The sequence below is a fragment of the Mastigoproctus giganteus genome, chromosome 10 (assembly GCF_048544385.1).
Source record: "Mastigoproctus giganteus isolate SK-2022 chromosome 10, ASM4854438v1, whole genome shotgun sequence".
In the NCBI taxonomy this organism is placed as follows: Eukaryota; Metazoa; Arthropoda; class Arachnida; order Uropygi; family Thelyphonidae; genus Mastigoproctus; species Mastigoproctus giganteus.
The window spans coordinates 4,742,649-5,230,235 of record NC_143584.1 but is presented as its reverse complement, the minus strand read 5'-3'; the positions used below and the strand labels follow the sequence as shown (position 1 = coordinate 5,230,235).

Here is a 487,587-nt window from a genome sequence, read left to right as displayed (position 1 = left end):
TTATGCTGCTACTATTTCAACAGAAATACAAAGTGTCAACTTACCTGTTTTAAAACATGGCAGCTTTTCTTATCGGTTGCCGTTGGCAAACATGGAAAATACTGATGACTCACATGCTAGACAAAGCTAGCTCAGCGTGGAGAAGGTTCTCCGTTATAAAACGAGTACGACCTGCTCAGGCCATTCCAAGTAAAATTTGCATTCTGCGCATAAAAAAAAAAATCGATACTGACTGAGGTTCCATAGGGGAAGAAGAACTATTTTTTATGTATATCCGAGAATGTTATCCGAAGCTTCAGATGTCTAAAAAATGTGAATGTCAAAATGTCACCAGAAAGATAAATATAAACTTCCGGCTATGTAGTGGAGTGGATATTAAAACACACGCAAAAAAATAAGACATTTTATTTAAACATAATATTGCTACGCTTTTCTTTATATTCAAAGCTAGTCTTACATTTAAGAAGTATTACAAAATAAAAGTTGAGTTGCTGTAAGCGTACATGCGTCTGAGAATTTATTAGGGCCTGAAAGAATTCGTTTCCCATCATCAGCTGAATATTTGTTCTTATCAACCTGATATGAGATAATTGCTCAATTCTCCCACTAGGTGGCGATACAGCGCTTATCAACAGCAGTAATTCAGCTGTGCTGTGCGATTTCTGACACTACCGGGACTGGTAAGACAAAAACCGATTTTTTTGGTTAAAGTCATTAATGTCGCCTTGTAATGATTACGCTACTGAGGCCTTCTATTTGGTGCATACGAAGTAATCACCATCACTTTGGCTTATCTGAAAGAACATGACGTATTTTAGCTGTCACTGAGAGTCTGTTTTCGTTTTATTTGTAGGCTTAGGATTCCTGAAAGAAAGGGAGGAGTGTCGACGATTATATTATCGTTTTTATTTGCGTTTTTATGCGTCACAATTTCATTCTAAAATGGCTGCTGACCTTTTCATCTCTTGCAGTTTGATTAAGACACATTATTCATTAAAATAACATAAACAAAGTATATTTTTCGATTATGCAGAAAATCACAGGGTTAAACACGTACGATGACCATTAAAAATTTAGTGATTTCTGAATCTTTAATCAGGTTCAGGTTTTGGATTATTGACATTCATCAATTTATTTTTGTAATTTCCATTATTTGCCTACTTTATTTTTACCTAGCCTCATAAAAAAAAAAATTATAAGCAAACTAAACGTGAACACTTATTAGGTAATCTCTAATGTTTCAGGTATTGTGGCGTAACGTAATCCAGGCGACGTAATCGAAATTTCGCAACATGGCTGTAACTTTTTTTTTTTTATTCTAATATTTCCATAACATTTTTTTATTTTTTCTCCGCTGTGTAGCTCAAAATGGTCCCCACTTTGCTTGATTATAACATTTAAACGATTTATTAAATATTTGCTATATATATATATGGGAAATATGAATTTGCAAAATCCCTATTAAAAATGTCTTAATTAAACAGCTATTTTTAATCAGACATTATGAACTTAACTTACTTTAACACACAACACTCGGTAGCAATAAAAACTATTTTAATCATACCTAACACACACACAGCAGTCTTAGCAATATTTCTAATGCTTTGATAGTGAACTATAATAATTTTAGTGTACCTCATAATTTTCTCCAGAATATGCAATAAAAAGAAATAAAAAAAAAACATGATGGTTACATAATAGAACACAAATTTATACTGTTGTATAAAGGCATGAAATGCAACACAGAAGAATGATAAATAAGGACAGCCACTTTGATCCAGAACAAATGTGCCGTCTGTGAATCCAAACTTAATTAACCATAATTTTTTTTTTAATGCCACATTCTCTCCTGCCATGGAGAACACCTAGAAATATGTTGTAAAATACATGCAGCTAATGAAACAATATCAAAACATTTTGTTATAGTTTTTTTTTTTTTTTTTTTTCAATAATTAAACATTTTTGTTTTACCCAAAGTATGTAGTGTTGGTATTTTATTTTGGATAGTAACTGTTCCATCAACACCCTGTCATACCATAATGAGGAAAGTTTTTGTGATATTGTCTCATTTAGTTAAGCCTCTCAGTCAGATTAGTTCCATATCAGTCATTTTTTCCTTGTTTTGTAAACTTGAACTGAAATAGCAGCTGTATGTTTATTCTAGTTCCTATTCGTCCTCAGTGTAAGTTAAAACTGTGTACCTTGAGCTTAAAATGGGTGTTTGGGGATTCATGGGAAAGTGTTGAAAAATAAATGAGAATGAAAGTATTAAAGAAAGTCTACTTGCTGTACTCCCTTAACTGTGTAAGGCTTTTTTTTTTTTCCCTCCATAGTTAAATTATATTAACTATTTTTGTAGCCAGAGATTCACCACTATTATCAACTGGATCCTTAGTCTTCTAAATTGTAAAGGTTTGTCTCTTTTTACCCCTCCATTTTTAAGTTTCATAGTATCTTGCTTGCTTTTGTTTCATTATTTAACTTAGAGTTGGGATTCACTAATGTGGCATCTGTTTACAGGTAATAAACATTATTATTATTTTTTTTTTGTTCTTACTTTCTATAAGCTTTTTTTTATGGACCACAGTTTTAATAATTAGCTTGTAGCTATATTCTGTGGTAATAAACTTAAATAAATAAATTTTCTATTTATATTCCAGTATGGTTACATGTAGTCAGAGGGAGTTTATAGGCTAGAAACACATATTACCATATTTTGTGGCATGTGGATTCACAGATGCAGCAGCATGCATAGCTCCATATATTTGAACTGATCACTTAGCAATGATAGTGGCTGTATCGAATACAGTTATTTGCTTAAAACAATCTAGAATACTAGATTAGAATATTTGTTTAAAATACCCTGTATTTGATTTCAGGTCAACCTGAAATTGTGGTCATCCTCTTATGACCTAGTTTGCGTCATGTCTGATGTAGTAAAATTCTTCGTACCATTAGTTAATAGGCAATATTTGTCTGCTAAGGTTTTAATTTGGTTAATTTTTTAATTTATTTATTTAAGGTAAATATGCAAAGTTTTGCTAGTTCATGTTCATCAGATTTTGAGCAAGTGCCTTATTACATAATAGTAATAATAATTGAACAACTAATTGTTTTTCTTCCTTCACATATGTCTAGTACACCAAAAATTCAGATTAATTTCTGTGGAAGTTCAACTTTAAAAAAAATGGTTTGTTACAGTAAGAAACTTTAGTTCACTGCTTTAATTCTTATGACTTTTTTTCCCTCTGTTCTCTTGATTTACTTATAAGTGAAATGTAAGGTTCCCTTGAAAGAATATATTAATGATAACATTATTTGTATATATTTATAACATATTTTTTTTTTAACCATGAATTCGTATACCTGCAGCTATAAAACACTTAATGCTATTGTCTGCCCTCTTTGGCAAAGGGTTAATGTGTACAGTACTGGAAGCGGGACTTTGAATAGATCGGAGTGCAGTAGAATGCTGATCAGTTTGTCACACACATTGGCAGTGACATGTACATACATGATTATTAAAAATAAGATGTTTTATTAATGACCATTCCATTCACTGGAAGTATGTATTTCCAAAGTTGGGGGGAGACAAGGGCCATTTTGCTTGGACCTCAAAGTTAAAGGTGGCCTCAAATATAGTTTATATTTGGGGCTCCCCCTTAAGGAAAAATTTGTTAGAATCTAATAATTAATGAGAAAAATCTGATAGATTTTTCCTCAATAATTAGGGAATTTGAAAAGCATTTAACTGCTGGAAAGTGTGTAAATTTTTTTTGTAAATCCCATCATGCATGTGGAGATTGAGCCCAATCTTAAATTCATGCCATAGTAATTTTTTTTTTTTTTAGTAATTATCAAAACTATATAGACTCTAAATACAAAATATTTTTATATTACTAGGAGCTTTTTTTTAAATACAAATACCTAAGGAAGGTGGATTTTTATACCTCAACCATTAAAAGCAAATAGTGTGAAAATAGATAAATTTTTATCATTTAATCTTTTTTCTGTTAGTAAAGAATAGTATAGTCTTTCAGAATATCTAATATCACAATCATATCTACAGTAGTTATTTTTAATAAAATTTGAGTATTAATAAAACAATAATTTTAATAATTATAATAATGTTAATTATTTAAATAATTTTAATTTTAATAATCATAATCATTTAATAAAATTTAATAAAATTTTTAAATATTACTCTCAAAACAATTGTGACATAGTGGCATATAAAGATTCAGCATTTATTTTTACAAAAAAATGAAAACAGTACTCTTCTTATTTAAAACTGAAATTTTCAAGTTTTTTAAGAATTTTCTGTAAATTTATCAAGATTTTATTTTTAATAAAATTAATCTGGCTTGCTTTCACTGGATGGCTTGTGAACATAAACAAATGAATAAACACCAGTTTTTCTAAATTCTTTACATAAACTCCCTCACTCTCCATGAAATTGTAAGAAGAGACACTTCAAACAGGGTAGACAAAATGGTCAGATATTGTCATGTGAAGTGGTAAATCATGTAGATGGCTGCCTCCACCAATGAATAATAGTTGCTGGCTGGGTGGGTAAAGTGCCTGCCTGACAACCCAAAGGTCGTAGGTTCGAATCCCGCCTCGGGCTTGGATCAGAGTACTGCAAAAACCTTGGGAGGTGCATTATGGCCACAGAAGCCGATGCGCCAAAAACTAACTAAAGAAAAAAAGAATAATAGTTGAATAGCTAGCCAGGCAGCATTTCGTGCATAGCTTGTCAAAGTTGTTCCGTTATTTGGCTTTTGAAAAATTGTGGGAGTTACAAAATAATGGCTTCTTTCAAAGATACTATGACTAACCAAAACAATGTGATTATTTTTGTTTGTTTTGCTGCATAATAACAGCAGATAAAGAGAGAGTAATTTGATATTACTAAAAACTTTATCATAGTTTCACTTGAAGGTACTTGGTATTAGTATGGCTGAACGATGCAAGAAAGCAAAGTTTTTCAGCATCAGCCAAAAATAAATAAATAAAATAATAATAAAAATTGAAATAAAACAGAATATTCATATTATTCACATTCCAACACTGTTTATATGGAGACAGATCTTTTGGAAAGTGTGCAGATAAGAGTAACAAAATTAATTGGAGGCACAACAAGATTTTCTTACCAAGAAAAACTGGGGCTCTGTTAATTGTAATTCTTGGAAATCAAGTGTCTGACCATTTACCTAACTGATGTCTATTAAGACTTAAAATGGTTAAGTCTTAACCATGTGTATTAAGACTTAAAATGGTTAAGTAAACTAAATTCTGTGCACATTTACTCTTTTTCAGATGATAAACACAGAAATGGGTATATTTTTAAATTAAAAAAGGATGGTAGAACAGATGAAAAGGAATATACTTTCAGCAGAGTGATTGAATAAACTTCTACCTAATGTTGTGAAACTTGATAAGATCTTACCAAGATCAACACAGGATTGAGTTCAGTGATTCTTTGTAGTGTAGACAGGCTGCCAAGACATCTCATGTAGTTTTGTCAATTTTTGGAACTTTGCTAGCAGGGAAAGAGTTGAATATCCCATTATACAATGGGATGTATAAGATATCGGTTCGGCTGCATCTTGAGTCTGGAGGCCTCATTTTAAGAAGGATGTAGATTTGCTGTAATAGGTTCAAAGAAGGACAATGATCACCTTTCAGGTAGGTACCTGGTCTCAAAGTGCATGCAAGGTGATCTGATTGAGGTGTTTAATGCTTTCAGTGGATTGAGTAAGCTCAGTGTTGATGGCATTCTTCCTCTTGCTTAAACTGCATAATTGAGGAGGCATAAATTCGAATTGAGGAAAGATGGTTGCAGGATAGATGTGCAGTAGTTTGCTTCAGCTAGCAGTTGGTTGATTGTTGGAACAAACTTCCAGCTGTTGTTGTTGTGGAAGTGGGTAGTTTGAATAAATTCAAGGAAGAACTAGATAAACTATTGGAGTGGATGGACAAGTTGTGGGAATTTTTTTTACCTTGGATCATTTGCCACTAATCATATTAAGATTATGGCAATAGTTTTTTGGAATATGGGGAAGAATTCTTTTGATAAACTGCATGCCACATGAGAAAGCAAACATTGCAGATACCTATGCTGCTGTTCTCAAAAAAATTGAACGGTTCCAAATAAACAGAAAAGAAGGGAGTAGACGGGATATGTCTTCCATTAGAGTTCTCATGTACCAAAGTCCTGTAAAGCAGTTGCTACTCAGAGAGTGTAGATTCCAGGAGTTAAACCATCTGCCCTATAGTTAAGATCTGGCACACAGTGATTATTTCCTCTTCAGAAATTTGAAGATTAATGTGTGTGGGCATAGTTTTGAAGTGATGATCTTTAAGGAAGCTACAAATGGCTTTTGGGAGCAAAAAAAAAAAAAAAAAAAAATTTTTTTTTTTTTTTTTTTTTTTTTTTTTTTTTTTTCAGGTATTTCCTCTTTGCCTTCAAAATGGAGGACAGTATTAAACTGAAGTGGATATGTATTGGGAAGGGAAAAAATTAGGCTATCTTGTTTCTTTATTACTGAGGTAGATAACATTTTGCATGGTAGATAGCATTTAGCCTCAAGTTTTTTAAGGACTGTAAAAACAAATTGTTTTGCTTGTTTCCTTAAAAAAAAAACTAAAGCTGTTACTGAAGGTGAACTATCCTCCATAAGATAGAAATAGTAGGCCAAAACTGTCTCCCCTCCTTTTTTTTCAGTACACCCATCACAATGCTTAACGTATAAATGACTTTGTAGATAAACTAATTTTAAGTGGTTCTCAGTATGAAATTCTGTTAAACAGCAGTTTTGGTTCTAGTTGACCTTCAGTTCTCATATTTTGATTGTGTTAATCATCCTTATGCCATTATGAAACAGAATACTAGCCAGTTATGTCTCAGATAGCTTCACAAAACTTCTTTTTTTTTTTTTTTTTTTCCCTAAGAGGCACAGGAAATTTAAATTTTTTTCAGTTGATTTATAGATTTAAGAAGTTAAGGGCTTTTATATTTATAGTTTAATTTTTATATACAGAATCTGGAATCCTTTCAATGATTGAGAGGTGCAATTTAAAATTTTTTTGGATATTAGGTATACCTCTCTGAAATTTCTCTCTGGTGTACCTAGTGATTGAACAGTTTTGGGGAAATAAATTTCAGTGAATATTAAGCACTAACAACTGAAATTATTAGATGTAGAGGTTAAAACTGCAGGTGATTATTAGATGTAGGTGATTTTGCTGCCATTGTAACTGTAGAAGGGAAACACATGCAGATCAATGGCAATCACTGTTAGGTGAGAAACTAATTGAGTGACCTTGACCATTCTCCTGTCCCCCCTACTTAAGTCATTCTCTCTCTCTCTGTCACACACACACATACATACACACACACACCTGTTCTTAAGTGATATCAGATTGGTCTCCAGATTTCATAAATGTATGACTATCCCCATAGCTGTGATTTTTAAGCACAGTTAGCATTGTTACAAAGTTATTTTACCGAATACTAAAAGAGACATTAAAGTTATAATATAACTAAAGCCATATGAATTCAGAGATATGTTTGCAGAAACATTTTGCAGCCAGTAAGATTTAACTTGCATACATAAAGCATTGGACTTAATTCTCAGCAGAAAAAAACTTGCTTTGTAATGAGTTGCCCTGATATTGTAGTGCTTTCAAACAGATGGCTTCACAGAAAGGTTAATTGGCCATTTGTTTAAATGAGATGCTGCTATGACAGCCTGTTTCAGTAGTAACTTGTTCTTCAATTAGATAAAAAGTGGTCTCTAGTGACTTTTAAAGTTGTAACATAGCAATTATGAATAGGACAACTTTTAAAATTGATTTCATGTACTGCATGGCAGTTGACATTGAACAGTTTCTTTGCAACCATTTTGTCTGTGTTGTCAGTGGAGACCACTTGCTATCTGAGGGATCAGTTAATACTGAAATAAGATGTCTTAGCAGTTTTATCTTTTAAGTAATTGGCCAATTAACATTTTGGCAAGGCCATTTGGTGTAAAGAATTGCATACCAATGCAACTTGTTGCATAGGCAGTTTTGTTCTGTAACAAGAATTAAGACTGTTACATTTCTGTGCAGTTTAATTCCTGCTGGCTGCAGAACAGATTGAAGGACAAGACAATCATTTTATAAAGGGAAAAATGTTACCCTTTTTTCTGTATGGTTTCTTAAAGGCAAATAAAATTGTTCATATGAGTGCCAGATTGCTTTAAAATATTTCTGGTTATCAGTTATTGATCTTTTTGTGAATGTGCCAGATTTTTAGATTGTAAAGTGCCAGATTTTATGAATTCACTCTACCTCATTAAAATTTTATTATTTTCAGCCAATGTCTTAAGTAAATATGCCAAATTTTTGTAATTTAACCTATCAGCATTTGTGCACTATAATTTTCCTAAATTAGTATTTTCACTTCAAATAATATTAATACGAAGAAATACTATTAAACCACATGCATATTCCAAGTATGTTTATTGGGATGATTACAAGAAAACTAAGTACCCACCATGGTACAGGTGTGTAACGTTAAGGCAACATTCTGAAATTCAGCTGGGTAATGTCATTAAAGCTTAATGTGAGATGACAAAGTTAGAATGAAAAATTTCAATTTACGATAATAAATTGCATTAATAAATTTATAATTAGGGTTGTAAATTATAATTAGAACTGAATTAAAGTATTTTAATTCAGAAAAAAACTAGTGCAGTGTAAGTTAATACAAACTTACATTGCAATTGTGTCTCCAATTCACAAAGGGAATCAAAGGGTGACATGAGTAATTACAGACCTGTTATTTTGACTTCTGTTTCGGCAAAAATAATGGAGTCACTGGTTAAAGAAGTGTTGCAGGATCATCAAAACAAGACTGCAGTTGTAGTTCAGACAAGCATGGGTTTGTTAAGGGGAAGTCTGACAAATTTGATTGGATACTATGATGTTGTCACAAAGGAACTGGATGCAAAAGAATAATTTTGATATCATATACTTGGATTTTAGGAAAGCTTTTGATACTGTTGCACATGGACGACTACTTTACAAATTGGATCAGTATGGCACAGTGGCAAGTTGCTGCTATGGATAAAGAGATGGTTGAGTGGGAGAAGACAGAGTGGTAATCAATGGACTCTTCATGGACTATTGTTATTAGTAGAGTCCCCCAAGGTTCGGTCTTGGGTCTATTGTTGTTTTCTGTATTTGTCAATGATATTGATGATGGTATATCAGGGTTAATATCCAAGTTTGAAGATGATACAAAGGTTGGCAGGGTTAGTAATGACAGTATACTACAGCAACAGGATCTAGTAAAGCTGAGCAGATGGGCTGAGAGGTTGCAACTGTAGTTAAACATTGACAAATGTAGAGTATTGCATATGGATAGCAGTAACCCAAGGGAAACGTACTAACTGTGTGGTATTACATTCAGGGTAGTGGAGAAGGAAAAGGACCTGGGGGTAATTGCACAGTCAGATATGAAGTTTTCTGAGCAGTGCAGACAGGCTGCAAGAGTAGCACATGGTGTCTTGTCAATGATATACAGGATTTTACTAGCAGGGATAAGGAAGTGATGGTCCCCTTGTATAAGGCAATGGTCAGGCCACATCTTGAGGTCTCCAGATCTGTATGCAGTACCCTAGTCTCCAGACATTGCAATTTGCAGAACTTAAGCCTTTCTTGATAACAGCATTAGCGAGGTGATCTGATTGAGGTGTATAAAGGCTTGAATGGTTTGAGCAAGCTCAATCAGCATTCAGCTTGCTCAAATCCTCCTCTTGCTCATATTACTCTTCTCAGGGATATAAATTCAAATTGAGGAAAGACAATTATAGAATAGATGTGCAGAAATTTGCCTTTATCCAGCGGGTGGTTGATAGTTGGAACAAACTTCCATCTGTTGAAGTGGAGATCGACAACTTAAATAAGTTCAAGGCAGAACTAGACAAGCATTTGGAGTTTATAGATGTCTGAAATGAGGAAGGTTTTTTTTTTTTTTTGGCTGATGCTGTATAAGCTTGCTTTTTTGCATAATATGCCTCTACTAATTATTAAAAAGATATATTGCAAAAGTATTGAAGTTAAAGGTAAGCTAGGAAGGGGATTTGTGTTCATGGTGAAGGATCCCCCCCATGGATAAACCTTGTTAGTTGTGCTCCTAAATGGGAACAAATACATTTGTGTGGTGCGTGTGAGACACTTTTTTTTTTTTTTAGTACTTTTTTTTTTTTTTAATGCGTGTGAGACACTTTTTTTAATTATAAAAAAAACTAGTATGCACATTGCAGATATTTCACCGAAAGTGTTTCAGAGAAGTAAAGATTATTATTGAAGTGAATACAAAAACCTCTCCCTTGGATCCCTTTGATGCTAGATAAGTTGCCAGTGGGATTGACTCTGGTAATAAAATATATTTAGAAAAATCACTAAAAATGCATTTTACTAAAAATGTATCACTTTTCATGTATGTTCTTTAAAAAAAAAAATTACAATTATTCTAGTACCCATGACAGATATTTTGCCAAAATGGTAATGGAACTGTTTTTCAATGGTTCGATTATGGAACTGTTAAAAAAAAACATGAATTTTGAAAATCTGTTGGAAAATTTTTTTGGGAACTTTTACTGCAATTTTTTTTTTTTTTTTTTTTTGTCTCAATTTTACTGCTAAACAAAATCTATAGCAAAAGGAATCAAGTTGTTTTGTCTTTGAGTTATTCAAGCGCAGAGTGTTTTGGGCACAGGGACATAAGCAAATTATTATATAGATTTTTAGCTTTTTCTTACTGAATTGAAAATGTTCTATTAATTATGATTTGCTAGTTACAAAATATTCATTGTAGAATGCCAAACAAAAATTAACAGGAAAAATCAATAAGAATCAGTTTCAATTATATTTTTGAAGAATTTGGAGCTGCTTAACCCCAAATTGAAACACAGACTCTCATGTATCATCTGGCAGATGCAATTTGAATGCCCATATTTTTGTCAGTTGTTTGCATTTAACTGGCGAAACCAAATCTCTACAGCAAGCTTGGGTAACTCTTACTGTTGTCCCTGAGACATGTGGTAAAGTGTAAAGTGTGTTTAGGGTCAAGCGGCACCAGGGGTTCCCCCCATCTCCGTGTAGTTTACATTGTGGGTGAACCAGTTGACTGGAAAAGCCAGAGATTTAAAAGTGTATGGACTTTGTATATGTGTGATGCCTTGTACCGTTGTTCATCTGGTCATTTAGCCGCCAGACCCCTACTGAGGCCCGACGTTGTCCCACTTTTGCCCTGTGGAGGCAGACCAGGTACTCACTAGTATATAGTTCACTCTGGCAGGTCCTGCCACCTTATTTCCTGAGATTTCAGTGGCTAGGACCTAAATAATAAAAAAAAAAAAAATCGCATATGCGTCGCGGGAAGCGCTAGGAGAAATCCAAAATTAATTTCGATTGGTGATTTTAGATTGTGTGGGGCGTGTTCACGTTGCTGTCAGATAGAGTGGGATGAAGGCTGAAGACTGGGGGAGATAGACAGAAATATGGAGCATGTGGTAATGGGAGTTTTGTCTCAAAGGATATGTGTAAAACATCAAACAAAAAATTAATTTCTCATAATTCATAATGGAATTATAATTAAATGCTGCATAATCAATTAGAGAATACTGGTGGGCAAAGGTACACAGGGGGGTTTTCATTTATAAATTAAAAAAAAAACATTTAAAAAAGTGGCAACTATCTGATGCTATGTTAGCATTGTAAAGTTTACTGAAATATGCTATTAGCATTAGTAGTGGCAAATGATGCAAAAAAGCAAGTACAGCATCAGCCAAAAAAAAAAAAAAAAATAGGTATGAATGAAATATTCCGGGCTGTAAACCTGAAACCATGGAAGAACAAGCAAGTGCTTTCTGTTATTGCTGTATGTAGTTAATTACAATCCAAAGTCTGCATAAGGGGTATCAGTATACATTTTCTCATATGAAATCTTTCGTTGCAAAATATTTTGAAATATGAGATGTTCTTTAATGTGTCCCTCACATAGCCTTCATTTTGTTAACTGCATACAGAAATGATGCAAATCATTTAAAATAGGTAATAGATAGAGAAAATGTTGCCAAAACTCTGTGTTAAACTTAAAGGTATAAAGTATGGGCCCTGTTAGCATTTGGCATTAGCATTAGTAGAGGCATTTGATGCAAGAAAGCAAGCTTATGCAGCATCAGCCAAAAAAAAAAAAAAAAAACCCACTTCCACTTCACCCCTCTGTTCGTTCAAAATACCTGTCCAGCTGAGCCTTAAACTTATTTAGGCTATCAACCTCCACCACAAGGGATGGCAGTCTGTTCCACCAAACAACCACCCGCTGGCTAAAGGCAAATTTCCGCACGTCTATCCTACATCTGTCTTTCCTCAATTTGAATTTATGCCCTCTCAGGTGATTTTTCTGAGCTAGAGGAAGAATCCCATCAGCATTGAGCATGCTTAAACCATTCAAGGCTTTATACACCTCTATCAGATCACCTCGCTGGTGCCTAGTCTCCAGACACTGTAATTTGCAAAACTTAAGCCTTTCTTCGTAAGAGCACCCCTTTGTTCCATTCACTAATCTTGTTGCCCTTCTCTGTACTCGTTCCAGCAGCTCTACATCCTTCTTGAAATGAGGCCTCCAGACCTGTATACAGTACTCTAGGTGTGGCCTGACCATTGCCTTATACAATGGAATAATCACCTCCTTATCCCTGCTGGAAAAATTCCTGTATATCATTGACAATACTCCATGAGCTACTCTTGCAGCCCGTCTGCACTGCGCAGAGAACTTCATATCTGCCTGCACAATCACCCCCAAGTCCCTTTCATTCTCTACCACTGTCAGTGTAGTACCACAGAGTTGATACATTGCTCTGGGGTTGCTGTTTCCCATGTGTAGTACTTTACATTTGTCAATGTTAAACTTCATTTGCCACCACTCAGCCCATCTGCTCAACCTTTCCAGATCCTGTTGCAGCAGCATAGTGTCAGTAGTGTCCTTGACAACCCTGCCAACCTTTGTATCATCTGCAAACTTGGACATTAAGCTTGATATACCATCATCAATATCATTTATAAATACAGAAAACAATAATGGACCCAACACTGAGCCCTGAGGGACTCCACTAATAACATTAGTCCACAATGAGCAGTGTCCATTGATTACTACTCTCTGTCTTCTCCCCCTCAACCACCCCTTTATCCATAGCAGCAATTTGCCTCCAATGTCACACTGCTCCAATTTGTGTAGCAGTCTTCCATGTGCAACAGTATCTAAAGCCTTTCTAAGATCCAAGTATATAATATCAAAGTTATTCCCTGCATCCAGTTCTTTTGTGACTGCATCATAGTATCCAATCAAGTTGGTCAGGCAAGACTTCCCCTTAACAAAACCATGCTGTGTCTGAGCTATAACTGAAGTCTTGTCTAAATGATCCTGCAGTGCTTCTTTAACCAGTGCCTCCATTAATTTTCCTGGAACAGAAGTTAAGCTCACAGGTCTATAATTACTTGTGTCAGCCTTTGATCCTCCTTTGTGAATTGGGGTCACATTTGCACATTTCCAGTCTATGGGTACCTCCCCTGAGTCCAAGGAAGCTCTCATAATTATGGCTAAGGGTTTGCTTACTTCCTTTGCTGCCTCCTTTAATATAACTGGATAGATCCCATCCACCCCAGGTGCCTTTCTTGTGTTTATCTTCAACAGTTTCTCCTCCACTTTACTCCCAGTTATTTCAAGATTCTGTAGCTTACTGCTAGAGTTGAATACACCTCTGGCATTCCCCTTGCTGAATAACTCCTCATGTGTGAATGTCGATGCAAAATATTCATTTAGTTTGTTAGCTACCTGAGCAGGATCATCAACAGTTGACCCATCAATATCAAGTGGACCAATCTGATTCATCCCCTTCCTTCTAGAGTTTACATAAGTAAAGAACTCTTTGCTGTTTTTCTTTGCATTCCTTGCCAAGGATTTCTCGTAATCTGCCTTCGCCTGCCTAACCTCCTTTGTAACTTGGTTGCATATCAACTTGTATCTATCATAGGCTTCTGTGTCATGTGTTAATTTGTAAGTATCCCATGCATTTTTCTTCTCTGCCATATGCCTCATTAATTCATCTGACATCCATTTTGGCCTAAACCTTGGACAATATTTCTTAGTTGGTATGTAAAGCCTAGTAGCTTCCAAGATAAGTTCTTTGAATGCTTCCCATTTTGAATTTGCTGTTGGTAACATCATCAGTTGGTCCCACTGTATAGAATTTAAATACTGTCTCAGTCCATCGTAGTCGCCTTTACGGAAGTAATAACCCTTCCCTTTACCCCTAATGGTAGTTACCTCTTTCAGTAAATCCCACTTCAGCACACTGTGATCACTGCCACCTAGTGGTTCATTTATCTGCAGATTCTTAATGCATGAAGAATCACTGCTGATAATCAAATCAAGAGTATTACTCCCTCTAGTTGCCTCCCGAACATGCTGATGTAGAAAACAATCATCCAATTAATCCACAAAAGCCCTGCTAGTGTGTGAGTAACCAGCCCCCAAATTCCAGTCAATATCTGGGAAATTAAAATCTCCCATTATAAGACTCTCTGATTTACTGGCCCACTCTATTTCCCTGTACAGTTCCTTATTATACTCATCAGAGTCATTAGGCCTATAGCACACTCCTACTCTCAATTTTGATCTCCCAATGCTTATGTCACACCAAACTGACTCAACATTGCACTGTCCAGCGATGTCGACTGGCTTCCCTTCCTTGGTTTTTATGTGTTTCTTAACTAATAGCATAACCCCTCCCCCCTTCCTATCCTTTCTGTAGACGTTGTACTCCCCAAATTGCAGTTCTGCATCCCTTATATCTGTTTGACACCACGTCTCTGATATCCCAACAATATCTGCCTTTGATGTTTTGAGCAATACCTCAAATTCATCAAATTTATTTACTAAACTCCTAGCATTGGTGTACACGCAAGTATACCTGCACCTGAGATGTTCTGTTTTTTCCTTTTCCTTTCCTCTATTTCACTTTATTACATGCACATACGTGTCATGTGCATGTATGTGCAAACAAACAGTAAACTTCCATTACAACATTCCTGCTTATAGTACTATTGCACATGTAACACTCTTCTTCTAGTTCCATCATCAGTCCTCTGGCATTCCATTTTTAGCATGTATACTGTGCCCATTTAAAATTCTTTCCTGCTTATATCACTATTTTTAAGGTTCCAAGCAGGATTAAATCCAGATATAACCTGTTTTGGTACTAAACAATGGATAATAGAGACTAAAGACTAAAAATAATTTATAGTGCAGTTTGTCTACTTTATAAAAATTGTTTCCAGTGAAGGTGATGTTTGTTTATTCTGTATTTAACTCAGTGCTTTGAGGCTAAAACAGCTGCTCTTTACAATTCAGTATCTTCTGAATTGGAAAGGACAGCTGTTCTTTATTTTATTAGCATTCTTATGGGTTTTTTTTTTTTTTTTAAATATATAGCACCTCTTTCTTGCTGATATAGTAATCAGTATTTTTTGTGTGTGTGTGTGTCCAACACAGCATCAATAAATGTCACTAATAACAGCATTATTATTATGTTAGTACCACATTAATCATGTTTTATGCAGTAATACTCATGTTTAGTTTTCCAGGCTGCCAGTAGTGTTTTGTCCATAATATACAGGAATTTTGCCAGTAGGGATAAGGAGGTAATTATCCTATTTTATAAGGTAATGGTTAGGCTGCATCTTGAGTACTGCATGCAGGTCTGGAAGCCCCCATTTACAGAAAGATGTAGATCTGTTGGAGCAGGTGCAGATAAGACAACAAGATAAGTTGAGGTGAACAGAAGGCTGCTCTTACCAGGAAAGGCTTCAGTTCTGTGAATTGCAGTGTCTGGAGACTAGACACCTAAAAGGAGATCTAATTGAGGTGTTAAAGGCTCTGAATGGATTCAATAAGTTCAGTGCTGATGGAAATCTTCCTCTTGACCAGACTAAGCACATGAGGGAACAAAAATATAAGTAGTATTAGAAGTGGCAACTGATGCAAGAAAGAAAGTTTATACAGCATCAGCAAAAAAAAAAAAAAACTTCCTATTTTGCCTATATTCTCTCCAATAGATTTAGTTCTTCCTTGAATTTATTCAAGCTATTCACTTCCACAATAACTGACAGAAATTTGTTCCAGCAATCAACCACTTCCTGGCTAAAAGCAAACTTCCAGACATCTATTCTGTAACTATCTTTCCCTAATTTGAATTTATGCCCCCTCATTGTGTGTAGTCTAAGCAAGAGGAAGAATCCCAGCAGCATTGAACTTCCTCAGTCCAATCAAAGCTTAAAACACCTTAATCAGATTACCTCACAGATGCCTACTCTCCAGATGCTGCAATTTGCAATCTTGTTGCCTTTTCCATACCTGCTCCAGCAGCTCTACATCCTTCCTAAAATGAGGCTTCCAGACCTGCATGCAGTACTCAAGATGTGGCCTGACCATTGCCTTATACAATAGGATAATTTCCTCCTTACCCCTGCTAGCAAAGTTTCTGCATATCATTGACAAAACCCCATAAGCTGTCCTGGCAGCCTGTCTGCATTGCTCAAAGAACTTCATATTTGACTGAACAATTATCCCCAGGTCTTTCCACTACCTTTAGTGTAGTACCACACAGTTGGTACATTACTCTTGCATTACTGCTATCTATATGCTGTAATCCCAGATAATACAGTCTTAGCTAGGTGGGTAAAGTTCCTGCTGGCAATCCAAAGGTCGCGGGTTCGAATCCTGCCTTTGATCAGAGTAAAATGCAAAAACTTTGGGAGGTGCATTATGGCCACGGAAGCCAATGTGCCAACAACTAACAAAAAAAAAACAAACAAACAAAAAAAAAACACAATACAGTCTATGCAGTACCAATCAATGTATTGCAAGGTTAAACTTTAATTGCCACTTCTCAGCCCATCTGCCTAGTTTTTCTAGAACTTGTTGCAGTAGCATACTATCATTACTGCCATGAAATGCTCTGCCAACCTTTGTATTATCTGCAAACTTGGTCATTAAGCCTGATGTACCTTCATTATTATCATTAATAAATACAGAAAACAACAATGGGCCCAGCATCGAACCGTGGGGGGCTCCACTAATAACATTATTCCAGAAAGAGCAGTGTCCACTGAAGACAACTCTTTCTCTTCTCCCACTAAACCATCCCTTTATCCATAGCAGTAACTTGCCTTTAATGCCACACTGCTGCAATTTGTATAGCAGTCTTATATGTGCAACAGTATCAAAATCTTTCTTGAAGTCCAAGGATATGATATCAGAATTATTTTTTACATCCAGTTCCTTTGTGGCCACATCATAGTATCCAATAAAATTGGTCAGACAAGGTTTCCCCTTAAACCCATGCTGAAATTGTGGGATGGGTAGGATAGATCTATGGAAATTAGCCTTTTGCTAGTGGGTAGTTGATTATTTGAACAACCTTCCCTCTGGTTTTATAGAATTGGCTAGTTTGAATAAATTCAAGGAAGAACTAGACAAACTGTTAGAGGAAGACAGGCAAGTGATAAGGGAAATGTTGGGTTTTTTATTTATTTTATTTTTTTGGCTGATGCTGTGCAAGCTTGCTTTCTTGCTTCATTTGCTAACTACTAAGCAATGAATTAATAATACTTAGCTTAAAAGAAAAAGCTAAAAAATGCATGTTATATACCAAAATATTGGTTAAAAATAAGGCAGTCCTGCTTAGAGTGAGACTGTCTATCAAAAGCTGCACAATATGAATTTGCTGTGTGTGTGTCTGTTATTGGCAAAGTGTAGAATCCAGGCAGTATATAGGATTTCTGTCAAAATATGAAATTAACTTTTTTTTTTTTTTTTTTTTACAGTTGCAACGGATATGAAGTAACTTAATTGAATCAGTTTTTGATTTTTGCGCTGTGGATATGGTAGAAATACCAACTCCCCATATCTCACTGTTAAAATAAATATTTTAACAGCAAGGTAGGGAGAAGAAATATTTTCCGCATATGTCATTATATATAAAAATTGAGTACTGATTCACTTACAGTATTGGTTATGTAAACGAATCACAGTTCCTGATATTTTTACGAGGCCATGGGGGAATATTGGATTCTCTGGCATTTACTACCATGAAGGGAATTTGTTCCTGACCAATGTACTACTATATTTATATTTGGTAGGACAAATAAAGATTAATATATACTACTCCCCACACATATCGTGCAGTTTAAAAAAATATATTTATGTGTTCTTGTTTATACTCCTGCAAAACCACCAGGTCAGTAGAGTTTACGGTAAATCATCAATACAAACATTAATTGTATTTAGCAATCACGGGCTTCAACCCCGGTCCACTCAAAGAGTGCGTGCTATTGCACTCTTCCTCATGACCACTCAGCTATATTCTCTCTCTTTTCTTGATATTATATTTACAATATAACATCAAGAAAAGTTTGTAAAGTTTATTATGAAAAATAAGTTTTCCAGGCATTCCATACATTTTGCACTTTGTCAGTAGCATATATACAAGATATTTATTTATTCATTTCTTTATGTAATTTTTTTTATCATTTATTATTATTATTAACCATATGGTGCAAGGAAGCCTGAGGCTTATGCTGCACCAGCCAAAAAAAAAAAAAAAAAATTCCCATATTACCCTGAGAAAGAGGGAGGGAGAGAGGGAGGGGAAGGGAGAGAGAAGTAGAAGGGAATCACCAAGAAAGAGAAGAATGATGATATCCAGCTCGGGACCCTAGGTTTGCCAAGCCCATACTCACCAGATGTGAGCCTCTGACACAATGCCCATTATTTACCCTTTATGCATCTGGTGATTGACCTTTAACTTAACTAATTTATATAGAAATATAATTTAACTTTAAATCCCCCCTCACAGTATGCAAATTATATATGCTTATATTTCCCACGCTTGTTTTCCTTTAGGAAATAGAACCCACTTTCTGCAGGTTCTAAGTTTCTGCATCCCCTCCTGTTTTCCAAGTTATACCTATCCTGCTTTTTGATTTTTGGCTATCATAAATGTACACCTCTTTTGGATTACCCCCTAGTGCCAAGGACTGACTGCTTGTAGTTGGCACTTGAAGCTCTCAATAGTTTCAGTCCCAGGTTTTTTTTTTTTTTGTAGTGGTAACACACTACAAACATCATTGATTCTGATTGCTGCCTAGCTTCCCTGGCCAGTCTATCCCCTGATTCCCACCTCTCATTTTGGCCATATCTTCTGCTTCCTACCCCATAGTCATCTTATACCCCATCTAAGGATTTTCCCTTTGATTCTGACATGTTCCAGCTTAGACAGTAACCTTATGCAGGACTAAGTCATACACTTTATTGAAATTCATGTAAACAATGTAAAAATTATTTCGTACCTCCAGCTCATGACTCTGAAATAGCTAAATGTGATTTTTTTTCACAAAACCATGCTACATTTCTTAAAGAATTCCATTTCTATTTGAATGATCTTGTACTGTGCCCTCCATTATTGCTTCCATTATTTCTCTTACCACTAAATTCAGACTGACCAGTTGGTAGTTCCCAGCTTCATTCTTAGAATGGCCTTTATGTATTGGCAAGACTTGGGCACTTCTCCAATCCAAGAAAATATCTCCTGAGTTCAGCAATGCCCTCTTAATTAACCTTAATGGTTCAGTACTCCCTTTTCCCTTCCTCAAAATTAGAGTATGTATGCCATCAACTTCAGGAGCCTTACTTGCATTTAGGCTCAAAAGTTTTTCTAATAAATAATCTGAAAGTTTATTATTGCTAATTTTTTGCTTTCCAGCTTCATTCATGCACTTTCTCCTCACCGTGAAGAAAAGTCTTTTCTCTGAAAATATTGATGCAAAGTTCATCTGCTACATCACTTGGATTATCTAATAAGATTTTCCTGTACCCAATACACAAGGGTTCATTCTGTCCTTTCACCCCCACCCCGGCGGCCTAACTTCATTCTATAGAATGATTACAGATCAACAAATTGGCTTCAGTACTTTCCATTGTTCTATTTCTTTCCCATGCGATCTTTTTTATTTCTATTAAGCTGGTAGCTCATTATTCATTCATCTCATCCTTTTTGTGCTATAATTCCTTAATGTTTTATATGCATTCATGACTTCTGTGACTAGCTTTAAAGGTATACCATAATTGTAACATATTTATACTGTGTGCTATCTCCTCAGTTAACAGAGGTCCTATATTATCTTAAACTGCAATAGTCTCTTTTCCCAATGAAATTGAAACCCATTCCTTTTTCTTTAACATTCTCTCTCTCTCTCAATTCATCATCCAGCTCAGAACTGTTTCCTGTACTGTCAGTTCTATGATGTCATCTGGTTTGTGGGAGATGATCAGATCTAGAATATTCTTGCCTCCTAGTACTTTTCATAATATGGTAAAGCAGATAACAATCATCTACATGATTTAAAATTTTGTTCCACATGGTAAGTTTCCCTTGCACTTGCTCCAATCAATTAGAGGCAAATTGAAATTGCCCATAATAAGGCATTCACACCTCCTTCAATTTGAATGAGCAATTTGCCTCTAGAGGCAAATTGCTCATTCAATTTGCCTCCAGAGGCAAATATTAAAAAATACAAAATATAATAATTACTTGTAATTATATCTTACATGATAGTTTTTCATGCTTTAGTTATTTTATTTTAATTTTATGATCCATATTAATACTTTTTGAAAGATCACGTCTTTCCTGAAACATATACTTCGTATAATTCTTAAGAACTTAGAGTGATTTCATAATTTAGTTTGTAAAAGACCTTTCTCTGGTTGAAACAGGAAGAGTCAAAAAAATTTTTTTCACATTGCAAATTTACAATACTGTATTTTGTATTTTTTAAATTATGTACAAGGACTGGTACGAAAGTAATGCCTCCTAATTTTTTGCTTTCAAATGTGATGCTGTAGATCATTTTGTGTGTCACTGAGTGGTCACTAGAGGTCTCTAGTTTCACCATACTCTGGTGCTGTGATTGGTCTCGTGAATGCAGCACACGGATAGTTCAAAATGGTGGATGTTACAGATATACTTATCAAGCAAAGAGTGGTGATTGAATTTCTTACCAAGGAAGAAGTGGCACCTATTGAAATCCATACGTGTCTCAAAAATGTTTATGGTGACAATACTGTAGATGTGTGTACAGTTAGATCTTGAGTAATATACTTTGCGGAAAGTGACATTGTTGACAAGCCCTGAAGCAGCTGGCCAGTAATATCAGTGACAACAGGCAAGAGCTGGATAGATGTGCTGATCAAAGAGGACCACTGCATCACAACATGTGAATTGTGCATTGCAGTAGGTATAGGGAAACCTACTGTGATAACCATCATAAAGGAACTAGGCTACAACAAGGTTTGTGTCCGGTGGGTCCCAAAAATGCTGACACATGAGCACAAAGAAGCCAACAAAGCCATCCGTATGGAACTTCTCCAGCGCTTCGAAAGTGAAGCAGAGGTTTTCTTTCATGCATAGTCACAGGTGATGAAACCTGGGTCTACCATTATGACCCTGAAACGAAGAGACAGTGAATGGAGTGGCACCATCAAAATTCACCAAGCAAGGAGTTCAAAAGACAGCCTTTTGTCAGTGAAGTCATGGCAACTGTGTTTTGGGACAAAGATGGGATCTTGCTTGTGGACTTCTTGGAGCGTGGCACCACAATCAACTCAGATTGATATGTGGAAACATTGAAAAAGTTGAAAGCCCACATCCATAGAGTTCAACCGGACAAAAACCTTAATGATTCTTCTCCATGGCAACATACTACCCCACACCAGTCTGCACATGAAAGCCATTGCAAAACGGATGCAGTGTTCTTCCTCATCTCACTTGTAGCCTGGATCTTGTACCTTCCGACTATCATCTCTTCGGCCCGCTGAAGGATGCACTCCGTGGAACCCATATTTTGGACAATGACCAGTTCGCAAAGCCCTCTAGATCAAGAATAAGGACTTTTACAGGATTGGAATACAGCATCTGACTCAGAGATGGAGGAAGTGCATAGAAAATGATTGTGACTTTCTGGAAAAATAGGAGTATGTTTATTAAAGATTGAGGATTAATTGGTGTAAAGGCATAGTTGTAGGAATTAAATTTTATGAGGGAAAAAAATAGGAGGCATTTCTTTCATACCACTCCTTGTACACATTAGTTTTAATAACTCTTTAGATCAGAATGCTAATCTCTGTTTTTAATAATTTCAAGTTTTTAAAAAGTGTGGTCAGAATAAATGATAAAACATTTATTTTTTATTGTTGATAAGAATATTTTCACTAATTACTATTTGTTTTAAAGCATTGTGATTTCAGTAACAAATTTATTATTATAAAAGTAAATTTTGCCACCAACTGTGGCTTTCCACTCTGTGTGTTGATCACACAATCCTTACTCATTTGAACAGACCTCATTTGCATTACCAAATATATTTGTTAATGCAAATGTAGCTGCACAAATTGTTTCTTTCCTAATAGTGTTTGTATTCAGTTTAGCAAATCTGGAAAAACTGAACCCAAAATCAGTACTGGAGCAAAGACAAAAATATTAAGAACTAATAAAGATAAAATAATGCAAAGATAAAAAAGATAAAAATAAAGACAAAGTGGATAATTCAAAGGACAATGTGATCATGAAATTTGATTATAAAATACTGGAACAGAAATCAAAAATATAAAACTTTGATGTGTTCAAACAGAAATTTGAAACAAGCATTCAGGAAATTCAGATATTACCAAATAATAATGGATATTAAGCTTCACTTTAAACCAAGTTTGTAAAAAAAACAATGAAGTACGTAAGTTCTTACATAAATAAATAAATATTCATTTATTGCAAATACAGCAAGCCCATCACAGCACATGGCTAGGGGCAGATAATAATACAAAGCAAATAACATAAAATAATCGAATACACAGCAAGTTTCATATAAACATTAACAATTATTAGAAATTATACTTATGAATTAAAACAGATTTGCAGAACAGGACATTACTGGGTTGGAGGCAGTTACTGGGTTGCTATTTCTCTTCATTTTATTGGATATCTGACTTCTGTAGGCTTTAGTGTTGAGTAACCTGTTGCAATCAACGTTGTGATGATTTATGAGGTGAAGGGATGCATAGTATTAGGCTCAGGTGCCACCTGTAGCTTCCCACATCTGTGGCATATGTTTGCTGTGAAGAAATATAGTACTACTGTAAATGCCAGAAAAGTATTGTGTTGTATGTGACATATTGCGTTAGGTTCTGTTGTGTGTCCTGGCATTTGGCTGCAGGTCCCCTGGTGGGATCCCATGTTGCCCGCCACTAGGAGGTAGCCAGGCTGCCCATTATTCTCTGGCTTGTCTCTGCCAGGGTCGCCAGAGTTTCCTGGATGGAGACAAAAAAAAAAAAAAAAAAAAAGGTAGAGTCGGGGAAGTACAGAGTGTACACAAGAAAGGAGGGTATAGCTAGAAATATGGAGGATGTAGGCGAAGGCATCCTTCAGGTTATCAGTGGAGCAATAAGCACCATCAGGTGAAAGGGGAACTCGGGGAGGAGGATAAATAAGACACAGCAAGAGAGCTGCGTGTAAGTTGCCACTGACGAATCAGGTGGCCCATAGACCAGTTGATCCTATCCAGGTTAAGATCGGTTGGCTAGTTAGGTAAGGATCAGATGTTTGGGGTGTTCCTATTTCGCATTGGCAATAGGGTGCTCTGTCTTTTGAAGAGGGCTTGTGGAAACTTGGTAAACTCATAGTAGTAGTTTTCTTCTGTGATGAATAAGTGTTCATTTCCTTGAGGGTTATCTTGTATACGAGTAAACAGGATGCTGCGGAGGTCCTCATAGTGTTGACAGGTATATACTAGATGGTTCCAGTCTTCTATTTCACTACATGCACAGTAGGGGTTGTCAATGATTCCCATGGATGTTAGTTTGTGGTTTATTGATCTCCGGAGTAGGTGATATAAAGACCAGAAGAAAACCAATTTAGAGACTTGGGAAATACGGCATTCACATAAGGTATAAATTTCTTGGTGATTGGGCCCTTCTCTGTAGCAGTCCATCTGTCCTGCCAAGTCTGAAGTAGTAAGATGGCAATTTGTTTCTTTTCCTGCCTGATTTCATTCAGGTTATTGGAGTGTCCAAGGATAGTTGCTGGTATGCCCCTGGATAAACAGTAGTGGAGACCCCTTTGAATAACCCCCAGATCAAGCGGAAGGATACCCGCAAGAACCTGAAGGGCTGGGTTGCTAACTGTACAGCATACCCTTGTAATAGTAAGAAGGATGGTGCGCTGGATGGTTCCCAGTTTACATTTGTTGTTGTAAAGAGTTGCCCTGCGAAACCAGACCCCAGATCCATACATTATGAAGGGAAGGAAGATTGATTTGTACAGAACCTTAAGGGTGCATCAATTCAATCCCCAATCACGACGACTCACCCGTGCAATGAAAGCAGTGTAGTTTCTCACTTTCACATGGAGGTGTGCAAGATGCGGAGAGAAAGTGCTTAGGGTCAAGTACCATTCACAGTAGTTTTAACGTGGAAACTAACTTGATGGTTTGGCCTTGAAGTTTGATAGTGGGGTTTCTAGTAGGCTGCAGTGATGATCTCTTCAGGAGAATCAATTGTGTCTTTTGGAGTTGAGTCTTAGCTTGTGTAGGGCTGCCCAGTTCTAAAGGGATGCATTGGGGAACATTCTGTCCATTTGTTTGAGCCTAGAGAGGTTGGATTTGAATTGCTGGTTTCTTGAATTTTCCCTGATGCGAACAGCTAATATATTGGCTAAGTTTGGTGAATCGGAAGTTAATCAGATTTGATTAACTTTGCAAGAAGCATGACTCCAGACTCATTGATCATCAGTTGCAGAGGCTTTGTTTTTAAATTTTCATATTTTCATTAAGCTGTTGCCTGGATATTGTATGGGGAAAACGGAGCTTACTATTGAGCCATCTAAGAACCCAATATTCTAGGGCAAGGAATTTCTTGACGGTTACTTGAGGAGCACCTGACCAGATTTTGGAAGCATAGGACAGAATAGGAAAGATGCATCTTTGAACACGCTTAATGACTGTTTTTTTGCCTTGAATCACTGCTGTTTCTTGTTTGATTAACCATTTTGCTTTTTTAATTTTTTGAGCAACATATAAATAGTGGGCATTAAAGGAGAGATTTTTATCAAAAACAACTCCAAGGTCTTTGTAAGCATAAACATTTGGGATTGGGACATCTGCAATTTTTATTTCTATGTGGTTGGGTGCATATCATTTCCAGGTGCATTTCCCAGCCATTCCTTCCAAGACAATGGAAAACTTTCAGGATTACACTGATTCCTAAAAAAGCTTGCAGTAATAACCATCCCGGCCATCGACCAATTGCTGTTTCGTCAATAATTACTAAAATTATTGAAAAAAATCATGCTTCCATATAATTGGGAGCATGATTTTTATAAGCTCCTCCCATATAAGCAGATTTTCTTGCATTTATAGTCAGATAGATCTTTCAGATACGTGATGATTTCACAAATCTGTGAATTCACATTATTGATAACTTTGCGAATATCATCACTGGCTTTGGAGATTGTAAATAATTTTAAATCATTGGGATATGCCAGTAGATTTGGATTTTCTTGAAGTGGTTGAAAAGATGCTGAAAATATTAGTACTGGGAGAATGGTTCCTTGAGGAATGCCTGTTGAGGTTGTGATGAGAATATTGTCAATACTAGTGGGGAAGAGGAGAAATCTGTGATTTCGACTGTACTGAAGATAGGAAATAATCATTGTGTCAACAAGAAAATGATTTTTTAGTATTTCAAAAGCTTTTTTGAGATCTATGTTGTCGAAAGCACCTTTGATGTCAAAAGTAAAATGCATCGCATTGTGCTTTATCTTGAAACGCAGTTTGGATGCACACAATGGTGTCAGCTTGGCTTGTTGTTGTGGAGTGCCCTCTAGGACCAAAATGCGTGTTGACATGTGCATTAGCGAAGATTGCATGTTGAAGATATGGGAGCATGATTTTTTTCAATAATTTTAGTAATTATTGACGAAACAGCAATTGGTCGATGGCCGGGATGGTTATTACTGCAAGCTTTTTTAGGAATCAGTGTAATCCTGAAAGTTTTCCATTGTCTTGGAAGGAATGGCTGGGAAATGCACCTGGAAATGATATGCACTCACGAATCAATGATGTATACACTGGACAATCTAATAATAAAACCAGGGATGCCATCAGTGCCTTCACTACTATCAGGCTTGTGTAATTGGTTAACTGCACGCTGAACTGTATTCTTGTTCTCAAGTTGGTTAATTAGCTGTGCTTGACCGGGAGACATACCATGTTGCATGCTGTCTGCTTGTTCATAAGAATTAAATTCTATAAATCTGTTTTGTGTATACCTTTAGTGCAGATGTCAGAATTGCTTGTTTCCATATTGCATCTTATTCATTCGAAAACTAGATCATGCTGTAAGGTAGCTGTTGTTTTTGTAGAAAGTGCTCTTTTATTCTGCTTTACCGTGGACATAGTTTTTGTATGACTGAATTTTTTTGAGTTGAAACAAAGCTCGGCTCTTTTTATATTTTGTGTGTGCTGATGAAATGCCGTATTTCTTCCACTGTCTGTGGTAATTTTGCTTACTTTTAAAGTATGGTTTCAGGTGGGATTTGAACCAAGATTTAGATTGAGAAGATATTCTAACAAGTTTGGATGCCGACTCTATTTTCAGTTGATTCAGCCATTTTATAAGAAGAAAGGTGGCATCCAGTATAGGAATATTTTTGAGAGAATCCCATGGGTAGTATTTTAAGAGCTGCAAAAACTTTTCTTTCTGAAGGAATTTAATTGATGATATTCTTTTGGTGATTTCCAGATTGGAGCGAGGATTCCTGCAGCAAATTGGTGCTTGCAGTTCTATACATTTGTGGTCAGATTTAAATGTAATGTTGCTGCTAAGTTTTGCTTGCAGTGGAAAATTAGAATATACAAGATCGAGCGCTTGATTACATCTTGTAACAGGGACGTTGATTTTTTTTTTTTAGCTCCTAGAACTAAAAATTAGCTGGACAGCAACTTCATTTGTAAATTATATTTGGGCAGGGGAAGATTAAAGTCACCCATTATAATGATGTTAGTTATATGCTAGGAATGAAAAAGTGATATTTGACCATCTTTGTAGGTCAAGCAATTTATTCCAATGATCTGCAACATAAACTTCAGGACAAAAATAAACTTTTGGAGATCCAGCCTGCTGTTACTCCCCAAAAATTTTATATTTGTTCCCCCAGTTCTTCACTCTTCTACCACTAAAAATATATCTCGTTCATTCTACTCACACTCTTCAGGTCCTTGTATATACCTCTATCAGGTCTCTACTAAGGTATCAAGTTGCCAAACTTTACAGTGGCACCTTCTAAGCATATTCTTCATATGGGCTTTGATTAGCATCCCCCTCACCAATTGTGGTTGCCCTTCTTTGAACCTTTTCTAGAAACTTTCAAGTGTGGCTTTCAGACCCAAACATAGTATTTGGGTCTGAAAGCCACACTGCATCTGCAAATAAATCTTATTTGCAGATGCAGATCACTTTTATATTTGAGGTAGAAACCAGGCACCACAAAATGTTAAAATAGGCATGCGTATGTGCATTTGTGTACACACACACACACACACACACACACACACACTATAGACCCAACATAACGTGGGTGATGGGGTCCAAAATTTTGGGCCATGTCATAAGTGAGTCTGCGTTTTATTGAATTTACATATTTGGACATAAACTTACTGTGGTTGACTGTTAGAAACCTAAAGGATGTAACTACAAATAATCGTTATGTGAACGAGTAAAAATAGATTAAAAAAAATGTAGTAATCATACTTTTTTTTTTTTTTTTTGAGTGCTAGAAATAGATTTCACACATTTTTTGTGATTTTATTGCTAAGAACAAAAATCCACACACAACCAAGTCTGCATATGTAAATTTAAAAAATACCTGTATTCTATCATTATTCATTTAAAAAAAAAAAAAACCATTGATAAACACCTAAATATTAAATTTGTGGAAATAACGAGACATACATTTTGACATTGAAATAACTGTCTAATGTGAGTATTTATTTGATGGAGACTGCATAGTACATGATTGCATTGTTTTTTTAGTGGATAGGTTAGTGCCATTGCACCATGTTTTGTTTGTAGTAAACTGAAATAACTAAAAACAATTCCAATTTAACTACTTTGGCAGTTCACTATGAACAAAACATGGTGCAATGGCACTAATGTGTCCACGATACTCAATAGTGAATCTTATGCGTACTCTCATGGTTTATGCAAAAAATTGCCTTAGTGTATACTATTGTTTTTTTGTTTTTTTTAATAAATCTAGTCTCTCCCATTTATTTTTTTTGCAATTTCAATAATTGATTTCAAATGAAGGATGTGAATTCGATCTACATTCTCTGATTCTAGCCATTGAAGTTCAGATTCCATGTCTGCTAAAGCCTCTGTTACTGACATATTCTCCTAGATTGTTCAATTCATTGTCACATCAGAAATCATGCTTTCTGCTCTGATGCAAATGCAAGAACCCTTATCACTAATCCACCTGTTGAGAAACAATGCTAATCTGGACAAGCTCTTTGCTTATCTTAAACAAACCAGACTAGATGACTATTTCTAATGTCAAATAATGCAAATTTCCAGCATCTGTCCAAATACTAGAATAGGCACATTTAGACCTAAGTTGCCCTTGTCCCGTTAAAATCTAAACCAACCAACCAACCAACCAACAAACCTCTGTTACTTTAGGGAACGGAGGAAGTGGTGAGTCATCTTCCTCTTTGTCACTGCTGTCACAAAATCTGGCTTCAGTTTGGACCTGGAGACTTTGGAGCATTCGTTGTAATTATCTGGTCTCCTAAGCATTCATAAGTAGAACAATCATGATCATTATGGATCTAATCATAAATGTTGTGACTGTCAGACTGCTTAACCAGTTCCTGATAAACTGCATTTGCCTTGCGGATGCCCTCTTTAGTAAACCTCTCAAACTCTTCCTCTGAGTCACTCTTCTTCCTCTTCTTTTTTCTTGTTCCTCTGAGTCGGGTGAAATTGCAAATGCTGCACTCTCAATTCTTAATTGTAGATAGCAGGGGCATATGCCCCCCTTAACCATGCATACAAGTGTTCCTATTTCTATCTAAAAAAAAAAAAACTGCTCAAAAACCTGGTCGTCATGCCCCCCATACAATGATATCTGGATACGACAATGGTAGATGGTTCCCCATGCCTTCTCTGCCAAGTCAAAAACATTATCCATTGTGAGCTTCTTCAGGCATTCTGTTATGGATACTGCTTCATCAATTATTGGTTTGATTAAATTTTTCCTTCAGTGCATCTTGAAGGTCGATATAATGCCTTGATCCAAAGGTTGGATCTTTGAGGGTGTATTTTTTGGCAAATAGCTCACCTTTGAGCAGCATAGCTATTAGAACTTTATTTTACCATCACAGCTTATGAGTTTTCTGCAGGAGGATGGGCAAGATAGTTTTCCAGCAGCAAAAGTGCTTTAGGTTCCATAATTTTCTTTCTTAAATGATCATGTACAGATGGCACAAAAAGTTTATGAAACCATTCCTTGAAAATCTCTGCTATCATCTAAGCATTCTTACTGTAATAATATGAAAATGCTAAGGCCTGCATGTTTTTGTGGTGGAAACACCTTGGCACCCTCGATTTTTTTCTTATGCATAGTGGTTTGACTTTGTTATGTGCTAGTTTTATTGACACAAAACATCAATATCACCCTGTTCTTCATTTTAAAGTCTTGTGCCTTTTGTTAAGTGGATTTACAAGCTAGTGTCCTATTAGAAACCATGCAATAACAATGGCCTGTTTCGTCACAATTGTAAATATTTTCTGGAACATAGCTGTCTTTTTGTTTGATAACTTTTAATTGTAATGGATGTTGATCAGCAACCTTAGTGTCTACAGATTGAATTTCACCCAAATTTTATGGCTCTTTTCATTGGCTGAGCCAGCCAATGAAAGTCTTTCTTTAGTTTTTCAGCTTAACTCCCGATAATTTCACCAGATATAGGCATTCCTTTTGCACATTCTTGTGTGAACCTTGTGAACACAGCCTTATCCATTGGGGTATTACTTGCTTTCATATGGGTCTTTTGCTGAAGACCTTCACTAGCATCAGTCATTTGTTGCTTGCAATAGGTTAGCATCATCTTTTATCCATCTCCTGAGAGTGGATTTCCCCACAACTATGAGTCGAGACATATCCGCTTGCATCTTTCCCATTCTTTTTAATAAAAAAATTTATTCCTTTTTTTATTAAAAAGGAAAGAAAAGAAAATAAATTTGTAACACACACTAACATTATGTAGTGTAAGCTTACATAAAATTTCCAAACAGCCTGCGTAAATCTTACCACTATTGCATCTTTCCAGGATAGCTTTGATTTATTTGCATCACTGAACTTTCATTCTAAAGCCGTAGTTTAATCAAAGTAAAATAAAGAGAAATAAAGTATAATGTAAATTAAAAAAAATAAAGAGAATTATTATTTACTGTCTCTGTAAATTAGTTATGGGTGCCTCCAACCTCAGCTGTATTTGCCTAATACAAAGGCAGATGAAGCATTAAGATGACTGAAACAACAAAAGAAATTAAGTGGTATTATGAAGTACATTTGTAGGACATTGTTTACTAATTGCAGTTGTACTAATTGCTCCATAAGGCTTGTAAAAAATCACCAACTATAAATGTTCATCAAACTGGTAAACTGCGCTGGAACAAATTGTGAATCGATCAAATTTGAAGCACATGAATAAGGGGTAGTGAGGTTGATGGAATTGTGATCCAACCTTTGATCTTGCTATAAGTGATTTCACGTTATATTGGATCTACAGTATGTATATTAGCATTAGTAGAGGCATATGATGCAAGAAAGCAAGCTTATACAACATCAGTCAAAAAAAAAAAAACTTTTCCATTTCACCCATCCATTTGTTCCAAATGTTTGTCTAGTTCTGCCTTGAATTTATTTAAGCTATCAACTTCCACAATGACTGATAGAAGTTTGTTCCCGCAATCAACTTCTCGCTGGCTAAAGGAAAATTTCCGCACATCTATTTGACAACTGTCTTTCCTCAATTTAAGTTCTACAATTTGCAGAACTTAAATTGGTGAGCGGAACAAAAGGGTGCTCTTTGTAAGAGCACCCTTTTGTTCCCCCTCACCAGTCTTGTTGCCCTTCTCTGTACTCATTCTAGGAACTCTATATCCTTCCTAAAATGAGGTTTCCACACCTTGAGTACTGTACACAGTACTCAAGGTGTGGCCTGACCATTGCCTTATACAAGGGGATAATCACCTCCTTATCTCTGCTCACAAAATTCCTGTATATCATCGACAAGATCCCCATGACATATTCTGGCAGCCTGTTTGCACTGCTCAGAAAACTTAATATCTGACTGCACACTTACCCCAAGTCTCTTTCATTCTCCACTACCCTGAGTGTAACATCACCCAGTTGGTGTGTGTGTGTGTGTGTGTGTATATATATATATATATAGACAAAAAGGTAAAAATCAGTATATTTGTGTATATGGTAGGAGGGTTGAGCTATAAGGTGTAGTAATCATGGAAGAATAGGGAGAACCTGTAAGTAAAAAATAAATTTACCTGAAATAAATATAAAATGCAAATAATAAGGGCATAATAACTATAAGAACCAAAAGTTAAAGTCCTAGGACTTTAACTACATCTTCAATGGGGTCAGCAGCGAAAATCGTAGGAGCCACAACAATAGTCCAGGTCTCTGTTTCTGTTATGATGTACACGTAAACGGTATACATATACATCACAGCCGACCCGACAGAGACCAGAGGGAAGAATAAAATAATAAGTAAACAAAAAAATAAAAATAATAATGATAAATAAAAACCTGTAGAAAGAAAAGTATAAAATTTATACTCAAAAATATCTAAGAGGTGGGGCAAAAACAAGAGAACTTACTGTCTGTATTTACCGGAAGATGTTGTTGTCAATAATGATTGAAGGAGAGCTAAGTGTTCACTTGAGGTGTATATATATATATATATGTCAGTTGAAGTAGCCCCGTGTGTGTGGGGGGGGTGTAAAATTGTAATCCGGCACTGTACCCGTGTGAAGGGTACAGTGCCAGATTGCGATTACACACACACACTGATAGATATCTGTAAAACATTTCGGATAGGGTAATTTACAGCATAGATCTTAGAACTTTTTGGACCCAGTGGAAGCAAATAAATAAAAAGTAAAATATTACTATTAGGTTAATATACCCATCTGCAAATGCTGTTAAGCCATTAACAGCATTTGCAGATAGGTATACTAATCTCTATGCCAACAGTAATTCTATCTATTCAGATTCTCTGATTTGTAGAATTGATTGACTATTTTCACAGTTCAGTTGAAGTTAACTCTGGCATTCTAAAAAAAATAATAAATAAAATGTACACTGATTGTTCTTAAGGACCATGGAATCCAAATAACCTTTTGGAAGCAAACTTCTCAGTAATTTAATTAAGCTTACCTTTAAATCGGCTTCTCAATACAAGAAATCTTGAAGATTTCTTGTATTACTCTTAATTTCAAGAAGAATGATAAAAATGAATGTGACCAGGTCTATAAATAAATTGAATGCCTTGTCAAAGATATTAGATGCTGTATGTACAGCAACTGACCCCATTTCTTAAGACTAGATTTGATGTTGTGAATTGCATAATTTTGCCAAGTTTTTCAACTGTCACCTTGGAATTAAATAAAGAGAGAAGTTTATAAAAATAAAAAAATGGATGTAATCTACATTGATATAATTAAAAAAGGCTTTTTTTTAGACAAAGAGAGGGATCAGTTTGGGGACTTTGTTATTTTGTTTCTTTCTGAATGACATGTTCTTGGCTTTAGTTGATGACGAGACCCAATGCTTGAGTTATGTAGCTGATGATGTTAACCCTTAACAGTTCACATTAGTGTTTTTTGAAGGTGACAGTATACTCAGAGAAAGTTACCCCATTTATAATCTTAAGAATCTGTAAGAAATAGTTAAAAATTGTTCACTTTTTTGATGCTACCTTTATTTTAAATCTGTTATGATTTCCTATGAAAAATCCATTTTTATATTAAAAACATATTTTTAATTATTTTTTAAAAAATTAAGCCCCCAGCAATGCTTTAGATATTTTTTTCTGTTACTGCCATTATTTGGAAGTTTTGAATATAATGGTTGACAAAAATAAACTTTTTTTTTTTTTTTTAATCAAAGATGTAAACATACTTAAACAACTATTTTTCACACTCATTTCAAATATGTTAATTTTTTTTAGCACATTTAATTTTTGTAATACGATTGCTGATATTAGTATAAGTTAATCAAGATGATTTTGTTACAAAACACAAGACTGGTTACAATTACATTTTTATCACTTTTACAGTTTAAAACCAATGCACTTTATACATATAGTTAAAATAATACAGTACACTGTTGTAAAAAGATATGTACAATTTTAAAATGTCGTGTGGATGATTTCCTTTGGTACACTTTGTCTGGAATATCACAATATGGCATAGCATTCTGGAATGCACAACATATGTGCATTCCAGAAACTTCGATATAAATTTTCATTGACTTAATGTTTTGTTGGAATTCTTTCCTGCTACTCATCCAGCCTATTCAGGTTTTTGGGAAAGAAGTCTGAATGCAAGAAATGAAGTTTCAGCAATATGTGACATCCCATTTCTTGTAGCAAAACTTAAACATCTTGTAGCAACTATCCAGCTAAATAGAAAAGAGAAAATTTTCCTTGAAAGGGCACACAATACTTTTCTAACTCATCTGTATTTGCACACTGAGAATACCCACCTCAATGGTCACACTCTCACTTTTCACTAATTTTCATAATGGGTACTTACCTACAAGCTTCTAGATGTATATCTGTCATATGCTTGACACGTTTATAGGAACTCATAAATGTGGCAAGTTTACATTTTACATATTACAACATGTAATAGGGCATGCTTCTGAAGCAGAATTGTCCTGCGCCCATTTCTCGCTGCGATTTGTATATTCATCTGACCCTGAACTCAGACACCAGTATTGATTAAGACCATGTTGTGCCTTTTTTGTTAATAACAATGAAAGGCACAATATGGCTATATCAGCGCTTGTGTCAATAAGTACTTAAAAACAAGAGCACATGCACACTTTTATCCATGGCAGTTAATCCTCACATTTCGTGTGTGTGTGTGTGTGTGTGTGTGTGTGTGTGTGTGTGTGTGTGTGTGTGTGTGTGTGTGTGTGTGTGTGTGTGTGTGTGTGTGTGTGTGTGTGTCAGGATCCTTTTTAGGAACTACAAACCAAATCTGTTGTGGTCCAGATCTGGAGGGAAAGCTGCTCATATGGCTGGCTATTTGCTGACAATCAGCAATGAAAATTTCATTCTGCTACCTGGTGAGAATTTTTGTGTACCCAAGGCTGTGAATTCCTTATGCTATTAATACAGTTGTGGACAAATTGAGCCTCATTCATAAACAGAATATCAGGCAGCATATAGTCAAACTTGCAGCCATTCACAGAGTTGTACATAGTTGACATGACCTGGTAAAAGCATTTGTACCCATAAAAATGGGTTGATATAGATAAAACCTTCCATAACTGTTGGTGCAATATGAGGTATCATAGAAATTCTGTGTATTTTTATGATACCTCAAATACAATTTAAGTAAAGATAGTAAAGACATCAAGAAGGAAGTTCAAGCTTTAGGACAACTCCATGAAATTCTGTCAATGTTATATACAAGGATTTTTCTAATAGGGACAAAGAGGTGGTTATCCCACTGTAAGGTAATGGTCAGGCTTTATCTTAAGTACTGCATATAGATCGGGAAGCTTCATTTCAGGAGGATATGAATTTGTTGGCATGGGTGCAGAGAAGAGCAATAAAATTGGTTCAGAGGTACAGAAGGGTACTCATACAAAGAATGACTCATCATCATCATCATCATCATCAGCCATTTTCAATCCACTGCAGGATGAAGGCCTCTCCAGCAACTTTCCAGTTGCTTCTGTTTTGAGCACTGGACATCCATTTACTACCCACAAACTCATGAATTTCATCTATCCATCTCCACCTTTGTCTTCCAGGTTTTCTTCTAGCTCCTCTTGGATACCATTCTGTTATTTTCTTAGTCCATCTGTCATCATGTCTTCGAGCTATGTGTCCTGCCCAAGACCATTTTAGTTCTTTAGTTTTGATAAGAATGTCCTTTACTTGAGTTTGTTGCCTAATCCATGTGTTTCTCTTCTTATCTAACAGTCTTATTCCCAATATGATTCGTTCCATTCTTCGCTGTGTGGTTCTCAGCTTCTCTTCCATTCTTTTGGTGAGTGCCCAAGTTTCACTTCCATAAGTCATGGTGGGGAGTATACATTGGTCCATTATTTTACGTTTCAGACAAACTGGGATATTGCTCTTCAGTATGTGACTATATTTCCTGAATGCTATCCATCCAAAATTTATTCTTCTCTTGACTTCCAGCCATTTATCATTATTACAGCTAATAACTTGTCCCAGATAAGTATATGACTCCACCTTTTCAATTACTGCTCCTTCAATCATTATTTCCCTTTCTGTGGCATACTTGTTCATCATTACTTTTGTTTTAGCCATATTCATCTTTAGTCCAAAATCCTTACTAGCTGTGCATAACTGATTAAGATTTTCCTCTAATTCTTTGGGATCATGGCTTATGACCACAATGTCATCTGCAAATCGCAAATGGTTTAGGTACTCTCCGTTCACATTGACTCCTTTCTGCGACCAGTCTAATCTTCTGAAAGCTTCCTCAAGGGCAGCAGTAAACAGCTTCGGAGATATTGTGTCTCCTTGTCGAACTCCTTTCTCAATTTTAAATTTCCTACTGTCTTTGTCTAGTCTAATAAAGGAGGTAGCACTCTCGTATATTTTCTTCAAAATCATAATATATGGGGTATCAATGCCTTGTCTTTCCAGTGCCCGAAACATTGCCTTATGCTGTATGGAGTCAAATGCCTTTTCATAATCCACAAATGCCAGGCATAATGGTGTTTTATATTCATTTGCTTTCTCCATTAGCTGTGATATTACATGAAGGTGATCCATAGTTGAGAATCCTCTCCTAAAGCCAGCTTGCTCTTTCGGTTGATTCTCATTCAGTATTCTTTCTAATCTGTTAGTAATGACCCTTGTGAACAACTTGTAGATGTGGGATAACAAGCTAATTGGTCTATAATTTCCAATTTCTGATTTATCTCCTTTCTTATGCAGCAAAACTATGATTGCATTATTCCACTGCTTAGGCGTCACACCTTTTCTAATGCACTTTGTGAAGAGCCTTGCCAGTTTTTGTGTTATGTCTCCTCCTCCCAATTTTAACAACTCTACAGTAACTTCATCTTCCCCCGGGGCTTTCTGATTCTTCATTTTCTTCAATGCATGTTCTACCTCATCAGGAAGAATATTGGGTATGTCGTATGTGTTGCTACTTTGAAATCCATCTTCCCCACTGCTGGCATCATTCCCCTGCTCCTTGTATAATTCTCTATAGTAGTCTTCTGCTATTTGAATTATGCCTTCTCTGCTGTTTATAAGTACACCATCGCTATTCTTCAGTTTCAGTATCATTTGTCTTTCTGTATTACTGCTCATGGCTGCTGATTTAAATCCTTTGTTTTCCCTTAATGCTTGTTCTACTTTTCTTGTGTTAAATCTTCTTATGTCCTCTCTGAGTCTCTTTCTAATGGCTTTGCATAACTCAGTATACTCCATTTTCTCCCTGTCAGTGTTTTTCTTGCTTTTCATTTGTCGTCTTCGGTTCATCATGACAAGTGTTTCTTGACTAATTTTTTCTTCTTTGGATTTCTTTTTCCCTATAGGTTTCTTGGGCTTTATCACTTTCAAAAAGTTGTAATATTCCTCGTCGATATCTTGCTCCTCAGCAGTCTGCAGAAGCTCAGACTTGTTCTTAAGTTCCAGTACATACTGCTTTTTCTCCTCTTCTGTTATCTCAAAGACCTTTGTATTATTTACTCGAGTCAGTTTTTTCCTTTCCTTTCCTACATCTATATCAAGTGTACATCTTACCATTCTGTGATCACTTCCAACATTTACCTTATTCAGGACGGTGACATCATTCACAATATATCTTCTATTAGTGAGGATGAAGTCGATTTCATTAGTAGTTAATCCATTTGGACTCTTCCATGTCCACTTTCTGTTCACCCTTTTCTTGAAAAAAGTGTTCATTACTGACAGTCCTTGAGATTCTGCAAATTCCACAAGTCTTTCACCTCTTTCATTTCTTTCACCAATTCCAAAATTTCCTATAGTTCCCCTTTCTGTGCTGTTTTGTCTTTTTCCAACCTTAGCATTGAAGTCTCCCATAATAATAGTGTAGTGGGTTTTCTGCTCATCTAGAAGACTCTCAATTTCAGTGTACATTTCTTCAACCTCTTCATCATCATGGCTCGATGTTGGTGCATAAATCATTATAATCTTTAGCTTGTATCTCTTAGAAATCTTGAGTATTAGTCTTGACACTCTTGGTGATGTACTTTTGAATTCCAAAATGTTGTTTTTAAAATCTTTATGGACCAGAAACCCAATTCCACCTTCACTCCTTTCACTGTTTCCATTGGTGTACAGCAGATTTCCACTTGATAAACTTATAAGTGATTCATTTCTTCTTCTTGTTTCAGCCAAACCGATGATATTCCAATTCACATTTTCTAATTCCTTTTCCAGCTCTAATATCCTGTCTTCACCGATGAGTGTTCTTACGTTATAACAGGCCAAGTTCATTTTCCGTGCATGGCAGCCTGGTCGTACCCAGAGATTCTTAGCACCCTCTGCTTCCACTCTAATCCTCTCGCTGCCGTAAGAGGGAGAGTGAAAGCTGCTGGGGACTGAGGGCCAATTGTTTCGTCGTGCTTTCATATTGCTGGAGGGGTTGGTCTTTTCCTCTTCATGCTGACCAGGCATCTTGAAGAGAACCACTCTACACGTTCGTTGCCACCTAAGTGACGTAACAGGGCTTACCATCGAGAAGGTGTGCATGAGTGGATTTTAGGGAGGCAGGCCAACCGGACTTCTCCTAAATCTTCTGTAACAGAGAGATATTGGATCCATCAGTGTTTTAGGCTGAGTGTCTGATAACACACAGGATACCTGTTCCCCTCTAAGCCCTAAAGAATGACTATAGTTCTGCAAATTGAAGCATCTGGAAATTAGGCACCTATGAGATGATCTCATCAAAATGTTTAAGGCGTTAAATGGATTGAGTAAGAATGAGGCATCTGAGAAAGAAATATGGATTCTTATCTTTCTTATATGACACTCATAAGGGGGTGTAAATTGAAAATTATTGGTTGCAAGATAGATGCAGGAAAAGTTTGCTTTCAATAACAGAGTAATTGATTCTTAGAACAGTATTTCATCTGGTGTTGTGGAAGTGGGAAGTTTGAATAAACTTAAGGAACAAATTATTAGAGGAGATGGATAACTGTTGCAGTTAATTTTTTTTTTGCTGATGCTGTATATGCTTACATTATTTGCTGACATTGATACTAAATACTAACTTGGGGAAGAGCAACCTCAAAATAACTTGCATGCTTAATGGCAAAGTTGAACTGAAAATGGGGAAGAAGGATTTTGGAGTTACCATATGGTCAGACATGACATTTTCTGAACAGTGCAGTCGGGTATCAAGGAAGGCCCATGATGCCCTGTCAATGATTTATCAAACATAGAGGCACCAGGGAGGCACCAGCGAGGTGATCTGATAGAGGTGTATAAAGCCTTGAATGGTTTAAGCATGCTCAATGCTGATGGGATTCTTCCTCTAGCTCAGAAAAATCACCTGAGAGGGCATAAATTCAAATTGAAGAAAGACAGATGTAGGATAGACGTGCGGAAATTTGCCTTTAGCCAGCGGGTGGTTGGTTGGTGGAACAGACTGCCATCCCTTGTGGTGGAGGTTGATAGCCTAAATAAGTTTAAGGCTCAGCTGGACAGGTATTTTGAACGAACAGAGGGGTGAAGTGGAAGTGGGTTTTTTTTTTTTTTTTTTGGCTGATGCTGCATAAGCTTGCTTTCTTGCATCAAATGCCTCTACTAATGCTAATGCTAATAATAAGCACTATATAATCATTTGTAAGATTATGCTTAGAATACTGTGCTCAAGTAGTATGGAGACCATACTTAAAAGAAAAAAAAAAGAGCTTTTCAAAAGGGTGCAAAAACAGGTAGCATGCCTGGTGAGATCAGTAAAAGGGCATCTGTGTGAGGAAAGACTGAGTATGTGGGCTTACATGGCGCCTCCGTAGCCAGGTGGGCAGGAGCAGCAGTGCATAGCACACGCTTCTTGATTAGACCGAGGTTCGAGCCCGTGTCCACCAAATACGAAGGATGTGGAAAGGTCAGGAAATGACCACCGCATATCCCCGGAGCAATATGGCCTTAGTTGCTAATGCTCCTAAAAACCAAATAATAACAATATGTAGGCTTACAGAGCTTGGAAATTGAAAACCATTCAGATCTGATTGAGGTGCACAAGGTTCCGACAGGTAAAAGTAAAATGAATGAGGGTGATATTTTCACTGTTATAAATGATTCAAGAACTGGGGCCCATAAATTCAAATTATGGATAAAGAGGTTTATACTGGATTTTAGGAAATTTTCCTAAAATCCAGTATATTCATAATTGTATATTCATAATTGTGCAGATGCCTGAGGCACCTGCACAATTATTTTGATATATTTTGTAATGCTGCTATGGATAAAGGGATTGTCAAGTGGGAGAAGACAGAGTGGTAATCAATGGACACTGGTCTTTGTGGAGTCCCCCCCACCCTGGGTTCGGTGTTGGGACCATTATTGTTTTCTGTACTGATGACGGTATATGAGGCTTAATGTCCAAGTTTTCAGACGATACGAAGGTTGGCAGGGTTGTTAATGACAGTACACTACTGCAACAGGATGTAAAAAAGTTATCAGATGGGCTGAGAGGTGACAACTGAAGTTTAACATTGACAAATGCAAAGTACTGCATATAGGTAACAGTAACCCCAGAATAACTTACCAACTGTGTGGTACTGTGCTCAGGGTAGTGGAGAATGAAAAAGACCTGGAGCAACTGTGCAGTCAGATATGAAGTTTTCTGAGCAGTGCAGACAGGCTGCAAGAGTAGCTAATGGGATCTTGTCAGTGATATACAGAAAATTTTCTAGTAGGGATAAGGAGGTGATTATCCCTTTGTATATGGCAAAATGGTCAGGCCACACCTTGAACTGCATTCAAGTCTGGAGGCCTCATTTTAGGAAGGATATAGAGCTGCAATACAGAAAAGGGCATTTAGATTGGTGAGTGGGCCAAAGGGTTGCTGTTACCAAGAAAGGCTTAAATTCTGAAAATTGCAGCATCTGGAGAATAGGTACCTGTGATTGAGGCGTATAAGGCCTTGAATGATTTGAGCAAGCTTAATGCTGACTGGATTCTTCCTCTTGCTCAGATTATGCACCTGAGGGGGCATAAATTCAATTTGAGGAAAGACAGTTGTAGAATAGATATGTGGAAATTTGCCTTTAGCCAGCAGGTGGTTAGCATTAGTAGAGGCATACGATGCAAGAAAGCAAGTTTATGCAGCATCAGCCAAAAAAAAAAAAAAAAAATCCTCCCATTTCACCCCTCCATTCATTCCAAATGCCTGTCCAGCTCAGCCTTAAATTTATTTAGGCTATTAGCTTCCACAACAAAAGATGGAAGCCTGTTCCACCAATCAACTACCCGCTGGCTAAAGGCAAATTTCCACACATCTATTCTACAACTATATTTCCTCAATTTGAAACTGTGTCCCATGAGGTTCTTAGTCTGAGCAAGAGGAAGAATCCCATCAGCATTCAGCTTGCTCAACCCATTCAAGGCCTTATACACCTCAATCAGATCACCTCGCAGGTGCCTACTCTCCAGGCGCTGCAATTTGCAGAACTTAAGCCTTTCTTGGTAAGAGCACCTCTTTGTTCCCCTCACTATTCCTCTTGGAATCTTATAGACCTCAAATCAGATCCTTTTTAAGTTGTCTGCTTAGTTGATTGCTGGAAGAACAAAAATTCCATCTGTCATTGTGGAAGTTCTGGAAGAATACCAAGTCCTGTATGAACTTCTCTATAATTTGAATTTATGTCCCCTATTTCTAGTAATATTTATAAAGATGAATATTTCACTTTCATTCATTTCATTATTCCCTCTTGGAACCGTATAGACCTCAAATCAGATCCTTTTTAAGTTGTCCACTTGGTTGATTGCTGGAACAAAAATTCCATCTGTCATTGTGAAAGTTGACAGCTTAATTAAATTCAAGGCAGAACTAGATACTTTAGGAGTGAATGGATGGGCGAAATGGGAAGTTTTTTTTTGGTTAATGCTGTATAAACTTGCTTTTTTACATCATATGCCTCTGGTAATGCTAATTCTACATAAAATGCATTTGGGAATTAAAAAACTACATCTGTGTTTTAACACTTTACAAATAAAACTAATTTACTAGACTGTTTTTTCTTATAGTTTATGGATGAAAACAAATTTTACATGGTAATTTAATGGGCTCGTTACTTTTTAGTAATGTTTGTGGTCAGTACAAAAACAAAATCGAATCATTCTGTTTTTTTAATTCTTATTTATTCTAATTTTTAAAATTTGTAAGATGTTAAACTCCACATGGACCCCCCCCCCCCCTCCTTGATTAGGCACCTTTGTATGGTGCATCTGTATGCGGCATCTCTACCTGGGGAAAGAGTCATGTAGTTTTTTATTTAATTATTTATCATTATTATTTTTATTTTTTTTTTCGACAGTGCAGCAAAAAGCTGGCTTCCTTGCACCATATGACTAATACTAAATGCAGTACTGTATGAACTTCTCTATAATTTGAATTTATGGCCCCTATTTCTAGTAATATTTATAAAGATGAATATTTCACTTTCATTCATTTCATTATTCCCTCTTGGAACCTTATAGACCTCAAATGTGTGACTCCTTTTACTGAGCTCGGCAGGAGTGTTGCCCATCTTTTGACCCTTTCAAGATGCTTTTTTTAGGTGCAATCACCGATTGCACCTAAAAATATAGATAGCAAAATAGCAATTTGTACATTGTAAAAAAATAGATAGCAAGATTGCAACTGGAATATGACCTTATCTCTGTAAGCAAAATTGTTCAATAAATCTTTAATATGACAGTGGACCCTCCCTTCTGCCTGCCTGCTGCATGGAGAATATTGTATCTGTCTGTCTGTATTGTAATCCTGAAATTTCTTTCTTTCTGAACTGTTTATAATTGAACTCCAAGTCTATAAGTTATTGTCGGAATTGTTATATCCCAGTGTAGACCATGTATTTGCTACCTTAAAACACTTTTCTGACCATATTCGAAGTATATCCAAGTCCTGAAGGATGACCTGGATAGGTTTCAAAACAGAAGATTGGAACCAATGATTAATCCCCTCCTGATCTTGTCTAATTATTTTGACATCATGCCCAGTATTGCACTCATTTAGAAACAGTGAGTGTGAAAACTAATTCTTGATGGCTTCCTCTTCTAACATTACCCAAGTCTGAAGAGTAACATTAATCACAATCCTCTGCAGATTGGGCTGATGTTAGAAGAGGATTGAGTCAAATGCTTTGATAAAATCCAAGTAATGTTAAATTTTTTTCTTACTTCCAGTTCATAAGTGACTGTCAAAATTTCTAACCAGGTTAATTAAACATGATTTATTCTTAACAAAACCATGTTGGGTATGCTTCAAAATTCCATTTCTGTCTGAATGTCACTGTATTGCACTCTTATTGTCTCTCTGATTTTTCCCTATCACTGAAGTCCGACTGATGGCACACACACTCCTTTATGTATTGGAGTCAGTAACTACAGACTGGTTAGTTTGACTTCAGTGGTAGGAAAAATCTTGGAGTGATCAAGAGTGCAATTTAAGGAACATTTAGATAGAAATCACGTTCTGAAGGATACACAACATAGTTTTGTTAAGGAAAAATCATGTTTAAATAATCTGGTAAGCTGATTTGACACAGTTACTCATGAGCTGGATGTAGGGAACAATTTTGACATAGTTTATTTGGATTTTAGCAAGGTGTTTGGCTCAGTTTCTCATGAGATGTTACTGTATAAGCTGGAACGTGTTGGATTAATGGAAATATTGTCAGTTGGATTGCAGGGTTGCTGTAGGAAAGAAGGCAGATGGTTGTGATTAATGGATATTCTTCAGATTGGTGTAACATAAGAAGTGAGAGTTCCCTAGGAATCAGGTAAAGGACCAATGTTGTTTATGATTTTCATAAATGATGCTGATGAAGGGATATAGGGTGTGATGTCATAATTTGAAGATGATGCAAAGATTGCATCATCTTCAAATTATGACATCAAATTATTTCCCATTAATGATCAGTGCCAAACAACATTCATTCCAAATGACTTGAACAGACTTCAGGAATGGTCAGGAAAGTGGCAGCTAGCTATATTTAATGTAACAAAATGCAAGGTTTTACACTTGGGGAATATCAATCCCAAAATAACTTATACGCTTGGTGGGGGGTATGAATTAAAAACAGAAGAGAAAGAAAGAGATCTGAGAATTACAGGCAGATATGAAGCTTTCTAAGCAGTGTAAACAGGCAGCCAGGATAGCCCATGACATTCTCAAACAATATCATGTAGAGATAAGGAAGTTATAATCCCATATAAGGCAATTGGAATACTGTATCCTAGTATGGAAATCTCATCTGAATAATGACATTGAGCTTCTTGAAAGGGTCCAAAGACAGGCAACTTGCATGGTGCAATCAGCAAAAGGGTGACTGACCATACAGGAAGACTGATTTTGGGTTACAGAGTTTGGCTGCTGGAAAGGTTTCGTAAAATGAATGAAGGCAAAATTTTCACTGTTATTAAAAATTCCAGAACTTGTGGCCATGAATTCAAATTACAGGGAAAGAAGTTTGGACTAGATTGTAGGAAGTTTTCTCTTCCTACAATCTAGTTGTTGCCAGCAAGTTGTTGATTACCGGAACAAGTTGCCTCCAATGGTGGTTGAGGTTAACAGTTTGACGAAATTCAAAGGTCAATTTGATAGTTGCCTACATGAGTAGGGAAGCATATGATTTGTATTTTCTTATTTACTTTATATATATATTTTTTTTCCTTTTTTTTTTTGGCTGGTGCAGCAGAAGCTTGTGGCATCCTTGCATTATATGGCCAATACTAATACTAAAATCCAATTATAAATGGAAACTTCAAAAAACTGAAGTACCCATTGTAACTACAAGTAAAAATGGATGCCAAGATGGAGGAAGAACCAGGTGATTTAGTCTTGGAATTTTTTTTGCTAATGAGGAGGAAATGGATGCTGGTCAATGGGTTTCTTTCCCAAAAGGTTAAATGAAGGAATTTTTGGAAATTCTCCAGGAGCTCGCATCTGGTGAGTATGGGCCTGACACACCCAGGATCCTGAGCTAGATATCATCATTCTTCTCTTTCTTGGTGATTCCTTTCTACTTCTCTCCCTCTCAGGGTAACTCGGGAATTTTTTTTGGGAGGTGCAGCATAAGCCTTGGGCTTCCTTGCACCATATAGCTAATAATAATAATAAAATACTCATGCCAAGTCACTTCTGCAAATAAATGAACCAATTTTTGCTTTTGCATGTAGGATACATACCTAAAGTCAAATTGAAACCCTTCCTTTCATAATACTACCATTATACTAATAGCATAGGGCAGAGGTTTTCAAACTTTCTCGGTTCACAGTGCCATAAGTGTCTCAGTAATTTTTTTCATGGTGTCCCTAGGCCAAAAGAAATACCTAACAGTTCTGTTTATTAAGTAGTTATGTCCAAACAACTTAATAAGTAATGTTGAAACTGTGAACTACCTAGAGCTGGTTAGTAGTTTGTGCGGTGTCCAACTGGTGTCGAGTATTGTTGTTTCCTTTCAAAATTTAAAATATACTGTGGCACCTGCCACACAATTTGGGAACTGCTAGCATAGGGTATAGACCTGCCTATGGAGGAGTTGCTATTCTTGTGAGCAACCAGGTCCAATTTCAACCTATGGTGAGTTTTAGGATTGAAATCAACTAAGTTGTCTTTGCCCCACTGGAGAATTACCTGGAGATTGGAATTTAAGGAATTGGTAGCAGATTTTTGAGAAGTTGAAGCTGATTGAGCAGGGCAAGGTTTCTCAAAATGGAAAGTGGAATGCAGTGTGCTATCATCGGCAAAACTATGGATAGGATTTCCAGTCAATGGACGAAGGTCATTAATATACAAGAGGAAAAGAACTGAACCTTGGGGGACACCAGCATCAGTGGAGAAGTTAGAAGACAGAGAGCCATCTACCATCACCCTCAGTGAGCGATCAGAGAGAAAACTGGATAACCTATTACAAAAAACAGATGGCAAACCATAAGATGGAAGCTTGTTTAGAAGACCTTTATGTCAAACACGATCAAAAGCCTTTGAGATGTCAAGAGCAACTACTTGTTTCACCAAACTTTTCCATTGAATTAGTCCATAAATGGGTAACATAAGCCAGAATATCACCAGTGGATCGACGCTGACAGAATTCATACTGGCGATCGTTGATCAGACGGAAGGTTACTAGGTAGTTTAAGTGTTGGCAGTTAATTGATTTCTCCATTACTTTAGAAAGAGTAGAAGTAATTGCAATGGGACGATGATTGGATGGGAGGGATTTGTTACCCTTTTTAGGAACTAGCTGGATATGAGCAAATTTCCAAGCAGAAGGAAAAAACCCCTTTGAAATAAGAAAGTGAAAAAAGGCGGCAAAGAACAGGAGTAAGTTCAGGAGCACAGGTTTTGAGAACAAGTGGAGAAATACCATCAGGACCTGGAGCTTTCTTAGCATCAAGATTCGTCAAAATCCTTTTGACGGAAGACCACAGTAGGCATGGAATTGAGCATGTTGGGAATGGTGGGAGGTGTTTTACCAAGATCATTAATACACGAGTTGGAGGAAAAATGGGATGCTAGCAAGTCAGCTTTATCCTTGGCTAAAGTGACAACAGAACCATCTGGTTTGGACAGAGGTGGGAGCAGAGATAGACAAAAGTTGCAGCCAATAGCTTTGGCAAGAGACCAGAATGCTCGGCTACCATTAGGGCAAGAAGCAAGTTTTCTGCTCTTAGCCTGTTCAAACTCTAGCTTGGACTGATTAATAACTGCTTTACAATTGTTGCGAGCTTTGGTGTAGGCAGAAAATGAAACTGAAGAATTAGAAACAAGCCAATTACGATATGCAGCGTTCTTCTCTTGAACAGCCTTAGCACATTTATTGGAAAACCAAGGTTTAGATAAAGGATGGGATTTTAAAGTGGAGTGTGGGATAAAAGATTCCATTCCTGCAAGAATAATTTCACTGACACGATCTGTGCAAACGTTGACATCAGAAGTTTTGAAACAGTAATCCGACAAGGAAAAGAAGAAAAGAAATCTCGCAGGTCATCCCATTTTGCGTTCTTGTAATGCCAAACATTACGAGGTTGGGAATAGCCATGAGATAAAGGCTCCATCGGAGAAGAGACAATCACCAAGTTGTGATCTGAGATGCCTAAAGGACCTCTCACTTCGACTGTGTACTTAGAAGGGTTGTTTGTGAGAAAAATATCACGCATGTTGGCTGTATGGTTAGGATTGTCTGGTATTCTTGTAAGTAAATGAACAATATGTGCAAGGTCATTAGTAATTGCAAAAGCCTCAGCATCTCGACCAGCTGGGTCAGTGTGACTTGAAAACGGAAGCCAGCTGGAGTTGTGAACATTAAAATCACCAAGGAATATTACCTCACTGTTAACAGAGTTGGACTGGAGAAAGTCAAGTGGCAAAGAGAGGAAGTAAGAGCTTCAAGTGATTAGTGGAGTTGGGAGAACGGTAGAGACAACAGATGAATTTGACACAATGAGGTAGAGAGATTTTAAGCCAGAGAAGATCGAAAAGAGGAGATTCCAAATTACCAAGTCTGTGACAGGGAATATCGGAACGGACATATGCACAAGTACCACCTTTGAGGTGAAAATAATCGTACAGCGAATAATTTGGGCAACTGAGATGAGCAGTAGTTGAATCAACTGATAACAGATTCTGTCAGAAAAAGTACATGGGGTTTGGCAGACTGCAAGTGGAAATGGACATTGTTGAGATTAGAATTCAGACCACGTATATTTGTGAAATGAATTAGGTGTTTGGGAGGTTTAGATCTTTTCGCAGAAAAGCTTACTCTATTAGTTTGACAATTCATGGTGTATTCAATAGTAAGAAAAAGTGGGTGGGACATGCTGTATGAAGTAATGACATTTTTGGATATGGCGTACACATGGTAAGAATATACCCAGATCCTTGACATAACGTGGCTTCAACAATTCCCCCTGCATACACACTACTTGGACTCCCTCCAGTCACTATCTGGCAGAGTAGAGGTAGCAAGATTATACACTAGCTGATCCGGAAGCCTACTAGAGAGTTACTGATAGGTTTGGTCCGGTGTACTAACTAGCGGCCAGCCTGCAAACTCTGTTTTAGAGCTGTACCCTCAATGTAAGGAAAATTGGATCTCGCCATGATGTTCATCATAACCTCAAAAGTCATCAGTCATACTGCATGATGGAAGAGATAGGGAAGGGTTGACCGGAACTTTGCTCTGGCGACTAAACATGGGTTCCACCACTTCAAGCCTCCAATAAGCAAAGTGGTGGTATTGCACCAGTTGATGAGATTCATCTACCACCTAGTACTGCATGGTAACACAGAGGGGCCGCATTCCTCCATGTGTGGTGTGGGCACCACACCTTGACCCCTGCTTACGTTGGTTCACACCTGGGTGGTCACCCACTATGTGCGTGAGCATGGAGGTTATACCCAGGATTACTATCAGTCCCACCATCGTGAAGGTGCAAGCAGAGGATTTGGCTGTTACAGACCGTCCAGTCATTGCTGAAATTGGGTCCACTTGAACTGAGTGTCACCCGAATATCAGTTCCATCAGCGTTTTAGACTCCCAGGTAGCAAGTACAGCTTGTACACAGTTTATTAAGCATAAATTTACTATTCTAGCATACTAGGGGGCTGCACTTGCTTCTTTTGATAAAATAAAATACTTAATATAAACTTTCGACTGTGTGTGTTCCTTAGCTATGAATACACATGTTACATATGGAAAAGAATAGGTTACATTTGGAAAAGAAAAGGAAATTATCAAGAATGGTACTGCGTGGTCATGTTAGATAAATAAAGCACATGCATGAGGTTTATCTAGCATGAACATGCTTAAACAGAAGCTTGTTTTACCACAGTAAAACAAGCTTCTGTTACATATTTTAGTATTTATTGCATATTACCACGTAACCCACATCCTTCTTCTCCCACTGGCTGAATAAAGATCACTAGGAGGAAAATTATTTTAATATATAGAAAGATAAAAAAAATAAGTAAAAAGTAAAAATTACTAAAAAAAAAATTTCATAATAAAGTTTTTATAGAATATTCCAAATATTTATTGTTTTCATCCAACACACTATGCCGACTTCTTTTCTTGTTTGTGTTGGTTGCTGAATAACGTTTCCGAAGCAGCCACGAATCACTATATTTGCTGAATTAAAGTGTGTCAGCCGTGGACCTACATTTTTAAGAAATAGTAGTAAAGAAATTGTTTTTGTCATCAATGAAGCTCTGGTTGGGCTGACGATGAAATTAATTTGTGAAAATCCTCGTTCACATTCATTTGATGAAACTGGTGTTGTACTCAGAGCGTTCATCAAATGCTCTTCAATTTTTCCAAAACCATCTTTTTGATTAGGTATTCTCGAAATCCACGAATTGTATCTCTTTCATTTAACTGAAGCCTAATTGACAATTTTCTAACTTCATTCTCACCAAATGCCAACATTTCATGTTTATTATCATTATTATTATTAGTCATATGGTGCAAGAAAGCCTGAGGCCTAGCTGCACCCGTCAAAAAAATTTGAGTACCCTGAGAGAGAGAGGGGGGGTTAGAATTAGAAGGTTTAATGCCTTCGTTGTCCTCATTTTCCTTCTCTCGTCATCATTATTGTCACTAGTTCTTAAATTTGAATTTTCTCTTTTCTTTTCTTTTTTTTTTTTTTTAACTGTCCTGTTGTCATTCAGATATTCAGCTACTGCGACCATGTAAACAAAGATGGGAAAATTTATGGAGAAATGTGGATAACGCACCCCCGCGAAATAACAGATAATTATTTGTCGAGGTAAAAGTAAATCACTCTCTCCTAATTCTCGAACGAGGTGCTTACAGTTGATTCACAGCAGTGTCCAACCTACAGCCTGTGCAGAAAGTGATACAGCATTTTAAATTTTGCTAATTATCAAAAAGATTTTCTCGTTAAATGTTTTGTTTAGCAAGTGTAATCGTGTATTGTACTTAATAAAATTTTTTAATTTTTCAATTTTAGATGTATCATTATTTTTATTTATTCACCTTATATTCATCTTAAGCAGTGATCCTTTCGGGTTGTAAATTTTCTAAAGTGAGCATTTAAAGGCAAAAGTAAGATTTTTTTTTTGAAAAACAAAAAAGTCATATTTTTATAATTTTAATAAAATCTAAAAAATAAATTAGTGACATAGATTTGTTACACATAAAAGTATTTGGAATTTGCATTATTTATATATAGCCTGAAAATAAAAAACGGTAACATGAAAACAGAAACTTCCTTTTACATGTAACAAGGTATGGAAAATGTAATGCACTAATTTTTCTCGACTCACTCAGTGCGGCCCCCGAAAGAAATCTAACTTTGATTATGGCCCCGGTATGGCAAAAGGTTGGACCCCACTGCAGTAGAAGGTGGGCCAGAGACCAGTGGGAATACCCCTTGATCTGCTCACTGTTGACAGTGCGACTTCTCTGTATGTAGGACAGGTGGTCGGATAGGTTTTACCAGGTACCCCTAAGTTGTAGAATGGTAATCCCTTTAACTTTCTCAATTCTTGCTTAGCAGCAGCACTAATTTCCTAAAAAGCCTGAAGGCAGAAGTGCGAACAAGTGCATACCCAGTTAAGTCTCTCCTAAGCTGTTCGTTGTATGAAAATTTTCTTCACTCAACGGAAACTATTTTAAATGTAATTCCCCTGTAAATTTAAGTGTAAATGAAAGAAATTATTCCAAGGGGAATTAAAAAAAAAATTGTAATAAAAGGATTTCGTTAAACAGAAGTCTGACTGAGTAATTTAGAATTCTAAAAATGGTTATAAAGTTTTATATAGAAAATATTTTAACAATAGACAGTGAAAAATGCAAATTTCGTTAAATAACTTTAAGCTTATTTGAATAGTAGGTAAACATGAGAAAAAATTTACGGAATATTACAAATTTCGAAGTGTACTGCATCCAAACGTGACAAGCCACTCTAAATAAAGATGTCAGTGTGCCGTACCGTTGCATACCGTTCAAAAAAAAGTACTAAAGTACTGGATCTGAATGACATTATTATGTAGTCGCCTTCTCATCTTTATTATTGGGGTTTCAGTGGATATTACACCCTGTGGGGTAGCACTGATGTTAATTTTAGGAGTCCAATTGCAGAACATATATTTACTGACAATGACTTCTCCATTTTAAATGTGGAACTAACACTTGCCACTTACATCCTTATTCTTACCTGTATGTTTTCTGCTATTGTTTTTCCCATCTGCTCTCCTTCTCTTTTGACATAATTTATTTGGATTTTAGCAAAGCATTTCACTCAGTCCCTCACGAGAGGGTATATAATCTTGAACAGGTTGGGATCTGGTATGATTCTAAGATGGATTTCTGGGTGGCTGCAGGGCGGAAGGCAGAGGGTTGTGATTATTGGATATTCTTCACATTGGTGTAATGTCAGGAGTGGGGTCCGTCAAGGATCTGTTCATGGACCACTGTTTGTTTCTCATTTTCATCAATGGCATCGATGAAGGGATAGAAGACGTGATGTCAAAATTTACAGATGATGTTAAGATTGGCAGAGTTATTAATGATCAGTGCAAAGCAGCACTCCTTCAGGACTACTTGAACTGACTTCAGAGAAGAGGCAGCTATGTTTTGATGCTGTTAAATGCAAGATCTTACACTTGGAAAAAACAGCAACTCCCAAAATATTATACACTGGGTGGGCAGAGGCGGATTTAACGGCGGGCGCACCGGGCGCGTGCCCTGGGCCCCGACTTCTGAAGGGCCCACGCAAAACCCCAACAAATTAGTTGAACATATTAGTTCAACTAATAGTTAAACTAATATGTTCAACTATTAGTTCAAAACTTTGTGATTATTATTATGCTATTATTAATTATATTATACATATATTATATTCAAATTTTATTGGAAATAAAACATTAATAGTGCATAATATTTTTTATTTATTTAAAAAAATGGTTAACATGTATTTTTATTTTCCCTGTCTCTCTCTTTTTTTTAAGGGGCCCAATATTTTCTTCTGTGCCCGGGGCCTCAACCGACCTTAATGACAACCATAGAAGGAAAGACTCAAGAGTATGTGGGCTGCAGAGCTTGGCAACCATGCACCTCAGAGGTGACCTGATTTAGGTTTATAAGGCTCTGAGAAGGATTCATAAAATGAGTGAAGGTGGAATTGTCACGGTTATAAAGAATTCGAAAACTTAATCCGCTCCTGTGGGTGGGGTTGATTTTAAAACAGTGGAGGAGGAAAGGGATCTGGGAGTTACAATACAGGCAGATATGAATTTTTCTGAACAATGTAAACAGGCAACCAGAAAAGCCCATGGTGCTCTATCAATGATTTATGGAATTTTATCCTGTAGAGATAGGGAGGTCATAATCCCACTGTCAATGGCCTCCATAGCCGAGTGGTCAGAAACGGGAGTGCAGTAGCGCATGCTCTGAGTAGACTGGGGTTCAAGCCTCTGACCACTAAATACGGTTGATCTGCCAACCCCACACTGGACCAGCATGGCAGATTACAGTCCTTTTTCATCAACATGAATTGTTGAGGAGGCTTCCATCCTGCAGTGGATTAACATTAGTAAGGGCACATGATTCAAGAAAGCAAGCTTATATAGTATCAGCCAAAAAAAAAAAAAAAACCTCATTTCACCCATCCACTCACTCCAAATGTTTGTCTAGTTCTGTCTTGAATCTATTTAAGCTATCAACTTCTACAATTACAGATGGAAGTTTGTTCCAGCAATAAACCACCTGCTGGCTAAAGGCAAACTTCTGCACATCTATCCTACAACTGTCTTTCCTCAATTTGAATTTATGCCCTCTCAGACGATTATTCTGAGCAAGAGAAAGAATCTCATCAGCATTGAGCATGCTCAAACCACTCAAGGCTTTATACACCTCAATCACCTTGCAGGTGCCTAGTCTCCAGACACTTAATTTGCAAAACTTAAGCATAAGGTATGAATAAATATGAATTTTTCTGAACAGTGGAAACAGGTAGCCAGGAAAGCCCATGGTGTTCTATAGATGATTTATCAAACATTATTCTGTAGAGATAGGGAGGTCACAATCCCACTGTCAATGGCCTCCGTAGCCAAGTTATCAGGAGCAAGCGTGCAATAGCACATGCTCTGAATAAACCGGGGTTCAAGCCCCTGACCACTAAATGCAGTTGATCTGCCAACCCACACTGAACTAGTGTGGCAGATTATGGTCCATTTCCATCAACATGAATTGTTGAGGAGGCTTCCATCTTGCAGTGAATTGATAATGGCCGCAGTTTTAATCCCACTGTTTAAGGCAATTGTAAGACCATATTTGAAATAAGGTGTTCAAGTATGGAGATCGCATCTGAAAAAAAGATATTGAGCTTCTTGAAAGGGTCCAAAGGTGGGCAGACTCTCTTGGTGAGATCAGCAAAATGACAACCATAGAAGGAAAGACTCAAGAGTATGTGGGCTGCAGAGCTTGGCAACCATGCACCTCAGAGGTGACCTGATTTAGGTTTATAAGGCTCTGAGAAGGATTCATAAAATGAGTGAAGGTGGAATTGTCACGGTTATAAAGAATTCGAAAACTGTGGGATCATAAATTCAAATTACAGGGATTGAGGCTTAGGTTGTAGGAAGTTTTCCTTTAGTCAGTGAGTAGTTGATTGCTGGAACAAGTTGCCTAGCAGGTAGTTGAGGCTGACAGTTTGAATAAATTCAAAGGTTAACTGGATAGTTACCTGTGTGAGGAGGGAAGCATATAATTTGTATTTTTTTTTTATCTGCTTGGTGTTTTTTTTTCCAGTGCAGCAAAAGCCTGTAGCTTCTTTGCACTATGTAGTGAATACTGATATTATTACTATATATCAGGGGTGGCCAACTTAATTTGTGATGCGATCTATTTTTTTCCTTCAAAATGTGCCATGATCTACCATCTCCAAAATTTCATTGCGCAAGGTTAAAAAAGTTAATCAGCACATATTGAAAAATATTTATAAATTTTAAAATTCAATACAATTCAGAATTCTTATTTTAAATTCATACATATTTAAAATTTTAATTTATGCAAAGTTTGTCTTCATGTCATCTGCCAAGCTTTCAAAATCAGGGATATACTGTGATAAGGCCAACAGTAAAGAATATTCTGTATGCAAGTCCGTAAGAGCACAGTGATTCTTCATCTTTGTTTGTTTCAAATACGAAAAGGCCGATTCACACAGATATGTGGAACCAAAACAGGAATTTAAAAGTTCACTGCATTTTTTTACATTTGGGTACTTTTCTTGGCAAACATATTTCTAAAAGTCTTTTGATGATGATCTGGCTTTTAGGAAGATATCGTTTCGCGATGTAATAATTTCATTTTCAAGTAATATTTTCTCCATGTGAAAAATCGCAGCAATTTTTTCTGCAATTTGTTTTGTATCTAAGTGGCCATTAAATGGATAAGAAATATATTGAACAATGTCTTCAATTGTTTTAAAATCACTGATTCTGGTTTCAAAATTGTCCACAACATTCTCAATTTCAAAAACATATTTCTCACTATTAAATTCAAAAACAGGATATTTTTGCAAATGATAGAATTTTTTTTATTTGAGATCCTTAGCCATTGCCAAAAATTGATATTTATATGCAGAAATACTACTAATCATGTCACACACATTTTTATTTTTTACTTGAAATTCCAAATTCAGATCACTTAATTTACTGGTAAAATCTGCCAAAAAAGTCAGATCACACAACCGCTCCATATCTTGTAGATTTGATAATCATCTAGCCCTTTGATCAACAAATTTTTTAATTTCATTCAGCAAATTTCGAAATCTCTGTAGAAACTTACTCCGACTCAGCCACCTCACATCTGTGTGTAATATCAGATCTGGTTCTTTTTCATAGAGTTGCATTTTTAAGTCTCCTTTGAAGAGATTGTCCTCTGATGGAATTCACGATTTCGAAAGCGATGCCCATAACTCTTTTAGTATTTAATCTTTTTCTGGCTAACACTTGTTGGTGGATGATAGTCGTAACTCAAATCTGGGAATTAATCATCCTTTTGGCACAATGCGATGAATCCGTTAAGATGCCCCGTCATTGCTTTAGCTCCATCTGTTGTTGTTACTGATAAGAGCTTAAATAGTGGTAATTTAATATAATATTTTCAATAAAATGTTTGAATGAGTTAAAGATATCAAGGCCTCTAGTTCTTTCTTTTAGCAAAACCATACCCAGCAGTTCTTCTCTAGTGGCAGAATCATCAAAAAACATACCAACAAAAACGAGCAGTTGAGTTGTATCACTGACGTATGTAGATTCATTCAGTTGTAAAGAAAAGGACACACAATTAGCAATATCAGCACGCAATTGTTCACTCACATTTTTACTCATTTTTTCGATGTGTCGCATCACAGTATTTCGAGATAATTGCAAATCTTGAAGGGTACTTTTAATTTCATTTTTGTTCTTAAAATTTTCAAAAAGAGAATCTGTTATTTCTAAAAATGCGTCTTTGATGAATTGACCATCAGAAAATGATTTGCATTTTTTTGCAAGAAGATGACTCACTTTAAATGATGCTACAGTTACTGCTTTAGATTGTAAATTAGGTGTCATGAAGAAATTTTGTTGCGCAAATAATCTAGATTTAAGTTCTAATTTATTTTTTCTAAGGTCACTATTTGTCAGAAAATCCGATTGGTATTTACCATGGAGTGCGTTGAAGTGCCTTTCTAAATTTCCTTTTTTGGGTATAGCCACGGAAGCATTGTAAATCAAACAGCAACATTTTTCTTTCACCATTACAAAAAAAGTATTCTAGTTCCCACTCTTGATGAAAATGATACGTTTTACTCTTTTTCGTAGTATTCATTTTAAATCAAAGGGTATTAAATTAACATATAAGTACTGTCCAGTTATTAAATCAGCAAAAGCAATGCTTACCGATTAAGACACTTGAAGTTGCACAAACTGGAAAAACATTCTGTCTGAACAGCTAACATAGGATAATTGATGAAGAGGATTCCCGAATGAGGAAGTTGTTTCCAAAATAACCGGACAAACACACACCACCGTTTATTGCTCTGTTTGGTTATATCCTTATAAGCATCAGTTTTTGAATGCCTTTGTGATATTTCTCTAAAGCTATTTCTGGAGGTCACAACCATAAAACAATAAAAACAATTTGCAGTTTTCTGTTAGTGCAATCTAATTATAAATGGGTAGTGAATTCAATCTTATTGCATTTGCAATAATACCAACAGCTGGAATTCTGTGGTATTTTGCATTATTTTGGTGAAATGTGTTTCTCCTTCAATGAAATCTTCAATCATGCAAAAAAAAACAAAATAAAATTTTCAAAATCTGCTCTTCCTATTTTTGAAGCTTCGTTAAAAATAAAAAAATAAATAATGCGCAGGTAGCGAAACCCTCTGCGCAATATAAAATTGTGATAGTATACCTGCCTGTTCAAATCGAGGGATGACTGTACATTTAAAATTCGTTGTGATCGAAATTCGTTGTGATCGACCAAAATTAAAGCCATGATTGACTGGTAGATCGTGATCGATTCGTTGGCCACCCCTGCTATATATCATCTTGTTTCCCAGAATTCTAGTCCTGAAATAGAAAAATGAAAAACAGGCACTTAATTTCATATCAAAAGGTCTTTATATATAAAATGGGCTGCTCAATATGCAAGCACTAAAATCAACTCTGATTCTTACTAAAGCAAGTGCTGTTGGAGCAAATGGCATACTTTATGAGATGACTGAGCACCTTTCACCAAAATCTACGGATCACTTGAACTTTCAGTATAACAATCTTTCTTGAAGAGCTAGAAACTGGTAATGCCTTTCACAAGGAACTTTCCTTGCCTTCACTACTCCAGGAAATGATCCTAAATTTTCTATTATCAGTCTATCAGTTTGTCTGTTTGTGCAAAAATCCTGGACTGAATAGGCAACATTCATCTTCAATTGTGTTTAGAAGAAAATTACCTCTCAATCATGCAGTGCTACTTCTGAAGAAACAGGTCCACTCTGTATCATTTATTTAGTCTGAAACATCTCAAGATGTTTTCCTAAAATGAGAACACTTGGTGTCAGTTTTCTCTGATAGGTAAAAAGCATATGAGAACTTGGAGATTTGGTGTTTTTAAAGATCTTTATAGTCTCTGCCTTAGAGATCACTTCCACATTTTCATTAAAAACTTTTAACCCTTTGGTCTTTCCAAGTTTGTATAGGATCTATCCTTTCTCAGTCCTTTTGCCAAGTGGAGGAAGTACCTCAAAGATCAGTTTTAACTAGATCATAGGTATAGCTTAGCTTAATTATCAGCACTCACCTCATGAGGTGAGTGCTGATAATTAAGCTAAGCTATACCTATGATCTAGCTGTTATATCACATAAGGATTCTTTAATATATCATCAGATCAGTTTTAAGTAACACTTAAAACTGAATTTTGAGGCTTTTTACCATCAAAGTGAATTCAATCACTGAACAACTTCCAACTCTAAAAAGTGCCCTCTAGGTTGATGACTTTAGAATATTTTCCCCTGTCATGCAACATTGAGGGCCATCGATTTCCTCAATTCCTGGGCAGTGGCTAATGGATTCAGGTTCTGCCATAAAACCCCAGGGGCTCACATCTGGTGAGTATGGGCTTGGCAAACCCAGGGTCCTGAGCTGGATTGGATATCATCATTCTTCTCTTTCTTGGTGATTCCCTTCTACCTTTCACTAATGCAGGATTTTTTTTTTTGGCTGGTGCAGCATAAGCCTCAAGCTTCCTTGCACCATATGTCTAATAATAATAATAATAAAAAGAGCATTTTCATACATTTTTGTTATATGCATAATCTTCATCTTGAACTTGAATCGAGGCTGGGACAAAATGCCGTTCCGTACAGCATAACAATTTGCTATTCCAGTAGTACCGGACACAAAATGCCTGGGGCTCATTTTTGATAAAAAGCTGACTTTTATTTAACACATTAATTGGCTGTGCACAAGAGGTTTGAATATCTTCCATGCTTTGTCCTCTACTTCATGGAGTACAGATCATTGTACCTTACTACATCTTTATTGTGCATTTGGAAATCTAAATTAGATTGTCTCCAGTATACACATCTGCTAGAAATAGCAGATGTGTTTTGATGCTTTGATCCCATCCACCATCAGGCTATCTATATTTCTACTGGAGCATTTTGAATTTCTCCTATTTAGAGCCTGTATATGGAAGCAAACAAACCTTTGTTATTTCTTCAATTGGAACAGCTGCCTCTACAAAATGCTTTTAAACTGAAATCCCTGCCAGACCGTGTTAAGTAGATGTCCAATTTTGATCCATGATGGGGAAAATTTGTATAACACTATCAGACTGCCAGTCATCCCTTTGGTATTCATCTCCAAGAACTACTCCAAGTTTTGCTTATGTAGTCATTGTTATCCAGTCACCAAGGCAGATCCTTCCCCTTTGGCATGTTCATGTTCCATCACAAACTTCTTCCTTAAGAACTGGGTGAAATCTGTTACTCCACTTTCTGTCTACCTCAAGCTGAGCATTCTGACTTCTTGCCAGTTACACAAATGGATTGAAGATGGAATTGTGTGGGAACTGCTACTGTCTTTCAATAAAAAAAGTAAATTGCAGCCATTATCAACCCACTGCAGGATGGAAGCCTCAACAATTCATGCTGAGGGAAATGGACCATAATCTGCCACGCTGGTCCAGTGCGGGTTGGCAGATCGATCATATTCAGCAGTCAGGGGCTTGAACCCCCGTCTACTCAAAGAGCGTGTGCTACTGCACTCCCGCTCCTGACCACTCGGCTACGCTTTCAATACACTACTATAGCTGAGCAGATTCTTTCTGAATATGACATAAATACATTGTAGAGCTGTATGATATAGATACATAAGAATTCACCGATACCAACAGTTTATTATACATACTTATTCTTTGAGCATATTGCTGTCTACATTAGGGTACATAAGTCCTGTCTCAGATTAAGCAGATGGCACATTCTTTCAAACATGAATTTGATGTCTGCATCTGCTGGATCCCTAGCCACATTAGGATTCAGGGAGATGATGGTTTGTTTGATACTACAGCAAAATCAGCAATTCCTGTGAATACTTTTTCTCTTCAGGCAAATAATATACAAAAGGATATACTTCCAGTGGCAAGATTCATGGAATGGACAGACTACAAATAAATTATATTAGATACTGCCCGTAATGGAAACATGGCACTCTAGTCAGTGTAGGATTCTTAAAGAGGAAGCTGTTCTCCACATAGGACACAGTCATCTTGCACATTCTTTTCTGCCAAGGCTGATGACACCATTTTAACTCTCATATTTTACTCGACTGTGCTAATTTTACCATTAAACAAAATGTTTTACCATTTTTACCCATATGACTGGGTCTTATACACTTAGTTATTTTTTAAAGACAATAACTAGGTGTCAGATGTTTTTAAATATTTACAAATTATTAACTTACATAAATATTTATGATGTAGACCATTTATTTTTACTCTGTATATTGCCTTTTATACTGGTATATATTTTTTTTTTTGGTGGGGTAACTACTCTTAAAGCATTCATTGCTGGTGAAGCATATATGTATGAAGGTGTTTTTAGTCCACCTGGATGGATTAAAAACCCCTTTATGCAACAATTTTTGCCAGAGGCTTAATTCAGCCATATTGAGAAGAAAGCCCAAAAAATGTCTTTTTCCTTCCCACTCTAGGTTGTCACATTGCTCATTTTTGAATTTGTGCATTAAGGTCTGAGGTCAAACCAGTGGCACATGTGTTAAAGGTTACTGAAAACCGTATTCTTTATACTTTTTATGGCATGGTCATAGCCTTAGTCACTTTTGTGCCAGTAAAATCATAAACAAACAAAACTTCAAAATTACTGGATGTATGCCTTCAAACCTTCAGCATCCTTGCTTGAAAGTTGGTCTAATACACAGTCTTCTATAAATTTCAGTATAGAAATTTACTGACAAAAATAATAAAAAAAATAATGCTCAGCTTTATAATATCACAAGCCATAATATCACCAGTGGATTGACACTGACTGAATCCATACTGGTGATCGTCGATCAGACGAAAGGTTTCTAGGTAGTTTAAGAGTTGGCAGTTAATTGATTTCTCCATTACTTTAGAAAGAGTAGAAGTAATTTCAATGGAACAATAATTGGATGGGAGGGATTTGTCATGCTTTTTAGGAACTGGCTGGATATAAGCAAATTTCCAATCAGAAGGGAAAAAAACCTTTGGAATAAGAAAGTGGAAAAAGGCAGCAAAGAACAGGAGTAAGTTCAGGAGTGCAGGTTTTGAGAACAAGTGGAGAAATACCATCAGGAACTGGAGCTTTCTTAGCATCAAGATTCGTTAAAATCCTTCTGACATCCTTTTGATGGAAGACCAAAGGAGTTATTGAATGGGGTGTGCTGGGAATGGTGAGAAGTGTTTTACCAAGATCATTAATACATGAGTTGGAAGAAAAATGGGATGCTAGCAGGTCAGCTTTATCCTTGGCTGAAATGACAATAGAACCATGTGGTTTTGACAGAGGTGGGAGCAGAGATGGGCAAAAGTTGCGGCTAATAGTTTTGGCAAGAGATTAGAATGCTCAGCTATCATTAGGGCAGGAAGCAAGTTTTCTACTCTTAGCTTGTTTAAAATCTAGTTTGGACTGATTAATAACTGCTTTACAATTGTTGCGAGCTCTGGTGTAGGCAGAAAGTGAAAATGAAGAATTGGAAACAAGCTAATTGCGATATGCAACATTCTTCTCTTGAACAGCCTTAGCACATTTATTGGAAAACCAAGGTTTAGATAAAGGACGAGATTTTAATGTGGAGTGTGGAGTAAAGGATTCCATCCCTACAAGAATAATTTCACTGACATGATCTGAGCAAACGTTGACATCAGAAGTTTTGTAACAGTAATCCAACCAAGAAAAAGAAGAAAAGAAATCTTCCAGGTCATCCCATTTTGCATTCTTGTAATGCCAAACAACATGTGGCTGGAAATAGCCATGAGATAAAAGGCTCCATTGGAGAAGAGACAATCACCAAGTTGTGATCTGAGGTGCCTAAAGGACTACTCACTTCAACTGTGTACTTAGAAGGGTTGTTTGTGAGAAAAATATCAAGTGTGTTGGCTGTATGGCTAGGATTTTCCGGTATCCTGGTAGGTTAATGAACAATCTGTGCGAGGTAATTTGTAATTGCAAAAGCCTCAGTATCTCGACCAGCTGGGTTGGTGTGACTAGAAAACAGAAGTAAGCTGGAGTTGTGAACGTTAAAATCACCAAGGAAAATTACCCCACTGTTAGCAAAGTTGGACTGGAGAAAATCAAGTTGCAAAGAGAGGAAGTCAAAAAGTTCCAAGTGATTAGTGGAGTTGGGAGAACGGTAGAGACAACAGATGAATTGAACAGAATGAGGTAGAGAGGTTTTAATCCAGAGAAGATTGAAAAGAGGAGATTCCAAATTACCAAGTCTCTGACAGGGAATATCGGAATGGACGTATACACAATTACCACCTTTGAGGCGAAAGGAATCGTACAGCGAATATTTGGGCAACTGAGATGAGCAGTGGTTGAATCAACCGATAATTGAGATTCTGTCTGAAAAAGTACATGGCATTTGGCAGATTGTGAGTGAAAATGGACATCACTGAGATTAGAACTGAGACCACATATATTTGTGAAATGAACTTGGAAGTGTTTGGGAGGTTTAGGTCTTTTCACAGATAAGTTTGCTCTATTAGTTTGACAGTTCATGGTGTATTCAATAATGTGAAAAAGTGGGGGGGAAATATGATGTATGAAGTAATGAAATTTAGGATATGGCATACACATGGTAAGAATATGCCCAGATCTTTGACATAAAGTGGCCTAAACAATGCCCTCCTGCATTTACACTACTCAGACTCCCTCCAGTCACTATCTGACAGAGTAGAGGCAGCAAGATTATGTACTAGCTGATCCAGAAGCCTCCTACAGAGTTACCAATAGCTTTGGTCCGGTGTACTATTCTAAGGGATAGAATTTTTTTCAGCCTGGACTGTACTTGTTAACAGGAGAGATTGCTTCTACAGGGATGGGATACACTTAAATAGAAAGGGTGCAAGAATATTTGCTGATGCTATTGAGGCAGTGTTAGGTGGGTCGGAAAACTGATAGCTTGGGGGGGGATACAAGGACTAATAGTTTAACAGTAGCCGTAGGCAGAGGTGAAGGTGATTCTTGCACAACTTCTATTAAAATAAGTAGCGACCTGGAGCGAGGGGTGTTGGGGGTTTCAGGGACGGATGTCAGTCATCGTGAAACAGGTGGGTATATGGGATGTGTTAGAGTGGCTGGGAATAGGAATAGGTGCATGTATACTTGCATGTATACCAATGCTAGAAGTATAGTAAATAAATTTGATGAATTTGAAGTGTTGGTCAAGACATCAAAGGCGGATATTGTTGGGATATCAGAGACGTGGTGTCACCCAGATATAAGGAATGCCGAACTGGAATTTGGGGAGTACAATGTGTACAGAAAGGATAGACAGGATAGGAAGGGAGGAGGTGTTATGCTGTTAATAAAGAAAAACATAAAATCAAAAGAAGTGCATCCAGTTGATATAGATGAACAGTGCACTGTTGAGTCAGTTTGGTGTGACATAAGCACTGCGAAAGCAAAAATTAGAGTAGGAGTGTGTTATAGGCCTAATGACTCGAATGAGTACAATGAACAATTGTACAGAGAAATAGAGTGGGCTAGTAAATCGGAATGTCTTATAATGGGGGATTTTAACTTCCCAGATATTGACTGGAACTTGTGGGTTGGGCACTCACACACTAGTCAGACTTTTGTGGATTTATTGGATGATTGTTTTCTGCAGCAGCATGTTCGAGAGGCAACCAGAGAAAGTAATACTCTTGATCTGGTTATCAGCAGTGATCATTCATGTATTAGGAATTTGCAGATAAAAGAACCACTAGGTGGCAGTGATCACAGTGTACTGACGTGGGATTTACTTAAAGATTTAATTACCATCAGGGGTAAAGGAAAGGGTTTTTGCTTCCGTAAAGGCGAGTACAGTGGTCTCCGACAGTTTTTAAATTCTGTACAGTGGGATCAACTGACGATGTTACCAACAGTAAATTCTAAGTGGGAAGCATTCAAGGAATTAATCGTGGAAGCTACTAAAAGTTTCCTACCTATTAAGAAATATTGTTCAAGGTTTAGGCCTAAATGGTTGTCAAATGAACTAATGAGACTCGTAACAGAGAAGAAAAATGCATGGGATGCATATAAATTATCAAGCGACTCAGAAGCCTATGGAAGATATAAGTTAATCTGTAATCAGGTCACAAAGGAGGTTCGACAGGCGAAGGCAGATTACGAGAAATCCTTGGGAAAAGATGCTAAGAAAAACAGCAAGGATTTCTTTACTTATATAAACTCTAAAAGGAAGGGGATGAATCTGATTGGTCCACTTGACATCTATGATTCGACTGTTGATGATCCTGCTCAGATAGCAAACAAACTGAATGAGTATTTTGTATCTACATTCACACGTGAGGAATTATTAAGGTTTGAAAATGGCAGAAGGTTATCAAATTGTAGCAGGGTGCTTAATGATCTTGTAATAACTGAGAGCAAAGTGGAAGAGAAATTGTTGAAGTTAAACGTAAGAAAAGCACCTGGGGTGGATGGGATCTATCCAGTTATATTAAAGGAGGCGGCAAAGCAACTAAGCAAACCCTTAGCCATAATTATGAGAGCATCCTTGGACTCAGGGGAGGTCCCCACGGACTGGAGATGTGCAAATGTATCCCCAATTCACAAAGGGGGATCGAAGGGTGACATGGGTAATTACAGACCAGTTAGTTTAACTTCTGTTCCGGGTAAAATAATGCAGTCACTGGTTAAAGATGCATTGCAGGATCATCTAGACAAGACTGCAGCAATAATTCAGACACAGCATGGGTTTGTTAAGGGAAAGTATTGTCTGACAAATTTGATAGGATATAATGATGTGGTTACAAAGGAACTGGATGCAAAAAATAATTTTGATATCATATATTTGGATTTCAGGAAAGCTTTTGACACTGTTGCGCATGGAAGACTATTGTACAAATTGGAGCAGAATGGTATTAAGGGTAAGTTGCTACAATGGATAAAAGGATGGTTAAGTGCGAGAAGACAGAGGGTGGTAATCAATGGGTGCTGCTCTTCTTGGACTAATGTTATTAGTGGAGTCCCACAGGGTTCGGTGTTAGGTCCACTGTTGTTTTGTATATTTATCAATGATATTGATGAAGGTATATCAGGCTTAATATCGAAGTTTGCAGATGATACAAAGGTTGGCAGGGTTGTTAATGACAGTAATGGCAGTGTGCTACTGCAACAGGATCTAGATAATTTGGGCAGATGGGCTAAGAAGTGGCAACTGAAATTTAACCTTGACAAATGCAAAGTACTGCATATGGGTAGAAATAACCCCAGAGAAACGTACCAACTGTGTGGTACTACACTTAAGGTGGTAGAAAATGAAAAAGACCTGGGAGTAATTGTGCAGTCAGATATGAAGTTCTCTGAGCAATGCAGACAGGCTGCCAGGGCAGGTCATGGGGTTTTGTCAATGATATATAGGAATTTTGCTAGCAGGGAAAAGGAGGTGATTATCCCTCTGTATAAGGCAATGGTCAGGCCACACCTTGAGTACTGCGTACAGGTCTGGAGACCTCATTTTAGGAAGGATGTAGATTTACTTGAGCGGGTACAGAGAAGGGCAACAAGATTGGTGAGGGGAATGAAGGGATCCTCTTACCAAGAGAGGCTTAAGTTCTGCAAATTGCAGTGGCTGGAGACTAGGCACCTGCGCGGTGATCTGATTGAGGTATATAAGGCCTTGAATGGATTGAGCACGCTGAATTCTGATGGGATCCTTCCACTTGTTCAGATTACGAACCTAAGGGGGCATAAATTCAAATTAAGAAAAGACAGATGTAGAATAGATGTGCGGAAATTTGCCTTTAGCCAGCGGGTGGTTAATTGCTGGAACAAACTTCCATCTGTCGTCGTGGAAGTTGATAGGTTGAATAAATTTAAGGAGGAACTGGACAGGCATTTGGAGCGAATGGTGTGATTTTTTTTTTTTTTTTTTTTTTTGGCTGATGCTGCATAAGCTCATACATTTGCTTTCTTGCATCACATGCCACTACTACTACTCCTACTACTACTAACTAGTGGCTGGCCTGCGAACACAGTTTTAGAACTATACCTTCGAAATGTAAGGAAGTTTGGATCTTGCCATGGTATTCATCATAATATCATAAAACATCATTCATACTGCATGATGGGAGAGGGTTGACCGGAACTTTGCTCTGGAGACTGAACATGGGGTGCACCACTGCAAGAATCCAATAAGCAAAGTGGTTGTATTGCACCAGTCGATGAGAGTCATCTACCACCTAGTATTGCCTAGTAACACAGAGAGGTGGCATTCCTCCGTGTGGTGTGGGCAGGTGCCTCCGTAGCCAGGTGGGAAGGAGCAGCAGTGCGTAGCACATGCTTCTTGATTAGACCGGGGTTCGAGCCCATCACCACCAAATACGGAGTATGCGGAAAGGTCAAGGAATGACCACCGCATATCCCGGAGCAATATGGCCTTAGTTGCTAATGCTCCTAAAAACCAAATAACGAACAATAACGAACCACCAAATACAGAGGATGCGGAAAGGTCAGGGAATGACCACTGCATATCCTGGAGCAATATGGCCTTAGTTGCTAATGCTCCTAAAAACCCAAAAACAAGTGGTGTGGGCACCACACCTCGACCGCTGCCTATATTGGTTCACACCTGGGGGGTCACCCGCAGTGTGCTTGTGCATTGGGATTACACCCAGGTTTACTAACAGTCCTACCATTGTGAAGGTGCAAGCAGAATATTTGGCTGTCACAGACCTTCCGGACTTCGCTGAAATTAGGTCCACTTGACTTGAGTGTCATCCGAATACCAGTTCCATCAGCATTTTAGACTCACAAATAACAACATAGGCTTGTCTGGCTTATCTGAGAGAATGTCTGCGACAGTCTCAAGGACCAATGGCAGTTATCTGTATAAGGTAAATGGCAGTAATCTGTATAAGTTGCTGCAACGAGATCTAGGAAAATTAATTCAATGGGCTGAGAAATGGCAGTTGAAGTTTAACATTGATAAATGCAAGGTTGACAAATTTGACAACATTAACAAATGCATTTGGGTAGCAATAATCCCAGAGTAATTTATCAACTGTTACTCTGGTGTGGTATTACAATCAGGGTAGCGGAGAATTAAAAAGACCTGGGGTAATTGTGCAGCCAGATATGAAATTCTCTGAACTGTGTAGACATACTGCCAGGACAACTCATATGGCTTTTTTAAATGATATACAGAAACTTTGCTAGCAGAGATAAGGAGGTGATTATCCCCTTGTACAAAGCCATGATTAGGAAGCATCTTGTGTACTGTATACAGATCTGGAGGCCTTCTGTAGGAAGGATATAGATATGCTGAAATAGCTGCAGAGAAGGGCAACCAGATTTACTAACAGTCCTACCATCGTGAAGGTGCAAGCAAAAGATTTGGCTGTCACAGAACTTCCGGACTTCGCTGAAATTAGGTCCAGATAGGTGAAGGGAGCAAACGGGTGCTCTTACCCAGAGAGGCTTCAGTCCTGCAAATTGCAGCTTCTTGAGACTAGGCACCTGCAGGGAGGTCTGATTGAGGTGTTTAAAGCCTTGAATGGATTGAGTAAACTGAATGTTAACAGTATTCTTTCACTTGTTGAGGCAAATTCTTTCACATCAGGGAGCATAAATTAAATTTGAGGAAGGATGGTTGCAGAATAGATGTGCAGAAGTTTGCCTTCAACCAGCAGTGGTTGATTGTTGAAACAGGCTTCCATCTGTAGTTGTGTAAATGGATGGTTTGAATAAATTCAAGGAAGAACTAGACAAATTCTTGCAGGGTATTGATGGTTGAAGTGTTGGGGGAAAGGGGGGGGTCTTAAATATTTTTAGCACAGGCAGCTTTGAATATGTTTGTCATAGTTTTTTTCTGTTATTTGATTTTTTTTTGATTATTTCAATAATGAAAATAACTATGATTAGTAGTTACTAACTACTAGTCATTTGATTTTATCATTCAAATGAAAATCAAATGATTTTCCATAATTGAATGAATCATTTGAATAATTTGAGTATAATTGAAATAAAATTGAGCATACTGAGTTATGCAAAGCAAGAGGCTCAGAGAAGCTTTAACACAAGAAAAGCAGAACAAGCATTAAGGGAAAACAAAGGACTTAAATCAGCAGACATGAGCAGAAAGACAAATGATACTCAAACGGATGAATAGTGATGGTGTACTTATAAATATTAGCGATGGCATTATTCAAATAGCAGAAGACTGCTGTAAAGAATTATATATGGAGTGAGGAATTGATGCGAGCAGTGGCAAAAAAGGACCACAAATTAGCAACACAAGGGCCGCCGTAGCCTAGTGGTCAGGCGCGCGGGTGCATAAGTACACGTGCCTTGAGTGACCGGGGTTCAAGCCCGTGACTGCTGAATACGGTGCTGTTTCTTGTATTCTGTCTATCTTGTTAACTCCTCTGACTGTTTGGTCGTCCCGGAGTATAAACAGAAAATTTATTTATTATTATACCCGCTATCCTCCCCGATGAGGTAGAACATGCATTGAAGAAAATGAAGAATCAAAAATTCTCAGGGAGATGAAGTTATGTAGAGGTGTTAAAATGAGGAGGAAGAGACATGACTAATAAACTAAATGAATATTTTGCATCTACATTCACACATCAGGAGTTATTCAGGGAGGGGGAATGCAGGAGGTGTATTAAATTCTGTCAGTATGCTAGATAATCTTGTGATAACTGAGAGTAAAGTGGAGGAGAAATTGTTGAAGATAAACATAAGAAAGGCACCTGGAGTGGATGGAATCTATCCATTTATATTAAAGGAGGCAGCAAAGGAAGTAAGCAAACACTTAGCCATAATTATGACAGCTTCCGTGGACTCAGGGGAGGTACCCTTGGACTGGAAATGTGCAAATGTGACTCCAATCCACAAATGAGGATCAAAAGAGAGAGACATGTAATTACAGATCTGTTAGTTTAACTTATGTCCCAGGGAAATTAATGGAGGCACTGATTAAAGAATCATTGCAGGATCATCTAGACAAGACTTCAGTTATAGCTCGGACACAGCATGGGTTTGTTAAGGGGAAGTCTTGTCTGACCAATTTGATTCGATACTATGCCGTAATCACAAAGGAACCGGATGCAAAGAATAATTTTGATATCATATATTTGGATTTTAGAAAGGCTTTTGATACTGTTGCACATGGAAAACTGCTGCACAAATTGGAGCAGTGTGGCATTGGAGGCAAATTGCTGCTATGGATAAAGGGATGGTTGAGTGGGAGAAGACAGATAGTGGTAATCAATAGACACTGCTCATTGTGGACTAATGTTAGTCCACAATGAGCAGTGTTGAGTCCATTGTTGTTTTCTGTATTCATTAATGATATTGATGATGGTATATCTGGCTTAATGTCAAAGTTTGCAGACGATACGAAGGTCGGCAGGGTTGTTAATGACAGTATGCTGCTGCAGGATCTAGAAAAGTTGAGTAGATGGGCTGAGAGGTGACAACTGAGGTTTAACATTGACAAATTTAAAGTACTAAAGTACTGCATATGGGAAGCAGTAACATATATCAACTGTGTGGTACTACACTGACAGAAGTAGATTGTGAAAAGGACCTGGGGGTAATTGTGCAGGCAGATATGAAGTTTTCTGAGCAGTGCAGATGGTCTGCAAGATTAGCTAATGGTGTCTTTTCAATGATATACAGGAATTTTTCTAGCAGGGATAAGGAGATGTTTATCCTCTTGTGGGATAATCATCTCCTTATCCCTGATTATCCACAAGGAGATGATTATCCCCTTGTGGGATAATCATCTCTGGCAGTGGTTAGGCCACACCTCGAGTACTGTATACAAGTCTGGAGGCCTCATTTTAAGAAGGATGAAGAGATGTTGGAACGAGTACAGAGAAGGGCAACAAGATTAGTGAATGGAACAAAGGGTTGCTCTTACAAAGAAAGGCTTAAGTTTTGCAAATTACAGTGTCTGGAGACTAGGCACCTGCGAGGTGATCTAATTGAGGTGTATAAAGCCTTTAATGGTTTGAGCATGCTCAATGCTGATGGGATTCTTCCTCTTGCTCAGAATAATCGCCTAAGAAGGCATAAATTCAAATTGAGGAAAGACAGTTGTAAGGTAGATGTGCAGAAGTTTGCCTTTATCCAGCAGATGGTTGATTGCTTGAACAAACTTCTATCTCTCATTGTAGAAGTTGATAGCTTAAACAGATTCAAGGCAGAACTAGACAAACATTTGGAGCGTGTGGATGGGTGAATTGAGAAGGGAGTGTGTGTTTTTTATTTTATTATTTTTTTTTTGGCTGATGCTATATAAGGTTACTTTCTAATACTAATGCTAATACTTCATGACACAAAAACTGGCAAGACTCTTCAGGAAATACATTAGAAAAGGCGTTACACCTAAGGAGTGGAATAATGCAATCATAATTTTGCTACATAAAAAAGGAAATAAATCAAAAATTGGAAATTATAGACCAATTAGCTTGTTGGTCTATAATTTCGTCTACAAGTTGTTCACAAGGGTCGTTACTAACAGATTAGGAAGGATAGACAGGGGGCCCCGAGTGCCAAGCGATAGTGACAAGCGATTTTTCTCTGCGACTCATAAAGTGATCTTTGAAAGTGATATAGTTCTATTTTTTGTTGTACGATTTTCTCCTGTTTTGTTCACTTAAAGCGGTTCTTCACTTAAAAAGTCTTACGTAAGAACCCAGAAAGGGAATCTACCTTTCTTTCTTAGTATTTATATTAAATACTCACACTCTACTAACCTTAATATCCGCTTGGTCACTGGTGGCACTGCTCCTGCCTCCACGTGGCGGGGCTGGTAGTCTGGGAGAAGAAAGTACTTCTCCCAGGGCTAAAAGGAGTAAACATGGATACTAATGACTTCCCACGATTAGAGCCAAAGAGCTCGCAACAAGACAACCACGAAACTGATCATGACTTTTCATTGTCGAAAAGACTAAAAAAGGATGCAAACAAGCAGGAAGCTCCAGCTTTCCTGATCATCCATTCTCTGTCTTCACAATCTGTCAGCAAGCTTTCGCCTTTCATCATACAACGATGCCTTGTAAATGCAGCAGCATCTCCAAAAATGGTGAAACGCCTTCAATCTGGCGACTTGCTAATAGAGACCTCTCTTCCAAGACACTCTGACCTCCTGTTAAAACTTACATCTTTAAGTGGAATTCCAATCCAAGTCACTCCACACAACACCCTGAATTCTTCCAAGGGAGTGATCAGTGAATGGGACCTATTGAACGTTTCTGAGGAAGAAATAATTCAGGAACTAAAAGATCAAAATGTAACTCAGGCCAAGAGAATCATGATACGAAAAGACGGCATCTTAGTCCCAACCCGTAGCATAATTTTAACCTTTAGTTCGCCGAATCTACCATCCTCGGTTAAAGCAGGCTATTTAAACTGTCGTGTTCGGCCCTATATCCCGAACCCTCTGAGATGCTACAAATGTCAGAAATTTGGCCACTCCCAGACAGCATGCCGTGGAGATGCAACATGTCCAAACTGCGGATGCACAACTCACACTCAATCTGAATGCAAGGCACAAACTCCGCAGTGTCCTAATTGCAAGGGCAATCATCCAGCCTACTCCAAAGATTGTGATCTTTGGAAGTTAGGAAAAAAAATACAGAAATACAAGACAGAAAATAAAGTATCTTTTCAAGAAGCTAGAAGACAAGTAAAATCAAGTATTCCAAAAACTACTTATGCTTCGGCTGCCCATAGTTATAAATCGGTAGCATGTCAAACAGAAGTGTCAGTCTCTCCAGATAAATCGATCGCCGACTGGGCTCGATCTGTACTATCAACTCAGCCTACATCTGAATCACAGTTAGTGGACCAAAGTAATAATACGCCACTCACAATTCCAACTCAAAACCTAACCCACAATACAGTGGCAGAAAAAGTACATAAATCAGATAGTGTGGAGGTGAAACAACCAACAAGCATGGATACAGATGATATGCCCAACCAAGAAGATTTTCTTGAATTATATGCAGATGGAGACATGGAGGATAAAAATGATTCAGGACGCCCTTCTTTTCCTAGAAAAGACAAATCTAAATCTGACCGTCACAAACAACCTACGCATAAAAAGCAGACAGATTCAGCTTCCTCTTACAAAACCAAATAATGGAACATATTATACAATGGAACTGTAGAGGTCTTCGCAGTAACTTAGATGATATATACGAATTAATTCATCACTATAAACCTCTTGCAATGTGCTTACAAGAAACTAATTTGACATCACTGGTCTCAGTCTCAATCAAAAATTACACTGTATTCAGGCAAGACAGGACTGTGTCTAATAACGCTCATGGCGGAGTAGCGATACTCGTGGATTCCACCATCCCCGCCAGACGTATTCCCTTACGAACATCCTTAGAAGCTGTTGCCACGCGTGTTGTTAGTGGTATTACTTTGACATTGGCTTCCATTTATCTTCCGCCCAATCATCAATATACTATTCAGGAACTTGAAGATCTTGTTATGCAGTTACCATCACCGTTTTGTTTACTAGGAGACTTTAATGCACATCACCCATTATGGGGTTCCCCCACCTCAGACAGACGGGGTAAGCTGATCGAAACGTTGATTGATAGGCAGAATTTATCATTACTGAATACTGGGTCTCCTACATATGTGCATCTCCCTACTGGCTCAATATCTGCTATAGATCTTTCCATATGTTCCCCAATCCTCTTTCCAAGTATAGATTGGATACCTCTGAATGATCCTTATAGTAGTGACCATTATCCATTAATCTGCAAAATTCAAACATCCTGTTCCTACCCAATAGAAAGTCCAATTAAATGGAAATTTTCAAAGGCTGATTGGGAAAAATACAGATCGCACATCTCATTTGACAACGATATCATTCAGTCCGGTTCCATCAATAGCGTTACTGAGCATATCACAAATCAAATGCTGGCGGCTGCATCCGTCGCAGTTCCTCAATATCAAGCAAGTAATAGACGAAAATTAAATTACTGGTGGAATGAAGATTGCAATAATGCAAAAAAAGAGAAAAACAAAGCATGGAATCTTTTCCGCAAAAATCCTACCACCCCCAATCTTATTAACTATAAACGGCTCAGAGCTAAAGCTCGCTACATCAGACGCAAAGCAAAAAAAGAAACTTGGATTAAATTCGCCTCATCAGTTAATAAAAATACCGATATCAGATTAATCTGGAGAAAAATAAAATGTTTAAACAATAAATTTCCTCCTCTATCCACCCCGCTACTAAACTGGAATGGACAAGAACTCTCTAATCCCACAGATATATCAAATGCACTGGGAATTGTATTTTCTCTGTTGTCTTCTTGTAATGCTTATGATCAATCATTCCAAAAACGTAAAACCGTTGCAGAGAGATCCAAACTGAATTACGCTGACAATTCGGCTTTATCGTATAATCAGCCATTTACCATGTTCGAGCTACAGCAAGCTCTTACCAACTCAAGAAACAGTGCTGCTGGCCCTGATGGGTTATATTATGTAATGCTCCGAAATCTGGATCAAAGATCACTGTTTTCGCTGCTCATATTTTATAATCGAATATTTTCTGAACATACCCTCCCCAGCTCCTGGAGTCATTCTTATGTAATACCGATTGCAAAACCCGGTAAAGATCATTCGGTTCCTCAAAATTACAGACCGATATCCCTCACCAGCTGTCTCAGCAAAACTCTTGAGAAAATGATACATGGCCGTCTCACCTGGTTCCTCGAGTCTCAAAACTTGATAAATAAAGAACAATTTGGATTCCGGAAAAACCGATCCGCCTTGGATCTTATGATCAAAGCTGAGTCAAATATCAGAAATGCTTTCATCAAAAAGGAACATCTCGTCATGGTCTGTCTTGACGTTGAGAAAGCCTTTGACACTACGTGGCGTTTTGGAATCTTAAAGGATCTACATTCTCTTGGCCTGAGAGGTAATTTACCATATTTTATCCAAAATTTTCTTCAACGGAGATCCTTTCAAGTTCGTTATCGGGGAACCCTCTCTAAAATCTTTATCCAAGAAGAAGGAATTCCACAGGGATCTGTTCTCAGCGCTACCTTGTTTGCAATGAGAATAAACCATATAATTGAACTCATTCCGAAAACGGTGGATTCATACCTTTTCGCAGATGATCTCTCGATTTCCTGTCATTCTCAAAACATGCATTACATTGAACGCCAACTTCAAATATCAATGAATCGCATCCTGACATGGATGACACAAAATGGTTATAGACTATCCAGCCAGAAATCTACTGCCATACACTTCTGCTCTAGACGCAATATGCATCCTGAACCTGAGCTGCAATTGAATAACCATCCTCTTCCCATAGCTGACTGTACTCGTCTACTGGGATTGTTCTTTGACAATAAGTTAAATTTCCAAAAGCACATTGAACATCTCCGGACTACTTGTCAAAAAAAACTGAACATTCTCAGAGTCTTATCAGCCACAACATGGGGAGCAGATCGCCAAAGCCTGCTACATATATATAGATCCATAATCAGATCTCGACTGGACTACGGTGCCCCTGTCTTCGATTCTGCTAGGGAGAGCGCTTTATCTCGCCTCAATCCTATTCAACATTCAGCTCTCAGAACAGCACTAGGTGCGTTCAGAACATCTCCAGTGCAAAGCTTGTATGTTGAAGCTCATGAACCTCCCCTAAATATCAGGAGAAAGATGCTGCTGCTGAATTATGCAACCAAGATCCAAAGCCAGATGACCCATCCTAATTGGCCAATACTCTACAATCCACAGTTTATGACCTTATACAGAAACAAACCACAGACAGTTCGGCCTGCTGGTATTAGATTAAAACAGCTAGCAGAAGATTGGGATGTACACTTCAATAAAATTTTACGAGATCCTATAGATCCTGATCCTCCATGGTCTGTCATCACACCATCTTGTGACAATTATTTCTACCAGTGGGGTAAACACTCTCTATCAGATATTAATATCCAGCAGCTACACATAGCGCATACTCAACGTTATCCTGACTTCGCTAAAATCTATACAGATGGATCGAAGTCTGAGAGTGGATCAGGCGCAGCAGTAGTACTCCCAGATACTACCATTTCTCTATCTCTCCCAACAGAGTGCAGTAGCTACACAACTGAATTATATGCCATAAAGCTTGCTATAGAAAGTATTTTCCATATGTCAATTCAAAAGAGCTTAATTTACACAGACTCGCAGAGTTCCTTATCAGCCTTGCAAAACAATTCCCCGTCTACTCACCCTCTATTAAAGCTCATTAGAACAGAGTTGATACGTCTGAGAGAGTGCCAACAAAAGGTTATTTTCTGCTGGATACCTGGTCATACTGGAATACCAGGAAATGAAATTGCAGATGATGCTGCCAAACATCCATCTAGAGCAGCCCCAACAAATTTCTTAATACCGTTTACTGATTATAAAATGAAGATCCGAAGTATATGTAAAGATCGATGGACTCTACAATGGCAAGCACAAATTCATAATAAACTTTTTCAAATTAAACCTGTACCAAAATTATGGGCCTCTAGCCTCATTACTAACAGAAAAGAAGAAGTAATCCTAACCAGAGCCAGAATCGGTCATACTCATTTAACTCATTTGTTCCTCCTCTCAGGGAATGACCCTCCTGAGTGTAATCATTGTCATACACCACTTACAGTGAAACACATACTTCTAGAATGTACTCTGTATCATAATGCTCGACTAATGTCATTCAGTTCTCTAGCAAGCTTAAAGGTACCATTGTCACTTAGCCATATCATAGGCGAAAAATCAAACATCGCAGAATTCTTCTCCTTCCTAAAACAAATAGGAATGTATAGCCGTTTCTAATTGCTTCTACATGAAACAAACAGGCAGTATGAACCACTTTTCTAAGTGCAATATGGCCTAAGTAGCCATTGCACTTAAAACCCCATAAACAACAACAACAACAACAGATAGACAGGGAGGTGGTGTTATGCTGTTAATTAAGAAAAACATAAAATCAAAAGAAGTGCATCCAGTTGATATAGATGAACAGTGCACTGTTGAGTCAGTTTGGTGTGATATAAGCACTGCAAAAGCAAAAATAACAGGAGGAGTGTGTTATAGGCCAAATGACTCGAATGAGTACAATGAATAATTGTACAGAGGAATAGTGGGCTAGTAAATCAGAATGTCTTATAATGGGGGATTTTAACTTCCCAGATATAGACTGGAACTTATTGAGTTGGTCACTCACACACTAGTAAGACTTTTATGGATTTATTGGATGATTGTTTTCTGCAGCAGCATGTTCGAGAGGCAACCAGAGAGGGTAAATACCCTTGATCTAGTTGGTTTTCAGCAGTGATCATTCGTGTATTAAGAATTCGCAGATAAAGGAACCATTAGGTGGCAGTGATCACAGTGTACTGATGTGGGATTTACTTAAAGATATAATTACCATTGGGGTAAAGGAAGGGGGTTTTTGCTTCCATAAAGGTGACTATAGTGGTCTCAGACAGTTTTTAAATTCTGTTCAGTGGGACCAACTGATGATGTTACCAACAGTAAATTCTAAGTGGGAAGCATTCAAGGAATTAATAGTGGAAGCTACTAAACGTTTCATACCTATTAAGAAATATTGTTCAAGATTTAGGCCTAAATGGTTGTCAAACGAACTAATGAGACTCGTGGCAGAGAAGAAAAATGAATGGGATGCATATAAATTATCAGGCGACACAGAAGCCTATTATATATATAACCTAGTCTGTAATCAAGTCACAAAGGAGGTTAGGCAGGCGAAGGCAGATTATGAGAAATCTTTGCCAAAGGATGCTAAGAAAAACAGCAAGGATTTCTTTACTTAAATAAACTCTAAAAGGAAGGGGATGAATCTGATTGGCCCACTTGATATTGATGGTTCGACTGTTGATGATCCTGCTCAGATAGCAAACAAACTGAATGAGCATTTTCATCTGCATTCACACATGAGGAGTTATTAAGGTTTGAAAATGCCACAAGGTTGTCAAATTGTAACAGGGTGCTTAATGATTTTGCAAAGTGGAGGAGAAATTGTTGAAGTTAAACATAAGAAAGGCACCTGCGGTGGATGGGATCTATCCAGTTATATTAAAGGAGGCGGCAAAGTAACTAAGCAAACCCTTAGCCATAATTATGAGAGCATCCTTGGACTCAGGGGAGGTCCCCACGGACTGGAGATGTGCAAATGTGTCCCCAATTCACAAAGGGGGATCAAAGGGTGACACTAGTAATTACAGACCAGTTAGTTTAACTTCTGTTCCGGGTAAAATAATGCAGTCACTGGTTAAAGATGCATTGCAGGATCATCTAGACAAGACTGCAGCAATAATTCAGACACATCATGGGTTTGTCCTGTCTGACAAATTTGATTGGTTATTATGATGTGGTTACAAAGGAACTGGATGTAAAAAATAATTTTGATATCATATACTTGGATTTCAGGAAAGCTTTTGATGATCACACTGTTGTGCATGGAAGACTACTGTACATATTGGAGCAGAATGGTATTAAGAGTAAGTTGCTACAATGGATAAAAGGATGGTTAAGTGGGAGAAGACAGAGGGTGGTAATCAATGGGTGCTGCTCTTCGTGGACTAATGTTATTAGTGAAGTCCCACAGGGTTCGGTGTTGGGTCTACTGTTGTTTTGTATATTTATCAATGATATTGATGAAGGTATATCAGGCTGAGTATCGAAGTTTGCAGATGATACAAAGGTTGGCAGAGTTGTTAATGACAGTAATGGCAGTGTGTTACGGCAACAGGATCTAGAAAATTTTGGCAGATGGGCTGAGAAGTGGCAACTGAAGTTTAACTTTGAAAAATGCAAAGTATTGCATATGGGTAGAAGTAACCCCAGAGAAACATACCAACTGTGTGGTACTATACTTAAGGTGGTAGAAAATGAAAAAGACCTGGGAGTAATTGTGCAGTCAGATATGAAGTTTTCTGAGCAATGCAGACAGGCTGCCAGGGCAGGTCATGGGGTGTTGTCAATGGTATACAGGAATCTTGTTAGCAGGGAAAAGGAGGTGATTGTCCCTCTGTATAAGGCAATGGTCAGGCCACACCTTGAGTACTGCATGGAGGTCTGGAGGCCACATTTTAGGAAGGATGTAGATTTTCTTGAGCATGTACAGAGAAGGGCAACAAGATTGGTGAGGGGAATGAAGGGATCCTCTTACCAGGAGAGTCATAAGTTCTGCAAATTGCAGCAGCTGGAGACTAGGCACCTGCGAGGTGATCTGATTGAGGTGTATAAGGCCTTGAATGGGTTGAGCATGCTGAATTCTGATGGAATTCTTCCACTTTTTCAGATTACGAACCTAAGGGGGCATAAATTCAAATTGAGGAAGGACAGATGTAGAATAGACGGTCGGAAATTTTCCTTTAGCCAGCGGGTGGTTAATTGCTGGAACAAACTTCCATTTGTCGTTGTGGAAGTTGATAGGTTAAATAAATTTAAGGAGGAACTGAACAAATATTTAGAGGGGATTGTTTTGTAATTTTTTTTTTTTTTTTTTTTTTTGGCTGACGCTGCATAAGCTCATACGCCTGCTTTCTTGCATCACATGCCACTACTACTACTTGACAAGAATCAACCGAAAGAGCAAGCTGGCTTTAGAACAGGATTCTCAACTATTGTTTGGCAGGTATTTCTCAATGTGCTACTTATTGACACGTTGAAACATTGTTAGTATTACTCACCTCTCAGTAAATATAAGCTATAAATATGATGTTAGGCTCTTTAGATGCATTCTCGTGTATATGTATATGTGCCTGCTTCCTTCATGTCTGTTCATTCATCTGTCTGCATGTAACAATTCCTTCCAATGTGTCACAACAGATTTTTGTAAACATTTTATATTTGGTTCCTTTAAAAATATTTGTTGAGCCATTCCAAATAGAATTCCAGTAATTACTTTTATTCTCTTCCATATAATTTGTATATAAAAAAAAAGAAATTCATAGATTAAATGTAGAGTTAATGCAGTAGTGTTAGTTTTAGACAATTTGTGCATGGTTTCGCATGTATTGGTATGTATGACTCGTGACTGTGGTGTCACTAGTGAAGAGATATATATATATAGTGTATATATAAAGTTTGTATTATGTTGAATAAAGTGTGCATAAATGGATGTGAAAGTTACACAAAGTGCCAGTGACTAGAAGGTGAGGATGGTTGAAAAAGTGTAGTAGATATGTGAAAGGTGAAAGAATGTTAATACCATAAAAGATGATGAATTAAGAAAATTATGGATAAATTACTAAGCCAATAGAATGTTGGAGAACTGTAAAGAAAAATTAGTACAGCAAAATACCAATAAAACAAAATAAAGATTAAAAATAAAGTGGTACAGCTGTCATCAGATATGGGTATTAGCATTAGCAGAGGCATATGATGCAAGAAAGCAAGCTTATTCAGCATCAGCCAAAAAAAAAAAAAAAAACACACCACTCCCATTTCACCCCTCCGTTCGTTCGAAATACCTGTCCAGTTGAGCTTTAAATTTGTTTAGGCTATCAACTTCAACAACAAGTGATGGAAGTCGGTTCCACCAACCAACCACCCGCTGGCCAAAGGCAAATTTCCGCACATCTATCCGACATCCGTCCTTCCTCAATTTGAATTTATGCCCTCTGAGGTGATTATTCTGAGAAAGATGAAGAATCCCATTGGCATTGAGCATGCTCAAACCATTCAAAGCCTTATACACCTCTATCAGATCACCTCGCCGGTGCCTAGTCTCCAGACTCTGTAATTTGCAAAACTTAAGCCTTTCTTCGTAAGAGCAACCCTTTGTTCCATTTACTAATCTTGTTGCCCTTCTCTGTACCCGTTCCAGCAGCTCTACATCCTTCTTGAAATGAGGCCTCCAGACCTGTATACAGTACTCAAGATGTGGCCTTACCATTGCCTTATACAAGGGAATAATCACCTCCTTATCCCTGCTAGAAAAATTCCTGTATATCATTGACAAGACACCATGCGCTACTCTTGCAGCTCGTCTGCACTGCTCAGAGAACTTCATATCTGCCTGCACAATTACCCCCAGGTCCTTTTCATTCTCCACCACTGTCAGTGTAGTACCGCAGAGTTGATACGTTGCTCTGGGGTTACTGTTTCCCATATGCAGCACTTTACATTTGTCGATGTTAAACCTCATTTGCCACCTCTCAGCCCATCTGTTCAACCTTTCCAGATCCTGTTGCAGCAGCATAGCGTCAGTATTGTCCTTAACGACCCTGCCAACCTTTGTATCATCTGCAAACTTGGACATTAAACTTGATATCCCATCATCAATATCATTCATAAACACCGAAAACAACAACGGACCCAACACTGAACCTTGAGGAACTCCACTAATAACATTAGTCCACGTTGAGCAGTGTCCATTGATTACCACTCTCTGTCTTCTGCCACTCAACCATCCCCTTATCCATAGCAGCAATTTGCCTCCAATGCCACACTGCTCCAATTTGTGCAGCAGTCTTCCATGTGCAACAGTATCAAAAGCCTTTCTAAGATCCAAATATATAATATCAAAGTTATTCCCTGCATCCAGTTCTTTTGTGACTACATCATAGTATCCAATCAAATTGGTCAGGCAAGACCTGCCCTTAACAAAACCATGCTGCGTCTGAGCTATAACTGAATTCTTGTCTAGATGATCCTGCAGTGCTTCTTTAACCAGTGCCTCCATTAATTTACCTGGAACAGAAGTTAAACTAACAGGTCTATAATTACTTGTGTCAGCCTTTGATCCTCCTTTGTGAATTGGGGTTACATTTGCACATCTCCAGTCTATGGGCACCTCCCCTGAGTCCAAAGAAGCTCTCATAATTATGGCTAGGGGTTTGCATACTTCCTTTGCTGCCTCCTTTAATATAACTGGATAGATCCCATCCACCCCAGGTGCCTTTTTTATGTTTATCCTCAACAATCTCTCCTCCACTTTCCTCTCAGTTATTACAAAATCATCCAGCTCACTGCCAATGTTTACTTTACCTACATCATTCTCCTTCCTGAATAACTCCTCATGCGTGAATGTAGATGCAAAATACTCGTTTAGATTGTTAGCCACCTGAGCAGGATCCTCAACTGTTGAACCATCAATATCCAGTGGACCAATCTGATTCATCCCTTTCCTTTTCGAGTTCAAGTATGTAAAAAACTCTTTTCTGTTTTTCTTTGCATCCTTTGCCAAGGATTTTTCATAGTCTGCCTTTGCCTGCCTAATCTCCTTTGTGACTTGGTTACAGACCAACTTATATCTATCATAGGCTTCCATGTCACCCATTAATTTGTATGTATCCCATGCATTTTTCTTCTCTGCCACATGTCTCATTAGTTCATCTGACAACCATTTAGGCCTAAACCTTGAACAATATTTCTTAGTTGGTATGTAAAGCCTGGTAGCCTCCAAGATTAGTTCCTTGAATGCTTCCCATTTTGAGTTTGCTGTTGGTAACATCATCAGTTGGTCCCACTGTATAGAATTTAAATACTGTCTCAGACCATCATAGTCGCCTTTACGAAAACAAAAACCCTTCCCTTTACCTCTGATGGTAGTTACCTCCTTGAGTAAATCCCACTTCAACACACTGTGATCACTGCCACCTAGTGGTTCATTTATCTGCAGGTTCTTAATGCATGAAGAATCACTACTGATAATCAGATCAAGAGTATTGCTCCCTCTTGTTGCCTCACGAACATGCTGATGTAGAAAACAATCATCCAATAAATCCACAAAAGCCTTGCTAGTGTGCGAGTGACCAACCCACAAATTCCAGTCAATATCTGGGAAATTAAAGTCCCCCATTATAAGACTCTCAGATTTACTGGCCCACTCTATTTCCCTGTACAATATCTTATTATACTCATCAGAGTCATTAGGCCTATAGCACACTCCTACTCTCAATTTTGATTTCCCTATGCTTATGTCGCACCAAACTGACTCGACACTGCCCTGTCCATCGATGTCGACTGGCTTCACTTCCTTGGACTTTATGTGTTTCTTAATTAATAGCATAACCCCTCCTCCCCTCCTGTCCTGTCTATCCTTTCTATACACATTGTATTCCCCAAATTCCAGTTCCGCATTACTTATATCTGTGTGACACCACGTCTCTGATATCCCAACAATATCTGCCTTTGATGTTTTGAGCAATACCTCAAATTCATCAAATTTATTTACCAAACTCCTAGCATTGGTGTACACGCAGGTATACATGCACCTGTTTCTATTCTTAGCTACCCTAACACAACCCATGTGTTTACTTGTACCGCAATGACTACCAGCAGTCTCTGAAATATCCTGCATCTTGTTTTTCAGACTTCTGCTCATTTCAATAGAAGCAGTGCAAGAATCACTTCCACCTCTGCCAGTGGCTACTGTTAATCTATTAGTCCTTGTATCCCCCCCAACTAGCAGTTTTCCGACCCACCTAACACTGCCTCGACAGCATCAGCAAAAATTCTTGCACCCTTTCTATTTAAGTGTATCCCATCCCTGTAGAAGCAATCTCTCCTGTTAACAAGTACAGTCCAGGCTGAAAAAAATTCTACCCCTTGAGCCTTGCACAATCCCTCCAGGGCCGAATTGATCGACAAGGCTCTCATCATATACTCCCTCCTATCGTGTCTGGGCAGAATTGCAGACACTTTCAAGTTCAACCCTAATTCACGGCTTTTTTTCAACAGTGACCTGTACTTGCTAAGTAATTCCGCCGGTCTCCTACTCTTAATATCATTAGTGCCAACGTGTACAACTATATCACCTTTTGTGCCCTTAAAAGATGATATCCGCTCTACAACGTCATCAACCTTTGCCCCTGGCAGACATACCCTGGTCCTATTCCACCTATCCTTTTTACAAAGTATGTTCCCCGTTTCCCTGACAATAGAGTCACCAACAACTACTAGTTCCTGTGGGACCAGCGCATTCTGCCTAGGGGGCTGCTTCTGTGTTGCCTGATGACCAAGTGCAAGCTCTGGCGTTGATGTGGGCAGCTGAGAGCTTGATGGGCCCCTCAATTTATTTCCTTCGAGGGCATCCACCCTGTCCTTCAAGCTCTCATAAAGGCCCATAACAACGCTGAGTTGTCGCCTGATTTCCTTGCACTCCTTACATCGTGCACACACAAAGACATCCCCCTTGGCAGTATCATGTCCCGTACCCGACTGCTCCGCAAACATCAAGCAAACAGTGCATTTTAATAGACTGTGATTCAGAGGGCAACTGCCCCCCTCAGTTCTCCCCTGAACCACAGCACTCCCATTAGCTTGAGCCTTTTGCTTTGCTGCTCTGGTCAGAGTCATGATTCCGATTTAATTCAATAAAATTCAAAACAAAAATTAAATCCTTAAGTTATATCCCAAAACAGTTATGTTATATATATATATTTTTCGGTATCTAGTGTTTTCTACGAGTTCCCTTTATACAACTTCCGAATCACGTGTACCACTATAGTTATGTATTAATTATTTGTTACGATTAAGTCGTTATATATATATATATATATATATATATATAGAGTTAAAAGTACAATTTAATTGACAATAAAGTTTATCAAGATTAATAGATTTACTGATTAATTGACAATATTATATTATGCACTATACGACACTAAGCTTATGCTATCGTGTAAAAATGGCGGGAATTCACGAACGGTATTTCTACGGACTCGTAAGTATTGATTAGCTTCCAAATCTCGCTATCTCAATTTAGAATCAACTAAGGATCCTGACTAGGTCTATAATCTACTTATAGATGATAATTTGATATAACAGTTGGTTAATAAATCGACTAAATTTGGTTAAAAAAAAAATTTGGTTTGTGACACGTGGATTTGATACCGTTACCGATACTAAGTAATATCTACGAAATCTCTGTCTAAGTTAAACTTTAAACTAAGTATCGTAACTAGGAATATAAAGCTACTCTAGAAAATAAGTTAATATGACAATTTAAACTAATAAAGCAGAAAATAAATCAGGAAAAACTTCTCTGTTTGAAGAGCTTTAAGGAGCAATGTCCGCACAGGCTAACCTCGCACCCAGACTCTCAATTAGATCATATTTATGTAATGGTCGAATATAGATAAGGCAAAAGTGCCTGAACTGATGTCAGCTGCAACAAATATTGATGCATGATCAGGTATTTCATCAGGGGACTACACCTGACCATATATCAGATACAGCGTTTCTATACTTGTCCATAGTAATAGAAGAAAAGTTAATGGCCAAATAGCGATGAAAATGAAATTAGCACTTTCTAATACTGTATGGATAACGTAGTCCCAGTGCAGTGCGATTTATTAAAATAAAAATAAGGATAAAGTTAGAATAAATATGATTAATATAAATATATAGAATTTAGTGTAGGATTTAAAGGATGGAATATTGTGTAGATTGGAATTCAATAGTTCAATAAATATATTTGGAACAAGCACATGAAACAAGAACATTATTGAACTATTGAATTCCAGTCTACACAAAATTCCATCCTTTAAATCCTACACTAAATTCTACATATTTATATTAACCATATTTATTCTAACTTGGTCCTTATTTTTACTTTAATAAATTACACTGTGTTGGGACTACCTTATCCATACTGTATTAGAAAATGCTAATTTCATTTTCATTGCTTTTTGACCATTCACTTTTCTTCTTCTATGGACAAGCATAGAAACACAGTTCCTGATACATGGTCAGGTGTAGTCCCCTGATGAAATATCTGATCATGTATCAATATTTGTTGCAGCTGACATCAGATCAGGCACGTTTCCCTTACCTATATTCGACCATTACCTAAATATGTCCCCCCCTTATCTGATGACAGCTGTACCACTTTTTATTTTTTATTTTTATTTTTGTTTTATTGTTATTTTGCTGTACTAATTTTTCTTTACAGTTCTCCAACCTTCTATTGACTTAGTAATTTAGCCCATAATTTCCTTAATTCATCATAACTTTTAGGATATTAACATTCTTTCACATATCTACTACACTTCTTTTTCAACTATCCTCACCCTTCTTGAAACTTTCACATCCATTTATGCACACTTTATTCAATATATTAATACAAACTTATACAGGGTGTCTCAAATATATTGGTACAAATGTTTAGGGGAGGTAGGTAACATCTAAAGGAATGTGAATCACATAGGAACCCATAACAGGAAACGTCACCGTAAGTCGGTAGACGGCGCTGTTCATCAGTTCACGAGAGGGAAAATTTCTGGTTTACTCATTCAAGCAGTAGTCTCCGCACGAAGAGCATGCATTGATATACAAACTGTGAGGTGGCAGACATGCACCTAGTGTAGCAGTGTAGCACCTAGTGTAGGATTAGCAGAGGGCAATGGATGAGCCACTCAACGAATTTATGGAAAATGCTTCCCAGACAGACATGTACCGGACCACCATTTGTTTGCGTGTGTGCATCAAAATTTGTTCGATTATGGGTCATTTAGAGGTAACAGGAGTAGTGTGGGCAGACCACGTTCGATGCGAACTCCCACCATGGAAGAAAGTGTGTTGAATGCCGTCCAGAATAATCCTACTACCAGCACACGTGCCATTGCCTCTGCCTTAGGAGTTTCTCGTTGCAGTGTACAGCGTGTCTGGCATGACGATTCTTTACATCCCTTTCATCTCCAAAGGGTTCAGTTACTGCTCCCCCAAGATCATCCTGCACGTGTGACTTTTGTGCAGTGGTTTCTCCAAGAAAGTGTTCAAGACTTGAATTTTCCAGCCTATGTTTTGTTCACGGATGAGGCTTATTTCACTTGGGAAGGCTTATTCAATCAGCACAATGCTCACGTGTGGGCTCACGACAACCCACACGTTGTGCACCACCACATGCTGCACAACGTCGCTTCGCAATAAATGTGTGGGCAGGTATGGTCGGTGACTGCTTAGTCGGCCCATACCTGTTAGCATCCCGCATGAACTCTGCTAAATATCGGATCTTTCTTGAACAAGTTCTACCAGAATTACTTGACGATGTTCCAGCAAATGTGAGACACAACATTTGGTTTCAACGTGACAGGCGCCTGCCCATTATGGAAGGTGTGTTCATGACCATTTGAACAGGCGTTTTGGGTATTGATGGATTGGCTGTTGCCTGACCCCCGTGCTCACCTGATTTATCGAGCCTTGATTTCTTTCTGTGGGGGGCCCTCAAATCTATCGTGTATGAATCACCTGTGGAGACAGAAATGGATCTCGTGGCGAGACTCGTCTGCGCTTCTGCTACTGTCAAAGAAACTCCAGGTGTGTTTGACCGTGTCTGCCAATCCATGCTGCGTCAGTGTCATGCATGCATCGCGTCTCATGGTGGAACCTTCGAGCATCTGTTGTAACATCTTGAAATGCATCCATCTTTGATGCAAATTTTGATGCAGACGCACAAACAAACGGTGGTCTGGTACATGTCTGTCTGGGAAGCATTCTCCATAAATTCATTGAGCGGCTCGTCCATTGCAATCTGCTAATCCATACACTAGGTGCATGTCTGCCAGCTCACAGTTCGTATATCGATGCATGCTCTTCGTGCGGCAACTACTGCTTGAATGAGTAAACCAGAGATTTTCTCTCTTGCAAACTGATGAACAGCGCCGTCTACCGACTTACGGTGACGTTTACGGTTATGGGTTCCTATGCGATTCACATTCCTTTAGATGTTACCTACCTCCCCTAAACATTTGTACCAATATTTTTGAGACACCCTATATATATATATGGGTATTCAGCGTAACCTCTTAAAGATAATGTTTAAAGAGTTACGTATGAAAAGAGATATATAGTTGATGAAATGGTTTCAATAAATGTTTAACCCCTGGCTTTTAGCCTTGAAGGGTATTGTTGCGCAGGTCTTTTCTCCGTTGTAGTATAAACTTGCTAGGGTTCCAACAATTCTCAGTTATGGTGTGATGTGTCAGTTAGGAATAAATGTTCTTTGCAAGAGTTACACTAATATTTGCATCCGGAGACACCTGGCTTTCATGTAATCGTCTAGCAGTTAGTTAGGACAAATCCCGTGTTCTGAAAACTAACCCAGATGGACGTTGAGCTAGTCTGCAACATCAAAGATTGCGTTGTGTGATTTTCACCTTTGACTCCTTTCTATTTGATTAGAATCAAAAGCGCCGCCTTAACAGTTCTTTATCAGTAATCCATTCAAAGAAATCATGTGTCATCAGAGAGTAATCAATAGGCAAAAATTAGCAAACAAAACATGGTTTATTAAACATACTAAATCGTTACAAAATACAGTTAGACAAAACAGTGTATAAGTCTTTAGTAAAATAGCCTTGAGCTTTTATACCTTTACATATTTAGGTAACCAACGGATTAATTAATAATGGTATGGGTTTGCAAATTGTTATGTTCTTCATGAACAATCGACAGCCAAAGAGCGTTCATACATCGCGTAGCTGACGAATATTACACCACATTGGTGGAACATGTAAGATTGTAGGCCATGATTAATATTCAGTCCTAATATTTAATTATAATATTCAGTTATAATATTTAATTATAATATTCAGTTTTAATGTTAATTAGGATTATTCAGTTTTAATATTTAATTATAATTAATTCTAATTAAATAACGTCCGGTATTCATGTACAAGTTACAGTATCTATTAAATATGAAATGCTAAGTAAAATAACAAAACTCTCATCAAAGTATGAGTGTGCGTGAGGATCGATGTCTTTAAGCACATTAAAAATATATAAAAGGGGGGGATGGAAGTATGTTCGACTTAGCACAATTAAGTTCCGTTTATAATTAAATAACGAGGGTTAACTTACCCGAATAATTCAGCATCGCCTCAGGAACTGTAGTTACCGGACAGTAGTTCATCTCGATTCCTTCCTATATCTCATTAACGAGTTTTTGCCTTCTTCTTCTTCCGACTTTTCGTTTCCCCTTCTTAAGAATATTTTCTTCACATTCTAAAAAAGATTATCATTGCGACGGCTCTCTATCTTAACAAAATTCTAACTCAAATTCCGCTAACTCCCTTACAAGTCAACAGCTCATTCACCGACCAACGACACTGTCCTAAGCCTCAGCTTCCACTACCTCTCTCCCTTACGACACCCTAGCTGCTAACCGAACTGCCTCCCCCTATTTCCCCTCTAGTTAGTTTCGTCAAGCGGAAAAACATCTGGGGAACTGTGGCTTTACAGTGTTCAGACTCAACCGAAAATCCGATTTATGAAAGTCGTTGGAAGAATTACATGTTTGTATGAGGCTCGCCCAAAGGCCAAAACGGACATAAAATCGTCTACTCCGACACAAGAAACTATGAAATAATAAACACTCTGCTGATGCCTGAATCAAACAATACTAGTAGTGTTCTCCGAAAATCTAGCTCCCCTGTTTTTATGACTAGCGCCGCGACTTTTCTGTTTTCGGTCAACAATACACTCGGACGCTTGCCCGCTCCAACGAATAAATAACGTACGGCAGGCGTCGGACGGTGGTTTTGGAATTTCGTGGGTGCGGCTCTGCTCCCATGCGAAAGCGAAAGTAATTCTGCCTTCTCCGGCGAAGTAAATATCGTATGACAGATACAGTGCAGCAAAAAAGTATGAGGCCCTTGTGCTCTCTAAGAATGTACCAATACGGTTAAAAATAAATGCATTTTTAACACCCCTCCGTGCCACCAGTAGATTTTGCGCAAGTGAAAAGAAAATTTCACGTGCTCAAAATTTAAAGCATTACACAAACTCAAAGATTGAGCATGGGGCCTTTAGGGGGGAAAATCAGACGTCTTTCCTCTTACATAATCAAATTAACCTAAATTAAACAAAAGGTGTCAATATAACAATGTGTTCAACATATAGTGTACAATACATAAATATTGTTGTCTGAGGATAATTACTGTTCATGTTTTTACACTTTTGCACATGACAACCTTACCTGGTTGGAGAGACAACAACAATCTTTGCAGCAAAAAAAAACTAACACAGTAAAAAGTGGTAAGTGTTCTTGGAGAATTATGACAGTGTCTCTTATTTTTACACATTTCTATTTATTAATTGTGCTGTAGAATGTTCTTTTTGTTCACTATTGTTGGTTCTGGACCATCAAAGTTCTGTCGTATTGGAGAGACTATCCTTCATTATCTGTAGAATCGGTAAGAGTTCATCTCCTCTGGAACATGAAGGATGTAGGTGATGTGTGACATCCATCACCATTCGATGCAGTAAATGACATGAAACAAATAGAAGTACAAAAGTATTAATATCTGTCCTTGTTTCTAATATTGTTTACAAAATATGATGTATATCTAACACAAAACAGAATTCACATCTATGACAATTAACAACCAAGACAGTACATTGTATATATAATGTTATTTCAACATTTGTGTAATTATATATTTAAGCTAAATTGAATGTAGATTAGCCATCCCTTACAATACATAATCAGGGTTTAATACAAAAAAAAAATGCTTAAGGAACAAACAATTACAATGGCTACATCCACAAAATATAAAGAAATAAAGAGTAACATATTAGATTAATTGATAAGTAATTGTCCCTGAGATTATATAACTATTTATGCAGTATAATAATAATCAGTACATAAATACTTCTGACAGATGTTGCACTTCTGTCAGTCACTTCTACACCTGTTCAGAAATTGTACAATACTAATGTCTGACATTCAATGGTTATATATGTCTAATATATATATATATATAGAGCTAAGATTACATCATGACAATTCAATACTGCAGTATTGGAATAAATTTCCTGTAAAACCCTGCCATTCCTAGAAAAGATCGCACTTGTTTCGCAGTTCTTGGGGCTCGACACTCTCGAACGGCAGCCACGTTGTCGGGATCGGGGCGAATACCTTCAGAATTGATTAAATGCCCAAGGTATTTTAATTGTTCTTTTAGGAACTCACATTTCTTAGGTTTTAGCTTAAGGTCATATTCTCTCAGACGCTGGAAAACCTTTCGCAGCTTCGAAAAATGAGAATCCAGGTCGGACGAAGCAATAATTGTCGTCGAGGTAGGCGAAAATGGATTCCTTCCCAAGGTCATGAAGCAGCACCAAGGAGAGGGCCCTTACGAATGCAGAGGGCCCGTTCTTCAATCCAAATGGCATTCGGGAAAATTCATACAAAGATTCCCCAGTGGTGAAGGCGGTTTTGTGCCGATCAGCTGGGTGCACCTCAATTTGGTGGAAACCACTTTGCAAATCGAGCGAAGAGAAATATCGCACCTGACCAAGAGTTTGCAGTATTTGATCAATATGAGGGAGAGGAAAGCAATCAGAGAGAGTCTTAGCGTTCAATCTCCGAAAGTCCACACAGAGTCTGTAACTAGCATCTCGTTTCTTGACTAAAACAATTGGCGCCGCATATGGGGAATGGCTTGGTTGTATGATGTTGGCTTCCAAAAGTTCATTTACCTGCCTTCGAACTTCATCTTTTAACAAAAATGGAACTCTATAAGCCGTCTGCTTGACCGGTATGGTATCAGTCAGTCTAATCCTATGCTTTAACACCTTCGAGTTTCCTAACTGAGCTAGTGATTTAGCGAAAATATCTCTATACTCATATAACAAATCGGACAGTTTATGCCTTTGATCATCTGTCAAGTGATCGAGGTCAAAGTCTTGCAAAGTCACAGGAGCTGTAGTTTTCTCATTAGCTTCCTCACCTGTAAAAACAACTGTATTATCCCTAACACCCTCAAGACTAGCAATATTCATCCCTTTGGGAAGGTGGAGGGGTTCATTAGTCAGATTGGCTACAAGAACAGACACTCTGCCATCTGGACCTAATCTGTCTATTGAGCATTTGACTGCCAAGTCATCACGGCTTAAGTTAGAGTTAGGTTCTGTCAAAACTAACTGTTCGGCAAAAGCAGCAAGATGGTTACAAACAGCCGTTACTACTTTTTCTGATGAGGCGGGGATCAAATGTTTGGAAGTTAATTTAGCTACCGATGGTTTTAAATTCAAATACTGGTCTCTTACGCCTTGCTCCTCGCTACCCTCTTCCCTTAAGCAGATGTTCAAAGGGGCAGAGTGTATAATTCCCTTACCCAAGTCTAATGTAAACGAAAATCGCCTTAAAATATTTAATCCTAAGATTACATCGTACTGGTCCTTAAAATTTCCTGAAGCTACCAAAATCTTATCCCGAAAAGTCGCCTGATCTAACTTAAAATTTACTGTAATTTCTGTATGTATTGGAACTACATAACCTGAGACTCCAGTTACAGTTAAATCTGGACGTCTGGGATTCAAGGAGCTATCATGCCTAATTTTTTTAAATAAGTCTGTGCTTAAAAGCGATACACTTGCTCCCGTGTCTACCAAAAACCTGGCTGGGATGCCTTGAATATACCCATTGATTAGTGGCAGTTTGGCGTCATTATTTAATATATACACCCCATGTTGCATATTTCTCTGATAGGCATAAGATTTATCGAATCTATGGAAATTCTGGCGAGGGGAAGCGGTTTTATTGCGCTGGAAGTTCCTTCCGTTTCACACCATGTTCCTTCTTTGTCATAAATACCTCTCCCCATTTTGCCTATAGTCTACATGGTTTGGTGATCTTCCAAAAATAGATCTGTGCTGAGTTTGATCAAAGGTACATTCATTTCTGGGTGTTCCCCTTCTTTCCCTTGTAAATGAGCTCATATTATCCCTATTTCGATTGTTATTATAGATTTTATCTGTTAATGTATCTCTATTTCTATTAAAATTACTGCTCTTTCCATTAACATAGGCTATCCCATTTTTTGGCACTGCAGTGTATTCGCGCGTCGAGCGCCAATCATGCCGAGGAGAAAAATTCGGTGCCGGCCGGCGATTGCTTGAACGGCCGCAGCCAGCAAAACGATTCTGTCCCTGCTCCCTAGCGTCTATGTGATTCGGTAACCCATGCTTCCGGTCATAATTCGGTTCTCCATAGCGTCGGTACTCGTGGTCGTTGACCTCATTCGTAGCGTCTCCTAGCAGCGCCCTTCCTGACTGTGAGTGCCTTACGGGGAACGCTATGCGATCGCAGAAAGGGGGGAATGCATAAGTTTCAGTATTAAAACTTTGGCTTGGATGATACCTGTTATTATCTGTGCCTTGTGTTTTTAAATTATTGTGTGTAATATTATTTACAGCTAGTGTATGTAGCGATTGCTGTAGGTCTTTTATCTGGTCCTGTAATGGCTTAATGATTTCTTTAAGATAGTTTTCTTGTTGCTCCCATATTTCTCCATCACTGTTATTCAGACTATACATGGCATTAATTGACCTGTGTTTTGTTTCTGTAATAAGCTCGTTGGTTTCCTCTCGTTTCGCCACTGTAATTGCTTGTGTGAAGGTGAGAGGATTTTGTGAAAGAACCAGTCTCCTGATCTTACTTGAAACGCCCCTGAGAAATTGAGCCAGCATTGCTTGATCTAATATTGATAATGCCTCTGGCGACTCACTTTGCGTTTGAAACGCTAAACGGGCCAAATTTTTAACCCTCGTAGCAAAATATGCTACGGTCTCATTAGGCAATTGTACAGCATGTGAAAAATTATGTAGACATGTCACACTAGGTTCCGTTTTTTCGAACTGAGCCAAAAATGCATTTTTAAACACACTATAATCTTTTTCCTTACGTAATTCTAAAGAATTTGCGAGGAATTCCGCAGCAAAAGAACGAACTTTGGATCTACAGACAGCTATTAACTCAGAATTTCCCCAGAGTGCTAATTGTCCTACACTTTCTAGCATTTCAAAAAAATATTGAACAGATGGACCTTCGTCTACTTTGCCAGAGAAAACTGGCACTAAACCCAAATAACCAGCAATATTTGCCAAATAAGGTCTGCCCATTTCGGGAGGGGGTTGTGTCTCCTGGGTTCCAAAAAGTGGAACAGAATTTTCTATACCCGAGGTTTGTGGGCTCTGTCCCTCCATTTTGACTTAATTAGTGTCTGTGTAAAATTAATGTCCCCCAAAATGGTGTGAAGCCTACCTTTCCGTTGAGCTGAAACAGAAATATATCGTTAATAATCAGCAATTCTAAAGCAAAAGGTATTACAACATGTAGCAACTCGTTTTGCTCTTAACTTTTGATAAATTTTCTAGTTTAAAACATTACAAGTTGCTGCCTGTTGTTCAATATGAGTGTTCCTGGAGACGTCTGTGTTATTTGTACTGCTGTAAAAAAAATATGCCTATGACTAGTCTCTGTACACACAACCATCAGTGCTGTCCCAATCCTTTCTATTAGAAGTACGTTCCTCAGTCTACAACCATCAGAATCATTTACGGGCATTCATATAAATCGGGTTTTTCATCCCGCAAGGACACACTTCAATCCTGGTCACGGCACCAGTGTTGCGCAGGTCTTTTCTCCGTTGTAGTATAAACTTGCTAGGGTTCCAACAATTCTCAGTTATGGTGTGATGTGTCAGTTAGGAATAAATGTTCTTTGCAAGAGTTACACTAATATTTGCATCCGGAGAAACCTGGCTTTCATGTAATCGTCTAGCAGTTAGTTAGGACAAATCCCGTGTTCTGAAAACTAACCCAGATGGACGTTGAGCTAGTCTGCAACATCAAAGATTGCGTTGTGTGATTTTCACCTTTGACTCCTTTCTATTTGATTAGAATCAAAAGCGCCGCCTTAACAGTTCTTTATCAGTAATCCATTCAAAGAAATCATGTGTCATCAGAGAGTAATCAATAGGCAAAAATTAGCAAACAAAACATGGTTTATTAAACATACTAAATCGTTACAAAATACAGTTAGACAAAACAGTGTATAAGTCTTTAGTAAAATAGCCTTGAGCTTTTATACCTTTACATATTTAGGTAACCAACGGATTAATTAATAATGGTATGGGTTTGCAAATTGTTATGTTCTTCATGAACAATCGACAGCCAAAGAGCGTTCATACATCGCGTAGCTGACGAATATTACACCACATTGGTGGAACATGTAAGATTGTAGGCCATGATTAATATTCAGTCTTAATATTTAATTATAATATTCAGTTATAATATTTAATTATAATATTCAGTTTTAATGTTAATTAGGATTATTCAGTTTTAATATTTAATTATAATTAATTCTAATTAAATAACGTCCGGTATTCATGTACAAGTTACAGTATCTATTAAATATGAAATGCTAAGTAAAATAACAAAACTCTCATCAAAGTATGAGTGTGCGTGAGGATCGATGTCTTTAAGCACATAAAAAAATATATAAAAGGGGGGGATGGAAGTATGTTCGACTTAGCGCAATTAAGTTCCGTTTATAATTAAATAACGAGGGTTAACTTACCCGAATAATTCAGCATCGCCTCAGGAACTGTAGTTACCGGACAGTAGTTCATCTCGATTCCTTCCTATATCTCATTAACGAGTTTTTGCCTTCTTCTTCTTCCGACTTTTCGTTTCCCCTTCTTAAGAATATTTTCTTCACATTCTAAAAAAGATTATCATTGCGACGGCTCTCTATCTTAACAAAATTCTAACTCAAATTCCGCTAACTCCCTTACAAGTCAACAGCTCATTCACCGACCAACGACACTGTCCTAAGCCTCAGCTTCCACTACCTCTCTCCCTTACCACACCCTAGCTGCTAACCGAACTGCCTCCCCCTATTTCCCCTCTAGTTAGTTTCGTCAAGCGGAAAAACATCTGGGGAACTGTGGCTTTACAGTGTTTCAGACTCAACCGAAAATCCGATTTATGAAAGTCGTTGAAAGAATTACATGTTTGTATGAGGCTCGCCCAAAGGCCAAAACGGACATAAAATCGTCTACTCCGACACAAGAAACTATGAAATAATAAACACTCTGCTGATGCCTGAATCAAACACAATACTAGTAGTGTTCTCCGAAAATCTAGCTCCCCTGTTTTTATGACTAGCGCCGCGACTTTTCTGTTTTCGGTCAACAATACACTCGGGACGCTTGCCCGCTCCAACGAATAAATAACGTACGGCAGGCGTCGGACGGTGGTTTTGGAATTTCGTGGGTGCGGCTCTGCTCCCATGGAAGCGAAAGCGAAAGTAATTCTGCCTTCTCCGGCGAAGTAAATATCGTATGACAGATACAGTGCAGCAAAAAAGTATGAGGCCCTTGTGCTCTCTAAGAATGTACCAATACGGTTTAAAAATAAATGCATTTTTAACAGTATTGTCGTACGGTCTGCGTTTTGTATGCAATAATAGTTCTTCTAAATCAGATATGACAGATGACGACCTAAAAGTGCAAAGCAGCATTAAAGGATGAAAGAGTATATATAAGTTGTATAATACAGTAAATGGATGGCCAGTGCTGAAAACAGAAGGAACTGGAAAGTTCCTGGAGAGGCCTTCATCCTGCATTGGATTGAAAATGGATGATGATGATGATACTGTACAGGGTGATTCACTACCAGTGCGACTAACTTGCAGGAGGTGTAGGGGGCACAAAGACGAATCGGAATCACATAGCATTGCAGGGTCCGAAATGCCTTTGTCATGCGGTAGAGGACGTTGAACGGGAGGTCGCAAGTGAACAGCGATCCCGCTGGAAGTCAGCATTTGCGAACCTTTTCTGTTGAAGAAACCAAGTAGCAAAAGTCCTCCGGATGTGGATAATCTGCAGGCTCCAATGATTGGACGCGTTGCAGATGGTATGAACTCATTTGGTTTGTTGACAGTATCCTCCATACAGTGGATTGGGAAATACCCAATTGTTGGCCTATCGCTCGAGTACTCGTACTTGGATTGCCTTCTGCAAGATGTAGGACATTCTCCTCATTGTCTGGCATCCTCGTCGTTTGCTCTCGATTCATGGTACCTCTTGTGAAACAACCAGTCTCGCGTAACCTTCTGTGCACACATGCGAAAATTGTATGATGAGGAGCACGCCTCTGCGGGAAAACGTTCCTGGTACAAGCGCAGAGCGGCGCGCCCATTACAGTCCGCAGCTCCATAACGCGAGGTGCATGTTGGCCAGTTCAACGTTTGAATACTCGTCCATCCTACTGCCTCGGGAACCGGTTCGCAAATGCTGACTTCCAGCGCAATCATTGTTCACCGCGACCCTCCCGTTCAACGTCCTCTACCGCATGACGAAGGCATTTCGACCCTGCAATGCTATGTGATTCCGATTCGTCTTTGTGCCCCCCTACACCTCCTGCAAGTTTGTCGCACTGGTAGTAAATCACCGTGTATATTGAATTAAGTGTGCATAAATGGATGTGAAAGTTACACAGTGATAGTAACTAGAAGAGTGAGGAAAGTAGAAAAAAAAGTGAAGTAGATTTGTGAAAGGTGAAAGAATGTTAATATCCTAGAGGTTATGATGAATTAAGAAAATTATGGGCTGAATTGCCAAGCCAATATGAATTGGGAAATGTAAAGTAAAATTAGTACATCAAAATACTAATAAACTGCAAATAAAATGAAAATGGTATAGCTGTCATCAGATATGGGGGGAGAAACATTTTTAGTAAATGGTCTAATATAGGTAATGCAAAAATGCTTACCTGATGTTAGCTGAAATAAATATTGATACATGATCAGGTATTTCATCAGGGGACTACACCTGACCATGTATCAGGAACTGCATTTCTATACTTGTCTGTAGTAGTAGAAGAAAAGTGAAAGGCCAAAAAAGCAATGAAAATGAAATTAGCACTTTCTAATACAGTATGGACAAGCTAGTCCCAATGCAGTGTAATTTATTTAGGTGTACGGCATACACCTAAATAAATGTATTTTAAAAAAATAAATTTAGAACAAGCAAATGGTATTAAATTGAGGATAGGGAAAGGAAAATAGAAGTAGAATAGTAGGAATGTTTGTGTCACTCTACCATCTCCCATTCCTACTATCCTACTCCTATTGTTAATTTTTATCTTTATTTATTTAAAATACTCCTTTTTTCCTTCCCCATCCTCAATTTAATACCTCACCCTTATACCATTTGTTTGTTCTAAATCTATTTTTTTAAAATATATTGATTTCTTATCTATACAAAATTAAATCCTACACTAAATTCTACATATTTATATTAAACATATTGATATTAACCATTTTTATCTCAATTCGATACTTATTTTTACCTAAATGAATTACATCGCTTTGGGACTAACTTGTTCATTCTGTATTAGAAAGTGCTAATTTCATTTTTGTTGCTTTTTTGGCCTTTCAATTTTCTTCTACTACCACGGACAAGTATAGAAATGCAGTTCCTGATACAGTCAGGTGTAGTCCCCTGATGAAATACTTGATCATGTATCATTATTTATTTTAGCTGACATCAGATCAAGCATTTTTGCATTACCTATATTAGACCATTTACTAAAAATGTTTTCCCCCATATCTCATGACAGCTATACCATTTTAGTTTACAGTTCCCCCACTTTATATTGGCTTGGCAATTCAGCCCATAATTTTCTTAATTCATCATAACCTCTAGGATATTAACATTCTTTCACCTTTCACAAATCTACTTCACTTCTTTTTGTACTTTCTTCACTCTTCTAGTTACTGGCACTTTGTGTAATTTTCACATCCGTTTATGCATACTTAATTCAATATATTATGCAACTTACACACACACACTTAACTTATTTATACATTATTACTTTTTAAAATTATGGTACTACTTGGGAGCATCAAGTTTGTAGTGACCCCAACCAACCTGCTAGTTATATATAAATCTAGCCCTGGTATGGATAGCCTTATATATAATATAGATACATATAAAAACAACAAAATTAATGTAAATTTAAAGAAGATTAGAGCCTTTTAGAGAAAATTGGAGAATTAGAGAATACTGGAGAAACTGGAGAAAATTAGTGAAAATTAACATTCTCCCTCATGGCCATACATCTGCTACTTCCTCAGGGGCTTTGGGCAGCCATATAGCCATACTATAGAAATGCATTATACATGCCTGTTTCTGTAATCTCTATACCAGTTTTGCTAGGTTAACTTTAGGTAATTACTTGGTTAATAATTAGGAATAATGAGAGTATTTTTTTTTTTTTTTTTTTTTTTTGAATATATGTACTTAATTTTAAATAAACAGGGGTTTTTACGTACATGACAGCAAACTGTGATAGGAGATTCAAAACCCCATGGGTATGGCTTTTAATGAGATTAAAATATCATTGTACCTCACCTCCATATCCTGTGGTGGTCAGTCTGAAAATGTTCAATTTTCCCGCTGTTCAATTTTGAATATTGAACAATGAAAACTGGTATAGAGATTACAGAAACAGGTATGTATAATGCATTCCTATAGTATGGCTATATGGCTGCTCAAAGCCCCTGAGGAAGTAGCAGATGTATGGCCATGAGGGAGAATGTTAATTTTCTCCAGTATTCTCTAATTCTCCAGTTTTTCTCTAAAAGGCTCTAATCTTCTTTAAATTTACATTAATTTTGTTGTTTTTACATATATTTATATTATATATAAGGCTATCCATACCAGGGCTAGATTTAACTAGTGTGTTGGTTGGGATCACTAGAAACCTGATGCTCCCAAGTAGTACCATAATTTTAAAAAGTAATAATGTATAAATAAGTTAAGTACATATATAACCCATGCTCATATAATGTCTAATTGTCACTGTACAATAGCATTAATTTAGGAGCTAATACCCTCATTTATGCTATTTAAAAATTTAATATTTAAATCTAATTGTCATTAGAACATAATTCCAATATATATATATATATTAGCATTAGTTGAGGCATACGATGCAACAAAGCAAGCTTATACAGCATGAGCTAAAAATTCACCATTTCACCCATCTGGTCACTCCAAATGTTTGTCTAGTTCAGCCTTAAATTTATTTAAGCTATCAACTTCCAGAACAGCAGATGGAATGTTCCAGCAATCAACTAACAACTGGCTAAAGGCAAATTTCTGCACATCTATTCTGCAACTGTCCTTTCTCAATTTGAACCTATGTCCCTTCAGGTTTTTAATCTGAGCAAGGAGAAGAATCCCATCAGCATTGAAATGGTTATTCTTGTTTATACTCTGGCACAACCACCAGGTCAGTGGAGTTTACAATAAATTATCAATACAAACATTAATCGTATTTGGCAGTTACGGGCACGAATTCTGGGCCACTCAAAGAGCACATGCTTCTGCACTCTTGCTCCTGCCACTTGGCTACATCAAGCCTCCTCAAACCACTCAAGGCCTTATACACCTCAATCAGATCACCTCGCAAGTACCTAGTCTCCAGATGCTGCAGCTTGCAGAACTTTAGCCTCAATTCATAAGAATACTCCCTCTGTTCCTCTCACCAATCTTGTTGCCCTTCTCTGTACTCATTCTGGCAACTCTACATCCTTCCTAAAATGAGGACTCCAGACCTGTATGTAGTACTGAAGGTGTGGCCTTATACAAGGGGATAATCACCACCTTGTGTCAGCTAGAAAAATTCCTATATATCATTTACAAGACTCCATGACCTGCTCTGGCAGCCTGTCTGTAATGCTTAGAGAACTTCATATCTGACTGCACAATTACCCCCATGTTTTTTGTTTTTTTCATTCTCCACTTCCCTGATTGTAGTACCACACAGTTCACAGTTGGTACATTTTTCTTGGGTTACTGCTACCCTTATACAGTACTTTACATCTTCAAAACTTCAGTTGTCACTTCTCAGCTCATTTGCCTAACTTTTTAAGACCCTGTTGTAGCAGCATTCTGTCTTTACTGCCATTAACAACCCTGCCAACCTTTGTATCATCTACAAACTTGGACATTAAGCCTGATATACCTTCATCGATAAATACAAAACATCAATGGGCCCAGCACTGAACCCTGGGGAACTCCACTAATAACATTTGTCCACATAGAGCAGTGTCCATTTATTGCCACTCTCTACCATCCCCCATCCAACCATCCCTTTATCCATTATAGCAACTTGCCCTTAATGCCATACCATTCCAATTTGTACAGCAGTCTTCCATGTGCAACAGTATCAAAAGCTTTGCTGAAATTCAAGTATATGATATCAAAATTATTTTTTGCATCCAGTTCCTTTGTGGTCACATTGTAGTATCCAATCAAATTTATCAGACAAGATTTCCCCTTAACAAACCCATGCTGTGTCTGAACTGTTACTGCAATCTTGTCTAGATAATCTTGTAACCCTTCTTTAACCAGTGACTCCATTATTTTCCCCAGAATAGAAGTTAAACTAACAGGTCTATAATTATTTGTGACACCCTATGCACCCTCTTTGTGAATTGGAGATACATTTGCACATCTCCTGTCCATGGGTACTTCCCCTGATTCTAAGGATGCCCTCATAATTATGCCTAACTCTCTGATTACTTCCCTCACTGCCACCTTCAATATAACTGGATAGCTTCCATCCATCATTTTTATGTTTAACTTCAACAATTTATCCTCTACTTTTGCTCTCTGGTATTACAAAATCATTTCGCTCCCTGTTAAAGTTTAAGTTTCTGTTCTCCACTTCCCTACAGAATTCCTCATGTGTGAATGTAGATCCAAAATACACATTCAGTTTTTCAGCTATCTGAGCAGGATCGTCAACAGTCAGACCATCGATATTAAGTGGACCAATCTGATTCATCCCCTCTTCCTACTAGAGTTTGTATAAGTAATGAAATCTTTGCTGTTTTTCTTTGCATCCTTTGCAAAAGATTTTTCATAATTTACCTTCGCTTGCCTAACCTCTTTTGTGAATTAATTACAGACTTACTTATATCTACCGCAGTCTTCTGCATCTCCTGATAATTTATATGCATCCCATACATTTTTCTTTTCTGCTACGACCCTCATTAGTTCATATGACGTCCATTTAGGTCTGAAATTTTGAACCGTATTTCTTAGTTGGTATGAGAAACCTAGTAGCTTCCAAGAGTAATTCCTCAAAGGCTTCCCATTTAGAATTCACTGTTGTAACATCATCAGTTGATCTCAATGTATAGAATTTAAAAACTGCCTGAGGCCACTGTAGTCGCCTTTTCGAAACTTTACCCGATGGTAGTTGCATCTTTAAATAAATCCCACTTCAGACACTGTGATCATTGTCACCTAGTGGTTCCTTTATCTGCAAATTATTAATGCATGAATAATCACTGCTGATAATCAGATCAAGAGTATTACTCCCTCTGGTTGCCTCTCAAACATGTTGCTGTAGAAAAACAATCCTCCAATAAATCCACAAGTCTCTAGCATGCAAGTGACCAACCCACAAATTCCAGTCAATATCTGGAAAGTTAAAATCCCCCATCACAAGACATTCTGATTTATTGGCCCACTGTATTTCTCTGCACAATTGTTCATTGCACTCATCAGAATCATTAGGTCTTGTAACACACTCCTCTCATTTTCCCTTTCCCAGTGTTTATATCATGCAAAACTGACTCAACATTGCACTGTCTGCACATGTCTGGATGCACTTCCTTAGGCTTTGTGTTTCTTAACTAACAGCATAACCCCTCCTCCCTTCCTACCCTGTTTATCCTTTCTGTACACATTGTACTTCTCAAATTCCAGTTCTGTACTGCTTATATCTGTGTGACACCATGTCTCTGATACCCCAACGATATCTGCCTTTGATGTCTTGAACATAAAAACACACATATATATATGATTGCAATAACAATGATTGTACAACGGTACCTTCAAAGATCCAAAGTTCATTGAAATTGTGAACGTGAAATTCTGTATTTAGTAATGAGGCTATTAAAATGCATGATGATCAAATAATTCAATAATGAAACAGATATTCTACCAGAGAACTGACTCCAGAAATCATTCGGAAATTCTTTTGGTATTTTTGTGGGCTATTTGGTCTAACAAGCGAAGTTTAAGGTCACAGGAATTATTGTTCATGTAATGATTTTATGCCGAGGCAACTAAGGCCATGAAGCAGCAGTAATTAGTATTTTCCTATTTTTTTTATCCAGTAGAGCAGTGGTTCCCAACTCGGGGTTCGCGCAAGTGTTCCAGGGGGTTCGCACTAAAAATTCTGTAATGGCATCTGCTTAGATTGCAAAACTGTGGAGTTTTTTTTTTAAATGTTCTTTAACGTTATAATCTTAGTAATTAATTGAAAAGGAGATAATTATATTCACTTTATCACTTCTGTTCATCACAGAAAAAGAAGAAAAACATTGAACATTCCTGAAATGTAATGCATCATCATCGGCCATTTTCAATCCACTGAAAGATGAAGGCCTCTCTAGCAACTTTCTAGTTCCTTCTGTTTGAGCACTGGCCATCCATTTACTACCCACAAACTCCTGAATTTCATCTATCCATCTCCACCTTTGTCTTCCAGGTTTTCTTCTAGCTCCTCTTGGGTACCATTCTGTTATTTTCTTAGTCCATCTGTCATCATGTCTTTGAGCTATGTGTCCTGCCCAAGACCATTTTAGTTCTTTAGTTTTGATAAGAATGTCCTTTACTTGAGTTTGCTGCCTAATCCATGTGTTTCTCTTCTTATCTAACAGTCTGATTCCCAATATAATTCGTTCCATTCTTTGCTGTGTAGTTCTCAGCTTCTCTTCCATTCTTTTGGTGAGTGCCCAAGTTTCACTTCCATAAGTTGTGGGGAGTATACATTGGTTCATTATTTTACGGTGCCTCCGTAGCCAGGTGGGCAGGAGCAGCAGTGCGTAGCACACGCTTCTTGATCAGACCGGGGTTCGAGCCCGTGACCACCAAATATGGAGGATGCGGAAAGGTCAGGAAATGACCACCGCATATCCCCAGAGCAATATGGTCTTAGTTGCTAATGCTCCTAAAAACCAAATAACAACAACATTATTTTACGTTTCAGACAAACTGGGATATTGCTCTTCAGTATGTGACTATATTTCCTGAATGCTGTGCATCCAAAATTTATTCTTCTCTTGACTTCCAGCCATTTATCATTATTACAGTTAATAACTTGTCCCAGATAAGTATATGACTCCACCTTTTCAATTACTGCTCCTTCAATCATTATTTCCCTTTCTGCGGCATACTTTTTCATCATTACTTTTGTTTTAGCCATATTCATCTTTAGTCCAAAATCCTTACTAACTGTGCATAACTGATTAAGATTTTCCTCTAATTCGTTGGGATCGTGGCTTATGACCACAATGTCAGCTGCAAATCGTAAATGGTGTAGGTACTCTCCGTTCACATTGACTCCTTTCTGCGACCAATCTAATCTTCTGAAAGCTTCCTCAAGGGCAGCAGTAAACAGCTTCGGAGATATTGTCTCTTCTTGTCAAACTCCTTTCTCGATTTTAAATTTCCTACTGTCTTTGTCTAGTCTAATAAAGGAGGTAGCATTCTCATATATTTTCTTCAAAATCATAATATGTGGGGTATCTATGCCTTGTCTTTCTAGTGCCCGAAACATTGCCTTATGCTGTATGGAGTCAAATGCCTTTTCATAATCCACGAATGCCAGGCATAATGGTGTTTTATATTCATTTGCTTTCTCCATTAGCTGTAATATTGCATGAAGGTGATCCATAGTTGAGAATGCTGGCTTTAGGACAGGATTCTCAACTATGGATCACCTAATGACCCTTGTGAACAACTTGTAATGACCCTTGTGAACAACTTATAGATGTGGGATAACAAACTAATTGGTCTATAATTTCCAATTTCTGATTTATCTCCTTCCTTATGCAGCAAAACTATGATTGCATTATTCCACTGCTTAGGCGTCACACCTTTTCTAATGCAATTTGTGAAGAGCCTTGCCAGTTTTTGTGTTATGTCTCTTCCTCCCAATTTTAACAACTCTACAGTAACTTCATCTTCCCCTGGGGCTTTCTGATTCTTCATTTTCTTCAACGCATGTTCTACCTCATCAGGAAGAATATCAGGTATGTCATATGTGTTGCTAATTTGCAATCCATCTTCCCCACTGCTGGCATCATTCCCTCGTTCCTTGTATAATTCTCTATAGTAGTCTTCTGCTATTTGAATTATACCTTCTCTGCTGTTTATAAGTACACCATCACTATTCTTCAGTTTCAGTATCGTTTGTCTTTCTGTATTACTGCTCATGGCTGCTGATTTAAATCCTTTGTTTTCCCTTAATGCTTGTTCTACTTTTCTTGTGTTAAATATTCTTATGTCCTCTCTGAATCTCTCTTTCTAATGGCTTTGCATAACTCAGTATACTCAATTTTTCCTTGTCAGTGTTTATCTTGCTCTTCGTTTTTCGCCTTCGGTTCATCATAACAAGTGTTTCTTGGCTAATTTTTTCTTCTTTGGATTTCTTTTTCCCTATAGGTTTCTTGGGCTTTATCACTTTCAGAAAGTTGTAATATTCCTCATTGATATCTTGGTCCTGAGCAGTCTGCAGAAGCTCAAACTTGTTCTTAAGTTCCAGTACATACTGCTTTTTCTCCTCTTCTGTTATCTCAAAGACTTTGTATTATTTACTCGAGTCAGTTTTTTCCTTTCCTACATCTATATCAAGTGTACATCTTACCATTCTGTGATCACTTCCAACATTTACCTTATTCAGGACGGTAACATTATTCACAATATATCTTCTGTTAGTGAGGATGAAGTCGATTTCATTAGTTGTTAATCCATTTGGACTCTTACATGTCCACTTTCTGTTCACCCTTTTCTTGAAAAAAGTGTTCATTACTGACAATCCTTGAGATTCTACAAATTCCACAAGCCTTTCACATCTTCCATTTCTTTCACCAATTCCAAAATTTCCTTTAGTTCCCCTTTCTGCGCTGTTTTGTCTCTTTCCAACTTTGGCATTGAAGTCCCCCATAATAATAGTGTAGTGGGTTTTCTGCTCATCTAGAAGACTCAATTTCGGTGTACATTTCTTCAACCTCTTCATCATCATGGCTCGATGTTGGTGCATAAATAATTATAACCTTTAGCTTTTACCTCTTAGAAATCTAAGAGGTACAAGCTAAAGGTTATTTAAAGGTTTCTAAGAAATCTTAGAAACCCTTGGTGATGTACTTTTAAATTCCAAAATGTTTTTTAAATCTTTATGGACCAGAAACCCAACTCCACCTTCACTCCTTTCACTGTTTCCATTGGTGTACAGCAGATTTCCACTTGATAAACTTATAAGTGATTCATTTCTTCTTCTTGTTTCAGCCAAACCGATGATATTCCAATTCACATTTTCTAATTCCTTTTCCAGCTCTAATATCCTGTCTTCACCGATCAGTGATCTTACGTTGTAACAGGCCAAGTTCAGTTTCTGTGCATGGCAGCCTGGTCGTACCCAGAGATTCTTAGCACCCTCTGCTTCCACTCTGATCCTCTCGCTGCCGTAAGAGGGGGAGTGAAAGCCGCTGGGGACTGAGGGCCATTTGTTTTGTCGTGCTGTCGTATGCTGGAGGGTTTGGTCTTTTCCTCTTCTCGCTGACCAGGCGTCTTGAAGAGAACCACTCTACACGTTCGTTGCCACCTAAGTGACGTAACAGGACTTACCATCGAGAAGGTGTGCATGAGTGGATTTTCGGGAGGCAGGCCAACCGTACTTCTCCTAAATATTCTGTACTAGAAAGATATTGGCTCCATCAGTGTTTTAGACTGAGTGTCTGATAACACACAGGATACCTGTTCCCCTCTAAGCCCCAATGTAATGCATTGTGTACATTAATTTGTTTTTATTATATAACCTACAAAATCATTAACAAATATTTTACTTGATGTACTTAAGATTTGAGTGTTTTCTGATAATGCATTACTGTACATCTAAACAGATTGTTGTGTGATTCTTCAGGAGAAGTAAATTTTCCCAGATAAAGTGAAAAAAATTAAAGGAACCTTAAGTGTGGCAAAAATGTAAATTTATTTGCGTACATATTCATATTTATAAAAGTATACTTCAGTGTAGGACATAATATTTAAAAATATTATTATTAATAGCCATATGGTGCAAGGAAGCCAGAGGCTCAATATGTACATTATTTTGTGTATATGTTGGAGATTAATTTATTCTTATTTGTTAACATATTGCATTCAGTTTGTCCACTAATGCTATACTTCCTCATTAAAGTTGACAGTTTTACTACCTTTTTCCTGTTTACTGATGCACCTAAGTTTTGGTTCAGTGGAAAGAGTAGCCCTTTTTCATTTCTAAATTATGGTTATGTATGGGTGCAAATTATAAAAAAAAAACAAAAAAAAAACACAACTAAGAAGAATGTTAAAATTAACCATAGAATAGTAAAATTAAAGAATTATTGAAATATGATTAGTGAGCTAGTAAGTAGAAAGCAAAGGTCAGATGAGGATTCTGAGAAATTCGAACGGCTTGTAAAATGTAAACGAACAACATTTGTAATGCATTTCATATTTTTTTTCTTGCTGTTCAACTTCGACTTAAGTGGGTCATAGATAACCCAGTTAACCCACCCTCCAGATAATTGCAAGTGTGTCATACTTTTTAATGTGGTTTGAGATAAGATCGCTTATTTTCTCCCTGAAATTCACATTTCTTGAAATTTTTCATTTTAGCAATCACTGGATGTGATTATGCTGATTGTCCTTCTGTTTATAGGCATTTGTTCACTGTTATGATAGAAGAATGTCTACTCTCCCAAGACCATATCTTTGTAGTCCATTAGCCAGATCCCTTTATGAAAGAATGGTCAAAGAAGAGGAACTTAGAAACGTAAACAAGTCTCAGGTTAGAAATTATTATCCTATGGCTCCTTTTTATGTATACAAAGGTTGAGGGAAAAGTAATGGCACAGGTGATAATAGGAAAAGTACAATATCATGTAATTATTGATTACATTTCTTCAACATAATTACTGCATATCTGTTAAACTTTTTTTTCTATATCTGTTTTAACTGAAATTTCATCTTCAGAGCAGTTTCACTGATATCTGCATTAGAACAATCTCTGGCATGTCAAATGTCTTTTTTTTTTCAAACTACTGGTTCCAGTTTTGATATACAAACGTGAATTGAAACAGCAAAGCAAGGTGCCATCAAGTGTCTCTTCAGTCAAAAAAACTTTAGCAAGGATTGAACAACATGAAGGTTGTTGTTGATTGTCTAAGACTGTGATAGGCACCATTCTTTCATAGTGTGTAATACCACAGTCAGTGTGCTTTGCTGCTGCTCATTCCTTCAGCACCTTCTGTAGTCTAAGCGGTGTAGAAAGCAGGACATCTGTTAGTTTTCCTGTTGTCTCACATGATTACAATGCCATGGGAGGGTACCTATCAAGGAACTTCAGAACCAGTGGAACTGGGAAATGCTGGAGCATCTATCGTACACCCCTGACTTGTACCTGCAACTCATATTACTGAAAATGAATAGCCTTTCTGGAGCAGATTTTGAAGAAGAGATACAACATCATACACTCCATGGACTGTTCCTTGCTATTGAAAAAAATCATTGTGCAGATGGAATTTCTCAGTTGGTACAGGTATGGGTAATGGCTAAAACATCCATACTTCTATTTACAGTAGACTGTGTTCTCTGTAAGTACAATCTTAATATTTTTTCATTGTATTAAAGGAAACTATATTTCCATCAGTGTCATTCATCCATAATTTTGATATCATAGGTTTATTTTTGCTATTTCTATGCAGCGGCATAATCAGGAGGCATAGGCTGCAAAATGGTAAAGCCCAAAAGATCCTAGGCCCATATCTAACTTTTTATTTGTCCTTTTTATTCATAGAGTTCATCAATGAGATTTTATGTTCTACACCTAACAGTGCCACAGTCTGTGCCAGTTTTTGACTTGCTTATAGTGCAGTACCCTTAAACCTTGAATAGTATAAATATTTAACATATTTCTCATTAACCACTAATGTAGAATTGGTAGTAGACAGAATTACAACCTGAACATTATCAGCTAGGTCTAATTTAACTGGATGTCCGGGTACAATTGATTCTAAATTTGTCATTGGTACTTAATGAATATCCATTTCTGAAATTGTCATATTCATCCAGTTTACTTTACTTTCAGTCCACACCCTTAACAGTTTCTCCATATTATTCATAACCTGAATTTCTCTTTTTGAAATTCTGCCACACTGATACATTCTTTAATTTTATCAAAATTCCTACAAATTGTGTGATCACAGTAGTTTGTTATAACGTTCTAAGTGCTCAACCTACACCCCTTATTAGTTTACTGACATTAGTTGTTTTATAGTTATAATACCGCTGCTAAAGAGATTTCTCAAAATGACACATAGTATTTGCATTGTGTTGCTATTACAGCGTGTAACAAACTGACAGAATTGCCACATGATTACTCTAGATGTATGTAATTCATTTTAGAATTATGAACCCGTTTCTTTGCTATGATGAGATTATGAACTTGCCTCTTTGGCTCTTATAGGATTCAGCAGCAATCCAGAAACAACAATCAAACCAATTTTAATGATTTTTAATGATTAGGTAGCAGGTGCAGTTTACTTTACTTTATGAAACAAACTAAAATTTGAATATTATGTGTATACCATGTGCATTTGCTCACAGAAAATTCCTCTATTTTTAAAAGAACACTATATGCAATTAAAGATTGTACCTAGTGTTCTTTTCACAGTCCATTACCTCATAGAAAAACTTATAAAATATTGTTGTAGTGAAACAATGTAAATAAAAAAAACTCTACTGATGGGTTTTGAAGGAAAGTAATAATAATTTGTACTTTAACTTATATTGCACTTACCACTACTTTTTCCTCAATCCCTCATAGTGTGTTAATAATTTATTTTAAAATATTGAATTTTGCTAATAATTTACGTTGCAGTAATTCAAGTCGTAACAGAATTTTAGACAAACAGAGTAGTGAGTGGCCTTATTTGCTTTCACCTGAATATTTTACATAATGGTCTTTAAGCCTCTGAGTACAAGAAGTTGCCAATCTAGCAATCATACACCTTTTGCCATCTCTCATATTGTGAAAATATTTCACTTTTGGGTTTGTGTACTGATGGGTGGTGGAAACAACTATTCCCGAAACAGTGCCATGTGGGTGGTGACACTCTACCGAGAATAAGCAATAGTAGTAATGATGCATTAATATAACATAGTCTTCTCTATTAGTATAAAATAGTCTTCTCTATTAGTGAAGCGTTACTTATTCGAGATAGTGCAATACGTGGTAATTTGTTGTGAAGGATGATCACAATATGAGATACAATTGAAACGATGCCTTTACACTACAATTGTAGTTTTCATCTAAGAGCTATCTATGGTGTATCTACATCTATACTTAATAGATATTTTTAAGCTCTTATAATATTATGCCTTGTTGCATTTATATTTATTATAGTAACATTACATTTGCATATGAGAAAGAAAAAAAAATTTTAAAAATCATTACCACACAAATGACACTGTGTCATTTGTGTGTGGTAATGATTTTCTTAAAGAAGCACATTTTTATAGGTGGTTGTACTGTATGTAAAATAGATAGTATGAATCAGAGCTGTAATACTCAATATGTTCTACGTTGATAATAATATTAGTAAAATAATAAGAGGAATTTACCTCAATATAGTACGTAGAACACTTCCGTATGATACCCTCCAGAAATTAAAACGATAAAAACGAAAAAAATCGACAACTTACCGGTACATTAGAGTAAATTATAAATAATTAAATAATCAATTTAACACAATTCAAATAAATTTAAAACAATTAAAAATCAAATTAACGCAATTAAAAGAATCTAATGAAAATATTCAAAACGATTTTCGTTCCTAACGCAATTAAAAGAATCTAACGAAAATATTCAAAATGATTTTCCTTCCTCGCAATTAAAAGAATCTAACGAAAATATTCAAAACGATTTTCCTTCCTTAATTTGCAAGAGGAAGGAAAATCATTTTGAATATTTTCGTTAGATTCTTTTAATTGCGTTAATTTGATTTTTAATTGTTTTAAATTTATTTGAATTGTGTTAAATTGATTATTTAATTATTTACAATTTACTCAAATGTACCGGTAACTTGTCGATTTTTTTCGTTTTTATCGTTTTAATTTCTGGAGGGTATCATACGGAAGTGTTCTACGTACTATATTGAGGTAAACTCCTCTTATTATTTTACTAATGTATGTAAAATAAGATTATGATAATGCATTCCTACCTATTATGTTTTTTTTTTTTTTTTGGATGAAGCTACTTTTACTAATAATGAAAGTATATAACATGCAGTATGATGCTCCTGAAAATCAAAGATGGACAAAGGACCATAGTGATCAGTAGAGATAACCTTCTTTGGTAAACGTTTTTGCTGTGTCATCAGTGTAGTTTGTTTATTTTTTTTGATGAAAGGTTAATTGGCAAAATTTACACCAGATTTTTGAAAAATATTCCTCCTGGACTATTTGCAACAATGTGTAACCTTGTGGTTCTAACAAGAGGGAGTACCACTACATTTTCTTACTGCATGAAACATACTACAAGTGTTATCTGGTAAACAGATTAGATGAAGTGGAGGCCTATGCATTGGCTCCTAGCTTGCTACATGTCATCCTTCTTGGTGTCTTCCTCAAGAAGTCTTGTTCAAAATTGGGTCTTATCAACAACACCCAAATAGGAGTGGAAATGGCTTTTCAGAATTAGGGGGATGCTTTATTGGTATAGGCCATGGCTGGCGAAGTTTAATAAACCTGAAAGTTTTGCAAGAGTCTTCGAAGGTTTGAACTGCTAGCCTTTGAAGTGTGTACTTGATTTTTATTAAATAAAACTCATTTATTAATAAATACTTATTGATATTGTAAATCGGGAGGGGATTGGGATTTAATTTTTATGTTCATTTGCACATGCAGTTCTTATAAAGTCTGTTTAACAATTAAGCTAACAAATTTTTTTTTTTTTTCTTGAAACTGTGCCTTTCACATTAGTGAAATGTCACACCAATAAAGACAATTTTTATGGGAATCTTTGGTATTTTCTTAAGGAAAGGCCACTTTATTTCTGTATGAATGAAAGTTAGAAACAGTAAAATTTCTATAAAGATGTCATATGATATTAAAATCATTAGATATTCGGTTAGTAATCGAGGTGTTTTTTTTTTTTTTTTTTTAATTTCCTGTTAATGTAAATTTTAGGCATGAATTGTTTCAGTATTTCTTTGAGAATTTTTGCCATGCTAATCACAACAGTTCTGGAACTACTGGGAAAATAGTTTTAGAACTTTAACAAACCCCCATTACCTCTATCGCGCACACTACATCTATGACACCTCAAGACTTCCCTGGAAACATCTGATGCATTTATGCCATTGTGATATCTAAATTCAGTGGTAAAAAACTTTGTTCCAAATCTGGATGCCACTGCAAAACTTAATTGCCAGGTTAAATTAAAAACCCAATCATACATGAAAACAACAAAGGTCACATTAAACAACATCTGATGTTTAATACGTTTTAATGTGGTGTACAAACTTTCCATAAAAAAAAAATTGTGGTCACATTATGTAGTGTAATAAATGCATAAAATAATCATTGTCAACTGCTAAACATATTTTAATTCTTTCACAGAATGATTTTTTTTTTTTTACTAAAACTCATTTTAGGCAAAGTACAACAAATTCCTGGGCACCAGTACGATTTCAAAGGTTTTTCTGTTTTCATCGTTTTGAACTTTGCACCTTTTATGATGTATTACCAGATATCTGATTACAGTTAATTGCTGATCATTATGGCAGAAGTTAATCATTAGCAGCACTATTGTGGCAGGAAAAAATCTGTGAAGAATGTCAGCTCTGCAACCAATGAGCCAGTGTGAAATTAAAAGTTATCTGAGGAGTTATTCTATTTTTGCCATAAAGTGCATTTGATGAATAGTATGGTAAATTTGTAAATAATTTTTGTTATCATTATTTTTATGATATATAAAATTCATATCGTTCATTTGATTAAAACTAATAAAAGGAATCAAAAGTAGTTATGCATAGTATTTGAAAACTAAAATGAAGTATTTGATGTCAGGGGCATATTTGGGGGGCAGAGCGGGAATATCCCCTCAACTTAACCATTTCTATAAGTGTTCCTAGTTCTATGTAAAAAAAACACTCAAAAACCTGGTCATCATGGATGACCCTTACGATAATACCTGGACGATGCAGCTTGATATCACAAATGGCTTGAAAATAATGATGAACCCCTGATTTGGGCCCCAGAGCAGAATAATGAAGTGCATATTTCTTTGGTTCAAAAGGATTTAGTCCTGTTGGGAGAAACAGTTGTCAAAATTTAGGTGCCAAGATTAAGGTAAAAATTTTTTATAATAAGGATTGGGTGGACAAGACATGGTGTCTGCCAGGAGCAACAATTAGTAGTAGCAAATGATGCAAGAAAGCAAGCTTATAAAGCATCAACCAAAGGGAAAATAAAACCTACACATTTCACCCATCTAGAATTTGTCTAGTTCTTTCTTGAATTTATTTAAACCACCCACTTCCAAACAGCAGATAACTAGCCCTTTCTTGGCAAGAGCACCCTTTTGTATTCCTTTCACCAATCTGGTTATCCTTCTCTGCAGATCTACAGTGAAGCCTCTGACCTGTATACAGTACTCAAGACGTTTTCTAAAAATGGTGTTGTACAATGGGATAATAACCTCCTTATCCTTGTTAACAAAGTTTTTGTGTATCAATGACAAAATCCCTTGAGCTGACCAACCCACAAGTTCCATTCATATCTGGAAAGTTAAAATCCTCCATTATAAAATATTAACATTAATTGAGGCATATGATGCAAGAAAGCAAGCTTATAGAGCATCAGCCAAAAAAAAAAAAAAAAATAATAAAGAAGCCATTTCACCCATCCAGTCACTCCAAATGTATGTCTAGTTCAGCCTTAAATTTATTTAAGCTGTCAACTTCCACAACAAACGGAAGTCTGTTTCAGCAATCAACTACCCGCTGGCTAAAGACAAACTTCCACACATCTATTCTACAACTGTCTTTCCTCAATTTGAATCTATGCCCCCTCAGGTTCTTAATCTCAGCAAGTGGAAGTATCCCATCAGCATTGAGCCTGCTCAAACCATTCAAGGTCTTGTACACCTCAATCAGATCACCTTGTAGGTGCCTAGTCTCCGGATGCTGCAGCTGACAGAATTTAAGCCTCTCCTGATAAGAGAACCCCTTTGTTCCTCTTGCCAATCTTGTTGCTCTTCTCTGTCCTCTTTCTATCAACTCTACATCCTTCTTAAAATGAGGTCTCCAGACCTGTACGCAGTACTCAAGGTGTGGCCTGACCATTGCCTTATGCAAAGGTATAATCACCTCCTTGTCTCTGCTAGCAAAATTCCTATATATATAATTGTCAAAACTCCATGGCCTGCTCTGGCAGCCCATCTGCACTACTCAGAGAACTTCGTCCGACTGCACAATTACCCCAGGTCATTTTCATTCTCCACCTCCCTGAGTGTAGTACCACACAGTTTGTACATTTCTCTTGGGTTACTGCTACCCATATGTAGTACTTTGCATTTGTCAATATTAACCTTCAGTTGCCACTTCTCAGCCCATCTATCTAACTTTTCTATATATTGTTTCAGTAGCATCAGAGGCGGATTTAACAGCGGACGCGCCGGGCGCGCGCCCTGGGCCCCAACTTCTGAAGGGCCCACGCAAAACCCCAACAAATTAGTTGAACATATTAGTTCAAAACTTTGTGATTATTATTATGCTATTATTAATTATATTATACATATATTATATTTAAATTTTATTGAAAATAAAACATTAATAGTACATAATATTATTTATTTATTTAAAAAAATGGTTAACATGTATTTTTATTTTCCCTGTCTCTTTTTTTTAAGGGGCCCAAAATTTTCTTCTGCGCCCAGGGCCTCAACCGACCTTAATCTGCTCCTGAGTAGCATACTGTCTTTACTATCATTAACAACCCTGCCAACCTTCATATCATCTGTAAACTTGGACATTAAGCCTGATTTACCTTCATCAGTATCATTAATAAATACACAAAACAACAATGGGCCCAACACCAAACCCTGGGGGACTCCACTAATAACATTAGTCCACATAGAGCAGTGTCCATTTATTACCACTCTCTGCTGTGTTTCTCACCCAACCATAGCTTTATTTATTGCAGCAAATTGCCCTTAATGCCATACTGCTCCAATTTGTACAGCAGTATTCCATGTGCAACAGTATCAAAAGCTTTTCTGAAATCCATGTATATGATACCAAAATTATTTTTTGCATCCAGTTCCTTTGATGTTCCTTCACATCATAGTATCCAATTAAATTGGTCAGACAAGACTTCCCCTTAACAAACCCATGCTGTGTCTGAACTATTGCTGCAGTCTTGTCTAGGTGATCCTGCATCACTTCTTTAACCGGTAACTCCATTATTTTCCCTGGAACAGAAGTTAAACTAACAGGTCTATAATTATTTGCGTCACCCTTTAATAAAAACCCCCTTTGTGAATTGAATTGGGATACATTTGCACATCTCCAGTCCATGGGGACCTCCCCTGAATCTAAGGATGCTCTCATAATTATGGCTAAGGGTTTGGTTAATTCCCTCGCTGCCTATTTCAACATTCTGTATACTGGCACTCTATTTCTCTGTATAGTTGTTTGGCATACTTATCACAGTCATTAGGCCTAGAGCACACTCCTACTCTCATTTTTGTTTTTGCAGTGCTTATGTCACACCAAAGTGACTCAACATTGCACTGGTCACCATGTCGACCAGATACACTGCTTTAGATTTAATATGGTGAGGTATTATGCTCTTAACTAAGATAATAACCTCCCTCACCCCTGCTGTTCTGTCTGTCTGTCTTTCTTGTGTATATTGTACTGCGCATATTCAAATTCAGCATTGCAGAGGCATGGTGTCTGAGTGACACCATGCCTCTGCTATCCCTACAATGTCTGCATTTGATCATTAATCAGTACTTCAAATTCATCAAATTTATTTACAATGCCCCTAGCATTAGTGTACATGTAAGTATACATGAATATGTTATTACATGTAGTTATCCTAACACAGCCCATGTATTTACTGGTTTGATGATCACCTGCAGCAGGGCTTGAAAACCCTGAAGCCTTGCTTTCCAGGCTGCTACATGTTTCAATAGGAGCAGTGCATGAATCACTTTCACCTCTACTTGTGGCTCTCGTTAATCTATTAGTCTGTGTATCCCCCCCCTTCCCAAGCAAGTAGTTTTCCAACCCACTTATAATTATTCTTCAGTAGCATCAGTAAATATTCTTGAACTCCTTTTTTAAGTGTACCCTACCCCTGTAGAAACAGTCTTTCCTGTTAACAAGCAAAGACCATGGTTGATAAAATATTCTGCCTGATGAGCCTTGCACATTCTCTCCATGGCCAAACTGATTGACATGTCTCTCAATGCATAATCCCTTCTGTTATCTCTGGGCAGAATTGCAGAAACTTTAAAATTCAATCCTAATTTGTCACTTTTTTTTCCAACATTACCATTGCCCTATACTTGTTAAGTCAGCCTTCAGATCCCCTGCTCTTAATATCAATTAGTGCCAACATGTAGAAGACTACAGCAGGCCCTCATTATAACGCGGTTCACTCTACGCTGATTCTCTATAACACTGTTCTTATATTATAACCCATAACTCACTCTAACGCTCTTTTACCAGCATTCAGATTGAATTTTTGAAAATGTTTCATCTGATGTAGTTGATAGCTTGAAAACTAATAGCAAAGTTTCCCACGCTCAGTGAAATTTTCTCCCACGCTAATTTAATTGCTCTATGGTGACTTGTTATGTAGTTCCGAGATCAACATTTTAAAAAATTATCAAGTACAGTTAGTCCTCGTATAGCACGATAGCTGTGTTCCTAGAAACCCTCGTGCAATATAAACAACAGGCCCTATGGGAAAAATAGGGTTAGGTGTCGACCACCCAAGATTGAACACACATTTGTAACCAAAACATTACCAAACACAATAAATTATCGTAATAAAATATTGCTAATGCTTTTGCTTCTATCGTAAGCAAACTTGTGTTTTGTTTGATTTTCTATCCAAACAGATGACAGCCATTCCATCTCTTCCAATTCTTTGTGTCTTGATCTAATGGATTTTAATTACACCTTGAGTTGTTCCTGCTATGAAAGTTGTTTTTATGCATCTTTCTAATTCTCGGCGTTGCCTCATTTAAGCCTGTAGCACGTGCAGTATCACATGGTCTTTCATTTCGCTCAAAGCATTTCACAATTTCAAATTTTTTCTCTATCGACAGAGGTGGACTGGCCATAGACCTTACCAGGGAAACCCCGATGGGCCAGAGTCCAGTGTGATTTTGGCCATAAACCATAGCATGAGGTCACTACAAATTTTCTCGGGTAAGAATTTTTGACCCAGTCCACCTCTGTTTATCGATATTGCTTTTCTTTTTCTCTCTGAATCTCGCTCACTAGCTCACATTTTACTAAAGCACATTTCTGGGGGTTACTACCATAAAATAATTTCCAGTTGCATTTCTATTAGTGGAATTTGTTATAAACTGGTAGTCAACTCGATCTAATGGCATTTGCGATAATACCAATAGCTGGAATTGAGTGGGTTTTTATTTTATTATGGTAAAATGTGTTTCCCTTTCACTGATATAAAAAACATAAATGAATTTTCAGAATCTTCTCTTCATTTCTATTGTGTTGCGTTCAGTTGGGATGATTCCGTGTTCGACTGCCATTTCTTGACAACACAAAGGCGAATCATGCATAAGCAAATTCGGTTCATGTTATATACGATATCGTTCCCCTATTTATAAATCGTGTATGATTGAATTCGTGTAGTGTAAACACGTGTTATACGAGGACTGACTGTATATTGCTTGTAATATTTGTGTTATATGCATTTATCCGAAGTATAGTCATCACTCGGTACAGTGTTAGACATTGTCCATAATGGACAGTTTACTCGAACATTGTATCATAATTAATGCAACGCAGTTACATTTTCGGAGATGAATAATGGCGGACAATAATTAAAAACGAACAACGTGTGGACGTGGTACGAAGCCTACTAAGGTAAGAAAAATACTGAATTTGAAAATTAAATTATACGTTTTGAAGCAAATCGATTCCGTTCAATGACGAGTGGATGTGTGCAATAATTTAGGACTAGCAGGTTTAACTGTAAGAACAATTATAAAAAATAAATAATTAATTAATGCAGTGGGAAAGACAGCTGTTCCACTGCAAGCAACTAGGCCAACTATTATAATTGAAATGGAGAGACTTCTAAATAATTTTATTGAAGATAATATTAAATGCACAATTCCGTTAAGTTAAATATTATTAAAGAAAAAGCGATTAGCCTATATGATGATCTAAAGCTCACTTTAAAAAAAAAAAAAAATGTGGAACCATTTAACGCTAGTAAGGGCTGGTAAGATAGATTTAAAATCCAGGGAGAAGCCGCAAGTGCAGATCAAGAAGGAGCCGAAACTTTCAAAGAAGAACTTCTAAAAATTATTGAAAAGTGGTGTTAAACTTCTCAACAAGTTTTTAACATAGATGAAACAGGACTTTTATGGAAACGAATGCTTAAAAGAAGTTTCATATTGAAAGAAGAAAAAAAACACGCCAGGTTTCAAAGTGGCGAAGGATCGGTTGACTTTATTGTTGGGCGGTAACGCTGCTGGGATTTTAAAGTAAAACCCCTTTTAGTTTAGGCGCCTCTGTAGCCAGGTGGGCAGGAGCAGCAGTGCGTAGCACACACTTCTTGATTATACTGGGGCTCGAGCCTGTGACGACCAAGTACGGAGGATGCGGAAAGGTCAGGGAATGACCACCGCATATCCCCGGAGCAATATGGCCTTAGTTACTAATGCTCCTAAAAACCAAATAACAAAACAAATAAGGCGCCTCCGTAGCCAGGTGGGAAGGAGCAGCAGTGCGTATCACACGCTTCTTGATTAGACCGGGGTTCGAGCCCGTCACCACCAGATGCGGAAAGGTCAGGGAATGACCATCGCATATCCCGGAGCAATATGGCCTTAGTTGCTAATGCTCCTAAAAACCAAATAACAAACAAACAAACCTTTTAGTTTACTAGGAATACGGCCAAAGTACAACTCAAAATCGACCTAAGTTACTAAAACTCGGCCATCGGATTAATAAATTAATGATTTTAATTGGCATTTTAAGTTTAATTTTGATATGTAATGTAGTTACTTAACACATAATTGTATATGTATGTAATGGAGAATATTTTATGTGTACAAATTTTTAATATTAAATATTTTGACCAACATTTGTGCATCTTTTCGCTACCGTTTATTATTAATTAGGAATTATCCTATGACACAGACCGCGACTCACAAATACATATGTTACTTTACGGGAATACGGAAGCTTGCTTAGCACTCTGTTTTTTGGGAACGAATTATCAGCATTAAGTGGGGGTCATCTGTATTACCTTTTGTGCTCATAAAAGATGATATCTACTCTACAACACCATCTTCTTTTGCTCCTGACAGACATATCATCTTAGTCCTATTCCACCTCTCCTTCTTACACAGCATAATTCCTGATTTCCTGACAATATAGTCACTGACAATAATTACCTCTTGTGGGACCAATGCAATCTGCCTTAAATGATTTTTGCTGTGTTGCCTGATGCACTAGGTGCTCTGGTTTTCATTTGGATAGCTGAGAGCTTGATGAGCCTCATGTTAATTTCTTCAAGGGCATCCACCCTACTCTTCAAGCTCACATAAATGACCATCAGAATGCTGAGTTGGTGCCTAATTTCTTCATATTCTTTGCATTGAACACACTCAAAGACATCCCCTTTGGCTCCATCAATCATGTTCTAGAAAGTCTGCAAACATTGCACAAGTTGCACATTTTGTTAGGCTGTGATTCATAGGAGAATCGCACCTTCGCTTCTTCCCCGAGCCACATGCTATGTTTTGCCCTTTGCTTTGTTGCTCTATTCCAGGGCATGATTTCCATTTAAATACAATTTAATTAATGATGTCACCAACAGATTGTCAAATGTAAGGGGGATAAGGAGAGCATTACTATTCTTGTGGGAACTATTATTAGTTAATATTAAGCACCTACAAACTGATGATTTGTTAAATAAATATAGGACCATAGTAAAAATATGCTATGAGTTGGGTCTGAATGTTTGTGTCTGCTATGAGTTAGGTCTGAATGTTTGTGTCTGCTATTCTGCCAGGGATAATAGGAAGGACTGTATGCTGAAAGTTTTCTGGATTAACTGAAGATTTCAGGGACTCTACAAGGCTTTTGAAGGGAAATTGTTAGGAGAATATCATGTTTAACTAACTTAGTAACCTATTTTGACAGTTACTAATGAGCTGGATTTAGCAAATAATTTTGACAGTTTATTTGGATTTTAGTAAGGATGTGTTAAGTCAAATTCTTTACTTCTTCATGAGAGGTTATTGTATAAGCTGGAACATGTTGAGATTACTGGAAAAATTCTAGTAATCTAGGTTGTGGTTAATGAATATTCTTAAGACTTGTGTAAAGTCAGAAGTGGAGATCTGGGAGCTAGAATATGGGCAGATATGAAGTTTTCTGAGTAGTGTAAACAGGCAGCCAAGAAAGTCCATGGTGTCCTATCAATGATTTATCAGACATTATCTTGTAGAGATATGGAGGTCATAGTCCCACTGTATAAGGCATTTGTAAGATCACATTTGAAATACTGTGTTCAAGTATGGAGGTCTCATCTGAAAAAAGACATTAAGTTTCTTGAAGGTCCAAAGACGGGCAACTCACATGGTGAGGTCAGCTAAAGGGAGACCATATGAGGAATGACTCCATGTATGTGGACTACGGAGCTTGGCAACCAGGCACTTCAGAGGTGACCTGACTGAGGTTTATAAGACACTTACGGGGTTAATAAAATGAACAAAGGCAGAATTTTCACTGTTACAGAGAATTACAGAACTTGTGAGCATAAATTCAATTTACAAGAGAAGAGGTTTAGACTAAACTGTAGGAAGTTTTCTTTTAGCTGGAAACTTGTTGATTACTGGAACATGTTGCCTTCACGGGTAGTTGAAGTTCACAGTTTGAATAAATTCAAAGGTCAACTGGATAGTTATGTGAGGAGGGAAGCAAATAATTTATTTTCTTATTTACTTTTTCTGTCTGTCTCTCTCTCTCTCTCTCTCTCTCTCTCTCTCTCTCTCTCTCTCTCTCCCCCCCCTCTCCCTTCCCCCTGCCAGTGCAGCAAAAACCACTGGCTTTCTTGCACTGTATGGCTATTACTGTTACTACTATTGCTGTTAATTATCTAATTTTGTAGATGATACAAAGGTTGGCAGGATGGTTAATAACAATAATGATGGTATGCTGCTGCAATAAGATCTAGAAAACTTAGGCAGATAGGCTGAGAAATGGCAGTTGAAGTTTTAACATTGACAAATGTAAGGTATTGCATATGGGTAGTAGTAATTCCAGAGTAATGCATTAAATGTGTGGTACTACACCCAGGGTAGCAGAAAATGAAAAGGACCTGAGGGCAACTGTGCAGCCTGATATGAATTTCTCTGACCAGTGCAGACAGGCTGCTAGGTCAGCTCATGGGGTTTATCAATGATATACAGGAATTTTGCTAGCAGGGATTAGGAAGTGGTTATTCCACTGTGTAAAAAGCAATGGTCAGGCCACATGTTGAGTACTGCATACAGGTCTGGAGACCTTATTTTAGGATGGATGTAGAGCTGCTGGAACGAGAACAGAGAAGGACAATGAGATTGGTGAGGGAAATAAAGGGATGTTCTTAGCACGAAAGGCTTCAGTTCTGCCAATTGCAGCGTCTGGAGACTAGGCACCTGCAAGGTGATCTAATTGAGGTGTATAAGGCCTAGAATGGTTTAAGCAAGCTCAGTGCTGATAGGATTCTTCCTCTTGCTTAGATTACTCACCTGAGAGGACATAAATTGAAATTGAGGAAAGACAATTGTAGAACAACTTAAATAAGTTCAAGGCAGAACCAGACAAACATTTGGAGCAAATGGATGGGTGAAATCAGAAGGTTTTTTTTTTTTTTTTTGCTGATGCTATATATAAGCTTGCTTTCTTTCATTATATGCCTCTTCTAATGCTAATGCATGGTTACAATTAGGAAGGGAGGAAGGTTTATGCTGTTAGTTAAGAAACACAAAATTGAAGGAAGTGCATCCAGCTGACATGGGTGGACAATGCAATGTTGAGTCAGTTTGGTGTGACATAAGCACTGGGAAAGCAAAATTGAGAGAATAGGAGTGTGTTATAGGCCTAATGACTGATCAGTAGAATGGAAAATGGTAGAGAAACTGAATGGAGCAGTAAATCAGATTGTCTTCGAATTTGGGATTTTAACTTCCCAGATATTGACTGGTTGGTCACTCACACTAGCAAGGCTTTTGTGGATTGATTGGATGATTGCTTTCTACAGCAGCATGTTTGAGAGGCATCTAGAGGAAATAATACTCTTGATCTGATTATCAGCAGTGACTCTTCATGCATTAAGAATCTTCATATAAAGGAATCACTAGGTGTCAGTGATCATAGTGTGCTGACGTGGGATTTACTCAAATATGTAGCTACCATCAGGAGCAAAGAGCAGGTTTTTTGCTTTTGTAAAGGTGCCTACAGTGGTCTCAGACAGTTTTTAAATTCTATACAATGGGACCAACTGATGATGTTACCAACAGCAAATTCTAAATGGGAAGCATTCAAGGAAGTAATCTTGGAAGCTCCTAGACTTTTTGTCCCAACTAAGAAACAGTGGTAATCAATGGACACTGCTCTTTCAGATTCAACAATATTCCTCACGCATTATGGAACCCTAAGTAAAATTCCTTTTCCTAAGTGACCTATGTAAAAGCAGGTAAATAATTACATAGTGATATTTATTCTGGATAGATCCCATCCACCCCAGGTTCCTATTTTATATCCAACTTCAACAATTTCTTCTCCACTTTGCTCTCAGTTATTACAAAATCCTTTAGCTCTCTGTTATTCTCTTCCCTTACTAATTCCTCATATATGAATGTAGATGCAAAATACTCATTCAGTTTGTCAGCTATCTGAGTAGGATTACCAACAGTCGAACCATCAATATGAAATGGACCAATCTGATTTATCCCCTTTCTTCTAGAGGTTACATAAGTAAAGAAATCTTTGCTGTTCCTCTTTGCATCCTTTACCAAAGATTTCTCATAATCTGCTTTGATTGCATAATAGTTTGTACTTGCTTTAGGTTTCTGTGTCCCTCAGCACTTGCCAACAAAAAAAAAAAAATTTCATACATCTGGAGGAAAAGTTACAGATCCTAAAACTTGATCTCTGCTACCAAAATTGTCTCAGTCATGTCTTCATTGGAAGTTATACTGAACTTACTGAACAGCTAGGGCAGAGACATTTTTTAACTTTATTTTAACATTTTTTAAATCAGTAGAACATCCTTCTAAATTCCAAGTGGATTGAAATTCTCATGTTGCATAATTTGCATCACGGTGCAGTTAACATGTTAAATTGAAAAACACTTCTCATAGGTAGCAGAAAACATTTCCTTCTTTATCCAGGGACTAACAAAACTCTTCATTAATCTAAGCTGTATATGCAAAGATGAAAGAATGTTTTTTGGTTTTTCTCAACCAGTGGAATATATTTTATATTTCTTCTCCCTGGTATAAGTTGCCTTCATGGATGGTTGAGGCTGACTGCTTGGGGAAATTCAAAGTCTGATAGATACCTAAAGGAGAAGAGAATCATATATATTAATTTTTTTTTCTTTGGTCAGTGCAGCAAAAGCCAGAGCTTTCTTGCAAAATATTGCTAATACTAAACACTAAATTCCTCTTTTTCCACACCTGCACAATATAATTTTTTCTGTTGTGCAATTTTCCCAAATGCATAGGAAATGCCAGTATTTTGTGAAAGCTCCCTGTTGACCAGTGAGTAAACCAGTTACTTTACGATCACCACAGTCATTCAAAGCAAAATTATGATACTTTATTTTCGCATGTTTCTTTCAAGCAAAGAGCATAAAGTAAAGTAGCTGATAGTGTATTTTCATTGTGCAGCAAAACTACTTTTAAACTTAATCTCGAGGCATAATTAAATATACACCAAAGTACAAAAGTACAAAGAATATGAACATTTAATAATACTGCAGATTTTGTTGTAAGCATCCATGCACATAAAAGAATTTGTCGGAGATTTAAACAACTCCTTTGTTTCTGCTTAAACATTTTAAGAACATAATGCTAAACAAAAAACAGAAGAAACAATGTACAGTACTCAAGATGTGGCTTAACCATTGCCTTGTAAATGGGATAATCATCTTATTCCTGCTAGAAATATTCCTGTATATCATTGGTAAAACCTCATGAGCTGTCTAGCAGCCTGACTGCACAGGTCAGAGCACTTCATATCGTTAGTGTAAAATGAAAAAGACCCCATTGTCTTTTTCATTTTCCACTAACCTGAGTGTAGTACCACACTGTTGGTACATTAGTCTAGGATTACTATTACCCACATGCAGTACTTTGCATTTATCAATGTTAAACTTCAATTGCCATTTCTCAGCCTATCTGTCAAATTTTTTTAGATCTTGTTGCAGTAGCATATGTTGATATGCTATTTAAATATTAAGCAGTGCAGTAATGTGCTCTTAATGCCACATTGCTCCAGTTTGTACAGCAATCTTTTATGTGCAATAGTATTAAAAGCCTTTGTGAAATCCAAGTATATGATATCAAAATTATTTTTTGCATCCAGTTCCTTGGTCACTGCATCAGAGTAACCTATCAGATTGGTTGGGCAAGACTGCCCTTTAACAAGTCCATGGTGTGACTGTAGTATAATTTCATTCCTCTCCAAATGTCCTGAATTACCTCTTTAAACAGTGACTCTATTGTTTCAATGGAACAGAAGTTAACCTAACAGTCAGTAACTATCGTGTCACCTTTTTGGACTCTCATTGTGAACTGAGGATACATTTGCACACCTCCAGTTCATAGGGCCTCCCCTGAATTTAGAGATGCTCTCATAATTATGGCTGTGTTTGCTTACATTCTGCTTACCTCTTTTATATAATTGGACAGATACCATCCGTACCAAGTGCCTTTTTTATATTTAGCTTGGACAATTTCTCTTCCACTTTCTTCCCAATTATCACAAAATCATTTAGCTCCCTGTTAGAGTTTGATAAACCACTGCCATCCCCCTCTTTAAAGAACTCCTCATATGTGAACATGGATGCAAAACACCTATTCAGTTTGTCAGCAACCTGAGCAGATCATCAACAATCAAATCATCGACATCAAGTGGACTGGTGTGATTCATCCACCACTCCTTCTGTTGGTATAAGTAGTCTTTGCTTCTCTTCCAGAGACTTCTCATAATCTGCTTTAGCTTGCATAACTTAATTTGTGACTTGATTGCAGACTAGTTTATATCTTCCATGGGCTACTGTATCACCTGATAATTTATATGCATCCCACACATTTTTCTTCTCTTCCACAAATCACATCAGATGTACTGATGTACATCTAAGCATTGAACAGTATTTCTTAGTTTGTATGAAAAGCCTAGTAGCTTCTATGATTACTTCCCAAATTACTTCCATTTAGAATTTTTCCATTGGTGTTCTCACTGTATTGAATTTAAACTGTCTGAGACCACTGTAGCTACCCTTACAAAAGCAAAAGCTCTTCCCTTGACATTAGTTATGTTTGAGTAAATCCCATATCAGTATTCTTGATCACTGCCACCCACTGGGTCTTTTACTTGCAGATTCTTAATGCATGAAGAATCACTACTGATAATCAGATTGAGGGCATTTCTCCCTCTTGTGGCATCTGTAACATGCTGCTATAGAAAACATTCATTTAATAAAACCACATTCATTTAATAAATCTAGAAGCCTCCTTTTAGGAAGGATGTAGAGTTGGTAGAACGAGTACAGAGAAGGGCAACAAGACTGGTGAAGGGAACAAAGGGGGTGCTCTTACAAAGAAAGGCTTCAGTTCTGCAAATTGCAGCATCTGGAGACTAGGCACTTGTGAGGCGATCTGATTGAGGTGTATAAGGCCTTGAATGGATTGAGCAGGCTCAATGCTGATGGGATTCTTCCTCTTTCTCAGATTACAAACCTGATGGGGCATAAACTGAAATTGAGGAAAGACAGTTGTTGAATAGATAAGCGGAAATTTTCCTTTAGCCAGCAGGTAGTTAATTGCTGGAATAAATTTCCATCTGTTATGTGGAAGTTGATAGTTTAAATAAATTCAAGGAAGAACTAGACAAACATTTGGAATGAATAGATGGGTGAAGTGGGAAGGTGTGTTTTTTTTTTTTTTTTTTTTGGCTGATGCTGTATAAGCTTGCTTTCTTGCATCATATGCCTCTAATAATGCTAATCCAAAATCCCTTCTCTTTGCCCTTGGTGATAGTTGAAATAAAACCCATATAAATTCACTATGATCACTTCTGATAACACTACCCAGCAAATCAATGGTTTTTTTCTGGTCAAGTTTTATGTATAGAATTGAAATCAATCATAGAAATTTCCTATCACGTCTCAGTTTAAAGATATAGATTCTGTACAAAGATATCATTACTGCTTGAAATACAATTTCTAAACTTATTAACTTTTGGTTAGTTTTGTTTATTGGGCTAAAAGTTAAGCAAGTACATCATTACTGTTCTTGCAATATAGTATATTTTGATTTTGATGCACTTTTCCAGACAAGTCAATAGTTTTAGTAATTTTATTACACCATTCAACTGTTCAATATATAGTGTATGATAAACTACACTACAAGAATTCACCTTCTGTTCAAATTTACAAATTGCTTTTACTGTTTTTAGGTTAATGCATTGTTAAAATGGAGAAGACAAAGCACAGAACTTGCATTAAGGTGATATAGTTGTACACGTTGGCACTAATAATATTAAGAGTAGGAGACCGGTAGAATTACTTAACAAGTACAAGTCACTGTTGAACAAAAGCCGAGAATTAGGGTTGAATTTGAAAGTGTCTGCAATTCTGCCCAGACACGATAGGAGGGAGTATATGATGAGAGCCTTGTCGATCAATTCGGCCCTGGAAAGATTGTGCAAGGCTCAAGGGGTAGAATTTTTTTCAGCCTGGACTGTACTTGTTAACAGGAGAGATTGCTTCTACAGGAATGGGATACACTTAAATAGAAAGGGTTCAAGAATATTTGCTGATGCTATCGAGGCAGTTTTAGGTGGGTCGGAAAACTGCTAGCTTGGGGGGAGACAAAGACCAATAGATTGACAGTAGCCACTGGCAGAGGTGAAAGAGATTCTTGCACTGCTTCTATTAGAATGAGCAGAAGCCTGAAAAACAAGATGCATGGTATTTCAGAGACTGCTGGGAGCCATTGCGGTACAAGTAAACACATGGGTTGTGTTAGGGTAGCTAAGAATAGAAACAGGTGCAGGTATACTTGCGTGTACACCAATGCTAGGAGTTTAGTAAATAAATTTGATGAATTTGAGGTATTGCTCAAAACATCAAAGGCAGATATTGTTGGGATATCAGAGACGTGGTGTCACACAGATATAAGGGATGCAGAACTGCAATTTGGGGAGTACAACGTCTACAGAAAGGATAGACAGGATAGGAAGGGGGGAGGGGTTATGCTATTAGTTAAGAAACACATAAAAACCAAGGAAGTGAAGCCAGTCGACATCACTGGACAGTGCAGTGTTGAGTCAGTTTGGTGTGACATAAGCATTGGGAGATCAAAATTGAGAGTAGGAGTGTGCTATAGGCCTAATGACTCTGATGAGTATAATAAGGAACTGTACAGGGAAATAGAGTGGGCCAGTAAATCAGAGAGTCAATGGGAGATTTTAATTTCCCAGATATTGACTGGAATTTGGGGGCTGGTTACTCACACACTAGCAGGGCTTTTGTGGATTTATTGGATGATTGTTTTCTACATCAGCATGTTCGGGAGGCAACTAGAGGGAGTAATACTCTTGATTTGATTATCAGCAGTGATTCTTCATGCATTAAGAATCTGCAGATAAATGAACCACTAGGTGGCAGTGATCACAGTGTGCTGAAGTGGGATTTACTGAAAGAGGTAACTACCATTAGGGGTAAAGGGAAGGGTTATTGCTTCCGTAAAGGCGACTATGATGGACTGAGACAGTATTTAAATTCTATACAGTGGGACCAACTGATGATGTTACCAACAGCAAATTCAAAATGGGAAGCATTCAAAGAACTTATCTTGGAAGCTACTAGGCTTTACATACCAACTAAGAAATATTGTTCAAGGTTTAGGCCAAAATGGATGTCAGATGAACTAATGAGGCATATGGCAGAGAAGAAAAATGCATGGGATACCTACAAATTAACACATGACACAGAAGCCTATGATAGATACAAGTTGATATGCAACCAAGTTACAAAGGAGGTTAGGCAGGCGAAGGCAGATTACGAGAAATCCTTGGCAAGGGATGCAAAGAAAAACAGCAAAGAGTTCTTTACTTATGTAAACTCTAGAAGGAAGGGGATGAATCAGATTGGTCCACTTGATATTGATGGGTCAACTGTTGATGATCCTGCTCAGGTAGCTAACAAACTAAATGAATATTTTGCATCGACATTCACACATGAGGAGTTATTCAGCAAGGGGAATGCCAGAGGTGTATTCAACTCTAGCAGTAAGCTACAGAATCTTGAAATAACTGGGAGTAAAGTGGAGGAGAAACTGTTGAAGATAAACACAAGAAAGGCACCCGGGGTGGATGGGATCTATCCAGTTATATTAAAGGAGGCAGCAAAGGAAGTAAGCAAACCCTTAGCCATAATTATGAGAGCTTCCTTGGACTCAGGGGAGGTACCCATAGACTGGAAATGTGCAAATGTGACCCCAATTCACAAAGGAGGATCAAAGGCTGACACAAGTAATTATAGACCTGTGAGCTTAACTTGTGTTCCAGGAAAATTAATGGAGGCACTGGTTAAAGAAGCACTGCAGGATCATTTAGACAAGACTTCAGTTATAGCTCAGACACAGCATGGTTTTGTTAAGGGGAAGTCTTGCCTGACCAACTTGATTGGATACTATGATGCAGTCACAAAAGAACTGGATGCAGAGAATAACTTTGATATTATATACTTGGATCTTAGAAAGGCTTTTGATACTGTTGCACATGGAAGACTGCTACACAAATTGGAGCAGTGTGACATGGGAGGCAAATTGCTGCTATGGATAAAGGGGTGGTTGAGGGGGAGAAGACAGAGAGTGGTAATCAATGGACACTGCTCATCGTGGACTAATGTTATTAGTGGAGTCCCTCAGGGCTCAGTGTTGGGTCCATTATTGTTTTCTGTATTTATAAATGATATTGATGATGGTATATCAAGCTTAATGTCCAAGTTTGCAGACGATACGAAGGTTGGCAGGGTTGTCAAGGACACTACTGACACTATGCTGCTGCAACAGGATCTGGAAAGGTTGAGCAGATGGGCTGAGAGGTGGCAAATGAAGTTTAACATTGACAAATGTAAAGTACTACACATGGGAAACAGCAACCCCAGAGCAACGTATCAACTCTGTGGTACTACACTGACAGTGGTAGAGAATGAAAGGGACTTGGGGGTGATTGTGCAGGCAGATATGAAGTTCTCTGAGCAGTGCAGACGGGCTGCAAGAGTAGCTCATGGAGTATTGTCAATGATATACAGGAATTTTTCCAGCAGGGATAAGGAGGTGATTATTCCATTGTATAAGGCAATGGTCAGGCCACACCTAGAGTACTGTATACAGGTCTGGAGGCCTCATTTCAAGAAGGATGTAGAGCTGCTGGAACGAGTACAGAGAAGGGCAACAAGATTAGTGAATGGAACAAAGGGGTGCTCTTACGAAGAAAGGCTTAAGTTTTGCAAATTACAGTGTCTGGAGACTAGGCACCAGCGAGGTGATCTGATAGAGGTGTATAAATCCTTGAATGGTTTAAGCATGCTCAATGCTGATGGGATTCTTCCTCTAGCTCAGAAAAATCACCTGAGAGGGCATAAATTCAAATTGAGGAAAGACAGATGTAGGATAGACGTGCGGAAATTTGCCTTTAGCCAGCGGGTGGTTGGTTGGTGGAACAGACTGCCATCCCTTGTGGTGGAGGTTGATAGCCTAAATAAGTTTAAGGCTCAGCTGGACAGGTATTTTGAACGAACAGAGGGGTGAAGTGGAAGTGTGTTTTTTTTTTTTTTTTGGCTGATGCTGCATAAGCTTGCTTTCTTGCATCAAATGCCTCTACTAATGCTAATGCTGATTAATTACCAAGACAACGTCTGCTTTGTTTGTAGACACATAACCCCAAAAACTCGGGAAGAATATATACAATGTCACAAAAGTTGCATATTCATTGTACTTCGGCTGCAAGGTCGGTGACCACGAAAAAAATTGGGCTCCACATATCTGTTGTATTACTTGTACAACGAACTTAAGGTTGTGGTTATATGGCAAGCTGAGAGCATTACCTTTTGCCATCCCAATGGTGTGGCATGAGCTCAAGAATTATTTGATGACTGCTATTTCTGCATAACAGAAATAAAAGGTATTTCCAAAAAGAGCAAGCACTGCATCAAAAATCCAAATATCCCATCAGCAATTAGGCCAGTGCCACACGGTAAAGAACTGCCAGTACCTGTGCCACCAAAATCTTGGAGTATTGGAAGTAGTGATGAAGATACAGAAGAAATCGTTTTACCAGATGTCGTGGAACCATGTACTTCACATGATTTGGACTACGAGCCAGAAAAAGAAAAGGCCCCACACTACATTGAACAAGAAGAATTAAGTGACTTGATCAGAGACTTGGGCTTATCCAAAGAGAAGGCTGAATTACTCGGATCCAGACTACAACAGTGGAACTTACTCGCCAAAGGTACAAACATTACAATATACTATAAGCAAAATGAATAGTTTTCAAGATATTTTGCAATGGAAAACAATGTGTGTCTGCAAAGACTTCGTTGGTCTTATGCATGAACTGAACATTAATCACAATACCTCTGAATAGCGTTTGTTCATTGATGTGTCAAAGCTAAGTTTGAAAGCAGTATTGCTTCATAATGGAAATACTTTATCATCAATTCCTCTTGTTCATGCTGTTGGCCTGAAAGAAACTTATGATAGTATGTCATATCCCAGCAAAAGGATCACAAGAATCACCAGATTCTTGCTGCTATACGTTACAATGACTATGGTTGGAATACTTGTGGTGATCTCAAAGTGGTTGGTTGTTTCACTAAATACTGTTGTTTCCTGAGCCAAATCAAAATCCCTTCTCTTTGTCCTTGGTGATAGTTGAAATAAAACCCATATTAATTATGGGTTTTGTCCTGTCCCAGTGTTGCACTACGTCATTTTATCCAGGTTTTATCTTGTCCCAGTGTTGCACTACGTCGTGCAACACTGGGACAAGAGAGATGAATATTTCCCCGACAAAGTAATGTAAAGTATGTTCCATTGGTTGATCCACAAAAGGTTTTTCTTTCCCCTTACACATCAAGCTTGGACTGATTAAGAATTTCACTAAGGCACTGGATAAAGAAAGCAGAGGATTTGCATATTTACCAAAAATGTTTCCAAATTTATCTCATGCAAAGCTGAAGGAAGTAATTTTCATAGGTCCTCAAATAAGAAAGCCTCTAAAAGGTGAAGAATTTCAAAGAATTTCAACTGGCTGCATGGAGATCTTTCAAGGCTGTGGTACATGGATTCCTCGGAAAGAGAAAAGAAGAGAACTATGAGCAACTGGTGACAAACTTGCTGAAATGGTCCAAGAAAATGGGGTGCCAAATGTCATTGAAATGCATTTCCTTCATTCCCATCTGGATTTCTTTCCTGAAAACTTAGCGGATGTCAGTGATGAACAAGGGGAGTGCTTCCACCAGGCTGTATCTGCAATGGAAAAATAATACCAAGGTCGCTGGGACTCTGCCATAATAGGAGATTACTGTTGGTTCCTTAAACAGGAAAGCAATCTGGAAGTATAAAAGGAAATCATTGAGTGGGAACCATGTCTAAGTAACATATATTGTGTGTAATAATTACAATCATGTATGCTGATATTGTATAAAAACAAGGAATTTAAAAAATGCATATATCTTTTGATGTAGACGTGACAGAAGTAAAAGATTGATATTTTCATAATCAGGACATTACTTTTTTGTTCAGAATAACCAACTTTCGTTCCAGAGGTATGATGAAAAAAAAATTTTGTCGGGTACTGTAATCATATCAAAAGTATTGCCAGCTCTTTCTGCCTCTCAGACATGCTGTTATAGAAAACATTCATCCAATAAATCCATAAAAGGCCTGTTCTGTATGAGTGACAAACTCAAAAGTTTCAGTCATTATCCTGATAGTTAATCTTCCATTATATGACATTCCGATTTATTGCCCAATTCTATTTGTTTATGTAATTGTTCACTATATTCATTACAGTAATGTGGCTTATAACATTTGTACACTCGTTTTTGTTTTTCCAGTGCTTATGTCACACCAATCTGACTCAAGATTGCACTGCAAATTTGCTCCAACATGATTGATATATTAGGGAACAATGCAAGTATAACACGATTTTCGCCTTGGCTAATGCACGATTTCTTCTACAAGTAACACTAGGTGAATGCAAAACTTGGCACCAAGCTGTTTTACACTTGGCAGCTAGCGACCTGCACAGCAATACATACAAGTTTACAAAGCTTAAAATATAACGTAAAATGTGTGAGAGCTATATTTCCCATTTACTGTAGTTGTATTGGTCAGAGACACACTGTTGTCACTCGCTGCATTCACAATATAATATATTCATATAATATTGTAGGCCGACTCACTTTTTCAGGAGCTCACATTTTTCTGTTTGAACAGACATTTCGGGAGTCGGGATAGTGTGAGCGGAGGAGCACATTTCTGGAGGTCACGACCATAAAACAATAAAAACAATTTGCAGTTTCTGGTTTATTGGGCTTTTCTGTTAGTGTAATCTAATTATAAACAGGTAATAAACTGTCTTACTGCATTTGTGATAATACTGATAGCTGAAATTCTATGGGTTTTGATGTTATTATGGTGAAATGTTTCCCCTTCCATGAAATCTTCAATCATAAAAAAACATAAATTTTCAGATTCTTCTCTTCGTTCTTATTTTTTAAGCTGCATAAACTTGTCTCACTTGTGCAATTTGTGCATCCCACGTTTGTCGTTACTGATTGCTTACCTTTTTTACTGTTTTAAATTTCGCAATCCAGAAAAAAAGAAAATGTCAGTGAACACAAATATCAATCAAACAAACTTCATATCTTGTCAAGGTAAAGTGCTATATTTACTATAATATTTATTTATTTATTAGAAATTTAAAATGTTTAAACCTGTGCTAGCAATTTTATTGGGTTTCTAACTTTTTTTTAGTGTTTTACTTACCAGACTGAACATTTTTTTTTTTTTTTGAGTGCTCCGCCACTACCCTGTTGTTTTTAATGTGCAAAATATCATAATATGGAGATTTTTAGGAACGAGTGTACCTCGTTTTAGCAGAACTGACTGTACTTCAAATAGGCCCCTGGGGTTGGGAAAGTTCTGATTCATAATAACTGCATTGTAACACACCAACCATCTATAACTAAAACTTTATTAAAATTATAATAATATAAGACTGGATCAAATTTTGTAAAAATAAAAATAAAAGATAAAAATATACAGATAAAATACACTGATTGTACAATTAAAATCGATAAAATGATAGATACAAATCAAATATGAAATTGGACTATATAGAATTAAAAGCAATAAAAACAACCGTAGCTTTCAGAGGTGACCACCTCCTTTATCAATAGTAAGGCTTAACTGTCATGGTATGTCCTTAAGTAACTGCAGGATCACGGCTCGCAGCACGTGTTATTGTAGCATTGGCATTATCCTCCACATGTGCATACTGGAAATGGCTCGGGAGTGTGCCAGGTGGAATCGTTCATCCCGTCCAAGAATTACAGTTTCAAAGAGGGAATGAATACAGACTTCCCTGTCCTATTGATGGTATTATCTTCTGAAGAACAAATCCACAAGATTCTCGAGCCATTTGCAGTTCCAATATCTGTGCAAACAGTCAACTATGACAGCATTACCTGGAGAAATTTGGTGATTTTCCTCCCAGAAATGTTCAGCCACAGTGGATTTCCAATAATCTACTGTCTTTATTGTGATTTGATCTGGTCTTTTATTATTATTTTAATAAAATTTCGGTTATAGACAGTTGGCATGTTGCATTGCAGTTGTTACAAGTTATGGATGTTGGTAATTTGAACAAATTCAAGGAAGAATTAGACAAATTATTGAAGGGGGAGAACAGGTGATGGGGAACATTTTTTTTTCTGATGCTGTATCTGCTAGCTTTATTGCATCATTTTCCACTACTGATACTAGTATGCAATTAACCAGTTGTACACAGCTGCATCTTGAGTGCTACATACGAGTTTGGAAGTCTGATTTTAGGATGGATGTAGATCCATTGGAAAGAAAAGCAAGATGATTAGTCAGAATGGCACAGAAAGACATTCTTACTAAGACAGACTTGAATTCTATAAATTGCATTACTAGGCATCAGTGAGCTGACCTGATTGAAGTGTTTAAGGCTTTAAGTGGGTTGAGTAAGTAAAATGCTGATGACATCCCTTGTCTTTCTGAGATAATCTATGTTGAGGGGACATTAATTTGGAAAAGGATGTTTGCAGGACATATCTATGAACTTGCTTTCAGCTAGAGATTAACTTATTGTTGGAATAAGCTTCCACTTGATGTTTTGTAAATGGGTAGTTTGAAAAAATTTAAAAGAAGATTGAACAAATTATTAGTAGGGATGTTCAAATGAAGTAGTTGTTTATTTTTGTCTGACACTGGACCTTGCTTCTGTGTATCATTTTGTTATTACTAAATTCAACTTAGAAATGACTAAACATGTACAGCCACTTCCTGGCTTAAGTAATACTTGACTTACGGAAATTCAACTTTACGTAAGTTTTTGCTGGCCAGTGCAAACTTAAAAAAAATCGTGGAAACGTATTTTGTATCCCGTAGAAATAAATGGAGATACCATGAAAATATTGTAATGTGAACCCAGTAACACATTGTTTTTTTTTTTTTTTTTTTTTTTGTAATTCGCTCCAAGACCTTGGAAGTTAAAATTTTTGCTATATAACTAAGCAATTTATCTTTCTAAAAAGTTATTTTTATAATGGAAATTGCACTACACTTTCATCGTTATCATATTTTCCATTATAAGAATCAATTTTGAATGCCTTTGTGATATTTTTCTAAAACACATTTCTGGAGGTCACTACCATAAAACAATTTGCACTTTCCAGTTTATTGAACTTTTCTGTTAGCGCAATCTATTATAAATGGGTAGTAAACTCGATCTTTTTGCATTTGCTATAATACCTATAACTGGAATTCTGTGGGTTTTTACGTTACAGTATTATGGTGAAATGAGTTCCCCTACACTGAAATCTTCAATCATATAAAAAACATAAATAAATTTTTTTCAGAATCTTCTCTTCATTCTTATTTACTTAGTACAATGGTGAATGGAAAGGGACCAATGGAAAGTGCAAGTGCTGGCAGTGTTAGGAAACAAAACAAAATTAATTTAGAAATGAAGATGAAAATAATTAAGAAGTATGAAGCAGGACAAAGTTTTCATCTATTGCATGGAATTAGGTGTTGCTGCTTCAACAGTGGATACTATTTTAAGGGACAGTGTTCATTTAAAAGAACATGTTAAATGATCAATGCATCAACAGTGATCACAAAACAGCATTCAGGTGCTATATTGAAGATAGAAAAGCTATTAATAACATGGATGGAAAATCGGATTCAGAAGCAAGTGCCCCTGAGTCCAATGACCATTCAAGCAAAAGCAACAAGTATTTACGAAGATATTAAGGATAAGTATGGCGAACCCCAAGCCAAGTTTGTGGCAAGCAATGGGTGGCTTAATAGATTCAGGCATCATGCTGGTTTCCAAAACATTAAAGTATGCTGTGAAGTTTCCAGTGCCGATTCTGCAACTGCAGAGAAATTTTGTAATGTGTTGGAAAAAACCCCTTCTAAATCTCCACAGCTCTCAACTTCCACAGTGGCGTGCTTATCAGCTGGAGAGTTAATTCTGACAATGATGCTCGAAAGGTAAAACTTGCTGACGTTATGCCTGTCTCCTCTCTCTTTTTGTAATTTTGAAATTTTTCCTATGCATGAGATTAAAGAAAGAAAAAAAATTTAATAATTCTATTTACATGTTTGTTGAACATTTCTTTTTTGCTTCAATCAAATTTGAGTGCTACGTAAGCATTTAGGGAAATTCTGACTTATGTAGAGTTCCGCAGAATGCAATCCTTACGTAAGTCAGGGAGTGGCTGTACCATGAAATTGTTTGTATTCCCTCCTCCACATTCTCCTCTGTCCAGTTGCTCGTTTGTTGCTATATGGAGTAGTCAACACAGCAGCAAAAGTGTGACCAGTCATTAGTGATCATAACTCAAAAAAAAAATCCCTAGTTGATATTTGTTTTAATAATCAATTACAACAGTAATTTAATGTTGGAACAGCTTCCATCTGCTGTTGTGGAAGTGAGTAGTTTATTCAAACTTAAGGAAGGATTAGGCAACTTGTTAGAGAGAATAATCAGCTACCTGCTGGCTGAAAGCAAATTTTCACACATCTATCCTGCAACCATTGTTCCTAAATTTATGCACCCTCATGTGTGTGTTCTTTGACCAAGAGTAAGGATGCTATCAGCATTTAATTTGCTCAATCTGTTCAAAGCCCTAAGCACCTCGATCAGATCTCCTGCAGATGCGTAGTTTCCAGATTCTGCAATTTGTAGAACTGAAGTTTTCTTGGTATGATTAGCCTTTGTTCCCTTCACTAATCTAATTACTATTCTCTGCACCTGTTCCTACAGATTATTATTCCTAATTATTATTATCATTATCCTTATTCAACTGGATAATCACGTCCTCATCCCTGTTGGAAAAATTCCCTATATCATTAACAAAACTCCATTAGTTGTCTTAGTAGCCCATATGTGCAGCTCAGAGAACTTCATGCCTAACAGCACAATTATTCCCAGGTGTTTTTTGTTCTCAGTTACCTTGAGTGTATTACAACACATTATTCTGGGATTATTGCTACTCTTATGCACTATCTTGAATTTATCAATGTTAAACTTTAATTGCCACATCCCAGCCCTTCTGCCTAATTTTTCTAGATCTTGTTTGCAGTAGCTTATTTTGATTACTGTGATTAACTACCAACTGTGATTAAATACTAACCTTTGTATCATCTGTAAACTTGGACATTAAGCGCAATACACCTTCATCAATATCATTAATAAATGTAGAAAATAACAATGGGCCAAGCACCGAACCATGAGGCACTCCACTAATAACATTAGTCCAAGGTGAGCAGTGCTCATTGATATTCACTTTGTCATCTTCCACTCAACCTTTGTCCATAGCAGTAGCTTGCCTCTAATACAACAGTGCTCCAGTTTGAATAGCCTTTGGTGCAGAACAATACGAGAGGTACATTCAAGTTATAAGGTCTGCAGATTTATTTCTCACAAAATAATTGAAGTATATGGAGGGAGTGCTTTTAGTCTAACTGCCAATTAGTTCTGGATGTTTTCAGAAGATGGAAGCACAATGTAGTGTGTCACATTGATTGCAGTGCCCTAAACAGTATACCATGTTAATAATACTTAAAATGGCATCCTTCGCTCATCAAGAAGTGTGTTATCTGAATTTTGCATCTCCCTGGAAAAGTAAGATTCGTTTCCAGTTGAAATCCATTGGGAAATGTCAGAATGTGTCTTGTAGGCCTTACGATTGTGAAAAATGTTCATAGCTGGGTACGTTAGTTTCATGTAGGATGGGAGTCTTGAGTTGAGGAAACTGGGTTGAGGAAATGGTTTTGGGTGATAGAAGATCAACAGTGGATGAAATTGCAACAGTTTCAACCATTTTTGTTGGATCCATACATACATGCTCCACGAAGATCCCAGAATGAGCAAGGTGTCAGTTTGGTGGGTTCCAAGACAGCTTTGCTAGATAAAAAGACAATCATATCAGCTTGTTTGAAGCAACACCTGCTCAAGATGCCGCAGTGAATGGATCTTTTTTTTTTTTTCAGTTGTCACAATGGATGAGACAGATGGGTTCCACTCTTCGATTCAGAAATGAAATGTCAGTCTGCCCAATGGAAACACTGATTCACAACCACCCAAAAAGTTCTGTGTTCTTGCAAGTGCAGAGAAAATTATGGTTTTTCTGGGATGGAATAAACCTTACACTTTGTGTACTCAAGGGTTCTGAAGAAAAATGTTCCTCTCAGCACTTCAAAAAAAAAAAAACATCCACACAGATTGAATCACATTTGTTTCCATCAGGACAATGCTTTACCCCATCATTCTGGAAATGTGAAAATGGGAAATGTTGTTTTAAATAAAACAACATTGAGGTTATCCCCTATACTCACCAGACCTTGCACCTAGTGGTTTTTCATTGTTTCCAAAGATAGAGGATATGCTTTGTAGCAGATTTCCTAGCCGATAAGCAGCTGCTTCTGCCATTTATCAGTGGGTTGTACATATACCTCCAAAGAAAGTTTTGCAACAGCCTTCACAGCTTGGAAGAACAGGTGTGATAAATGTGTGCAGCTTATAAGGAGACTATATCGAAAAGTGAGGAAAGTGTCACCTCTGTATCTTGTGTACTTTATGAGAAGACTCTGTATCTTGTGTACTTTATGAGAAGACTGTATCTTGTGTAATTATGGAGACCTTATAATTTGAATGCACCTTGCATCAAAAGCTTTTCTGAAATCTAAGTATAGGATGTCAGTACTATTTTTTCCATCCAGTTTCTTTGTTACTGCATAAGGGTTCAATCAGATTGGTCAAACAGAATCACCCCTTAACAAATCCATGATGCAACTGCAGTTATACTGCAGTCTTATCAGTGGAATTGTAATTGGGTATCCAGTTTTCTTTCTGACTGCTCACTGCAGATGATAGCAGATGGCTTTCTCTCTTCTAACTTCTCCACTGACACTTGTGTTCTCCAAGGTTCAGCCCTTTCCACTCTTTTCCTCTTTTATATTAATGACCTTCATCTATTGACCTGAAATCCTATCCATAGTTTAGTTGATAAGAGCACATTGCATTCCACTTTCCAGTTTGAGAAACCTTTCCCTGCACAACAGCATCAACTTCTCAAATATCCACTACCAATTCCTTAAATGCTGACCTGGTAATTCTTCAGTGGGGCAAAGGTAACTAGTTAATTTTACTTCTACTAAAATTCAGTCCTGTTTTATATCTCACAAGAAAGCTTCTGCTCCTGTGCTTATCTTTTGATGTCAGTCAGATTTCTAGACAAGATCACATGTATTTATTAGGGATTACCCTGACTTCTAATCTTTCTTGGCATAAGCACATCACAAATGTTGCTTCTTCTGCATCAAAAAAAAAGCGGGTTTTCTCTTTTGCTCTCAATATTACTTTTCTTCTAAACAGCTGTTTACTCTGTACAAGTCTCAAATCCTCCCTACCATTGAATATTGTTCTCACATCTGAGGAGGCATCCCAGGCTTCTGGACTCCATTTGAAAAGAAGGCAATTAGGTTAATTAGTGACCCATCGGTTATGAAGGCCCTCCACTCTGTCTCATTGTTTCTGCTGCATGCTTTTTCTGTAGATAATTCAATGGGCACTGTTCTTCTGAATCGGCTTCTCTCTCTCTCTCTCTCTCTCTCTCTCTCTCTCAAGTCCTGCACTCAGTCAACATCCATTTACTGTCCTACTTCAAACTCACGGCACCAACTTTTCTTCTTCTTCACCTATCTCTTTAACTTCGTTTTCTGGACCTCCCCCTTCACACGTATTTCCTGAAAAGTGCAATGTACAGAAATTCAAGTCTAATGTCAACAAGTATCTTTTTTCATCTTCTCAACCTTGAACCCATGCACAATACTTATTACTATTGATTCTAATAGTGTTTGGCATTTTCATAAAACACACACACACACACTGAATTCCTGTCTAGATGATCCTATATTACTTCTTTAACCAGTAACTCCATTTCCTCTTTAAAAGAAGCCAAACTACCAGGTCTGTAATTACTCATGTCACCCTTTGTTCCCCCTTTGTGAATTGAGGATATATTCACACATGTCCAGTCCATTGTCCCTGAATTCCCTTAGCAATCCAAGGATGCTCTCATAATTATGACTAAAGGTATGCTATCTTACCTTAGCATAATAGGCTGATCCTATTCACCTGAGGTGCTTTTTAATGTTTATTTTAGTTTCAAAAATTTCTCTTTCACTTTCCTCAGTTATCACAAAGTCATTTAGTTCTCTAGACAGGAGTGCAGTTATACTGCAGTCACAGCTTGGATTTGTCAATGGCATGATCATTTCTGACAAATCTGGTTGGATACTATGACACAGTAACAAAGGAACTGGATGCAGAAAATAATTTTGGCATCATATACTTAGATTTCAGAAAAGCTTTTGATACTGTTCCATATAAGACTGCTATACAAAGTGGAGCAGTGTGACATTAAGAGCAAGTTTCTGCTTTATATAAAGGAATGATCGAGTGGGAGAACACAATGGTTGCGTGCTAGATGGATATATGGAAATTTGTTTTTAATCAAATAAAATCACCTAGTATTATTATTATTATTATTATTAGCAGCCATATGGTACAAGGAAGCCTGAGGCTTAAGCTGCACCAGCGGAAAAAAAAAAAAAAAAATTCCCAAGTTACCCCCTGAGAGAGAGAGAGAGAGAGAAAGAGAAGTAGAAAGGAATCACCAACAAAGAGGAGGAGGATGATATCCAGCTCAGGACCCTGGGTTTGCCAAGCCCATACTCACCAGATGTGAGCCCCCGGGGTTGGCACATCTTTTATTCATTGCAAACTTGAAAGCACTGTTGTGAGCAGTTTCAAAATTAGTCAGTTCTATTATCAGACAACAGGTAGCCTCAGTTAGTGACCTTATGCCTAGCAGTAATTAAGTGTATTGAATCTTTAGATTTGATACACTTATTTATTATTCAGCACAAAATTACTAAATGTGGCTACCTGTTTTCTGATGATTTAAGTTACGATTTCAGAAATAGTTACTTGAATCATCATAACAACAGTTGTAATGCTTTAAGTAACGACATTGAATGAATGAATAATAGTCACCTACTTGATGTTATTCAATAAAAAATGATATTAGTTACTTTAGGTTGCATCATGGATAATTGAGTCTTTTATAAGAGCTTTAGTTCAAGCTCTGTCACTATCACAGCAGGGGCAATATTTTCCCCCAGTAGTAAAGACAGAAAAACTAATGCTGTGTAAGCAATATTTCTCAAACTATTTCAATACCTACATTGAAATAGCACTCTATTTCTTTACTTGAATAATCCTTCTCTTGTTAATAATAATAATAATAATAAAAAAAAACCCATGATTTTTTCTCTCCACACTTTAGAGTAGCAACACTTTGATTGTCACTTTAGCTCTAGTGTTGTACCCAAGGTCTCATACCACTAAAGAAGATTCAGCTGAACTCCAATATAGAAAGGGTGGTGGGGTAATGCTTCTTATCAGAAGCAGCCTGAGTGCGACGATAGCTTTCCCAGATTCAGACGTTTCACGTGCTAGTATAGAATCTGTGTGGTGTGAGATAGTTGGAAACAAAGGTATAATGCGAGTAGGAGTAATCTACAGACCAGATGATTGTGAAGATTATGACGAAAGCCTCTACATGCAAATGGAATGGGCAAGTAAGTGTCAATGTCTTATTATGGGTGATTTCAATTTGTCTCTAATTGATTGGAGTAAATGGGAAGGAAACTCGACATGGGGAACAAAATTTTTAAATCAACTAGATGACTGTTATTTGTATCAACATGTCAGGGAAAGTACTAGAGAAAAGAATATCATAGACCTAATCATCACCCTCATCAGATGACATAACAGGGCTGACAGTAGAGGAACCAGTAGCAGGAAGTGATCACGGAGTTCTACGGTGGATGATGAAGAGAAAGAGAGGTAGCAGTAGTAAAAGGCAAAGGAATGGGTTTTAATTTCAGAAAAGGAAATTATGATGCCTTAAGGTACTACATGGCCTCTATTAACTGAGTAGATATTGCTTAGAGAAAGAATATATTTGAACTGTGGTATGCTTTTAAAACATTAATCACAGATGCCTTGAATGCGTATTTACCATTAAAAAAATACTCCATGAGGAGGGTTCCAAGTTGGATGAATAGTGAAGTTGCCACATTACTTGAGCAGAAAAAGGTGGCATGGAAAGGTTACAGAGCAATAAAAAAGTACTGAAGCCTATAACGGCTACAAGGTGATTTGTAATAGAGCCACAGAAAAGGTTCGACATGTAAAAGCAGTTTATGAGAAATCGCTTTCAAAGAGGGGGGATAAGGAATTCTTCACATATATAAATGCTAAGAAGAGCAGTACAAACCAGATCAGACCTTTACGTAAGGGGAAGGGGATAGTATTAAATACACCAGCTGCCGTTGCAGATGAACTCAACAGTTATTTTGCATCGATATTTACAGATGAAAAACCTTTTGTGGCAATGGGAAATTGTGGGAGCAAAGTTGAAAAATATGTAATTAATGATATTGAAATTTTGCAAGATTATTTAATGAAAAAAATTGAGCCTACAGGCCAGTAAGCTCCTGGAATTGATGGAATATACCCTATAATCTGAAGGGAGGTGGCAAGTGAGTGCATTGAACCATTGAGGCTAATTATGCGAGCATCACTAGACTCTGGGGAGATTCTGTTGGATTGGAAAAGTGCCAATGTATCTCCCATACATAAGGGTGGTTCTAAGAGTGAAGTGGGAAATTATCGACCTGTCAGTCTGACTTCAGTGGTAGGGAAAATCATGGAAGTAAAGATCAAGGGTGGAATTCAGGATCATTTGGATAGAATTGAAATTCTCAAGGATACTCAGCATGGTTTTGTAAAGGGAAAATCATGTTTAACAAATCTGGTTCGCTATTTTGAAAGGGTCGCTCATGAGCTGGATTTAGGGAATAATTTCGACATTGTTTATTTAGATTTCAGCAAAGCTTTTGACTCAGTCCCATATGAGCGGTTGCTTTATAAGCCTGAACAGGTTGGAATCACTTGTAAAATCCTTAGATGGATATCAGGATGGCTTCAGGGCAGGAGGCAGAGGGTTGTGATAAATGGCTATGCCTCAGATTGGGTTGATGAAAGAAGTGGAGTTCCCCAAGAATCAGTATTAGGACCACTGTTGTTTTTAATTTTCATAAACGACATTGATGAAGGGATAAAGGGCATGATGTCTAAATTTGCAGATGACGTTAAAATTGGTAGAGTAGTTAATTATTACTGTCAAGCTGAGCTTCTTCAGAGAGACCTAGATAGACTTCAGGAATGGTCAGAAAAATGGCAGCCATGCTTTAATCCAACAAAGTGTAAGGTATTACACCTGGGAAACAGTAAACCCAAAATAACTTATTCACTTGGTGGAGTTCAACTAAACCCAGTACTGTAGGAAAGGGACTTGGATGTTACGATACGGTCAGACATGAAATTCTCTGAACATTGTAAGCAGGTTGCAAAGAAGGCCCATGGTATCCTATCGATGATCTATCGAACTTTTGCAAGTAGAGATAGGGATGTGACAACCCCATTATATAAGACTTTTGTTAGACCACATTTGGAATACTGTGTTCAAGTATGAAGACTGCACCTAAAGAAAGACATTGAGCTTCTTGAAAGGGTGCAAAAACGGGTAACTCTCCTGGTTAGATCAGCAAAAGGGCATCCTTATGAAGAAAGGCTTCGAATATGTGGGTTGCAGAGTTTGGAAACTAGACACCTTAGAGGAGATTTGATTGAGGTATTTAAGGCTCTGAGAGGCATCAGTAAAATGAATGAGGACCAAATTTTCAAGATTATAAATGATGCTAGAACTAGAGGACATAAATTCAAGTTACGGGGGGAGATGTTTAGATTGGATTGCAGGAAGTTTTATTTTAGCCAGCGAAGTTATAAATTACTGGAATAAGTTGCCTACATGGGTGGTATAGGCTGACAGTTTAGGGAAATTCAAAGGTCATCTGGATAGTACCTTTGGGTGAGGGAAATGCATAGGATGATAGGTTTAATTTAACAAATAGATATTTATTTAAAGTATACCCAGTATAAAATAAAATAAAATATTTCAGTAGCTTTCGGAACTCGTGTCCCTTCGTCAACTGACAAATTTGAATACATTACAAGCAAAGTGTGGCACGTTACTCATTCGTCATTGTTGTAGCACGGACGTGTGCTGCCTTGCGCCAGTGATCATCCATCAATAAAACGGTTGTCTCCAGGATTGGATGTATACGCATGCCTTTCTGGCGATTTAATGCCTTAGGGTTGTTCATTATGTTTAGTGACTCTAGCCATAGGCGGTGGTGAAAGTGTCGCGCGTGGTCCACTATCTCAAAGTCGCGCTTGGGGTCAAGATCGTGGTTGGTAGCCCAAAAATGTTCTGCAAGCGCGGACTGGTCAGTTTCGGCAAGCCGGATTGCTCTGTCGTGTTCCGTGAGGCGATCCTGGAGACGTCTCGATGTCTCACCTACGTAGCAACTGTTACAGGCCCTACAGGTGATACGGTACACTACATTGCTGCGTAAGACAGGTGTGACAGGGGTCTTCACACTGGAGACAAGTGAACATAGGTTCCTACCTGGTAATTGTACACATTTGATGTTGTAACTTCTCAGGATCTTCGAGATACGTCCTGACACTCCTGGATAGTACGGAATGTAGGCGGATGATATGCCGACTTGCTTCGGAGGTCTTGGGTTGGAAGTAAGTTCTTGTGCCTGTAACAAGCATCTGTTTAGTACATGGGATGGATAACCGCATCTGGTTAGGTCCGCCTTCACACGGGAGATCTCGTTACGTCTAATTGTGTCGGTGCTGGAATGGCTCCAGGCCCTGGAGAACAGGGTGCGGGCAGTGCTATTGAGATGGCTTGGAGCGTGGCCGGACCCGTAGTTGGTGAATTGACCGCACCACATGGGTTTGGGGTATACTGAGGTCTCTAGATGTGGGCCTACGCGATGCACTAGCACGTCCAGAAACGGGAGCGAACCGTCCACCTCTGATTCTACGGTAAACTTGATGAAATTGGATAGAGAGTTGAGGTATTCTAGTAGTACGGTTTCAGAACCACGTGGTATTATGGTAAAAATATCGTCGACATATCTACACTACGTTGTAATAGGTGTAGGTGGGTTCTGGTGGATCTGCTTCTCCAGATCTTCCATGGTGATGTTAGCTACTACGGAACTGACAGGGGCCCCCATAGCAGTGCCATGTACTTGTTTGTAGAGTGAGTCTTCAAAGGTGAAGATGCTGCTAGAGAGGCATAGGTTGAGGGCGGTACAGATGTCATCAGTGGATAGTGACGTCCTGGATTGGAGGCTTAAGTCGCTCTCAAGGAGCCTTCTGGCGCAGTGCACTGCCTGTTGGACGGGAATCGAGGTGAATAAAGAAACCACGTCAAATGATGCCATGACAGAGTTATCAGGGATTGAAATGTCCTTAATGGTGTTAATGAATTCACTGCTGTTTTTAACGGTGTGAGATGTATTACCTATATGTCGACGATATTTTTACCATAATACCACGTGGTTCTGAAACCGTACTACTAGAATACCTCAACTCTCTATCCAATTTCATCAAGTTTACCGTAGAATCAGAGGTGGACGGTTCGCTCCCGTTTCTGGACGTGCTAGTGCATCGCGTAGGCCCACATCTAGAGACCTCAGTATACCGCAAACCCATGTGGTGCGGTCAATTCACCAACTACGGGTCCGGCCACGCTCCAAGCCATCTCAATAGCACTGCCCGCACCCTGTTCTCCAGGGCCTGGAGCCATTCCAGCACCGACACAATTAGACGTAACGAGATCTCCCGTGTGAAGGCGGACCTAACCAGATGCGGTTATCCATCCCATGTACTAAACAGATGCTTGTTACAGGCACAAGAACTTACTTCCAACCCAAGACCTCCGAAGCAAGTCGGCATATCATCCGCCTACATTCCGTACTATCCAGGAGTGTCAGGACGTATCTCGAAGATCCTGAGAAGTTACAACATCAAATGTGTACAATTACCAGGTAGGAACCTACGTTCACTTGTCTCCAGTGTGAAGACCCCTGTCACACCTGTCTTACGCAGCAATGTAGTGTACCGTATCACCTGTAGGGCCTGTAACAGTTGCTACGTAGGTGAGACATCGAGACGTCTCCAGGATCGCCTCACGGAACACGACAGAGCAATCCGGCTTGCCGAAACTGACCAGTCCGCGCTTGCAGAACATTTTTGGGCTACCAACCACGATCTTGACCCCAAGCGCGACTTTGAGATAGTGGACCACGCGCGACACTTTCGCCACCGCCTATGGCTAGAGTCACTAAACATAATGAACAACCCTAAGGCATTAAATCGCCAGAAAGGCATGCATATACATCCAATCCTGGAGACAACCGTTTTATTGATGGATGATCACTGGCGCAAGGCAGCACACGTCCGTGCTACAACAATGACGAATGAGTAACGTGCCACACTTTGCTTGTAATGTATTCAAATTTGTCAGTTGACGAAGGGACACGAGTTCCGAAAGCTACTGAAATATTTTATTTTATTTTATACTGGGTATACTTTAAATAAATATCTATTTGTTAAACTATGGACCCCAGTACTCCAGGCCCATTTGTCACTAGGTTTAATTTACTTTTCTTTTATTAATTATTAGTTTTTTTTTTGTTTTTTTTTTTTTGGCTGGTGCAGCATAAGCCATAGGCTTTCTTGCACCATGTGGCCATTACTAATACTAATACGCCAATGAAAGAGAGGAAATATGGTGGTGATTGACAGGTGAAGGCACCTCCTACTCAGTGCTGTGATTGGGTGATTATTGTGGAAGCATTTTTTCTGATCGTTTTGTGTCATTAAGGTGGGGGGTGCTTATGTAGGGTGTTTATCCCCTCCATCCCTCTGTTTTTGAATTGGAAAATGAGTTTGCAATCTACAAACAGTGGCAAGTGTGGGAGGGAAACACCTTAGGCATATCAACCTAGGAAGACAGTGGGTGGAGTCACAACTTGTCAATCACTGCTTTCCCACTGTTTTGCTAGCCGCCACGTTGGATGGAGTACCCTAATCTGGAGTTTTAAAGAAGATTGGTATAAGCTTGGACTCTTTCTATTTAGCACTCCTTGTAAACTGGAATTGGCATTCATGAAACCCACTCTCTCACAAATTTTCTTGTTCTTGATGCATCAGTCTTCATGAATCGCCTTATCCACTCTCCTCCTTTTCCACCATTGCAGCACCACAAGGATAGCCTGACTGTTGCATGCTCTTCAGACCACTATCACCATCACTGACATATCTAACTGTGCTCGAATTGATTATTATGACCCAGTAAATGTTCTTTAAACATTGGCAACTCTCAGTGGTCTTGAAATATTCAGGAACTCCATAAATGCTGCCGCTTCATAAGCAAATTAAAGTCAGTCCATTTTTTTATCTACTACAGCACTGCCATCTGGTATGCAGTTTTCAAACTTGCAGGTATTGGCGGTGAATTTAAATTTTCACCTGACACCATTATATTTGTATGCAACATATAAGTAGAAAAAAATATTTAGAGGCATTAGTTTCAGAGTGGCCCTTATATTTTACGACTTTTGGTTTATCATCCATATCTAGCAGTGATGAGAACAGTTGTGAAAAAAATTTTCAACAAAGTTCTCATTAGAAATTTACAAGTACTGTATTGTTATTTTTTTCTTTTACATTATCAATGAAGCCTGCAATTTATTATTAAAAATATTAGAAAATGTGAGCCCAGCACCAAACCCTGTGAGACCCCCTAGACACTGCCAAAATAAAACACACTATGAAAGATTCCCAGAAGTGAAACTATACCAGGTCCAATACCTAGAAAGAGAAACCTGTAGGAAAATGTCACCCTTCTTTATTCAGAAGGGTTGGCAGACTCCCCAAAATCTGTAAAACAGCTGTGTTCTGGGAATAACCTCATTGAAATCAAGCCTGCTAAGCCCTCAGAGCAGCTCCTCTGAATCAAAAGGACCATGAAATTGTTTCATGTTCAGCTACAAAATTCACCTGCCTAAATTGCTGAGGAGAGCAGCTGGCCTTATCCCGAGCATACCAGAGGTTGAAGGAAGAAAAAGAAATACAAAGACTTAAAGCAGAGCTGAACATTTTATTCCAGGAGTATCAGAAAAGCAGTTAAACCAGTAAATAGCAATAAGGCAACTTATTCTGAAAAGGTTGCCAAGAAATATTCCATTGGAACTCTAACGGAAATGACTGTACCACCAAAAGAGTCATTTACACCCAGTGCCGTTGTGAGATATTTTTGCACCCTAGACAAATCAAGCATTTAGCATCCTTTTAAATAATCTGCACGACTGTGAAGCGCCCTTACCCAAATGCCGCTCTAAGCACTTGTCTAGATGTCTACCATACCATGACAGCACTGTTTACTGAGCTCTGAAAAACCAACACAGTAAACTCAGTCAGCTGTCACGCCTCCAACTTTGGTAAGTCTTACTTCAGAATTTCAAAAATTGAATGATAATGTAACAGTATGAAAAACCCAAGCACTAGCAACAGCACAAGGTGAGAAAAAAAAAAAAAAAAAAAATGGATGTTGCAACCAAGGAGGTATCTGAAAAATCAGTCTTGGAATGCTTTGTAGAGGAAGAAATGGACACAGGAAGTATCCATACCTCCCCAAAAGACCCAGACTGAGAAAAATAGGCCCTTGGCACTTAGGAAGCCAACCGATGGATTCACGAAGCCCAAACAAAGGCTAAATTCCTACATTAGAATTTTTTGTGGATTCCAGAAAAATACAGAAGACATCAAGACACTCCTGCAAAAGCATGAACCAGCCTGCTTTTTGCTTTGCTCTAGAGACTAGGACAAAGCACTATTCCAGTTGTGCTGGGGACCATGCTTGGGACTCTTATTTGACAAAAAGTTCACATTTCTTCAACATATTTGTTATCTGTGCACAAAAACTGTATCTTGCATTTGTTCGATCAAAATTAGATTATGGGTCTCAGGTCTGCCAGAAATAGCATCCTTTGGTGGTTTGACCCCATTCACCATCAGGCTATTCCTATTGACACTGGTGCATTATGAACATCTCCTTCCAAGTCTATATGTGGAAGAAAATGAACTATCCTTGGTGCTTCGATGAAATATCATCTGCATGGTATGCTTTTAAGCTGACCACCCCACATGCATATGCAGGTAATTGTGCAGTCAGATATGAAGTTCTCTCAGCAGTGCAGACGGGCAGCCAGGGCAGGTCATGGAGTTTTGTCAATGATATATAGGAATTTTGCTAGCAGAGCAAGGAGGTGATTATCCATCCTTGTCTGTATACAGCTTGAGTACTGCATACAGGTCTGGAGGCCTTATTTTAGGAAGGATGTAGAGCTGCTAGAATGAGTATAGAGAAGGGCAACAAGATTGATGAGAGGAACAAAGGCGTGCACTTACAAAGAAAGGCTTAAGTTCTGCAAGTTGCAGCATCTGGAGACTAGGCACCTGCGAGGTGATCTGATCGAGGTGTATAAGGCTTTGAATGGTTTGAGCAGGCTCAATGCTGACGGGATACCTTCGCTTGCTCAGATTAAGAACCTGAGGGGGCATAGATTCAAATTGAGAAAAGACAGTTGTAGAATAGATGTGCAGAAGTTTGCCTTTAGCCAGCGGGTAGTTGATTGCTGGAACAGACTTCCATCTGTTGTTGTAGAAGTTGATAGCTTAAATAAATTTAAGGCTGAACTAGACAAACATTTGGAGTGACCGGATCGGTGAAATGGAGAGGTTTTTTTTTTGCTGATGCTGTATAAGCTTGCTTTCTTGCATCATATGCCTCAACTAATGCTAATGCATTTCATTACTTCATACAGCATGTCCCGAGGGGGACATGCTGTATGAAGTAATGAAACTTTTGGATATTGTGTACGTATATTCACATGCAGGGGGCATTGCCTCGACAATACCCTCTGCATACACTCTACTCGGACTCCTTCCAATTACATCTGTCAGAGTAGAGGCAGCGAGATTATACACTAGGTGATCTGGAAGCCTCCTGGTGTTACCAATAGGTTTGGTCCAGTGTACTAACTAGCAGCTGGCCTGCAAACACTGTTTTAGAGATGTATCCTCATCAATGTATGGCAGATTGGATCTTGCCATGATGTCCATCCTAACCTGAAAAGACATCAATCATACTGCATAAAGGAAGAGATGGGAGAGGGTTTACCGGAGCTTTGCTCTGGAGACTAAACATGGGTTCTACAACTTCATGCGCCTCCGTATCCAGGTGGGAAGGAGCAGCAGTGCGTAGCACACGCTTCTTGATTAGACCGGGGTTTGAGCCCTGTCACCACCAAATACGGAGGATGCCGAAAGGTCAGGGAATGACCACCGCATATCCCGGAGCAATGTGGCCTTAGTTGCTAATGCTCCTAAAAAAAAACCAAATAACAATAACAATAACCACAACTTCAAGCCTGCAATAAGCAAAGTGGTAGTATTAAACTACCACCTAGTATTGCCTAGTAACACAGAGGGGCGGCATTCCTCTGTTAGTGCTGGCACCACACCTTGACCCCTGCTTATGTTGGTTTTTCACTTGGGTGGTCACCCACAATGTACCAGTTGCCGTATTTCAGGACTGATCCATTTTTGGATCATTTCTTTGTTTTTTTGTTTGGGTGTTGCTTTCCATACCTGGACACAGTATTCCAGGTTTGGTCACAGTAGAAATTGCAACTTCCTGTCTCAACATGATTTTGCCCTTACAAAACCACACTGAATTGTTAGAATACTATGGCCTCTCCTTGCTTCATCCATGGAGATAACCCTCTGTCTTTCAGCTAGCCTTGTAGGATCTTACCAGTAACTCCAGCTTCTTGTAGTTTATACAGAGTGTTTCAAAAGTGATTGTCAGTAATTTAAAGGTGAATTGTATTCGAGGTATTGCGCATTTCTAGTTGGGATTCACCACTGACAAGGTGAACTGTACAGAGTTGGGATCCACCACTGACTTGTTTGTTTAGGTTAGGTTATGTTCATTCTCTCCGTTTCCCCCTCTCTCAATGCTCTGAGACATAGCAGGCATACTAGTACTTGTCAAAGGATAGTCAACGTGGAAAGAGGTTACAGCAACGAAGAGTATGTGGATATGCACTTCATGTATGGTAAAGCCAACGGCAGTGCACTCAAGGTGCACGTTTGTACCAAGAAGCGTTTCCCCACCGAAGGCAGCCCAACAGGTGCACATTCATCAGGGTACATCAGCACCTTAGAGAACATGGGTGCTTCGCACATGGAGTACGAGCAGGCAGGCCCAGAAGCATCACACCTGATGTTGAAGAAAGGGTGGTAGAAAGAACATCCTGTGATATGTAACATCTATAAAATCCTGTGGTGTTGAAATTAAAAATGTATTATCTTATGTTTAATAAAACCACCCTTAGCAAAGGATTCACAGCTTTTTGCTAAACTAGTGCTCCCATAGTCGGTGGCGGATCTTAACAGAAAATGTGCATTATCTCGAAAACGGTTCATTTGCGACCCGATGTTCGCTGGGACTTTTTTTTTTTTTTTTTGCTTATTTTGGTTTGTACTTATCACCTTTAAATTATTGACCATCATTTTTGAAACACCCTGTATAGCAGCTTTCCATGGAAAGTATCAAAATCTTCAGTAAAGTCTAGATTTAAAATGTACAAAATTGTTACCTACATTCAAATACTTAATGACTACAGTATAGTTATTTGCCAGATTGGTCAGACATTGTATCTCCTTAATGAACCCATTCTGGGATATATATTCAAGATTCCATTCTTGTCAATATGGTCCCGAATCACATCCTTTATTACAGATTCCATGACCTTCTCTACCGCAGAAGTGTTAAACTCTACCACAAACTAGCTGGCCTGCTATAGTTGCCTACCTCCTCTTTACCACCCTGAGGAGATGGTAGGACCTTTCCAGTCCAAAGAAACCTTCCTGGAGTCCAATGATGCACTCATTGAGCAAAAACAGGTATAGACATATACTTAATTGTACATTAATGCAAGGAGTGTAGTAAATGAATCTGTTTAATTTGAATTACCGGTAAGCCATCAAATGCTGACATTGAAGGAATGTCAGAAACATAGTGCCGCTCAGACATATGGGATACAGTAGTTGAATATGGTGAGTGCATCGTGTACAGAAGGACATGTATGTATGTACAAGGTGTGACAAAGTTTTATATATCATCAAACCTTCAACAACATATATCGAACAGTCAGATCCAGGCTGTTGGATATATATATATATTTGTAATTGAAAGAACTGAACCTGTATCATAAAACATTTGTTCCAGTTTACTCAGAAACCTGGGGGATCAATAATCCACCACCTCGACAAGATTGGCTGCAGTTAAAATAAGTTCGCCTCGAATCCCGTCAAGACAGGTGGAATTTTTGCAGAATTTTTTTTTTTTTTTTTTTGTTTCGAGTCGAGTTAGTCTGGACTGAAAATGGAGGTTTTTCATCCAGTAAACGGACCATAAAATGGCTGAAATTTAGGCACAATATGCTATTCTCCATGGCCTTATTTTCGCCTTGTTGCAAATATTAAAACAGCATATTCAGAAAATAACATGTGCTATCAAGAATTCTGCTAGTTTTTTTAAGTCACAATCACATGTAGTAGGCTTTCAACGTTCAAGCACGTGTCACACCTACAGGAAGAACCTTTCACACTTCAACAGATAAGAGAGAATGTGACAGTAGAATTCTTTACATTTCTGAAATCAGTTTGACTTTATACCCACTAACTTCTCACAGATAATTTTAAATAGGCGGTTTTCAATTCACGCTATATTTGAATTACTGTGGCGTCTGTACCACCAAACGCTCAGTACAACACGAGTACAGTTCACACTAAACTACCCTCTGTTTGGTCTTGACTGTTTCATTTAGATTTTGATTAATCACATATTATAATGAGTATTAAATTCAGTGATGCCTCACTGAAGGAACAGAGGGGCAAGTAATATTTCTTTTTTATGTTACTGTAAATCATTTTGCGAAGGGAATATTTCTTTTTGTTGTTTAAAGTAGAGGGTGTCCGAGCTAGAGGTATCCAAAAATACACACACATATCTCAGCATCTATAAGGTGTATTAAAATATATATTTTTTTGTTATTATACTAAGTAACTCACCAAGTTTTTATGGTTAGTAAAGTTCAATATGGGCACCTTTTGTTGCTCGACAGATGATGTCCTCTAGCTGCATAGCTGTAAAGGGACATTTCTTCGGAAATAAATTGATATTAATAATAATAATGTCAAAACGATACTCGAGCTCTTGCCAAATGTTTTCCAGCATTTGAGGCGTTTTTAGAGTAACTGCTTCAACGATACGCTGTTTCAAATCGTCCAAATCCCGAAATTTTCTCTGGTACACAGTGTTTAATAAAGCCCCATGCTTTTTTTTCATAGTCATATCTATGAAAAAAAAAATGAACCGATGACGCCATTTTTGTGCACTCCTAACCAGACATTGACTTTTGGTGTGTCCCTTTCATTTTCGATCACTTGGTGAGGATTCTCCATACCCCAAATGCGGCAAAATGTGACGAAACAAATCTTGGAGAGATTTTCTATCGACTGTGCTTTCGTTTGAGAAAATATGAGTCGTTCTCGCATTATAAAACGTTATTTTTGGATACCTCTAGCCCGGACACCCTGTATATTTAATTAACGGGGTTCTGTACGGTACGTGTTAATCTACTATACTTGTAAATTTAGATTCAGTACTACTTGCAATTTATGTAAAGTTCTATAACATAATTCGAATACCCAGAACGTGGTTTCTCATTGAGTAAAACCCCCTGTGCCGCATTACCTGTAACGATATGCCCTACCCGTGGTGTCTGCACGGTAGCACAGTGGTTGTAATCATCCCCTTCTCCCCACGACCTGTGGAAAATACTCGGATTCGAAGAATCCCGTCAGTGACTCGAGAAACTTTTCTTTTTTTTTTTTTTTTTTTTATCTCATGGCTCAGTTAGTTGGTCTCGAAGCGTAGCTAGCAAGTCCTCCCCCACCCACCGACCCACCAGAAACTGGTTCACCAATAAGGCAAATCGAACAGAGCACACGCACGCAGTTTTATGGACATGTTACTCGTGGGTAAAGTTTTTTTTAACCAGTACAGTATAGTGGTTTCATCACGTTAAGTCTTTTGAAGAGATCTTAGTTCGAGTTCCGTCAATGACTGGAGGAATTTCTAAAATCTTCTTCAGAGGCGGTTGTTGTTGGCCGATCTCAGGTGGAAGGAGTCCCTTTGTGAGTTATTCCTGTTGTTTCAATCCTCACCTCATTCAGATTGGCCGTGAAAACCCTTTTACGGACAAAATACACGCATACGTATGTGAGTTACTCCTGGAGACCATAACTCACATAAAACAAACAAACAAATAAATAAAATAAAATAGCCAGACTACGGGTAGGCTTTGGTATACACTTTAAATAAATAGAACTATAGGGCTCAATTAGAGCAGTGCTTTTTATTTAGAGGAGTTCAATACCGAGGAAACTCGTGACGAAGTAACTCGACAACAGACGCGCACCCAGGATTTTTCTTTGGGGAGGGCTGAGGATTTGAAGGCGCTGCTTTGACGTAGAGTAATACTCGTTTTTTTTTTTTATATCAATTCACGTTTGTGACGGCCAGTAGCCATTGTACCCCCCCCCCCCCCGGGTGTCGTTTGCTCCATAATATGAGATCGATTTTTTTGTTTTTTCTCTGTAATTTATTTAAGTTTTATTTGTTGCAATTTATTTAATCCTATTTAAAGTTGAAAATAAGAGTTATCAGCCTTGACCGTTTGGGGCCCGAATTTTGGAGTGGGGAAGCTGAAATCATAAATTAATAGCAGTGTGCTGCAGTTTATAGCAAACATCCCCCCCCCCCCAACAAAAAAGTAAAGGGCAGTTTTTCCAGTCAAACTTATTTCTTAATTTCTTCCCAAAATAACACTTGAAGAATGGCAACGGTGGTATTTGTAGTCATAATACAAATCAAACGTGTAATAGATATTACCACTGAGCAAGAGCAGAAAAATTCAAATGGTCTTTACGACTTACTCATTTATTCAGTCGGTTTTTAATAAATCCTTTTTCATCTTGCCAACATTTTACACACAAGCTTTAAGCGTACAAGTAATCCATTTAAACGAGTAATGCGTTTTTATGCAAAAGTGTTTATTAGACGGAGAAATGTAATTTTTTCTATGTAATCAAATTAAATGTACGTGCTTGTAATCACCGTTAATGTTTAAACATCTATTCCACCAGCGCCACCACTACTGTTCGCTAATGGTAGTCGGTGAACTGCACCAATTCTCTGTTATGTTCAGGTGTGTAATAAATTCTCTCTAACCGACGGACATGGCCAAAGGAAAAATCAATGCCGTGGACTTGCACAACACAATACGTTTGTAAGAAGAAGGAAAGAAAAAAAAAACGCATTTTAAATTACAAGCTCATGTTTTATTCATTTTTCCTCTAAATCTTTTACCTAGAGGCACCGAGTTCGAAACATTCTAAACAAGGAGACTACTTTGTCCGCCAATTAAATTATGAAAAAATATCTTCTTTTTCCGAGCCGTGCCTGAAGTAGGGTAGTTAGATGAGTGCGAGGTACGAGAATGCTGCATCAGTGAAAGAGGACTGGTTCAATAAAGCGTGAACTTTGAATATCCTGGAGAAACACCTTGTTAAAGAAATGACTCACACAGAGAGGACTTTTTAAATTTTTGCATCCCGGCGTTCATATTTCACGTAAAGCTTGTCGTTCCTGTTTTATCCATGGACCGACTTCTTCATACTGTTAGTAGTTTCTGGTCGCTGGAGAAGTCTGTAATACCAGCTTGTATCAGAAATCCGCAAAAATACAGGTAAAAGTACCGAGTCTTCAAAATCTGACTTGCACGGTAAATCGTACATGATATTAAGGCGCTATAAAACGGTAATATCATTCCTTGCCTGATGTAAAACTATGACGGATTGATATTGCTGGAGTGAAAAGCTCTGTATTTATTATTAGAACAGCTCAATAAAAGTTAGAGTACGTACTGTGATTTTTATGTGCGAGAATGGTAACCAATAACAGCGACATATTAACGTCACATATGGAGGAGTTTGTTGTATAATACATTGCATTATCTTTCTTCTCTTGCCTTCGGCTTTCTCGTGTGTTCCCTGTGAGCGTATCAGTGACGTATCCTGGACAAGGAAAGAGGGTGGCAATATTGTGTGTGTGTGTGTGTGAGTGAGAGAGAGAGTAGATAAGCTACTTTGTTGAGAAAAGATTTTGATTACAATAGTCACCTGACGTTTGTGCATTTAAGTTACCTATATGGTATAACTTCCAGGAAATTAGATTGCTAGTCTGTAGTTTAAATAATTTCAAGAATAGGCAGTCCCAACCTACCATCCATTTCGTGGTAGATGGATTTGGTCCGACTACATATTTCAAAGAATAATAAATAAAATAAAAGTCTTAGAGGGAGGAGCTGTGATCTACTAAATTAATAAACTTTTATTTACAACCTCTTCTAAAGCTGTTAAGCGGACTGCCATTTTTGGTTGACTGCCTAACTTTTGTACCCCACATTACGCGTTGTGATCTTTTTGAAAATAGTCTCCGCTGAATGATAATCCCTTGGTTCGAGATCTTGTGGGTGTCGGGTGACTGACACCATCAAAATTCTTGATCGTTGATAATATTTCACTCCGGGCATAGCCAGTTCCGAATAATTTCTTGATTCTTGTGATTTCCTATAAAATTTCAAAAATATACATATGTATATAATTAATATAATTAAACAAAAATATAATTAATCCTGAAAAATCTACTGAATAATTGTAATAGAACAACTCGCAAGTACACAGATGCACATAATAAACAGCTATGACACAAATGGTTATAATTATTTCATTAAAGTTATTTTTATGTATTTGTTTTTAAAATCTTGTTTCGCCAGTATTACTGGCAAGCCGAACTTTGAGCCTCTAGTAACACTGCTATATACCGATGCCTTGGCGGCCTATTCCGAAACAGGTCCAACCTCGTTACATCCTCTTTGAGGATCGTAATGATCACAGTGTATATTGCACTGTGCAGAAGTTAAGAGGACAACCGAAAGCTTGGTTTCGCATTGGAATCAAAGCATTGGTTAATTTTTAGACGTAGTTATAAATCAAATTTTATTAACTTTAATTTTTGAGTCGAGGCTTTTTGGGGAACGTCCTAAAAAAAAAAAAAACTTCCTCGAAGAAAACAGTGCAATACTAATTTTCTGTTTTATTTAGGCGTTTAAGTTCAAAGCTAGGAGTACTCTTCAGCGAGTTTCTCTTAAATACTGGTGGCTATTGACTTCATGTGAAGTGGTTTTGTTTTCGTAAAATTGCATCTTTTAATTACCAGGAATATGTTTGAATCGATGAAACGATTGTTGGTATTGATTTGTTAAAACAATATTGTTCCTTTTTTCCCCCCCATAAAACTAACTTTTAACTTCCAGTACACATAATTAAACCATACTTCTGTTTGTGATTCTCGCAATTGTTTCTTTACAAGCTGTGACTATCTCGCATTTTATGCAATTATTTTATTTTTTCGAAATTCTCTCCAACCGTCTTCGAACTTCTTTCAGTCTCAAGTAGGGCTTACAATTCCGGGATCACGGTCATGTTTTTTCCGGTATTCAAATTCCGGTATTGATATAAAAATACCGGTTTTTCGGTACTAATTTAAAAAAAAAAAATTATTATCCATGATTTATTCACATAAAGGTTATAGAATCGGCAACAATAAATCATTAATACTGTTGAATTTGCAAATTAGGGACCGTTATACACAGTACAAATGCAACAACGGAAACCTGAAAACGTCGTGAAACTGTAAGACTTAAAATCTTGCAAATATATTTCTCTTGTAAGTATAGTGTGGAAGTAAAGCACTTAAGGAATAACGAAAACATCATTACGTAAATATTTCCATTAGTGGCAGTAGGCCTGGTAGTGCAATTAAGGAATATGGTGAACAGTGGTATGGCAGGTGGGGAAGGGTTAAAATTAAAAGCTTCTGAACAATAGTTTAATCCCTCTATTACACCGCTACTTGAGGATGCGATTATTTAGTGCATTTTGGGAAAGGGTGTCCTTATGGAGCAGTTCAAAGGTATTTTGAACAGGTGATCTAGAGATAAAAGATGAAAGCGTTTCGTTGTGTGGAAAAATATTCCGTTTTTCCCACCAAAAGAAGAAGAGTGAGTTTAAAGAATAACACCGTGATTGGGTCAAGTTTAAATTAAATAGGGGGAGATACGTAAATGCGTGCAAACCCCTCTGGGGTTTGCACATAAGCTTGCGTATAAAAAAGTAGTACAAGGGACGATTGTAACTTGCAATCAATTCAATAAATAAACGAGAAGGAAATAAATAAGGTGGTTGTTGTTCGGAGGGGTTGCAGACTTCCAGTGGTGATTCAGTTCGGGTCCAGTTCTGGGAGTGTCCAGCTATATGGTGAAGGGTTCCGCCGGCCATGTTCCTGTTCTAGAAGTTAATCCGGAAGTTGAATAACAAGCCAGTCAGATAATAATGCCCTGGCTTCTACTACTGCTGTGGTAATTTCCTTCAGTATTAACAGAGAACTGTTCTCGCAATCCCGAAATAAGACAGTACTGGAAGAGCTATACAGCAGAGATGCAGAGTTCAACAGAAGAGAGAGAGACACATCACGCACTCCGTGGAAGGAACTCGCAGAAAGAAATTCCACCGTGAAAGAGAAGGAAGGTAAGTCCTCTGAACTGTTTTGGAAATCGTACTTGGATAAAGTGGGAGATTATTTTAGAGTAAGCTTGAAGTTGAAGAAACACGAGAAATAAGGAAATGTTTAGTATTGAGTTGGTTTATTGGTTGAAGTTGTAAAGAAAATTGATATTTGTTAAATTAAGAGAGATTACATGAAATTGTTAGCATTAAGTTAGCGACTTATGGATTTCTGTTGTGAAGAGAATTGATATTGGTGATTAAGAGAAATTTGAGGAAGTGATTAAGATTGAATTAGTTTAACGTTTGAAGCTATAGAGAGAGTCGAGATTGTTAATTGAGAGAAATTTTATGGAAATGATAGCATGTATTAACAGATTAAATGAGAAAAATGAATAGATTAGATGTAAATGAACACCAATTATGTATTATAAGTAGATTTGTATGATAAATGACTTTTGTTTTATATTTGTGTCATTGCTCTTGAGAAACTGGCAGCTCACATATATATACGATATATAATACACTATATATACTCGTATGGTGTGTGTGTGGGGGGGGGGGGTATCTCAGCTCCAGGAAATTCTAATTTTTTAACGCAGTCAGGTAGCTTGTGGGGCTTAGTGCTTGAGGGGAGCTGCTGTACGAAAATCATAACAATGACCACTGACGGCGATTAAGGTACGGGGAAATAAAAATTAATTAATAAATAAATAAATCCCCCCACACCCCACTTAGATTTGGTTTCCTCACCAAGCTTAATCGTCAGTCCCTTTCTTTTGTTAATACGGATATAGTGCCATAAAAAGTCAAAGTAAATATTTTTTTTATTTTTGATAAAAAGGAAATAAGATTTTTTGAAGTTGAGGGAATAAGGGAGGGGGTTAAACTGCAACTCGTCTACGACTATCTCAGTATAAAGCACCAACCAGCACAGAATCCAAAAGGACGTTTTCTGGTGCTAATTAAATATGTACCAAAATTAGATCCGGTTTAAACGATAACGCTATTGAGTTTCTTAAGAGCTCACTTTATTCGGACAGGTAGTGTGGATGCTTATTTTTTTGTTTTTAGAATAACTGTATGTTTAATAATTTTTGTTAGAATATTTATTATTGTAATAAAAGTTTCATTTAAAACGTGAATTCAAGTAATTACTTGTTTTTTCCTTACTTTATTGCACCTGATTGTCATCAAAATTTATTGCAAAAAATGTTTTTTTTTTTTTTTTTTGTAACACCGGTATTAATACCGGTATCCCAGTTTCATAAATTAAAAATACCGAAATACCGGTATTAAGATTTTGACCGGTATTGTGAGCCCTAGTCTCAAGGTTATTGCTCCCTCTGTTAGGAGAAGAAGAATAAAGATACCTCCCCTGTCTCTTTATTCTTCTTCTCCGTGCTGATCAGCCCGTTCTTCGCCACTCTGTATTATCCCTGCGTTAAATACTTCCATTTTTCCCCATTAATTGATTATATCTGCACTGGACAATTATACTGTATTCCTCTCGCCACTTCCTCAAAGAATTATTATCCTGCTTATCGATAATGGAAGTGAGCTTATAATAACCACTGTGTGTGTTGGTTGCTTGTACTTGCGCATATAACTTTAAACCCTTTGACTCTGTGAATCACGATCTCCTCATTGATGTACAATATAACTTTAGCTTGGGAGGGCGCGAGCTATGAGCACTCTTAACATCAGGGTATATCATAGAAGATGGAAGCAATCAAGAAAAAATTCATTTTTTTTTTAAAATTTTATTTTTTTATGTACCTTACGCCTGCCCTCTTAAAATATTTCGCAAAATTCGCGCTCTCCACTTTTAGGACAAATGCAGATAAACAGATTTCACACAATTTAGCTGCGTATACACAATTTTATAAATTAATATATACATTTAATCTCAAAGATTGAAATAAAATACGTTTCATACCTTGTTTAGTAGGGAGATGGTTTGTCAATTTTTAGTTAAAAAGTGCTTCATAAAAAACAGGCGCCTCTGCCAAAAACCAAATGGGCTTCCCGGGGTATGCGGGAAGATCTCTTTTAGATAGATATAAATGAAAACTTGTACGGAGATAAATGTAATAATTACGAACCTTGAGAAGGGGAAAATGCACTGAATGTGAAGTACCCGAGCTCCAACATAGATGTTTGTTTTATTTAGTTGTTGGCGCATCGGCTTCTGTGGCCATAATGCACCTCCCAAGGTTTTGGCAGTACTGTGATCCAAGCCCGAGGCGGGATTCGAACCCGCGACCTTTGGGTTGCCAGGTAGACACTTTACCCACCCGGCTAGCCCGGTCGGCTCCAACAGAGAAGGAAGTCCCGAAAATATTTGTGAATGGTTATAACGTAATCATAACAAAAGGTCAACGGTTCCAAAGACGATAATTGTATCGTGAAAAAGCAACTGAATAATAATAACATCAGAAGCTAGCGAGGAAATACCAACTGATCAAAGAAAGTGTACCGTATTACAAGTATGAACCCCAGGTTGCACAAGAGACTCTAACCCACAAGCTGTACTGGGACTGCACTATAATAACGAACGAGACGATTCCGCATAACAGACTGTACGTAACTCTCGTTAACAAGAAAGAAAAAGGCTACCTATCTGACCGACATAAAAAAAAAAAAAAGAAAAAAAGTAAAGTGCAGCCTTTATCAACCCACTGCAGGATGGAAGCCTCCTCAACAATTCATGTTGAGGGAAATGGACCATAATCTGCCACGCTGGTCCAGTGCGGGTTGTCAGATCGACCGTATTCAGCAATCAGGGGATTGAACCCCGGTCTGTTCAAGAGCGTGTGCTACTGCACTCCCGCTCCTGCCCACTCGGCTACGGAGGGCTTTCCTCTGACCGACATAGCTGTGCCCAACACCAGCAACCTCCAGAAAACTTAGGAGGAAAAGATCAGGAAGTACACCAACCCTAGATAAGAAGTCAGAGAAATGTGGTATATGGAACAGGTAACGGTCATCGCGATCACTGTGTCAACTATGCAGTAGTACCAAAGCACCTCCATAAGAACCTAGCAGCAATAGGCCTCCTGGAGAACAAGGAACTCAAAGTCGCAATTCTAAACACATGTCGGGTAGTCAGAGTTCCTCAACCAATAAGAATAATAGCCGGACATAACGACCACCCCGTGCGCTTGATACCTGTCCGTGTCACTGAATGGGAAGAAACCCATGGGGAGAAATAATAATAATAGTCTACATAAATATGCTTACAAAAAAATCAGTATGGCGTATGATCGCCTGTAATGGCTCTGCACCCTATGTTTAATATGAGACTATCCACCGAAGACTCAAGTAACAGATCTGTTATCATTTATTCTTAATTAGTCGATCTTTATTTTGTTCTGTTTATCCTATCTAAAGTTTTATTACAGTGTGTGACAGGTTTAGCCAACCTAGGGGACGTCTCATTGGCATTGCGCAGTTTTCACAAGAAGGTGAAACTATCTTGTGTTTCCTCGGAATATTGTTTGTATTTCACTCCCAGCCTCTAAACGAGGGCCATTATAGTCCAATAAATCCGTTCTTCCACGAGAATTCAACTAATGGAGAGTCCTCGGAAGTGTTGAACGGTTCACATAATAACTTTCATGCAAGGTGCATCCAAAGTAAACTACATACACGATAGTTTTATAGTATACTGAGTTTCAAAAGTATGGGTAGAAAATTTTGGCATACAAACATGCTCCCAAAATTATAAAAAGTCAAAATATTTATAGATATTCTAAACACTTATTTTTCCAGCAATATGAGTGAGAAAAAAAATTCCTTTTTTTTTTTTTTTTTTTTTTTGCAGGTGCAGAATAAGTACTTTTACACCATTTAATACTAATACTTTTTATTAGTAAAAGTTAAAGGTATAAAAGTATTAATACTAATACTGAAATAATTTTCGTTCAAAAAAAAACCTTTCCCATCAAACTTCCACACATCTATTCTACAACTGTCTTTCTTCAGTTTGAACCTATGCCTCCTCAGGTTTGTAGTCTGAGCAACTTTCTGACCTTTTACGGGGAACTGTATCGCAACACAAGAGAACTGATCGCGTTGTGGAAATCATTGGTGCTGCTTGACCCTCAATACTGTCCACTGTAGGGATTGCATATTCAAGAATCGGCAATATAGTTGCGACAAATAAATGTTAGTAAACACTGCACTTATAAATGGATCACTTGATGAATCCAAGAACATTATACGCCTTCTTAAGTTTCCAAAATGAGGAACGAAAGAGGCGTTGCAGCAAAACAATGCCTCTACCTAAGTTCGAGCATCTTGTATCGCCTTCTGTAATGTGATCTTTTTGGTAATTCTTATACAACCTCTATAAATGTCCCTTATACCTGTCCGAAGTTTCTCACTGTCTCTTCATTTCATCGTTATTCTATTGTTATTCTATTCTACCACCATACCAAATGTTGTCCTGCTTCATCGCAAGCTGCACAAGTTACACCACGTTTTCTACGTGTTCTGTTAATTTTGTCGAGCAGTGTATTTATATTTGAAAGCACCATTAGTCTACTCGTGAATTACGAATATCCACCTAAATTAAAGCCGATTTCTATGACAGGAGGGACCAAAGTGTTTCAAAAGCAAATCGAATGCAGAAATGCGTATAGTTTTCAAAATAGTGTGCATAAGTAAAATTATTCAATCATCTTGTCAAAAATGAGTGAAAAATAAAACCTGTTAACGCCCTTGGTGTTTTGAAAGTTGTTTATTTTTTAAACTGGAAAAATATACTATACTGATAGGGCAGTAAATAAATCTTCCCCGATGTATTTATGTTGTCATCAAGTTTGTGATGCTGCTCCTCATGGTGAATTTTTGAAGTCAACTTCCGTGTTATACAGTACAGAATGGTTGTAAGCAGTTTTCCTGTTCCAGAGTGTGTACAGAGCAGCAGGAAGCTGTTTTAAGTGAAAGGTAGAAGTCAGGAACGGTCAAGGTCGTAAGTCCACGAAGGCTGTACAGTTATTCTTATCTTGAATAATAGTGTCGTGGACTGTTTTGTGTGACGTGGGTTAGTTATTTTCTGTGAAGAGCGTTCAGGGAGTCGGGTCCTGGAACTGAATGCTTTTCCTAGCGAGATTTGAAAGTACTTTGCAGTGTCATATGACAGATTTAACGCCCTAATCATAATTACGAAAGAACAATCATTAATAGTGGGGGACTTAAATTAATCAAGAGGATGATAAAGTTTGTCCTCTTCGGGATCCATTTTGGTTTGTTTGTGTAAACATGCGATGATCTGTTCGAGTCTATCCAATGGCTTTTTCTTTAATTTAAAATTTTTGGTTTAGGGGGATGTATGTTCCCTCTGCCTGCCCCTGACTGGAACAGTGCTATCTTAGATTAGTCGGTGATGTGGATGGATCACAATAAGGGCGAAAAGGTGAGTAATTTCATCATTTTTTTTTTTCTCTCTCTAGATTGTTTAGCAATTTACTAAATGCGTAACCCACAATCAGTCCCATACCCTTCTCTTGGGTATTGAGTTGATTCGTTTTGAACCATGAATGCGGATGCTTATATGTTATTTCCGGAGTGAGTTGTGTTTCCATCAAACACTTTAAAGTGATCTCTAGAAAGTAACATTTGAGATTATATAGCGTAATACGCATAACTGCATTTTGGATTCTATTAGATAGTGTAATATAAATTTATTGATCTTATTAATTTAAAATATCATGCCCCAGACTAGAGCAGCAAAGCAACGGGCACAAAGTGGCAGGAGTGCTGTAACTCGGGGGAGAACTGAGGGGGACCATTCTCCAACGCATCACAGCCTAAAAAAAATGTACAACTTGTGAAATTTTTGCCGAATTCTCTGGAACAGAACATGATCTAGCCAAGGAAGATATCTTTGTGTGTGCCAGGTGCAGAGATAGAAATTAGGCGCCAACTCAGCGTTCTAATGGGCATCTATGAGAGCTTGAGGTGTAGGGTCGATTCCCTCGAAGAAATTAAATATGAGGGGCCCGTCAAGCTCTCAGCTCCGCAACTCAACGCCAGAGCTCACTATTGTGCATTAGGCAACACAATGGTGCCAAAGGAACTAGTTATTGTTGGTGACTCTATTGTCAGGGAGACTAGTAATATATTGTTAAAAAGAATAGATGGAAAAAGACCAGGGTATGTCTTCCAGGGGCAAATGTTGATGTGAAGCATATATCATCTTTTAAGGGCACAAAGGGTGATATTGTTGTACACGTTGGCACCAATGACATTAAGAGTAGGAGATCTGCAGATTTACTTAACAAGAACAGGTCAATGTTGCAAAAAAAGTCGTGAGTTAGGGTTAAATTTGAAAGTGTCTGAAATTCTGCCCAGACACGATAGGAGGGAGTACATGATGAGAGCCTTGTGAATCAATTCGGCCCTGGGGGGAATGTGCAAAGCTCAAGGGATAGAATGTTTTTCAGCGTGGTCTGTGCTTGTTAACAGGAGAGACTGCTTCTACAGGGATGGGATACACTTAAATAGAAAGCGTGCAAGAATATTTGCTGATGCTATCAAGGCAGTGTTAGGCGGGTCGGAAAATTGCAAGATTCGGGGATTCACAGACTAAAAGGTTAAAAGTAGCCACAGGCAGAGGTGAAGGTGATTCTTGCACTACTTCTATTAGAATAAGCAGCGGCCCGGAGCAAAGGGTGCTGGGAGTTTCAGGGACTGATGGCCGTCATCGTGAAACAGGTGGGTATATGGGATGTGTTCGGGTAACTAAGAATAAGAATAGGTGCATGTATACCAATGCTAGAAGTATAGTAAATAAATTTGATGAATTTGAAGTGTTGGTCAAGACATCAAAGGCGGATATTGTTGGGATATCAGAGACGTGGTGTCACACAGATATTAGGAATGCAGTATTGGAATTTGGGGAGTACAATGTGTACAGAAAGGATAGGAAGGGAAGAGGGGTTATGCTGTTAATTAAGAAAAACATAAAATCAAAAGAAGTAAACATTGAGTGGACTAGTAAATCAGAATGTCATATAATGGGGGATTTTAACTTTCCAGATATTGACTGGAACTTGTCGGTTGGTCACTCGCACACTAGTAAGACTTTTGTGGATTTATTGGATGACTGTTTTCTGCAGCAGCATGTTCGAGAGGCAACCAGAGAAAGTAATACTCTTGATCTGGTTATCAGCAGTGATCATTCGTGTATTAAGAATTTGCATATAAAGGAGCCACTAGGTGGCAGTAATCACAGTGTACTGATGTCGGATTTATTTAAAGATATAATTACCATCAGGGGGGAAAGGAAAGGGTTTCAGACAGTTTTTAAATTCTGTACAGTATGACCAACTGATGATGTTACCAACAGCAAATTCTTAGTGGGAAGCATTCAAGTAATTAATTGTGGAAGCTACTAAACGTTTCATACCTATTAAGAAATATTGTTCAAGGTTTAGGCCTAAATGGTTGTCAAATGAACTAATGAGACTCGTGGCAGAGAAGAAAAATGAATGGGATGCATATAAATTATCAGGCAACACAAGCCTATGGCAGATATAAGCTAGTCTGTAATCAGGTCACAAAGGAGGTTAGACAGGCGAAGGCAGATTACGAGAAATTTTTGGCAAAGGATACTAAGAAAAACATCGAGGATTTCTTTACTTATATAAACTCTAGAAGGAAAGGGATGAATCAGATTGGTCCACTTGATATCGATGGTTCTACTGTTGATGATCTTGCTCAGATAGCAAACAAACTGAATGAGTATTTTGCATCTACATTCACACATGAAGAGTTATTAAGGATTGAAAATGCCAGAATGTTATCAAATTGTAGCAGGATGCTTAATGATTTTATAATAACTGAGAGCAAAGTGGAGGAGAAATTGTTGAAGTTAAACATAAGAAAGGCACCTGGGGTGGATGGGACTATCCAGTTATATTAGAGGCGGCGGCAAAGGAAGCAAGCAAACCCTTAGCCATAATTATGAGAGCATCCTTGGACTCAGGGGAGGTCCCCACGGACTGGAGATGTGCAAATGTGTCCCCAATTCACAAAGGGGGATCGAAGGGTGACACGAGTAATTACAGACCAGTTAGTTTAACTTCTGTTCCGGGTAAAATAATGGAGTCACTGGTTAAATATGCATTGCAGGATCATATAGACAAGACTGCAGCAATAATTCAGATACAGCATGGGTTTGTTAAGGGAAAGCCTTGTCTGACAAATTTTATTGGATATTATGATGTGGCTACACAGGAACTGGATGCAAAAAATAAATTTGATATCATATACTTGGATTTCAGGAAAGCTTTTGATACTGTTGCGCGTGGAAGACCACTGTACAAATTGGAGCAGAATGGTATTAAGGGTAAGTTTCTACAATAGATAAAAGGATGGATTAGTGGGAGAAGACAGAGGGTGGTAATCAATGGGCACTGCTCTTCGTGGACTAATGTTATTAGTGGAGTCCCACAGGGTTCACTGTTAGGTCCACTGTTGTTTTGTATATTTATCAAGGAAATTAATGAAGGTATATCAGGCTTAGTGTCGAAGTTTGTAGATGATACAAAGTTGGCAGGGTTGTTAATGAGAGTAATGGCAATGTGCTACTGCAACAGGATCTAGAAGATGGGCTGAGAAGAGGCAACTGAAGTTTAACATTGACAAATGCAAAGTACTGCATGTGGCTAGAAGTAATTCCAGAGAAAGGTACCAACTGTGTGGTACTACACTCAGGGTGGTAGAAAATGAAAAAGACCTGGGGGTAATTGTGCAGTCAGATATGAAATTTTCTGAGCAGTGCAGACAAGCTGCCAGAGCAGGTCATGGGGTATTGTCAATGATATACAGGAATTTTGCTAGCAGAGACAGGGGGGGTGATTGTCCCTCTATATAAGGCAATGGTCAGGCCACACCTTGAGTACTGCGTACAGGTCTGAAGGCCTCATTTTAGGAAGATGTAGATTTGCTTGAGCGTGTACAGAGATTGGCAATAAGATTGGCGAGCGGAATAAAGTGATCATCTTACCAAAAGAGGCTTAAGTTCTGCAAATTACAGAGGCTGGAGACTAGGCACCTGCGAGGTAATCTGATTGAGGTGTATAAGGGTTTGAATGTGCTGAGCACGCTGAATTCTAATGGGATTCTTCCACTTGTTGAGATTACGAACCTAAGGGGGCATAAATTGAAATTGAGGAAAGACGGCTGTAGAATAGATGTGGGGAAATTTGCCTTTAGACAGCGGGTGATTACTTGCTGGAACAAACTTCCATCTGTCGTTGTGGAAGTTAATAGCTTAAATAAATTTGAGGAACTGGACAAACATTTATAGGGAATGGTTGTGTTAAATTTTTTTTTTTTTTTTTTTTTAGGCTGATGCTACATAAGCTCATGCGCTTGCTTTCTTGCATCACATGCCACGATTACTATTGCTATATTATTTAAACAAATAACTGACAAGAATTTGAGATCATCAAAGCGATATCGATATGACTTACTTGAATAATGTAATTATTCAAGTAAGTTGGGATCCAAATGTTGTATAAGAGTGGGAAGTCAATTATCAAGGATTAACAAGCCGATTATCCGAACTAAGATATTGACAGATAGTGCCATCTACATGTGCTATTCATAAATCAATTTATTGTACAGTAGTTAAAATAGTTTAGCTGTAAGTTAAATTTATGCTATTGGAGTTTGTCAACAATATACAAAAACTGTGCGAGATGGACAAGGAGATGTTTATCCCGGTGTATTAGCAACCGTCACCGGTATATCCACATGCTTTACTAAATTTTTTTTTTTTTTTTTGACTGATTGTGTGCATATCTGGAATTCTTATATGGACTTGGTACATTATGGCCTCGGCTTCCAAAGCGTATAATAATACAGACAACAATAACAAACCAAAGAAAAAAATTAAAAGAGATGTCAGGGCTCGGCATTGGAATTAGACTCGAGTCCCAACTAAGCCATCCACTCCTTGCTGATTCGGGAACGTCTGTCTAAAATGCACCAATAAAAGAGTGTTGGAAACTCAGTGACAATTTTCCCTATTATGATTATTCCTGCTACTTTTAATATGGAGAATTAGGAGTTATTAATCTGTATTTCGGGCAAGTGTCTTTATGAAGAAATGTAATTTTATTAGTTTTAGTTGCTACTCCATTTAAAGTGCCAAATCTATATTATACAATTGCTTTCTCACACATTCTCTGTTTTTCGTACATTGCATTCGGATTTTTTTTTATTTATTTATTTGTGTGTGAAAATAAGATACTTTGTAGTTTTTATGGCTCTTATCATATTACCTTCAAGTTTTCGTATTTTTTTATTTTGTTTAATGCATTTCTTTGAACAATGCTTCTTTACCACTGCCTCTTTAATGATTAGGCCAGGAGTTCCGTGCACCAGTAAGTTCTATGACTGTCCTTTCAAATAAGCTATGCCACCTATATGACTGCTCTCTCTTTAAATGATTATCGCGAAGGGGAGTGTTCTTTTGTGTGAATACAAAAGCTTTTCTGCAAAGCAGTCTGAAAAGCCACATAATTGAAAGTAAGGGGGACTTCGTGGTATTTATGCGTTAGACTTTAAAATTTAACATATAAAATTCATTCGGCGTCTACGAAAAGAATTTCAGTTTTTTCAATTGTTCTCCCATATTAAGAAAATTCGAAAGATGTGCAAAGCGTGTTCCTTATTACAATCAAGCTGGGCTGTATTCGCAGCCATGCGACTAGCTGGTTGCTTAGAAATTTCGACGAGCGACCTAAAAATCCTCAACAGAGGTGTCCACAAAAAAATTTTTCGAGATGGAAGGAAATTATGTGAATCGGTGTTGAGAGTAAGTGATCACACTGTCTTGGATTTCTTTGCAAAATATCAAAGAGAATAAGCATAAGAAATCTCTCTTCAGTTCTCTTTTGGATATTAGTACAAAGTGAATTTTTGTCTAAACCCTTCTTTTCTTATATATATATATATTATTATTATATAAAAGAGTTAATTATACGACTCCATTCAAAAGAGGGTAGTTAGGTTAAATTAATAACCCATCTCTAAAGTCTCTCAAATCTGTCTCATAGGCGTTGTTTCTGTTGTATGCCTTTTCTATAGATGCTTTCATGGGAATTGTTCTTCTGAATTGGCTTCTATAATTCCTCCTCTTTCTTCCAAACCAGTTCGAACACGTGCCGCAATCAGTCACCATTTTCTTACACTCCAGCTTCAAACTCATAGAACCAACTTTTCAACAAGTATCTTCTCAAGCAATGTTCGACAAGTATTTTATTAAAGAAAGCAATCTATTTTAATTTTGTTTTGATATTTTAGATCCATTTCTACAAGTCTGCTTAATTACCTGGGCTATGTAATAGTTCCAACCATTCCGTATTTCCTTTTCATTTATTTATTAAATAATAAGGAAATGCACGCTGATGTATTTATTTCTATGTACAGTATATATATATTTCTTTTGTTTAATATACTGCTATAAAAGGGATTGGTTGAGGGTGGATGAAGCTAGAAAACATTTGTCGAGAGCGTTACTAGATATATAAAAAAAAAAATAAATAAATAAATTGCATTAATTCTAATAGGTAGGTTCGCAAGGGCGTATGCATCTATTAACTCCAGCATGATTGTCCTTCCGTATTGTAACAAATTGATTCCAAATATGGTTATTTATTTATTTATTTTAAACATATTTAACGCAGTTTAAGCATATAATATTCTACACGCATGGATTATTTGATTGGGACGCTAGAAAAAAAATTATCGACACAGAAACTAGAAGAAAGGATAATAGATCAGGGTAATCAGTATTTACGTTCTTGTAATGCCAAGCAACATGAGGCAATGAGATAAAGGCTCCATTGGAGAAGAGACAATCACCAAGTTGTGATCTGAAGTGCCTAAGGGATCACTCACTTCGACCGTGTACTTAGAAGGGTTGTTTGTGAGAAAAAGATAAAGCGTGTTGGCTGTATGGTTAGGATTGTCCGGTATTCTGGTAGGTAAATGAACAATCTGTGCGTTGGTCATTAGTAATTGCAAAAGCCTCAGCATCTCAATCAGCTGGGTCTGCTTGACTAGAAAGCGGAAGCTAACTGGAGTTGTGAACATTAAAATCACCTCACTGTTAAGAAAGTTGCAAAGAGAGGAAGTCAGAGTTCAAAGTGATTAGTGGAGTTGGGAGAACGGTAGAGACAGATGAATCTGAAAGAATGAGGTAGAGAGATTTTAAGCCAGGGAAGATCGAAAAGAGGAGATTCCAAATTACCAAGTCTCTGACAGGGAGTATCAGAACGGACATATGCACAAGTACCTTTGAGGCGAAAGGAATCATATAGCGAATAATTTGGGTAACTGAGATGAGCAGTGGTTGAATCAACCGATAACTGAGATTCTGTCAGAAAAAGTACATGGGGTTTGGCAGACTGCAAGTGGAAATGGACATCATCGAGATTAGAACTGAGACCACGTATATTTGTGAAATGAACTAAGAAGTATTATCACACCAGATGCAATTTCTTTCATACATAGTAACCGTAGCCTAGTGGTCAGGCGCGCGGGTGCATAAGTACACGTGCTTTGAGTGACCGGGGTTCAAGCCCGTGACTACTGAATGCGGTGCTGTTTCTTGTATTCTGTCTATCTTATGAACTCCTCTGACCGTTTGGTCGTCCCGGAGTATAAACAGAAAATTTATTTATTTATTTATTTATATTTTTCTAAGTAACCACGACTTGCCCGAGCTGCAAACCAGTGCCCCGCAACCCTTTCATATGGCATACCTGTTTTCATGTTTGACTAGAAAAAAGTTCCTTGAACCAGTCAGAAGATGGGTGACTGGTCTAGTGCGAATAGTAAAAAGGGCGTCCATTTGAGAATAGATTACAGAGATGGAAACGGTACGTCAGAGGGAATCAAAGAAATCCTGGTCAAGCAGCTTCAGCCGCTTGTCCAGGATTTATTTTAACATCTGTTAAAAAATTTTAGAATTTTTATCACCTCTAATAAACCACGACATCTAGTCACCTATTATAGCGGCATCTTACCCTCTCGTTTACCTCCTCTCCATTGCTTCAATAACCTGATGAACACGTTCCCCGTGTGTTTCATTGGCGTCAAATTTGTTCTGAAACAATCCAAATGCAAGAAATGGTGTAGCCTTATTGATATTCTGCATTCCAGTTTTCCATACTGTTCAATCTGATTTTCAGCGAACTCTTTAGGTTTCCGCCCTTGTTACTTGAACTCATTCACCGAAAGCTTAATATCTTCCAGGAATTCTTTTTCAGTAGCAGTTATTTTGTATTTCAACTCTTTGGATGAAATTATCTTCATATAAAGAGTTAGATCACAAATTTAATATTGCACTTGACTTTGTTATCCCTTGATTATGTCACTTTTGCTTCAAAGATTTTTTGGGAACAGTAAGTGTATATGCTGGAAGACATCGGTTTGATTATCCAAAGTTTTGAGAAATTGCTTCACTAGCTGTGGATTACTGTGAAGTGGTGGCAACTGTACATTGGCTGTTTCAGCCACAGCATTAACTGTTGTGCATACCACTTAAAACCTGTGTGACTGACCATTGCCTTGTGATGTACTATTGGTTGTTCATCTCGAAAGGGAAGCTATAGCGTTATGTAAGTCAGTGACTTATATAACGAAACTATAACCTCCCTTTCATATGGCATACCTGTTTTCATGTTTGACTAGAAAAAGTTCCTTGAACCAGTCAGAAGATGGGCGACTGGTTTAGTGCGAATAGTAAAAAGGGCGTCCATTTGAGGATAGATTACAGAGATGGAAACGGTACGTCAGAGGGAAATCTGATTGGAGTGTATAATGCGTTGAGGGAGGAGAGCAAAATTGAACGACGGTGGAATTTTCACATTGAAAATTTCACCGCCAAGACTGAACCTCAGGAAGTTTACGTATTTTTGACCACTGGAATAAATTGTCTTCTGGATAGTTGAGCGTCTGGTGAAGTTTAAAACGCAACTGGTTAAGTACTTTCTGGCAGTGGGAAGTGTATGATAAAAAGTTTTTGTCCCTCCCCCTTTTGCTGATAATAATAAACATCCAAAACCTCATTGAGAAAGATCTCAAAGGATTCAGGATACAGGGTTTATATTCCAAAATTTTATCAAGCACTTAATGAGGATGATCCAAATTGGTGAGTTGAATTTTCAGAAATGTTTCTCCAATGTGCGAAAATAATGCGGATTTACCTAACCAAGTCTCGTTGTCTCGTGCGTCATTTTTTTCAAGATGGACGTGGAAACTAGCGACTGTTTGAGTGTTTAATGCAAGGTTTTTATTACCATGAAATTAAACAAAAAATACTTTTTCATTTCATGAGGATGGTGCTCGTGCACATTATTTCTTCGATGTTAAGAAATTTAAATTCTAATTTAAAATTACTGAACGAATGGCTCAGGCGGCCTTGTCCTGTTTCAGGTCACCAGACTTAACCGTCGCAGATTTTTTTATTATTTATTATTATTTTTTTTATCTATAAAGCCATTTAAAAAGTCATTTATTCTTAGACCTGAACGTAGAAACAGTGATAACTGAAGAATTCGAAATTTTCGTCAAACTTTTCAAAAATATTTCAAAATGACTGCTTTCCATGCAATTCAGACATAAGAACACCATTTCGAAGCTTAACACACTTTATGCGTTTGTTAAATAATAACACTTTATTATTTACTTTTCCAGAGAACCTATACTTTTATTTTATTATAACTTTTGGAGAACTTTATGGGTTTTCTCCAAGAATAAAGACAGGCAAGGGATCCACCTCATTTTACCACCAAAATAGTACACATTCGGGTAACTGGAGCAAATAGGAATTATTCGTGGCTAACTTTTCAACTAAAGAAATTAGGGTGCTGAATATGCTGCATTTGGTCTCCTGAGAGGACTGTGATTTCGAAAGAGTAGAGTAAAAGTCGATTTCGCTCAAGAATTGATTATGGGAATAATTGCGAGTCCAAGAAAGGTTTGATTATTGAGAATATTGTCATTATGTATTTGTATTTATTTTTTGAAAATTCAATTTATGGATAATCAGATTTTGACCACCAGCATCTCTCACCTCTCCCACTGGAATTCTCATGACTACATTATTGTATCTTATTGTCAGATTTGCAACGCCCTTAAATATTTCAGCACACCTTATTTCATCTTCGACTCAATACCTCAGCTGCTGAATGGAAGCATCCGATAAACTTTTGCAAATCGAAACCTCAGCTTTTCACTACGTCAGCGTTTATCCAGGTTCGAAACAGCTTCGCTTAATGATGGCCGCTTTTCCGACTACCCGAAGGAGCTCATGAACGAGAGTTCAGAAACTGCTTTAACCAATTAGGCTGCCCAAACAGCATGTTGGGTGTATGAGTTTGTTACCCACAGGCTTCAGGTACAGCGACTGCCTCCGTACTTGCCTTCAAGCAAACGCGAAAGAAATATTGATTAATTGCACTCCACAAGTCTTTGCCGGGACAGCGAGTAAAAATAATAAAATAAGCGCAAAATTCCCAACTTTCGCAAGGAGGAAGGTTATGACGTGGCTTGCAAGTTTAATTAGCAGCGAAAGCTATTTCAGAAGGGTCTGCATGGTTGGAGAAAAAACTGTGCACGCCACTGGGGAAAATCATGAGTATTATAAGAAAGTGTCAGCCTTGCGAATAAAGGCCTTTGCTTCTTGCTCAGTGCCATTGGTGTTCCCCAGGGAAAGGCTTGAACATCCCCCACAAAAAAAAAAAAAAAAACCTGATTCCGGTATGTGTGAAGGTGTTCAGATGGAAATTTTTTCTAGTTACTACTGCTGCTGTAGTAAGCCCCATTCACCCCCCTCCCCCCAATGAAATTCCTAGGTGCGATGGTGCTCGCTGCTATCTTTAAAGTGTGGAATCAAAACCAGTTCAGAATGTGACTGGGCTCGCCGTGATTTATTAATAATTGCAGAGATTTGTTACTAAGCTCGTGTTCGTCCAAGGCTGCACTTCTACGCACGTGGCATTGTTAAAAAAAGGTTTAAAATTTTATTGCGCTCCACGTTCAGAAATAGGTATCGGATCTTGTTTCCGTCTTTTTGCTAGCTCTATCGCTCGCTCTGACAATCTTTAATATTTCCCGGATGACAGAGCTGAATCGCGACACCCACCGTTACTGGCAGCACGTATTTCGACACAGTACTCGCGTCATTTTTACTGCAAACTATCTCACCACATTTATCACACTGCATATGCATTCTCCAAACGTTGATGGGGCGGGGACCAGGGGGGATAGGAACGGAGGTACCTTCGTAGTGACGATTGTGGAAAACTTTTAAATGAAGGATAATTGTGTGGCCACGTAGTCCACTGTTAATCAGCATTTGTTTATTAAACGAGTTGAGTTTGCACTCATCTCTTAAACAGTATTGGCATTGAGGAAGTTAAACGAGTGCACGGGTCACTGATGAGACGCACTCCTGTAGTCTTGTGCATGTATTTATGATGACACGAGTCCCTTTTTCAACGAGGAATTTACGATTCCCCCAGATTGGGCACGAAATGACAACGCGAACGAGTAAACGTCACTCTCCAGGTGATTTAAGGCTGACAGTGTACAAACGTGCCATTTCTCTCTCCTAGTTCGGCGGTCAGTAGCTACCCCAGGTAGGCGGCGGTAATGTTGAGCTCTTGGTCGCGCTCCGTGATCTGTGGCCGCTAGTTATTGTCACAAGCGAGACTTCACATAATTACATTGTGCGCTGGGGAGCTCCTCGCTTGCTACCTTCTTCCGTCATGCCCAGGAGGTGTTCGTTAGGGTCGCGTAGTCATCAAACAGGCGGCAGATTGCTCGCTGCTGTAGCCATGTATGTCTTGGACATGCTTCCATTGGAATTACAAAGAAGTGAAAATTGAAAGGTCGTCACGGGGAAGAGGAAGGAGGCTGCCAGAGACGACGTTTTTTGTTAGCTTAGTGTCTGGCTACTGTTTGCTCTCGTCATGACGGGCCAGAAAAAGGGGGAAAGGGCGGAGGGGAATACGCGGACATACAACCATATGTTCCGGACCATTTGACAGTTACAGAACAAGTGGACGATGCTACTGCACGAGACTTCGTTAAAGCCTTTTTAAGGCATTTACTGGTTGTTTCCTTTTGTTTTCCACTTTTTAAGAGAACAATATTGCCATTAGTCTTGATTGTATGGATGAGACAAGGAACAGGATTTTGGACTCACTTCATTAGATGGACCACGTGAGCATGATGGATGCTCCACTCTGCAGGAGACACCCCTGTCCACCCTACAAGGGAAAGCGAGAAGTGAAATCATAAATCTTGGCTCAAGTTCGATCTCTTCTCCGTGTGCAAGTTGGCCCCGTCTTTTGTTTTGGCGTCATAGCGTATGACGCAGGCTCAGATTAACACTCTCCTTCAAGGCTCTTCATAAAAAATGAAGGCGAGCGTTCTCGGACATCCGTGCTCAGTATCTGTCCTGACAGCCATTATCTGCTGCTAACCCACTTAACGGTGTCGAGCCTTTACAGAAGACGCTTTTATTTATATTTCTCCGAGTCAAAGATGATGGTAATTTGATAGATTGTTCTCATACAGCTGCAATGAAATTACTCGGTAATGGAAGCCGAGCAGCCTACTTCTTCTCCAAGTCATTAATATTCATGTCGACCGGGGACAACGGATAGTCGCCGAGATGCTGACGGACGTAAGGAAGAAGGATGACCTTGTAACGTGACAGCGGCATTACCATGCCTCTCCCCTTCACTTGGCCATGCACTGGCCTACGCGAGTGTCAACGATTTCTGTTTTCTGTTGCCGCCAGAATCTGGCGTTCTTAATGGGCTCGTCGTTTTGCTGCTGGAGACAAATCAGCCCATTATCGTGGCCGTAAATTTTTCTCCAACCGCTGAGATGTGTGTCGAGGAAAAGGCCGAGACAAGGCACGTTAATTAGCTGGACCGTTAGGACAATCTGATGCACCATCAGCTTCAGCATAAGTGGCGTCAGGAGGCCACTTTGCCCACCAACAGCCTCTTTGGTGTCAACTGCTGCCAAGATGTCCGCTCTACCGCTCGAAGTCCTAATTATCAGTAGCAGCCTATATCGAGAGAAACGGTTCCATGATAAGCTAACTTGTTGAGATGGTCACTGAACATTTCTTCCAACAAATGGAACAGAGGAAATTGTCGTTGTCTGTTCCAAGCTTGAAAGGTAGTGGAGTAAAATTCGAAAGATTCAGACAGTCAAAAATATTGTAATAATGTATGAATAGAATCGTTAATAATGTCGGTTTTTCTAAAGTATTCATAGAGCTGTTCACTCTTTGGAACTTCTCATGCAAAAATCCTAATTTAAACAGTATTTCTTAAAGAGAATCATAGCTATTGAGTCGGACTGAGCAAATTTTTTGCACAGAGAGAGAGAGAGAGAGAGAGAGAGAGAGAGAGAGAGAGAGAGAATATCCGGAATTCTCCTTGACTGTGTATGAATGCAAACATTGATTGCAACCACCAATATGCATATGTACTTATTCATAATTTTCAGCACTTTGAGGAATGATCTACTGTAGACAGAGGAACTTTCTTATTATGATCAGACGAAATTCCTTCACTCTTTGGGAACAATTTAGGTTTTCATTATCTTATCTTAATCACATTTTAATTGCTACTAATAGAACCATTTCCTCATCATTCTCTCGAAGAAAATCTTATGAATATTCCTGGATTCAAAATTTTTCCTGGACATAACGTTCATTGAATAGGAGCTGTATCCACAAACGTTTCACCCTATACTGCAAAGTTTTAAATGTTAATCACTGCTAGTTTTGGGGAGAGGAAGGTAGTTTGGGAGGATAGTTCTGTTTTTCTTAATCTAGAACCAATTCTTAATGATGATATAATTTCCTAATTAGGCTTACCTGAATAATTAATTAGAGTAATTTCTGGTGCTGCCTGTTACAACTGTGATGCAGCATGCATAAGCTCCGTATGAATGAATATAGTTATTGACGATTGGTTTTTATACGAGAATAATAACCTTAATCTGAATATACTTTACCTGACTACATCTCATTGTAGAAACATTTTGTTTCTCATGGGAATAAATTATATTTTCTTTTTATTAATAACAAGATACACAACAGGTACCAATAACAGTGTATCCGAGAGCAGAACAATCAACAGAGTTGACAGCAATAATAAGAAATCCTACAGTAAGATAAACATTAATTATTATTATTAATATCAATTTATTTTCAAAGAAATGTCCCTTTACATCTATAGCTAGAGAACACGGGTTACATGATAATAATGAATAAATATTGCCATACTATTTACAATCTATGTACAGAGTACTCAAATGAGTTGATACAATACATGGCCTAAAACAGCATCTGATTACATAAATACCATATAAATACATAATCGTAGATACATAAATACAATAAGTGGATAATATAGCATCACCGAAGTTATCACCTAGAGTTGACCAGGGCATACTTCTCTGCTAGAGTGGCAGATCTGTAAGTTTTGTCCTTGCACAGCTTCTGAAAGTCAATGGATAACCTATTACATATTTCCATTGAATTAAATTTTTAAAATAAATAAATGCACAAGGCATAATACTTTAAGAGTTTGGTATCTATATAATATCGGTGTTTATATACACCATAGATAACTCTTAATAAACTACAAAGTAGTTGTTGTAGGCATCATTTGCTCTTTCTCATATTGTGCTCTGCCTTCACGACGAGTTGCCATGATATTGCACTACTTCGAATATTTTAAATATTGACATCTACACCTCTTGGCATCTCTCATATTGTGTGATTAACTTCACAACTGGATCGTCATGTCTGCATTACCAGGGTACCTGCCCACCCACTGATGATCGGCCAATAGCCGTGAAACAGTGCTGTCTGGGTGGTGGTACTCAACTGAGAATAAGCAACAATAGCCTTCTCTATTAGTGAAGAGTTACTTATTCGAAGTAGTGCAATATCATGGCAACTCGTCGTGAAGGCAGAGCACAATATGAGAAAGAGCAAATGATGCCTACAACAACTACTTTGTAGTTTATTAAGAGTTATCTATGGTGTATATAAACACCGATATTATATTGAATTAAATGGAAACATGTTATCCAGGGAGATCATGCTACGCAGTTTGGATTTTTGAGATTGTAGGTGGTAGGCGTGCGATCTTATTTAGACATTTTAAAATCCACTGTTCCAGGTATAAGAACCTGGTTTGGTAAGATGGAGGTGCCGAGGACCATATAGTTGAGGCACTCAAAAACTAAGGCGCTTTCAAATATCTGGGTATTACACTGGATGACCGAGGAACTTTCACTCCCCACCTATGTTCCATCAAAGAGAAAATTAAAGCCTACATTGCCATGCTGGCACGCTTCACTCGCAAAGACTGGGGCCTCAAAGGCCGGGTTTTACATCTTCTTTACAGAGCTGTATTTATTCCCATTGTCACATATGGCGCCGCAGTTTGGTATAACAGGATGACGATAGTAAGAATGCAACGTCTGATCCTTCAGGTCCAGCAGCTTATGATGCTGCAAATGACTCGTGCATGTCGGACCACGTCAACTGCTGCACTGCAAGTTCTTACTGGATGCTTACCCCTAGATCTCCATGTCATATACTTCGGCCTCTCTCATGCCACCAAGAAGAATAAAGAGGTTGAAATACTCGCCATTAAAACGCGTACAGACATTAACTTCAAACATGAGATGACCCGTGTGTGGACTGAACTGGTTTCCCTATGGCAGACACGATGGAATAACTCATCAACAGGTGAAATTGCTAAACTCTTTATTCCGGATGTCACCTTCCTCAACAAACGACGTTGCAACTGGTTCTACCCTAACGTCTACACGTCCTTTCTTTTGACTGGCCATGGATCATTTAAAAGGCGGCTCCTCGACTTTGGTCTGGCTGAGGATGCTTTTTTGCATCTGTGGAGAGTCAGAGGATTGGAACCACTTGATGCCCTCTTGTCCGATCTATCTTGACCACCGCAACCAGCTTCCTCTGGCCCTCAATGCACCGACAATCCATCCAGAGGCTAGGGTATTGGAATCAGAAGAAGCCTACAAAGCATTCTCGACCTATGCCACCGCGGCTTTCAACAGACGCCGCTATCACTCACAACCACCAACTGGCTCACCTATGACTACCGCAGCTCATTCTGTCGACTAGCTTCCCCACTGCCAATCACACCAGAAATTAAATAACTTGTCAGCCATAAGGATATACCAAATCCAGTAATGATTCTCTACTTCACAGGATGCACCATTGCAATCACGTCACCAAGTTTCTATTATGTGACCTCTCGAGAGCTGCCTCATTTTTTTTTTCTTCCTGTCCATCCACAGTAACTTCATCTTCCCCTGCAATGCTCCAACATGTTCTCTGCTGCTCCTAGAAGACTTCACAGAGAACTGTCGGCCAGAGATTCTTGCCGACAGTTCTCTCTACAGGGAATAAACCAATGGGATTCCTCCCTTCACCTCTTCTCCGTGAAGCTCCTTTGCTGACGCCGCCTCTCCATCAGCGTGGGTGGGATTAGATGCTTTTGGGCTCTTTTGCTGGCCTAGGACACTCTCCAGGCGGGATTTTAACCACCCTCGATGAATCCTCATCGAAGGGGTTCTGCTGACGCTGGTCAACTGACAGGCGTGGGATCATCTGGCCGATTGGCCCTCTGCTGAGGCCAGTCAAACAACACACTACTCACACATAACCCACACTGACTGGCCTTGCAATGTTGTATACATCAGAGTACTCAACGCGGATTTGTGGGCAACCACAGGAACCGCTTGACAAAAACACTATGTCCACTAGTTGAGGCATACAATGGAACTGGGGTTATGCAACGGAGAATATAGTTGATGATAAGATGTGGGTTATATGAATTGGAGATCTCCTGTTTCACTGCCCATATAGCTGCATATGTGTCCCCCACCCCCCTTCCGAGTGGCATTAAAATGATGCAAGAACGTAAGGTCTTTGTCCCGGCTGAGACCTAAATCTTTAAGCTCGATGACTTTTTTAACTAGGGAGTTTCCAATCGTGATGTTCACATCGTTTATATTTCTCTCTTTGGCGATAGTAAGTTGAGCAGTTTTTTCTTTGTTTATGGAGAGCCCAATCGCGTGAAGGTAATTTTCAAGTTCTTGTAACTGTCGTTTGGAGATCAATGTGGTAGACTGGAGAGACTGGTGGTATTTTGTAACAACAAAGAACTTTATATCATCGGCATACGCGGTAAAGTTAGCATGATATGCGAGGAAGGGTTCTAAAGAGGGCGGCAGAAAGAGAAAAACCCCCTTGGAGGAGCCCTCTAGAGCTGATAATTCGATAATGACGGTTATGATCTCTTATCCATAGGGCCCTGGTCTGTAGGAGCTTCTTAAGAAGATCTAATAGGTGGCTAGAAATTTTGAAGTAATCGCTTAGTACTAGTATTATAGATTCCTAGTAATATAGATTCAAAAGTCAGTGGTAGCAGAGTCAAGGCGAAACAGCTTAAGATTCCTGACTTGTTTACAAGGAGCATTGAAGTTGATTTTACTAAGGATGTCAGATGCTTCATAAGTTTCATTTTTTACTTTGGCTAGAAGGGTGATGTCAGCAATAACTCTTCTATTGCACAGAGGCTTCAGATGAAAGTAATCGCACAGCGATTCATAGTACATTGAGTGAAAAAAATAGAGGATTACGGAACGTGAGGTATCGGACAACATTTTTTTTATACTGCCTTCATTTTGTTAATTAAAGTCTTGGTGTGAGGATTCCAGATGGGTGAGCTGAATTCAAGGATTGGCAGACCAATAAAGGATGACAACGTATCTATAGTTTTTGGACTTGTATGTGTTCCGTTTGATAAATCCCAGTGTTTTGAATGCTTTTCTGGTAATTTTAAGGACATGGGAATCAAATTTAGCACTGCTGGAGAAGAGAATCCCCAAGTCGTAAACTTGGTCACACCTTTCGATGATCACAGAGTTAATGTATACTCCATATTTATTAGTTGTGGAGATCTGCAGGATGAGAAAGATTACTTTGCACTTCGAGGGGATAGCAGACAAGCTATTCAGCGATAGCCACAGAGAATTTTTTGAGAACGCATTGAAGCTGTTGAGAATCGGTAATCTCCTTCACTGCCGAGTAGTTCTTAAGATCATCTGCATAGAGAGCAACTTGAACATTGGAGGTGCAGATGAAAGGAGGAAGAGCATTTATGGAAACAATGAAAAGTAGAGGACCTAGGGGCTATAAAATGGTCCGAGTTCACTTGATTGATGATAACGCTCAAGGAACGATGCGTAATATAGCTCCATAGCCATGAGAGCAATGGGTATATCTCATTCTCATGGAAATAAATTTTATCTTATTTGTGTACTTAAGCCTTCGCTGGGGCATCTTCACTTCACTCACCATTTCAGTACACCTAGGTCATTATGACCCACCAAATTTAATTTTTTATAAAAAAATAACCAATGGATTATTCTTGCTGTTCTTAACATAAGTATGTATACTTGGCGTAAAAAAAAAAAACCCAAAAAAAAACCTTGTTTTTGTTAATTGGGTAATAGAAGGAAAGAGAAAAATTACAAAAAGGAGGAAAAATTAAATAATTTAAATACTGGAATAAATGAAATCATTTTCTCTAGAAACTATGTTAACTTATTTTCTCTAGAAAAGAAAAACCTTAAGAAAATTTCATTGCTTTATACAAATCATGAGTCATGTCTTATTTCTCTTTTTCTGTACACATTTTCAAAATACAAGTTGGTGCAATATTAATTGTTTCCATTGAAAACATACAAATTGTACCTCTTTTATGCATAGATATTGGACAGAAAGCACATTTCCTCTTTTCTTACTTTCGTTATGCGTCTTATTAGCTAAATGTGGTTCCCCCACCCCAGTTCGGCCCAAATACAATTTTTTTAATTGATTAAAACTGAAAGTTGTAATTATTAGAAACCCAGTATTTAAGATAGTATTAGTGGTGGCAAATAATGCAAGCAAGCTATACTGTATACATCAGCCAGCCGGGGGGAGAATTACCCATCTCAACTGTGTGCATATTCCCTCTAATAATTTTATTCCTTCCTTAAATTTGTTCAAACTACTCACACTTCTACACCAGATAGAAGCATATTCCAACAATCAGTTACTCCAGATAAAAGCAAATTTTCGCACATCTATCCTGCAACTATCCTTGGGTTAAATTTATGCACCCTTAAGTGTGTTATTCGAGAAGAGTAAGGATGCCATCAACATTTAGTTTACTCGATTCATTCAAAGCCTTAAATGCTTCAATCAGATTTTCTTGCAGGTGCTACAATTTTCAGAACCAGTGTTTCTTGGTTAGAATGAAGAGTACGCTTTTGTGTCCCCAACCAATCTTGTTCCCCTCTTCTGCACCGAACCAGGAGATCCACATCCTTTTTAAATGAGGCTTCAAAGACCTGTATGCCGTATTCAAGATGTAGCTTGATCATTTCCTTGTACAACAGAATAATCACGTCCTTGTCCTTGCTGGCAAAATTCCTATATATCATAGGCGGAAGCAGGCTGTCTGCACTGTTCAAAGACTTCATGTCAGACTCTACAATTACCCTAGGTATTTTTCGTTCTCCACTACCTTCAGCGTGGTAGCACCCAGTTTTATTCTGGGATTAGTTATCCATATGCAGTACCTGACATTTATTAATGTTTAACCTCAACTGCCACTTATCAGACCATCTGTCTAATTTTTCTAGGCCTTCTTGCAATGACATATTCTGATTTCCATCCTACTAACCTTTATATCAACAGCAAACTTCAACATGAAACTTGATATGCCTTCATTAATAAATATTGAAAACAGTAAGGGGGCCCAGCTCTGAACCATGAGGGACTCTCCTAATAACATTATTATAAGAAGAGTAGTGCTCATTAATAGCCATCCTCTGTCTTCTACAACAACCATCCCTTTGTCCATAGCAGTAACTTTCCATCACTGCCACACTGCTCCAATTTGTACAGGAGTCTTTCATGTGGAACAGCTTCAAAATTATATTTTTCATCCAGCTTTTCCTTTGTTATTTACATCATAGTAGCTAATCAGATTATTTTATACAAGATCTCTTCTTAACAAATCCGTAGTGATTGCCATATAGTTGCTGTCAAAGATGATTCTGATCACTGACACCATTATTTTTCCTGAAACAGAAGCCATGCTTATAGGTTTGTAATTACTTCCCACTTTGATCCCTTTTTGTGAATAGAGGAGACATTTGCGCGTCTCCAATCCATAAGTACCTTCCCTGAACCTAGAGCTGCTCTCATAATTATGGCCAAAGATTCGCTTACATCTTTTGTTGCTGCTTTTAATGTGGTGGGATAGATTCTATCAGCCCCAGGTGCCTTATTTACTTTTTCACTTTCTCTTCCATTTTTATCTCAGTTTGTCAGTAACCTCAACGAGATTGTCAATAGTTATGCCATTCATATATAGTGGACCAACGTTGTTCATCCCTCTCCTAATGTTAACATAAAGAATTTTTTTGCATTCTTCGCCAAAGACTTCTCGTGATCTGCCTTGGATTGCTTAAACCTCCTTAGTGACTTGATTGCAGACTATTTTATACTTAGAGTAAGTTGTTTCTGTGCCCTTTGATGATTTGTAATCATTCCATACATTTTTATTCTCTGCGACTAGGCTCATTAGGTCATTTGATATCCATCTAAACTTTGAACAGCATCTTTTAGTTGGTATAAAATCCTTGGTAGCTTCTGTGATTACGCCCAAGGACGCTGCCCATTTATATTTTGAATAATTATTTTTAAATTCTTTTCAGCATTTAAAAACTAAGATCATTGTAGTGGCCTTTATGAAAGAGAAATAACCTCTCCCTTTGTCACTTGACTGTAGTGATATGTTACTTAAGTTTCACATCAATAGATTTGATTACTGCCACCTAATGGCTTCTTTGTCTAAGATTCCCAAAGTTTTTGGAAACTAACCTTCCTCAATCCTAAACTGTTGACATTAGGCTTCTCCTTCTAGATTGGTCATTAGAAATGGGATCATTTAGTTTATTCAGTGATCCTGATGTCGCATATCAAAATTTGAGGTTACTGATTCATTCTGCTTGTTGAATTGACTTACACAGCTTAACAGATGAATCAGTTCCTCCTTTAGGCATGTTGTAAATCAGTACCGTGGAAGGTTTCCCACTGCATTGATCGATTAGGTCAATATAGTGCTCAAGAAGTATAGTTGTTTTTTTTTTTGTTTTTTATATAAGCCATTAATATTTCACTTTGGCCAAAAGACACGGATGACGTGCAGTTGGATTGATACTAAAAAATAATTGGGTCACATTTTTCACATTTTCCCACAATATTCTAGAATTCTAGCTTATGATTTTATAGCATTTTACTCTATGTAGAATGCTAGTAAACCATAAACTGCAATTTTAGTTGATTTTTTAGTATTCCTTGAGAGGAATACTAGAAAATCAATTGTAAACTGGTAATCATTTATCAACACTTGATCTTATTTTGGTTGTTGACTCGCGTTGTGATAGTATGAAATACATACTATGTATGAAATATAGTATGAAATACATACTATGTATGAAATATAGTATGAAATACATACTATCACTACAGTGCATGTATGGCCTTGTTCAAAGTTTAATTTGATATTTATACTGGTAAAGGATTAATTAATATTGCCATTTATGAATATAGCGTTAACATAAATCATTTCATGGCTTCTGGTGGTGTCAAAATAGTTATCATTAGAGAGTTTGTAGTGGAATGCATTCACAGTTTCTTGGGCCGACCGGGCTAGCCAGGTGGATAAAGTTCCTGTCTAGCAACCCAAAGGTCGCGGGTTCGAATCCTGCATCGGGCTTGGATCAGAGTAAAATGCAAAAATTTTTGGGAGTTGCATTATGGCCCCAGAAGCCAATGCGCCAACAACTAACGAAAAAAAAAAAAAAAAAACAAGTTTTTTGGGTAATTATCAGGTTTTCTTAATTACATCGTCGCGATCTTTGGAGAATTTAACTAACTAACTAACTGCTATTGGATTGCATATTGGATGAACCTTACTAGTTGTTCTTCGGAACAATTGCTGGAGTTTTTGTTTGTTGTTTTTTTTTTTAATTTGCTTAGTAGCAGCTTGCTTCAACAAGTGGTTTTGACAGCATCTTATAACCAATATGACCTTATAAAGAACCGTTAGATTCTCTATAATCTCATGTTAATGATAACATGATTTCTTAAACTACTGACTCTCATTTAAGTTCTTGATACGCCAAAGGTTTGATACCACTTCGTACTCTAATTCATAGTATTTCAGAAGGCAATAGTTTTTGATCTAATGAAAACATAGGTTAAGTCAACGGATTAAGAATTGCAGCTCTGATTTCAATGTTCCCCACTTGTGACTTTCCCAAAGGTATTCAGAATTTTTTGTTACATATCATTGGCCACTTCCGACGATTATAATGACCATTGGTCGATCAGTTAATTTTATTATTAAAATCCGTTTTGATTACTTGGTTTCGCTCTAAAATCAGCCATCAATTTTAATATCATAGTAAAGAGCTGACAATTTTCCCATCAGTAGGAGAATATCCAGATGTTTTCTGATATCATAGGCAAAAATACAGATTACTGTTGATGATATATGACGTCATGTTGGAAAAATATCGCGGCAATAGGGCAAAATGTTTGTTTTATGCACTTTTGCGTAGACATGATAGGCGGGATATGGTGAAAGTCTTGCGGATTAACTCGACTTGAGACTTTTAAAAGTCTCGACTTGGGGGAAAGGTTTTCTTAGCATGGCCTGCCCTAGTTGGTAAAACGATATTGTTTTTTAGAGATGGAATTCATTTGAACAAAGGAGGTTAACATTAGCAAATGATGCAAGAAAGCAAGCTTATACAGTATCAGAAAAAAAAAAAAAAAAGTCCCACTTCACCTGTTCACGCAATCCAAACACCATCCAGTAGATGGTATTTGGATTGCGTGTTTGAAATCACTTTTTTTTTTAAGGACCGGACTATATGGATTGCGCGCTGTTCACATCATCCTATCATATTTTATCATATATTCCTTGTTGGAACTGAGGTGTCTCAGGAATTATGTTTAAAGCTCTATACGAGATGTACCGTTTCCATTACTGCCTTTGTGGCGTCATGTATTCGTGCGTTATCATATAATCATGGACTTGGGCTTTTTTTTTTTTTTTTATAGAATACAGTACTTGTAGTAATTTCATTATTGTATCTCGTATACTGGAGAAAAAAAGAAGAAGAAAAAAATGCAGGGTATGTAAACTACCACGCAAAATACCTCCATAAGCTTTTCGTAAAAACGAATGATAGTTTCATAAGGATATTTTCTAAAGATATTAGCATTAGTAGGCATATGATGCAAGAAAGCAAGCTTATTTATCATCGGCCAAAAAAAAAATAATAATAAATAATAAAACCCTTCCCGTTTCACTCATCCATTCACTCCAAACGTTTGTCTAGTTCAGCCTTGAATTTATTTAAGCTGTCAACTTCCACAACGACAGATGTAAGTTTGTTCCAGCAATCAACTACCCGCTGGCTAAAGACAAACTTCCACACATGTATTTTACAACCGTCTTTCCTCAGTTTGAATGTATGCCACCTCAGGTGCCGATTCTGAACAAGAAGAAGAATCCCATCAGCATTGAGCTTGCTCAAACCGTTCAAAGCCTTATATACCTCAATCAGATCATCTCGCAGGTGCCTAGTCTCCAGACGCTGTAATTTGCAGAAATTAAGCCTCTCTTGGTAACAGCAGCCCTTTGTTCCACTCACTAATCTCATTGCCCTTTTCTGTACTCGTTCTAGTATCTCAACATCTTTCCTAAATTGAGGCCTCCACTGTATGCAGTACACAAGGTGTGGCCCGACCATTACCATACCATACCATATCCCTGCTAGCAAAATCCCTGTATATTATTTACAAGACGCCATGAGCTACTCTTGCAGCCTGTCTGCACTGCTCAGAAAACTTCATATCTGACTGCAGAATTACTCCCAAGCAGGGCCGGGCTGGGCCGGATTTAAACTTTGTGGCTCTAAGCTATAACGTATGAGGCCCTTCTCTCTTACAGTTCACCTGTGACAATATTAAAAAAAAAAACAAAAAACGAATTTTTAAGATGGGGAGAGGCCCCTTGTAATGTGAAGCCCAAAGCTGTAGCTTGTTTAGCTTATATGTAAATGCGCCCTACCCCCATGTATTTTTCATTCTCCACTACTCTGAGTTTAGTACCGCACAGTTGGTATGTTACTCTGGGGTTACTGCTTTCCATATGTAGTACAGTACTTTGCATTTCTCAATGGTAAACTTCAGTTGCCACCCATCAGGCCATCTGCTCAACTTTTCTAGATCCTGTTACAGTAGCGTACCTCTTTACTGTCATTAACTACCCTACCAACCTTCGTATCGTCTGCAAATTTGGACATTATGGCTGATATAACTTCATCAATATCATTTAGTGTTTTATCAATATGTTTAGTGTTTGGTATTACTCTGGTACTATTGGTACGTGAAATATATACATTTTTCATGCAGTTGCAGATATTATTGAGGTAACATCCAGCAGTTACAACGTAAGACCGATTGCTAATGACAGTCATGGCAGTGTGCTACTGCAACAGGATCTAGATAATTTGGGCAGATGGGCTAAGAAGTGGCAACTGAAGTTTAACCTTGACAAATGCAAAGTACTGCATATGGGTAGAAGTAACCCCAGAGAAACGTACCAACTGTGTGGTACTACACTTAAGGTGGTAGAAAATGAAAAAGACCTGGGAGTAATTGTGCAGTCAGATATGAAGTTTTCTGAGCAATGTAGACAGGCTGCTAGGGCAGGTCATGGGGTTTTGTCAATGATATATAGGAATTTTGCTAGCAGGGAAAAGGAGGTGATTGTCCCTCTGTATAAGGCAATGGTCAGGCCACGCCTTGAGTACTGCGTACAGGTCTGGAGGCCTCATTTTAGGAAGGATGTAGATTTGCTTGAGCGTGTACAGAGAAGAGCAACACGATTGGTGAGGGGAATGAAGGGATCCTCTTACCAAGAGAGGCTTAAGTTCTGCAAATTGCAGTGGCTGGAGACTAGGCACCTGCGCGGTGATCTGATTGAGGTCTATAAGGCCTTGAATGGGTTGAGCACGCTGAATTCTGATGGGATCCTCCCACTTGTTCAGAATACGAACCTACGGGGACATAAGTTCAAATTAAGAAAGGATAGATGTAGAATAGATGTGCGGAAATTTGCCTTTAGCCAGCGGGTGGTTAATTGCTGGAACAAACTTCCATCTGTCGTTGTGGAAGTTGATAGGTTAAATAAATTTAAGGAGGAACTGGACAGGCATTTGGAGGGTATGGTGTGATTTTTTTTTTTTTTTTTTTTTTTGGCTGATGCTGCATAAGCTCCTACACTTGCTTTCTTGCATCAAGTGCCACTACTACTACTAAATACAATAAAAACTTCTGCAATTTATTAGCGCCCTCTTTCTTTCTCTTTCTGTACCAGGTAATAATTAACCTTCGAAAAAAATAATAATAATAAACACAATTTTGGTAAAAGTTTGTGAAATGGAATTATTTTAATAGTCAGAATAAAATGAACTTTTGTGGATACATTAATAATTTTTTTCCTCCATTATAAAATCTTTAAAAAAAAACGTATTTGGTGATTGTTTGTAAATCGATTTAAGCTTCTTAGGCTTACATCGTAATAGGACATGTTAAGTGATTTTTGGAATATCTGCTTTCCGCTTTTATGAACGCCGACGAATATCCGTGAACCGTTGCTTTCTTATTTTTTCCCTTCCTTTATTGATTGATTTCTGTTAAGCTATCTCCATCTTATCTTTCACATTGCACGCTCTCAGGTCGAAAGTGTTCGAAGTTTTAATAAGGCAGTATGATTTTACGGAGGCCCTGAAAGTATCGATTGATTTATTCTCTGTACTCTGTAAACATCAAAAGCCAGTTTCCAAAAGATTATAATAACAGATTAGAATTGTGCAAAATAGGGATCAAGGCATAATGAAATTTATCTTAAAAAAGAAAAAAAAAATTAAATAGGAAAAACTGCAAATTAGTTGAATAGAAGCTGAATACATTATCCATCATTCTTTTAAATCTCGGTAATTTATTTAGACTGATAGTTGGCAGTATAACTATAATTTAAATTTACAGTGATTTTTAATCGTGTACGTGTATGGTCCACACTAAATGGAAGTTTTGGCACATTTATTGTTTTTTTAACTTTGGTTTAATTTTATGAAATTAAATTTCAGAAGTTTAATTTCCGGTTTTAATTACATCTAAACATACATACTGATGCTAAAAAGTTGTGGAAAAACCAAGAAAGGTGAATACATTTTTAAATATAAAAAAAAAAAAAAACAAAACCTGTTCAGAACCTCTCTATTTTGTTTATATCGTTTGTACTATCGATTTCCTGATGGCCATCATTGCGAAAGTCTGTTCTGGACATTGAACCTCAGTTTCGAAACCCGCTGATAACTAAGAACACCAAATAGGACAGTCTCTAGCAGTCTGGAAGTTTACCAGACAGCATTACGTATATGTGCAATTTTATCTTGATATGAGTAGTTCAATGAATTAAAATAATAGCTGTCGTTGTGAAAATATCATAAAGACACTCTGGCATAATTCATTGAGGCAGAGAGCAATAGGTAGAATAGTCGCAGGATAAAATCAAGTCAAAGTGACTACGTATGAAATGAATATGAAGTTGAATTAAATAAATTAGTGCTTATACTCCAGGACGACCAAGGTCACAAGACAGGGAGAATACAAGAAACATCACCGTATTTAGTAGTCATGCGAGCTAGAACCTCGGTTGCCCAAGCGCGTGCACGTCTGTACCACCGAGTTTGACCACTAAGTTGCGATGGCATAAATTGTTTATAATTTGTGCTGAGGAAAATCTTATTCAAGCCCTTCAAGCATCACTGTTTCATGTCTTCGACATTCGACTATCGTTGTGCGGAAGAAAAACCCAGGTTTTCAAGGAACAGAATTATGCTGCCTTAGCTTATGGCCGACTAAGATATAAAGTATCATTATATCGGAATAAATGCAGTTTACTGGACAGAAACATCTGTTGTGTTAAGCACTGCTGAGCTTTTGCGTTGATATCACTCGACTGACCTACTGAGATTACTAGTCACTGTATTTTTAAAAATATAATGGTGTACATGAACATGGGTTCCAGTCCTTGAGTCCGGAACAAGCTATTTAATTTTACTGTTTATATAAAAAAAAAAAAAAAAAAAAAACTTTTTCATTTTTTATGGGATTTTTCTGCCCCCGTGACGAGTACTGGTGTCAAATGCATGGGATGGTTGGTTGTGTCCGGTTACTATTGTTATTATTACTGTTGGGTCGAGGAACGTTTTCTTACTGTCCTATAAGAGTTCGGAATCGCGGCTTTCTGGAGTTCCATGTAAGTGTTCCCTGGGAGGCCTATTGCTGCTCGGGTCTTATGCAGGCTCTTTGGCAACATGCCGGTGGTTAATACCGTAATCGGAATGGTCATTACTTCTTCCGTATGCCACATATCTTTGACTTCCTGTCTTAGATCTGTGTACTGCTGATCTTTTCCTCGTAGGTTTTCTGGACGTTGTTAGTGTTGGGCATCGCTGTGTCGATCAGGTAGGTAGCCCTTTCCTTCTTGTCGATGAGGGGGCCTGGTCTTGTGTGCAGGATCAAGCTATACTGTCACTGTCCCAGTATAGTTTGTGGGTAGAGGTTTCTAGTACAGCCTGGCGTTCATACTTGTAATACGGTACACGTTCTTTGATCATCTGGTATGTTTGCGCAGGCTTTTGATGTATTATCCTCGCAACCTGGACGCATCTGTCAGTGTACTGAGTCTAAGTGATCATCCTGCATCCCGCAGTGATGTGCTGGATTGTTTATGGGCCAGGTGACATCGTCGACATATGTCATCTGTCGCTCCGGCGGCTTTGGCGATGTGTGCTGATTACTTTTTTATTTATTTATTTATTATTATTTAGTTTTATTTATTTATTATTTTTTTTATTTATTTATTATTTTTATTTATTTTATTTATTTATTTATTATTATTTTTTTCTTTTCTCTCTCGCTCCTTCCTTTTTCCTCCGGAATGGGCCCCCGGAGGAATCTGGCCCACTTTTTGGCAACATCAGGTGGGTCAGAGTCTCTTTTGAGGCGTTACGTGCTCTACTGGAACTGGCCCACCTTCCCGTGGTGTGGACAAGTACCCAGAATCATCTGTCCAGGTGACTGATGCTTCTGGGTAGCCAAGTGGCCAGAACATAACAATAGAACACACACACACACAATACACACAAACCTACGTCACACACATATCTGGCCCATTTGTAGTGATACTGTTCTTCACAGAGACACGAGGCGGAGTTGAACAGACGTTCTAGGTGCCGCCCATTACATATACACTTGTCCACATGGTACTGATTACCAGGTCTTGGATGGCAAGCATGAATCCTTCGGCCATGGAGAAGAGCTTCCCGTTCGTGACCCAAGTGTGGAGGCTGTGTTGTCTACGTAGTCTTGTAGGGGTAATTGCAGTGTCTCCTTGTTAACGTTGAGTGTTGTGTGCCATTGTGTGTCTCCAGGTGATTCGGAGTAGCTGTGTTGAGTTGGTTCTCCGTTTCGGCATACAGTTTGATGTCATCCATATACATCAGGTGAGAAAATATGTACAGGTTCTTCCTCCCTTATTTTAGCGTGTATTCGTAGTTGCTGTTATTGAGTATGGTGGATAGCGAGTTGAGTGCTCGATAGAATCATAGTGGGCTCAGGGCATCTCCCTGAAAGATGACTCTTCCAGTGGGGAAAGGTCATGGTCGCTATGTTCTCGACCATGATAGTGGTCCTGCATTTCGCCATGGTTGCTTCTAAGAAGTATGTCAATGTCGGATTGACTTTGTAGATCTTCATTGTCTCTATCTGCGCGGTAGCACAGTGGTATCGTCACCGTCCTTCCCACACCGGATGGAACAGGCCCGGGTTCGAATCCCGTAGATAACTCGAGGAACTTTTATGGGCTTCTTTTCACTACCTGGCTGAATTAGTCGGTCTGAGCCGTAGATAGCAAGGTTTTCCTCCGGAAAAACTGGGGGTTTTCGTCCAGCAAAGAAGGCAAATCGACCAGGAACACACGCAATTTACAGACACAATACTCATGGTAGTTGAAAGTAACTTTCCAGGCGATCCCTGAAAAACTTAATGTAAAAGTGTAGTTTTTTTTTTTTTTTTCAGTGTATTTATCAACCAGGTATGGGGAACAGAGTCGAAGGCCTTGCGGTAGTCGATGTAGCCGTGTACAGTTGCGGTGCTTCTTGTAGGCTTGCTCCATAACTGCAGCGTTGGTCAGTTGCTCCTTGCATCCTTTTCTTCTGTTTGCATCCTCTCTGCTGCTCGGCCATAATGTTCTGGCTTTCTAAGTACAGTAGTTTGATATCTTCTTAGTTATACAACTAGTCAGGATCGTGTACATTGTTAGGAGACAGTTGATTCTTTGAATAAGAAACTTTGGGATTGGTCTAGGTGAACTGTTCTTCTAAATGTTTGTGTGTGCAGCTAAACATTGTATTGTGCCTTTACGTACAATAAAGATTAATTCTTGTACCAGTAGTTATGGATGTTTATGGGGGTTTATGTTGCTGGGGGGTTGATTGTTGCTGTTGTAGTAAGGCATTAGGAGCATAAACGACTATTGCTCAGTGTATACTGTCTGTAAATTGTGGTATGTTCTGTGGTCAATTTACAAGAGCAGCAACAACGAATCCCCAGCAACATAAACATCCACAACTACTGGTACAAGAATTAATCTTTATTGTACGTAAAGGCACGATACAATGTTCAGCTGCACACACAAGCACCTAGAAGAACAGTTCACCCGAATGACAAGTCACCTAGAGACAATTCCAAAGTTTCTTACCCAAGGAATTTGTTTTCTGGACGAAAAAACTTGAGAAAACTTCCGGGATAAAAAAAAAACATGCTACCCTCGCCTGAGACCGACTAACTTAGCCACGTTGTGAAAAAAAAGCCCATAAAAATTCCTCAAATTCCCGTGTTGTCGACGGGACTAAAAGTCATGTCTTTTCTACACGGTATGGAGAGGACGGCAATTCTAACAACTGCTGCCCAGGAGGGCGCTGGGGTTCGCCAGTTGTGGAACTTCCTGATCGACTGTTGTACTTCTTCCTCCTGAATCTCCCATTCTGTCATCTCTTGTACGTCATTGGTTTTCTTCAGTTCTAGATCTATCCAGGGTGCATGATCATTATGGGCGAACTTTTGCTCCAAGGGTTGCCTCAGAAGTCATCGAGTGCCGTCTGGTTGGGGGCCGTTTCCTTCCATCTCCCCTTGTTTGATTTTCCTGTAGAAGGCTCTCTTGTTTTTATCAAATATCCTCTTGTCTGTTTTACTCTGGGCAATCTCCCTCTCACGGCGATCTCTTGCTGTGTCCTAGGTGTTTCTACTTGAAGATGTCAAGGTATTTTTCGGTCCTCTGATTATAGGTCTTGTGGATATTGTCTTTCTTGAGGATGGTCTTCACTTTTCTGACCAGCTTTTTCTATTGCCCAGTTGCTACTGGGTCAGTTGGCTTATCTTCATTCTTATCTCGTCTATCTTCTGCTCTAACTTTCTTTCCCAAGCTAGTGGTTTCTTGTCTTTGCGTTTTGTTTTCTTTTTTGTCTCTGGTTTCTCTTCCTATTGCCGCGGCACATTAAATGGCTAAGCGGATGGTGTCTAGAGTTGTTTGCTGATTGATGTGGTTATTATTATTTGTGTTATCTCTTGTCCACTGTCTGCCCTCGCGGGTAGGCAGTGGATATAATCGCCATCCTTCATCACCGAGTGGAACAGGCCTGAGTTCGAATCCCGTCATTAACGCAAACGATTTTATTTTATTTATTTATTTTTTGTTCACAGATGGCTGAGTTAGTACGGCCTTGAGGTGGGGTTGATTGGTCTTCCAGATAAGAAGCATGTGGATATGTGTTATATAGTGCGTCTCCTGAACGTTTATTTCACCATGGTTCACTGTGATGATACAGCTTTTCAAAATGGCCAAAAAATTCCTGCAAACTGGCAAATCGCTTACAGAATACCCACGATTTACATATACCAATATACTGACGCTTCACTGTCTTAGCTGCTTTGGCGCTTAAAACACACTCTCGCTCACCCCCCCCCCCCTTGCCTGTGAACAGGATCTGGATTTCTTGGAAGGAGACTTGGTGGTCTGCGGATATTAAAGTACCTGTACTCCAAACAATACTATACAATATAAAATACCTGTACAACAACGCCTCAACTGTTTGTTACTCAATTTTTTAGAGTAGAGATTGGGCCTTGTTAGTAGAGAGGTTGGTTTGCTGTCAGAAGTGGTTGGTGTTGTCTTTAATAATTTCCCTCAGAGTTAAGTGACCAACGTGCCAGTTGCAATTGAGGAGTCATTACGTCTCCATATACTTATCTGATTTCCTTGACACCATAAATAGCTAAGTGAAACGCTCAAGAAGCCAAGGTGAGAGAGACTAAAATGTGGACTTTGAAAATTCGTTGTAGCGAATTTCTCTTCAAAATTTTACCCATTTAGACTTATGAAGTATTAACAACAGAAGTCTTTTGTGACGTGGAAATATTTTCACTTTAACAGGATTTTACTGTATTAGTCACTTATGAGAACACTATAGAAGACGCTTCTAAAACATTATTGCTGATCAGATAGTACTTACTGATCGATAAATGCTATTTTAAAACCACTTCAAACAGAAATTATGGACAGTTACTTTTCAGATCATTACGAGTGAAAGAAACTTATCGAAATTTCCTAATATTTCGGCCATTTTTTTCTTTTTTTACATCACTGAAGTCATTATGAAAATTCCAGAAGCGTCCTAATGAAAACATTGCAATTGTTATGCAAATAAGATGTTTTAGTTAACATAAATGTCATTTCTCGCGTCTTATTTCCCTGGGGTGCTTTTCCTTGTCTACAGAGTACGCCCAAACGCTGCGTATTAGCTAGCGAAGAAGCGAAAGGACGAATTGCATTTACGAGAACGTCATCCGCTGTGACATTAATAGGTAAGGTATCCTGTCCTCCGCGCGCAGATAGTATCGTCTTAAACAGAGTGAAAGTGAAGATAAATTATACTACTTGAGAATGACAGTTTCTTCCCCGTCTAGATTACCGTGGATTCTGATTACGATATGCATTTATTTTAGTTTTCATAAAGCGGCTCAAATTGACGTATCGCTGCTAATCTTGTTATCGCTACAAACGAGGAAGAGGAGTAGGTGAACTCCTGAGTGGCTCTTGCTGGTACCGAAAACTGCTTCATGCAGTGACAGATTTCACTTAGCGAAGCACCAGAGAAACAGAGCGTCTTTTTAATAAGATTTCTTCGAGCATTCATAATACTTAACAGGCAAGGGGGAAAAATTCTATTTTTTTTAAGAGCTTTTACAGAGGAAGCCGTCTCCAGAGTAAAGGACACGACGTTAATACTAGCATCTTGTAAAACCCTAATGTGGACTGGAATAATTGGGCAGGTAATCACTTGATGGATACCACAGCTTACTGTTACTGTAAGATCCGAGAGATTCCTTGTAGTGGTGAGGACACTTGTGTATCGTCATGACCTGATGAGTTGTGTCTTGAAAAGAGTAATGAAAAGATTCTTTCAAAGGTGTAGCTCACATCGGATAAATATCAGCGTCAATCCTTTCTCAAGGAAACGGATACTAAATTTTAGAAGTGTCGTTTTTCCTAATTGATCATCAAAGGAATTGTACCTGTACCATCTACTAATTATGCTACGCATTCCCCGCGTTTCATACTGGTTCTGGTTTAAAACTCGACTAACTTCGATGTAACAAAAATGAAAACCCGAAGCGAGTCTCGCGCTATAGAAAAATTATTTGCCCTTTGGGGAATTGAAGACTGCTGGATGAAATAAGTAACTTCCTAGATAAGAATTACTGTTAACGGTCTTGTTTTGTTTTAGTCAGTAGAAAAGCGGGATACGAAGATGGAAGCAATCATTATCTTAGAGATTTAATTATTTTCATCAGAATGTAATAATTTTTTTTTATGAAAACCCCAAACACGAAAGGTATCAAAACCTATAGTACTTAGTACCGTGCATGGGTTGAAGGAGAAGTATGGGGGGAGGGGGATGCCGGAAACTTTGCTCTAGAGACTAAACATGGGTTTCACCACTTCAAGCCGCCAATAAGCAAAGTGGTGGTATTTCACCGGTTGATGAAAGTCATCTACTAAGAATAAGATCCCGGATTCAGTTTTACTTTGTTTCGGAACAAGTGGTATGATCTACATAGTGGCAAATGCAAAAATACAATAACAATTGGATTAAAAATTTAATTTCTCTTAAAAGTTCTTATTTTTACTCTGGCACGACCACTATCAGAGGAGTGTACATTTAATTATTCATCAGTGAATACAGTCATTAACCGTATTTAGCAGTCAAGAGAAGTGAAACACGATCCGATCAAACGCACGTGCATTAGCAGGATGGCTTCAGGTCAGGAGGCAGAGATTTGTGATAAATGATTATTCTTCAGATTGGGTTAATGTAAGAAGTGGGATTCCCTAAGAATCAGTATTGGGAATACCGTTGTTTTTGATTTTCTTAAATGATATCGATGAAGGGATAGAGGGAGTAATATCTAAATTTGCAGATGATGTCAAGATCGGTATAGTAGTTAATGTTCACCACCAAGCAGAACTTCTTCAGAGTGATCTAGATAGACTTCAGGGATGGTCAGAGAAAGTGGCACATCTGCCACTTTTCTGACCATCATTCAGCAAATCATTCTGGCACATATGCCACTTTTCTGACCATAATTCAGCAAAATGCAAGGTCTTACACCGGGGGTAAGACCAAATTTAAACTAATTTGTCTGACGGTATTGTAACTCCCAAGTCAGCAGTGGCAGAAAGAGACTCGGGAGTTAGGATACCGTCAGACTTGAATTTCCCCGAGCATTGTAGATAGGTTGCAAGGAAGGCCCATGGTGTCCTATTGATGATTTATAGAACATTTGCTAGTAGAGATAAGGACGTCATAATCCCATTATATAAGGCTTTTGTTAGACCACACTTAGAATACTGTGATCAAGTATGGAGACCGCACCTAAAAAAAAAAAAAAGACATCAGGCTTCTTGAAAGGGTCCAAAGACGGGTAACTTGCCTTGTGAGATGTGCAAAAGGGCGTCCATATGAGGCAAGACTTCGAATTGTGGGTTGCAAACTACAGTACGCCCAAACTAGAGGAGACCTGATTGAGGTGTTTAAGGCTCAGAGAGGTAAAATGAATGAGGACGAAAATTTCACTGTTATAAATGATTCTAGAACTAGGGTCCATGAATTCAAGTTACGGGGGGGGGAAGATGTTTAGACTGGATTGCCGGAAGTTTTATTTTTCAGCCAGCGAGTTATAAATTACTGGAATGGATAAATTACCTACATGGGTTTTTGCAGCTGACAGTTTGGGGAAATTCGAAGGTCAGCTAGGTAGTTACCTACGGGAGAAGGGAAATGCATAGATTGTCTATTTCCTTTTCTTTTATTATTATTATTTTATTTATTTTATTATTTTTTTTTTTCCGGCTGGTGCATCATGCGCCTTGTGCTTATTATGATGGTGCAACATAAGCCTTAGGCTTCCTTGCACCATATGGCCATTACTAATACTGCACTCTCGTGTTAAACTAATTTTTGTTTAACCACTGTGATAATTTGCAAGCAAATTTTTGTTACGTTACAGTATTTTGGCCGCTACTTGACTATTTTGACAACAAAATATTACTTGAGTAACAAATTTTGACTTTTAATTTTTTTTTTTTAATAATTTTTTGAGAAGAAATGATAAATACTTGTCGGTATAGAGAAAATGCCTTTCATTTAATTTTTTTTTTTTTTAATATTTTAAATTTGTTTTTCCCGAGATTAATAGTCCTTCAGAAGTGCATACCTATGCAGGGGACTAGGAAGATTATATTGCGCCCCCGTAGACCGGTGCCCGCTGGCAAATGCACCCTACTGTCCCCCCATCGCTACTTCCCTGTACCCAATGCAATGAATATAAATATAAAATTTAAATTCTAGGTTGAATAACATCGAAGACAACCTATACAAATTTTTTACTGTTTACATTTTATTTAGAAAAATAAATGTAAACAGTAAATTGTTTAATCACTTTTATTTCATTAGATATAAAACAATCAGAAATACATATTTGCCACCTAGGTTTATAATATTAGCCTGACATTCCAGAAACTGTTATCCACACTGGTATTCGGCTTAAATATAAGAATATAATCTATGATAATGCAATAGACCTCAGTATTTTTACCCTTAAAATTTAGTTGTATTTTAAAGTGGGTGAAGACTGTCCTGTTTGTCGATTTGAGATTAGATGATCTATTTGGAGTTTGTGAAACAAGCGATTTTAAAGGCTTGGGCGGGATTTATTGAGAGTAAATCCGTGATTCAGTTTCTATTGTTCAATAGAGCATACAGTTAATTTATTAATTCATTCATTTTCATATTTATGATAGGTTGGTGCCAGAATGTCTTTTTTGTTTTTTTACAAGATTTCATTTTCATGACATTTTCATTTCTCCCTTGAAAAAGAAAAGAGAATCTGACTGTAATGATTCTGTTATTTTTTACTGTGGTGGTCCTTTCACTCGATGGTGTTGTTACAACAACAATAAATGTTGTTATAAGTCAAAATATGGCTTTTAATGAGTAACAATACAGCGTATCCAGTGGCAATTTTTTTTTTTTTTTGGATACGCTGTATTGTTACTCTTATCATGGAATCCAGCAACATGGAGAAATACTCTGAGGGTGGATGACGACGATTGGGGCATTTAAAAGTATGGAAAGGTATTACAGTTTCCGAAGAGAAGAATATGAATAATTCTTCCGAAGAGAGGAATAATTAAGATGCTTCATGGCATCATGGATTCATTATAAATTGGGGAGAGAGAGAATGAGAATGAACCCAGGATAACCATTGAATAACTTGAAGCCATTGTCATGGAAGCCACATATATATATGCCATAAAAAAAATACAGCATAAGGATTTCAAGCTAGATAGATGAATAAGGAAGTGGCTGGTTTAATAGAGCAGTTAGGAACATAACTATTTTCTATTTTATTAGGGTCACCCAGAATGTTCATTCAACTACCCATGTGTATGTAAATTGAGTGTGTTCTCTGGTCGATTTGCCTGCTTTGCTGGACGAAAAACCCCGGATTCTGGGTGGGGGGGGGGGACCTTGCTATCTACTCCTGAGGCCTAACTCAGCCACGGAGTGAAAAAAGCCCATAAAAATTCCTCGCGTCATCGACGGGATTCGAATCCTAGCCTTTTCCAGCTGGTGTGGGGAGGACGGTAACAATACCACTGTGCAGTTAGGAACGTAAGGAGCAATTAGTAATAATTCGTGACTGAAAACAGAAAGCAACGACTTTTATGTGCGAATCGCGAAAATTTGTTTTCTGCACATCCGCAGCATTGCCCATTTATTTCTCCAGTGAGCGCACGGCAACAAACATGATATGCATGATATCCATTATGATTTCAATGGCCCAATTTTAATGAAATTTGTTATGCGCTGCAAATCGTTCTAAAGGAACGATTTGTAGAGCATAACATCCGCAAAAATGGGCACATTGTGTCTAAAAAGATACCATGGGTCATCGAGCTATTAGTAGCTCCTAATCATAATACCCCAGTTAGGTCGAGGAAGACTGAGTATGAGAATTCAGTACGAGAGAAAAGAAAGGATATGAGGAATCTTACTAATAATTTCAATCCCTGAACGGCCAATAGGCCAAAGCCAAATTTGCTCGCATTTTTATATGCCATTATTTCACGTAACATCGTCTGCACGTTATACTACATGTACTCTACTATTTAGTATTAGTATTACCAAGGTAGCAGATAGGAACCAAATAGTGCAAGGAAGCCACAGGCTTTTGATGCACCGGCCAAAAAAAAAAAAAAAATTATGCACTTTCCTCCTCATTGAAGGTCACTATCCAGTTGACCTTTTGAATTTCTTTAAACTGTCAGCCATATTACCCGTAAAGGCAATGAGTTCCAGCGATCAACGACTCGCTCTCTAAAAGAAAACTTCCTACAATCCAGTCTAAACCTCTTCTCCTGTAATTTGAATTTATCGCCCATAGTTCCTGAACTCTTTATAACAATGAAAATTCCGCCTTCATTCATATAACTACATCTTAGAGTCTTTTATACCAATCAGGTCCCCTCTGAGGTGCCTGGTTGCCAAGTTCTTTAGCCCACACGGTCGCTCCTTTGCCGATCTGACCATGCGAATTGCCCATCTTTCAATATGCTCAATGTCTTTTTACAGATGAGGTCTTCATACTTGGACACAGTATTCCAAATGCGGTCTTACAATTGCTTTATAACGTGCGATTATGACTTTCGTATTTCTACAGGATAATGTTCGCTAAATCTTTATCATCGGTAGGACACCATGGGCTTTCAAAATGGCTGCCTGTTTACACTGCTCAGAAAACTTCATATCTGCCGTTATCGTAACTCTCAAATCCCTTTCTTCCTCTACTGTTTTTAATTCAGCATCACCAAGTGTATAATATATTTTACGTTGCTATTCCCCAAATGAATACCTTGCATTAAAAATTAGTTGCCACTTTTCTGACCATTCGTAAAGCCTGTTCAAGTCATCCTGAAGGAGCTCTACTTGGGAATGATCATTAAGGACTCTACCAGTCTTTACGTTGTCTGCAAATTTTGACATCACGCATTCTGTCCCTTCATCGATGAAAATCAGAAACAACAATGTTACCCTAGCTTAATTTTCCCACACATTTGAAACTTTGCTACACTTAGAATAAATTGCTAGCATCGGCTGTTGCTAAAACAAACTTGAATTCTTGAGGTGAGTGCAAGCATTACTTTCACCTATATCATCAGATAAACGCGGATCTATATTACCCTTCTTCTGCCTAACTAGCAGTTTCCCTGAACCCTTAAAGTATCCTCAGTGATACTGGCAAAAATCCTTGCACTACCTTTGTTCAAATGAATACCATCTTTACAAAAACAGATTCCTTCTACCTGCAAATGCGCCGACCGGGCTAGCCGAGTGGGTAAAGTACCTGCCCGGCAACCCAAAGGTCGCGGGTTCGATTCCCGCCTCGGGCTTGGATCAAAGTACTGCAAAAACCTTGGGAGGTGCAATATGGCCACAGAAGCCGATGCGCCAACAACTACCAAATCAAAAAAAAAAAAAAAAAAAAAAACCTGCAAATGCTGGCCACGCTGATAAAAAAAAAAAAAAAAAAAAAAAAAAAAATTTCCTCCTTCGAGCCTTGCAGATTCCCTCATGGCTTGAATTAATCCATAAGACTTTTAGCGTATAATCCTTCTTATAAGAACTTTAAAGACTTAACAAAAGGAATTCAATTTTGTCCTAGACTGTCACTGTCCACAAGCTTATTATGCACTGAAAGTTATATGCAGTTAACATTATTACAAAAAGCAGAAAATCACTTGTACATATTGTTTTACACTGTAACTATATACATTATTACTACGTTGAGTTCTTGTCATTTGTATCGCTAGACCAGTTTAAATTCCAGGAATATTTACAAATTTCTGAATTAGATAATTCTTTTTAAATTTATATATAATTGTAAATCTTATAAACCATATAACTAATCAGACTATGTCTAATCCTATAGCAATTTACTAAACTATTCAAACCTTTTTATTTCTAAATAGCCATATAAGTCATATTTATCCTATAAGTTTATTAGCCTGAAAGTGTTTTCATGAGTTCTCATCTTTTGTACACCTTTCTGGATTTATATCCAAATCCCTGAAGTATCTTAAGGTGTTCACTGCGAACATGTCATCCAAACAGGCAAGGTTTTTTCGGGACATTATTAACTGCCTTGAATTCAGTAGGGATTCGAATGTGAAGACCAATTTGTCGAGTATTTTTAAATAATTTTTCATAATCTTAAAAGAGTTTCTGAACTCTAAGGAGAACATCTTAACAGGTCTTGTTGTCGGCGTCCTACAGCATCGGACCGTGTAACCGTATTCAGGTGTTGCAGACGGTGAGCAAAACAGCGTTTTGCAATTGCTAGCTCTGCTAGCTTGATGACTTTTTCAAACATTTTTAATAGTTATGGAATGTTAGGTCTAAGACTTGTTCTTATCTCTCTCTTTGACAAGGTAAATCGCCTGCCCATGGCCATTATGTCCAGAGCATCTATCAATTCAGAAAGAGCAGAATTTTGTCTTGGAATAGGCACGTTGAAGTCCCCGCATACAACTGTTTCAGGTTCTATGTTCAGGTTGGGTACTAGTCATGTAAGCAATTCCAGTCGGGTTTCCTCATTGTGCTCCCGGGTGGGGGATGTACTGTGTATTTTCTCTTTCTTTTCTTCTGCAGTATTACACAGAACTTAAACTATCTGTTTGGCTCACGCTCTGCTTCAACATCAGCAATCGCTCTTCAAAGGAAACGCAGCACTCCTCCACCCTTCCCGTTGGCCCTTTGATTTTTCAGCCGATACAGTTTGCAGTAGAATGTCGAACTGCCTCTCATTAGAAAACCAGGATTCGGTTATACTAACAAAATCGTATTCTTTCAAACGCATGCAGCCCATGAAACTTTTTTTTTTTATCAGCGTCTGACGTTTTGTAAGAAGCAAGAAGGGACTGATCAGACCCTATCGCTGATTGCTATGCATTCAACGAAAGGGTCAAGCCATTTAAGCAAAGGAGGCGCCAGTCCTCCTTTGCTTAAATGGCTTGTCTAAAACTCTAGAAGGGCAGTGCTTCGTTTCCAATATAATGAAGGCATAAGTTGGATTCCTTGTTCTAACAGCCTTTTCATCCAACACAACTCCCGACTCCTCCGTAAATAAGATTTTAATGACTTCAGTTTTGATAGAAGGCCCTTTTCGATACAGAAATTTTCTCTCAGGAATACGGAATAATTGCGCTACAATTATTCTATAAACTTCATGAAAGCAACTCGCTTGGCCCGAATTGGGACACAATTGATTATCCTCCAGCCTCCGTTATCACTGTTGGTTATTTTCCCCATTTAAAGTTATTTGCTTTTCGACAGTCAGTTGTAGGTAGTCCCGGATGGGTAATTTTCCCTTAATTCTTCGGAGTGGGCAGCAAAGCAGTCGTTAAGATTTTGCTTCTCTTGAAATTGTTCCAGCAATGGGTTGATGGTCCGTAGCATCCATAGAATTCTCTCCCTTAATCTGATTTGTGGCTACCATCTTTCCTTGCTAATTCCCAGCTTTGTACTTTACTGTTGAAGTTATGATTTCTCTTGCACTCTTCGTGAACTTCTATGAAATTTTGTAAATTCGTAATATTGCAGTATTTAAGGTGCTTTAACTATTGTTAAAAATGTCTAGCATAATAAACTTTTTGTTTCTTTACTCTGGGCGCATACTGTCCGAATATCCTCTCCACATTCAGTTATTTAAGCTGTAGTATTTTGATTTATAAATTGTATTTCAATTCTGCATGGCATAATACTGTCGGGGAAGACATGAAGTTTATTTATTTAGTTTTAACTCCTGTACAGGGTGTGCGCTAGGATGTCATGTCTTACGAGGTTCTCTTAGGAACCTCCTAAGATGTGTAGTGTAGTTTTAATTTTTTTTTTTTTTTTTTTTTTCCCTTGGATGCACTAAAAGCTCGGTTTTTCTTTGCACCGTAACCTAATATTAATACTAATTCAATAATTAGTATGATAATTAGTTAATTTAAACGATATTAAATTACAATTCTCTTATAATATTAATATTTTATTAATGCACTATACATGGTATCTATAAATTATTCACCTGATTGTGAATCAATTAAAATATTAAATGTTTTTACATTTTACAGCTTTTTTCATGGTTTGCTACACTTAATAAAGCAACTCAACGAATTTCTTATCACACAATCGCACTTCAATAAATCTCCACATGGACACCTTTGGTAGCACGTAGAACGTCAAGACGGTAGCCGATTTCATTCCAACTGTCTGTTCAATCCCTCCCCGTCCTTTTAACTCTGTGTCTTTGTTAACTTTTTTTTTTTTTTTTTTTTTTTTGCGTGTACACCTCCTTTACTTAGTAATAAAATGAATGAGAGAAATTTACCTCCATGTTGTCTGTAGAACGCTTCCGAACACCAGTCTTCAATTTTAAAACTAAAATGAAACTAGGTTTAATGAATTCTTGAAATTAATGCTTCGACGCATCCGGAATCAAAGTAATGGAGCTCCACCCCAAACCATCAAACCACCAACAAATAAGTATGAGTGAAACGATTTCGAAAATGATATAAAGAGTTAATTTCCTTAACTTTCTAGAATCTAAAATTCTAGAGAAAGGAAAGTAAATTTCCTTCTTGGGGTATGCAGATCAAGTTTCCCACATAGCGGTTAGCAAAGTGGAGAGTTCCCCACTTTTAGGATAATAATATAGGACCTGGCACATTTTGACCTTAGCTGCCCTTGTGCCCTTAAATACCAATACCAAAAAAGTTCCCCACTGCCGAGCGCGCCAGCAAGAATCCTACTCCAGGATGGGTTGCCTCCGTAGCCGAGTGGTCAGGTGCGGGAATGCAGTAGCATACGCTCTTTGAGTAGACCGGGGTTCAAGCTCCTGACTGCTGAATACGATCGATCTGCCAACCCGCACTGGACCAGCGTGGCAGATTATGGTCCATTTCCCTCAGCATGAATTATTGAGGAGGCTTCCATCCTGCAGTGGGTTGGAATAATGGCTGCACTTTACCTTTATTATAAGTTATTTTATAGTACTACTTTGTGAGTTGCTGCAGTTATGCACAACTTCTGCTTATTGAGTAGAAATTCTGAGATTCAAATCTGGACATTGGCATTTGGATATTCTATGGATTGGTCAGTCTTACGGCTTTTTACCACATACTCGTATTTTCTCCTCAAAGACAAGTAAATTTCCGGGGAAACATTTCGCCCACACGAAGCTAATAACTTCTGTGTAAAGCAGTAACATACTGAGAAATTCTATGTGGTTAAAAAAAAGTTCCTTCTTCAGTCTCCATGCTTCGATTAGGAAGCGAAAAGAATTGAGTAACAAATTTACTCTTAAACGACATTTTGTATTCAGGTCGTTGACTTATTTAAGCATAACTAATCCACCTTTAAGCAGAATAAACTCCTTAAGACACGTAAATGATTTTTAAACCTAGTCATTTAATAACGAACTCGAGGCATTAAGCCGTGGTATTAATTTCTAAAGCTAACACTCTGGACGGACGAGGATGAAGTAGCAATGTTAGCATTATTAATGCCGCCCAAGAATTATATTTACAAGACAATAGATATTAACTCCTCCGGCAAATGTGTAACATTTTATGAATCAAGGCAAAATAATAGTAGAAGGCAAATCTACCAAATCAGCAACTCTTGCATTATAAATATAAAAAATGCACTTTAAGAACCTGGCGAAATTCAAACGAAACATCAGAAATCATTTAAAAGCAATAGAAGTTTACAAATGAATATCTGTGAGGAACATTACGTTGAATATGCCAAAAAGAATATTTTCAAACTATCAAAGAAGAGTAAGAGTGATTTCGAAAGATTTAATGGAATCAATACATCATAAATAGTAGAGTGCAGTAATGAGCACATTCCATTAGGGTAAAAGTATAGATTTTCATATCTGACTGTAACCATAAATGGAAAGAAGAATATTAATATAAAGATATAGGAACACTTAATTTTGTCTAGAGACAACGGGTAAAAACGAATTCGCCATTCTATTAATTGGCCAATGAAAAACATCGAGATAATTCAATTGTGTATCAGTGAAAGACTTCTTTAACATACTGTTAAGGAGGCTCACACTGATAGCTCACGAGACATTAAAATGTCCATTTGCGATACCGTAGATGCTTCCTGGCTGAGTGTTTTACTTGCTTTTGCAGGTATGCAATGTGAACACCATCCAATCATGGGTCTTATTTGGAAAATACTGTATTTTCTTTTTAATTCTGCTAAAGATGTCCGCAATCGAGGGGAATCAGTTAGCTGAAGAAGCTGCAAAGTCAGCACCACCCCTGAGTAACTATGCATAATGGTCCGTTGTACAGATGTGTTATTTTTGAAAAATTTTCTAACATTCTTGCAGGTAATGTAGCATGGACACTGTATGAACAATTAATATCTAATACCTCTGATTGGGCTTTAGTCGGGAATAAGTTGTTCTGACCAGACATTGAATAGGCCACAGTTATCTCACACACTCTTATCTTCTAAAGGCTAAAATTCCCCTATATGTGAGCACTGTGGTGTTACTCTGTCGAATATGTTTCAATTACCTGCCCTCAGTTTTTTAATGAGCGACTGCTTTTAATCAACTGCCTTTATTGTTTGAAACCATTGAGTTAGCGCATTATGGCTGCCTATGTCGCTGTGCCTTAACCACAAATCAATCTGTCCTTTGTAATGTGAGGAACATTACATTCCTCACATTGAACTCTTTTTACCACTGTGAAAGTTACCACTGTGTAAACCTCAGTTAGAACACCGAAAACAATTGCAGCACAGGGAAAATTACTACAAGAAAATTTTCTAGAAAAAAAACGGACAAATATTAGTGAAGACAATCAAATGTTAGGAGAATATGGTATCTTCGAAGAAAGTAATAATATAACATCACTGTACCCGATGTGGCCATTCCGGTCAAGCAACACCACCATACTTACTAAAGAAATCATCGGATTTTTCAGGAAAGACAAATTCATCCTTATTATTCGTATTTTATTTATTTTTGCAGAAGATGGTGACGCTGTAATAACAAATGGATAGCTTGAAAAATTTTGTGGAACAGCTCAGGATAAAAGGAAGTATATGAAAAATTTCTCTCCAAATAACCACTATTATACCACATGAGGTTTTAAAAGTTAGTTTATTATTTAGTTTATTATTTAGTCTAAAGCGCTTTAAAGGCTCAGGCTTCGAAAGAATTAGACAACGTACAAATTTGTGCAAAAGCAGCAATTCTAAAAAAAATGCTGCATACTAATATGCTGCTTTTGCACAACCTTGTACGTTGTCCTAATTTTTTCGCAGCCAGCCTGAGGCTTAAGCCCTTAAAGCGCTTTAGTCTAATTCACTTTATACACCATCAGGCATCTCTCATATTAGTATTAGCAGTGGCCACATGGGGCAAGGACGCCTATGGCTTATGCTGCACCTGCCAAAAAATATATAAAAATATAATAATAATAAAATAATAAAAAATAGATAACAATAATAATAAAATAATTAATAAATATGAGAAAAGGAAATGGACAACTTAAGCGTTTTCCTCCTCCAGTAGGTAATTTCCCCAAACTGTCAGCCTCTACCACCCATGTAGGCAACTTATCCTAGCTAAAATAAAACTTCCTGCAATCCAGTCTAAACATCTCCCCCCGTAACATGAAATTATGGCCCCTAGTTCTAGAATCATTTATAACCGTGAAAATTTCGTCCTCATTCCTTTTGCTTATGCCTCTCAGAGCCTTAAACACCTAAATCAAGTCTCTTCTGAAGTGCTCAGTTTCCAAGCTCTGCAACTCACATATTCGAAGTCTTTCCTCATATGGACGCCCTTTTGCCGATCTCACTAGGCGAGTTACCCGTCTCTGGACCCTTTCAAGAAGCGCAATGTCTTTCTTTAGGTGCGGTCTCCATACCTGAACACAGTATTCCAAGTGTGGTCTTACAATAGCCTTATACAATGGGATTATGACGTCCTTATCTCTACTAGCAATTGTTCGATACATCATCGATAGGACACCATGGGCCTTCCTTGCAATCTGTCTGCAATGCTCAGAGAACTTAGTCTGACCGTATCGTAACTAACACCCAAGTCCCTTTCCTCAACTACCGGCTTAAGTTAAATTCCGCCAAGTGTATAAATTATTTTGGGGTTACTGTTCCCCAGGTGCAACACGTTGCTGGATTAAAGCATGGCTGCCATTTTTCTGACCATCCGTGAAGTCTATCTAGGTCATTCTGAAGAAGCTGTGCTTGACAGCGATCATTAACTATTCTATACATCATATGCAAATTTAGAAATCACGTTCTCTATCCCTTCATAATAATAATAAAATCCTTTATTCACAATTTTTTTTTTCTATTACAAGTTTACGGTTCCCGTTACAGGCATCCAGAGGAACCTAATAATCATCGATGTCATATTGTGGAGTTATACTTCATAACTGTTTTGTCACCATTGCATCACCAGGGTACCTACCTACCCACCCACCCACCAAAGAAGGGCCAAATAGCCCTGAAACGGTCACCAGGGGAGCTGCTGCCCAGAGTTTCCAAGAATAGGTAACCGTTTTCTCTACTGGGGAAGCGCTGCTTATTCGAGGAGTTTTTGAGTGGTGTGAGTTGGAGTTACTGTCCCTTTCATTCTTCTACACCGTTTCTTTTCCTCTTCCACTCGTACTGTTACTTTCCCCTCTACTTTTTGCTTTTCTAAGTTTAATAGGGACAAGTGGATAGATAGTAGAGTTATTATCCCACACATATACAAAATAGCCCTGAAATGGTGCCGTCTAGGTGGCAGTATCCCCGAGAATAAGTAACAATAGTCTTCTCCATTGGTGAAGCGTTACTTATTCGAAGTAGCGTAATATCATGGCAACACGTTGTGTAGGTATTCACAATATGAGATGTAACTAAAACGATGCTGGTTTTAGCTTTTTTTAGAATTGCTGCTTTATTTAGCCTTATTGACTAAATGTGCTATACAGTTAGGTAACGTTTCGGAAACTTTGCCGGAACCCATCATCAGACCATACTTGCCTGTACTGTAACTGCCTCCGTGTACAGAAAAGTATGGCCTGATGACGAGTTCCGGCATTGTTCCCGTGGTATAGTAATGGTTATTTAGAGAGAAAAAAAATTTGGCAATATATCATATGTGTTTTGTAATAGCGTTATCCTATTACATCATTCATCTCTGGGATGCTCTCTTGGATGATGTCACGTGTCATGATTACATCACCCTAGCGGCAGTATAAATACAGTTCATAGGCCGCGAACTCAGTATCTGTGCTACTATTTCAATGACTAAGTTTTTACAATAACACTATGTAGTAAACGTTTTGTCACTGCATTGAATGCAGAGGGACATTCTGCGCATGAAATAGCTAAAAAGATTCACTGTAATCGGTCAACAGTGGCACTTTTATTACGAAAATTATTAGAAACTGGCAGTCTAAACAGAAAGAAAGGAAGTGGACGTCCACGAATATCTTCTGCAGCGCAAGACAGAATTCTGATCCGTCTGTATGTCCGAAACAGAAGATCCTCATCAACAGATCTCAAAACTGCATGGGAGGAGGATACAGAAGTAAAACAAGTACCTGGTACAGTACACGGACGCCTTTTCCCATCGGGATTACTGGCACTTCGCTCAAGAAAAAAGTCCAATGTCTGAAGGGGGCAAAAGAGCATGCTGCTTGTCTGAGAATCAGTGGAAATGTGTTATTTTCCTTGATGAATCGAAATTCAACTTGCATGGTTTTGACGACCAGCAGACTTAACAAAGAAGAGAAGAGAATTTCATCCTGAATGTATCGTCTCCACAGCGAAACGTTCATCTCAAATGATATGGTACTATATGTCACATAGGAGTTAATCTTCAATTTGTGAAGAGTACAGTAAATACTGAAGTGTACAGGGCATTTTTGAGACAAAATTACTTTCCACAATGGGAGATCACTATGGGGACGTTGCCAGTTGCATTTTATAGGTTAACGTCTACTCCATGTCATAGAGCCAAAACCGTAAGTGCTACTTCATAAAATTAGCAAAGATTTTAAATTTATGAAACGTCGCACTCTTGCTTAAATAAATGTCAATTATTTTTCTATATTTACTGTCCACAAGTGCAAAAATGGTTGAAGGATAAATCAATTCGCACAATAGAATGGCCTAGGAGCAGTCCAGACCCCAATCCACTTGACAATTGTTGGAACCAAATGAGTGTTTCAGTAATGCAAAAGAAACCAAAAACACTTAGAGAGCTGCAAGAGACATTAATCTGTGTTTGGTACCGTGAGATTTCCCAGGAATACATTCAGAGTCTTTTCCAGTCGATGCGACGATGATTTGCAGCAGTCATCAAAGCAAGGGTTAAGATCCAATTCCTTTGTCTACCAAATCATCTGATTTAACTACACCAGTTTGTTTTTTGGAGCTTGGAAACATGGAGATGCAATATAGCTTCAAACCGCATGACACTGCATTCTTAGTATCTTACGAATGACGCTGTTTTTTCTTTTGAAATAAAATATATGGTTTTATTGGTTTTTGGCTTTGTATATTGTAATTAGACTGCTTGCTTTGTGGACAGTAACATGAAAATAGGAATAAATAATTAATCTGCCTTATTTCCTATAAAATAGTGACACTGGCCCCTATTGAAGATATGCAGTTGAAATTATCGACATTTTTTCTTCAAGTTGGTCGAAACTTGTAGAACTCTTTTTTTTCTTCTTCTTTTTTTTCTTTTTTTTTTCTTTTTTTGTAGAAGTGTGAAGATGATTATCCGATGAACAGCCAAAGACAGAGATTGCACTTATTGGTAGAGCTGTGCCTATCCCGATAAAAATCGATCTTAGGCGCGATAGATGTTATCAGATGTTTCAACTTTTCGCCTTCGTTAATATTTTTTGTCACAATTTTCGAGGAAGCTATTCAGGCTAGAGTGTAATTTCTTTTCTTTTTTTTTTTTTTTTGTTGTACTCTACTTGCCCCCACACCATTCTCTGGTTAAGCAACACTAATGATACGTTCGTTTGCCAACAGTAATCCCTAAACATTTAGCAAATGGGGTGGCCACTTTGATAGCTAGTTACCATTAGATCCAGAGCATCAGAAATACACTGTTAACTCCAACAGATTTTGTGTGTCGTAGAAGGATTCTGTCCGTATAGTAATGCCTCGTTTCTAAGTCCATTTACTGTCGTATCAGAGGGATTCTTAAGAATGTCTTGGCTTACCGACTTCGTGGATGTGTCGACCTTAGGAACCTGAGATAAATCTCCAGAAATGTTTCTTACAGTCTGACAATAGCCACGTGGACTGATCGGAGTTTCTCATTCTTAATGGTGTCCTGTCTTTTTATAGTTAAGCGATTTAGTTTTTTGCAAGTACGCGTATATTATTCTATTGATTTTTCTTTTTTTTTGCTCTTTTTCAGCTCCATCTGTGTTACGTTATGGAGTAATTATTTGTCTTAATGGTGCTGAGGATTTAAGACACTTTCTCGGCAGCATTCATTAAACTTTCACCAGCACTTGAGAAAGGTGCTGCTACAATTACGATACAGCCGTGCGCCTTCTTTTTTCTCCCTCACTAATCACACAGCAGTGAGAGGATAAGAAGAGCTCGTAGTCCTCTAACAAGATTCTTTAACAGTTGGAGAGTAATGTTGCTGCACACGTGGAAGGAAGATCTCCGAGCTGTTAGGATTTTGTGTGCAATTGCAAAGTTCGAAGACATCAAAGGAATTTTTTATAAACCTTACAAATGGATGCAAAACATGCAGAATGGCCTTGCGTTAGCGTGATATCGTAAGGTGGAGTGTTCGGTGTTTTACGAGTAACTTAGACTTACGTTGGAAAGAAATTTATTTTCAAGGGAAAGAAAATATGCCATTAATGACGTGGCATGAGAATAATTACAAAAACACAACTAAAAGACAGCTTAGGTTTTCCTGAAAATTTAATCTGGCTCCTGGGATTCTTAGGTAGCAGTAGATCAGTTCTTCCAATCTCTAAATTGGTTCCTATTCGAGTATGGTGATGGCCTATGTTTCGTACAAAAAAACACCCTTCAAATCGTATTTTTAAGGACGCACACAAGGGGTAGCTGCCGGGCTCCAGTCCCTCCCAGACAGACTCGATTAAAAGTGTAAAAAAATAAAACTAATTTTCTCTAGGTCAAGCAACGGTTCTGATTCAGTCTTCTCCAAACAAAAATCCTGGGCTGCGCTACTGATGTATTAATCCAAGTTGATGGTTACTAAAAAATAAACGTTGCAAATAGGTGACGAAAGTTAACGGTTTCATTCTTCACTATTTTAATTATAATGGCCGCCATAGCCAAGTGGTCAGTCACGAGGGCGTGATGTGCACTCGCTTGTGTTGACCGTGGTTCAAACTCGTGTAATTACTAAATACGATGATGTTCTTGTATTGTCTCTATTTTCTGAAGCCCGCTGATCTTAATTGGTCGTCGCGGAGTATAAATAGAAAATTTATGTATTTTATTTTATATATGAATTAAGATATTTTACATGACAAACATAATCCTGTGTTTGTCAGCTGCTTAAGTCTGGGATTGTTTGGGATCCAATAATACTTTTCATACCAATAACTTAATGTATTTCACTTGGCGAAATGTCTCTGTTAAATTTTTCTTACTTAGTAATACTTCACGTAATGTCATTGAGTTTATTGAACTCAGACATTTCTTACAGACTACTTTTTGGACCCTCGTGGGTAGCAAGTTGGTTCGATCGGCGTCCTGCCAACACCAGGTGGAAAAGGCCGATGCTAATAAAACCAAACAACAACTACTACTACTTTTTGATGTTAAAACTGGTTTTTGAGGCATGCCTTATAACCTTGGCAGTTTCGTTTGATATTGGGTTTATTGTTATATTAACATAAATGAAGACAAGTTTGTTATTTAGGAAGAATCGGAAAGTTCTGCCAATAGATTTTTATTACCCTCGGGGATTTAGAAAGAGCGATAGATAATTTTTTATAATTACGAAAGTTGAGTTTCATTTAAACGACGGATGTAAAATAATCTTTCACGGAACGTTGTGCAAAGTGTTTGCCTTAAATTAATCAGACCCATTTCGTTGTTGACTAATTTATGAAAATTATTTAAAAGACTACTTGCTATAAGAATTAATAACCCCTTTGAAAGCAAAAACTTAAATTCTCCTCGACGGTTCGCGTTTAAGAGGGAAAAACCTTGAAGATGCCCTTGTGGATCTTATCTATCATATTGAGACATCTGAAACTAACAAACTGTTTTCCGCCGTTTTCCATGAAAAACTGGTTTGTATCACACATGTAATTTGCAGTCACGATACTCAGTGCCACCTATATTTTTTTTTATGCTAATCTGAGCAGTTCCGACTTGTAACATATATGTAGATTGGCAAATAAAACGTTGAGGGCAGAAAACCTCAAACTATGGCATTTAGTGCAAATCAGCAGTAGTGGAAAATGATGCAAGAATATTGGCTAGCATTAGTAGAGGTATACAATGCAAGAAAGCAAGCTTATGCAGCATCAGTCAAAAAAAAAAAAAAAAAAAAAAAAAAAACCCTCCCATTTCATCCCTCCATTCGTTCCAAATGCCTGTCCAGCTCAGCCTTAAATTTATTTAGACTATCAACTTCCACAAAAAAAGATGGAAGTCTGTCCCACCAATCTACTACCCGCTGGCTAAAGGCAAATTTCCGCACATCTATTCTACTATTGCCTTTCCTCAATTTGAAACTGTGCCCATTCTGGTTCTTAATCTGAGCAAGAGGAAGAATCCCATCAGCATTCAGCTTGCTCAACCCATTCAAGGCCCAATACACCTCAATAAGATCACCTCGCAAGTGCCTACTCTCTTGGCGCTACAATTTGCAGAACTTAAGCCTTTCTTGGTAAGAGCACCCCTTTGTTCCCCTCACCAATCTTGTTGCCCTTCTTTGTACTCGTTCTAGCAACTCTACATCCTTCCTAAAATGAGACCTCCAGACCTGTACAGAGTACTCTAGGTGTGGCCTGACCATTGCCTTGTATAACGGTATAATCACATCCCTGTCTCTGATAGCAAAATTCCCATATATCATTGACAAAACTCAATAACATGCCCTGGCAGCCCGTCTGCACTTCTCAGCAAACTTCATATTTTACTGCACAATTACTCCCAGGTCTTTTTCACTATCCACTTCCCTGAGTGTAGTACCACACAATTGGTACGTTTCTCTTGGGTTATTGCTACCCATATGCAGTACTTTGCATTTTTCAATGTTAAAACTTCAGTTGTCACTTAGCCCATTTGCCCAACTTATCTAGATCCAGTTACTGTTGTTAACAACCCTGCCAACCTTTGTATTATCTGCAAACTTGGACATTAAACCTGATATATCTTCATCAATATCATTGATAAATATACAAAACAACAATGGGCCCAAGGCCGAACCCTGGGAAGCTCCACTAATAACATTTGTCCACGAAGTGCAGTGTCCATTGATTACCACTCTCTATCGTCTCCCACTCAACCATTCCTTTATCCATTGTACCAACTTACCCTTAATGCCATACCTCTCCAATTTGTACAGCAATCTTCCATGTGCAACAGTATCAAAAGCTTTCCTGAAATCCAAATATATGATATCAAAATTTTTGGCATTCAGTTCCTTTTGTGACCACATCAAAGTATCCAGTCAAATTGGTCAGACAAGGCCTCACTTTAACAAACCCATGCTGTGTTTTAAGTATTACTGCAGTCTTGTCTAGATGATCCTGCAATGCTTCTTTAACCAGTGATTCCATTATTTTCCCCGGAACACAAGTTAAGCTAACAGGTCTGTAATTTCTTGTGTCACCTTTCGTACCCCCCTCCCCTTTGTGAATTGGTGATACATTTGCACACCTCCATTCCATGGGGTCCTCCCATGAGTCCAAGGAAGCTCTCATAATTATGGCTAAAGGCTTGCTTACTTCCTTTGCTGCCTCCTTTAATATAACTGGATAGATCGCGTCCACCCCAAGTGCCTTTTTTTCTGTTTAACTTTAACAATTTCTCCTCCACTTTGCTCTCAGTTATTACAAAATCACTTAGCTCCCTGTTAGAGTATGATAAACTTCTGGCACTCGCCCTATTGAATAACTCCTCATGTCTGAATGTAGATGTAAAATACTCATTCAGTTTTTCAGCTAACTGAGCATGATCTTCAGTAGTCAACCCATTTATGTTAAGTGGTCCACTCTGATTCATCCATTTTCCTTCTAGAGTTTACATACGTAAAGAACCCTTTGCTGTTTTTCTTTGCATCCTTTTCCAAAGATTTCTCATAACATGCCTTTGCCTGCCTAACCTCATTTGTGACTTGGTTACAGACCAGCTTATATCTATCATAGGCGTCTGTGTCACATGTTAATTTATATGTATCCGATGCATTTTTTTCTCTGCCATGTGTCTCATTAGTTCATCTGACATCCATTTAGGCCTAAACGTTGAACAGTATTTCTTAGTTGAATTAAAAGCCTAGTAGCCTCCAAAATTAAGTCCCTGAAGGCTTCCCATTTAGAATTCAACGTTGGTAACATCGGTTGATCCCATTGTACAGAATTTAAAAACTGTCTGAAACCCCTGTAGTCACCTTTACGAAAGCAAAAGCCCTTCCCTTTAACCTTGATCGTAGTTACATCTTTAAGTAATACCCACATTAGTACATTGTGATCACTACCACCCAGTGGTTCCTTTTTCTGCAAATTCTTAATGCATGAATAATCACTGCTGATAATCAGATCAAGAGTATTACTCCCTCTGGTTGCCTCTCGAACATGTTGCTGTAGAAAACAGTCATCCAATAAATTCACAAAAGTCTTGCTAGCGTGAGAGTGATTTACCACTAATAACATTAGTCCACGAAAAGCACTGTCCATCGATTACCACTCTCTTTTGTCTTCCACTCAACCATCCTTTTATTCGTGGCAGTAACTTACCCTTAATGTCACATTGCTCCAGTTTGTGCAGCAGTATTTTATGTGCAATGGTGTCAAAAGTCTTCTTGAAATCCAAGTATTGTGATAATCAAAATTGTTTTTGCAACTCATTGCAAAAACATTTCCATTCCATATGGACCTCCCCTGAATCCAAGGATGCTGTCATAATTGTAGCTAAGGGTTTGCTTACCTTCTTTACTGCCTTCCTTATTATAATTGGATAGATTCCACCCACCCAAGGCGCCTTTTTTATGTTTAGCTTCAACCATTTCATTACTACATAGTTTAATTTAAAGCAAACCGAAAACAGGCATTTTAGAAGTTATTTAGTAATCTGATAATCATTTTCTAAAATGAATAATTACCAAGTTATTAATTTTTATATTTTTGTTGATTCTTGCTATTCTTAATATTTCAAAGACAAGTACATCACTGCAAAAAAAATTTTATAGCTTGCGGCATTATTAGTTGTAACTCGATCAACTGGCACTGCAAGCTGGGTTTGGGCAGTACACTTCGTAATGGTTCATTATTTATTTGAGCTTTTCTACCTTCGACTTTTTTGTTCTTTGTTTCTTTAACTTGTTTTGAACTGTTAATTGGAAATGTATATCGTATTAAAGAAACTCAAGAACATACCTAAAGGGTGACATTTAGAGAAACGAAACGCATTTTAATTTAAAGGAATTACTACAGCCCTAGAACTTTCAACTTCTCCGCAGGTGCTGCTGAAAGTAGAGAGATTACTGAACTTCACATCTCTTCTAAGGTGGTGTATCTACACTTCAAGAAGCTTTCGGTGTATTCACTGAAGTCATTATGGTAAGATGAACTGGTTGAGACTTTCCCTTCTTCGAACACTGTTTACTCTGATAAGACAGTAAGTAAAGCTTTAAACAAGTCTGTTGTTTATCACTGTAGTGGGATTGTGTCCTCCTCTTCGCAAGGAAAAGACAGCGTGAAACCCAGAAAGAGAAAATGTCGAAAAAGCAGGAGTTAGTGGGTGGGAAGCCACAGATAAAGTAAAGGCCACCTGTTAAGAACACAGAATGAAGCAGAATGAGATTGACAGAAGTAGAATAAGGAACGAAGTGCAGAGGCAAATTACAGAATCGAAGTCCCAGTAGTCTCTCTGAAAGGTGACCTGCGGCAGTTTAAAAACCTTTCATGTTTTCTCCTACCCAGAATGCATTATTTGATGTCAAACGCAAGATGGGAGTCCTTGAGGAATTGATAAAATTCGTCATCTTCAGCGAGATTTCCTCACTGTTGAGAACGGATTCTGTGCTTGTCATCGGGGTGGCCACATTTGCCTCATCCAAAGCATTTCCTTATCATATGACAGCGTGTTTCCTAATAAGGAGTTACTTCCAATAATTTCCCAAATTTTGCTCTATCTTTCTTGTAGTTATATTCTAACAACTAGCATACATACTCTCATGGGGAGATTTTCGGTATATGTACACACACCACAAAAATCTAAAATATGCACCCAGAACTTGTAGGGGTTACACCAACTGTAATAATAGGTTAGGTTATGTTAGTTAAAAAAGATAAAAGATAACTATAAATCAGAACCGAAGTCGTTTTATAGTAATAAACGTACAATACAGGTAACCCTTGTATAACACGGTAGTTAGGTTCTTATAAAATGTCGTGTTGCTTAGTCCCGTGTTAAACGGGACGAAGAAAAAAAGTACAAAAAGGGGGGTTATGTTCCAAAGGCTAACAAAAATACACTATTTCGTGTATCTTCTGCTCTCTTTAAAAAAAAGTGTGGAACTAAGCATTTTTGAAGCTCTCTTTTGAACTTGGGCTCTTTTCATTCAAGAATCTGCATTCAAAAAATAAGACTCTAATTGCTCGGCTAACTTTATGCCTTCCCGTATGCTTTTTAGTGTAAAATTTGGAAGTTTAGAATTTTCATCTGCGCTATCATCCTCTGAATTGATTTGGTTCTACCTCCGATGCCATTTCCACCAAATCCGCTTCGCCAGCCTCTTTTTCTATCAGTAATTCTTGAACGTCTTCAGTAATCATATCTTTTTTATTTTTTTAGGAGCATCGGCGACTAAGGCAGAAAATGCCATGTTACTCTGTGTATATTGTCTATAAATTGCGCGTGTCCTGAGGTCGATTTTCTGTTTTGCTGGACGAAAAACCCGAATTTCCTGGAGAAAAAACCATGCTGCCCTCGCCTGATCCCAACGAACTCAGCCGCATTGTAAAAAAGACCCATAAATATACCTCCCGTCATCGACGGGATTCGAACTCAGGTCTTTTCCACCCGGTGTTGGGAGGAGGGCGATTCTATCAAGTATGCTACTCACGAAGGCTTCAGTAGTCATATCATCAAAATGTAGCAAGTTCTAATATCGCACCGATTCCGTTTCTGCCATAGTTCGACCATATTTCCTGAATGAACTGACTCTGGTCATACATTTTTCCACGCTCATTTAATGTTGGTGGTTTTACTTCTTTGAGCGATAAAGCTATGATTCTGATACAGTCCACAATTGAGAAATGTTTCCATGCCTCCATTACTTCAATAGATTCGGAATTAGTTTTTTTTTCCAAAATCCATTGTAACGATTTTCTGATGTAATGAGTTTTAAAGGTGGATATAATGCATTGATCTAATGGCTGAATGAAAGAAGTTGTATTAACCAAGTACAACTGTGGCGGTAGGAACATAACTTCAATGTTTGGATGATTTAAATCTTTTGGATGGCCTGGTGTGCTATCCAATAGTAATAAAACTTTGAAATATAGATTTTTCAACAAGCAGAAATTCAATAACAGAACGTAACACGGGGATTTCCCAACAAAATAAAATACAGGGATTTCTCATTTTTTTTTTTTTTTTTTTTGACTAGCGAGTCAACAGCGGTGATTCAAAAAGAGTGGAAATGTTGAAAAATTACATCCAACATAATAGCAGGGTTTCCCCCGCACAAAAGCTCAAAAATACCCTGTTATGCGAAATTCTCTAACCGTGTTAGAGCGAAATCGTGTTATTTAAGTACCGCGTTGTGCGAGGATTGAGGCAAATTATCAATCGTGTTAGAGCGAAACCGTGTAGAAGTACCGTGTTATACGGGGGGGGGGGGGTTGCCTGCATATTTAAAAAAAAAAACTAATACAGTACTGTTTATTTGTAATATAAGTGCGTTATCTCCTTCTAGCTGGTCAATTTGTGATTTGTGCCACCGATTGCCATCGGTGGGAGGTCAAGTATACCCTCAGTGATAATGCTTCCACAGAAACTGCTGTCTAAAAAGAGATTTTCTTGGCGCAGTATAAGTTTAGTCGTTTTTGCGCCAATAAAATCAAATCAAATCAAATCTAAAAAGAGATGGCAGTGCTTAAAAATACTGTTACACATTCTTTTCTACACTTAAAGTGCTGTTTATTTTTGGTGCAACACAGGGCAACTCTTGAACTAGAAGATGGCAGGAAACGTTATCACGTGAAATGTTTCAGCATTGCCCTCATGGCCGTATGCAGATGGAGTTATACATGTCTTTTTATTTATTTAACCATACAATACCGTGCTTTGTGGACTAACGTCCAAACGCACTTACATTTACACTGTGCTGCCCCTTTATTAGGTACACGCCTGCTGTGCACACAAATGGTTTGTCCCACAGCGTTGCAAGTCACATGATCAGAGTTGTGGATAATAAATGCAGCAGAACAACCTTTCTAGTATCAGTTAAGCGTACAAGCCGTAGCGGCGCCTCCGTAGCCAGGTGGGAAGGAGCAGCAGTGCGTAGCACACGCTTCTTGATTAGACCGGGGTTCGAGCCCGTCACCACCAAATACGGTGGATGCGGAAAGGTCAGGGATTGACCACCGCATATCCCGGAGCAATATGGCCTTAGTTGCTAATGCTCCAAATAACAACAATAACCATAACCATAACAAACCGTAGTAAGAATGGGGAAAAGGAGTAATCTAACGGACTTCGAACGTGGCATGGTAGTATGTGCAAGACGTGCTGGACAAAGCATCTCTGAAACGGCAGTTCTCCTGAACTTTTCACGCATCACAGTTTCAAGGGTGTATCGAGAATGGTGCAACGAACAGAAAACATCCTCTCAACGGCACTCCTCTGGAAGAAAATCGCTTGTTGATGAGAGAGGTCACAGGAGGATGGCTAGAATTGTGCAAGCAAAAAGACGGGCCACAATGTTGCACATCACGTCAGAATACAACCTTGGTGCGTAGAACAAAATATCGCAACGGACCACTAGTCGTACTTTGTCGCGAATGGGCTACAACAGCCGGCGGCCACATCGCGTACCTTTTGATATCAATGAAGAACAAGATAGCACGCCTCCTGTGGACACAGCAACACCAGCACTGGACTATCGAGGATTGGAAAACAGTTGACTGGTCTGACGAGTCGAAGTTCCTGGTGCATCATGTTGATGGAAGGCTCAGAATTTGGCGAAAACAACATGAATCTATGGACCCGTCATGTCTGACGATTACTGTGCAAGGTGGTGGCAGTGTTATGGTGTGGGGAATGTTTTCTTGGCACACGTTGGGTCCATTGATACCCATAGAGTCACGTCTGAATGCCACATCGTACCTAAACATCGTTGCTAACCAAGTGCATCCGTTCATGTTGACAGTTTATCCTCAGTCAGATGGTTACTTCCAGTAGGATAATGCGATGGTGCACAAAGCCCGAATCACTATGGAATGGTTACAGGAACATGGCAATGACTTTTCTTTGCTGCAGTGGCCCGCTCAGTCCCTGGATCTCAATCCTATTGACATCATGAGCTGGAAAGGGCTGTTCGCTGCAGGCCTACACCTCCATCGAATCTCAAGGAACTGCATGACACACTCGTGTCTGCATGGTACTCCATTCCTGCACAACGTTTTCAGAATCTTGTCCAATCTATGCCTAGACGAATTCAGGCTGTTTTGAAGGCTAAAGGAGGCTCAACACGCTACTAGATGTACCTAATAAAGTGGCAGCACAGTGTATAATACCTAAGCATAACACTGTGCAGTTTAAACTTTACGTACACTCGAAAATCGGGTCTGTTGATCTGTCTCTCTTCCCTGGCTATCCTGATGGATAGGGTATTTTCCAACTCCCATACTTTATTCCCATTAGCAGTTGTTACGATTTGTTTCCTTACAGCATATTCATGATTCTTTTCACCCATGAACAAATCTGCTGGAATCTTTCCGGATAAAACATGCAGAGCATCATTCGACAAAGTTCTATCCCCCTTAGTAGTTTTATCCTCAATAGGGATGGTCTCTGTGCAGCTAACAACTGCCTTCTGATTGAGACTTTAACAACTCTGTGTCCCCGTGCTCCTGCCGCATAAGTTATTATGGGAACAAATAGTAATACAGCGTATTTTCATACAGCTTATTTAGATGCTTTCCTTTAATCCCCAATATGAATTCTTCATAGTTTCATATAAATATTTTTGATTTTCTTGATCATTCAGGAACCTCGCATGATCAAGAAAAGACAGCCTATCATCAGTACTATTCCTAAGTATTTCACCGCCCTAGAATATGCCAGTATGATCTGTTCTGCCTTAATCGTGGGGGCGAGCTTTCTCTCACTAAGTCCAAACATACATTTGGACTAGGTATCGAGATTTCCAACTTATTTTTTTTTTTGTTCACTCCTGAACAGTATACGACGAAATGAAGGAAGTATAATTAAGCAGTTAGAATGAATTTTAACTGGATAGCGTGATAAAAGAGTGACATATTGTGTTAAAATTTGGCACAAACAATATAACTTACGTTAGTGATAAATATTACCGTGTATAAAGTAATATAACAAAGCTTTGAGCCCTTCCCTAATCACAACTTGATATAAGTCGTTATCTTCGCCGACTTTTTTTCCATTAACAGATAACTAAATGAGATCAATTGCTGATAATCCACGATAATTACTTTTATAAAAGGCATCACGTTCCGGAATTTATACAGGTCTCTTCATTGCATGCACCAATCTCCTCTTGGTGGTCAGGATTCTTAAGGGAGATGACCTCATCAAAGAGCGATTGATCCCCCTCCCCGATTGATCAGTCAGAGATTGACCTCTGGTTAGCCAATTACTTTCCTGGATATCCCGACCATTGAGAGGAGTTGCATGTGATCAAGGGACCAGTATAGCTCTTTATAAAGGTAATTATCGCGGAGTATCAGCGATTTAAATTATAATTACCACCTAGCCCTAATGGTTGTATCGGTCTGATTGTGCTAAACTTATAAATAAATACTTCCCTGCATCCCTTGTCCTCCGTGACAGTATAGTGGTTTGTGTTTGGCTCGAAACTCAACTTTAAACATCGTGTTGGAGACGGCCACAACGAGGTCTGTAGATCCTGGTGGCTTGCCATGTAACACCTTTTGCAGTCACCGAATGTAATATCACAATACTGTACACTTGTTTATTGAGCCTGTCATTACTTATGGAGGTGAAACCTGCGCATCTACAGCGAAAACAGCGCTGAAAACTATGACATCTGATGAGTACCGGCTACTTCGTTGGATTATGTACAATTAACCGTCGTTCAGTACGGAAGTACTGAACTTTTCTAAAGTTCAGAGTACTGAACTTTAGAAAAGTTTCAGAGCGAATCTTTGCCCTCCGCTTATTTGCAACCATAAAAATGACAGCGGGCGAAATGAATACGCCATGGTTTTTTGCAACCGTGCCAATGGAGAATCTCCCCCACCCAGAACTCCTTAAGAGCTCTCATACTCTACAACCTGTGGCTTGGAGGCTCAAAAAAGTTGACAGGTTTCTTCCAATGTAAATGCGTAGAAAAGACTGATGCTGACTAAAAGAAGTTTATTGATGAAAAAGCCTAAATTAGTGAACAATTCTGATCATAACGGCATTCAAATAGTGTGAATTAGTCAAAATTTGAATCAGTCAAGAACTAACCATGTGCTGTAATGGGCTTGCGGTATTTGCAATAAATGAATATTTATTTATTAAGTATATCTATGTAAATTGTTCCATTATCTTCTTTTCGCTTCCGAATTTTTCTTAAGAGAATTTACTTTTATTCTTTCATTCTACACCTTTCCAATTTTCCAGTATCAATATTTAGTCCCTTCTTTCTAGGTTTTCAATACCTTTTGTGGTTCCTTCGTGCTTAAAAATACTTATACAATTGTTAGAATCCCAGAAGAGATTTTAATGCGAACAGAGGTTTCTGCTGTATTAATACATACAGTCCCACTTCATGCCAAAAAACTAAAAGAAGCTGCTTTCCTCATCAAATGCAGTTTGTGTACGGAAGATAATAATCTTCACCATATTCTCTGTCTTCGCATTTCAGGTGAAAATGGAGGATATGGAAAATTGGTGTTTTAAAGGGATCAGGTATTATTGCTAAAAAAATCGTAACACGAGTATTGTTTCTCTCTAGAAAATAGATTTCACTTAATGTATGGTTGGAAAAGAGGTCCCTTAGAATTGGGCGGTTCACTGGTGTTAGAGAAACTTTCATGATAGTCTAATTTTTTAAAAGTAGGTTACTTTACTCCGGAACCCCATCAGATATCAGAATGGCCAAATTCAACAGTCCTGCTTATATTCTCCAGAAGCAGTGAAAGTCTGATGCCTGACTATTACTGCATAAATACAGATGCAAATCCAGAAAGAGGAATTGTATTTGGTGCCCTATAAATTGAGCCGTTGTGGCCGGAAACTACCAGGTGGGGACCCCCAGACCTTCGGCACGGTTGTTGACCTGGTGTGTTGGTGTCAGAAAGCCGTACCGGTCCTTTATCGTAACTGTCATTTTCGAGTCTTTGACCTAGTTTCTCCGTTGTGGCCTTGAGGCGGATATTGTAATGTGGATGTGTGCATCGGAAGAACGGCTGTTGGCCTTTGGTTCCTGCAGAACGGCCTTAAACTAGGCAGTGTAATGACACAGTGACGTCTTCTTATAGATGAGTCATGTCACTCGTCACGGATCTAGCTGCAGAAACTTCACATGCAAGGGTAATCTCTCTTCACTTTTGCATTTAGTGAACCAATGAAATTTCTATTCATTTGGTACTTTTCATCACACAACGTAGTAAGCTTTCCTGTGGAAACTAACCAGTCATTCCATACTATTTCTTAAAGAATAGTTTGGTTTAATTAGTGGACAATGCTTTTAATTCATTACCATACCATCCATTTTTGCATTTCGAAAGCTTTAATTCAGCAATTAAAAGGACATGTATGACTCTCCTAACTATTGCGTGTTACGAATATTGTTTTTATTATTTCTGCGATCTCCTTTTTCACTGAGCCTAATACCTACAATGAGAAACCTAGACTGTATAACAAGGTTTTTCTCATATAATAGTGTAATATTCAGTAAAATGAGCTGCAATCCTAAATTATTCTGTGCCATTATATATTACAGGAACCATGTTATCAGTTATGTATCAAATGGAACTTGGCACACTGCTAATTAACGTACACTAACTTTTCAAAACCATTTTCTCTCATGCACGTGTAATTCCCAGGCTCCCGTGTCCGAACCTTTTCCTGCCAGGAGAGACCTGTACTGCCCTACGGACTTCCTTGGATCTACCTTTGCGGTAGAATAAACGAAATAATTTTCTTCAGTCACTGAACTGAAGAATGCAATACTACGTGGTAGATCAATTACCATACACACTTGTTTGCCCGTGTCAGCAATATAATCGAAACGGGTATCAGGGTAATGATACCTCATTATGAATAGAGGACAGCTTACTTCTGTCTGCTTTAACTCTTAATTAGTACAACTAAAGGGTATTCCTGACAGTTGATCAGCATGAGAGAAATCAGTGTCTTTATAGATTTTTTTTTATCTAAAGTAAACATATTTTCGTTTAGTTATTATAATATAAGTAGAGGTTCTGCTATCAAAGTTTTTAGGCACTATTTTAATTTTATTTTTTAATTTTAGATTTATCTAATGACCTTACACAACTTAAGGTTTTTAGAGTTGAGTATCCAGCTTGTTTATTTACCTACCAGAATACCATTCAATCCAAATCACACACTCAACACTGTTAATCTTTTTCTCATCAATAACCCTTCAAAGAACCTAGTCAACGTAGTGGTCCTTTGGGCAAGCACTTCCGATCACAACTTGATGGTTTCTTTCCAGTAGGGCCTTTCTCTCATGGAAATTCTCAACCTTGTGTCGTTTGTCATTATAAGAATGTGGACGGGCTGGTCTTCATTTATACTCCTATTTTCCTTAGTTGAATTACTGTTTTAAATCTTCCACTCCTAATGTTTGCTGAGATCGTGACAATGATGCTATTCTTGAAAAAATGAAATCCTTTATTCCGCATTCTACCCTAAAATTTCGTCATTTTTATAAACCTTAGTTTTCTAATAAATGTGCTAAGGTTGTTCGAGATAAGAATATTGCAATTGGCTTGTTTCCAACTTTGTTGGATGAATATGAATATTTTGCATCAACAGGGTGTGGACAAAATAATGTGAATCCCTATAATAAGAATTACAGGCATGCACTAATAAGGTGTTAGGCCACCCTTTTCTTTTAAAAACAGTTTTCATTCTACATAGGAAAGATTCAAATAAATCTTAATTTTCTTAAGAGAAATATTGGATCATTCTTTTCAAGCGTTTCAAGCTCCTTGAATAATGAAGATGGAGGAAATCTGCTTCTCACTCTCCTCTCCAAATGTGCCCACATTGTCTCAATAACATTTCAATTTAATGATTGTGCAGGCCATGGGGGTGCGTGGCTTCAGTTTCGTATCCTCAAATGAAGGTTATCTACATCTGGCTGTGTGTTGGAGCATTATCGTCTTGAAACATGGCATCGTTTGTGGAAAACAATGTTTGCACTATGGGAATAATCTGGTCACTCAGAATATCAAGGTAATCAGTGCCAATAATTCGGCCGTTCAAGGTGATGATACTACCTAAAGAATATCAAGATATTGCTGCCCAAGTCATTTTTGATTCTCTTCCATGTTTGACGGTTCGCACAGGGCAATCAGGATCATTTTCTACTTCTACCTTTCTATATCACCTCTAAATGAACATTAGCTTTTATTAACTCTGCTTCACAGTACTACCTGCAAGAAACAAAATTATCGTCACTGCACATTCATAAATATATAATACAGCAATTACAAAAACTACTACTTTCATATCAGGTGTTTCCGTTATTAAGAGTATAAAACTATGAATTATTAAAATTATTAAGAGACTAATGTATAAAACTTTCTTCTTGTCGAAGGGGTTTCTGATTTCTTTGAATTCAGTGCATTCTTGTTTCTTGCTAAAGCCATTGGCTGTAAAACATCTGTTCATCGATACTCCCACCTCTGTTACAACTTGATGATTCTATTGCATCCACAACCAAAGATAAAGCCGTCATCCTACTTTCTCATAACTCTAGCATCAACGATCTTGGTACAGTAACTCCTATCATACGAAATGAATTGCACTGAGTGCTTCCCGTGGTCTTGCGTCAGAATAATGGCAGAAGAATTCTGAATAATCACGATGACATTTCTCCACTTGTTCTAAAAATCTGTGCTCCTATTTTGTGTCTCCTCTTTACAGTTCTTATTCTACTGGCGTTTTTCCTTCTTCATGGAAATTTTCTCATATCCAGTTGCTAAAAACGGTGACAAATACCCCCCCCCCTTACGGTTGTTTCATTGAACTTACCTCTACTCTTTCCAAAGTAATGGAGAAATCCGTCCACCTCCATCTCTTTATCTCGAAACCTTCTGATCAATAATCAGTAATATGGATTCCGTTAATTTCGATCTACTGGTAATATATTGGCTTAAGTTGCTGATCTTTGGAAAATTTCTATGGAAAAGTTCGGTGAAACTTAAGCAAGTCTCTTGACATTTTCAAGATTTTTGATCATGTTTAGCACAGTCATATAAACAAACTCTCATCTTGTTTGTTTGTTTGTGATATAGACTGTAAAATATTTAAGGGCAAAGGCCTCATGCTACGAGGTAGAATGATTAACATATAGGTTAGTGCAAAAACATCATTTTAACGTAGCCATCTACCAAAGTAGTTAAATTGGCATCGTTTTGGTTATATCTCATATTGTGAATGCCTTCACAACGAGTTGCCATGGTATTGTACTACCTCGAATGAGTAACACTTCACCAATGGAGGACTACTGTTACTTATTCTCAGCGGATACCACCACCCAGACGGCACCGTTTCAAACCTTGTTGGCTTCTACTCGGTGGGTGGGCAGGTTCCCCGGTTTTGCAATAGTGACAACCCAGTTATGAAGTATAACTTCACAATATGAGAGATGCCTGATGGTGTGCAGTGATATAGACTATGAAATATTTAAGGGCAAAGGCCTCATGCTACGAGGTAGAATGACTAACATATAGGTTAGTGCAAAAGCGCTAACCAAAACGATGGCAGTTTAACTACTTTGGTAGATGGCTACGTTAAAATGATGCTTTTGCACTAACCTATATGTTTGTTTGTTCGAGAGTTTATAGGAATAACAGCTACTCTGGCCATATTACGCCTCCATCTTATTGTTTTGTTTGTTAATTGCAGTTGAGAGTTCCGTTTTCTTACTGACCGCTCTGTCTTCCTAATTATTAATTAGCGCTGATGTTCCCGAAGTTTTATTCTTTCTCCCAATATTAACAGCCTTCTACGTTGACTATGAATTCTGTATATAGTTTTGCTGTTATGATAACACACTCTCGATCTTCAGTTTGAGAAACCGTGCCTCCACAAACAGCTTCAACTTCTGTAATATTACCATCTATTCCATAAATGCCGATCTCTAAGTAATTCTCCAATGGAGCAAAGATAACTTAGTTGGTTTCAATCCTTCTGAAACTCTGTTCTGTCCCATATCTCGCAAAAAAAAAAAAAAAAAAAAAAAAAAATAGTCTGCTGCTCCTCTTCTTATCTTCGAAGACACTCAGATTTCTACACAAGATCACTTATCTCAGTTTTGGATTAACCTTGACTTCTAATCTCTCTTATCATAAGCACAAACAAATGTTACTTCCTGTGCATCGAAAAAACTGGGCTTTCTCTTTCGCCCTCAGCGTTACTTTTCTTCTAAACAACTACTCGCTATATACAAATCTTAAATCCGCCATACCATGGAATATTGTTCCTACACCTACTGTGGTGCCCCAGAATCTCTCTATCAAGCTTTTAGACTTATTAAAAAGAGGAAAATAAAGTTAATTAATGATCCATCTCTTTACGAAGTTTTTACACTATAACTTAGATGTTCTGTTTTCGCTGCATGCATTTCTGTAGATACTTCTATGGGCACTGTTCTTCTGAATTGTATCAGTAATTCGATTGCTGTCTTTGAAACCAATCCGAACACGAGCCTCAATCAGTGAGGCTCAAATTCACGTCCAGCTCAAAACTGACAGAACAAACTTTTCCTCATTTATCCCTTCTGCTTCTGCTCTCTGGAAAAACATTCCTTTACATGTGTTTTCAAAAATTAGTCTACCGAAATTGAAGTCTGATCTAAAAAACTATATTTTATCTTCTGTCTTATCAACTCATGTAGGGTACTAAGTATCATAGATTTTAATACATTTAAATATAGTTGGTGCTCCACTTATTAAGTAGTACACTGCTAATGACAACTTGCATATAAAGTTCTAATTCAGTTAGGACCTTCTTCCACAGCGTGGAACAGTCTGGGTTCGACTTCCGTCGCGTTGATAAATACTTCCCACCGAGATAGTAGGAACTTTATTGCATCTTTTCACCTCGTGACCGATTTAGTCAGTTTCGAATGAGGGTTGACTAGTTCCCCCTTCCATGGGATCGATGTTTTTATCCAGCAAACTGACCATTTACACATGGAATTCACAGACAAAATATATTGATACCTTGTATCCATAGTTGCCTTTGCGCATATTATAAATAGGCCAAACTTTTCTTTCTCGATTCTTCAAACAGATGATGAAATATTTACACTCACGAAAAAGAAAGAAGCCACCTTCTGAATTTAATGTCCTGACCTCATCACCATAAAATCCAGATTATTCTCTCTTTGCATTTGGATTATTCTCTCTGCCACCATCCTGCTGTTCGCCATGCTTCACGTAGTGTTCCAAAGAGTACGTACTTTTATGTTCGCACAGAAACATAAAACTCTGCACTTGCGGTAAGAATTTGATCAGTGTATGTTTCCCAGAGATGGACCAGTAAACGTGGTTCTCTTTTGAATAAACCTCATAGCGATTAGGGGAAGCGCTTTTATGTGGCTTCGTTTCGAGGGCACAGTTTTCCTGCATTTTACTTCACTTCTTGTGTGAACTTCATTCAACTTTTCATCTTTCGCAAAAATCGCATTTTAAAATTCTGCATGAAACACTTAAATGGAGAAAGCTAAATAATTATCCGTGCTTTGAAAACTTCAAGCAGCATCTGCAGGGAAGACAAAATCATGCCATGTGAAGCTAATTTTAATATTCATTTTTAAGAGAAACTTAATAAATAAAATTGTTAACTTCCGAAACCCACAATAACAGCGAAGCAATTCATTTTCTACTTCGTTTTCAAACCATTAACGACACAGAAACGTGTTTTTATCATTTCCATTGCATATGTCATGATGCTAAGCTGACCATTGGATTCTCTTTGCAGTACGATGCCGTTCAACTAAGAAGGAATGAATTTAGAACCCAGGAATCTTTCGCCCCCTGTATAAGAAAGCCCCCTCCCATCTGAAGATAAAGCTATACAGTTATCCGTCCATCCCATTTGAAAAATAATATATTTTAGTAGGGGATAGTTTCACCAACATCCTAACCAATCGCAAAAAAGTGACTGTGGATTAATTGAATTGATTAAAACGCATTAAGTAATTATAATGTATAACAAGAAGATAATTTATATTAAAAATTAACTTGAAATAAATTTTTAAAAAGTTAAAAACTGCTATTTATTAACTTTTCACATAACATCAAAAGTAACCACTAGAGTAAAGTATTGGGTAATTGTATTTATATAACTGTATCCTAACCCAATGGTTCTCAACCTTTTTTTGTTCGTGGCCCACTTCTGAGTTTCATTCACCTCTGTGGCCACCCCTCATATTATTTAATTATAATAAATTCAATATTTATAATAAATATGTACTTTATCAACTGCGCTTTTTATTTATAACATATAATATTTGTTTATAATATAAGGAATATTAATAATAAAAAAAAGGATTTATTAACTACAATCTTTATTTATAATAGAATTTTTACTCATATAATATTTTGTTTATTCACAATATACAATTCGAAAATTGTAGATCTCTTAAAGTACCATTTATAACTGACACAATATAATAGCAATGACACAATATAAGTGGGCCACGAGTTTTATTTTCATGGCCCACTTAACAGTTTTACAACTTTTACCTGCGACCCCTCAGAAATACAGCATGGCCCATTACAAATTAGCAATGACAATGTTAGGTTTAATATAAAAAAAAAAACACTTAAGATTTTTTATTAAGCATTGACAAGTTTACAGCAAAAGGAAAAAAAAGATTAATATTAATTAATCATCCAAGCGATCTGCATTTCCCATAAATTTTGAGAAGATAGACAGACTTCACGGACTTGACAGTTTAGATGATCCTATAAAAGTTCTACTGGATTTAATTCAGGCGATTGTGGTGGCCACACCATAATTTGCATTATCTCCTCCTGTTGTTTACTTGCAAAAAACTCCCTGCACAGTTTAGAATGTGCCTTGGGTCATTATCATGTTATAATATAATTTTTTTTCCACAGGATATTGCATTGTGTTCAAGAATGTTTTTACAGACTTCTTTTTCTTAAATTCCTTCAGCTGATCGTATCACATAAACTACGCTTGGATCCAAAAATTTCAAATTCATATTTGGATTAATCTGTCCACAGTACTGTTTTTCCACCCTTCAGTTGTCCAATGTTGATGACTTTTAGCCCAAACCAACCGTTTCTTTCGATTTTCCTGTTTTAATAAGGGTTTCGGACGGCTGCACGATCTTGAAGTACTGTTTGTTTAAGACGAAGTTTTATAGTTGGTGTAGACATCGGAGTTTCTTTGTTCCGAATTGAACTCAGCTCGGATTTCATTTGCAGTAAGTCGTCGATTGCATTAGAAATCAGTGTTATGGTCTTATCCTGCTTCTGTTCTTACGCACGGTCGTACTATCTGGTTTGTCCTTTAAACTGCCAGTCTCCTTGAATCGTCGAATGGTACTTTGTACTCCTTTAAATGAAACACCTAGTTTTTTGCCAGTACTTCTCGTAGAATAACTTTCTTTATACAAAGTTATAACAGCATTTCTTTTCTCAACACTCAGTTCCTTATTTATTGCCATTTTTATCACGAAACAAAAACTTACACCAAACACTCTTTTTGAATGATGGGTGTTCGATTTTATGAGTTACAACTCCCACTTCCTTGAATATTCTAGAATCATTTATAGTCTAGAGTCTTCTGTACTTTTCTGGAAATTTCTCGAATATTCTAGAAATTTCTTAAATATTATTTAAAGTTTTTTGATTTTGTATATAACAGAAAATATTTTAATAAAAATTGGTAAACAAGTTGGTCTTATTTTAATGAAAACTTTGCGTTTCATGGAGTAAGAACTGGTTCGTAGAAATTCATGCAACCGCTATCCCCAATCCCCATAAATGTCAGATAACTAAGCTTGCTGCATTATTCATCATATTTAAAAATAAACTTTGTAAATGTTTTTTTTCTCCTAAAACATAGCAAAATAGTTTGATATGTTATTTTGTAGTAAGGGACGTTACACCTTTTCAACGTATGGCTGTGGCTGACTCTTATATTATTTTATTTTTGCGTCTCCCGAATAGATTCGTGGAGATAGGAAATCCAGGCCTGAAGTGGTGTAGCCAAACTTTTGTTCCACACTATACTTGAGCTTTAAAATTGTCGAGTAACTTGGGGGCACCCTATGTTGATTGTAGCGCTACACCTAGGATTAAGGAACATGTCAGAAATAAAGATTCAGTATATTATAATCCCACCACAATCTCAAGGCTTCACGCGCTTTTTTTTTTAATCACTCTGCAATTACTTCAAGTATCGTGAAAGTTTTTGCCGCTATTTTAGGTCCCCAGTTTAGTTTCTGTTACCATTTGCTTAGCGACCTGTCGTCATTCGCGGCACAAATGTTCCGTATTCACACCCCAAATGTCAACACATTAAGAAAAGAGCGCTCAGAGCTGAATTTATGCGTAGAAGTTAGGTAAAGTTCACGCAAGTTATATTTCACGCTACGGAAGACTTTGGTTCGTGTGTGTGGCTTCCATCTAAATGACATCCAGAGGAATATCTGCGTGAGAGTCTTGTGTTGAACATTAACCACGTGTGGAGGACAGGCACACAAATAAATATGGGCGGACACGCATACAGATAGAGTGACATGCGAGTACACGATAGACTGAATGAGTGACTTATCCGGCTACGGTCCGTGCTCAAATTCATGAGACATTTAATTGACTAATAACGCCGAAGTGGCACACAGACTTGGTCGTTTAAGTGGGCCAAAGCGAACCTTATCATGGAACCCTTTAGTGGCCAGCAGCATCATAATAAAAATGGCAAGAAAAGAGAGCGATTTAAAGCCGCCTTTTCAGCTGCCTGGTCGCCTAGTTGTTGACTTAACGCTGCAGTAGCTAAGAAATAAGTACCGTTACAGCCTTCTTAATGGTCTGGTCTAACACGCAATTAAACAGCGAGCACCCAACTGGCCGCTACGGCTCACTGCCAGAGGTCTCCAGCGGCCATTCCCCAGTATCGGCGATAAATGGAATTTCGGTGGTCAACTTCCGCACAATAAAGCATTTTGCCAAGTTGGCCGATGGGAACGCGCACTGTTTCTTCTAATGTTTTGGGGGCGGTTAGTTCCTGCCCTTTTTCGGCGCCTCCGTTAGCGCTGTGTAGGACTGGTAGATCTGAAAACTCTCGTTTAGAGCAAATAACTCCACTGAAAACCTACAAGGCTGCAACAGGAAACTACACCTTGTTCAGCAGAAACGATAAAGGAGCACAATAAAATCTTTGAAAAGCCAGGAGCAGGCTCACTTTCTACGCCCCCTTTCCACTCCTCGTTAATCATCGCTTGTGGAAATGGTGATATGGTTGAATTTCAAGTTTAATTGGCCCTTCTTTAGCACAGTTTGTTTCCAAACTGTATTAAAAACAGCGGATTTAGCTCATTCGAGTGTTTTTTGTGGTGTTTTTGGGGACAAATATATTGTAAAAATATTTGATTTATATTCACTCTCCCCAATAAAAATTAAACTCGCTCCGTGGAGTAGCAAAATTCTTATGGTCACCAGTACAAGATTCGATTTTGAGGCTTCTATTGTTAATTTTATCGGTTCAACATAATTTTAAGGGCAATCAATGTATAATATAATGTTTTTTTATTATTTATTTATTTATTTATTCAATTGGTTGCTAGTTACAATCGCCCCTTGTACAGCATGCAAGCCAGAGGGGATTTTTTTAATGAATCAATCAACTTTTAAATACATTTTAAAGGACTGTCTCAATAGTAGTAGTAGAGGAATGGGATGCAAGAAAGCAAGCGTATGAGCTTATGTAGCATCAGCCAAATCAGCCAACCATCAATTTTACACATCCATTCCCATAAAAGTTTGTCCAGGTCCTCAAATTTATTTAAGCTATCAGCTTCCACAACGACAGATGAAAGTTTGTTTCAGCAATAAATACCCGCTGGCTAAATGCAAATTTCCGCACATCTATTCTACAACGGTCTTTCCTCAACTTGAAGTTATGCCCCCTCAGGTTCGTAATCTGAGCAAGAGGAAGAATCTCATCAGAATTCAGCGTGATCAACCCATTAAGGTGTATAAGACCTTAATCAGATCACCTCGCAGGTGCCTAGTCTTCAGCCGCTGCAATTAGCAGAACTGAGGCCTTTCTTTGTAAGAGGATCCCTTCGTTCTCCTCATCAATCTTGTTGCCCTTCTCTGTACACGCTCAAGCAACTTTACATCCTTCTTAAAATGATGCCTCCAGACCTTTACGCGGTACTAAAGTCTTGGCCTGACCATTGCCTTATACAAAGGGATAAGCATAACACGCATAGATGTAGGAATTTTGTGAAACTCACAAATTTTGGGATCCTAAGAAGTCTTAGACTTCTTAGTGGCTAAATCTGCCGCTGGAATAGTCGAATGGTCATGCATCAGAGTGCAGCAGCCCACGCTTTTGAGTGGGCCAAACTATATTTTTAAGCCACCCGAATAATTAAATTCATCTGCGGTGCTGTGTCATATGTCTGTTAATTGCGTGTGTTCTATGGTCGATTTGTCTGTTTTGCTGGACGAAAATCCCCCAGATTCTAGGGGAAAAACCTTGCTATCTACGCCCGAGACCGACTAATTCAGCCACTGATTGAAAAAAGCCCATTACAGTTCCTCGCGTCATCGACGGGATTCGAACCCGGGCCTTTTCCACCCGGTGTTGGGAGGACGGTGACGATACTGTGCTACCCACGAAGACTTTTGATTGGGCCGTGAATAGAGTTCACATTTAATGGTCATTCAATTCGCAGAATGGCAGTGCTACCATGCAACCAAGTTTCGGCGAACCGGTAGATCGCACATGCGAGTGTATGCTGAATAATACGCTGACACAATTGCAAGTTTTGTCATGTCTGGTTTTGCAAAGCGGTCTTAAGTTATTAGTCTGCGCGTGTAGCACAGTGGTATCGTCACCGTCCGGGTTCGAATCCCGTCGATGACGCGAGGAACTTTAATGTGCTCTTTTTCACTCCGTGGCTGAGTTAGTCGGTCTCAGGCGGAGATAGCAAGGTTTTTTCTTCAGAAACTGGGGTTTTTCGTCTAGCAAACAGACAAGTCGACCATAGAACACACGCAATTAACATACATAAGACACAGCACGGCATATGAATTTAATTATTCGGGTGGCCAAAATATAATAGTTTGGTTTGGTTTTTTTTTTTTTTTTTTTGGCCTTAAGTTATTTGCTATAACCTTGAACTGTTTTGTGAGCTGCGTAATGGAAGATTTGAAGACTGAGTCATGTGGTATGAATGCCTCAGACTGGAGAAATGCCGGAGGTTTATGGAGATAAGTGTGAAGAAAACTGTAATTTTTTAAGTAGCATATTAAAGAAAATCGAGCATCTGCTGCCAACAACGACCATTCTCAAAGACTTTACAAGGAAATGCCTTCTGGGAATGTTTTTGTGAGTAGTTTAATCGATTGCGTAAGTTTATACACTTCGAATGAGAATATTTCGAAAAGAGAGAGCAGTGTGACGAAAATTAAGGTATAGGCCCATATAATTAAAATACCATGTTAATTTTATACATAAGATATTTAAAAGTTCGCCATTCTGACTGCCATCTGGTGTTGCTGTCACCGAGAAAATAGTTAACTTGACGCACTGCCCACTATTGCTTTTATATATATAGTTCTCAATGTAAGCCTTGAATCAGTTCGATAAAATAATTTAAATGATTACACATTTTGCTTTCGAAAATTTGTACATTGACTTTTCGTTTGAAATAAAAAAATAACGTTCTAAGATGCATATTCTAAAATAGTTTTAGTGGTTGGTTGAAAACCTTGACAATCTACACACAATTGAACAGTTTCCCTCATGTCCATTTAAGGTAACACGATTGATTTTTTTTTTAACTAGTTTACTCTTCTGTTATCCAATTAATTTGAACTCGTTTTCTTGTAATGTATGGAAATTTAGAACTGCCAACCTTATTTCTGCGTTTGTTTTTCTTGTTTTTGCAGTGGTACCATTGCGACTTGAATCAAGTAGATCCCGAGCTTCGTGAGCTGTTTACACCCAACGGACCTGATGAAGACACTGAAGCGTTCCTGGAGAAATGCTACGAGAAGTCAGACTGGATATTCACCCAGCTTTTCCACCTCCTTGCCAAATCCCTTCTGTGCTGGTTCATGACAAGGACGTCTGTCAACGGGTAAGTACGAGTCCTCTGATAGAAGATAAATACCTTCTAAGCAAGCGACAGTTGTGACCATTTTAGCACTCTTAGAAAGTGGCCGTTTTTTAAAAGAAAACGTCGCGCTGGCCCTCTTATATAATTGGGACACGGAAACCAGTACAAATAGTAGGTATTTTTTGTGCGATAATAATCACTGAATTTAAAAATTACGTTGTTTTGATAACTGCCTGTGTAACCCATTCAATAGAAATATGTATCACCTATTTCTTTTATCGTATTTTGTTTAAGAAATTGGTTACTCTTTAAATAAGCATTTCGAAAGTAATAATTACTTTGTAGAATCTTTGAATGAATATCTGAGTGAACGAACTATAGCAATTATGGAAAATGGCAGAGTTAAAGGACCTGAGTAACTTTCCCTCTTGTGCAGTTGTTAGAATCGCCATCATTCCCACACCGGGTGAAAAAGACTGAATTCGAATCCCCTCAATGCCGCGAGGAATTTTTATTGGTCTTTTTCACAACTTGGATCAGTTAGTCGGTCTCAGGCGAGGGTAGCATGGTTTTTTCTCCCGGAAACTCAGGTTTTTTCATCCAGCAAACAGAAAATCGACCACAGAACAGACGCAATTTACAGATAGCATACACAGTGCAATATGGCCGTAGTCGCTGATGCTCCTAAAACTCTAGGAAAAAAGACTTCGGGGTAGATTCAGTTATATAGGCCTAATATGAATGTGGCTATTTTTACTAAATCATAAATATTTTGTACATCCTCATTTCATGATGTGATGTAATACAACTTTTCTCACTGTTTTCATTATCTGTTATGTCTTGTTGGATTTTTAATGCGAAAACTGAATAAAGGGAGATAGAAAGTAAAGTTGATCAGTTTTATTTCATTTTATGGAACCTTAACTAACTAACCAGGACCGTGTTAAGATTGAAGGATACGCATCCAGGTGCAAGCTCTCATGTTCGGCAAATCAGTACGGACCTTTTCCTGGTGCAAAGAGGGTAGCTAGTTTGCATCTGGGTGCTTATAATTAATCCATCGATTTAAAAAAAAAGATATGTACTATTGTTTAAAACGAAACTTTCAGACTCTACATGAAATTCGAAAAATGGGGCAAGCAAAATTTTATTTTAGTCGTATTTTGTAAAATGTTATATTTGAATTTTGAATCAATGGTTGGAATTTTAGACTGAGAGACACTTCTGTTGACTAAGGAAAATAAAAGAGCTTTGTTCAGTAAAGCTGATAGCTCTAACAATTATAAAGAAATTATATTTTCTTTGGTTGCTTGGAAATGGCCAACTTTGATCGGGCAAGCTGATTCACTTCCCTCCCCAAAAAGTCTACCCTCGCGGATAAAAGCAATTTCTGTTCTTCAACGCCGTATTTCGAAAGCGTGGATTCTAATCCGATCATGGTAAAAGGAATTTTATGATTTTTCCCCACACTGTGGCCAAGTTAGTTACTCATGAGCAAAATAGACAAACCAGCCATAAAGTGCATGTAATTTACAGACACATCGACCTTCATGGGAGCCCTCGTGGATAGCACAGTTTGGTAGAATCGCAGTCCTCCTCACACTGGGTGGAAAAGACCTGAGTTCGAGTCTCGTCGATGACCTGAGGAATTTTTATTGGTCTTTTCTCCCAGAAACTTGGGTTTTTAGTCCATCAAACAGAAAATCGACCACAGAACACACGCAATTTACAGACAGTATACACAGAGCAATATGGCCTTAGTCGCTGATGCTCCTAAACAACAGCAACGATCTTCATAGTTTTCATAATAGGTTGTTGCGGAGCAGTAAGAAATTTCCTAACACCATTACTAATATTTTTCCTTGAAAAAAGAAAACACTTAATTTTTTTTTTTTAATTTACTGTGTTGGTCAAACCATAAAGCCTTCTTTTTCTAGGCAAATGTCCAAAAAAACAACGAAGGTATACGAGGTGCATATAGTGATATTTCAACATTCAGGTAGCCTTCTGAAAAAGTTAGCTTTTTTTTTTTTTAGTTTGAAACCATCTTAGATCACAAGTAACGGAGGCAGCAAAACGGAACGGGACAGTTGCTGAATTAAATAGTGAGTTCCTATAATTCCCTAGCAGGTCTTAGCCAGAAGCCATCTCAAACCTTTAAACGAAGGATCAGTGTGCAAATAGATGAAAGTTAATGAAACACGAACAGTTGCCTTCTTTCAAGAAATTTGGAATGACTAGGGTGAGTATGTTCTGCATACTCACCCTACTATTGACTACAGTTTTATTCTTAATAACCGTTAATCCACATTTCCCTTGATCTTATCAAGTGAAGTTCACCATTATATGCTATCCTACGTGTTCCTGGTCGGCAGAATGCGTCGCTGTCTGCCACTTTGGAGATATTTAGGTTCGATATCCGTCGAAGATTGTAAGGATTTCTGAAGTCCTCTTCAATCGGTAGTTAGCCGATCTTTGGCGGAGAATGTAGGTTCCTACTTTAATAAATCTTTGGGAATATCTACTGGAGCTTCAATTATGAACTGTCAAGCAAGAAAAGAACAGGCAGTCGACCTCCTTTCAGGTGAGAAGAAGGTATTATAAGTTTTTTACTCAATGTTTAAATTATTGGCTTATAATAAAAATTATAATTTAATAATCTTATAGTAATCTTATGTTCTGTGTTTTTATTTTTCAAATTTTGTAAATAAGTTTTACAAATTTTCAGATAATGTAATCACACTCAGTACTACTGTAAAAGGGCCAGATATGTGATTAGTATAGTTTTCTGTGAATTATGTGTTCTGTTGTTCAAGCCACTTGGCTACCCCGAAGCATCAGTCACGTGGACAGATGATCCTTGGTACTCGTCCACACCACGGTAAGGTGAGCCAGTGCCATTAGAGTACATACTGTCTCAATTCGCAACTCTTTCTCACTTGATGTTGTCAAAAGGTGGGGCAGATTTCTCTGGGGGCTCCACTCCGGAGGAGGCGAAAGGAAAAAAAATATATATACAGGGTGCTTCAAAAATAATGGTCAATAATTTAAAGGTGAAAAGTACAAACTAAAATAAGCAAAAAGTCTGAAACCATCTTAGATCACAACCTTTAAACGTTTTCGAGATAATGCACATTTTCTGTTAAGATCCGCCACTGACTATGGGAGCACTCTGGGAGGGTAGTCTGTATTGCTGAGACCTTGTACACGCTGGATATGGTAGGGGTACAGTAATTGGCGTTGTGAAATTCGCCACACACTGCTATGACTCAGTACACGCTCTTGCTGAGCAACCCTCCTTGTCGAAATTCCTGGATTTTTTTTTTAATTCGTTCTAACACCCTTTCCTCAACATCAGGTGTTATGTTTCTGGGCCTACTTGCTCGTACTCCATGTGCGAATCGCCCATGTTCTCTAAGGCGTTGATGTACCCTGATGAATGTGTGCCTGTTGGGCTGCCTTCGGCGGGGAAATGCTTCTTGGTACAAACGTGCTGCCTCGAGTGCACTGCCGTTGGCTTTACCATACAAGAAGTGCATGTCCGCATACTCTTCGTTGCTGTAACCTCTTTCCATGTTGACTATCCGTTGACAAGTACTAGTATGCCTGCTACGTATCAGAGCATTGAAAGAGGGGAAAGGGAGAGAATGAACTTAACCTAACCTAAACAAACAAGTCAGTGGTGGATCACAACTCTGTACAGTTCACCTTGTCAGTGGTGGATCCCTACTAGAAATGGCAATATCTCGAAAACTATTCATTTAAGGATCCATGTTTACTAGGCTTTTTTTGCATATTGTAGTCTGTATAATTCACCTTTAAATTATTGACCATCACTTTTGAAACACCCTATATAATGCGTAAATGAAAAAAAAAAAAAAAACCTGGCAACCTCCCCCAAAAAAAAATTAAAAAAATAATGATAATATATATATTAGATATGGATCTCCTTCCCCCCACGAAGACACGCCATAGCGAAGTAGAGACCCAGTAGAATCCTGTGGCAAGTCGCATACCAAAGTAACTCAAGAAGCAACGCTGGAGACCATCCTCACAGCCGTGTAAACTGTGCTGCCATAGCACCCACCAGGATCAGTGGAAGAGAAATGAGAGACCAGCAGCAGAAGAAAGGAAAAAACAGGGAACCACCATCATGCGAAAGAAAGCTTCAGCAGAAGATAGAACAACTAACAGTCAAGATAAGTCAATTGGCCCAGTACCAATGGGATAATAGGAGTAAGGCATATCGCTGTCAATTTTAAAATCTGTCTATGCATCCAGTTGACATGGGTAGCCAGTGCAATGTTGAGCCAGTTTGCTGTGACATAAGCACTGGGAAAGAAAAAAAAAATTAAAGTAGGTGTGTGTTATAGGCCTAATGAATCTGATGAGTACAACGAACAGCTGTACAGAGAAATAGAGTGGGTCACTAAACCAGAATGTCTTATAATGTTTGATTTTAACTTCCCGGATATTGTCTGGAACTTGTGGGTTAGTCACTCACACACTTGCAAGACTTTTGTGGACTTCTTATATGACGGCGCCTCCGTAGCCAGGTGGGCAGGAGCTGCAGTGCGTAGCACATGCTTCTTGATTAGACCGGCGTTCGAGCCCGTGACCACCAAATACGGAAGATGCGGAAAGGTCAGGGATTGACCATAGCATATTCCCGGAGCAATATGGCCTTAGTTGCTAATGCTCCTAAAAACCAAAATAACAATAACAACATCTTATATGACTGCTTTCTACAGCTGCATGTTTGAGAAGCAACAAGAGGGGATAATACTCTTGATCTGGTTATCCAGAGTGATTATTCGTGCATTAAGAATCTACAGATAAAAGAACCACTAGGTTGCAGTGATCCAGTGCGTTGATTTGGGATTTACTTAAAGTTGTTTGTTTGCTATTTGGTTTTTAGGAGTATTAGCAACTAAGGCCATATTGCGCCGGGGATATGCGGTGGTCATTCCCTGACCTTTCCACATCCTCCGTATTTGGTGGTCAAGGGCTCGAACCCCGGTCTAATCAAGAAGCGCGTGCTACGCACTGCTGTTCCTGGCTACGGAGGCGCCACTTAAAGATGTAACTACCATCAGGGGTTAAGGGAAGGGTTTTTGCTTTCGTAAAGGTGACTACAGTGGTTTCAGACAGTTTTTAAATTATATACAGTGTGAGTATTTGCAACTGATGGTATTACCATCAGCAAATTCTAAATGGGAAGTGTTCAATGAATTAATCATAGAAGCTTCTAGGCTTTTTCTACCAATTAATAAATAGTCTTCACGGTATAGGCCTAAATGGATGTCGGATGAACTCATGAGACTCGTGGCAAATAAGAAAAATGCATGGGATGTATATAAATTATCAGGCAACATAGAAGCCTGTGGTAGATATATAAACCCTGTAATCAAGTCACAAAGAAGGTTAGGCAAGCGAAGGCAGATTACGAGAAATGTTTGGCAAAGAAAAACAGCAAAGACTTCTTCACTTATGTAAACTCTAGAAGGAAGGGTATGAATCAAATTGGTCCACTTGATATTGATGGTTTCCTGTTGATGATCCTGCTCAGGTTGCTGACAAACTAAATGAGTATTTGCAAACGAGAAAAATTCTTTAGCGAAATAGATGCCAGAAGTTTATCAAACTCTAACAGAGAGCTAAATGATTTTGTAATAGCTGAGAGAAAAGTGGAAGAGAAATTGTTGAAAGTAAACATAAGTCATATCTTTATTGCAATCTGCGAAAATAAGTAAATTTTACATGGATGCCTGATGCAATGCCCATAACAACAAAAATGCTAAGGGTTCGACACCTGGGGGTGAATCTACTAAATAAGGCACCTGGGGGTGGATCTATCCAATTATATTAAGGAAGGATGTAAGCAAACCCTTAGCCATAATTATGAGAGCATCCTTGGATTCAGGGGATGTCCCCGCTGACTGGAGATGTGCAAATGTATGTCAATTCACGAAGGGGGATAAAAGGGTGACACGAGCACACCTGTTTGTCTGACTTCTGTTTCAGGGAAAATAATGGAATCACGGATTGAAGAAGTAATGCAGAATCATCTAGACAAGTCCGCAGTTATACTTCAGACACACCGATTTGATTGGGTACTGTGATGTGTTCACAAAGACACTGGATACAAAAATAATAATAATATTAATAATTTTAATGTCATATACTTGGATTTTGATACTATTTTACTTAAAAGACTAACATGCAAATTGCAGCGGTGTAGCATTAAGGGCAAGTTGCTGCAATGGATAAAAAGAAATGATTGAGTGGGAGAAGACAGAGAATGAATGGTAATCAATGGACACTGTTCTTCGTGGACTAATGTTATTACTGGAGTGTCCTAGGGTTCGCTGTTTCGCCCATCGTTGTTTTATATGGTCTTTATGTAACATAACAACTTGCAGTACTACACTCAGGTTAGTAGAAAATGAAAAAATACTTGAGGGTGATTGTGCAGTCGGATATGAAATTCTCTGAGAATGCATACAGGCTACCAAGACAGCTCATGGGGTTTTTTTTTTTTTTTTTTTTTTTTTTTCAGCAATATTCAGGAATTTTGCTAGCTGGGATAAGGAGGTGATTATCACTTTGTACAAGGGTGGTCAGGCCTCACCTTGAGTACTGCATACAAGTCTGGAGGCCTCATTTTTCGGAAAGATGTGGAGCTTCTGGAACGAGGACAGAGAAGGCCACGAGAATGGTCAGGGGAACAAATGGGGTGCTCTTATCAAGAAAGGCTTCACTTCTGCAAATTGCAGTGTCTGGAGACCAGGCATCTGCGAGTTGATCTGATTGAGGTGTTTAAGGCTTTGAATGGATTGAGCAAGCTCAATCCTGATGGGATTCTTCCTTCTTCCTCTTGCTCAGATTCCAAAAAAATGAGATGTCGTAAATTCAAGTTGAGGAAGAACCGTTGCAGAATGCATGTGCGGAAGTTTGCCTTTAGCCGGCGAGCCAGCAGATGGTCGATTGCTGGAACAAACTTCCATTTGTTGTTGTGTTGTAGAAGTTGAAAGCTTAAATAAATTTTCAAGAAAGACCTAGGCAAACTATTAGAGAATGAATAGGTGAAATGGGATATGTCGTGTTTTTTTTTTTTTTTTTTTTTTTTTTTGCTAATACTGATTACACTTGCTTTCTAGCATCATTTACCACTACTATTGCTAACTTCTGCAAATGTTATATAGTCATTTATTATGACTGGTTTAGGCAAAATGGCATCCATCCCTATTAATTTGGGAACTCCGGAATTTCAGTATAAACGACCTTGAAGTCAGAAATGCTTCTTAAACGTGCAATCTACTAAGATTCATTAAGAATGATTCAACACAGGTTATATGTTTGACCTTCGTCACTCGGTACAATTTCCAACTTTCATATGGCCCATCAACAGGATGCCACTGGAAACTTCAAAAATAAAAAAATAAAAAACCTTAATGATATTAACATAATACCTGTTACTATTTAGATCTCTGCTGAAAGAAGATTTTACTTAATAAATTTATTAGGCTTTCTTTCAGACATACTCCCAACCACTTGGATTTGCGTAGCTTGCAAATACATGATAGATATAAGCTAGTCTGAAATCAAGTCGCAAAGGAGGTTACACAAGTGAAGGAGCGAGAGTGCATCGCACGCGTTCCTTGAGTGGACCGGGGTTCAAGCCCGTGACTGATAAATATTTGTATTGACGATTTATTGTAAACTCTACTGACTTGGTTGTCGTGCCGGAGTATAAACAGAAAATTTATTTATTTATTTATTTGGAAACCTGAACAATAAATTTTATTTTTTTATGTTTTCCCTCTTTTTTTCTCCAATGTTATTATTTATGTGTCGTCTCTCATATGTTATTAATAGCATACTATATTATGATTTTTAATGCTTAATAGGTTGTGAACATCCTTCACTTTTTCTCTTTGTGAAAGATCATTGCAATTTTCACAGTCTAGCGCTAGTCCTTGGGATGAGGCGCAGTGCACCAGGGACCCCGCTGAAAAGGGGTCTTTCCCCTTTTTTCAATTGTGGAATTGCAATGTTAGCATTTCTTCGCCTCTTGCCTGGCGTTTTTTGGTCAAGTTCAAGGAGTTTTTCTGCAGTAGTCAAATCTTCACCATGTAATTGAGTAAATCCACCATATCAGTCTCCTAACGTTATCCAAGCCAAACTTTAGACTTTATCAATTATGGATATCACGTGCTGACTCTAAATCCAAGGTAATTGTGAATATAACCAGACTTCTTAACTTATTTTCGCGCTGTTTCGTCTTATCCAACAGAATACATTCTACTTAGGTTTAGCAAGAAACTTCGCAAAGTACAGGTAACAACTTTGCGATGTTTCTTGCACAACAAATTAACAACTCTATGTAAATGAAGTCACCATAATTTACCAGTTGTGCTGTCCTTACAGTCACTGAAGAAGTGATATAGTAAGTACCACGAAACGTCTGAGAATAAGGTTTAATTCTTTTAGAAATTAAAAGCAGATTTTAATCAATTTGGATAGCTGCTATTTGGTGGTGGGCGCATTTCTCAATATTTCTAGAAATTATTTTTAAGGTTGTTATGACATGATGTGTCGCAAACCGAATATTGGTGATAATTTTGAAGTGTCATTATAATGAAATGTCGTTAAGCGAGGTATTCTTGTATATATTGCTAGACGCCGGCTGAAATTGGAAAATAAAACAAGAAAGATAAACGTCCAAGAAATTAGATTAATTTCAACTGGTGGTGGTGTTGATCTGATAGGAATTCCTCATGTTAGGAATTCGTTGTGACAAAGCCAGAAGCACCATATACAATATCAGGGACAACACTTAACGCCTGATCACGTTTTGAAGTTCATAAAGCTGATCCTAGGCGTGATTGACTATCTGTCAACAGTGTCCGATGAATTATAAAAGATTTCCTGTTATAGGATTAGTTAAAAGGAGCGAACTTTTTATATAAGTCCATGTAGACAGCCCAATAAAATGGCCTTATTTCTATAGCGCAATTATTTCGTAATGTTAAATTGAACTGATTGGTGTTGCTAGTAAATTCCTGATTCTTTAGTAACATCAAAAACCTCTGATGTTAAATGTCTGTAGGAAATTTTGTTTCCTAATATTTGAAGTTTGGCTTCCTGTGGACATGGACATTGTTATGCGTTTCAACAGCTAGTTCTTCTGGAAGGGCTTATTCCTCTAAAGGGATAAGAAAGAGGTTATTCGTCTTTTACCCCCCCCCCCCCCTTCTAACCGTTAACTTCTACCGATCGGTTAAAGTCCTTCTTCAAAGGCTGCTAACTAAAGCGTCAGTTATTTTAACAAAATAGTTCAGATAGTTCAGTTTCTTCTGTGACCTACTGATTACTTTTATTTGGGGTGCCACACGCCAGGGACATATGGCCCACTCACTGCACCCCTCTGATCACAGCGTAAAGTTTAAATTCCGTTTTTAGGTCACTTTTGTATCAAAAATATATTGGGAGGCCTCTCGTCGCAGATGTTAGGGGGTCTCCTACTCTTTTTTAAGGGCAATGACCCACATTGGGAGAGGGAATGTTAGGAGGTCCCTTATGACGGAGGAGCTGTGTGGGGACTTAGGTTTTAGTAGAAGAGTAGTCGGCCTCACCCGACAGAGTGGACTAGTGCACTTAGAGCCACAGGTCAGTCTGATTTTTTTTTAACTTAATGAAATGATATTATATTTGTTTTATCTGTATTAAACTTCTTAGTGTAGACTGAGTCCCTTCTAATATTAAAACAGTGTGTTATTCTGTATGATAGGTATTGAGCTCTGATTTTCATCTATTATGCATTATCAAAACCGTTCATGAATATATGTTTTTAATATTGGCTTCTAGTTTTCCATCTGCAAAGATAAATCATGTTATTCGAAAAAGCTCAACCAGGAATCGAATTTATGATATTAACCAGAATTTAATGAATTCATTTTTAAATACGAAATTAAATAATTGAAGGGTTCATTATAAGTATCATCACCATAAAAGTATTAACGGATAACACAGTTTTATACGTTTTTTTATTTCTCCATGTATATTGTGATCAAATTCAGATGTAAAGTTCTTCCTCCCCTAACTGCTCCTAAACGATATCAATAAGGGATATAAATTTAAAAAAAACATGTCAGTTGGATGGAAATTTACTGATATGTTTACTGAGAAGGGAATTAAATGGAACCTTATTTTGTACTTTTATATTATTCATATCTTTAATTTGGCAATAAAGAAAAAGTCGAAAATTTAACTTTCTTGAATGATATTTGAGCATGTGATCTTACCCGGCAGTGATCCTTGTAAAGTCAACTTATGTTTATCATACAGTTTTGTGGTAACGCTTTAAAAATGTTAGCTGAACACAGTTGTTTTTAGCTAAACCCTTTTAAATAAACAAATCTAGTAGTTTTAATTTAAGCAAGAATAAGTTATAAAAGTATGGTATCACTATCTATAAACGAGATTAATATTGATTACATATTTACATTTTTTTTTTCTCTTGAAATTATTCAGATAGAACTGATTTTTGTGTTTTCAGTAATCTTCTAAAAGTACTATATATTGAATCGGCACAGTATGAATTATAAATTTCCAATTCGCTGATTTATAATACTACTACTACCTAGGTTTGTAATGACAGGAGTACTGATTTATAACACGGATGCTCAGAAGTCGTTCCACACAGTATTGAAACATCTCTCTTTCTACCGACGTAATAAGCAGAACCGTAGTTTATTGGGCAGCGATGCACTCGGAAGATAAATAGCGCCTTTGTATGTCGTTGTGATGCTTAGGATCATTCAAAGATGGCTTCTTTGCAGGATGTTTCTTTCGCCTTGTGGGAGTGCTTTTACTTACTCTGCATCCCTGACAATTTAATTCTTTCTTCGGTTTCCTTTGGTAATAATGAGCTAGAAATCCATCTTCCATCAGCCTCAATACCACATTAGTCATCCATATTTATACGAATTAAGCGGTGCCTCTAATTAATTCTATGTTTTCTTAAACCTCTTTTGATGACACCTTCAAAGCTTGTTTAGGAGAGCAAGTCTTGACCGAGCTTTGATTTCTAAGACGTACGGCAAAGATGAGTGCGACTTATATTATTCTTACTGTACAGGCTTGCTATTTCCTCGTGCAAACGGCTTATCAGTTTCCCAGCTGTTCTTTTATGACATTTGGCTCGATAACTAAGGTCGTACTTTGCTCTTTCTGCCTTACGTATCCGCGCGCCATGTTCGCCTCCCCCACATGTGACAAGATAACGCGCTCAGTGATAATAGGCTTCCATATCTCTATGCAAATGCGCGTATGGTGATAAAAAGAAAGGCATACAAACAGAAAATGATTTTCATTTCAATGCCTTCCGCTCTTCTCAAGGAAAAATCCGGGAAAAACTCAGGGGCTTTATAGAGATATCGATTGGTGGCTGCTATTACCTGGCTCCTTTGGAAGATAAGTATGAACATCATGTGAGTCAGGAAGTGCGTGTTTTACCTGGTGGCGTGGTATTGGCAGCTTGCTTTCTTCTGGTCGCATCTCTCTCTCTCTCTCTCTCTCTCTCTCTCTCTCTCTCTCTCTCTCTCTCTCTCTCTCTCTGTTACAAATGCACACAAACTGGTTTAACAGATAGGCTTGGTTTGTTTGGCTTGGTTGAATTTGCCACTGCATTTCAATTGATATGTCGATTGGACTTGGAATCATTTGAATTTGGACAATAAAGTGTTTACTAAGCAAACGACCAGCAACAAGTTACACTGAAGTCACAACCTGTTGTAGGAGTGATCATAAATAGCAGCACCAGAAATAAGCATAAGGCGACCTCCAAAACACCTTGCTTTTTTCGCAGTCATTCATTTCTAAAACTTTCCGAGGAATATTTTTACCCCTAAAGCCCTTAGAGGCAGTTGGTAATTACAGAAGTGGGATACGAAGTAGTTGCAAATTGCAAAAGCAAATTGTACTTTCTGAAAATATTTTTTTAATTCTTTGAGTGATTGAAGGCTGCTTTTGGCTAACTTGGAAATATAAGTGGCACAAATAAATTCAGGAGTCCTCCGTATGAACTTTCAGTCCAAGTTAATGTAAATTTAATATCAGAATCCTCCATCTGAGTTTCATAGAAACCTAGTTTTATACAGTGTGAAACAAAATTCTTTAATATTGATCGATTGTACGTAACCACTATTGATCACATTGTACAGAGTGGACTTTTTATATCTTTAATGGCACATGCAAGACCATAGTAACCAGTCTGGTTTTTTTCTCCTTGTGTTTTTGTTCATCACATAAACATAAGCTTTTTAAAGATGTCCCGCCTTTTGGTTCGTGCAGTATCTATAATCTGTTTGCTATTTATGTATACTATGGCTGTTGGAATTAATCTTTTGCCTTTTGAATACAACCAAAATTGTAAATGCAAGTTAATTTTTCTATTTTGTGAAAAATGGAAAAACAAACTTGTATTGTATACATATTAGGAATAAATAATAATAAATTTTATTACATTTTTTAAAATTATAGTTCTGTAAATCGAGCAAATACATACAGTATTTGCCCACATTTGTAGGAATAGCTTGGTATAATCACCAGATTTGGATTGATCATCCCAAGTCTCTCTCTCTCTCTCTCTCTCTCTCTCTCTCTCTCTCTCTCTCTCTCTCTCTCTCTCTCTCTCTCTCTCTCTCTCTCTCTCTCTCTCTCTCTCTCCCCCCCCCCCAGATATTGAACTCTGGTTTCCCCTTTCTAAGCTTTTGTACCACTTTTAAAAATCATATTATAGTTCATCTACTAATGATTGAATCATGTACAAACAGCAATTTCTGGGGTGTTTCCTTTTTTTATTCCTTCACATGCGCATTACAATTTAAAATGTACTTGATGTAAATTTATTAGTTATTTCCTTTTGATTTTCTGTTTTTCTTGGTACCATGATGGGCCAAATGCAACTTTACAGATCAGTACTCCATTGATTCCAATCCGCACTACCTTACAAACATGGGATTCGCTTTTCCAAGTGTATGAGTTATTGAATATTTAAGACGAAACAGAATAAACCTTATTTTCTAAGTCCTTGCGTCTTATGCCTGGAGTTTGTTGCATAATTACGGCTATTCTAAGTATCTCTTTGTAGCTTGGACTTAAATCATCTGTGTTTGTGTTTTGTGTACATTGTGTACACAAACACAGAAGATTTAAATCAATTTAAAGTACATTTTTCTTGTGATTATAAATTTCTGTCTGGAAAAAAAAAAACACTACTGTTAAAACTACTGTTAAAATTATCATAAGTAATTATTGTTCGTAAAAACAGGGCAGCGAACAGATAAGGTTAAGCAAATTAAGTTTACTCTTAGCAATGCAACCGAAATCATCTACCATTGTCTCCTTTCCTCTATCGTACCGAACAGCTCTCGCTCTATTCCTTCTCTTTCACGTGCTCCTATCTCAATCGCCACTCTTGTCCCAGTTCACTGCACTTGGGCTTGACTGATTTACATTCCTGTAAATCTATGCAAACAGCAGTGCACATAAGCCATCGTCACCTTACACGCTGTAAAGATCGGAGAAATTGGGACCTTGAAATGTCTAAAACCAGTTTATGGGGAAGCGAATCCTACTTCACGCTGTTCCAGTTAGATGGGGTCGCGTTTGGAGTCAACGAAGGAAACGCCTTAAACCAGACAGTCGTATGCCAAAACAGACCTATTGACTCGGTCAGATCAGATATGTTCGTTTGGGGAAAGAATGCTAAGGATTATCTGAAGCAGAAGTAGTAGCCCTTTGTGTTCACAGTCCCCTTAAATTCTCTTTTTTTCGAAAATGCCGTGTTTTAAACTTGAAACAATCTTCACGTATTTATTTTTTACTTATATGAAAATTTATTATTATATGGGAGGTTATTTGTATGAACGTATGTTCGCTTCATTTAAATGCTAAAACATATAAATGTAGCGAACATAAAAGACAGCTTTAATATTTCTGCATGCCATCAGTTGATTACCAGAAAACCATTCATGTTCCCATCCTGGAATGATTCGGTATTACGCCCAGGTTCAAAATCTACGTTTGATTAATATTTCATAATTTTGCATAAAAATTGCATACTATAGCCAATTAAGCCTCTCAGTAGATGTGCCTCAGAATCCTATATAAGATGGCTCTACATCCGGAAAATTAAATGCGATTTTTGAAATATAGTTTTTGTTCTATTTCAGTATATAATTCTGACTTTAAATCACTAGGTGATCTTAATAATAAGTAAGTATATCTTTCCTTTCTCTGTCTGTTTTGGGTATGATGAATCACGGCAGATTCAAACTACAAGTATTAGTATAATATGCCAAAACTCGTTTAAAATCTGCATTTTTATTTAGATTCAGTGATTCTGTTTAGTTCCTTATTTTTTAATCTGAAATATAATGCCGCAATATTATATTCTTAGACATCATTATGATATTACAATTTACAGTATTTCTAAATCCCATTGCTTGAAATGATATTTTTCATGTTTTTCCGAACGTCTGGGATTTAATCTACAATTGGGGGGGGGGGAGTTCAATCTCAGTATTGTTCATTTTTAACCATAATTAAACTTGGTCGTTGAATTTAAAACTGGCAAAGTGGAGATTCCGTGCTACTCCACTTGTACATATTTCATCTGGTAAACACGTTATGGTTCTCATTGAATTAATGTCAGTATTCCACTGATATACGATGCTGCCTTCTGGTGTATATTATAAGTATAGACAAAAAAACATGAACCTTTGAGGATATAACTGATTAATAGCCGTTTTTTGTGGGTTTTCCCTTTTAACAGCTAAAATGAAATATTAATCACTAAAATGAACCTGATATATTATGATAAGATGATGTGCTATCTTATCTCTCTCTCTCTCTTTCTCTCTCTCTCTCTCTCTCTCTTTCTCTCTCTCTCTCTCTCGTGGAATCTGTAAAAGGGTGATATCCCAAGAATTCGTAAAACAGGAATCTGGAAAACTGACACAGTTTGGGTAAATTTACTCCTGGGAGCAACTCTTCTTTGGCACCTCCACCCATTTACATTGCATAAATATGTCTGAAAAGATGATACTGCAGAACATGATGAAACATCAGATGTATTAAAATTTGGCTTTAATAAAGTAGTAGATGGATGTTGTAATAAATTCTCTCGTGTGATAGTTACACGGGACTAAATGTTACACTGTTTTTTCTTTTGTCACATAAACTTGCTTCCTTGCATCATTTTTTCCAGTATATGACTCGCGTAATATTCGTCGTGTGTCATGTTATATCTGCAGCGTGATTTTTATAAATCATCATCATTAGCATTCTCCTCCACCTCTTGCTTGGCCTACCAGATCTAAACATGCCTCCCCCCGCCACAGCAAGAGGCTTTAAGTCTCAATAAAACTTACAACGCAGATTTCACATCATGATTGATAATATTGTCTTATAAATCTTTTTAAGACAATGAATATTATTATTTATTATAAGTAATAGCAGTTAAACTTAAAATGGTCCACCTAACGTTTACTTTGTTTGCCCCAACGAAATAATTTATCTAAGTCTTGAACTTTTTTTTTTTTTTTTTTATGAAAACCCCAAACACGAAAGGTATCAAAACCTATAGTACTTGGTACCATGCATGAGTTGAAGGAAAAGTATGGGGAGGGGGGGCGCAGGGATGCCGGAAACTTTGCTCTAGAGACTAAACATGGGTTTCACCACTTCAAGCCTCCAATAAGCAAAGTGGTGGTATTGCACCGGTTGATGAGAGTCATCTACCACCTAGAGCACTACCTTCCTTCATCACTGTTGTTAACTGCTCTTATCCATCTTCGTATAATCAGCAAATTTAGACATTGAGCTCGAAACGACTTCTTCAGTTCAGTTATGAATACCAGAAATAATAATGAAGGGCCCTGGCACTAAACGCTGTGTGAACCTCTCGTGACAATTTTATGGGTAACAGTGGAAATACTTTTTTTTTTTTTTTTATGAAAACCCGAAACACGAGAGGTATTAGAACCTATAGTATTTAGTACCGTGCATGGGGTGAAGGTTGAGAAGATGAAAGAAGATACTTGTTGACATTAGACTTGAACTTTTTAGATTATAATTTTCAGGCAATACGTATGAAGGAAGGTTGTTCAGAAAACGGAAGTTGAATGAATAAATGAGGAAGAAGAAAAGTTGGTTCTGTGAGTTTGAAGTTGGGCAGGAGAAGTATGTTGAATGGTTGCGGCACGTGTTCGGGCTGCTTTGGAAGAGAGAGTGGGAATTATAGAAGCCAATTCAGAAGAACAACGCCCATGGAAGTATCTATAGAAAGGTCATTAAGTAGAAACAGAACGTCTGTGAGAGAAGGGTCACTATTTAACCTAACTGCCTCTTTTGAATGAAATTTAGAAGCCTGGGAGAAGTTTTGAGGGCACCGCCCCAGATGTGGAAATAATATTCCATGGTAGGGCGGGAAAGAGAAAACCAAGTTTTTTAAATGCAGAGGAAGCAATATTTGTAATGTGCTTGTGCCAAGAGAGATTAGAAGTCAGAGTAATCCCCAATATATATCATCTTGCCTAGAAATCGGAGTGTCATCAAAGATAAGCAGAAGAATCTTTTTTGCGAGATATAAGACAAGACTGAGTTTTAGAAGGATTGAAGTCAACTAAGTTATCTTTGCCCCACTGGAGAATTACTTAGAGATCGGCATTTAAGGAATTGGTAGCGGATATTCGAGAAGTTAAAGCTGATTGGGCAGGACAAGGTTTCTCAAACTGGAAAGTGGAATGCAATGTGCTATCATCAGCAAAACTATGGATAGAATTTCTGGTCAATGGAAGAAGGTCATTAATATACAACAGGAAAAGAGTGGGAGAAATAACTGAACTTCTGTAACACCAGCATTAGTGGTCAGAAGACAGAGAACCATCTACCATAACAGTAGTGAGCGGTCAGAGAGAAAATTCGATGCCCAATTACAAAAAACAGTTTGCAAACCATAAGATGGAAACTTATGTAGAAGACCTTTATACCAAATACACAATCAAAACTATTTACTACTTTAGTTTATACAAAAGTCGTTGATGTAGTCCAACAGTGTTATCCTCTAATAATATATCCTGAACTAGAGAATCAATCCACAGTTTTTCTTGGTACAAAACTAGGCTGGCTCAAGATACTTTGATAGTAGGATCGCTAAAGTTTTAAGGTCACTTCGACTATCTCTCTATCTAAAGAAATTAGATAGTCGAGAAGATTTAATGTGCTGTGAATTAGCACTTTATGGTTATTTGGGTTCAGTGTTTCAGGAAAGATTAAATATTTTTATAGTAGAAGTTTGATAGAACTCATTAATCATTCTTCCGATTTCAAATCTTGTAATAACAAGTTAGGTAATGTATGCACTGCATTACATTTCAGGATGGCACGATTTTTATAACTGTTTAATTAATAATATGTAAAAATAATTGGAATCGGAAGAATGATTAATGAGTTCTATCAAACTTCAGTTTGATAGAATGCATTTCCTGTTTATACTCTGAGATGACCAGACTGTCCGAGTTCACAAAGTAGAGAGAGAGAAATACAATAAACAGCACTGCATTTAGCAGTCACAGGCTTGAACTCCTGTCACTCAAAGCAGGTGTACTTATGCACTCTCGTGCCTGACCACTCAGCTTCAATGTAATATTCACTCAATGTTTTGTAATACGTTACTTATATTCTCTTAGATGTTTAATAAAAATTGAAATGGCACGTAGCTCAGATCGTAGTATGCATATAACATTTTTGTAATGTATTTTCTTCTGGATATTAATAACATTGAAATATAACAGGTATTTCTCGTCGCTGTTCCAATTCATATTAGATAATAATGATAATTCATGATTTTTATATTTAGTAAACTGCTAACACAAAATTGAGTCTCTCACAAAACAACTACTTTCATTTGCAGAATAGTTAAAACGAGAAATCCTTTAAGTCTTTTTTTTTTTCCTCATCCATCATATTGCCCATTTGTTCCTCCAATCAGCCAACTGCATTCAACAATATCCAATGCTTCAGATATAATACATGGATAGCCTATGCGATATGTGTGGGGGGAAAAAAAAAAAAAAAAGAAATAATTGCCGGATTTCTATTTGTCCGATTTCAGTGAAATATGGGATGGTTCGACATTTTTTTCTTATGGGGGCAAACATATAAAATGTCATGAAATTACTTTCACTGGAGGTCAAGTTGCTACATGTGGACAGACGCACGGACGTAGTGAAGAAAATAAGCGAGCATTCTCTCTTATTTTTCAAAGAAATTTAACTTTTTATTAAATTTTTCACAAAATGAAATTTATAAAAATGTTTATTTGTCTAAAAATAAAAATATATTTTTAAACAAATAAATCAGCATAAATGTTTAAAATAAGTTGGGCCACTGATTCCCAGATTTCAAATTTTAAGATTGTATTTATCTATCTCTCCATTCGAAACTGAATACTAAGTCTAAAGCTGAATTCAACCCTTTCATTCAAGTGTTCAAATAAAAAAAAATAAATAAATAGAAATTCTTTATTACTGCTTTGCAGTGTTAACCAAGGATTTCTCTGCGAGAGAATGACTAATCCACTGAGTAACTACTTTAGTTTACCCAGTGGATTAGTCATTATCTAGTTTATTACTTACCGTACGATTAAGAGTCCCCATATAATAGTATGTTTATTACATGTATTTTTTGTGCCGAATCCAACATTTTCATTTATTTTTCTCTATTGTCAATATTTTGGAGGCAAGTGAAGGATTTTTGCGATATATATGTATGAAGATAACGCACACCATCCAATGGAAGGTGTACGTTATCTTCAGACTCGCTTTGCTGTTTGTGAATGCCATATAAGCGCGAAGCAGTTTGAAACATAACATCGTTGGTAGCACCAAGTTTTGCAGTGCATATGAAGCCTATTTTGGAATGTCTATGGATGATCAAGATTAGTTGTCAGTACCTCATTTCATTTTCATAGAGGAATCATTTCGTAGTATGCTTTTTGCTCTACCTGGAATATGGAGAGGGAGCCCATAAGCCATCATGACTGCTACTTTTGTATGGTGGATATATCAAAATTTAAAACATACGGATTGAAAAGATGTAGTATAATCCAATGTACCATTCTCTATTGCTCAGATGACACACAATGAAGACTTGCCAATTTCTAATCTACCTTCAAGAAAAGAGTCTTCAAAATTGGACAGTGAATTTGATGAATAGGATAACTGGGATTGCGTTCAGAAGCCTGTTAAAATAAAGCGCCACTTTTTCCTAATCAGTAAGAATTGGATGACCTGGTGAGGGACTTAAGTCTAACTAAATTGTTTAAAAGAGTGGAATATTTTTAGATATTTCCAGCTGTAAGACTGTTACATACACAAAAAGGCATGCCACTTAAGTACATTGTTGCCTCAAAATAGGCATATGCACCCATCGATTCCTCTTGCACACTGTGTTTGTATTAAAAAAGACTACGGAAATGTGAAGCACGTGTAAAGCGACTATCAAGTGTAACTAGTGTAAATGGGATGTCTATGTGGACTTCAAAATGCTGGGGTTACTTCTGGGTTTGCAAGGCAGTTTCACTTAAGTCCCCTTGCTTTCTCTTCCTCTGGGACAGTAGATCAGCACTACAGGAGAAGAAAATTCCAGAATTGAGTTGCAGGCCTGGCGCACACAATGTAGTAAAACAATCCCCTGAATTCAAAAATAATCTTGCTTTCACTACTCCATATTAAGCTGGGACTGACGAGACAATTTATTAAAGCATTAAGGTGACACCATCAAGCATATACAACCTACGTTTCCAAAATTGTCTGATGAAAAAGTGGCATATTTATTTGTCCACAAATTAAGCAGATGGTTGGCTTTACAATAACTGGAAGACGAAATGACTGATGCTGAGCGAAATGCCTGGCAGTCATTTCGTGTCTTAGTGGATTCTTGGCAACATTAAGAGTGAAAATTACAAAGGAATAGTGACCAAGTTAATTGAAAATTAGAATATATTGGATACTGAATGCCAGTCATCACCCTCCATTACTTTCACTTTCGCCTGCATCTTTTCAGGCCAACTGTGGGCGATGTTAGTGAAGAGCATAGGAAGAGATTCCACCAGGACATACAGTCAAGGAAGAGAGAAGTATCAGTGGGGCGAAGCTTGGATTCGGGTTGATTACACTGACCAAAAAAGCATACATTTAAACATACATTTTTAAAGAAAATTTTTAATTAACTTTAGGGGGGGGGGGTTCTGCTTTTTAATTTTTGATATATTTTAGCTTGTTGCTGACTCTTAGCAAAGATTAATACTCTGTTCTGTACAGAAGTTAAACTTCTTTAATAAATGTGATACAGCATTATTGCATATTTACTTTCTTTTCATTTCTGGGCAAACCATTGACATGAAAAAACTAAGATCCTAGTTGAAATAAACTTATACTAATTCAAGAAACAACGAGAAATGCAGATATAAACAGAACATTTTTTTTTATATTTGTTACGTAGTAATAATTAACAATGATCGAACAAATTTCTTCTCTGCTACAGTGGTATAAAAAATGTTAGTAGCTTCTAGAGTTACTTATTGAACATTTTCTTTGAAGAACTGATACGAAAGAAGGCCGCCGTAGCCTAGTGGTCAGGCGCGCGGGTGCATAAATACAGGTGCCTTGAGTTACCGGGGGTTCAAGCCCGTGACTGCTGAATACGGTGCTGTTTCTTGTATTCTGTGTATCTTGTAAACTCCTCTGACAGTTTGGTCGTCCCGGAGTATAAACAGAATTTTTTTTTATTTTTTTTATTTAAAGGGTTCAATTGATTGTAGAAATCATCAATAACATGCGCTATTGATGATTTCTGATTTACTGATGATGCACTATAGTATACAAACAAGTAGGTTGCTCTTAACATTTCAAATAGTTGGGTTGAATGGACATTCTTGGAATTCATCCACCAATTTCGCTTGTCGGTACTTTTTAATACTGGCGTAGAAGAAGCTTAAGCACTTTCATTAACCTTGAAGAAAAGTTTAAGAAAAATTTAAATTATACTTCCTTGGATAACGGTAGGAAAGTCAAATATAAGTTTGTAAATGGCAGAACCACACACGTTGAAGAGAAAGGGTTTTGATTGAGACTACTCCACTGAAGTAAGAGGGAAAAGTCTTCAGATCCTATCAAAATGCCTTTTCACTCTTATATCCAGATCTGTCTCTTCAAAATACATGAAATTTTCTGCTATTTTATTCTCATTTTTTTCTTTACAGTGCTGTTTGATAAGCGGAAAAGGAATAATCATGATAGCTTGTCTTATTAACGCTACCGCGGTGTCTTGATGTCACTAACGAATTTTTCAAAAGTTACCATTATATGCACTGTAATTACCATCAATACGCAACTGTGTCTTGTGGAGATAGTTTGGACTCTGAAAGTGTAGGGTAATGCTGAATTATAGGATTGTAGGATAATTGCATTGACGCTCTGGAGATATATATCTTCGTATATAAATAGGATCCGCAGACGTCTAGGTGATAAACATGACACAAACCATTCAAAAGCCATTTTCTAGTCGAAATAGATGTTCGATGTAGACTGGAAAATTACCGTAGCTAAACACGCTCAGTGATAAAACACTCACGAATAAAAGAATAAAAGCTTCCTGGAGATGACAGTGAGTTATGCAGATGAATTTGTAAATGAAAGAAAAGAAGGAAGGTGCCACAAGAGTGCAAGATGGAGTTATATTTGTGATTAGTATTTCCAAAAAACAACAGTATTAAAATATCTATCCATGATTGTTTTTCTGCACTTTTATCATATGAGGGGGAAAGCCGACTTCCAAACTGGAAGAATAGTTTTAACCCCTGGTTGTCCTGGTATTACACCGGGGAACCATTGAATCAATACACCGTAATTTCCTAAAATTTCTTTTAAAAATTGCTTTACCTTTTTTCAATATCATATGTAATTTCTAACTGACCAGCGATCGAATGGATAGAGAATGTTTCTAACTACCTAAGCTACAAAATATTGTTTTGTTTTGTTAAGAAAAACTGTTTTCAGGATCAAAAAATTTCAAACGTTGAATACACAGGATCACGTTAGTTATAATCTTCAAAAAAAAATCAAACTTCCTTTTTTCTCTTTCATTTACCAATTTTAAACCAAAATTTGTCTAGCGGCTTGCTGCCTTATGTTTTTTCAAGTAGCACACCCTGATTATTATGACTTTGAACACCTTTGTATCATCGGCAAAACTTAGGCATTAAACCTGAAATACCTACATAAGTATCATTAATAAATATTAAAAACAGCAAAGATATTCTCATTCAATCCGAATGTAACACGAAAATTTGGAATAGAATGCAAAATGCAATTCAAAGTATATACCAATTCTTCAAGGAAACGTTTTTTAAAACTAGAACAGAAAAATTCAACAGAAAAATACTTGCAATTCAATTCTATTTTCAACACTTGCAAACTTTCAAAACTTCACATAGGATTATTCCTTGCACAGAAGAGTTTCGCTTTCTTACGAGGGGCGTTTAAAATGTTCGCGGCCTGAGTATAAAGGTTAGTGTTAAAAATTTCTGTACTTAATTTGAATTACACTTCAAAGTTTCATGCAGTTTTAAAACGTCATTTTACTTACAGGTCCTGAATTCAACAAATTTGTGATTGAGGAAAGATGGACAAAATCAGTCGCCATGCAGTAATCCAATATTTGGGGGGGATAACGCCAAAGATAATTCATGAGGATATGGTTACAACACGGGGGGAGGATGCCTCTTCATATTCCATGGTTAAGTGGGCAGAAGAATTTAAACGAGGAAGGGAAGCCTTGTAAGATGACCCATGCTGTGAAAGACCTGCAACGTCCATCACTCCAGAAGTTGTTTAGAGTGTACATGACCTGGTAATGAGTGATCGACGCGTGACAATTCGGTATATTTCCGGCGTCTTGGGCATCTCATTCTGAACGTGTATACCACATAATAACAGAGGTTCTCTCTATGAAAAAGGTAGCACTATGGGTCCCAAAATTGTTCACAACAGATCAAAAACGGATCTGCTGTGAATTTTCTGAAATCTTCTCTCTCTCTCTGAAAAGATAGCCAAGTGGATTCCTTTTGCTAGCATCGGTTTTTTTGGGGATGTTGATAGAGTGGTTCTAGTGGATTACCGTCAGAAAGGCCACACAGTCACGGGGGCATATTACACTGACGTTGTGAGGTCTGCGTAATATGCCCCTGTTTTCGTGAAAACATCAAAGTCAAACGCCGAGAAAAACTCAGCAAAAGTGTCTTGTTCCACCAGGACAAAGCGCCTGCTCACAAGTCTGCCATTTCCATGGCAGCGCTGCATAAGTGCAGCTTGGGTCATTTCCCATAGTCATGAGATCTAGCACCATCGGAATTTCACCTATTTCCTAATTTTAAAAAACCCCTCCCCTGGCTGGCATATATTTTCTCACTGTTGGTGGGACAGTGGGAAATAATTTCTTGGTGCTTCAGAAATGCATCCACTCCACTGCAGTGCAGTGGATGCATTCTTGATGATGATCAAGATGCAATCCTTCAGGAATACAGTGGATGTATTCTTAAAGGACCAAGAAAAAAACTTTCTTTGGAGCTGGAATCAACGTATTGCGGCATCGGTAGCAAAAGTGTATCAACTCCAAGGGGATTGTGTTGAAAAGTAATTTGTTACCAGACTTCTCAAACAAGCCCTCCATATTCAGGCCACAAGCTTTTCAAACGCTACTCGCATATAGACGCTCGAATTCCTACTCCTTATATATTTGCAATTCACTAACTCTGCAGCTTGTTTTGTTTTCCAGAAGAAATTTTAATGTTTGCAAACAGAAAAGGTCGAAGTTATTTTGTTAAATATCATTATTAGATAGCTTCAACGTTTTATTCTTGGAAAGCCATTTCTGTTTTGTAGACTGATTAAGGAATATAATAATTGTTTGTTTATGTGGCTTCTCTTATTAGGCTCTGAGTAAACTTGAATAATGTCTTGTTTGACTATTTGAATATTTAAGGAAGAAACGAGTAGTAGCGCAATAACGTAACATTGTATTGGAGAAGGATCAGCCAGGGTCTTTCAAATTATTGGAAGACCCTGGAAACTTGGATTTTTCGTGCAGTAAACAGAAAATCGACCACAGAATATACACAATTTACAGACAATACATAAGGAGCAATTTGGCCTTAGTCGCTAATGCTCCTAAAACCCTATTACTAGAACCTGCCCTTTGCTACGTTAGGAGGCGACTTATTCCAGTGCTCGACACTGGAATAAGTCGAGCCTATAGGTGAACTTCATGAGATCTAGTTTTCTGTTATTCCCTGTGATTATTAGTTGCAGAGACCTTTATCAAGAATCTTGTTTTTAGCTCAGTCTAAGCCTTCACAAAACAGACATCTCTAAGAAATGTTTATGATTTCAGTGTATCTTTAAGTGCTTTGATACAGAGAGCATATCTGGAATAAATAAATTAGTATTCCATTGAACAGCCTTGGAAAAATGTCACATGTATATGCATTACAAAAGTATGCAAGGAAGTTGCATACTTTTGTTATGCAAAGTTGTGGCTTCCTTGCGTGATATGAATTATACTAATACTAAATTGCCTATACATAGTAGATACACTGATTTACAGTTTAATACACTGATTTCAGATGTTTATAATATTAACATAAATGTTAAGTACAATTTCGTAGGAATTGGATGTGGAAGGAGTTAAAATATTGGATAATAATTTCTTTAATTTTAACATGAATCAGACCCTGTCATTCTGCTTTATTAAATTTTTCTATCCGGCTGTCACCATGTGTATTGGATGAGAAGGTAGAGTCAAGCCAAACCGCAAAATCCTTGTCAATAATAGTTTCTAATAATGCTTTATATATGTAAATGACACAATATAAAGTTCTAACTGGGTCAGTGAAGTTTCACATAACCCATTGAAGTAGGTATTGAGGAACGAGCAGTGTGTGTGATTTTTTTTCTTCAAGAAGATCGTATCCCGCTGGAAAGTAGCACTTAAAGCAACACATAGATCGTAATCGGATGATCCCATGACAGCAAACTCGATCGTAAAGGGGAAAAAAGTTTCCATTCTACATGGGCCAAAGCCTGCCCCCTCACTTTACACCCCAGTGCGTATACAAAGGGGTTTAAGAAGCCATTGTAAGGCGCGCGTGTGCACTGAAGGGCTCCCGTTACTCACTCCCGACAAAAAAAAAAAAAAAAAAACCTGCACCGAGCGTGTTTTCCACTCTACCCTTTCCCGACCTACCTGTGCTATCCCCGATGGGAGGCCTGAGCAGTCCCCACGGTTTCACCTGTTTTGCGCTTTGGGCGTTATTGCCTTCCTTGCTGTAGACGTTCAGTCAAAGCACGCGGAAGTCACGGAGATGAATGCACCCCTTCCGTCACGCGCCAACCACTGACCCCTATCCTCTCAGGATTATTGTTGACCCGCGTTCCACCACGTGTCGCCCGGGTTTTTTATGAGTGATTGCCTCATCGCGGCTGTGTTGCAGGCCTAAACTGGTTGCAGCTGTCTTGAGCTGACGATGGATTGCGGTAGGAAGTCCTTGGCTGTTCCTGTCATATTTTAGCCACCTCACTGACAGCAACGACAGACCTTTGACCCCATGTTGCATTAATTTCTTTGATTCCTTTATATTAACTTTGGAAACTGTCCCGCCTGCCCTTTTAATCATCCATTGATAATTGTCACCGCCCTGCAACCAAAAAGGGTACGTACCTGTTGTAATTCTGCTTTTAACAAAATTTCAGCTGACCTCCTCCATTCATTACAGAAGTCTTTAACTGCACAAAAATATTACTTGTCTCGAGAGCATCTTTAATAGCAATTATTCTTGACCAAGTATGGAGTTAGAATTTAGCTGACCAGGAGACGTTTATACCTTGGGTGGGTACTTGAATGGGATGGGATGGGATGGGATGGGTTAGTGAGTACTACCAGAATTAGTCTTCTAGTTAATCAGAAGAAACTTAAAGCTTGAATTTGTGGTGGTTATAGTTTTAAGAAAATATATGCCAAAGGGATGTTATTTTAGAAAATAGACATAAAGGAACTGGGTTTTTTTTTTTTTTTTTGGTTTTTTTTCAATTAGTGTAAGCAACAAATACATTTTCCAGGTATAAAATTCTATTTACATTCTATTATACAATTTTAATAAAAACAAAGGTAATTGAAAGATAGCAGAAAACACAAAAGTATTCTCAGGGTTTCCACATTAAAAGTTATTGTGTCTTCACTGATGGCGAATAGGTGTCCGGCCTGATTCCATTCTAGTGAAGTGAGCTAGGAGGTTCTTTAGATTTGTAGTAGTGAATGAGTTTCAAATAGAATTTTACTATGTAGTTTCCTATGTACACTCCACATTAGCAGAAGTTTTGAATGATATATATATATATATATATATATATATATAATCTTTATTGCTACAATTTGATTAAAATTGTATTGAAAAAAATTGTAATATTCTGGAACAGATTAAACTAGATGGGGTTTACAAAACTAAAACAGATTTAGAATTACATTAAATTATTAAAGTTCTAATTGACATCAAACACCTCCGATACGATGAGAACTTACGCTTTAACACTAGGTCAGTCTTTAGAGAATTGATAACTTTGCTCACCGAATTAAGAACGAGTTGACCTTGTTAATTCTGGATAACAGAGGAGCCATCTGAGACACAAATCTTAAACTTGTTTGAGGAAGTCTCCAGGGCACAAATTCACTCAAGTCAAGTTGCCAGTTAGATGACTGGCAAAACAGTCGATCTTCTTGACGTTCCATTCCAGTATCAGCGACTTAACATTACGATTTCTATGTGATGGGTGTCTCGAAAAGAAGCAGGCTCCTTTTTCCTCATTTTAAAGTTAATCTACTTCAACATAAAAAAAAAAAAAAAAAATTCGTCAAATTGTGTTGAATGACAATTTTGATGGTCGATGACCAAATCAAAGAAGCATAAAGCCATAGGGGGATTATATTAATATAATTTTAAATATCTCATAATGCCCACAATTATTATGAGATATTAGACGTCGATCATCAATAACTAAAAGGCACCCAGCTGAGTCTGGGGGGGGGAAGTTGATTACTGATGTCCTTTGGAGCAATGAAGAGGAAATCACGATCACATGTGGTGTCTGTTCTAGATGAGGCAAGTATCAGTAGACTTTTGGATATATGAGCCTGGATGGTTACAGTAAATTTTTCGGTGCTCAAAGCATATTTGATAATCATGCTATTAACGTGAGAATGGCACAAAAGAAATAGATTTCAGGTGCTTAAACCAAAATTTATTGACTGGAATTCGGAGAATGTCTATAAGATGGCCGCCGTAGCCTTAGTGGTCAGGCGCGCGGGTGCATAAGTACACGTGCCTTGAGTGACCGGGGTTCAAGCCCGTGACTGCTGAATACGGTGCTGTTTCTTGTATTCTGTCTATCTTGTGAACTCCTCTGACCGTTTGGTCGTCCCGGAGTATAAACAGAAAATTTATTTTATTATTTATTTATATTTGGCACATTTCTTCCTGTGGAGGCAGTTCCATTGAAAGTTGTAGGGCGGATTTCAGCATGTTGAGAAAGTTGTTGGCATCACTTAGTGCTTATATGTTGCCGAGATCGCGGCTGCTTGGCTTCACATAGGAGCAGGCATCACTGGAACTGGCTTCTGGTGATCCGTATTCAAAGACTGATGCAGGTAAATTCCAGTGATACTTCAATCTCTGTGGTGTCTTGAAGCGCTTTGGTGATAGCGGTTTCTGTGATCCTGCTTGCAAAGTTTTTATTTCTATGTTTGGTAGGGTTTTCATTCCATGTGTGTGAAGATACTCCAATGAGTTCCTCCCCAGTCCCATTTTGGGAAGAAGACATCATGAGCGGCTGCAGGGTCCGTTATTTTTATTATTTTATTTTTTTTTTTTTTTTGTTATAAAACGAAGAAACTGAAAATACGACCTAAAATGTATATTGAAAGTGTGTAATTACATATACGTATATTGAAAATACGACCTAAAATGTATATTGAAAGTGTGTAATTACATATACGTATATTATATGTAATTATATATGTGCACATACATATACGTATATTATATGTAATTATATATGTGCACATACATAAACATGTATGGATATGTAATTGAAGCTGGTGGCATGGCCATTCTTAGGATTGTGGATAGAGTTAACCTTCTGATTGTTATTGTAAGTAATCCATAGTGACTGCGAATGCGTTTCAATTGCAGAGACCTTAGGAAGAGAACAGTCGGAAATGACGTTGGTTTCTCTGAGTTGCTGGTTTTCAGAGTTTCAGGTATGCTCAATTGTTTTATTCCACAGAAAAAGCCCGATGTCTGATTTAATTTGACGGGGGAAGTCGGCATGTAGGATTAGCGGTTTGAAAAGGGGCCAGAGCATCCCTGCCCTATCTGGTTGCCTATGTCCACCCTTCCTTTTAGCGAGGCTGTTTTTCACATTTCGCTCCATTTTCTTAGTGGTCTTTTGATACGACTCTCAGACCACTTGCTTTGATGGAAAGTTGGGACATTATTGAAGTACACCTCAAAGTGCTTCCGTTCCTCACTTGAACCATTTGCAGTGGATGGAGTAGTGAGTCCTAGCTTTCCATTTGCCAACCCATGGGCTGCGTTGTCCGCATACAACTAGTGAGCAGCTTAATTCTTTCTCATTATGTAGTTAATGTTGAAGTTGTCTGTATTGGCAAAGGGAATGTGGACATGTGTTGTGTCTTATGTAAGGATGCCCCTCTGTACAATGGCCAGAAATGAGTGTAGTGCTATGTTTGCGCAGTGTGTGTTGTTTTGTTATTTCTGACAAAGTGAATAAGTGGAAAAGAAGGAAATTAATTTAGTAAGTTTACGTTAAACTGTGAACGGGTGCCAGCCGATTGCTGCAGCTATTTTGAAACGCAGTGGCGTAATTAAAGATGGAATTTGAGAAGAACAGTGTCCATAATAATATTTTCCACATCGATGAAATGCTACACACTTAATTTTCTAAACTAAGCAGCCTTTGCGCTCTTAAATCGATGATGCTAAGTAGCTGTGCATCTTCAGCATTCTTAAACCTGCATTCTAGCTGTGCATCTTCAGCATTCTTAAACTGTAACAACGCTGCTTTATATACCCAAATCATGATATCGTAATGCATTTGCTTGTGTGTTCCTAATATTTTCTCCCTTTCATAACTGATGACATCCTTTCAAAGCAATTTTTCTCAGGAAATTCACAAGCGAGAGGATGCTTGTGACTGAACTATAAAATTCAATAATCAAATTGTACTTCTTTTATGCTGTCATATTCAGTATTTTCATCTGTATTTATGAAGTATATGAAAATATTTTTTCTTTAAAGAGTCTTCAAATCTATTATTAAATTTTATATTTTGATTAATATAAATGAACTGTAAGTCTAATACTGTGAAATGCCTTTCCATAACTGTCTTTCCATGAGAAATGCCTTTCAGTTATATATTGCTAGGAATATGAAAGACAAGAAAGCAAAAAAATTGATCTAATAAAAACGTGTTTATTGTGATAATCTCTCCTCGCGATTATTTTTGTACTGAGTGGTGGTTCAAATGGAAACATATTATGCATTAAAACCTTTCTGGTATGATTTGATACTTAAACTCTACCATTCCTATGAATGACTGATAAAGACAGTTGTAGAAACATTTGGACAGAAGAAGACAAAAATACTTAAATGTTGTACACAATTAATTGTGTGCGCTACTTTTGTGAACAAACTGAAAGCACAGTAATAAAAGAAATGTATGAACTTTACAGTTCCCGCTCTCTGTTAAAACAAAGGTAATGACTCTGAGGCAGAACTATTTTTTAAAAGGCAGGTTATTATTCACCTATGCTTTAACTGTGCTCTGTCTGATAAAGAATTGAGAGCTGTGTAGAGAGAGATTCAGCCATGAGTTCACCAAAAGGCCACACAGTCAGTGCGACAGCATCCCCTTTTATATTCCCATTTAAAACTGATCCATTCCATATACTGTGCAGTCACATGGCTAGACAAAGGATAAAGTCATGTCTTTCTAGCACGCTGTACGCTAAAAGAGGAAAGGTTTTCTTCGAGTATTAGCAATGCACGCATACCACTTTCATCTGGTTTATTTATTTACCTCCTTTCGGACTGAGCTGCATTACTAGTGTACTTTATCTTTCTTTTTTGTTTTGTGTGTGTGTTTTTTTTTTTTTTTTTTGTTAGGTTTCTTTTCCATACATTTTAACGTTAGCTGGTGAACGTCAACTTTAGAACCATACAAGGCATACACGGACCTCATTCCATTCAAAGGATAAAATCTTAGATAATTGCTTTACTTAAATGACAGGTGAGATGGAAAAAAGAAAAAATAAGTGTTGCAATACTGACTGCAAATATACAGCATTTGCTCCATCACAGTGCCAATCATATTCACTTAGACTCTTTACTCAAACATTATTGGTGGTAATCTTCATATGAATATTGAAAAGAGTTAAATGTCATGTTTTAGAGAACAAAACAGCAATAGCACTGACCAAACAAAATCTGCAACTCTTTTGCACGTTCAAATTGATTACCATTCAACCCAATCGTCTACATATTTAAGTAAAGCATAAACATCCACCATATGATGATCAATGAGATTTCTTTTTGGCAATATGAAAGTTGATAGTGTCCTATTTTCCAGTTCTTATTCGAAGATCAGAATTAACGGTGATACATTTTATTTATAAGCATTCGGTATTATCTTTTTTTTCTCTCTCTTTTTTTTTTTTTTTTTTTTTTCCTCTCTCTTTTCTTAAATCTCCTAGATCTGTTGTCCCTCCTCCGGGCTTCCGTTTTGTAGTGTTTTTCTACAATATGGTTAAATTCTCATGAAACCCTCTGAGACATTGCGGCTATTGTCAAACAAAATGTCCAACGCTGCAGTGAAATCTTTTAGCGATTTCATTGTGAAGGATGGAGTTTCACTGTGATATACAAGGTATATCATAACAAGTGGAACACACTTCAGGGATGGATTTAGGGCCTAAAAACAATAAAAAAGTTTATGTAAACATAGGTCTGATTTTGCCTTGATTTCGAGTTACAGCCATTTTTGTGATCCATTTTTTTTTCCGCACACAGTTAGCATAGCTGGTTCCATTCAACTGTTTACAGTGCTCAATCATGGGAGGGTCTTGTTGATAGTTACGTACACAAGATATCTTAGTGTTCTCTGGGTGATTTCAATTAGTTCTCCTGACAAAGACACTTTGGAACTTGTTATTAACATTTTGACACTGTGCATTTTGCTGGGATAATGGTGGCTTATTCATCGAGAAATGGCAGACATGCATCTCATGTATGGACTTGCTAGATGCAATGCAGCCGAGACAAGATGTCTGTATGCAGAAAACTTCCCTGATTGTCATGTGCCAAATGAAGCCTTTCAGAGAATACCTGAATGCCTTGCAGACACTGGTTCATTCAGAAAACATGTTAGTTAAGAAAGCAAATCCAACAGACACCTGGAACTTTTGAGCGAGTGAGGAAGTCTACGATGCGGCGTTTGCCTGCTTATATTCAGGCGGACGGTAGTCATTTTGAGAATTCGAGCATTTCCTCAAAATGTAAGCATAGTTGCTGGGGGGGGGAGAACGGCTGTAACTCGGAAACAAGGCGAAATCAGACCTATGTTTACATCAACTTTTTTTTTTTTTTATTGTTTTTAGGTCCTAAATCCATTCCCGAAGTCTGTCCCACATGTTATGATACACACAAAATGAAAGAGTAGATCCAGTGTAAGCGACCTCTAGAGAAGATAAAGGCTTTGAGGCTGGTGACTCCTGCGTAGGACATGGCAAGATATGTATTTTGCATGAATGTAGGTCAACATGTGAAATATTAAGTTCAGGCCTAATGAAACTTGGCGATAGTGGAAAAATGAATTGAGTTGAAAAGAACCTGAACTCCATAAAGACAAAGATAATGGCATGCTCAGAAATAGATCCTACACACACACACACACACTACAAAGACGAGCAACCCACTTAGTTCAGATTTAGCATTAGCAAGGGCACATGATGCAAGAAAGCAAGCTTATATAGCATCAGCCAAAAAAAAAAACAATAATAAAAAATAAAAAACACACACTCCCTTCTCAATTCACCCATCCACCCGCTCCAAATGTTTGTCTGGTTTTGCCTTGAATCTATTTAAGCTATCAACTTCTATAACGACAGATGGAATTTTGTTCCAGCAATCAACTACCCCTGGCTAAAAGCAAACTTCGGCACATCTATGCTACAATTTGAATTTATGCCCTTTCCTCAATTTGAATTTATGCCCACTCAGGCGATTATTCTGAACAAGAGGAACAATCCCATCAGCATTGAGCATGCTCAAACCATTCAAGTCTTTATACACCTCAATCAGATCAACTCACAGGTGTCTAGTTCCAGACACTGTAATTTGCAAAATTTTCTTCGTAAGAGCAACCCTTTGTTCCATTCACTAATCTTGTTTCCCTTCTCTGTACTCGTTCCAACACCTCTACATCCTTTTTAAAATGAGGGCTCCAGACCTATATGCAGTAATCAAGGTGTGGCCTGACCATTGCCTTATACAAGGGAATAATCATCTCCTTATCCCTGCTAAAAAATTTATTATATATCATTGACAAGACACCATGAGCTACTCTTGCAGACCGTCTGCACTGCTCAGAAAAGTTCATATCTGCCTGCACAATTACCCCCAGGTGCTTTTCACTCTCTACCACTGTTAGTGTAGTACCACACGGTTGATACGTTACTCTGGGGTTACTGCTTCCCATATACAGTACTTTTGCATTTGTCAATGTTAAATTTCAGTTGCCACCTCTCAGCCCATCTGCTCAACTTTTCTAGATCCTGTTGCAGCAGCGTACTGTCATTAACAACCCTGCCAACCATCGTATCGTCTGGAAACTTGGACATTAAACCTGATATAATATCATTAATGAATACAGAAAACAACAATGGACTCATAACATTAGTCCACGAAAAGCAGTGTCCATTGATTACCACTCTATCTTATCCCACTCAACCATCCCTTTATCCATAGCAGCAATTTGCCTCCAATGCCACACTGCTCCAATTTGTGCAGCAGTCTTCCATGTGCAACAGTATCAAAAGCCTTTCTAAAATCCAAATATATGATATCAAAATTATTCTTTGCATCCGGTTCCTTTGTGATTACAGCATACTATCGAATCAAATTGGTCAGACAAGACTTCCCCTTAACAAACCCATGCTGTTTCCGAGCTATAACTGAAGTCTTGTCTAGATGATCCTTCTTTAACCAGTGCCTCCATTAATTTCCCTGGAACAGAAGTTAAACTAACAGGTCTGTAATTATCTGTGTCTCCCTTTGATCCTCCTTTGTGGATTGGGGTCACATTTGCACATCTCCAGTCCATGGGCACCTCCCCTCAGTCTAAGGAAGTGCTCATAATTATGGCTAAGGGTTTGCTTACTTCCTTTGCTGCTTCCTTTAATATAACTGGATAGATTCCATCCATCCCAGGTGCCTTTCTGATGTTTATTCTCAACAATTTCTCCTCCACTTTACTCTCAGTTATTACAAGATTATCTACCTTACTGCCGGAGTTGAATACACCTCTGGCATTCCCCTCCCTGAATAACTCCTCATGTGTGAATGTAGATGTAAAATATTCGTTTAGTTTGTTAGCTACCTGAGCAGGATCATCAACAGTTGAACCATCGATATCAAGTAGACCAATCTGATTCATCCCCTTCCTTCTAGAGTTTACATAAATAAAGAACTTTTTGCTTTTTTTCTTTGCATCATTTGCCAAAGATTTCTCGTAATCTGCCTTTGCCTGCCTAACCTCCTTTGTGACTTGGTTACAGAACAGCTTACATCTGTCATAGGCTTCTGTGTCACCTGTTAATTTATGTGTTTCCCATGTATTTTTCTTCTCTGCCACATGTCTAATTAATTCATCTGAAATCCATTTAGGCCTAAATCTTGAACAAAATTTCTTAGTTGGATTTCTTACACAGAAGGACACCCGTATGAGAAAATGCTTTGAATATGTAGGCTACAGAACTTGATAACTAAGCACCTTCCAGGAGATATGATTGAGGTATAAGGCTGAGAGGAGAAAGTAAAATGAATGAGTGAAAATTTCGCTGTTATAAACAATTCCAGATCTAGGAGCTATTAATTTCAATTACTGGGAAAGAGGTTTAGACTAAATTATCAGAAGTTTTCTTATAGCCTAGTTGTTAATATCGAAATAAGTTACTTCTGTGAGTCGTGAGGGCTGACAGCTTGGGAAAAATCAGTAGTCAGCTGGATAGGTAATTACATGAGGAGGGGAACATATAGGCACTTTATTTTATTTATTTTTATTATTATTTTATTGCCTAATTTTTTGGCTGGTGCAGCAAAAGCCTGGAACTTACTTGCACCCCATAAATAAGAATATTAATATCAATAGAAAAGAAGCTTGGGGCTAATTAATGTTAGAAATTGCAGTCCATTTATACCTCCTATGGAAAGTTTCAAGATATTTTTGTTGTTATCGCCTTTGTTATTACGATCGCTCTCTTTCCATACAATGAACGAATAGAAAAGGCCTGAGTTCGAATCTCGTTAAAAATGGAGGGGGGGGGGGGGGTAAATCGGATTTTATATCCAAAAAATAGCCAAATCGACTTTAGAATACACTGACAGCTCATAACATTAGGTTATGAGCTGTCAGTTGCGCTAAAACAAAACACCTTTTTGTTTTGTTTCTGCGAAACATCCTTTCTTTGTCGAAAAAACAAAACAAACTATCCATTCAGTATTTGACTGAAAATATCTTTAACCAGAAAGTTACGAGTGTAATAGCACTGTGAAGACATTGTCATAATCCCATAAAAGTATGAACTTTTTGTTAAACTGTCGAATACAGGGTCCTGTTGTAGCCATTTTAGGTTCGTTTTGAGTACTAATTTTAGAGTATCACTTTCTTATTCTTTTGTTAGACCACTAATTCTTGCAATATCTTATAAAGCTCGATTTTGATCATACAGAAGTGGGAAAATATCTTAGATGGGAGGACTATCTTTAAGGTAACTGTATTGTCTTTCCAATAACTAAATTCTGCGTGATAATTCTTCGTGTTTCTTTGTGCATTGTCTTTCTTGTGTAACTTTGTATCACGGTGTGGATGTAATCAAACATCCTGCGACCTTCTTAATCCACCATAGTATATCTGAATATACTTCATTTAGATTTGATGCGAAGCGATCTCCTCAATTATTTGCTGCGAAAGCCTATAGATAAACTAAAGCAGCCATTTATTAGCAGCTTTCTGGTGTAAGGGAAATGGAATAAGCTGTGTCAATATTGTCTGTTCATTACTGTTAAGCAGATAAGACTGATAAGCTTAATGTAGTCTCTAAGTACCCATCTCAGTAATAATTACTGGCATGTTGACATAGCCCTGCCGATGGCACAGAGTAAACCACTAATAGAATGAAATTATTATTGAATGTCCTCGCGTATCAAGCGAATTAAATCATCCAGAAATATTAACATCTTAATGTCCTTGCTTAACGCTTCTTAAAAGGAATTTGCCTACATAATAGAGTTCCGTTATCTTAGAGTTGGACCATTAGTGGTGAACAAACAGAGATGACCGAACACATAATGGGTTAGCATTCCAGCTGGAATTCTGAAAGAGTTGTTTGTGTAACAGCCACACGGGGTTTATGTCCTCAAGGGATAGCCGAAAATAGTGGGTCGGGTTGTTTTGGATTAGCTAAAGGTCTATTGTGTTTAAAAGAAAAAAAAAAAGTATTAACTTACACCACGATGAAAAAATAAGAATATTCTTGCTGGTGATACATCACCAAAGTACAGATCAACGTTTCAAGAGTCTTAGCCTTTTCTTTATCAAGATCGAAAGATTACGAAGAGCAGGAGAACTGCTTTGCAACTGCAACTTTTCTTAAAGGATACTCGTTTCTTTCTTAGCTAACTTCTATTCTTTGTAAGCAAGATAAAGAAAGGGATGAACCTTTCAGAACGTACCCCTGTGCTTGACAATATATCACTGGTAAGAATTTTCTCATCGTATTGTGAACGGTAATATTTTTATTTTATTTATTTTGCCAGATATTGTCCATTCCACATGTAATGCCTAGCTTATATAAAGCTGAAATGACCATATTCTTGATGAATCAATCTCTTATTCCTTGTGTGTGCGCTTTATGGCGTGTTTCCAACTCACCTTTCCCTCCCTCTCTTCTCACTGTTGCTTGTCCGCTTATTACCATATGCGTTCCTGCTATGGGTTCTGTTGGTTTTTCATGGTTTGTTTTTAGTATTTTTTTCCTCGTGATTGCTTGTTGGTGTAGCCAGCTGCTGTTGTCACAAATTTTATTTTGGCATCTACAAGTTGAAAGGAAAATGTTCCTGATTAAGAAACGGTCAGAACATTATTAAAGTTTCTAAAATGTGTAAAAGGTCGCCTACAATGAAAATACCACTGACCAGTGTTCTTAGTATTATGCTGTGAAGCTTTTATTTTTACTCTGCAAGTAGTCATTGGTCCCTTAAACTATACATATTAATTGACATTTGAATTGACACTCTTTTGGGGAGGATGACCATTCATGTACATTAACAGACCTATCATATCACTGACATTCTGCCCTCCACAAGTCCACTTTTTTCATGTGCTGTGTAATTTACCATGAGTTCATTTTAAAAAGTAATAATTTAATTAATATACATTACTTTAAAAAAATGGCTTATAAGCGTCATTACCGGTTAATGATAGCAGGATACACTTACTAAATTAGTCTTACAAACCAAAGTTTGAATTAGAAAAAAAAATGTTTATTTTTTTATTTTGTAATGGCATTGATGTCTCAGAAACTCCTTCACCATCACAATTTGATACACGATCTCTAATGAGATGGCAGTATCATCGAAACAACTCCCAGGGTAATCGTATCTTATTCCGAACAAATAGCAGTAATGCTTCTCAATAGTGAAGCACTGTTCGTCTGAAGTAGTGTAGTACTGAGACAACTCGTTCTAAAAACAAAATACTTATGCGTGATCTTTAACAAGCATATTTAAATGATGTATGAAAGGTTTACTGATATAATATTGTTGATAAAAATTATGTTGGCATGTGCAGGTTTTTCTATTGATAAAACTTTATTAAAACATAACCTAACTTGATCTAGATTTGTGATTCTAATACTCCATGCTCGATTTTTTTATTCCCAGTGCATGCAAACTGGCAATTTACAAACACGAAACAGTCACTCATCACACTTTGGTTGCTTCGTCGCTTATCGTAAGCAACCTTCCCCTAGTTATAGTATAAATATATTAATGCTAGTAGATAACGGTATGAATATACTTTCTAAATTAGGATTACAAGCTGGAGTTTTTATGATAAAGAAAACTTGCTTGTTCTACCAAAAATAAATAATTAAACAAAAAAATCTTTCAGAATAAAAAGAATACATTTTTTTTTATTTTACTTTCATATTAAATAGTTTTTATATTATCTATAGATATAAATACTAATATTTAAATTTGTATTTGTTAAAATCGCCTTCTCTCTCTTTAAACAAATATATTTGTATTTGATTTTCAAATGCGATTATGTTCTGCATACATTACTAACAAGCAAACATTTGTTGATTTGCATAGTCTTTGAGGTGACTCTAAAAAGTAGCCAATATAAAATGATCTATTACTTTATATTGCGTCTTTTGAGACCTCGCTGAAATATTTTACTTCTATCGCCTGTATTCTAAGGCTGGTTGAGCTTCAGTTTGAAGAAAGGCTAATTGCTCAAACTCCTTTACTAAGGGTTGAATGAAAATCAGACAGTAAAGATTCATTCAGTAGAAGACTATAAACGTTCCTAACAGAATCCCTTTGTTCCTCTTATGATAATAATCGAGCAGCGTCATGTTAAATGTACTTTGAGTTCCTTGTTTGCTATGTTTATTCACGCTGTATATGTAAACAATAACATGGAACCGAGCAGAGCCGAGGGATTTGGAACAGCATACAAGAATGTTAGGCATAATCCAAGCAGCTGTACTTTGAGTGCTCGTTTCCACGATGGAATAGTAAAAAGATAGCTTTTATCATCTTTGTGGTGTACTGGGCTTTGGTCTCCTAGTAACATGCCTATTTTGGAGTTTGAGACTGAAGTTGATACTCCACTTCGATAAAATATTCGTGTATTAAAGACCTATTTTTACAAAATTATTATAAAAAATGAAAAGAGAAAGTCTATTTACCACAAAACCAGTCACTACCTATGCTAAGATACACCAATATTAAAATAATTTATTTTGTTTCTTGGTAGATATAACCACCATTGGTTTGGAGTAATAAAGTTGCCTACTTTTATTATCCAAACGATTCTTACACTGAAAATGTTATTCCTTCTTTTTGATAATTATTTTTCTCTTTATTACGATTTCTAATGTAAAACAAAACCAGAATCGCAGACATTGCCACTTAAAACATTCTCTATATAGAAAGAGAGAAGAGTAACACCCAATACCATCTTTCACTGAATCTATATCAGTACATTTGCTCGTACTGAACGATGCGCTGAATTGGCTGTTAGTGAACTATTAGTGAATTTGCTGTTACTGAACTATATCTATGGGACTGCGATAAATGGTAAAGGATTTGCTGTTCCTTGAGCATATTAAGAATGTCTCAATGACAGATATTCTTATTTCCACAGTTTTTGGAGTTCCAGTCCGTCCTATCTACTTTAGGAGTATCCTTGCGCTTTATATCCATATTTCAGGTGTGAGGACGCTCTTCTCCTGCCTCCTGCAGCCTTGGATAGATATGGCGTTATCCGATGCACGTGGCCTTGAGAAAAGCATCAGCGTCTGTCAAGCTTCAACAAAATAATGGCGCTGTGGGGCAGTTAACAATAGTACAGCCCCTCTTATTCCTTGCGTTTTGATAAACAGGCGTTACTGAAAACTGCGATAAAATTATTTCTACAGATGTGTAGAAATAATTTTTGTGTTAATAATTCTTGCGTTAGCCCTTAAATATATTTAGATATTCGTGGCGCTTAAATTTTCACTGTCTTTGAAATGCATTTAGTTGACACCATTGACTTCCAGCCTTCTTTTCAGTATAACGTCCCTATTTATTACAGAATACTGTATATGCTCCCACCCCACCTCCATATTCAGGAATATGAACAAATTAATTTAACTGTTAAATAGCATATTTATATCATTATTACCTAAATTAATTTTTTGGATTATTTACGGAATACTAGTGTATAAAATAAAATACGATACCATCATTTTCCACTTATTAGATAAAAACACAAAATATGCGATTCCAAAAGAGATGAAGATGGACCAATCGAAAAACACTAAACCGTTCTTTTAAATTATCTAAGGAACAACAAATATCTTTCTTCAGAGATAACAAATCCCTTTCCTGAAGAAAGAGTTCTTTAATTCTTAGATATCCCTTTATATCTGGACCGTTACACCCTCTTCCCCCCAAAATTTTTAAAGCTCCTTAGCATTCCATGTATTTTTGCCCTCGTTCTGCCAACGTTTAGTATTTGATAATTCCCTTCCACCGACTAGAGCTAGAATATATTTCTACGTGAATTCACTCAGTGTTTGAGCTCGTTATCTTTATTTATAATATTCTGAATATTTTCGTGGCTTTTAATTGATGTATGTGTTATTTATTTAAAAAAATTTTAGACGTGTAGTCTACTTCCACTGTTTAGGATTTTTCTCTTCTTTTTTATTATTCTGTAAGTAAATCTTGAAGGAAGAAATCAGCGGCAGGAACTGCCGGATTGCATTAATGTGCCTTTCCGATATCTGATCACAATTTCATTTTCTCAGAGAGAAACAGGAAAAAAAAAAAATTCTTCCTAACCAATCTTCGTGGAGCTCGCTCAAGTTTCTCTTGCTGCAACTTGTCACATTTAACGGGGGAACTTTATCTAATCTAGGAAGGAAGAAAAGCATCCCAGAGTACCTCGTATACCTGATGACAGTTGCTCGTATTCCAATTATTTCTTTGCGTTTCGTCTCTGTCTTGGCGTGACGTCGAGGGGCCCACGACAATCGTGCATTCAAGAATTGATCAATAATTTCACTGGCTTCAAGTCGTAGCCTCATTGGCTGCTCGGTGTCGGCAGCAGGGGCGTGCTGTAGGCAAATGCCAGTTGGGTGGGTGGAGCGAGTTAAATTTGCATATGCAATGATGGGCAGAACCCTGCAGTGGCTGTGATTATGCGTGCCTCCAGCTGCATATCTTTGAATAGCCGAACAGCAGAGATTTTAAATTTTAAAATTATGTTCGGGAGGCTGCGGCTCCTGGGGAACTGGCAGAGTGGTCAAGAGACGTGCACCTGTTACTGGTCGCATTTAAATTATGCGAATTGGAGAAGCTGCATTCTTAATTATTATTTTTAATTAATTTTGTCAAGACTATAAGCTCTTAGATTTATCATTTTCTTTGGTCTACAAAAATAATCGCTTCTGAACAGTGTGATACTGATTAACCCCTCTCTCCTCCCCTACTTCCTGTATGCTGGAAAGAAAGTATGTTATTTCCCTTCGCCTCCTGAATACTTCCTTCCTTCCTTCCCTTGTCTCTTCCCAGCTTATTCTGGTTAGGGGTGAACCACCTTTACGGTGGGGAAAACAGCAGTCTCTTTCTTATATAGCACCCTTTCGAATTACTTGACCCCATTAGATTGTACCGTCGGGCGTTCTTTGGATTGGAAATGCTTTGTGTTAAACAGCTGCTGTAATTTATATTAAGATGGGATACCATCTTTATTTTGATGATAAAACATTTACGTTTCGTACTATAAAGATAAAATAAAATTACTGTAGTTCTGTGAAGTTTTCTAAATTAAAAGATTTCTCATACACTTATTACTTGTATAGTAGACAAAGAGAGCCATCACTGAACTTAACTGGCCTCGTCCATATATTTCTGTTGGTCAATCTTTACTGCATTTTTGCAGTAAATGAGGAAAGTGAGTTTTCAGAAAATTTGACTTTAAAAAAAAAGAATCATTCCTTGAGGAGTGATATTCCACTTGGACAACGCCTAAAAGCGCTTCAAAACAATAAGCGTTACAGTAATTCGAAATACAATAAAGCCATAATTAGTCTGTTGTTTTAACATGGTGATGCTAATGTTATGAGTTCTTGACGTTAAGATGCCACAAAATCTCTTACGTCTGGAACACCACCAACACCGGCAGGATTTTATTTTACAATATGAAAACAGAAATCTGGTTAGAAATTAAACTTTGTAGCATACAGTGGCTGGATATTAAATGTCTAAACAAGCATTCTCAATTAAGAGAAAAAAATCTTTTCATCTTCAGATCTGTAATGAACCGAAATTAATATGGAACATAAAATTAAGAATGGTAACTAGCTATTTTCCCTTTCATTATGAACTGTTGTCTATGCATCTTTTGATGAGTCAATCCATATTACAAGATGGAAAATAAAATAATCTCTTTCCTAAATAAATTTATTTCTTCCTTCTTAGTAACGTAAATATAAAAATTTCTATTTGGATAATGTTTTGAATCCCTTCATTCAAATTGAATAAAATTAGCAGGGGATGAATTCACTTTGGTGAAATTTAGCTATTTACGCTTTGGATCCACAATTACTTACTTGATGGTCCATATCACACTTATAATTTTCTCTACACAAGAGAAAATGTCCGCTATATTTCTATTTACTTGTTTAGGTATTTGTTAAATACCTAAACAAGTATTTGCTGATTTTAAATTCGATAAATGTTATTAATGCGTTAGTGTATTTGAATAATAACAGTAAATCAAGGAACCAACCTCCCCCCCCTCCCCTTGAAGGGTTAATGTATATAGTGTTTGCCAGTTTAACCGAAGGTTATTTTATATCATTTAGTACTAGTATGGCCCGATGGTGGAAGGAAGTGGAGTTTTTCTGCAGCAATCAAAAACTAAAATAATTTAAAATTTCGAGCTTTTAAAAAAATGAAATTGAACTCTCCTGGACATTTTGTATAAGAATTTCTATATGAACTTAATTTTATTAATTCTGGTTTTTGTTCGTTGTATTCAGAAACTGAATGTTAATTGAAGAAATTAACAAATAATTTTGTAATGTAACAGTTGTGTGAAGCATTTTGATGTCCCGGGTCTGAGCCCTTGTCTCTAATTGAATAAAATAAATAAATTCCCATTCCCAAAAAAGTAACCATCCAATTCTGTTTTGAAATTAGCCAGACTTGCTGCTTCTGTCAAGTTGGGAGGAAACTTTTCCAATGTTCGATAACCCTAAATACTACATAATGTGATATGCTGTTAAGAAATCCGTTAGCGTTGTAATTCCTACGTTGTAATTACTGTACCCCGTTGTAATTCCTACGTTGTAATTACTGTACCCCAGTAAAAAGAAATTTTACTGGGGTACAGTAATGCTAATGGTATCTCTTATTTACATATGTTACATGCATCCTTGTAGCCAGACTGATCAAACGCGAAAGGGGATTTGGATACAAATGTGGAAACCGTTCATTTTGTTCAAAATGAACGGTTTCTACATACATTTTCTTATACCAGGTACAGGCATAGTGTATTGCAACTTCATTCAAATAACAAGATATATTCGGAAATGTATTCTTTCGTTAAATGCCTTCGATTGAACCAAGGAGTTCTTTCTTGCTTTACATTTTTGCTCAAAAATGTAGCAAGTGTATTTAGAGATCGTGTTTTTGCAATTACATAGTAAAATTAAATGAATTTATGCTAAGTTGAAAAGATTATCCAGTTGGCCACGTGTTGTGTAGTCCATGGTATGACATGGTTGCGATTTGGATACAATGCACTTTTTTTCGGATGTACATTTGGAGGGGGAGATGGATAAGTGAATTGATGATGAAATAGATCGCTTATCGAATATGAAATATTATTGATAAATAATTATTTTGGTGACTAATGGTGAATATAAATTGCTGTTTAACCATTATTTCAATAAATAATTCAATTATGTTTAAAATGAATTTAAAGCCACTAATAAAATAAATTTTTAAATTTATTTTATTAGTGAATATTGTGTTGGTCGAGCATTTTTAAAACGGCTTGTCAGAGAACTTTTCTTGCAGAAATTTGGAGGTTGTTTCCCAAGCCAGAGAGAAAGTTGTTTGACTCAAAAAAGCTACAGTTTAATAATAATAATAATAATAATAATAATAAAACTATGATTGATCCGAATTTACAGAATAATCCAGGGTCTTTTTTTAATATGGACGAGACAGGCATTGGCTGGTTAGGAGTAAGTATGCAGTGCAGGCACAGTAACAGCCTGTTTCAGGCCGGCAGCTGTTATTTACGAAGGAGTTTAGAAAGAAAGCTGAACATAAAAAGACACGTGCCCTTGATAACTACTATACTGTATTAATAATACCGATTTTCATGCTTAGTTTTATAATTTTTCATACTACAAGCCTGCTGGAAGAGTTCGCTCTTATTAGCTGGGCGGGAATCACGTGTCAAATCCTTATCTGCTCTAAATTTTGTGTAAGCCAATGCTTTGTCCACCAAGACATTACATCCATGTGCTGCAATCCCTAGACATGTTATTTTTTCCAGCCACTGTAATATGTTTTACAAACAAACAGTGCATTAATGGATCTCTGCAATTCCAAGCAAACCTTCTCCAAAAGTAGTTTGGAGGTACGTTTTAAAGATACCTCCTAGCTTGAGATGTTATCAGCAACAGTTTTGAATGCTGTCCCCAAATTCAGAGGCAAAATTCATCTGAATCCCCACCTATAAAAGATCAACTAGCGCCCTCACAGTTTTTCATGTTTAGAAGAAAATAATAAAAATATTGAAACCACCTGCTAGCATCAGCATCAACACATGAAAATCCTAAGCTTTGCTGTTCAACATCAATGAAAGAATCAAAGACAGAGTATCATTGAAATAATTCAGATAGGCCTAGTAGTACGAAATGTTCAGTAACGGATAGTCCTAGTAATATTCAGTTCAGTAATGGAGCTCTTGTTTTTCCGTAAGGAAAAACAAGAGCTCCATTACTGAACTGAATAATTGTCGAAACAAATACCATGGACATAAAATTCAAAATAATGTTAAAATATAAAAAGGCAGAGAATATTTCATCAGTATAAGAATCTCAGAGACCTATTAATCCAATTGCAATGACCCTAACTGGTATGCTTTCTACGGGAAAAAAATTACACACACACGGCCATCATCCCAGATAGCCAAGTGGATTCAGTGCATATTGTGCAAATCATGGTTTCACGATTATTGAATTACAGCCACAGGAAAATTAATTCATATTCAGGAAGTGTGCAATATAGCGAAAAATTTTCTATTACGAGGGAAAAATCTGTTTACGATATTATAATTATACCTGCACAGTTAAAAAGAAAAAAAACCAAAAGAATGTCACTCCGTCAAACCATGGGTATTATGTACAGAAGGCTGCTTAAAAGTCAAGAGAGCTGAGAGAATTGGGGTGGGGGGCTGCGCGCTGTTTGTAATTTAATCATGCTTTGCATTGAAAAGAGAATTTAAAACGTGTGATTTTAACACTGTTATATATATATATATATATATATATATATATATATATATATATCACTGTGATATCTTATTTAGCCAGTGATTACACCAAGGGAACTAGAATACACCGTGAGCTTTACAGTGTATTCAGAGAGAAGAATGGCAGTCCAATTTTGGGAAACAGTGCTTGTTCGAAATCAGTAGATGTAGTGCACTTAATAGCATGGAAAGTTTATTCAAAATAATGATTAACGGGAATTGTATCTAACAATGGATAAATTCTACAGAATAATCTTTTGCAGAATATTCTAGGAATTTTGGAGAACTTTCCAGAATACTATATATCCTTTCCTTTTTATATCTAATATTAAAGAGAAAAGAGTGATATGGCTTCAAACATACATTATATCCAAATGAGCACCGCTATTCTGTCGCCACAACTAAATATTCGAACCTTAATTCGTATTTCTTTTGAAAGTATTTTCTCAGGAGTGGTAAGTTTCCAGGGAAACAACACAAGTTTAACATATATGTTTGAATTTGGAATTTGATGCTGATAATGTACCTGTAGGATACCGAGTGTATAAACCCAGCACTTCAGGCTGTCTTCCCGCCAACAGAGGCGCTCGTAACTGAACTGGAATCATTGCTGTCTTGTAGGAAATGGAAAAGTGGATTACGTCTTTGGAAAGAGATTAAGATTTTGATTTTGGAGAACCAGAAACAAGATTAAATCACTAGGCGAAACTCAGTGGACGTGTTCCTTAACTTAAGAAGATGGAGGGAAAAAGAACTGGAGAGTTAACCAAGAAAAATTTGAATGTACACACACGCAGGGGTGGGGGTCATGGCCATATCGAAAGGGTTTCCTGTGTGATTAGCTTTAATGCAGTGTGGAGAATGTTTCTTAATATCAACATTTGTGTCCTGGAGAATGGATTTCATGCTATCTATATCCTGGTGTCGTGCACTGCAAGAAATATCATCCTCAGTCGGTATTTTATTCATGCCTCAAATCGGCCCTTCCGCATCTAGCGATACCATCCAGGGATTTGCGCACTGCACAAATCTTTCAGTGTTGTCATTGTTTTGTCCCACATTCAGAATTACAGCAGAGGTTTAAACTGTTAACTCTCAGTGAGTATTTAGTATGTTCTGAAATTCCGTAAACTTTTCTATTTAAGCACTTTTCCCACGAGCAGTTTTCTGCTCAATTATGTGCAAATAAAATTCACTCGTCTCACGAGAGAGAGAGAGAGAGAGAGAGAGAGAGAGAGAGAGAGATCCGAAGTACAAATGACAACACACTATTGATTCCTGACGATCTTGCTAGCAAAACATTTAAAAAGCAACCATTTTGCAATGTCAAGAGATAGCAGGGGGTGTCGACAATGCCATGGCAACTGATTGCTAACTGAATGGTGAAAGAAAAATACAGAAAGTGCTTAGATGACAAAAGCACGCCATTCAACTGCTCACAATAAAATTGCTCCATAAAAAATGCTGTTTTTCTTCCGAAACGATTTTTGTTGGTGGCGCTAGTTCCATACGCCGGGTAATAGTTTGATAAAGTCTCCAACGACAAATACAGTAAGCAGACGGCCATATTTCCGGCATGAGACATGTGGCAACTATTTATCCTGTCTGTGGAGTTATCAAATATTCATCCAACTGCACTACTCACTAAAGGGAAATCTCCGTGTTCACTTGAGAGAGTATCGGAGACTCCACTATCTGTAATGAATTAAATATCAGTGGACACCTCGACTTGCTTCGCACGAAGAATTTCTCGATAAGACACACATGCACAATGCCGCAGTTCTTAGAATTCTAACTACGTGTTTTGCAGCACTGACATTCTAAAGGCCAAACTATCCTTATAAAAACCATGTGGTGTATGGGCAAGTATTGCAAGACTGTTCACACGTTAAACCCTTATAAATCAACTTCTCTTACTCAATACTGTTCCCTTAGTAAGCTCATAAACTGGAGTATTCTGTTTTCTTATTTAGGATTAATGAAACAACTTGGGTACCCACCTCATTGTAAAATTAGAGGCCATCTTTATGTTTCTTATTCCTTGTACGAATACGCATAGATTATATTCTTATAAAATGCCACTTATCAAGTTAAGAACATCGAAAATAGCTGTCACTGTGTGAGAAGCAAAATGTCTGCTCGTTTTTAATAAGTTCAGATTGGTTAAACACGTTTCATTTTATGTCGGACCGAGTGAAATCATCCACAGAATATTCTACCTTCGTGTGTTGACTTTAAATGAAAATGCATTCCAATTTATAAAATATCTTTGTAGGTGTGTTCACCTAAAGCTTATAATTCTGCGTATTCCGGTTCTCTGGGATTTGTGGTTATCAATCATTTGCACGTGGGACGGTCATGAAGTGAGACGATTGACTCTTCACTGAAGATTGATGTATTTTTGGCTCATTCTCACTCTTATCACACCATCTGGTAAGATGGACAGTTTCATTTTTTTTTTTTTTTTTGAAACTGTCTAAAGAATTGAAATGAGTATTAGTAAACAGAAAAATACTTCTTGATTCCTCATCACATATCATATGGAAGATGCCTGAAGCGCAGAAAATATTCACTGCCTTTTATTATTATTATGAAAGCCTTCATACCATGCTCCGCCGAAAATATCCCTATAATTCTACAGCTGTTCTTTTGTAGTGGGAAGGTTCAGCCTACATATTAGCTTTGATTAGTTGGGCGTTTATACTGGAATTATTTTTGCGTGTATCTCTTGCAATAGAGTAAACAGATTTCATTCAACTACAAGTTAAGTTCAGGGGAATTTGTGGTGTTAAAATGCTAGATCTGGAAAATAGGAAGAATTGGTGTTAAAATATTAGATCTAGTCGTTAAAAGCTTGTTATTCGATGGGCTCAGAAAAATAATACAATTTCTGATCTTAGAGATAAATCTGCTTCACGTAGTTACTAATATTATGAGCAAGGGATTCCGAATTGAAAATAAATAATGGTTATTGTGAACGCATGTGGAGTATTAAAATTTTTGATTAAAAAAAAAAAAAGAAAAAAAAAGTGTATTGCCATCAAACTTGGTCAGTCTGGTTGTTTCCATAATCAGCTGTATGGAACATTTCGAACAGTATCAACCGTTGATTTGAAAGTTCTGCTCACTTGTGATTTCTGAGTTGTATTTCTAGTACGCTGTTATTGTTTTCACTGATTCCAGCTCAATTTGTGAAACTGCTGGTGTATTTTTCTCTTTTTTTTTATAACTTCCATTGTACATAATCTCATGATATGATTAATTCTTGTAAAAAGCATTATTCAGATTATTGAGTATTGCATCATAGATGATACTATGGCTACCTGTTTACAATGTGGATGATAAGGCCTTGTGGTAATAAATTACGCTTCTCTAAAATAGCAGATCTTAGCGCAGGGAAGGTGGATTTGGATTAGAAGGATTGATCTAGTTGACCATTCTAACCGGAGAATAGATTCGTGGCCATAGACTATGCATCTCTAACCTATACCTTTGAGAAGTCGCAGTTCCTCCCTAAAAGGCGTGGAGATCTTATCGCTTCATCATGATGCCTCCCCGGACCATCATCAGATCTCTGCTGTTAGAATTTTTTTTCCACGTTCTCTCCAGAGGGAAGCATATCAAGATTGAGTTCCAAACTCATTTCGAGCCACCTCTAAAGAGATAGGCGCCTTTGTCTTGGCTTTAAAGATAGTTACAGTTTCAAGATAAACTCTAGCCACTGAGAGAACTTCTTGGCTTGTATTCCTGTTAACGAAATGACCCAGGCTCTTTAACTGTTGTGGCCAGATAGCGATCATGAATTGCGTGAAGTAGCCGTTGTCTGACTTTGGACTTTCTTTCGCGACATCTCTCCTGCCTCTTTGTGGTTCCACCAACCTTAAATTTGGTATTCTTAATATGGTTAAGGATCTGGCGATCTCAATTTGTCATTGCCGTACTAAATGCCATCCACTGTCCTTCCAAACGCAGAGGAACATAGTGGTCTGGGAGTTACGATCCGAGCAGATATGTTTTCTGAGCAGTGTAAACAGGCAGCCAGGAAAGCCCATAGTGTCCTTCCAACGATTTATCGAACATTATCTTGTAGAGATAGAGAGATTATAATCCCCTGTACAAGGCAATTGTAAGAGCACATTTGGAATACTGTGTTCAAGTATGGAGACCTCATCGGAAAAAACAAATTGAGTTTCTTGACAGAGTCTAAAGATGGGCAACGGGAAAAGTGGCAGCTTTGCTTTAATCCAGCAAAGTGCACTTCGGGAACAGTAACCCCAAAATAGCATATAAGCTTGGTGGAGTTGAACTAAAGTCAGTTGTGGAAGAAAGGGACTTGGGAGTTACTATATAGTCGCGCATGAAATTCTCCGAGCATTGTAGACAGGTTGCAATGGAAGGACCATGGTGCCCTATTGATGATTTAGTGAACATTTGCTAAAAGAGATAAGCACGTCATAATCCTGCTATATAAGGCTATTGTTAGACCCCATTTGGAATACTATGTTCAAGTATGGAGACCACACCTAAAAAAGGACATCAAGCTTCTTGAAAGGGTCCAAAGACGGGTAACTCGCCTGGTGAGATCGGGAAAAGGGCATCCATATGAGGAAAGACTTCGAATATGTGGGTTGCCCAGTTTGGAAATTAGGCACCTTAGAAGAGACTTGATCGAAGTGTTTAAGGCTCTGAGAGAGAAAAGTAAAATGAATGAGGACAAAATTTTCACAGTTATAAATGATTCTAGAACTAGGGGCCATAAATTCAAGTTACGTTCAGAGATTTTTACTGGAATAAGTTACCTACATGTGTGGTAGAAGCCGATAATTTGGGGGAAATTCAGAGGTCAGCTGGATAGTTACCTACGGGAGGAGAGAAACGCATCGGTTTTCTATATCCTTTTCTTTTATTATTTATTATTTTACTCTTTTCTTTTTTTCTCTTTTTTTTTTTTTTTTTTGCTGGTTCAGCATAAGCCTTTGGCTTCCTTGTACCATATGGCCATTACTAATACTAACTCACATGGTGAGATCGGAAAAGGGCGACCGTACAGAGCTTGGTAACCAGGCACCTCAGAGGTGATCTGATTGAGGTTTATCAGACTCTGAGAAGGGTTAATAAAATGAATGAAGGTGGAATTTTCATTGTTATTGGCCCTTGGGTAGCACAGTTGGTAGAATCGCTGTCCTCCCCATACCGGGTGAAAAAGACCTGAGTTCGAATCCCGTCGATGACGGGAGATATTTTTATAGGTCTTTTTTCACAACGTGGCTGAGTTAGTCGGTCTCAGGCGAGGGTACCATGGTTTTTTTCTCTCGAAAGCTCGGATTTTTCGTCCAGCAAAACAGAAAATCGACCAGAGAACACACGCAATTTACAGACAGTATACATGGAGCAATATGGCCTTGTTCGCTGATACTCAAAAAAACCCTACTACCACAACAACGTCATTGTTATCAAAGAATTTCAGAACTAGGGGTCATAACTTCAAATTACAGGGGAAGAGGTAGGAAGTTTTCTGTTAGCCAGCGAGTCTTTGATTGCTGGAACAAGTTGCACTCGCAGGTAGTTGAGGCTGACAATTTGAATAAATTCAAAGTTTGAAGATCAACCAGATAGTTACCAATGTGAGGAGGAAAGCATATAATTTGAATTTTCTTATCTACTTGGTGGCTTTTTTTTTCCAGTGCAGCAAAAGCTTGTATCCAAAAGCCTGAGCTAACAACATCCTATAACCTCAATTTGCTACTGAATAACTCAGTTCAACTTGGTGAAAAAAATTAGTTCTTCCTTTCATTGGTGAGATTCAGTTAGATCTTTTACAAAACAGAATGGTATAGTTAGTTCTTTTCGAAGAGACTGTCATTCTACTGATTTTCATCGGGTGGTCAGTAGAAGCTTGAGAAGCATAGGACTTTTACGAGATCAGAATGTAAACGAATGTACTGATTTACCCTAATTTGCTTACGGAGTGTACTTTTCAACTGATCGCGAGGTTCCTGTTGGGAAACGTCATCATGCATAGAAATCCACCTTCAATATGTCGTGAAAGTCTGAAATATTGACTACGCATATTGTCATGAAGATTGAGAACGTCCTGAAAACTAAGGAATTCACAGTGATCAACCTGAATACTCAACATATACGGAGCAATATGGCCTTAGTTGCTAATGCTCCTAAAAAGCAAATAACAAACAAACAACACAAACTCAACATATTTGAGAAGTGTAGAGGAGGGGGAAAAATCCATAGTATGGAGGGAAAAAGGTAGATATTTTCATCTGTGTTTGTAGTCAGAATCACTACCACAGTGGACAATTAAGAACAAACCTGTGTACGGGAGGATGTTTGAAAACTGCTTTGCGATTGAAAAACCTGGAATAAACACACAAAAAATTTAACTCCCTCCGCAGGAGAGAAATGAGTGGAACATGCAGCTTAGATGAATTCTAAAAGTGAAAACTGTGGTAATTCCACTTTTATAGTCCACAATTTTTTTTTATGTTATTCTAAGGTATAAACAATTTAAGAAAATCATATTTACAAATTAACCTTTGGACATGCTATTGCAGATAGGAAGAATGAATGAATTATTAGAAAAATATTTTTAAAGCTGATGGGCCACATAAATGTGCTTGCTGCAGGGTATTTCGATAATGATTTGAATATTGTATATGTATAGCAATTTCTGTTTTTTCTTCAGCAGAATACGAAAGTGTCGTTTTAAGTTTACTGTTCTGAACTTTACAAATAAAGTGGATCATAAGTGATTTGAATTGTATGCTTAAGTTTATGGTTGTAGTTTCACTTAATTTATCATTTCTCTGGATTCTGTTATATTTGATTGGTGTTAGTCCTGAAAATTTTATGCCGAGTGGTGCCCATAGTTCATTATCACTGCGTGGGTGAGTTTTGAATTTTTGTAGATTATTTTAATGGCCATACGTTCAATGTAATATTTATTGTATTTCATTTCTCCTCGTAAATATATAAAATTTTGATATTATATACAATAATATCCTATTGGACATGTATAATATTGTACACGATATACAGTAATTGTATATCGTATACAATATACAATTATTGTTAAGGTCGATGTCCGTTATCCATCTTTTTTGTCAATTAATTTCTGCAACCTTGTTTGTTTTATGCACACGATGTTTATGCTTATAATAATAATAATGACCAACCTGATCACTGTGTCAACCACCGGCATGATGCCAAAGAGCATCCAAAAGAAACTAGCAGCTGTGGTCCTCCCAGAGAACACTTGCATGAAACTCCAGAAAGTCACGATTCTGAACACCTGTAGGAGAGTAAGAGAGTTCCGTCGACCAACAGTAATAACAATAATAATATTAACCGAACACAACCAACCACTCCCATGAACTTGGTACCAGTACCCATCACGCGGTGGGAAAAATTACATACGAAGTAAAAAGTCAATAATAATAATACCAACACGGAACTGGAGAAGATTATTAGATCGACCAGGATAATGATGGCCAAGAGCCACCAAAAGCACCCAAAGTCGGTCATCGAGTGACTGGCCATAGTCCAGTAAGGAGGGAGATATTTGACAAACTAATATCTCCCGTAAAGAAAATAGACAAACGGCACACACCGCTAAACCTCAATAAGGAGATCCCCATAACACAGTCAGAAGAAACAAAGACAGAAAGATAGGTGAAGAAGGCACTCCATGGCCAGACACTACAATGACTTCCATCAAGACTGCATAAATAAGATGGCTTCAAACGCATGCAAAACGAGCGGGAGGCTCTTCCCCGAGACTGAAGGATTCATGCTATCCATCGTAGACCAGGTATGAGCATCGGAAACAGCAGAAAATGCATCGCCAAAGACCACGGAGTAACAGATGACACTTGCCAACTATGCCATTTGGCCCCAGAAACAATCGTGCATGTCACTGCAGGATGCACGGTGATCACCCAGAGGGAGTACACACACACCACCAGGTGGTCAGGATAATACATCAGAAGCTAACTCAACAATAGCAGTTGATCAAAGAAAATGTACCGTATTACAAGTATGAGCCCCAGGCCGTACTAGAGGATCCCTACTCATAAACTGTTCTGGGACCGCTCCATAATAACGGACAAGGTGATCGTGCACAACGGACCAGATAGGCGACTAGAAGGAAATGACTACCCTGATTGACATAGCAGTACCTGACTCCAACAACCTCCAGAACACCTACGAGGAAAAGATCAGGAAGTAGAGAGACATAAGATAAGACAAGAAGTCAAAGAAACGTGGCATATGGAAGAAGTAATGACCATCCCGATCACTGTGTCAATCACCAGCGTGGTGCCAAAGAGCCTCTATGAGAATCTAGCATAAAACTCCAAGAGAACACTTATATGGAACTCCAGGAAACCACGATCCAGAAAACCTGTAGAACAGTCATAGAATTCCTTAAATAATAAATAGTAACTGGACATAACAAGCACCCAACACACTTGGTACCAGTACCAGTTGCGGTATGAAAAACCCATAAGGAGAGAAAGAAATAAAATAATAGTAATACACGATTATTATATTCACCATCCGAAGTAAACTATCTATCCAGTGATTATCACGTGTTTGGCATATACTCGTACTTTTACATGCAAACATAATAGATGTGTTATTTTTTTAGGTTTTTTAGCGAATTTATTCTCTTCAAATTACATTACAAGCGAATGTCTTGAGGTTAAGGGTATTAGATCTTTCTCTAAAGGTGAAGGAAAAATTTTATTCGGGTAAATACATTTGCAGTGCTTTAGATCATCTCCTCAGTTCTTCCAAACTTATGGGTCTGCAAACGACCACTTATATTGAGATCTTTCCACTAATCAAAAGATGAGATACGATGATTTTTCTGCTCTCCCACATCTTTGTCCTATTTATAGAAGCTGTCCATGGGTTCGTTCGCTCCTTCTTGAATTCTGTCATTATGCTATCTGGATTAAAAAGTGGAATCTGTTCATGGCAAGAAACAGTAATTAAAAATGCGAAGTAAAACAGTACTGGTTTTGTTTAAAACATGAGGTGATAGAGATTCACATGGAAACGTGCATTTTGGAACGGATGTGTCTTTATCAGAGTTTTTAACCTTCGTCTGTTTTCCATACGTTACTGAGACAAATCGCAATGTGTGTGTTAACGAAAAATTCGTTCTTTCCTTTGCATAACAATTTACTTAATTGGATGTTAAAGTTGGTTATATTCTTATAATACTTTGTAGTGGTTTCTACACACATTTACTTGTGGGATTTCGGAACGAGGAGAATGCAAAAAAAAAAGCGCAGCAAATTCTTTCTGAATACAACTTAGAAGGGTTTTTTTAATTATTATTATTTATAGAAGTAGTTTGCGCTATCTTGAACGCTAGCTGAACTCCGCTGTAGTACGCTGTGATGATTGCAAAACTTTAAATTAACCAGAAATGAGAGTAGTGTTAGGTTTGTGTAGTGTGTGTTGTTAAGTTGCTTCAGGCCACTTTGCTACTAGGAAGCAGCAGTTACGAGGAAACGTACTTTTCAGTACCCGTCCTTGCCCCGAGGAGGCGGGGCCAAAAGGACTAATCTTAAATGTTTTCGATATTTATCTTCAATCGGAATTGCAGGTAAGGGCTATAGGCATTCCTTATTAGGGGAAAATCATGTGGATTAAAGCAGTATTCTGGAGAATACTGCTTTAAGTCCCCCCTTTAGAAAATTCTTGGACGTCCCCCCAAATCATACTGCAAAAACAGAGCCATGTGGTTTATTTCGTGTAATGCAAATTTAATTATTGCCTATGTGTGTGATAGTTAAGTTAAATAAATATCATTTTATGTTAAGCAAATTCCATTTATAAAAGCATTTAAAATATTTAAACTTGCATGCCCTGAACAGCACGTGGGCCAGAGAGGCTTACATCTCATTCTCTTTACAAACTGCAAATTAATTAAATGCTAATAAGATTAAAATTAAGAAAATTGTATTAAAAGGTACTTATAAAATTCGGTATGGAGCTAAGTTCTGTGTACACTGTAGACACCAAACTCCCCTCTATCTCTGATTTTGGAGAAAAAAGGGAAAAAAAAAAAAAAAAAAAGGAATTGCTGTTCTTAGTGCTTCCACGGGGTTTCGTGAAATAGGTCAGATCTTGAGGTCATCAACATTCTTTAGACTAAGGTTTTTTTTTTCTTTTTTTTTACCGAGAGGGGGGAATGCTGGCAGGAGAGACAGCGTACTACCCTGAGGTACCCCCACTGAAATAAACTTAGAAAGCATCACACTTTCTATTTAACAGCGACAAAAGAATAAAGTTAAGGAACAAGATTTCCTCCTGTATACCGAAGGAGAACTCTAGGAAGTAGACCACATAGAGATTCACAGAGTCAAAGGAAGAAGCAAGGTTTAAAGAGACTAAATCTAATTGCGAATTTGATTAAATACCTCTCTAAGAAGAAAAGAAGTTTTAAAGAGATTGATGAACAGTGGAAATCCTTTTTTCCCCATAATGTAATGTTGAAAATAACTGAGCAGGATCTGTTTATTTAGTAGTGAAAAAGTTCCCATTGGAGCGATTTTAAAATAGAAAAGAAAATGGATTTGAAGTTTTTTTGGTGCCAGAAGATTACTCAATTTTGGAATCGGATGTACGCCATAAGCCAGCCAGGAAGGGGGGGGGGAAATCTTACTTATACATTGATTGAAGATGTATGAAAGAGGATTAAGAGTACAGGCACATATCGTCAATACATAAATGCAATAACTACTGACCGATTAATCTGACTTCAGTGGTAGAGAAAATCTTAGATAGGCAGAGGCAATGATTAAGAGGGGACAATAAGATAGGAATGGCATTCTTCATCTAACCTGGTAAGCTATTTTGACACAGTTACTCATGAGCTGGATGTAAAGTTTTAGGATTTTAGCAAGACATTTATCTAAGTTTCCTCTTGAGAGATTACTGTATAAGCTTAGCATGTTGGGATTAATAGCACATTAGCATTAGCAGAGGCATATGATGCAAGAAAGCAAGCTTATATAGAGCATCAGCAAAAAAAAAAAAAAAAAAATCCCATTTCACATATCCATTTGCTCTAAAAGTGAAAGTTTATTCCAGCAATCAACTACCCACTGGCTAAAGGCAAATTTCCGCAAATCTATTCTACAGCTGTCTTTCCTCAATTTGAATTATGCCTCCTTCAGGTTTGTAATCTGAGCAAGAGGAAGAATCCCATCAGCATCGAGCCTGCTCAAACCATTCAAGGCCTTATACAATCAGATCACCTCGTAGGTGCCTAGTCTCCAGACTCTGCAATTTGCTAACTTAAGCCTTTCTTGGTAAGAGGATCCCTTCGTTCCCCTCACCAATCTTGTTGCCCTTCTCTACTCGTTCCAGCAACTCTACATCCTTCCTAAAATGAGGCCTCCAGACCTGTACGCAGTACTCAACTTGACCTTTGCCTTATACAAAGGGATAATCACCTCCTTATCCCTACTACCAAAATTGCTGTATATCATTGACAAGACCCCATGACCTGCTCTGGCAGCCCGTTTGGACTGCTCAGAAAACTTTATATCTGACTGCACAATTATCCCCAGGTCTTTTTTCATTTTCTACCACCCTGAGTGTGGTATCGCACAGTTGGTACGTTTCTCTGAGGTTACTTCTACCAATATGCAGTACTTTGCATTTGTCAATGTTAAACTTCAATTGCCAGCTTTAAGTCCCTGCCCCCCCCCCCTTATAAAATTCTGGGAAAATGCGCAGAGAAGTTGCCACTTCTCTGCCCATTTTCCCAGCTTTTCTAAATCCTGTTGCAGTAGCACACTGTCATTACTGTTATTAACAACCCAGCCAACCTTTGTATCATCTGCAAACTTGGACATTAAGTTCTGATATACCTTCATCAATATCATTAATAAATATACAAAACAACAATGGGCCCAACACCGAACCCTGGAGGGGGCCTCCACTAATAACGTTAGTCCATGAAGACCAGTGTCCATTGATTACCACTCTGTCGTCTCCTACTCAGCGACCTTTTCATCCATTGTAGCTACTTGCCTTTAATGCCATGCTTCTCCAATTTGTACAGCAGTTTTCTATGTGCAACAGTATCAAAGCTTTCCTAAAATCCAAGTATATATCAAAATTATTTTTTGCATCCAGTTTCTTTATTATCACATCATAGTATCCAATCAGATTGGTCAGACAAGACTACTCCTTAACAAACCCATGCTGTGTCTGAATTATTACTGCAGGCTTGTCTAGATGATCCTGCAATGCTTCTTTAACTAGTGACGCCATTATTTTCCCCGGAACAGAAGTTAAACTAACAGGTCTGTAATTACTCGTGTCACCCTTTGATCTCCCTTTTTGAATTGGGGATACATTTGCACATCTCTGGTCCGTGGGGACCTCCCCTTAGTCGAAGGATACTCTCAGAATTATGGTTAAAGGTTTACTTACTTCCTTTGCCGCCTCCTTTAATATAGCTGGATAGATCCCATCCACCCCAGGTGCCTTTATTACATTTAACTTCAACAATTTCTCCTCCACTTTGCTCTCAGTTATTACAAAATCATTAAGCTGCCTATTACAGTTCAATAAGCTTCTGTCCTCCACTTCCCTACAGAATTCCTCGTGTGAATGTAGATGCAAAATACTCGTTCAGTTTTGTCAGCTATCTGAGCAGGACCATCAACATTCTAACCATCGATATCAAGTGGACCAATCTGATTCATCCGCTTCTAGAGTTTATGTAAGTATAGAAGTCTTTGCTGTTTTTCTCTACATCCTTGGCCAAAGAATTCTCGTAATCTGCCTTCGCTTGTCTAGCCTCCTTTGTGACGTGATTGCAGACTAGCTTATATCTACCATAGGTTTTTGTGTCTCCTGATAATTTATATGCATCCCATGCGTTTTTCTTCTCTGCCACAAGTCTCAGTTCATCTAACATTCATTTAGGCCTAAACCTTGAGCAGTATTTCTTAATTGGTATGAAAAGCCTAGTAGCTTTCAAGATTAATTCCTTGAATGCTTCCCATTTAAATTTTATGTTGGTAACATCATCAGTTAGTCCCACTGTATAGAATTAAAAAACTGTCTAGTTACGAAAGCAAAATCCCTTCTCTTTACCTCTGATGGTAGTTACGTCTTTAAGTAAATCCCACATCAGTACCGCCTGTGAATTGGGATACATTTGCTTTGCACATCTCCAGTCCGTGGGGATCTCTTCTGAGTCCAAGAATGATCTCATAATTATGGCTAAGGGTTTGCTTTTGCTGCCTCCTTTTAACATAATTATAAGGTTAGGCCTGACGTAGCCCAGTGGGCAAGAGCGAGAGTGCATAGTACGCGTTCCTTGAGTGGACCTGGGTTCAAGCCCGTGACTACTAAATACGATAAATATTTGTATTGACGATTTATTGTAAGCTCTACTGACATAGTTGTCCTGCCGGAGTATAAACAGAATTATTTTTATTATTATTAATTGTAGGATGGCTGCAGAGCGAATCGTTGTGATTAATGAGTAGGCTTCAGATTGGTGTAACCACCGAAGTGGGGTTCCTCAAGGACCTGTTCTTGGACCACTGTTGTTTCTGATTTTCATAATTTCAAAATTTGTTGTTGCTGATTTTCTGAATTTCAAAATTGCGGATGGCATTAACATTGGGAGAGTCGTTAATGATCAGTGCCGAAAGCACCGCCCCTTTAGTATAACTTGAACAGGTTTCAGGAATGGTCAGAAAAGTGACACTATGTTTAATGCTGCAAAATGCAAAGTCTTTCGATTGGGAAACAGCAAACCCAAATTAACATATACAATTGGTGGGGTTGGATCAAAAACAGTGGAGGAAGAAAGGGATCTGATATGGGCGCATATGAAGTTTTCAGAGCAGTGTAAACAGGCGACCAGAAAAGCTGGTGGTGTCCTGTTGATGCTTTATTAAACAATAGCCTATATAGATAGGGAAGTCATAATCCCATTGTATAAGGCAGTTGTAACACCGCACTTGAAATACTGTATCCAAGTATGGAGACCTCATTAAAAAAAAAACAACATTGAGCTTCTTGAAAGAGTCCAAAGTGTCCAGAGCTTGGCAATCAGACACTTGGTAAGGTCAGTAAAATGGCGACGAAATATTCATTGCTATAAATAATTCCAGAACTAAGGGTTATAAATTCAGATTACAGGGGAAGAGTTTTAGATTAGAGTGTAGGAAGTTTTCTTTTAGCCAGTGAGTTGTTGATTACTGGAATCAGTTGCATCCACATGTAGTTGGGGCTAATAGTTTAAATGTCTACTGGATAGTTACTTACGTAAGAAGGAAAACGCATAACATCCATTTTGTTATCTACTTTTACTTTTTTTTTTTTCGTCGTGGCAGCAGAATTCTGGTGTTTTTGATTGTTGCTTCCTTGCACTACATGGCCAATACAAATGCTGACCTTACCACCAAATTAGAAATTAAATCACGGTGTTAAAAGTAGTTTGTAAATTAAATCATTAATTTTATCTCTCGAAAAGGATATGGGAACCTGCATGTATGGGTTTTCTGGCCAGTGTAAGGAATTACCATTTCCTGAGATCTACTCAAGTCGAGTATTAAAGTTAAGCTATTCTTCAAGATCACTGGGAAGCTTTCCCCTTGTCTCGAGTGTATTGTATTTTTTAATCATTAACTTTTTAAAAATTTTAATGAAGCTCTCTTTTCTTCATGTTTAGAGGTTATGTTGTTTGTGCAGGTGAACACACTTGTAAAAACGCCCTCGTAGGTAACACAGTTGGTAGGATAGCCGTCCTCCCCACACACTGTGGAAATACCTGAGTTCGGGTCTCGTCGATGACGGGAGGAATTTTTATGGGCCTTTTTCACAACATGGCTGATTAGTCGGTTTCAGGCGAGGGTAGCATGGTTTTTCTTCCGGACACTCGGGTTTTTCGTCCAGCAAACACAAATTCGACCTCAGAACACGTGCAATTTACAGACAATATACACGGAGCAATATGGCTTAGTCGCTGAAGCTCCTAAAACCATACTACAGCAGCAGCAACAACAACATCATTGTAAAAACATAATGTACAACGGCGCAATGTTGTCTAAGTCAATGATGTGCACAAAATCCTACAATAACAGCGTTGTTGTTTATTCTACACTTGTAATAGATATAGTGGATTCCTAACTATTCTGTATGTTATGGTGCATCTAGTGCATTCTAAACTAAAATTTTAATGCCTCTAACAACCAAAAATTCCAGGGAAGACCGATTGTGAGCCGACACTTATAAATCAGGTTATGGTGATTATTCAAAATAAATAGCGTAATGTATAATTTAAATTATTTTTGCATTAAATTGGAGCCAGCCACTAATAACTTTCATCCTCAGTAAATTTAGGATCAGACTTTCCAGTTCTGCCTGAAAGTTATCAAGTTTATCTTCATTCTATCATTTAGGCCACCACCAAAAATTTCTTACAAAACGGTTATTTTCCATGATCATTGTTTTCAGATTCTCTCCTCTTTCGGAGGATATCCTTCTGCTGGTAACCTTGACATTTCTCCCTTCATTATCTTTTGATTGTATCCTTCTCCGTTCCGTTTTTATTTCTTGTATTAAATTTTAAAATATTCTAGGCGTTCTAATCTATAAAATCATTATTAAATACTTGGTGAATATTTCAGTATACTCCACAGTTAATTATACAAATAGGAAATGGCCACCTTGAAAGATAACTAAGTGAGGCTTAAAGATAAACGAAAAAGAAGGACAAAACTTCTTACTCGTTTTAAATTCATTTAACCTGTAACCTTTATGCAGTTGATTTTTATTCTTCGAGAGTACATTTCCATCATCAAGTATATGCTCCAGTACCTGAAAAATAAGGTGGAATATTCTATGAAACCTTATACTGACCTCTGACTATCGTGGAAATAATTGCACTGAAAGGTGAGTATCTCTGAATTTGGCGGCATAGTGAACTACTTGAACATGGAATTTCGGATGATGGAATACTGTACTCATAATAATAAAGAAATGGTTCATTTTGGTTGATCCAAAGGTGAACAAGACTCATCACTATATCTCATCACTACCTTTTGATCAATATAAACTTAAATTAATTAAGCAGAAATCGAAAATGGTATTAGCCATCAAATGAAAAGGAATCTACAAGCTTTTGCTGCACTGGAAAACAACTTTACTCGTATTTCATTTCAGCAAGCGTAGTGAAAGAAAACCTGACTGCATTATTTTAGCCAAACAGCACCAATATTTATTTTCTTACTTATTATATGATTTACATGGTTAATATTACAGTGTTCATTCAATGCTGTTGTATCACTGTTACTTAATAAATTTAGGCTTATTTAGTAAACTGTTCAGAATTATAACCTGGAATCGAATCCATTCTTTGCTCACTCTTTCACGAGTGAGCAAAGTAAGAGTACACCGGATACTCTTACTTCCAATTTCTTATTCATAGGTTCATTAAAATAATCATATTTTACTTTCATAATCATTTTCATTTGAACCGCAAAGAGATATCATGTCATATTTTTGTTTAGTGTTATTTTAGCAACAGTGTGGGCCATAAGTCTTCTTCACAGCAATTCTTCTTACCATTAAATACAGTAGTTTTTAGCAGATTTTGTCAGCTAATCTACCTGTTTTCACCACTTTTGGATAATCTTATCACTTTGTCGGCTTCTTGAAGCAGTTTTTGCAACTGCCTCCCTTTTCTACAATATTTCCATTATAATTTCACATTTTGAAACAGCCTATAAATATATCACTCATCTTTAGTGACTCAAGTGAATGCCTTTTATACACATCGCCAAGTTGAAACCACAGTTCTAGGTACAATCTGCACAGACCATGATACACCGACTACATTTTAATGTTCCACCTTTGAAGATTGAAGTTGTGCCTTAACACTTCATATTTCTTTGTCCAGAATTCTTATCATAAATTATTTTTGTTCCACTTCGTCGTATCAAGAACGCGAAGGATTCTTGTTTGTTTTGGCTATCTACTGAACGTTCATCTAGCCTAAAAGTTGAATAATACTCCAAATAACATAACATAAAGTTTTAGCTAATCTGTAAAAGTAGTTTATGTTACACATTTTTCCAGGTTTCTATTTGTAAGACTTTTGTGTGACTAATTCTGTTTATAACTTAATCGATTTATCCAATATGAGTAAAGAAACTTGAATGTTTGAATTTCAATGGAAATTGAAGCAGTAAAAGAATTTCAAAGAATCTTCCACTAGACACCATCTGCTCTAAAGAGATAATAAAAATTCCAGTGATGCAATTAGAAACGCTGAAACTTAATTGCACATCAGTGAACCAGAAACGGATGAAATATAGCTTGAATTTTATCCAGCCAATGTTATAGCAGAAATGTCATAAAAAAGATGGTGATAGATGTGATCCTAATTTTGTCAACATGACTTTTTTTCACGAAAACTCCAAACACGAAAGGTATTAGAACTTATGGTATTTAATGCAGTGCATGGGTTGAAAGCTGAGAGAAATGGCCACTGATGCCTCATGACTAACTCAAACATCGGTAGTTTTTTTATGTTGATCATTCTGTAGCAAACAAACTTCAGTGAGATAAACTAACCACTATTAATTAGCAAAAGCCCAATTTCACCATTATCTGCTGTGCCTCATTCTTTACATCCTTTTAACTGGGAGATACCTTTTGATATTGAGACAGGATTCTTATTGTTTCAGTAATTAATCAGTTTAAAGTAATTAAGACTTCAAAGATGAAACTACTGGGTTGTTTGTTTTTCATTGATGGTGTGTGAAAACTTAAAAGTACTCAATCACCTTTGCAACCTTCTCTATATGCATACGTTTCCAAAGCCTTTCAGGTATAGATTTCTAAAAGTTACGACGAAGAATTCTTTTAAATTACTTTCTAACACCTTCGATTCATATTTTGTCAGTATTTCTTTTCTTCTCTGGCACTTCATATACTCTGACTAGTTCAACAAACTTTGAACGCCCAAAGGTTTTCAGAGTATAACGAACAACATGGCCACAAGGGGATTCTTTTCCACGCTGCAGAAACGGGAGCATACATTTTTCCAATGTACATAAACGAGTACTAAAAAAGTATTGTCTTTAGAGTGAAGTTCAATTTTTTTTTTACAGAAAAGCCCCTGACTGCCGGGAAGACTAGACACATCTAAATTTGGATCAGCTCCACAGTTCTGTTTTTTATGTGAATATGCTGCAAATTCTTGGCAATTACATAATTTCATTAAATGTAATATGAATCAAGACAAGGAAATACTATCAAGACAAGGAAAATCTTGGGAGCTTAAAGCCACCTCCTCTGTACATTACAGTATATACTGGAGGAGCTCTTGCTTTAACTTGATAGATGTGTAAAATGCAAAACGCTTCCTTCCAGGCATGCTGTGTAGAATTCAAATTTGGCTTTTAACAAGATTTCCTACCCCCGTTTCCCCTTGCCTCGCCCAAATATGCTCGACCTTTGATATCTGCTAGTCTCTCTCTCTTTCTCGTTGCAGATAACGCTAGGAGGTGCAGCAAAATCATAATGCGAATTCATCCTTCCTCTTTCCTGCTCTTTTTTCACTCTGTTCTTTGATTAACTGAGGAATCCGCTTTCTGCGAATTTTAGGGTTGCCATAGCGCTGCTTACTAATTGCGTTCGTTACCTTATATTCTGTAACTACACATACGGAGATGTCGTTATTCATAGCTACACCTGTCCTACCGGAAACGCATCTCTTCTTCTACAGAGCAGCAGACATGCACGTGCTAAACGCATTCGCCTACCTTCGTATCTCAAACATTTATTAAAAAAGGAATCTGCGGCGTTCTGAGCCTCCTGACCGCGCCGTCGTCCGTCATCTTAAGTCGGTCGGGTGACTGTCACCAGTGCTTACGAAAGTTGGCCTATGATCCGGAAGCCATTTCCATGGAAGGTGGGAGAAACGTGAACCGGACTCCATACCGCCATTACCGGATATTGAGTTTGGGGAAAAGATCGTCGAAGATTGACCTCTCTCTTTTTTTGAATCGTGCGTGATGGCGGACGGGAGACGGAAAGATATGTGTGGGTAGCGAAGGGACCACCAGAACATCCTGTTCGGGTGTGACTGTTTCGAAAACAGCTCATAGGCATTGACATACTGCAGTCTTCTTATTGTATCCCGAAGAATGTGTTAACCATCCCCCCCCCCCTCTCTCTCTTTTTGAAATTCTGGCGTGGACATCCTTTGGCACAGGCTAAAGCAGCAGAAGTTATCTTTTTTCCGATTTTAAGTAGTAAGAGGAGACTCAGTTAAAGAATTGAGTGTGCAGCGGTTAGCAGAAACATACAGTCGCGAATAAATTGGCGTACTTGTGACCTTCGAAATAATATTTTAATTACTACCTACCATTTCTATCGTATTTTGGAAAATCAAAGTTAATATAACACCATTCTTAAAAAAGAAATCCACATCCTGCATAATTGCAGCTGAAACCGTATTTTCTTACATCTAGTTTGCAGTTATCCTTTCTTAGCTTAAGGTCCCCCACAAATGAACTCATCGCTTGTGGGATGACTCTTAAGCTAAGAAGACATTTTGAAAGCTGAAATATGGCTGTAAGCTCAAACTCAACATATGGATGTCAAGTTCCATAACACAGTTACAGTGCTGATGTTTCATTATAAAGCTAAATCTTTAAATCCATAATATGGCGGCAGATCCATTTCCATAAAAGCGTGGTTTAAACATGCTTTGATGGAAATTTTTCTTTCGGAGAGGAAATTGGCAATATAATACACACTAACGCCTCATTGCCTTGTTATTTTTCTCCCAAAACAAATCAGTAATATCCTTTTGTTTTCCTAACGATAAACTTGCTGTATTATCACTTTTTTCTGCAAGCTTACCAGCATTGCTTAGAGAAATTCTCTTTTATGCTCCGGGAAGACCATTGGATAGAACATGAAAAAGAATATTACTGTATTTTGTGATAGCATGTGGATTCGAAAAACTGCGCGCGTAACTCTGTATTGGACAACGACCACTTAGCTACTGAAGTTTTCATCTTCACCTGCTATTCCATCATCACTAAAAATACCATCTTCAAAAAAGGAGAACAAGTCAAATTACCCAAACTGTCACCCAATGACACTGATTAATATTATATCAAAAATACTTAAAACTAGTTTATAACTGAGTGCTTTAAAATTCAATAAATGTATGGATCAATTAACCTTAAATCTCCCATTTTAGAGAACACAATTTGTTATATATCCCAGAACGCTTTAGCAGGTTATAATTTGCTCATTTCTTCATTATATTCGTTCTTAGACCGAGGTATCCAAAATGTGCAGCCAAAGTCCAGTTGTTTTGCTTCTGGACTTTGGTAACACACTTGCCAGTCACATTTCCCTTTTGTGTAAGTCGAAGGAATACGAGATTTTGTTTCTACTACTAACGTGGAACGGGTCAATATATTTCTGTAGTCTCCGAGACGATGTTCCTGTAATAAGTCATTGGGCTGATCTAAACCATATGCAGCTAAATTTAGACAAATGTTAAGAGCTGTCGTTTCTTCCATGCTGCTCATCCTCTGCTGATTTTTTTTTTTTTTTTCAATTACTATATGTAAAGAAATTTCGCTATATTTGTGTAATATGCGAATAGATTATTGTGTGGAGTTCAGTTGACTTCAATCTTTAGTATGGGATTGCCGTCCAAACTCTGAAAATCTCCCATTAAGTTTTTGCTAATTTCATCTTTGTCTGGATTAACATCCAGTCAAAGATGAAGTTAGCAAAAACCATTCTATATAATTCGCTGGCACTCTCAGTGTTAAAATATGGTTGACCGCCCCCCCCCCTTCCAAAAAACCTTTTATACTCGTTCATTGTAGGCTGATCAGCTCTTGGACATATATTTTTATTGTATACTGTATATGCAATCCTCTTACCGCCTCAATAGCCAGGGACCTACAAGGAGCTTTTGCATGTCCCCCATTGAGGTACGAAAATTTATGTGAATCAGTTCAGTCCAACAGGCAGAAAAATAGACAAATGAGGAAAGAAATTTCTGATTACGAAAAGCAGAGAGAAGAGCAGATTCCAACAATGTTTTTCCGTTGAGAAAGAAGAGAGCATCTTTTTTCCCATCCTGAAGGTAGTTTGGATGAGAGTTGTGCGACCAGTTTTATATATTTCAAAGATAAGATGTTGAATAGAATAGATGGGATAGCTCGTAGTCAAGCATTATTTTATATGAATTGTTGCAGCGAAGATCTTATATGAATCTTAAAGGATCTATGTCAGGTCCCTGAGCCTACATGAGCATCTGGTATCCCAAAAAACGTTTTGTTTTGTCTTTTTCTAATATAATATTGCCATATGAAAGATGAGATGTACTCGTACTCCCTGACATTACCATGCCTTGGAGTATTAATTAGTTAGGCCATTGATGATTAAATCACGCTCAACAAAAAGGACAATACTAATCGGAAAAATTATGATCCTTCGTCCCTTAATGTTCGCCTTGTCTTATTATTTACGTTCTTTCAGCCATTGGAAAATGTATTTTAATTTAGATCAGTGGTCAAATGAACTTTTCTGTCTGCTCGTGAGAGTTTTAAGAATGTGAGTAAGCTCTGGTTATAAAGAGATATCTAACTGGTACAATCAGGGCCGAATTATCCATTGGTAAATATGACCAAGCCCTACGACGATTCTAATGGTGGTTAAGAAAGAAAGATTTAGGCGCAAAGAAGTTCAGATGGCTTAAAAATAAAAACTACTAAATCGAACTTAATAATATTCTTTAATGAATAACTCTACAAAAACTCTAAATTTTACACTAACTATTTAAAAATTGTAATCCAAGTGTGAATGCCAAGGGCGTTTAAAAATTGTAATCCATCCCTTGGTACAATCCCATTAGGGTTCTTTTATATTTTGTCACTACTATGTAATATTAGTTTTTCACTAATTTCAGAGTGAGTGAGTTTTGGATTATGATGTAAATGACTGGATTATGCAATACTTTAAATTGCATACTTTTGATTTAGGGTTGATTTTAATTGAATTATCTTCGCATCCTTCGTTAGATCAAGTGAAAATTGACCTTGTAAAAAGTAATAATAATATTCATAAATAAGTTGTCTTAAATTAGTTGTTTCGTAGATAACGGTTGGACCTTCTAACTGCCAAATGCCACACATTTCATTTACCAATATTATACCTCAAGCAATATTTTTAAAAGCATGTCAATATCTTTCGGTCTTGTTGAAGTAGCATACCCTAGTTATTGTTTCTTACCATCCAGACCACCTTCCTATTACTGGTCGTTTGTAGTGAAATTTTAATAGCTTCATTCCTATTCAGTTACCCTTGCTACGTTGATTAACTTTGACATGACTTTTTAATACCCTCACCTTTTTAGTAATGATAAATATAATTTAGACTTACTAAAGTCCACATTATATTTTGACTTCATTACTTTTAGGAGTGCCTCATGATATTTTATCCGATTTGTTAGGTACGGTCCCCCCTTAACGAAGTCATGCTTTAATTTCTTTGAATGATTTAAATGTGGCGTTCTCTAGATTATTTGTAAATTGCATCGAAATAAAACTTGCAATCTGTAATATGTCTCCCCAGGAACCACCTTTGTGATTAAGGTGCGGTTCCTAAGGGTGAAATGGGATTGAAGAGGTGATTCCTAGCTACTTTACTTATTCTTTCGAATAAGATGAGGTTCCTATTCGGAACTTCATCTTAACCGCATTTCATGAGGTTCCGAACAGGAACCTCATGAAATGCGGTTAAATGATAAATAATTTCTTTTACTTTGATAGTGGTTATTTCTCTTGATGTGTATCACATGATCATTGACTTCCTTTATATGAAAATTCTTAATGTGTGTGTGTGTGAATCGTTAGTAATAACCAAGTCAAAGTTATTGCTTTCGCTGGTGGTACCACTAACATGATGATATAGAAAGCAGTCATCTGGCAAATACAGAAATGTTATTGCTAATGGCGAATGACCCATTAAATTTTCCTTTAATTTTGATCTTCTGACTTATTCCATCTGCCTGTATAAACAGGCAGATGGAATAAGTCAACAATTCCTACTTTCACATTTCCTTTCCCAATGCGTATGTCACGCCAGACTGACTTAGTATTGCATTTGCAGTTCTTATCTGTTGAGTGCATTGTTTTTGAATCTGTGTACTTCCTGATTAAAGGTATAAATCCTTTGTAAACGCTGAAAATTTTGCATCCTTGAGTTTTATTCATAATACAGTACCATCACCTCGTTGATGTTCAAGGCTGCACTGAGAAACTGAGGTATGGCTTCAGTGACGGATGATGTAATAGTTGAAAATGCTCGCTGCTCATCTCAACTACGATTCATGAGCAATCTCAGCAGTTTCCAAGGATCTTTTTCACGATTTTGGAAACACTTTCGGTAATAGTCTGAACTGCCTATTACCGAAAACCCTGCAAATGATAAATCGCCCAAACTGGCTGGACTTTTCTTCATGATTCGAAATCATTTAGCGAACAACAAAAACTTCTGCAGAATCTCTTTTTAGCAGAAATAGCTTTTCGCCTTGCAGAGAAGGTTCATCTTCATAATATAAGGATATTAGGCACTGACCAACTACGCACTTTCGTCAGAGCAACATCCGTACACTTTGATATGCTGCAAAACCCTCTTGAATCCCACTTAATTATGGCAAATGTCTTATTCTAGCAAAATGGGTGAAGTGTATGGTATACTCTTATCTGCACATGTCACGCAAGTTAGCTAGGTTTCCGTCGTTCCTTGTTTTGGTCTCTCCAATTATCACTTACCCAACTCCACGTGACAAGTCTCTAGAGCTTGTAAAATCTAATGTCTGGACCTTCTTTTCCAACATGGAATAAATTTGGTGTATTTCCAATCACGATATTTTGAAAAAGGAATATGGAAAGATCTGAAATTTCAGTGGGATGTCTACCATGTTATTAAAGTTTATTACTTCGAACGATTCTAAACAGCTTAAAACTTGTGGTATTAAGAAACACACTGCACTCGATTTCGCAGTGCACTAATATTAAATTCATTCACAAGAATATGTCAAACTTGTCTTCTAATCCTTGAATTACGTTGTGCAGTAACAATGTAAGAGTGATTAAATTATTGCTAGTGAGTGATTTGAAATTGATGTGTGAAGGGTAATGTGTCTTCACTTTATTCTGTCAGCCACGGTCCGCTCTGGACAATAGCTGATTTATCCTGAGAAAGTAAATCCTGATGTAGTAGGTCTTTCAACAAATTATTAATCGAAATAAGTCCTTGTAAGTCAGAATTCTCTTTAGCTTAAAAATGGCACGTGCCGCGTACTCAAAAAGGAATAGTTTGGTTTCAACTCTTTTTCATAGAATCCACTTTTTCAAAGATTGAGTTTGACCATGGATTTAGATGCTTTGAAAGAAACCAGTGTATTGTAATATCTTTTTGAACTAAGTTGACAACTTCTACAAATGTATGCGTTTGACCACACCTGGATTTAACAGACATTTGTTCTCATCAGTTTTACGAATACCATTCTAAATATCGACGGTTTTAGTTTTTCTTTCATGGAAGATTCTCATCTTTCTAGCCCTCTTTTGAATAATGTCTTTAGCTAAACACCATTACTTATAGGTCCTCTACCTGTTTTTGTCTCCATCTGCACAACATTCAGCCAAAGCCACAACCACAGAATAGTACACAAATTTCCACGGTCAGTTTTGAATTTGTATTGACTAGAATTAGTTTGTATTGCGTTTGATGACATGGAAACAATCTGCCTACCTTGCAAACACGGAGATCAGTGGATTTGATTTTTTTTTTTTTTTTAATGTAGATGAGAGAATAGATAAAATCTGAAATTTCAGACATCAATGCAATCGTTTTAAGTGACGAGAACAAACTTCGTAATTATAGAACTTTATCTCCGTGTTTAAGAAGCTCGTGGTCGACTTTTTTTTCGTAACCTTGGCATTTAATGATAAATTGAAGTCCATGAGGTTATGAGAAGGTTATGAGGTTTCTCTCTGTATATTTCCTCCCATCCATACACCCAAGTTCTTTCATTATCAACATAAACTCTTTCCTTTCCTTACAAAAGTAATTGCACATCTTTTCCAAAGAAAATTTGAAAGTTATTTGCGATGTCCAAGTAACAGCAACTCCGTCTTAGAAACCATTGTACTGCGACAAACGGAAATTATTTTCAGTTAGTTATTTTCACTTTTTATAAACTTTGGTCAGAAGAACACCTCTTCGAAGTTGATCTGAAAATGTCAACCCTTTAATTTGAAAGAGGTTTTTCTTTTTTTTCTTTTTTTTTCTTTTTTTTTTATCGCCCCTACTCTGATTGTAGTTGTGGAAGAAAAGGCAGACTTTCTAAGGATAAAATCCCACTTCCATTCACATGCGAACCAAATCACATTATCTCAAAACGTTTTACTCTTTCATACCCCTTGACATTTTCTAAAGCAGTTCTCATTACGAGGTGTCTGTAAGCAGTAATTCTTATTCACTTCCATCTCGCACCTCTCTCCCGAAGTCTTGTGCTTGTTAAAGTAATGTGATGCACACTTCTTTTCCAATGAGTGCGAATCCAAGATGAGGAGAAAAAAAAAACATTCATAGGTGTTCAGTCTTGTCGAGACTTTCCTAGATCTTAAACGCGAGTGTATTTTCTGCAGAAAATTCGTTAATTTGCTTGGTGACCTCTCTCTAAGCTTCATATTCTCTTTCAGTCTATCATCGTCTTTCTGATAGTCATATTTTGCCTTTAGCCTGAGGTATGAGGATGGCATACACAGTTATCCAAAAAAGGAGTTTCTTGTAAAATGTTGAACTCAAGTTATATCTTTTTCTTCTTATCTTCCCATTAAGCATATTGCTTATTGGATTTGGGATAGAGCTGTACATCTAAAACTTAATGCAGTTAGACTCGTATATTCGACGAACATCCATTTGAATTTGATTTTCTTTTATATGCGACTAAGAGATGTCCTGAGTTATGGTCGCTACAGTTGCGACAACATTTTTTATTATTATTATTTTTTTTTAAATTCTGTTTATATTTAAGAGTGGCCACATCAGTTCAGAGGAGTTCATAAGATATAGACAGTACAAAAGCATTACAGTATTTCGTGGGATCTCGTAGATTCAAACGCGCTTCGTGAATAACTATATTTGGACATGATCACTCGCCTACGGTCGTGCCAGAGATAATTTTGGTAAACTTTTGGAATTTACTCCCATTTAGAAATAGTGAAACTCCAGTGTACAACCTGTGACCAGGTTGTACACTGTGACCAGGTGTCGTGGTTTATTAACTGCCAGGAATTTCCTCTGAGCGTGCTCATTTTAATCTATTAGTTTCACCCCTCATTATGTTTCCTTTCCTGATGGAATTCACACTTGTTAATTTTGAGATTTTTCATCACATTTTGAAAATTTATTTCTGTTTCGATCAAAGTTTTTGTTTTCTATTAAATTAATTCTTCAGACTCTATCAGGGCTACATGAAAGAGGATTTTTTTCATTTGCATCTTCCGTGGCATGAGCAGTTTTTCTGTTGCATCTTCATTCTCTGAATTCGAAGCTGTGTAGGAGCAGCCTAACGCCTACCTGCCTTAATGTAGCAGTAATGCAGCCTTAGAAGTAATGGCTGGCATATCAGTTGTACCGTCTGCTGTTTGCAAAGAGCTTTCCACACACACGCACACGTGAGTCTGGTTCTCAGCCAAAATCTCATCACAAAAATGTCTGCGTGTGCCTGTTTCTGTGAAAGGGGTGGAAGGGGGCACTCTCAGTTCAGAAAGTGAAACAAACATTTAAAGGCACACCAAAAGAACACAAATCATAACCGACCACCTCAGACGTGTGTTGATAAGACTTCTTCCGTCTGCTATCGGATCACCAAAGTGCCGCGGAAGTCTGCGTTTAGAAGCCGGGGTCGCTGATTACGGCACGAGAGGTGATGTAAGATAAAAGCTGTCAAGTGAAGGAACTTTAAAATAGCATCCGTTCCTTCCTTTCGGTATTCGGGATGGGGGAACTCGGTGCTGCACCAACTGTAATTAATTTCACTCTGAGGTTTGTCCTGTCCCGTTCCCTTTGTGCGTCCAGGCCAGTGAACTCAAGTAACCCACTTTCTTCTTCTTTTTCTTTCTTTCTTTCCGTGTCGAAGGGATGACAAGGGGGGGGGGAGGTCAAGGCCGGAGATGTTCCTTTCATGAAAAGCCCAAGGTGGTTCACCCCAAGGAAGGAGGACCTGTTCCCCGTTACCGGATAAATGGGTCATCAAAAGCCTTCTTGTTAGGGCCTCTTCCGTTGGGCGGACGCTATGAAAGACGAAGTATGAATAGCTTACGGTCTTGGCAATGAGGAGGTGAGAACATGGGAGAAAGGTCATCGACTTGAGGAGTTCTCCTTTTAGCACGTTGGGTGAGGAGATATCCCTAGAGCGGGTAGCTCTGAGTAGCCACCTGTGTCGGCACTCAGAGATCAGAGAAAGCAACCTCCATGTGACATACGATAAGGAAGGATGAATGACCCCTCGTTTGACTCCGGCCTTCCACGATGGTGCACGTTCCTGTTTCATCTCACCAAGAACGATGCAGCTACTCGGGACATTTATGGGAAGGTTGCTTCCCCCCTCCATCCAGTGGAGATGGTGCGTTGAGTTCTTTTCTCTCTCTCTCACACACTCTCTCTCGTGTCGCTAGTTGTAATCTTCTGCTCTTGTTGTGCTTACTGATTTAGATCTACATAGTGTGTTACTGGACTGGTCTGTTATGAACGCGAATGGTCAAATTACTAGGCTTAAGTCTTGTTTTAAACTTGTAGACTTCCTATTACTGAATTTGAAATGATATGAAGTTGGTAAGCGGTTACTGCGTGAGAAGTAATAATGATTGGCATGTCAGTTGTATCGTCCATTTCAGTAGCATTCGTCCCAAAGTATTGTGGTTCTTTTTTCCGTTATAGTTTATCCAGCAATTATCTTAAATTCTCTTTGAGTTGTCTCGAGAAAACAGGCATAAACTAAAGTGTGGCTGGCATACTACGATAAACATGCTTTGTTTTGTTTTTTTTTGTAGAGTTTTAGGTGCATCAGTCACTAAGACCATATTGCGCCGTATGTATTTGTCTGTAAATTGTATGTGTTCTGTGGTCGATTTTCTGTTTTGGCTGGACAAAAAAACCAGAGTTTCCGGGATAAAAAAAAAAAAACATGCTACCCTCGCCTAAGACCGACTAACCCAGCCGCATTGTGAAAAAGACCCATAAAAATTAATCACGTCATCGACGGAATTGGAACTTAGGTCTTTTCCACCAAAATGGAGGATGATGAAGATTCTACCAATTGTGGTGCCCACGAGAGCAGCAAATATGTCATAAGGCTAATGAATACACTAGTTCCGTTTTGGATAAGTTTCTTGGCGAAATTTATTCAAAAACATACAGCGAGATTAAGAGAACAGCGGACTTCGAGTGAAGAACAGCGTATTTTGTGGACTTAAAATGGTTGATGAATCTTGGAGGCTTTCAGAAGAATTTTAATGTATTGGCCATTGTCATTCAATATTTGAGTTAAATTTTGGATTTAACGTTGTCGATAAAATGAATAAAAAACTTTCCAACTTTTTTGAATTGTCCAATCCTACATATCTACGCAGAATTTGTAGAAAAGTGATGATTATTTAATTAAACTTGAGAGGGACATTACGTGGAGTACTACTAAGAAAGATTTAATTTTTAATTAGTGTATAGGTATGCAAAGAACAGTTGGTACAGTTATACCCCCAGATAATTACACTAATTAAAGTTGGCTGTATTTCGGATTTCAATGTCGAAATCCGTCTTCAGGCCTAGATTTTTGGGTTCTTTAAAATTATGCACAGAGTGAAGCTAACTAAAGTTACATGACATGAAAACAGTTCTGTAGTTAACAGTTTAAATTTTGAATTATCCTTAATCTTTAAACACGTCTAATCTGCTAGATAAAATGTACAGAGGTTTATGCAATATAATATGTGCTAGCTGGGAAATTCAGAAACATGAAAGTTGCTTAAATCACTGTTATTTATAAAAGAAGAATAATTATATAATGGAGAGACCACATTGTACCGCTAGAGCAAAGGAAGTTTCATATTTTAAATTTCAGTTCTTATTAAAACTTATCTAGTAGAGTACATGTGTTTAATGATAATTCAATATTTAATTTTAAACTCTAATATAAGACTTATTAACTATGGAATTATATTCATGTCATGTATTGGCACCCGTTTAACTTCCCTTTGTACATGATTTTAAAAACCCAAAAATCCAGACCTGAAGGCGAATTTTGATGTTGAAATCCGAAATGAAGCCAATTTTATTTCGCTGTTGGGACTGTTTGGAGTCTGATAGTAGCAATTGTCCTTTGCATACCAATAAACTAATTAAAATTCTTCACTTAGAAAAGTATCATTATTAAATTTTTCTTACTTAATAGTGCCTATTTGTTTTATGGTTTCGAAATGGGACTCGCATATCTGTGTTCAAGCACTCGCTTTCAGTGAGAATGATCTGTAATGCTTTCTGACAGGATGGTTTCTGTATCTTCTAAATTATATGGCAGTTTTTCAAAATGAGCCAAAAATAGTGTTGGGAATCTGCTTCTCTGGTGCAGACCAGTTCTAGTAGAGACCTAATCCGTTAGTTACAACTACTGTTTCTTCATACTTGGATTTCTTCAAATGTATGAAATATTTTGGAAGACTAGTTAATGAAACGAGAAAAGAAGCAATCATTGTCTGCAGATTAATCTGAAAAGGACTCATAGATTTAAGCCATTTTATAGAGAGAAATACCTGAACAGGTATCTACATACAAAATCATATTCATATTATGTTATACATTATATTATTCACCTTCTATAAATGCTGATTCTCCTGATTTTAACTCCTTTCATTAAATCATAAAATTTCTGAGTGTGAATGTATCATAAACCTCTTAAGGTGGACTGTTTTCTTTATTTTCTTTGTTACAAAGAATTTTGCGGAAACAATTTAGGTTCGGTATGATCCTTGATTTGTCCATTTTTGAAATATCAGCCAATTCGCGCAAGAATTATAAACTGGTAGTTACACTTTTGTGTTACTTTCGAAATGTGATTATTTTGAACTTGCCCAAAAATTCAAAACTAAAGACTCGATTAGCATCTAGCTATTCCGGGATGTGACCATCGCCAATGAATATTAAATAACCTTTTCAATAAGTCCAGTTATCGTTTGAGAAGTCGGCTCAGATTGATTTATATTAACAAATTTAAATCTGCCTACAGTGGAGTTTGGAAAATAAAAGAAGCGGTAATCTCACTGAAGTATACAAATCAGTGAGGAATTTTTCGCTATTAGAAAAAATATGTCAACGGGTCAATTCATCAAGTAGATCGAAAAAGTTTGGGAAAGGGTTTTCAAGGAAATTGTAAATGATAGTAACATTCCTGATTTTCAGTGCAAAGCGCTGTACATATTACTGGTTTAGTGATGATAAGGATGTAATGCTATAGTTTGTATTGCCTAAATGAGGTGTCGAGATTGGTGAGCGGTAATGACGGAAAAACTAAAAGGTAGAATGGAACATTGAATCAGCTGCTTTCAACGATTGCTTGAATGTCTGTTTCAAATTTTTTTCAAGGTTATTCATCATCCACCATTTACGTCGGAAGATCATAATCATGCAGACCAAAACAAACAGAAATGTTCACAGGAGAACAACATAGCAAACAAGTGCTAGCCTATGAAGAAAAATCCTCGATGCAATAACAGGTAGACTAATACCACTTTGCTTAAACTTATACCAAATGTGATATCAAGGTTGTATCCAAAGATACCACCATAAACTGAAAAGTGTGTAATCTTTTAGTTTAAAAATAAATTGTTCCCTGAAAAACCCATGAAAATTTAGGAATAGTTCTAGAACCTGCTCCAGTATCAATCACTATTCATCAAGAAAATCATGTGATCTTGTAAGAAGCAAATATGCAACATGAGTGAGCTTGCTTATTTTGTCTTCTCCTTTTCTTCTTGTTCCTTCCTTGCTTCCGATAGAGTTGGTTGGTGTCAGGAGCTTCAGTATCAAGTTCCCCTTGGTGGGGTTCTGTCGATTGCAAAGATATGGGGGGGGGGAGCTGAGTCGGTACCCTACCTGCCTGAACAAAGTGACCTACTTTGTAATATGCGCCTGAACGTTTTTTCGATTTTACCTTCGTTTTCACCTTACAGTTCCACCTGAAAAAGAGAATAGACAGTTCAGTGACACCAAGTGCTAGTCGACAAAATAGGGTATTCTTTGAGGACTGAACGGAAACATTGAAGCTTTAAGGGTAGTGAGAGAGTTGGATGGCACTTTGTGTGTTATGTCTGTGGTAAGAATAATAATAGCAACAACAGCATTACATACAAAAAAAAGCGAAGAATATTTGATGGATCGTACAATAATGGACTCTATTCTTCTGAGAATTACATTGGCGAATAATTTTTTATATTCACAGAAGTATATGGCAGAGTTTTTATAACAAAAGTTGAATAAAGGGGTGGAATATCTCAAGTTCTCAAAATAAAAGAACGGTTTTTATTTTGACCTCTTGAGATGCAGCACAATTGCCAACCAACTTTTACCATGAAAAGTGCGAATTTTAACCGATCAGAAATAAGCTTCGTATAGATGAAATTGAAGGCAGTGACCACAACCAAATGAAGACCAAACTTTCATTCAGAGACATTTTGTTCAGTGTTAAGCTTGCTTCAAGATGTGTTCGTATCTGAACCGAGATACCTTCCGTATCGAGGTGTACACATGTACATCAATCGAGTTGTACAATCGTTTGATGTACATGTGTAGTTGTACAAACGATTGATGTACATGTGTGCACCTGTCTCCGCAGGTGGACATTCCTAAATAACTATAAATTGTACTAACAAATGTGAATCAAGAAGAAAGTTTTGTTTAGTTTGAAATTTCATTCTGACCTTCCAGTCTTCAGAGACTTACTAGTCAGTGTTACAGAAACCAGTGATCGTAACCTTTTCATTATAGAATCATACTATTTGGTCAGTAGCCTCCTCAATAAGTAAATTATCGAATAGCAGGTCAGCTAAAAGCAATCAAACGTTGTGGGGACATCCTAAGAGCCTGAAGCTAAGTGCTTTCAGCATTTGAAAGTGACTCTATGAAGAATTAGAAAATGAATATTTTAAAATTTCGCATGTCTTTCGTTAGGTTTCTTTAAAAATTTTTTGCACTTCTTCATTTTAAGAATTTCTACTCACAATAAATTTAAATGTGTTATGTATGCATAGTATTCAAGTTAAGAGCCAGAGGCTTTTCCACCGATATAATCAGCTTATAATCAGCACAGGAAAAGATGGATGGCCTCTATTTAATTATTTAACCAACAAGAAAAGTAATTCCTCCTTTGACAATTTTTATTATATTTTTTATACTAAACAGGAAAAGTCATTGATTATCGTATTCTAATACCGTGAGTGATAGAGAATTCAGAAGGGTGACCTCTTCTGATTTGTGTTCTAAATAAGTTCAACGTATTGCAAAACCAGTTAGAAGTGAAGAATTAATCAAGAAAAGATCGTTTGAAGTTTTTCGTTCTGTTTTTAGGAAACCAATTGGGATAGAAGAATGTCATTTCATTTGGTTTGAATGAAATAATTTTTCTGCAAGAGTGATCAGATTGATATACCTGAGACTTTTCAGTTTTGTGTGTCAATGTTATTTTTTAAGTATTAAAAGGAAAGCAGAAAGGGAAAACAAATTGGAAATTTTCTGTGAAAGGAAAACAGTCTCTGCAGAATAATAGAAACTTATTTTCTAAGTTTTTTGATGGAAACAAGGTTCTTTAACATTAATAAAAGGGAAGGATTTCAGAAAACTTGATTATTTATGCCAGTGGTTTTCAACCGGGGTGCCGCAACAACATTACAGGGGTGCCACGTAATTTGGGTTTAAGTTATTTAAACTTATTATTTTTTCAAATTTATATATTTATTTCATTATAAAAAGGTGTAAAGTATCTTTTTAATTTTGTAGTGATCTTTAATTGATGTTTATTTAGAACCTCTATATAAAGAATAAAATTATTATATATATAATTTGTATTATGAATTGTGATTTTTTTAATATTAGATATACAGGAAGAGAATCGGATCTGACAGGCAAAAAATTGAGTAGGGGTGCCACAAAATAAAATAAATTACTTAGGGGTGCCGTTATTAAAAAAAAGGTCGAAAACCACTGATTTATGCCATGTTATCTTCAATTGCATGGGCGAGGGAGGTGGAACTCAGTCACCTGGATAAAGAACGCAAGACATTTTGACATCAGCAGAGGCAGTCTCTAATAATCCACTAACTATATTAGTTGAAAGCGAGTTTTACAATGAGAATATAACATGTTTTAAAATGAGAATATATATATGTAGCGATTGCAGTCTTTTGAGTTCAAGACCTGTCTAGACGGAGGAACTTTTGCTTACGTATCCTTCAGAAGGACACCGTGGTCGACTTTGTCGGTCTCTGATGAGAGATGTAGGATTTTATAAAATGTATCTATGATTAACACTTTAGTCAAATTTCTCCCGTTTTTTTTTTTTTTACCCATCCTTTAGAAGGATATTGGTGCTCATGACAAAAACTTGGATGTATCACCAACTGAATATTATTAAATCCTTTTTCACGTATTTGTTGGTTACCTAAGTAGCATGTAGCAGGAAGATGACTAGTGCTATTTCATTGATTCTCTTATATTTGTATGGTACATTGTCTATTATACTTTTACTGCTCAGATCTTAGTTGTCGTGGAACATATTTTAAAATTTTATTCCATACAACTCTTGATGATGACGTGAGGAATTTTTATGGGCCTTTTTCACAATGCGGCTAAGTTGGTTGGTCTCAGACGAAGGTGGCATGGTGTTTTCTCCCTGAAACTCGGGTTTTTCGTCCAGCAGACAGAAAATCGACTACCGAACACACAATTTATAGACAATATACACGGAGCAATATGGCCTTAGTCATTGATGCTCCTAAAACCCTACTACAACAACAATTCTTGAAGAAACATTCAGTGCAGCCCGTTTGACGAGCGTTTCCGCTCGCCATCCTCCTAGAAAAGACCTGAGTTCGAGTCCCATCGATGACGGGAGGAATTTTTATGGAACCTTTTCACAATTTAGCTGAGTTAATCGGTCTCAGGCAAGGGTAGCATGATTTTTTTTTATCCCGGAAACTCAGGTTCTTCGTCCAGCAAACAGAAAATCGACGCCAGAACACGCAATTTGCAGACAATATACACGGAGCAATATAGCCTTAGGCCCTGATGCTCCTAAAACTACTATTACAACATACTACCTGTATGTATTTTTATTTTTTTATTTTTATTTTATTTTTGGTTAGAAAATTCTTATTAGCGTGTAAACGTAAAACCTAGAAAAAGTTTTATATCCACACGGTAATAAGAATGACATGAGGAAAATACAATCCAGTAATTAAATAAATCTGGAATGTGGTGCTCAAAACCCATGATCTCAAGAATAACAAGCGAAAAATAACTTTGGCTGATAACACGGCATGAGATGAGGACACGATCCCTGACAAAATTAATGAGACTCTCCAACTTTTTTGTTGTGAGTCAATCTCACTGAAATAATAATTTCTTCCTGACTGACAACGGCGATATGCGAACAACAGTACATGTAATGTTTTAGTATGCTTACAAGATGGAATTTCTTCTTTCTTTCCCTCTCTTTTGATGTTATTCTGGAAGGGTCATCCAGTTTACCTTATTCAAACATCTGTCTTTCCATTTTGAGGAGATTGAAGTGCAAGGTTGAACCGGACATAGATATGCAGACTACGTTGAATAAACAATTCTGTTCTGGGGGAGTGTAATTTTTGTTTTATGCAAACCAAGAGTAGATTGACCGATGCGGGCGGAGTATATACTTTCGAAGCAAATACTTTGATGTCTTCTGTTAACTGAGCACGAGTTTCTTATTCATGGTGGTACTGACACAGTAGAATTAAGTCAGAGTGCCTGAGTTGTAACTTTCTTTTTTGTAATTTTTCACCCTGCAAGCAGATAAGCCATCTCTTTTTCGAAAACATTAATTGATAGATCAACTGAGATTTCTGAGATTTGATAGATTTCTCGAATTGTGAAAATGTGTAATAGTAATCAACCAGGGAAGCCCTCTGAATGAGGGCTTCCCTGGTTGATTACTATAAGAATATTGTGACAGTTGCTATGCAATTCCTTTGTTCCAGCTAAAAATGGTTGTACCCATTTCGTGTAAAAGGAAGGATGAGATTGTCTCTTTAATTTATTTTGTGTTGTTCTGTTCTGTTCTGCATCACTGAAGGGGTTCCAGTAATAACCGAAACAGCTCTATAGAGAGTGGCAATATATTCAATATCTGATCAATAGGCACCTTTTTATTGCTGAGATTATTTGGTGTTCATATCGGGTCTCGGACTTCTGGCTATGTCAAAGACATATATGTGTTAGAGGTTATAGCTCGTTGTTCATGTCCGATTTTCTGAACTCGGCGTTTGACCATTTTTTTCCTCTTATCATTGGTATAGGCAAATTGAGCCACTGTAGTTTAGTTTCAACAGATTGGTGAGGTCAGTGCTTCAAAACATAAGGTTGGACTGAATCGCTCAGAAGATAAAGGAAAATAATTCTGTCTTTTGAGCTTTTGTTTTGAGCAATTGCTATTTCAGATTTTATATATATGATAATTATGAAGAACAAAGGATTTTGTCCAACTGCCCAAGATTTTTTGTGGAAAGTCCACTCTAAGAATGTATTCTTTCATCTGATACGTGCTTCATATTCCGTCCTTCTTCTAAGTTTATAAGCTATTTTCATTTTGAAGTTTTTTTCTTTGCTTAAATTTACTAAAATTAATAATATAATAATTTACTAAAAGTACTTAAATATTCAGGACTAAGGCCCTGAATATTTATGATAGTAAAATAGCATTGGCATCTCTCACATTGTGGACTTATTTTCACAACTGGGTTGTCATCAGGATATATTTTTTTTCAATTGGAGAAGCTTTACTTATTCTAAGTATAACCGAATAGGCAACTCGTTGTAAAAGTATTCACAATATGAGATGTAATGAAATGATGCTACCATAATAACTTCGTTTAATTTACTGCGTATAGACATGATGCATTTGCACTAACTGATATGAGCTCTCGTGGGTAGCACAGTTGATAGGATCGCCATCCTCCCCACACCATGTGGAAAAGACCCGAGTTCGAGTCCCGTCGACGAGTAGGGAATTTTTATGCGCCTTTTTCACAACGTCGCTGAGTTAGTCGGTCTCAGGCGAGGGTAGCATGGTTTTCCTCCAGCAAAACAGAAATTCTAGCTCAGAACACACGCAATTTACTGACTATAAACACGGAGCAACATGGCCTTAGTCGCTGATGCTCCTAAAACCTTACAAAAAGAACTACTTATATGTTTACTAAAAGTAATAATATATCTTCTGTGTAGTGAATTTTACCTTTAGACTTCTGTTTTGTTCCTTGATATAATCGGAAAAAATTTGAAACACAGCTTTTTCATCTTTATCCTTGGTTCTGTATGAATTATAAAATTCTGGCGTGAATATTTTTTGAAATAATATAGGTTATGAAGACAAACCTATGATTTATTATAGTATTGTTCACTATTTTTGTATGGATTTTAGCTCATAAATTAATCTTCTTTTTGTTAAAAGTAATTATATGACTGTGTGCTCTACATCATCCAGTTTAACATGTTTCGCCACCTTGACTGGAATTGTTTCGAGTGTATTTAAAAGAGATTCGTTAGGCAACCACGCTAGAGAAGCATTCTAAAATAGATGATAATGGTGAGGAATAATAATGTCTAAAAATCTTGGAAGATTTAAAGAAATATGTACGGATTTTTAACTTAGGAAATGTATGTTAAAATGTCGGCGTTCTCCAATATATTATGTACACGAGTATAAAACTTGCTGCCAATGTGAACGTAATTCCCATATACTTACTATTGGCTTCTGTGAAGATCTGATGCATGAGTAAATAATATCCATATCCTTTATTGTAGAGTTACCAGATATCTTGCCACTCTACAATAAGGGATATGGATATTATTCGGATTATGTGCAAAACTCGCCAAAAGATGGTTCTAAGGAAATATGGGTGAGAGCTGGGTATATATTTCACTTCCTTCTCTTCTGTCTATAAGCGAACAGGTGCTCTGCAGGATGGCACATCGTGTATACTCAATCTTCATCACTAAATGAAGATTTTGAGTATACACGATGTGCCATCCTACAGGGCACCCTCCTGTGGACCAAAAGAAATTCCGCTTGGAATGGACAGGCGTTCTGTGGTGAGACGATCTGCTTTTCAATATGCATTGATGCTAAAGTTACAATATAAGTCATGAGTTATCATCGAAATGCTTAAATTACGCATTGAAGGGAATAAATTTTCCCTTAAGTTCTTTTCCAATTTTAACTTAATAGAAACTCAACGAAGAAATATCATTTGAAGATGAACTGTTTGGTATGTATGAAACTACTTGTGAATACCTAGAAGATGGGTAGTTTTCTTTTCGTAAAAATTTCATTTTAGAAAAGTTGAAAGAGAGGATTGATGTGTGAAGAAGATCTTGTTGTGATCTTAAGATCTTGTCGGTGGTCATTGTTTTTTCCGAAGTTTGTATTTCAGGAGCAGGCCTCGGAAATTGAAATATTATATGGCTTGTTTTTTTTTTTTTTTTTTTTGGAGATGTTGAAAGCATATCTTTGGAAATTCAGGAATCATTATTCAAAATTATTATAAGGTCACACCTCAGCTCCGCCACACTAGTATTGAGTTCTCAAAATATATGTAGGGAAAAATTCTATAATTAATTTGAAAGATTTTATACTTTATGATCTTTTAACAAACACGCTAAAAACTTTGTTTTTTTGGTAAATTTATTTTCTTAGAATATAGTTTTTTTTTCTACGCCACATTAATTTAATTATGTTTTTAGAATGCTGTCTCGTCCTGTCAGTATTCATTGGTCAGATGGACATCTCTTAACAAAAATTTAATATATAAAGATTTTTATTGTCCAATGTTTTCTTTTATAAATTTTATTTCATTTTTATAGCGCACATTACCTAAACGAGGTGAAGGCTTTCTCTCTCATCCCCGATTTTAGGCTTCAAAACCATAGAGATTATATAGAAAATTTGCAAAAAAATTTGAATATAATGGAGAATGATGGGCTAAAATAATTCATTTTTATGTTAAAGTATCTATTAAGTTATTTGTTTTTATAAACTACCAATATGTATAAAGGTTCTTTCTCACCTGTCTTCGGCAGTTATTATTTGTTTAAATATTTTAACATCATCAGCATAAGATAGATAAAAACTTTAAATTTACTGTATTTGATCATAAAATAAATGATAAAACGTAGGGCTGGCGTAGCTGAGTGGCATTGAACGGCCCTAGTCCAAGTGATTGCTAAATGTGGTGATGTTTTTGTAAACTCCTCTGATTTTGTGGCCGCGCCAGAGTATAAGCAGAAATTTATTTGTTGTCCTACCTTGGGCGTTTTAAAATTTAATCCTCTCTCTTTCCCCCAATTTATTGAACTAAGAATCAAGATATGTGCAGAACCTTTTTGAATTGTTTTGAACTTCACCAGCAGATAGGAATTTATTGTAATATGCGTATAATGTATGTGTTACTCTTCATCGCATACGTTTTACTTCTAGCCTCTGCTGATGATTTCAAAAAAAAGTCTGAAAGCCTTGTTTTATGCGCATGTCCATAGGGATATGCGCCTTTCGCCCATGACGGACTAACTCGGCCACGGTGTGTGTGAAGCCCATAAAATTTTCTCTCAAGGCGAGGTTTGATCCCAGACCTTTTCCACACTGTGTGGAAGGGCAGCGACCACCGTGCCAGAGAGTGTCTCTTCCTTGTCTTTCAGCCCTCATTATTACAATTTGTAGGTATGCTCTGGAAGCGTACAAAGCATCTGTTAAATCTCTTTGTTATGTTGACCATCCAATGGAGTTATTTGGCTTTGTATGGCTTTGGTATCCTCAGTGATAAAGATTGGCTTCCATTAAAAGGTAAAATGAAACTGTTATACTTTTTAGAATAGCGTCATATTTTACTGTAACATCTTTGGCTATCTAGCTAAAACTAGAAGAGACAAAATTATAAATACTGACAGAATGAACTTGGGAATAGAGAATTTGAGGGAGAAGATTACTGCATCACATTTGCGATGGTTTAGACACATGAAGAGAATGAACTCGAACAGAATGCTAAGAAGAATGTTTGAGTTGAAAATGGACAAGAAGAGGCCGAGATGAAGACCCCGGGAAAAGATGGAGAAATCAGATTAGGGAAGATGTGGAAACGAAAGGAATTGAGACGGAGAGAATGACCGAAGATAAGATTCAGGAAGATAGAAAAAGATGGAAGGCTTTGATTCACCTGACCCAACCCTAGGTCGGAACAGCGAGGAAGATGCAGATCTTCCCAGCTTCATTCTTTGAAAAACCATGTAAAAGTTAAATCTTTATGTATAAGGATTCTTTAACAAAAATTCATTAAAATCATCTTAAAATCTGTGATTCTGAAAGCTAATAGAACATTTTTTATGCTTGTGATTTGTACTGTTCTGTGCCGAAGAATAGTACAAATCACACTAAGAATAGTTATAAGCTCAACGATAATAGTTGAACCAGTAGTGTAATAGGTAAAAGAGTTTTATGTTTCTTTGTGTATTTTTATTACTTACGTGATCGTATTCTTATTTTCACTGTCCCTTGATTCTTCTGACTGAAAAATTGAACGAAGACATATGTAAATGAGCTATAATTTTTTTTAAAAAATATTCACCTCGAAAGGAATTTACTAAATAAATAAACTTCTGCCCGCTGAAGGTACGCTGGTACCATATTTTTGACTGTTGTATTACTCACATCTCTTTAATTTGGTAGTAAAATATTTTTTAAAATTTTACTTTAGCGAAAGATATTTGAAAACACGTTTTGTTGTTGATGGTAAGTGTCAGGTGTGCTATTGCAAAAATTGCGACGACCTCAACTCCACCCTTCAAGTGGTATGTATAGATGGCTGATTCAGTAAAAGGTGTCCTCCTTACTAATACTGTAGGTTACAGACCTGTTATTAAACAAATCTCTACAGAGTCGTTTAATAAGAGGTCTTTCGTTTAGAGAAAAAGGGCTAATAGTTTGGAAGGAACAAACAAATAATAAGCTCTTGTGTATGAAACATAAACTAGAGCAGTGGATTCGCGTTTAAGAGAAAATAGTAGAAAATAAGTTATTCTACTCAGGAAACGTTTTGGACATACCCATCTCACTCATTTCCATTTATTAACCACGTACCCTTCTCTATAGTGCCCTAACTACCAACTTACAGTTAAACATCTCATCATTAATTGGCCACTAATAAACAGCTGTTCACATGTATTTAACCCTTTGACCATACAACAAGTTCTTGAAGATAGAGAAAACGAAATGAACTGTTCATCTTTCTTAATGAAATCCATAAATAACGATAACATTTAAAATAATAGATCTTTAGAGATTGTAAATACATCTCTTAGACTTGTGATAGGTGAAGTATAGCCTTATATTGCTCTGGTGCCATTAACTCAACAATAGAACATGACAGTCAGTACTTTCAATCTTATCCACCGTTATGCTGGATAAGCTCAACTTGCCAATTGATATTAATGAGAGTGGAGTGCTGGCATCGTGACAAAGTTTTTCAGATAAACTTGAAAAATTAATTGGCCAGTGACAGTACGCAACCATATCAGTAAGAAAATCGAATTGGCAATTAGCCCTTTATCCTCACGGGTATCATAGCAGCTACCCCCGGAAGCTTTGGTTTTTCATCCGTCAAAATATGTAAACTGGATTCGCAAAACTTACAGGCACAACGCCCTCTCCTCGTAAACATGGTTGTTTCGGCAAAAAAACAACCATCTCTGTCGAGGTCAAAATTTTTTCTTTGGAAATACTGAACATTAAGTATCTCTCTAAACGAAATGCTAGAGGAAAAGTCATTCTGCAGAAGAGTAACTACGATCCTGTCTTTTGTAAGATGCACTTCTGATAGTTCACATTCCTTCCAAGAATTGTTTGGATGACCATGGCGGGCCCAGGAATGTTATTTAGTTACTTTCCACTTGATATTTCGTGGGAATTTTATATTATACGCATCCTTGACTTAAATGCTGCTAGCTTTGAGCAGTATTTCTCTCATTTCACTAATATTAATGAGTCGATTTATTATTAATGTGTTGAGTCCTTTGCATTGGAACCTGTTATCAGATCACATGGGTGAGGTTTCAGTTAGATCCAAGAAGGCAGTCAATTTTTTCCCCCGAAACTTGTGTGTATAACTCTGGGTATAATTCTTCTTTTCTGCAAAAGCAAGAATTATAAATTATACTCAGATACATACCTGAAATAGAACTGTGTACGCTCTAATGAAAGTTGTCTGTAAGAGTTGCTGTTTGATAAGTGTGGAAGGATATGTTACGTTGCTTCCCAATAAATAAACTTCACCCACCATGACTTTAAGATTTTGATTTATATCTTCTTGCTTTGATGTCTGTGATTCTTTGGAAGACATTTTTGTGTTGTGAATGTTTAAACAAAATCATGTCACATCCCTTCGGAATCATTGTTAGTGCTGCCAATAATTGATTCCCGTAATTATTACTCTTCCATTCTGTAGTTCTTGTAATAAGTTGAAATTAAAAAAAGAGGAATATTCAAGTGCAGTAAATACAATCTTCAACTTGTGTCGCAGTCAACCCTTGAAGTGAGCACTTGCTGATCATTTGAGGTCATTAGGTGAGCCATTCTTCTTCTGCATGACATAAGTAACCTCTTTGTGCGCAACCACTTGTTTGTCAGTTAACTTACAGTCGCCCGGCTCTGTTCGTTCATCGTCAGTAATACCACCTATACCTAAATGCATTGATGCAGTTGATATAGGCATATCACACAGGGCGCTCAAGGTACTTCCAAGCGACCAGATGGGTCCACCGAAAGTAAGCACAAAATATGTCTTTCCAACTAAATTTTCTGGTTGAAAAAACGAAATTTCCCAAGTAAAAATGCATTTCAAAGGGTTATGGTCTGGAAAACGAGTACTCATTTTATGGGGTATTTAAATAGAAAAAAACAAATTGTGTCCAACAGGCAATAACAATAGATAAATAGATAGAAATAATAAAAACTGCACGGAAAGAGTGAAGTGTACTGATGTTGAAAAATTTCTTCACTGAATCATAAGAAGTTGACATAAGCATATTTGAAGAATGAGTAAAAATGTACCGAGAAAATTTGTACGTATATTATGCCATACCAGAAAAGCAATGATATATGAGAATCGCTTTGTTACAGTCTTGTAAACAGTGAACGCCAATTAACATGGAAAACAGTAAACTTTAAATTTGCTTAACCTCCTACAAAAACAAATCTCTGGACAAGCATAGCGTGATCAACTCCTGTCATTCTGAAGACCTTTAGAGTGGTAGTCTAATTTCAAAAATGGTCAGTCCTGTGTTGTGATTTTTATCCAGTGATATTTAATATTCCATCTGTGAATAGAACAGGTGGATAGATTACAAAGAAAAATCAAGTTCCTTAGAAGCGTGTTTTTTTTTTTCTTTTAACAGGATGAAAAATCCCCAATTCCTCTCTGAAAAGAACACAGTTATCTCTGCCCGCGAATAGCTAACCCCATCCTCGAGTGGGAAGGTTTTTAAAGAACTTCTTCCATCCATTGACGGAATCTAAGCCTTTCCGAGCAAGTTACGAGGAGCGAAACCACTATATCTTCACAAAAGACCAACCAAAAAACAATGTCAAATTGTCATCTTTAGACAAATTCGATGGAAAAGCTCAGTGAAACTCAAGAGCTGCCCTGACTTTACTATGGCTTTTGATCGCGTTTGCCGTAAAGGTCTTCTGAACAAGCTTCTGTCTTGTGGTTTGTCTCCTGCTTTTTTGCAACTGGGTAGCTAGTTTTTCTGTTTTGCGAGTGGTGGTATTGGCGCTCTTCCCTTTTGATTTCTCAACTAATGCTGAAAGTTCATTCCTGTTTTATATTAAATGACCTTCCAGTAACTGGAAATGTTTTTTCTATAGGGAAGATGTGGAAACGAAAGGAATTGAGTAGGAGCCTACATCTCACTTTTCAGTTGATCGAATATCCACCAACAGTTCTTAAACGCTGATCTCCTTGGCAAAAAAAAAAAAAAAAAAAGGAAAAAAAAAATGGTCTATTGCTATCATGCTTATCTTCAATGACATTCAGATTTCTAGATCACATCTCTATTTGCAGTTATCCTGATCTCTCCTAACAAAAGCACATAAAAAAGACTAGAGATCAAGATATAATTATTTTTTCCTCTTCATCCAAAAAAAACTGGATTTTCTTTATCACTTTCTGCGTTATTTCTAAACAATTACTGACTGTTCAAATCTCAAAACCGATTTGCTATGGAATATGCTCCCACGTGTGGCTTGGTTCCTCAAACCTCTGTCACGCTTACTGACTCCATTTCCAAAGAGGACAGTCAGGTTTATTAATGACCCGTCTCTTACGAAGTCTCTCCACACTGTCTCATAGAAGTTCAATTTCTGAATCGGGATCTGTAATTCCATGCTGTCTTCCAAACCAGTCCTAACACGTGCCTCAACTAGTCAACAACTTTTCACTCTTCAGCTCCACACTCTCTGAACTAACTTTTCCTGATCTTCATTCATCCCTTCTACTTCTCTGTGACAAACTTTCCTTCCATGTATCTCCATAATCGCAACCTTCAGAAATGTCTTCTTGCTTCTCAACTTTCAGTTTATACACAATATTGCAGTACTATAGGTCCTAATACCTTTCTTCTTTGGGTCCTTTTGTATCCATTAAAAAAAAATGGACAAAGTTCTTAAAACAAAGTTTAAAGAACTATTGTTTCATAACGCCACCTGATGGCGTTTTCGTTTCGAATGCTGGTTTCCATTTGGTTCATTTTTCCTCATCTTCAACTCAGCACGTATAATTTGTCTTCCGTATAGCACTGGGCTCTATGGGGAGGGGGGATTGTTCCACCTGAAGTTTATTGACAGCAGTTGTAATTTTAATGCGTTCATTTCTTAGCTACGTTTGCCTAAAGGGGATTTCTTTCCCCTTCCCAGACACTCCAGTCTCTCCTTTTCTCTCCTGTCCGGCATAAAGAGAGCGTGTTGACAATAGCCGGGAAAGTGTGTGCGATGTTGCCATGGGAATGTCAGGCACAGGAAGCCGATCTTAATACTGAGAAATGGCCTAAGAAATGCGAGTACAAGTTTTCTTTGTCCATTGGTCATCCGTAACGCAGCCGAATCGTATCGTGATTGCTGAACGTAATGTTGTGGCCTTCGCTTCCATTTATCGAAATTCTATTAGGGAGCCGACAGTGGACCTGATAAGTATTATGTATACAGGCATGTAAACGACCACGCTGCAGGGACACACGGTAACGACCATGTCACGTGAACCTAAAGCCATCCATCTTGCTCTTAGCCATCACTCCCTTTAACAATAGCTTAGGTGACCACTTAAGTCTGTTAAGGACACACGAGGACATTGTACTCCACAGAGCAGTTGATGCAGTGCCGCCATCTATTGGAGATTTTTTGAATTGGGAATAATTTTTTGTTGGCCAGGTCTTTGTGGTAATTATGGTCGACATTCCATGTGTGCAATAAGAAGGTAGAAATGTCATGAATCGCGTGAATGTCAAACAATATTAATGAGAATACTTGTAGTACAGTAGTATTACATCGCATCATGCCTGCGCCCCTGTTAATACCCTGCTCGTGTAATTCGGTAATAAACTTATAGCAGACCTCCTTTCTCTTAGACAAATTGTTTGTCGATTTATGTACATGTAAACTGCGTCAATTCACTCGATTCACTTTGATTTTTATTTTTTTTTATTATTTCACTATTAAGTGTGCAGGCCGCTTGTGCTCGCGTCTCCTGTTTCCATCTGCGTTCTGACATGCGTGCAATACCTCGAATGTCCCCTGAAAAGTCGCTGTTTTTGATGGAGGCTTTTCTGAAGTCTGCAAATGTCGCCAATGTTACCTAAGACCACGTGCTTGAGACACCGGATTGAAATACTCGCAGTAAATAATGGTGGATACTGGCATAGGGTTGACGTTTTGATTGGCTGCTTATGTTTGTAATTTCCTATGGTTTTCCTCAATCGAATAACGTATTTTTCTAATCATTACGCCGAATGCACGGCGTTTACCACTTGCGTAGATATTCTAAGCTTCTTTATTACTCACGTTAAAATAAAATTTATCAAAATAAAAAAAAGTCAGCTAATATTATCTGCGTCCATGATGAAATGGGGTTTCTTTTCATGGCATAAATTCTCCTCTGATTATAATTTCTGTAATCAGAGGGAAATTTATACCTGTTTAGCAGCTGCTTAGCTTGGATTCATTAAAAATTTCGCTCAATCCGAATTTCTCCAATCAGTGAAAAAATAAACTTTTGTTCTTTCTATTTTAGACGTTGGGATTCCTCTCTATCCCCCATACCATATTGCTGTACCTCTCGAATTATTTTCAGGTTATTGTAATGATATTTCCGTTTTTATTCGTAAATTTTTAATTAAGTTATTTAAGTTATTTAATTAAAAGTGATTCAATGCGCCCATTGAATTTCATTCAATGGGCGCATTGAATCACTTTTAATAAATATATTTCAGGTGCATTCCATTATCTGATGACGCACCTCAAAGAATTGCCCTCGTGGGTTACCACCGTTGGTGTAATTACCGTCCTCTCCATACGATCTTTTCCATCCGGTATGGATGGAAAAGATCTGAGTTCGAATCCCGTCGATTTTTTTTGTCCTTTTCACAACATAGTTGAGTTAGTTAGCTGACTACTCGGGTTACAGCGTCCTCACCACCGTATATTATAAACAGCAATACATACTTTTGATAACTGTGTTATCTGCAATACTCAGATCCTTTTCTGTAGTTCCCTGCACTTTCTTCCATCTCATTCAGATCATCTTGTATTACTTTTTCTGCAGCTACAACGAATTTATTGGGTTGTTAAAAAAAACTGCATCAAAGAAATAAAGGGGAAATTTAGTGAAGAATTATTTATTTATTAGTTTAACCAGCGGTGGTTGGTTAAACCTTCCGCAACCGACTGGCTACATCAGTGCGGACCTTTAAGCCATTAAAGATAATACAAAAGTTAAGGTATAATTCCATAAAATAATTATCATTATACAGGTGGAGAATACAATATATATAGAAGCACATCGAGTAGGGGTTGTTAAGTCCAAGAATTAAGAAATCCCAGGAGTGGAGTTCCATGCACAAGGACATTACAGTCACATTATCACATGTAGATCAACCATTACAGTTCATTGTAATGTACTCTTCCTCGCTATTTGTCTTCTGCATGACCTATCTTCACGTAGCTTTTCAGCATCTGTCTCCAAGATGTTATTGGCGCTTGTTTGCTGTTTTCGTTTTGTCTGCCACCGTAAAGGGGCGCAGCGACTACCTCCCACACATCTTGTGCATCTATTCTATGCGATCTGGTATGAGTTATGCAATTATGAAGTGATTCTGGCCATTATTTTTATTGTTTGCACGGCATGAAATTAAATGGATCTTGAAACAGTAAATGGTTTTCTCTTTACTCTGTTTAAGTCATCGGATGATTCAGTACTTTTATACCGAGAAACTTATTGAGGGACGTTGGAACCGAGGACCAGCTAACATATGCATATAACGAGATTGGCCTCGGGTATCAGAATGTATTGAATGATAGGTTGGGACAATGATAGCCAACCAGCTACTGCATGATGGGCCATCGTGTGTAGCACAGTTGATAGAATTGCCGTCCTCACCACACTGGGGGAGACCTGAATTCGAATCCCGTCAATGACACGAGAAATTTTTATGGGCCTTTTTCACAACGTAGCTAAGTTAGTCGATCCCAGGCAAGGGTAGCATGGTTTTTTTTTTCCTCCTCCCGGAAACAGGTTTTTCGTCCAGCAAACAGCAAATCGACCACAGAACACACGCAATTTACAGACATAATATAACGGCACAATATGACCTACGTTGCTGATGCGCCTGAAACCTTACAACTAAAACTGCCTAGTGACCACATTGCTGCATATACCTTGGCCTTTATGGTCTTTAAGTAATGTTAAAGGTGAGACTCTCATCCCATATGAAGCTTTGGTTCACTTGGTTTACCCTAGCGTTCCCCTGTGCAAGTTATGACTTCATTTCTGGTCTTTCTTTTTGTGATTGTTAACTCTAGCCACATTTGCTGTTCTGGGCCTGTTTAGCACTCTGTTGGATGACGAATGCTCCTTTGAATCGATAAAGAACGTTATATTGTATGCATGTGAGATAAATCCCTTATTCGGATAGGAAGAGTTGCAGATCTGCATCAGTGTTGCTGAAAGGACTCCTTCCTGCGGAACGCCCCTGGCGATAGAAATTACGCACTAGAGATTATTGCGATACATGTTGTTTTTCCTTCTTTGCAGCAGGGTCAGTCAATTTCAGTAGGTTGCCTTGCAATCTAAAGCGGTTGTTAAGAATAGTGATGAGTGCAGGGATATGTATATAGTCATTGCCATTACACTATTAATCTGTGTATCCCTCCCTAACTATCAGTTTTCCTACCCACCTAACACTGTATCGATTGCATCAGCAAATATTCTTGTACCACTCCTCTTTTAGTGTATCCCAACGCTGTAAAAAGAGTCCCTCCTGTTAACAAGTGCAGACTAAGAAAACTCCTACCCTGTAAATCTTCCACAATCTCTCCAGGACCGAAGTGATCGACAGAACAGTCATCATGAACGCTCCTCCTTTCATTCCTGAGCAAAATTCCACTCAGATTTAGCCCTAACTTACAGCTTTTTCTCAACATAGTCTGATACCTGCGAAGGAAATCCTTTAAAAAGATATAAATCCTATTAACCTTAATGACAGTGTAAACAATTTCACCATTTTTCACTCTCTTGGATAGGACTCTGTTCTTGTCCCGTCGATGACTGGAGAAATTTCTCAAGGTCTCTTACATCGAGGCTATAGTCAGCCGATTTCAGCCTCACAACATGCAAGTCAGCCCGTGGCTTGCACAGACATAACTACGGAGCAATATGGTTGTTGATGCTCCTAAAAACCAATGACAACAAACAATCCCACCTATCGTTCTTGCTTTGCATATTAACCGTTTCCCTGACAATAGAGTCACCAACAATAGCTACTTCCTGCTGTACTAGAGCCTTCCTCCTCTTGCCTTCTGTCCCATATCGCTACATGCTTTCTTATCGTGATGTTTTAAAATAGTGGCGGGAGGTAAGATATTCGTCCCAAGTGAATGTCTGAGATCAAGGTAGTGGCGGTGTTAATTTTAGCACATTCTATGCGTAATTTGGCTTTATCCTAATTTTGTTTCACCCATGTGATGAAATAGGGAAGGATTATTTCAAATTGTGTTTTTGTCCGACCTGTAATTGCCTTATGGACAAAAATAAACAAAGTACCCCTGCACAAACACCAGATGGAAGTTCGTTCCAACAATCCACTACCCTCTGACTGAAAGCAACTTTTCGCACATCTATCCTGCAACCATCCTTCAATTTAAATTTATACTGCCCTTTGTGTGCGCTCTCTGAGCAAGAGGGCCAAAGCCTTAAACATCTCAGTCTGATCTCTTCGCAGGCGCTTTGTTTCGTGGCACTGCAATTTGCAGAAACGAAGTCTTTCTTGCTAATAGTACCTATTGTTCCCATCACTAAAGCCTTCGTGGGTAGCACACTTGATATAATCACTGTCCTCCCCACAACTGGTGGAAAAGACATGAATTCGAAACCCGTCAACGACGTTAGGAATTTTTATGGGTCTTTTTCACAGCATGGTTGAGTTAGTCGTCTCAGGTGAGGGTAGCATGTTTTTTTTTTTTTTTCCCTCCACGAAACTCCAGGAAACTTGGCTTTTTCGTCCATAAAACAGGAAATCGACCACAAAACACAAGCAATTTATATATTATATATGGCGCAATATGGCCTAAGTTGCTGATGCGTTTAAAGCTCTACAACAACCAACCATCCCCCTCACTAATCTCGTTGCTCTTTTCTGCAGCCGTTGCAACAGCTCCACATCTTTCCTAAAATGGAGCTTCCAGATCTCTATTCAGTACTTGAAAAACTAATACATCCAGTAATTATCCAACACTGCTTTTCTCACCGACCACCTTATCTCCACACAATCCTACACCACAGGTCCACGACCTCAAATCTCCTCTATACTCTCTACAGAGCACAAAAGGCCCTGAATGACAGAGCTCAACTGGACATTATTTTTTTTTATATTAAATCTGCTTATGATACTGTGTCAATCCCTACCCTTTTATTCATCCTAAAAGATTATTTCAAGGCATCAAATCAAATAGACAGCATTCTGGAGTCTTTACTACACCGAAGAGAGCTAATTATAGAAAATGGATCTCACCAAAAAACTATTTATCCAACGAGGGGGCTGCCTCAGAGTGGGGTGATGTCGACCACCCTCTTTTCAATTCTTCTTGAACCATTCCTTGCTGCACATCCAAATTTCTGCTCCTTCGCCGATGATTTAAAATTTTTATTATTTCAAAAGACCCCAAACAGATTCAAGAAATTAATAATCAAAGCCTCCAATCAAATTCAACAATTAATAGATTATTTAGAGCTAGCTGGACTCCAACTAAACAATGCGAAGTCAGCCCACATGACAATTACGAAGAGGAAGTTCAGAAATGACATCCGAGTTGTAGTTAATGGCGAGACGATTCCAAAAGTATCATCGCATACTGACCTAGGGTTAACGTGGGATGAAGATTTAAATTTCAAAGATCACTTCCTGAAGCCAAAGAAGAAGACCTATGCTGCATTATGGGCTATCCGCCAGGAGCTCGTAGGCTGCCACAACATCAATTTGATTTGTCAATACATTGATAGGTGTCTCACTCCTATACCACTATATGCATCTGAAATGTGGTCCTCAGCACCTGCCTCTCTGCGTAACAGATTCTTGGCGATGGAATACTGGATTCTGCGGTGGCTAAACCGTTTGGGAGGGAACCCGTTCACCATCTCCAAATCTATTCTTCTAGTCAATCTAGGCATGACCCCCTGGAAGCTCACTGTTCTTAAAAAAAAATTGTGCACATTCTCTAAGCTGCTAACCCGTCAGATTGATGCCCCATCGATAGAGGATATTATCTCATTTCCCAAAGCAAGAGAAACCACCAGAGCGGGCAACGTCCACTTAGGATGAAGCTCACATTCCTGGACTCCCTGAAAGGAATGTTCCCGTGTAACATGATTCAACACTTCAACACCTTCTCCATAGATCCAAATAAGTTTGGAGAAAATAGAAGATACAGAAGCCAAATTATCGATGAAATCTTGACCAAATCACCAGAAGTATTATAAAATGCGAGCTTTATTTGTATGAGAAATGTAAATAATTTAATGCAAAAATATAAAGCAAAGCAAACTGTAACAACAGAAAAAATATGTAGGACAACCTGTATTTGTAATTACAATATTAATTTAATATCAATTTTATTTTACAGTTACTGCTATTAAGTGAATATAATTTTCTAAACAATGTCATTATTTTAAATATCAAAAATTTGTATAAAATTGTACGCTGTATTTAAAATTTATATATTTGTACACCCTCCTAGCCCACTGGCTGTTCAGGGGATGAACCTAAGATTAATAAACAGATAATAATAATAATAATAAATATGGCCTAACCAATGCCTTATGCAACGGAATTATTACCTCCTTATCCCTACTGGCAAAATTCCTGCATATCATTGACAAAGCCCATGTGCTCTGCTCCTAGCAACCCGTCTGCACTTCTCAGAGAACTTAATGTCTCACTACGTAATTACTCCTAATATCTCATTTTCTTCCTCTACTACCTTATTCTTGGGTCTGTCTTCTTCCGCTCATTAATTTAGACATCTAAATGGTATACTTGGTCCGATTTTAACATCAGATTCAAAACAAATTAGCTCAAATACGACAAAAAATGCGCTAAACTTAAAATAAGCTAGGTGTCTTTTAATTGAAACATCTGTACACTATATTACTGTATAGTATACTGCAGAGCTACGCCCAATAGAAATTCCTCTCTGAGGAAAACTACGGAAATTGAAAAAAAGGTCCATCTATGCTGTTTACAGATTCTCTGAGTACTTTGCAATCTCTGAAAGATACCCATTATAACTTGCCAATGCTGTTTACTAAAAAATACATAAAATACTAATTCTTGGAGTTCAGACAAGAATATTCATTTTTGTTGGATTCCTGGTAATATTAGAATTTGTATGAGTTGGTCGCTGAGGTAGCTAAATATGGATCTATATACAGACTATAAGCCGATAAACCGCCTCCAGTATATTGCACATTTCCAAATGTTTTGGCATAGAGATAAATGAACTGTGCCCAGATTAAGCCGGGCATAGTCTGGCACTCGACGCTACATAAAGTGTCAAGAGAAATTGTTCTGGGACTTCACTTTGCTTTCTTATACCCACTTTGTTGAGAGGGTCCTGATCTCCTCATAGAGTGAACACTTGGAAAAGTCCAGTTCGGCAAATATGAAGGACCTCGTTTACTACTTTTAAACATCTGCATGCGTCCTCTGCAGTCACACAGATTTTTAACCTCTGACGATAATGATTCAGATGCGTGTTTACTTTCTGACGAATGACCATCTTGTACCAATTCATATAATTTTAGCTTTTATGGTCTACTTTTATCCCAGATTTAAAAAAAAAAAAAAAAAAACTACTAACGTTGTAGTATCTTATATATCGAACTCAGGGATGGCCCGTTTTTTAATTAGCGACCTTGTTAATATGACCCACTCTGCAGTTTTGATAAGTATTAGCTTGATGACCGACCACAGCAAAATTTCGCAGTTTATCAAAAACTTCAGTCTACATCTGCCCTTGGGTTTTGTGGGAGAGGGTGCCAGTTGATGGCAGCTAATCCAGGTCCAACCCCTTTCGAATTGCTTATCTAAAATAATCTGAGGTAAAAACTAAAGATTTCTTGCTTCGGTGAGACAACGATTTACCCATAAATGAAAGAAAATAAAATGGAATAATATTACAGTGTTATATTTATTAAGGATGTTTAACTTCTATACAGAAAAGAGTATTGATGTTTGCTACAAGTAAATAAAGTATAAAGTACAAAACCTAAAAAAATAAAATGAAAAAGAATTTCCTTAATGTACGTTTGAATATCTTTGTCTTTTGTGGTTAGTGTAATCATCCAAAACCAAGAACCAGATATAGTCGCCCATCGTAGCTTCATCTCACCTGTCTCTTCTCTGTTGTCTGTAAGTTCTGGTCTCCTTCCATGCTCTTCACTAAACTCGCCCAGATATTGGTTTGAAAAAAATCTAGATGGGAAACAAGTGATGAAGCTATACTGCATTCCTTTTTTCCGTAATTTTCAATCAACATTCAACCAATTCTTTGTAATTTTCACTCTTAATGTCACCAAAAAAGTCATTCGCAGTTTTCACACTTAATGTTATCAAGAAAGCTGAAACGACTAATAGGCATTTCTCTCAGCATCTATCATCGTGTCCTCTAGTTTTTGTGAAGCTAACATCTGCTTAATTTTTAGACTAATAAGTATGGTGGAGCATCTCATTTGCATTTACTCTTGTAGTACTACAGTGTTTAATGTACTTGAACTGCAAGGGAATTGAACTTAGTGAAACCAACTTGCAAACCCAGAAGAAATTCCAGCATCTTCAAGTCTCCATAGACTTTCCATTTATACTGCTCATACTTGATCTTCTCTAATGCTTGTTTTATATTTCGATAGTCTCCTTTATATGAACTGCGCAACTGGAATATGTAGGTGTATAGTCCCATTATGAAGCAACACTGCTTTCAAATATTTTACTTGAACTGTTTATGAAAATATGCCATTTTCTGCATTGTGACTAATACCAAGTTTTTCTTAAGATCAATCAAATCATAACAGTAGCACATGGATTCTGCAACAGTGTAAAAACTTGCGTAACTTGTGTCTTTTTTGTATGCTGAAGTCATGCAGCTGGAATCCAGTAGATTCTATACAATACATCAAGGCTTCTGCAATAGATTTGAAACTGTGGTGCTTTACTTGAACTGGCTTCAGAAGTACAATCCCAGTTATCTTGTTCACCAGATTCATCACCCAATTCTGAATACTTTTCTGGAAGGTAGATTGTGGAGTGACAGGTCTGATTGTGTGTGGCACTAAAACAAGATGATATGTTGAGAAACACTACAGCTTTTTTGGTCTGAATACTTAACATTGATATATCCACAATACAAAGTAGCAATCGCCATGATGGTTTGTCGACTCTCTCCATATTCAAGGTATAGTAAAAGGCATCCACTTACGATTACCCTGAAACCATCCTTCTGGTGTTGACCTGCAACTACCGCAGCAAAAATAAGAGTCTCACGACATCTTGATCACCTATAGGCATTCGAGAATAGGTTTCATGTGCACTACAAAACTTGATGCTATCAACGATTAATATAGCAAAAATCTGGCAGAACGAGACTGGAGATAACTTACAGTTATTTAGTAGCCGTGACAAACTTCAAATAATAAATTTTTAAAAAAGAGCCGGTTATTACAGTGATGTAAATTCATCTTCAGCGTTTTGAAGCACAAGTAGATTCCAGAACTTTTAGTGGTCTTCTCATTCTTCCAGTATTTTTTAACCTGTAATAAAAAAAAAAAGAATAAATATTAAAATTTATTTTGGATTTAAAATACTCTTTAAAACTTATAATCTGAATAAAGTAAATTTGTGAAATACGTACTGTGTATTTTCTGTGCAAGGACATTAAGCATAGTTATTTAGCATTTCACAGAATAACTTCCTTAATTTCGTATACAGAAATATTTTTTAGCTTTAGGTATTGATCGCTGTTGTAGAAATTTATTGAAATTAAACCCTCCTTAGGAAGACAAAATCTTCCATCTGTGAAGAAGACACCTCTTGATTTCTTTCCATTTTTCAAATGCTTACGGGTCACTGTGCACATTGCTGATCGATATTCAAACTGCTTCCATATTTCGTCCAGTTACTCTTCTGATGGATGACAGGACTCGCGCGATGTTCGAAGTTACTCCGAGCAGAGGTTCGAATATGACCTGGTCTTTAATCAGGAGAGAAATTCTGTCACTATGATGGCAGACTTCCATAGACAGTCATTCACTTTAATCTTTTATGGAATGAAATACCGAATTAATTTTAATTTCACAATGAACTTACAGATTGGTTACTATAATCTACCCTACTGTGATTACAGTTATGTTTGTGTTCCCACTTGCCCATAAACTTCTTGTTTATTCACCAGTTTCAATAAACTAACAATAAAGAAGGAGCGGGTATGGTGTCTGGGTAGCCCTGACACTGAAACAAAATAAATTGACTATGAATCCTGATAATCAAATCTTCTAGAACCTCAACGGTTCCTACTAGAAACGAACTGTTCTGGTGAGCCTGCAAACCCTTCTTTATCCAGAAGGTTTGGAAGGAAACTGTTTTTTGTCATTTCCGGTCTCTGCAGATATTATTTTTTATATAAGCGTGAGAAAAGGGAAGATGTATTATTGTCATTATACCTGTATATTGAATTCCACGGGCAGGATTTAATCATTCAATTTGAAGCAAATTGTGCCGGGAGGGGAGCTATTACAATACAACAATATTACAAATTGTATTGTAATAGTTAAATTCTGAAGGAGTCAATTAAAGACAAAAATACTGATGGTATCTCAGATCCTCTGTTACAGAAGCACACCAGTGCAATACAAAAAAGTAGATTCAGTATAGTTCAAGTAAAGGGTTACTGTCTGCGTAGGCCAAAGCTCACTATTTAAGAGAACTGGTTCAGTCCCAAGAGACAGTATATACACCTATGTTAAGGACAAGATCTAGATGTGATCCTAGCTGACTATGGAGTTTCCCTGCATATCAGATGACTTGCGTTCGGGTTCCAGTAATACTACTCCTTTTTGCATCTGCCCAACATATATATTAATGCAGCAATACTGACACAGTCATAGGCGGCTTTGGCATCAAAGAACGACGTGCTGTTGTACCCAATCGCTCAGGGCTTTCTGTGTTTTTCAGTGTGTCAGGCAGGTTGGTATTGGTAGACGTACCTTTAATTACAATTGGAGGCATGAGACCTGTTATTGAAACAGCACTGTCTGTGGTTGAATGGCTCTCTTACAAAGTTTCAGAAATCTACAGCTAATGGCGATAGGCTTGAAGTCCTTTGGCTCCTTCGAATGCTTACATTTATGTATTGGGAATACATGTATAATAAATATTTATTTTATTATTATATTTTGTGTATCAGTGTCAATTGCTCATGAGATGTGCACAGTTCTCCCCAATATATGTATTCGTATAAAAAAATAATAACCTTCAGCTGTTGGATCTTCTAATCATCGTGTGAATTAGAACATTGCAGTTTGGTTGCATTGTGGACCGCAAAGCTTGGAGAGGAGGAGCTGTTGTCACAAATCTTGACAATACTTAGAGCAGTGGTAAAGTAACCAATGAATTGAAGGATATTCAATAAAAGTTAGTAAATAAGGAATATATAAAAAGGTATAAATAATGTTCTTCCCTTAAAACATACCCCTACACTTCTTTCAAGATGCACGCAAATAAAACACCCCTTTCAGGATACCTTTTGACTCCCCTATCATAATGTAAATTTTCGTTACCATCGAGCTTTAAGCCACCTGTACTAGGTCTGGAGAGGTCCCAGTGATGCTGATCTATAGGACCAGCTTCAACACATCACTTTGGCACTCTGCTTCGGCGAGACGAGTGGTCCTGGGTTGGCTCGCCCAGGATCATTTGGCTAGTGGGTTTGCCTGCAAGAGTCAACCATGTCAATGCCATGCCCCTATCCTTTTAACTATCTAATTGAGCCTTCCATACGAAGTCAGGTTTTTATCCGACGAAGACAATGTGTCAGCTTTTTTTTTTTTACTTACAATTTATTATTTTTTATATAATTTACTGCGTATTAAGGTAATTTTCACGTGATATAAGAGCGGTTTCAATATAATAATAACCTTACTGCATATATTTTGAATCCGTATACTCCACCTGTTTACCCTTATATAAAATTTTGACGAGGTGACCTTTTTCTAAGGTTACCAAACCGTAATCCTATATGACTGGTAAGCAGGGGTTCTGTGAATATGTGAGCAGTGCATATAGTTTGAATAGAGAGAAAAAGAAATATGCCATCTTGAAACGGAAATGCGGTTAAACATAAAAATAGATCTATCCTGAATTCGTAGAACTTTCGCACATACCAATTTTCACTATTTGCCAAAACTAACTACGTATCAATATAAAAGATGAAACTACGTTTCATCTTTTATATTGATACGATACTTAATAACATATCAGTCTGTCTTTGGCCCTATTTACACAGTGTGCCCTTATCGGCAGACCTCCACACCAATTTATAATAACAGCAAGGTGGTATCCAGATCCATTCCAAATTCATCACATTGGTCAATTCAGCTACTCGTTGCAAGCACTTTTGACCTTGTCCAAAGCTGACATTTCAGTTTATCCCAAATACAGTGGAGTTATGGTTAGAACCTTAGAGAGGCCAATGAAGCTTTTGCATGCTCATATCTTCAAACCAAAGTAATGACCTACAATGACTGCGCATCTTTACAGTAAATCATTGAATAGTGCATTGGTCATGGTGGAACAGAAAGGGGCCCCTATACTGCTGCAACACTGTAGGAAAGTGGAAATGTTCCAGGAACCGTGACTAGTGGTCCAAGCCCAAACCACGAGAAACAACATATGATAACAGAACATCTGCCAAACCACAGTTTGGGTGAAACAATGATAAATTACGTTCTCTGTGCATTTGCCAGATCCAAACAGATCGAAAAACTGTGCATCATGATTAATCGCTTCACAGCAGAACTTTTAAACGTTCCAGGGAGGACAATTACGATGGGTTGTTCATCGCTCAAGTTGGCATTGTGCGTTATGTGCTGTGATATTTGGTTTGTGTGCTAGTTCTCTCTGTAAAATCTGATGCTATATTAATGCATTGTCCTTGTATTAATATAGTTCTTGTAGCCGCTGAACCTTTTCTTTTTATTAACAGTATTCGATTAGACTGACGAGTTTTGCGTACCACAACGGTGTGGCTGAAAATTTCTACGCTCTACTAGCACATAATATTTCCATTTGGTAATTACTTCAGCTATCATTGATCTTAGTTGTTTCATGTTTCAATTTTACTGCAGTGGCAAGAACAGATTAATAGCTATGACATCATATCATTCCCCCATTGAATGGCGATGCTGGGTGCCTTGATCGGTCTACTGTATTTCGTTGATCTGCTTGCTTCTTGTGTGAACGCAGTTGTTTATATTGCTGATGGTGGGTGTGGTTCATTTTTACCAAATCACAGGGATGTTCGGATGCTTTCGGAAATGTCATGTATATTGTAAGTTTGGCTTGATTTGGCGTGTAAGTACAAAAGCAAATTCCACCACTTTCAGTACGGATTGATTGTTCGCCCTACTCTTTGAACTATCGTCTTGGTCCTCTATGAACATATTGAAATTATCCCCAACCAAATCGAAGATCATGATTTTTAAACACAAATTAGACTATGGCAGACCACCAGTTATAAAACTTGACAAGAAATCACTTCCACTTGTCCGAAGCACCAAATTTTTAGGAGTAATCATCGACGACCGCTTTTCCTTTACTGCACATACTCAACATCTGTCCGTTACAGTTAAGAGTTAACAGACAAGACTGGGGATTGAACACTAAAACCCTACATCTATTTTATAATGCTGCCATACAATTACTCTTAATACAATTAACCTATGCTGCCAGCCTTTCGTTTAGACGTACTTGCACTTAAAACTGTACAAACTAAGTTATTCACTATTTAACTTTGTTTTCTTCTTAGCCTACTTCACGTTTGCCGAACAGTATCAACTCCAGCTATACAGACTCTTGCAGGCACTATACCACTTGACCTGCATGTTGTGTTTAGAGGGTTTTGCTTTTATGACCGCAAAGGCATTTCTACGGAATTTCAGTTGTTATTGTTATTTGGTTTTTAGGAGCATTAGCAACTAAGGCCATATTGCTCCGGGATATGCGGTGGTCATTCCCTGACCTTTCTGCATCCTCCGTATTTGGTGGTGACGAGCTCGAACCCCGGTCTAATCAAGAAGCGTGTGCTACGCGCTGCTGCTCCTTCCCACCTGGCTATGGAGGCGCCACGGAATTTCAGGAAATCATTGTTAACCCTCGGGCTAATCCCAAAACTGAACGAACCCGATGCTGGAATTTGTTAGTGAACACCTGGCAGAATTCTACCGAAAAAGGAGCTATTACCAAAAAATTCGTTCCTGACGTAACTGCACTACTTTCATCGTCTACCAGAAAATGGTTTTCTGGTGGATGACTCTACCAATTCAGACTTTCTAATACAGTCTCCTGTCGATGTGAGCTGCTCTCCTGGTGTACTTTTTGAATGCTCCATTTACGAGGACTTAAGATTGTCTCTTAAGGCAACAGTACCAAACTTGTGTCCCGGAGGTGAGAAGATACTCATTTCTGTCAACAAATTCCAGGCCCTTCAAACCTTCTGCAATGCTGCTTTTAATCGCAGGAAGACTTTCAACCTCAATATTAATTCAAGAAATGAAACTGAAAACACATCATAAATCATAATACAGCCTGTTGCCTCGTCTGTCGTCCTGATGAAGTAATATACAAAATTGTTGTGGTTTTCAAGAACACGCAAAGGTTTTAACAGATGCTGCACTTTTCTGACTCATCCTTTATCAAGACTCTCTGCAACTAAATCCTTCCTCTGCTCAGTGATACCGTCATCGACCAGAGACTTCTGATACCACTCCAGATTAACGGAATTATATCTAGAACTTTTTCTTGCTGATCTTGTTTGAATGACATTACTACTTCTGTTTGACAGTACACCTTTTCTCTTTATGGACTACTTTGGGCAGCACTGCATAAAGACTTGGGCAAAGACATGGATAAAGATTTTATTTATTTATTTTTATTTTTTTTGTTGTATTTTATTTATTTATTTTTTTACTTTATGCTCTTCTCTTCCTTATTTCTTCGTCTTCTGCTGTCCTGTCTCCTGGGGATGACTGTGTGCGCGTGCGCACGCGCTGTTGCCGGCTTACTGGCATGGGGGTTCTTTTGAATGGCTCCAAACTCTCTTTGGACATTCATTGCGTGACTGTTGAGGTTGGTCATGGTACATGCGTAGTTGTGGCCTACCTCCCTGTGTGTAGACGGACACTGGGCAGGCTTTCCAGAAGATCGTCTGCCTGCCTGGTGACAAAACCGCCAGAAACAACTAAACAACGCACACACACTGCATGAACATAATATTACACATTTCTGGCCTGTTACAGTACTCTGTAACCATCACAGTGTACAAAGACGGAGTTGAACTTTCGTTCAGTTGCCATCCTACATAAGATACTATACATGTCTACATGCTAGGAACGTTTGAACATTACCATGTTGTTCGCAGCACGCAAACCAAACCAATCCCTCCTCTCGGTCCTCCGTGGCAGTATAATTGTAGAGGCGTCCAATCTTTTTAGGCTAGAAGCCAAAACATATAAACTGCTGTAGGCCGCGGGCCGCAAGACCAGTTCTTTACTACTAATAGTGGTGGCCTTGGCCACCCACCAGTATTCTCTTTCTGTATTGTCGATCCTCACTGAACTTGTTGGGGTCGACATCTTGATCCTGGACGCGTGATAACATCTGAGGAAGGAACCGATTCACCAGGCGAAGGAGTGTTTGAAGAGGGCATAGCTGTGCAGTTGCTCGCAGATGCGCCACTTGGAACCTCCACTCACAGTTGTGCCAGAAGGAGGGAGAAGATATAAGACCAGTCAAGAGCTTGACCATTGTGATGAGTCTCCTTTCGTCAGTGAGCCATATGAGCCTTCGGATGTTCAGTGTGTAAGCCATGGCGGTGGTCCGGACCCGAAGAGGTAGGCTAAGCTTGTGGCAAGCCCACTTTTTTTTCTTTTTTTTTTTTTTTAGTTTCTTGGTATTAGAGCCTATAGTTTCTCGCAGATGCGTGGTACTATAATACTTAGTACCATACATGGGTTGGAGATTGAGAAGACGAAAGAAGATATTTGTTGACATTGGACTTGAATTTCTGTTGATTGTAATTTTCAGGAAATACATATGAAGGAAGGTTGTTCCAGAAAACGGCAGTTGCATGAATAAACGAGAAAGATGAAAAGTTGGTTCTGTGAGTTTGAAGTTGGACAGTAAATGGATGTTCGCTGGTGGCGGCACGTGTTCGGACTGTTTTGAAAGAGAGCGGGAATTATAAAGGCCAATTCAGAAGAACATTGCCCATGGAAGTATCTGTAGAAAAGGCATGCAGCAGAAACAATACGTCTATGAGACAGAGAGTGGAGAGATTCTGTTAGAGATGAGTCATTAATTAACCTAACTGCCCTCTTCTGAATGGAATCTAGAAGCCTGAGTGAGGTTTGGGGAGCACCATCCCAGATGTGGGAACAATATTCCATGGTAAGGCGGATTTGCGATTTGTACAGAGTGAGCAGCTGTTTAGAAGAAAAGTAACAGCGAGAACGAAAGAGAAAACCAAGATTTTTAGATGCAGGGGAAGCAGTATTTGTACTGTTCTTGTGCCAAGAGATTAGAAGTCAGGGTAATCCCCAAAAGAGATATCTTGCCTAGAAATCGGATTGTCACCAAAGATAAGCATAGGAGCAGAAGAATCTTTTTTGCGAGATATAAGACAGGACTGAGTTTTAGAATTGAAATCAAAAGTTGTCTTTGCCCCACTGGAGAATTACCTGCAGATCGATATTTAAGGAATTGGTAGCGGATATTCGAGAAGTTGAAGCTGATTGGGCAGTGAAAGGTTTCTCAAACTGGAAAGTGGGATGCAATGTGCTATCATCAGCAAAACTATGGATAGAATTTCCGGTCAATGGAAGAAAGTCATTAATATATAAGAGGGAAAGAACTGAACCTTGGAGGACACCAGCATTAATTGTGATGTTAGAAGACAGAGCGCCATCTACCATCACCCTCATTGAGCGTCAGAGCAAAAACTGGATAACCAATTACAAAAAATTGTTGGCATACTATGCTTGTGTTTCACTGAACTTTTCCATTGAATTTGTCCATAAATGGGTAACAAAAGCCAGAATATCACCACTTGAGGAGCCAATACTCGGAGGAAACACTGGTTTGGTGGTAGAGGGAGATGCGGATGCCCAAATCTCTGCAGCATAGTGAAGTGTGGGATAAACTACTGTTGCAGTGTATCTGACCATGGTGGATTTGTCTGTTACATGTTGCAGATGCTGCTTGCATATCCATCTCAGTCTGGCGGCTTTTTGATAAGCATGTCGATATTGGCCGAAAAGCAGCTTTGGGTCGAAACTGATCATGATTATGAACAAGCGGGATGGAGGCTCCATTGAGGGCTGGATGGATTTTTGGATATTGCTTTAACGAGAAGACCATGGTTTCTGACTTTTCAGGATTGATGCGCAGACCAAATTGTTTGAGGTAGGTGAATATCAGAGAGTAGTAGTAGTAGTAGCAGTGGCATTTGATGCAAGAAAGCAAGTGTATGAGCTTATGCAGCATCAGCCAAAAAAAAAAAAAAACACCATTCCCTACAAATGCCTGTCCAGTTCCTCCTTAAATTTATTCAACCTATCAATTTCCACAACGACAAATGGAAGTTTGTTCCAGCAATTAACCACCCGCTGGCTAAAGGCAAATTTCCGCACATCTAATCTTCATCTTGTCTTTTCTTAATTTGAATTTATGCCCCCTTAGGTTCGTAATCTGAACAAGTGGAAGGATCCCATCAGAATTCAGCGTGCTCAACCCATTCAAGGCCTTATATACCGCAATCAGATCACCGCGCAGGTGCCTAGTCTCCAGCCACTGCAATTTGCAGAACTTAAGCCTCTCTTGGTAAGAGGATCCCTTCATTCCCCTCACCAATCTTGTTGCCCTTCTCTGTACACGCTCAAGTAAATCTACATCCTTCCTAAAATGAGGCCTCCAGACCTGTACGCAGTACTCAAGGCGTGGCCTGACCATTGCCCTATACAGAGGGATAATCACCTCCTTTTCCCTGCTAGCAAAATTCCTATATATCATTGACAAAACCCCATGACCTGCCCTGGCAGCCTGTCTGCATTGCTCAGAAAACTTCATATCTGACTGCACAATTACTCCCAGATCTTTTTCATTTTCTACCACCTTAAGTGTAGTACCACACAGTTGGTACGTTTCTCTGGGGTTACTTCTACCCATATGCAGTACTTTGCATTTGTCAAGGTTAAACTTCAGTTGCCACTTCTTAGCCCATCTGCCCAAATTATCTATATCCTGTTGCAGTAGCACACTGCCATTACTGTCATTAACAACCCTGCCAACCTTTGTATCATCTGCAAACTTCGACATTAAGCCTGATATACCTTCATCAATATCATTGATAAATATACAAAACAACAGTGGACCTAACACCGAAGCCTGTGGGACTCCACTAATAACATTAGTCCAAGAAGAGCAGCACCCATTGATTACCACCCTCTGTCTTCTTCCACTTAACCATCCTTTTATCCATTGTAGCAACTTACCCTTAATACCATTCTGCCCCAATTTGTACAATAGTCTTCCATGCGCAACAGTGTCAAAAGCTTTCCTGAAATCCAAATATATGATATCAAAATTATTTTTTGCATCCAGTTCCTTTGTAACCACATCATAATATCCTATCAAATTTGTCAGACAAGACTTTCCCTTAACAAACCCATGCTGTGTCTGAATTATTGCTGCAGTCTTGTCTAGATGATCCTGCAATGCATCTTTAACCAGTGACTCCATTATTTTACCCGGAACAGAAGTTAAACTAACTGGTCTGTAATTACTCGTGTGAATTGGGGATACATTTGCACATCTCCAGTCCGTGGGAACCTCCCCTGAGTCCAAGGACGCTCTCATAATTATGGCTAAGGGTTTGCTTAGTTGCTTTGCCGCCTCCTTTAATATAACTGGATAGATCCCATCCACCCCAGGTGCTTTTCTTATGTTTAACTTCAACAATTTCTCCTCCACTTTGCTTTCAGTTATTCCAAAATCATTAAGTATCCTGCTACAATTTGATAACCTTCTGCCATTTTCAAACCTTAATAATTCCTCACGTGTGAATGTAGATGCAAAATACTCATTCAGTTTGTTTGCTATCTGAGCAGGATCATCAACAGTCGAACCATCGGTGTCAAGTGGACCAGTCAGATTCATCCCCTTCCTTTTAGAGTTTATATAAGTAAAGAAATCCTTGCTGTTTTTCTTAGCATCTTTTGCCAAGGATTCCTCGTAATCTGCCTTCGCCTGCCTAACCTCCTTTGTCACCTGATTACAGACTAGCTTATATCTGCCATAGGCTTCTGAGTCGCTTGATAATTTATATGCATCCCAAGCATTTTTCTTCTCTGTTACGAGGCTCATTAGTTCATTAGATAACCATTTAGACCTAAACCTTGAACAATATTTCTTAATAGGTATGAAACTTTTAGTAGCTTCCACGATTAATTCCTTGAATGCTTCCCACTTAGAATTTACTGTTGGTAACATCGTCAGTTTATCCCACTGTACAGAATTTAAAAACTGTCGGAGACCACTGTACTCACCTTTACGGAAGCAAAAACCCTTTCCTTTACCCCTGATGGTAATTAAATCTTTAAGTAAATCCCACATCAGTACACTGTGATCACTGCCACCTAGTGGTTTCTTTATCTGCAAATTCTTAATACACGAATGATCACTGCTGATAACCAGATCAAGAGTACTTTTTCTGGTTGCCTCTCGAACATGCTGCTGCAGAAAACAATCATCCAATAAATCCACAAAAGTCTGACTAGTGTGTGAGTGACCAACTCACAAGTTCCAGCCAATATCTGGGAAGTTAAAATCCCCCATTATAAGACATTCTGATTTACTGCCCCACTCTTATTTCTCTGTAGAATTGTTCATTGTACTCATTCGAGTCATTAGGCCTATAACACACTCCTACTCTTATTTTTGCTTTCGCAGTGCTTATGTCACACCAAACTGACTCAACAGTGCACTGTTCATCTATATCAACTGGATGCACTTCTTTTGATTTTATGTTTTTCTTAATTAACAGCATAACACCTCCTCCCTTTCTATCCTGTCTATCCTTTCTGAACACGTTGTACTCCCCAAATTCCAGTTCAGCATTCCTTATATCTGTGTGACACCACGTCTCTGCTATCCCAACAATATCCACCTTTGATGTCTTGACCAGCACTTCAAATTCATCAAATTTATTTACTATACTTCTAGCATTGGTATACATGCAAGCATACATGCTCCTACTCCTATTCTTAGTTACCCTAACACATCCCATATACCCACCTATTTCAGGATGACTGCCATCCGTCCCTGAAACCCCCAACACCCCACGCTCCAGGTCGCTACTTATTCTAATAGAAGTTGTGCAAGAATCACCTTCACCTCTGCCTACGGCTACTGTTAAACTATTAGTCCTTGTATCCCCCCAAGCTAGCAGTTTTCCGACCCACCTAACACTGCCTCGATAGCATCAGCAAATATTCTTGCACCCTTTCTATTTAAGTGTGTCCCATCCCTATAGAAGCAGTCTCTCCTGTTAACAAGTACAGTCCAGGCTGAAAAAAATTCTACCCCTTGAGCCTTGCACATTCTTTCCAGGGCCGAATTGATCGACAAGACTCTCATCATATACTCCCTTCTATCGTGTCTGGGCAGAATTGCAGACACTTTCAAATTCAACCCTAATTCTCGGCTTTTTTTCATCAGTGACCTGTACTTGTTAAGTAATTCTGCCGGTCTCCTACTCCTAATATCATTAGTGCCAACGTGTACAACTATATCACCTTTTGTGCCCTTAAAAGATGATATCCGCTCTACAACGTCATCAACCTTTGCCCCTGGCAGACATACCCTGGTCCTGTTCCACCTATCCTTTTTACAAAGCATGTTTCCCGTTTCCCTGACAGTAGAGTCTCCAACAACTACTAGTTCCTGAGGGACCAGCGCATTCTGCCTTGGGGGTTGCCGCTCTGTTGCGTGATGACCAAGTGCAAGCTCTGGCGTTGATGTGGGCAGCTGAGAGCCTGATGGGCCCCTCAATTTAGATCTTTCGAGGGCATCCACCCTGTCCTTCAAACTCTCATATAGGCCCATAACAACGCTGTGTTGTCGCCTGATTTCTTTACACTCCTTACATCGCGCACACACACAAAGACATTCCCCATGGCAATGTCATGTTCTGTTCCAGAGAGTTCGGCAAACATTTCACAAGTTACACATTTTTTTAGGCTGTGATGCGTTGGAGAATCGCCCCCCTCAGTTCTCCCCCGAGTCACAGCACTCCTGCCACTTTGAGCCCGTTGCTTTGCTGCTCTAGTTTGGGGCATGATACTTTAAATTAATAAAATCAAGAGGTCAGCTCTTCTCAGTTTTGGTGAGGATCTTGGTTTGCCTTAATTGGCATGAGGACGTTTAGGTCGTCGGCATATACCAGTGTATTCAGCTTTTGAATTACCATTTTTGGTAATTCAAAAGAACTGCCAAATAGAACTGCCCCTTGGGAGATTCCAACCGATATTACTTTGCAGTATTGAGAGTTATCTACAGACAGTTTCACCGTGCGGTTATACAGCAGAGACGTGAGGAAAGTTAAGATGTCACCACCTATTTGATAGTGGTTTTCTAGTAGCTTTAGGAGAAATAGGATGTGCAGGCATGGAATGCAGATTCAATGTCAACATAGGTGGCTGCAGTTCTTTATTTTCAAAGGCTGTAATGATTCTGTTAGTCGTTGCTAGAAAGTTGGTCACAGTTGATCTACGTGGAAGTGCATAGTGGATTTGTCGGGGGAGTTGTTTGGCAGCATCTGTATAGTGAGGATTGGTAGCAGTATTTTTTCTAGCAGCTTCAACAGGCAGGATCAGTTTGAGATCGGCCCGTAGTGTTTCACAAGTGATGGAGCTCCAGTTTTTAGCCTTGGTTTGACTAGATATTTCTTCCATTGGTATGGGAAGCAGCGGTTTGAGAGCACTGAGTTAAAAATATGTAAAGCTTGTAGGATGGGAGGACTCAGGCTCTTAAGCATAAATTGTGGGATCCTGTCAGGTCCAGTAGTAGAAGTTGCTGGTAATGAGTTTATGGCAGTAATTAACATTTGTCTCGATATTAGTATGGTTGTCAATGGGTCAAAATTGGTGTCAGATATAGGCTGTCAGGGCCGATCTTCTGGGTTGACCGTGGCGATAAACCTGGTTGAGGAGGTGATGAAACCAGCTTTGAGGATGAAGTTGTTGTGGGGGAAGCCTGAAGGGGAATCCGTATACGGAACTTTTCAGGTGCATATGGTCCTATCAAAGTATGATTTTATCGCTTTGGATTTCTGGCGATTAAACTCAGCTCGAGCTCTCGAATAGTCGATTCTTCCTATTCTGAGGACGGTACGGAATACATGAGAAAGCAGTATAGGAAAAACGAATATTATTAAAAAGGGATATTTTCAAAAGTTACACGCTGGTTTTAAACTCGGGGGCGCATAGCATTTGAAGGCTGCATACATGGCCACGAGCCGCACCCAGCCCACAGCCATGTAGGCAGGCAGGCATATTGGATTGGACACCCCTGGTTGAATGGATTCACTACTTTTAAATCGTTTGGAGGGGAAGTGGAACTTTCACAGTGAGATGCTCCTGGGTTTTTCTTCCACCCATACAACATGCGTACAGTATTTATTCTGTGAACACTTGCATAGTAAAAAAAAAAAAAAAATGGATATAATAAACATACTGTAGCAAAGTGATTGAACGCAAGAGTATACAATACTAGAAGGGTCTGAAAAGTTCGTGGCCTGAATATTGAAGTGGTAGTAGTATGTTTTTTTTTTTTTTTTTTAAATTACAGATCCTGAAGTCAACAAAGTTGTGTGAATGAAAAAAAAAAAAAAAATGGACAAAATCGATCACCATGCAGTCATCCAGTATTTGGGAAGAAAGGAACTAACGCCAAAGGCAATTCATGAAGATATGGCTACAACATTGAGGGAAGATGCCCCTTCCTGTTCCATGGCTAAGAAGCGAGCAGAGTTTAAACGAGGGAGGAGAGCCTGAAAGATGACCCACGCTGTGTAAGTCCTGCAATATCCATTACCCCAGAAGTTGTTGACATTATACATGATCTGTTGATGAGTGATCGATGACTCACAGTTCGGCACATTGTCAGAAACTTGGGCATTTAATCTAAACGTATGTACCACATAACAACAGACGGTCTTGCTATGAAAAGAAATGTCAGCATTTGGGTCCCAGAGTTGTTGATAGCAGATCAAAAACGCACAAAAATTGTCAAGTGAACACTTCATTGTTTCCAGGCAGATCCAGCAAATTTCCTTTCAAGGTTTATGGATTTCAGCCAGAGACAATGTAGCAGTCCAAATAATTCCTTCTGGTGGCAAGGTGATGACATTAGTTTTTGGAATGCTGATGGAGAAAGTGCAGACGGTCACTGGGACTGAGACCTTGCGAGGCTTTTCGTGAAACCATTAAAGATAAGCACTGAGGGGAAAACTCAGCAAAGGACTCTTGCACCACCAGGGTGTCGGGCAACGTGTCTGCTCACAAGTCTGTCATTTCCATGGCTGCATTGCATGAGTGCGACTTTGAAGTCTTGAACATTCCCTCATATTCATCAGATCTTGCACAATCTGACTTTCACCTATTTCCTAATTTTAAAAAATACCTGGCTGGCATCCATTTTCCCATCGACACTGTTGTGGATGCATTCCTGGAAGTCCAGGATAAAACTTTTTTCGCATTTGGAATGTACGCATTGCAGCATCGATGGCAAAAGTATATTGACTCCAGAGGAGACTATGTTGAAAAGTAGCGTGTTACCAGACTCCTCATATAAACCCTTCATATTCAGGCCACGAACTTTTCAAATGTTGCTTGAACTGATCGTAGTTTTGGCTAGTTACTGCTAAACATATTGATGGTTTTGCATTAATGCTCTCTCTCTCTCTCTCTCTCTCTCTCTCTCTCTCTCTCTCTCTCTCTCTCTCTCTCTCCCCCCCCCCGGTGCATAAATAGAAAAAAAATAAATAATAAATAATAGGTATTGTGCATTTTCTTAAGAAGCGCGTTTCTCTAATTTCAGCGTGTCCCTTAATGGTTGTCTGTAGTCGAAGTTCGACATTCCTGGTCTAAACTGCCTCCCAGTGACGTTGCATAACGAGATATGAAATGTGTTGTTTCGTTTATCGGTGGGGATTCCAAAAGAGCATGTTTTTTTTTGAGAGAGAAAGCAACTTCCTTAATCCTGTGGTGTGATTTATAAACCGTCCGATATTAAAATCCTTAAATGATAAATGTGAACAGAAAGTATTTGTTTTATGTACGGAAAACAAATGGAGCTCTCGACGTAGTGTTTATTAGACACGAATCGGAGGCTATTAACTGTTTCTTTTCTAGTATCAGTTCAATCATAATTAACCTTCTTGGATAACCTTCTGGATGAGGTCATACTTTTGGCTTTGATAACATCGCATTATCTGAGATGAAATTGTAATTACCAAGAAAATGGAGGAACGTACTTTGTGTAAAAGGCTTCAAGTGGAAATTGTGCAAAAAAAAAATCAAACTGAACAATAACTGGTAGGATTAATGTGGGGCACTCTGACTAAAGATAGGAAGGAGGCAGCTTTGTAGGCGATCTTGGGATTAATGTGGCTGAATGAGTGATTTGTGTACATAATGAGGGACAATTTTACTTTTAACGGACGATATTTTTATCTGAAATTACCTGAACGCCTTTTTTCCCACCTAGTTTTCGGTAATTGCACTTAAAGCCAAGTGGTGTGGGCCTTAATCTATGCCAGGAATGATATGCCCGGCAAAAAAGGAAATGAAAAACACGCTGCAGCCATAAAGGAATAAAAACAAAGTGTCATTACTGCGTGCCAGGTTTTGAGGTGACCCCGAGTTCAAGAGTGGTGAGGGAAGTGCGCGCTGCCCTGTTGCAGGACACTCGCCGGCAATCAGTGTATTAGTAGCAGTTTGCTCCCTCCACCCCTGTCTTAATGGACCCTGCAGTTTAGCGGCCCAGACACCCATCAAGTCACCCCCTCCTTACCCCCGCGCTCCGCATCCCTCACTTGGATGCAAATAGCATGACGGCCATTAGGGCGGCCGTAAAGAACAACGTAGTTGGTGAAACGTTCGTAATTATTGTAGACGGCCTGGGCACAGCTCGTCTTAATGATGACCAGCATAATGGCAATGGCACATGCAGCGTGCTACGGTGGCAGGCAACAGCTGCTGCCAGCAGAGCGGGAGGAGGTTGGAAAAGCTAAGGTGAAGGAAGAATGGAAGACGATGGAATGTCTTGCGCTAAAAGTTGTAATGAAGCCCCCTGCCGGGTTTTGTTAATGCACACAAGTGTCCGTCGTGCCATTATGTAAATGCGTGGACGTGATAATACAGCGTTTTAATTAGCGAAAGATCACCCCCACGAACCAAGTGTCGAATTCAGAAAATAAACGGGTAAGAAATAGGACCGAAAAGATGCGATGAAAATGCGCAACACCCACGGATGTACCACGAAATGTGTGATGTGGAGGATCGCAATTGATCTGGAAACAGGGCTCACCGGCCTCAAGATATACGGTCGACATTTAACTTCAATAAGGGTCACACTAACAGTTCTCACAGTCAGTTTGTGACATCACGCTGTTCCTACTTGAACGACCTTTGAAACCGTACGAACTTCTTGATAGCACTGATAAAAGGTTTTAAAGACATCATGCAGGGTGCTCTATTTACTTTATCATTCTTATCACTTTTTTTAATTGCGTATGAAGGGGGCTTCCAAGAAACAAATTAACTGGGTTTGGAATCATAGACCTCAAGCTGAAGTGGGACTTGGTTCGAGTAGCTAACCGCGAAGCCCGTCTTACCAGCAGGCTCTGTAATCAATACGTTCTGTACAATATTATAACTCTGGTATACATAAATAATAATTTATAAAATTAATAAAAGTAATTAATTGATAAAACTGGAATAATCATAATTACGATCTGTTGTTGTTGTAATAGGGCTTTAGAGCATCGACAACTAAGGCCATATTGCTCCGTGTATATTCTGTAAGTTGCTTGTTCTGGGATCGATTTGCTGTTTGTGGACGTTGTTTCCGGGAGAAAAATCCATGATACCCTCGCCTGAGACCGACTAACTCGGCCATGGAACAAGGCCCATAAAAATTCCTCACGTGATCAACGGGGCTCGAACTCTCTTTTCACCTGTAAGGAGGACAGCGATTCTACCAAACTGTGCTACCCACGAGGGAATAATTACGAGGAGACGCCCAGCACTAGACTTTCCAGTACAGTCAACAGCTGTGGCGCATCATAAAACTTTAAAGTTGAAAGTAAAATGTGATGTAATCAAATATTTATTTTTGTGAAATTAAAGTACTGTTGGGTCACAGAGATAGTTGCAAACTGCTGGAGTAGTGGTGTCACTATGTTGAATGTTTGGTATAACTCAGTCTTCCAGATTTTAATATTTTATCCTGAAGCCAGGGTGGAAGATGCTGGGACTTTTCAAAGTTTACTGTATAACGAACTTACTTACCTTGATGATAGTGTTTTATAGTGTAATGATCTGTGCTGTCCATGCTACGGGATGGATTATTTCTTTTACACCTTTCTTGCCAAACGCTGAGCTCCCAAAATAAATCCAGCGAAATCGCGTGGGTGGTATTGAGAGTGAACAATTTGCCATCAGATATCATAATGGAAATATTTTGTGTTTCGCCTTTATGTAGAATACACAGTGTGTCAATGTGGAACAAGTCTCACATGCGAAAAACTTCTTTGGATAAATGGAAATATTACTCAAAGGGTAAACATCTCACAGGTTAGATCCTTTAGTCTGTTCACATTTCGCAATGGTTAGTGATTTGGACCTCATTTAAAAGATTTCGAGCTCTCTCTCTCTCACTCTCCCCCCCCCATAGCCCCATACTTTCTTTATTTAAACCTGATGTAATTGATAAACGGATCATTCGTTGGAGATCATTTTCTATTTTCTCTAAAACAGTTTAATAATTGCGAAAAGAATGGGTTAATATATGCAACTTTCAATTTTTATATATGGTGTAACTTTTCCCACTTCCTGATGCCCTAACAGATATTATATTCGATGATTATCCACTTTATTATATACGCCTACCCAAATGAAGCTCTTCTTCAGTAAGAACATCATGTTCATACCATGCAATGTACACTCCTGCCTAAAAGTTTAGAATCACAGCTTATGACAACAGTTTTCGTTATTTTATTTATTTATTTTGAAATTATCTATGACAATGTAAAGTTTAATACAAGAAAAACCGGTTAAGTATTTAAAAATTATTTATTAACCATTGAAAACTTTACAGCAAATAAATATTAAAATGATTAATATTAACAACTAGAGTGAATTTTCATCAAAATATCCACAAGATTTTAATAGTCTTCATTAACATTATTCCAAGCAATCTGCAAAATTCCCCATAAATTTTGTGAAGATGGGTAGACTTTACGGTCTATATGAGCTCGATTGGACTGGGGTGGCCACCATTTATAATACTCCCCTTTGTTGTTTAGTTGCTAGAAAGTCCCTGTACAGCTTAGAGCTGTGCTTCGGTCATTGTTTTGTTGTAATATAAAATTTCTTCCACAAAGTCGAAATTCAGAGGATATTGCATTATGTACAAGAATGATTTTATAGCCTTCTTTTCATAAAATTCCTTCAATTCTGAAAATGTCGCCCACTCCAGAAAAACAGAAGTAATCCCAAATCATGATGGAACCATCACGGTGCTGACTTTAAGCACTAAACAATGTGGCGCCATTTTTGATTCAGTTGATTGTCTCTCATAAACTCTACGCTTGGATCCAAAAATTTCAAATTTGGATTCATCCGCCCACAATACGTTCTTCCACTCTTCAGTTGGAAGTGTTAATGGCTCTTAGCCATTAACACTTCCAATGTTGTCCAGTGTTAATGGCTCTTAGCCCAATCAACTGGGTTTTTTTTTTTTTTTTTCTTTTTCGATATTCCAGTTAAGACGAAGTTTTACAGTGGATGTTGACACAGGAGAGTCTCTGTTCCTGTTGAACTCAGCTCGGATTTCAGGTGCAGTAAGTCGTCAATTGAGTTTAAAAACAGTGTCCACCGTACACTGTGACCTTGGTTACAATGGGCACAGTGTTTTTAAACGTGGCTTGTTTAAAAAGGATTGCTTGTTAGCGATCCTCAGTACACTGTAACCGCAAGTACAACAGGCTTTTTATGTCTGCAGGATATTTCGAGTTATCCCCAAGCCTAAACTCTAGGAATAACACAGCAGGTTTCACTCAATTCTAGTGGTATCCATATCAACAGGGACTTCGGTATAATGTTAACCGCCTTGTATTTTAGTCTCCAGGTTGATCCTGCTAGCACCCCATCCAAGATTTTCTTCCATTTAAAGTGAATGTCTCTCAATAATTTAATTTTTAATTAATAATTTTAATATGGTAAATTTAAAGATACTAAAAATATGAGCTGTTATTGCAGATAATATTTTATAAATAAGGTTCATGTAACTAATACGTTGTAACTACGACTCGTGTAAATATTTTAGCAGGTAGGGATCACATGTATTACAATGTAATCTCTTGTGCTTGTGGTAACCCGCACCTAAGTATGAAGCTATCGCCCTCCTAGCTAGGATTCGCCTGCTGGCTATCCAGGGGCGAATCCTATAGGATTAATAAACTTATAGCAGTAATAATAATAATCCGAATCACCAAAGAGTTCAGCACTGACATCAGGATGCAATTTGGCCTAGACAAATGCAAGACCCATGGATTGCATCAAGGACATCCAGTTAGACTAAACTATCAGCGAAGACCGATGAAGAGATTGAAGCCATAACAGAGGGAGAGACATACAAATATCTTGGGACGATGCAGACCCACCAGTTAAAACAGAAGGAGATCAAGGCCTGCCTGTCTGAGAAATACCTTCAGAGACTGAGAAGCCTGCTAAAATCAAACCTGAATGGTGGGAACATGATCACAGCCATAAACAATACACAGTACCAGTACTAACGTATTCCTTCTGTATCATAGATTGGATCAACACCGAGGTGGAGGGGATTATGAGATCGACCAGGATTATGATGACCAAGAGCCGCCAACAGCACCCGAAGTCGGCCATCGAGAGACTGACCATAGCCCGTAAAGGAGGAGGAAGAGGATTGCCTGATCTCATTGAACAAGAGAAAGCGGAGATTAAGAAACTGCGGGATTACTTCGAGGAAAACGCAGCACCATTCTACCAAGCCTTAAGAAAGATAGACAAACAGCGAAACCCCCGTTGCGGGGGGGGGGGTTCGCTGTTTGCCCGCTCTACGTGGACCTGCGAACGTTGCTCATATCAAAAATACATGCCTTGCCTCTAGGAAATGAACATTTTCTGATCAATGAGGAACACCAGTACCACGCTTTCTCTGCCTTCGCCCATGATCTCTTCAGAAGAAGATCATGGTGCAACGTCCTGGAACTGATGCACATTGATCAACACCCTTTTCTCATACTGAACATCTTCACCTAGATTGTGACCACTTCTAGCTACTAAACTTGACACTCAGGTCGCTTGAATTGTTTCATCCGTGTCTCTCTTGATACGTGACTGTCTTCCCACCCTCTCGAGTGCCCTCTTCTTCCGCTTAGGTGGGAGAATTTCCACCCAACCTGCGGATGATGCCTTCCCTTACATCCTCCGTCACTCTGTCTATACCTCCTTTCCTTTACCCTCTACGGTACATCCTGTACTCCCTGTAGCCTATATCTTTTTTTTTTTTTTTTTTTTACTTGGTCCCTTTCCAGGAAGCTCAGGCGACCTGGAGGAGACTAGCCAGAGAATTATGGGCAGCCTGGATACCTCCTAGTGGTGTGTGCGGGCAACGTGGGGTCCCATCAGGGGCCCTGCGGCCAAAAGCCAGGACACCCAACAGAACCCAGCACAATACTTCATTTACAACACAAAAAAAATTTATGGCTTTCACGGTGATACTGTTTGTCTCCACAGAGTTCATATGGTGCAGATGTGGGAAACCACTGGAGGCGCCTTTCCCTCAACACTATGCACACATCCCCGGTGCCGTCGGACAACTAATACACTTTACGTTAGGACTCAACTTCAGCAAGGAGACCACACTCACACAAACAGAAGAAATAAAGACAGAAAGATGGGCCAAGAAGACACTCCATGGCAGACATTATAATCATCCCATCAAAACTACATAGGTGGCTTCCACCGCTTGGCTCACTAAAGGAAAGCTCTTTCTCGAGACAGAAGGATTCGTGCTTGCCATCCAAGATCAGATAATTAACACCAGGAACTACAAAAAATACATTTCCGAGGACCCCGGAATAACAGATGCACCTGGCCTCAGAAACAATCCAACACATGCAGAGTAATAACCCAGACGGAGTACATTCGTAGACATGACTAGGTGGCCAGGATAATATATCAGAAGCTAGCACAAAAATGCCAGCTGATCAAAGAAAGTTTGCCGTATTACAAATACGAGCCTCAAACCATATTAGAGACATCTACTCACAAACTATAACGGACAAGACGATCCCCCACGACAGACCAGACATAATACTCATTGACAAGCAGTAAATGGCTGCCTACCTGATCGACATTGCGTTGCCGAATACAAGAAAACATACTAGGAAAAGATCAGGAACTACTCAGACTTAAGACAGGAAGTCAAAGATATGTGGTATATGGAGACAAGCAATGACCATTCCGATCATCCTGTTAACTATCGGAATGGTGCCAAAAACCTCGTTAAGAACGTAGCAGCAATAGGCTGCCCAGAGAACACTTACATGGAACTCCAGAAAGCCACGATTTCTGATCACCTGTAGTACAATAAGAGTTTCTCTACCAACAGTAATAATAATAATAGTAACTGGACACAGCCAACCACTCCATGCATTTGGTACCCGTCACGGGAGGGAAAAAACCCATTAAGGAGAAAAAGTTTATAATAATAGCACTGGACAGTGGGAAATTAGAACAAAAGTTTACCCGGTCTGATGAATATCGGTCCTTACTATTTGAGGATGATGAGGACTGGAACGTATTGAAAACAGCATGAGTCAATGGACCCATCCTAGCAGTTATCAACAGGTGCAAGCTGCTTTGTAACAATGTGATGAGTTTGTCATGGTACGTCGGTTTTCACGACTATAGTATGTCCATCTGCGAATAAGTTTTTCCAGCAGGGCCATTCTACAATGCCAGGATTGTACAAAACGGGTTCCAGGGACATGAGAATTTAATCCAGATATTAAATAGCAGGGCAGTGTATTATTATTATTAAATCCGTTTATTCTTCTAGGGATATTCATTGAGATAGCTCCCAAACATAAGGTTTTCTCTTAGTTTCCATTTCTATGGTATGGATATTGAATTTATTGGGAAGAATTATTCCGTAAATAAAATAGATTTGTAAAATGGCTTAAAGTTCTCTAATCATCTGTAGTCTGTATATCTAGTCCTGTAAATGAATGAATTTTGAGATTTGAAATATTTAATCTTCCCGATTATTTTTATACACCATGTTTGATTAACAAATTAAAGCAGTGGTCCCATTTAAAATGTGCACTCATCTACTCGTCTTTGCCACAGAAAAATGCTAAAAATAAACAACGAATGCGAAAGTATGCCACTTTATTTGAGAGCAGTGAAGACAATTCCAAACTGTTTACAGGAAATACAATGATTTAAAAAAACGCAGTTAAACGCTAAGCTGATTAGATCTAATGAACTCTATAATCTTGTTAATTAAACGAAACAAACCAGACCGATCGGGAGTTAATTCAACTGCTTCGCTAAGCCATCTATTTGCGCGTAAACTCAAACTCTTCTAGAATATCTGATTAATGTTTCTAATGTAGTAGTAGGGTTTTAGGAGCATCAGCGACTAAAGCCATATTGTTCAGTGTATACTGTCTATAAATTCTGTGTTCTGGGGACGATTTTCTGTTTGCTAGGCGAAAACCTGAGTTTCTGGAGAAATTACTGCTATGGATAAAGGGATGGTTGAATGGGAAAAGAGAGAGTGGTAATTAATCAATGGACATTGCTCTTCGTTGACTAGTGTTATTAGTGGAGTCCCCCAAGGTTCGGTGTTGGGTCCATTGTTTTCTGTATTTATTAATGATATTGATGAAGGTATATCGGGCTTAATGTCCAAGTTTGCAGACGATACGAAGGTTGGCAAGGTTGTTGATGACATTAATGACAGTACGCTACTGCAACAGGATCTAGAAAACTTGAGCAGATGGGCTGAGAGGTGGCAACTGAAGTTTCGCATTGAATAACCTATCAACTGTGTACTATACTCAGGGTGGTAGAGAATGAAAAAGACCTTGGGTAAATGTGCAGTCAGATATGAAATTTTCTGAGTAGTGCAGACAGTTGCAAGAGTAGCTCATGGTGTCTTCTCAATTATATACAGGAATTTTTGTAGCAGGGATAATTAAGCGATTATCCCTTGTATACAGCTCTGGAGGCCTCATTTTAGGAAGGATGTAGAGCTGCAGGGACGAGTACAGAGAAGGGCGAATAGAACGAAGGGTTGCTCTTACGAAAAAAGGCTTAAGTTCTGTAAATTGCAGTGTCTGGAGACTAGGCACCTGCGAGGCGATCTGATTGAGGTGTATAAGGCCTTGAATGGTTTGAGCCGGCTCAATGCTGATGGGATTCTTCCTCTTGCTCAGATTAACCTCCTGAGGGGACATAAATTCAAATTGAGGAAAGACAGTTGTAGAATAGATGTGTGGAAATTTGCCTTTAGCCAGAAGATGGTTGATTGCTGGAACAAGCTTTCATCTATCATTGTGGAAGTTGACAACTTAAAAAAATTCAAGGCAGAACTACACAAAATTTTGGAGTGAATAGTGGGTAAAATGGGATCGTTTTTTTTTTTGGCTGATTCTGTATAAGCTTGCTTTCTTACATCATGTGCCTCTACTAATGCTGATGCTAAAAACTATGCTACCTTCGTGTGAGATCGACTAACTCAGCCATGTTGTGGAAAAGGCTCATAAAAATTACTCTCATCATCGACGGAACTCGAACTCAGGTGCGGGGAGGACGGCGATTCGACCAACTGTACTACCCACGAGGGCGATTTATGTTTTTAACAGAACTCATTTAGGAAATGTTTATTCCTTTTGACATCTTTAAATGTCAGACACTTCTGTACAATTTTTTTCTAAAATTATGGCTCTTCTTTCAGGACTGATCTGTGCAAAGGCATTTTGGTTAGTCTTCTGCTTCCAAATATGTTTGATTTGTATCGTTCATTTATAATTTTATAGACGTAGTAGCATAAATTAAATTTCTGTACGGTATTAGAAAGCATACAGTGGGAAAAAAAGGAACAAAATCGAATGGCCATGCTGGAATGGCCTGCTTCCAATTACAAAAATACTCATTCAATTTTTGGTATGACTGAATTTATTTGCTTTCGGAGCCATATTCTCGTATATGGCAGCAATGCAGGCTGGCAGTGGCAGTGTAATGGCGTGGGCAGTATTTTTGTTGGTTACCATTGGGCCTCTTTCTACAAGTGGAGCAGGTGTTTGGAATTCTGCGAATAGATTCTTCCAATCGTAATGGGCCATGTCACAAGGCCAGATTTGTACATAAGTAGTGTCAATAACATGAGAGAATTTGGGCTATTGTGGCCAGGATATCTGGTCCCTGGGAAGGTACCACTGATAACATTTTCTTCGTTTAGTTGCATCAAAGTAACTAAAAAAGCGAATTCGTGTCTGCGAGCTAGGTGGACACTTCCAGCACACTCCGTTAATTTTAATTAAAACTTGCATTTGTTCTTAGTAAAATTTAGTTTTATAGCAAGCTGAGTTGCATTTTAATTGGATAATCCCGTATTAATAAACCTGCAGATAGTATATTATTTAAAACACTTGTAAGACACTCTTGTTTGGCAGTAAAGCTCCAAAACAAAAAAAAATATATTATTTTTGGCCAAAGAGGACAATAATATGATATGTAATCAATATAAAATACCATGATATTTACCTAAGTCCAGGGTGCATACTATTAATATAAATCTAAATATCTTAATATTAAAAGTAATGTACAAAAGTGTAAATAACTTTTAAATAATCATAAATAAACTGGTCCATTCTTCAGATGTTATAGCTAACAATCAACCCTCAAAGCCCCATATATAAAATAGCACGATTCTTCATTTAGTTTACAGGCACTTCTGATCTTAACACATAGGAGAAAATTCAAGCACAGGCAAGCTCCTTACTTTCCTAGCCGGGCTCTATAACCACATATAATGAACGTAATCCTCAAAAAGAAACCTTGTGAGCTTTTAAACTGTATGCTAGGCGCAGTATGTGCTTCCTGAGTAAGAATCCTCAACACTCCAATACTTGTTTTGACCCACCACACGATTCTTGGTATAATTTCTGACAGTAAACTTCAGATTCACCAACGTAAATACGCCACCGTCTTGTAAATCCGGAATAAACAGAAAAATTATTTATATTGCCACGTTTCACAATTGGCAAGGCTTGTTTCAGATGTATAATGTGGTCTTTTGCACATCTTGAGATCTGCATTCCATATGCTCCGTAATGCAACTTGCAATAGTGTGTGGTGCAGAAATCTAGGCTTCAGCATCTTCGACTTCATTTTGCTTTATATAGTGAACTGAATATGTTTAAGGGAGTATTTCTGAAGGTACACTTCAGATCGTTGAATATTTCTTCAAAAAAGGTGCAATACTTATCGTCATCTTGAAGTAGACGACTTGAAAATAATCCACCCAAACTGTTGAAATTCCGATATTATAAGGGCAGCAGTTCCACAGAGACAATTATAAACAACTTTTTGTGTTGTCATTGATAAAATTCTATTTCGTTCCTTTGTGTGACAGATGTGCCTTATTTGATAATTCCTCCTTGGCAGTATAGTAGTTTTGCCATATCACTCGTTTGGAGTGATATCACTCGCCTAGATTCGATTCCCAGTCGTTGATGGGAATTTCTAAAGGTCCCTTTAGAAATTCGTGGTGTGTCTGCGCGTGTAGCACAGTTGTATCGTCACCGTCCCCCCCCCCCCCACACACACAGAGTGGAAAGGCCCGTGTTCGAATCCCGTCGACGATGCGAGGAACGTTAATGGACTTTTTTCACTCAGTGCCTGAATTAGTCGGTCTCAGACGTAGATAGCAAGGTTTTTCCCCAAAAAAATCTGGGGTTTTTTCGTCCAACAAAACAGGCAAATCGACCAGAGAACACAATTTACAGACATAATACATACTGTATATGAGTGGCCCTAATTCAGTTGTTGTTTGTAGCAGTAGTAGTGGGGTTTTAGGAGCAACAGTGATTAAGACAATATTACTATACTGAATCTGTAAATTACATGTGTTCTGAGGTCGATTTTCTGTTTGCTGGTCGAAAAAACCATGCCACCCTCGCCTGAGACTGACTAACTCAGCCATGTGAAAAAAACCCATAAAAATTCCTTCCATCATCGACGGGATTCGAACTCAGGTCTTTTCCACTTGGTGTGGGGAGGACGGTGATTCTTTCAACCGTGCTACCCACGAGAGAGGGGTTTTTCAGCCGGCGCTCTTAAACAGCATAATACACAATAGAGAAATATAATGACTGATACCAGTGACATTATACACTGATGCTTCTAAAGACAAATAACAAGAAGTGTGAAATCCAGCTTGATAGCTTTCCGTGATAGTATAGTGGTTTCGTCTTGGTTCTAATCCCGTCAGAATCCTCAAAGACTTCTTCACTTGGGTTGTAGTTAGTTGATCTCAGAAGAATGAAGTGGTTTTTATTGAGTTATTTTGTAAATGAGTTCGAGTTTTTCAGAAAACATTGCAAATCAATTGAATTCACTATCTTAAATCTAACCTTTCACGGAATTATAATTTTTTATATATTCACACTTTTAATGTGCTATAATTGCTAATAATTACGTGAAATATTAATTTCACGCATTAATCGGGTGTTTTTTTAGTTTTTTTCATTCACACTTTTAATGTGATATCCCCAAATATTGCTTACAGTGATTCGCAGTTCCCTCTGTGTTGTCGGTGCTGCCATCTACCGGTATTTAATATCATTATATCCACTGCCTTGTGCAGTATTTCGGATTATTTATGGATAAGGGAGAAAAATAATTATTTACTCAGTAGAAAATTCCTGTAGATATTTTCTAAACTGTGCAGTTGTTATTTCCTGACCGTCCTTCTTTTGTAACCACTGAAACAATGCGTTTATAGTGTCTTAACGAAAGATATCTCGTTATAGTGAATTTATTAAAAATAATTTTGTCCTAAAAACTCTTAAATAGCCTGGTCGTACTAATCGAATATTTTTACATTTATCTTTAGAATTGATTGATCGAGTCCAATCCACAGTCTCTCCAAATCACACTAAAGAGCTGACGAATATAAAATGTCAATTTTTAATATTATCAGCATTGTTGAATTAATTTAAAAATTGCAGTACTGGCCCTGAAATCCCGAAATAATATTTAGCAAACTTCAGCTCTTTTCAAAATGGGTATCGTTCGGACTTCTCTCCCTTCTATGGAAAATGGCCTTTTGATCGAAGAAAATTTTTCAGAAAATCTTCCTGAACAGACGATTGGAAGCATCGATTTCCAAACACGCGAGCGTCGTGCACCACGGAGTGATAGAGAATTGAAAACCATTTCCCTTATCAGGTGTTAAATCTTTCCAGGGGTCGCACGGTAACCTGTGATGCTGAGGTCAGCAGGGTACTTTACGACCAGGCAACGTCTGAATGCGCTGTAAGGAAAATGCTCTAAGACCGAAAACTGGTGTAGAAAGATTCCTAAGATATCGCTAGTGAAAAACGAAGATTGTTGGGAAACTGAGGCTCTCCAGTCCTGTAATGGATTTACACAGAGGGATTTAAAAGCAGGGAGGTGAAGGGGGGATGCGTGACTTTGTGTTGAGCGCCTAGGCAGGTTTATTTACTGTAATTGCAGTATACTTGTCTCAATTACGTGTTTTTCGGACTATAAGCTGCACTTTTTTTTTTTTTTTTTTCACCTTGAAACTGTCGCACGTGCTGGAGTGAGGGTCCCATTAGTTACTTTCAGAACGCCCATAGAAATATTCCAGAAATTTCTATGGACATTGATAAGCACTTTACTTCTGTTGCATAATGATGTTGCCGAAAGTGGCTTTATTTTTAAGGAATGACTTCATTTTTCCCACAAATTTTTAATACCATCATTGGTGTACTCTGCAAATATGTTTCATGTGTGTTGAGTCCACCAATATTCCAATTTCCTATACTGTAGAGAGATGAAACTGTAAGCGATGAAATATGTGAAACAGAGCGTACAAGTCCTTCAAGGACTTGTATTGCAGAATTGCATATTATGGTTATATTAGTATTTACTTGATTTCTTTTGTTTGCAAGAACTAGAGAACTTAAACATGAAGCGTTTGCAGTTAATGTTTTTGTCTTTCAAAATTGTAGGATGTCTTATAATAAGGGGCTGTAATCGACCAGACTTAGGAACCCAGTAAGCCACTTTCAGCCTCTTCTCCAAATTAACGCTTGACATTGCTGATTATTGGACTCGACCCTGGCATGCGAAAATTCGTTCCCTGTTGCTGGTAGTGTTTGTGTACATCTTCGAACAGATTTTCACTTCACCCGAAGAGGCATTTCTATAGAACCCTTTGAATGATTCATGGGCCCGAATTACAGAACTGTATCTTGTTGGTTGATGCACTTGGGAACCGCTGGTGGAGTTTTTATTGTCCGGTTGTAATGATTAGTAAAATCTTTGGTTAGTTTCTATTATCGGCGACGTCTCTGTGTAAATAATAGATACACCTTCCTTCAGGAACCCATTAATATGGAATTATGCCAAGAATGATGCTCCTGGATAGCCTGTGGACGGCTGAGAAATATCTCGTTAGTCAGAGACTGCCATGGTTTCTTTTCTTGGGCTTTACCGATGATCAAAAACACAGGATTTCAACACTCGTTGAAGTCCTCCCATATCGAGAGGAGACCATGCAAAATTGTCAGGCGTCTGCTTTTATTGATCACTAGAGGTCCAGCTTCCAGCTGTATTTAATGGTCTTTGGCTGGCAGTTTTTACCTCCAGGATAAATTTCTTGAGATGTTCTTATCAAAAGGAAGTTTTGTCTTCTTGGCAGTTTTTTTCCTGCAGCTGTTATAGAATCATGATTTTTTTTAATTTTTTTTTTGCCTAAGATTTCACCGTTTATCGCGGAATTATGCTGTCGTAATTATGAGGAGGATCAGCAAGATATGGAGGACAGTAGAACATTTAACAGAACCGGTTTACTTTAAAAACATATTTTTGTTTATAGTGAAGCCCAAGTGGCGGTACTGATGTTATGAGGTGATACTAACCCCCCACCCCAAGACCCCCAAACCTCCGTGGCAATGCCCTTGTAGTATTGTATTTGTATAAGGAAATATATACCGAGGAAGTACAGAAATGCGTGAGTGTTTATGTCTGGTTCTTCCAGCGATGCCCGCCTTGCATTACTTAAGATGCCTCGGGAAATACGAATCGTGAACAGTATGATAAACATTGTTTGCCTTTCTCCGGTACAATCGGTACGACTTGTGTGCACTTTTAGTAGTTTCTTCCGTAGTAATAACGCTCCCTAGGACTACTTAATTGTGATCTTCGTATAAACAAGGTGGAAATCTTCTCCCAGCATGCCTCAGTGCTAGTCACGGTGCCCATGGCCCATGACACAGCAAAACGCCTTCTAAATAATTGGTTTCAATCTCGGAATCTGCTTGGGGGTATTCGCTCACCTGTCCTGCCTCGCTCTGCTCCCGTCCGCTCGTTTCGCTATCCTCTTATCCATATTTACCGGCCTCTCCTACGTCAGGACCGACGGATATGAATTCTACACTGGTTCCCATGGCAACTGCCTCTTAGGGAATTCTGTTTTTTTCCCCTGTCTTCCACCCCTTCTCTCTCTCTCTCTCTCTCAAATTTCATTTGTGCTCAGATGTAAGCTCTAGTGCGCATTCGCCCCCCCCCCCCTTCCTGGATTTTCAAGAGAGGGATGACCAATAACGGAACGCAAGCTGACAGAATTGTAAAGTAAATGGCAGCACCGTGGAGGTAATCAATGCCAGCTTCGCTTCATCGCAGCCCTGGGTGGCCATGTCGCCGCTAATAGGACATTGTAATAACATGCCACCAGTTTTTGCAGTTTTTTTTTTTTTCTTTTTTAATGTTCGTGTGATGCTAACCGTCGAGATGGGCCTGATGCAATCCCACGAAGTCATCGTGCCCCCACTCTATCATTCCGTGCAGCGTTAATCTTGCCTTCGAGAGGGTGTTTTCCTTTGTCTTTGCATGCGCCGAACAAACCACGATGTCCATTGGAAAAATAAATACGTCTCCTTTCTCTTTATTGCCCATATTAAAGCTGCCTTTGTGCCGTATGGCAAAGAACGGAGCTCTTTCTCCCTGCCCCTCTCCCACCCCACATTTCCAACGATTTTTTCCCTTTTCTTTTGCAGCGTTATCCAAAGCACGCAAACTGAAAGCGTTGGGCGCCATATTGAAATATTAAGCACGGAATTATTTCTGTTTTACCGATCATCATCATCAGTGATTCAGTCTTGTGACTGGTCAGTTCCTCTGATGAGCTGTCGCAATCTTTGTCTAAGTTCCTCAAAATTTCGAAGTTCTGCTTCATCCAGCAACGTCCCGATGAAGGTTTTTTTTTTTGTCTACCCCTAGGGCGTTATCCCTCCACAGTCCTCTCCATTGCATCCAGAAGCAAACCACCATGTCGAATCGCTTGACCTATCCATTTGAGTCTAGTTGATCTTATTCTACCTAGAATTTTCCTTTGTTCTTGGACACATCTTAATACTTCTACATTTGACATTTTTTTTCCATTTAATTTTTTCTATCCGTTTTGTCTCTCTTTGTTAGAATCCGTGTCTATGCTGCATATAGTGCCACTGACCAGATATATGTCATTATTATCTTCTTCCTAATTTCCTGCGACATCATCTTCTGTGTAATCAACGACAGTTTATTCTTGTTGTTTGGCCATTGCAATTCTGGATTGAATCCCAGTTTGACATGAAATGTCCTGTGCAAATAACTGCCCCAGTACCTAAAGTGCTCTACCTGTTCAATTCTTACTCTATCGATCTCAATTCCGAAGGGAATTAACCTTTTACCCATCATTATTGCCTTTGTTTTCATCACGTTTATCTTCATTCCATACTTCAGTGCTTTCTTATTTAGTTGTTTGATCATATTTACCACAAAAAAAAAAATCTCAAATGAATGGTACGATTTCACCTTCTTAGACTTGGAATCAAACTTTGGCCCACCATGTTTACTGCGATAAACAAGCCAGAATCGAACACGACATCTTATTCGACGCAACCTGTGAATCGCCAGGTACACCGAACGTTGCATCTACATTCGTAGCACGACTTTTATCCCCCCCCCGGTTCCATCAAATACTGAACGTCACAGAGCGGAAAATTGAGCTGAAAGGGTTAAGTGAGCACCTCCCCAACTTGAAGGCAACACGCTCGTTTCCTTGTAACGCTGCCCCTAACGGCGGTAATTGAATTACACCCGTGGGCCTCACGAGCGCTTGTGATGCATGGGGCGACATCTCCTCCTGGCGCAATAAATCATATAGAAGCCTAGCGAAACAGCGTGCTGCTTCGCACGTGCGCCACGCGTTCCATGCTTGTCCGAGGATACACCATATTGCCGGGTGCGTGCTGGCCACGTTCTAGGTGTCTGCTGCATCTACAGCAGTTCTGTAAGGTGAGGGACAAAAAAAAACTTTCCGTGTCCTCTCGTTGCCCGGATGCTTTGCCAATTGCGGGAAGAAGAAAAAACAAGTTTCTTTTTAACTCCAAATCTATGTCTTAACTAATTTAATTAGTCTCCAAAGTAATAAGATTTGTCCACTGGCAAACACTTTTTCATCACATGAAACAGGCAAAACAGGGAGTGGATGTTGACTAGTTGAGGGTCGTGTTCGGACTACTTTGAAAGAGAAAAGTAGAAAAGGAAATAAATAAAACGACACGCAGTAGAAACTTAATGCCTGTTTGGTACCGAGTGTCCTGAATTAATGTCTAATTAGTAGCCCGAATAATTGATTAGCGAGTGAAGAGGTTTTGGAGAGGCACCACCGTGAGATATAGGACATCTGAGGATGTCGAATATTCTATGGGAATATTGTTCTAGCCTAATCTTTAGAACAATATTCTAATGATCATCACAGTCCAAATTACTTTTATTCTCAACCTCCCCCCCCCCCTTGCCCTTGTGGGTATCACAGGTGGTAGGATCGCCGTCCTGCCCACACCGCGTGGAAAAAGACCTGAGTTCGAGTCCCTTCGATGACCGGAGGAATTTTATGGGCCTTTTACACAACGTGGCTGAGTTAGTCGGTCTCAAGCGAGGGGAGCATGTGTGTGTTTGTTGAACATGTGTTTTTGTAACGATCGCTCCCAAAATGTCTGTTCAACTCTGCCTCGTATCTCTATGAAGAAAAGTACCACTGTAAGAGGGCAACAGAAGCATCAGTCACCTGGACACACCACGGGAAGATGGGCCAGTTCCATTGGAGCAGTACTGTCTCAATACGAGACTCTGACCCACCTGATGTTGCCAAAAGTGGGCCAAATTCCTCTGGTGGGGGCCCATTTCAGAAGATTGAAAAGAAAAAAAAATCCCGTGGTGTAATTATAAAAGAAAAAAAAAAAAAAGACACTTCAGAAGGGAGAGAAGGAAGGGGGGAAAAAGAGAGAAAAAATAAAGTAAATTTCATCCCGCAGCGGAAAAACAAAAATTTATGTGCTGCACAAATGCAGAGCGCAGAAAGGTAGCTGCCATGCCCTCATTGGTAACCGGTGGGGCTCTGTACATCATTCTTCTACGTTTGAAGGCCCTCGTTGCAAAGTCCTGCAATGCTAAGAAATTGTCAGGTTTCTCTAATAGGAGCTCCAGGTGTTCATCAGAAATTCGAGTGCAGATGACCAAGTTTAGATGGAGATTGGCGTGGAGGATGCATTCAAAGAGGATGTGCCACCAAGTTTCACTGAAACCGCAGTTGCAGAGGTTAGCAGGATGCAAGCCTAGTTGATACAATTTTCCATTCATCGATCCATGGCCTGTGATCAAGATTGAGGTTTCTAATGGTGGGGTGAACCATTTCTGCACAAATTTGGAGGCGAGATAAGTAACGTCTGGGAGGAATCTGCGTGTGGCTGCTCCAAGAGTGCAGCCACACGCAGATGGCTCCAAGAGTGCAGTCCAACACGGGTTTGCTAGATGTTTAGGAGCTCATTGTAATATCTTGAGATGTTACAATGAGCTCCTAACAAATAGAAATCCACCACAGAATACACGGGGCAATATGGACTTAGTCGCCAATGCTCCTAAAGCCCTGCTACTACAACAACAAAAACGCTAGGGGTTTAAAATATTGTTATAATGAATTACAAAGAAAGGTATTCACAGAGGGTAGTGTTTTACAGATTTTTTTTCACATAATTGAGATCTTTTTACCACTTTGGCAACCACATAGCTAATGATGAGAACTGTTCCCTGATTGCATGTCTTCTATAGGATTTGTCCTCAATAAATTTCTTGAAATCAGGCATCTATTGAACGTTTTGGAGCATTTCCGTGGGCAGGACTTTAGAGAAGAGCAAGCTTTTAAGGAGTGCGAGCGGGAGGGGGAATTCTCCATTGACACAGTTGCCAAAAACTGGGCACACTTGCTTTGCCCGCTGTCATTTTTATCGTTGCGAGTAAGCGGACGGCGAGGAGTCGTTCTGACACTTTTCTGAAGTTCAGTAGTTCCGTTGTGTGTGTGTGTGTGTGTGTGTGTGTGTGTGTGTGTGTGTGTGTGTGTGTGTGTGTGTGTGTGTGTGTGTGTGTGTGTGTGTGTGTGTGTGTGTGTGTGAGAGGAAAGATGCGTGTATAGGATCCAACGCATTACCCAGTACTCATCAGGTGAGCTAGTTTTCAGGGTTGATTTTGTTGCAGATGCTCAGATTTCAGCTCCATAGGAGCCCTCGTGAATTGCACAGTTGATAGAATCGTCGTCCCCACAGCAGGTGGAAAAGACCCCAGTTCAAGTCCAACTGAGGTGAGGAATTTATGGGCCTTTTTCACAACGTGGCTGAGTTAATCGGTCTTAGACGAGGATAGCATGGTTTTTTTCTTCTTCTGGAAACACGTGTTTTTCATCCAGCAAACAGAAAATTGACCACAGAACACACGCAATTTACAGGCAGTATACACGGAGCAATATGGCCCTAGTGCTGATGCTACTAAACTAACATCATCATCACTGCCATATGTTAGGTGACAGACTGAAGAAACCGGTAATTGTACTGAAGTGTATTCTTACACTCGGTGACATGTAGGTGTTGCTTGGTAAGATAGCCACCTAGATCTACAGACCCTGTTGAGGATGTCTGCAACGTGATATTTGAAGCTGAATTTTGACTCAAAATACCTCCATTATCTCTGTGCTTGGTGTCTAATGGGATGGGAGTTCATGGATTTCCAGGTCAGGTTGAACGTATATAATGATTTCAAAATACTGATTTCATTGCGTAGCTAATGAAACCAGTTTGCTGGCATAGGAATGGATGGATTTCGACAGTAAAGAGGAGCCCAAATCGGACTCAGCTCAGAGGAACACCAACCTTAACTGTCCGTGTGATGGATTTTTCATTCCACGATCAGGTGAAGAACCATTGTCATAAGGTGCGACTTTATCAATTCAAGAACATCGTCTTTGGTATGGTATGCTTCCTCACATAACTGCAGAAGGATATGGTCATCAGTTGCACTCAGCCCTCTTGAAGAGCTTCTAGAATGGTGTTGATGGTGGTGGCTAGCAGGTTTGTGATGGTGGTCCTCCGTTTCAATGCATAATGAATATATGGAGAATCACCTGGCAAAATCTGTCTGGTTATAATTCTGTCTGAATCTATCAGTTTATTGTGTCAGATTATTCTGTCTGATCATTACACAATTAATATCGTTAAAAAAAAAAAGTTTAGCGAGTAGTACAAGGGAACTATAGATTAGGATATCAGCCAGGTCGGCTGATATCCATTTGTTTAATGTTCGAAATACAGTGATTCCTCGGCCATTGTTAAGCCTTGCGGCCTTCTAACAATCTGTGGTACAATGGTCAGTCTGTTTTATTTTATTTTATTTATGTTTCACCCTATTGTTGACGTTGTTGTGGTTGCTCTTCGTTTCCGACTCTAGTGATATTTCACGTAATTTGACCTGGTGCCATCGAGGGGGGGGGACGCCCCTGACGTAACTTAAACTTTAATTCCTATTAATATAATTTTAATGCCATACTTCATATTGTTTATCACAGAAACAGAGAACCCCTAGAATTTTTTTTCCGTTAAATCTGGGTGGTTGACCCCTGATAAAGTCAACCAGATTTCACGTATGCCACGATATGTATTTTGTATATTATTGTGTGTGTTCTCGTTAACAATCTAACATAAATATACCTACGTGTACGACATAAATTTAACTAGATATGTCTATCAGTTATTCACTATTTTCTTGGATAATTCTTTGCTGTTGAAGTGCAGTACATCTTAAACCCAAATACTGTGCCTGCATGCTTTCGAATAAATGTATACAACATTTTTTGAGAGACAGTTTTTTAAAAAAATTATGTATGGATCCCCCTGAAATCAGGGCAGTCAGTTGGTTGGGAATTTTAATAATAATAAATCCGTTTTATTAGAATAAATTTAAAAAATTATTTTAACTGAATACAATCATTAATAACATTTAGTAGTCATGCGGGGTTGAACCACGGTCCACTTAATGCGGTTGTGCTCTTGCACCCTCGCTCCCCTGCACACTCGGTTATATCGTACACTTCTCAAGTAGAGGATGCATATTTGCATTGTGCAACAAGTACAATACAAATATGGAATTAGCGAATATTCCGTGTCAAGGTCTGTCTTTTAAGTGAAGTGTTTTGGAACAGGAAAGAGGTTTGCCCACCCATAGAAGTCTATTAAGACTTTTTGATACAAGTGGTAGTAGTACCGACTTCCATATCTTGATGTCAAAAATGTGGTAAAATATTTATGAATTTTTTCTTTCTTTTTTGAACTCTCTTCTGATCCTATTTGGTCAGAAGAGTTTATAATTAAATTTAATTATAAATTTAATTACTGATTCTCTCCCGACGATAAACGAACCACTGAATATTAAAGTGGAATCGTATTTTTGACCTTTATAATCAATCTTCACAGGTTTCTGCTATTTGGATAACAGATATCTTAGAATTCCTACCAACTGTGCTACCCACAAGGGCCATGTATTCCTATCCACCATACTTGATCTTCATATTTTTCATCACGAAGTATATAGTAAGGCTCTTGCAGTTTTCTGAGATATACATGAAGCATGAACATACAATAAAATAAAATATGTTCTGACTCATCTTTTCCCTTTTATTTTCTTTCTCCCTTGCTTTTTCCCCCCTAATGTTCCAATTGAATATTACTATTTTTGACCTACTGATTATGTTAATATTATCTAAGATATACCTGTATGCATATTCCAAATAACATCACTATACACTGGGTGATCACTGAATTATGACCACCAACCCAGTACTTCGTCTATCCTCCTTTTGCCCTCAGTGCAGCTATCCTAAGTGGCATTGATTCAACAAGATGTCGGAAGCGTTCGGGAGGTATGGCCAACCAAGCTGTGTGTCATACGGTCAGCAATGCAGATATGGAGGTGATTGGTGTATCTAGATGCCTGATATGCCTTTCTATAGTGTCCCACAAGTGCTCTATGGGATTGATATCGGCGGAATTCGGAGGCCAATCGATATGCTGGAAGTCAGAACTGATTTCCTCAAACCATTCCTGCACATCAAGTGCCCGATGGCTCAGCACATTGTTATCTTGGAAGATACCATCGCCATTCGGGAAAAAGTGTAACATAGTATACACAGTTAGCAAGCAGTTGACGATAGCGGAGACCACTGATACGTTGTTCCACATGCACCGGGGGTCTAAGTTCCTGCCAGTGAAACAGACCATACAACCGCCTCCACCGGCCTGCACTTTTGATACCATGCATGATGGATGAAGAGCCTCGTGTTGTTGACGCCAAATGCGTACACTACCATCCAAGTGTGGAGTAAGTAACGTGACTCATCCGACCAGCACACCTTCTTCCAGTCTTCTAACGACCAACTTGCATGCTCTTTGCGCCAGGCGAGTCTTTTACGTCGATGAACCTTGGTTAGAAGAGGATGCCGTAGGGGTCGTCGTATAGCCCATGCGTGCGACGCATGGTCATGCCAGATATTGTTCCGGGTTGACCCACGTTGTTATTGGGTAGTCAACTCTTCAACAGTGCTGCGCCTGTTCGCCTGTACGAGTCGTCGGGTCGTTGCAATGGCGTGTCCAGGTATCGTCGTAACGGGGGGCATGGCGACCAGTAAGTTTTTTAGAACGCAGGAGGCGTTCTAAAAAAAAAAATTAGGGTTAAGGAGGGGCATGTGCTCCTTCTGCCCACCCCTGAGTCGTTGTTTGACTATTTTGACGCCAGTCCTGGTACACTTTAACAACGGCGGCTTTCGAATACCCCACCAGTTCATCCGTTTGGGAAACCGAGGCACCAGCTCGTCGAGCTTCTACAATCTGTCCTTTATCAAAGTCCGATAAATCCTTCCTTTTACCCATCACGCTCGGAATTTTACTATCTACTGAACCACTGACACCTTATCTATGCTACGTAAAATAAATAAATTTTCTGTTTATACTTCGAGACGACCAAACGGTCAGAGGAGTTCACAAGATAGACAGAATACAAGAAACAGCACCATATTCAGCAGTCACGGGCTTGAACCCAGGTCACTCAAGGCACGTGTACTTATGCACCCGCGCGCCTGACCACTTGGCTACGGCGGCCTACGTAGGTCGACTAACTGCACACTCTTGTATCTCACGTGGTCAACGGGTCGCATTCAGTTTTCATAGGGGTGGTCATAATTCATGTTCATTTCTTATTATGTTCCAGCTCAGTTCTCCTAAAAAAAATAGAGGAAATCTCATGTATAAAGCTGTATTCTCTCCCATTTGTACGTATGGCGCTGGCCCCTGGTTTTGGCATGCCCGTAAAGTCAGTGTGCAGAATAGGCTATCTTCCATCCAGCGGTCTATGCGTATGACGATGCGTCGGGCCTGCAGAACTGTATCAATCCCAGTCCTCCAGGTACTCAACTGTTGTTTGCTCCTTGATTTATTACTTATTTTCCGTGATTTTAGGTTTTATATATGACATGGGACTTCTGTTGAATTTTTGAGTTTTACAGTTAACACGGCCACTGATCCAAGATTGAAAAGTCACGTTGCTGGCAGTTTTTGATTCGGCAGGGGCAAGATAACTGGAATAACTTCCCTAAGGCTCGGGTAACTTACAAACTCATTCCAAATATTCTTTCTGCATCTGTGGAAAATAATTCTCGCTGGTTTACTCCAAACTTATATACGTTATTTCTCATTTCTGGGCATGGGTTACTAAACGCCGAACTGGCTGAATTCCATTTTACAGCATTACCTCTGTGCATTTGTAAAAATACTGAAATTTGGGAACGTCCTTTTCCATTGTCACTTGTATACGGATTTACAGCTGCCTACGACATACCTTTTACTTTCGCTTGCTTCTGGTCAGGAGAGACTCTAAGGAGAACTTTTTACTTCATCAGGACTTCGCTGGACTTCATCAGGACTTTGCTGGACTTCATCAGGACTTTCCTTCGCCGAAAACTACTGCTTGCATCTAGACAATCATCTACTAGCCACTGTTGTCACAATTCAGTGATCACGGAATTTATTTAAAAATATTTATTTAATTTGCTCACTTATTTTGATAAAGCCCAATTTACAATTAATGTACAGGGTATTGTCAAAGTCGCCAATCTCGTATAATTTCATATATATGCAATTATACGAGATTGGAATAAAAGCATTTAAACTTCCATAGTACTGAAATACAGGATATGTGGTCGAGGGGTTAAATGAAAGAGTAGTACAGGTGTTTGAGCTGACCGTGGTTCTAGCCCACGGTCACTAGCCCACTATGGAAGTTTAAATGCTTTTATTCCATGCATTCTCTTGTTTATTTATTTATATATATATTTTTTAATTTCTCTTACAGTCTTCTAGGCCGTGGATCCATGTTCGTATACTCCAGGCAGCAGTTTCATCAGTTGTTGGATGTTAGCCCTGACTGGAAAAGTCAGTCCCTGCTGGATCTGGGAGCTGGAGATGGAAAAGTAACAGAGATTATGGCCCCCTACTTTCAAGACGTTTACGTGACAGAAATTTCACCTGTCATGAGGAGAGTCCTCACTAAGAAGGGATTCAAGTAAGTCCGTTCATTATTTGTTTTTTTTTGTAAGTATATACAAAGTTTGACGTTTACCTCTATGAAACAGCAGAGATGTAAACATATATATCCGAAATAACCTCTTCGTAATCTCATAAATATACATTCACGACGAGATTACAGAATACCTCCAAGGATAGGTTGGAATGTTGCTTGCAGGAGAACGTGGTGCTACAGTAACGACAAGCTTGTGGTGCCCACTTTGGTGTGTTCCCACCTTTGAAGGATACCAAAACAGACATTGTCTCGTCTGCCCATTTGTGTGGGGGAATAGTTGCATCAGGGGGATACAGTGACTTGTATAAAAATATTCCATATCTGTGAAATATTCTATAAGCTGGTCCATTATCTCATATTGTTTCGGAACACGTAGGTTTATTACAGCGACGAAAAAAAGATCGATTCATCAGACCATCACGCGGTCCATCACAACTTCTTATAGTCGTCCTGTGCTGGGCACCACCCACGCGTGTTTTTATTGTGTGATGAATTCTCCAAGGGCAATGTATGCAAACCTAGGAGTAAATCCATGGGAACAGGAGATCGTAGCTGACAACATATACTAAACACTAGTCAGACCCGTCACTTGAAAGATTTGACACACAACGTAATGGACGTCATCAAAAAATCCCAGATGGCTAGAAGTCAGTCAGATCCTAGGCTACTGCTACAACATAGACTGAACAATCTTCAGTTTTTCATAAAATAATAATATTGTACATTTTGAGATCAGAGAAACAAGATGAAGAACAATTATCATTGCATGTACACTCCCGCTTAGAAGTTTGGAATCAGCGTATGGCAATAGATTTCGGTTTTTTTTTTTTTTTTTAATTAGCTATGACAATGTAAGGTTTAATGCAAAAGAACAACACACTACAAAGTATTTTAAGATTTAGCATTGAAAAATTTACAGCAAGAATTGTTTAAATGTTTAATATTAACAGCTGTACTGATTTTTTATCGAAATATCCTCCTCCTTAGAAAGATGTAGCGATTAATTTCATAATAGTTCAACTGTTCCTTTGCATCTGCTTCTGTCTGATTGAGCTTGTGCTCTTATCTCGATGTTAAGCCAGCTCAATCCGACCTAACTCTTGTGAAGAGTTCTCTCCTTTGTACAGTCGCCTTCCTGTTTTCATTTGTAACTAATTGTTTTAGAATCCTGCAAGTATCGGGAGTCTAAACTTATGGCCATGAAGGGCAACCTGCAATGTTTTTGCAATAGTGAGCATTCTCAGGCATAGTTCGGCTCATCTTTTAGCCAAAATGGTTTATTCTTTTCTATTTGAGTTGCAGTTTACAAGTCAGCTGCATTTGAGTATAATCAAAAAATGGCCATTCCAAGTGGCCTGCGAAATTTCTCATCTACTTAGAAAACTCTGGTCAGTATCTTGAATACTGATCACAGTTCCCAAAGAAGCACTCGATATATATATAAACAGTATTTGTATTTAGCCATGTGGTGCAAGGAAGTCCCAAGCTTTTGCTGCACTAGCAAAAAATGAATAAAATAAAAACTATCTCAGTTGCTATTCAGCTGAATTTCCCCAAGATATCAGCCTCAACTACCCGTGGACTCAACTGATTCCAGCAATTAACAATTTGCTGGCTAAAAGGAAACTTCATACAACTCCATGCAAAGCCTCTTCCCTCGTAATTTGAATTTTATGATATATTTCAATTAATGTATTCCCACATGCCAGTCCTAAAAGAGTTTAAACGTATTTTCATTATAATATTAATTCGGTTATACAATTCCACAGCTTCCACCTATAAATTATTTTTAATACTAGCTATGCTTTTAAGAGTTTCATTCATTGCCCTCATGGGTAGCACAGTTGGTAGAATCGCCATTCTCTCCATACCGGGTAGAAAAGACCTCAGTTCGAGTTCCGTCAATTACGTGAGGAATTTTTATGGGCCTTTTTTATGGCTGAGTTAGTCGGTCGCAGGCAGCATGGTTTTTTCGCTCAGAAACTTGCGTTTTTCGTCCAGCAAACAAAAATCAGCCACAGACCACACTCAATTTACAGACAATATACATGAAGCAATATGGCCTTAGTCGCTGATGTGTCTAAAATCCTACTACAACAACAACTGTTGTATATCTTTCCTTCTATGTCTCGTTTAAAATCCGTCTTTTGTATCCCTTGTCTTCTTACGAACTTCTTAATTTGGCACATGTTTGGATGGCATTTTCAGGAAACATGCACTCCAACATTTATTCCATTACTTTTGCTACTAGTTTTTCATTCGTTCTATTTATAGGTTAAAATACCATCAACATTAAGTTTATTCAATCCATTTAAAGCCTTAAAAACACTTCAATCAAATTGTTTCACAAGTGCCTATTCCAAGAGGTGCAATTTGCACAATCGAAGTCTTCTGTGGTAAGAGTGCCTCTTTGTATTCTTGACTAATCTGGTTGCTCTTCTCTGTACCCGTTTCAACAGATTCACATCCTTTGGCAAATACCTGTATGCAGTACTCAAGATATGGCATTTTCATTGTCTTATGGATAATCACCTCCTTTTCCCTCCTGGCAAAGTTTCTGTATATCATTGACTGAGCTGTTTTGCAGTTTGTCTGAACTGCTCAGAGAACTTCATATTGCTCTGTACAATTACTCCTAGGTTCTTTCGCTCTCCGCCACCTTGTATGGCACCACTTAATTGGTATGCGATTCTAGATTACTTCAATTGTCTCAGCCCATCCGCCTAATTTTTCTAAATCTTGTTTAATATGCCATGATTCGTGTCATTAACCTCCCTGCCAACCTTTGTATCACATCAAACTTAGACATTAAAGCATTCCTCAGTATCGTTAATATTGTAAACAATAAGGGGGCCCAGCACTGAACTCCGAGGGTCTTCACTAATAATGTTAGTCCAAGAAGTGCATTTATAACCCCCTTCCCTTCCTCTGCCACTCAACCATCCTTTTATCTATAGCAGTAACGTCGCATTGCTCTAATTTGTATGGTAGTCTTTCGTGTGGAACAGTGTCAAAAGCTTTATTGAAATCTAATGAATAAACGATGTCAAAATTATTATTTGCCTCCAGTTCCTTTGTCACTAGCTAATCAGGTTAGACAGGATCCCCTTAACAAACCAAATTCTGTGATTTCCTTATAATTCCATTCCTGTTAAGATGATCCTGCATTACTTATTTAATCATTGGATCCATTATTTTCTGTGAAATAGAAGTCAAGTTTATAGGTCTATAATTATTCGTCGACCTTTGATTCTCTTTTATGAATAAGAGACCCGTTTGCACACCTCCAATCTATGGGGAACCTCCCCTGAATCCAAGTATGCTCTCATAATTATGGCCAAGGGTTTGCTTAATTGTTTTGCTGTGATCCCATAGCCAGGAATGTCTTGTTTACTTTAGCTTCCCAGTTATAACTTGGTTGTACTTCTGGTGTTCCCATCCATCCCTAAAACGTGAATGTAGGTGCAAAATACCTATTGTAAGGTATGGAATTATCAATTGTGTTTTTAAAATTGCTGTAACTTTTTTACTTGGATTACTAAGCTTTATACATACTCTTTTTAAGGATTCTCTCATGATATTTTAGCCTCTCTTCTTCACCTACTTGTATGTGTGGTTAGTATTAGTACATTTTCATTTGTGTAGTTATTTTTGCTGATGTATGTACAATAGTTTTCAGATTTATGCGGTTTTGGCAGCTTTCTAAATTGTTTAAGGGTCGATCACGTATTCCTCTTTATCCATTTTTTCATCTGAATATATGAAACCCTCCAGGCATATATTATTATTTTATGGAGAAGAATAAGGGATCCTAGGCAACTGCAGAAAGAAACCCAAAGAGAACTCCTCCTCCTCTTTGAAGTAAGTTTTGGCTTCAGTGCTCTGCTAATAATTGCTTCGTAAGCAGCTCTAAAAGCTTTCCTTATACGGTGGATTACTCACAATGGAAAGACTCTCCTCTCCCATATATAAAATCCCTTTGAGGAAATCGAAGTCCAACAACTCCAGACGTGAATACGATTAGACACCTTTGGGATGAACTAGAATGCCGGATCAGGGGGCAGCCAATACACTCCTCGCCTCCAGCTGAACAACCGACCCCACTGATGGAGGAATGAACACGAATTGCTCCACAACAGATAAATGCTATCATTAGAGACAAGTGTGGTCTATACCTTATTAATTGGTATCCGAATACTTCTGGTAAGGTGGCGTATTAGATATTCCTTGAGCGGCATGGTGCATAGCTTACCTGTGTTATATGTAGATAATAACTTTGGTTTAATTATATTTATTTACGAATTGTAAATATGTACATTATGGAGTAAAACGTCTCGTGGTATTTTCTCACCACTTCTTCAGTGCCAGCTGTCTTTGCAATGTCCTGTCACAAAAGGTCATCTAGGTCACAAAAACAAGTTCTCGTGGCCTAGGACCTAGGTGACTTGGACACGTCAGAGATTATTATTATTATTAGCCATATGGTGCAAGGAAGCCTAAGGCTTTTGCTACACCAGCCAAAAAAAAAAATTTCTGAGTTTCCCCAGAGAGAGAGAGAGGGGGGGGGAGAGAAAGGAATCACCAAGACAAGATGATGAGAGAGAAGATGATGATATCCAGCTCAGGACCCTGTGTGTGCCAAGCCCATACTCACCAGATGTGAGCCCCTGATGGTGTACCCTCAGGATCAGTCAGCTAATGGATTCTCCTGCAAGAGGGTCAGCTGCGTCGACGCACGAAGCTCCCCTCGTGGTGCGAGGGACAGGATTCAGTCTGGCAGAAATGCGAATATGGATGTTTGGGCAGCTCTGGCCTCCTAATTCCGAGGAATTTATTGCTTTCTGGGAAATGGATCACTTTGGATCCTGTGGTGGATAGGGATCCAGGATACTGTAAGTACTGTACTTCAATTAATCCTGATAATCTGAGTATTGGAAAACACCGCCTTATACACCAGTGTTTCCCTACCTGTGGTTCGTGTAACTTATATGAAAGTATTCCTTATCTGAAAAAGGTTGGGAAACGCTGTTCTAGACGATTCAAAAATAAGTTAGCAATTGTATTGGAAATTGAACCTGAATTTGAGCAAACAAGAATTCGCCCCATTTTATAATGAACCAAAACGAAGTTGGAACGATAGAGAAGGAAAATTTTAGGATTCACTTTTTCAACTTTCTAAAAATTCTGCATACAAATCTTTTTAGAAATTCTGCATACAAATAGTGAATAGAACATGATCTCCATTTTGAAGCAGTCATTCTCACCGAAAATAGTATTAGTACAGTTAGCAATGGCCACATGGTGCAAGGAAGCCTATATGGCTTATGCCGCACCAGCCAAAAAAAAAAATAAATAAATAAAATAATAATAAATAAATAAAATAATAATAAATAAATAAATAACAATAATAATAAATAAATAAATAACGATAATAATAAAATAACAAAAAATATATAAAATAAGAAGAAAATAATAATAGTAAGAAGAAAATAAAAAATAATTAACAAATAAGAGAAAAGGAAATGGACAATCTAAGCGTTTCCCTCCTCCCGTAGTCCAGCTCACCTTTGAATGACTGGGGTGACTTTGAGTGACTGGGGTTCAAGCCCGTGACTGCTAAATACGGTGCTGTTTCTTGTATTCTGTCTGTCATGTGAGCTTCTCTGACCGTTTGGTCGTCCTGGAGTATAAACAGAAAATTTTAATTTAATTTTTTTTATTATTTGAAAATCTTTTCGTGGTTATGAGAATTCTTATAAATGTCAGCATCAGTGGCCAGTGCTGAAGGAAGCTTTCTGAAATATGAAGTTAATCAAAACCTACCTTCTTTCCACGATGACACAGATGGATTGGCAACCATATCAATTGAATGTCTTTGCCAAGGATTTCAGATGTTAAGACGCCCGAAAAGTTAATCTTTGAAGGGGATAATTTAACGAGTATTTAGCATTAGTAGAGGCATATGATGCCAGAAAGCAAGCTTATATAGCATGTCAAAAAGGGGGGGGGGACTTTCCATTTCACCCATCCATTCACTCCAAGAAACCCAAAGAGAACTCCTCCTCCTCTTTGAAGTAAGTTTTGGCTTCAGTGCTCTGCTAATAATTGCTTCATAAGCAGCTCTAAAAGCTTTCCTTATACGGTAGATTACTCACAATGGAAAGAATCTCCTTTCCCATATATAAAAACCCTTTGAGGAAATGATGAGAGAGAAGATGATGATATCCAGCTCAGGACCCTGTGTGTGCCAAGCCCATACTCACCAGATGTGAGCCCCTGATGGGGCTTTAATCATCATGATTTTCTTTGTCTAGTTCTGCCTTAAGTTGTTGACCTCCACTAACAACAGATGGAAGTTTGTTCCAGCAATCAACTACCCGCTGGCTAAAGGCAAACTTCTGCACATCTATTCTACAACTGTCTTTCCTCAGTTTGAATTTATGCCCCTCAGGTGAGTAATCTGAGCAAGAGGAAGAATCTCTTCAGCATTGAGCTTGCTCAAACCATTCAAGGCCTTATATACCTCAATTAGATCACCTTGCAGGTGCCTAATCTCCGGACGCTGCAATTTGCAGAATTGAAGCCTTTCTTGGTAACAGCAGCCCTTTGTTCCACTCACCAATCTCGTTGCCCTTCTCTGTCCTCACTCCAGAAGCTCCACATCCTTCCGAAAATGAGGCCTCCAGATCTTGTCTTGCGATGCAAGGTAATCTTACCGCCTCTGTAGCCCCGCTGTTTCTAGACTGCAAACTAATGCTCCTTCAGGCCACACCTTGTACTCCAGGTTTGGCTTCACCATTGCCTTATATAAGGGGACAATCACCTCCTTATCCCTGCTAGTAAAATTCTTGTATATCATTGACAAGATACCATGAGCTACTCTTGCAGCCTGTCTGCACTGCTCAGAAAACTTTATATCTGACTGACAATTACCCCCAAGTCATTTTTATTCTCCATTACCCTGAGTGTAGTACCACCACCCACAACGTTACTCTGGGGATACTGCTGCCCATATTTACATTTGTCAATGTTAAATTTCAGTTGCCACCTCTCAGCCCATCTTGTTAACTTTTCCAGATCCTGTTGCAGTAGTGTACTTTACTGTCATTAACAATCCTGCCAAGTAATAATCAATATTACTTGTTTATTAAATTTAAATTATATTTAATTTTGAACCGAAAAACTTTTTTCAATTTTTGAAAGGGTAGGGCGCCAAAACCCTTTAAGTCTCCAAATTTATATGAAAGGTTGAAGACTGTAATGAATAAATTGTATTATGTAGCCTCGTACATATTGTCATTTTACATTTTGTGATTGATTGCTCAATGGTAGGTACATAACCATTTTCTGAGGCGTTGGCAATAACTATTGAAAGGAATGCCACGTATGTCTCGGTATAGCATTGGCTTAAGGACTTAGTTCTTTGCTTTTCGTATTTATTGGAAATCTATTCTTCTAATTAAACAGATTATAAATTGCCAGTGGATATGCACACAGCATCTCTCATGGGTTGGATTTTTGTTTTTTACCCCATTACCTGATAATAAATATGGCTCAGAGACATGGACACTGGGAAGAGAGATCAGACGGCTAGAAGTTTTCGAGATGTGGGTGTGCATGAGAATGGAAAGGGTAAAATGGGTGGACAGAGTGAGTAACGAAGTATTAAGGAAAGTAGGAGAACGTTAGTAAAAGAACTAAGAAGAAGACAAGGGAACTTTATAGGACCTGATGAATTGGATGAGAAGAGGGAAGCACAGGATAGAGAAGCATGGCGTCAGTGGAGCCCTGAACCTGCTTGAGGGCAGAAAACGACCTGATAAATATTCAATTGATAGATGCGTTTTCTGAATATTGGCTGGGCTCGAACAATGAGGTATTTACCATTTTTTGAATCGGTAGTTAACGCAGAAGTCTAGAATTCGTGTTTGGGTTGGCCGTGGTTCGAATTAACGTGACCACTAAATATGATTATTGTCAAATGACTAGTGGTGAACTCCTGTGATCCATGTCATTGTACCGGCGTACAAACAGAATATTTATTATTTTTTTAGGGGGGGGGGTATGCTCCGAAATACGTTGTCTGTATTTACGTTGCTAGGAAACAGAGCAGGCTGCTCTAAAAACTCCTGTCTGTTCATTTTCCCAGAATTACTATTAATCATGGCGATGTTTTATCACTTTCTTCCAGCTTGTTCGTTACGCCTCCTAACGAGAAAATCCGACTAAAAAAAATTAACAAGTTTTTACACTTTTTCGCAACGTAACCGATAGTAATCTTCCATACTGGTGAGCGTTGTTGATGGCGATAAATTTTTTCTTGATGATCGGTGTACGGGCCGGGTGTCAATCAGCGGTATCACTCCTCTCGACTTACAGGTGGCGAGTTGTGTCTGAGTTCAGCGACGCGAGAGATGATTGCCAGCGTGCACGAGGCCGAATTCCTCTGGCCACTCTCGCGAGACAATAAAAGAGAAAGGAGCCTGGACGGTTATCGCGCACGGGCAGCGGCCAGAAGGAGCATTAGTCTGCATTCTAGAAATAGCGAGGCTACTGAGGCGGTAAGATTACCTTGTGTCGCGAGACAAGAATCTCGGTCGGCCCACTGTGGCGAGAAAATTTACAACCTCCCGCCTAATCTGGCACGCGCTGCCCCAACTTCCATTTCAATATTTGCCGAACACAGCGAGCCGCTACTTGCGGCCTAAAGTAATGCGCTGTAAGTCAATTCTGAAATTACGATTTAATACCCGTATCCTCTGCCGACACCGTGCTAGCGGCAAATGACGGCTCTCCATAGTGTCGGTAGTCAACGACATAAGCGGCCAACTTAATTCCCATTACGAGTTGCAGCCATGCACGCGCCATAAAGCCGTATGACGCGCCCATTACCGCATCCCCGCAGTAATGAAGCCGGTCAACACATGCCGTGCATGGTTCGCTGGTCATCGACACAATGAACTGCACCCTCCATCCCAGGTGCACGCCAACTACCTGGTCACTCATTATCGTTAACTTCTCCCTCCGCTTTGGTAATATCTCATAACCGAACGCTACCCAGTCACATGATTGGCATCTTGCGACTGTAGAGAGGGCAGTTAATATCTTCTAACTGCCCCAGTGGACGTTGTTGCGCATTCCTCCATTAACAGATGCAGCTGTTTATGATACTTACCCGGAGTGACAAGGTTTCGTAATTAGCGTACAAAATACAGGAGTCGGCTCTTTATGACGCGCAAGTTGTTATAACGGGGAATCGTTGTTAACAGATGGGGAGGTCCATATACCAAACAAAAAGTTTTCTTTTCTGCCAGTTGATGGTGTATTACTGCTGGAAACCATATTCAGTTTCACCTTTTACATGCTGCCAGGAAAGATAATACTATACATATGTCACCCTTTAAAGTGTCATCCTCAGGGACCATAATGCCAGTCATGCTTTATATATATATAATATCCTTTATGTGGATTTTTTATAGCTGTTATTTCCAAGACAAGGGAGGGGGGGATTCCTTTCACAGTGAACTTTAGTACAGAGACGCCTAAGAATATCCAAAAAAAAAATCCTGAAATGTTGAAAATATCTAAGTTCTTGTTCCAAATTTGGTAGTAATCAGTAGACTTAAAGCCTCCCATGGGGGGAGGGAGTCAGCAGAACCCATTGATAAGAAATCCTAGGTTTAGCAAGCCCATTGATCCATTGTTGGATTCAAACATTTTTGTTCCAGCAGCATGCATTTTTTTTGCCATTCTTTCCAAGGGAAGTGATGGGGGGGGGGAGATTCCTTTCACAGTTAAATTTAGTACAGAGGATCCTAAAAATATCCCAAACAAGATCCTGAAATTTTGAAACAGGTCTTGTTCCAAATTTGGGAGAAATCAAAATTAGACCTAAGACTTACTGTGTGGTGAAGAGGGATCCAGTCATGGAATCTGCCCTCATGGGTAGCACAGTTGGTAGAATCAGCATCCTCCCCCCCCCCACCAAGTGGAAAAGACATGAGTTTCAGTCCTGTCAATGATGTGAATAATTTTTTGGGGTCTTTTTTCACGTCATTGCTGAGTTAGTTGGTCTCAGGCAACAGTAGCATGGTTTTTCATCCAGCAAACAGAAAATCAACCTCAGAACAGTTAATTTACAGACAATACACAGAACAATATGGTTTTTAGTTGCCAATGCTCCTAAAATCCTACTACAAAAACATCAGCAGAACCCATTGATAACAAATCCTTGGTTTGGCAAACCCATCGATCCAATGTTGGATTCAAACATTTTTGTTTGGGGGAATGCAATTTTTGTCCCCCCCCCCAAAAAAAAAAACCAGTAAAAGCCATAGACCAATAAAACATGCTAAAAATGTGATGTTGACTTTTCCTTCTCAAGTAATTCCAAAGCATGCCATCATTTGTATAGTACTGTAGATGTACAGTAAACCCTTTAAAATCCAAAACCCTCAGGATTGAAGAGGTGCCTGATTTTAAAGTTTTCCAGATTTTCAGAGATGTGTACCTAGTGAATGAGCATTTTTTGAAAAGCACATTTCAATGAATATCAAGGACCAACAACGATTTATTTACATCTGTAGGTATTTATATTGACCCCAGGGGTTTGCATCTGATGATTATGGGCTTGGCACACCCAGGGTCCTGAGCTGGATATCATCATTCCCTTCTACTTTTGACTCTCTCTCTCTCTCTCTCTCTCTCTCTCTCTCAGGGTAACTCAAAACTTTTTTTAGCTGGTGCAGCATAAGCCTCAGGCTTCCTTGCACCATATGAATGATAATAATAATAATATTGACTAGAAAATAGTGATAATGGCTAAAATGTAAATAATAATTCACTGTAACCAAACAACAAGTATCATTGCATTTGAGTGACTGTTGGTCATGCTCACATGATCGTGATGTTCTTGTATTCTCTCTATCTTGTGAATGCCTTTGACTTTATGTGGTTGCCCCTGTGTATAAACAGAAAACTTATAGTATTTGTTAAACAATAAGAACAAATGATAATAAACATGATCACAGCAAATGTCGGAAAATGTTTTGCTTTTAATGATTTACTGTGGAGATCAATTTCTTGCACATAATAATCACTAAGTTTTATTGTTGCCATTATTTTAAGTACAGCAGAGAGAAAAACAACAGAGTCAAGATCATGCCTTCTCTTACATAGCATTAGTACAGAGTGGGTGCGAAGCCAGCACCTTTGAGCTGCCTGTTATTTTTTTCCCTGCTTTAGTCATGCATTGACAAGCTGTATGACTATAGTGGTGGCAAAAAGAACCTTGGTTGTGTGGAATTTTTTCCAGCTGTATGTGCCCACACTGGGAATTTTAATTTTTCACTACTGTTAGCTGTCTTAAAGCACCATCAAAGTCACCAGCTGATGCAAGCACTGTGTAACCAGCCACATAGTTGTAATTTGTTGGGGTAGTTCGCACTAAGGTTATTATTATATTAATACCACGTGAAGTTAATAATATAGTTTATTAGGCTGTTCGCCTACATTACTATACATTAAAGTGATGTTTTGGGTATCTTACCGATACCCATCATCAGAACGTGCTGCTGACAGACTCCTCTTGCCGATGCTCCCAGAAACCTGATGTGCACTGAGGGTATGCAGTTTGCACTAAGTTACAACAGAGAATTTCAAAGTTATACAGTCAAAGCTCTATACATATAACAACCTCTCCCAGGGGAGTGAGAAAACAGTCGTTATGTCGATTGTTCACAAAACAGCATTAGGTTAATGAGAAAAAGGCCAGGACAAACCACATAGGACGTTAAAAAGAAGGTCACTATAAAGAGTTTCGACTGTAATAGTTAAAGCTGTATGGCCTCAGACATCATGAGATTTTTGCAGGACTACCTTGTTCTTACATCTGCTTCTCCAGATGGCAGGATTTAAGCTGCATTGATAAAGCAATGGTCTTAATTCTCACAGCAGAATAAATTTGTCTTTGTAATGAGTTGCCCAGGTATTGTACTGCTTTCAAGGAGATTGCCTTGCCGAAAGTTTGACTATTTGCTTAAAAGATGAGGCTGCTACTGATTGTTTAATTTCTAATCACTCCCTCATCAGATAGCAGGTGGCCTCAAGCAACAAAACTGATTACTTTAGCCATATTACAACTTTGAAAACTCCAATTTCATATACTATGTCAGCTCACAGCAAGCAACTCCCCGATTGTTCGTCTGTACATTGCCACTAGAGACGATTGCCAGCTTATGTGATGGACCATTTTGCAAGGGCTTCTGTTTTGAGTAGTGCAGTACCAGAAAACTCCTTGCAAAGTCATTTGTTCTGATGTGAGAATTAAGACTATTGTATTGGCTGTGCAGTTTAAACTACTTTTGTGCAGCCAGAAAAATTTAAAGGACAAAATATTTACTGCAAGCATCTTAGAAAGAGAGAAGTGTCACCCTTTCTGGAATGGAAGACAATTTGTTGATACTAATGCGAAACTGCTTTCTTAATATTTCCAGGGTTTTTTTTTTGTTATGTCAAAGTTGTCTGTTGATTTTTTTTTGGGACAGCTGCACAGGATCAGTGGAGTTCACAAATATGGAGAATACAAGAACATTACCATATTTAGCAACACACAGGCTTGAACTGTAGTCAACTCAAATACATATATTACTTCACCCTCACTTTTAACAACTCCACTACAGTGGCCCTTGTTCACTATTGCTTGAGAAAGAAAAATATCATTAAACTGTGCATCACTGGAAGAATACAGTATTTGTACATCATACTGCATTCACCTTTGATCGTGGGGATCATTTTTGCTCCCACTAAAGATTGAGGCCAAATATTCAACTTTTTAGGGCTTATGTTTAACTTTGAGACTACTGCTGTTATCTAAAGCTTAAAATTATTTAACATCACCCGAAATTATATAGAATCACCACATGAAAAGGCAAATCCACTATACGTTTAAAAATCTAAGATGGCACCAGAACAGCTAATGCCAGTAAGCTTCAAATCACATATTGAGCCATAAAAAGTTGCCATTTAAAAAATGGATCACCCTGTCTTTGGCTTCAAGCCCCCTTCTAAACTATGGATGCTGAGTTAATGTAACAAACCTTGAGGAAATTTGATTAAAATCATTATACTGTGTTTAACAAAGATAATATATAGAATATAAAAAAAGCAGACACTTCTTGCAAATGAAATATAATAAAAACTTTCAGGCCCAACAAATTTTTAAATTTGTTAGCAGAATTAAATTTTTCCACATCACAGGGCCGACTGTCTCCTCTCTCTTGTCCATCATTTTACAAATGTGTTGAATACCAAGCTCTTGAAATGAGATATCACATTCTCTACTTTTGTAATTTCTGAAATGGAAATTTTACAAAATGAAATGCTCATTAATAAATAATATACTATAAATAATAATAATAATAATATACCTGGAGAGTAGGCACCTGCGAGGTGATCTGATTGAGGTGTATAAGGCCTTGAATGGGATGAGCAAGCTGAATGCTCATGGGATTCTTCCTCTTGCTCAGGTTAAGAACTTGAGGGGGCATAGATTCAAATTGAGGAAAGACAGTTGTAGAATAGATGTGCGGGAATTTGCCTTTAGCTAGCGGGTAGTTGATTGGTGGAACAGATTTTCATCTTTTGTTGTGGACGTTGATAGCCTAAATAAATTTAAGGCTGAGCTGGGCAGGCATTTGGGATGAATGGTGGGGTGTTAAAGGTATTTTTTTTTTTTGGCTGATGCTGTGCATAAGCTTGCTTTCTTGCATCGTATGCCTCTGCTAATGCTAATCTTATTTTTAATAATCAGGTACATGTGTGACATTACCAGTGTGTGACAAACCGGAACAGAGTTCTGGTTCATTCCAGCCCTGCTTTTTTTTTTTTTTTTTTTTTTGATTTGGTAGTTGTTGGCGCATCGGCTTCTGTGGCCATATTGCACCTCCCAAGGTTTTTGCAGTACTCTGATCCAAGCCCGAGGCGGGAATCGAACCCGCGACCTTTGGGTTGCCGGGCAGGTACTTTACCCACTCGGCTAGCCCGGTCGGCCAGCCCTGCTTGTACAAGCAGAGGATGACATAGAAGGAATCAGAGCCAGCTAAGCAATTTCAATGGCATAATTGTATGAGGCTCAGCACTATCTAAAAATAATACTGTGAGATTGCATTTTTTTTTACCTACCAATAAAATTTTCAATGAAAAATATTTGAATCATAAGAGGCCCTGCACACACTTTGCACTGGGCATCATGATTTTCCAAGCCAGCTATGAAATAAATATTGCTATTAAGGCATCAGTCACAATTCTCAAGTTGTACAGAGTTTAAATAAATGATATATGAAAATCTAACAGGTTGAAAGCTTAAAAAAATAAAGCAAAAATATTCTGTGGCATTTTTGGATTAAGAGTATCACTTCCAAGATGTAGCATATGAAAGTTTTATGACCACTTCTGGTTCTCAGGTGAAGCTCTCTGTTGTCCAATTAAATGTTTCATTGGGGCTTGGTTATCGATTGTAAGGTATTAATGCATTTTAAAATTATGAGCAGGTAAGCTATGTAAATATTTTCTGTCACTAATGAATGATTATTTTAATTTCTGTAGAGTCCTTGACCTAGATAACTGGGAGACACTGCCACTTCAATTTGATGTTGTTAGCTGCTTAAACCTCCTTGATCGATGTGATTATCCCCTTTCTCTGTTATCACAAATAAGAAAAAAGATGAGACCAAATAGCAGTAGACTTGTGATAGCAATAGTTCTGCCCATTAGCCAGTATGTTGAAACAGGTAATCATTTTAGTTAAAATATTTATTGTGCTGTGGAGGAAAAAAACTAGATAAAAATCGCTGTTTTCCAATTACTTATCAGCATTCTAACACATATTTCCAAACTTTATTGACAGAAAAGGTAGCTATCAAAATTTCTGTGCAAGGCAAAATTAATCGAATCATTTTGTGATATTTGTCTTATTTTTGGTATAGTTATGAAGTTCAAAATTATGTACCATGAATAATCCAGCATTTATTATTCGTAGCTGTATATACACAATGCAGAAATTGGAAAATGAGATTGATACTAGAAAAAAAAATAATGATCCCATATATGAATAAACTAACTTTAGTTTATTCAAAGTGACTTCCTCCCACATCCGCCACACTGCACGCAACAATCATGAAGCGACTGGAATAACTGGTGGAAGGCTGTGACTGGTGTACCGTTTAATGTTCTCATCACAGCTCTTTGAATGGTGTCAACATCATTAAAATAACACCTTTGGTGGGTGCAACAGTATGCAGACCTTTCTGCTAGCCAAAAACTGCCAAACAGTTTTTGGCTAGCCTGTGGCTTGGTGTATTGTGCAACCTGTGGCTTGGTATTTTTGCCAACCTGTGGCTTGGTGTATTGTGCAAGAGGAACTAACTGCTGTCTTCTCCATATTGAGGCTGCATACAACAGATTCTCTGCAATAAACATCCGTATAGTAGGCAGCAGTAACACTTTGGCCATTGGGCACAAACTTTGTGCACAATTCCCTTGCTAATGTGGAACAAACCACACACAGACCTTCATTTTCTTCAAATCCTTGGTTATTATATGTCAAATGTTTCCTTATTAATGCACAGATCTTCTGAAATAATTTGGAATGTTGCACATCGGTCATTGGTGATGATTTCCTGCACTTTTTCAATCAACTCTAGCATTCGAACCATTTTTGATGGGCATAGATGTTCTCGTCATCTTCCATGGGTGAAACATTTATGCCACTCAAACACATGTGCATGAGACAGACAATTCTTGCTTCATCATTTGAAATTTTCCATGGCACTTTTGTCCAGTCAAACACAAAAATTGATGTTTTCTCTGTTCTATCGAAAAGATGTGCAGTTCAGTTCACACTACATTCTGAAATGGCAGCAATTTACACTGACCTTGAATGCAATACTCAAGGAGCAATAACACTTTAATTTCATGTTTACTTCTAGTAGATGGCAGCACCAGCACTCGTCTCATAACATCAGTCTTGTTTTCCAATTGCTGTACTGTATACAAAGGTTAAAGTAAACTGTATTTGCTTTTTAGTGCATCAATCTCATATTGTGGAGGTACTTCACCATTTGAGTTGCCCTGAATGTGAATCCAGTATTACACTGATCAGCATTACTAATAATCTAAATAAACCAATTAAATGGGTTTATTTAGAGTAATGCAATACCGGGGAAACTTGTGGTAAAGTGCCTCCATAATGTGAGATCAGTGCACTAAGTAGCAAACCCAAGTTACTGAAAGCTACATACAGAAAGAGGCTATGCTCAACATGTACGATTACAAAAAAAGGCTGCCATAGCAGGGTGGTCATGCTGGTGGTCAGGCTGCCATAACAGAGGCATCAAAGAGCCAGCATGAGTCCTCAGATAAACAGCCTTACCAGGCCTGCATTCCACCCTCCCCCAACAGAGTCTGGGCTTAGGAAAGCTGACAAATTCTCCTGAATTGCAACTGTTGAGACAGACTATAAACCCTACCGACCAGCAAATGAAATTCTACTGACAACTTCACTCTTGACTGACAATATATCTGCAGCTTTCAGTTTTTAAAATATGTAATGTATTAGTATTATCATATTTCTTATAATTTCTTGCCATTGTTTTATAATTGAGCATTGTTGGCAAACACTTCAATAGATGAGTCACACAGTCAAGCTGTGCATCTAACTTAACTCTACCAATGCATCGCACATTTTAAAAAACATTAAAACATTACATATTTTAAAATGTGTAAGTTTTTAAAATGGTAAAGAAATTTTAAAAATTTCTTTACCATTCTACACAGAGTGGCCCTTACACCTACCCAGAGCATTTTCTGTAAAATATAAACTTCCAGAATACTGAGGGAGTACCCCTCCCCCCATGGGAAGTTTGTTTTTAGAAAACCACAGTGCCAAATGCACCAAAGTTTCAAATTTAGCAAGTTTTTACAAAGTCTTAAACAGTTAGTCTGAATGATTTTTTTTTTTCTGAGATCTCATAAAAATAATTATTTTATAATTTTGGCCCCTTGTTACTTTTTCTGCTCATCCTGCACTTTAACTTCTTTGTTTCAGTGTGTTTAATAAAGTTTTCCTTTATTTGATACTTCAATAGTATTGCCCATACAAAATAAACAGTGTGCATTCTCAGTAATGCTTTTAAAAATGATGTCATAAGCACTAATTTGACATTTAAAATTACAAAAGTATAGTAAATTGGACAAAACTAATTAATAAAACTAGTTTTAATAGTGTATTATTCAAAATCTTTTTATAAAGATTTTCACAGTAAAGTATGTTATCGTGTTGACCCTGAATATGCCATCGTTTTACAATTAAGCATTCTGATTGCAAACGCTTCAATAGATGAGTCACAAAGTCAGGCTGTGCATCCAACTTCTCTCCACTAATGCACAATGTGCCAAAGGCATTATTAATAATAAATAATTTTTATTTAAAAATAAATTTTTTATTTATTTAATTTTTTTACTTCCAAAATGTAGTTCCAGCAGAAAAAAGCCCTGAACCTATCTAATAGTTCCAGGGGTGTTGGTCCTTGTTGGCTTTGTTACTTCCACAGTTCTTGCAAATTGGACATTTATGGATCTACTCTAAAGAGCTTGTTCCATCCTCATCTTGTAGGTGCTTACCTGGATTGATCTGATGACTGGGGGGGGGGAGCAGTGTGAATTCACTCTATTCCTGGAGCTGGTTCTATATAATTCTGTCCTTGGGATATGGTGCATTATCCAATTGGAAGAGTCCATTTGGAGACGAATACTCAGCAGACATGAAGGGATATACCTAGTCAAAAAAATTTCCAGATAATCTGTGGCTTCCAAATATCACTCTAATAGTATTTCTGGGGTGAGATGGTAGGAATATACATCGCTAAAACACTCTCCACATTATTATTCCAGCCTATATTATTGATACCTGGCAAGATGGGTCCATAGACTCATTCTGTTTTTTGCCATAATCTGTTCCTCCCATCATGTGGAACAACGGGATCAGCAGTCGTATGCTTTGTTATATCCACATCAGAGCAGGCAGTTTTTCCAATCCTTCAGTATTAGTGATCCTGAGCCCATTTTGTACCTCCTTGTTTTTTGCTGACAGGAGTGGAACCTGATTTGGTTCTTGGCTGTTATATCCCATTTGCAACAAGATGATGAGTTGTGCATTCTTAAGTGCTTCTTTGGTTACCACTTTGTACTGGGTTGGGTTGTATTTGGCTGACTGTAGCCCTTCTGTCACCTTGCAAAAGTCTTGTCAGGCTCTGTTGGCCTCTTTCATGAACAAGCTTTTTCCAACAGGATCACCATTCTAAAAATATTTCTTAACTGAATGTCTAAGGGTATGAAAGAGTTGGTTTATGCATAGTTACTGCATGTACATCATTTCTACTCCCAGATAGTATATGAATTCATCATTTGTGCTACCTTCATATTGTGACTACCTTCACAATGAGTGGCCAAGGTATTGAATAAGTAACGTTTCACCAGTAGAGAAGACTAATGTTACTTATTCTCAGTAGATACCACCACCCACTTATACTTCATTCATAAATAAACCCCGGGGGCTCACATCTGGTGAGTATGGGCTTGGCAAACCCAGGGTCCTGAGCTGGATATCATCATTCTTCGCTTTCTTGGTGATTCCTTTCTACTTCTCTCTCTCCCTCTCAGGGGGTAACTTGGGAATTTTTTTTTTTTTTGGCTAGTGCAGCATAAGCCTTAGGCTTCCTTGTACCATATGGTCATTAATAATAATAATAATAACTTCATAACTAGGTTGTCACTATTGCAACAACAAAGTACCTGCCCACCCACCAATGAATAAGCCAAAAACCTTCAAAACGGTGCCATCTGGGTGATGGTATCAGCCCAGAATAAGTAACATTAGTCTTCTCCACTGGTGAAGCGTTACTTTAGCATTAGCATTAGTAGAGGCATTTGATGCAAGAAAGCAAGCTTATGCAGCATCAGCCAAAAAAAAAAAAAAAAAACGCACTTCCACTTCACCCCTCTGTTCGTTCAAAATACCTGTCCAGCTGAGCCTTAAACTTATTTAGGCTATCAACCTCCACTACAAGGGATGGAAGTCTGTTCCACCAACCAACCACCCGCTGGCTAAAGGCAAATTTCCGCACATCTATCCTACATCTGTCTTTCCTCAATTTGAATTTATGCCCTCTCAGGTGATTATTCTGAGCTAGAGGAAGAATCCCATCAGCATTGAGCATGCTCAAACCATTCAAGGCTTTATACACCTCTATCAGATCACCTTGCTGGTGCCTAGTCTCCAGACACTGTAATTTGCAAAACTTAAGCCTTTCTTCGTAAGAGCACCCCTTTGTTCCATTCACTAATCTTGTTGCCCTTCTCTGTACTCGTTCCAGCAGCTCTACATCCTTCTTGAAATGAGGCCTCCAGACCTTATTCAAAACAGTGCAATACCTCCGCCACTCGTGAAGGTAGTCACAATATGAGATATAATTAGATGATGCATTCATACTGCTTGGGTAGTAGAAATGATGTACATGCAGTAACCATATAATGATGTACGTGCAGTATCCTCACTTGGATATCTTTCATATTTACTACCATTTGTGTTCTAGCACAGACCCACGTGTCCTTTTGTACAAACTGGAACACTGTACAATTGGTGGTAACGTACTACAGTAGATAAAAGATATTGCAAAAAGTAATTTAGTAATATAAGTCGCAATTATATAATAAATAACAGTACACAATTTTTTGCAAAATATAAAGGTAATAACACTTTAATACACTGTCATACATTATATTCCACAGTGGAACCTTATGAATGCCAATGGGAAATTTTAAAAAGATATAACCATTTAAAATAGATTTTGAGGCCTTTTCTGTTTTTTTTTTTTTTTTTCCTCTCTTCTCCAGGAAAATCTGGCCATCAACCATGTGAAAAGTTGCCAGTAGAGGGCTCTACATTTGAGGCACAGGTGAGCAGTTTTTCCAAACACGTCTTGGAGAAAGCTGGATTTGAAGTGATTCGCTGGTCCCGGGTACCATATCTGTGCGAAGGAGATATTGATCAGTCATTTTACTGGCTAGATGATCTTGTAATGGTGCTGAAGACTAAAAAGAGAGAAGACAGTCACGGAAGTTCATGAAAGTCCCAAACTGTAGCAGTTTCTATATCTGCATCTTAGTCTTCCTAAAACCTCAAAGGACTGTTGAAGATCTGCCTTGGATTATTCCTTAAATAAGATGAACTTTTGTAAAAACAATTTATTTTCTAATAATATTTATGAGACATCTACACAGTGGTAAACTGTATAAAAATATGGCTTATTCCTCAGCCCAAAATGCAGAGGACTGAGTAGCATAAAGATAATGAAATCAGTGATAAAAGAAGTGTGTAGTTGCTTAAAGAAAATAACAACAAACCTTTTGAAGTAAAATGTGCTGCCTTCCCAATGCATATCTAAATTTAAATGTACACAACATTAGGAAGTATGCAATTTAATAACAAGAATAATAGTATATTAACTGGATTACATTTTGCATTTTCTAAAAATTAAAACTTTTCAGAAAATCCAAGGTACAAGAATTGAGCAAATACCTTGATTTGATGTCAAATTGGAAACTAGTTTCTCCCTGCATTCTCGGTAAACAGATGGTGCATGTTATCAGTAGCGGCAGTAGAAGTCGAGAACAATATATTGATTGACACATAGGCGTGGCAGATGATGTAATGATTAGTTTTTTCTCATTATTAAAAGCAGATTATTGGTCATGAGTGTTTTCACCGAGGATGCAGGGAGAAACTGTGGTAGTGGCAAGCCAATTGGTCCTATAGTTTGCCATGGTTCTCAGAACATGTTGGCTTTCTTTACCTTTGCCAAATTCATTTTGACATATAGGAAACAAATCAAGGTATTTTCTGAAGAAAAAAATAATAAAATTTGAAATCAAAACCTGTTTTCCAGTCACCTCATTGTAATAAACCGACATTACTAAAAAAAAAAAAAAAAATGCTGAACTTGCTGGTTTTTCTTTAAGCAACTATGGATGTGTCTTGTGCTTTGTTAAACAATAGTGCCTCTAATAATCTGAGGCATTATGTACAAGTGTCCTTAGTATGTGCACAGTAATAATAAGAACATACCTGGTTTAATAAGTAGTCTCCTCCCACGTGAAGTTGTTTTAAACTATGTTTTTAGTTGATCATGTGATAATTGTGATTATTTATTTTTATTTTTATTTTTTTATTTTTTTTCATATTACAGGTTATTACAGGGAAATTAAAATATTTTAACTTTGGAGAATATTATACAATAATATAATTAATAGTTATGGTAGTTCTGTAAATAATATTTATGAGATTATTTTAATTTTTATGAAATAATATTTACAGTCTCATGAATAATTTATGAGATTATTTTAATTATAACAGTCCTTATGGGAATATTATAATTAAAATGAAACATAATCCTTAAATTAAAAATTAGTGTGCAAAATAAACTATTTTTTATTACAGCGTGTTTTTTTTTTTTTTTTTTTCCTTATTCTATTCTTTTTAATAGTAAATGCAAGGCAAAAGGTTCTGGACTGGGGCAATAACATTAATATAGATTTATGTTAGTTACACGTTGGCATTGTTTCCTTCACAGTAGTCCCCCTCCAGCGCTCCACAGATCCTGCACCTATGGAACTCCTATTTCATGATTTTGTCTACAACTTTAGTTCAGTTTGAATCCCTGCAATGTCTTCATCCTTTTAATTAGTTTTTAGATCAGGAGGAAAAGGAGGGTGTGGACCATTGCCATTTTGTTCTTAGCAAAAAACTGCTGAAGTGACAAAGCTGTACAGACTGGTGCATTGTCATGATGCAGAAACCAATCCTGAGTGGGTCATTTGTCTGGACATTTTCTCCTGATATCCTCCCTCAAATGCCTTAGGACTCTGATGTAAAATTGATGATTTTCAGTTTGACTTGGGGGAAACTATTGACAAGCAATTACCTCATTGTCAAAGAAAATAATTGCATGCTCTTGATGTTTGATCTGACTTGCCTTGCCATTTTTGGATGTAGAATGCTAGAATTTTCTACTGGTGGACTGCTTCTTTGTTTCTGGGCTATAATCATAAACCCAGCTTTTGCCCCCTGTTGTGACCTTGGAAAGGAAGTTTCTGTTCTTTCCCTGCCTGTGCTTTCAGGTCTCTGCACACAGATATCTATTTGTGCCCCATTTACTCAGTGACGAGCTAAGTAAATGGGGCAAAAATTTTACAGCACTCCACCTCATGTTTAAGTTTTCTGTTAAAATGCGTCAACGGTCAACGTGTACCATTTGTCCTCATGGATAACCTGATGCACCTTTTCAACATTTCCACTAGTCCAACTTGATGATTGACAACTCATAGCATAATCACCAAATGCTTGTTTAAGTTTCAAGTCTCTGAACCCATTTTTCCAAGCTTGTGACAAAATTTGATAATGCCATCTTACTTTGCTATAAAAAATTGCAAGACACACTCAACAGAAACACACTTAAATACCAATTGTACAAAAGCACAATGTCCTATTTGCACTAACTTGCCACCATAACACAATTAATTAGTTCAGTGGTATCTAGCAGTGCACTGCTATACCACAAGTGGGTAGTGCTCCAAATGGCCAATCTGGAAACTTTTGGCTTGACATTATCTCAAAACAAGGACAATATCATGAGGAGCCACTGCCCCTTACAGGTTCCAAAACATTGCATTTTTATTGTCAGTGTATGATAGAGCATTGACAGGTGCCCCTGTACAGTCTATAACTACTTGTACAAGTTAACAATGAAAAACAAAAGAACTAAATATAATGTGAAATAATAGAAAAAAAAATACTACTTGCATGTCAACTCCAGCAATGAACTATGCCAAATTGAAATGCAAATTACGAATCAAACTTATAAAAAAAACATAAACAACGAAAATAAAATCCTTAAAAAAATTTGTAGAAAACTGAAAAAAAACAAAAAACTAAATGTTAGTAAAATAATAAAACTAAACAAAGGGAAGTGGAGCTAATCCATCCTAAAATTTAAAACTAACACAAAATCGAGCAAGGAAACACTAAGGTACTCTGACTTAAGATAAACGTGCATGCACATTTATTAAACACATATGCATGTGTTTAATAAATGGTAATGTTTGGTAATGCTCTATAATAATCTAGCTGCATGAAAGCAGCTAGATTATTATTATAACAACACTAGTATGATGTTATATATAGTAAACTCCCACTATAGTGCTTTCAAGGGGACTAGCACTACAGCAGGACCTGCTTTTTTGGTTATAAAAAAAAAAGAAGCAGAAGAAGGAGAAGTTAAGGAGAGTGTGAATGCAGCAGTAAGCAGGCAAGCACTGAGTTCTAGAGAGCAGTGTTTCAGCCTTTCAGAGCTTCCAGTTAAATATAAAATAAACAAAAAAACAGAAACAGCCTCAGTAACTACCTGTGAAGGCAACCTGTTCACAATCAGCAACTTGCTGGCTAAAAAAAACTTCCTACAATCTAAACCTCTTCCCCTGTAATTTGAATTTATGTCCGCGAGTTCTGGAATTCTCTATAATAGTGAAAATTTCGCATTCATTCATTTCACTAACCCCTCTCCGAGCCTTATAAACCTCAATCAGGTCACCTCTGAGGTTCCTGGTTACCAAGCTCTGCAATCCACGTGTACAGTCTCTCCTCATATGATCACTCTTTTGCCAATCTCGTCACACAAGTCACTCATCTTTGGGCCCTTTCAAGAAGCTCCATGTATTTTTTTCAGATGAGATCTCCATACTTCACATTTTCCAAATGTGGTCTTACAATTTCCTTATACGATGGCGCTATGACCATATCTCTACAGGATAAAGTTCGAGAAATCATTGATAGGACACCATGGGTTTTACTTGCTGCAGGAAAGCTCATGGTGTCCTATTGTCAAGAACTGTTGCTCTGGACCTTGTTCTCATAAATTTGGTTTAACTTCTGAATTGTCTGATTTGCATTTCACCAACTTTGAATTTAATTTTAAATTTTTACAGGTACTATTTTAAAAGAAAAAATGTGCACCAACTTTTACTCAGGTAACTAGTAGTCTCAGTCTCATTACTTTATAGTTGCACCTCATTATATATATATAAATTTAAATGGCAAAACTGCAAGTACCAAATACCCAATGGGAAAATTACCATACCATGCCTGCCACTTAAGGGAACCCTGATTAAAAGTATATGAACAACTATTAAAGTCAGAAAAAAAAAAAAAAAATGTAAGGGTAAAAGGGAGAGGAACAGAAACTGATAAGTAATATTAACCAGGGCTGTGCAAATGCAGGGTGCATTGGATGCGCTGCACCAGGGGCCCCAATTGAGGAGCCATCAAAGTCTCAACATAAAGAAACGAGGCCCCTTAACTTCTCTTGCATCCGGGTCCCAAAGTACCTCTGCACAGCCCTGATATTAACAATTTTAATACAGGCATTGTTTGAAAAAATATAAATACTGCTCTAAGCTAAGATTTCATTACTATAAACTAGTGTAATTTTAAATGCCAATCACCTTCTATGTGAATCAATCAATCAATTAAGCAAGAATTTCACCTAACAGCATTATATTATAGTTATGATACTAATGCAAGTGCGCTATTTCAAATCTTATGGAAATAATACTGCCAGATTATTTATCATACAGGGTAGCACAGTTTTCAAAGGTTATTGGTTCTATTTTTGCAAAAAAAATCTTGAAAGGTGAATTTGCATTAGTATTAAACATATATAACATAAAAATAATATTATGTGTAATCACAAAATGAGATGTTTTTCATTAAAAAATCAGTAGTAAATGTCTGCTTTTCTAGAGTTGAACTAGATATAAAGAAATGTCTTTTTTTTTTTCTAATTATAGTGTTGTAAAAGGAAAAAAAAATTGTCAGATGTATAAAATGTAATTTATAAACTCAATTGAACAGCATGTTAATTGATATTTTCACAGTACACATTGTATGATAGAAGAAAATAATTAAGAAGGTTGTGATATAAAAAAAATCTGTTACAGTATTATGTTATGGCAATAATTGAAATAACTATTAAGTTTTTAGGGTTTTAGAAGCAAACGAAATGTTTTTTCTATATGCTATGTATTGAAAAAAAAAAAAAAAATTTATAATAGGAGTATAAACAGTACTGTTTTGTCACTGACAGGTGTGAAATTTTTATATTAAAATCAGTAATCAGACCACATCTTGAATACTATATACAGGTGCAGTGGCCTCATTTTATGACAGGTATCGACTCGCTTAAAAGAGTACAGTGACTAGTTGTGGATGCAAAAGGATACTTTGTACAGGAAAGGGTTCATTTTTCTAAGCTGGAAAGTTTGGCAATTACATCTGCAGAGATCTAATTAAGGCCATAAAACTAGATTATGTGACAAAATTTCCTTTTTACATTGATGCAAACAAGATATAGCTGGAAAAGTAAATAAACAAAACAAAATTAAAGTCTAGGGAGGCAGTCTGGAACAGCCATTACACAGTAAACTTGAGTCACGTGATAATGTGAAAATGAAAACGATCAGTTGGCTATTATATTTTTTGTCATGGTCCTTCAATAAGATTTGTTCCAAAAAATAATGCTGTCCATACTAAGATTCCATTGTAATGTACCTTTGTCAAAATTTGTGAACCTTGTACATAAGCTTTCATTCCTTGCATCATTCTGCCATTTTAATATCATACTAAATGATGTATTCCACTGAAAGTATTAAGCAGAAACTAAAAAAATATAAATATGCATCCATGGATAACTGAGTTAGTAGCAATACCTGTACTTGTCTGTGGATAATGGAAAGCTGTTCACTTTGTGTCCCTAGCTTAGATAATTTTAATACCCATCCACATTAACCTATAATTGTTATAAGGTTTCACTCCAATGTTATTTTTAGTCTCCCCCTCAACAAAAAAGAAATACTAGTTACATTGACAACACTGAAATAACCACGTGAAGTAGCCTAAAGCATTCCTACAACTTACCTGTGGTGGCATTAGAAAGGATATTTTGCTGTAGATCTCAGCTCCAGCTGTAACTGATGGACCTTCAAGGTGGCTGGCACTTGACTGATGGAAAAAATTAATAAAAGACATGAAGAATTTATATTTCTTATTTAAAAGCACATTTTATGGGGTATATTCAAAAAATTCCAAGAATTTTACTATAAATATTTATTGAGTGAACAGTTGGGCTTACTAACCTAATCACCTTCAAAGTACCTTTCTTCTACATGCACACACTTGCTCTGTTGATCTTCCCATTTGAAACATTCTTTAAAATCATGTTTTTTTAGGGCCACTTCAGCATTTTCTTTGATGTCATCCACTGTAGTGAAATAATGACCCCAAAACCCCATTTTTAGTTTAGGGAACAGCCAGAAGTCAGATGGTACAAAGTCAAAAGTGGCTGCTTCATGACTGTTTTTTTCATAGCCAAGAACTGCTAATAATGTCATTACTCTGTGATCAGGCACATTGCCATGGTGCAGAATCCAATCATTGTTCTATTTTTGAGGTCGTCTTTGCCTTAGATCCTCACAAATGTATCAAAACCTCATTGTAGTAAGCAGCAATAATGCTTCTTCCCCTAATCACATATTCATGGTGCATTATGCCTTCGTGGTCGGGAAAAAAAAAACAATCAGCAAACGATTAAGGCCATAAAACTTGATTATGGAACAGAATTTCCTTTTTACATTGATGCAAACAAGATACAGCTGGACAAGTAAATAAACAAAACAAAAGCATGACTTTGACACCAGATTTTGTTGCACAAGGCTTCTTGGGCCATGGGGTCATCTTTGTGTGTCATTCAGATGATTACAACTTGGTCATAGATGAACACTCAACTCTCACCCTCAGTAACCACTTTTCTCGGATCTGTGTATTTTCAAACAAATCACCTGCAATGGCTTTCCAGCAGTCCGTTTGATCGTCTGACAGCAAGCGTGAAACAAACTTAGTGTGCACACACACACATGATGCATCCCTAAATCTTGCATCAGGATTGTGTGTACTAAGCCTACAAAGAATCCAACTTCATGAGCAATCTCAACGACAGTCACTTGCCTATCATTTCACACTAGTTTGTTCACTTTAATGACATTTTCATCATTTCAAGAGGACAAAGGGCATCCATTGTTGAGGTTCATTTTCCAGTGTTTCCTATCCATTTTTAAATAAACTGCTTAAAATGAACTCATAAACTGATGTTTTCTTCAAAGCATCATTTCCATAAACTTTCAGCAGTGCTTGCAGCACTTTTCCCAAGTTTAAAGTAGAACTTGATGATAGCACATTGTTCAAGCTGTGATATTCTGCAATCAGTCAGCTGTGACACACAAGTGAAGTGGTCAAGCCAGTTCCCTCTTGGTATTCATGTGCACCAAGATCAATGTCAAGGTCAATTAAACCCATGAAACCTTACAGTTGTAGTGCAAACCATTTAAAAAAGGATATAAAAGTAAAAAGAGTGAGAGAGAAAGAGATACAAAAATAAACTTTAACATGAATCACTTGCCACCACTTTACTAACCACTTCTGTTGAAATTAAGCAAATCTTTAAGTAACTGAACTAACAGTTCTGCTGATCCTGGTGAGATATTCTGTCTTATGTTGCAAAAGTTATATGACAATGCCTTTCTCTTGCTAACTTTCTTCAATCAGATTCTCACAGAAAATGAAATCCTATGTCTTGACATCACTATTGTTACTGCCTTTTCCTAGACCAGGAAGAGACTAGTCACATCCCAGAATTACAAAATGATTTTTTTATTAGATGTCTCAGCAAAACATTGGGGGGGTGGGGGGAGATGACCCACAACTGGCTTAAGTGGTTATGAAATCACAATTGTTAAGTAAAAATCAATATCTTCCTTGGATGCTCCAAGGAAGATATTAATCCAGAATACTCTCTGTATACCAAATGGCATTTTGGTGTACATTCTTGACTTACCACTTTGGATACGGAGTTTCCTGAAATGCCATACTTTTTTCTGGTCACTTATCAAAATTCCCATCTCACAGTCTTCAACCAGGAAGGAGGAGTCCACAGGGCTCAGTTCTCAGTGCTAAACTCTTTGCCACCAGGATAAATCGATGACACAGGACATTCCTGCTACATAAGAAACACACATACATTGCTGTCTCATGGCAGTCCCAAAATTACAACTCCAATGGCCAATCAATACAATAGACCTGTAGATGCCAGAGAATGGTTCTTACCTCTCCAAGCAGAAAACTATTACATTATATTTTTGTAAAAATGCTAGCTACTTCCTACACTAGAATTATGACTGAGGACTCATCTTATAGTGCTCTCTAAGTGTCCTTTCTTAGGCTTAACTCTTGGCAATAAGCTTAATTTTCTGATGAATATCCGAATTGTCTGCCAAAAGAGATGACTGTCCTTAAAGTAATCTCCAAGATCAATGTCACTAGTGTATCTGTTGGCACCCCTTACTGCACCTGTACACTTATCTTGACTGGACTATGGTATTCTCATATATGAATTTGCCCATATGATTCTGCTTAACCCAACCCATTATTGTGCCTTAGGAGCCCTTGGAGCTTTCTGAACATGCCCTATTCAAAATTTATGTGCAAGCAAATGATTGTTTGTTTGTTATTTGGTTTTTAGGAGCATTTGGAACTAAGGCCATATTGCTCTGGGGATATTCGCTGGTCATTCCCTGACCTTTCCACATCCTCTGTATTTGGTGGTCACGGGCTCGAACCCCAGTCTAATCAAGAGGCGTGTGCTACGCACTGCTGCTCCTGCCCACCTGGCTACGGAGGCGCCGCAAGCAAATGAACCAACACTTCATCTCAGGAGAAAATTACTCCCAAATTATATCTCATTTCATATGCTAGTTGCATTATGCCTGAATTTAATATATGTCTTATTGACTAATTAACTGCATATCATCAACACACTTTTCACCATATCTAACACACAGAGGTTGCCACTTTCCAGTTCTCACTAGAGGACTCTACTCCATACACAACTCCATTTCTTTTTTGGCTACAGTAAAGTCCACATGTTCTTTTGCTTGATATGGTAAGTCTGCTTTTACCACATGCTTTATTCTTGCTTTAGTTTTTAACTTTATATACTTCTGTGCCTAGTCAACGGTGATGAACATATACTATGCATTATATAAATTTGAACTTTCTTAAATATTTTATATAATCCTAAATTCTATTATTTGTTATATAACCTCAAAATTTATTTTGCCATAATGCATACTGATCACTACAGAAACAGAGAATCCCTTTTCATTGTTTTTCCTTTTAATTTGGGTGGTTGACCCTGGGAGGAAGTCACCCAAGGTGTGGGTATACAGTGATAAGTTTTTGGTATATTATCCTTTGTGTATATGTAACACACTTCACCTATTCTCCATAGATTTATCTACGTATGTCTTTTATGATAACCTTCCCCATAAACTAATATATATAAATTTAACAAAATAATATGGTATATATATTTATTTAACACACACACACACACACATAAATTTAAAACTAAATTTATTTATTTAAAACAGATAAAATTACTTGTCAGAACAAATTAATGCCATCAGAAATGATTTAACATTACATTTTCCTGAGAATATACAAATCATTTTTTAATTCAATAGTTATAGCATAAAATGGTACCAATCATAACAAATTAAAATTCAAAAACAGAATTGGAAGTGAATATCTGCGACCTACAAAGGACCCTATCAGCCTCTATATATAGATTATAAAAACTTAAAAGGTTTTGTTATGATTGGTACCATTTTGTGCTATAATTATTGAATTTTTTTTGTTTTGTTTGTTATTTGGTTTTTAGGAGCATTAGCAACTAAGGCCAAATTGCTCCAGGAATATGCGGTGGTAACAGGCTCAAACCCGGTCTATTCAAGGCTCGAACCCAGTCTATTCAAGAAGTGTGTGCTATGCACTGCTGCTACTCCCCACCTGGCTACAGAGAATTATTGAATTAAAATATGATTTGTATATATATATATATATATATATATATATATAGTGCATACACATTTGAAATTTTGCATGTTCAGTGGTTTTTAAACTGGAAAATAGAAGACTAAGTTTTATCGTTATGTTTTAAGCCTATAACTTTTTTTTTCTGCAATATTAATATATTTTGGTTTTTTTTTTACATAAAAGGTATAAAAACAATGTTTTTAATTTTTTATTAAATATTAAAAAAAAAAACCATGTCTGTACTCACAAAAGATGTTTTATTTTATGTGAAAACACCTTTGACAGAAATCAAAACCTTTTAAGTTTTTAAAATCAAACAGCTGGAATTGAAGCTATGAACAATGTAACGTTTTATGCTCACGCCCACTACTTACTCTACCAAATCAGCATTAGTGACTGAGTTAGCATCATTTAGGAAGTGATGTCATTTCCATCTCACATTTTTGTTACCAATCAGTTTTACTTCAGTTTGAAATATTTAGATCGAATGATGTAACATTTTATGCTCACACCCACTACTTACTCTACCAAATCAACAGTAGTGACTGAGTTAGTGTCATTTAGGAAATAACAACATTTGTGTTATTTCCGTCTCATTTTCGTTACCAATCGGTTTTATTTCAGTCCAAAAAATTTTGCAGGTGCAGCCAAAGGTGTTTTCACATCAAAATTCATACAATAAGTATTCCAATCTATTAAGAAAAGATGAAATTTTTTGTACTCCATGCAGAATTCAAAAAAAAACCATAAGCCTTTTCCATAAATTAAAAAGAAAGTTTAGGTCGGTCATGTTGTGTGCTACCATTTTCATTATAACTAGGCTCTACCACTGCAAAGTTAATTAATCCTTATATCAGTTGTGTTGATAACTTATGAATAAGTGCAATATGGCATTGCACCTGTTTTTAATTATACCTTTATAACAAAAATAACCAGAGCTCCATTCTGCATAAAAACAGCTGTTCCAACCACCCTCTCTTCTGAAGAGCAGAAATCACATGGCACAAAAGACCACAGGCTACAAGTTCAACCTACCTTGAAGAAAAATGGTCCAATCACAAAATATGCTGTAAACCCACTTGCTAAAGTGGACATAATCTAAATATCATGACCCCCACATTCATTTTATGGATATTCATATTGCCACTTAATTGAAAATGCACCTCACTGGTCAAAAAGATATTCTAAGGCATTTCATCAATCTCCATCTTTGCAAGAAACCAGAGAAAATTCATTACCTTGATATGGATCAATTCGTGTTAGCTGTTACACCACATAGATCTTGTACAGACACCAACAAATGAATGATCAAAAAGTTTTACAGATGGTTGAGCAGTCATGATACCTCTTTCTCTTTATGTGGCTTCCTCGATGTGAGGGTGCAGAACCATGTCTCTTCAGTTCCCTCTACCACAAGCTTCGCTCTTGGTCCCAGCATAGTTTTGTGACCTCGTCCAGATCCTTATGTCATCAAACCACGTTCTTCTTCTCCTTCCTCTTGATCTTTTACACACAATCTTTCCCTCGAGGACTGTCAGTGTTCTTTGTCCAGCTGACAAAGAACTTAGCATGTATCCTGCCAGTTTCATTTTTCTTTGAATTATTTCCATTAGTAAAGATCTTTGTGTTCTCATTCTGTGTAGGACGTGCGCTCTGTCCATGAGATTCTCATGTTCTTCTGAAGCACCACATCTCAAATGCTTCAATCTGTTCTCGTATTCTTTTCTGAGAGGTCCAAGATTCATTTCCATATGTAAAAAGTGGCCATGATACCATATTACCATTAATGGATGAATGTTGATTTTGTGCTGTTACTAGCATTAGCATTAGTAGAGACATATGATGCAAGAAAGCAAGCTTATGCAGCATCAGCCAAAAAAAAACACGCTCCCATTTCACTCCTCCATTCGTTCCAAGTACCTGTCCAGCTCAGCCTTAAATTTATTTAGGCTATCAACTTCTACAACAAAGGATGGAAGTCTGTTCCACCAACAAACCACCTGCTGGATAAAGACAAACTTCCGCACACCTGTCCTACATCTGCCTTTCCTAAATTTGAATTTATGCTCTCTCAAGTGATTATTCTGAGCAAGAGGAAGAATTCCATCAGCATTCAGCATGCTCAACCATTCAAGGCTTTATACACCGAAATCAGATCACCTGGCAGGTGCCTAGTCTCCAGACACTGTAATTTGCAAAACTTAAGCCTTTCTTCATAAGAGCAACAATTTGTTCCATTCACTAATCTTGTTGCTTTTCTCTGTACTCATTCCAACAGCCCTACATCCTTCTTAAAATGAGGCCTCCAGACCTGTATACAGTCACCCAAGGTGTGACCTAACCATTGTCTTATACAAGGGGATAATCACCTCCTTATCCCTGCTAGAAAAATTCCTCTATATCATTGACACCATGAGCTACTCTTGCAGACTGTCTGCACTGCTCAGAAAACTTCATTTCTGCCTGCACAATTACCCCCAGGTCCTTTTTGTTCTCTACCACTGTCAGTGTAGTACCACAGAGTTGATACGTCACTCTGGGGTTGCTGCTTTCCATATGTAGTACAGTCAGTCCTCATATAGCACGATAGTTGTGTTCCTAGAAACCCTCGTACAATGCAAAATCATGCAATATAAACAACAGGCCCTATGATAAAAATAGGGTTAGGTGCCAACCACCCAAGATCGAACACACATTTGTAACCAAAACATTACCAACCACAATAAATTATCATAATAATACAAAAGTATTTTATTACAACTATTACATAATAAAATATTGCTAATGATTTTGCTTCTATCATAAGCAAACTTGTTTTTTGTTTGATTTTCTATCGAAAGAGATGACATCCATTCCATCTCTTCCAAATCCTTGTGTCTTAATCTAATGGATTTTAATTACCCTATTTATAAATCGTGTATTATTGAATTCGTGTAGTGTAAACACGTGTTTTACGAGGACTGACTGTACTTTACATTTGTCAATGTTAAATTTCATTTTCCACCTCTAAGCCCATCTGCTCAACTTTTCCAGATCCTGTTGCAGCAGCGTACTGTCATTAGTGTCCTTAACAACCCTGCCAACCTTTGTATCGTCTGCAAACTTGGACATTAAGCTTGATATATCATCATCAATATCATTTATAAATACAGAAAACAACAATGGACCCAATACTGAACCCCAAGGGACTCCACTAATAACATTAGTCCACGATGAGCAGTGTCCACTGATTACCACTCTCTGTCTTCTCCCACTCAACCATCCCTTTATCCATAGCAGCAATTTGCCTCCAATGCCACACTGCTCCAATTTGTGAAGCAGTCTTCCATGTGCAAAAGTATCAAAAGCCTTTCTAAGATACAAATATATGATATCAAAGTTATTCCCTGCATCCACTTCCTTTGTGACCACATCATAGTATCCAATCAAATTGGTCAGGCAAGACTCTCCCTTAACAAAACCATGCTGTCTCCAAGCTATAACCGAAGTCTTGTCTAGATGATCCTGCAGTGCTTCTTTAACCAGTGCTTCCGTTAATTTTCTTGGAACAGAAGTTAAACTCACAGGTCTATAATTACTTGTGTCAGCCTTTGATCCTCCTTTGTGAATTGGGGTTACATTTGCACGCCTCCAGTCTGTGGGTACCTCCCCCGAGTCCAAGGAAGCTCTCATAATTATGGCTAACGGATTGCTTACTTCATTTGCTGCCTCCTTTAATATAACTGGATAGATCCCATCCACCCCAGGTGCCTTTCTTGTATTTATCTTCAACAATTTCTCCTCCACTTTACTCTCAATTATTACAAGATCATCTAGCTCACTGCCAGTGTTTACGTCATCTATGGCATTCCCCTTCCTGAATAACTCCTCATGTGTGAATGTAGATGCAAAATATTGATTTAGTTTGTTACCCACCTGAGCAGGATCCTCAACTGTTGAACCATCAATATCCAGTGAACCAATCTGATTCATCCCTTTCCTTCTAGAGTTTACATAGGTAAAGAACTCTTTGCTGTTTTTCTTTGCATCCTTTTCCAAGGTTTTCTCATAATCTGCCTTTTCCTGCCTAATCTCCTTTGTGACTTGGTTACAGACCAACTTATATCTATCATAGGCTTCCATGTCACCCATTAATTTATATATATCCCATGCATTTTTCTTCTCTGCCATATGTCTTATTAGTTCATCTGACATCCATTTAGGCTAAACCTTGAACAATATTTCTTAGTTGGTATACTATCTTTAATCTTTATTGTATACAAACATGGTATGTAAAGCCTAGTAGCTTCCAAGATAAGTTCTTTGAATGCTTCCTATTTTGAATTTGCTGTTGGTAACATCATCAGTTGGTCCCACCGTAGTCACCTTTACGAAAGCAAAAACACTTCCCTTGACCCCTGATTGTAGTTACCTCTTTGAATAAATCCCACTTCAGCACACTGTGATCAATAACCTAGTGGATCAATAACCTAGTGGTAACTTTATCTGCAGATTCTTAATGCACAAAGAATCACTACTGATAATCAGATCAAGAGTATTACTCCCTCTAGTTGCCTCCCGAACATGCTGATGTAGTAAACAATCATCCAATAAATCCACAAAAGCCTTGCTAGTGTGTGAGTGACCAACCCACAAATTCCAGTCAATATCTGGGAAATTAAAATCCCCCATTATAAGACTCTCTGATTTACTGGTCCACTCTATTTCCCTGTACAATTCCTTATTATACTCATCAGAGTCATTAGGCCTATAATATACTCCTACTCTCAATTTTGATCTCCCAATGCTTATGTCACACTGAACTGATTCAACACTGCACTGTCCAGCGATGTCGACTGGCTTCACTTCCTTGGATTTTATGTTTCTTAACTAATAGCATAACCACTCCTCCCTTCCTATCCTGTCTATCCTTTCTGTACTCATTGTACTTCCCAAATTCCAGTTCTGCATTCCTTATATTTGTGTGACACCACATCTCTGATATTCCAGCAGTATCTACCTTTGTTCTGAGCAATACCTCAATTAATCAAATTTATTTACCAAACTCCTAGCATTGGTGTACACGCATGTATACATGCACCTGTTCCTATTCTTAGCTACCCTAACACAACCCATGTGTTTACTTGGACCGCAATGACTCCCAGCAGTCTCTGAAATACCCTGCATCTTGTTTTCCAGGCTGCTACTCATTCCAATAGTAGCAGTGCAAGAATCACTATCACCTCTGCAAATGGCTACTGTTAATCTATTAGTCCTTGTATCCCCCCCAAGCTAGCAGTTTTCTGACCCACCTAACACTGCCTCGATAGAATCAGCAAATATTCTTGCACTCTTTCTATTTAAGTGTATCCCATCCCTGTAGAAGCAGTCTCTCCTGTTAAGAAGTACAGTCCAGGCTGAAAAAAATTCTACCCCTTGAGCCTTGCACAATCTTTCCAGGGCCGAATTGATCGACAAGGCTCTCATCATATACTCCCTCCTATCATGTCTGGGCAGAATTGCAGATACTTTCAAATTCAACCCTAATTCACAGCTTTTTTTCAACAGTGACCTGTACTTGTTAAGTAATTCTGCCGGTCTCCTACTCTTAATATCATTAGTAACATTTGTAACACTGATCTCTTCAGCAACAGCCACTGTGACTCAGAATGTCCTCTGCTCTGAGCCACAAATAAAATATTCATAATCTTAATGTCAGGTGTTGCCCTACATAAGATCATTTAGAAAAATGTTCTTTTTCATAATCCTTTTAAATGCCAGGTTTCTCTAAGTGTAGCTGTGGGATTGCTTTTGTGTTGATCTGTGAAACAGTCTAGCCAACAAAGCAGAATCCTTTTACAGAACCATTTCAAAGTCTGTTGACTGCTTTCACTATCCTCTCAGAAGCACCAGTCATGTGACGAGGTTAGATTTTAATTCTCACACACACACAGAACACCAAATGCTCTTGGTAGCAGTTTTTGGAACTAATAATTTATAGTGTCCATTTTGATTTTACATTTATACCATTAATGATTTTTCCACTTACGGCCAGCTAAAGTGATGACTTTAATAATGATCATCTAAATTCTAACATGTAAATATGCTCAGCAGAGCAATTATACTGTTACCTAACCTAGAGGCACATAGTAAAGTCTACATAACAATTCAAAAAATTTCTATTTCTGCAATGTAATATCAGAATTTTGGCAACTGTTGAATAAAATTAACTGTTCAGGTGTATATTAAAACTGAATTATCATTATCTCAGTTGTCAACAATGCAGTATATCACTGAATTAAGAGACATGTTTGAGAAAGAAACCTGAAGTTAAATAAAACTAAAAGATATGATGATTTGAAATAAAGCAAAAAAATCATAAGCAGAATGCATGAAATATTACTCTAGAATTTAATGAAAGGTAACACTTGCATGTTCAATGCACAAAAATACAGCTTTGTTGTATTTTTCTAAATATAAATGTGCCCTTTCGTTAAATTCTAGATAAATTAAACCTGATTTGACATGCTTTGTATATCATACAAAGTAGTCAACTTATCCTGTTCTCAAGATGATGTTGGCTACTCAATAAACTTATATCACAGAAACCAAAAATTGAAGTAAGTTTTACCTTCATTAATCTTACCTGATCTACTTCAAAAATAATATCTGCAGCTTCAGATATATATTTCATTTGTTTCACAATCTTCAAGCATTGTTCGATCTCTGCAAACAATTTGGGATTGGCATAATTATCATATCCACTCTTGTGTATCATACACAAGAATATTAAACTTAACCTTTGATATATATGATCCAAAACTGTTCACACATCACATACATTGAATTTTATGTAATTTTGAAATTACATAAAATTCAACACATACAAAAAATTCTTTTTCAACTATTAAAGGAGCAGTGCAGTTATTACTAGCACACTTAACTTGAAAATCAATGTCCTCCCTGCAAATAACAAATTCCAGTAGTAATATTTTTATAAGCTAATGTCATTTATCAGTGGTAATGCTACCTGATAATGACTGTGTCAAAAAGGCAGTTTTAACGCATATAGTGTTTTAATTAAAAAGCCTCAAGTCTGACTTGTTTACTTTAGGTTATCCCAGGACTGCCACTAGCAGTCCTGGGATTTTCTATGGGGGGGGGGCAAAATATTAAGCTTTACTCGTGGTAGTTCTGACCTAATGGCACTCTCAGATAGGGGCTTAGCTCCATTTGTTGTCTAACTTTTTTGTTGTATTTCAGCAGAAATTTATGATTTCTAAATTTAAATTTGGCTTAATCAGCTGATATTTTTCTCGATTGAGAAGTTGTGTCCTGTTCTCAGTTTGTAAGAAATGTAAAAAGAAATGTAAAAAGAAAATCAGCATATTTGTTTTAGTAACACCAATGATGATTTTTAGACTAAACCATTATAATGGGGAATAATTTTATTACTGAATTAACAAAAAAAGCTGCTGAATAGGCAGAATTTAAATTTATAAATCACATCATGAAATCAAAATGGTAATACTTAGCTTAATTTTAACACCAAAAATTCAAATATATCATTGCAAATATGACAAAACGGTCCAAATCATAAATAAATAGCCAAAAACTAAAAATAAACAAAGGGAGGACCCGGTGTCTTTTAATTGAAATACTCTGTATGTATCTAATTTATGCCTATTAGATTTATATGTTTTGACGACATACAAAACTTTTTTTTGTGTGTAACTGCATACTTATAACTATTTTTAATGAAACTATTATTTTTCATTCACTAGAATACACTTCTAACCCACAGTATCCATGCCTCTCTCATGTGAATAAAATAAAGCCACTCCATTACCAGAGAATTTCATATTGTAGTAAATAACCTACTGTTACATTAAGTATACATGGATTGATGGTATTTTTATTTGGGAGGGGCGAATACTGCATGTTTGCTTTCTTGCACCAATATACTAATAAAATATGGAATGGAGTGAGAAAACCCACAATCTCATCTCTGTATGAAAAAATCCTAGAAGTTAAATGAAATTCAACTGTTATACCACATGAGAATTTGTTTTAAGCTCTTTATGAATGTGTTCCTACATTTGTACATTTAATACAGGTTGGCTATGTTTCAAGGTTCTGCTGAACCATGTCTTCAAGTTTCTGATGGTATTAGTATAGATTGATATGGTTACACTTCAATCTATACTAATACCTCTATTATACTGACTGCCTTCAATAATTAATTCAATATGTATGCAGCTGCAACATATATGTATCAAGAATAAATGAAATTTATTTAAAACAATATCCCATGGTATAACTACGTCTTTTATTTCATTTAACTTCTAATAATGGCAAACCAGGTATTAGTATTGGTAGCATCATACGCAAGGAAGGAAAGCTTAAATATGTATACCCCCAGCCTTTCAAATAATTAAGAAATTCCAGCATCTTCATCTCATGATTTCTATATTTCTTTAAACTTTACATACCGTATTTCCCCATGTATAAGATGCACCTTAATTTTGGGGCCCGAAATTTGAAAAAAAATGTATTACATAAAGTTATTGAACTCAAGTTTTATTCATCATAAAATTCGTACACCTCATCACTGTCAAAACTCCCATCCATTAGCTTGTCCTCATCTGTGTCTGATGACGAATCACTGTCTTCATATATTGCCTCGACCTCAGTTCCATCTATGGCATTTGAAATGCCATACTTCTTAAATAACTTGACAATGATCTCAATCTTGATATTATCCCAGGATCTTTTCATCCAGGTACAAACTTTTCCTATAGTTTTTCTTCACTCTTCCTGCTGGTGTCAATTTGTCCCCAGAAGACTTCATCCATTGGGCACCTCCGTAGCCAGGTGGGAAGGAGCAGCAGTGCATAGCACACGCTTCTTGATTAGACCGGGGTTCGAGCCCGTCACCACCAAATATGGAGGATGCGGAAAGGTCAGGGAATGACCACCGCATATCCCGGAGCAATATGGCCTTAGTTGCTAATGCTCCTAAAAAAAAAAACCAAATAACAAATAACAACTTCATCCATTGGTTCCATTCCCATTTGTCTCTCATGGCAGCTTTGAAGGGTTTGTTAATGCTGACATCAAGTGGTTGGAGCTGGGATGTCAAGCCTCCAGGTATGACGGCAAGTTTTGTTTTTTTCTCTGCAGCAATCTTCTTTGTATTTTTTGTTATGTGTGCCCTGAACTGATCAAGCTCCAATAGGGCAGGTTTGCATAAGAGCCCACCTGGTCTCCTGCTCCAAACTTTCTCAAACCAGATCTTCCTCCAATCCTGATCCATCCAACTCTTGTCATGAACATGGACAATCACTCCTCAAGGAATGTCTTCTTTTGGCATTGTTTTGTGTTTGAAAATCAACATAGGAGGCAGCTTCGTTCCGTTGGCACAAGCTAGAACAACTGTATAATGGCTCTTTTCATGTCCACTTACCTTCACAGTTACAGTTTTCACCCCCTTCTTATCAACAATTCTGTTACTTGGGACATCAAATTGAAGGGGGACTTTGTCCATATTTGCAATCTGTCCCAACTGAAACTGATGGGTCTTCCGACATTGAATGAAAAAACGATGAAATTCAAGGACCTTCTGCTCATAGCTTTCAGGCATATTTTGGGCAAGTCTGGTGCGTGTACGCATGCTTAGCCCATTCTGTTTCATGAACCTGAAGTACCAATTGTGTCCTCCTTTGAAATCAGTAACTTCTTTTTCATCAGCAATTCTTCTCGCCTCATGCTGAACCATCTTTGTGGACACAGGAATTCCAATGGCCTTCTTCTGCCGTGGCGTTTTCAGTAGGGTTTCTTCTTCCCGTAGCCAGTGTCGGATTGTTTTCTCAGTTGGAGGAGGAGGACCAAACTTACGTTCAGCAGCACGATTTCCATTCACTTTTGCAAACTGGATTCAATTCAGCACTGTACGAAAATCTTTTCTGATCCATTTCTGGGCAGAACGTAGCAAAACATAACCTAATATACCAGTAACAAGTGCAAAACAATGAGCGCAAAGACAACAAGCGGGAAATGCAAGTAAAAAAAATCTACACCCACTGTATAAGACGCACCCAGTTTTTAGACCCCAAATTTTTTGAAAAAAGGTGAACCTGTATACATGGTATACAGGGGGAAATACGGTAATTTTGATGAATTTATGGCTTTACTACTCCTATCCTAGTTGTCAGCCTCTTTTTCCTAATTAGCAACTCAACAAGAATTGTTTATGTATGTATACTGCATGGGCATGAGGTGGGGGGAATAACATCAGTGATCTCTCCAGGAAAATTAGAGCTCATGCTTAAAATAATTACTTATATCATCTGGGATATGAATAATTATTTTAATTTGAGTTTATCACTCCTCCTAATATACACAAATTCCTGGTAGTAACAGTGGATTTTGTATTTTGGACCTTGCCATTTGAATTGAAAATGCTAAACGAAAGCAAATCCAGCCTTTGCACTAGCTCTAAGTGAAATTATTTTATTAAAATAGTTTTGATAATAAAACACTACACTGCATTAGTATTAGTATTAATATCCCATGTAATAATTTGTCTAATCCTTGCTTAAATTTATTCAAACTACCCACTTTCACAACACCAGAACAAAGTCTATTCCAACAATCAATTACTCTTTGGTTGAAATCAATTTTTTTCAGATTTCTCGTGCAGCCATCCAGTTTAACTTATTTAAACTCATTTACTCAATCCATTTAAAATCTTACACATTTAAAATCTTACACACTTCATTTCAGGTCTCCCTGCAGGTGCCTAGTTTCCAAGTGCTGTAATTTGCAGAACTGAAGTCTTTCATGGTGGGAATACTCATTTTGTGTCATTCACTAACCTTAGTACTTTTCTATGCACCTGTTGCAACAGTTCCAGATCACTCTTAAAATGAGGCTTCCAGACCGGTATGCAGTACTCAAGATGTGGCCTAACCATTGTGTTATACAAAGGGATAATAACCTCCATGTTGCTGCTGGAAATATTTCTGTATGTCATTAGTCATGATATACAGAAACATCAACCCCATGAGCTGCTCTGTAAGTCTGTCTGCACTGTTCAGAAAACTTCATGTTGAATTAAATAATTACCCCTAGGTCTCTTTTGTTTGCCATCATCTCGTGTGTTACCACCCAGTTGGTATGTTATTCTGGAATTACTGCTGCCCATATACAGTTCCTTGCATTTATCAGTGTTAAAATTTAATTGCCACTTATCACCATTGTATGAACATAATTTAGAAATTTAATTAATAACTAATGTTACAACAGAGCTATACTTTAGTGATGACCACTTGAGTGATGACCACTCTTATACCATGTGAATATTAAGATAATCTATTCAGTTAATAACTAAATTCCTATACATTAAGGTGATATTTTGGGAACCTTGCTAGTACCCATCATCAGACTATATATTGGCTATTGTCAGACCTCTGCATGGTACAGATCATGCATGCTCTGGGTGGTATTCAGCAAAGAGAAACCAGCTGTCCCCCCCCCCCTACAGGGTACCTAATATCCACTCAACATGGCCTCTGACCTTCTAACTTTATCTTAGGAAAGTTTCTTCCTTGTCTTCTCTTTTTCTTCCTCTTTGTGTCCAGCAAGATGTAACCACAGGATTCTACATTACGTAGATATCTAAACAAATTTTTGTAATATTTATTCACAGAAGAAACCACAGTGCATCAAAATGTTTGGAATAATTTAAAATATAGTGATTAATTAATTTGTCTAAATTATGTTCACACAATGTAGTGTAGTAAGTTTCATTATCAAATTAGCCATTTCCTGTGCTTATTTAAATGCACTCAAACTCTTATTTTGAATAAAATATTTTAATTAATAAACACGCAGTGCCCCTTCTATTGGCATATAAATGATATCAAATAATTTTGATTTAATAAATTATTGTTAAGATTTATTTCCAGATGTGATCCATTTTTTCAAAAACAGACTCATTAGCAGAGGCATACGATGCAAGAAAGCAAGCTTATGCAGCATCAGCCAAAAAAAAAAACCCCAACCATTCATCCCTCCATTCATTCCAAATGCCTGTCCAGCTCAGCCTTAAATTTATTTAGGCTATCAACTTCCACAACAAAAGATGGAAGTCTGTTCCACCAATCAACTACCCACTGCCTAAAGGCAAATTTCCGTACATCTATTCTACAACTGTCTTTCCTCAATTTGAAACTGTGCCCCCCTCAGATTCTTAATCTGAGCAAGAGGAAGAATCCCATCATCATTCAGCTTGCTCAACTCATTCAAGACTTTATACACCTCAATCAGATCACCTCACAGGTACATATTCTCTAGGCACTGCAATTTGTAGAACTTAAGCCCTTCTTGGTAAGAGCACCCCTTTGTTCCCCTCACCAATCTTGTTGCCCTTCTTTGTACTTGTTCTAGCAACTCTACATCCTTCCTAAAATGAGGCTTCCAGACCTGTACACAGTACTCTAGGCATGGCCTGACCATTGCCATATAATGGGATAATCACCTCCCAGTCCCTGCTAGCAAAATTCCTATATATCATTGACGAGACTCCTGCCCTGGCAGCCCATCTGCACTGCTCAGCGAACTTCATATTTGACTGCACAATTACCCCAGTTTTTCCACTTCCCCGAGTGTAGTTACACACGGTACGTTTCTCTTCGGTTATTGCTACCTGTATGCAGTACTTTGCATTTGTCAATGTTAAACTCCAGTTGCCACTTCTCAGCCCATTTGCCCAACTTATCTAGATCCAGTTGAAGTAGCATACTGTCTTTACTGTTGTTAACAACCCTACAAACCTCTGTATCATCTGCAAACTTGGACAACCTGATATACCTTCATCAATATCATTGATAAATATACAAAACAACAATGGGCCCAACACCTCACCCTGGAGAACTCTACTAATAACATTTTTCCAAGAAGAGCAGTGTCCACTGATTACCACTCTCTGTTGTCTCCCACTCAACCATCCCTTTATCCATTGTAGCAACTTACCCATACTTCTCCAATTTGTACAGTAGTCTTCTATGTGCAACAGTATCAAAAGCTTTCCTGAAACCCAAGTATATGATATCAAAATTATTTTTGGTATTCAGTTCCTTTGTGACCACATCTTGTATCCAATCAAATTGGTCAGAGAAGATTTTCCCTTAACAAATGCATGCTGTGTCCAAAATATTACTGCAGTCTTGTCTAGATGATCCTGCAATGCTTCTTTAACCAGTGATTCCATTATTTTCCTGGAACACAAGTTAAACTAACAGAGCTATAGTTTAATTGTGTCACCTTTTGAACCCCCTTTGTGAATTGGTTATACATTTGCAAACCTCCAGTCCATGGGGACCTCCTCTGGGTCCAAGAAAGCTCTCATAATTATGGCTAAGGGTTTGCTTACTTCCTTTGCTGCCTTCTTTAATATAACTGGATAGGTCCCTTCCTTATGTTTAACTTCAACACTCCTCCACTTTGCTCTCAGTTATTACAAAATCACTTAGCTCCCTGTTAGAGTTTGATAAACATCTGGCATTCCCCTCATTGAATAACTCCTCATGTGTGAATTTAGATGCAAAATACTCATTCAGTTTATCAGCTACCTGAGCATGATCATCAATAGTCAACCCATCTAGGTTAAGTGGTCCAATCTGATTCATCCCTTTCCTTCTAGAGTTTACATAAGTAAAGAACTCTTTGCTGTTTTTTTTTGCATCCTTTTGCCAAAGATTTCTCGTAATCTGCCTTCACCTGCCTAACTTCCTTTGTGTGACTTGATTACAGACTAGTTTATATCTGACATAAGCTTCTGTGTCACCTGATACTTTATATGCATCCCATACATTTTTTTCCTCTGCCACAAGCCTCATTAATTCCATCTGACATCCATTTAGGCCTAAACCTTGAACGGTATTTCTTAATTGGAATGAAAAGCCTAGTAGCCTCCAAAACAAAGTCCCTGAAGGCTTCCCATTTAGAATTCAATGTTGGTAACATCATTAGTTGATCCGACTGTACAGAATTTAAAAACTGTCTGAGACCCCTGTCGTCACCTTTACGAAAGAAAAGCCCTTCCCTTTAGCATTGATTGTAGTTACATCTTTAAGTACCCACATCAGTACATTGTGATCACTGTCACTTAGTGGTTCCTTTATCTGCAAATCCTTAATGCATGAATAATCACCGCTTATAATCAGATCAAGAGTATCTCCCTTTGGTTGCCTCTCGAACATGCTGCTGTAGAAAACAGTCATCCAATAAATCCACAAAAATGTAGTTTGTGTGCGAGTGACCAATCCACAAGTTCCAGTAAATATCTGTAACTACTAGTTCCAGTAAATATCTGTAAAGTTAAAATCACCCATTATAAGACATTCTGATTTACTGGCGCACTATTTCTCTGCACAACTGCTCATTATACTCATCAGATTCATTAGGCCTATAACACACACACACACCTACTCTCATTTTTCCTTCCTCAGTGCTTATGTCACACCAAACAGACTCAACATTGCATTGTCCACCAACATCAATTGGATGCACTTCCTTAGATTTTATGTGTTTCATAACTAACAGCATAACCCCTCCTCCATTCCTATCCTTTCTGTACACACTGTACTCCCAAAATTCCAATTCTGCACTGCTTACATCTGTGTGACACCACATCTCTGATATCCCAACAATATCTGCCTTTGATGTCTTGACTAGCACTTCAAGCTCATTAAATTTATTAACTATACTCCTAGGATTGGTGTACATGCAAGTATATATGCACCTGTTCTTACTCTTAGTTACCCTAACAAAGCTCATGTATTTACTTGTTCCACTATGACTCCCAGCAGTCCTGGAAATCTCCATTACCTTGCTTTCCAGGCTGCTGCTCATTCTAATAGCAGTGCAAGAATCACGTTTGCCTCTACCTGTGGCCACTGTTAACCTTTTAGTCCGTGTATACCCCAAGCTAGCAGTTTTCTGACCCACTTAACACACCTGGATAGCATCAGCAAATATTCTTGCACCCTTTCTATTTAAGTGTACCCATCCCTGTAGAAGCAGCTCTCCTGTCAACAAGCACAGACTAGTCTGATAAAAAATTCTACCCCTTAAGGCCTTGCACAGTCTCTCCAGGGCCGAACTGATCGACAAGGCTCTTATCATATACTCCTTCCTATCGTGTCTGGGCAGAATTGCAGATGCTTTCACATTCAACTCTAACTTGCAACTTTTTTTCAACATTGACCTGTACTTTAGCATTAGCATTAGTAGAGGCATATGACGCAAGAAAGCAAGCTTATTCAGCATCAGCCAAAAAAAAAAAAAAAAAAAACACAACCACTACTCCCATTTCACACCTCCGTTCGTTCAAAATACCTGTCCAGCTGAGCCTTAAATTTGTTTAGGCTATCAACTTCAACAATAAGTGATGGAAGTCTATTCCACAAACCAACTGCCCGCTGGCTAAAGGCAAATTTCCGCACATCTATCCGACATCTGTCCTTTCTCAATTTAAATTTATGCCCTCTCAGGTGATTATTCTGAGCAAGAGGAAGAATCCCATCGGCATTGAGCAAGCTCAAGCCATTCAAAGCCTTATACACCTCTATCAGATCACCTCGCCGATGCCTAGTCTCCAGACTCTGTAATTTGCAAAACTTAAGCCTTTCTTCGTAAGAGCAACCCTTTGTTCAATTCACTAATCTTGTTGCCCTTCTCTGTACTCGTTCCAGCAGCTCTACATCCTTCTTGAAATGAGGCCTCCAGACCTGTATACAGTACCCAAGGTGTGGCCTTACCAATGCCTTATACAAGGGAATAATCACATTCCTATCCCTGCTAGAAAAATTCCTGTATATCATTGACAAGACACCATGAGCTACTCTTGCAGCTCGTCTGCACTGCTCAGAGAACTTCATATCTGCCTGCACAATTACCCCCCAGGTCCTTTTCATTCTCTACCATTGTCAGCGTAGTACCACAGAGTTGATACATTGATCTGGGGTTACTGTTTCCCATATGTAGTACTTTACATTTGTCAATGTTAAACTTCATTTGCCAACTCTCAGCCCATCTACTCAACCTTTCCAGATCCTGTTGCAGCAGCAGCAGTGTATCAGTAGTGTCCTTAACAACCCTGCCAACCTTTGTATTGTCTGCAAACTTGGACATTAAGCTTGATATACCATCATCAATATCATTTAGAAATACAGAAAACAACAAAGGACCCAACACTGAACCCTGAGGAACTCCACTAATAACATTAGTAAACGTTGAGCAGTGTCCATTGATTACCACTCTCTGTCTTCTGCCACTCAACCATCCCTTTATCCATAGCAGCAATTTGCCTCCAATGACACACTGCTCCAATTTGTGCAGCAGTCTTCCATGCGCAACAGTATCAAAAGCCTTTCTAAGATCCAAATATATAATATCAAAGTTATTCCCTGCATCCAGTTCTTTTGTGACTACATAATAGTATCCAATCAAATTGGTCAGACAGGACCTGCCCTTAACAAAACCATGCTGTGTCTGAGCTATAACTGAATTCTTGTCCAGATGATCCTGCAGTGCTTCTTTAACCAGTGCCTCCATTAATTTTCCTGGAACCGAAGTTAAACTAACAGGTCTATAATTACTTGTGTCAGCCTTTGATCCTCCTTTGTGAATTGGGGTTACATTTGCACAACTCCAGTCTATGGGTACCTCCCCTGAGTCCAAAGAAGCTCTCATAATTATGGCTAGGGGTTTGCTTACTTCCTTTGCTGCCTCCTTTAATATAACTGGATAGATCCCATCCACCCCGGGTGCCTTTTTTATGTTTATCCTCAACAATTTCTCCTCCACTTTCCTCTCAGTTATTAGAAAATCATCTAGCTCACTGACAATGTTTACTTCACCTACGACATTCCCCTTCCTGAATAACTCCTCATGTATGAATGTAGATGCAAAATACTTGTTTAGATTGTTAGCCACCTGAGCAGGATCCTCAACTGTTGAACTATCAACATCCAGTGGACCAATCTGATTCATCCCTTTCCTTCTTGAGTTTAAATAGGTAAAGAACTCTTTTCTGTTTTTCTTTGCATCCTTTGCCAAGGTTTTCTCATAATCTGCCTTTGCCTGCCTAATCTCCTTTGTGACTTGGTTACAGACCAACTTATATCTATCATAGGCTTCCATGTCACCCATTAATTTGTATGTATCCCATGCATTTTTCTTCTCTGCCATATGTCTCATTAGTTCATCTGACAACCATTTAGGCCTGAACCTTGAACAATATTTCTTGGTTGGTATGTAAAGCCTGGTAGCTTCCAAGATTAGTTCCTTGAATGCTTCCCATTTTGAATTTGCTGTTGGTAACATCAGTTGGTCCCACTGTATAGAATTTAAATACTGTCTCAATCTGCAGATCTCTTACTCTTAATGTCATTAGTTCCAACGTGTACAACAATATCACCTTTTGTGCCCTTAAAAGATGATATCTGCTCTACAACATCATCAACTTTTGCCCCTGGCAGACATACCCTGGCCCTGTTCCATCTATCCTTCTTGCATAGTATATTTCCAGTCTTCCTGACAATAGTCACCAACAATAATAGCACACTAGATTGTCATATGCAGATCTCATTTGTTAATGAAACAAGATTACAAAACTACTGCAACAGATTTCCTCAATATTCCGCTACAAACAAATAGCATTCTCCAAAAAAAAAAAATGTAATGTAGTGCCCTACCACCCACCTGTGGTACTGCCATTTCATCGGTAAAGGCACAGACACTTGTCTGTTCAGCAGCTATCTTATGATGCTTAATTTTCAGGATGAGAAAAGCCAAATGGTGTAGGAAATCTAAATTTTAAAAAATGAGCTTAAAAGAGTTCTGCATTATCTATTCTGAAATTCATTAAATACATGCAATTGCTCAGGTTTAAATTAAAATTAAGTATACTGTGATTAATTTTCTTCTTGTTTATACTCTGGCCTAAATGCTAAGTCAGAGGAGTTTAAAATTAATTATTCTGATAATGAATATAATCATTAACCATAGCAGTCATGTGAGCTTAAATCATGGTCCACTCAGTGTGTGTGCATTTCTGCACACTCATGTTTGGCCACTCAGCTGCACTGGGCCTAAATAATTCATTCATGCATACATGATAGCCCAGAAGCTTTTGTGCTATGAAACACCCAAGTAATAAGAACAACATAATTTATTTACTTACACATGGCACAGTGACTGCGTTTAAGCTGTGTGTAAACTTTTCTCTTCAACATGTAAAAATGCCATCCCCCTCCTCACCCTGTTTTTCAATATTTATATACTTGTCTTTTTTGGGTTTCATTTGAAAGGGTTTTCAATTGGAAAATGAAATTTTTTTAATTAAAAATGTTTTCATTTGGATATTCTTTCTTATTTGAAAGGATTTTTTAGCCTTATCTATCTAAAAAAATATTTTCCAATTAGTTATTGTAATGATGTGAGTTGGTATGAATAATTCCGATTAATAATGCTATGTCTATGGAAAAAATCCATTTTTACTTCACATCTTTCTGGTTAATTCAATTTTCAGGAATGCATCTGTGACATTAAATATGGCCTCCCTATATTATATTTCCTAGTGTTAGAACTAGGAAAACTTGCTCATTATACTCATCAGATTCATTAGGCCTATAACACACACCTACTCTCATTTTTCAAAAAATGAGAAAAATCTTTTAAAAGATTTTTAAATTTAAAATTAAAAAAAGTTCTAAAAGAAGTTTTTTTTTTTTTTTTTGAAAAAGCATTAGACACTTGTTAATTCCTTATCAGTTCTATTAATTTTATTATTAAACTTTTTAAAAAGTTATTAACCCTGCTCACAAAACAATTACATTATTGTAAAAATATTGAAAAACTAAATTTAAATTAATTTTAACATTAAATAAATTTTTAAAAATCGATATATTTCATCGGGATGAAGCAATATCCCTAACTTCTTTGAGTGCCTGTTGGTTCAATATTCTCCACTAAAAACTCTTTCTGCTAATAATAATCAATGCATCCCAAGTGCACACACACACACACAAGCATACATGCACACACAGTAGCAGCTCGGGGATTTTATAAAGAGGAACTAAAGCAGTGTTTAGAGAATCATTAAGCTTTAATCATCTACCAGTAAAAAAAACACAATTATATATGTGTGTGCAGTGGGGATCCCTACCTAAGACCCCCCCCACTGCACACATACACACAGATATATTTATATACACACACCGTGTACTTGAAAGGTGGCTTTGTGTCTTAGGGAGATAAAAAAAAAAAAAAAAAAACCTTCCCATTTCACCCATCCATTCACTCCATATAATGGATATTTATGATGAAAATTAATATCTATTTATGTTCATCTGACATAAATGGATGTCAAATGAACTGATAAGTTTGTTTGTTTGTTATTTGGTTTTTAGGAGCATTAGCAACTAAGGCCATATTGCTCCGGGATATGCGGTGGTCATTCCCTGACCTTTCCGCATCCTCCGTATTTGGTGGTCACGGGCTCGAACCCCGGTCTAATCAAGAAGCGTGTGCTACGCACTGCTGCTCCTTCCCACCTGGCTATGGAGGTGCCCGAACTGATAAGACTAGTGACAGAGCAGAAAAATGCACAGGATATAAGTTAGCAGGAGCCATAGAAACTTACCGCAAGCATAAACTAGTGTGCAGTGCAATCAAGTCACTAGCGGGTTAGGCTAGCTAATGAAAATTTTGCACCTGTAATATAGATTACTCTCGGCAAAAAAGGCGGGCTAAGAATGCAATGAAAAGTGGCTAAGAATTCTTTGCTTATGTTACTAGATATGAATGGCATAACTATTGATGATCCTGTTTAGGTTGCTGACTTAAATGTTTGGCACCTATGTTCATATGTGAAGAAATTTTCAGGGATGAGGACACCAGATTTATAATTAATTATAACTGGGAACCAAATAGTTTTGCGATAACTGAAAAGAAACTGGAAGAAAAATTACTGAAGCTAAAAGTAAATAAAGCATCTGGGACTGACAAAACCTGTCCAGTTATATTAAAAGAAACATCAAAAGAGGTAAGTAAACCTTTAGCCATAATTATGAGATAATCATTAGATTTAGAGGATGTCCCTACAGATTACAGTTATGCAAATGTCTACCCAAATCACAGAAGGAGATAAAAGAACAAGTGAATAATTACGGAACTGTAATTTTGACTTTTGTTATAGGGGAAATAATGGAGTCAGTGGTCAAAGAAATAATGCAGGATTATCTGGACAGGAATGCAGTTATATAACAATCACAACACAGATTTGTTAAGGGAAGATTTTTTCTTGATTAGCTATTATGATACAGTAGCAAGGGAGCTGAATGCAAAAAAATTATTTTTAAATCATATATTTAGATTTCAGTAATGCTTTTTAATACTGTTTTACATGAAAAACTGCTGTACAACTTGGGGCAGTTTAACATTAAGAGCAAAGTTACTGCAATGGATAAAGGGATGGTTGAGCAGAATACAGAAAGTGGCTATTAATGGGTGCTGCTCTTCTTGAAATACTCTTATTTGTGAGTCCCTCAATGTTCGGTGTTGGGACCATTACTGCCCTTAATATTTATTAAGGATATTAATGTAGGTATATAATGTCTAAGTTTTCAGATGAAACAAAGGTCAGCAGTGTGGTTAATGGCAGAAAAATCAGGATATGCCATGCAGTGAGACCTAGAAAAATTAGATGGATGAGCTAAGAAGTGGCAGCATGGTTTAACATAGATTAATGAAAAATACTGCAAATGGGTAGCAGTAATCTCAAAATAACATACTACTTGTTGGCGCTGTGCTCAAGGTAGTGGATTGCAAAAAAGACCTAATGGTACAGTAAACCCTCAATTTAACAGACCCCCATATAATGGATTTCAGATTTAACGGACCGAATGTAGTAATGTACTTATTAATCTCAACCATATTATTTTTTTTAGGTTATACAAAACTTCAGTGTTATTATTAATTAAAAATTAATAATAATTACCTATTTCTGTTATTGTTTTGATAATTACCTACTTTTATTTTTATAATCAAATTCATGAAATTGTTTTTTATTCTTTCTGAAAACGTGTTCAAATAGCTGTTTTCCCAGATTACAGATAAGAGCAGGCAGTGATTTGTGAGCTGAACAGTGCTCGGGACACTAAACTTCAGGTCTACCAACTTGCTTTATTTTACTCTCAGTCTGCCTCAAACTATCGTGCGGTCAGGTTGTATACAGAGTGTTTCTATGATTTCTGAATTGTGACTTTATTTATTAAATAATTTTGCAATCCTTACAATTTAAAATGGCATCAAGTGATAGAGGAGTTAAAAGAAAGCATGTGAACTTAAATGTGACACAGAAATTATAGCTAATTGAGAAATTAGAACAAGGCATCTCAGTAGCACATTTGTGAAATTTACGGCATAAAAAAACAAACTATTTCTGATATCCGTAAATCAAAGGCCAAATTGCAACATAATTTTATATTGTACAGTGCTGTATATTTTATTAAAGCTTTTTTTACATTAAGAACTATAAAAAATGTCTGCCCAGGTTACATTCAATTTAACGAACTTTCGGCATTAACGGACACCCTTTCTCCCCTATTAGTCCATTAAATCGAGGGTTTACTGTAATTGTATAGTCCAATGTGAATTTCTCTGAGCAGTGCAAACAGGCAATTAGGACAGCTCATGTGGTTCTGTCAGTGAAATAAAGGAATTTTGCCAGCAGGGAAGAGGAGGCAATTATCCTGTTCTATAAGGCAATGGTTTGGCCACATCTTGAGTATTCCATATTATAGGTCTGGAAGCATTTTAGGAAAGATGATTTGTTGAAACTGGTGCAGAGAAGAGCAGCAAGAGTACTCTCACAAAAAAAACTTCAGTTCTGTATATTGAAGCATGCAGCATCTTATGGCATCCTTACTCATTATCAAACAATACACACAAGGGGACAAATTTAAATCAAAAAAGACTGATGCAGAGTACTCTGAAATTCGCTTTCATCCAAAGAAATTAACTGATTGTTGGAAAAAATTTCCATTTGATGTTGCGGAAGTGAATAATTTGAATAAATTTTAGCAAGGATTAGACAAATTATTATATGTGATGGGTGATGTGAAATCCACTTCAATCAATGCTATAATTTGTTTCCTTATCTGAAGTAGAAGGGGGTAGGGTTCCCCCTATGAGTTATTCTAGAGTTTTTTTTAGCCCACATAACAGCCTGCGAACACACATTCCCACAGACATAACACATACACAGACCATTACAAAAGCACCACATTGTGGTCACAGGAGAGGATCATGGGGTGTGCCCCCAATTCTGTAATCCCCAGCAACAAAGTGATTATTATTATTACTGCACTTCTTTCTAAAGTGTATTAACATAACTTCTGTAACAAGTGTAGCATTTCTCTTGCATGCAACACCATTTTGCTTATAATAACAATAATACAAATAGGCTTTAACAATTTGTACCATTTAAAACAGTTCAGACTTTATTTATAATAGGTAGTATTTATGAATAATATGCATTAATAGCTTACGTGCTCTCATTCTCTCTGCATGTTTTCCTCTACCACAGTTGACTAAAGCTGGCAACATAGATTTTCTCATATAGCATATTGTGTTAATCAGTGAATCATACAAAGATGGAATTTCACCTACTGAATATATTAAAAAAAAAACTTAAATTGCAAAGTCTAATGCCAATTTTATAAATCCACTATATTTAAAAATAAACAAATATCTGTATATATTTTTAGCAACAAAGATTACATTATTTCACAAAACCTTTTCTCTCTCATTAAATATAAATATTAAACATATATAAGAATGCACCTTTCTCGGCAAAATTTTTATAGACAACACACAGTTTTGTCTTAGCATTTAGCATTAGTAGAGGCATTTCATGCAAGAAAGCAAGCTTATGTAGCCCACTTCCACTTCACCCCTCTGTTCGTTCAAAATACCTGTCCAGCTGAGCCTTAAACTTATTTAGGCTATCAACCTCCACCACAAGGGATGGAAGTCTGTTCCACCAACCAACCACCCGCTGGCTAAAGGCAAATTTCCGCACGTCTATCCTACATCTGTCTTTCCTCAATTTGAATTTATGCCCTCTCAGGTGATTTTTCTGAGCTAGAGGAAGAATCCCATCAGCATTGAGCATGCTTAAACCATTCAAGGCTTTATACACCTCTATCAGATCACCTCGCTGGTGCCTAGTCTCCAGACACTGTAATTAGCAAAACTTAAGCCTTTCTTCGTAAGAGCACCCCTTTGTTCCATTCACTAATCTTGTTGCCCTTCTCTGTACTCGTTCCAGCAGCTCTACATCCTTCTTGAAATGAGGCCTCCAGACCTGTATACAGTACTCTAGGTGTGGCCTGACCATCGCCTTATACAATGGAATAATCACCTCCTTATCCCTGCTGGAAAAATTCCTGTATATCATTGACAATACTCCATGAGCTACTCTTGCAGCCCGTCTGCACTGCTCAGAGAACTTTATATCTGCCTGCACAACCACCCCCAAGTCCCTTTCATTCTCTACCACTGTCAGTGTTGTACCACAGAGTTGATACGTTGCTCTGGGGTTGCTGTTTCCCATGTGTAGTACTTTACATTTGTCAATGTTAAACTTCATTTGCCACCTCTCAGCCCATCTGCTCAACCTTTCCAGATCCTGTTGCAGCAGCATAGTGTCAGTAGTGTCCTTGACAACCCTGCCAACCTTTGTATCGTCTGCAAACTTGGACATTAAGCCCGATATACCATGATCAATATCATTTATAAATACAGAAAACAATAATGGACCCAACACTGAGCCATGAGGGACTCCACTAATAACATCAGTCCACGATGAGCAGTGTCCATTGATTACCACTCTCTGTCTTCTCCCCCTCAACCACCCCTTTATCCATAGCAGCAATTTGCCTCCAATGTCACACTGCTCCAATTTGTGTAGCAGTCTTCTATGTGCAACAGTATCAAAAGCCTTTCTAAGATCCAAGTATATAATATCAAAGTTATTCCCTGCATCCAGTTCTTTTGTGACTGCATCATAGTATCCAATCAAGTTGGTCAGGCAAGACTTCCCCTTAACAAAACCATGCTGTGTCTGAGCTATAACTGAAGTCTTGTCTAAATGATCCTGCAGTGCTCCTTTAACCAGTGCCTCCATTAATTTTCCTGGAACAGAAGTTAAGCTCACAGGTCTATAATTACTTGTGTCAGCCTTTGATCCTCCTTTGTGAATTGGGTTCACATTTGCACATTTCCAGTCTATGGGTACCTCCCCTGATTCCAAGGAAGCTCTCATAATTATGGCTAAGGGTTTGCTTACTTCCTTTGCTGCCTCCTTTAATATAACTGGATAGATCCCATCCACCCCGGGTGCCTTTCTTGTGTTTATCTTCAACAGTTTCTCCTCCACTTTACTCCCAGTTATTTCAAGATTCTGTAGCTTACTGCTAGAGTTGAATACACCTCTGGCATTCCCCTCGCTGAATACCTCCTCATGTGTGAATGTCGATGCAAAATATTCATTTAGTTTGTTAGCTACCTGAGCAGGATCATCAACACTTGCCCCATCAATAAAAAGTGGACCAATCTGATTCATCCCTTTCCTTGTAGAGTTTACATAAGTAAAGAACTCTTTGCTGTTTTTCTTTGCATCCCTTGCCAAGGATTTCTCTTAATCTGCCTTCGCCTGCCTAACCTCCTTTGTAACTTGGTTCCATATCAACTTGTATCTATCATAGGTTTCTGTGTCATGTGTTAATTTGTATGTATCCCATGCATTTTTCTTCTCTGCCATATGCCTCATTAGTTCATCTGACATCCATTTTGGCCTAAACCTTGAACAATATTTCTTAGTTGGTATGTAAAGCCTAGTAGCTTCCAAGATAAGTTCTTTGAATGCTTCCCATTTTGAATTTGCTGTTGGTAACATCATCAGTTGGTCCCACTGTATAGAATTTAAATACTAGTCGTAGTCGCCTTTACGGAAGCAATAACCCTTCCCTTTACCCCTAATGGTAGTTACCTCTTTGAGTAAATCCCACTTCAGCACACTGTGATCACTGCCACCTAGTGGTTCATTTATCTGCAGATTCTTAATGCATGAAGAATCACTGCTGATAATCAAATCAAGAGTATTACTCCCTCTAGTTGCCTCCCGAACATGCTGATGTAGAAAACAATCATCCAATAAATCCACAAAAGCCCTGCTAGTGTGTGAGTAACCAGCCCCCAAAATCCAGTCAATATCTGGGAAATTAAAATCTCCCATTATAAGACACTCTGATTTACTGGCCCACTCTATTTCCCTGTACAGTTCCTTATTATACTCATCAGAGTCATTAGGCCTATAGCACACTCCTACTCTCAATTTTGATCTCCCAATATTTATGTCACACCAAACTGACTCCACACTGCACTGTCCAGCGATGTCGACTGGCTTCACTTCCTTGGTTTTTATGTGTTTCTTAACTAATAGCATAACACCTCCCCCCTTCCTATCCTGTCTATCCTTTCTGTAGACGTTGTACTCCCCAAATTGCAGTTCCGCATCCCTTATATCTGTGTGACACCACGTCTCTGATATCCCAACAATATCTGCCTTCGATGTTTTGAGCAATACCTCAAATTCATCAAATTTATTTACTAAACTCCTAGCATTGGTGTACACGCAAGTATACCTGCACCTGTTTCTATTCTTAGCTACCCTAACACAACCCATGTGTTCACTTGTACCGCAATGGCTCCCAGCAGTCTCTGAAATACCATGCATCTTGTTTTTCAGGCTTCTGCTCATTCTAATAGAAGCAGTGCAAGAATCTCTTTCACCTCTGCCAGTGGCTACTGTCAATCTATTGGTCTTTGTCTCCCCCCAAGCTAGTAGTTTTCCGACCCACCTAACACTGCCTTGAAAGCATCAGCAAATATTCTTGCACCCTTTCTATTTAAGTGTATCCCATCCCTGTAGAAGCAATCTCTCCTGTTAACAAGTACAGTCCAGGCTGAAAAAAATTCTACCCCTTGAGCCCTGCACAATCTTTCCAGGGCCGAATTGATCGACAAGGCTCTCATCATATACTCCCTCCTATCGTGTCTGGGCAGAATTGCAGACACTTTCAAATTCAACCCTAATTCTCGGCTTTTGTTCAACAGTGACCTGTACTTGTTAAGTAATTCTGCCGGTCTCCTACTCTTAATATTATTAGTGCCAACGTGTACAACTATATCACCTTTTGTGCCCTTAAAAGATGATATTCGCTCTACAACGTCATCAACCTTTGCCCCTGGCAGACATACCCTGGTCCTGTTCCACCTATCTTTTTTACAAAGCATGTTCCCCGTTTCCCTGACAATAGAGTCACCAACAACTACTAGTTCCTTCGGGACCAGCGCATTCTGCCTTGGGGGTTGTCTCTGTGTCACGCGATGCCCAAGTGCAAGCTCTGGCGTTGATGTGGGCAGCTGAGAGCTTGATGGGCCCCTCAATTTAGTTTCTTCGAGGGCATCCACCCTGTCCTTCAAGCTCTCATATAGGCCCATAAGAACGCCGAGTTGTTGCCTGATATCGATACACTCCTTGCATCGCGCACACACAAAGACATCCCCCTTGGCAGTATCATGTCCCGTACCCGATTGCTCTTCAAACATCAAGCAAACAGTGCATTTTATAAGGCTGTGAGTCAGAGGACAACTGCCCCCCTCAGTTCTGCTCTGGGCCACAGCACTTCCATTAGCTTGAGCCTTTTGCTTTGCTGCTCTGGTCTGAGTCATGATTCTATTAATTTATTAATTAATTATGTTATGTTATTAATTATATTACGTTTGTAATCTAAGTCGTTATATGTATTTATTTAAACGTACAATTTAACTGCTAACGAAGTTCAACTAACGCTATCTAGTACGGTATATAACCTACGGTATATCTAGTACGGTATCACAATGGCGGGAAAGTTACTAACAGTAGCGGTAGTTACGAACACGTGGAAACCCTTACCGATACTTTTCCAAGCCCGAGTAAAGAATAAATACACCAAATTAATCAAAAAAATCACAAAATAATGTTATACTACTAAATTTAAATCAAAAGTTTTAGAAAAACAATAATTTCAAATCAATAAATAAGAAAAATCCACTTAGCGGCTTGGAACACGACCGTCACTAGTAGCCTCGTCAGCAGACTTAATAAGCTTGTTATTCTGGAGGATACAAGCAGGTAGTATCTATATTGAAATTCTTCTAATCATCTTCATATTATGAAGGGAAATGGGGAACATGCTTTGTAAAAATGATAGGTGGAACGGGACCAGGGTATGTCTGCCAGGGGCAAAGGTTGATGACGTTGTTGAGCGGATATCTTAATATCATTAGTGCGTTGACACTAATGATATTAAGAGTAGGAGACCGGCGGAATTACTTAACAAGTGCAGGTCACTGTTGAAAAAAAGCCGTGAATTAGGGTTGATTTGAAAGTGTCTGCAATTCTGCCCAGACACGATAGGAGGGAGTATATGATGAGAGCCTTGTCGCTCAATTCGCCCTGGAAGGATTGTGCAAGACTCAAGGGGTAGAATTTTTTTCAGCCTGGTCTGTACTTGTTAACAGGAGAGACTACTTCTACAGGGATGGGATACACTTAAATAGAAATGGTGCAAGAATATTTGCTGATGCTATTGAGGCACTGTTAGGTGGGTCGGAAAACTACTAGCTTGGGGGGGATGCAAGGACTAATAGATTAACAGCAACCACTGGCAGAGGTGATAGTGATTCTTGCACTATCACCTCCACTAATAGATTAACAGCAGCCACTGGCAGAGGTGATAGTGATTCTTGCACTGCTTCTATTGGAATGAGTAGCAAATATTGTTGGGATATCAGAAATGTGGTGTCACACAGATATAAGGAATACAGAACTGGAATTTGGGGAGTACAATGTGTACAGAAAGGATAGACAGGATAGGACTGGAGGAGGGGTTATGCTATTAGTTATGAAACACATAAAATCCAAGGAAGTGAAGACAGTCGACATCGCTGGACAGTGCAGTGTTGAGTCAGTTTGGTGTGACACAAGCATGGGGAGATCAAAATTGAGAGTAGGAGTGTGCTATAGGCCTAATGACTCTGATGAGTATAATAAGAAACTGTACAGGGAAATAGAGTGGGCCAGTAAATCAGAGAGTCTTATAATGGGAGATTTTAATTTCCCAGATATTGACTGGAATTTGTGGGTTGGTCACTCACACTCTAGCAAGACTTTTGTGGATTTATTGGATGATTGTTTTCTACATCAGCATGTTCGGGAGGCAAATAGAAGGAGTAATACTCTAGATCTGATTATTAGTAGTGATTCTTCATGTATTAAGAATCTGCAGATAAAGGAACCCCTAGGTGGCAGTGATCACAGTGTGCTGAAGTGGGATTTACTCAAAGAGGTAACTACCATCAGGGGTAAAGGGAAGGGTTTTTGCTTTCGTAAAGGTGACTACGATGGTCTGAGACAGTATTTAAATTCTATACAGTGGGACCAACTGATGATGTTACCAACAGCAAATTCAAAATGGGAAGCATTCAAAGAAATTATCTTGGAAGCTACTAGGCTTTACATACCAACTAAGAAATATTGTTCAAGGTTTAGCCTAAATGGATGTCTGATGAACTAATGAGACATATGGCAGAGAAGAAAAATGCATGGGCTACATATAAATTAATGGGTGACATAGAATCCTATAATATATATAAGCTGGTCTGTAACCAAGTCACAAAGGAGATTAGGCAGGCAAAGGCAGATTATGAGAAATCCTTGGCAAAGGATGCAAAGAAAAACAACAAAGAGTTCTTTACCCATGTAAACTCTAGAAGGAAAGGGATGAATCAGATTGGTCCACTGGATATTGATGGTTCAATAGTTGAGGATACTGCTTCAGGTGGGTAACAAACTAAATGAGTATTTTGCATCTACACTCACACATGAGGAGTTATTCAGGAAGGGGTGAAGTAAGCTCTGGCAGTGAGCTAGATGATTTTGTAATAACTGAGAGGAAAGTGGAGGAGAAATTGTTGAAGATAAACATAAAAAAGACTCCCGGGGTGGATGGGATCTATCAAGTTATATTAAAGGAGGCAGCAAAGGAAGTAAGCAAACCCTTAGCCATAATTATGAGAGCTTCTTTGGACTCAGGGGATGTCCCCTGAGTCCAAAGAAGAAGAATCCATAGACTGGAGATGTGCAAAAGTGACCCCAATTCACAAAGGAGTATCAAAGACTGATACAATTAATTATAGACCTGTTAGTTTAACTTTGGTTCCAGGAAAATTAATGGAGGCACTGGTTAAAGAAGCACTGCAGGATCATCTAGACAGGACTTCAGTTACAGCTCGGACACAGCATGGTTTTGTTAAGGTAAATCTTGCCTGACCAATCTGATTGGATACTATGATGCAGTCACAAAAGAACTGGATGTAGGGAATAACTTTGATATCATATATTTGGATCTTAGAAAGGCTTTTGATACTGTTGCACATGGAAGACTGCTTTATAAATTGGAGCAGTGTGGCATTGGAGGCAAATTGCTGCTATGGATAAAGGGATGGTTGAGGGGGAGAAGACAGAGAGTGGTAATCAATGGACACTGCTCATCGTGGACTAATGTTATTATTGGAGTCCCTCAGGATTCAGTGTTGGGTCCATTATTGTTTTCTGTATTTATAAATGATATTGATGATAATATATCAAGCTTATGTCCAAGTTTGCAGACAATACAAAGGATGACAGGGTTGTTAAGGACACTACTGATGCTATGCTGCTTCAACAGGATCTGGAAAGGTTGAGCAGATGGGCTGAGAGGTGGCAAATGAAGTTTAACATTGACAAATGTAAAGTACTACATATGGGAAACAGTAACCCCAGAGCAACATATCAACTGTGTGGTACTACACTGACAGTGGTAGAGAATGAAACGGACCTGGGGGTAATTGTGCAGGCAGATATAAAGTTCTCTGAGCAGTGCAGACGGGCTGCAAGAGTAGCTCATGGTGTCTTGTCAATGATGTACAGGAATTTTTTCAGCAGGGATAAGGAGGTGATTATTTCCTTGTGTAAGGCAATGGTCAGGCCACACCTTGAGTACTGTATACAGGTCTGGAAGCCTCATTTCAAGAAGGATGTAGGGCTGATGGTACGATTACAGAGAAGGGCAACAAGATTAGTGAATGGAACAAAGGGTTTCTCTTACGAATAAAGGCTTAAGTTTTGCAAATTACAGTGTCTGGAGACTAGGCACCGGCGAGGTGATCTGATAGAGGTGTATAAAGCCTTGAGTGGTTTGAGCATGCTCAATGCCGATGGGATTCTTCCTCTTGCTCAGAATAATCACCTGAGAGGGCATAAATTCAAATTGAGGAAAAACAGATGTGTGGAAATTTGCCTTTAGCCAGCAGGTAGTTGGTTTATGGAAGAGATTTCCATTACTTGTTGTGAAAGTTGATAGCCTAAATAAATTTAAAGCTCGGCTGACAGGTATTTCGAACGAACGGAGGGGTGAAATGGGAGTGATTTTTTTTTTTTTTTGGCTGATGATGCATAAGCTTGCTTTCTTGCATCATATGCCTCTACTAATGCTAAAGCTAAGTCCACTGGTGCTGATTTTTGTGAAACTGAATAAATTTAAATATTTCTAAAAGCAGAGTATTTCTCTCTGCAACAGATTTATTTTTAATACTCAATTGTCAGTTGCCTTATGAAATGCTCCTTGGTTTTTATTTATTCTTGTTTCACATATATTCATATCTAGATTAAATTTAGAAATAACAGAAAATTTATTTTATATATTTTAAATAATATAAATAAAATTATAAAAAGCATTGAAATAAAAGCATTAAAAGCATTGAAATGGCTCAGCCATAAAAAGCATTGAAATTAAAAAGTTATGCCAAGTTTGCTAGTGGCTAATGAGATGAAAAGTTTGTCATACATTTGGCAGATTCACTACCAAGTTAGTAGTTTTATCAAACATAAGAGATAAAAAACAAAAGTAGCGAAACAAAAAAATCCCAATGTTTTTTTTTTTTTAAAAACATTGGGATTTTAAAAAACTTATTTTAAAAAAAATAAGTTTTTTTTTTAAATGACCAATATGTTAAGTTATTTTTTAACTGCACACAGTTTAATATATTTATTTTAACATCAGTATTTGAAAAATATTTTGATAACCTACCTTTATCCTTTGATTCTTGAATCTTGCGTGCTGCTGTCTGAGCACGTTTCTTCATTTTTGCTAACAGAGCATGTTTGGTATGAGATGCCATTACAGATCTGCTACAGATGTGTTTTCTTGTAGCCTTCCCACTACGGGAATTTTTTTTTTTTGCCTTAGTATTATCTTCATTTAACTTACTGCTATCAAACTGAGTATTTTCAATAGGAGAAATTTCAGTGACCCTTTGCTGTTCATAATGATCATTGTGCATCTCTTTCTCACAACTGTCTATTGTTATTACAGCACTGGAATTTGATAAACAGTTTTTTTCTTTCAGTGGTGAAAATCCATCAGCTTCTTGATTTGAGGCCTTCAAGGGTATTGGGGAACATGCACCATTTTGAGCTGAGTTTAGCTGTGCTAAAAGAGGTATACTAGATACTTCAGAATTATCCTTTTTCTTTTCTACAACATCAGATTCTAAAATTTCAGAAATTTCAGGAGTGTGTGGAATTGGCTCTTCCTCTGGAGCAGATGTTGAAATCTTAGGTAATACATTTCTGAAAGTATTTTTGGTTTGAAAGCTTGTGGAATGAGATTTTTTGGATTTTGGAGCATTAAAAACAAATGTGTTAGCTAGCAAAGGTCTTGAAAATTCTGTAATGTTACTTTCCTGAACATTCAAGTTTTTGGTAAACCCACGATATTCGGAAAGTAATGCGGGATTACGTTGCAACATGTCTGCCAAAACACTTGCCATTTCTTGTTCGTTATTAAGGTCATTCAACGGTAATGTTTCTCTTGCCATTCCAAGGTATGAAGAAAATGAAGACTTCTTGAAGTTAGATAAAACGTGATCTGAGATATGAGTTTTTTTAATCCATGTTTGGGATGCTGTAGGACACATCTCTCCTGTCATAGGTTTACGCACTTTGCTAACTGTGTGCACTAATGATGTTCCTAAAGATGAATATGCCCAGGAAAGTGAATGAGGAATGTTGACTCCATTTATTTCAACAGAAGAGCTTCCACTACCAAATTTGTTTCTTTTTCGCTTCTTGTCTTTTATTCCTGTTTTAATAGTTTTCTCTGAGTTTCTTAGATTTGGTGATATTGGTGATTTTGCTTTTACATCAGCTTTCTGAATGTATTTCTTTTCCTTATTTTCAGAAAGTGATACATTTGTAATTAGTGTCTTAAATCTGTTCACATTCTCAGTAAATTTCGGCCTTATTTCTCGTGCTTTAAATCTCTTATAACTTGTTATATTGAACAGTTCAGGTGACAATAATGAATTGCCTTCTCCAAAAGATGGCTGCTTAGGATGAAACATATAAGGCACAGAATTTGCAGAGGAAGTCAAAACCTGATTCTTTTGGTCTTGTAACCATCCAAATCCAGCTGTGTTAAAAAATGTACTGGGTGACACTAAAGTTGGCTGGTGAGGAATGGCTGAGGTTTGTTTAATGACGTCACTTGGACCTGCTGGCATAACTTGTTGGCTTGCATTATGATCTACTGAACTCATCCAAGACGTTCCTGCAAATGTATCCCATGAATCTTTCTGAAAACCTAGGGTGAAAAAGTAAAGATATTAAAACATTCCATCGATTATAAAGCAAAAGAAATTACAGACATATTCCACATTTTTCTTTTATTAAGGAATAGTTTCAGTATTTCTTTAAATTTAAAATTTCATATTCACTCAAATGTTCGTATCTCTACAATAATATTCCAAAATTACCTTTCATTACACATAGATAGATAGAGAATACTTATAAGAAAATATTTATTACATTTAATTAATTTAATTAAATATTTCTTAATAAAGAAATATGCCATGATTCATAAATATGAACAGTCAAATATTTATTTAACTGTCCATACTTATATGAAACACTGCAGAATTTTTAAAAAGTATGAAATGCATTTGTTTTTTTTTACAAATTTGTTATTTCATTTCATTATAACTAAATTCAGTATAGATAATTCTACCTATAGAATCATTTAGTAACTGTGTTTAGTTTCAGTTTAGTTCAAAGTGTGTTTAGTTTCAGTTTAGTTCAAAGTGTGTTTAGTTTCAGTTTACTTGAAACTGTGTTTAGTTTCAGTTTAGACTGTTTGTTAAACAGTTTATTTCTCTCACTTTTATTACTATTATTAGTAGTAATAGTATTACTGGCAAATGATGCGACAAGTAAATAAGCTTATGCAGCATCAGCCAAAAAAAAAAAAAAAAAAAAAAAGCTAGCACTCCCCATTTCACATGTCCATCCCCTCTAAGAGTTTTTCTAGTTCTTCCTTGAATTTAATCAAATTACCCACCTCCACAACACCAGATGGGAGTTTGTTCTAAGAAACAACCACCCGCTGGCTAAATGCAAATTTCTACACATCCAAATTGCAACCATCCTTTTTCAATTTGAATTTATAGCCATACTTGTGTGCATAAATTCAAATTGAAATAAGCTTCAGTTACCACTTCCCAGACCATCTGCCTAATTTGTCTAGACCTTGTTGCAGTAACATATCTGAATACTGTGATTAACTGCCCTGCTAACCATTTGCAGGGCAGTTAATCTGATAAATCATTTGCAAACTTGGACATTGAGCCTTATACACCTTCATCAATATCATTAGCATTAGCATTAGCATTAGTAGAGGCATTTGATGCAAGAAAGCAAGCTTATGCAGCATCAGCCAAAAAAAAAAAAAAAAAAAGTAACATAAATAAATAAAAATAACCACTTCCACTTCACCCCTCTGTTCATTCGAAATACCTGTCCAGCTGAGCCTTAAACTTATTTAGGCTATCAACTTCCACGACAAGGGATGGAAGTCTGTTCCACCCACCAACCACCCGCTGGCTAAAGGCAAATTTCCGCACATCTATCCTACATCTGTCTTTCCTCAATTTGAATTTATGCCCTCTCAGGTGATTATTCTGAGCAAGAGGAAGAATCCCATCAGCATTGAGCATGCTCAAACCATTCAAGGCTTTCTACACCTCTATCAGATCACCTCGCTGGTGCCTAGTTTCCAGACACTGTAATTCGCAAAACTTAAGCCTTTCTTCGTAAGAGAACCCCTTTGTCCCATTCACCAATCTAGTTGCCCTTCTCTGTACTCGTTCCAGCAGCTCTACATCCTTCTTGAAATGAGGCCTCCAAGCCTGTATACAGTACTCTAGGTGTGGCCTGACCATTGCCTTATACAAGGGAATAATCACCTCCTTATCCCTGCTAGGAAAATTCCTATATATCATTGACAATACACCATGAGCTACTTTTGCAGCCCATCTGCACTGCTCAGAGAACTTCATATCTGCCTGCACAACCACCCCCAGGTCCCTTTCATTCTCTACCACTGTCAGTGTAGTACCACAGAGTTGATACATTGCTCTGGGGTTGCTGTTTCCCATATGTAGTACTTTACATTTGTCAATGTTAAACTTCATTTGCCACCTCGAAGCCCATCTGCTCAACCTTTCCAAATCCTGTTGCAGCAGCATAGTGTCAGTAGTGTCCTTGACAACCCTGCCAACCTTCGTATCGTCTGCAAACTTGGACATTAAGCCTGATATACCATCATCAATATCATTTATAAATACAGAAAACAATAAAGGCCCCAATACTGAACCCTGAGGGACTCCACTAATAACATTAGTCCACGATGAGCAGTGTCCTTAATAAATATAGAAAACAACAATGTGCTCAGAAGATGCTAAAGTCTCCCTGTACCCTAAGGGAATTTAGAATCATGCAATTTATTTATCCAAATACCCCTTGCAGTTAGCACAGTGATTATAATAACCATCCTTCCAGACCATACAGAAAAGGCCTTGGTTTGAATTCCATCTTAGAAGAATAACTTTTAGTAGTTTTTTTTTTTTTTTTTCCACAACAGAGCCAAGTTAGTGAATCCTGGGTTGAGGGCTGCACAATATTATCACCCAAAAATAGTGTTCTGTTGGGGGAGAAAAAGGCAAAAACAAAAAAAAAAAAAGCAAAAACCAACCAAAGAATACATATATTAGAGATACAAACATCAATGATGCATCAATGTTACAAAGCCAGAGAGCATTACCAACTGGAGAAAAGTGCACAACTGTAAAGCAAAATTACTATCAATATCTCTTCATGACCCATGTCAATCAATATATGCAAATAATTAGGTTTAATTTAATCATGAATTTTTACAAATTTTGCAATAATTAACAGACATTTCTAGAATTTTCTGTGACCAGTTCAAAGAAACCATTTTCAACACAGGCACTAGGAGTTTCAGCTGTGTGGTGGGAGCAGAGCTGGATTTAAATTTGTTGTGGCCCTAAGCTACAATATGTATGAGGCTCTTCACCGGTTCACTGTGATAATATTAAAAAGGAATTTTTAAAGTGGAGAGAGGCTCCTTGTAATAAGAGGCCCTAAGCTGTAGCTTGTTTAGCTTATGTGCAAATCCAGCTCTGGGTGGGAGTTGATGAAGCACAAACTGCTATTAGTGTGGGGTTGATTTCACCCCACTCAACAAATACAGAGTTGTTTGTTGGACGAAAAATAATGATTATCAACTTTAATTAAATGCGATTTACATCCAATTTACTTACAATGCAATTCTCAACCAGTTGCTTTTAAACCCAGTATTAGATTTCTTGGTTTATTTTGGATAAAAAATTAAATTTTCTGGAGCATATTAAGCATATCCATACAGCCTGAAAAAACAAACTAAATCTACTTAGGGTCATTTCTGCTATGTCACGGAAATGCATGCAGATTGTTACATGCTGCAACACTTATACCATTCATTACTTAGAAACTCAATTGGACTATGATTCTCCTTTATATTCCTCAGCCAGACAAAGTGTATTAAAATGGCTTGACCCAGCACATCATGATGCTCTATGAATTGCACTAGGGGCTTTTTGTACATTGCTAGAACAGTCTTTATATGAAAGCACATGGAGCTTCACTACACTTTCGTTGACATTATTATTTTTTTTATTATTATTATTAATAGCTACATGGTGCAAGGAAGCCTGAGGCTTATGCTGCACCAGCCAAAAAAAAAAAAAAAAAAAAAAAAATTCCCGTGTTACCCTGAGAGAGAGAGAGAAAGTGTTGAAGGGAGTCACCAAGAAAGAGAAGAATGATGATATCCAGCTCAGGACCCTGGGTGTGCCACGCCCATACTCACCAGATGTGAGCCCCTGGGGGGGTAATGGTCTGCTATTAAACTCCACATCAAAAATCAGAAGTTTCCCACATCATCCCATATGGCAATACCTGTTCACACCAAAATGGGATCATTTCTATCAAAATAAACCATTGCAGGATAAATGATGTGACATTAGGTTACTAAATGCATATTGGAGATTACATAAGAATAACATAACATAATAGATACTAGTACAGCCATACTTACACTGCAAAACTGTGTGCAGTAATTGTACCTTCGAACCATTATTCATACTTATTCCTTAAGCTGCTCTTCAGTGTAAACTTCCTCCAATCATCCCTTACTACAACAGATTCAAATAAAGTTAGTGCATCTTCCTACTATATACAAGCAAAAAATAATCTGTTGGAATCATTTCCCATGATTCCAACAGATTATTTTTCCAGCAGACTTTGCTGCCAAGAATGCCAGTCTCATACCATCTGACATCAAGATACTTCACACTGATTACAAACACATCATACAATGCACTGGGTAAAAATAAAATGGCTATCCATTTGGCAGAAGCACAGAAGCAATAAATTGTTCCAGATTAAGAATAATCATAAGCAGTGGATACTAAGCCTAAGAGGGAATAGAAAGAAAAAAAGTCATATTTTGACAGATTACGGATTGGGCATATTCACTTAACTAATATTTACCTGCTCATGGGATAATCCTCCACTATGCAGCAACTGTCAAACCCCAACTCGCAGTAAAAACTTCCTATCATTGAATGCCCATTATATCTAAGACAAAGACAAAAAGCTTTCTCTTTTCATCTGGTTCAGCTAATATTACAACAGATTCTGGGAGACATTAATGATCTCTTCACTTTCATAAAAATGACAAATACCACCTTATTTGAATCCACTATTTATAGACCAAACCTGTACCATCTAAGACTGTAAGAGATGTATTATGGTCTTAGATGGTACAGGTTTTGTTGGCACTAGGCTCTTGCATAGTGCCAATAAATCAAACAACAATTCAGTTTATCATGATTTCACTTTCAATGTTAATTTGCATTTGATTTAGGCCTGTCAGTTGGCTGGATCAATATTCATATTTCTATTTCTACTATTACATTTCTTTATTTCACTTAGAAGGCAAGTGATAATGATGGTATACTTTTATTATTTGTCTTCAGTTGATTCATTAATTTCATTCTGTTTTCACATCATGTAGGATGATCTGTTATCATATAGTTGGATAGCAGTTGACAACTGAAATACAGAATTCATAACTGCTGTTGTCCCCTGAAGAGGTGGTACTTGTGGGTAGATTCCTTGTCTTTATTCTGTTTACTTTTATCATGAAAGTGGCATACGTATGTTGGTGGAAATGGGGGTGCAGCATGTTGGCTGGGGAAGTGTGAATCTTGCACTACTGCAGGTGAGTGTTGTTCGTCTTTTTCTTATTTTTATGATTTTATTTTATTTTGAATACTAGCATATTTTGGTATTCAGATAGAGGATCACACTTTGCCAAGTATAACCCTAATTGCAATATTAATTTTCTACACTGGTTTCATTGTGATAAATGTTTCTTTTCGATAATACTCAATCACTCATACTTTATCCATTATGAACAGATGCAAAATATTTAATTTATTAATAATCTATAAAGGATCATTAATATTTTCAGTGGACCAATGCATGCATGATCCATCTCTTTCCTCCTGGTGTTAACACATGCAAAGAATTCCTTGCTGCCTTTCTGTGCACAGCCAAGGACATCACATAATCTGCCTTAGCCTGCCTAATCATCCCTTGACTACATACTAGTTTCTACTTAGCATTCGAATTTATATTATTTCTTTTCACAAATATTTTTTTCTCTGCCTCAAGTTCATTAGTTCATCTCATGTTAGTGTAGGACAACAGGGTCTATCTGGTGGCATAGCTTTGTATCTCTTGCACCATAGCCTTCCAAGGTAGCATTATAAACTTATCCTAAGCCAAAAATCAGGGCCCAAAGAAAAAATTCCAACACAGAAATCTGAAATGTAGCCAATTTATTTCGTTGTTGCGACTGTTTGGGTCAACTGTAATAATTGTTCTCTTGTTCCAATAAACTAATTAAATACTTCACATGGTATGTCTTTCTCGGGTTTAATTAAATATTGGCATGCCATTCATTCATGAGAATATCTATATAATATCGGTGTAGATACATCATAGATAATGGTAGTTTATGTGGGAGGCATCATTTGTTCTGTATCTCATATTGTGCTCTTCCTTCACAATGAGTTGCCATGATATTACACTACCTTGAATAAGTAACACTTCACTAATAGAGAAGACTATTGTTACTTATTCTCAGTGAGTACCACCACCCGGATGGCACCATTTAAAACTATTGGCCTATCATTGGTGGGTGGGCAGATACTCTGGTATTGCAGACATGACAACCAAGTTGTGAGGGTAATCACACAATATGAGAGTTGCCAAAAGGTTTTGGCAACTCTCATTGACAAATGTAAAGTACTACATATGGGAAGCAGCAACCCCAGAGTGACATATCAACTCTGTGGTACTACACTGACAGTGGTAGAGAACGAAAAGGACCTGCGGGTAATTGTGCAGGCAGATATGAAGTTTTCCGAGCAGTGCAGACGGGCTGCAAGAGTAGCTCATGGTGTCTTGTCAATGATACACAGGAATTTTTCTAGCAGGGATAAGGAAGTGACTATCCCCTTGTATAAGGCAATAGTCAGGCCACACCTTGAGTACTGTATAGAGGTCTGGAGGCTTCATTTTAAGACGGATGTAGAGCTGTTGGAACGAGTACAGAGAAGGGCAACAAGATTAGTGAATGGAACAAAGGGTTGCTCTTATGAAGAAAGGCTTAAGTTTTAGTGAAGCATTACAGTGTCTGGAGACTAGGCACCTGCGAGGTGATCTGATTGAAGTGTATAAAGCCTTGAATGGTTTGAGCATGCTCAATGCTGATGGGATTCTTCCTCTTGCTCAGAATAATCACTGAGAGGGCATAAATTCAAATTTAGGAAAGACAGATATAGGATAGATGCATGGAAGTTTGCCTTTAGCCAGCGGGTAGTTAGTTGGTGGAACAGACTTCCATCCTTTGTTGTGGAAGTTGATAGCCTAAATAAATTTGAGGCTGAGCTGGACAGGTATTTGGAATGAACGGAGGGGTGAAATGGAAGCGTTTTTTTTTTTTTTTTTTTTGGCTGATGCTGTATAAGCTTCCTTTCTTGCATCATATGCCTCTACTAATGCTAATTTTAAATATGATAATATTTAAAATAACTAAATGCAACAAGGCATAATACATTAAGAGTAAGAGTTTAATATTGGTGTAGATACACCATAGATAACTCTTAAGAAACTGCGATGGTAGTTTATATGGGAGGCATCATTTGTTCTGTATCTCATATATACCAGGGTACCTGCCCACTCACCGATGATAGGCCAATAGCAGTGAAACAGTGCTGTCTGGGCCAGTAGCATAGCTACCCTTTTTCGGGCCCAGAGGCAAAGAATGTTCGGGGCCCCTACTTAATTAATTAAAATTGCAAAAACAGGAGACAGCCAAAGCAGGCAAGGCAATTGAGTGGCATAGCTACTATCTAGGCAGGCAATGCCTTGCCTGCCTAGATAGTAGCTATGCCACTGGTCTGGATGGTGGTACTCACTGAGAATAAGTAACAATAGTCTTCTCTATTAGTGAAGCATTACTTATTTGAGGTAATGCAATACCATGGTAACTCGTTGTGAAGAAAGAACGCAATATGAGATACAGAGCAAATGATGCCTCCCACATAAACTACCATTGTAGTTTCTCAAGAGTTATCTATGGTGTATCTACACCGATATTATATTAGCATTAGCATTAGCATTAGTAGAGGCATTTGATGCAAGAAAGCAAGCTTATGCAGCATCAGCCAAAAAAAAAAAAACCACTTCCACTTCATCCCTCTGTTCATTCAAAATATACCTGTCCAGCTGAGCCTTAAACTTATTTAGGCTATCAACTTCCACAACAAGGGATGGAACTCTGTTCCACCAACCAACCACCCGCTGGCTAAAGGCAAATTTCCACACGTCTATCCTACATCTGTCTTTCCTCAATTTGAATTTATGCCCTCTCAGGTGATTATTCTGAGCGAGAGGAAGAATCCCATCAGCATTGAGCATGCTCAAACCATTCAAGGCCTTATACACCTCTATCAGATCACCTCACTGGTGCCTAGTCTCCAGACACTGTAATTTGAAAAACTTAAGCCTTTCTTCGTAAGAGCACCCCTTTATTCCATTCATTAATCTTGTTGCCCTTCTCTGTACTCGTTCCAGCAGCTGTACATCCTGCTTGAAATGTGGCCTCCAGACCTGTATACAGTACTCTAGGTGTGGCCTGACCATTGCCTTATACAAGGGAATAATCACCTCCTTATCCCTTCTAGAAAAATTCCTATATATCATTGACAATACACCATGAGCTACTCTTGCAGCCCATCTGCACTGCTCAGAGAACTTCATATCTGCCTGCACAACCACCCCCCCAGGTCCCTTTCATTCTCTACCACTGTCAGTATAGTACCACAGAGTTGATACGTTGCTCTGGGGTTGCTGTTTCCCATGTGTAGTACTTTACATTTGTCAATGTTAAACTTCATTTGCCACCTCTCAGCCCATCTGCTCAACTTTTCCAGATTCTGTTGCAGCAGCATAGTGTCAGTAGTGTCCTTGACAACCCTGCCTACCTTTGTATCGTCTGCAAACTTCGACATTAAGCTATATAGATATTAAATTCTTACTCTTAACGTAAGAGTAAGAATTTCCTTACTCTTAACGATGATATTGCCAACAGCAAATTCAAAATGGGAAGCATTCAAAGAACTTATCGTGGAAGCTACTAGGCTTTACATACCAACTAAGAAATACTGTTCAAGGTTTAGGCCTAAATGGTTGTCAGATGAACTAATGAGGCATATGGCAGAGAAGAAAAATGCATGGGATACATACAAATTAACACGTGACACGGACGCCTATGATAGATACAAGTTGATCTGTAACCAAGTTACAAAGGAGGTTAGGCAGGCGAAGGCAGATTACGAGAGATCCTTGGCAAGGGATGCGAAGAAAAACAGCAAAGAGTTCTTTACTTATGTAAACTCTAGAAGGAAGGGGATGAATCAGATTGGTCCACTTGAGATCGATGGGTCAACTGTTGATGACCCTGCTCGGGTAGCTAACAAACTAAATGAATATTTTGCATCGACATTCACACATGAGGAGTTATTCAGCGAGGGGAATGCCAGAGGTGTATTCAACTCTAGCAGTAAGCTAGAGAATCTTGTAATAACTGAGAGCAAAGTGGAGGAGAAATTGTTGAAGATAAACACAAGAAAGGCACCTGGGGTGGATGGGATCTATCCAGTTATATTAAAGGAGGCAGCAAAGGAGGTAAGCAAACCCTTAGCCATAATTATGAGAGCTTCCTTGGACTCAGGGGAGGTACCCATTGACTGGAGATGTGCAAATGTGACCCCAATTCACAAAGGGGGATCAAAGGCTGACACAAGTAATTATAGACCAGTGAGTTTAACTTCTGTTCCCGGAAAATTAATGGAGGCACTGGTTAAAGAAGCACTGCAGGATCATTTAGACAAGACTTCAGTTATAGCTAGGACACAGCATGGTTTTGTTAAGGGGAAGTCTTGCCTGACCAATTTGATTGGATACTATGATGCAGTCACAAAAGAACTGGATGCAGGGAATAACTTTGATATTATATACTTGGATCTTAGAAAGGCTTTTGATACTGTTGCACATGGAAGACTGGTGCACAAATTGGAGCAGTGTGGCATTGGAGGCAAGTTGCTGCTATGGATAAAGGGGTGGTTGAGGGGGAGAAGACAGAGAGTGGTAATCAATGGACACTGCTCATCGTGGACTAATGTTATTAGTGGAGTCCCTCAGGGTTCAGTATTGGGGCCTTTATTGTTTTCTGTATTTATAAATGATATTGATGATGGTATATCAGGCTTAATGTCCAAGTTTGCAGACGATACGAAGGTTGGCAGGGTTGTCAAGGACACTACTGACACTATGCTGCTGCAACAGGATTTGGAAAGGTTGAGCAGATGGGCTTCGAGGTGGCAAATGAAGTTTAACATTGACAAATGTAAAGTACTACATATGGGAAACAGCAACCCCAGAGCAACGTATCAACTCTGTGGTACTACACTGACAGTGGTAGAGAATGAAAGGGACCTGGGGGTGGTGGTGCAGGCAGATATGAAGTTCTCTGAGCAGTGCAGACGAGCTGCAAGAGTAGCTCATGGTGTATTGTCAATGATATATAGGAATTTTTCTAGCAGGGATAAGGAGGTGATTATTCCCTTGTATAAGGCAATGGTCAGGCCACACCTAGAGTACTGTATACAGGCCTGGAGGCCTCATTTCAGGAAGGATGTAGAGCTGCTGGAACGAGTACAGAGAAGGGCAACTAGATTGGTGAATGGGACAAAGGGGTTCTCTTACGAAGAAAGGCTTAAGTTTTGCAAATTACAGTGTCTGGAAACTAGGCACCAGCGGGGTGATCTGATAGAGGTGTACAAAGCTTTGAATGGTTTGAGCATGCTCAATGCTGATGGGATTCTTCCTCTAGCTCAGAAAAATCACCTGAGAGGGCATAAATTCAAATTGAGGAAAGACAGATGTAGGATAGATGTGCGGAAATTTGCCTTTAGCCAGCGGGTGGTTGGTGGGTGGAATAGACTTCCATCCCTTGTCGTGGAAGTTGATAGCCTAAATAAGTTTAAGGCTCAGCTGGACAGGTATTTCGAACGAACAGAGGGGTGAAGTGGAAGTGGTTATTTTTATTTATTTATGTTACTTTTTTTTCTTTTTTTTTTTTGGCTGATGCTGCATAAGCTTGCTTTCTTGCATCAAATGCCTCTACTAATGCTAATGCTAATTATGCCTTGTTGCATTTAGTTATTTTAAAAATTCATGAGAATGTACTGTTTATCTTGTTATCTCTTATGCTTTTCAATTTGTGTTGCTTTTGTACACTGATTTTAATATATCATTATAATTAATTTAACATATAGATAAGCATTAATCAGATAAAGAAATTTATTGCTTTCAATTTGCAGTTTAATTATGAACAGATTCAACTTATTATTTTAATGGCACCAGAGTTTCTCATTCAGGTTCATTTTGTATCTGTCTGTAGAAGTATGTACGTTCACAGGTTGATTTGCAAGTTGTGCAGATCAGTCTCAGTTATGTCAAAGCAGCATTGGGGTTGACTGACAGCAGCTGGTTTGGAAAGTTAGCATTATATGAAATATACAAAATACTAGCATTTTACTGTTTATTGCATAATGATTGTTCCAGAAGACTTTTTTTTTTAGCATGCTGTTACTCCCCAAACTTCCAAAAAACTTTTTGGCAATGGTTCCTGGATCTTGAACAAATTTGCCAAGGCCTGATTATAAATTACAGAAATAATTACAAGGTTGACTTGGTAGTCAACGCATTAATTATTGAACAACCCACCCAAACTTGATATATTACATTTTCTTCTAGCCAGCGAGTTGTCGATTACTGGAACAAATTGCCTCCACAGGTAGTTGAGCTGACAGTTTGAAGAAATTCAAAGGTCTGCAGGATAATTACTTTCATGAGGAGGAAAGTGCATAATTTGTTATTTCTTATCTTTTTTTTTTTTTTTTTTTTTTTTTTTGGCCAGTACATCAAAAACCTGTGGCTTCCTTGCACTATTTGGCTAATACTAATATCAATAAGCATTAGGTTAAATTAATAAATTTGTGAAAACAATGATTCCAAAGAATATTAATTAAGTTTCACCTGCAATAATAACTGCTCTGATCACAATAATTGCATATCTAATGTTGCTACATAATCTAACCAAAAAAATAAGTTAGGTTATTTTCAAATAATTGAAATAATAATGTTCAAATATTAAAATATTTTTCAGCATCCATTACATACAAACTTTGTATGTACATAGAATACATATTTGACATCCATTACGTACATATTCTATAGAATACCTGTCAATCTAAGTTGGCAGTGTCCTGACCATTGGCACTGGCAAGATAGTGCAAGTGTGTGCCACCTCTGTATTTGGAAGTAATACACAATTTTTAATATTTTTATTAATTTATTGAAACATAATGTATTGCATGTATTCAAAAATTTGGTGAACAAAAAAATTTATTCCCACATGCACCACCTTGCAAATTATCCTGCTGGCATCCATGGTCCTGACAACCAATGAATAAATCATAAAGCATGCACTTAGCAGAAACTTTCATTGATGCGAATATTAAAATTATGCCCTAATTTGCTGCCCACACTTATGTATATAAAAAAATCTTATGTAAAAATCTTACCACCACTACCATTTATTGAAGAAACTGAGAACTTAGGGATTTTGTAAGGTGGTGGTGGTGACTTTGGTTGAAAGCGTTTCTGTAGCTTTTGAAAGCATAATACATTCTCACATCTACTAACAACAGAAGCTACTATATCCCAGTCAATGCCAAAATCTCTCCTGCTCCATGTATAAACTTTTCTGATCTATAATAAAAAAAATAAATAAATAAAATAAATAAAAAATACCTAAAATGTTACAGTTAACAAAAACAAAGTAGATGATAATCAAATATTTGTATAATATTTCACAAGAATGAAATTATCCAAGAAGTATGCTTTCAGATGTTTCATGTACTTTCAAATACTTTCAAAATATACTTTGAAATGTTCAATGCTTAAATAATGACTGCAATTTAAAAAGAAGTAATACTGTGTGTATGCAAATGCTTTGTGATATGTTTAATCAATATTGGGGAAAGTTATAAGAGCAAAGAGCTGAGGAGATGTATTTCTGCACTGTAGGCAAAACAATTCAAAAGTGTTCTCCCAGCTCCAACACACACGCTTCAAAAAGAGTTTATAAAGGAACTAGTCAAGAGGATAATTTAAAAGTATACATTTCTTTTTCCATAGCTTAATCCCAGCTAAATTGTTTCAGAAAATGGAAGTAGAAGGAATAAATGAGGAAAAAGAAAAGTTGCCTCTGTGAATTTGATGTTAGTATTGGTATGATTCAAGAATGAAAGCTTATACAGCATCAGCTAAAACAAAAAACCCTCCACATCTCCTCCAATAATTTGTCCATTTCTTCCTCTAATATATTCAAACTGCCCACTTCCAGAACAACAGATGGAAGTTTTTTCCAAGAATCAACCACCCACTGGCTGAATGCAAACCTCCACACATCTCCTGCAACCAACCTTGCTCAATTTGAATTTATGTCCTCACATGTATGCAGTCTGAGCAAGACGAAGAATGCCATCAATATTGAGCTTGCTTAATCGATTCAAAGCCTTAAACACCTCAGTCAGACACTTGCAGGTGCTTAGTCATTTTGCTGACTAGGCACCTTCAGTTCTGCAAATTGCATGAAGCTGCAATTTGCAGAACTGAAGCCTGTCTTGGTAAGACCACTCTCTAATTTTCTTCACTAATGTTGATCTTCTCTGCTCCCATTCCAGCAGGCCTGCATGCATCCTTTATAAAATGAGGCTTCCAGACCTGTATGCAGTACTCAAGATGCAGCCTAACGATTGTCATATACAATGGGATAATCACCTCATTATTCTTGCTAGTAAAGTTCCTGTATATCAAAGAAAAAGCACCATGAGCTGTCCTGGCAGCCTGTCTGCACTGTTCAGAGAACTTTGCATTTGTCAATGTTAATTTTTAACCGCCATTTCTCAGTCCATATACCTAATATTTTTAGATCCTGTTGCATTAACCACCCTGCCAAACTTTGTATCATCTACAGACTTAGACAGTAAGCATGATATACCTTCATGGATATCATTCAAAAATATAGAAAACTACAATGGGCCCAGCATTGAACCCTTATGGGGGAGGGGAGATCCACTAATAGCATTAGTCCATGAAGAGCAGTGTCCCTCGGCGCCTCCGTAACCAAGTGGGAAGGAGCAGCAGTGCGTAGCACACACTTCTTGATTAGACTGGGGTTCGAGCCCGTCACCACCTAATATAGAGGATGCGGAAAGGTCAGGGAATGACCACCGCATAACCCGAAGCAATATGGCCTTAGTTGCTAATGCTCATGAAAACCAAATAACAAACAAACAAACAGCAGTGTCCCTTAATAACCACTCTGTCTTCTCCCACTCAATCATACTTTTATCCAGAGAAGTAACTTTCCCCTAATGCCACACTGCTCCAAATTGTACAACTTTTGTACATCTTTTATGTGCAACAGCATTTAAAGGCTTTCATGAAATCCAGTTACATAATATCAAAATTATTTTTTGCATCTATTTCCTTTGTTACTACATCATAGTATCCAATCATATTGGATACCAGATATAGTATCTAATAAGATTGGTCAGCCCCTTAACATATCCGTGCTGTGTCTCCAGTATAATTGCAGTCTTGTATAATAGATGGTCCTGCACTATCTCTTTAACCACAGATGCCTTTATATTCCCTGGAAGAGAAATTAAGCTAAACAGGTCTAGTTACTCATGTCAACTTTTGATCCCCCTTTGTGAATTTGGGATACAATTGCACATCTCCCAATCATAGAACATCTTCTGAATCCAAAGATGCTCTTGTAATTATACTTAGGGTTCGCTTACCTCCTTTGCTACCTCTCTTAATATAATTGCACAGATTCCATCCACACCAGTCTCCTTTTTTATGTTAAACTTCAACAATTTCTATTCTGCTTTCCTCTCAGTTATCACAAAATCATTAAGCTACCAGACTGAACTACTGGCATTCTCCTACCTAAATAACTCCTCATGCATGAATGTAGGTGCAAAATAACTATTCAGTTTGTTAGCAACCTGAGCAGGATCAACAGTTCAACCACTGACATCAATTGGACCACTAGAATTCAACCCCTTCCTTCTAATGTTAATATAAGTGAAGAAGTCTTTGCTGTTTTTCTTTGAATTCTGAATCAGACTTCTCATAATGTGCCTTAGCTTGGCAATCCTCCTTTGTAATTTGATTAGAGACTAGTTTATATCTGCCAGTTTTTTTTTCTTTATTTCTTTTAGCCAGCAAGTCATTGATTGCTGAAACAAGTTGCCCTTGCAGAGAGTTGAGGCTGATCCTTTGAAAAAATTCAAAGGTCAGCTGGATAGTTACCTGTATGAAGAAGGAAGCATATTAGCATTAGCAAAGGCAAGAAAGCAAGCTTATATAGCATCAGCCAAAAAAAAAAAAAAAAAAAAAACGCTTCCATTTCATCCCTCTGTTCATTCCAAATACCTGTCCAGCTCAGCATTAAATTTATTTAGGCTATCAACTTCCACAACAAAGGATGGAAGTCTGTTCCACCAACCAACTACCCGCTGGCTAAAGGCAAACTTCTGCACATCTATCCTACATGTGTCTTTCCTCAATTTGAATTTATGCCCTCTCAGGTGATTATTCTGAGCAAGAGGAAGAATCCCATCAGCATTGGGCATGCTCAAACCATACAAGGTTTTATACACCTCAATCAGATCACCTCGCAGGTGCCTAGTCTCCAGACACTGTAATTTGCAAAATTTAAGCCTTTATTCATAAGAGCAATCCTTTGTTCCATTCACTAATCTTGTTGCTCTTCTCTGTACTTGTTCCATCAGCTCTACATCCTTCTTCAAATGAGACCTCCAGACCTGTATACAGTACTCAAGGTATGGCCTGACCATTGCCTTATACAAGGGGATAGTCACTTCCTTATCCCTGCTAGAAAAATTCCTGTATATCATTGACAAGACACCATGAGCTACTCTTGCAGACCATCTGCACTGCTCAGAAAACTTCATATCTGCCTGCACAATAACCCCCAGGTCCTTTTCATTCTCTACCACTGTCAGTGTGGTACCACAGAGTTGATAGTTACGTCAGGATTACTGCTTCCCATAAGTAGTACTTTATATTTGTCAATGTTAAACTTCATTTGCCACCTCTCAGCCCATCTGCTCAACTTTTCCAGATCCTGTTGCAGCAGTGTACTGTCATTAATGTCATTAACAACCTTGCCAACCTTGTATCATCTGCAAACTTGGACATTAAGCCTAATATACCATCATCAATATCATTTATAAATACAGAAAACAACAATGGACCCAACACTGAAACCTGAGGGACTCCACTAATAACATTAGTCCATGAAGAGCAGTGTCCATTGTTTACCACTGCTCTGTCTTCTCCCACTCAACCATCCCTTTATTCATAGCAGCAATTTGCCTCCAATTCCACACTACTCCAATTTGTGCAGCAGTCTTCCATGTGCAACAGTATCAAAGGCTTTTCAAAGATTCAAATATATGATATCAAAGTTATTCTTTGCATCCAGTTCCTTTGTGACTACATCATAGCATTAGCATTAGCATTAGTAGAGGCATGTGATGCAAGAAAGCAAGCTTATTCAGCATCAGCCAAAAAAAAAAAAAAAAAAACACACACCACTCCCATTTCACACTTCCGTTCGTTCGAAATACCTGTCCAGTTGAGCTTTAAATTTGTTTAGGCTATCAACTTCAACAACAAGCGATGGAAGTCGGTTCCACCAACCAACCACCCGCTGGCCAAAGGCAAATTTCCGCACATCTATCCGACATCCGTCCTTCCTCAATTTGAATTTATGCCCTCTGAGGTGATTATTCTGAGCAATATGAAGAATCCCATTGGAATTGAGCATGCTCAAACCATTCAAAGCCTTATACACCTCTATCAGATCACCTCGCCGGTGCCTAGTCTCCAGACTCTGTAATTTGCAAAACTTAAGCCTTTCTTCGTAAGAGCAACCCTTTGTTCCATTCACTAATCTTGTTGCCCTTCTCTGTACCCGCTCCAGCAGCTCTACATCCTTCTTGAAATGAGGCCTCCAGACCTGTATACAGTACTCAAGATGTGGCCTAACCATTGCCTTATACAAGGGAATAATCACCTCCTTATCCCTGCTAGAAAAATTCCTGTATATCATTGACAAGACACCATGAGCTACTCTTGCTGCTCGTCTGCACTGCTCAGAGAACTTCATATCTACCTGAACAATTACCCCCAGGTCCTTTTCATTCTCCACCACTGTCAGTGTAGTACCGCAGAGTTGATACGTTGCTCTGGGGTTACTGTTTCCCAAATGTAGTACTTTACATTTGTCAATATTAAACTCCATTTGCCACCTCTCAGCCCATCTGTTCAACTTTTCCAGATCCTGTTGCAGCAGCATAGAGTCAGTAGTGTCCTTAACAACCCTGCCAACCTTTGTATCATCTGCAAAATTGGACATTAAACTTGATATCCCATCATCAATATCATTCATATACACCGAAAACAATAACGGACCCGACACTGAACCCTGAGGAACTCCACTAATAACATTAGTCCACGTTGAGCAGTGTCCATTGATTACCACTCTCTGTCTTCTGCCACTCAACCATCCCCTTATCCATAGCAGCAATTTGCCTCCAATGCCACACTGCTCCAATTTGTGAAGCAGTCTTCCATGTGCAACAGTATCAAAAGCCTTTCTAAGATCCAAATATATAATATCTAAGCTATTCACTGCATCCAGTTCTTTTGTGACTACATCATAGTATCCAATCAAATTGGTCAGGCAAGACCTGCCCTTAACAAAACCATGCTGCGTCCGAGCTATAACTGAATTCTTGTCTAGATGGTCCTCCAGTGCTTCTTTAACCAGTGCCTCCATTAATTTACCTGGAACAGAAGTTAAACTAACAGGTTTATAATTACTTGTGTCAGCCTTTGATCCTCCTTTGTGAATTGGGGTTACATTTGCACATCTCCAGTCTATGGGTACCTCCCCCGAGTCCAAAGAAGCTCTCATAATTATGGCTAGGGGTTTGCTTACTTCCTTTGCTGCCTCCTTTAATATAACTGGATAGATCCCATCCACCCAGGTGCCTTTTTTATGTTTATCCTCAACAATCTCTCCTCCACTTTCCTCTCAGTTATTACAAAATCATCCAGCTCACTGCCAATGTTTACTTTACCTACATCATTCTCCTTCCTGAATAACTCCTCATGCGTGAATGTAGATGCAAAATACTCGTTTAGATTGTTAGCCACCTGAGCAGGATCCTCAACTGTTGAACCATCAATATCCAGTGGACCAATCTGATTCATCCCTTTCCTTCTTGAGTTTAAATATGTAAAGAACTCTTTTCTGTTTTTCTTTGCATCCTTTGCCAAGGATTTTTCGTAGTCTGCCTTTGCCTGCCTAATCTCCTTTGTGACTTGGTTACAGACCAATTTATATCTATCATAGGCTTCCATGTCACCCATTAATTTGTATGTATCCCATGCATTTTTCTTCTCTGTCACATGAATCATTAGTTCATCTGACAACCATTTAGGCCTAAACCTTGAACAATATTTCTTAGTTGGTATGTAAAGCCTGGTAGCCTCCAAGATTAGCTCCTTGAATGCTTCCCATTTTGAGTTTGCTGTTGGTAACATCATCAGTTGGTCCCACTGTATAGAATTTAAATACTGTCTCAGACCATCATAGTCGCCTTTACGAAAACAAAAACTCTTCCCTTTACCTCTGATGGTAGTTACCTCCTTGAGTAAATCCCACTTCAACACACTGTGATCACTGCCACCTAGTGGTTCATTTATCTGCAGATTCTTAATGCATGAAGAATCACTACTGACAATCAGATCAAGAGTATTGCTCCCTCTTGTTGCCTCACGAACATGCTGATGTAGAAAACAATCATCCAATAAATCCACAAAAGCCTTGCTAGTGTGCGAGTGACCAACCCACAAATTCCAGTCAATATCTGGGAAATTAAAATCCCCCATTATAAGACTCTCTGATTTACTGGCCCACTCTATTTCCCTGTACAATATCTTATTATACTCATCAGAGTCATTAGGCCTATAGCACACTCCTACTCTCAATTTTGATTTCCCTATGCTTACGTCACACCAAACTGACTCGACACTGCTCTGTCCATCGATGTCGACTGGCTTCACTTCCTTGGACTTTGTGTTTCTTAATTAATAGCATAATGCCTCCTGCCCTGTCTATCCTTTCAGTACACATTGTATTCCCCAAATTCCAGTTCCGCATTACTTATATCTGTGTGAAACCACGTCTCTGATATCCCAACAATATCTGCCTTTCATGTTTTGAGCAATACCTCAAATTCATCAAATTTATTTACCAAACTCCTAGCATTGGTGTACACGCAGGTATACATGCACCTGTTTCTATTCTTAGCTACCCTAACACAACCCATGTGTTTACTTGTACCGCAATGACTCCCAGCAGTCTCTGAAATATCCTGCATCTTGTTTTTCAGGCTTCTGCTCATTTCAATAGAAGCAGTGCAAGAATCACTTCCACCTCTGCCAGTGGCTACTGTTAATCTATTAGTCCTTGTATCCCCCAACTAGCAGTTTTCCGACCCACCTAACACTGCCTCAACAGCATCAGCAAAAATTCTTGCACCCTTTCTATTTAAGTGTATCCCATCCCTGTAGAAGCAATCTCTCCTGTTAACAAGTACAGTCCAGGCTGAAAAAAATTCTACCCCTTGAGCCTTGCACAATTCCTCCAGGGCCGAATTGATCGACAAGGCTCTCATCATATACTCCCTCCTATCGTGTCTGGGCAGAATTGCAGACACTTTCAAATTCAACCCTAATTCACGGCTTTTTTCAACAGTGACCTGTACTTGCTAAGTAATTCCGCCGGTCTCCTACTCTTAATATCATTAGTGCCAATGTGTACAACTATATCACCTTTTGTGCCCTTAAAAGATGATATCCGCTCTACAACGTCATCAACGTGTGCCCCTGGCAGACATACCCTGGTCCTATTCCACCTATCCTTTTTACAAAGCATGTTCCCCGTTTCCCTGACAATAGAGTCACCAACAACTACTAGTTCCTGTGGGACCAGCGCATTCTGCCTAGGGGGCTGCCTCTGTGTTGCCTGATGACCAGAGTGCAAGCTCTGGCGTTGATGTGGGCAGCTGAGAGCTTGATGGGCCCCTCAATTTATTTCCTTCGAGGGCATCCACCCTGTCCTTCAAGCTCTCATAAAGGCCCATAACAACGCTGAGTTGTCGCCTGATTTCCTTGCACTCCTTACATCGTGCACACACAAAGACATCCCCCTCGGCAGTATCATGTCCCGTACCCGACTGCTCCGCAAACATCAAGCAAACAGTGCATTTTAAAAGACTGTGATTCAGAGGGCAACTGCCCCCCTCAGTTCTCCCCTGAACCACAGCAGTCCCATTAGCTTGAGCCTTTTGCTTTGCTGCTCTGGTCAGAGTCATGATTCCGATTTAATTCAATAAAATTTCAAAACAAAAATTAAATCCTTAAGTTATATCCCAAAACAGTTATGTTATATATATTTTTTTCGGTATTTAGTGTTTTCTACGAGTTCCCTTTATACAACTTCCGTATAAAGTGTACCACTATAGTTATGTATTAATTATTTGTTACGATTAAGTCGTTATATATATATAGAGTTAAAAATACAATTTAATTTACAATAAAGTTTATCAAGATTAATAGATTTACTGATTAATTGACAATATTATATTATGCACTATACTACACTAAGCTTATGCTATCGTGTAAAAATGGCGGGAATTCTCGAACGGTACTTCACGGACTCATAAGTATTGATTAGCTTCCAAATCTCGCTATCTCAATTTAGAATAAACTAAGGATCCTGACTAGGTATCCAATAAAATTAGTCAGACAAGACTTCCCCCCTTAACAAACCCATGCTGTGTCCGAGCTATAACTAAGGTCTTGTCTAGATGATCCTGCAATACTTCTTTAACCAGTGCCTCCATTAATTTCCTTGGAACAGAAGTTAAACTAACAGGTCTATAATTACCTGTGTCTCCCTTTGATCCTCCTTTGTGGATTGGGGGTCACATTTGCACATCTCTGGTCCATGGGTACTGTGGACACTCCTCTGAGTGTTCAGAGGTGTCAGGGGAGTGTCCAGGGAAGCTCTCATAATTATGGCTAAGGGTTTGCTTACTTCCTTTGCCACCTCCTTTAATATAACTGGATAGATCCTATCCATCACAAAGGAGGATCAAAAGCTGACACAAGCAATTATAGACCTGTGAGTTTAACTTCTGTTCCAGGAAAATTAATGGAGAGGCACTAGTTAAAGAAGCACTGCAGGATCATTTAGACAAGACTTCAGTTATAGCTCGGACACAGCATGGTTTTGTTAAGGGGAAGTCTTGCCTGACCAATTTGATTGGATACTATGATGCAGTCACAAAGGAACTGGATGCAGGGAATAACTTTGATATTATATACTTGGATCTTAGAAAGGCTTTTGATACTTTTGCACATGGAAGACTGCTGCACAAATTGGAGCAGTGTAACATTGGAGGCAAATTGTTGCTGTGGGTAAAGGGGTGGCTGAGGGGGAGAAGACAGAGAGTGGTAATCAATGGACACTGCTCGTCGTGGACTAATGTTATTAGTGGAGTCCCTCAGGGCTCAGTGTTGGGTCCATTATTGTTTTCTGTATTCATAAATGATATTGATGATGGTATATCAAGCTTAATGTCGAAGTTTGCAGACGATACAAAGGTAGGCAGGGTTGTCAAGGACACTACTGACACTATGCTGCTGCAACAGGATCTGGAAAGGTTGAGCAGATGGGCTGCGAGGTGGCAAATGAAGTTTAACATTGACAAATGTAAAGTACTACACATGGGAAACAGCAACCCCAGAGCAACGTATCAACTCTGTGGTATTACACTGACAGTGGTAGAGAATGAAAGGGACTTGGGGGTGGTTGTGCAGGCAGATATGAAGTTCTCTGAGCAGTGCAGACGGACTGCAAGAGTAGCTCATGGTGTATTGTCAATGATATATAGGAATTTTTCTAGCTGGGATAAGTAGGTGATTATTCCCTTGTATAAGGCAATGGTCAGGCCACACCTAGAGTACTGTATACAGGCCTGGAGGCCTCATTTCAAGAAGGATGTAGAGCTGCTGGAACGAGTACAGAGAAGGGCAACAAGATTAGTGAATGGAACAAAGGGGTGCTCTTACGAAGAAAGGCTTAAGTTTTGCAAATTACAGTGTCTGGAGACTAGGCACCAGCGAGGTGATCTGATAGAGGTGTATAAAGCATTGAATGGTTTGAGCATGCTCAATGCTGATGCGATTCTTCCTCTCGCTCAGAATAATCACCTGAGAGGGCATAAATTGAAATTGAGGAAAGACAGATGTAGGATAGACGTGCGGAAGGAAATTTGCCTTTAGCCAGCGAGTGGTTGGTTGGTGGAACAGACTTCCATCCCTTGTCGTGGAAGTTGATAGCCTAAATAAGTTTAAGGCTCAGCTGGACAGGTATTTTGAACGAACAGAGGGGTGAAGTGGGAGTGGTTTTTTTTTTTTTTTTTTTTGGCTGATGCTGCATAAGCTTGCTTTCTTGCATCAAATGCCTCTACTAATGCTAATGCTAATGCTAATCCCAGGTGCCTTTCTTGTGTTTATCTTCAACAATTTCTCCTCCACTTTACTCTCAGTTATTACAAGATTATCTAGCTTACTGCCAGAGCTGAATACACCTCTGGCATCCCCCTCCCTGAATAACTCCTCATATATGAATGTCGTTGCAAAATATTCATTTAGTTTGTTAGCTACCTGAGCAGGATCATCAACACTCGTACCATCGATATCAAGTGTACCAATCTGATTCATCTCTTTCCTTCTAGAGTTTACATAAGTAAAGAGCTCTTTTGCTGTTTTTCTTTGCATCCTTTGTGAAAGATTTCTCGTAATCTGCCTTCGCCTGCCTAACCTCCTTTGTAACTTGGTTACAGACCAGCTTATATCTATCATAGGCTTCTGTCACACGTTAATTTATATGTATCCCATGCATTTTTCTTCTCTATCACATGTCTAATTAGTTCATCTGAGATCAATTTAGACCTAAATCTTGAACAGTATTTCTTTGTTGGCATAAGAAGCCTAGTAGCTTCCAAGATTAATTCTTTGAATGCTTCCCATTTTGAATTTGCTCTTGGTAACATCCTCAGTTGGTTCCACTGTATAGAAGTTAAATACTGTCTCAGACCACTGTAGTCACCTTTACGAAAGCAGAAACCCTTCCCTTTACCCTTGATGGTAGTTACCTCTTTGAGTAAATCCCACTTCAGCTCACTGTGATCACTGCCACCTAGTGGCTCCTTTATCTGCAGATTCTGGATGCATGAAAAATCACTACTGATGATCAGATCACGAGTATTACTCCCTCTAGTTGCCTCCCAAACATGCTGATGTAGAAAACAATCATCCAATAAATGCACAAAAGTCTTGCTAGTGTGTGAGTGACCAACCCACAAATTCCAGTCAGTATCAGGGAAATTAAACTTCCCCATTATAAGACACTCTAATTTACTGGCCCAATCTATTTCTCTGCACAATTGCTCATTATACTCATCAGATTCATTAGGCCTATAACATATACCCACTCTCATTTTTACTTTCCCAGTGCTTATGTCACACCAAACAGACTCAACATTGCATTGTCCACCCACATCAATTGGATGCACTTCCTTAGAGCCGACCGGGCTAGCCGGGTGGGTAAAGTGCCTGCCTGGCAACCCAAAGGTCGCGGGTTCGAATCTCGCCTCAGGCTTGGATCAAAGTACTGCAAAAACCTTGGGAGGTGCATTATGGCCACAGAAGCCGATGCGCCAACAACTACCCAAAAAAAAAAAAAAAAAAAACTTCCTTAGATTTCATGTGTTTCTTAACTAACAGCATAACCCCACTTCCCTTCCTGTCTTGTCTATCCTTTCAGTACACATTGTACTCCCCAAATTCCAGTTCTGCACTGTTTATGTCTGTGTGACACCATGTCTCTGATATCCGAACAATATCTGCCTTTGATGTCTTGACTAGCACTTCAAGCTCATCGAATTTATTGACTATACTCCTAGCATTGGTGTACATGCATATATATATGCACCTGTTTCTACTCTTAATTACTCTAACACAGCCCATGTATTTACTTGTTCCACTATGACTCCCAGCCGTCCTGGAAATTCCCGTTGCCTTCCTTTCCAGGCTGCTGCTCAATTGCATTTCAATAGAAGTAGTGCAAGGATCGCTTTTACCTCTGCCAGCGGCTACTGTTAATCTATTAGTCCGTGTATCCCCCTCCAAGCTAGCAGTTTTCCGACCCATCTAATTCTGCCTCGATAGCATCAGGAAATATTCTTGCACCGTTTCTATTTAAGTGTATCCCATCCCTGTAGAAGCAGTCTCTCCTATTAACAAGAACAGACCAGGCTGAGAAGAATTCTACCCCTTGAGCCTTGCACCATCTTTACAATGCCGAATTGATCGACAAGGCTCTCATCATATACTCCCTCCTATCGTTTCGGGGCAGAATTGCAGCCACTTTCAAATTCAACTCATGGCTTTTTTTTTCAGCATTGTCTTGTACTTGTTAAGTAATTCTGCCGGTCTCCTACTCTTAATATCATTAGTGCCAACGTGTACAACAATATCACCCTTTGCCCTTAAAGGATGATATCTGCCCTACAACATCAAATTATGCCCTACAGCATCAACATATACTTTGTATTTTCTAATCCACTTGCTTCTTTTGCCAGTGCAGCAAAAGCCTTGCACTAATATATAGGCAAAATACAATTACTATTTGCCATAGCCTTCTATATCATGTGATAATTTAATTTATATACATTCCATGCATTTTTCTTCTCTGCCACAAGTCATTATCATTAGTAGAGGCATATGATGCAAGAAAACAAGCTTTTATAGCATCAGCCAAATAAAAAAATATATATAAAAAAAAACCTTTCCATTTCACCCATCCATTCACTCCAAATGCTCGTCTAGTTCTGCCTTGAATGTATTTAGGTTTTTGACCTCCACTACGACAGATGGAAAGTTGTTCCAACTATCATCCACCCGCTGCCTAAAGGCAAGTTACTGCACATATATTCTACATTTCTCTTTCCTCAATTTGAATTTATGTCCCCTCAGGTGAGTAATCTGAGCAAGAGGAAGAATCCCATCAGCACTGAGCTTGCTCAGACCATTCAAGGCCTTATCCACCTCAATTAGATCACCTCGCAGGTGCGTAGTCTTCAGACACTGCAATTTGCAGAACTTAAGTCTTTCTTGGTAAAAGCAACCCTTTGTCCATTCACCAATCTCATTGCCCTTCTCTGTACTGTTTCTAGCAGCTCTACATCCTTCCTAAAATGAGACCTCCAGGCTTGTATGCAGTACTCAAAGTGTGGCCTCACCATTGCCTTATACAAGGGGACAATCACCTCCTTATCCCTGCTAGCAAAATTTCTGTATATCATTGATAAGACACCATGAGCTACTCTTGCAGCCTGTCTGCACTGCTCAAAAAACTTTATCTGACTGCACAATTACCCCCAGGTCCTTTTCATTCTCTGCTACCCTGAGTGTAGTACTACACACTTTGTACTACGCTCAGGGTAGTACCAATCATGGCATATACCCTCTGAATTTTACTAATAAGCACAGTATACTCTCTGCATACATAACATTCACAGAGTATACTTTCTGCTAATTTTACGACTACAACATTGTATGGCGCCTCCGTAGCCAGGTGGGCAGGAGCAGCAGTGCGTAGCACACGCTTCTTGATTAGACCGGGGTTCGAGCCCGTAACCACCAAATAAGGAGAATGCGGAAAGGTCAGGAAATGTCCACCGCATATCCCCACAGCAATATGGCCTTAGTTGCTAATGCTCCTATAAACCAAATAACAACAACAACAACAAAAATGTATGCAGTACTTTACATTTGTCAATGTTAAATTTCAGTTGCCACCTCTCAGCCCATCTGCTCCACTTTTCTAGATCCTGTTGCTGTAGCATACTGTCATTAGTGTCATTAACAACCCTGTCAACCTTTGTATTGTCTGCAAACTTACACATATACCTTAACACTAATATATCTTCATCAATATCACTGATAAATAAAGAAAACAACACTGGGCCAAACACCGAACCATGGCGGTCTCCACTAATAACATTAGTCCACAAAGAGCAGTGTCCACTGATAACTACTCTGTCTTCTCTCAGTCAACCATCCTTTTATCCATTGTAGCAACTTGCCCTTAATGCACATACTGCTCCAATTTGTATAGTGGTCTTCCATGTGCAACAGTATCAAAAGATTTCTTAAAATCCAAATACTGTATATGATATCAAAATTATTTTTTGCATCCAGTTCCTTTGTCACACATCATAGTATCCAATCAAATTTGTCAGACAAGACTTCCACTTAACAAATCCATGCTGTGTCTGAAGTATAACTGCAGTCTTGTCTAGATGATCCTGCAGTGCTTCTTTCATCATCAGACTCATCAGTTCTTCTGACATCTATTTAGGTCCAAGTCTGTGAAGATATTTCTTCGTTTGTATGAAAAGCCTAGTAGCTTCTATGATTACTTCCCTGAATGCTTCCCATTTAGAATTTGCTGTTGGTAACATTATCAGATGTTATCAACAGCAAATTCTAAGTGGGAAGAATTTTGAGATACTGTTGTCTCCCTTACGAAAGCAAAAGTCCTTTCCTTTACCCTTGACAGTATTTTGTCTTTAAGTAAATCCCACACACTGTGACCACTGCCACCCATAGGGTCTTTTACCTGCAGGTTGCTAATGCGTGAAGACCCGCTGCTGATAATCAGATCAAGAGTACTGCTTCCTCTTGTGTATTTTATTTATTATTTACTAAAATTTATTTACCATGCTAGTAGCAATAGTATACATGGAAGCGTATATACACTTGTTCTTACTCCTGGTTATCCTAAGAGAGCCTATGTATTTACTTGTTCTGTGATGACTCGCAGCAGGGCTTGAAATCCCTGTCGATAACTATTCTAAATATGCTTGTACTCCCTCTATTTAATTGTATTTCATCCCTGCAAAAACAATCTTCCCTGTTAATAAGCACAGACCAAGCTGGGAAAAATTTTACCCTATGTGCCTTGCACAATTTCTCCAGAGCCAAATTAATTGACAAGGTTCTGGACACATTTTCCCCCATCCTGTCTGAGCAGTATTGCACACTTTCATATTTAATCCTAACTTGCAACTTTTTCCCAATGCTGTCCTACACATATTAAGTAAGTCTTCAGATCTACTCTTAATATCATTAGTGCCAACATGTATAACAATGTCATCTTCCATGCCCTTAAGAGAAGATATCTGCTGTTCTAACATCATATACTTTTGCCCCTGGCAGGCATACCCTGGTCCTGTTACACCTATCTGTTTTTTGCACAATCTATTTCCCATTTCCCTGACAATTGAGTCATTGACAATAAATACCTCCTGTGGAACCAGCAGGGAGGTTCCACAGTTTCAAAGAAAGATGGAACAGAGTTAGTACTTTCACTAGTGGCTATAAGTTCACTTTGAATTAATTTTTTTTCCTACAAACAGAATACTCTAACACATGGACAAAAAATTTACCGGTGCAGGTGCATTGCATTCAACATGCAATGTTTTTGGAAAAGAGACAAAAATAGTTTAAAATATTGCAATTTGAAATCTTTTTAGCTCATTCACACTATTTGGACAATAAGTCATACTAGCAACAGCAATTTTTTTAATCAAAAAAATATATTTCCAGGTGCCCATTTACAACGGGAGAAGCAGAACCCAAAAACTCTACAAGAAAATAAAACATATCTCATAACATATTCGATACTGTTTTTTTACATTTCATAGTGAATCTCTTTAAAATGCTGCATTAAAATAATTAAATGAAAATAATTGCAATAAATTATTAATTGAATACAAAAGTGAACATGTCTAAAATTGTACACACATCATATGTTACTGAACTTCTTTATTTGAGATGCAGTTTTCATCGTAAATATTCTAAACAAAAGTGCACAGCTAATTCTCCATCCCCCCCCTCTCTCTCTCTCTCTCTGTTTATTAATCTATATATATTTTTACAAGCATCCCAATTTTGCACTTTAAAAATTGGACATCACATGGCAGTGGTGTCCAATTTTGGCAATCTATGGCGAGCATTATAGAGACTTGTATTGGATGGTAATATGTTTTTGAGACAAAATTAAATTTTGAAAGGTAGTTGTGAATGCAAATGTCATGTATCTTTGTTCTTGGCCTGCTAAGTTTGGGCACCTAATAATACTTGTATTAAATAAGTCCTCAGATCCATTCCTGTTATGAATTTTGCCAGCAGGTAGATATTTGCAGCTGGAATTTATATTTCCATAGGGATTTTCCTGAGTTTTAGACATTTTTTCTGAATGTAAACTGATTGTTTGGTGTGGTCAATTTGCTGTTTGCTAAAAGAAAAGCCCAGGTTTCCTGGAGAAAAAACCATGCTACCTTCGCCCTAGACCAAATAACTCAGCCACATTGAGAAAAATACTCATAAAACTTCCTTGTGCCATTGACGGGATTCAAACTTTCTCAGTGGGCAGACAGTGATTCAACCAACTGTGCTACCCACGAGGGCAAGTTCCACATTAGCTAACTTTCTAGTTACTGTGGAGCTTATAGGCTTAATGCATATCTGTTGGAATTTACAAGGGAAGAAAGAAAGAGTTCAGGTGCTTGTAGAGAAGAATTTCAGATTATCCTTTAACAAAGACATTGATAATGGTATAGGCTTACAGTTGATGAGATTGGATTTGTTCCCAGCTTTAAATAATGGAAGGATGCGGATTTGCTTAAGAGTAGATGACTATTTGTGGAAATGGATGTTTATTTTAGCTTTTAAACTTTTTCTCCTTTATGGCATTTTTTACCACCCAGTGAGAGGTACGATACCAAGTGCATGGGATAATTAGTTGTGTCACTTTACAATTATTATTGTCATTACTCCTAATCGAGAAGCTCCCTTTCTCTCTTACAGGTGTCCAGGATTGTGGATTCCTCGAGTTCAACGTAAGTGTTCACTGGGGGGGGGGCTACTGCTGCTAGGTTCTTATGGGGGGCTCTTACACTATGCCAGTGGTTGACATGGTGATCAGGATGGTCATTACTTCTTCCATGTGTAACATTTCTTTCATTTCTTGTCTTAGGGCTGAGTATTTCCTGATCTTTTCCTTGTGTTTCTAGAGGTTCCTCGTGTTGGAACCGCTATGTTGATCAATTAGGTAGCCATTTCCTTCTTGTCAATGAGGTCTATTGATCTCGGTTGAGGTTGATTGTGTTAATGAGGTCTAGTCTATTGTGCAAGATCATCTTATCCTACCAGGATGAGACGATTATTATGGAGAGTGCATGGGTGGCACAGTGGAATTGTCACCATCCTCCCCCAAACAAATTGGAAAAGGCCCGGGTTTGAATCCCATCAATGACATGAGTAACTTTTATGGGCTTTTTTCACTCCATGGCTGAGTTAGTCGATCTTGGACATAGATAGTATGGTTTCCCCTCAGAAAAACTGGGCATTTTTTTGTTGGAAGTAAATTTCCAGGTGACCCTAACATAATATTTTTTTTTTTTTTTTTTGTTCATTATTATGAAACAGTCATAATATTGTCTGTAAGTAGTGGTCTCTAGTATAGCCTGAGGCTCGCCTGTATTATGGTACACTTTCTTTGATCAACTGGTATTTTTGCACTAGCTTCTGCTGTATTAACCTGGTGACCTGGTCGTTTCAGTCAATATACTACATCTGGGTAATCACCCTACATTCTGTGGTAATGTGCTGGATTGTTTCTGGGACCTGGTAGCATTGTCGACATGGGTCATCCGTCACTCACTCCGGTGTCCTTTGCGATGTATATCCTGTAGTTCCTGGTGATGTCTGCACAGGTAGCACACGTCGCCGTCCACTCCACACTAGGTGGAAAAGGCCCGGGTTTAAATCCCTTCAATAATGAGAGGAACTTTTATGGGCTTTTTTTCACTCTGTGGCTTAGTTATTCAGTCTCTGGCATATATAGCAGAGTTCCCCCTCAGGAACTGGGAGCAATATGGCCTTAGTCAGTGATGCTCCTAGACTCAATTTACAGACAACACATGTGGATATACAAAACAACTTTCCGGGTGGCCCTAATGTAATACTTTCTTTGTAGTTCCTGTTGTTCATTACCTGTTGTTGGATGGCAAGCATGGATCCTTCGGTCTCAAGGAAGACATTTCCATTTGTGAGCCATGCACTGGAAGCATCTTATTATTATTATTATCCGTTTATTAACCACAAGAAACTGTGGGTCACCCCGGGACAGCAGTGTGCCAGAAGGGTGAGAGATTTACATACTGAGGTGCAAGGAACCACATGTACAATGTACAAGAGTACATGCATGCTCGACCTGGCGCCTCCGCAACCAGGTGGGCAGGAGCAGCAGTACGTAGCACACGCTTCTTGATTAGACTGGAGTTCGAGCCTGTGACCACCAAATACAGAGGATGCGGAAAGGTCAGGCAATGACCACTGCATATCCCCAGAGCAATATGGCCTTAGTTGCTAATGTTCCTAAAAACCAAATACCAAACAAACAATAAAACAATCGACCCGAGATATTTACATAATTGAACTTGCATACTCTTGAAATAAAAACAAAGTTTATAGCAGTAGACATCAGAAATAAAAAATAAAAAAAAATGAAACAAGACTAGGTGTAGGTGATCATCACAGGTTCAATAGTTAGTAGTAGTTCTTGAGGCATTCCTTTCTGTAGAGCTTGTCCTCACAATGGCGCCTCCGTAGCCAGGTGGGAAGGAGCAGCAGTGCATAGCACACGCTTCTTGATTAGGCCGGGGTTCGAGCCCGTCACCACCAAATACAGATGATGCGGAGAGGTCAGGGAATGACCACCGCATATCCCAGAGCAATATGGCCTTAGTTGCTAATGCTCCTAAAAAAAAACCAAATAACAGAACACACAAATAACAGAAACCTCACAGAACTTATCAGGGTTGATGCCCAGTTTATTTTAGATTTGGAGGCAGTTGGCCGGAAACATGCCCCTAAGAGAATCAATGTTTGTAAATGTAAACCACAGAGGGTGGCAGGAGTCGTGGCATTCACCTCTTGTCTTCTTTGGGCCAGAGATCAACGGAGATACTGGTGGAGCAGCTATTTGGCCTGTGATAAGCCGTGCTAACATCAGTGCATTTCTTGTCATGATGAGAAGTCTCCAGGGATTGGTCCCTCGATTAGCTTGGAAGATGGATCTGGAGATAGTAAAAGGGTGATCCACCACCCTGTTCATCCATCTGAGCAACCAATATTCCAGACTGAGATACTTTTTTAGGTGGGAGGCAGGAGCCAAATTTCAGATGAATAGAGAGAGATAGGGGTAATGCACCTCAGGATGTACCGACAAAGCAGCGCTGGCTGATGCACACCAACGAGCTCCTGACACACTGTCCAAAGTGCCGTGTACGTCTTCTGCCTCATCCGACAAAGTGAGGCTGGAAGGCGAGTTGAACATCCCAGGTGAAGCCTAGGTCTGTGTGGGAAGTTACCCTTTGCACCCTTTCCCTGCCAACGAAGATTTAAACATCATTTTAAACTCTTTTTTTGGTTATGGGTAGTTCCAAATCTGCTCTAGTTGAGCAGATTTGGAAGGGTTCAGATGCAACCCAATTATGGCTAGATAGTTTTCCAGTTTCATTATCTATGTAGAGGTAATCTGTTGGTTAATATCAAGGATCTGATCAGGATGGTTTGAACTCACGTAGAACTTCAGATCATCGGCATAAGAGGGTAACTTATCTAAGTGTCTGCCATGGACACTTAGATAAGATGGCTTACCGAGGTTTCCAGGCATGGACCCACCTGCTTTACTAGAAAACCTAAAAATGGAATAGACCTGTTCACATCTAGTTCTAAAGTGAACTGGATGAATAGGGATAGTTAAATTAAAGAAATAAAGAATAATTAAAGAAAATTCTTTAATTAGGCAAATAGTAGGAAATATCATCCACACTGTCACCAACAGCGAGGAATTTATTCGCCTAATTAAAGAACTTACAATCCCTGACGAGATTATGGCATTGTTCGATGTCATCTCTCTGTTTTCGTCAATTCCAGTCCAACAGGCCATTAACTGCACCAAGCAGCTTCTGGAGAATGACTCAAACTTACCGAGTAGAACATCACTATCCACAGAGAACATCTGTACTTTCCAACCTCAACCTATGCTTGTCAGGCAGCATCATTACCTTTGGCAATTCCCTGTACAAGCAGCTACGCGGTAGAGCTATGGGTACCCTTGTCAGCTCCATCATTGCCAACATCGCTATGGAGGAATTAGAGGAACAGATATTTCTGAGCCAGCATGTACCTATTACAATGTGGTGCAGATACGTCGATGACATCTTCACCATCATCCCATGTGGTTCACAGATGGCACTGCTAGAGTACCTCAATTCTCTATCACAATTCATCCAGTTCACTTTAGAACTAGAAGTGAACCGGTCTCTTCCATTTTAGATGTTCTAGTAAAGTGGGTGGGCCTACGCCTGAAAACCTTGGTATACCGTAAACCAATGTGGTGTAGGCAGTTTACTAACTACAGATCGGGCCATGTCCCTTGTCATCTAAACAGCACTGCATGCACTCTATTCTCCTGAGCTTGGAGCCATTCCAGCTCAGACAATCCTAGATGCACCGAAATTTCAAAAGTAAAAACTGACCTGGTCAATTCTGGTTACCCAACTCATATATTAGACAAGTGCTTGCTACAAGTGCAAGAGCTTACGACCCACCCGAGGCTATCGTCCCTACATGACGATATGCCTACCATCCATATTCCCTGCTATCCGGGCACATTAGACCAGATTTCGAAAATCCTCTGGAAATACCGCATGAAATGCATACAACTACCTGGTAGGAGCTTACGTTCTTGCTTTCTAATGTGAAAACTCCAGTCGCCCCTCTTTTGTGTAGCGGTATGGTATACCACATAACTTGCAAAGATTGTGGCAGTTGCTATATAGGGGAAAGCTCAAGATGCCTTCGACACCGCCTTGCAGAGCATGACAGATTGCTTACGACCCGCCCGAGGCTGTTTTCCCCAAATGACAATATGTCTACTGCCTATATTCCCGGCGCCTCCGCTGCTCCTTCCCACCTGGCTACGGAGGCGCCGGGAATGTGTCTACTGCCTATATTCCCGGCGCCTCCGCAGCCAGGTGGGAAGGAGCAGCAGCAGTGCATAGTACACGCTTCTCGATTAGACCGGGATTCGAGCCCATCACCACCACCACCAAATACGAAGGATGTGGAAAGGTCAGGGAATGACCACCGCATATCCCGGAGCAATATGGCCTTAGTTGCTAATGCTCCAAATAACAACAACAACAACAGCCTATGTTCCCTGCTATCTGGGGAAGTTGGACCAGATTTCGACAATCTTCTGGGAATACTGCATGATATGCGTACAACTACCTGGTAGGAGCTTATATTCTTTGTTTTCTAATGTGAAAACTCCAGTCGCCCCTCTTTTGTGTAGCGGTGTGGTATACCGCATAACTTGTAAAGATTGTGGCAGTTGCTATATAGGGGAGAGCTCAAAATGCCTTCAAGACTGCCATGCAGAGCATGACAGATTGATTCGCCTTGGTAACACTGACCACTCAGCAATCTGGAACATTTCTGGTCAACCCAGCATGACCTTAACCCTAAACACGAGTACGAAGTGATCGACCAATCCCGGAACTTCCGCCACCGCCTTTGGCTAGAATCGTTAAACTAATCTTGCAATTCAAGAACCTTGAATCGCTGCAAGGCACGAGACTACACCCTATCTTGGAATCAACTGCCTTGAAGCTCGACAAAAGCTAGCAGCAAACCCACACACGTCTGTGTACCAACAATAAACGCCAATCTAGTATATGAATGCTCAATCACCCGGCCATATACGCACCAGAGCACGCACAACTCTTGTATCTGTTAAATTTTATCTCTAACGTTCATATTCTGTTAGAATCTGTATATGTTATAATGCTGAAGTCTGTTTACCCTGTAAGCTCCCTTTTTAGTCATTAAAATTTGTCACTGGATGTATACTGTATTGTTATTTTCTTTTAAGAAATAGCATGTTACCAAAAGTAGGATGACGCCATGTTTCAAAGAAATATAGATATACTATGTGTCAGCCAACCTTTGCCCTTAATTATATATCGTTTTCTTGTTGGCAAACTCCTAGCCAATATTTTAATAAGAGGAAGGCAGTATTTTTGGTTCATTCCTCTTTCGACACAGCAATCGATTCAGCTGTTGATTGCGGGTATATTCGCCTTGCCCGAAGACAACGTTCCGGTTCATTCCAAAGGTGTTTAGTAGCGTTGAGGCCAAGGCTGTGAAGCGTTTGCATGTTTGTCTTCAAGCCAACTCAATACAGGCTGTGAGGGCTGATATGGTGCATGGTCTTGCCAAAACAGAAAAGGACTTATCCATACTGCTGGCACAGTGTAAGAAGAGTGAATTGCCAAGAATATCAATGTACTGCATGGCATTCATTGTTTCAGGAACGACAACCAATAGCCCAAACCCAAAATACCAAAAAAAAAAAAAAAAAATTTATTAAAGTCACCCGAAATTAATTACATCTAACCATGTGTTTTGTGTCTGTAAATTGCATGTGTTCTCTGGTCGATTTGCCTGTTTTGCTTAACAAAAACCCCAGTTTCTGTGAAAAAAACCCTTTGATATCTACGCCTGAGACTGATTAACTCAGCCATGGAGTGAAAAAAGCCCATTAAAGTTCCTCGCGTCAACGACGGGATTTGGACCCGAGCTTTTCCTACCCGGTGTGGGGAGGACGGTGACGATGCCACTGTGCTACCGCACAGACACAGATCCAAAATACGAAAACAACTCCAGACGGTGACAGCACAGCACATCTGCCAAAATTTACAGTTGGGATGATGCTCTGGCGAATTATTTTCTCCAGGAAACTGCCAAGTCCAAATATGGCCATCGTGTCGAAAACCTATATATCTTGTATTGTGATCCAACTATTCTCGGAATAATTAAAATAGGTTGTGCACCAGGTAATTTGACGCTGTGCATTGCCTGCTGCAAATCTTCCATAAAATCCGCTACTATAATGTTCCCTACTTATTGCCATTGAACTGATATCAGTTCCTATGCCCTTGAACTCCTGGTTGCTAGTATTCGATAAAGGCTGATGGGCTCTACATACCACTCCTGTGAGTGCCTTCAGGTCTCTCTGTCAATTTTTGCAGTCTACCTGAATGCTTCCGCTGGATGATATGCTCGGAAACGCTTCTATGTAGCTTTAGCGTGCCATTAACGGAGGGATTCTGGGCAGTCTGTTGTTGTGGACAGCAGGTGACAACTGGTGGTGGTGGTGGTCTTCCCGTCTTATACACCTCAATCAGATTACCTCGCGGGTGCCTAGTCTACAGACGCTGCAACTTGGAGAACTTAAGCCTTTCTTGGTAAGAGCACCCCTTTGTTCCAATCCCCAACCTTGTTGCCCTTCTTTGTACTCGGTGATTGCGTGTCACGCTCCGGACCATTCCTGCCACATCTTCACTATGGAGATTCTTGAACAACCGGCAATGCCTGCTGCTGTGATGCTGATCCCTGCCTTCGTTCGTGCCCTCGTGGGTAGCACAGTTCGTAGGATCTCCATCCTCCCCACACCGGCTGGAAAAGGCCTGAGTTCGAGTACCGTCGATGATGCAAGGAATTTTTATGGGCCTTTTTCGCGTCATTGTCGGGCGAGGACAGCATGGTTTTTTCGTCCAGCAAACAAAAAATCGACCTCAGAACACGTGCAATTTTACAGGCAATATGGCCTTAGTCGCATGCTCCTAAAAAATATGCCTTTCACCATAGATCTTTGCAAATCATTACCCATTCAAACTCGGTCCGGCCCTTTTCTGCTAGTCAATTACCGTCTGGCTTTGTACCGACGAACTGACAGGCACTGGCTGTGCCATCACTTCTAAATGCTGTGGGATACATTCACTCGTGGAACCTGGCGTAGTCATAATGTTTTGCTCATGAGTGTGTAGTACTTCAAACACAATAAAAAAGAATACTCAAATGCAATTATCAGATGAGCTTTTACCAACGCGAAATCTTAAATACTAAGATTTAGTATTAGTATTAGCAGCAGCAATTTATGCAAGAAAGCAAGCTTTAAAGCATCAGCCAAAAAGAAAAAAAAAAAAAAAATACTGTGTCAGAGCTGCAATGTCTGAAATAAAAATTTGTTTTGATACCTCGAGATTAATATGCAGTTGTTGTTGCTTTTGGCACAAGGGCTACTGGCCAACTGTGCCTTTCAAATTAATATAATAGTTTCAAGTGTAAGTTTTTAGAGGTGAGAGAATATTCTTATCTTCTTTAGAAAGGAGAAAAATTCATCTAGGTTTGCTTCAGTTCCCAAGATGTGCTCCTGTAAACTTTTGTAAGATAGGATTGTTTTTAGCCTTTCCTCCTGATAACACTACCCGACAAAATTCTTTTTTTCGTCATACCTCTGGAACGAAAGTTGGTTATTCTGAACAAAATTAATGTCCTGATTATGAAAATATCAACTTTTACTTCTCTCACGTCTACGTCAAAAGATATACGAATTTTTTTAAACTCCTTGTTTTAAAAAACACTCAGACAATACATATTACTTAGACATGTTTCCCACTCAATGATTTCCTTTTATACTCCAGTTGTTTTCCCGTTTAAGGAACCAACAGTAATCCTCCATCATGGCAGAGTCCCAGCGACCTTGGTATCGTTTTTCCATTGCAGTTACGTCCTGATGGAAGCGCTCTCCTTGCTCATCACTGACATCTGCTAAGTTTTCAGGAGGAAAGAAATCCAGATAGGAATGAAGGAAATGCATTTTCAATGACATTCGGCACCCCATCTTCTTGTAACATTTCAGCAAGTTTGTCAGCAGTTGCTCACAGTTCTCCACTTTTTTTCTTTCCGAGGAATCCGTGTACCACAGCCTTGAAAGATCCCCATGCAGCCATTTCAACATCATTCAGGTTTCTTTGAATTTCTTCATCTTTTATGAGCTTTCTTATTTGAGGACCTATGAAAATTCCTTCCTTCAGCTTTGCATTAGATAAATTTGGAAACATTTTCAGTAAATATGCGAATCCTCTGCTTTCTTTATCCAGTGCTTTAGTAAAATTCTTAGTCAGTCCAAGCTTGATATATAAAGGGGGAAGAAAAACCTTTTGTGGCTCAACCAATGGAACATACTTTACATTGCTTTTGCTGGGACTATATTCATCTGTCTTGTCATCCCAGTGTTGTACGACGTAGTGTTCGGCTGTTGCACGACTATCCCACAAACGCAGGAAACAACAATATTTAGTGAAACCACTTTGCAACCCAAGCAGTCTAATCACTTTGAGATCACCACAAATATTCCAACCATATTCATTGTAACGTATAGCAGCAAGAATCTGGGACATACTATCGTAAGTTTCTTTCGGGCCAACAACATGAACAAGAGGAATTGATGTTAAAGTATTTCCATTATGAAGCAATACTGCTTTCACACTCAGCTTTGACGCATCAATGAACAAACGCCATTCAGCGGTATTGTGATCAATATTCAGTTCGTGCATAAGACCAACGATGTCTTTGCAGACACACACATGTTGTTTTCCATTGCAAAATATCTTGAAAACTCCTCATTTCGCTTACTGTATATTGTAATGTTTGACAATGAGCTACTCGTGCAGACCATCTGCACTGCTCAGAAAACTTTATATCTGACTGTACAATTACCTCCAGGTCTTTTTCATTTTCCACTTCCCGGAGTGTAGTACCACACAGTTGGTATGGTATTCTGGGGTTACTACTGCCCATATGCAGTATTTTACATTATCAAAGTTAAACTTCAGTTGCCACTTCTCAGCCCATCTACCCAACTTTTCTAGATCCTGTTGCAGTAACACACTAACATTTTAACAACCCTACCAACCTTTGTATCATCTGCAAACTTTGACATGAATACTGATATAATCTTCATCAAGATCATTGATAAATACAGAAAACAACAGGGGGCCCAACACCGAACCCTGGGAGACTCCACTAATGACATTAGTCCACGAAGAGCAGGGTCCACTGACTACCACTCTGTCTTCTCCCACTCAATCACCCTTTTATCCAGTGTAGCAACTTGCCATTAATGCATACTGCTCCGATTTTTTCAGTAGTCTTCCGTACGCAACGGTGTCAACGGGATCATCACATAGTATCCAATCAAATTTGTCAGACAAGACTTTCCCTTAACAAACCCATGTATGTCTGAACTATAACTGCAGTCTTGTCTAGATGATCCTACAATGCATCTTTAACCAGTGACTCCATTATTTTCCCAGGAACAGAAGTTAAACTAAATGGTCTGTAATTACTCGTGTCACCCTTAGATTCCCGCTTTGTGAATTGAGGATAGGTTTGCTCTTTGTAGGATGAAAAACCAGTTTTTCGAGGTATAACATAATGATTGGCATTAGTTGAGGCATATGATGCAAGAAAAAAAGCTTAAACTGCATCAGCCATAAAAAAGAAAAAAGAAAAAAAATCTTCTCATTTCACCCATCCAGTCACACCAAATGTTTCTCTAGTTTGGCCTTAAATTTATTTAAGCTATCAACTTCCACAACTACAGAGGGAAGTCAGTTTCAGCAATCAGCTACCTGCTGGCTGAAGTCAAACTTCCGCACATCTCTTTTACAATTATCTTTTCTCAATTTGAATCTATGCCCCCTCAGCTCGTGATCCAAGCAAAGCGGAAGAATCCCATAAGCATTGAGCCTGCTCAAGCCATTCAAGGCCTTATACACCTCAATCAGATTACCTCGCGGGTGCCTAGTCTACAGACGCTGCAACTTGGAGAACTTAAGCCTTTCTTGGTAAGAGCACCCCTTTGTTCCAATCCCCAACCTTGTTGCCCTTCTTTGTACTCGTTCTAGCAACTCTACATTCTTCCTAAAATAGGCCTCCAGACTTGTACTCAGTAGTGAAGATGTGGCCTGACCATTGCCCAATACAAAAGAAGATAATCACCTTGTCTCTGCTAGCAAAATTCCTATACAGTATATTATTGACAAGACTCCATGCCCTGCTCTGGCAGCCCGTCTGCACTGCTCAGAAAACTTCATAACTGAGTACACAATTAACCCCAGATCTTTTTCATTCTCTACTTCTATGAGTGCAGTATCACAGTTGTTACGTTTCTCTTGGGTTACTGCAACCCATATGCAGTACTTCGCATTTTTCAATGTTAAACTTCAGATGATTTCACCCAACACGGATTAACTTGTCCACTGTGTGTAAAATGGACAGTGATACAATTAATACACCTAACTTTAAGTGGACACTAAACGATTTGATGATAACCAAGGGAAAGAAGAGAAATTGTCGAAGGTAAATGTTAATAAGCTACCAAGAGTTGGTGGAATTTATCCAATTTATCGAATATAAAAACAGTAAAACAGATTAAGCAAACATTCCGTCATATTTATGAAAGCATCCTTGGTTTCCATAGAGGTCCTTCTACAGAATGGACATGTGTAAATGTGTCTCCTAAAAAGAGGGGAATGGGTTAAAGGACGGATTCAGTAATTACAGACCCTGTAACGTTTCTTCTTAAAACACTCACACTTCGGCCCAGAGAAAAGAATGGGATTAATGGTTAAAAGGCATTCAGAATGATCATATCAAGAACGTGGTTTCACAGATAACACAGAACGGACTCTACTGTCAGAGCGGTTAGGTTACTTGGATATGAGGCAACTGTTATCTGAGACAAACTAACATAGGCAACTTCTGAAAAAACGCCAAATTCCTCGCGTCATTGAGAGGATTCGAACTCAGGCCACTTCCGCCTGGTGTGGGGCGACGATAATTATAAAAAATGTGCTAACCACACATCAAGCACTGTTTATGCTTTAAACTCTTGGTTAATGTTTTGCAGGGACGTCTGACGAGATTGCCAGTGCTACTTCCGAGTACCTTCTAGTCAAGTGGAGTGAGCTTCCGTGGTCTTCCTGTACATTGCCATCATGGTAGCACAGTTGGTAGGATCGCAGTCCTCCTCACACTGGGTAGAAAGGACCCAGTGGAAAAAGTGGTGTTCGTTTACACCTGTTTGGGGATCAGTGTATATATAAATTTAATTCATATCTCTAAAACAATAAAAGATAAGTATAAGAGCAACATTCATACACGAAATCAGCGGCTTTTGCAAAAGAGAAGTTTCGAAAAGTGATACAAGGAATACTGGACCATTCTTGTAACAAAACCAGTAACATTGTTACTGGAGTAACAATGGCAACTTGGCGCAATGGCAAACAAATATGCCTTTCCAGTTAAGCCCGCAATGGATCCCGAACCCGACAGTTGAGCTTACCTTATCACAATTTTACTGGTGTTCAACAAACCACTCTCTCAAACATTTGGCACAGTGGATGTTTCCACTGCCATCTTGATAGTACCCCTATCCATAGGGGTAAATGTGGACCATTGACGAATGTATCTAATCCATAACATGTTCACATATAATCTGGTGTTCAGATGGCATCAGGGACTTGTACTAACGATACACTACAGGCCGATGCAGGAGGACCCATGGTGGTGCCAGTGCCTCATGTGGTTTCCTCCACATTTACAGTTTTTCATCCACGCCAAAAAAAAAGCGTAAATAGCAACTCATCGGACCACACTGCACCAACATTGCATATGACATGTCTTAAGTACTCCTGCGTAAATCCTTTTCGTTCTTAGCACCGATACAGCCATATTATCCGGTTGGTGTTTCTGGCTTCTGTGAAAGTCCCTCCCACTCCTATAAGTGTATTGTGTATAGCATACTGTATTCTGTTTAGCAGAATACAATTCTGTCTTTGCATGGTGCGAACGAATATACAACGGGAACTCTATAGTGACACCTTGTGGTTTTCCTCATTAAACAGAGGTTGCACTTAATACAGTGGAACTCTACATAACGATTTCCCTTCTCATGCGAGGGTAGCATGGTTTTTCTCCTGGAAACTTGGGTTTTTTGTCCAGCAAACAGAAAATCTACCTCAGAACATATGCAATTTACAGACAATATACACGGAGCAATATGACCTTAGTCACCGATGCCCCTAAAACCCAATAATAACAACAAAAAAACTTTCCCCCTCCCGGGATGACATGTAGACATGTATAGTATCTTATGTAGGACGGCACCTGAACGAAAGTTCAACTCCGTCTTTGTACGCTGTGATGGTTACAGAGCCTGTTACATTTCTGGCCTGTTACAGTGTTCTGCCATCTTGCCCTGCCATCATAAACGGCCAGAAATGTGTGTAATATTATGTTCGTGCAGAGTGTGTGTGTGTGTGTGTGTGTGTGTGTGTGTGTGTGTGTGTGTGTGTGTGTGTGTGTGTGTGTGTGTGTGTGTGTGTGTGTGTGTGTGTGTGTTGTTCAGTTGTTTCTGGCAGTTTTGTCACCAGACAGGCGATCACCTGGAAAGCCTGCCCAGTGTCCGTCTACATCACGGGGAGGTAGGCCACAACTACGCATGCACCAGGGCCAACCTCAACAGTCACGCACTTGTGCAAAGCAAGTTTGGAGCCATTCAAAAGAACCCCGTGCCAGCAAGCCGACACACACACACACACACACACACACACACACACACACACACACACACACACACACACACACAGTCACTCCAAGGAGATAGGACGGCTGAAAACGAAGATAAGAAGAAAAGCATAAAGTAAAAAAAAAATAAGAAGAAGAAGAAGAAGAAAAATAAAAAATAATAATAATAAATAAATAAAAATAAAATAAAAATAATAAAACAAATAAAAGAAATAAATAAATAAAATCTTTATCTATATCTTTGCCCACGTCTTTATGCGGTGCTGCCCAAAGTAGTCCATAAAAAGAAAAGGTGTACTTTCAAACAGCAGTAGTAATGTCATCCAAAATCAGGATCAGCAGGAACAAGTTCTAGATATAATTCTGTTAATCTGGAGTGGTAAGTCACTGGTTGATTTCTGATACCACTCCGTCCTTCCGATATAACCACCGTTTTTTTTTTTCATCCCTCCCAGGATGAGTGTTTAGGTGCTCGCGCTCAATTATTTCTTCCCTATTATCGGACTGTTCTTCGCAATAAATGAAGAAGTATGAAACTTCACACATTGCGTCATTCAAGGAGGTAAATCCAGCATGTTTGAAGCAGTTGGAGATCACTTTTTCATCAACTAACAAATACATTGTCTGCAGGATGTCGATTTCGCATTGATTTTTGCGTTCAAGACAGAAAAATGTTGTTTAATAGCATTCTTTGGTAGTTTTCTTAAAACATTGGATTACACCTTGACCAAGTGGCCAAAGAACTGACGTCATATTTGGTGGTAGGTGATTGCACGTAGATCGTTTATTGGACAATGAGGGGTGCAGTTATCCACAAACAACAAAAATATTTTCTATTCTCAATCATCCTGCGCTCTAAGTCTGATCCATTCTTGCAGATTTGTGATGTCAACCATGCCTTTTGGTTTGCTCGATACACAGCCGGTAATGTCTTCAAATCTTTAAAGCATCGAGGCTTCTGGGCTGTCCCAATGTTTAAAAAAAAAAAACAATTACATTAGAGTTACCAGGAATTTCTACCATATACCCATATATGTTTTCTTCTTTCGAATTCTCAATCTCCAACCCAAGCACGGTACTAAGTACTATAGGTTCTAATACCTCTCGTGTTTGGGGTTTTCATAAAAAAAAACCCGGTTTCTGGGGGAGAAACCTTGCTATCTATGCCTAAGACCGACTAACTCAGCCACGGAATGAAAAAAGCCCATAAAGGGTCCTCGCGTCATCGACTGATTCGAACCCGGGCCTTTTCCACCCGGTGTAGGAGAACGTGTGTGTTTTCATGCAAGAATCCAGTTTCTTCAGCATTGAAGATGTCACTGGGTCATATGTGAGCGAAACATTTTTTAAACGATTTTCCTTCCATTCCTTTATAGCGTTAATGTCCACGTCTGCACTTACGCCTTTTTTTTTTTTTTTTTTTTTTTTGTAAGATAGGCATGATGATTCTTAAATTTCTGGAACCATCTCCATCTGAACTTTTAAATTCTTCAATATCCATTCGATGCGCAAAGCAAACGATTCAGCCTTAGCTTTTAAAAGATTACCACCTACGGGAACGTTTTTTGCAGAAATCATTATTAGATGTTCCAAAAGTACCTTTTCAAGATCCGGACTTCGTCTTTCGTAATCGAATCCTACCCGGTGCAGTAGATTCCTCTAAACTTTCGATCTTTTCCGATCTTTCAGAATAGCGAACAGAGTAGTATTCGGAATGCCGAATTGTTTGGTGATGTAGTAGTAGTAATGGCATGTGATTCAAGAAAGCAAATGAATGAGCTTATGCAGCATCAGACAAAAAAAAAAAAAAAAAAAAATCCCACCATTCCCTCCAAATGCCTGTCCAGTTCCTCCTTAAATTTATTTAACCTATCAACTTCCACAACGATAGATGGAAGTTTGTTCCAGCAATTAACCCCCGCTAAAGGCAAATTTCCTCACATCTATTGTACATCTGTCTTTCTTAATTTGAATTTATGCCCCCTTAGGTTCGTAATCTGAACAAGTGGAAGAATTCCATCAGAATTCAGCGTGCTCAACCCATTCAACGCCTTATACACCTCAGTCAGATCACGCAGGTGCCTAGTCTCCAGCCACTGCAATTTGCAGAACTTAAACCTCTCTTGGTAATGAGGATACCTTCATTCCCCTCACCAATCTTGTTGCCTTTCTCTATACACGCTCAAGTAAATCTACATCCTTCTTAAAATGAGGCCTCCAGACCGGTACATAGTACTCAAGGCGTGGCCTGACCATTGCCTTATACAGAGGGACAATCATCTCCTTTTCCCTGCTAGCAAAATTCCTATATATCATTGACAAAACCCCATGACCTGCCTGGCAGCCTGTCTGCATTGCTCAGAAAACTTTATATCTGACTGCACAATTACTCCCAGGTCTTTTTCATTTTCTACCACATTAAGTGTAGTACCACACAGTGGGTACGTTTCTCTGGGGTTACTTCAACCCATATGCAGTACTTTGCATTTGTCAAGGTTAAACTTTAGTTGCCACTTCTTAGCCCATCTGCCCAAATTATCTAGATCCTGTTGCAGTAGCACACTGCCATTACTGTCATTAACAACCCTGCCAACCTTTGTATCATCTGCAAACTTCGACAATAAGCCTGATATACCTTCATCAATATTATTGATAAATATACAAAACAACAGTGGACCCAATACCGAAACCTGTGGAACTCCACTAATAACATTAGTCCACGAAAAGCAGTGTCCATTGATTACCATTCTGTCTTCACTCACTCAACCACCCCTTTTATCCATTGTAACAACTTACCCATAATACCATTCTGCTCCAATTTGCGCAGTAGTCTTCCATGCGCGACAGTGTCAAAAGCTTTCCTGAAATCCAAGTAATGATATCAAAATAATTTTATTCATCCAGTTCCTTTGTAACCATCATAGTGTCCAACCAAATTGGTCAGACAAGACTTTCCCTTAACAAACCCATGCTGTGTCTGAATTATTGCTGCAGTCTTGTCTAGATGATCCTGCAATGCATCTTTAACCAGTGACTCCATTATTTTACCTGGCACATAAATTAAACTAACTGGTCTGTAATTACTCGTATCACCCTTCGATCCCCCTTTGTGAATTGGGGATACATTTTGCACATCTCCAGTGCGTGGGGGACCTCGCACTGGAGATGTGCAAGAATGCGTTCATAATTATGGCTAAGAGTTTGCTTAGTTGCATTGCCGCCTCCTATAATATAACTGGATAGATCCCACCCTCCCAGGTGCCTTTCTTATGTTTAACTTCAACAATTTCTTCTCCACTTTGCTCTCAGTTATTGCAACATCATTAAGCACTCTGCTACAATTTAATAACCTTCTGCCATTTTCAAACCTTAATAACTCCTTATGCGTGAAAGTAGATGCAAAATACTCATTCAGTTTGTTTGCTATCTGAGCAAGATCATCAACGGTCGAACCATCGATATTAATGGACCAATCAGATTCATCCCCTTCCTTTTAGAGTTTATATAAGCAAAGAAATTCTTGCTATTTTTCTTAGCATCCTTTGCCCAAGATTTCTTGTAATCTGCTCCGCCTGCCTAACCTCCTTTGTGACCTGATTACAGACTAGCTTATATCTGCAATAAGCTTCTGAATAGCTTGATAATTTATATGCATCCCATGCATTTTTCTTCTCCGTCACGAGTCTCATTAGTTCATTTGATAACCATTTAGACTTAAACCTTGAACAATATTTCTTAATAGGTATGAAACTTTTAGTAGCTTAGTCTTAGAATGTGCATACCATTGGCAAAGCGATCCGCTTTCTGGGAGCCACACCAAAATGCATAAACTAATGCTTGTTGCTATGGCTCCAACTAATAAAATGAACTTCTAGCCGATATTCATTTGATTACTGCACTGCAAGAAACGAGCATGGGAAATCTTAAAACATGATTTCTCATGTTCAAGCTGCAATTGAGTTATGTCATTTTGTAATAAAAAAGTAAAAATTCAGATTGAAAGGCAGAAATTTATGGTCTTTATAGAGAAATTCTTTTTTTTTTTTTTTCAATGTCATTATATTGAACGTAAAATAACATAACCTTAGGTTAATGAGAAATTGGCTGGGACCAACCACACAGGACGTTATAACGTGTTGGGCCGTTAAAAAGAGGGTGACTATTGAGAAATTCGACTGTAATACGAAACAGTTGTCGAGGAAATCTGATATTTTTGGGCATTTTTAGTTGTCTGCTCACTGTTTTCCGGTAATTTTTATCTTCAATAAAGACTCGAATGATACCAGTCTTTGAACACTCGATAACTGCAACCATCCTCTCTGCAGCAGTACCCTGCTAAACACTCAAGGACAATCGTACCTCCTGATAATTGTGCGATCCTGTCTGTTTCTCCAAACCCAGAACTTGATTCCGGGCCTAGTCAAGTCACACGAATTTACGGCGCTTTCCTGCGCACGTCTCACACCATCATGTGATCTGTTTTATTTACATAATAATTCCAGAATAACATACCATTTGGATGGGACAAAACTCAAGGCAAGGAAGAATGTAAGAGACCTGGTAGTAGCAATTGTGCATTCTGATATAAAGTTCTCTGAACAGTGCAGACTGGCTGCTCGGATAGTTCATGGGGTTCTCTCAATGATATACAGTAATTCAAATTATACCAGCGCAAACAAAGAGTTGCTGCTCCTTTGTATTAAACGATTAGGCCCCGTCTCAGGTATTGCGTACACCTTTTTTAAGCCTCATTTTAGTAAGAGTGCAGAGAAGGGCAACAAGATTAAGTCAGGGTAATTTTACTAAGACTTCGGTTCTTCAAGTTTCACTGGCTGGAAATTAGGCATCTGCGGAGGAACCTGATTCAAGTATTTTAAGACTTTAAATGCTGATGGTATCCCTGCTCTTTATCGTGCAACACATGCATAATCATACTGATTACAGGATATATGCCACTCATAGTCTTCATAAAGTGTCCAGGCAGTGTATATCCACAACACACGGTGATTCAGAACTACATATCATAACCAAAAGTATAGTTTTTAAAAAAAGATGTTGATGTTAACATTTCGTGACTTCATTTCCGGTAACAATTTGAAAACTCGTTATGTTTACCCTGGAATATAATATCTGAGGCTCATAAAGTGCAAGGCACATACCTTCCCCCTACACCTAGAGGATTTAACGAAATATGAATCATATTGAACCGTATACATATTAATCAAATGTATGAAAGAACAAACTGCAATTTGCAGAACTGAAGCCTTCCTTGGCAAGAGCACCCCATTTGTTCCCCTCGCCAATCTCACTGCCCTTCTCTATACTCGTTCCAGCAGCTCTACATACCTCGTAAAATGAGGCCTCCAGACCAGTATGCAGTACTCAAGGTGTAATCTGACCACTGCCTAATACAAAGGGATAATCACCTCCTTATCCCTGCTAGCAAAATTGACAGAACCCCATGAGCTCCTTTGGCAGGCAGCCTATCTGCACTGCTCAGAAAATTTCATACCTGACTGCAAAATAACCGCACGTCTTTTTTTTTTTTTTTACAAATGTATCTCTATTTTAAATAAAATACGCTGGTTGAATAATTATTATAATTTTTATTATAAAAACACATATTAGGTAGGTATATAAACATTTAAAATAAGCTTAGAAACAAAATCAGACAAGTAATCAAGAGATTTAAGGTTCCAGAAAATTACATTTTTATTTTTATAATCCGCGATTGTCAAAACATGATTTGTGATCTATCAGTCGATCGTAATTTATCATCTGCCAGCTCCTGCTTTCCACCTTAATTACAACCTTTTTTTTTTTTTTTTTTTTTCAGTAGGCACTTTTTTAAATAAAGGTTTACCATCATTGAGTTTCGACTTTAAACTTAATTATGGCGTCCTCATTTGCTGATATTCATCTGGTATTGGGTGAATGCATGGGAAACGGTGCTCTGACTCCAGGACATAATGCACATAAATATCCAAATTGCATGTACAAGTACAAATGCGTGTACTGCTTAGAACAGCCACCCACTGAATATTAACTGTGAATGGTAATTACTTGATCAAACATTTTGGGGAGACCTGCACCATCTTCCTGAAAAGTAAAAGCAGTTGTAAATCAAAACGTTCCACACCCTCCTCCTTTAGCTTTAACCATATAGGCAACACCCGTTAACATCACCTAACTGAGTGCCATGGAATATTTACAACGATTCGAATAGTCTGTCGGATCCAGATTCAAAAATGACTAGGGTTTTAACAGCAGTCAGTAAGCACTAATGAACTGGAATTTTATCCCATTTATTGCTATCCGGAAATGAATATGTAACTATTTTACAGTTTATATTTTACACGGTGATTCAGAATTACATATCATAAACTGGACGATGAATTCCAGACTTTCTGAAACTGTTTACATTAATAATGAGAAACTGTGTGTTAAAAATGACAACTAATAAATAATCATATTTAATATTTAGAATCAAACTCGAAATGCCTCGCATCATATAATGCATCGTGTTTTCCAATTTAATCGAAATTCTTTATGGAAATTCGATAATATACTATAAGAGTAAATTTTGATGATCTCGAATTATAAACTCAAAATTCTTGAATTAAACTGTTACTTATCATTGACTACAACTAATAAATAATCATACTTAGTATTTAGAATCAAACTTGAAATGACTTGCATTAACATCTTATAATGCATCGCGTTTTCCAATTTAACTTTAATCGAAATTCTTTAGGGAAATGCGATAATATACTACTAAAGTAAATTTTTATATCTAGAAATATAAACTCAAAATTCATGAATTAAACTGCTTTTGATATACTTACTATATTATAGGTACACGTTCATTTCAATAAAATGGAAGCGTGTACTGAATTAAGCCTCGTTCAAAAATACCACTAACGAACGCGATCTCAAAATGCCCAACTTCCAATAACATTCTGTTGCTACCAAACGCTAGGTCAATTCGATCACAAAAAAAACAATTAGAAAAATTTTTCTTAAAAGTGCCAAATATTTTGCAGTGCATGATCAATAAACATTAATCATAACTGCTTAAAATATTAGTTATTTAAATAAGCATACCTCCTCAACTACTTCGTCTACTGCCAAATGATTTCCGTCTCCGTTCCGATGGATTTTCATAATAATCGACTCGCACTCCTCCATCGGAATTATGATCTTTCCGTTTTGTCGTAATATTAATAACCCATCGGATTCCCTCAATTCCATGCGCTTAGCCCAACTTTTAAATTTACATTGCAGGGCCCTCCTGTCATGTTTAGCTCCATCCTGAAAAGTATCCAACAGGTCGGTAAGATCAGAACCGCGGGGCGCTCGAACGCGGTTATCTTTAAGATAATTCACAAATAAAGAATGAAGTCTTGCACATAGTAAGGCCCCTTTTGTAGGACGCTGGACACTAACTTCTTGCTTTGGAGGAGAACAAGAATTTGCCTTTGTGGCCATTGAACAAACGCATAAAACAATAAAGTATGTATACATTAAAACAGGGTTATCCAAAAAGTGCAAACATGGCGTTCGCTTTAACGTTCCCTAAATTCACGAGGTCAGACACAATAACATTATGTTTAGACTCGAGCCGCACGCGACGGAATGAAGCGATTACACCACTAGAGAAGTATTGCTTTCATCAGGTGTTCGACGATTATTATAAATAAATAAATATTGCTGCGGATAAGGAACATATAGCAAAACCTCTCTGAATTTGCTGGGAATTTATTTTTAATCAAATGAAATAGTGACCACTAAATACGATGATGTTCTCATATCCTCTCTCTACCTTGTGAAATACTCCAATATTATTTTTATTTTAAAATAAACAAGCGCTTTTATTCTCGCAGTGATTTGATATATACATACTGTACTTTCCAAGTATGTGTACCCAAAGGGGTTGATTGCTGCCGAGCTTTAGGTAATTTTTCCTGTCAGGGCTGCTATGATCCCCAGCAATTTATCACTGATCATAATGTTTTGTTTGTTTATTATGATTATATATTTATTTATATTTTCTGCCTATGCAGTGGCAAAACTACCATACCATCAAGTCTGCCATCATGGAGGAGACGAAAGACCGAGGATCGATTTTTTTTTTTTTTTTTTTTTTTCAATGGGTTTAGAGTTTCGTGGAGAAGGGGAGGAGTCGGTATTTGTAGTTTCGTTACTGATACCATGCTTGGAAAATAACATATGCGTTTACCGTACTGGTATTCCCATTTGCAAAGTTTATTCTTCAAAGAACCTGTAGTTGGTTGTGGAAACCTACAGGACCGTGCAATTGAAGGGGGGGGCAATTCTTTACCCCCCTTAAATTTTCTCATTAATGATTTAAAAAAAAAAAACAGCGATATATATCTTTGACTCGTTGAACCCCTCTCGGTTGCAGACTTGGCTGTATGATAGTTTCGCCATTGGGTTAGATAAAATGTTACTATGCAACGTGAGTGAGAGAAGATGATGGTGGTGTTGTAGTCTCGTGAAATCCATTTACAGCGTTCTTGCGAATGGTCCCCTATAAAAATTAAACAAACAGCCTGCAACGACATAAGCTTTAATATTTATTATAATTACGTTAAACAAAGCACAAAATAACAGATAAAAGTATTTATTAATTAATTAATTAATAATTGTTTTTCTTTCTAACCTTTGCAACTACAGTTGATTATTACATCATTGGAAATTTAGCGATTATTAGAATTCTTCCTCGACGTAAAAAATCTACTGTAAAATTTAAAGTGATGTCACCAGCTACAGGATATTGAAAGACAGATTCATATACAGTAGTTGGAACTGGTTTGTTCCTTTTTTCCTATTCTAAGTCTATGATAAAAGACTTCGTCTTTTTTCATAGATTTATTTCTCTCATGAGTAGTGAGAGAAATGGGATTTCGGAACTATGGCGCATGAATCCTCTGCCCCTCTCCCCTACAAAAAAAGCTTGATTAAAAAAGTCAAGGAGAAAAGGCGACATTAAATAAGCTGATAGATGTGTATATATTTAAAAAAAAAGTAATAGTACTAAAGAAATAAAACCGTCTTAGAAGGTGGTGGGTGACAAAAGCAAGTTTCCACAGGGCTCGCGTTTATTGGACCCTATACATTGCAATGATATGAATCCAGAAAATCTGCTTTCCGCTACATAATCAGTGTGCGAAATTATAAAAATTAATAATAGATTAACTATAAAAATAATGAAATATAATTGAGTAATAAATGTTATTTATTGCCCAATTTTTTTTATCTCTGAGAGAAATAGTATAGTATATAGAATTGCCGATTTCGTATCGTTGGGTTTTTTATTAAAAAACAAAAAAACGTTTAACGCTTTTTTTTTTTTTTTTTTTTTTTTGTTGACAACTTTTGTCTCAATATGTATATGCAGTAGATTCTCGATTATCCGGAGGCGAATTGTCCCAATTGCCGATTAACTGTGTCCTTTATGGCCCACTGGATTTTAGTCAGTCTAAGCTGGATAACGGTTTGAGAGAGACAAAAAGAACTACGTGGAATCCTTTATAGATGTGGTTATTATTATTATTATTATTATTATTATTATTATCATTAGCCATATGGTGCAAGGAAGCCTGAGGCTTATGCTGCACCAGCCAAAAAAAAAAAAAAAAATTTTTCTGAATTACCCCGAGAGAGAGAGAGAGAGAGAGAGAGAGAGAGAGAGAGAGAGAGAGAGAAAGGAATCACCAAGAAAAAGAAGAATGATGATATCCAGCTCAGGACCCTGGGTGTGCCAAGCCCATACTCACCAGATGTGAGCCCCTGGGGGCTGGTTTCGTTTCTTTACATTTTGCAGCGTTTCTTTCCTACTATACAGTTAATTTGACATTCTCCTTAGACTTTTTTCTTTTTTTTTATTCTGTGGATTTATTCAATAAACATGGAAAAAAATGCTAAGGTCATTAAAAAGGCCATTAAAGTGACAACTTTAATGAATATTTACTCGACTACATGGAACAAAGAGACGCTGCTGTCGGTAACAAGATGACGCTTTGAAATTTATTCTAATACCATTCGGAGAAAAGTAATTCAAAAATAAAGAGAACTTTATTTTTTATATCCTTCTTCAACAATTATTTCATGCTATTGTCGGAACTATTAGACCGCTGTTTTGACTTCAATATCTAAATTGAAACGACGCCCTTTTAAAGCTTTAAACGTAATGTCTTGCAGCGCATCTTTTTAAGCAATGCTTCAATTGGAATGACATCGTGTGATCGTACGTTATTATGAAGTAGGATGACTCCTTCTTTCAGTTGTCCCAGCCAG

At 38.0% G+C, this 487,587-nt stretch overlaps 1 protein-coding gene across 2 annotated transcripts; it reads left to right on the top strand.

Moving 5' to 3' along the window:
* The first annotated feature begins 615 nt into the window (after window positions 1-615).
* LOC150078644 (protein-L-histidine N-pros-methyltransferase) lies at window positions 616-393,480 on the top strand. Of its 2 annotated transcripts, none has more exons than XM_090382514.1 (6): window positions 616-680; window positions 105,539-105,667; window positions 234,893-235,083; window positions 372,767-372,976; window positions 387,599-387,783; window positions 392,945-393,480. In XM_090382514.1, the coding sequence occupies exons 2-6, from the start codon at window positions 105,566-105,568 to the stop codon at window positions 393,175-393,177; spliced, it is 921 nt and encodes a 306-aa protein (XP_090238640.1). In that variant the 5' UTR covers window positions 616-680; window positions 105,539-105,565; the 3' UTR covers window positions 393,178-393,480. The 2 variants fall into 2 exon arrangements, with proteins under 2 accessions (XP_090238640.1, XP_090238641.1); XM_090382515.1 differs by having other exon boundaries at window positions 636-680; window positions 105,496-105,667.
* The last annotated feature ends 94,107 nt before the right edge of the window (window positions 393,481-487,587 follow it).

Bases quoted from the DNA above. Each gene is read 5' to 3' on its own strand.
- LOC150078644 (XM_090382514.1), top strand. From the start codon at position 105,566: ATGTCTACTCTCCCAAGACCATATCTTTGTAGTCCATTAGCCAGATCC. The intron at 105,668-234,892 runs GTTAGAAATTAT...TTGTTTTTGCAG, and splicing joins GAAACGTAAACAAGTCTCAG to TGGTACCATTGCGACTTGAA. The intron at 372,977-387,598 runs GTAAGTCCGTTC...TAATTTCTGTAG, and splicing joins CTCACTAAGAAGGGATTCAA to AGTCCTTGACCTAGATAACT.